The 576,716-nt window shown below is 40.2% G+C and overlaps 2 protein-coding genes and 1 long non-coding RNA gene across 7 annotated transcripts; 1 reads left to right on the top strand and 2 right to left on the bottom strand.

The window, feature by feature from the left end:
- Positions 1-102,713: 102,713 nt before the first annotated feature.
- LOC147917066 (uncharacterized) lies at positions 102,714-108,961 on the bottom strand. Its single transcript, XR_015552363.1, has 3 exons — positions 108,537-108,961; positions 106,332-106,380; positions 102,714-103,084 (listed from the first exon to the last, which is right to left on the bottom strand). It is a non-coding gene; the product is annotated as an uncharacterized LOC147917066 (long non-coding RNA).
- Positions 108,962-113,572: 4,611 nt separating this feature from the next.
- On the bottom strand, positions 113,573-413,578 carry LOC106803103 (uncharacterized). Of its 4 annotated transcripts, XM_087431287.1 has the most exons (5): positions 413,375-413,578; positions 259,177-259,306; positions 174,436-174,544; positions 164,740-164,802; positions 160,319-163,548 (listed from the first exon to the last, which is right to left on the bottom strand). In XM_087431287.1, the coding sequence occupies exons 1-4, from the start codon at positions 413,447-413,449 to the stop codon at positions 164,745-164,747; spliced, it is 372 nt and encodes a 123-aa protein (XP_087287413.1). In that variant the 5' UTR covers positions 413,450-413,578; the 3' UTR covers positions 160,319-163,548; positions 164,740-164,744. The 4 variants fall into 4 exon arrangements, 3 of the variants coding, with proteins under 3 accessions (XP_087287413.1, XP_087287411.1, XP_087287412.1); XR_015552240.1 differs by lacking the exons at positions 160,319-163,548; positions 164,740-164,802; positions 174,436-174,544 and adding exons at positions 113,573-114,054; positions 126,267-126,430; XM_087431285.1 differs by lacking the exon at positions 164,740-164,802.
- ADAMTS9 (ADAM metallopeptidase with thrombospondin type 1 motif 9) lies at positions 411,037-575,375 on the top strand. Of its 2 annotated transcripts, XM_004419896.3 has the most exons (40): positions 411,037-411,151; positions 411,749-412,149; positions 417,144-417,306; positions 439,341-439,630; positions 442,107-442,190; positions 442,290-442,405; positions 443,363-443,403; positions 443,526-443,631; positions 448,054-448,200; positions 449,407-449,548; positions 450,844-450,948; positions 456,862-457,007; positions 464,727-464,908; positions 464,999-465,135; positions 466,662-466,779; positions 467,026-467,121; positions 474,744-474,910; positions 475,003-475,132; positions 476,473-476,599; positions 482,710-482,920; positions 483,446-483,610; positions 485,617-485,781; positions 491,773-491,892; positions 494,528-494,632; positions 494,769-494,936; positions 496,831-497,100; positions 502,118-502,279; positions 504,703-504,879; positions 530,008-530,175; positions 537,057-537,230; positions 548,996-549,169; positions 553,307-553,501; positions 554,703-554,835; positions 555,368-555,462; positions 555,578-555,672; positions 555,765-555,898; positions 557,632-557,723; positions 562,858-562,962; positions 571,825-571,919; positions 573,846-575,375. In XM_004419896.3, exons 1-39 carry the CDS (start codon positions 411,037-411,039, stop codon positions 571,912-571,914), a joined length of 5,811 nt encoding a protein of 1,936 aa, XP_004419953.2. In that variant the 3' UTR covers positions 571,915-571,919; positions 573,846-575,375. The 2 variants fall into 2 exon arrangements, with proteins under 2 accessions (XP_004419953.2, XP_014649024.2); XM_014793538.2 differs by lacking the exon at positions 530,008-530,175.
- Positions 575,376-576,716: the final 1,341 nt, after the last annotated feature.

Raw genomic sequence — 576,716 nt, 5'->3', positions numbered from 1 at the left:
GCTGCCCTTTGCATAGCAAAAAAACACTTGTTCTTTTATTGAAAGAAGGATAGAAAGGATTTTAAGAGAACAGTTAGTAGCCTCTCCTCAAGCACTGTGCCCCAAGCCAAGTGGGGTGCTGAATAAGTAGAGAGCTACCCCAGCCTGGCCTAAAATTCCCTCCATTATCCGATCCCTGCTTATCTTTTGAGTCTCATCTTTCAATAGTCTCTTCATAAATATTCTAATCTTTGATTCGTTAACATTCTCTCAGTTCCTCAAATCTCTTTTTCCTGGCGTTGAGCTTTCATCCTTTGCTGCTGCTTCTGTCTACAATGCTCTTTCCTTTTCCTACCCTGACTCCATATTAAATTCTGACTTGTCTTCTAGATTTTTGCTCAGATTCTATACCCTCAAGGAACACTTCCCTGGTCTCAGTGAGTATAAGGTTCGGTAGTCACATATTCTTGTGGAACCACGTCCCCTTTCTTCAGAGCGTTGATCGCTGTCTTCAATCACACACTCATGCTTGTGTTTATCTGATGGCCTCTTTCCTCTGCTAAACTATGAGCTCCATGAGAGTAGAGATCATGGCTGTGTTTTTTCATTGCCAAACCCACTGTGACTATCAGAGTGCTCAGCATATCATGGATACTTAATAAATGTACGTTGAGTAAATGAATGTATCAATCAATAAATGTTCTGATATAAAATCTAATAGTTTTACTAGCGTGACACAATATACATGGAATACACGCAAAAGGCCTAATGATTAAAGAAAAAAATTGAGAGACAAGCAACCTAGTGAATCAATGTGTCTCTATGAAAGCTTTCATTTTCCCTTCTACTATGATTTTTTGGAGTGTCATTTAGGCTTAGCTTAACAGTAAATTCAGTCTCCATATTAATGAGAATGTGGTTTTCTCTCGGTAATCAATTAGTTTATTGGCAAGCTTTACGTTTTTCCAATTGGCTATTTTGGTCTCATTTTGATCTGATCATGTGAATGAGGAACATGGTTCTGTTCCCACCTCGTGCAAATGGCTTCACCCTCTCCGTGAAGCGTTGTTTTTCTCATTTAGAAGCGCGGATGATAAGAGCACCTATTTCTCAGGTACGCATTGGTTTGGATAGGCCATGCTGCACTGACAAATGCCCCCAACACTCAAGTACTCATCTGAACAAAGTTTTAGTTCTCATTTACACAAAATCTACTGTGAGTCAGGTGGCTCCCAAGGGCAACTGCTGTCCACCTGCTGGCTCAGCAGTGAGCTAGGTCACCTCAATCTTGCGACATCACTACTTCAATGTACGGCTTTCGGGAAGAGAAGAGAGAGCTGGGGGAATGGGGATCATTGTTCCTCAGCTCTTAAATGCTTCAGGTTGGAATAAATACATGTCACATCTGGTCACAGCCTATTTGTCAGAACTAGTCATATAGCTCCCTCTGAAACAAGAGAACAGGGAAATGCGGGAGAGCATGTAGATTTCAGTGGACAGTCAATGTATCAGCCATGGGATAACTGCAATGATTAAATTAATTATCTATTATGATTATGACATCCTGATAGATATTTCCTTGAGAGCACAAGGTTCATTTCTCTTTATCCCTCACACCCACCACACAAACAAACAAGTAGTAATTAGCATATGATAAATATCTGGAATAACTTGTTTGCTGAATAACAGAACACAAAGAAAAAAGCAAAAGCCAGCATTCAATGAGTGACAGCTGTACTGATGATGATGGGATTCCAATGAAGGGGCAAGAAACTGCAGCTAGATGCACCGGAGAAGTCTTCACGGAGATACTGAATGCATTTGAATAACCACATAGGACAAATAGGATTCTGAAGGGTAGAAAAAGTAATCAGAAGAGAGGGGAATTCACAAAAAGGGACTAATATGAACAATCAAAGCATCAAAATGTCACCCGTGCAGGAGGGGAATTGCATGTGGCCAGGGCAGTAGAAAGGGAGTGAGGGGGACATCCGCGTCCCCGTGAGGGGAGTGTCTCCAGTGTTAAATTGCTGCTAACAAAGTCATCTTCAACTAGACAGATGCTTCCTGGTCTCTGCCCGGCTCTCCCTCTCTGCTCCTCCCACTTTCAATGCACCAGATTCCAAAGAAAGGAAGACGCTCACTTTTTTATACTCTTTTGGTCTGATATTCTGTGAACAAAGAAAGCCTTTTCCTCCACAAACCCAGAGCTACTTTATGATTTTTGTATGCATTGTAATGAAAATATGGAAAAATGGCTTTGAAACAAAAATATCCTCATTTTATTTTTCTGACACGTTCATCGAATCTCCATGCTTTTCTCTAATAGCTGGCAGGGTTGGGTTAGCTCTATCTGGGCCTCTGTCTCTCTCATTTATTTAAGGAAAATAGGTTTGCAAGAAGACTTTTGGTTTGTCTTTTCATCTGTTGTTTTTCAAGTTTTCAGAGAGCACATAAATGTCATTGGACTTCACTCCCCTTTCCTTTCCTGAGTAAAATCTCCTTTCTATCTCTATGGAAACCCTCTGGAAGTGCTACCAGCATTTTTGGTAGAAGCCACTGATGCTTTATGATGTAGGAATTGTTTCTTCCTGCTGGAAATGTAAGGCATTATTATTTGATTGCACCAGCTTCTCTTAGAGTGTATTCCATGTTTCTTTTAAAAATCAAGCTTCTCAGGATATTCCAAAAAGAAGGTGAAGATGCAAAAGTCATGGTGGAACTAAGGTGAGGGATGGTTTTCAAGACACCCCAGCTCAGAGGGTGAAGCACTCCACTGAGTCTGAGGAAACTCAGGGAAAGAATACCACCCCAAGTGAAATGTGGTGAACAACAATATTTCATGTCATGCGAATCTTTCTAAACATGATTAGAAGCAAAAATGAAGGCTCTCGGGGTGGATTGGTACATTAATCAAGGGAATTGGGATCCTCGAGCTTTCTTTATGCACGCAAGAATAAATTAAAGTAAAAACCAATCCATCACCACCACTCCAAGGTGCAGGCACCTTGCCTGGAAAATGAAAAGTGAGGGAAAGGAATTGCATCTGGTGCTAAGGCATGTTGCTCTCGAACCAGCCGAATTAATGAGTACTTGGAAGAGGCCTGGCAGCCAAGTGAGTTGTTGGCTTGTTGGTATCACTCTAGTGGTTGGGGAATTTGAGATAATGGGAAAAGAGAGCGAGGACTGGTACATTACAGACTAAGAGAGAGCGGACTGTATCAGAAGCCCATGGGAGCAGAGAGCTTAGAAGTCATTATAAAAAAAATGACCTGACTAGCAGCAAAGATTGATGATAAGAGAAGAAAGAAAAGGGAAGGATGTTTGGAGAGAACTTTTGCCTTGATCAGGGGATAATTTATTTACTGTTTAACATGGCAAGAGATACAAAATGAGATTCCTGGGTTGGAAAGGGGGATTTCAGATTTAGCAATCAATTGGGGGCTTAAAATAGTGTTTTCTGAACCTGTAGGCCCAACAGGTACGGCAGTTTAGCAATGTGTGTACAAGGAGGGATTAGCCTACAGCAGTGTGGGAGGACAGACATCTGGTGGCTGGCACTGCACTTGGATCTGGAGATAGAATATGGAAGATTTGAAACCAAACCAAACAAAGTACAATGCCAAAAATGTAAGGAGGAAGGTCTCTGGCCCACAGTATGGGGTAGGTTTCCATCAAAACTATAATTCTCAATTATTGAGATTTAACCAAGAGTATATTGTTTGAATTAATCCTTATAGCAAATTATAAGTTAGGCTAAATTATTGTGTCTATTTTTTACAGATGGATAATCTAAGGTTCAGAGGTGTTAAGTGACATGACAAGAACACAGAGCTAAGATAAACGGGGTTGAGATTGGTGATACCTAATGCAGACTTCCAGCTCTTAACTGCTGTCTTTCCTATGGGACTCATAAGGGATAGCATAAGTGCATGAAGATCAAGGTAAACATGTCCTGCTTCAGACAGGGGTTAAAGGGCAAAAACACATGTTGAAAACCATGCTGTTTCCCATATACTTTTCTTGACTCCGTTACCTCAGATCCCTGGCCTGATCTTTTTTTGTTTTGTTTATTGCCTTCCCTTCCTTTTTCCCTTCCCTTATTGGTACCCACCTCTTAGACTGTGGTTTTGATCTACCTTCTCATTCTGCTTTGCTCTTTGTTTACATCCAAGCAGTCAACATAGAATAGTGGTTAAAGGTGTGGCTTCTGATGCTGGGTTACCTAGGTTCAAGTCCTAGTTTTGCTACTTGACTAGCTGTGGCGGCCTTTTGTGCTTCAGGTTCTTTGTCTGTTTTAGTTATCTACGGCTATAAAATAAACCACCCCACAACTTAGTGGCTTAAAATAACCACAACCACTTAGTTGCTCACAATTCTGCAAGTTAGCCAGGGCTTGGCATGGTTGGCTCATCTCTGTTCCATGTGGTACTGCTAGGGGGTGGGAAAGGGGCTTGACTAGAGCTGGAGGAGCCAAGATGGCCTTATTCACATGTCTGGGGCCTCAGCTAGGGTGGATGGAACAACAGGGGACTGACTGACCCTCTTGTTCTATCTCTCCATGGTCTCTCATTATTCAACACTCTAGCCCAAGCTTTTTTACATGGTGGCCAGATCCCAACAGGGCAAAAGCAGAACTTGCCAAATCTCTTAAGGTATAGGCCCAGAAGTCACATAGCATCACTTTGGCTGCATTTTATTGGTCAAAGAGAGTCATGAGGCCAGCTCAGTTCCAAGAAAAGGGGAAATAGGTTCCACCTCTTGGTGGGAGGCATGGCATATGTTTCAGGGATAGGTGGAATTGCTGGAGGCCATTTTTGCAGATAATCTACCACAGGGAGGTAATTGGGTTGTTGATGTAGGTAGTTCACATAATCCTGACCACAACTTCATGAGTTATCAGGAGAAAAGTGTAAAGCGGTATAGACTCTGGGATTCTGTTTTGAGATGAAAAGCACACACAAATGCAGATTTGGAGCAGGGCATGAATTCGCTGGCAGTAAGCCCTTATTATAAGCCAACTGGATGTGCTAAAGTAAAAAATTAAAATATCTACCTTTTAGGTGACATTTTGTTTCCTTCAAAGGCAAGGGCATGCTAAGCTTTTCCACATAGCTCATTCCCCCATAGTCATCTAAATTATGATTTGATTTCCATGAGGGTTTTAAAAAATTATTATTATAAGAATGAGTTTGAAATAAAGTCAACTTGCTTAATAAATTAGGAGTTTACAGGTTCTTCTTGTAAATAGCTTATTGTAGACAATGTGGAATATTTTCTGTCTACTGCTTTTGACTAAGCCTGTGTCACAGCATGTTACCTATGTCATAAATACACGGACACGGTCAGTGCAGGTGCTCTCATGACCATGGTTGCTGAGATGTATCACAACTTCTGCAGGGGCCCATGAGTGATGGGATATACAAAGTCACCCAAAGCAGGATCAAACAGGATCCTTAGCAAATCCAGTAAGCTAAACTTCTTGAATCTCATGTCTTATTAGAGATATGAACAGATTTATTTTTTCCTTTCATGTGGCATCCTGCAAAGCTCTTCTCATGAAACATTCCATGTCCCACTTCATAGACATAGAGTTAAGCGCTAAGTTTTCTAGGCCACCTCTGTGGAGGACCATCATATGCCCACTTGACTTACATGAGTTCAAGTGCATACAACAGGTGAGGCCCCTGTTGCTTCTCTCATAAACAGACAGTGAGTGAAATTAGTCTGGGTATGAAGGCAAAACACAGAGGGAAAATGGGTGAATCATTTCATGGATTTCGCCAACATGGACAGTGATGTCTGACACCTTGTTCAGGAGGTAGTTGACTTCCTCAGCACTCTGGAGGAATTAAACTTAAGAATCATTTAAAAGCCATGAGAAATATTGACTATTACTGTGCTTGCTTGGTGATTTAGAGGTAATTTAGATGATGCAGAAATGTCATCTTTAGACGCTAATATCTTGGTAAATTAGGCTCTATCTAGATGCTTTTGTTGTTGTTGCACTTAACATACTGTACTGTATTTGTTTGCCCCCTCTATTTGGATATGTTAAGTTGCAGTAACAGAGAGAGACCCTAAAATATAGTGGCTGAAGTAAGGTGGAAGTTTTTATTTCTCTCCCACAGAACAGTCAAACAACGAACAGTTAAGAAAAGCCGTACCTTCCTTGATGTAGAGCTTCTATCTCCGGGTCCAAGGAAATGGCTTTAGTTGTTGTTATCTCCCAGCCACCTGAAAGGGGGAAAAGGGAGGCTGGGGGGCAAACATCTTCCTCTAGAAGATCATAATCTAGAAGTTGCCTACCTCACTGCTGCTCACATCCCATCGGCCAGATTTGGTCACATGTTCATACCCGATTATAGGGAGGCTGGAAAAAGTAGTCTCTAGCCAGGCAACCATGTGCCCTGCTGACACTTGGGTGGATGGGTCGAGATTATATTATTAAATGGAAAAAGTGGAAAATAGATACTGTGAGATGATTAGCAATTCATACTCCTCATTATAGTGTGAGCTCCTTAAGGGGCAATACTTTTATTCATTTGTGCAAAACAGGTGCTTATTAAATGTCTGATTAATTCAATCAAATATTGTTGCATAATATTTTCCTGAATGTACATTTATGCTCATGTGTCTTTCTTAGAACATTAGCCCCATGAGAACAAGGAGTAGTTGTTTTAATTGATTCACCAGAAGCTTCATGTAGTTGTTTACACAAATTAGGCATTCATTCATAGTCAACAGGTATTTATGAAGCACCCACTATGTGCTATACATTTTTCTAGGCTCCAGGGATATAGCAGAGAATGAGATTGACATAATTCTTGACCTCCAGGACCTTTATCCAGGGAGAATGGCAGATATTTAATAAATACTTCTAAATAATTAAGTAAATAATTTTAAGAGTACATAGTATCACAAAGGAAAAGTTCAGGATGCTATGGAATATGAAATTAGGGACCCCAACTTAGTCTGGAGAGTAAGAGAGCCCTCCCTGAGGAAGAACACGTTTAAGTTCAGTCTATCAAGAAATAGTTATTGAGCATCTCCTCTTTTCTGGGTACTCTTTTAGGAATTGGGGATAGAAAAGAAACAAGATAAGAGGAGGAAATACCTAGATGACTATAACGGGCAAGAACATCTCAGGCAAAGGAAATGGCATGTATAGTGACCTGGAGAGACCCTGGAATGTTCCAGGAACTGAGGAAAGGCAACATAGGTGGAGCCAAAAGAGGAAGAGAACAGTGGAAGAATGGAAGGCTTGGAGAGGTGTATAGGATTCAGATCATACAAGTCTTTGTAGGCTATGTTAAGGTTTTGGGTCTTTACCCTATAAGCAATGGAAAGTCTTTGAGTGTATAAGCCAAAGAATGCCATCCATTTGCTCATTTTCATTCAACAGATGCCTTTTGAGCCTTTTTAATAGGCAAGCATTGGCCAGGTCCTTGGTATAGAGCAGCAAATAAGACAGAAGTGAATGATACTGCTAATTGCACTTTGGTATTAGTTTTCCCTTTCTTTTTTAATAATAAAACCCCTGGTTTTTGACTGGGCCTCTTCAGAAATAAAGACTACATTTCCAAGCCTCCCTTGCAGAAGATATAACCATGTGACTTGGTTTAGGCTAATGACACGTAAGAAGTATACGTAGAAGAAAGAAGATCTTGGCCTTTTCACCTCGTTTTCCTTCCTGCTGGTTGGAAAACAGAAGCCATGACTGAACCTTGAGGGGAAAGACTTTTGAAGGCAGCAGATTTAAAAGATTGAAAGAGCCTGAGCCCCTTGAAGATCTTGGAGCCACCTTACTAGCCCTGGACTAGCTTACTTCTGGATTCTTCTATGTGAGAGAGAAACAAGTTTTAATCTTATTTAAGCCTCTGTTAACTTGGATCTTCTATGACCAGCAGAGGAAGCTCATCTTAACTGGTACAATAGATAAGGTTCCAGTTCTCTTGGAGTTTACACTCTCTTGTGGGGAAACAGGTAGTAAACATATGGAAGGGAAAGTCATTTGGAGATAAGCACTGTGAAAAAAATAATATTGAATGGCTACTTCAGATTAATGTTCAAGAAGATCTCTTTGAAGAAGTGATAGTTAAACTGCAGCATGACAGATTTTGCGAAAGGTTGCTCACAGAGGTGTTGCAAATGGGTTATAAGAGGAGGCATTCTTTTCTATTTGGAGAGGTCAAAAGGATAGAAGGTAAAGGTCTGATTTATGGTGGTTTTCTAAGACTAATCCCTACATACTCTGATTTAACTGCATAAAACATCCTCTAATATACCAATTTCATCCACTAACAATGCAAATACTCTAACACACAAATACCTCAAGTAGAAGTCCAAAGGAACACCAGCTCATTAAGCCTGTACCCCAACACTCATAACAATTACCAAGGTGTTCATCTAACCTCCCAGCCACAGGGGCGCTGAATCTCAACTGGTGACCAGGGGTGAGTGCGGATGGCAGACCTTGTGGTTCACCCTGCCAATATCCATTTGCAAATCATGGATTTTAGACTCGCACAGTGGCATTCCCCCATGTTCAAGCTGATTAACCTTTTGGAAAGGGTCTAAAACATACTTAGGACGAGAAAGCAATGATTTGTGGGGGCCCCTTTCCCACAGAGAAGTTGTGCTTCACCTACTAGCAAGGAGGCTCTTTCCTCAGCACACTGAAATTAGGACTTTTGTTATTGGACTAGAGGCCACGTGTAGAGTAGTTAGCGTGTATGGTTTGCTCTCCTGATTTGGTTTTCTCCTTTCCCCCGCATCATAGCCTCACTTTGTCTCATTCACTGGGACTGACAGATGCTCTTTTGATTGACTGGGGAATAGATGTGGTATAAGCAATCTGGTCCTGTGGACAAAGTGAAACCAGCTACTTTACTCCTCTCTTCTTTGAGACAGTAGGAATTATAAGAAGGACTTCTGTAACCAGGGCTTGGAAGGTGCATTTGGATACCTGTTATGACTGTGGTTCCTATTCAAAATCTCTGAATTATCTCAGGGTCATGGAAACAGTGCCATACCTTTCCTTTATCAAGTTTGCTTCTTTCTATCAAGGTTAACATCAATACCTGATATTTATTAGGGAACCATGAGGAGGTTACTTGGACGATGAGGCTAAGAACTCCTGTACTTCACGGGAAAAAGGTTTGTGTCCTGGATAAGGAATTTGATGATCTTTGGGGAGAGCACTGGCCTTGAGCCAATCAGAAGACTGATTGTTGTTTTAGTTCTAAGCTCTCTTTCTGATTCACTCACATAGTGACCTTTAGCCATGCTGGTAATGACTCCAGACCACTCCCAGTTCTCAGGAACTCTGAGGCTAGGATATCATAACCTTTATACTCACTGAGCTATTGGAAGGCCAGAGCGATGAGTAATTATGGACATGAAAGTTGGTCAATGATTATATCAATTCATTCACTATAGATTCTAATCTGAAAGAAGATATCAAACAATCGTTAAGCGTGGACTGTGGAGTCAGAAAAGCACAGGTTCAAGGATCCACTCTGCCACTTATAACTGTGTGAACTTGAGCAAGTTCTTTAACCATTCTGAGGCTCAGTTTCTTCATCTATCAAAGAAGAATATCAGAAATAGCACCTTCCTCTGAGGGAAAATGACAGTTAAATTAAGTCCACACATGGGGAGCAGTTAGCACAATGCCTGGCACCTAGTAAATACTCAGTAATAAGCAGCTTTTAAATTTATTTGAATTACTAATAGATAATAATAATTAGCAACTGAATGAGCACTTTTAAAAACCCTGAATGACTTGGCTTGGAAGTCCCAGTGAAGAGGAAATTAAAGGGAAAATTCTGTACGAGCAACAAATCTATGATGAAGGCATTGTAGGCAAGAAGCAAAGCTGGCACTATTTGGAAGTTGTGTGGAATGGGGAACTGCTTGAGGAATCCTCAAAACAACAAAACTTAGAAAATGGAAATTTCTTGATAGCTTCTGGGAGCCTTATGTAACAGACTATTGTTTGCCTTCTTTCCCGCCCCCTCACAAAAAGTTCAATTCCTTTTCAACAGAACTTCCCCCCCCCCCCAAATATTCCTTTAGCAAAGAGATTGTTCTTTCCAGTTGAAGGGTGGATCCTCATTAGTCTGAACCAATCAAGAATTCCCCTTGCCAATAAATTATTTTAAGAGAGGGCATGAAACCCAGTTCTGGCCAATAAAAAAGGAGGAGAGGTTGGCTAGGGGATTTCTCAGAAAGAACTCTTCCAGAAGCAGGTTCTTTTTCACTCTTAAGTTTAGGAAGAAGCAGTCTCTTTTCTGCTAGATTTTGTTTCATCCACTTATGAAGCATGGAACCATGCAGCAGCCATTTTGTGACCATGAGGAAAGCTAACCTGAAGTAAGGCTCCTGTGTTGAGGATAGTGGAGTGTAAAAACCAGAGAAAAGAGTTACTAATGCACATGCTGAGTGATTCTCCTGAAATCTTCTTCATATGAATCTTGGGTCCCCTGATATCACACACGTGTGTTCCTGTTCTGTTCTTCTGACCTTGAAAGTATAGGACTTGGGTTATGCTATTATTTTTAGCTATTGCCTGCTTGAGGGCCAATCATGGAAATTATCTGTTCTCTTAAGGAGGCAAATTATCCAAGAGACAGCAGGGTATTTTCTTGTAAATCAGTGGTGGGATAGAAAGAATCAAGTATTCATAGCCCGAATACCTGGATCATGCATATAAAATAGTGTGATATAGAATATCTATCTATCGATCAATCGATCGATCGATCTATCGATGTTATCATAGAGATATTATATACAGATAACATGTATAGAATTACAAGACACTTCTAAAGTGCTATAGAAATGCAAAACATCATTGATACCTTTAGCAAGTATGAGATCTCTTCACATATCTACAGCTAAGAGGGAAACATATTGTTCACATATTAGAGTGCTTTGACTTTTTTTGTTTTATTCCCGTGACTCATGCAGAAGAGAAAGCCAAACTGATTTTTAATCCGGGGTAACTTAAGAAGAGCTAACCAGATGGAATAATTTATCCCTCTCTCTCTTGGTAGTATTAAGCCTAGTAAAACCTATTAGAGAGAATTTACTCCTCCCATTTCAGAATAGGGAGAGCATTTCTACCACCTCCAGCCCCCACTTCACAGGTGAGATACAGAGAAGTTCTAATACTTTACTCCCTACTGAGAAATAGAATCCAGTGTGGAATCCCAAGAAGAATACTGTCCATTTTTGGACACTAGCAAGCTGCTTTCCAGACTCAGATATCATCGGCAAGATGTCTTTTGGAATTTCAGAGATCCAGCTCAAGAGGAATAGAGAAAACCTGATAACTCTGCCTAAAAAACAAACCTCAGAATGTCTGCGGAGTAGAATGTTTTTCTCTTTTCTTTAGGTTTTTGCTATTTTCCTCTACAGATACAGTCATGTGGCAGGCCATGGAATCGGGCAAGTTTCTAAGCTCTGTTGATTAGGTTGTACTTTTAGAGAATCGTACTTTAGAAACAAAGTTGAGAAAACTTAAGATTTGTGATCCCAAAGTCTCATCAATGGCTGTGACACTGCTAGCCCGTCCAATAATAAATCAAATCAGAAGCCAATAATATCAACAGAAGGCTATCAAACCAACTATTTAGTGTTGGAGAAACAGTGGGTCTCAATATAAGCAGCCCCTTCTAGGGGCTATGCGGAAAATACGCTGGTGCAATTTTGGTTGCTCCAAGGGTTGGGAGTATCTGTAGCTTTTGTGTTCCTAAGCACAAGTGAAATCATCCGACTCTTTCATTATGAATTTTAGTTTAGTGCTCAATCGTGCAAATACTGAAATGCATAATATATTATGATAAATGACTTTTTTTCCCTTTGTATTATAGTCAGGGCATATTTATATATTTATTTAAATGATATGTCAGTGTGTTATACTATCTGTGAATTTTATTTCAGAGTAGTAAAGAGGGTGATGCAATACAAATGGCCAATAACCACTGGTTTACACAAAGAGAAAACTTCCTTGTGGTTCAACAGAATTTTCAACTTGATAACCAGTTGATTCAGGGTTGTGTGGATATAACCTTTCTCCTTTCATAAAGCCTTTCATCAATGCCAACTCCTTCCAGCTTAAAAAGCATTTGAAGGAAAGAAAATTCATTGACTGGCAAATAATTTAATAATGAGTCAACGGACAGCTGGTGCACTAGAAGAACAATTTAGAGGACAAGTTTCTGTGTTTCTGGATAATTAATCTGTTTCATGATCTACAGTACGGACTAAAATGTGTATTTACAACATGTGACTCTTTCCCCTTCCTCCCAGGTTATTTTTGTGTAGGAGGTTTGTTTCTTAAGCCGTGTTTCTTGGTTACCAATTTTTAAAAGAGCTGAAATCTGCATGAGTATCTAATGTGGAATGCTGAGCTTCTTTTAATCAGCAAAGTGCACGGTAGTAAAAATTGCAACCAAAATCTTTTCTGTATATTTGCAAGACCCTGGCCCGTTTTGTGTACAGGACACTTATAGGACCTTAATACTGAGGTTATAAGACTTTCTTGACCACTGGTTTCATGAGCAAAGAAAAAGTCAGAATGCATTTCCAGGGCATTTATTTAAATGATATATCATATCATTTAAATGATGTCATATCATTATGTCATGTCATATCATTAAATGACATAATAAGGTGGAACTGACCATTCTGGTATGATGCAATGAGCCACAAAACTCTGGGTCCACATGGGTGGGGAAAAGTCTATTCCTCATGCTTTGTAAAGCCCCAGTTGAGGGAAAATGTAAATATATTATCTGGGAAGCATAATTCACTATGAAATTCTCATTTAGACTTACTCTAATACAAATTACTTACAAAATTTAGCCTGGAAGCTGAAGCACAAAGAATGAGCCGCATTGCAGGTAAGTTTAGGCTGAAGTGTCCAGGATCTATTCCCTGATGTGGAGGTAAACTGGAAAAAAATGGGACCATAATCTTTGGTTAAGAAACTTTGGCAAGTAATGAGGAAAAGTGGGCAGTTGAAGATGAAGTCTGTCAATACAAAACACACATTAGGGAAGAGATTGTGAAAAGGCAACTTGTGCCCCATGAAACTTCCCATTCCTATAGAAGTCAGCCCTGATGATCTTGGCACTCTCTCCTATTAAAGAAGGATGTAACCTCAGAATCCCTCTAAATATAGAGCTCTAAGAAGCCACTAGCAACTCATTCTTGGCACATGTAGTGAAACATTTCTTTCTGTACACATTAGGGTGTTCCTTTTAAGTGATGTCAACATGTAGATGATCCCAAGAGTATAAAGGAGTTCAAACTTTATCTGGAGAGGTGCAAGAAAGAATTCCTTTAATTGACACAGAAGATTGCCTACTAATTGCGGAGATCTAGCACTGGAAGTTATCTCAAATTGTCAACTGGTCCATAGGACGAGCATCCTAAGATAGAGATTTTCTTAAGCCAGAACAAGTAGAAAGGGTTAAAAGATGTGACTTATTTAGTATGTCCACAATTTCTTTGACTTAAAAAAAAGAGAGAGAAGAAGAAAAATGATCTTAAAGTCTATAGCCACACATGTTGACAATCCAGTTAATCTCAGGGAAACAAAAGTCAAAACAAAAATATGAAATCACTTTGCAAGGGAAATCATTTATCAGTTGTGCTTGAAGACAAGATATAATAATGCCTTTGATTTCGCAGGCACAATTGCCTAATCAATCATTTTGTATAAAGGAAACTTTTCAGGTTTACTATTTAACAATTGAATTTTGTGAAAATGTACTGCAGATATGCAACTTATCGGTAGTATTCTCTTGTAAACACCTTATAATGTGGATTCTAATTGAGAACTTTTACCCTAACATAGATTTAAGAAAAAAAAAAAGCACTCTTGGATACTGCAATTAGATAAATTTCAGCCTTGCTCATTAGGAACATGAGTATAAAATGAGAAACATCTCCCTTGTTTTACTCGTTGGAAAACAAAACAACCAAATATTGTACCTCTACAATGTCTCCCCTTGGGTTTTCTGACTCAATTTCTGAAGTGAATGGATGGTGCTTTTGTTCTCCTTCTCAGCCTTGCTGGATGTGAGATGCTCTAAAGAAACTGAATTTCGATGTTGTAAGTAATTCAATCTTTCAGGGCAAAGGCAATGGAGGATCAAACAGAGCCTAGAGTCTTCTTAGAGGAGCAAATAGAAAATGCCACAAGTCTACCTACCCTCGGGCAGATTTATGGCTTTGTGTCTGGTGAATCTTTAGATTAACGCTCTCCAACCCCTATTGTCTAGACCTGGCAAAGGCAGAAGATTAATGTCAACAGGGAGGCAGCCTGTGCTGGATGTTGGAAATACAGATCCTACCTTTGACTGGGCTATAGATCAAAGAAGCTTGCCATTTAGACAGACCATTGAAGGAGATTTGCAAATCAGGAAGAGGCATCAATGTCAAGAGTGAAAAAGCAAGGCTCAGAAAAGAAAAAGAAGCTGTGTGAGGACTCAGGTGGAAGGGACCAGAGCAATCTCATATTTTAACCTGGACAACTTCTGGCTTCTGGATGATAGTTAGCTGGAAGTGGAGGCAAGAATGAGGGTAGAGCTCTTGTCTGTGTTACAACCTTTGTTCAGTGATGACAGACATGGGGGTCACCTCCAAGATCTCACAGGCGGAAGTAGGGTGTTTGTTTATCACCTTTTAGTTTCCACTTGAATGTGTGGCTTTGGAAATTTGCTTTCATCAAAAGAAGTTTAAAGGGGATGTTTGGAGAGATCATTTACCATCTGTCCTCCCCCAAGTAAAATGTTTAGATGATTTACTTCTGTGGAAGGTAGGAGGATTAAGATTAATCATAAAATGCACTCTGTCTGAAATGTGAGCACAGGGCTGGCTGACATCCAGGACAGGAGTGGTCAGTGGTCCTGATTTCTGACTGGAAGGGTCACAAATGGATATGGGGTGAGAGCCTATGGGCTATAAGTCACCCCTAGTTTGACTCATTCTTTCATTCTACTGTTTATTAATTCTTCATTGTTAATTTGTTCAACAACCAAGTATTCCTCTCCCTGAGCTTGGCTTTGGTTCTTACCTGCTGCCATTTTGGTCCCCTTACATTTCATTCTCCACACAGAACCAGAGTGAACTGTTTAAAAATGTAAATCAAATCAGATCATACCTTAACCAAGACCCTCTAATGGCTCTTCCTCTCATTTAAAATAACATTCAGGGGGCCGGCCCGATGGCACAGCGGTTAAGTGCCTGTGCTCCGCTTCGGCGGCCCAGGGTTCGCAGGTTCGGATCCCGGGCGCGCACTGACGCACCACTTATCAAGCCTTGCTGTGGTGGTGTCCCACATAAAGCAGAGGAAGATGGGCACGGATGTTAGCTCAGGGCCAATCTTCCTCAGTAAAAAAAAAAAAAAAGAGGAGGATTGGCATCGGATGTTAGCTCAGGGCTGAGCTTCCTCACAAAAAAATAAATAAATAAAATAAAATAACATTCAAACTCCTTCGCTGACCTCTGAAGCCAACAAAATTGAGTCTCACCCAGATAAGTGCCACTTGCTGCAGGTGAGTGACCCAGGATGAGTGAGGACATCAGGATAAACATGTGCATGGTCTAACAAACCTTAACTTTTAAGATGAAAATAAATATAAAGAAGATTGATAGAGAGTAATACAAGATGAGCTTGGAGAGGATGGCAAGACATTTTAGGTAAAAGTAAAGAGTTTTGCTTTATCTTAAGTGCAAGGAAAATCATTGAAGGGGTGAAATGATCGGATTCGTGTTTTTGAAAGATCCCCTGGGCTGCCACGTGGAGGATGGATTGAAGAGACCAAGGATACAAGCTGGAAGCCCAGGTAGGAGACCGTTGTAGTACCTCAGGTAGTGGGAAACGGGTGCGTGCAAAATGTTTTTTGGAAGTAAAATTAATGAGATTGGAGTTGGATAGACATAGGATGGGGTGAGGGAAAGGGAGGAACCTTGCTTGATTTATGGTTAACAGCTTCTGTGTGAGATATCATTTCTATGACCCAGAATTCAAATGCGGCCACTTTCAGGGTTGTTCCAAATCCAGCTCATTGGTATCACCTGCTGCTACATGCAGAGTTCAGCTAGCTTTTCCTGTTTTTGGCAAAATCTGACTAATTATGTCAGAAACTCATTGGGGTTGACTTGAGAGACTGTCCAACCAAGATAGTCCAAGATTTTTTCTTGAATATGAATGAAGCACTTACTAAGGGATTTCATCAAGTTGCCTTTTTTCCTCCAAAAAGCATAAGATTGTCAACAAAAGTATATGACTAGGGAATAAAAATAAACCAAAGAAGTAAGACATATTAGTAATACTCATCTCCTCTGAGAGGTGGACAGTGAATAAATATATTGTCTTGGATAAGTAACTAAAAATAAAAAGTGTAAAATATGAGATGATTGAAGACTTTCTGATGAGGACCATCTATTGAATATAGCCAAGTACACTTTGAACACATCTTTTAAAAACAAAGAATCAACAGTAAGATATCTACAAGATATATTTGAAAGCTCTGGCACCATAACAACTCTGGGTGAGTTTCTTTCAGCTAAGAATCAGACGGCTGGCTGAGTATCATCTTATCATCTTGCAAAGTGCAATGTCTTTTCACACTTTCAATTAAAACGAGCTAATAATTTAGCCTAACAATCTGGTACTGCCTAAGAAGTCCTCTTCAGCAAGTCTGAGTTTTGCATGTGAACAATTAGTCATTAGTCTTCATTCTGTACCACATACAGCTGGTCCTCATATTGATCAAAGCAAGTGACATCACACATTTTCCCAAGAATCATTAACACCAGTGGTAATACATTGGTTTCTAACTATTTAAAATGCCCTCTGAACTCCTCTTTTCTTCCCCCAAGGAAGTATTAACTTGAAATCAAAATTGTTATTAGTTTGAGTATTACCAGCAGGAATTTTAGCCTTCTGTTTATCTTTATAACAAACAATTTTTTAATCAGTCTTATTTATCATATGCTGTCAGCATGCCACATTTGTTTGGCGTGCACTCCAAAAGGGTTGCATAAGCCTCTTCTTCTTCCAAAGGAAGGTTTTAATCATTAATTTTCTCTTGTACTTGTATTTCATTGAACTTGTTTTAAGGACTTAAGTAAAAATTATCTAGATTATGACCGTCTTTTGAGAACTTAAAAACTCTACCCTTTATTATTATTTTTTTCTCTTTCTATCACATCTTTTCCTTTTTTCCTTCCTTCTTGTCATCCATCTTCTGTGTCCATGTCTTCCTCCCATTCTTTTCCAAGCACTTTATCTTTGAGATACTTCACATCTGCCAGGTACTCGGTATGCATGAAGGCAGACAAAGACCCTTGCCTAAAGGTCATACAATTAAATGGAGGAGACAGATTCAGAAAGAAGAAATTACAATATTGGTAAAATTGGCTCTTAGAGATGTACAGATAAAGTATTAAGGTAGCTTATGAGACTAACTCATATCTCTTCTTCATTTTATTCCTTTATTCAGTTAACAAATATTCATTGAGTATGAGTGTGATAGCACTGGGAAATATGGCGTTTAAAGCCCAGGAGAGGAGGCAGTTAAAAAGAATAACTGCATACAAAGCAGTATAACTGCAGCTGTGGTGTATGTTATCACGGAAAATTAGGGTCCTATGGGGTTACATAACAGAGCCAACAAACTAGTTGCCTAGTTTGAATGTTGAAAGTAGACTTCTCCTGAGGTCTTGACATTTACGCTATCACTTGAAGGAAGGAAAGAGAGTTAAAAAGACAGTGGGCAAGGGGCAGTGATGTGGGCAAAGACCCTATGGTGGGAGAAAGCCAGTACGGCTGAAGAATGGTGAGCTAAGGGAAGAGTGGGTACAGCATGAGGTAGGGAGCTGCCAGGTTGTACGGGACCGTGTAATTCATTCTAAATATTTTGACCTTAATCCCAAGAGACGTGAGAAACCACTTAAGCAGAAGACGAACAGGATCTTGTATCCTTAGCATTTTATTTCACCTTAAAACTCCCTGGCCTTGACTTTTGGCCAATTTCTGCAATGGGTTTTGTGGCTGAAGGATTGGAGATCAGCACCTGGAATTAGTGTATTAACTTTAATTAGAGTTCATATGCTGACACCCCAAGTCAGAAAACCCACTGACAGTGGAGCATGGTCTGAGGATTTACAAGTCTACTAAAAGAAGCCGTGCCCATGACTTGGAGGTTTACACAGTGAGCTTTGAGAGCAGCAATCAACCCAAAACAATTTCTTGCCTTCACTGTGTTTGAATTATAGCCTGTGAAACACTTGAAATATTATAGCCTTGATAAGGTCTTTGGAACGCACGTTCAGATCAGCAACCTCCCTTTCTCTTTCTCTCTTTTTTATCTAGAAGACTTCAGTGATATCCACCCCAGCCATTAGTGATAATAACTCTTATAAAAATTGAGTACATGTACCATATTTTGATGAAGTTCAGCACTTTTCTCACCATCTGGTATTTGTATGTATGTGTGTGTTTTAAAGGCCTTTTTCCATGGGCTAATTAAATACCATCTTGGAGAGAAAGAGTACCTAGTTCTGTGAATGTCTCTGAAATTATTCTGAGGTTAAATACATGGTAATATACCTAAGTCAAGCAGGATTGTGTGTTACCACATGTAGGTAATGCAGCATCAAAAGCTATGCTTAAATTAAAACAAAATCCTTTATTTTTGTTGTCGTAAGAATCCCCAACCTTGAGTTCAAATCAGACAAGCACCAAAAAAGGCAAAAGAACCAGGCAGAGTTTCTGATCTTTTTTTTGCTGATCTGAAAAAAATGTTATGAGAGTTATTTTCTGAGGAAAACCATCACTTCATCTCCAATCTCCTTTAAAGATTTTTCATGACAAATTTCTTTGACTGTATAATTTTTTTGAAGTGCGCAGATTATACACAGCAGTCACAAATGCCTGGGTTATTATAGTCTACCAAGTGGTTTATAAATTCCCCTGTCCACTATCACCTTTCACTCATTTAGGCTCCAAAATCAATACTCTATGTACATAGAAAGAATAATGGCTGTTGATGCTGAAACGATTCACTTAGCTAAAAACCAAGGCTGAAATATTCTTGCTGATATTTTAGTTCCATAAGTTGGAGATTATTTTCATTCACACTAACCTTATAAATAGAGCTAAAACCAGCTTTAAGAATCTATATTGTCTCTCTCTCTCTGTTGTAACTGCTAAATTACAGCTACTTGGGGATCTAGCTCTAATTTTGCAGTATTAATTAATTCAGTGTAAAGACGACGAAAGTCAACAAAACATTGTAAAATAATGGAAAAAAATCCTTTTGGAAATGGTATAGAATATTTCTAGATTATAGGAGTTGTCTTGAGCTTTTATTGCCCTCTCTACCTTTCTGCCTAAAAAAGGACAAGGAAAGCCTACAAATACGTAACTCATCTAAAGCCGGGGGCCATAGTGGCCCCCTCTCATCTGGTTTCACATAGAAGAATCACCAGTGATGACATCTAAAGATAGTGAAGAAGAAATTTAAATCTTTTATGAAGTCTCTCAAAGAATGGCTGATGGAGACCCATTTAACACTGCACAGCAATACTTTTTCAAACGTGCTCTCTATTTATTTACGACGGTCTTCCATCCATCTCCCTCCTTCGTGTCTCAACATTTCCCTTAGCTTCTCCCACAGACTCATCCTGCCTGAAACTTTCTCTTTGCATTTCCCCGCTCTGCTCATCTCTTTATTATGTATGTCTGCTTAGCCTCTCATATCTCTTTCAATTCCCTTGTCTATCTGTCTTGGACAAAATCAAAGGCGAGGAGACTGCAAAGTATTTAAGGAGCCTTTCTCCTTAATAGGGTGGGTGAGGGAGGCAGATAGAACCTAGACCTGTGCTTCGCATATTTGAGTGTTCACATGAACCACCTGGGGAGCCTTGTTAAAAAAGCAGATTCTGATTCAGTGGGTCTGGGCTTGGGCCTCAGATTCAGTATTTCTAATAAGCTCCCGGGAGAGTCTGTTGCTGCTGGTTCCTGGACCACACTTTGAATAGCAAGGCCTTAAAGGAACAGTCAAGCTAGGTACCCAGAGAGAGAGAAGGTCTGGATGTCAAGAAAGCAGCTAGACCATGAACTCTATGAAGATAGCGATGATGCCTGCTTGGACACAGACCACCATATTCAGGAATCTATTTTTCCTGATGATCTTGAATACAGCAAGCCCTGAACGTCCCTGTCTTTCTGCTCCTGTCTCCTCTTAACACTTGGAATGCCCGAGCAGTGCCACGTTTCTTGGAGCCACTCCATTTATTCCAGACATTCATCTGGCATGTGATTTACACTGAATCCAGAAACACCTAAGCACTTTTGTCTGACCCTTGCGATCTTCAGAGATTCATTCTTCAATCCCAAGTACACTCACATCACACACTTGGCCATAGCTCACTTCTGACAGGCGGGTTTGGATCTTAATCACGGCTCCCCAAGTTTTAGTTAACATAGCTTTATCCGAGAACTTAATCAGCGAGCTCTCCACTCTATCACTTCAGCCATTGATCAAACAGCAGTCACTAAATCATAGAGCGCCCTGGCTGATCCCTGCAAACTATGCCCACTCTTGACACTGAGCCATTGATGGAAGCTATTGGTGTGTTGCTTTTTAACTGCTTATTTACCAGTTTCATTTTAACTGGATTATCTCAAAATAACTCATAATTAACAATTTTTAAAATATTTTTATTTAATAGTAAATATAGAACTTGCTTTGTATTTAAAAAATTTTAAACATTAGGAAGCATATAATACAAAATGCGGCCTTTTTCTTCATTCTTTCCCTAATCTGACTCCCCTTCCCAGAGGCACCAATTAAATATTGTTTTTCCTCCTGGAGCTTTTTATATCCATGTCTAGTGTGTCAGAAACATTTACTGCTTACTGGAGACCCATGTGCTCTTCCCATTCCCAGTTTCCTTGTAGCGTAGATGAGCCATGAGAGTAGCTTAGGCTCCTGTGCTGTAAACAGAAGTGACACGTGTCATTGCTGGGCTCATGCATATAACAGTAGAATGAGTTCTCCACGAGCTTTCTTCCTTCAGTGCAAAGACTGAGGAGGCCCCATGTTCCAAATAGTGCAGATGCAATATGGTGGCACCTCTGTCAGCCTGAGTCCCTGTGTGACTGTATGGATTGGAGCTCTGTCCTCATCCTGCACATCTGTGTTATATATATACCCTGAGCTAAAGATACCTTCATTGTGTTTAATTACTAAGATTTCAGGGTTAATTGGTTACCATAGAAAAACCAATCATAACCTAATACATTCATCTACAACTATAGGTTTTTTAATTCAATAATATCAAACTGTATATATTGATCTACAGCTTATTTTTTTTCACTTACCATTTCTAGATATCAATCTTTGTCAGTACATAATTATCCTAAAGTTATAAAACCATAGTCTTAGAACCAGATTTTGACATTTTAATAACCATCCACTTAATATAGAGTTTGACGATTTATGTATAAGATAAATATTGAATATATACCTGTCTGCAATGTAAATATTTGCCATTTAGTCACTTGTAAATGCATTTCAATAAATGTGTATAATCTTAGATGTAAAACAGTAAAACATGTCTCTCCTTCATTAAGTTGTGAGTGGTTAGAGCTCAGTGCAAGATAGGACTAACTTAGAGAATCATTTCTGTTGTGGACATCGATTGTATTTTGGTTGCCCAACACCATTTGTCTTTCCTAAGAGCACCCTGATTTCTTTTTGGAGGACCCCTTTGTATGCTGTCTTAACAGTCTCTTTTGTGGAGACCCCATTTTTTTTGCTGTCTTGGTGGGACAGAATATCAAGTCGTGAATTCCTCTCATCATGGAAGTGAAGGGGAGCCTGGAAGCATCTCTCTCAGCTCCTTTCTTTCCCCACTCTGGTGTGGGAAAAAGTGAGAAAGAAAAAGTGGAGGCAGTGATGAATCAGACATGTAAAGACAGGTCTTAACGCGCTAATGTGCACCACTGGAAGGTTGGAGAGCAGGCCTCCACTTTCTCTTCCTTTTCTACTTCCTTTCCTCTCTTTTCACTTTCTTTTTTCTATTTTCCATTCTTCTCTTTCTCCACAAGCTTCTTTCTCACTTTTTATTTTCTCCCACTTCCTAATCTTATTGGTTTTCCTTTCCTTTTTCTTCCCAGCCTATACTTTTGCTTCCTTTTGGTACCTAAGGCATCCATCTCCAGAAATCCCTGTTATTCTGTGTTTCTTTTCTGCCTAGTCATCCAACAATGTTGTGTCTCCAATAAAGTTTTCTCCTCCTCTTTGTCCCTTCCCATATCCTTATCCTGTCATTATGTTAAGACACTCAAAGAAAGAAGAATGTCTGGGCTGTGTTTTCCACAACTCAGACTGGATGTAATCCCCATGGTTTGCTGAAAAAGAATTTCACATGACTCGCAGGGGTTCCCTTTGTCTGGATGTTCTGCCCATCATTGGCTACTCTGCTTGGCTGTGAGGGATGTATCCTGCGCCCAAACTATGTTGTCTGCCCAAACACTTGCAGCAGAGGGTGCTCCTGAGGCCTCCCATCTTCTGCACATAATGATTGTTTTGCTCAGTTTTCTGCATCTAATTTTCGTTATCTCAACTGAATTCTAGCTAGAGCTGTACAACACCCCCAAATTTAAATGGTTTTGTCAATTTTGGACACCGTGCCAGATAGCTTCAAGCAACTTCCAGCCCCCTCAACTGTAGCCTCCACTTCCTCTCTCTCATCCCTTTTCTATCCCCTCCCTTCTCCCTAGCACACTCTCCCATTATATTTTATAGTAACAGTACTGTTAGAAAAACAATACATAAAAGCATATTCTATTGGAAACTGTAACCACTGAGCTGGCCATCAGAAGACCGGTATCACTGGTATTATATAAACGTTTATTATTTTTCAGCAGAGAAAAAGGGATGTTAGAAATTCTGTACACTCTATAGAGACAATGAGGTTATACAAAGGCATAGACTCAAGAAATATGATCAACGTCCTTGTGGTTTGTGTGATCAGTTTCTGTGATGAATGGCAAGCCACTAGGCAGGATCGGTTAAAGTAGAAGCAGTAAACCTCAGGTTTATATTAGATAGTGGTCCTTAAGTTCAGCTTTGAGTATTTCCTTGTGCATTTCATCATGAATTTGATTATTATCCCTGTTCGTGATGATATATTTTGGCTGTCTCAGAGGAAATATTGGGGCACATTATTATTTGATCCAAATAAATGGAAAGAAAGAAAATATATTTAGAAAGACATTCTAATACCAGAAAGAAGTATAAGATGACCTGGTCCAACTCCCTTAGTCTTCAACATAGAAGCTGAGGTCTAGAGAGATTAGAAACTTGCTCAAGTCATGCAGGCATTTCTAGACAAAAGGAGGTCCAGAATCAAGATCTCTGGTTTCTGATTGGTGCCCTTGTCACTAATTTGAAGTTCACCTTCATGTAATTTTTCCTTATGATAACTATATTTTTGTGTTTTCTGTACTCAAGTCCTTTTTGGTGATTGTAATAAATTCAACAAATACACGTTCATTCACTTTTTTAAGTTTATTATATTCAAAGAATTGTGCCTGTGGTTTGAATGGGTGTGGAGGTAGTATAGTTGTATTAGTTTTCTACTGCTGATGTAACAATGACAAACTTAAAGCCTTTAAAACAGCACAAATTTATTATCTTACAGTTGAACAGGTTAGAAATCTCACAACAGTGGTTAAGAGTTTGGGTTCTAGATCCCAACTGCCTTGGTTTGAATCACAGCTGTGTCACTTTGGACAACATACTAACTATTCTTTGACTCAGTTTCCCCTTCTGTAAAATGTGAATATTGATGGTACCTGCCACTTAGGGCGACCATGAAGATTATAGGAGTTAATTTGTATTAAACACATAAAGCAGTGCCTGACACTGTACGCACAAGAGAGAGAAGGAGAGAGAGATTGATTCTTATTATTATAATTGTTATTATTATTTAAAAAATTAAGCAACAGCATTCCTGCTATTTCGGAGCTTACAGATGAGTTGTCAAGAGGTGTTATAATATGAATTATCTAATTATTTGTATGGTTCCAGTAATGTAATAAGATGAGTGGGCTTGGTGTACAAGAGAAGACAGGACACTTTGAGCAGGGAGGTAGTAAAAGAAAGGCTTGAATCCAAAAATAAAGCTGAATTTGAGTATTGTTTATCCAGTGACTAAGCTGGTCAATTGTTGCAAATAGACCTAGTTTGTTCATTCATATCTGTCAAGATCATTCAGTAAGTACTGGTAATCTCTGACAATGAGAGCTGGGTGTGAAGTGGATGTCTTTTCCCCTGCATACAAAATTTTTTCACAGGGTATGTCATTAATGAGGGCAAGGCTCAAACTAATTTCTGTCCCATGTACAAACATTTACTACCAAGCCTCTTCTGTAATCCTGTGGCTAACTCTGCTCTCTGCTGTTTTAAGTTCTCTAAACAGCACCCTGAGTGAGAGGGTCATTAAAAGACAAATGTGGCCATGCTCTGATGGTAGGATTAACTAACCTAGTTGTATCAGGCAGCAGAAACAGCCATGATGTGGGCCTATATACTAATGATGGCACCCCTGTAGGAGCATTGTTAAGCTATTGGGCTCACCAGATTCTTACGCCCCATCTTTATAAGGGTGAAAGTCCTGTTTAGCACTTTAAATTTACTACATATCTTGACTACCACTCACTTCACCAATGAAAAAATTACTTCCAACATCTGTTATGCTGATTCCTGAATCCTCTGTTGCAACTAGATAGAGACATTTGAAATGCTTGCTGTAGAACTGCTTGATTATGGACTCCTGATTAGAGTGTTTCAAATGCTAACTAACCTGATTAGGATCCTTCAGGTTTAATCACCTGATCCTAGATTCTAGATTAGCTCTAATTTATACACATACACCTATATATTACATGACCTATTAAAAATATTTTCAAGTACATTACACACAATGGAACAAATGGCTATAGCTGAGGATTTATGTTACAAAGCAATAGGCAATAACATTCAAATCGGCTTTGGCTCTTTGGTGCGCCTATGCTTCCTGACGTCTCCAAATTCTCTGTTGGATAAGACCCTTCAGCATCAAAACATACTCTCAAATCTCCCACCATAATAAAATCTTCCCCTGACTCTACCCTCCCCTCTGGCAACTACCTCATTTCTTTGCTTCCCTTCATAAGCAAACTATGTTAACTCCAGTTCTCAATTTCCCTTTCATTTTTTATGATAAAAAATAGTTTTGAAACTCTCAAATGTATCTTGCATATTTAGAAGAGTGTATAAGATGTATGTATATGGTTTAAAGAATAAAAATAACATGAATACCCATAAACCCACTTTCCAACTTAAGAAATAGAATACTATCCATATCTTAGGATCCTCTTTTGTGTCCTTCCTCAATCAAGCCCCCCCTCCCTCTTCCTGACTCCCAAAGTAAGCACATTATGACTTTTGCATTAATTATCCCCTTACCCATCTTTATATGTATTAACCTGTTGTTTGGTTTTAAAAAACTAGGAAGCAAACACAAGCTTGGCTATGCAAGAAGAGAATAATATTTTCATTATTAGAGGAAGGACTCAGGAGAAGAGGAGCTCAACAGCATTTCTGGATCATAGTCTGGCTTCAACTTTCCTGAAAATTTATAAGAATCTCTTCTAGAGAAGTAAGTGAGCAAGGGCAGGAGAAGACCAGAAAAACATAGGGCTCCCCACAGGTGGGGAACTTGGAATGGGTTCTGACATCAGTAGAAATATGGTCAAAAGATTTGGGCTGAGGCCGGCCCGGTGACATAGTGGTTAAGTTCGTGAGCTCCGCTTCGGTGGCCCAGGGTTTGCCGGTTCGGACGGATCCTGGGCGCGGACATAGGCAATGCTCATCAAGCCATGCTAAGGTGGCGTCCCACATAGAGCAACTAGAAGGATGTACAACCACGACATACAATTATCTACTGCAGCTTTGGGGAGGGAAAAAAAAGGAAAAAAGGAGGAAGATTGGTAACAGATGTTAGCTCAGGGCCAATCTTCCTCAAAAAAAAAAAAAGTTCTCATTACAAGAAAAAAATTAAAAAAAAATAGTGCTGTCTACTTAAAAAAAAAAGATTTGGACTACTCTGTGTATTCTGCTTTTAAGTGAACCATGACCTCCCTTTGAAGAGTATGTCGAAGCAGAATTGTTCTGGATGGTGAAATGTCCTTGGCTGATCCAGGCAGACAGGACAAAGGGGAGAGCAGGAACTCATCAGCATGTTTCTTACTCTGGCCAAGTACAGTTAAGAATCTGGGGCATTCTACCCTTCGGTCAGGATACACTGGCAGCGGGTATCATGGAGATGGCAGCCTCAGAATTTCTGTTTCCACAGTCACACTGATCCCATCTGGACTCAGAGCCTTCTGTGTCTGGCGCATGGCTGTCACTCTGGGATCTCACATCACTGCCAACCCAGGATTAGTCCCTTCATCTCTCTCCTGTGATTTAGTCTCCTGTACCCATTTCTTCTTCTTTCTTAGTTTATTTTCTCATTTTTCATGGAACTCATCCTTTGGCAGCTTTTGAGGAAAGGTTACATAGGAGGCACTTTTTTCAGGAGGATATGCATATTTAAACCGTAATCCTCCTATCCTCATACTTGACTGGTAGCTTAGCTGAGTATGGAATTGTAGGTTGAAAATCATTTTCCTCGCTTCCAGCACTGCATTGAGAAGTCCAAAGCCATTCTGATTTCTGATCCTTTGTTTCTGACATGTTATTTTTTTCTTTTCTATCTTAAAATTTGTAGCATCTTATCTTTATCCCCGGTGATATGTTTACTTCCATCTTTTATTTTGGGTACTTAGTGGGCCCTTTCAATCTAGTTACTAATGTCCTTCAGGAAATCTTGAGCTATTTTGTTGACGATTTCTACTCCTTTATTTTCTTTGTTTATGGCACTCCTATCTCTTGGAAGTTGGACTTTCTGGTCATTTCTCTAATTTTGTTATTTTTTCCTCTGTTTATTCTTTTGCTTTCCTTCCTGAGCGATTTTCTTAATTTTATCTTCTAATTCTTCTACATAATTTTTCATTTTTGTTTCCACGTATTTAATTTTCAAGAGCATCTTGTTTTGCTTATGGGAGCAATATCCTTCTTTTACCATTTGGAAGATATTAAAAATGGTAATTTTTTGAAATTTACTTCTTTGTATTGTCTGTTTCTTCCAAGTTGCTTTCTATCTATCTATATACATATATATATATATATATATATATATTTTTTTTTTAATGGTCTCTTGTCTTCCACATTAGAGATGTTCTTCCATATGTCTGGTGATTCTTGACCATATGCTCATGATTAAGAGTGGGGGGACTGAGCTGATGAGATGACCTATGTTTATGTGGGGGGCTTGTTAACTTTGAGCTCTACGTCAGGGCATCTGGATGGGTCATTTTGGGATGAACCCTCAATTTAAATACCTTTAGATCGCTTTCCCTTGATTTGATCAAGTTCCCCAGGGAAGTACATTCCCATCTCCTGCCTCAAGGAATATGTTCCGAATCCCTGTGATCTTGGAGCCAAGCAGGAAAAGACAGATAGGGGAACTCTGCAATCAGCATTCAATATGCATATAGTATTTAATCTGCCTTGTTTTCAGTACAACATTCACTTTCTCAACTACTCCAGAGAATTTCTGTTTTATTTTCTATAGAGAAAAAAACTCTAGACTTCTGTGGGGTAGAGGAGGGACAATTATCCAACAAAGTGAAGTGGGGGAGGGAATCTAGGAATCTGTTTTTCAAACAACTTTCACCCAGTCCTTTTCATTTTAGTCAACTCCCCCAACCCCTCAGTTCTGAACTTACCCACTGCTTAATTCCCATGTCTGTGGAGGACTCTGTGGTATAAACTGGTTTGTGCTCAGATTTCCTCATGACTAACTTGGAATTCAGCTGTCCTGAGTCTGCTAAGCCATTTACCACTCATCCAACTGCTTTCAAGCTTCCAAAATTTTGTTGCTTTTGTCTTTTCTCCTGTTCTCTCCATCCTTTTCAGCTCATGTCTTTTTTTAAAAAAATCCCCTTATTGTAGTCTTACTGAAGTTTTGAGAGAAAGTGAATTACGTCTGTGTTCATTCCATCAACTTGGCCCAGACAATCCTCATTATTCTTCAACTTGCTTTCATCTGGTTTCTGCTTTTTTGCACCAATAAAAGTGATCTTCTTTAGGTCACTAGTGACTACCATGTTGTGAAATTCAATATCCTTTTTAAGTACTAATTTCATTGGACCTCTCCACACCATTTGACACGAATATCCACTTCTTGAAACCACTGACTTGCCTTCTGTGGTATGGCTTTTTCCTGATTTTTCTCCTACATCTTTCAATCAGCCTTGTTTGATAGCTTCTCCACCTCTGAGCCATACTCTAAATCACAGTGTTGTTTGGTTCCTTGTGTCTTGTATTTATTCCCTTACTCTAGGTCAGAAGTCTGACCTCATAGCCTTAAGAAAACACCGGTATGTTGATTTCCCCCAACTTTTCATCTCCATTATTTATCTCTTCTCTGAGTTTCAGTCTTATATATCCAACTATTCATTTTCCTCATAGCACATTCCATTTTACATTATATAGTAATTTGCATAGCTAATTATATTCTCATTTTCTTCCTAGACTCAGAAGCCTATTAAGGAAGAAGCTTCATCTGTCTTGCTCACCATTGTTCACCTAGCATAGCACTTGTCACATGGTAAGGACTCAGTAATGTATATTGAATTACTTAATACACATGCATAAATATATACATATATATGAATATGACTTAGATTTTGGCCCCTTATTCCCCATTCTCTATCATATTATCTTTTTTCTCTAGGACTGAGTTAGGAACTTTTCAGACCATTGGAGACTGGCATGGATCACTGCCCTTATTTTTTTTTCAGTATGTGCCCTTATCAAAGACTTAGAGAAAAGATTTAACCACTTGGTAACATACATTTAAAATCAGACGGCTGAGGAAAAAGTGTTCAATTATATTAGAAGAGTTGAGTAAGTGTTTATTTCTAAAGCATCATTCAATTTGTGAAAAACAAACCCAAAATTATCAGCATTTAATTTCTTGCCCCAAATCTCAAATTAAAAAAGAACACTGGTTCCTTTTATTCTCTTTTTTCATTTTCCATAGTCTTCCATAAGGGGAAAAAGTACCATGAGATTAATCAGACTTCTAATCATGGGTTTTTTCCTAGTTCTGAAGTCTACATTAATTCTGACATCTTTATTTGTTGAAATATCATTTTGGGGATCCAAGTAGAGCAGAATTGAAAACCAGGGGATTTCCACCAGCCTTCTGGCTTGAAGTTTCCCTTTTAGTTTTTCACATTGCCTAAGGATGGTAAGCCAAAGATTATTGAAAAGAAAACAATGATTTGCCAGGTAGTGAAATGGAAAGCCAGGTTTGGCTGTTTAGGGAATTGCACCTCCCACGCTGTTGAAACGGCCTTGCTTTATCATGTGTTGAAATCGAATTTTAGATTCTCAGCCATGCTTCCATGTCTCTGGTGGGTAAGCCTGTCTCTGAAATGAGTTCAACTGAGCCTGGATTAAAAACCAATTCAGTTCAAGGAGGATTTGCACCTATATACTAACTATACCTGGCTAGTGAAACAACCCCATAGGAGTCTTTTTTTTAATAATGATTTTAAATGGCACAATTAGCTTGATAATGATTGATATAATTCAGTCAATAAACTAGTCTAAGACTTATTCATATACATGTTGAAGAGTTACTACACAACAGATGCTGCTCTAGGTACTCTAGACATCGTAGCAAACACACCAAAAACTTGGAAGAAGATAGAAAATAAGCAAATATACAATATATTGAAAATCCAAATAGTTTTTGGTAGAAGAAAATAGTGTGATGTGATAGAAAATGTCTTAGAGTGGGTCTATGAATATAGGTTCTTTAGACCAAGGTGATCATGGAAGACTTTTTTAAGAAGGTACTTTCAAGCTGCAATTTGGAGAATAACAAGCAGTCAGTTATTCAAAAACCCAGAGAACAGCATTCTATGTGGGGGAAATAGTGAGGGCCAAAAATCCAGGTCACTGGAGATCTTGGCGTGCAGGCAGAATTAAAAGACTAGCATGGCTGAGTGTGGTGAGAAAAGCGGGATGGTGTTTGGTGAGAAAGAAATGTGAGAAAGGTAAGCAGAGGCCCTGGTGGTGTAGGCCTGGAGGAGAGGAACAACAACCTCTGTGGGGAAGGCATGAAGCCCCAACCAAGTCCTTCAGTTGGAACTATCAAAGGATTTAAAATAAATGTGATTAATATGTTAAAAGTTTTAGTAGAAAAAATGGACAACACACAACATCAGATGATGAACTTCAGTAGAGAGATGGAAATTATAGGAAACAATCAAGTGGAAATGCTAGAAACGAAAAACAGAGATAAAGAATGCTGTTGACAAACTTATCAGTGGACTCAATACAGCTGAGGAAAGAATCAGTGAAGTTGAAGATAGACCAGTAGAAATTACACAATCTGAAACACAAATGGAAAAAAGAAAAACAAAAACAAAACAACTGAGCAGCCAAGAGTTGTGGAACAATATAAAATGATCTGACATATATATGCTTGGAATCCTACACAGAGAAGAGATAAAGAACAGCACAGAAGCAATATTTGAAATATATGGCTGAGAATTTTCTAAAATTAATGAAGGATGCCAAACTACAGATCTAAGAAGCTTAGAGAACACCAAGATTCAAAAACAAAAATAAAAACAAAAAACAAACAAAACAAAAAACAGAAACCTAAACACATCATATTCAAACTTCTGAAAACCAAAGATAAAGAGAAAATCTTGAAGGCAGTACAAGAAAAAAGACACATTACATAGGAGGACAAAGATAAAAATTACAAGAGATTCCTCATCAGAACTCTGCAAGCCATAAGACAATGGAGTGACACCTTTAAAGCACTGGAAAAAAAAGTCAATCCAGAATTCTATACCCAGTAAAATATTTTTTAAACATGAAAGAGAAATAGAGATTTCTTCAGACAAATAAAAACTGAGAGATTCATTACCAGCAGATCTCTCCTACTAAAGATATGAAAGGAAGTTCTTTGAACAGAAGAATACAGTACAAGAGAAACTTAGATCTGTATGAAGAAATGAAGAGCACTAGAAATGGCATTAATGAAGGTAAATATAAAATTCATTTTTTTCACTTTAAATTACCCTAAAAGATAACTTACTGTCTGAAGCAAGTAGTAATATATTGTGTATTTATAGCATATATATGAATAAAATATATAAAACAATAGCAAAAGGAAGGGAGAGAAGAACTAGAAGACTACTGTTTTAAGTTCCTTCCATGCCCTGTGAAGCAGTGTAGTATTATTTGAAGGTAGACTAATGAAAGATCCATATTGTAAACTCTAGAGCAATCACTAAAAATTATATTAAAAGAGGCATAAAAATACCTCAGCTTTTATTTCTAACACAGTTAAGTACCACTAGCTATCACCCAGCTCTGTGTTTCTCATTAATTTTTCAGCGGGTAAAGAGGTCCTGAGACTAGAATGTTTTAGAATTGCTGATGTAGCATCTTAAAAGGACCTAGTAAGGAATTTGGGTTTTATTCTAAATGTGATTGAAAGCCCTTTGAGAGTTTTAAGCAAAGGCATAAAATGACCAGATTTATATTATAAACAAATGTGGAGAATGGATTACAGGCAGCAAGATTAGAGGCAGAAGACCAGTCAGGAGGCTACCACAGTCATCCAGGCCACATCCACCACATAGTCATCCACCACACGGTAGCGGTGGCTTGGACAAAAGTGCTGGCCATGGAGATGGAGAGGCGTAGATGGATTGGGATGATTTTTAGATGTGGAATGGATGGCACATATGGATGAGTTTGGGATGAGAGAGAAGGATTAATTAAGGATTACTCCTAGATTTTTAATCAACTTTATTGACTAAACTTCATCCTTTTAAACTGTTCAACTAGATGAGTGCAGAAAGGTGTATACCCCTGTGAAACCACCACCATAATATGGAAATATAGGATATTTCTACCAATCCTAAACAATTCTTTATGCTCCTTCTCAGGGCTCCTAGATTTTTTCCTTTAGCAACTGAAAGAATAATGGTGTAAGTAAGGTAAATCTAATAGAAGAGAAATATGTTTAGAAGAGGGAGAGTAAGAGAAGGAAGAATTCTGGCACTAGATTGGTAAACTATTTCCCACGATCATGTTTCATATCCTCCAAGCACACTTCCATATCCATTGCCCTATGCTCTTCTCCAGCTGGCGGAGAGCCCAAACTCCGCCCTGTGATGGCACTCTGCAATTCCCTCTATCACACATTTACCATGTTGCTGCCTTGGAATTGTTTGTATATCCCTAAATACTGTGAGCTCCCAGGAATAGTGACTGTGCATTCCTGCACAGAGTCTGGCCCATAATAAGCATGCAGTAAATGCCTGATGAATAAGTGAATGGGAATGATTCTCATTTGCTGGGATTTCCCATCATTAATAAAATGGCATACTTCATACCTGACCGGAATACAGAATATCTGCCACCATCCCCCAGCTGCAATGTGGGCTGTAAGTTATTGCTTCAGTGATTAAGACACCTTTTCCTTCATGTGACTCTGGCTTTTTTGAGCAATAGACGGCATCTGTAAACTGGCTGGCTGGGATGAAAAGGCATCCTAGGACTAGAGTGATGATAACTGATCAACAGAGACTCAAGCCTCTTGAGCTCTGAGTGTTGACACAAGGATCCCAGACAGCCTTCAAAATATGCTCCATCCATATTTTCCTCAATGTGGTACTGCCTCCTGGGAGAACAATGATGAAGACTTAGACTGTGCATCATATTTTTTAATAATTTTATTTATTTTTTTCCCCCAAAGCCCCAGTAGATAGTTGTAGATGTCATAGCAGCACATCCTTCTAGTTGCTGTATGTGGGACGCGGCCTCAGCATGGCCGGAGAAGCGGTGTCTCGGTGTGCGCCCGGGATCCGAACCCAGGCCGCCAGCAGCGGAGCACGTGCACTTAACCGCTAAGCCACGGGGCCAGCCCTGCATCATATTTTTTAAAATGAGGTATAACATGCATACAATAAAGTATGCAATGAATTTGTTACATATGTATACACCCATGTAACCATCAACCAAATCAAGATACAGAACATTTCCAGTACCCCAAAATGTAAGAGTAAACTAAGAGTAAAGAGAGGGAAAGTGAATAGTCTGAATTAATGCAAATAGACTGAAATGTCGAGCATTATAGCTCAAGCCGTATTTTCATTTCCATCTATTATATAAGGACAGCAATTTAAATGCCATAAGGCATGCCATGTGATGCAGTATAATATTATTTGAAAGCAGATGGATTAATTAAGTATGTATATTATAAACCTGAGGGCAACCACTAAAAATTCTCTTCAAGAAGCGTGAAAGTTTAGGTAATATGTGATTACCTATATTTAATCATTACAGTTCTTGTTCTTTTGCGTGGGGGTGTATTCAAAACTTACAAAAATATTTTTAACTTTTTCTTCTGAACTCTTATTTTATTTATACTTTCATTTCCTTAACAACTAATTTCACCAGAGAGAGCAGAAAGAAAAACTTCAGCATAGACCCGGTTGAATAACTGAAATGTTCAAATTAGCAGAGCCTGAGCTGAAAAGGTTGTGCAAGCGATAATAAAGAGTTATTTTCTGCATTTCTTGTCCTAGTCAGCCGCATTACAGATACCTGGTGACAGTATTCTGGAGGGAGAAGACCACACTGCTTCATTTGAGTACCTCATGGATTCGCTCACTGGTTTGAAATATGTCAACACTTTGAGAATGAAAGCAAGAGACAGGAAAATAAGGTCTGTCTGTGTTTTGCTTAAAGTCAGATTTACTGGAATAGTTTTAAAGACGTAACTCATTTCTCCAGGAGAATACTGTATAGGAGATTGACATGCCTTACATAACTTGTTCTTTCGATAAAAACACTTGCATTTATAAGCAGCTTTTAACTGTTCACTGGCTTTTACACATATTATCTCACTTAAGATCATTTATATGCCTCCTGAAACACAGATAAATTCTGACTTTCAAACATAGATGGAATTTGCAACTGATTTTCAAGGAGTCGTCATTGCTGCGGATGTACCCCCAAGAACACGCCTTCGGTAACAAGAACAGTGTGTATCTTTAAACTCCAGTGTGAAGAGGCTGACAGTTGATATATTACTGAAAGAGGGAAGCTCTTTTCCAAGTTCCTCCCAGGAATCATTCGCACGTTTTTCAGATATGGAATGTTCAGATTTGTTTTTAATTTGGAGCCAAGAACTTTGTCTTTTCAGCTGACTCGTTTTCTTGTTTTTACCTGTATCCCCTTAAGCTGGGATTGTAAGGAGAGTGATTAAAATCAAACAGATACCTTCTTTCTGTGGCCAGGGAGAGAACATTCTGTAAGGCAGGGGAATTACTGGTAGAGGGAACAGCAGATTTTAAGTAAAACCTTCCATAGTGAGATTTGGTGGGGGAGGAGTAAGGCTTGAGGGCATTACAAAGTTGGGGAGTGATATATGTTTGTGATTCCAAAAATATTGGCCAAGGAGAAAAATAGTTAAAACTTGCGTAAGTCTATCTAGTGTTGCTCATGGTGAATACGCTGAGATACAGAGACTGCAGCTAATTGTATAGTTCAGTTACTATGGTAGGGCTTAGGAGCCCGAATTTGGTTTAAGATTGAATTATGTTCGATTCCTACTCAGTGACATAGGGTGACTTGGAAAACCTTTCTTGTGTCTCAGTGCTCTCCCTGTAAAATGGGGATAATATAGTCCCAACATCATAGATTCATTCAAAGATTAATCGAAATAATTTACATAAAGCATTTAGGATTCCATTTGGCATACAATAATTGCTTCATAAATGCTATCCATTGTCAGGGTTGAATTTTAACTAGTGTGATCACAGCGAATGCTCATAAATTGAAGAGGCTAAAGAATAAAAATGGTGTGAGATCAGACTGAGTTTCTGAAATGCTAAAATGAAGGAGGGAAATTTCATTTATTTCATAGGTAGTCAGTACTCTGAAACCAGCAAAAGGACTGCCTAATCATTGAGGATTTCCTGCTTTAATAAAATGGTAGAACACTTAAGTATGAATGTTGAAAGGCTTATTCTACTAGGCATAGAAGGTTCTTCCTCCTAGAGTTTAATTTTTCCCATGGTGATCTGGATTACTGGACATTTTTACTTACAAACATGATAATCATACATTTTACATCCATAACTTTACTTCACACTAGTCCAAATAACCACACAATTTTTTTTTTAATTAGTGACATTGGAATTAATGAGATTTTTGTTTATCATACTCCATGAAGTATTTCACTTTTTTCAAGAAAAATTTTTGATACCTTTCCTTTCCCCTGTCTCCTCTCACTGTCGCTTTCCCTCCCCCAAACCATTTGAATTAAATGCTTCTCAGCTGGGATTCCAGGTGCTATATGTATACCTGCATGAAAGCACCTACTAAACTCATGATGATAATAGTAATAATGTTGTTGTTATTATTGAGTGACTTCTATGTGCCAGGCACCGTGCTCAGCCTTTTAAAACTAACTCCTTTAATCCCTACAGCAACTCTATGAGGCACGTACTGCTATTACAAGTGGGAAAACTCAGCACAGAGAGGTTAAACAACCTGCCCAAGATCACACAGTCAGTAAGCAGCAGTGTTTGTGTTTGAACCAAGGCAGTTGACTCCAAGGCCCTTACTCTTAGCCTCAATGGCTTGATCAGGGCCAATGTCCAGCTAAGGCGTTGTTTGCTTTTGGTGGAGAGCCCATATGTCCTAAGTTGCCTGAGACAGTCCAATTTACTCCAGGTGTAATAATTAATAGTGCCCACTTTCACTCCCAAAATTGTCCTGGCCTTGTTTGGATAATCAATTCTATGGTCTTGCTAGTCTTTGGTTAATCTTTATCCCCACCTCTCATTAACTCCATTACCACTTCCCCAGGCACTGAGTGCCATATGGTGCCCTGAGCTCTCTCCACCCTCCCTATTGGCACCTTCTAATGCCAAATTGCTACGAGTGCCTGCAGAACTGCATGGGCTCTTGCAGATGCTGTTGATGCCCCTCTGCTCACCATGATACCCTTCGTTCATCGTTGGATTTCTCTGCCCACTCTGTCACTATGCCTTGATGCCCTCTGCTCTTAGTTTGGGAATGATCTCAGTTACTCCTTTGAATACCACTTCTGGCATTTGCTCCTCAGCTCCATGCACCTATACCCCCGATTCCAGAAAATTCTCTACTTTATTCTGAGATACCCTGGCTTGGCTTTGTGACTTTGTTTCCTTTCATGAGAAGCTGATGATCACAAATGACAATAAATGTTCTCAAGCTAGGCATCCCTCTTAGAAACAGGCTGTTCACTTGCTAGGAGGGAGAACATTGAATACTTAACGTATTCTCTGTTGAAAGCCTCATTTGTTTAAAAGTTATTGTTTTACAAAATTTTTATTTCATATAAATGTATATACGTCTCTAAATAGGTTAGGAAAAACTTGCCTCTGATGTTACAAACAAAATAAAAGAATGTAAGATTGAGACAAGGAACCTATAATTTTTACTCAGTTAAAGGGGAAAAGCACCTCTTTGCTCCCAGTCAGCACCCTCTTGTGTGGCGGGGACCCAGCTGCAATGCAACACGCCCTCTCCATCGTCCTCTCCTTTGCTGAGTGAACTTGTTCCAGATCTGCCTAGGGGCCTGAGGCAGGCAGAGAGTGGTAACACCTTTCTCTGCAGTCACCTTCAGATCTTGATATCTTGTACCTTCTGTTATCTCGTGAATCAAAAGACCCAAAGTGCAATTGTAAGACTGCGGAGATCATTAAATGAGAAAGCAAGTGCTGTGTACATAGTAAATAACTTCATCTGTTCCTTCAACTGAGGCAAAGTTTAAAGTGGCTCTTCCTTGAAACAATTCTGTTATCATCCAATGAATTCCACAAACATTTAAAGACTCTAATGATAACCCACTCTATCTCGATCTCGGTTACAGTCTTATTATTACCTTAACCTGTGATATAAATAATATAGTTTTCAAATTCATCAGGCAGGGGCCTGGCCCAAGGTCACATAGCCAGCCAATGGCCAATCCAGGCCCAAATCAGAAATTCTTTCCCCTCTACCGAGCTTCCTTCAAATTTCTCTTTACTTCTTTATAACAGAAATCCTACATATCCAAAGAAAAGAGGTAGAAAATCCAGTGTGTAGAAAGGAACATTCTTTAGACAGCTTGTTCAAAAGCACACCCAGTACTGCATTTAAATGAACGTTCTGGCCTTCATTTATATTCAGGCGATCTAATGTGCAGAAGTGAAATATGGAGCAGAGAGTATGACCATCGTCCTGCTGTGTTCATCTAATGCATCTGGACAGCTTTAAAGATACACACGCAAAGGATTTGGCAAATGTAAATGTCCTCTGACATTTACTTGGTAGTAAACATAAGCATCCACCTTCCTTAGCTTCATTTGCTTTATTACTGAAAGCATACTCTCTCCCTGTCTTTCTCCTACCCCGTTTAAAAAATTACATGTTATTACTTCCTATTTTTTAAAAGTGTCAGAACATTGTTTGGAGAGCAACAGAACACTACGTGTAACAAGAAGTGTGTTTTATACCAATCAACTTACTGAATGTAAAAATTTAGAAAGGAGGAAAGTGAAGTAGAAAAAACATATTAAAAGCTGAACCCTGTACCCCAAAGTAATTTTTTTTAATTAGTGAATTTTATTTTTTAGAGCAGTTTTAGGTTCACAGCAAAATTGAGTGGGAAATATAGAGACTTCTCATCTATCCCGTCTCCACACATGCACAACCTCTTCCATTATCAACACTATCATCCCCCTACTAGAATGGTACATTTGTTATAGTCAATGAACCAACACTGACATATCGTTATCACCCCAAGTCCCTAGTTTACGGTAGGGTTCACCCTTGGTGTTGTACATTCTATGGGTTTAGACAAATGTATAATGACATGTATCCACCATTGTAGTATCATACAGAGTAGTTTCACTGCCCTAAAAATCCTCTGTGCTCCACCTATTCATCCCTCCCACCCACTACCCCTGGCAACCGCTGATCTTTTTACTGTCTCCATAGTTGGTAATGGGGTTTTAAGCCACAGAATTGCCTCCATGTCACAACCTCAGTATCTAGTGAGGTCTCTCTCCTTGCCCAACATCTTGAATTCTTCATTTCTGTCTTAATCGGGGATGGCTGATTTCTATTAAAGAAACTCTCAAGCTTGTTCAAGTAAAGAGGGAGGTAATTTAAGGATACAACAAGCAGTGTATAGTTGAGTTTAAGAGTGTGGGGGCCGGCCCCGTGGCTTGGCAGTTGAGTGTGCGTGCTCCACTGCTGGCGGTCCGGGTTCGGATCCCGGACGCGCACCGACGCACTGCTTCTCCGGCCATGCTGAGGCCGCGTCCCACATACAGCAACTAGAAGCATGTGCAGCTATGACCTACAACTATCTACTGGGGCTTTGGGGGAAAAATAAATAAATAAATAAAGTTATTAAAAAAAAAAAAAAGAGTGTGAGCTTTGGGGGGCTGGCCCGGCAGAGCAAGTGGTTAAGTTCATGTGCTCTGCTGTGGCGGCCCAGGGTTCACCAGTTCTGATCCCGGGCGTGCACCAACGCACCGCTTGGCAAGCCATGCTGTGGCGGCATCCCATATAAAGTGGAGGAGGATGGGCACTGATGTTAGCCCAGGGCCAGTCTTCCTCAGCAAAAAAAAAAAAAAAAAAAAGAGGAGCATTGGCAGATGTTAGCACAGGGCTGATCTAAAAAAGATCAGCTCAAAGAGTGTGAGCTTTGGAATCAAATAGGACTGGGTTTTAATCATATGACTACCACTCACTAATTGTGAAACTTGTGTGAGCAATTACTTAATCTCTCTAAGCCTCAATTTTGTCACCTGTAATATGGGAATAATAAATAATAATAGTTCTTACTTCATAGGATTGTTTGAAGATGAAATGAAACAATGTATGTACGACGCCTTGGATCTGTGCTCAGTAATATTGGCCATTACTTATTTGTCACAAATTTGGATCCTGAGTGTCCATGAGACAGGAGGTGGCAAGTTGAAAGGAGTGGAAGATACTTCTATCTCTCTGGGGCGACACATTCAGTCTTTTTGTCTCCTTCATGGTCTTTTCCCCTTTTGTGTATTTTGGGCTTTTCTCTCACTTGACTGACTTCCTTGATTTTCTCTTTCTATCTGTTGATTGGCATGGCCAACATGACTGCTAGTCCTAATTCTACTTGACTTTATGTTCCAGTCCCCATCAATAATTGGCTATAGATTCTGAATATCTTAATTAAAACTCTCAATAATGAACAATCTGATAGGTTGCTGGTCACCCAATAGGTTGACACCTTGGGTCAATTTTTCATTAATAGTATAATTAAGCTAATGATCTAGTTGTTGACTTCCAACATCAAATAAGCGCTGCTCTTCATTCCGCTTTGAATATCAAAGTGTTTTATTCCATCAACCCTGATTCTCTGGCTTTTAGATTCCAGGCTTTTAGATTCAAACATTGAGTGAAATGATTTCCTTGTCTAAAATTCAAAAGATCTGTCACTTAATATGTTCAGGCTTCTTGTAAGTTCTGCAAACCTTTCAAAGGGACATTTCGAAAGCTTCTAGACAAAGATAATTGTGTCAAAAGGGAAACAGCTGTCTCTGTATTTGCAGAGGAGAATAAAACTAAACAAATAGCAGAGATGAGACTCACATGTAATTAAAATTGGATTATTGCAGCATTTGACTCACCCGCCGGGAGTTTGATTCCTGGGCTTCTATATCCAGTCTCTTACATTCCTTGATTCTCACACCGTATTCCCATCTTTTATTCAGCATTTTACTGGAATGCTTTTCTTCCTGCTTCATAGCACGTTTCTCCATCTTTACACTTCATCACTACTCCTTTCCTTCCAGATTCTTTTGTTCTTTTTGCTTTTTGTTTTGTCTGTTTTTTTTTTTTTCCTGAAAGAAGGATAAATGAAAGATATGACAAATTTTTACATTACTTTTTTTTATTTCTGGGAACAATCATTTTAGCTTTTTGTGTGGTGAAACCTCACAGAACTCATGAAAGTCAGTTTCAAAAGCACAGTATTAATCTCTTGCTGTGTACATGTAAGAGATTTTCAGCCAGTTTTCCAAATGCATAAATACGTGGTCAGAAGCTGTGGTTTACCTCCCGACTTTGTTTGGGAAAATCAAACTAAAACAGCCAGGCTTTCTCTCTTTAGCCTGGGTTCATAACCACGGAGTTTCTTCCTTGGATCGGGTTGACCTGGTTCTGTTGTGTCTTGAATGGCCACAAAGTAACTCACTCTGAAAATCTCTAAATTTACATCAATCAGAAAATAATTTACATATGGTTGTAAAGGTGCCAGCATTTTTACTTTTGTTAAAATATCAGCAATGGCTGATCGGCAGTACTTCTGATTATCTTGAGAGCTGTGAGAGTATCACAGGGCCCTCATTTCGTTTGTGGTGTTATGATAAAGAGCAGAGTGTTTAATGGTGCAGGAGATGGAATCAGGCAGACCGAGGTGCCAATTCTGACTGTGCAACTAGCTTTATGACCACAGAAAAGTGACTTAACCTCTTCAAGCCCCCATCCGTGAAATGGGCACATGATCAAATACTTCTGTTTCAACAGCTTGTTGCAAGGACCAAACAAGCACTTAGATGTAGAATAAGTGCTTTTAAAAAGTAGCCTTTACTGTTAATTCTAATCAAGCAATTAAATACAGAGACCAAGAGGTAAGAAAATAGGCATTATTTGGACACATCTCTGCTCACAAAACCCCAGTGCAGCACAATGCCAAGACATTACCATTATTTCCAGGAGCCCTGAAGATCGGGTGTTATTGAGCCTTCCTTCACTCTGAAACTCTGTGTCCCTGTTTTTGAATGCTGTGGCTCCATTTCTTCTTGATTCTGAAGCAGGAGGAGAGCTCTGTGTGGGCCTGCACATGAGTCTACCTGAGGTTATGTTTTACATCCATTTCCACTGTTATCTGCGAGTCATCGATCTCGGTCCCTGACATGTCTTGAAATATGAGATTTGCCTCAGCCAGGCCTCTCTTTGCATCCTCCTTCCCAAAGCTAGAAGCAAAATAATTGCTTTTAAAGTGTATTTAAGACTTCAGGAAGGTAACAGAGTGGACAGTCTGAGACCCAAACGCCCTATTGATTTACAAAGCACACAACTCAGCGGCAGCCAGGCCAGCTGCTGCACACTGCCCTACGTGGGGTCGCGTCTAGGAGGCCCTCCCTCCTCCCCAGCCCCAAGAAAGGGTTTTGCAAAACATGAACAAGAGTAAGGCAGCTTCCTCACCAATCAATTTCTTCCTAGCCCTAGGTCAGAGCTCTTAGAAAAGATGGGGGAGAAAATAGGTAAGTGTGGAATTCTGTCTGTTCACTGGATTATTATTCTGCATTAGTTTATGGTGTAGGAAGAAAGACAATAGCAATAATAACAGTCAATACTTTTAGAGCATCTACAGTGTGCCAAAGGGTGTCCTGGCATGTTCTTATTTTGTTATTACTACAACCTTATGGGGAAGAAACTATCATTATCCGCCTTTCAGGGATGAAGAAGCTGAGACTCAGAGAGATTGCCCCTTGTCTAAGGGTACTTAGCTTATTAATGGCAGAGCTAGGCTTCCAGCCCAGGGCTTTCTGATGCAGAGTCCATTGGCACACAAGATAACAAGATTATATCCATGGATATTTATATTCGATCATTCACTCACTCATTCAACAGTGATTTATTGTGTATCTACTACCTGCCACACAGAGTTCTAGGCAAGCAGATAGAACAGTGAGGAGCAGGCAAAATTCCTACTCTCATGAAGCATATATTCTGGAGGAATAAGGCAGAAAATTAACAAAATATGTAAGTTTTATGGTACAAAGTGGTAAATGCTAAGGAGAGAAATTAAGTAGGAGGCAGTGTAATTTTAAATAGAGGTGTCAGCAAAGGCTCAGTGAAATGGTGACATTTCACATATTACAAACATAAAGCTTATCATTCAAGGCCTGGTCCTGGGAATGTACTTGAGGTAAGTGCTTTTCTCTCCTCCTTAGAGAGTCCTGGGCAGGCTTCTTCTCCCAGATGTCTGAGCAAGAGCCGTTTGTACATTGACTCCAACCAAATACACAAAGACTTTTGTAAACATCATGAATTAGTGTGTTCCTTCATAGGCACTTCAAGCTTGAAAGTCACTGAGTGTAGAATTAAACAAGCGGTTTGGACTTGGAAATTCTATTAAGACCCCTTTTTGGTTAAGAGTTGATGTTGAAATAGGTTTGGCCATGAATACAGTTCTCCCATCCTAAATAGGTATAGGGATACATATGACGTAAAACAGAGCTGTCAGATGAATTTCCAATTAGCTCAAAAGTCACCAGCAAATTCATTAGTGAGGATAGGCCCTAGTCACGATGCCCATAGCTTCCTAAAACACCCAAGGAGGAAAACCACAAACGATCAGATGGAGGCCGGGCTTGCCTCCTAGAATTCAGTCTATTCAATCAAAAAATTACAGCCATATAGAAGATGGCAAGAATACATTTTACACACACACACATACACATATACACATAAACATACACATATACATGTTTCAGTTTTCGGCCTTTCCCCTATTGTGACAGAAGAACTTTGAAGATCATTGGGCAACTTCAATACATTGGACTCTAATATTCTGAAATTTGTCACTGAAGAAAGAGTTTGGGCTAAAATAAACTTTTCTAACATTTTGGAAGAAAATGGTCACATAAACACCATAGATAAGATAGCAGGGGATATGTTTAGCTTTTAAAAATCAACCTGTTTCACAGTGATTGATGCAAGCTGAGTGGTAGTCCCTAACCTATAATGATCTTACCCCTTAGCAGGTCCAGTGGGGACTTTCTGTCCTTGGAGAATAGTTTGCTGTTAGTCTTCGCCCTTGAAAGCAATACTGCTGCATCTGCTTAAAAAGTGTCCACATTTCAGAGTTTACAGTGATTCCACGCGGCTATCACCCTAGAGTCATTCCTAATGAGTGAGATTTGTCACTCACTCACTTTGCCATAGTTGCGTGTGAATGACCTACAATTGACTGGTCACAGATTCTTTTTTTTTTTTTTTAATTTTTTGTTTATTGCAGTAACATTGGTTTATAACATTGTAAAAATTTCAGGTGTACATCATTATACTTCTATTTCTGCATAGATTACATCATGTTCACCACCAAAATACTAATTACAACCCATCACCACACACATGTACCGAATTATCCCTTTCACCCTCCTCCCTCCCCCTTCCCCTCTGGTAACCACCAATCCAATCTCTGTCCCTATGTCTTTGTTTATTGTTGTTATTATCTACTACTTAATGAAGGAAATCATACGGTATTTGACCTTCTCCCTCTGACTTATTTCACTTTGCATTATACCCTCAATGTCCATCCATGTTGTCACAAATGGCTGGATTTCATCATTTCTTATGGCTGAGTAGTATTCCATTGTGTATATATACCACATCTTCTTTATCCATTCGTCCCTTGATGGGCACTTAGGTTGCTTCCAAGTCTTGGCTATTGTGAATATCGCTTCAATGAACACAGGGGTGCATGTACCTTTACAAATTGGTGTTTTCAAGTTCTTTGGATAAATACCCAACAGTGGAATAGCTGGATCATATGGTAGTTCTATCCTTGATTTTTTGAGGAATCTCCATACTGTTTTCCATAGTGGCTGCACCAGTTTGCACTCCCACCAGCAGTGTATGAGAGTTCCCTTCTCTCCACATCCTCTCCAACACATGTTGTTTCCTGTCTTGTTAATTATAGCCATTCTGACGGGCGTGAGGTGATATCTCGTTGTAGTTTTGATTTGCATTTCCCTGATAGTTAGTGATTTTGAACATCTTTTCATGTGTCTGTTGGCCATCTGTATATCTTCTTTGGAGAAATGTCTGTTGAGGTCTTTTGCCCATTTTTTAATTGGGTTGGTATTTTTTTTGTTGGTGAGATGCATGTCACAGATTCTTAATGTCAACATTTTGTTTCCCTTTAGGTGCTGGCTTTCAACCCCACCTTGCCCTTTTGCCAGTTTTAAGAGTTAGGTAAATAGGATTAATTTGTTTCAATATCTCCAGCTGTTTTTGAATCATTAATTCTGCTTTTACTGCAGTATATTTCCTATTCCTTACGAAATAAAAATGAACATGCCTTGGGGCATTTCACATTCTCTCAATCTTCTCAGTGTTTTTTTTTTCTTTTCTTTAAAAAAAAAGCCCACTCTGCCAGCCCGGTGGCGCAAACGGTTAAGTGCGCACGTTCTGCTGCGGCGGCCCGGGGTTCGCCGGTTCGGATCCCGGGTGCGCACCGATGCACCGCTTGTTAAGCCATGCTGTGGCGGCGTCCCATATAAAGTAGAGGAAGATGGGCATGGATGTTAGCCCAGGGCCAGTCATCCTCAGCAAAAAAGAGGAGGATTGGCATTGGATGTTAGCTCAGGGCTGGTCCTCCTCACAAAAAAAAAAAAAAAAAAAAAAAAACCCACTCTGAATCTCCTAAAACTTAATATATTCTCTGGCTAACTCATGTCTGGTGATGAGAAGCCCATTTTGCTAAAATCAAGATATTTCCCAGTTTTGATATTTCATTTAATCAGCTTAAAATTTCCAAGCCTATCCAAAACAGGTCAACAATCTGGACCATACCATGAATACATACAAGAAGGTAATTCTGCACTTTTACTGAGTAACTTATTTCCTCCCAAAGTTTCATATAGTATTATATCACTCACCCAGGGACAATTAAAATTCTTATGGAAAAACCTGTCCTTTCACTAGTGAAATAAAGAAAATATATGAGTTAGTTAAAAGTAATAGGAAAGTAATGCTGAAGTTGAAGGGTGATTTTGTAAATTATATAGCAGAGCTCAGAGCCTCAAGTCTCTCCAGGGGGTTGGCCAGTAACTTAAAGGTGTCACCCAATTTAGGCAAAAGATATTGGAAAGCAGAGGGCACGGTTGTGCACAGGAGAGCAAGTGCTCCGTTTCAGTCGTTCAAGTTTGACATTTAAAGGCACAGCAACAAGGAGCAAAATGGGCAAGTCAAACAAATTGCATCTATGTATAGGTCAGATTTGGTTACTGACAAAACTAGCTAGCTGTTAATTATCTGGGTAATCAGATAGCTGATATTACAGATAACCAACTCCTAATGACTTTCCAAATCACTTGCATATGTCTTTAAGGTTGGATGTTTATTTACCTAACTAGTTACGCTCCTTCGTGGCTTTAGCATAAGGCTGTTTGAAGAGCACAACAAAATAGCATCCCCAACGTTAGAACTTCATTCTACATGATCTGGAAGGGAGGTCAGCCAGACGCCAACACTGTGTTGCTCCTTTCTGTATTGGAAGTCCTCCTGTCCTGTAGCATTAACCCATCAACTCTTGAAAAAAAATTATATACATATATATATCAATCATTGTTCTGCTCACAGATAATGCTGCTCTTTATATCTACACACGGTTTTCAAAGAAATTGGCCCTTTCTTAATACTTCCTTTCACTCTTGCCGTGGATCTTTCCAATAGACAAGAAGGCCATGAATCTGGAAAATCCCCCTTTTATAGAGAAGGAATACTCAGGGTTTTTTGTTTTTTTTTTACAGATGTTGGAACTAGACTCAGGAAATTGGAGGCAATTTTAATCATGTCAATTAAATGATAGTATATCATTATCTGTAAGGATGAAATGCATTTCTCGGATTGATGGGTGAAAAATTCCCCGGCAGTGGTTCTCCCCCTTAGCATCCCCATCCCTTTAGAGTGTCAGTGTCTTAAATGTTGCCTTCCAATTGCTCAATAACATACTCAAGACATCACACTCTGGCCTCATAATTTACTTTCCTTCAACTCTGTGGTAGCAAAAGTTACCTAATCTATGTCTCCTTCTATCAGATCCCATGTGTAAATGGCTTTCTGTGGCTGGATATGTTACCCATCCCAGGGAGCATGTTGACATTTTAAGGCAGGAGGAGAGAGACTTCCTGGCAAGCCTCAAATTATATTTATATAGGTCAGTGACTATTCTTCCTAAGCACAAGATTACCCCCAACAGATGCACAATACAACAGAGAGAAATATTTCTCCTTCAACCAAACAACCCTTAGACAGTGGTCTCAAAGTATAGCCCCTAGCCCAGTAGTTATCAGCTTCATCTGGGAACATGTTAGAAATGCAAATTCTTGGGCCTAAACACAGCCCTACTGAATCAGAGACTGTGGGAATGAGGTCCAGCAATCTGTGTTTTTAATAAGCATTTTTGGCAATTCTGAGGCATGTTAAACTTCCAGACCCACTTCAGTGTGTTTCCCTCCAAGCTCTGTAGGCAGCCTGGATTTTTCCACCAACCTCCCCAACCAGACTAAATTCCAAAAGAGCAGGGAGCTCATCTGATTATTTGTCATTAAACCCACAGTCGCTAGCATTAATGCGAGGCACACAGTAGGTGTTCAGTATGTATCTGTTGAACACATGTGGGAATGCATGAGTGACTAGTTAAACGCCTGCTCCTGTCATAGGAAATGGTATAAAGGCCACAGCTTTCCCAGCCTGTTCATACAGGCAGGAGAGTGTGGGCTTGAGCAGGGGTTCTTGTGAGCTACACTGCTTTGCTTGAAGTCTTTGCTCCACCATCTACCAGCCGTGCAACCTTTGGCAAATTGCTTAACCTCTCTCATTGTGTCTTGATTTTCTCATCGGTAACATGTGGATGAAAACAGCATATCAACTTCATAGGGTTGGTTTGGTTTTTCTTAAGATCTAATAAGTTGTGGGGGTATTTGTTATTATTTCACCACTATGGTTCTCCCTTCTCAAGTGGTAGCCAGGTTACTCTCCACTCCAACCCGCAGAGACTCTGACCAAGGTCCAGATAGAGTTTGTCCTGCCCTTTTATTAGCATAATATTAAGAGAAATAGATCCTCCAGACCTCATTCCAACTCCATGCTTTGTTATCCTCCTCCTAATTTATTATATCACTTATTATTCGATTAATATTTGCATTGCAAATAATGTATTGTGGGGTTACTTAAAGGGACTTTCAATCTGGTTGCATAAACAGTATCAATGATCTGATATGATTTCCGTGGTAAAGCTTCTTTCCAATCTTTTCTTACTTCTTGACACACGCCTATATTTCTGTTACCTTTACTAAGACCTCAAATGGTTGTCATGGTTAAACCATTAAAATACAAACAAGTTGTTGTTTTTTTCTTTTTTTTTTTGGTTTTGCCACATGCAGGAATGTGCTATTTATTATCTCTTTCTGACTAATCCTCATTTTGTTTTTAACGCTCAGCATTTTCCTTTCTGTGCAGAGCCATACATTGGCAGGAGTTCAAGGAAAGGCTGAAAATGCTTCTCAGAAACTATTTTAATCCCAAACAGTTAACGTTTGGAGAACAGGTTGAAACATATGTAACAGAGGCACCAAAATGTAGGCAATTATCTCCAAAGGGCAAGAGGGGACAGAGAATAAAGGCCATGCTGCCCTGAGGTCGAGGGTAAAGAACTGAAGAAATGCTTTCTTTGGTTTTCCAAGGGTCACAATGTCAACTGAAGAATGAAATGATAAGACAAATGGAACAGCTTGATAACACCCAAATTGGTGTATTTATTCACACAGGTCAAGCCTGACTATTGGAGCTCTTTTCCTGTCCACTGACAGCCATTCTGAGCATTATAACAAGATCCAGAACATGATGTCTAGAAACCCTTAATGATACTCTGTACAAAGAGGATGAAAGGTGACAAGGCAGAGGGGAACATGTGCAGAAATTTTGGCTCAAAAATCCTATGACTTTCAGGGGTTCTTTGTGTTGGCTTCAACCTTTGAATGACACAAAGACAATAGCTCCCACCTAATGTTTCTGAAGATAGAAATGGATGTCCCAGCGTTAGGATTGCTTTCTTTTTAAACAATGCCATTTGTGCTGTCCTTGCAACATTGTGTGGGACGTGACGAGGTGCCTCTGATCTTCCCTTCCATAGTTTCATCCTGCCATTTAACCACGTGTATTCACACTCACATACACACACACTCACTCCTTGGTAAATCACTGTACATTATGGTATGGCTGTAAGGCAGTATTAATTATTATTCAATATCTACCATGCAGCTATTCTACAATATTATTTTCAGAAAGGAAATACACTGTCAAAAGCATAACATCACCTTGTGGGATCAGTTAGAGGAAAAATATGAGCTAAGGAGGCGGAAATCCTTGTTTAGAATTACTGAAAAATTATGACAAGACTTGAAAAGTTCCATAGGCTTTTGTAGCACTCAAATCTTTCCTTTAGGACCAACGTCTATGAAAATACACTACGCCTGGAATTTGCCCTGTCAAAGCCAGACATATTTTTTTAATTGAATCTTGCTCTAAGAGTAGTGAATTTTTTTTTCATCTGTAATTTGCTTTTTTATGTGAAGGGAGAGATGTTCTGTTTCTCTTCTTTGGGGGGGTTGTCATATTCCTGTAAAAACAATCAATGTTGGGCCATTTATCTCTTGCTTCATCAAACTGTGATGTGGGATATAAGTATGTGTATGTTCGCAATATAGATTTTTCATTTCTGTGTTTTACAGTCATATTATTGGCGAGTGGCTCTCATTTATTTTCCAGAACATTTCTAAGCTGATGACAACTCTTTAGTCTTTGTTTGTTAACTGTGTCCTGCCTGTCTACCTTTTCATGTAATAATTGCTTTCAGGGAATAAAACAGAAATGGGGTATTGCTTTGTTTAATATTTTTCAAATCAAGTACACCATAGCACAACCATCTGTGAAAATACATTTCAGCTTTCATCAACTCCTGCCATGGCTTTTTTGAGGATTAATAATCCTTCATGTGGGTGTGCTTCTATGGCTGATGCAATATTGTTGGGCAAGGACTAGGTTATATTTATGTTCTAACTCAGGTAAAAAACAAAAAGGCTTGTTGAAGTGAGAAAAAATGGAATATTTTCACTCCTAGATTTTTGTTACTTGCAGAACAAGTGCCTTTGAAATGGGAAATATTGTTGAGAAGCTTTCCTTGGTGGAAAATGTGGAAGTGAAAGCCATATTCACTTTTTCCGTATGTGGAGTCCAATTCTCTATCAATGGAGTAGCGCTAGCAGAACTACGTGCATACTAGCAGAACGTGGACTGCCTGGTGCCTTTGAAAGATTATCTTTCTTTGGTTAATTCTGGGGAAAGGGGTTTGTGTCTCAATTGTTTTTTCTCAGCAATTGTGACCCCTGTCCTTTCTGCCCATCTTCATATCCCACACACTGAAACCGGCAAACAGCCATTGATGGTTAAGCAGCTTGTAACTATGGGGGACTGGAATTTGCCATCTCAGAATATGTCTCTGCCTGAATGACATTTTGGTCCCCACTTCCACTAACTAACCAAAAGAGTTTGGGATGGGAGGCCTGCCCCAGAATAGGCCATCACCATAGACATCTCTAGAGTCTGAGTGGGTCCGTGCTAAGCCCCTTCTTAGTTCCGGTTACGCTTTATGAGAGACATTTACATTTGTAAAGAAAATCTCCATCTGTAAAGGTATCTTCTTCCCTGTACCAGGAAGAAGGGGGGGATGGCCTTACCTAGAAGCTTATCAGAACGGAAGAAGAGGACTTAAATCAGCACAATAAACTTACCCATTGTTAACTGTGCTGTTTAGGTAATATGCTATCTGACTCCCAATAGGTTCCTATAGATAACATCCCCCTGGAGTCGGGGTCACCATGGTAATGGATGTTTGAGCTATTTTTTTCAGGAACTGAACCGCTTGTCCACTTTGGGCCAGATTGAGACCACCAACCCGTCAACTGGGCCCTTTTGACAGCAAGAGGTTGGAACTCCACCCGCATGGCATGCTAATGCTGTCGTTCTGTGAACGTGTCCTACGAAAAGGCATGAAGGCTGACGCTTACGCAGATCATCAATTACCTCATCTCTCCTCACCTCCAATCCTTTCAGACCACCTGGCCCCCTTCCCCATAAATACCCATGAGTCCCTATTTTCGGGGAGGTGGATTTGAGACTTGTTCTCCCGTTTTCCTCACTTGGCTGCCTTGTGATGAAAACCTCTCTCTGCAATCTCGTCGTCTCCGTGATTGGCTTTCTGGGCGGCAGGCAAAAACGGACCTGGTGCGGTAACAACACCACTCTTCTCCCCTCTCATTCCCCAAAACCCCACTAACACAGAGCTGTTGCATGTAACAGGGGCTGGGAGGTGGGGCAGGCTGTGGCAGAGACTGCAAGGTAGTATACAACATGAAGCAACTAGAATTTTATTAAGATACATCACTATCTTTCAAATCTCTTTGGCAAGTGCTTCCAATAGGAACGTCTTAGGCTGTTTGGAGCATCAGGTTCTGAACTGCCACCATATTGCCAGAACTCTTGTCCCCAGACTGCCCTAATTCTTTCTCTAGGCGTTTTGACACGAAACAGAGGACATATTCAAATGTGGTCATTGAGAGGAATGTAGTGAAGGGACTTTTACTTATAAGGTCATAGGCCAGGTGTAGGGAAATGAACTATGTACAGTCAGTTCTGTTATAACGTTTGTTTTGAAAACACATTTGTTCCAATGCCGTTGATGTATTCGTGAACAATTTGAGCATAGTTTTGCATTTGCTTATGTGTGATTTCATCCATGAGAAACATTAGGTGAGCACAGAATCTGCACCCAGTTTACCCAAGCAGTGAAGGAATACACAAAATGCACACTCCCCTCCCCCAAACAGCCACCACCCACCTCAGTTCACCAGGTCATCATATGCCACACTGTCCCTGTCTGGTGCGACAGCTTTCCCTTCTCATTTGAGAGAAGCCTCCTGCTGCCACTTCACAATAGCTCACAAGCTGCAGCCCTTCTGAAGCTTACTTCTACAAGCAAACCCCAAGGTCTTTTTCAGGGTAAAATGCAATATTTATTGTATTTACATATTTCTTAATCATGTAACAAGTGTAACACTATCAACCATTTGTATTAGGTTCCTATCTTTTTTCAGTCTCATAGATGACAGTTTTTGTATGTGCATCTCTAAGCCCATTTTCCCATAAGCCTCACGGTTCTTATTGTACAATTTTGCATAGCATGATGATTTTTAAGAACACGTATGTTGCTTACAGGCAGAACTGAACGTATGTTTTGAGGCATTCTGTGGCTGGCAACAGCAGGGAGCTGTTACTACTCTTAGGCCTGAAGGATGAGGATAGAGAAGCAGTCTCTGGAACCCTGAAGGAGAGAGGCCCTGTAGGAGAGGGTTACCTAGCTTCTGCTAGCCAGAGGCCCAGCATGAAGAGAGCTGGGGAATAAACACCCTCACCTTGCCCTCCTCCCACTCTCCAATCTTCGGCAGTTACCTCCTCCTGGCAGAACCCTGAGGGCTAGGGAGTCTGTTTAACGCCAGTCCACAGAGCACAGGTAAACACAGAGCAGAGTAGAGCAGGGCGGAGGGATGGATCTGAAGGGGTCCTCTTGCCCAACGCCCTTGGGGAAATTACTATTCACGGAATTGTTTTTATTATGTAAATCAACCTTATTCTTCTTTTTCTGGATTGCTCTTATCTAGGCTGGGGGGTTGAGGAGACTCATAAAGATGTTTCTCTAAACAAAGGAAAACTTTGTGCCAAATGACAGAACCTGCATTCCTTCTAGTCCAAACAGTTCAAACAGTAGCTGACCTAGAAAATAACATTTTTTCCCACTTATTATATATGCACGCATATCTGTATTCACAGTCACTTCCATACGAACCCCTTTCTAAGGGCAAACATGTTTTCACCTTTAATGCTTGAATTTTGCCCAAATTGGTTGGATATTGTTAAATAATTCACTACCATTTGTGCTTAGTCAAGAAGAGAAATACTGATGAGATGGTATAATTCACTTGTCTACACACCTCCCCTTCCATTAGGAGATTAATTTTTTTTATAGTCCCATTACAAGACAATTGGTCATTTTCCTCTAATGTTTAAGTACTGGGGGAGGCGCGGCGGGTGGGGGGTGGCTTGAAATGAGCCTCTGCAGGTACTGCGATCTTGCAGATGCACCAGCTTGATCTGAAATTCAGAAGAGACTATGAGCTTGTAGTCTTAAGGGTAATTATACAAAAGGATGTTAAAACTGAAATGAATCAATTTATCATTGATTAGAATTTGTCTTCCCTGCCCATAAACAGTCTGCAAACAAGAGGACAGATATTTCCTGTGGTCCTATAGAGCTAAGATATTTATTTGAGGGGGCCAGCCCAGTGGCGTGGTGGTTGAGTTTGGCACAGTCCACTTTGGTGGCCCAGGTTCATGGGTTCGGATCCCAGGCAATGAGTGGACATACACCACTCATTAAGCCATGCTATGGCGGCAACCCATATACAAAATAGAGGAGGACTGGCACAGATGTTATCTTAGGGCTGGCCTTCCTCATGCAAAAAGAGGAAGATTGGCAACAGATGTTAGCTCAGGGAGAATCTTCTTCAGCAAAAAATAAAAAAAGATATTTATTTGAGAAAAAAATAGAAAAAATTTAAACTTCAAAAGAGGAGTAAAATATGGGGCTGGCCCAGTGGCGTAGTGGTTAAGTTCATGTGCTTCACTTCGGCGGCCCGGGGTTCGCGGGTTCGGATCCTGGGCATGGACCTACACACCACTCATCAAGCCATGCTGTGGTGTCTCACAGACAAACTAGAGGAAGATGGGCACAGATGTTAGAGCTAATCTTCCTCAGCAAAAAGAGGAAGATTGGCAATGGATGTTAGCTCAGGGCCAATCTTCCTCACCAAAAAAAGAAAAAAAAGAGTAGCAAAATATATATCTTTTTAAAAAAATTTCCTCAAAGTTTCCTTTTTTTGAAAGGAGAAGCTCAAGTCTTGTTCTTTCATAAGTAAAATTTATTCCAATATTAGTCATAATTCACTGTGTTTCATGCTAAAGAGAAGTGGATAGCTCATACTGGTTAACCTATGATGGGGAAAGTAATTTGATGATATTGATAACGTTAACAGGGATAATGGAGATGAAGATTTAGATCTTACCGGAGGCTCATGTACTTTTAAAATTGGGATATAATTCACATACCATAAAATCCACCCCCTTTTTTTTTTTTTTTGTGAGGAAGATCAGCCCCTGAGCTAACATCCATGCCAATCGTCCTCTTTTTGCTGAGGAAGACCGGCCCTGAGCTAGCATCTATTGCCAATCTTCCTCCTTTTTTTTCCCTTTTTCTCCCCAAAGCCCAAGTAGATAGTTGTATGTCATAGTTGCACATCCTGTTAGTTGCTGTATGTGGGACACCGCATCAGCATGGCCGGACAAGCGGTGCGTCGGTGCATGCCTGGGATCCAAACCTGGGCCGCCAGCAGCGGAGCGTGCGCGCTTAACCGCTAAGCCACGGGGCCGGCCCCAAATCCACCCTTTTAAAGTATACAATTTAGTGTTTTTTAGCATATTCACAAAGTTATACAACCATTACCACTATCTAATTTCACAACATTTTCATCACCCCTAAAAGAAACCCCATGTCCGTTAGTAGTCACTCTCTATTCCTCCTACCCCCAACCCCTGGCAGTTACCAATCTACTTTCTGTTCTATGTGTTTACCTATTCTTGACATTTACTATAAATGGAATCATATCATATATGGCCTTTTGTGTCTGGCTTCTTTTACTTAGCATACTATTCAAAAGGTTCATCCATATTATATCATGTTTCAGTACTTCATTCCTTTTTATTGCCAAATAATATTCCATCACATACCACATTTTGTTTATCCATTAATCAATTGATGAACATTTGGTTGTTTCTACTTTCTGACTATGGTGAATAATGCCGCTATAAACATTCATGTACAAGTTTTCATGTTGACATATATTTTTTATTTCTCTTGAGTATGTATCTAGTAGTGAAATTGCTAGGTCATATGGTAACTCTAAGTTGAATCTTTTGATGAACTGCCAGACTGTCTTCCAAAGTGGGTGCAAAATTTTACATTCCTACTAACAGCATATGAGGGTTCTAATTTCTCCATATCTTTGTCAACACTTGTTAGTATCTGTCTTTTTGATTATAGCCATTTTAGTGGATGTGAAGTTATATTTCATTGTAATTTTCATTTGTATTTCCCTGATGGCTAATAATGTTGAGCATCTTTTCGTGTGCTTGTTGGCCATTTGTATATCTTCTTTGTTCAGATACCTTACTCATTTTCTGATTGAGTTGTCATTTTATTGTTGCATTGTAATAGTTCTTTATCTACTCCATATATAAGTCCATTATCAGATATATGATTTGCAAATATTGTCTATCATTCTATGGATTATCTTTTTCACTTTCTTAACGGTATCCTTTGAAGCACAAAAGTTTTTTTAATTTTGATGAAGTCCAATTTATCTGTTTTTATTTTGTCACTTGGGCTTTTGGTGTCATATCTAAGACAACTTTGCGTAATCTAAGATCATGAAGATTTTCTTATATTTTCTTCTAATAGTTTTATAGTTTCATCTCATATCTAGGTCTGTGATCCATTTTGAGTTAATTTTTATGTGTGATATGAGGAAGGGATCCAACTTCATTCTGTTGCGTGTGGATATCAAGTTGTCCCAGCACCATTTGTTGAAAAGACTATCATTTTCCCATTGAATTGTCTTGACACACTTATTGTAAATCAATTAACTATAAATATATGAGTTTGTTTTTAGACTTTCAATTATATTCCAGGTTCACAAACTTTTAGAACTAGTAAGGGCCTTTCAGGTCATGGAGGAGCCACACACTCAAATGGCTGTCCAGTGTAGTCAGGCATAAACGAATGAAGTGGGCCAGGTATACTTGGGGAACATTGACTTTGCCCAGTGGTTGCCATATGGGAATATAGGATGAGGTTGGTCATCACCCTTCTTTTCAAAAGAAGCCAGAAATTTATTTTTTTCCTGGCAATATGTCTTGACTTATATTTAAGCAACTGATTCAGTTAGAAAAATGCTGACCAGCCAAAGATAAAACATCTTGAGGCTACACTTGGCCCATAAATCATCAGTTTTCAACCTCTGAAACACTTCAACTCTTTCATTTGTATAGATAAGGTTGCCAGGTCTCAGAGAGTTTCAGTGACTAATCCCAGCTTGCTTTGTTAGTTTGTGGCAGACTCAGATCTAGAAATTGAAATGTATGCTTTCTACCTCCCAGTATAATATGACTAATATACCAATATTCTAAGAATTACTGTTTTTCTAATAATTTCTTATTCCCATGACCAGATATTGTATTTTCCTTTAATATTAAAAGAAAACCTTTGAGACCTAAACAAATGTTTAGTTGGGAGCTATGTCAGTAACATTTCTCCACTGTAATCATTTAAAAGGAGATATCTAACTTGTTTCCAGAAGTGTAGTAGAAAAGCTTTGGGTTTTGTCTGACAATAGACAAAGCAGTGCACAACTCTGTTCCCCACCGCCCCCAGAATACACACACACACACACACACCTCCACCCAACAATGAACAAGGCATGCTTCTGAGAGTCTTCCCTCAGTTGGCACACTTGTAAATATACCACATGTGAAAGGATTAGAACTCTGGGTTCTCAATTTTCTCTGTTCTGTTTTGTGTTCAAAGCCTTTGTCAAGAGCAGATATTTCCTTCCCTGAGATCCTCTCAATGGCATATTTTCTCATTCTAGTAACTTCTCCTGGAGGGACGTTCCCAACCCCTGTGCCAGAATCCATTGAAGAAACGTTTGTCTCCAGCAATATTAATGCACCCCATTTCCCAGTTCTCTCACACTTGATTCAATTCAGCAAATGTGTGATGAAGACAGACGTGTGAGGAATAGCTATGGGACTGCTAAAATGAACAAAAAGTATGACAATCCAAGAGACAAGCGCAAGCGGAAAGAAATAAGTTACAACTAAAGGTGTAAACAACAGACTGAAGTAGAACAGAACAATGACTCCTGATTGGGGGAGTTAAGACTTCACGTGGTATGGACATTAGTACATCCAGGCTGAGCAATTAGCACGCACCTGGACAAAAACATGCAAACATGCCGAAATCCAGAGCTAATGGACTGCATCCACATGAGGTTCAATCAGACTAAAGACGAATGAAAAATTCAGTCATCCTGAATCCTTTACCTGCTTACCATCGGCCACCCAGATGTTTGATATTTAAACAAAGCAATTGGATCATTGATGGAATTTTACTTTTCATTCAGTTATTTGGAATGGTCAATAGTACGCAGTTTGCCAAATCTTGAGAGAAAGCTCTATTGCCCACCTAATTTATTTCCAAGTGGCAGGAGAGAATTTGGAAGTAATCAAGAGGTTGTTTGGGGAAAGTAAAGTATAAGATGGCCAAGTCTTCCTTGTTTCACAGAGAGTTACCTTGGGTAAATATGTTTATGACAAGATACTTTTACTGCTTGATAAGATTCTTATTTTTTCTTACTTTGCCAGAGGACCTCACTGCTCTTGAACTGTTGAGAAAAGATAGTGTGTTAGTCTGAGAAGCAGATGCCAAGATGGGATTAAATGAACAAGAATTTAATTAGGGGAAACACCTGTGAGAGAAAATGGGAAAGGAACCGGTACAGTTGGGAGCGCCATCAGACGGCAAAACCATCTGCCCCAAGTGAAAGGAGGGGGAAGGAAGGTTGGGTGACAGCATGTTAGACTGCTATGCTGTCTCAGGAGGCTTGGCAAAGCCACTGAGGAGCCCTTGAGCCAAATTGGCTGTTAGAGGGGTCCCATGTCTCCCAGGAATGAGACTGCTTTAGTATCCCCATCACACCCAGATTGTGGTAGCAGCTTGTGGGAACTGAGGGCTGGGTGCAAACGTGATGGTGGATTTCAGATTGCAGCCTCTAGGTCCTGGTTAATTACACTCCCTGGAGGTGGAAGTCTTTGAAGTGCAGTCTCATGGCAGGCAGAAATGGTAATTTCGTTAGGATATAGACTAGCTGTAATAAGAGACCCCAGAATACAGTGGCTTAAACAAGATAGACTTTTATTTATTTCTCAAATTGGGATTTCAGGCTGGATATTGGGGACCCAGGCTCCTTCTATCTTGTTGCTCTATCATCCTAGCTCATTACCATTATTCACATAATGGGTGGTAGCAGAAGATGGCTCACCACGTCTGCGTTGCAGCCAACTGGATACAGGAGAGAGAGGAAGGGAGGGAAGCACCTCTCCCTTGAAGGGCATGAGCTGGGAGCTGGACACCTCCCTTTCTGCTCATATTTTATTTGTCAGAACTCACTTATATTAGTTACCTATGGCTGCTGTGACAAATTACCACTAATTGAGTGAGTTAGAACAACAGAAATTTATACTCTCACAGTTCTCAGTTTCACTGAGCTGAAATCAGATGTCCGCATGGCTGCACTCCTTCTGGAGGCTCCAGGGGAGAGTCTCCTTGCATCTTTCAGCTTCTGGTGACTGGTGGCATTCCTTGGCTGTGACTGTGTCACTCCAGTCTCTGCTTGTGTGGGCACATTGCCTTCTCCTCTTCTGTATGTAATCGCCCTCTGCCTCTATTTTATAAGGAAACTTGTGATTGGCTTTAGAAACTACCTGGATAATCCAGGATAATCTTCCCATTTTAAGATTCTTAACTCTATCACATTCGCAAAGAGTCTGTTACCATATAAGGGAACATTGACAGGTTCCAGGGATTAGGACCTGGATATGTTAGGAGGCTGTAATGCAGACTACCACATCAGTCATATGGTCATATGGCCACACTTAGCTCCAGGGGAGCATGGGAAGTAATAGTCCTTTGCTGACTGCTATCAAAATTAGGGGGTTCTATTACTAAAGGTGGAGGAAGAGAATGAATACTGGGTTTCAATCAGCCATCTCTTCCTCAGAAGAGTCTTAAAAATATTGTAGTTTGAATCTTAGGGTAAAAAGCTTTACATCATCAACTCTAAATTCTGTATTTTATTGAGAACTTTGAAATCCAAGAGAGATTGGAGAGGAAGTGTACTGTTTTTGCCCGCCCACCATTAATCATGCATTCCCCACTTTTTCTGGTAAGAGTGCCCTAATTTTCCCTTAAGCAAATACCCTCTCCCAAATTTTAGTCCATGTGGTGTGTGGTGCATGTAGCCTAAACCTGGCCAATTTGTGTTTTTCATTGGTTCAAGGTTGGGCCTAGGATCCAAAGGGGTTCTCCAAAGACCATGGGATGTTAATGGAAACAATGAGGAAAGTGATGTTTTCTTTCCACTCGGATTGCTGAACTGATAGACACAAGCCAGAGTTGCTGATAACCATCTTTCCCCAGGATATGAAAAGCCTGCCCAAGAGTGGAGCCAACCCACAGGAAAAGGGAGCGGAGGGATAGAGAGAAACATGTTCTTGATGACATCATTTAAGCACCTGGATCCAGCCACACCTGAACCAAATATACCCCTGGATTTTTTTATGTAAGCCAGTTAAGTGGCTCTGCTCTACCTCTGCTTTTATCTGTTCTTTTACCAATTGGGTTGAATTCTGTCACTTGAAAACAAGAGGCCTGACTAATGCAAAGTTGAGTGATATGCTGAACGAAATGCATCAAGTTATAGGCAAAATCAAGGCTAAAATTCAGATGTCCTTCCTTTTAAGCTATTGTATTATGCTGCCTTTCCTTCATTTCACATAATGGCTGTTGAACAATTTCTTTTGATTCTCCTATAAAGTGAAAGTCATTTAGTCCCTTTAGTCTATCTTAATTTTTAAAAATGGCTTGAGTTTTTGTGTGATTTCTTCTCACCTGGCCTACAAGTTTCAACAGCTTATCAAAGGAACATCATTGACAAATAGAATTTGTGACAATGTTGAACACCCTGGTTCTGTTTGGGAAATAAGGAAGGAAAAGAGGGTAATTTCAAAATGCCAACAAGTAAGGAAGAGATTGACAACCTTTTTTGTTATTGTTTCCGGCAGATTTATAATACAATAAAAAATTTGTTCTGCAATCATTTAGCCCATGTGGTTGATATTAGACTTTTCAGTCAAAACTGTTCATGTCCTCAAGAGGCTCTGAAGCTTTTTATTGAAGTAAAGGATGCTGCTAAAATGTTGAACTCAACATTCCCCCTGAAGTTCTTTCAAGACTGTTATTTTGAATAGTCTAATTTTAAGAAATTCCAGATGAATTGAGCAAACCAAGACGAAAGCACGCAAGCAGCTGTGCACAAGAATTATGCAGAAGTATGCAAATTTTAACCCCAATGATGATGGAAACGTTAACCTTATGTTTCAGTAATAATAATAACTACTCTGATCCAATGGTGAGCCAAGAGGTGCAAAGGGCACGTGGGGTCAAGAATTAATAAGTAAAGAAGGCTTTCTTTTTCTTTTTCCATGACATCAGGTTATTTGTCTGAATACCTTATTGTTCAGTGTAGTTCACCATAGAAATGAGTATTAACAGTGACATGTTCATGACACAGGTACTTGTCATTAAATGTAGACCTGTTTTATAGAAACTTGATCTTTAAGCTTCCATAAAACAGGATACTGATTTATTTTTGTAGAAGCTGAATCCTTCAACTTAAGAAATCTTATGACAGTGTTAGAATTTGGTGGCAAGAATGGGTCAAGTCTTTCTATGTCGGGAGGGGAAAAAACAGAAAGAAAGCTAATGGTCTTGAGACAATGGTAAGGAGAGGACCCCAGAGCTGGGCAAGTGCTACAAAGTTCTGGAAATAAGAATAGCTGTCACTAATTGAGTACTCACTACGTGCAGGCACAATAAAGCAATTTATAGTTACAATATCATTACAACATCAGAATAGTCCTATGGGTTAGGGGAAACAGAGGCTTCCCTAAGGTTTCAAACCTGGAAGGATGGGAGGCAGAGTGTGTTCAAGTGTATCAGAGCTCACAAACGCTCTGCTACCTCGTGGGCGCCCTCAAACCTCATCCTGGAACACTCACCACGCCACAATCTAGGATGCCACATTGATCTCTCAGGTAATCAAAGACTTCTTCTTTTCAAATCTTTCTTTCTTTTTTGACTGCTTTTAGGTTTTTAAAATCAATGTTTATTTTTCAAGCAATATATAAATAACTCATGTAAAAAATACAACAAATTACACATTGCAGATAAGGGTAGAGTTTGCCGCCTACCACCACTAGCAATATTCCTTCCCTGCCTTTCGCTGGGACACCATGATGACCAGCTCCTGAGGCTCACCTTGGCCATGTTTGACACCCATTTCTCAGGCTGGAAGACTCTAGGGAAGCTCTTCAAGAGGACCCTAACTAGGGCCTGTCTTTCTCAGAGCCTTTTAGTTTCCTCTTCTACGACCCTCAACATGCTCTTTTCATCTCATGGTTCAACATAAATTCCAGCTCCAGCCATCATGCTAACTTCCAGCCAGTAGGGAAGGAGAAAAAGGGAAGGAGAGGGCATGCTCATTCTCTTTAAAAACGTGAATTATTTACGTATCACTTCTGCTCACATCTCCACTGTCCAAAGCAAAATCACGTGGCTGCGTCCTCTCTGTGTGTCGATATGTAGTTATGGCAGATAGTGCCAATAGTTTCCAGTATCCATTCTTCCCTTCACTTTTCAGTGATGGACTCCCCAAATTTTAGCTGGACAAATGGTTTCCAGGCAAAAATCTACAGTTTGCAACCTCTCTTGCAGCAGTCCTGGAGTCTAGCCAGTACCCTTTCCTGCACTCTTCTAGCCTGACAAATAGGTCTCAAAGCTGACTAGGCAGTCTGTATGGCTGACCACCCTGGAGTTTCTGTAAGTCATATTGCTCACTAATTGGACCCAGGCTTCAGAAAGTCCTGGAACAAATGCCTTGGGAGCCCTGCTCTCTACCTGTTCCCAGCATATGGCCACCCCAGCTGCAAGAGAGGCTGAGAAATATTATCCTTAGTTGGGAAGTCATATGCTCATCTAAAAATTGAGTGTTTTTCATGAAAGGAAGAAGGGCAGGATAGAAATTGTAGAACAACTGAAAATCTCTATTACATTTAGTCAAAACATATACAATGCAGGTAAATCAATGCTCAGAAGGGAAGTTTGTAACATTAAACGTATATATTAAAAAAGAAAAACAATGGAAAAGTAATGAGCCCAGAACTCAAGAGTCAGAAAAAGAACAGAGTAAACCCAAAGAAAGTAGAAAGAAGAGGGGCCGGCCCGGTGGCGCAAGTAGTTAAGTGCGCGAGCTCCTCTGTGGAGGCCTGGGGTTCGCCGGTTCGGATCCCGGGCGCACACTGACGCACTGCTTGTCAAGCCATGCTGTGGCGGCGTCCCACATAAAGTAAAGGAAGATGGGCATGGATGTTAGCCCAGGGCCAGTCTTCCTCAGCAAAAAGAGGAGGATTGGCAGATGTTAGCTCAGGGCCGATCTTCCTCACAGAAAAAAAAAAAAAAAGAAAGTAGAGGGGGCTGGCCTCGTGGCTTAGCGGTTAAGTGCACGCACTCCACTACTGGCGGCCCGGGTTCAGATCCCGGGCACACACCGAGGCACTGCTTATCCAGCCACACTGAGGCCACGTCCCGCATATAGCAACTAGAAGGATGTGCAACTATGACATACAACTATCTACTGGGGCTTTGGGGAAAAAAAAAAAGGAGGAGGATTGGCAATAGATGTTAGCTCAGAGCCTGTCTTCCTCAGCAACAAGAGGAGGATTAGCATGGATGTTAGCTCAGGGCTGATCTTCCTCACACAAAAAAAATAAATAAATAAAAAATAAAAGAAAGTAGAAAGAAGAAACTAGTAAAGATAAGAGTAAACATTAATGAAACAGAAAACAAACAATTGCGATGTGCTGCAGAAAAAAAGAATGGTTCTTTGAAAAGATTAATAAAGTGGATAAGCATCTGGCAAGACTGAGAAACAAAGAAGGAAGGCACACAAAAACAAAACTGAGAAAAAAAGGGACAGATTCAAGACAGAATAGTGACTTAAAGTATTGTGAGGGTGATTGTGCATAATTGTGTGCTAATAAATCTGAAATCTTTTATACAATTGATATTTTTCTAGAAAAAATATAAATTATCAACATTGATTTGAGCAGAGAAAAAGGACTTATAAAGCTGTTAAGCCTTGATTTAGGAGTCAAATGTCTAGCCACTCTCACCTCTCCCTCCAGCCTCCACTCACTTCCCAGATGGTTTTTAAGTCCAGTTTTACCATACCCTCAGCAGAATGGATAACTTCTAGCTCCCACGGATTGTTGAACACTCTACAGAAGGAAAACCTCCTCAAATCCTGTTTAGAGGAAAGCATATTCTTGATTACTGGAGTGGACGCTATGGTAAACTTCCCAGGTCCCCCTTTGAGGACCAAGGCATGCATTCCCCAGCCGCTGGGAGTGGTGGCTCCTGGCTTCTCACAGCTAAGTCCCCTTCCTGGAATTGCAATTGGAGCCCACATCCCAGACTCGTAGATGCAATCATATGAACCTGGCCTTACTGAATTAATTTGGGACAACATTGAAGGACCCTCCTAGTTCTACTGCTGAGGCCTCCACTGCAGCTGCATTCTGTTTCACTCTCCCCCTGTCCTCACCTCAATAGGAATCGATCCTGAGAGCCTCCTCAATAAACTTCCTGCACGTAAATCTCTGTCCCAGGGTTTGCTTCCCAGGGAACATGACCGAAGACAATAATAAAACCAGATGAGGATGGTATGGGAGAGGAAAATTACAGGCCCAGTTTAAAAAATGCATTATGATGAAGTAGGTTTATCTCAGGATTCTAGATGGTACCGCATTTGGAATCTGATCATGTACTTCACTGCAAAAGCAAATTAAGGAGAAAGACTATCTGATTGTCTTACTAGCAGAGAAAGAATTCATACAATTCAATTCCAATTAATAACAATTTAAAAAAAATTCTTACATCTGTCTTATCAAGAGGAAAACCTCAGAAAATTCCAGTCAAGGGGTATCTTATAATAGACCTGACCAATAGTCCTCAAAACCGTCAAGGTTATTAAAAACCGAGAAAATCTGAGAAACTGTTGTAGACAAGGGGAGCCTAAGAGACACTATGACTATTTAGTATGTGGTAACATAGATGAAACAGAGAAAGGACATTAGGTAAAAACTAAGGAAATCTAAATAAACTGTGGGTATTAGTTAATAATAAAGCATCAATAGCTTCATTAATTGTAACAAATGTATCATACTAGTATAAGATGTTAATAATAGGGGAAGCTGGCTCCAAGTTATATGGGAACTTTCTGTACTATCTTCTTAATTTTTCTGTAAATCTAAAACTGTTCTAACACGGTCTGTTTTTCAAAAAAAAGCATGGAGGAAAGTATACCAATATTAATGGCTGTTATCTCTGACTTGTAAGTATAGAATAAGAAAATGCTTATAAAGTTCTTAGCACAGAAGCTGGCATATGGTTAAGTGTTCAATAAATATTACCTACTATTATTATTATTATTAATGATTTTAATATCTTCTTTATACTTTTCTATATGAAAAATTCTATCATAAGCACATATTACTTATATCATCAGAAGTTTCTTTTTCAAAGAAAGAACAACCTTCTAGGACATTACCTGATACGCTATAAACTGAGAGTGAGGCAACTCGATGGCATGTGGAACAGCTCATCAAAATCTCACTTTGCTCCTCAATCCTAGAAACACATGTCTTGGCAAGTGACAATGAAGAGATTTGCTTCTGTACTGAGTGGTCCCAGAAGGTCCAGCCCTTCTTGAACTGATTCTCTGAAGGAATTCTGAGGAATACATTCTCTCCAGGGGCCATGGAGGTTCATTTTACCCCTAAGGTTGACACCAAGAAGAAGAGAAGACAATGTTGACCTGTAGACAAGGCTACTGGCTACCATCTTCGTGAAATCAGACACTGAGTCCTCTGAGCCTTCAGGATGAAGGGTTGGTCTGGTGGCTCTAGAAGAGAGAAGAATGCCTAGAACGGCAACTATGAATATTTGTTTGAAAATTATAAAGTGATAAAGGAACACCCAGTTGCTCTAAGGATCCATTTGAGGCTAAAAGAGGGAACAGATCTAAAGTTACAACAGGTAGGTCAGGCTGCAGCACTCTGGGGCATGGTAGATGAGGGTGGTGAATGGGCAGATGTGGGCATGACCCACACTTAGGAAACAACATGGCAGTTATGGCTAAATGTGAAGGGAAGAAGTCACAGGGAATCGCTTATTAAATATCATACATTTTTTGGCAATTTTTGGTACACAGAATTATTTGCTGATCTCAAGTGGATAAGGCCGTGTTTCTTAGCAGATACGGAAAGCAAGCAAAGAAGCCAATGCAAGCCAGAAATCTCTTGTGTGCTGCTACATTTTGGACACACTGTGGTCTCACAATACTGAAAGTGGCAAAACAGTGCAATGCAGGCCTGTCACCCAATACCTGGTACCCTACCAACCTCTGCTCATTACCCTGGAATGGCTCAGTGAGAAGGAATTAGTCCAGACTGAACTTTTAGGAAAGCAACAGAAAGTAAATTTTTTTTGTCCATTAAAGTAGCCATTTCTATTTCTTTTACTTTCTCTTACCTTTTAGCTGTCATTTTCTCCTTTTTTCTACTATTAAACTAAAAGTCTGTTCATTGGTTGAAAGTTCTTTGTCTAAGTCTTCAGAAATCTACATATCTATTTATTTATCTATTTATTAAAGGAAGCATCCAATGATGCAATGGAGCCCAGTTGTACTAGAAAAAGGAATTCCTCACAAATGAAAAAAATCTATAGCAAGCATTATAGTTAACAGTTAAACGTTAGAAGTACTTTTTTTTTTTTTTGCGAGGAACATCAGCCCTGAGCTAACATCCATGCCAATCCTCCTCCTTTTTTTTTTTTTTTCCTCCAAAGCCCCAGTATATAGTTGTATGTCATAGTTGCACCTCCTCCTAGTTGCTGTATGTGGGACGCGGCCTCAGCATGGCTGGAGAAGCGGTGCGTCGGTGCGCGCCCAGGATCCGAACCCGGGCCACCAGAAGCGGAACACGTGCACTTAACCGCTAAGCCACGGGGCCAGCCCAGAGAAGCACTTTTTTTAAATCAAGGAAAAATATAAATAAATATTTCCTTTGGATGTTATTTACATTTAACATTAAGTAGACATTATTGCCAAATAAATAAAACAAGAAAAAGAAAATATATAAAAATTGAAATGGAAGACACAAAATTTTTATTTATTTGTATATGATTGTCAACATTGCAAATACAAGAGAATCTGCAAACTAATTAGTTTATTAACTAATTAAACTAATTAACCTAATTAATCGGCAATAATTAATTCAGCAAGTTTGCAGGCTACAAGACCAATATCCAAAAGCATACATATTCTTCCTGCTTAAATCAATTAGAAAATGTAATAACAAAAATAATAATAATAATATTCCACTCACAAATCCATAACAACTAATTTTGAAAAATAATTCAAAAATTTTGACTAATAATTGAAAATAATTGAAAACTAATTTCAAAAAATAATTCTAAAATCATTGAAAGATATAAGAAAATCCTACGTAAATAAGAAATCATGTTCTTAGATGGCAAGACTCAGTATCATCCCTATATCAAGCCTCCTCAATTGATCTATAAATTCAGTGCAATATAAATTCAAGACCTAAAAGAGATTATTAAATTCCTGTACTTAAAAAGGCTGTACCACTTATATCCCATTTCTTCTTAACATTAAGCATACGCTTGTTATGGGTTGCTTTTTTGTTTGTTTTTTTAAAGGGTATAAATAGATTGTTACTAAATAGTGGCCTCTCATTGCCACTGGAATTCTTCCTAAATAATATGTAAATATTTAGAAAACACTGTTTCTCAGATCCCCAAATTTATTGTAATTCTCAAGCTAAGTGTTGAGAAGTTTGACTTTCAAAAGATAAAAACTAATAATTTTTAAAAATGCGACCATCATTTTTTAGAAAGTATGAAAAATCTTGTATCTACGGGAGAAATAAGTTATAAAAATAATAGTGAGCATTTAGAAAGCACTTTTTATGTGCCAGGCAGTATACTAAAAGCCTTGCATAGATTTTCTCATTTAGACCTCAAAATAATATGGAATTATTATTACTCTCAATTTATGGGTAAGGAAATTGAAACTCAGAAAAATTAGGGAACTAGCCAGGTCACCTAACACATAACCAGTGAGTGGAGCGGGCAGACTAAAAATAGACTTAGGCACTTAGATATAGGGCCTCTTATATTGCTTGCATTAGAAAACAAAATCGGTTGGGAATCAAGAGACATATCTTGGTCCAAATTTTATAGCAATATATTCAGAGCGTTAGTTCTGAGCTAGTTTATTCATGAACAAATAATTTATTGAGTGCCTAATACGTGCAGCACACGACTAGAGGTACTAGGAGGACATGCAGTCCCCATCCTCAAGGAGTCTACCGTCTTTGAATAGTAGTGACTATTGTAGGCTCTGGAGAAAAATTTATTTAAATCTTAAAGTCTTAGTTGTGATTTTCTTTATGCACAAAATCTAATGTGAGTGTCTCATTCTGAATGGTTAATACCTCTTTCTCTTGGCAGCGACAGAACTGAAAATTCTCAAGGCACTTCCCATAGAATATATTAAGCGTTCAAGACAAATGCATTGGTAATTCTGCTCAAGGTACATAATTATCACACAGGAATTATTTCATAAAGCACAGATGTCAGCAAATATATTTTTGACTTAGAATTGGTATGAAAATCTTCAGGTTAAAAGATAGTGTTGTATTACTTAGTGCCTTCCATTTTTAGAAGAGAGTGAAAACTGTAGTTATTTAGACTTTTGACAGTGTGGATGTACTTTAAAATGACTGTGACAATGAATTTTATTCTAGAATTATCTTTTGATACCAAAAAAAGAAACACACATTTGGGTTACTTACATATTTGTAGACACAGAAAATTATAGGATTTCTTCACCCTAGTTAAGTCAATCCCAGTCATAGTATACATCATGCATTTGGGGGGCAGTTACTCTCTTCAAGCACTTATTTTGAGGTTAGCTTATCCTCCTGGCCAAAATTATCTTATGAGCTTCCTCTAAACAAAGTGTTATTTTGCCAGGTCAGACATAGGCCACTGCTTGATTATGGTTCAGGGTAGGAGGCAGCACTTACTTTCGACCAGGCCCAAGACCATATCAGTATATAACAGACACCAGATGATACAGATATCGTATGCTAGATCAATAGTTCTCAACAGGGGGGTGCTTCTTCCCTCCAGCGGACACTGGGTAATGTCTGGAGACATTTATGTTTGTCACAATGGGGAGGTGGGAATGCTGCTGGCATCTAGTGGGTAGAGGCCAGGGATGCTGCTAAACAACTGAAAACACGTAGAATAGTTCCCCACAGCAACGAATTAATCCACAGCAAAGAGTTATCCATCCCAAAATGTCAATAGTGCCAAGGTCAAGAAACTCTGTTCTAGAAGGAAAGCATGGCACAATCAGTTAAAAATTTTTTTTCTGTTAGCATATACATGGAATACCTGAGAATATTTAATACATTTGAATTCAAGGTTCAGGTTCTATAATCCAATTCACAGAGAACCCATGACAGGTTGAATATGTGGGAGGAGCTCTCCTAATCTATTTAAACTGTTCATGCTCTCTGGTCATGGCATGGGGCCAACCCTAGAACCAGTTGTCAGAGAGCAAGATTCCCTTGGACCCTCACTTTTCCATCCCCTGCCTTCTTTACTTACTCTACCTTTGTCTATTTAATACAGCTTTGTCCAATAGAACTTCCTGTGATGATGAAAATATTCTCTAGGTGTGCTTTCCAACATGGCAGCTACTAGCTACACGTAGCTGTTACGTACTAAAAATGTCACTAGTGTGCCTGTGGAACTGATTTTTAAATTTTATTTGATTTTAATTAATTTAGGTTTAAATGCAGATAGCCACACGTGGGTAGTGGCTACCATAATGGACGGTGCAGGTTTCACATCCTCAACACCTGCTTCTCTAGGTCTAACCTCTTCTTGGGTCTGATGTCAGGCATAGATTGTCATTGCTTTCAACTCCCTCACATTTTCCTTCTCAATCTTTAGAGAGGGATATTTAGACCCTGAAAGGGAAGGGGGGGGGGGAGTTCCCATGTGACCTGGCCTCCCAATAAATAAAAGCAAAAAAAAAGAAATCAGATATTTTAAGCTCCAAAAGTTAGACTCTTTAGATTTATAAATCTATATGATATATAGGCTTTTCTCCTATATTTTCCTATAGGAGTGCCTCTCTGTCCTAGACTGAAGTGATCACACAAGTTCCCTTCTATTATAGCAATGAAACCTTCTTAAAGAGAAGACTAGGCCTTCGAAGAGCAAGAGATTGTTTATTCCAACAGAATTAGTAACAGGCATTATATTTTTCATTCACCCTCCTCCACCAAACCCCTTTTGTTTTTAAGTCTTCCTCCTCTCTCCCCTCCTCCACTCCTCCCTTTTTGCCTCTCCATCCCTCCCTCCCTTTCCCCTCTCCTGCTTTCCTCTCATTTCCTCCCTCCCCCTTTCACTGGTCTCTCCCTCTTGCTCCCTTTTTCTCTCTCTCTCTCAAGTCACAAACTGTCTACAACCTGGCCCATGATTATTTCTTCTGCCTTAAGAAAAGAACTCATTAAATAGTCTTTGGGATTCCGTGTCTATGCCTAACGGGCTAACAGTAAAAGTATTTATAACTGATTGTGCCATCTCCCTTTACATGATAAGATACATAGATTGTTGTCTAGAGTGTTAGTTTGGGTCACCAAGACAGGATTAGATGTGCAAGTACTTCACTGGGGGAAATGCTTGTGAAGGAAAATGGAGAGGGACCTGGTGGACGTAGGGAAAGCCATCAGACTGCATGCAAGTTTGACCCTGTGAGAAAAGAGAGAAGGAAAGAAGCCCAGGTAGGAAGACTCTAGACTGCAGCCTGAAGGGGAATCCTCGAGTCACAGTTGCCCATCAGAAGAGCTCCCGTCTCCCAGGAACAGGTCTGCCTCAGTAGCCCTACTGTGCTCAGTCATTGACTGGGAGCCAATGGGAAGAATGGCCTCAATGTAATGAGCTGGTAGGTCAAAGCTCAAATGCTACAACCCATGACCAACTGCACTTCCTGCAGGAGGAGATCTGAGAGACGCATTCTCATGGCCAGCACATCTAGATTATATCTAAATTGTTCCAGGCTTGGTGAGAAAGAAACCTTACATCATGAGCTGTATTAAAGTAGTGCCACACGACTGACCTGGTGAAATACTAGTTTGTTCATAGGAAGCTTGCAGAATATCTTGGCCAGTCTCCTTTCCACAGTGTACGCTACTACTGCAGTGAGGCACTTTCAGGTCTTCTCAGTCCTCAAGTCCTTCTCACACATGTATTTCTTCCGCCTGGAGTGAGTCTTCTCCAACCATTTCCCCAGATCAACTCCTTCGAATATCCACTTAACTCTCTCTCCACAGGAGAGCAGTCCTGACTCCTGGAGTGAAAGACATCCTCACATCTCTCTGGAATTCTTCCAGCCTAATAGTCATCCTACTGGATTCTTTGTACTTTTTAGTAGTGTCCTTTTTGTCTACTAAACATATGATCCATGAATGCATAAGCTGTATCTCTCTCATTTACCATTGCATCCCCAGAGCCAGGTATAGAGCCAATTAATATTTCTTGATTAAATGGATACTTTGTGTGAGATATGCTAAAATAAAGAAGATGAATAATGCAGTCTTCACCTTCAATATGCTTAAAACCTAGGACGGGGTTCTCAGCAGAAGATGGTGTGAAACTATTGGAATTAATAAATGTCTGAATTAAAGGGCTTTTTAGAAGACTTGAAGTTTTAATTTCCTAAGTCAAGGATCAATAGCCAGTAGAATGTTAAATTAAAGCCCACTTTAATAATAGATAAGATTAACGTTAATGAATTTTCTGTCTGAATGTAAATGCATACTTCTCGGAGGGGTTTTAAGCAACACCTAGGAAAGTGACCTTAGTTTACAACCTTCTAATTTGGAATTTGAGGGCATTTCATCAGATTTAGAATAAAGTTTATCTTTGAATTCTCTACGAAGAAAAGATTTGCTACACCAATGAAGCATGTGCATACAATGGTGGGATTTGTAGAGTTTCTATCTGACCAGCATGCTTTCTCAGTTCACCATCTCCTGGAAACTTTCCTTTTGCTCATGGTAATCCATCCCCCATGGTTCTCATAGGAATAACTTTACCTTTACCACGACAGGGATTGGCAGATAATGATATATTTTTATTTATTTAATATTGTAAATGCAAATAAGCCATAACCATTCTATAGATAAGAGAGATAAGGTGAGATTTACTCGAGCCAAGCTGAGGACTAGCCCGGGAAGGCAGTCTCCACAAAGGAAGAAAGTGTTCCAGAGAAGCATGCTTTTCAGTACAGTTTTATATTTTTTTAGAACAAAGAGCATACATCAAACACACCCAGGATGCATATTCATCAAAGTTTCAAAGAGATATTTAGTTACAGATTAGCAGGTCAACATGACCCTAAAGTCTGGGAAAGGAAACTTATCTTCAGGAGTACTGATATTGACATTGCTAATACTGGCTTCATAGAGTCTTATCTTCAAAGAATGCATTCTTTTTCTTTGAGATAATGTTTAATGCATCCTTATCTTAATGGTTAAAGCAGATGTACAATGTATATTTGACAGGCCATAAGTCAGCCTTCTTTAGTTCAGGCCGAATCAGGCTTAAACCAGAATAGCTACCCCATATACCTCAATATATGAAAATTTCTTATCAATATTAATGGACTCCCTATATTCCAGGCACCGTTCTAAACACTTAACATGTACTAACTTATTTAATCCTTATTTAAAAGTACCTAAGTACTTATTTAAAAGTTTAGGTACTTATTTAAAAGTACCTACATGAGGTAGGTACTTTTATTATTATTCTCATTTTATAGATGAAAAAACTGAGATATAGAGAAGTTAAATAACTCGTCCAGCCATGGTGAGTGACAGGAGCAGGATTTGAACTCAGGTTACCTAGCCTGATGTAACCACAGCACTATCCTGCCTTACATTCTCTAGGCTACCACATCAGAACACTTCTATCCCTGGGCCACCATGATTAGTTCAGAGATGGAGGTGTGGCCCAAGTCAGCCCAATTAGACTCTTCTGGGAGTTTTGCTGAAGCCAAAGAGAAAAAAATGGCACCATCTTTTCTTGAGGATCAGATATACAGATGGCCAACAGGCACATGAAAAGATGTTCAATATCATTAATTATTAGAGAAATGCAAATCTAAACCACAGTGAGATATCACCTCACACCCATCAGAAAGGCTACTATTAAAAAGACAAGAAATAAGTGTTGGAGAGGATATGGAGAAAAGGGAACTCTCATACACTGCTGGTGGGAATATGAATTGGTGTAGCCACTATGGAAAACAGTATGGAGATTCCTCAGAAAATTAAAAATAGAGCTACCATATGATCCAGCTATTCCACTTCTGGGTATTTATCCAAAGAATATGAAAACACTAATTAGAAAAGATGTATGTACCCCTATGTCCATCACAGCATTATTCACAATAGCCAGGACTTGGAAACAACCTAATTGCCCATCACACATGAATGGATAAAGAAAATGTGGTGTATGTATACAGTGGAATACTACTCACCCACAAAAAAGATGAAATCTTGCCATTTGCGACAACACAGATGGACTTGGGAGTATTATGCTAAGCGAAATAAGTCAGATGGAGAAAGCCAAACACCATATGACTTCACTCATATGTGGAAGATAAACAACAATAACAAACAAAGATACACACAGAGAATAGATTGGTAGTTACCAGCGGGGAAAGGAGGTGGGGGGAGGACGAAAGGGGTAATAGGGCACATGTATACAGTGATGGATGATAATTAATCTTTGGGTGGTGAACCTGATGCAGTCTACACAGAAACTGAAATATAATAATGCATACCTGAAATTTATATAATGTTATAAACCAATGGGACCTCAATAAAAAAAAACAAAACAAAAACGAAGGACAATGTCAGCCTTGAGCATCCCGTGTTTATCACTAAAGGAAAGAGAGCACCTCAGAGAGGATGGAGCCGAGTCAGGAAGACAGAGCTGAAGATGGAGAAGTGGTGACTGATGCCTGGTGGGGGCATTTAAAATATTATATTATATTTTAACTTACTATTATGAATATTTTCAAATATACATAAAAATAGAGAGATAAGTATAATGAACTTCCCACACTGACTTATGTCCATCACGCAGATTTACCAATTATCAACACTTTACCAATATGTCCCTCTTTGTCCCCAACATTTCTTTCCTCTTTTTTTCTTGCTAGAGTATTTTAAAGCAAATCTTAGACATCATTTCGTTTCTCCATAGGTACTGCAGGTTGTATCTCCAATGGATAAGGAGTTTTCAAAAACATAACTACAATGCTATTAACACACATGGCAAAATTCATAAAAATTCCATTATTTCAATTATATCTTGTTGACCGCTGAATTTGGCTCTGCCACAAGCCAATCAATTCTTTTTTCAGTTTAAGACAGTTTAAGATGAAGATGCTCACAATCAAAGTGGTATGCTGAATAAAACACTAGAGGAAGACTTTGGATTATTTAGGAGTAACATATTTTCTTCAGACAGACTTTGACAGCATACGTTAACATATAAGTAATGAATGAACTAAGAATTATTACATAAATAACTAACCTTTTATACTTCCATAATTCTCCATAGTTCACAAAATGCTTTCACATACATTCTGTTCATAGCAGCTGTACGAGATGGCCAGTGATTATCACCCTCATTTTCTATGAGGAAATTAAGATATAGATTAGTTGAGAGACTTCTCCAAAGTCAATGAAAGTGACATGAAGTGTCATAATCAGAACTATCTTTTTCCTAACACTCCCATTGGCTCCAAGTGACTGTTTCCTATGAGCTTCCATGAGGCACTGCTTCCAGGTCAGCATGAACATTTAACAAAAGATATAAATCAGTAAATAATACGTATTAAGAATTCACAATTCAAGTGTGTGTGTGTGTGTGTTTAAATGCAAGGTAAACAACACAAGAAGAATTATCTGCTACCCTAGACAACATTCATGCATAGCCTCTATTTAAAAGAATCTGGCAAAAATTTCCAAAAGAAAATATTTTTAGTCCTTTTAGAGAGGTGCTTACCTAGCAGCCTTTAGCTTTGATCTACTGATCCAAGGTAAAGCTAAGAACTTCTTTTAGAGAACTAACATCCCCAAACCTTTAAATTAGACCCTTGGTTTCCAAAGTCTTAAGCCAACCAAGAAATCCAGTGTGGTAAATTGTCTTCTGATGTATTTATCTAATTTGGAAGGATGAAGGCCCAAGCTGACCTGGCAGGATTTGAACTCATGGTTCCAGGAAGTCTAAATGAACCAAAAATAATGCTTGGCCATGGATCATTAACTCATTAACGTTGGCAGGGAACACGCATAGCTTCAAGCTTGTTTATACTGACAAAGCTTTTTAAGATAAGGGGTTAATTAAAATGCTCCCTAAAAGCAGAGTCTTGGTGTTCACCTTAATGCAACAGGTAGATCATTCCAGAACACTTCTGAAAAAGGCCTTTGTTTGGGATACTCTCCAGGGGAAGGAATAAGGAACTTATTTATCTGCGACTAAAAAACAACAACAAAAAAAGACAAGCAAGCTGTTCTTTCTTACTTTAATATTAGTAAGGCCCAGGGAGAGAGACAATCTCACATTACTCAAAGAAACGGTTAAAAAGAGGTAATTTCTCTTCCCCTAGGCTCTGCGGTAAAGTGGTTAAAGTCAGAACCTAAGAGAAAAATTGGCAGGTTTGTTCACAGTTTAGATAATCATTTCCTGCGTGTCCTTAGGCAGATTGCCTCATCATTTTGAGGAGCCTTGATTAAGTGTCTCAATTTACCCATCCAGAATAATAGCTATTTTATCAGGGGTATTGTGGGGTTTAATTAAAGCCTGTGATGGGTAATGAGATCCTCAGATAAGACCCTGTGTAAACAATAAGTAATGTATGTCTGTATACATACTCGCCACATACAGATATAGGCCTAGGTCTACAAAACTGAATTATCTGACAAAGTTGTTTTCTTCATCACATTAACACGCCTTATGCTAGTTTTGTAGTCCCACACCTAGAACATAAATTCCTTCAGGCCAGTGTTCTCCAAGGACTGCCAAATGCTTAGGTAAGAACTTTGGTTAAGCATTAAAGCCACAGCCAACGTCAGGCCACCTGCCTTCCTACAATGTTTCCCAAGCCCCGGTATTTATCTTCCAACTTCACAGATTTTACTATTTCTGCTTACCATTTGTACCACTGTTTACTTAATATCTTTAAGTTGGGATACATTTTTCCTTTAAAAAGTTTATTTAAGGCAAAAGCTTTATATGACTATTGTTCATAGAAAACCAGTGTTTTCTAATATACATTGTTCTAAATATATATCTATTAAAATTTTAAAAGTTTATCCATATTATTTTTATTTTTTTTTATTTTTATTTTTTTTTTTTTTAAGATTTTATTTATTTTATTTTTCCCCCCCAAAGCCCCAGTAGATAGTTGTATGTCATAGCTGGACATCCTTCTAGTTGCTGTATGTGGGACTTGGCCTCAGGATGGACGGAGAAGTGGTACCTCGACGCGCACCCGGGATCCGAACCCAGGCCACCAGCATTGCAGCGCGCGCACTTAACCACCAAGCCACAGGGCCGGCCCGATATTATTTTTAAATTATCTTACATACCACTGCTTTATGCATATCACATTTAGATGAGATCAAAAGTAAAGATAATTCATAACTGCATATAATCCATAGACTGTTTACATTTTATATTTATAACAGATTTTGGTGCTATTCTTTTTGGCAGCTTTATCAATGAGCTATTGCAGTGTAACAAACTCCTCCAAACTCAGAGGCTTAGAACAATAACCATTTATTATTGCTGCAGAGTCTATGGGTCAGCTGGGTGGTTCTGCTGATCTGGGCCAGGTTTGGCTGATCTTGGCTGGCTTGCTCATATGTTCATGGACAGCTGGCAGGTTGGCTGGGGCTGGCTGGTCTAGGGTGGCTTTACTCACATCCATGGTGGCTGTCTGGCTTTTGTGTTGAAGTATTGCATTGACTGGACCTTGCATCTTTTATCTTCCAACAGCCTATACTAAACTTGTTCCCAAGTTTCAAGGTTCCAAGAGAAAGAGGAAGCCATAAGGCCTATTGAGCCTAGGCTGAGATCTGGAACTCCCTCACTTCCACCACATTTTATTGGCCAAAGAAAATTGCAGTGCTAGCCCACATTCAAGCAATAAGGAAATGGACTCTACCTCTTCATAGGAGGGGCTGTAGAGTGAAATTACAGAGAGCATTGAGTCAGGGAGAAGTGAAGACTTCCAGCCATTTTTGTAGTCAAGCTGCCATGGTAGCTTTAAGTTTTGTTCAGGTTTGGCTCAGGAAAATATTAAAATGAATGTGCCTTTCTTGAATTCACATGAAGTGATAGAGGAAAGATGACACGGAGTTAGGAAACCTGGTTGCTGGATTCCACTCTTTGTAGTAGAAGTGATCTTGGACAAATTATTTCCATTCTCCCGGTCTCAATTTCCTCATGTACAAAGGGAGGAGTTGGGTGACCATGAGTTACTAAATCAAGGGACTAGTATGGTATACTAGTTAGGATTAGGTTTTGCTACAGTCCAAAGCTGCTGTGGTGTCAAAAACTCATTAGGGACCCATATTCCCCCAAAGGAATATGCAAAGGCACCTGAATTTATTTGTATCAGACTGTGGAGCAATTTATGCTCCTGGACATTGCCAAAAACAATAGAGCAATAAGTCAGCAATTAGTGGGGCCAAACAGCTGGGTGTGATACCAATGGAGGCAGATAATTTAACAGAAAGATTAGGGAAAGAGACAAAGAGATCCCTGCTAAAAACACTATCATCCCAAGGTGACCATGCACACGCTCAAGCTTCTTAGAAAAAAACAACAAAATTGATAAGTCTTTAGCAAGTCTGACCAAGAAAAAAGAGAGAGACAGAGAAGACAAACTACTAGATAAAGAATGAAAGAGGGGATATGACTAATAACTTTATAGAAATAAAAATAACTACAAAAGAATATTATGAACAACTGTATGCCAACGAATTAGATAACCCAGATGAAATGGACAAATTCCTAGAAAGATACAAACTACCAACACTGACTCAAGAAGAAATAGAAAATCTGATTAGACCTGTAACAAGAAATTAAATTCGTAAGTAAAACAATTTCCACAAAGAAAAGCTCAGAACTCTGAAGAATTCTAGCAAAAATTTAAAGAATTAACACCAATTCTTCACAAACTGTCCCAAAAAATAGATTAGAAGGGAACATTCCCCAAATCAATCTATGAGGCTAGTATTACTCTGACACCAAAACCATCACATCACAAGAAAAGAAAACTACAGCCAATCTTACTTATGAATAGAGACTCAAAATCCTCAACAAAGTACTGGCAAATTGAATCCAGCAATATGAAAAAAGGAGTTTACATTGTAAAGTGGAATTTATCCCAGGAATGCAAGTTTGGTTTAAATGCCAAAATCAATTAATGCAATATACTGTATCAATAGAATCAAGGACAAAAAACATGTAATCATCTCAATAGATGCAGAAAAGCATTTGACAAAATCCAAAACCCCTTCCTGACAAAAACACTCAATAACCTAGGAATAGAAGGGAATTTCCTCAACTTGATTAAAAGCATCTACAAAAAACCCATGGCTAACATTATACCTAAAGGCAAAAGACTGAAATCTTTCCCACTATGATAAGGAACAAGACAAGAATGTCTATTTATGACACTTTAATTCAACATTATGCTTGAGGTTTTAGTTAGGGAAATTCGGCAAGAAAAAAAAATAAAAGTTATCCAAATTTAAAAGGAAGAAGTAAAATTATCTCTATTTGCAGATGACATGATCTTGTTTAGAGAAAACTCTAAAGAATAAAAAAAATTAAAACTAATAAATGAGTTCAGCAATTTTGCAAGACACAGATCAATAGACAAAAATCAATTGTATTTCTACACAGTAGCAACGGACAAAGTGAAAATGACATTAAGAGATGAATTCCATTTACATTAGCATCAAAAAGAATGAAATACTTAGGAATAAATTTGTCAAAGAAGTACAAACTTATACTCTGAAAACTACAAAATATTGCGGAAAGAAATTAAAGACATAAGTAAATGGAATGTCATTCCATGTTCATGAGTTGGAAGACTTAATATCGTTAAAATGGAAATATTCCCCAAATTGATCCACAGACTCAATACAGTCCTTTTCAAAATCCAAGCTGGATTTTTGCAGAAACTGACAAAATGAACCTAATATTTACGTGGAAATTCAAGGGCTCTAGAATAGGCAAAACAACCTTGAAAAGGAAGAATAAAGTTGGAAACTCACACCAATTTAAAAACCTGCTACAAAGCTAGTAATCAAGACTGTGGTAATGGCATAAGGACATATATATAGAACAATGGAATTAAATTGATAATCCAGAAATAGACCCTCGTATTTACAGTAAATTGATTTTCTACAATGGGACAAGGAGAATTCAAGGAGGTAAAAATAGTCTTTTTAACAAATGGTGCTGGGACAACTTGGTATCCACATTCAAAAGAGGGAAGTTGGACCTCTTCCTCACATGATATACAAAAATTAACTCAAAATGGATCACAGACCTAAATGCAAGAGCTAAAACTATAAAACTCTTAGAAGAAAATATAGGAGTAAATCTTTGCGACTTTGTTAGGCAATGGATTCTTAGATGTGACACCAAAAATATAAGCAACAACAATAACAACAAAATAGATAACTAGACTTTATCATAATTAAAAACTTTTGCACTCAAAGGATACCATCAAGAAAGAGAAAAGTTAATAACTCACTAAATGGGAGAAAATATTTGCAATCATATATCTGATAAGGGACTTGCATCTAAATTATATAAAGAACTCTTACAACTCAACAATAAAATGACAGCCCAATTAAGCAATGGGTACAGGATCTGAATAGACATTTCTCCAAAGGAGGTATACAAATGGCCAATAAGCACATGCAAAGATCTTTAGCCATCAGGGAAATGCAAATGAAAACCATAATGAGATATCATTTAACACTCATTAGGATGGCTATAATAAAAAGGCTAGATAATAACAAGTGTTTGCGAGGATATGGAGAAATGAGAATTCTCATTCACTACTGGTGGGAAATTAAAATTTTGAAGACATTTTGAAAAATAGTCTGGCAGTTCCTACAAAGATTAAACTTAGAGTTACTATACTATATGATCTAGCAATTCCACTCTTAGATACGTACCCAAGAGAAATGAAAACATATGTCCACACAAAAACTTGTACACCAATGTTCCTAGTAGCCTTGTTTATAAGGGGCAAAAAGTAGAAACAATCCACATGTCCATCAACCAATGAATGGATAAATAAAATGAGGTATATCCATACTATGGAATATTATTGAATCATAAAAAGAAATAATAACATGCTACAGCATGCATAAACCTTGAAAACACTGTACTCAGTGAAAGAAGCCAGTCACAAATGGACCATGCATTGTATGATTCCATTGATATGAAATGTCCAGAATAGGCAAATATATAGAGACAGAAATGAGATTAGTCATTGCCAAGGGCTGGGGGATTTGGTTGTAGAGGATGGAGAGTGACTATTCATATATACAGATTTCTTTTGGGAGTGATTAAAATGTTCTAAAATTAACTCTGGTGAGGGTTACACAACTTTAAACCATTGAATTGTACATTTTAAATGGGAGAATTGTATCAGATGTGCATTATATCTCATAAGTGTATATATATAAGAGAATATGCTAGCTAAAAGAAAACGATCAATGAACTACAACAACAAAAAACATGCCTTGGGTTATATTCAGCCCATACATCACCAATTTGTGTTGCCTAATATAGCTTCTCTCTAAGATTCTCCTCAGCTACAGGATTTTCATTTTATGGCAGAGAAGTCTGACCTAGAAAAAAAGGAATTAATGTTCAGTATACAGGATCAACAGTGACTTGAGTTGGTGATATCTATCTACCTATGGAGTCTATTTGTCTCAATAATTATGGGGAAATGAGGAATAAAAGTTATGCCTAACAGTCCTGGTAGACAAAAAGAAAGAGTTGGTTGCTAACTCCAAACTTAAAACAACACAGTCTGAAGACTAAAATTTCCTCCTTGGTGGGGACAGATCTTATAAACTGATATGCAAAGAAGGTTCTGGAAAGAGCAAGAGATTTAGGAACCCAATAGTACTGGGTACAAATTCAGGCTCTGTCAACTGTTACTGTAACCTTAGACTTACCATTTCCAAGCCTCCGTTGCCTTATCGATACAAGAGGACGACAGTAGGTATCCTGAAAATTTGTTGAGAGGATTAAATAAAATATGGTTATAAAGTGCCTGGCATATTGAAGGTACTCAACAAATATTAATATTCTTCCTTCCTTTTGTTTGACAGAAAACCCAGCCATAGAATAGCCGATGATATAGAGTACAAGAAAATATTTCTTCAAATTCACTAGCATAGACCCAAATCTATCATCCTGTTCCATATTGTCATTTCCTCCTTTTTAAAAATTCACCATGTATGCTCTCCCTATATTCTGAGGGAAGCACAATTTACTATCAGCACGATAGCATGTGATTTAGAAAATTGTGTTGTTTCGTTTACAGGAGAAAGGAAAACTCCCTCCCGCCACCACCACTGCTGCCAAATAGCATCAACCTGCTGCTTCTGGATTTCAAAATAAATGGAGCGAAAAGGATGAAGAAAATTATTTGCCCAGAAAAACATAAAATTCAGCTGTGAACCTAGAAGTTGTTCTCAAGCAGAATTTGGTATAAAATCCTGTGAGTGCAGCCAAGTGCTGCAAAGGAGAAGTACAAGGTGTTCCGGGAGAAGGTAGAACGAGAGGACTTCACTTTGTCCAGCTGCCCTTAAAGCATCACTGCTTCTGCTCCCTCCCCACCCTCCCCACCAAATGGTTTGCAACTGGCCTTTCTGAAGCAGGTCTTCTAAACAATCATTCGCTCTCTTTAAAAAGTTTTAAATAGTTGTCTCGGTAAAAGTGAAATCAATATTCTTTCAGCCCTGGCTTTTAGCAGATAACGTCTCCCCATAAATCATGGGCATCATGACACCGGAATAATTCATCATCTCATTACATTTACATATGATGCGCCACATTGTTCTGAGTTGAAGGTTATCTTCCCTGCCTGGGATTCCATCCAGAAACAAATGAAAGACCAAGGAACCTGATGATTTCGTGTCGGTTTGTAGAAGATGTTGTGGATCAGTTTTCTGTCCATCAGCTGCTTTTTCTTTACAGGTCTTCTGTGCACACACTGCAGGGATATATCCTTCCGGCACAAGAATTTCAATAACCTTCAAAACTTTCATTATTAAAGAGGCACCGCTCTAGGTTGACGATGTTCTCTGTATTCTGGGCTTCTTTTTACATCAGTGCCAGGTCCAAGGTTATCTGTAAACCAGTCAAGTATTTATTGAGCACCTACCATGTTCCTAGTCTGTTCCTAGTCATGTTCTGTGGTCTGTTCTTATTGAGCTTACCATCACATAGGGGAACACGATCAAAGAATTCTTCACAAATAATCCTGCTATCTTTGCTAGTCATAAGGATTGGGGAGGACCCACAAAGGATGCTGTTAATAAGGGAACCTCCTACCCAGCCTGATGGGGCATAGATTATGGAAGGCAGCCCTGGGAGTGATGTCTGAGGTAAGACATAAAGGTTAGGTTGGAATTAAAGCATTCCAGACAGAGGGAACATTATATCGCTCAATAAATACTTGATGAAGGAATGAATGAACCAAAGAATAAAACAAAAAAGCGCATAAATAAATAGTTCAGACAATGGCTCCAAATTTTGAGGACCTATTCCTCGCCTAGTCAAGGAGAGTTGAATAAGTGAACTGTCAGTGAAGACCTGTTTAGGTCCTTGGCATTACCTCTTCACCACAAACTCTTACCGTTTGTACAGACTGCTGGAATCCTGACCTGGGTAAGCACCTAGAGCAAAACAGACCTGAGTGTGAATTTCAGAGTAACCCCTGTGGCTAACCTGGTCCAAGGTTTCCTTGGGTGAGTCACTTTCTGAATCTCAATTTCTTCAATTGTAAAATGGGAATTATAAGATCCTCTTAAGGCTGCCATGAAGATTAGAAGAGATCATGTATGTCAAAGCAGAAAAATCCAACGGTGAAGAAGCTAGGCTGGGTCCTCTGGCAGATTGTGTTTGAATCTCTGCTGGGCCACTGGTTAGCTGCGTGACCTTGGGAAAGTTACAAATAGTTATGCTATAGCACAACATATGTGTTCCTAAAAATCACTGTGCTTTGCAAAATTGGGCAATAAAAACCACAAAGCTTATGAGGAAATGAGGCTAGGGACTACAGCTACTGACCACAAAAACTTGTCAGTAAAACATAAAAAAAAGATAGGAATCTAATAAACAGTAGACAGTTTACATTGTTAAATAGCTGGGAAATACATAAATACAACAATAAATACTGCACTTTGCCTTGAAAAAGACCTGGCGTTGCTTGTGGAAATGGGCGTTGGAAGAGCTGCCGCTTGTGAGTTATTGTGACGTGGTGGGAGCAGGGTCATCTGAAATGAGAAGACATGTCGTAGCACCAGATGTGGATGGTGTGGCTCCTCACACTGGTGGTGAACTGCAGTGGATGGTGGATGTTTGAGGTGTGCGCAGGTGTGCGTTTTGTGTATTTCCATGCAGCCCATTCAGCCGAGCATAGTTTCTGCATTCACCCACTGTTTCTTGCAGTGAGAATTGAGCATAAGCAAACATGAAAATCATAAATTCACATTAGGCTCAAGCTGTTCCCTAACATATCAATTTTGTTGGACCAAACCAGCATTAGAGCAGAACTGACTGTATTTATCCTTGCTCTGCCTCAGTTTTCTCATCTGTAAACAGGGATGATCACAGTGCCAGCCTCAAAATGTTGTTATGATCATAATTACATAAGACGGTTCTGTATAAAATGTCTAGTACTGGGCCTGACATTTAGGTTTGGCACCTTTTCCCTAAGCATTTAACATTTCATGGTGTGTTAAATTTGATTTGGAGATTTTTCCTAGAGGACAAGTGTCACTTCTTGGTGAGTGAGGGATTCACCTTGTTGCACAGAGCTTAACAGAGGTGCACACTCCTCCACACTCCTAAAACATGCGCTGAGCCTCCTACTCTTGTTTCTCAAATAGGCTTGAGGAGGGAGGCTGGAGGCCATGTCTTCACGGGGAGCAGGCAGGGAGAAGAGATGGCCTCAATGGCTCTCTAGACTCAGGGAAGGGACAAGGAGCACAAAATGAATGTTCCACAGCCCACCTACAGGGTGGTTCTCTCTTAGCCATGGCCTCAGATCCAGCTGTTCTTGCTCATGGTGCTGGGGTGGGCTCTGTAGCTGTAATCTACATCTCTGCGGCTGTAATCCACTTCTCTGTGGCTGTAAACTCTCCGTAGCCGTAATCCACTTCTTGGTGACTCTCCAAACTGGGCCTGAATTCCAGAGGTTTCCCAGCCAATGACTGCAGTTGGCCCAGCCTGCAGTGAAACCCAGATAGGTAATTTCATCTTTCATCCACCCTCCTTTCGGGTAGCTGCAGACAACTGGCCAAGAACAGATGTGAGGGGCCAGGGCCTGACTCACAGGGTTTGCTAGGCTAAGCTAGAAAACAAAGGAGACGGGCTTGCTTGAGATGCATGTGAGCTGTTTGCAGGAAACTCATGAGGCATCATGCAGGACGCTGTGTGGGCTCCCCGGGTGTTTGCTTCCAGCTGAATCTCCTACAAGCTCCTGAATCACATACTCTGTTTCCTCCCTAGGGGTTTCTACCCCCACCCACGTGTTTAGGGGGCACAGTGCTGCCTCCTCCTTGGCCTCCATCCCCAGAATGCCTTCTTATTTGCTATATCCCACTCTCCTTCCAAGAGTGACCTGAACCCCCACTCCTCCATTGCCACCTTCTAGCATGAACTCGTCCCTTACACAATTATTATTAGCTCCCTGATGCTTCATCCTGTTCATCCCTGTGACCTCCAGCTCTCCGATCATTGTCTTTGATTGTACCCGTATCTTCTATCACCCCAACTTGGAACAGAAGGGTGGCGTGATTAACAGTATAGACTTTGGAGGCAGACAGATCTGGGTTGGAATTCTGCTTCTTCTGCTTATGAGCGTAAAGATACTTTGCTTCTCTAAACTTTAGTTTTCTTATTGGCAAAAGAGGAAGAGTAGCACCTGCCGCCTTGGGGTTGATAAGGATTAAATGAGATAATATCTGTGAAACACTCAGCACAGCACCTGACACAGATGAAATACTCCATAAATGTAGCTGTTGTGATTATAGGAAGTTTAACGTCTTGTGAACAGCAGCAGTCGCCTCGCAGAACTAAATCCACACAGTAGGAAATGTACAAATATTTATCAAATGAAGGAATGATCACTTGTCCTTAATGTTGAGTAGTATTTCAGTCCATATATTTTTATATGACTGTTTCCTTCATTCATTCTTATAAATTATAAATTGTCCAATAAGTGCCAGGCCCAAGGAAGGAAAGACAGAACAGGAGCAAACAGGATAGACCCTCATTGCCCTCCTGGAGTCTCAAACCCAGCAGAAGAAATGCATTGCAGGGAATTACCCATTCTTTATTCTTCCTCCTAGGAAATTATCTCCTCAAGCACTTTTGGTATGAATTTATTTTTTTCAAATGTATATATATGAGTATATCATTGAATGAAATATAGATTTTGACTAGCAAAATAATGCATCACATTGGCAAAATACTGATAGAATAATGAGAAAATGCCAAATTCTGAAACCCTGAAATAAATTAGACAGTATCACTAAAAGTCAACTGACAAAATGGTTCCACTCTTTGACCTTGGTTTTCGTGAGATTTGCCTATAGAGTTTTAAGGTTGGACTTAGAGGCTGCCTTACCATTTTGACTGGATTCCCTATTTAATGTAAAAGACTTATTCACATTCAAGAAACATGGATGGTTTTATGATGAAGGAATTAGTTTAAGTGAATGGAAGTATACTATACAGAGCAGTGTTTCTCAAAGTGTAGATTCCAGGGGACAACACCCAATATTGTTTTATCGTTTTGTTTGTTTTATTTTGTTTTAACAAGTATCTCAACTTGATTCTGACACAGGTAGTGGACGCAGACGACAGTTTGAGATACACTGGTTTAGAGAAGGTAGTTGGATTAGTTTCTGAGAGTCATAGAAATAAGTTCAAAATGGGTATGAGCCAGAGTGTCAGGCACTGTGAATTGGGATCACAGCGAATTTGTACTATGGAATAACATGTAGGGGGAAGTATAACTTGGAAGTTTGAGTTATAGTCTGGATTGCTCCAAATTTGCATTTTCACAAATCCAAAAATTATAAAATCCACTTGCTCAGACTTTTAGCTTATTAACTCAACCTCATTCCACAAGTACCTCTACAGAATGGTGTTAATCGAAATACTGAAAAGACTGCTTTTAAGGAATTTACAGTTACTATGGAGGGATAAGACATGTTCATCTGAAACTTTGCATGGGCTAACCAATAATACTTGTTGATGTGAACATGAGAAATACTCAGTGTAATGGGAATTCAGAGGTTGGACAGATCTAGTCCAGCTAGAAGGTTAGTGGCAGGCCAGGTCAAAGGTGAGGGAATGAATTTATTGAGCTCTAAAACGGATGAAGGACGTATCTAGGAAGAAGGTGAGGGTAGGGCATCCCTTGTGGGAACCACAGTACAAATTGCTCAGGAAAGCATTGGTGTTTCCATTAGACATTGGTTCTCAAAGGGAGAACAACCACCAGGAGGCTTTTTGGAAAATTTGTGGGGATGATTTAGGTTGTCATAATTGGGGGGATGCTACTGGCAATTAGTAGGTGGAGTCTAGGAGTGTTAGGCATCCTGAATGCATGAGAAATTTTCCTGAGTCCTGTATGACTTTCAGATATCTTGCTGGATATTCATTTGGTTGAAAAACCTGCATATGATTATCTCATGTAGAACCTAGACTAGATATTTGATGATAGATGGATAGATAGATAGATAGATAGATAGATAGATAGATAATGGTTTAATATCATTATATTTTCCAGGAATGCAACTACAGAGGGTAGGCTATAATTGATTACCCTCAGTGTTTTACCAAGCATTATTCACCATTTCAGAAAATCTTATCACCGATGACAATACCACTTGTGAAAATTTGAGATTGAGTATCAATTTGAGTTTATAGCTGTCACACTCATGGTAATTCTATGTCTGCGTATATGAATGTACTTATTTAGTTCTCATTTCAAAATGTCAATGGAAAGGGAAAGAATGGACACATTCTATGACTACTCTAACTTTTCCTAAATCCAAAGTGATTTGTTATAAGTGGGTGAAGCATCAGTATATCTTTTAGTATAATCACGCCTGACACATATTTTAAAATGTGTTATTTTATTATAAATTAATTTTCTTTATTTTTCCTCTATATTATAGTGAGGTCATCATGTTAATATTTTTTCAAATTGTGCATGTAAGTTGGTTATGTTATCAAATATTTGTAATAGAAAGGGGATGTAGGGTTTGATAAGCATAAAAACTCCTGTATTCAAGACATCAAGCCTGAGAATTCCAAGGACATGGTTGCTTAAATTCCCTGGTAGTGGGGGCAGGGGCTGGGATGGGTATGGAGTGGAGGGAACCTTTGTTCAACTTTTGGTCTTACCTCCCTATTGCCAAGAGAATGTTTGCTCAAATATATCTATTTTAACAAGAGGTAGATAGGCCTTTTAACATATTTTACAATATTTAAATAACTTATATCTGATATAGATGTTTATGAAACAACAGATTTGGCCAAGAAAATGGCTGTTGTGTGACTGCTTTATCAGCATTGTCAGTGGCTCAAAATGTTTTCCTCGTGTTCAGAAACCACAGCATCAGAAGGGTCTCCACTGAGAAGATTTGTCTGAATAAGTCATTTTAGTGATAAGTAAAGAACGCAACCCAAGTCTTTTTTATTTTTTTAAGTTTATGTTCTTAAGCTCTACAGGGTTTCTTTTTACAAACTAAGTAATGCTTCCCCCACCCCCTGACACATGGCTGATGCTTCCCAGAACGCCACGTTTCTCCAGAAACCATCCCTCAGGCAAGTCTGAGGTCCACTTAAACCAAACTTTGGCAAGAGGGAAAAATCGCATGTTTCCTCAAGGATGCAATGAAATGGTGAGGCCTGAGGATAAGGTTTCTCACAGTTGGAGCTAGAAGTTGTTCATGAAGGTTGTTAGAGAACTGGTGCCAGGGTGAATCCTGGGCCTGGTTTCCCAATATCTGAGGATGGCAGCATGGATTGCAGGAGCTTATAAGACTGTACCAGGAGAAAATAAACTTATTGCTTTCACCAAGAAAACAAATACATTTTTATATGTCACTTTAAGAAACAGAAGAAGGAAGCCATAAAATCAATAGAGATTGGTTATGGAAACTGTATTGCTCTTAGGTGTTTAATAAAAGGATCGTCTAGACCCAACCTCAAAGATCCCCTGGTCGTTATTTGAGATGAATTTCTATCTTGAGGGATAAATAACCAGGAAACAGCAAATGGGGTGCTCATTTTATGCTAGGATTGCAGCCAGATGCCATGTTTGCTGTTCGTGGGTCTGAGATACCTGTTAAGAGGGGGCTGTTTATACCACAAATGGTATGCTAAATAAATAATTAATAAAGCTTATTCATGGTGAGCATGAGGCTTCTTTTTCTTTCTTTCTTTTATTGCAGTCACATTGATTTAGAACATTGTATAAATTTCAGGTGTACATCATTATACTTCTATTTCTGCATAGATTACATCATGTTCACCACCCAAATACTAATTACAACCCACCACCACACACATGTGCCTAATCATCCCTTTCGCCCTCCTCCCTTCTCCCTCCCCTCTGGTAACCACCAATCCAATCTCTGTCTCTACGTGTTTGTTTGTTGTTGTTTTTATCTTCTACTTATGATTGAGATCATACGGTATTTGGTCTTCTCCCTCTGACTTATTTCACTTTGCATAATACCCTCAATGTCCATCCATGTTGTCACAAATGGCTGGATTTCATCGTTTCTTATGGCTGAGTAGTATTCCATTGTGTATATATACCACATCTCCTTTATCCATTCATCCCTTAATGGGCACTTATGTTGCTTCCAAGTCTTGGCTATTGTGAGTAATGCTGTGGTGAACACAGGGGTGCATGTATCTTTACAAATTCGTGTTTTCATGTTCTTTGGCTAGATACCCAGCAGTGGAATAGCTGGATCATATGGTAGTTCTATCCTTGATTTTTAATTTTTTTTAATTTTTTTTCCCCCCAAAGCCCCAGTAGATAGTTGTATGTCATAGTTGCACATCCTTCTAGTTGCTGTATGTGGGACGCGGCCTCAGCATGGCCAGAGAAGCAGTGCGTCGGTGCATGCCCGGGATCCGAACGCGGGCCGCCAGCAGTGAAGCGCGTGCACTTAACCACTAAGCCACGGGGCCAGCCCTATCCTTGATTTTTTGAGGAGTCTCCATACTGTTTTCCATAGTGGCTGCACCAGTTTGCACTCCCACCACCAGTGTATGAGAGTTCCCTTCTCTCCACATCCTCTCCAACCTGAAACCATGAAACTTCTAGAAGAAAACATAGGAAGTACACTCTTCAACATCGGTCTTAGCAACATATTCTCAAGTACCGTGTCTGACGGGGCAAGAGAAACAATAGAAAAAGTAAACAAATGGGACTACATCAAACTAAAAAGCCTCTTCAGAGTATGCGGCTTTGATCAGTCTGAAAAAACACTCAATCATTTTCACCTAGGAAATGCTTTTTGTAATGTGACACACTCAGGAATTTCAATCCAAGAATCATTTTAGGATGGCTGCCTGCTGCTGAGTACATCAAATGGACTGACTCGTTTTGGTTTGGGGTTTGGTTTTCTAGGAAGTTGTGCTGGCATTAGCTAGACATTGGCTAACATTGTCAAGTGGCCAATAGTCAACAATATGATCAGTTTAAGAGATTGGGCTTCGCAGGCTAACAGACTTGGGTTTGAAACCACAGGCTCTACTCATGAGCTAGGAGCCTTTGGGGAAGTTAATATAAAAACAACAGCAATGACATTGTGTTATAAATAATTTTAAACTTATATAAAATTAGAGAAAATAGTACAATAAACTCTCATGTACCCATCACCTAGCTTCAAAAATTGTCCACATTTTGAGCAAGTTATTTAACCATGTTTTCAGCAATGAAATGAGAATAATAATAATATTCACATTCAAGAGTTCTTATAAGGATTGTAAAAGCAATAGTATATACGACCTTTCAGCACAGAGGCTAGCATATAATAAGTGGTCCAAAAAGTTTATTCAAATGGAAACCAAGAATGTCCTTGGTTTAAAGACACAGCAACTTACGCTGAATGGAAAGTAGGATCTTTGTGCTTTTACTGGCCTTCAGAACTTCACAAAGTGTATAGGCCCTTAGCATGACATGATTAGATCTTATATATGAGTAGATTGGTGGTTACGAGAAGGGAAGGGGGGAGGGGGAGGGCAAAGGGGTAAAAGGGCATATATGTATGGTGACAGCTGGAAACTAGGCTTTTGGTGGTGAACACAATGTAGTCTATACAGGAGCCGAAATATAATGATGTACACCTGAAATTCACACAATATTATAAACCAATGTGAGCTCAATAAAAAAAATTTTAATTTTAATATACATGATAAGAAAGTAAACCCCCAAATAGTACAGGACTCTGAAGCTTAGCTCACCAGGGTTGTTGAGTCTCAGTGAAAATTCCAAATGACCCGTGAAAGGCAAAAAAAGTTCCTTAGGGAGATGACGCCGTCCTTGAAAAAACAATAGATACAATAAAACAACAAGTTTATGGCTAGAAAAATCTTACCCCAAGGAAAGAATATCCTTTTTCTTTAGGTCCCCGGGCCACCAGCACTGATGACCTTACAGTTAAGAACAGTCTTGCCATTTCCTTTTGGTTATTCTCAAGGGTCTTCATGGTAGTAAGTGAAAGCATTCCTTTGGTGCCAGAAATAGTTGTTGCACTCGGGTTAGAATGAGAAACTTTTTGCTGAGCTTCAGGATTCAGAGTGATTAATTTGCAGAAAGCTCTCAAGGGCCAATTAGATGGGGCTCCCCTGCTTGTAGAGGTGGTGGGAAGTCTAGTTTTGGAAGATGAAAAATGAGCTGAGTACCCATGCTGCTTTACAGAGCAGCTCAAAATAACAAAAAAAGTGCGGGGGAGAAACAGTAGTTTCACACTTGATTTGTGGGGACCATTATGAGCTTTAGAGTCAATGGACAGGGTAAACAAGGATGTAGAGTTTTTAAAATCAGAAATAGAGTTTTCTAAAATTTTAGACCCAAGAGCAAGTTAATTTTAAAGGAGGAGTTACACCATAGAGCACATGCTCTTAGGTCTCAGTTCTGCCACTTAAACTTTGTGACCTTGGACAATTTCTTAACCCATCCTGGCTTCAGTTTTCTTATCTATAAAGTAGGGATAATAATAGTGTCTCTTCCACAAGGTTTTTACCAGGGTAAGATAACACAGGTAAATGCATGTACACTGCTTTTAAATACTAGAGGTAAAAGTTTACGTCATTATCGTCACCATCATCATCACCACCATTACTATTACTATCATTGACATGAGTTGATTAGTGATGCTACTGAATAGAGAAATTTTTCTGAATGATGTTTCTTTTGCTGTTAACTTGGCAATAGGTGGATAGTGACCTTGAGGTGGAAAGCTAAATGCAGTAATTTAATGGTTTCCTTGTACCAGATTGCAGAAAATCCACACATAAATCATACCTCTTCTCTTCTCTTTGGCATCCGATGTGTTGACTTTCCTTCTACTTTAAACAATGAGTCAAGGCTGTATCTGGCAGGATGGGAGTTTAAAAACAACAACAAAATCTGGTTCTTTGGGTCTTGATCTTCGCCTAGGGCCTTTTACTAAGTAAATGTTCAGAACTGATTTGTTGAATGAATGATATACATTTCATTGTCTATTCTGGTTCTCTTCCCTACGGAAATGTATTAGGCCATGCTTTTTCTTTTTTTTTTTTTATGTTTGTTTTATCTGCATAACCCTAAACAAAACCATTCAGTTCAATTCATGTATTTTCCCCTTGTTTTATAACCCACCTGGTTACTTGTTTTTTTTTTAAATAGAAGCTAAACAGTAAAAACTTGGGAGTATTTAATTTTAAAAAGCAACTTCAATGAGCTCTTTTTTGGAAGAGCACAAAACTGAAGAAGGCACAATCCATAGTGACTGAATTTAAAAGTGTAATGTATTTTAAAATTCTTTAAAGGGGCTAGTCTAGAAAAGCCCAAATAAATACTCGAGATTTAAGGATAACTTTTATAAAATAACACCATCTTGCAGGGTTGCTTCTCATCTTTCTTTCTGTTTGCTTAGCCTGCTACTGTCACCATTATAATGCGTTAATTGTTTAACAAGAGTTAGGCACTGTGCCAAGCAGTTAATCCTTTACAACCATATTTTAAGATATATATCCTTACACTTATTTTATCCATGATTAATAAATGAGTCTCAGAGAGGCTGAGCATCTTGTGAGAGGTTGCACAATTGGTAAGTTGCAGAGCCAAGGTTTGTGTCCTAACCTAAGTGGCTCTGAATTCCAAGCTCTAAGTTTGCTGTTGAACTGGGAGTGATTTGGGCCAGAAAAAAAATTTTTTTTTCCCCACAGACATTCAGATAGACTCCTCACAAAAGTAAAGGACTTCTGTGATCTTTAACTTTACATTGCCTTTACCTTCCACTGGCCTACTCAGCAAATCTTCCTATGCATGTCCATTTTCCGAAGGTAATTGGCCAACGAGAGAAATAAGAACAGGACCTAGGGCCTTGCATTCTTGAGATAGCCTTTTAACCAAAAACAGGAGATGGGATCTTTCTTGTTAAGAGTAGGTAAATTTTTGCAACTATTCTATAGTTGCAAAACAAATTGCAACTGAGTTGGTACAACAAATAAAAAATGGATATAATATTTACCAAAAATGTAATGGGACTAGAAGTCAAATCAAAGTGGTAGGAAGAGCCAATGAGAGGTAAAAAAGGAAAGAGTGAACTCTTGATTCGTTTGGCAGGAATGAGGAGGGGAAGTAATGGGTTTGGGCTATAACTGGAGAGGGACGAGATTGAAAATATTACCAATGAAGGTTGGGGATGAAACACTCTCTCCCCACAACTTCAGCTATAGCCTACTCCCCATCTCTCCTCTCTCCCTTTGCCAGAATAGTTCTCATCGTGGTCAGCTCCGCCTTCCTAAATTCAATAGACATTCTTCAGTCCTCATGGTAGCGGACTTCTGAGCAGCACTTGCATTATTACCTGCTGCTGCTCCCCTCCCTTGGCTGCAGAGCACAATTCTCTCTGATTTTTGTCCTATTACTCCTCGTCTCTCTCCTTTGCCGACTCATCTTCTTCTTCCCAGCCATTAAATGTTGGAGGTCCTAGGCCCTCTGCTCTTCTTATTCTAATTTCTCCCCCTGGTGATCTCATCCACCTCCCGTGGTTTCATATCACATACATACTCAGATGACTCACAATTTTTACCTCTAGTCTTGATCTCACCACTTAACTCCAGACCCATATATCAACTGTCTACTTGCCATCTTTTGAATGCCTCAAAGGGATCTCACACTGAGCAAGGCCAAGACTGAGCTCATGGTCTTCTCCTCCAGGCCTGGTCCTCTTCCAGGGTCTCTCTCAGTGAACAGCACCACTGTCTGTCCAGCTGCTCAAGCAGAAGCCAAGCAACTGTTCACTCTCATAACCCTTGTGTTCGTCACCCTCCTAAATCTCTCTCAAACCCACCCACTTCTCTCTATCTCCAGTGCCATCAATTATCTCTCTTCTGAATGACTGCAACTTACCTTCTGACTGGTCTACCTGTATCCACAGTGGCCTTCCTGCATACACAGTCTTTTCTCTACTCTGCACCTAGAGTGACTTTATTTTTCTCAAAATATAAATTGGGTCATGTCACCCCCATGCTTAGAATCCTGCAATAATTTTTCATTCTCCTTAGGACACAATCAGAAATCCTGAAACTCTGGTCCACCAAGTGCTATATAGTCTAGGGTGGTGGTTCTCAAAGTGTAGTCTCAGAATGCATCAGTACCACCCGGGTGTGTGTTTTGAAATGCAATGTCTTGGGCTCCACCCCAAATCTAATAAATTGGAAACTTTGGGGATGGAGTCCAGAAGATTGTGTTTTAGCAAGTCTTCCAGATGATTCTGATGTGTCTACTCACATTTGAAAACCACTGCTCTAGCCTGCCTTTCTGACTATATCTGGCCTCTTGATCTCACCATTCTAACCTCTTATAGCTTTCTTTCATTCCCTTATATAACACCAGGTTTCTTTCTACCACAGGGCCTTTGCACAGCTCTTCCCCCTTTCTTGAAAGCTTTTCCCTCTCCTCCTTCCTTGGTTAATGTCTACTTTTCCTTCAGGTCTTAGCTCAAGAAAGCTGACTACAACTAATTCCTCCTAATACCATATACTGCTTCGTGGTAGCACTTAAAACAGTTATATTTTTTTTCTTATTCGTATGGTTATTTATTAACATCTGTCTCCCCCACTACACTACAAATTCTGAAAGAATTGAGACAGTTTCTGTTTTTGCTTGTTACTGTCTGCAGTGTCTAGTACTAGAATAGAGCCCATGCTCAGGTATTTGTTGAATGAATGAATGCACAAATGAATGAACTTTTCCATACAGTATCTGCGTACTGTTTGAGAGCACAGATTGACTGGAATTCTCATGGTCATCTCCAAGTCCCCTCATTTTATAAAATGGAATAACTAGCTCATGGGCTTGTTGAGACCACTAAACGAGGTAACACGTGGACACAACATAGCCCAGAGCCAGGCACAAATGTCTTTGATAAATGTTAGGTCTGACCATCATTATTATTATGACTCCACTGCTATTTCATTATTCCAGTTTCCAAAATCTCCTTCGATCATGATTGAGTGTGGCTAAAACCAAACAGTGTAATTTTTGACAAGAATGTACATTTTTAAATTATGAGATGAAAATCAACGCCTGTGCAACGTCTCAATTTTTTTTCAAAAATTATTCATCTCCCAATATATTTGCTCCAGGAAATCCTTATTAGCCTTGTCATTGGTTTTTAATGTCATTCATTTATTAACTCAGCAAATAATTAGGGAGGACCTGAATGTACCATGCTAGGTTCGAGGGATGTGGTGGTGATGGGCATGGCGCTCATGGAATTGACAGTCTAGTGGGGAAAAAGATATTAACAGTCCAGTGGGGATATATTTCACCACAGTGCTAATAAATGCTACCGAGAAGTACAAGGTCCCACGTGTCTGTGAACCTGGGAGGCCAAGCCTAAGCAGGCAGGGGGTTTTCCATCCCTAAGCCCACCTTTGGCTCTCGGGTAGAAGCTGCCTGTCCACAAACCAAGCCAACCAATTGGTGTACATGGTGGCATGGGATGCAAACCAAATAGGTGAAGTCCATGTTTTTCTCCCATTCTGAATCAAACTGGTTTCTGTATGTGTTAATTCTGTGTTGTTCTTATAAACAGAGTTTCCATGAAAACCAGCTAAAAAGGAAACAAAGGGGAAAAGCCAGCTGGGAAGGCTGCATTGTTAACGTGTTTCCCAGGCGCTTTATATGCACACACAGTGGCTGAGAACCATTCCTTTTTAGGCCCTCTGCCTGATTTTCCTTTGGCTGGCTCTGATTTCTTTACCACCCTGAACACCTGGGGCCAAGGCTGCTTTTCATAGCAGTTTGAAAGCAATCCTTTATTTTTTTCTTTACTCAGTTTGGTCCAGGTCTTAATCTTTGAACAGCATCAAATATTCATTGCCATTTGACAAAGCTGGGGTTGGGGGATCCAGCGTTTTCAAAAGCAGGTCTTGCTGTACCATTGGTGATCCAGTGAGCTTTCAGCAAGACTGACTCTAAATCATCTAGGCTCAATTAGTTTATTTCAAAGAAATACCCAGGTGTTGTTTGACCTTCAAACACATGGACTGCTGGAGTCAATGAAAGTCTCGCCTGTTCCCATAATGCCGAGGGAACTGGATGGGGTAATTCTTTTTCATATTCTCTGAGTTTTGTGGAGGGATTATTAGGTTTGGGCTAAGTGGGTTATTTACTTGAGCAATACGCTCAGTGGTGGGCTGCAGTTGCCTTTGCTGAGGGAACAGCCAGGTGTGAGCGATCACTAAGCACCACGAAAATAGGGAGAGGTGTGGGGAAGAATTGGGCCATGTAGGTGGGGCATGTGCCCTGAGACTTGGGGGAAACAGCCCAGGGTACTACTGGAAGCAAAAAGGGAGATGTCCAGTTGAGCTCTGTGTCCAGGGCTTAGCGACTCTCCGCAGCAGGAGAGAATTGGTCCTGGGGTCCTTTTTCCTTTTCCCAGCACAGAGGATGACTGCCCTCCTCTCAGACTCCTGACTTGATACCCTAGGGTTTTCTGCGGTTTTGTTCAGGAGGCCATTCTACCCAGACCTGTCAAAGCTTAGCACAGTAGCCTATGTTTTTGCAGCAGAAACAGTTTCTAAGAATTGGGGCAACGTTAAAAATAATTGTCCTGCGGCCAGGAATGTGGTTTTTAGAGTTAGAAAGAGCTGGGTTCAAATTATAGTCTACTCTGCTTGCTGATGGTGTGACATCAGGCAAGTTACTTAACTTCTCTGAGCCCCAGTTTTCTCAGGTATAAAATGGAGCAGATAATTCTTATTTTAGCCTTTCACAGAATATGTTTAAAAGCTATATTAATATGCATCCAACCAAAAAGGGATTCAGTGGTCAAATACATTTGGAAAACCCTTTAGACCCTTTTCCTCTATCTTGGATTTGATAATGCATATTGTCAGATTAAAATCCCTGAGAAGTTCTGAAGGAAATAAACCTGTTTAACTTTCTTTAATCCAAAATGTCAAAATACATTTGAGTTCATGAACTTTTTGTCTTTTGTAGAAAATGGGAGCAGTGTTTAATGAAATTCAAATGACCTCATAGGATGGTTGTAAGAGTCCATTAGGAATTTAAGATAAATACTTCCCACAGTGTCTGGCCCAGAGTAAGTACTCAATAGTAGCAAGTATTATCATTGTATGATTGTTATTACTGAGAGGTTTTGGTCTCCAAAACATAAAACTCTACGTTTCATATACCTGGTTTTTGATCACAGACTTTATCAGTGTTTGCCAGTTGGAAATTTACAGATTTCAGCTGTCAGTGAATGGTTGTGATTTATTGAGTGCCTACCATGTGTCAGGGCATACATCAGGTACTTTAACCGAATCATCACTATATTTAATGGTCACAACTACTCAACAAGGTTGGTATTATTTTCCCACTCATAGACGTCAAAATTGAGGCTCAAAGATGATATGTGATCTGCTCAAGGTTGTGTAGACACTCAACTGTGGAATTGGGAATTTAGCTTAGATTCGTTTGGCCCAAAGCCTTTTATTATTCTCATTTGTGATTCTACAAATCCTTAGGGAGTCTGTGAAAGCACCAGTGATCTAGGGGAAATTTGCAGTAAGTCTAACTGAAATCAAACACTTGACCAACATGAGGCATTGTAGGACTAAATACATTGGGAAGGTCACGTTCAGCCATACCCAAAATCTTTCCTTCAAGGAATTCACTTTGTTTTCTCACCTCGAAGCCTTGCACGTATTGTTCCCTTTGCCTAAAGCATTCTTCCTGTGTCTTCCTCCTTGATTACCTCTCATCATTCTTCAGCCCTTTTACTTGTCTGTCTCCTTATCAAATTGTAAGCAAGGACCAAGTCCTGGCCAGCATTTTATCCCCAGCCTGTAACACATTGTAGTCCATAGATATTCACTGATGAATGAATGATGTCAATTCAAAATCTATGTGAGAAAATTATTTACTCCTTAAGGCAATAAAGAGTGGGAAAATAAGTTTATTGTTTAATAAGCATCATCTGTTTGATATACAAGAGTCTCAAAACACACTTTTATGGAGTTTTTGGCAATAAGAATGTTGAAGATTCTTGTGTGGGACAATGCCTGCTACTAAACGGTAAGGAAGGCTTTGTACTACAGTGGAGATTGTTGAAAGCAGCAGCCTATTTTGGCTGAGTCTCAAGGGTGTGTATAGAACAATGAACAGCTTTGCAGGTTCATAAACTCACTTTGTAACAGACCCCTGTGTTGAGGGAAGGGTGGTGATTGTGATTCAGCTTAAGGAAACCAATTCACTCAAATGCTACTCAGTTATCATGGCTACTATCTGTGGAATGCCTTCTTTTACCAAGCTGTGTCCTAAGCATACTACACTTGTAAACTCTCATTTTTATGCTACATTTTCAAAGCACTGGTTATTATTCTCATTACAAATGAGGAGGCACAGGCTCCAAGAAGTTTTGCAACTTGCCAAAGACACACAGCTACAAAGTGGTGGAGCAAGGATTTCAACACGGATCTGTCTGTCTCTGAGTCTATTTTGCCCCACTAGGCCACCTTGTCATCTAAGATGGGAGCTTTCTTCTTCTCCATGGGAGTTACACTGGCAACATAATTGGTAATGGACATTGATGAGTAAGTTCCCTCTGGAAACTAACCTTTGCAGCGAAGGAGGCATAGTGATCTTAAACTAAAAATCAAGGCAAATGTTGCTTTAAAGCTTTGTACACTCATCCTATTCAGGCTACTGTGTCATCTCCCTCAATGCCATGGACATTTGGATGGTGATAACAAGGAACAATTCTTCATATCAGAACACCTATTTCCTTGGTTAATCCTGAATCCACGCTTAGCCTTTGAAATCAAATTCTCCTTAGGTTCCATTTCTTTCACCGTTTGGGATTACCTGATGTTAGGCTCATTCTAATTCAACATTAGTTATGGTTTTGTATGCAAGGAGTCACCCTGGTTTTAAGAGCCTGACTGACTATCTCAAAGGTTGATGCATTATTTCTTGCAAAGATTTCCACAGACGAATTCTTTGATGCATTTGATTTTGATCTTACCTACTTCATGGCATATCTGGAAGGCAAAGAGGAGATGGAAAATTGATTCCCTTGAGCCCATTCTCAAAGAGTGGCATATTTTCAATCATGTATTATGGTAATATATGAATGAGATGATTGTTTGGTTAAAATGAAAAGATGTTGAGGAAGCAACACTAAAGCAAAGGGCAAATCTGTCCAATACGTGGTTGAAACATCAATGACCAGACGATGGGAAACTAGAAAAGATAACCAAAGTCCGTCACCATCTGTGATGCTTATTCTTCACTCACAAATGCCACTGGCCTCCTTCTCCATATTTAAGTCCCTTAATGTTGGATCCTGGCGATGCTGCCCATCTGGTTGTGACAATTGGAGGAGCCTATGGGTGTCAAGTACCTGGCACAGGGCAGGGCACACAGCAGGAAATCCATAAGGGGTGATATTTACTCTGTCCATTTCATTTCCACAAGATGATCTATTCTAATTTGGCTTCTAGATTCTGAAGGTATAATTGGATACTGGGGGCTCCTTTTGATTAACTCTACAGGGGCCAATTCCTGAGACAGTGGGCCTCCCCAGGCCTCTTTTCTATTTAAATGAAGTCATCCTTCTATCACAGTATTTCTCAAAAGTTTGGTCTAAGGATCAGCATATGTAACTCATTTGGGGCACTTTTTAACCCCCCCCCCCACCTCACATCTATAATATCTACATTTCAGAGGATGAGGTGTGGGCTTCTGTGATTTTAACAAGCTCCTCAGAAGATTCTTCTCAGCAAATTTTTAGCTTTAAAATGGCCGTCTGCAAGAGGACAGGATTCAGAGGAGGAAGGAGCTAGGAGAGGCCTAGGAGATCATATAGTCAGTTAATTCCCATCACTTGACAGATGAGGAAACTGAGGCACAGAGAAGCACCAAAGTTGTTGACAGAGCTCAGAGAAGACCAGAATGTGGGTTTTTCAGATCTCTTCCAGAGTCCTGGGACAAAAATCATTTTGCTACACTGTAGTTACATTCCCTTTTCCTGCCAGGAAATGGATTCGCTTTATAAGGCTACATTTTATAATGAAGAAATAACTCATTCAATTTAAGTGCCCCTGGCAGTGCCATCCCCTTCTAGAGTCTCAAATAGATCATTTCAATTAATCTACTTAACATTCCTTTGTGATTCCCCATTGTCTTGAGAGTGGGGTTCAAATGGCTTATAAGCCCATGACTGTGATTGCCACTCACCTCTCCAAACCATCTCTCATTCCTCCCCTCTCCTTCACCTCCTTTGTACTCTGCTCTCCAGATAGTCTCAACTATTTTCAGTTCATCAAATGAGCCATATTGCTCCTTCTGAAGGGTTAGCACTTGCTATTCTCTCTACACTATTTTTCCTACAAAGCTCTCTTCATCTTTCAGGTGTCAGGTGTCAGGTTATATCCTCCCTCCCCTGGGAAGCTTTCTCTGACCTCCCAAGTGAGGATAACAGACACATCCAGGTGCCTACCTGGCACCCTGTACAACCCTTTTCAAATCGATTGATATTGTATTGCGATTGTTTTGGTGGTTTTCTCCTTAATTATATTTTAAGCCCTAAAGGACAGGAATCACGTTTTGTGTTGCAGCACACATAGTACCTAGTGCCTGATACAAAGGAGGCGCTCAACAAACTATATACAAAATGCACAGCAGGATGATCTTCAAATGGTCTGCCTGGAATAGATGATAACACTGGTAAATGGTAGAAGGTAAGATGGGTTAGGGCAAGCTGGAATCAATCACAAAAGGCATTGATTTTGAGTTGAAGATGCTAGCCTGGACCTGGTCAATGATAATAATTCATTGATGGGGATGTATGAGGAAGATTCCTGTGGCAGGAGCAAGGAGCATGGGTGGGAGTGAGAAGGGGCTAGAAACCACGTGAAAATTATCATGTGGCTACGATAGTTCAGACTCAAGGCAATGAGGATCAGGAGCAGGCTAGTGGCTGCAGGAATGATGAGAAATGAATGAATCCCAGAAATGCTGCCATGAAAGAATCAAGAGTGCGTGGTAGAAGAAGAGAGTCAAGGATCCTTCCTAGGGGGAATCTTACTTCTTTCACTGGTTCGTTAATTTATCAATTCAACAAACACTGAATGAGGTATGAGGTACTGGAACTTAACAGTGAATAACATAGACGTGCTCCTTGCTCTCTTGTAAGTGAAGGAGACAAATAACAGATAAGTAAACAAACCAAAAAAAGGGTGCCTAATACAACCAGCAGGCAATGAACTTCATGAATGAAGTCAAATAATTCATGTAAAGCACTTGGCACAGTGCTTGGTATATAGTAAAAGCTCAATAAATATTATCAAGGCCCTTTCCCCTACTAACTCCCTAATGAAAATAAAAAATTTCCATTTATGTCTCACAACCATGAAATGAATCATGATAATGGTTTCCATCTATCAAGTGCCTATTACATACAAAGTTCTATGTCCTGGGCTTTGCATGTGTTAACTTCTTACAACCAGCTTGCAAGATAGTTATGATTGTCCTTCTTTTTCAGATAAGGAATCGTAGCTAAAGGAAGTTAATCAATTTCCCCAAATTCCCAGAGCTAATGAGCAAAAATCCCTAGGTGTGCCCAACTCCCAAATTCCATTCTCTTTCTATTGTCACAATGTAGTGTTGCCAATCAGTGTTGTGGCAGTCTGCTTTGTGGTGAATCTGGCAGGCTCTTTAAACTTATCCATTTATGTCTCTGAATAACTAGCAAGTGTTAACAAGCCAATGGAAGCAATTACATACGGCTCAGTTACCGACATCCAGGTATGGCCAACGCTATGGTCCTTCCCTGCCTTCCAATGAACATCTTTGAATTGGGAGAAAATTTGAACATAGTCATTTTGTAACTCTTTCAAGAAAGTGCTCATTTATTTATTTCTGGATTTTTAGAAATCTTAGGTATAGAAAAACACCTAGAGTATTGTTCAACTCAAATTCTGGGTGTTCACGTGTTGGGATAAAGAGTATCAGCTTTGCAGATCTAGTTGAAGTCTTTCCTTTGCCACATACTAGACTATGAAATTGAACAGATCACTTAATGCACTCTAAGCCGCATTCTCATTATTTATAAACATGAAGAAATAGGAAGATAATAATAGCACCTACCTCATAGGGTATATTTGGGATTGAATTAGTAAAAGTAAGTAAAGTGTGTTCTTAATTGGTGGCAATTTTGGTGGAGATATTTAGCAACGTCTGGAGACATTTTTGGTTGTCACAAATGGAGGAGTGCTACTGGCATTTAGTGAGTAATGACTAAAGATGGAATTATCTAGTCCAAAATATTAATACTGCCGAGGTTAAGAAACCTTGATGTATATCCTAGTGTCTGCGGTGTAGCAATACAAAAATTTTAAAAAATCCTAAAATCATCCAGGAATATGGAACACTTGGAAAATCCCTTTGGAAGCACTGAGATGTATGACACTCAGATGAAAATACACCTGGGATGTTGACTAAATATTTTACTTTCATCTAAATATTTTGCAGTCACAAAATAGATATTTCCATTCGTGCATCTGGGGTGTGGGGTGGTGAGGTTCTTTATGAACTGTGTAGGAGTTTCACAAGGCTGAATTTGCATTTGATTGCAAGCTCTGTTTTTTCATTTCAGGAGTAGTTTACCCTACAACATTACTTTAGAAAAGGGAGGTTTATTTGTTTTTATGTATTTTTTTTTTCAGAACTTAAAAGCATCTTGAATTATTAAACCAGTTATTTTCCAGGCCTGCAAATGTTTTCAGCATGTTGCCCTAACTTTCCTCGAGTCAGCACATAGGATTGCATCTCAGAAGACCTCAGTCAGTCAGAACCATTTCCTGATGATGTTGGTATTTTTCTTTGGGGTTGTGAGATTTGGGGTGCTCATTTTGACAAAAGAGAGCACATGTTTCTCCCACATCCCCACATTCAAGGCCTTGGTGTGAATTCTGCTCAGGGCAAAGGGGTAGGCATCACAGTTTCAGACTAAAGAAGAGAATAAAGAAGAGGAACTCAAGTGCTCATTTGATATTTTCCCCTGCTGTTGGACTCGTGCTTACTTCTAGCCAGGAGCCAAACCATAAGGTAAATCCTCCAACCCACATTTTGTGAGAGACAATAAGAGAGTACTTTGAGTCACAACTAAAAAATCCTTTTGCTGCTTCGAAGCCAAATGCTTTTAAAAGAAAAAAGGGGGCGGGGAACCCCACCTGAGTCAAATTGATGAAAGCCAGTCAAAATATGGCCTTGTTGGGGCTGATACAGCTCTCCTGGCTGGTCCCAAAACACAGAAGGCGCCTGCTTCAGGCATGGCTCTCAACACTGATTAAACTAGATTTCTGTGTCAACTGCTTGAAAGCTGCAGTCTTGCACCACACATTTCCTGAGTATATTATTGAAAATTATCAGACCTGTTTTGTTCATTACCAGGAAGCTGAAAAATGACCTGCAAAAAAGGCTGAAAGGCTTTCTACAGCCCTACAGGCTGCCTTTTAAACAAATGTCCTCAAAGCTCGTGAATACATCATGAAGGGCGCAGGCCTTGGGGAAGGTATCCTTCCTAATAACCGTGGAAATCTCTACTAAAATCCACTGGCCCCTAGATGATGGACAGCCTCCTACCTAAATCTGTTCACTTAATAAGCACTCAGAGCATATGGTTTGCTCTGAAGGAGCAAATGTGTTCATTCCTGATTTTTATTGTAAGCAATATTTACTGATACAGAGACCAGAGAAAGAAATTTTTTTCCTCTTCACGTCAAGAAATCTGAATTTCCCATAATGAAATCATGAGATTATAGCTTGCGAGGAAGGAAAAGGACCTGGTTCATCACTGGGCTCAGCTTTCTGGAGAGGCTGGTAAGATAACCGAGCTAATGATGCCTGAGTGGGGAGTAACAGAGCCCCAGCTAGAGGTCTTTGCACCACAACACAGACGTCAGCCGAGCCTTACTGTTGTTAAGTCTTCTCTTTGTTGTTTTCCTCTAATGCTAGACTGCCCAGCTGTTATTTCTCCTGATATTCCTAACAGTTCATTTATAACCTCTACCCTCTTTTCCCCCCTGCATCTGACTTTGAAGAACCTGAATTCATTTAGGCTTTGATTGGTGGTAATTATTTACCTGTCAGACCCCAGCTGGACTGCATCACCAAAGCTGAGTCACAGTGCTTTGCTTCCAAACAATTAAGTCAGAGAAGCACCTGTGTAAATATGCAATATTTGGCGATAAGAAAATGATTAGGCAACAGAAACTGAGCGGAACTGGCGAAAAATAGTGAATATTTTCCATTGGGGGGATTTTCACATATGTGTTTAAGCATCTCCGACCTCAAGAACAAGGTCGGGTTATTTTCCTACCCCTCCTACACCTTATTCAGAAAATACTATAGCTAATCTGATATCACCAGACGTGAGTTGTTTGCAAACATTAAAATTTTAAGGTCATCACCTCATGTGTACGCTGAAAGAGAAGAAATTGAAATAAAGATGAAAGACTAACCAGTCATTTTCTTTTCCAAAGCCAAAATGTCCATCTCAACAGATAAGCTGGCAACTGAAACTCATCTTCGACAAATGATATCTGTTCTTATTTGTGCTTAGGGCTTCTGTGATGGGATTCAAAGCGTAGGCTAGTGGAAAAATTGAGAGCTTTTGTCATTAGATCGACCAGGAGGTGAATCCCAACATCACCACTTCGTAGCTGCATGACATTTAACACATTTTGAGCCTCAGGCTACAACTTTGTCAAAAGGACACAATTCCTAACCTTACATGCCACATGTGAATGTCCAATCTCAGTGCCTCCTGGCAAACATTCTCTATGCCCCACTCCATAATAATAGACCCGAACATCCATCATCTTTGACCAGCTCACCTTTCAATGAGCCCCAGTTAAACTGTTGGTGATTTTTTAAAAGTCGCTCTCTGATGGAGATTACTTTTCAGCAATAAGAGGTACCACCAGAAAGTGATTCTAAAATTTCCTTCTTATATTTCACAATGTACCCCGCCCTGCTTTTGGAATTTGGTCTTTCTTTAATACAAATTCAGGTACACTAAATATAAGGGAGATCTTTTCAGTTCTACAATTGGCATAGAAAGGTATTGACTCTACCTGACCATCAGTTGATTAGGTTTTTGCTGTTTCAACCGGGCTGGTATTTTCAGCTGAAGGACATCCACAGGTGGTGGCTCAGGGACCCACTCCTTTTGTGTTCCTTGTGCAGTTAAGCACATTATTTTGTGCAAAGCTCAAACCCCCGTTTCATCTCTTCCTAAGCCCTGTGATCTCGGGCAGGTTAATTATTCTTTGTGCTTCAGTTTCTTCAATTGCAAAATGGAGACAATGATAACTAATGCATAAGATTATTCAGAGAATTCAGTGAGTAACATGTGAAGGACTTAGAACAGTGACTTGAATAGAGAAAAAAGTTGTAGTTGTAGTTGCTATTGTTACGGGGACAAATGTAGGCAGCTAACAATAGAGTTGGTCCCACAGAAAGAGCTAGTGTGCTTAACTAAGCATTCAAACGCTCAATCAAAGCTTCCCAAGTCAAAAAGGTCACTGTTAAACATTTTATCTTCTTTCATAAAAATCATTCTTAATTTCATTTAGTTTGAATGCAGTGCTTTATTTGTGGTTTCTAAATAAGACAATGAAAAGTGAGAAAGTGTTCTAAATAAGACAATGAAAAGCGAGAAAGTGTTCTATGGAATGTTACTTTGTTATTCAGAGGCAGATCCAACTGTCTTTGGACCTTGAGTCTAAAATGAAATAGTCACTGGTTTTGAAAATGCACAGGATACTATTCACTCTCTGACACTATTTACTCTCTGACATGAAGTTGACATACTTTTAAGGGTAAGTAAGGGATAAATGCCAAAAGTTGTAAGAAGTCAAGGTTTATTTACTAATCACTTTTTAAATAAACATTTTGAAACAGGAATATGCAATGTTTGAGGATATAAACACATCTCATTCTGCTCATTGAAGTTACTCAAAATAACCCGATCATTTTGTCAGTTTGATGGCATCTTCTATTTTTGGTGAACCTTTTGCTTGTTTGTAGAGATGTTTTACTACCATAAAAAGTGAGCATCCTAAACACCTCCAAATTTCCTGAAGCCAAAAGATGCAGTTAAGTTGTGACAGCAGAGATAATATAGATTTGTAGGAGGCTGTGAAAGCAGTTTTAAGTGCAAAATTTAAAGATAAGAAGGACCATTTTACTTGGAGTGTATCCTTTCCCTTCGTAATCTGTTAGGCAAACTGATCAGTGTTAATGAAAAGATGTGGAGGGATGATTTGCTTTGGAATAGAAAAAGCACTCTGAATTATTAAGCTTCCCACACATCTTAAAAATAAATTTCCTCTGAAATTCCCATTAGATCCCATAGAATTCACTGAGCAATCTAGCCTTCTTGTTTTGTTTAATGGCTATACGTTCCCAAGGGTCTTAACAACTCATTGTGTTGGAATTGGGCACCAATGTGCTTCTTCTCTGAGGCCTTATCACCTATCTAGTCTATCGATTAACTCTGTACATGGATTGACCATGGTCCAATTGAGTAGCTGTATGATAAGCATCTCAACAATAACACCAGAAAATCTAAGCAGAGAAATAGATGGTGTACTGATAAATAGAAGTGCATGCATTGAATTTTAAAAATATATTTTCCCATTCTGCACTTTCAAAGCCACAATTTAAATACCCAAAAGTCCTTCCCATGAATCCATCAATGTACAATTCTCTAAATTTGCTATATTTTTAATAAACATTGGTCTACTTTTTCTACAAAATTGAAAGAATTATTATTCTAATGCCACATTTTTGGTCACTTATTTATAATTAACCTTAAAATTTTTTTTTTTTTTTTTTTTGGTGACAGAGTTTGGCCATGAGCTAACATCTGTTGCCAATCTTCCTCTTTTTGCTGAGGAAGACTGGCCCTTGGCTAACATCTGTGCCCATCTTCTTCTATTTCGTATACGGGACGCCGCCACAGCGTGGCCTGATGAGTAGTGCGTAGGTCTACGCCCAGGATCTGAACCTGCGAACCCCGGGCCGCCCGCCCAAGTGGAGAGTGTGAACTTGACAACTACGCCACCGGGCCGGCCCCTAATTAATCTTAAATTTTTTCATCTGATTTAAATATTCTGCTAGCACTTCTTACACCTGACTTCCTGGTCAATTCCCACTTAAATTTCTGCAGCTGCAAACTCTCAGGCAGCTATTGATTCTATGTCTCCTTGCTAAAGGTTACTAACTTCATCAACAGTAATGGTATAAATTACATCTGTTAAGAGTCTCTTATTGTTGCTAGCTGACAATGTACTTTTGTTTTCTGGCTGTTTAATGTTATTGACAATCATTTTATCTATCAGTCTGCAAAGACTATTGGACTGAATTATTCCTGGACACTATTACCCAGTTGACACACTTTCAGCTTCTGGATCATGAGCTAAAACCAAAAGTCTGATGTTTTTGGCAACAAAATTCACAAATTATCACCAAATTATCTTTGGTCCAAAGAGGCTTAGAGATCATGAAAAGCATGTTGCATCTTACTCCAAGCTTCTTCCTGCCTCCCTTAACCAATGCATGGCATTCAGGACCATAGACTTGGGATAACATCCTTAGTTTGTTGTGTTTAGAAGAAGGAAAAATAAAAGCAGGGTCGTTAAAGATTTGCATAAGGAAGAATTAGCTTAAGCATTATGGCATTAATATAAGCTAGAAGATTGTAGATCTGTGGGTCTCAATTGGTATACCATAAACCTTTCATGGGTATGCCACCTAATTGGGAACAGTCTATGAAGTTTTCTTTTTGTTATAACTGAAGGTATTTGTAGACATGACAACAGCTATCACTTACAGTGTTGGTCTATGTTGGTCACGCACCGTCATGGGGGCAGGAGCTGAAACTAACAAGGAGTAAGAAAGAAGAGAAATAGAATAGCATAAATCTGATAAAAAAGAAACATCAAAAACATATGATACAAAAGATGTATAAGCAGAAATCTACAATAACTTTGCTCTATAAGTGTATAAATATACATATGTTATCAAATTTATTGAAGTATAATTTACATACAACAAAATGAAGGTACCCATTTTAAATGTACTGTTCAATGAATTTTGATATATGCATAAACACATGTAACCATCACCCAAGTGAAGAAAGAAAATTTCCAACACGCTAAAATACTCTCTTCTGCCCCTGCCCAATCTCCCAAACCAACCCCAGCTGTCATTACACTGCTATCAATATAGACTGGATTTACCTGTTTTAGATATTCATACAAATGGAGTCATGTGGTATGTATTCTTTTGTGTTTGGCTGCTTTTGCTCAGCAAAATGTTTTTGAGATTCATTCATATTGTATGTATCAACAAACATTTATATACAAATATACAAGCAGTCTGTATAGACATTTGTTTTTATTTTTTTTAGGTTCATACCTAGGACATGAAGTGATGAGTTATATGGTAAGTTTAACTTTACAACAAAGTACCACACTATGTTCTAGGATATTTATGCCGTTTTACCCTCCCACCACCAATGGGTAACATTTCCAGATCTACATCCTTGCCAACCTTGGTAATGTCAGGTTTTTTTCATTTTAACCATTTAATTGGGTAAAGAGTGGTATCTTATTGTGGCTTAAAATTTCATTTCTTTGGTGACTGCAATGTGAAATATCTTTTAGTCTTTATTGGCCAATCATATTTTTTCTTTTGTTAGGTATATGTTAAAATATTTTGCTCATTTTAAAAATTAGGTCATCTTTTTATTACTGAGTTATGAGTTCTTTTTTATTCTGGGTACAATTTTATGTTAAAGATATGTATTGTGAATATTTTCTTTCAATCTTTGAGTTGACATCTTTTTTTTTTAATGGTGATTTTTCAGTAGCAAAAGTTTTTACTTTTGCTGGTGCTCAATTTATCAATTCTTTTTTTAATGGTTAGTACTTTTTGTGTCCTAAGAAATCTTTGCTTATGCAAGGTCATAAAGTTTTAGATTTTACATTCAGTTCTATGATCTGTTTTCAGTTTATTTTTGTATGTGGTAAGAAGTAGGGTTTAAAGTTGATATTTTTGAGTACAGACATTTGATTGTTACAGCATTAATTTTTTAAGGACTATCCTTTCCCCAATCTGTTCTGTTCAAGTTCACTGACTTTTTCTTCTGCAGCGTCAAACTACTATTACAACCATTTAGTAAATTTTTCCCTTCAGATATTATATTTTCCAGTTTTAAAAGTTTCATTGGTTCTCTGTTTTTTCAAGTTTTCATTTCTCTTATTGCATTCACGTTTTTAAATAAATACTTAAACTATTTACAATAGCTATTTTAAAGTCCTTATCTGCTAATTCCATCATCTCTGTCACTTTTGGGTCTATTTCTGTTGATTAATTTTTCTCCAGGTTATGGAGAAAATGTTTTTCCTAGCCCTTTGCATGTCTAGTAATTGTTGATGTTACATTGTTGAATGTCTGGATTTTATTATGTTCCTTTAAAGAGTGTTGCTTTTTGATCTGCCAAGCATTTAAATTTTGTGTGGATTAGTTTAATCTTTTTGAGGCTTGTTTTTAAGATTTGTTAGGAAAGGTACAGAGTAGTCACCAGGGATAATTTTGCATGACTACTGAGGCATGGACATTCTAGTGTCTCTACTGAATGCTGCATGGGCTCAATAATGTTCCTCCACTCTGGCTGGCTGGAACTTGAATCCATCTCAGCCCAATGGGAGATATCATTCAGTTTACAGTTCTTCAGTTATTGTTCCTTCCCTAGTAGTTGTTCTTTGCCTTGTGGATTCTTGCCTTATACGGCTTAATAATCAGCCCAAAACTCAAAGGCACCCTTATGCATATTTTTTTTTACTTTTTTTCTATATATCTCCTTCCTGTCTATTACTCTGCCCTGCAAATTCCAGTCACTTCAGCTTCCTCAATCTTTGATCTTTGTCTCCTCATTTCAGCAAAGTCCCATGTTCTACCTGGGTTTTCCTTCCCTGAGTGGCAATGTGGAAAGTGTCGCTAGGCAAAAAAGTCTGGGCTATCATGTCCTCACCTTATTTGTTTCCTTTCTTTCGGGGATCATAATCTTGCACTGCCTGTTGTCCATTGTCTGAAAACCATGCTTTCGTGTATTTTTTCCAGTTTTCTAATTGTTTATGGTGGATGGTCTCTTCAATAGCAGTTAGTCCATCGTGGCCAGAAGGAGAACAAGCATATTTTTTAAAAGTACAATTAAAGCAGTTATTTTACCACAAACAGGGATAAAGTGCTAAAGGGCTCCCAGCTAAATGTTATGGTTACTTTAGATGTGATTTATTCCCTTTGAGAGCACTAGTCAAATTTAGGTTTTAAGATTTATGCCATAAGTACTGATGGAGATGACTATTTCCCAAACAGCAGTTGCTCAAGTCCCACTTTTGTGATTTTTACTCAAGACCACTTGCATTATAATTTACTTAAAATATTTTCTGTAAGTTGACTTGCTTCTAACTTAAATTTATTTGAAAAGTAAACTCTACAACATTATCATAAATGGAGTTGAGAAACTAATTATATTTTTCTAATTCATATTAAAATAAGCAAATAGCTCTTTAAAAATAAACAAAAAGTATCTGTGGACTAAAGCCATCTTATATCCCACCAGGGGTATTTTCTACACCTAGCCATACTGGAATAGATCATACAGACATCGAATGAAGAAGTGACACAGGAGGTGGAGATGAAAAATGTAATGACCATTTTTCATTTATAGTTTCTGATAGAGCCATAAAATTTTAAAACTAGAATGATGTTAGAGAATGTCTAATCCAACCTCCTCATTTAAAAGATGGACTGGTTCCTTCTGAAGGCCTCACAGCTGGTTAATTAATTCAACAGACACTTTTCAAGGGCCAGGCATGTTCTAGGAGCTGGGAATATACAATAGTGAACAAAACAGACAAGCCCTCTTGGAGCTTACATTCTAGCGAGGAATAGAATCCTTTTCTTTGGCTCTGTGCTCAACTGTATATTATTTAATGATCTATATTCACAACAAAAGATAGCACCTGAACATTTTAATACCTGTCTGCAACTTGTCTCTCAACACCTTTAGAAATAAGGCTTTGCTCTATGTAAAATCAATCCAGTTTTATATTAATCTGTCTAACACATCTGAAATATACCAGCTCACACGATGATACTTTGTACTTTCTAGTGGGGCTACTTCTCATACTTTTCCCTTTAGCCATAAAAGGGAAAACAAATCTCTCCTTTTTACGAGAAAGTGCCCATTACCCATTACAATTACGTAATTGGGAACTTTGTAGGAGGTAGTCAGCCTCTAGTTGCAACACATGTTAGAGCTTATAGACCTGGTCTTTTGGTTTCTTATCTCATCTTGCTTCATGATCTCGTTCCTGCCCTATTTTAGCCTCTCTTGATGTATCACTCTTCCAAAGGGTTTGTGCTGTTTGTATCAGTTCCTATATCCCAGCTCTGTCTCCTTTCAGACCTAGAAACTCTTACCAAACCAAGCCTCTTCTGGTCTGAGGAAAAGAAGACTCTACTCTGACATTCCAATCTTGAAAGCTGCCTCTGTTCCTGACAACTTCGATGTTTTTCACAGGCACAACCATCCCCAGAGAGGCAGAAAGGGTAGGATGGAAGAAATCATCAGAAATGAGTTTGGGCACACAGGTGACTCTCTCCTTTTTGTCTTTAGATCACTGGAATTAGTGAAAGCTTCTATGAACTCATGGAATTTTCAGCCTTTGAAATTCCCAGACGAAGACAAGTTGTCTTTGAAGAATGCTTATTTTACAATGTGTGTTTTTCCTTAGGAAAGGAGAAAAACAGAGTGGGTCTCATTAGAGGGATAGATGAGGCTTGAGGATAACTCCCTTTTATTATGGACTTGCTGTGTCCTAGGCATTGTGCTATACACTTTACATGCTTTTTCACTTTTGACCTTCACAGCAATATAGCGGTAAATGAACTATATGTAATCTCGTTTTACAAATGAAGACCCAGACATAGAATCTTGGAGAGGCCACTTAACTTCCCTAACATCAAACCACCAATACGTGGTTAAGTCAAGAGTCAGTTCCATTTGATACCAATGAAACTCTTCTATAGCTCATTAATACCAGGGTCAGGGTAAAAATCATAAATCAAACATATGTATAAAATATTAAACATAGGATTTATCCTTGTACATTCATTTTATAGCTGAACAAACTGAGGCAGAATCTGTGGGATTTGCCTCAAAATCACTAAGTGAAATAAGTGGTGATGTGAATTGGAACTCTAGTCTTTTGAATTTTATTCCAACCTTTTTTCCAACACAGCATGGTAATTCCAAGAGAAAATTGTTCATCTTTGCATTGGCTTGAGTTGTTTGGTTAAAACCCAGTGTATGAAGAGTCATAACATAGAGATTTTAAAGACAGAGTTATAACACTGGCATTATAAAAATATTTAATTCCATTAAATTAAAAAAATATTTATTAAAATATCTATTTGTGTCCTGTTATTGATTACATTATGCCTTTTTTGCTACCTGGATCCCAAATAAACTATTCTATTGCCAGACCAAAACAAAAGATAAAGTGCCCTTTCAATTTCAAGGAAATTGTCTTGGGCTGTCTAGATTAACTATCTCATCCTGAAAGATGTGTAGATGTGTAACTGGTGACAATACAATAGGAAATGTCTCTTTCCTCAAAATGCCCTGTTAGGATATGCCTTTTGAAAGAGAAAAAAAAATTAGTTTAATTGTAACCATGTAATCATTGAAAACAATCTTGTTTCAGTTGCCATCACTGCAAATGCAATTATGGCTGATTCTCATGAGTCTGTACTAATGGGAAGAGGGTGTAACATGGATGGTTGACAGGCTCAGATAATCCAAATAACTGACTTTCAGCATTTCCCCCACTAAACCTATTTAGCAGAGTTGCTAGCAAGTAATGGAAACTGCTGATTCTAGTTTCCTTCCTCTCCTCCCCACACCCAGCGCCCCCAACCCCAGTCACCCTTTGACGGAGATGTTAGTGAGCAATAAAATGGCCAAAAAGCTGTGGGAGGAAGAAGAGAGAAGGAAAAGTCGATCAATCCTTGAATAAATAAGAGCTATTTCAATATGATGCTTTTGAAATGGAAGATCTTGCTCCTTGTAGAATATTGTTTTGATTGATATCCTTATCACATATACTTGTATAATAAGCATATCTCAAATGCAATTTTATTAAATTCCTATTACATAGGTGAAATGTGAATTCACTTTCTTTATTTAAAAAGATTAAACATTACAGATATAGTTGAGGTTTTATTTGACCTCTTCCCTCAGTTTTAGACCTTCCTCCTTTTCTCAAAAGGAACACAACAATCCTGACACCTGTTTACAATGATATGAAATGTGGAGTTTTTAATCTATCCAGGTTTTTTCTATATATTTACGTAGAAATTTAGTCAGAGAAAATAAGCATGTCCTTTTGTTTTGTTTTACAGTAATAATAGACTATCTCTATTGTTTAGCTTTGGGGTAGACACTGTGATGCATTGCCCATATCCCTCTTCAGTGAAGGACTCATTGCCTCGGCTGGGAATGCTATTAGCAGACAGTCTTCACCTTCAGCCCCCTCAGAGACTGCCTCGGCCTTGCCCCTTTTAGAGGCAGCCAATATCCAATAACTGACCCAGTTCCATTTGATACTAATGTGTAAGTTCTTATGCAAGTTCAATGCAAGACTATAAATGTCTTGCCACATTGGCCCAGCTTGAGACAACTCAGAATAAACTTTCCAGATTCAGAGATCTCCGTGGAGTGACTAAGGCTGCTATTGGGGCTGCATCTCAGCTCAACTTTTTCCTCTGCCCAATCCTGCTTCCTCAGATGTCGACAGCAAGAATATTTCTTAATAAATATCCTGAACAGTAAATTGCATCTCACAGTCTACTTCCCAGGGAACCCATCCAGTGACATGCCACTTGCTTCTTTTTTCACTCAAGGCTGGGCCACTGATCATCACGTAGGCTGCCCGTGAACCTCACATCAAGTTGTTAATCTGTCGAAATATTTATTTAGGGTTATTTCTTATGGGAATTAGCCTCTCTTATTTATATATGAAAGAACTCTTTGGTTGTTCCCAGTTTCTCACTATTGCAAACCACATTATTCTGAATATTTTGTACATATCTTCTTGAGTGCAAGCATTTCTCTAGTGTTAAATACAGAGAAGTGGAATTGCTAGGTCTTGGGATGATGCACAAACTAAAATTCAATAAATATTGTTGCACCATTTTCCAAAATGGTTATACCAATTTCTATTCCCACTAGTAGTATATGGGAATACCTCTTTCTCATATCTTTCAAACACGGGATTTTAAGGGAAACTCTTCATTTTTGGATGAAAAATGTTTTCATATGTAGTTGAATTTTTTTTTTTTTTTTTTTTTTTGGTGAGGAATATTGCCCCTGAGCTAACATCTGTTGCCAATCTTCCTCTTTTGCTTTGAGGAGGATTGTCCCTGAGCTAACATCTGTGCCCATCTTCCTCTCTTTTGTATGTGGGATGTCACCACAGCATAGCTTGATGAGCAATGTATAGGGCCATGCCCGGGATCTGAACCCGTGGACCCTGGGCCGCTGAAGCAGAGCGCATGAACTTAACCACTACGCCACCAGGCCGGCCCCTGTAGTTGAATTTTAATTAGTTTCATATATCAAATTCCAGGACATAAAATTTAAAAAATAGTAGACACTTGACACTTTCAGTTTAGTCTCTTTGAATGTAGTCCTTGATGGTGCGTGATTCATGCCACGAAGTCACTCACTCTCTTTTCTCCTAAACTATACTGCCTACATACAACTCTCCTCCAAAGTCGGAAGGTATCACATATGCCATCTAATTAAATTTTACTGTATCTCACTGAGGGAAATGAATGGCTGCCGTAGTCTTCATGTATCTGAGATTAAACAGGTCATGAGGAGGTATCCTCGGTGAATGTCAAAGGTCTATTTTATGGGTAGAAAAACATGCAGGAGGGTTAAGCTTCTATTTCAGCTTTAAAAAAAATTTTAAAAAGCATATAGAGCCATAGGTCGTTTAAAGGTTTTAAAAAAACAAAACAACAACAAAATCTGCATTCTGGGTGGCTGCTTGCAAGGCAGCTGTAATCACTTGGCCGAATCACATCTTGCTCACTGCTCCTCCCTGAACTTCCTTTGTCCTCAAGCTGAGCATAATGCAGAGGAGGTCTGTGTGGGTCTGGGACAAGATGGAATTTAGACCAGCTGTTTTCAAAGGTTACATTAGAAACTCTAAAGGCTAAGAGGTTGCTGTGAAAACTGCCTTCTAAAGTCAGAGTCCCCACATAATATCACATGTCTGTACCAAGAAACTATGGTAGGGGTGAAACTGGTAACACACAAATCTTCCCAAGATGAACAAAATGTTAGGCCCTATCGATGAGGCACAAGGACATATTTGACTTACCAAATATCTTCCATTTTTGTGGTTTTTGAGGTTGCAGTAGAATTCAAACCTCTCCGGGTTCAAGTTCATCTAGTCTTGACAAAATATGACTTCCTGTGTCAGCGAAAGAAGGTTTTGATTTAAAAAAAAATTGAGGGCAATTAGACGAAATAGTTCACCAACTATAAATGAATCAAGGTTATACCGGAATATACCGGGGTCAAAAATCTGGGAACGAAACACAAGTGATGGACTGATTGGGGGTTTCCTCGGGCCTTACCACACTGGAAAACCCTGAGTTCCTGTACGTCTCAGACTTCGTAAAAGGGCAAGATGACAGAGCAGAAAAGACAAAGAGGGCTAAATGGGTATACATAAACATTGGGAAGAACGCTTAAATTTGGTCTCTTCTCGTGCAAATGTGTCCCTTCAAAGTGCCATCCTTTCTATGATGATATATATCGTTTGTTCATTTAGGCAACAATACTGTGCTCACTCCATGTCAGGCACAGTTAGAAACTTGCTCTACAGCAGAGAGTAAAATAGATACAATCTCTTACAATCTTTGAGTGAAGAGATAAGAAAATAAGTAAACACAACTATTCATAAACAAATACTTGCAAACTGAGATAGTTGCTATGAGGAAAGTAATTGGGGTGCTCTGATGAAGAATGGAGGAGGAGACCTATGTAGATTCAAGTCGTCAGGGGAGAAGTGTCTGAAGAAGCACCATCTGAATGGAGACCTGCAGAAGGAGCCAGGGGCCAAGTTTCCCAGGCTGGGGGCTGCTCATGTGAAGGCTCTGAGACAGAGAAGAGCTTGGGCTGACTGGAGGCTATGGGGAGACTGTACTGGGGCAGTGGGAGAGTGGTTAAAGCAGGGGCCAGATGGTCCCAGAGAATGAAATGGCACTGGAGAGTTTTAAACAGGGAGGTGACATTGTCTGGATTTACATTACAGAACTATCACTCCAGCTGCAATGTTCACACTTTATTTGGAGGAGGACCTGGGCTGGGAAAGGAGTACAGACAGTGGAAGCAGGGAATTGAGATAGTGGACAATTGCAGTAGTTCAAGTGCAGCAGGGCAGAGGAACAAAAGTGAGATGTGTTTATTTATCTGTTCCCTTGTCATTGGCTGTACTCATCCAGACCTCTGTCAAAGCTGACATGAATGTGAAATGTTTGTATAAGTCTGATTGTATTGCGTGAATTCCATTAAGCATTCTCAGGGGAAATTACAATTAGTGAAGCCAGAAGGCCATTACTATGGCTTTAAGCTTTGTCAATTGCTAGAGACTGCAAGCATCCAAAGCACCACATCTGTGAGTATAGTAACGTGCAAAATACTTGAGCTTCTGGGGTTTTGCAAGTGTTTGCGTGTGATGTGTGGTGCACGTGGTTGCCATGGTAGTGAGCTCTTCGGGCAAGAATATTAGGAGGTAAACTTGCCCTTGGTCTCTTTTCCATTTCCTTGACAAGAGGTTGCATGGAGGAGGCAGAAAATAACCAATGTAATGAGTTTCTGATTTTTCTGTGTGTATGTTCATGGAATATCTGAAAAGCAAGGAAGGCATGACATCTATTTCAAATGGCAGCATGTGAAGGCTCAAGAGCTGTTAATTTTAAAGCTCCAGTGGAGACTTTTGATTGACCTTACATGTTCCACTGCTTGTAGATAGGCTCCATCAAAGCAGACATGTTTTGAAATGTGCTGGTCCAAACTCTACGTGTAAATTTGTTTTTATTTCAGTATTTATTTGTCCATCAAAGATGTCTGTGGAGTTTCTAAGGGTATTCATTTATTGTTTTGGAGAAAGTAAGGAATTGGATGTCTTGTACAGTATGATTGCCAGGCACTATTGAACAGCCATTTGAGATCTGTGGTCATGAATTTAAAGTGATGTCAATCAGCACTTTTAAACAGTCACAATGCCATATTCTTCTGAGGCCAATAATATCTTCAGTGGGAGTTGCTTTAATTTATTTTCCTTGGTATCTGTGGTTTGAGTCATTCTTTCATTGAGTGATAGATATTTCTTGAGCATCTATCATGAGCCAGGCACTGTGTTGACAGAATCCTCAGTAATAAGCTAACAGAAGCAGAAGTAAACAAAAGAGAAGATAAAAGTTAGGAGAGAGGGATGGAAAATAACAGGAAAAGAGACTTTTAAATCCCTCTGGTGTTCACTTCCTAGTCTGCCATTTTCCATCTATATGACCTTGGGTGAATTACTTAATCTATGTCATTGTTGCCTTCTCTAAATTTGAAGGCTTAATTAAACTATAGAGTCCTTGGTGGCCTTTCAGAGAAAGGGGTAACCAAAGGGCTGAGTATGAGACGTATTTTATATTTCAGATATCTCCAAAACTGATAAGCTCCAAGGATTCTGGTATCTTATTTAATAGGTTGCAACATCAAGAAACTTCGATAAAGTTCTTCGAGGTTGAGAACTTGGTGAAGCTTTCTGTTCACAAAAGGAAAATGAAATGACTGTTAGCAGGCTGATGGGCTCTGAAATTTTCAGTTTCACCTAGAAAACAAGAGCTCAGGATCTTGGGGGCTTTAGAAATTGCGTGTGTGTGTGTGTGTGTGTGTGTGTTTTATGTTGAGTTGTGTGTGGGCAATGTTGGCCATTTGTCTTTTTTTACACCAAAAATATAAAATATTTGGACCAGAGGAAATAAAGCCCCACCTCATTTGATTTTACTTTTGCTCATTTCTGGGTCCCCATGCTGACATAATCCCAAAGGCTAATTTAGCCAAGCATCGCTAATCCCCTGGAAGCCTCAACAGTCAGCCATATAATTCAGTGCCACTCTACTAGAATCTTCAATTCAATTTCTCAAGTTTGTCAAGGAGAAGGATTAAAATGAGTTTGTCCCATTAAGTAGAAACAACACTGAAAGATCTAAAATAATATAGAACTTATCACCCATGCTGATACACCAGCCTTTCCAACTCCATTGTCTAGAGCAATGTTTCTCAATCTGGGGCAATTTTGCCTCCCAAGGGATATTTGCAATGTCTAGACACTTTTTGATTGTCATGACTCATGCGTGAGGCAGGCAGAGGCCAGGGATGTTTCTAGACATCCAACAATGCACAGGACAGCCCTCACAACAAAGAACTTTCTGGACCAAAATGTCAGTAGTGATAGTTGTAAAGTTGAGAAACCCGGGTCTACATCACTCCTTCAACCCCATAATCACATGTGCCAATTTCCAGGGTTTGTAAGCATGCTAAAATAAAAAGTTAAATATTTAATCTAATTTAGATTTTGACATGGTACATCAATAGGTTTCTGATGCAAAGTGCTTTCAAGTTTGTAACATCAAATGTAAAACAAGTTCATTTTTAATAAAAATAATAATAATCTCTTACATATATAAGGTACTTTATAGTGTGCAAAACAGATTTACATATATTGCCATGTTTGATTGTCACTTCAATCCTATTAGAATTATAGCTGGCATCTAACCATTTTATAGAGAGGGAAGTATTTTTGCCTATTGAATCTCTTGAAATGGCTTTTCAACTTGTTATAACATCTTAATTATTGAGGAGTCACCAATAAATCTGTCACATGTCAAGTATTTCTAGAAGGAAATATTCAGGGTGTGGGCTGCTTATGTCTCTCCCACTGGGAATGAGTGAACTCACCCAGGAGCAAAATGGAACTTTAGGGACTGCCTTGGAAGTGGTAAATTGTGTGGTATGCCACAATTGTGCCACACATCTGATTTATAAAAATTCATATTTTTGGAAAGCAGCAAATGATATTAGAAGCGATTTTCTTACTTGAATTGCCTATTTTATAGAACCTGAAACAGAAGAGGGTTATGGTCAGGGAAAATTCCCGGCTTCTGAGTTACCCTTTGTATGGCTTTTCCATGCTGTGATCCCTAGAGCACAACTTGAACATTTAGTGAAGAAAAGATCAGGGAAATCAGATGCTGAGCTGTTGTTTGGGTCTCCTTGGCAAGCTAAAAATTTATAAACATAAGTGTGTCAAGTCCATTAGACACTCAAAGGACCATGTTTGATTCTGGAAAAGTCTTGAAGACAGTGCCAAGAGATTATCAGGCCAGAGACAAGGATTCAGAAGAGTATGCCGAATGTGAAATGAATTCTTCCCTTGTTTAGGACTGGCACAGAGTACATTGCTTTTGAACCCACGTTTTAGCAGGAGGCAGACCCCAGGGTGAAATGCTGGTTGGACTACTTGCTAGCTATGTGAAATTACAGCAGGTATAAGATGATGTTCCATTTCCTCATCTGCTAGATGGGGATGGTACTCTCTGGAGCAGCAGAGAAGTCTAAAGGTGTAACGTAATGGACTTAGCACAGTGCCAGGCTCATTGGAAGCACCCGACGACCTCAAATCCTTCTAGAAGGTGCTGTAAAGTTCTGATTATGGCCATTCTTGCTGGTGTAATCTCTTTTTGTGATATTTCCTTGGTATAAATGTATGTTCACTCTTTCCTGTGTACAATGCCACTGTCCTAAATCAGACTCTTGACATGTTTTGCGAACAGCCCATGAATGAGACCAAACCTGCCCTCTACTTAAAAACCCTTCAAGGAGTCTAACTTTCCTAAAGGGCAAGTCTTCCTTTGCTTGCCCTTCAAAAGTTGGGGCTCCCTAGGGTTTTCTCTATATCCCACTGTTTCTCTTTCATGTTCCCTGATGCTGTATTTTAATAAGTTTTGTATACACCAGTGTTGATAGCAGCATTATTCACAATAGCCAAAGGGTGGAAGCGACCCACATATCCATCAGTGGAGGAAAGGATAAACAAATGTCGTAAATACATTCAATGGAATGTTATTGAGCCTTAAAAAGAAAGGAAATCCAGATACATGCTACAATATGGGTGAATCTTGAAAACATTATGCTTAGTAAAATAAGCCAGATGCAAAAGGACAGATATTGTATGATTCCACTTATATGAGGCACCTAGAATAGTCAAATTCACAGAGACAGAAAGTAGAACAGTGGTTACCAGGGGCTTGGAGAAGGGGGAATGGAGAGTGATTTCTTAATGAGTACCGAGTTTCAGTTTGGGATAAATGAAAAAGTTCTGGAGATGGTGATGATTACACAGCAATGTGAATGTACTTAATGCACTGAATCGTACACTTAAAAATGGTTAACATGGTAAAATTTTATGTTATGTATATTTTACGACAATAAAAAATTTTTAAATAAGCATAGTAAAATAATAACAAGGAAATTGCTACTATTTATTGAATATTTACCACATACCAAGCATTAGGGTAATCATTTTATGTTTAATCATTAATTTAACCCTTATATTAACTATTGGAGATGAGTGCTATTGTTTTTTCCATTTACCAAGAAGAAAATTGAGGCCTTGAGAGGTTAAGTAAGCCCAAGGTCACATAGCTAGGAAGCAGCAGAGCTGAGATTGAAACCCAGGTATCAAGTTCCAAATTCTTAATCACTATTTTTACTCCTTCACCTAGTCCCTGTATGTTGACAACTGTGACATTTTGAATCTTTAGCCCAGACCTTAGAAGAACAATGATCAAGATGATAATAGTGATGCTTTACTAACATTATTTTCAGTCTCTCAAAAATTATGAAATAGTTCCCATCATCCCAATTTAAAGATGAGAAATATGAAGCATGGGGAAGTCAAATAACTTGTTTAAGTTCACCTATCCATGGTAGAGCCAGGATTTAAACCTAAGTCAGTCTGATTTAAAGCCATATTCTTAATATGACTGCCTTCTTGAATATCTCACAAGCACTCTATTCTAAGATAAATTCTCTTTTTGTCATACTTTAAAGTTTCTGAACTGGGGATATACCTTACAATATCAATACAGTGTTCTCCCTACACCCCAATATTAACTTGATGGATGGCATTTGTAGAACTCAGGACATATGGTATTTATCACTCTAACCCCAGGGCCTAGAACATTGTAGGTGCTCAGCTTAAGTTTATTAAAACATGATCAGCCCCGAGATTACCAAAAACTGGCCAGTAGGTAAAGGCCTAAATGACAGAATCAGGAACTTGGGTAAGAAGATCAAGAGTGAATAGGAGAAATCCTCTAACAGCCAGCCCTCAATGAGTCAATGAGATGTTTCTGAGGCCAGGAAACCTTGGCTATCCCAAGGCTGACTTAGAGAACATAACCATGTAATTGTGAACAGTTAAAACCATTCTATGTGCCTTTTGGTCACCCCTTTTATGGCCACCTTTCTCTATGCCTGTGCTTCTTTCCCTTCTCAGGGGGCATCTCTGCCTCATGACTAAGAACTGAGACCCTCAGTGGCCCCTAGTCTTGTCGTGGGCAGTGGTGTCTTGCCTCCACTGACATTGCTGCCTCTTTACCAGTTTTACAATTGCCCTCAGAGACTGCAGAAAATGGGACTGGACAACCTGGAGCCCAAACACAATTTCCAAGACCTAAATCCCTGACCCCCGTGGAGATCCTAAGAGATGCGGTGGAATGCAAACTCCACCAACTAAGCCAGTCTGCTTTGTTCTGTGAAAGAGTTCTCTAACAACCATGAATCATTAGGCATCATAACGAAAGGGCCAATTTTCCTGCTGTAAAACCAGCTTTTCATAAAAATAGGCATCCTTGATGTCATGGGTAGAATTAAATGACCTGAATGCAACTTTTTAACAAAGGAAATAGTGGCAAAAAGTTTTTGCCTTTTTTATTTCCTGGAGTATATCTTGCCTGTACTCAGATCTAGATCTGGAACAATTTACTAATTGCCTAATAATAATTAGACATTACCATGACAACCACAATGTTCAAAAATTGCTGGTAGCAAAAGAAATCACTTCCCAAGGAAAAATTTTTGTTGAGAAAATACATGTCATTTTTCAAGGCGTAACAAAAATAACGGTTATCTTAAAATATACTATAATTTTCCCAATTAGTACTGATAATGTCAATCCAAACTGCAGTTGAAATTTCAATGTGATGGAGTCATAATGAATGTAAAGGTTGACCTGACTGGTATTATCTTATAGAAGAAGAGGAATGAACCTGTGCTTGGAGAGTTCCTTGAATTACTCTAGTCATCAAATATTCATGCTATAAAAACTCTGCAAAATGATATTTCCTAAATAAATGTCAAGAATCAGATGGCATTCAGTGAATGATTCCAGGATGAGTGCAAACGGTGTTTCTTTAATTAAAAGCAAGCAAAAAATGATAGCTAATGAAATGTCTTGATGGGACAGGGAAAGCATAGGAAAGAAAGAGTTCTAGGAAACCTGTCAGAGAATTGGAGTCTGATTCTGAGGAGAGGGGGACTAGGGGCAACTTCCTCATTTCTGCAGAGCCAGTTCAAAAAATGCCAAATAGTAAAATACTAGCAAAAGTATTAGCAAAAAATACTAGCAAAAATGCATCCACAGAAGGGAGAGCCTTAGCATTCCTCTAAGGGGAAGGAAGCTGTAGTAAATGTAATTGGGAACATATGTTGCTATTATTAAAAGTAATAATAACTAGCACTGAGAGAGTGCCTCCTCCATGCCAGGGAGTTTAATAAGCACTTTGTGAACAGTATATCACCAAATTAAGCTTGTGTAAAGGGCACCAGCAAAGCACAAAAACCTTTTTTTGCCAGAAATTGCTATTTTGCATTTCCAAAAAAGCACTGAATTAGTCTCAGAGGAAAACACGGAATGTTGCTGTGAACTACCTTTGTTCATATTTTGAATTGCTATTGTTTTTATTTTAAATTACATAATGGGAGGGGGGAGGCAGCACCAGATTCTCTTCAATATTCAAAAGCTCTAAAGTTTTGGCCCTGGTCACTGGGTCTCCCTTGCCACTCCCTAGTTAACTAGTTAACTAGACATCAGGTAATCCCACGAGGAGGAGGAAACCGGGGCAAACAACTTTAAATGAGATTGGAGCACCTGTCTCCCTCCTACCCTGAACTTGCTCTGAACCACTTGACTGGAGAACCTCCTGTCCATCCTGGATACACTGCCTGTTGCAAATCCCCCTTGTTGTTTTTATCTGAACTTTGTGTCTGATTCCATATCATCACTCCCCAGGATATTTCTACCCAGGTTGAAAACACACACCCCGCTTCCAGGCATCTGCTTCACGTTTCCTGGATGGCCCAGTAATGTGTTTGTTTAGCTCACTTCGCATTAGACTATAGATTTTGCCAGTGGCCTTTTGAACACCGGCCTCAGGATGTTTGTTTTTGTAAGTTTTTGTCTTATCTCACTTCCTCTGAAAAAGCCTCACTTTTCACAGCTTGGCTGAAGCCTGAATAAGCAGCTCTCGGAGCCCTGCCTAGACATCTTGCCAGTGTGTGAGGCTAAATTCTTTGCAGTTTGAAAATTATAACCATTTTGCTTTGTTGCATTTCATCAAATGGTCAGAAGAGCATTCCAAGGACATGGATAAGCATATAGTAAACTGCATTCTCTCCCCATCTTTCCATCCTTCCCCCGACTCCTCCTCTCTCACAAGCGCATGGAACCGGGATGAAGTTCAGTGATTCTCAGATGCAAGGGAAGCACCTGGAAAACGTCTTAAAATGCAAATTCCCAGACCACGTCCTCAGAGACTCATACTCAACAGCTGGGTGAGCCCTGGGAATTGGTCTTTTTAAAAAATGTCACCCTCCTCCACTGCCCCCATCATTTTGATGACAGTTTGTAGATCTGAACATGAAGAACCTCAGTAAGAGTGGTTAAAATCTTGCACTCGAATGTCTCAGATCTGGCTTTGGATCCTAGGTCAGCCATAACCTGGCTGGGTAAGCTTCTGAACTCCAGTTTCCCTCAAATGTGGATAAAAGAAAAAGTTTTGTGAGAATTCAATGGGCTTGGCACAAAGTGAATGCTCAACAAATACTAGCTCTTATTTTTAAGTCATTACATTCTAAAGAAAACAGTAGAAAACAGAATCTTATTAATAGTCTTCTATGTGGAGAAAGTGGTCTGAGTCTATGTAAAAACTGAAGGCGAAACGTGGACCAAAATATGAAAGATAGAAAGTGAGTGCCTCGCCATTTTATTTCCCATAATCTACAGCTCATGCCTCTCCCTTCACTTGGTACCCTCTTCAGTCCCATCTTCACTCAGCATCCTTCAGGAAGTTTCTTGCATTTGTTTCAAGGTGGCCTTCCTGACCCCTAGGTTAAATCCACAGCCCCGGTTACTTCCTCTTGATGTGCTCATCAAGTGTTATTATTAATTACTAGTTTGGCATCTGCCTTTCTGCTAAACTGTGAGCTCCACTAAGAGATGGGATCTTGTTGCTACGAGCCTTCTTGTCAATGGGAGGTTCATAGCATGAGCCTGATACAGATCTTTTGAGGAATAAATAAATATAAGGAAGATTTTTAAAAAATTCTTTAGTGCTGTTCAACTATGACATAGAGTCTTGGGGGTACTGACTTGCCTGTCACAGCAGGGCCATTCAAATGGACCACTTGGATATATTGCTAAGGAAATCCCTGCAGGGAACTTGGTGACCAGTTGGCCAAACAGTTTTCCAGAGGACTTCCAGGAAATCTGGGGCAGTTTCTTGAAAAAAGTCATAATGAAGAGCTCTGTTTTGCCATTGGCAAGGAGTTGGACAAATTGCACAAGGAAACGCCAGATGACAGCATCAATTTTAATTATGTCTCAGTGAAACACCTAAGGTACCATTTAAATGATGCACAGCCCACAGGACCTCCAAACGATGAAGGCAGAATTAATGAAGTAGAGACAGAATGATTCCATTTACCAATATACCCCCAGCCTGGCTGCATTTAAATTTTTTTCCTTCCTCATATGGAGAAATTTTAGCTTGGCATTAATATTCCCACAAAGGAAAGGTGATTCACCAGCTGAATGAATTAAGCATTCTACCAGACTTGGTCTCAAAAGTTGGAAAAACAGCAAAAATCACACATTATTTCAAGTCTGGAAAAGCTGAGCTAATATTTTTTCTCCATTGTCTTTTATTTTCTGCTTCTGGCCAAAAATAGAAAGCCACTTTTATATCCTTTTAAACGTGTTTCTTAGGGAAAAGGCACCTTCCAAGTGGAAGCAGGAGCAGAGAATAAGCGCTAAGTTCTATTTCTTTTGGCATGTCGACTTCATTTGAATTTTGCTAATATGGCTGGAATTTCCATTAATGCAAAATAATAGGCTACCTGGAAGCTTAGAAAAAGTGAAGGAAGAAGGCTACATAATTCTTAGCCATGCTCTTACTCAATTTAGTCCTTATTACAACGTAACTAAACTCCATCTATAGGACAATCCCTCTGACTGAATGTTTATATTCCATTATTTTCAAAGAAAATCAAGAGTGACAGTTATGTGTGACAAGCATGTGAGAGTACATAGATAAATTATGACTTTATTCTTCATTTTTTTGGCAAAGTCATGGAGATGGCATTTTTAAGGCATTTCTACACATTCCTTTAATCATTTCTTTGAGCCCATTTGTTTTCTTTGTTCTGGGAAAGAAAATACATTGAAAACAAAGACAAAGTGTACTCTCTGGCCAAGTATTAACATTTCCAGCAATAGACTACCTCTGAGTTCTGGAGGGTCATTTTGCAAAGGCCCTGAACTTAGTCTGGTTGATGAAAACCCCTGATACTTGTTAGTAGTTTGGGCTTCATCAGGTTTATCACTTGCTGTAAACACAAGGAAAAACCAGTGTGGGAACAACCATATCATCAGATGGGAAAGTATGGAAACATTGTGTGGAGATAAAAAATTCTACATCACACTTTCGATGAAGCCCGTGCAAAAGAAGAGCACACTGTCTTTCCTGCGTGGATAAAACAGCAAGAGAAGGATTACTTTACTGAAGCAATTTCCAAAGTGTATTTTGATGATATCTATGGTCAAAAAGATTTTGCACAATAACTCCATACTCCTTCTACTTTTGAAGAGTCATAAGGCATTTTAGTCAATTAATGACCCTAGGAATTCCTGAAACCATGTATACTCTTATTTAGCTTTTCCCAAATTCACTTTACACCTATTTTACAGCACACCTATTAGCAAGAACTAGACTTCCATTGAAAAGTAGTACCTCAACCCACAAGCTCCTCTCCCACTCCCCAGCCCTTCTTTTCTTCAGACTTTATTTAATGTGAGAATGACCTATAGTAGTTCCAATACTTTCCAATCCTTTGTATGTCATGATACCTATAGACAAGTAAAATAAAAATTACAGCAGTTGCACGCCACACATATACATATAAAGGATCAGTAACGTCTTTTTTCCACTTAATGTTTTTTGACTATCTTTGCCTGCCATAAAATATTCTGTGAATTCTTCTATTCTATAAATTTATGAAGTGCTGGGCCAGACAGGAGGCCACAGCCCCAAGGGCTGAGGGGACCAATAGCATGGGGAAACCCACTGTACCACAGTGTACCAGTTGGGAATTCCATTCTGATGAGCTAACAAGTATGTACAGGGTGAACTCACCCTGGTTATTGGGAATATTTGTGCACTGACTGTGGAGACCTCTGTACTCACCCATCATTTGGTGTCTTCAGGTACCTACCCAGTGTGAAGTCAGTCATGAGCACTATGACTAGTGCCCTTTGTTTCACTGCCCACCCCCCCCCCCCAAACATTTTACAGGGAGCTGGTGCTATGTCATCCCAATGACTACCCTCATTTCCTATGTTAGGTTCACTTCATTCTTCCTGTCTTGGTTTCCAAAAGAGGCAGCGGACCAGATGGAAGAGAACTGAAGGATGATCTATCAACTCTCCCTGCAACATTTGGAAGATTTTCACTCCCTTTTAATTAGGAGCAGGCTGTTCTCAGAGGATCGCCTTTGCCTCCCACTGCCCTACTTGCTTCCAAAGCAGACAGCCAGAATTTGATTTTACTATCAGAGCTAGGACTCTGGGAAAAAGGTAACCAGGTATGAAAAAAGTAACTGGCAGGGAAAAGCTATATTCAAATAGACTGATGGGAGCTGATAGGAGTTGAGGTGTTTTCTAAATATAACTATTCACTAATACCAGGTTTCTTATTCCCATTTCAAGATCTCCAGGCTTTTTTCATTGTTGTTATATTTTCCCCAATAGAATTTACTATCTCCATTTTATTTCCTTTAAAAGTAATCCATATTCATTGCTCAGAATTGAAATTATACAAATGAGCAAAACAAAGAAAACAAAAATCACTCCTAAAACCACACCCAAATAGAATCATAGTTAACATTATAATGTATTTCTCCATATGTATAATGTATTTCTCTTTTTCCTTGCGTAAATATTTGCCATTTATTTTAAAACATTGGAATAGTTGTGTATAATGTATTACAAATATCTTTTCCCACCTTGCTATACACCTCACTTGTCTTTAGGTGCCATGAAGTATTCTTCCATGATATCATTGCTGCAGGCTGCATGAACTCCCTTCTGTGGCTCTGTGTGTGGTGATGTATTTGATCCATTTCTTCATGTAATCCAAAGTAGTGGTTCAGTGTTTCAGACTTTTTTCCTATTATAAACAGTGTTATGGTTAATACCCCTGTAACTAAATCTTTAACACACACCTTTGACTTTGTAATATTTTTGCTTAATTTCTTCTGAGATATAACAAACACAGAAAAGTGCATAAAACATTTTTACAGTTAGTTGAATAATTCTAAAAACGAACAGCGACAGTTGCATAACAATGTACTTAATGCCACAGAACTGTACACTTAAAATGGTAAATTTTATGTTATGTATATTTTACGACAATAAAAAAAAACGAACACTGATACAATTACTACCCTGGGCCAGGAAAAGGTCATTGCCAGTAGCCCATGAGCCTCTCCCCATCACAACTCCTCAGGCTTACTCGGAGGTAACCACCATTGTGATTTCCTTCTTTTCTTCTTAGTTTTACCGAATATGAATGAATATCCCAAAATAATCTGTTTTTAGACTTTTATAGAAATGGAATCATATTTTTGTGTCTGACTGTTTGGCTCAATGTACATTAGTAAGATTTATCCATGTAGTTTGTTCATGTACATGGCTGCATGGCATGCCACTGTATGAATATGCCATAATTTATCCCTTCTACTCAGAATAGACATCCCAGATTTGTACCACTACTAACAGTCTGCAATAATCCTAGGGCACATGTGCACCCATTTCTCTAAGGTGTACCCCCAAGACTGAAATCCTTGAGTCATGGGATAAATATATCTTTAACTTGAGTAGATAATGCCAAAATAAGTGATTATATTATTTACATCATCTGTGTATGAGGATTTCAAGTATTCTACACTCTCCCAACATTTGATATTTTCAGAGTATAAATTTTTTGTCAATCTATTGTACAATCTATTGTACGTAGATGTACAATAGTATTTCATTTTGGTTTTTATTGGATATGCCAGATTATTTATTTATTCTTTTTTTGTGAGGAAGATCAGCCCTGAGCTAACATCTGATGCCAATTCTCTACTTTTTGCTGAGGAAGATTGGCCTTGAGCTAACATCTGTGCCCATCTTCCTCTACTTTATATGGGACACCACCACAGCATGGCTTGACAAGCAGTGTGTCAGTGCACACTCGGGATCCAAACTGGTGAACCCCGGGCCGCCGCAGCGGAGCGCGCGCACTTAACCGCTTGCGCCACCCGGCGGGCCCCAGCATATGTGAGATTAATGAGGTTGAATACCTTTCATATATTTATTGGTGATTTGGATTTTCTCTTTTATAAAGCAAAAGACTTGACTCTTTTGCAGACATTTTTCTATTGTCTATTTTTTTCTTCTTGTTTTGGGAGAGATTTTTTACATCTGAAAAACAAGCCCTTTGTTGGTTATATGCGTTTCCCCAATTTATAGCTTTTCTTTTCACTCTCTTAATGGTGTCTTTTGATAAACAGTTTTTTTTTAATGCAGAGAAATATACAACCTTTTCCTTATAGTTCTTTGTATTTTGTTTAAGACATTCTTATCTACCCTGCACTCATGAAAATATTGTTCTATATTATTTTCTAAGTTTTATAATTTATCACCTCCTATTTGGATTATAAATTAATTGGGATTTTGTATATGATGTAAGGTAGAGGTATAATTTCTTCTTCTTCTTCTTCTTTTTAAATATATGGATACCCAATTGTCCTAGCAACGTTTATTAAAATCTGTCCTTACCCTACCAAACTGCCATGCTACCTCTGTCATACAGCAAGTGCCAAATGCCCATGTTACATGCATGGGTCTGTTTCTGGGCTCGCTGTTCTGTTCCACTGGTCTGTTTGCCCAACCCTGATCCACAGTTAATTCTAGTATACAGTAATTATTGATCCCTGGTGGAGCACACCACTCATATTGTTTTTGTTGTTCTTGGCTCTTATTCATCTTATTCATCCTTTGCAATTCCATATACATTTTATATTTAGCTTATCATATTGTTGAAAATTTTGAAAATTTGATCGGGATATATTATATTGGAGGAGAATTTCTATCTTTACAATATTAAGGCTCTCAATCTATGATCATTTATTTAGGTCTTCTTTACTGTCCATTAATAATACTTTATAATTTAATCAGTAGAAGTCTTAACTCTTTTGTTAGATTTATTTTTACATATTTTGATGCTATTATGAATGCTATCTCTTTAAAACTTTTATTTTTTGTTTGCTGGTATACAGTAGTACAATTAATTTTTTATATTAATATTATATCTAGAAAACATATTTAATTCTCTCATTAAGCCACATAATATATCTGTAGTTTCTTTTGGGTTTCATACATATAAAATCATATCATTTTTAAGTGACAAATTTGTTTCTTCCTTTCTAATCCTTATGCCTTTATTTCTTTTTCTTGCCTTACTGCACTGACTAGAACCTTCAGTATAATTCTGATTAGAAGTGGCAATAATGGGCAACTTTGTCTTTTTCTTGATCTCAAAGTGGGAATACACCTTAAAGTATGATAACTGCTGGCGTTTATTTTGTAGATCTCCCGTATTAGATTAATGGAGTTAGGCCCCTCCTATTCCTAGATTGCTACAAGGTTTTCTATTTTATGGTGAATGAATATAGAATTTTTTTCAAATGCTTTTTCTGCATTTCTACATCCTTTGAGATAATCTTATGAATTTTCTCTTTTAATGTTTCATTTACCCATCATTTTGTAGCAAACCAGGCCAGTATTTAGTGGATTAAAAGAACTTCCATTTTATTACCCCTTACACATCTGTGGTTGGGAGGGCTCAGCAAGGTGGTTCTTCTGCTCCTCTTATGTAGGTGTCCCCATGCAGTTGCAGTGAGGTGGTATCTGGGGCTGGAGTCATCTGGAAGCTCATCTTGGATGTTGGAATGTCCCAGATGGCTCATTACCTATCTGGCACCTTGGTGGGGATGGCTGGAAGTCATTGCAGCTGGGATGCTGGGATGGCTGGACCTCTCTTTCTCCATGTAGTCTCAGGGCCTCTCTCTCTCTCTGTGGCCTCTACACGTGGTCTCTCCAGCTGGGTAGCTGATTTCTTACACGGTGGCCCAAACCACAAAGCAGAAGCTACCAGGCCTTCTTAAGGAATATTACTGGAACTGGCACAGCATCACTTCTGCCATGTTCAGTTGGTTAAAGTAAGTCACAGACCAGCCCAGATTCAGAACCAGAGGGACTACACAACGATATGATGCCAAGAGGCCATCTTTAGAGACAACCACAATATATTAATGTGGTGAATTATGTCAATTAGATTTTCTAATGTCTACTAGCCTTACATACGTGGGAAAAACCCAACTTGGTCATAATGAATTATCTTCCAATATAACGTACTATTTGCTTAGGTTGGCTTATTTCACTTTTTCATTATAATATATTTTAAAAAAAATTGTGGATCGCTCTTGCCCTTAAAAACAATCCAGTATTACTCTTATATGAAAATAGCTGAGGCACCAAGTTCTTTCCTCTCCTAATATATGTCCCAAGATGAAACTCCTTTGATCTTTCCATGGAGGGGATGAGACACTGAGACAATTTTATTGCTCCCAGCATGGCAGGCATCAGAACTTGAGAAGCCATGATTTCACTCGATGACTCACTGTCACACTAGCGTATCCTGTTCCCTGCTGATGGTGCCACCTTTTAACACAACAGCACTCAGAACACCCTATATCGGTAATGAGATGAGTCTCCCTGGCTGCCCCCTATTCTGTGCAACCTCACAATGGTTGCATTGGAAGAATTATGATAGTAACTTCCTGCAGTCCTACAGTGCCCAACAAATGGAGGGTGACTCATGCCTCTGACAGGGAAGTGAATGTTTCTTTTCAATGCTTATATTGGTCACTCTTTCCCTGTTTCCCCCCCACATTTGCTGATTCCATCTTCCACTAAGTTTATGAAAAGATTGGAGGACATCACTATAAGGTAATTAGGATAGCATTTAGATACTATTATAGTAGATTCTATTTGAAAGATTATAATTTAGTATGTACCAGACAATATAGATATATATATATATATTTTATATTGTGAACAAAACATGGCCACAAACTTATCAACATCCCTCCCGTGGAGAGGTGAGTCTACGACTCCTCTCCTTGAATCTGGGTGAGCTCAGAAACTGCTTTGAGCAGGAGGATACGGAGGAAGTGATGCTGTGACTATTTGCAGGTCCAGGCCTTAATAGAGTGGCAGCTTCCACTTCCTGTCTCTTGGAACACTCATTCAGGGAGAACCAGCTACCATATAAGAAGTCCAACAACCCTGACATCACCATGCTATGAGGAAGCCCAAGTTAGCCACAAGGGAATAGAGAGACCTGACTAGCTCCCACCCAGCTATTCTGGCCATCCCAGCCTGGGCAGCAGACATGTGAGTGAAGAAACCATCAGATGATCCAGACTCAACCACTATTTGTTGATACCAACTGACATTGAGATTATAGGAGGAGATATCAGTCTGTTTATGAATAAAGATGAGTCAGTTTTGATCATGTTGTGTTTGAGGTGCTGTGGGACATCCTGCTAGACATATTTAGAGGGTACAGATCTTGAAATTTAGGGTGAATAAACTGGACTGAAGATATAGACCTGAAAGTCCTGAGTGTGCTATTGTTGGTTTGCAATACCACTGGGTGTGGCCCCCCCCTGTAGTAGTAGTCGCTCACTATGGGTAGGGGTCACATCCCTAGGGGAGTGAAAGAGAATTGCACCTATGGGGAAGAGGGACAATGTGTGCCATACAGCTCAAATGAACCCCTCTCTCAGGCAATTCTAATATGTGTTCACAAGGAACAGTACCAACTCTGCCCCCACCTTACCAAAAACTAAAGTAAAATAAAAAATTCAAAAGCACTATTATCTTAGAATATAGGCCATTGTTCACGTGATTGGTATAGTCTTTTGTGTAGATATTTTCCCACTGTTACAGTTATTTATCAAACAATCTCTTCCACTCTCTTTTTTTATGGCCAATGAGGACCTACACCATCTGGTTCTTGGTTGCCACTATGATCTCCTTTCCTTTAACTTTATGCCTCATTCACTTTTCTCCAGCCACCTTGACTTTTTTATCTGTCCTTTCAATTTACCCAGCTCATTGCCATTACCTGCACTTATTATTCTTTCTGCTAAAGAACTTCTTCCCCAGATATTCCTATGGCTCTGTCCTTCCCAAAATTCAGGTGTCAATCCAGAACCCAGATGTCACTTTCTCGGGGAGGCTACGTCTGCATACTACACTAACACCCTATTTTATCTTCTTTATAGCACCTATTCATATCTAAAATTAAAAAAAAACAACAAATTTGTTTGTGGTACTATTAGCTCCACAAGGGCAGGATTTTTGAATTTCTGATTCCCAGCTTCAAATGAGAACATAGCAGATTTCCAATAAATAACTGCTGAATGAATGAATGAACGACTGATCATCTGGACACAGGAGAGGGGGAACCAAGAGAGGGAGGAGGAGGATCAGTGAGCAGTCTTACAGGACTACATCTCCAGTGACCCCATATCTAGTGCACTGGTCTGTGGTTGTCAACCTCAACTGCACATTGGAATCATGTAGTTCATCTACTGAAGCCTGAGTCCCACTCGAAGAATTTTGATGTAATTTGGTTGGGGTGTGGCCTAGGCGTCAAGATTTTTCAAAGCTCCCCAGGTGATTGTTATGTGCATCCCAATTGAGAACCACTCATTAGGTGTTAATAAAACTGAAGTTATCCTTTCCTGGACCTCTTGTGACTTCTTTATTAAGTAAATTCTGAGACTCTCTAACTCTAGGGCCACCAATCATTAAAGTCCCCAAAATACTTGGTCTAAAGAAAGATCTGAATTACTAATGTTTACCTTAGGATCGAATTCCCATTGACTGGTGGGAACATTGTGGTTTATAAGAAAAGATACACAGAGCTTTTGTTGGAAGACAAACTGGGGATGGCATGTAGCTGAATTCAGAATTTTCCACATTAGTGTCTTTCTTGGTCAGTGCATATTGAAGTAGGATAGGAAAGTAACTTAACAGTCCTCCTGGGAACAGGAGTGGGTTTTGACATTTTGAAGGTCACGTCTCTGCCCTCAAGGGAAGCATATAGGAAAACAGAGCCAGGCTCATTCCCTAATCCCATCTCTTGGGTAACATGGGGAATGTACCAATGGCATTGATGGGCACTGTGAAGCACGATGTTGGTTAAGAAAAGACTTACAGCAGCAAAACCCTCTTTTCAAAGGAAATCAAACTGTAACCCCAATTTCTAAAACTGATCAAAGTGGAGTAGTTCTGTTTGAAGTAGAATTTGTAGCCTGGAGGCCAGATCAGTCTAGGCTGCCTGACACAATCCACCTGGGGGTGGCCCTGGAGGACTGAAGCCTAGGGCTCCACCAAACTTCACTTGAAAAACACTCTTCCAGATGATGCTTTTAGGAGTAGCACTTATAGATCTCTCCTGGCTAAGAAAACTGACCATGAGAGAAATTAAACTAATAACAAATAGGTAAGGGGGTGCTGTGGGTTCTTTGGTATCAAGATTGAGCATGGTATTAAAACGAACCAGGTTGGCCCCTTTCTAGGAACACTTCAATACGTGTATACAAGCATGACCTGAGGACCTTGGTAAAATGCAGATTCTGATTCGCTGGCCTTGGGTTCCACCCAAGCTCCATTTCTGATAAGCATTTCTGATAAGCTCCAAGGTGCTGCCAATGCTTCGAATACCAGGGTTCCAAATCACAATTCATACATCAGAATTCCCTGTGAGACTTATTAAAAATGCAGACTTTGGGGCCCCATCTGGGAGCTTCTGGATGCAACCATCTGGTTGTGGGTCTGAAAGTCTTTGTTTTTCACAAGTTCCCTAGGTTTCTCTGATGTTCACTAAATTTGAGAACTACACTCTAGCATGTGTCTGCTTACATAGCTTACCCTTTAGACATCGAGGAAGAGAGCCCAAGACTCAGCAAATGCCAGGGCTGGAGGAGGGTTTGGAGATCATCTAGTCCAATCTAACTCTTTTATTGATTGGAAAACTGAGGTCCCAAAGGGCAAACAGTTCTGCCAAGTTCTCATCGCCAGCTGGCAGCAAAGCAGAGCAGATACCAGAATGGAAGTATCTGACTTCCCAACCCTCAGCTTCCTCCAGAACACCATGGGCCTTCCTTTGTCATTGCTTCTCTGTCTGTGCTTCATGAGACCAGAGACCTTGTTTCTCTTGTCTTCTGCTGTATTCCCAAAGCCTAGCACAGTGCCTGGCACAGGGAAGGTGCTAAGTAACTATTAATGTGCAATCCTGCTACAACTGTGCCTAATCAACTATCTTCAAATTCTCTTATTAAATATTTTTGAGTCATAAAAATGAAAACAGATGTTCCCAGATGAAATAACAAAGTTCTCATAAGAGTTTGGATACAGTAGGCATTCAGAACACGGACTGTGGGGAGTAGAGAGGATGGCCCTAGAATTTAGACCCAGCTCCAACGCTTACTAAATGTGTAATCTTGGGAATTTTGCTCAACTACTCTGAGCCTCAGTTTCCTCATCTGTAAACTGGAAACATCAGTAGATCCTATGTCACAGGGTTTTGTGAATATTTAATTGGTCAATGCATGTAACACATTTAACATGGTACCTGGTACACCGTTAAGTGCTAAATCCAGTGACAGCCCTCTGGATTACAAAAGCAAGCTAATGATTCCATCAGTCACACCAGAAGGCCCAGCGGTAGGAGTCCATTGCCAACTTCCAATCCATAAGAACTGGAAACAGATCATCTCTGAAATGATCATGTGCAATGCACAGACCATAGCACTGCAGTGAACAAACTTGGGTTTGCACAGCCTCTCAGGAGAACCTTTTTATGGCATAAGGTGTGTCACCCTTGTGTAATAAAGTGCTTACTGAAGAACAAATTACTGAGATGGGTCACTCCCAACAGACATGATGGCAGGAGGGGTGTGGGGCTGAATTCTTCCTCAGGATTCTCTCCACAGGGTCCAAATATTGACTAACCAACTTAGAGCTTGCTGCAGATATGTGGTGCAACAGCTTTGAGCAATGTGTTTCAATCTTTACCCAAAGAGTGTAGGAAAGATATTTTTAGCCTGATTACTAAACGGAGGAATGTGAGTTTGCAATGCATGCCTCAGGAGGTCACTAGGGGAACGAGACTGTGTGATTATTACGATCAGGAAGTGTGTTTCTTCACATGTCCCAGGTTTTCAGAAAAGTTCTGATCTTCCAACATTCTGCTCCATTGTTCTACGAGTAAAATTCTACTTGTCTGAGCAGTTATCATTATTTTGGTCGGGAGCAGGGATGGCTGGGAAATACGGCCACCATAGACCAATATAGAGATCACTTTAAAGCTACTTGGTGGTTGAGGAAAAAGTACTCCACATTGTAAGTAGGTGTGACTTTCCCTTTACCTCAGTAATGAGTCAGACTTTTTTCAGTTGCAAGTGACAGAAACCAACTCAAACTGGCTTAGGCAGAAAGGGAATTTCCTGGCTCTTATAATTGCAAATTGCAGAGGATTCACGGCTGGATGGATGCAGATTCTCAACCAACGACCCAGCAAAGCCACTTCTCTTCACCTCCTTGTTCTCATGCTTCTGTGTTGGTTTTATTTTCAACCAAGCTCCCCGTTTGGGTGACCCCAGCTGTCCTGGGCTCATATCCTGCCAGCTTGGCATCCATATGGAAAGAAAGTGATTTTCTAAAGTGTTTCAGCAAACGCTCTGAAAATTCCCTCTGGCTGGACCCGGGTCATTTATCCCTCCCACGTCCCCACCAGGGACAAGTGTCAGCAGCGCCTGAATCGCATGGACTAGAAGACCCCCTCAAAGGAAACTGAGGCATTGATAGCAAAAGAGGCATTGATATCAAAAGCTGATGGATGCTGGACAGGGAAATGCAATCAATGTCTTTACGTCTTTTTCCTCTGAGTCAGGATTCTGTTTCCTATCTCTTCTTTATGCCCAGTTTTCCTAGAATCAAACTCTTCCACACATCATTGTCACCTACCCACAAAAGATCTGCCTCTTGCCAACAAATGAAGTTCATTTGGCCACCCTTTACTTTTTTCTGCATATACTACACGAACTTCGGTGAGGTCTCAGTTCTAGCGGTTGAATTTTTGAATGTCACTTGGAGATTTTTTTTCAGTTCTCCCTCCTCAATCTCCCTAAGTTTGTCACCACACTCTTGCAATCCTCATAACTGTGGAAGGAGGACAATGCCTACAGCTGCAGGCAGCCAGGAAGAGCTTCTGCTAGGATTTCCTGAAAAACACGTGGACACAATTTTGCCATCATATGCAGCATCTCTAGCAAACTGCAGAATGGGCTCACAGTTCATCTCATCACTAGAGCAAGTACTCCAAGAATGATTTACTTGGATCCAATTTGCAAATTGCATTTAGAGAGCTAATTAGATATGAATTTGCAAATGAGAGTCGCTACTCTTGTGTGGAGAAATTTGCTTTATTTAATAAGAAGTGACATGGTATGTGTTATGCACTTAGCACGGTAAGGTTTGCAGTTACACAGACAGTGGAAAAGCTCCAAAACTGACCAGTGCTCAATGTACAGCTGAATGTCAAAAGGCTGAGAAAGAGCCTCAAACAGCAAAAAACAGACATTTCAACAAAATTTAAAGTTTCATTCGGTACAGTGCATCAGAGCCTCCTACAGGGTTTATTAAAAAGAATTAACATTTATTGACTGCTTACTAACTGTCAGACACTGGGCAGAACCATGCACTCCTCCAAATACCCTGCAGGGAAGGTGCTGTTATTATTCCCATTTTACAGTTAAGGAAACTGAGGAACTGTGGGGTTAACTAACTTGTTCTTGGTGACATAGCTGGACTGTGAGGGATCTTCAGGCCATTGGGCCCTAGGCCCCAAGCTCTGACATACTATGTAGGTCTGATATGATGATCAGTTTTGCTATTCAGATATTATCCATGGCTACCTGTTGTTTTGGGTTTTTTTTTTAAACTTTATTTTCTAGAACATTTTTAGGTTTACAGAAAAATTGAGAGGAAGGGATAGAGATTTCCCATATACCCGCTGCCCCTACACATGCATAGCCTTCCCCATTATCAACATCCCCCACAGAGTGGTACAATTGTTACAATTGATGAACCTACAATGACACATTGTTATCACCCAGAGTCCATAGTTTACATTATGGTTCACTTCTGGTGTTGTACATTCCATGGTTTCGGAGAAATATCCACCATTATGGTATCACACAGCATATTTTCACTAAAAACCCTCTGTGCTGCACCTATTTATCCCTCCCCAATACCCTCCCCCAAACCCCCGCAACCACTAAAATTTTTGTCTCCTTTGCCTTTTCCAGAATGTCATAGAGTTGGGACCATAAACTATGTAGCTTTTCAGATTGGCTTCTTTCACTTAATATGCATTTAATGTTCCTCCATGTCTTTTCATGGCTTGATAGCTCATTTATTTTTAGTGCTGAATAATATTCCATTGTCTGGCTGTAGCACAGTTTATTTATCCATTCATCTACTAAAGGACATCTTGGTTGCTTCCAAGTTTTGGCCATTATGAATAATGCTGCTATAAACATCTATGTGCAAGTTTTTGTGTGGACATGAGTTTTCAACTCATTTGGGTAAATACCAAGGAGCATGATTGCTAGATCCTATGGTAAGAGTATGCTTAGTTTTGTAAGAAACCACCAAACTGCCTTACAAAGTGACTGTACCATTTTTCATTCCCACCAGCAGTGAATGAGAGTTCCTGTTGTTCTACATCCTCGCCAGCATTTGATGTTGTCAGTATCCAGATTTTGGCCATTCTAATAGATGTGCTACCTGCTGTTTTTTAATTTAATTGTTCATTAATACGTATTGTATGCCTTCTAATTGCTAGATACTAGATGTGTGCAGTGCTTTGAGAATTTTTGAGAAATGACTCCCGGATAGCATCTGAGATGAAAAGCAATAATAATTAAAACCTATTGAGTACTTACTAAGTGCCATGCTTTGTGCTAAGCACTTTACATGTTTTCATTCTCTTGTTTATTTAATCCTCATACAACCTTCCTGAGTTAAATGCCATCCCCATTTTAGAATAACAAAGCCGAGGCTCAGAGAGGAGAAGACACTTGCTTGTGGGCATCTAGTCAGTAAGCAACAGAGTTGAGAGTTGAGTCCAGGTAGTTTGGCTCCATAGCCTTGCTTTTGACCTCTATGTCACACCACGTCCTATCAGTCATTGGCCAGGACCAATGATGCCCCATTCGAACCCAATCCATTTTATATTTAGTGTTCCTCAATTATCATGCAGTAGTATTTTCCCTTCTGTTTTTTAAGGCCATCACCTAACAAAACTTTAAACGATAGATATTTCATTTTGAAATTCAGTTGCAAAGGGACAAAATTTTTGAAGAGTAAGATTTTGTCACAGAGGAAAATGACAGAATGCTACATTATCAGTTCATTCAACAAATTTCCTGAGAGGCTGCTGGTGCTAGGCTTTGGGATGCATGCTAAGACACAGGCAGTGCCACAAGAATGCACACAGTTTGGTGACAGGTGTACGTATAAGTGCAGGGCAATGTTTTGGGTTTTGAAGTAGAGGGAAGGTCAAGGTGTTTTGGGGCTTTGTCTGAGCTACCCAAGACAGCTGGGGAACTAGGTCTTCCTCAGCAGGGAATGGAAGACTTGCTCTCTAATCAAAGAAATCAGATTTTGCCGAATTGTGTGCTTAGTTAAGCATACCTTTGGTTGCAAATCAAAAAAGAAAAAACTGTTAACAGAGGTTTAAATAAATAGTAGATTAACCAGGAGGTCAACAGCATTGGTTCAGTTGCTTCACAGTGTCACCCGTCTCCTTCTATCTGTCTACTCTACAATCTTGTTGGCATTTCATATTCATGCATTTTACTTCATTGTCACAAGATGGCTGCTGTAGCTCCAAACAACACTAAGGTAGGAAATGGACAAGGAAGTGGTAAAGAAAAAGATCTTTTCCTGTAGTGGCACTCTCCTTTCATTAAAAAAGGGAAAAGCTTTTTCCTTTAGTCTCCCAGAAGACTTCCCTTTCCATCTCATTGGCCAGAATTGAATCACATGATGGCACTTACCTACACAGGAGGATGGGAAAGAAGCAAGCATCTAGCTTTTTTCCAGCCTCTTTAGGACAAGGTGGACAAAGGAGATAGAAATGGCTCTGCATTATCTAACCAATAGTCTCCATCAGAACGTGAAAGAGTGTGACGTATTTGGAGCATCCTTAACCATATAAGTACAGTGACCAACCATTTGTGACCACACAATTATTTAATTGGTTAGTTTGTTGGAGTTAATCATATAGAACTGGGTCACATGTTGGAGGATGGGTCTGTTGCTCATGAGTTTTAAAAACTCTTCCCAGCGAAATTAATAGACTAAAAATTGGCTTACCTGTTTCCACTAGAATTGTAATAAGACAAAATCTTTTTTCATAACCTTGGACTGGACAGTATATTCCAAAGTTAGTTTCCGGGACTTTCTTTCAGACTAGGTAGCAGTTGAACTCTCTGCAGCTTTTAAAGCTTGGGTCAATTAGAGCTTCTGTGCTATGGACATCACTGGCTATGTAATTTGTGATGCTCAGTGCAAAATAAAAACGTAGGGCTCCTTGTTCAAAAATTATTATGAATTTCAAGACAGCAAGAGCAAAGCACTAAACCAGGCATGGGGCCCTGTGCAACTGCACAGATTGCACATCCACAAAGCTGACCCTGGCTGAGGGCAACTGGTTTGCTGCTGAAACCTAGGCTCAGAGGAGGTCAAACTCAAGTGCCTGGCTACAGGTGTGGGGTCAGGTCCTCAAAGGCGCAGCATGATGGCCTGCTCTGTATTTCAGTCCTAATGCTGCTATTTAATTGCTCAATGATTTTAGAATCTTCTTTAGCTTTCAAGGATTGTTTCCTCTTCTATAAAAGGATGGTGGTAATATCGCTTTTGTATATTGTTAAAAGGAGTAAATTAAATGATAGCTGTAATGTTCTTATAGCACATTCCTGATATATATTCTATACTATGACCTCAATGAAGGGTTGCTATGACCTGTGGATTTTGCTGATCCCAAAACTCAGCCTGTTAGACAAAGGATATTAGACTCTAAGGGGCAGATCCTTGCACATTAGACTCGCAGGAGAATGATTTATGAATCAGAATGTCCATTTCTTCACACATAAAGAATTGGCTGGACTTGGAATGACATCTAACAGCAGTTCTTATTCAGAATCCACTTTGGAAACAATGTTTAGATACATAGGTCGCTTTTGAACACAGAATCAGTATTTTTCTCAGATGCATGTGTCCTGACATTTCCAAGGCCAAATAGGTTGAAATCTTTTGAATTTAGCCAAAGTTCTCTTTGTGCAGGACTTGTCAGAACCTTTAGCATGTTTATGACTCTGTGACTTCTCAAGAGGATTTTCAAACTTACCCGAGCTTGCATTATTGGATCAATGTGGTGATCCATTTTAGTAAGCATTTAACATTAACAGGCGAATGTTTTGTATGTGGGCACATGCATGTGTAAACTATTGTTAGCCTTCCCAGGAAGAAAAATGAGCATTTGAAGCACCCTTAGCAAGAATCCAACCTCAGAGGCAGTTACTCAGACATTCTGAATGTCACTATTGTAATCTACACCATGAGTTTTGTTAATCTGCAAAAGGGAAATAGAAATGCTTTTTCATTGTTAAAATTAGTGGTGTTCAGATACGTTATGGGCCAGAATGATTGCGTGGATCTACCACTCTTCCACAAATAACGTTTGTGAACCGGGGGAGCCAGTCACCTCATCTCTTTATTCCTGAAGATCCTACACCCCACTTCATGGAGGGCTCTGTCACTTGACACAGTCCTACACTCAGTTGGTCCAGCCACCAGAGGATCATGGTCTTACCCTGTTTTAGGCAGAGTGAATATTTTATCCAAGAGGCTTATGCAAGACCCTAAAGGCAGACTGGGACGTCCCAGAGCTTAGAAGAACAATATGTATTTCTACTTTTTGTGCTTATTTGCTATTACATATATGTGTGTTTGGCAGAATTTGGTCTAAGGCTTGCTTGCATTAGGACTTCTCTGGCAGCGGGGATGTGAGGTGGAGGGTACACCTGAAGGCTGAAAATATTTATGAAAAAAATCCAACCACTTTGCATGGACAAATGCACTTGGGGCATTCACCATGGAATGCTTTTTTTCGTGATACAATTCCTGGAACTGGTGCTCAGGAACACACTTTGGGAAAGTATGGTGTTAACTCACAAGTAGGGAGTTAATTTCTTAGGCGACATTTCCATCAGTCTAGGGTAGACGGGGATGGTTGATCTAGTTCTTTTCTGTTTGTTTGTATTTTGATTTTCTGACCTACGATATAATTTATAAGAAAAGTGTTGGAGAGGCATCACAATGAAATCTCATTTGATTTTGCATTTAATGAGGTACTTGTATTGAAAAGAGTAAAATTGAGGAAGTTTGGGAAAAATGAAAGACACGGTCACTCCACCTGTGCAGTGATAATGGATATATGGGTGAAAAACGAAGCACTGAGGCATCATCTGGGTGTTTCTATGTGTTTAAATGCTTCCTATTTATAGAGTGACATTTAGGCGACTGACTAAAAATTTCATTTTCAGAATCATGATGCTGTAAGACACATCCTAAGATAGAACGTTCTTTGTGGTGAGAAAATTCACTGCCTTTCTGTGGCATCTGCAACTAGCACACAGCTAGTAATCAAGAAGAGTGCTGCATGAAATAAATACAGTAGCTGACTTCTGCCCAAATCCTTTTGAAAAAAGGAAGTGGAGCCTTTCTGCTCTTTGACACACGAAAGCACATTGCTTTGTAATGGATTTCACAGAAGAAGCAAAATCCAAACAAAGCAACATCTTTTTGCTCTAACCTACATACAGTGTGAGTGAGATTCCAAGTAAGCAAATGGTGGGAGGAAAGAAATGCATTTTCACTACCCCAGTTATTGGATATTGTTTAGAATATGAGTAGTAATTGCCCATGAGTTCGGTGATTAATGTGCACCACTTTTTTTCTTCTTCCTCTTTTTCTTTAATATTTGGTTCTCAGTCTGATTTTTATCTATTATTTCTTTGATTATTTCTCTTTCTGTAAAAGTTGTGGTGATGTTCTGGGAACTGGATCAACCTCCCATAAGCACTAAGCCATCGGGGTGAAATGTAACAGCAGTTCTCTCCATCGGGGCCAGTGGTCTCTTTCTAGACATCAGTAAGACTTTGTCATGTCCATCATGAGCTTGATTTTGAAAGCAAACCTGGCTCCATCCATTTATTCTAGTGGTCCAGGTGTGAGTGAAATCAGTGCCATTTTACAGCAATTTCTGCAAAGTGGACACTCCAGAGGCTCAATCTGGAGCCCTGAGGCTGCAAACCTAGATAGATACTCAGCCTTTCCCCCAATCCTCTCCCTTGATCGATGCCTTACTATGTGTGAGTTTATCAGTCTAAGCCCCTCTTCACTATTAGACAGGGACCTTGTTTAACTGTCTTTGTGTCTCTGTCTTCCTCTGTCCCTCCCCAGGACCTGGGCCAGGGCTCCATCCAGTAGGGTCTAAATGTTTGTTGACTAGTTAAATACTTTTGGAGGACTGTTTAGGGCACTATTGAGGGAGTGGGATAACGGCTTTGCTGGAGCTGCACATGAGGGAGGAGGCTTGGTTCTACAGGCTGGAATGAAGTACAGTGGGAGGATGAAGGATGTTTGAAAAACTGGGGGCAGAAGGCACTAGGGAAAAGAGAAATGCAGAAGGGAATTTTGTGTTCTGTCTTTGGAGTTAAATTCATCAAGACTGCATAAACCTGAAGGCATCAAAAGCTATACCACCTCATAAAAGTCTTGGACTGCACCATCCAATGTGGTAGTCAGTAGCCGCATGTGGCTATTTAAATTTAAATTAACTAAAACTAAATAAAATTTAAAATTCAGTTCCTGAGTCACACTAGCCACATTTCAAGTGCTCAATAGCCTCACAGACTAGCGACTGCTGTATAGAACAGCGCAGATGTAGAACCTTTCCATCATCTCAAAAACCTCTGTTTGACAGCACTGCTTTAGGGGATGATAACATCGTTTTGTTTCACTCCTTTTTCATTCATTGTACAATACTAACTTAGCACCTACTTTGTTCCTGGCACTGCAGTGAGAAGGGGCTGAAATGTCTAAGAGCACAGACTCTGGAACAGCAGGTGCAGCTGCTCACTCACTGTGTGACTTTGGGCAAGTCACTTAACCTCCCTGTGCTTTAGTTTGATCAGCTATAAAATGAACATAATAAAATTACCTCATAGGGTTATTGTGAGGATGAAATGAGTGTGTTTGTGTATGTGTGTGCAGGTGTGTATATGTATATAAATGTATGTACATGTCTGTATGTATATATAGGAGTGTATATGTGTGTTTGCACATATTTGTATGTGTGTATATATACATATACATTTATATTCAAATGTATCTTAAAACAGTTCCTGGCACATTTTCAGTGCTTGGTAAGAGAAAGTTATTAGTAGTAGTAGTAGGTATTTATTACAGAGCGATGAACAAAACAACTATGGTTCCTGCTGTCCTGGAATTTACCATCTAGTGGGGGCAGCAGACAATAAATCATCACACAAATTAATAATTACAAACTATGTCAAGAACTGCAAAGGAAATGAATGGGATGAAGCAACAGAGAATAACAGAGGAAAAGCTACCTAGAAAGCTTCTCAGAGGAGATGACATTTAAGCTAGAAAAAAGAAGAGAAATGGCAGCCATGCAAAGGGAGAAAGAGGAGAGAGAGCCCCAGGCAGAGGAAAGTACACTATGGAAGAGGACAGTGTGACTGTAAGGGAGCAGGCAAGGGAGGGGCTGCAGATAAGGGTGGAAGGAGAGGTAGAGAGCAGCCAGTTCATACAGCCTGAAGCCAGTGGTAAAGAGTATGCACCAGGGGAAATATATTAATATTATATATAAGATGATCACTCTGGGAGCTCTGTGAGGCACAAATTGGAGGGGGAGCAAGAAAGTGGAGACCATTAGAAGGCTATCTTAATAGACCAGGACGGGGGAATAATTTAGATTCAGGCAGTAGGCATGGAAGTGAAGAGAAATGAGCAGTTTCTAGATATATTTGACAGATAGAACCAGTGAGACTTGCTGATGGATGACATGTGGTTGATAAGAGGGAGGCATCCAGGCTGATGCTCAGATTTTTGACTTGATTAACTGGGTCAATGGTAGTTTCATTTACTGAAATAAAGAAGACCTGTAGAGAACCTTTTTGAGGAAGAGAAACTAAAACTACTTGATGACAAGTAGTCTGCCAGATATAGAAGTCTGGTATCCAGATGAAAGGCTGGGCTAGAGATAAGCATATGGGCATTATTAGCTCAGAGTTGATATTTAAGAGATAGATAGGAGACTAACATCTGGAATGATGGAGTGAGGAATACAGCAGACTTTCTCCCCGATAAAACAACCATTTAACAGAAGAAAATTATATATATTCTCTTGAAATTGTCCTAAGGGCATACAGCAAATGGAGCAATGTTCATTCAAGTAAATTTACAAAATCTCAGCAACAACAGTGAGAGTCTGTGACATTTGAGCCATGACACTACACCTCCCAGCTACATCTTATGGAATCACCATGGAAAGGGCAGACTACCAGCATTTTTCATCCTCCCACAAAGGCCCATGTTGCAGAAGCTCTATTCAGAGAGGACTGGGGTTCCATTCCTCCACCTAGCCTCCACTTGTGGGACAGAAGCTATGCCAGATATGACAGACCAACAATGTTGAACTCCAATTATCCTTGAGCAGCTTCCTGGTAGAGCAGGAATCCCATGCCAGGAGGGGCAAGCCTAGAAGAACAGGGGCCACCATCCCTCCCTCTCCAGTGCCTGCTCATAGAGTAGGGGTGTCACTCCAGGAGAATTGGGCCTCTATTCCCATCTTGAGCTCTTGTTCAGTGGCACAGAGCTTCAGCCCAGGGGGAAAGGCAGACCACTACAGCTCTGCCTGAGGAGAGGGACCTTATTGGGAACAAAGCATGGTGAATTCCACGTCTAGGGTGTTGTCAAAAACAATGGAGATCTTGGTGGAGAGCAATTAAGAGGATGCTCATAGCTCCACTTTACAATAAGTAAAACAGCAGAGCAATCAAAAGTTTAACAGGGAGAACCATGGGAAGAGACAACCAAAAACAGCCCTTCTGGGTTCGCAGTCAATCTTGGGGGTTGGAAAGCCTGTACACAAGTAATAGGCTGCACCCATTCAAGAGCAATATGAACAGGACATGGGGCAGACTTGAAAACATTTCCCAAGCTGCACTCAGATCCCTCACAAAGGGTACAAGCTGAAACTGGCACTAGGGCTTAAAGACAAAACTCTAACTGAACACTAGCTGGACAATAAGCTACTCTTACCCAGGAGCAACTCCTAAGAAGCTAGGTTTAAAAATAAAATCACATATATCCCTAGCAGTCTGGAAGACTGTGTGTATGCCCAAGGCTGCACTCTTGTAGGAGTGAGAGGAGAGTGAATATCAAAGCTGCTAGTCCCTGGATGAACAGGGGGCAAAAATGTAAACTCCTCCACCTGTGAAAGTAGACTTCATGCTCCTCACACATCCAGTGGAGAAGGCAAAAATCTAATTGCCAAAAGGGCTTAAGCATAACCTTTGACCAATAAGTGGCTTATGCTAATCCATGACTGACCCTTAAATAGCCAGGCTAAAAGGCAAAATCAGGAAAAAATAAGAGGAAGGACACCAGAGATTGCACACTGGAGGGAAGCAGACTTCACAGAGTTAGTTCAGCCAAGTAACTAACCAAATAAATCAATGATATGAAAAACAACAGCAACAATATCAACCTCTGGGGGCAGGGGCAGGAGCAGACCTGGAATCAATACCCAGACTTGCTACAATATATTATCTAAAAAGTCCAGTTTTCAACAAAAAATTTACAAGACATTCAAAGAAGCAGAAAAACGTGACCTATACAACAGAAAAAAAGCAGGTAATAGCAACTATTTTGAAGGAACTCACATGTTGGACTCAGCAGACAAAGACTTTAAAGCAGCCATTATAAATACAAAGAACTAAAGGACAGCAGGTCTAAAGAACTGAAGGGAGATATGAAGACAATGTCTCTCCCAATAAAGAATATCAACAAAGAGAAAGGAATTATAAAAACAAGCCAAATAGAAATTCTGGAGTTGAAAAGTTTAATAACAGAAATGAAAAATTCACTAGAGGAGTTCAAAAGTAGATTTTATCTGGCAGAAAAAAGGATCAGCAAATATGATGATAGATCAATAGAGATTATGCAATCTGAAAACAGAGAAAGAAAAAAGAAAAATGAACACAGCATCAGAGAAATGTAGGTCATCATTAAACAAATCAACATATGTGTAATGGAAGTTCTAGAAGGAAAGGAAAAAGAGAAGAGGCAGAAAAAATATTCAAAGAAATAATAGTTTAAAAATTCCCAAATTTAGTGAAAAAAGTTAATCTACACATCCAAGAAGCTCAATAAGTAGGATAAATGCAAAAAGACACATTCAGACACATAATAGTAAACTATTTGAAAGTCAAATATAAAGAGAACATCTTGAAAGCAGTAAGGGACAAATGACTCATCACATAAAAGGAAACTCCAACAAGATAGACAGACAACTTTTGATCGCCAACAATGGAGGCCAGGAGGCAATGGGATGGCATACTTAAAGCATAAAAGAAAAAAATGTCAACCAAGAATCAGCAAAACTCTTTTGAAGATGAAACCAAAATAAATACATTCCTAGATTAACAAAAGCTGAGAGAATCTGTTGATAGCAGACCTGCCTTACAAGAAATGCTAAGGCAATTTTTTTTTAGGCTGAAAAGAAGTGACATCAGACAGTAATTTGAATCCACACACAAAAAACAAGTGTCAGTAAAGGTAATAATAAAAGACAATGTAGAGAGGTGTCATGAAAGATTATGGAATAGGAAACTCCAGGAATCAGCCCTGCCAATGAAAGAAAAAAAAGCTATTGAAAAAGCATTAATAGAATCAACTATTTTGGAAATCTGGAGTCTAGTCAAACTCTGGAAGTGTCTAGAAGGTGCTTAATGAAGTAAGAGGCTGGTGAATTTTGGTGAATTTCACATTTCCCAGAGAAACTACCATTCTTCATTCCCTAGCCCTGCAACAAGTGGCAGATTACTGCGGGACCAATGCAGGAGTTGGCCATTCTTTCAGCCCTCTCAGACTAAAGCAGCTTCCTGGGCAGCATCTGTCAGGGGGAATTAAAAGAACAGAATACCTGTTGTTTTTTTTCTTTCTTTATTGGATACATGCATTCAAGGAATTCTCTGTCAGGCCACTAGCTGACTACTGAGATAACAGAACAGAGACCAGTGAGTGACCATATATGACAAGGAAGACAGTCCTTGCAAAAATTGTTTAGAGAAGTCTCTAAACAAACAGATGGCTACACCCCTCTATAAGCAACATCAGCAATCCCTAGCAAAGGAGGAGACTCTGATTCCCAGAGTTACTACTTTATGATATTGAAAATATCAAGTTCTAAACAAAAAAATTACAAAGCATACAAAAAATCAGAAATGTGTGGCCCATTCACAGGGAAAAAAATTGATAGAAAATATCTCTGAGGAAGCCCAGACATTGGACATACTAGACAAGACTTTAAACTAGCTATATTAACGTATGTAAAGAGCTGAAAGAATCCATGGACAAACACCTAAAAGAAATCAGGAGAACAATATATGAACAAGTAAGGAACATCAATGAAGAGACCGAAATTTTTAAAAGGAACTGAATAGAAATGCCAAAATGAAAAATTGTTGAAATGAAAAATTAACTAAAGGGGTTCAATGGCAGATTTAAGCAGGCAGAAGAAAGAATCTGCAAACTTGAAGATAAGGCAATTGAAATTATGCAGTCTGAGGAGCAGAAAGAAAAAATAATGAAGAAAAATGAACAAAGCCTAAGGGACATTTAGAACATCATCAAGAATACCCAGATATGCCTTATAAAAGCCCTAGAAGGAGGAGACAGAAAGGGGAATAAAAAGTATCTGAAGAAATAACAATGGAAAACTTCCTAAATTTGATGAAACACATAAATATACACATCTAAGAAATTCAAAAAACTCCAAGGAGAATAAACTCAAAGAGATACACACCAAGAAACATTCTAAACAAACTATCAAAAGCCAAGACAAAGAATCTTGAAAGCAGCAAGAGGGAAGTGACTCATCACATGCAAGGGATCCCCAATAATATTAACAGCCAATTTCTCCTCTGAAACCATGGAGGCCAGAAGGCTGTGAGAGGATATAATTATAATGCTGAGAGAAAAAACCATCAACCAAGAGTGCTAAATCTGACAAAACTATCCTTTAAAAACAAAGGAGAAATTAAGACATTCCAAGATAAATTAAAGCTAAGGAAGTTCATCACTATTAGACCTATCCTACAAGAAATGTTAAAGGGAGTCCTATAGGTACAATCCTATCACTGTAAAGGTAACTACATAAAAGCTAGTATTATTGCTTTTTTGGTTTGTTACTCCACTTTTTATTTCAAATATGAGTTAAAAGACAAATGCATAAGATAATAATATAAATCTGTGTTAATGGGCACACGATATACAAAGATGTAATTTGTGACAATAATAATATAAAGGTGAGGTGGAGGACTGGATAGGACCAGAGTTAAGGTATGCTATTGAAGCTAATCTGGTGTCAGTTCAAGCTAGACTGATATAAATTTAGGGTGTTAACTGTAATCCCTGTGGTAACTGCTAAGAAAAATAACTAAAAATTATACAGGAAAGGAAATGAAGAAGAAATCAAAATGGTGCACTAGAAAAAAATCATTCAGACACAAATGAAGGCAGTATTGGAGGAACTGAGGAACAAAAATGATATAAGACATATGGAAAATAAACAGAAAAATGGTAGAACTAAGTCCTTCATTATCAGTAATAATTTTAACCGTAAATGGATTAAACTCACCAATTAAAAGACAGAAATTGACAGATTGGACTTTAAAAAATGTTCCAACTATATGCTATTTACAAGAGACTCACTTTAGACCTAAAGACACAAATAGGTTGAAAGTAAAAAAAAATATTCCATGCAAATAGTAACCAAAAGAGAGCTGGGGTTGTTATACTAATACCAGACAAAATAGATATTAATTCAAAATTATTACAATAGATAAAGAAGGAGGTTATGTAGTCACAAAAGGGTAAACTCATCAAGAGGATATAACAATTACAAATATACACACCAAACAACAGAGTTCCAAAATATATGAAGCAAATATTGACAGAATTGAAGGAAGAAGCAGACAATTCTACAATAATAGTTGAAGACTTTAATACTCCACTTTCTGTAAGGGAAAGAACTTAATGGTCTTCCATATAGAAGACCAATAAGGAAATAGAGGACTAGAACAACACTATAAACTAATTAGAACTAACAGACATATAAAGAACACTCCACTCAACAGCAGCAGGATACACATTCTTCTCAAGTACACATGGAACATTCTTCAGAATAGACCATATTTTGGACCATAAAACAATTCTCAATAAATTCAAAAAGTTTGACATAATACAAAATATCTTCTCTAACCACAATGAGATGAGGCTAGAATCAATAACAGAAAGAAAACTGGAAAATTCACAAATATGTGGAAATTAAACAACATACTCTTAAATAATCATTGAGTCAAACATTAAATCACTAGAAAAATTAGAAAATATTTTGAGATAAATGAAAATGAAAACATAACATACCAAAACTTATAGGATGCGGTGAGAGCAGTGCTCAGAGGCAAATTTAGAGCTCTACATGCCTACATTAAAAACAAAGAAAGATCTCAAATCAACAACCTAACTTAACATCTTAAGGAACTACAAAAATGAAGAGCAAACTAAGCCCAAAAGGGCAGCAGAAGGAAGGAAATAATAAAGATTAGAGAAGAGATAAATGAAATAGAAAATAGAGAGAATCAGTGAAACCAATAGTTAGTTCTTTGAACAAATCAACAAAATTGACAACCTTTAGCTATACTAAGAAAAAAGAGAAGACACAAATAACTAAAATAAGAGATAAAAGTGGAAATATTTCTACTGACCTTACAGAAATAAAAAGATTATAAGAGAATACTATGAGCAATTGTAAGCCAACACATTAGATAACCTAGATGAAATGGAAAAATTCCTAAAATCACACAAATTACCAAAACTGACTCCAGAAGAAATAGCAAATCTCAACAGGCCTAGAATAAGTAAAGAGTTTGAATCAGTAATCAAAAACCTCCCAACAAAGAAAAGTCCAGGACCAGATGGCTCCACTGGTGAATTCCATCAAGCATTAAAGAAGAATTAACACGAGTCCTTCTCTTACTCTTCCAAAAATTAGAAGAGGAAAGAATACTTTCTAACACTTTCTATGAGTGACAAAGATACCACAAAGACAAAGCCAGACAAAGATACCACAAGAGAAGAAAACTACAGGCTAATATATCTTGTAAATATAGATGCAAACAACCTCAACAAAATACTAGCAGGCCAAAGGCAACAGCACACTAAAAAGCATTATGTATGATGACCAAGTGGGATTTATCCCAGGAATGCAAGGGTGGTTTAACATAAGAAAATTAATCAGTGTGATACACCATATTGATAGAATTAAGGAATAAAATCACATTATCATCTCAATAGATGCATAAAAAGCATTTGACAAACTTCAACATCCTTTCATGACAAAAATATTCATAAACTTGGAATTGAATGAAACTTCCTTAACATGATAAAGGGCATGTACTGAAAATCCATAGCTAACATCGGACTCAATGGTAAAAGACTGAAATCTTTCCTCCTAAGATCAGGAATAAGACAAGGATGCAGGCTTTCAACACTGCTGTTCCACATTGTACTGGAAGTCATAGCCAGAGCAATTAGGCAAGAAAAAAAAAAAACAACAGGCATCTAAATTGGAAAGGAAGTAGTAAAACTATCATTATTTGCACATGACATGATTTTATATATAGAAAAATCTCAAAGAATACACACATACAAAAAAATACTAGAGCTAATAAAGAAATTCAGCAAAGTTGCTGAGTATACAATCAACAGAGAAATATCAGTTATGCTTCTACACACCAGCAATGAACAATCTGAAAAGGAAATTAATAAAATAATTCCATTTATAATAGCATCCAACAGAATAAAATACCTAGGAATAAATTTATCCAGGGAGGTGAAAGACTTATACATTGAAAATTATAAAACATTGCTGAAAGAAATTAAATAATATCTGATTAAATGGGGAGAAATTCTGCGTTCATGGGTTGGAAGACTTAATGTTGTTAAGATGCCAATATTCCCCAAAACAACCTACAAATTCAATGCATTCCTATCAGAATTCCAAAGACCTTTTTGCAGAAATGGAAAAGCCAATCCTCAAACTCAGACAGAATTGCAAGAGACCCCAAATAGACAAAACAAATGGAAAAGTAAAACAAAGTTGGAGGACACGTTTTCTGATTTCAAAAAATTTATTACAAAGCTACAGAAATCAAAACAGCATGGTACTGGCATAAGGATAGACATATAGACCAATGGGAAAGAATCAAGGGTTCAGAAATAAACTCAAACATCTATGGCCAATTGATTTTCAACAAGGGTACCAAGACCATTTAATGAGATAAGAACACTCTCTTCAACAAACGGTGCTGAGACAGCTAAATAAGCATATGCAAAAGAATGAAGTTGGACCCCTGTCTCACTCCATATATAAAAATTAACTAAAAATTATCAACAACCTAAATATAAGAGCTAAAACTATATAGCTGTTAGAATAAAGTATAGAGGTAAATCTTCATGACCTCATTTTGGCAGTGGAATCTTAGATTTGACATAAAAAGCATGAGCAACAAAAGAAAAAATAGATAAATTTGACTTAATAAAGATTAACAACTTTTGTACATTGAAGGCCATTTTCAAGAAAGTAAAAAGACAATCTACAGAAAGGAAGAAAATATTTGCAAATCATATTATCTGATAAGAGACTTTTTAGTATTCAGAATACATAAAGTGCTCTTACAACTCAAAACAGAAAGACAACCCAATTAAAAAAATAGGCAAAGGACTTGAATAGTTATTTATCTAGAGAAGATATTCCAATGACCAAAAGCACACGAAAAGATCTTTAACATTATTGATCCTTAAAGAAATGCAAATAAAAACCACAATGGGATATCACTTTATATCTGCTAGGATGGCTATAAAAACAAAAAAGAACAGAAAATAATCAGTGTTGATTAGGTTGTGGAGAAACAGGGGCCCTTGCATATTGCTGTGAGAGTGTAAAATGGTGTAGCCACGCTGGAAAGAGTTTGGTGCTTCCTCAAAAATTGAAACATAGAATTACTATATACCCAGCAATTCTACTCCTAGGTATATATCTAAGAGAAATGAAAAACATGTCCACACAGAAACTTGTACATGAATGTTTATAGCAGCATTATTCTTATAGCCAAAAGGTGGAAATGGAAACAACACAGTATCTATCAATGGATGAGTGGATAAACAAATTGTGGTATATAAATACAATGAAATATTATTCGGCCATAAAAAATGAAATATTGATATACGCTACAACATGATGAACTTCAAAAACATGCTGAGTGAAAGAAGCTAGACACAAAAGGTTACATTTTATATAATTCCTTTATATGAAATGTCTAGAATAGACACATCCATAGAGACACAAAGCAGATTAGTGTTTGCCAGGAGATGGGGGAGGGGAGAATGGATGCAGAATGTTCTTCTGTGGTGATAAAAAGTTTTGAAACTAGAGAAGGTGGTGGTTGTACAACATTGTGAATGTGCTAAATGCTACTGAATTCTATGCTTTAGTATGGTTAATTATATGTTACATGAATTTCACCTCAATAAAAAAATGACAAAAAAGACAATGTAATTGCATTACTTCTTCCCATTTCTTCTCTGAGCTGATTCCAAACGTAAATGTGTATACATAAAACAATGTATATATAATTGTATTGTTGGGCTTAGAGTGTATAGAAATGTAAAATATTTGAAGGCAATGGCGCAAAGGAGGTGGGTAAGAGCAAAGCTGTTTTAGAGTAAGGAAGTGATACCAGATGATAACTCGAATCCACAGGAAGAAATGAGGTGACTCAGAAGTGCTAAATAAGATCAATATAATACATTCTGGAAATACCTCCTTGCTCTGCTTCTCCCAAGGTCTGTAAAATACGTAAGATTACATAAAGGAATAATTATTACAATGTATTTTTGGGTTTGTAACATACTTAGATCAAATGTGTAGAAAAACAATATTACAAAAGGGGGAGAGAATAGAGTTATATAGGAATAAAGTTTCTGTGTTTCACTGGAATTACACTAGTAGAAATATGAAGTAGATTTTGATAAGATGTATATTGTAAGCCCTAGAGTAACCACTAAGGAAATATTCTTTATAAATGTAATGAAAACTTTTTAATGAAGTTTAGGAAATATCCATTAAATACAAAAGAAAGCAGTAGAGAATGAACAGAGGAACAAAAAAGATTTAAGATGTAGAAAACCAAAAGCAAGGTGGCAGATGAAAATCCAACCGTATCAATACTACCATTAAATATGGATGATCACACAATCCAATCGAAAGGCAGAGATTATCAGATTGGATTTTTAAAAAAAACAATATCTAACTATGTGCTTTCTACAGGAAACACACTTTAGATTCAAAGATGAAAGTTAAAGGATGGAAAAAGACATACGAGGCAAATAGCAACCATAGCAACATACAGTAGCTATACTAATGTCAGACAAAATAGACTTTAAAACAACAGCTAGAAAAGGGTCAGACCACCCAAGGAAGGCAGTGCAAAGAGAAGAAAAGAGAGTATTGCCTGGAACTTTGGGAATTCTCAAATTTAGAGGAAGGAGAGAGGGGCAGGATCTTGAAAAGGAGACCCCCAAGCTACAACACTTTTCCAGGCTTTTCCAGATCATACTATGGTGTAAACATGCACATTAGAATCCTTCAGCATCAGGCCTAAGAATGCATGTGGTTGAACTGATTCACTCACTCTTTTACCTACCCCAGTTTGACAAACAAGGACGTGAAAGACATGAACAGTGACTTCCTCAAAGTCAGAGAAACATAGTAACAGAGCTGAAACTAAAAACCGCACACACACACACCAATACCAACACCATACATGCATTGTCTTACTTTTCCTTTTTCTCCCATGCTCATTAAGTCTTTATCTAGTTTTGAGAGGCTCCAAGGTAGACTGGTAGGGGTACAGCCTGCTTGAGACCCTGGGAGAATGTTCTCAAGACTTTAAATCAATGAAATGAATTTGGGTTGACCATGTATTCACTATGTCATTGTGGATGACTGATTAACTTCACTGAATCTTAGTTTCCTCATCTGTGAAATGAAGAGAACCATACTCTGAGGGAGGTATAATTGTGAGGAAAGAATGAAGAGCACAGAATCCCTTATAGCTTAGCCTGCATTTCCGGAGTCCATCAGATTGGTTTGAAAACCAGTCACTCTCTCCAGCCTCTTGATGGCACCATGAAACATTCAAGATGTCATGTCTCTGCAGTGAAAACTTACTTCCACAGGTAGAAAGAAGCAATTTTGGAGGGTCCAGTGAAAACACCATGCTGTGTTTCAAATGCCAAAGAAGAGGCACCACAAAATTCCCAAAGTTTCCAGCAGCGATTCTAACCATAATATAGGATTTATTAACATCTACCATGGAACTAATGTATAATCACAGTCTTGACATGAAAATGCTAGTGATTCCATACTACCCAGAAAACTAAAGTGCTTGTTGGCATTTAGGCATGCCATAACCTAAATGGCTAAGGGCATTTAATAAATGCCTAAAGAGCACTATTCCAAGAGAAAATAAATTTACTGACATTTATAGGAAAAATTTTCTCTCACCAAGAATATGTTCTTGCCTGTATATGATTTCTTCCCATAAGTTGGCATTTGCAGTTTATTATTCTATTAAAATATAATATCCATTCTTTTTTTCCAATGATACGAATCAGCTTACCAAAATCCATTTCTTTTTGGTATAAACAAAGGGAAACAGAATTGAATTCATTAAAATCAATCTAAAAACATAATTTATTTTGATTAGAGCCTAATCTTTTCTTGAGTTTTCCTTATTACATTGTAAGTCCATTATCCCTCAGATCTCTATTCATTAATACATTAAGCCAAAAATCACAGAAGTTCTGCCTCATTATAAATTGCCAGAACTAGCTTTCGAGCCTGGAGTTTTACACTGACAATAGCTTCTGGGGAATGATAACACTTTCTTTGACTGCTCATGTTTTATCTGGTCAGCAGCATGTCATTATTGACAAGTCCCCAAATCAGAGCCACTACTGAGTGTGTCCATTCAACAAAAATTTTATTGCATATTGTTCTGAACAATAGCCTTAACAGCTAAAGTATATCATCTTCCAAAGTGCTTTTTCCCCATCATTAACTAGTTATTCTTTTCAATAACCTTATGATTGAGGCCACTGTAAAGAAAGAAAATAGAAAAAAGTAATTCTTCAAAAAAAGAGCTGTGTCAGAGGTTACACTTTGCCAATGCCATGTTCTGATGGGAACAAGTGCCTTTCAATGATTCATCTCTTTCGATGGTCAATTACGCCCCAGCATGGCTGATCAGATCAATAATGCTCCTTAAATTGCTGGGGAATCTGAGGCTGGGTTGACAGTTAGGAACAAACTCTTTTCCTCCTCATTTCAGTCAAATCAATCAGCCATGGGCCTCCTGCAAAGTGCCAAAATTGGCAGAGCTGTGGCGTCAGATGTTCCAATTGTCCTTACAAGAAGGAAAATCATCCCGGGACTCGCAGAATCACAGCCTCTTATAGTTTAAAAGGAATATAATCCACAGGTTCTTAGCCTTGTCTTGGATCATGGCCTCCTCTGAGCATCCAACACAAGCTATGTATGGCTTCTCTCTCCCAAAAAACACACACAAAAAAACTTCCTGCAATTAGAGCCCATTCATGAAACTTACCTTTGCCTTTTCAGGTGAGGAAATACAGATCCAAGAAGTTGAAGTTAAATGCCCAGGTTCACATAACTCCTAACATGGTCCTCTTCAAATTATTCATTGCTGCCTCTTGAGAGAGCTGAGGTAACCTCAGGTCTTCCTCAGCTGTTCTAGGAAATAACAGTACTCTGGTTCTAAATAACTCCAGTTTCACTCATCCATTTAGCAATATTTGTTGAGTCCTTCCATGTGCCAGGCACTGTGCTAGTTCATTCTTCTTTCTATAGCACAGGTGTCAACACCGAAGAAGAATCAAAATGGTGACCTTACCTATTGATCTGACCTGTTGGTGAAGTTCCAGAGAATATTGTTTTGCCTTTTCTTTTCATTAGATGAAGATAACAGACCTCTAAAACAGTTCTAACTCTACACAGAACACTTAATGTTCCTCCAGTGCTCTTAAGACCAAACCCAAGTCCCTGCCTCGTGTTGAAAACCTATGCATACATGGGAAACTTATGTCCAGACTCATCTTTTCAGACCCCTTTTCTCACAACAAATCATTCTATTCACTCTGCACCAAATCATTAAAAAAAAAAAAATAAGTATCATTGTTCATTCAAGCAATTCTCACACAGAAATTTACCATAGTGCTATTCATCTTTCAAATTCTTCGTCCTGTCACCCTTCTTCCTTCAATTCTATTCTGGTTATCTAATTTAAAATCTCTCTCTTTCTCCTCTAAATTCCTATAGCTCTATGGCTATGCCCAACTTGGGTCCTGTTTTATCTCTTCATGCATATATGACTTAGATTGCTGATATATTTAGGCTTTTATGAGGACAGCTATCATGTCTCTGGTTCATTATATACCCTCCCTCACTTGATGGATTCATTCAAATGAGGGCTAGTAAAAATGGCCTCCCTTCAAAGGATTCCCAAATTACTTCTATTTTTAGTAGTTGACTATTAACAGAAAGCCCGGTCTATCCACATATTGAAATCCTTGAATCTGCCTTAAATGTGGATCCCTTGGCCAAGAACATTCTCATTTTTATTTTCTTTCAGAGTCCAGAAAACCTTGGAAGGCTGCCTTATGGGGTGATGGAATGAAAAACCAGACCAAACCAACCAGACATGGGCTCCTTCTATAAATGAACATTCCATAGCCCAAGACAGAGCATCTTCCATTTCACTGCTCAGTCTCCAAATGCCTCCTGGTTATAATTAAGTACTTCAAAGTCTTCCAAACACCCTTTTAGAAATGACTGCCCCCAATACAAAATGATGTCCAATCAGATGTAAATCATCACACAGCAGGGAGGGAGAGGAACGGAAAGCCATCATCAGCACTTGGACTAATCAGAAAGTTTAGTCTCTTGACGAGGATTTTCATTTTTTCATTTGTCATTCTAGCCACTGAATTCTCAAGTGACCAATTTGCTCCTTATTGGTAATCGGCTAGTTATTTTTACTCTCATTCCTCTCTTGGGGACTGTCAGACTCTTTGGAGCAATTCATCACCCACATGGGCCTAACTCTTCTGTGGTGGGAAGTCGGGGAGGGAAGCCATTATCTTGGAAAAGATAAGTAGAAAACTATTTCACCGTTTATATTCGGTTTTTAAACAATGATTTCCCTGATGAGGTAAGTAAAATAATGACCCAACGGGGTAAGAGTGAAATGATGTAAATTTCAAGGGTAAGTGTATTATGCAATGGAAATGCTCTCCGGCTGTGAAGTTTGTTACTCAAATGACTTGTTCTTAGACTGTCTTTACAACCCCCCAAAGGAGCATCATCTTACATTCATTACTTAAGTTTGTAGGAATCTGCCTCTTTGAAAATTATAAACCCAGAAAGGAGAGTTTTAAAGATGTATAATGCATTGGTGGTTATTCTAAGCAACTTACTCCAACCACTAGGAGGAAGGTAGCCTTTGAATGTTGTTTGGTCTGAGGCAGGAAAGTTAGACCGTTCTTTTTCCATTTGTTCCCACAGGTCTTCTCTATTACAGATTCTCACTTTTGTTTGCCTGTTGTCTTCTCTTCCTCCCTCCAGCTGTTGCTGTCTCTGTCTGTCTCCAGTGAAATCATTCCCAAAAGCGTTTTTAGGGATTTCATTTTTCTCAGTTCACATCAGGTGCCAGGGAAAAGGTGGCCCCGCCACTTTTGTTGCAAATCAAACCCTGGTGTCGCTACATTTTCTAATCAGTGAGTGTCTAATTTGATCTCCTCTCAGATTTCCTTCAGTCCTTCTGAAAAACCTAATATCAAACCCTCAAGGCTGTCTGCGCTCACTGTAGTCAAAAGTTTACATTTCCGAAGTCCACGTTCAGCCTTAAGAAAGATGTTAGTGTGACACAAGTTGGCATTTTTTTGGCACTTCCTTTGCTCTTAGCAAACTCTTTATTCCTTGGAAGGAAGCTGCGAATTGAACAGCCCTTCTAGCTATTTCCTTAGAGACTCTCCACGTTGCGGCAGCAATATGATCTGAATCTTGAAATGTTTATCTTCCCCCACCTTTTTCATGTCTCAGACCCTTTCTTGTGCCCTTCATGCTTCATATAAACATCCACATATGTAACTTCACTTTTAGGTGTGTCTGTCTATCAGGAGAATCAAAAGAGACTGAGAAAGCACGTTTACATACCCCATATCGGGTTTGCTTGCTTCTCATCTGCTAATTCCCTCCACGCATGGCTGTTCTCACACTGGGTGATATCACCCAACAGCTGTCTTGGACTGGAAACTAAAATGCTTGTAGAATTTCAGTCTTTTGTCTTACCTACTTAAATCTGTCTCTTTTCCAAAATACCAGAACAATACAAGAATGGTTGGCTTGCTCCGGTGAGAAATTATTCCTGTGACTTTAAATAGTTTTATAACTTATTCTCCTAATGTTTTGCTGTAATTGCCCCTAATTCCAAATTTGCTTTCAAGAATCATTAACTGTGATTATATCGACATGAATGCTTATATTTGGTATTGGATGAAACAGGAAAATTGATTTTGTAAAAATCGGTTTTCCATCTGCAACTTTTGCATAGGAAATGAGTGGAAAGAAGTGACGCTTTACCTGCCCTGTGTCCCCAGGCTGACCTGAACGAGAACTTTAATATCTCATGTGGTCCATATTTGTTGATTAGCATCTGGACTGGCTGAACACAATGAGCAGAGATCTCCTGCCTCCTTCTATATAACTAATCTGGTTATTTACTGATATCCCTCGATTTTACCTCTATGAAAACAGCAGGTTCCTCCCACCATCACCAAAAATTGCTTCATCATTAAAATCTTGATTTCTGAGAGAAATCTACATTTTAGCTGTTCTTCCATCCTCTTATCTTGAGTCTCCATCTTTATCACAATATCCTGTTCCCCGGTCCTTTCCTCTATTTTGGACATTGTGTTAACTCGATTTATTCCCAAAGAAGTGTGCTCTTGGGAGAGTGAGAGAGCCTCCAGCAAGCAGCGCTCCTAAAATCCACAGACTGCCACCGGTTCACAATGAATATATGTGCCCACACTGCATGCAGCGCAACAAATGTTCGTAAACTAAACACACCTATTTGACCAGCACCCAGATCAAGAAGAAGCATTTATGAACTTTTATAGGCACTTGACAGAATAATGTCTGTTGAAACTAATAATCAAAAATTGGGGCTTGTATTTTGCCTCTTTATTCCATTTTTAGTCATTCGTTTTTATTATATTTTTAAAAATATATTGACTGGTGTATGATTAGAAATAACCAAATAAAATGAAATAAAGCAACAAAACTGGTCATTCACGTCCAATCATTTGAGAAGAAGCAATCGAGACGACTTAAGACTCCTACCAGATTTTGTCACTGTCTATTTTCAGCTGCTCACTTCAGCATTCCTGTGAGAACCAACCCTTCACATGAGGCCGAGCTCTCCTAAACAGTCAGGATAACACCCCTACAACGAGCTTACTCACTAGAGGTTGTCTCCACCTCCCAAAGCACCTTTCCTTGGGGTTAAATAGAGTTAACACAACGTGTCTGTTCATTGCCTTAAAGTGTTGCCTTCCTTGGGGGTCGCTGCCTTGCAAATGTCAGTGAGGCTTGGATATATAGGAAAAGGTTCCCTGCCTGGAGCCCAACACCTTGCGTGAAGATTACAGCATGGTCTACACTATAGAAATTATTTTCCTGGTTCTAATATAGAAGCTGACACACAGGACTGGATTCTCGTGCCAAGATTGTCTGCGGATGTCCAACTTTCCTGTTGTGAATGGGTACAAGCTGTGATGTTGCCATTCAAGGACTTCCAGTAGCGGTAGAGGAAAATTATGAACCAACTCCCCTCGGGGAGGAAGTGCCTATTCAAACAGTGCTCAGTAGTGAGCACAGTAGCTGCCTCCTTCCTACCAGGAACAGCCCCACCTCTGCAATTGCTGACTCTCCCACGGCAGGTATATGAACTGGCATGACAGGAAGAAGCTTGGCAGAAGCAGCATTTGGCGTATTCACACGTCCTGTGAGCACTTTGGGAAAGAATTAACTACGTGCATTTTTCTGGAAGACAGAATTTCCCTTGTTCATTGATTGTGTCTTTAATTTACAACAAATGCTCAAAAATGAGACACATGTGACATTGTAAGCCTTCTACACATTCTAACAGCAAACTCAATGACCTAAGGCTCATTCTCTATTTTTTTTCATAGCTTTAGAAATGGTTTGTTGGAAGGAAGACATTATACACAGAACCATGAAGCTGGAAGGGCCCTTACAGATCAGCTGGCAAATCCATCTCCCATTTTACAGATGCTAAAACTGAAGCCCGGAGAAGGCATGTGACTTGCCGAGATGAGATTCAAACAACACGGACTAGATTTCAGGGTTTTATGTTTTAATTTTGTTTTTTGTAAACTTTTGATGGAAGTAGAATATATCTACAAAAATGTCACAAATCATCACTGTAAAACTCAACAAATTTACATAAGCTAAGCGCATCCATATAACCAGCACCTAGAGCAAAAAGCTGAACATCTGTGGCATGCCCCAAAGCCTCCATAATGTACCCTAGCTACTGCTCCCTCCCAAGGGTAACCACCGTCCCATCTTCTAGCATCATGTGTTATCTCTGCTGTTATTGATGTCATAAAAATGGAATTATATAATGTGTTACTCTTGTGCCAGGCATCCTTCATTCAACACTACGTTGGTGAGATTCATCCACGTTGTTGCATATAGTTTTAATACATTGATTTTCATTGCTGTATTGTACTCTTTTGTGTGAATATAATACATTATTTGTCTTTTCAACTGCTGATAGACATTTAGGTAGTTTCCAGGTTTTGGTTATTATGAATAGTGCTGTGAAGACCATTCATATACGTGTCTTTTGGTGAATATATGAATAATCAAATTGGGGTTTACTCACACTTTTTGCCTAATGATGCTCCAAAAAATGTTAATAGAATGAATGAACCAACTGTGCACAAGTCTTTGTGCTATGAGAGATTGTCACTGCACCCGTCTGTGCCAACCATCCAAAGGGGACTGATTATCTGAGGAATTATAGTAGCCACGTGGCAGTCATCAATACAACATTTATGGTTTGGGACTATCTGCAAGCACTCTCAAAAGCCAAAATAAACAGTCACTTGATATTTTGTTAATATAAAAATGTGATTTTTTAAAAATTTCCTTTTAGTTTTACTTCTTTTTAATTACAAAAGTAATATATAAATATATCCTTGTTCTATAAACACACCTAACAAAACAATAATGCTGGATGTTGGTGTCATGGTCACAAGGATTTTGTCTGTTTTGTTGGTCATAAAACAGCATCAGTGTCTGGCCTGGAAGGTGCTAAACAATATTTGTTGAATGAATGAATGATGGATGGTCCCTGTGGCTGTTGCTCCCCATCTCTGGAGCTTCCCCAGAGGTAATCTCATCTCTGAGTTTGATGTATATTTTTCCATTCCTTTTTTCTATACTTTGGTTTTGTGTGTGTATGTTTATATAATTGGATGATATCATGCTGTGTGGATTTTTTAAATTAACAATATGTCTCAAGGATTTTTTATTGTCAGTACATAGAGATCTACCTTTTTATAAGCTGTTTAACATTCCATAGTATGAATGTATTATATTTTAGTTACCTCTAACTTTTTGATACCACAAATGATGCTGCGATGAATATTCTCATGAATGTGTATAAGTGTTTCCTGGTGGTAGGTACCAAGAAAGAGACTTGCTGGCTCACAGGTGATATATGTTTTTAATATTTCCAAAATGCCTTCCAAAATGGTCATTCCAATTCACACTTTCATCAGCAGAAAGTACCTGCTTCCCTCACCTTCCCTATGATTGATATTATCAAACTTAGAATTTTTTGCTGAAATGATATGTGAAAAATATCATTTAGTTTTCATTCCCATCCATATTGCTGGAGTTGGGCATCTTTTTACATATTTGTTGATTAGGTTCAGATTTGATTCAAGCCTGCTGCAAAGAGCAAGTATGTAGGAGTGAATCATGTAGTGGGTGGGTGAAGCCTGCCAAACCCCCATCAGGGCATCTTCTACAGCCATGTTGTTCTTTATTCTAATCTTCACAGCTGTAGGAATCCTAGACAATCGCTGGTTGTATCCCCACTCAAATGCTAAGAGTACAAAGAATTGATTTAGAAATTTCTTCAGCATCCCAGGGGATGGGGGGAATCTTGACCTGTCCAGTGTATTGGTACAAAGCAAAAGCATTTGGAGACTGCATTTTCCAGTTAATTATCCTAGTGCTCTCTCTTTATACCAGTAACGTGAAGGAAAAAACCAAGTTGTACTATGCAGCTTACCTATCTTTGCCATAGAATAGAGTCTGAGTTCTGAGAAATGCTGTATGGAGTATGAAATTCCAACTAAACTGCAAAGAGCATCTTGTTTATATTCCTGCATATTGGATTCATTATCAGTCCTTGACCAACATCAGGGCAGAGGTTTTGAAGGTGAATTGTCCTGCTTTCAATCCTAGTCTTTGCTGGCTTGCAAGCTGGGGCACATTCCCGAACCTCTGTTCCTCTGTTTCATTTTCTATCAAATAATAAAACCTACCTCATGCAATCATCAAGAGGATTAAGTGATCAATAAATCTAAGGGGCATAGCACAGAGCTTGGCATATTCAATATTTCAATTAAATATTCAATAAAGGTTATTATCATTATTATCAATAGTTTTGATTGGGTCATAAATCGAGGTTTGAATTCGATCTTACAACATGTTCAAGTTCTTTTCTGCTCTTATGTTGGGGAAGAAAATCACTACAGTATGCTTCACGGCTCATCTCCAGATGTACACTCACTTTGGAGTGAAGAAGTCACATTGGCCTCTGATGCTGATTTTATACACAGCTCCTTGCAGGTTTTTAGTTCAGGATATGCAAATGAGGATCATTTAACAAATGGACCGACCAGACCACTCGATTCCATATGAATTTTTACCCAAAGCATAAATTGGTTCAAATTTGCTCAGACCCCGGACTTGTGCACCCTTGGCTGACATTTCTGTTTGAAACCTGACACCCTGCCAGAAAATTTCTTCAGTTTGAATAAAATGAAAAGGGGGACTTAATTCCAATAACAGACAGACCCAGCAAGGCCAGCAGTTGGTGGAGATTTTATTGTGCCACGAGAACCTGGCCTTCTAGGCTGTGATTTGGGACCTCTACACGTTTGCCTCGTGTTCAGGACAGAATAAGCAGAGGCTCACGGAGAGGACGTTTGGGTGGAAGGAAGCCAAACCCCAGCTGCCTTTTTTTTTCAGCTTCCCCAAAGTTCCTGTTCTTTGAGGTCCCACCACTCTTGGTTTGGGGAATGAGACTGATTTAGTGCCAAAGCATCTGCTGGATACTCTTTGAGAAAGATGCACTTATCATCACACTCACTCCAGTGTGGGCCTTCCATGTGAAATTCCTTCCACGTGAAAAATCTAATGAGGTCAAGACGCATCCTTGATTGGAATCTTCTTTCAAAATGCAAGCGTTCCTGAGGAGAAGGACATATTAAACTATTGTTATTCTATCAACCCTTCATTTATCCATTCATTTATTTATTCCCCACATATTTGTGAGGGCTTACCCACTGCCTGACAGTGTGCTATGGACCAAGGAGACAGCGGTTAACAAGGCAGACACAGTCCCTGCCCTATATAGCTCAGTCAAGAGGGGACACAGACATTGGGCAGGCAAATGCATCAAAGTGTGATGAATGTAAAGGAGTCACCAGGAAGGGTCCTGAGGGACTAGGGGTTTGGCCTTGACTCTGCGTGACCTGGATCATCTCTCCCTCTGTGTGAGCCTACTCTGTCATGGGATGTCATCCTAGATGCTGCTCCTAATGAGAATTTACCTGCTGTGAGGCACCAGGGCATGCAGCCAGCTCAGGGCTCCAGAGTAATTTACTAAGGTCTCATTACATTGCCCCTCTTGGGGTCTCTGCCACAGGATCACGTTGTAGGTGACATCACCTTATAATGAAGCTTTTCTGCACACCCTGAGTAAACTTAAATCCAAGTTGAGAGAGAGAGAGAGAAGAGAGAACAATGGCGACCCTGAGTAAGAAGAGAGAGACAGGTAGAGTGTGAATATGCTGTTCTTGTTCTGAATGAATCCAGTACCAAACATCATTTCCTTGCTGGGGAGAAACCATGAGAGTTTGACTCAGGACACCTGGGCTTGAGTTACACTCGCATCACTCATCGGCTCTGACCTTGGAAAGTCACTGAAAGTCTGTTCCCTCAGTTTCCTCATTTGCAAAAAGAGATTTATATCACCACATCCCATTAAATGGGTTGTTTTGCCACTTGAATGAGATTAAACAAGTCAATGCCCACGAGCAGCGCTTTCAAAACATAAAAATGCACTAACAAATATTAACGGTCATTGTTATATATAAATATTCAATATCTGTGTGTACAGTGGGTGCAAAGGACAGAATCTATGTTTTGGGGGTTGGCTTGGGGCCAAAGCATGGACCAAGGCTGTGAAACTCTGGGTTGCCGAGAAAGAGAGGATTCTAGCATCCTTCTCTTCTTCTTCTCTTCCTCATTATCTCCAAAGTGTACTTCTATGGTGCTCCTAACTTTTCAAAGCACTCACACATCGGTCAGTTCACATTCAGGCCTCGCTGTTTCGGAAGGTTTGTTATCGAGTGACCAAAGGCACTCAAGGGACCCACCTCTTTCACTCACAGACTTGCAAGTGGATGTCATTTGACGACTGCACTGCTATCCTCATGAGGCTGGAGGGAGACAGAATACAGACAGTCCCCAACTTATGATGGTTCGACTTACGATTTTTCAGCTTTACAATGGTGCAAAAGCAATACGCATTCGGTAGAAACCGTAATTCAAATTTTGAATTTTGATCTTTCCCTGGGCTAGCGATATGCGGTACGACACTCTCTCCTTAAGCTGGGCAGCGGCAGCAGCCGCAGCTCCCAGTCAGCCAGGCGATCACGAAGGCAAACAACCGATCCACTCACAACCATTCTGTACCCACACAGCCATTCTGTTTTTCACTTCCATTCCAGTATTCAACAAATTACATGATATTCAACACTTTATTATAAAATAGGCTTTGTGCTAGATGATTTTGCCCAACTATAGGCTAATGTAAGTGTTCTGAGCACATTTCAGGTAGGCTAGGTGAAGCCATGATGTTCAGTATGTTAGGTGTATTAAATGCATTTTCGACTTAGGATATTTTGAACTTTTTGAATTTATGATGGGTTTCTCCAGACATAACCCCATCCTAAGTTGAGAAAGATCTGTACATCCTACGATGTACAGATCTGCATTCCACAAGTAAAGTCCTCTTAGACCGCTGGGCTCCTAATCTGCATGGGAAGGAGAAATTGCATGGTGAGCAAATAAGATCAGACACGAAGGAGGTCATTCATGAGAGCCACACTTGCCAAGTCAAGAACAAGACTCCATCAAGTTTATGAACAGTTCCTTCAAAGGCACCCTAGAAAGACGTTTAGCCTCTGTCCCCTCGTGCCTGGGGTGCCACTGTTCCTCGGTGAAAGGGCAGCCCTCCTGGTGAGCTTTCAGAAACCATGCATTTTCTGACATTTGCAAATGCTATAGCTCTTCAGGAACGGCTTCTCCACATCTGTCTGCTCTAATTACTAGAGAAATAGATTTCAAAACCATGTGGAAAAAACATGAGGACATACGAGGGAGATGCCACATGGAGAGAGCTCTGCAGGTCAACCATGCCACCTACAGCTGTGAACACCTAGCACCACCAAGAGAGCACTCAGCCTCAGAACAGCCTTGCCCCTAAGGGGACGGAGGCAGGGTGACTTTCTCAAGTCAGATGGGCTCAATGCTGCGCCTCCCTGCTCACAGCCCCCTGCCGCCCACACTCTTCCTCAGCATCATGGTGGTCAAAAGAACAGGGCCTTTGGAGTTGGGGGAGCTGAGTTGAAATCCCAGCCCCATCACTTACTAACTGAATAGCTTGGGGACAATATGTTTTATCCTTTTTGAGTTTCAATTTCCCCATCTGAAAAATGGAGATGATATTATTCTTTAGGGTCATTGAGAGGATTCAACGAGAAATGTGGATAAAGTGCTTAGCATAGCACCTGAGACATAGCAGGTGCTTAATCTGTAATAGTTGTATGTTAGTGGCAGAATGAACACAGCATCATTTGGACCTTTTTAAAGTCTTTCCATGTCTCAAATGTGACTTTATCACTGAGGCCTGTCCTGCTCACCCTATGTAAAATTGCAAACCTGTATCATAGCTCTCCATCCCCGACACACACACCTCTCCAACCCACTCCCCATCGTTTCTGCACTGCCCTACTTTTTCCCATAGCACATCACTTTCTAACAGACTACATAATTTATGTAGTGTTTAGATTTATTATTTATGGTGTGTCTCCTCCTGACAGAACCTAAGTCCCACAAGGACATGGACCTTTGTCTGGAATATATTCTTTGCAATGAGAAAACAACATGGCATAGAGTTGTGCTCAATAAATATTTGTTAAATGAATTGATTCCAGGAGGCCCTGGAATCATCAGTTAGGCCTGCTTCCAGTGCTGGTCTTGGCTCGTACTGGTGTTTGTGATCTTTAGCACATTACTCTCAGCCTCAGTTTTCTCCTCTGTAAGATACTGACACTGATGATTTCAACCCCTCCGAGTTAAGAGAATTATGTGGGATTATGTCTACAAAGCACTTGGCATAGCATCTGGAGCGCAGTAACTTCTCACTAAATGAAAGCTATTAAAATGAAAATCTGGAAAGCTCTTGATTTCCATGCTAGTGTAGACAGAGACAAGGGATCATCCAGAGTCATTCCCAGAAACACCTACCCCTAGTCTTATTTGGAACTCCCTTCCCAGTGTGTGCTTAAGTAGTCAATAATGTGAATTCCACCTCCTCTCTGTGCTCATCCAGTCACCAACTCCCCCTGAATCACAGACAGCATGATAGCCAATGGGGAAATCAGGAAATCATTACAAGTATTTGGCCCCATAGTGTGTATGGTTTGACTGGTGCTGGGATCAAGACAGTGTGGCTGCCACAAAGCTGTCATTAGCAAATGGTAGAGTTCCTATGGGTCTATCTTGTGGTGGGAGCCAAAACCACAGTTACTGCCCTCAAGGAGTTTAAGATCCAAAGCTTTTTCAAGAGAAGACCAAGGATCGCCACACCAACAGTCATTATTGTCTGCAAATGTGTGTGTATACACATGGGTTGCACCAGTGGAGGCTGGGAGTGTGCAAGAACCAGATGGGTTTCCAGCTCATTCTAGTGGGCAAAGACAGCCTGCCACTTTTTCCTAGATTCCTTCCCCCCATATGAAAACCTTAAGGCAGATGGATGTGATGGATTAAAAACAAGGCTGGCAGTCCAGAGGACTGAGTTCAAGTCTCAGCTCTGCTGTGTGTCTTTGGGCAAGACACTGGGCCTATCTGAAGATAATTATTATAACAGCTAACATTTGTTGCATGTTTACTATGCGCCAGGTGCCTCAGATATATTAGTTATTTGTTCAGCCATTTATTCAGCCATTGGTTTGTTCAACTACAGTTTATTGAGTGCTAGCCTCACACAGGCACTCTGGATGCAACAGTGAACAAGACAGCTCAACTTCTTATCTCATTGAACTTAAATACTGGTGGTGGAGACAGAGAGTGAATAATCCATTACACATATATTTAATCATTATTAATTATTTATTCATTCATTCAAAAACCATGTGTTAAGCCTCCTACTACTCCATCAATGAATTGCGATCAGTGTTACAAAGGAGAAGTTTAGGGTGTTCTCTGTGAGAGTATATCCTGGGAGGGTGGCTGACTGGCCTCATCTAAAAGCTCAGCCATGACTTCCAAAGAGAAATGACTTTTGTACTGCAAAATTGAAGAATGAGTGAGTTAGCTGTGTAGTCCCATTTGCAGATGAAGAAACTGAGGCTCAGAGAGGTCACATAACTTATCCAAGGAAACACAGTTAATATTTGATGGACTCCAGATTCGAACCCCAGTCTTTCTAACTTTAAAAACATTAGAAAATGATGGTGGTCTTTCCATCGGGCTAGTGTTTTTAGACTGAGATACATGTCAAAATTGCCACCAAGGGCTTTTTCAAAATCTATGTTCTGGGGTTCCACCAAGAGATTCTGATTCAATTGGTCTAGGTGGAGCAAGGGGGGTGAAAGTGAGTTTAAAAGAGCTCCCCAAGTGATCCGGATGCACAACTCTAATAACACCAGTGTCTAGTATTTCTGCTGCTCTACCCTAGAACCTAGTGACAGCGTGACATCACGGAAGAAAATGCAACCTGGTGTGAGGGCTCTGCCATATCACTAACTCCCTGCGTGATCTAAGGGAAGTCTCATATTCCCTGGTCCTGTCTCTTCATGGGGCTATGACTACATCAGTACTTCCAGCCCTCATTGCTCATTTGAGTCACTGGGAAAGCTTTAAAAATCCTTCGTGTGCTCAGCCCCCCCTCCAAACAACAGCACCAGAATCTCTGGGGAAAGAACCCAGGCTTAGGCATTTACTAGAAATTTCCACGTGATTTAGCACTAGATGATCTCAAAGGTCCCTTCTGACTTGGAAATCCTCTGCGCCTATGAAATCCTTTATCCCCTCCTTCCTGACGACCGAGGGAGACGCACTTAAGGGGGCGGGGGTGGGGGATGATGCATTGCCAAGACCTGCTGCTTCACTCTGGCAGTGTCTTTGTGAAAATAGTAACTTTTTTTTTTCTGACTGATTTATGTGACAGTTGGAAAGCAGCCCCCAGAACAGGCTGTTCCTCCCCTTAGTACTATTAACATAAATATGCGCACGGGGCCTTCAGCTCCTGCTTGTCTCTGTGTAAACGAGGCTTAAGGGGCCGTGAAAGCCGGAGGCTGAAGAGAAACCAGAGGAGAGGAAGTGTCGTTAGAGGCACAAGAATGAAAAGGGGAAAAGGACAGGACGTTGCTAAGAGACAATGTCAAGCTGGGCCATGGGATTAGCAGCCAGTATCAAAGCAAGTACTTAATGGTATGTTCTTCCAGTAGGGCCTTTTCCACGCGCTAGCGGAGGGTGAGATTATCAAAGCAATTCCATTCCAAATCAGGCATAAAAGGCCCCTTTCCTTCTTGGTAGGACCAAAATATTAGGTGAAAATTAAGTGATTTAAATATATATATATATATGTATATATCTTCTATCTTGGGGTAGAGTGAAACTGGATTCTTTTTTTTTTTTTGTGAGGAAGATCAGCCCTGTGCTAACATCTGCCAATCCTCCTCTTTTTTTTTTTTTTTTTTTTGCTGAGGAAGACTGGCCCTGGGCTAACATCCGTGCCCATCTTCCCCCACTTTATATGGGACGCTGCCACAGCATGGCTTGCCAAGCGGTGCGTCAGTGCGCGCCCAGGATCCGAACCGGCGAACCCCAGGCTGCCGCAGTGGAGCGCGCGCACTTAACCACTTGCGCCACAGGGCCGGCCCCTGAAACTGGATTCTTTACTGTGGAACTTCTCAGAGTCTTTAACATGCTAATAAGCACTGAAAATTACTGAGAGGTAGACATAGTTTTCAGCACAGGCTGAAATTATTTGCAACTTTTTATTTAGAGAGGACAAATGCTTTCCAAGACATGTTTGAGAAACTCTGGTATAAAAAACAACTATTGTAATATCTAATGTTACTGTGCTGAGAGTTTTACATAAATTATTTCTTTTAATCTAAGCAACACTATGAGTTACCTACTTTAGTTTCCTTCTTTGCACAGCTGGAGAAATTAACACACTGAGGTTAAGCACCTGCCCACGATGACACAGCTGCTGGGGAGACGAAGGACCTTGGGCTCTGGAGTTAAAATGATCTGGACTCAAATCCCGGTTCTGCCGTTTGCTAGATGGACAGGTTTAGATAAGTTAATTAACCTCTCTGAGCGTTGGTTTCTTTACGTGCAAACTGGGGAGAATAAAATGTACCTTGCAGAATTGCTGAGATTAGAGATAACATATATAAAGCGCACAGTAGGTGCCCCATAAATGGCTACAGATATCATCACTATCATCTTATATTTAATATTTGGAAAGGGAGTTTATAAGTGGTGTCTAGAAAAGAATACGTTTTGATTAAATCAAACGAAGTAGGCTGTAGAACCTGACACGTGACAGAGTAGGTAAACGATAAACATCTCCAAAAAAATGGAAAATCCTGCTGTTCTTCAGCCTGAACTTGCTTATTCTTAATCAGCAGCTGGCAATGGAGTAGCTTCCTTCAGAGTTTATAAAGGGGGAATCGGCAAACTTGGGGGCCTGGTGGAGTCGGGGAAACTGGCGGCTCCCATCTGGCTGGCCATCACAATCCTTGGGGGACTTCTTGAATCAGATCTAAAGCTCTGGGCCGGGACATTCTGCGTTTACGGGTCTGTGATGGCCCCCGGGAATATGTATTTTATGGACCTTCCAGGTGACTCTGATTATCAGTCTGCTTTTAAAAGCGCTGGACTCCGTGAAAGCTTGGGAAACCTTCCCAATGAGTTACCCAGCAAGGACTCAGAGGAGCCTAGGATAATTATTTTGGAATCCAGAGAGTTTGTGGCCTTCCCTTGTGCAAGCACCCAACAGCGTTCAAATATCCTAGCAGTTGAGGAACAAATTTTTCCCATGCTTTGTGGTCGGTACAGTGCCCTGGGTAGGTGCTTTGTATGGTGGTAACAGCATAAGTTTGGGCACCAGGTGGGCCTGGGTTCAAATCCCAGTGCTGGGGAGGGGCGAGACGTGACACTAGAAAGCCACAAAAATAGGTCATGACATTCTGAATAGTGAATGTGTGTGCCATCACCCACAGGACACAGTGAGAAGCCAGGCTGGAGAAATAAAATCCTGAATTACATTTTAGCAGTTGTTTTCAAGACAATAGGAAATAAAAACATTTCAATTTCTTGTGTAGTGACATATTTTTCTTTCCTTGAATAACGTGCAGTTGAGTAGCATATTAATGTTTGGCTTTAAATTAATCTTGATTTCTCTACCAAGTAGACCTAAGACTCACTGTAAGACGTTTCATGTTTTTCTTAAAGTGATGATTTTGAGCCTCTTAACTATTTACAGCAGCTTTTTTTCTTAGGGGAAAAAAAAAAGGCTAACCTTAGCAACTGTTATCAGCTTATACTCTTAACATACTCACTGATATATTTCATATTTGGAAATGACATTCTCTACTAAAAAAGCACTGTAATAAAGTACATACTGACAAAAGTAAATCCCAGTGCTGCCTCTTTCTAGCTGTGTAATCAGAGGCAGTATTTGTAAACTTCCTGAATCTCAGTTTCTTCACCTCTAATTTAGGGAAAATGATAGTATGCATTATATTGGGTTGCTAGGAGCATTAAGTGGGAGAACTCATATCAAGTACTGGTAAAGGTTGGCTTAGAGTAAAGGCCTAGTTAGCAGTAGCTGTCATTATCATTATTTTGTCCCAATTCAGCTTACTTATTATCTATATGACCATGGACAAGTACCTGTGCTTCCGTGAGCCTCATTTTCCTCATCCATGAAACAAGAATAATTACATCTACTCACAGTGTTGTTGTAAGCATTAAATGAGGGACTACTACATGGGAAATGCCTAGCACTGCTTGACATATCATAATTATTTAATGAATGTTGGCTAATGTCATTTGCAAGATTTAATGGGTGTTCTTTGTATTTGGATCTCTTAAGTCATTCATTCATTTACAAACACTTGTCATAAACACTTTGTCCAGTGCAAAAGCACTTGATATATATGCTTCTTCATGCATTTTGCTGCCCTGAAAATGCAGTGCCCTGAAGGTATGATGTCACCCCTTTCTATTCTGAAGGAGGGCATTCCAGGATGAGGTAGAGTTCAGGAAGCAGTGTTGGGAAGCATATCCTGTACCAGCAACTCCCATAGCCCCTCTGCCTATGGGGTGATGTAAGGGTGAACTAAATCTCTGCCACCATCTTCCACAGGGTACAGTCTTTGCCTCATGGCTGTTGTCTGCCACCATGCATTGTGCTGGTACTGAGGATGAGGTGATAAACTAATCGGCATGATCTCTGCCCTCATGGAGGTTCTAGATAAGAGAGGGACTCCCCCTTTTCTTGGGGTACGAAGGCTTGAAGTGAGGGAGTATTTTCGGCAAAGGCCTGGAGAGGGGAGAGGGAGAATGGCATATGTTTAAAGAACTAAAAGAAAGTAAGCATGGCTGAAACATAAAAGGAGAGAGGGGATGTGGAGAGAAATGAGAATAGAGGAGTAAGTTTGGGTCCGACATGCAGGGCCTCTAGAGCCATGATAAGGACATGTTAAGGAAGTTGGGGACCCACTGAAAGGTTTTGAGCAGGAGGTGACATGATCAAATCTGGGTTTAGAAATATTACTCTGGCTATCCAGTGGGGGGAAAAAGTGTGTGCATGGAGTGGGGTGGAGGAGGAATAGTTAAGTTTCTTGTGTCTAATGCCATAATAATTGCTCCAGCCTCTTGGGGATGTGGAAGAGGCAGGAGAGCAAGAGAACGTAATGTCAAACATGGCCATGATTTACTGGGCCTTTAGATGTATCAGGTGTAGTACTAAACAGAGAGGTTGTATGTGATCTTTGTGGTAGGCAGGTTTCTAAAATGGCTGCCAACGGCCCCCACCTCCTGGTATTCACACCCCAGTGCAATCCCCACCCCTTGCATGTGGGCTGGATCTGGTGACTTCCTTCTAACAAATAGAATACAGCAAAAATAATGAGATGTCACTTCCACGATTGGGTTACAAAAGACTGTGACTTCTGTCTTGCTGTTGCTCTCTCACTTGCTTGCTCTGATGAAGTACCCTATGGAGAGGGCTGCCTTCAGTGATCAGCCCTAAAGGCCTCCATCCAACCACCCACAGAACTGCAGCCTGCCAAGAACCCAGGAGTGAGCTTGGAAGCAGATCCAGCCCCAGGTAGGAGGACCATGGCTCCGACCGGCACCTGAAATGCAGCCAGTGAGAGACCCGGAAACAGAGGACCCCATTAAGCTGTGCCTGGCTTCCTGACCCTCAGAAACCGTGAGATAAGAAATGTGTGTTGTTTTAAGCCAATCAGTTTTGTGCTAATTTGTTACACAGGAACAACGAACTGAGACACTGTTATATGATGTCACAGAAGGCTAGAGAGGACACAGTATTGAGATGGGGGAGTGACAGGCATTGTCAACTGTGGCAGGGAGATCAAAGATAACCAAGGACGATAAGGAAAAAGAAAGCATTGAATTTGACAGGGAAGCAGTGTGAGTGAGCTGGGGTAGAAATGGTGGGTATCAAGGCTTCCATGGGTGTGTGTATAGACCCTACAGGACGTGACCAAGTTTAAACTCCATTACTGCTGCAGGTGGGAAGTATGACCTTTTGAGGATGAATAATGCAATCTGTTTTTGCTTTCTATTTCTCATTCGAATTTTGGTCCCAATCTTATGATCTTGTGCTTCTAAAAACTCTCCTAAAGGCATCTATTAATGAATTCAGCATCTGGCTATGCAGTGCCGATCCAGATTCTTCCTTTCCTTTCTCTGGATTCTGTTCCCGGTGATGCACTCCCTATGCCCTTGAAGTGTGTCTTTTCTTCACATTATCTGTAGTCTTTGGAGCAGGCTTGGAAACAAAATGAAAAATCTACACGTGGTGACCTGGGTGTGTGAAGTCAGAGTCTGAGTAGAAGCAGGGTAGTTCTTCCCTTGTTTGAGCTTCTTACCTAAGAAATACTCTTAGTACACTCTGTGCACTCCCCTCTCTCCAGCTTCAACTGTTCTCATTCAGCACAGAGCAGGAGAAATATCAAAGAGTTTGGAGTCACCACTTAATTGTTATGTAGCTTTGAAGAAATGATTTAAACTTTCTCAGCCTCAGTTTCCTCTACTGCAAAATGTGGGTGGTAATACCTCTCTCGGGGTTGTTTGGAGGAGGATGAAAGGAGCTGATGTATACAAGGCGCTGAGCAACGGCTTGGCACAAACCTTTTTCTGAACCCCTCATTGATGTGAGAAGCAGCTAACGTCGAGCTTTCTTACCTGCATGGCAAACCCAAAACCACTCTAGAGGCTGCCAAGCCAGCTGCCTGAGACATGTCATAAACAGCCTGGGGAGGCAATTTGCTTTCAAAGAGAAACAGGCAGAGGGAATAAAAATAAGACAGCAAGCTGTGGGCCCAGCCCTGAGCAGGACAATTTGGCACTTGGTAGCAGCAACAGCAAGAGTGCACCGCCCAGAGAGTGTGTCTCTGCAGGACCTCACAAGCTCAGGACCGTCCCGAAACCCCACACTCGTGGGGAAACTCTGTAGGGGTTGCCCCATGGCACCTGTACCAGCCTATTCTAAACCCAGAGTTGCCTGAAATTACCTTGCTCTGATTGTTTTCACGCCACCAAGACCCGCACCTCCTTCTGTCAGTAGAATTTGTTTTCTCTTGAATTCTATCTTGAGCGGGGTGGAACAGATGCAGGGGCTGCCTGAGAAAAGCAAGCAGGACACTAATCAGCTGTTGCCCGCATTTCATTGCACTGAAACTTAGAAAATGACTTGGTGCTGGCTGTTGGCATATGGGTTATAGTAAAGGAGTCTTTGCCATGATATTTTATTTCTGTCTGGAAGACAATTTTTGGGTTCCTAGAACATAGACCCTGGCCCCCTGCCTTGGATGGTGATGTGGCTGGCTCTGTTTCACTGTTGAGCTTGCAGGTAACTCATCACCTTCTTAAAGAGGCTCACTCTGAAAACCTTCTCTAAGCAGCCCCTTTCTCTCCATCCCCTGTGTAGTTACTTGCTATCTCAATAACCTGTCAAATTGTCTTCTAGCACTATCTGACGTTATTCTGTTTACCTATATTTATACCAGTAAGTTGTCCATGCTCCCCACCAGAATACAGCTCAGTGTGAGCAGGAACTTCATCCAACGCACTTGTCTCTATGTCTTTATCCACCCTATGAGGAAGGGATGATTATCATCCCCATCCTACAGAAGAGGAAACTGAGGCTCAAATAAATCAGATAGGTTTCCCAAAGTCTCAAAACTAGTTAGTGACGGAAGGAGAATTAAAATCAGAGAATAGGACTGTGCTGTCCAATATAGTAGCCACAAGCCACATATGGCTATCGAGCACTTGAATTGTGGCTAGGCCAAACTGAAATGTACGGTGAATGCAAACACATACTATATTTTGAAGACTTAGTACAAAAAAAAAAAGAATGTTAAAATGTCCCATTAATAATTTTTACATTGATTATATGATAAAATTATAAGTTTTTGATATGTTGGGCTAAATAAAATAGAATATTAAGATTAATTTTACCTGTTTCTTTCTACTCTTTAAAATGTGGCAACTAGAAGATTTAAAGTTGTATATGTGGCTCAAGTGTATTTCCTTTGGACTGCACTAGTCTATACTTTTAATCACTTCACAAAGTAAGACCTGAAATATTAGTAGACCTGACATAGTATCACTATTAGTGCTAATGATAATAATAGAATTCAGATAGTCATCCAATTTAGAATTCTCTCTTCTACTTTCTAAAGTTCATTTGTTTAAAAAAAAGAAAAACAGTTGCCCTTTAATTTACCCACATACATTAGGGGCCTACTCTCTGCAGACCACTGCGTAAAGTGCTTCTTGATGCAGTTAGAATCGGCATTAATCAGGAGGGGATAGAAACCCAACCTGAACCACCAAAGGAGTAAAAGAGGGTGGTTAGTTGGAAGAATCTTGGGTAGCTCACATATGTGAATGAAGAACTGAACGAACAATGCCAGACATGGGTCTCACAGTCTACTGTCTCCCTCTCTGGGCTCTCCCTCTTTCTGAGTATTGGCTCCATTTCCTCAATCAGCTTCCTCTCACGGCCAGAGGCAGGCTAGATGGCAGCTTCTGGGCTCACTTCTCCCCAGTTTCATCACTTCTTCCCAGTTTCATCACCAGAGTCAAAGGGGTGCCTCTGCATCAACTCTAAACAGGACTCTCATTGGCTCAAGTTGATCACGTGTGGATCTCTCAGGCCAATCACAGGTGGGGCATGATGATTGGCCCAGCTGGGTCACATGCTCATCTTGCAAACAGGTAGGTGGGTTAAACTGATAGGCAACCCTGGTTAGAACCAAAAGCTGGGGAAGGAATATTTCCCAAATTAAAGCGGATTCTTTTTTGATGAAGGAAGGTGTGCTGAGCAGACAGAATGACAAGTTCATAGTGTCTTTCCAGATGTCATTGTCTTCTCTATGGGAACGAATTTGAGAAATTATAAAAATCTTTGTAAAAGTAAAGATTAAGAAGCTGATACCAAAGCTCCAAGATATTAGAAAAATTTAACAGAAAAGTAAAAAGAGGATAGAAGTCTTTTTGTGGGTGGTATAAAGGAAATATATAAGCAGGCTCACATATGAACGTCCCTTTAAAAGCACCTGCCTTTTGCCCATTATGACTATCCGTGTTCAAGACAGCAACCCTGACTGCAGAGATACTGGAACAATGAAGCTACTGGACTTCTTATCACTGTTGGAATATTGCTGCTCATTTGTTGAGTACTAACAGTGCAGAACACAGAATTAAAAACATTTCTGGTCTTGTAGACAAACAGTCTTATTTAGGTAATATTTTCTGCTGAACAACACGCCCCTGAAAAATTCCTTTAGAGAAACTGAAAACTCTCCCACTTACAGTTAAAATGTCTCCCCTATTCTTAGAAAAGAAACTCGTTGGTTCCTATACAAAAAAAAAAACACGTGCTTCCTCTTTATTTGGAGTTCAACCCTCCCCCGCCTTTTACAGCATAAAGCTGTTGGCTTATTGTCATCTTACCACCACCTCCAATATCCAAGAGCACATCCTTCCTTTGTCACTGAGTTATGGGAGTCACATTTAGATACATTTCATTAAAATTGAGAAAACGGGCTTCAGGACTTGAAACATAATAGAGTTGAACACAAAGCCACTAAAGAGATCTTGGAGTAAGTTATAAGGCGATCCATCCATGCCCAGAGAACCCAATGGATATCTTGAAATACATACATATTTCTATCTATATTAGCTTCATAGGGAGAGACTTTCTATCTATATTAGCTTAATAGAGAGAGAGATCACATTCATTACTCATTCTTTCCTTTACTTTTGGAAAGATGTAGTATGAGTTTACCCTCTTATTTTCTTTCTGACTACTCAGTTTCACAAAGACAAAGAGGTGAAATTCTAACTTTTCAGCTCAGATGGAGGGTTCTTATCTAAACCATAGGGGCAGAAAGAGCTGCTCTTTGCTATGCATGCCTGAAGCACGAAAATAAGAGTCAGGTTTCTTGGCTGGGAAGACCTCATTTGGGGGAAAAGGGCTGGGGAGAGGGGTTGTCTTAAAAGGCAACTTAGGCCTGGTGTACATTGTACATAAGTATCATATTCTTAGGAAACCTCTGAGCTTATGTTTCCACTGCCTCACCTTCCCTATGCCTCATGGAGGCCAAAGATAGATGGGCACGAGAGACAGCCTTTATATAAAGAGGTTTACATAAGTTTCCTTTAGAGGTGTGGTCTGGTCACACAAAACTTGGGAGTTGTGTCTGTACCAGTCCTCATTACACAATCTTTCTGATTTGGGACAAATTGATGCTTTATACAAATCATTAAAAATTAGTTCTGTAATGTATGTAGCCTCTTTAGAATGAAGATCAGTAGAGACATTTTAAAAAGTGGGGAATAGGGGTTGGGGAACACGTTTTCCTCCCTGGAAGCTTTCATGTTTAATTAAATCTGTAAATTAAACATTTTTACCCTTCTCATTTTAAATCCCAGCTAACTAGCGTCTTGCCTTTCTGGCACAGGAGGTAAATCTACATGTCTAGCTTTGCAGGTAACGGTGACTCATTGTTGTAATCCAATGGGAGGGAAGAACACACGCACAAAAGCGCTCTGCTTACTGCAGAACACAGAGTGTAATTTCTGGAACAGTCAAGAATTTCTAGCTAAATCTGCCAGTTTTATCTTAAAGGGAGCATTACATGGTTTTGCTTTTGTTCATTTACGATTTTTATATCGAGGTTATTTCAGAGCACAGAAAAGGAATGAAGTTGATCATTGAAGTTGATCATTCATACAGATAGCTGTATGAATGTATGTATCCCCTTGTAATGATTTGCCTGTGTTTACGGCTATGATGCCAATGGTCATGAGATTTAAATACCCACTTCACAATATTTCTTGAACTGCTCAGTTTAATTTCAGGCATTGAAAGGAACGATAGCTTTTAGCAATAAAATTCTCAGTTATATTTTCTGTTCTAATTCAGACATTTATCCTATTCTATGAGACGTAAGAGAAGTTTTCTTCTCCTAAGATGTGCCCCACAACTTTGCCTTGAGGCATTGGGTATCTGGAAAACAACTTGCATGTCTTTACCCAGAAGTGAAAGAAGAAATACTTTGGTATTAAATGATGAAGGCTTTTCTCCCACTAATCAAGCACTGAGTCAAGTGAATCACAGGTATCAGTAATTTCCTAAGTGCAGGTGAGGCAGTTCAGGATTCAGAGTACCCTATCGTGTTCCTACCTCATGGCCTTTGTACATGCTGTCCCCTCTACCTACAACTCCCTCCTCACTCCCATCTCTCTGGACATCTCCTACTCATCGTTTCTCAGTTTAATATCACTTCCCTGACACTGCCTAGCTAATTTCAGTCCTCATGGCATCCTATGATTTTTCATGTGAAAAATTATAATTCATTAATCAGGCAAGAATTTATAGTCTTCACTGGGACAGGCACTACTAGGTAGGGGTAGCAATAGGGCCTAGCACTGTGTCTAACACATAGCAGGTACTCTATAAATATTTTGTTGAAGGAATCAATCATTTACTGATGTTCCATTTAATCCTGCTGCAGAGGGTCTCATGCTTAGAAATAACTAGGAAATGGGTCCAAACTAGAGCCCAAATATACTTTAGAGGTCAAACTGTCCATCCCCTGCCTCACAATCTGGTCTTGTGATTATTCAGTACTTCCAACCCTTAACCCAGGCTTTGATAACCTCTATCTAGAGTATCATCTCTGTCCAACGTTGCTTCCAATGGGCTCTAAAAACCGTCAGTATGTATTGGTGCCTATGACAGCCAGCCTTCAAGATGGCCCCCAATAATCCTCACCTCCTCTTATTCACTCCTTTGTATATTTGCCTCCCACATTGAATCAGGGCTGGCCTATGCTGACTTCCAACACTAGTGTGTGACTTTGAGGCTAGGTCATACAAGGCACTGTAGCTCCTGCTTTAGTCTCTTAGATAACTTGCTTTAACCAAATCCAGCCGCCATACTGGAGGACGCACAAGCAACCCTGTGGAAAGGCACATGTGGAAAGGAGCTGAGGCCTCTGACCGCACTATCTTGTATCCATGTGGACGAGCCACCTGGCAAGTGGATCTTCCAACCCCAGGGTTACTTATGAACACTAAACTCATGGTTTCATTGACCCCGGCAGAAGCTGAAATACAGTGGAGGTGCTTTCAAATGCTTCATACCTCGTCAACATGCTCTCCAAAACATAGAAAGGCAAGAAAGTTATTTTCGCTTATCAAATATTAGCTGAAAAATCTTACTTTGAATACTCATTGCAACAAGAGTAATGCAATAAATTCTTTATTCCCTCTATGTCAATTAAAATCAGCTTCTTGGATCAATTGCCAGTTTCAAAAGCCTAATCCAATCAGCAGGCCCATCTTTATATTTTTCACAATTATTTTCTAATGCTTAGAATACTTCAATCAAAGGTGGCCATATAAATCCTTCTTAACCTGGCAAATAAACTCTAAAATGTCCCCTCCAGATACATTTCTACTTTTCCAAACTCCAACCACCTGATGTGTAGTCCAGACACAGCCATGGACAGAAGAATAAACTGTACCTTCATGGAAGACAACACAAAGCACCTTATTCCATTAGATATGGTGGAAGGTGGGTGACATCTACCCTTGGCGTGAAAAATACTGGGTGTCATGTTGCTACCTCACACCCTGCACATTTTGTCCATTTTGTATCACTGAGCATTTCCATGCTCCTTCTCATTTTCATTCTTTTTACCACGCAGTAGTGCTTTCTTGACATTAAGGCTTGCCTTGCCAGAGAACATGGGCTTCTTTGTCAAGTATGTCGTGGCCACCCTGATCTCTTTTAGAGCCCACATTATATCCCAAGTTTCAAGATCAGAAGTCATTTGATTTTTTTATGGGCTTATCTTTATTTTCTTATCAAAATAACACACACTCATCGTAAAGATAAATACCAAATGATATAGAAATATATAAAGCAGAAAAAATCATTCTGTCCTTATGGTTAGCAGTTTTTCATCTATATCTTTCAAAGCTTTTATGTTTTTTTTTTCCTTTGGTGAGTAGGTATATTTGTATAAAGAAAATGTGTTATATAAATGGGATCATTTAAGAAACAGTATTATGTAACTTTAAAAAAAAATCTCAGAAATGTATTGTGGACATCTTTAGATAATAGCAATAACTTACACGTGTTGAGTTGTTTAGGTGCCAGACTCCGTGCTAAGCACTTTACACGAATTAGCTCGCAGAATTCTTGAAACAGCACTGAGACAAATGCTATTCAAGTCTCCATTTTATAGATGGGGAAATTGAGACTTAGAGAACATAAGTGACTTGCCTGAGACCTCAGAGCAGGCAGGATGTGGGCTGGGATTCAATCTTCAGAGATGGTCTTTAGAGTCTAAACTCTTAGCTACTACCCATGTCAGTGTTCTCAAATCCTCTCACTCTTCGTCATGGTGCATGGTACTAATTCCCTTCAAACTTGCCACCTTCCTACACTGGCTGCCTGCTCTAGACCGTGACCTGTTTCCCTTTCCTCTCGTGTTTACCCCCTCCAATTACCATATCCTTTGACCACCTCCCCAAGCTTGCTACATCCCTGGTTTATTTGTGCACTCTGAATAGCACTTCCCTTCTCTCAAGGTGTATTTTGACCCTGATAAACTGGTTCTGTACTGGTTTCAACAATGAGGGCGGGAGGATGGGGCTTAATACAATCTGGAGGTCCTATTTGTGAGGTCTACCAGTTCTATTATCTTAGAAATAGGCATATTTAAAGAATAATGTTCCCTTTTTTTCCTCCCTCCTCTTCTAGTTTGGATTCTGCTCATTTCTAACTGGGTTCATGGTCTCATCCTGAACTTTCACCAACAATGCCTTGGGTGTGTCCATGCAGCTCTTAAATCCTTCTCCCAAGAAAGAGAAAGAAGAAAAGCATCATTATATGTGGGCTAGAGGGAGGATGGTGGGAGAACTGGGAGCACAAAGAGGTGAACTAATTGGGCTTGGTTTGCCGACTGGGAAGCCAGGGTAATGACCTGTTGCTCTCCTAAATCTGTACCGTGTCATGATCCGAGGGCACTCCCAGCCTCAAACCAGTCATTACGCCTGTGAGAGCATGCTATCTGGGAATGAAACCTAACCCTTCAGAGAGGAGGCGGGGTTCTAGACCTCACTGTTGGCAAGAGTAGAGTGCAGCTTTGCTCCTGTGGGAAGCAACAGACCATCACAGCAGCATCAAGACTTTGGAAATGGTGGCTTCGCGATTGGCTTGGTGGCAGAGAGCCCCGGGCTCTTCCCATGGCATCCTCTCACTCTCTTTATAAGTGGCAGTTGGGCTGCAGTCTCTGAACCATCACATCTCAGATGAATTCCAGTTCTGGGAGTTACCAAATAGTCTTTGTAAAGTAGCATTCATCACATAGCAGGCAGAGTTGACTCTTTTTTCACTAAACCATTAAGATAAAGGTATTCAGCAGGAAGAAGTGATGCAGGGGTAGCTAACAGGTAAGACATTGAATGTCAGTGGTTGACAAGTAGTGGCTGCCCAGAGTAACGTGTGCATAGAAGGATTCTGTGGTCGTTTCCAAGCTTGAAGGGAAAGCGCTCCATGATCAATTAGTAATGTCTGCCTTGGGCGTGGAAAAGAGCAGGGTAACATGTGTATCATGTATTTGTCGTAAGAATAGGTTGTGGAGAAATATGAGACTGGGGTGCAGGCTCAGCTTTGTCACTTTTTGGCTTGAAGTTAAACCTTGTGCAACTGACTTAATTTTCAGAGCCTCAGTTTTCCCATATATACAAGGGAATTTTACCTCTTGGTTATTTTTTGGAATGGTAAAGTTCTTATCAAGGTATCTCATATGTTAAAACTTTTCAATAAAGGAAACTATCCAGACATATTACTGAGGGTTGTGGCACCACAAACATCACTAGGGCCAAGGAAAACAGCAAGTACGTGTGATGATCCAACTGTGAAGTTTAATAGTGGTTTTGAAGATGCTTTCTCAACTTCTGCCTTTTCTTTTGCTGCTGACTGGTTTTACTGCTCTAGGTGACTGTGACTTGAGTTTCAGATGTGCCCTGCCATTAATAGAAATTGGGGCTAGACTCCAAACTCCCATCTATTTTCTTCATTATAAAACCTGATATACGATAACATGACTCTCATACCCTAGGGACCAGAATGGGATGTTCCACTTAATGTTTTTGTTTGTGTGCCCTTGGGCAAATTACTTAATGGCTCTGAGGCTCAGTTTTCTCATTATCAAATGGGCATAATATTTACTTTACAGGATTGTCCTGAGGTTCCATTTAGATAATTTTCATAAAAGAGTTACAGAGCACTATGATTTTAAGGTTTTATTAATATATCATAATTATTTTTCTTTTCATGCATATAGCTTCTGATTTTAGTTGGGCTAGAGCAAGAATTGAACACAAATGTCAAAATGACCTGAAAATAACAATACTGGTAGGAGTTACTATTTTCTGAGGTCCACTCGGTACCAGGAACTAGATTAGTTCCCACCTCATCTAAGGGTAGGGTTACCAGATAAAATATAGGATGCTCAGTTAAGTTTTAATTTTAATTTCAGGAAAGCAATAGTTTCTAGTATAACTATATCCCAATTAATGTATGGGACATACTTACAATAAAAACTTGTCATTTATCTGCAAGTCAAACTTACCTGGGCATCATTTGTTTTTAACTAAACAATAACTCTCACTGAGGTTTGCTGAGAGTATTAAGAGTTAATAAATGTAAGCCACTGAGAAGAGCCATAGAGCAATGCTCACATAGTAAGCGCTCACTAAATGTGACCAATTAGAGAGACCATGCAGCATAAAGGTTACAGGCCAGGCTCTGGAGCCAGACTTTCTGCTCCAAATCCCAGCTGGGCCACTTATTAGCTGTGTGGCCTTGGGCAGGATACTTCACCCCTGCTTGGTTCAGTCTCCTCACCCATAAAGTGAGAATGACAGCCTTTTCCTCTTAGACCTGTTGTGAGTGTCTCTGGATTAATACATGTGAAGGTTTCGGAATGGCACTCAAGGCAGAGAAAGTGGTCAAAAAATGAGAGCTATGATGATGTTATTATCATTGCTGCACTCATCTCTTAGTCTATTGGACCCTAATATTTGAGTGTTATTGCAATAAAGGTGTGCATATCTGCTATCTACCAGAAAGGTTTCAGGCAGCTAGGTAGGTGTTGCCTCATCCCCATCGTGCAGAGGATGTATCCAAGACCAGAAAGGTCGCTAACTTGCTTGAGGTCCCACAGCCAGAGCTGAGATTCAAATCCCTAATTGTCTGACTCGAAAACTGAATCTCTTTCCACTCCTCAAGCAGCTGAGATCAGTGATCTATAGAGTGGGGAATATGGCTACGAATCATAACAATAACACCCTCTGTTAGTGTATGAACATTCTGTAAATTCTAGAGAACATTATCTGACTATTACAATAATGTTATAATTTTTTATATTTATGAAAAACTTTAAACAGGCTAAAGCATACTATCTCTTTTGTTCTTCTTCACCGCCTCTGAGGCGGGCAGAGCAGGTATGATGGCCACCACTAGGCAGAGGAGGGAAGTCAGGACCCAGGAAGGGGATGTGACTAGCTCAGAATCACTGTGCAGAAGAAGAAAGAGCAGATAGGACCATCAACCTTGGTTTCAAAGCCCATGTTTGTGTTCTGACCTGCGGCACTTCTCTCATTATAAACACATTCCTCCATTAGAGCTTCCAACATGGTCTGCTTGGTTTTTATTAAATTAAGTGTGGTATCCACATCCAAAGACAACTTGAGTGTTCTGTCTTATAACAATTCCGCCTGCATTGGATTTTTCTTTCCAGTTTATCTTTAAGATAATAAAAACAAATAATTCACAAATCCAGGGGCGAGATTAGCAAAACAAACTTTGCTGTTATTCTGAGCTATAAGCAGGGCAAGCAAGCGCCATAATTGCTAGCAAATGTTCCAGAACCTATATTATCTCATCATGCTAATTATAAAGCAAAGGCCACTCACCTCAGATTTTCTTAGGAATCACAGGTATAATTCCTACCATGTTATTACAGCATTTTCAATTTTCAGTTATACTCCAAATGGTTATTTGGCAGTTGAACGTATTCTGTGCATCTCTTTTTGGCTTCCTGAAACTGTTGCCCATGCTGCATGTCTCTAGACCACCATTAATACACAATATGCTTATTCTTGAATTTCTTTCCACTTAAAAAAAAAAGGCGGTAAGATATTCATGGAAAATGCTGGGTTTGGAGACTTTAAAAGGAAAGTGCTTTGAAAGACCAGGCATGAGTCCAAGCTGACCTAAGGCCAAAGTCTCTATCAGAACTGATGGTCTCCAGCCCAGCGGTATAGAACTGAGCGTGGGAAGGAACTGCCAATTTGTGGATGTCATGGGATAGCCCCTTGCCCTCTGAAATACCTTCCTGGGGGCAGAAGGGCGACATGGGAGGGGGATGCAGAAGTTCCTCTATCCTCTCTCAAAAAGGATTAGATGCTAATCACAGGCGGTAAGTTTTATAACAGGATCAGGAAGGAAAAAAGCATTAAAATTTGTAGATTAAGACCCATTTTCACTTTTCAATAACTATGCAGAGAGAATGAGGAGGAGGAGAAGACTGGAAGGATATATACACAAATAGAAATAGGGTTAGTTCTGGATGATTGGCCAAAATTATTTAATTTACAAGTAACAGAATCTCAGCTGAAACTAGTTTAAGTGAAAAAAATATAAAAAGAAGCATATTGGCTCATATAACATTTTGGCCCATATATAGAGGTTATATAGTTTCAGGCACCACTGGATCCAGGTCCTCAAACTGTCATTGGGGATCTTTCATTTCCCACCCTTCTTCCTCTCCATCCAGAAAGCTAGAATCTGCTTTCTTCTCTATTTTTCACCATGAGAAGCTTCAAACATATTAATCATATGTCTCCCGGGTCCCAGAAGAAAAGAGCATCTTTCAGTAGCTCCAGCAGGACTCTCAGAGGAAAGTCAGCCTGGTCCACTGAACCACGCCTGCGGCAGGGTCAGCTCCATGCAAACCACATGGATTGAGCAGGATTACTGTGCAGTTGGGAGAGTTGGTTCCCCCGAGGGAGGGATGAAGGCAGATAAAAATTGTATGTCCTCTGCTCTCTGATTTTCATTTGTTTTTTGTTAGACTACTTCTTTTTTAAATAATTTTAATGAACCTATATTACTTTATGATAAGATTTAAAAGTTTTAAAATTTATTTTGAAACATCCTGCAATGTAGAGGAAAGGAATCGAAGAGATTCTTAGCACCCAGGAGATCTTACACTTCTAATATCCCTAGCTGCCTTCCAAATAAATGGACGCTGGCAAGTAGCCAGTTTGTCCATGAAAGCCTGCTACCCTGGCCACGGTTAGTGGGACCAGAGGTCATCACCCTAGCCTAACAACAGAAATAGCACCATTCTGTCTGTGTGTGTTAACTCATTTAATCCTCACAAAATCCACGTAAGGTAGGTATTATTAATATCCATCTGCTACAGATGAGGAAACTGAGGCATACAGAGAAGAAGCCACGTGCCCAAGGTAAGTGTAAGTGTAAGAGTTGGTCTTCACACCAAACAGGGCATCTGTCTAGGGGCATGTTAAAAACAAGATTCTGAGAGAAAGACCCAGATGTAGGGGGAACAGAGAAGCACAAGGCAAAGGTAGTGAGGATGAGGGAAACCTCTCAGAGAGGACGTCCAAATACCAGCCCTCAGAGCTGCTACTGTCCTGAGGAACAAGAGGCTATTGTTCTAGTTCTTCATGAGCTGTTTTCCTGTCCTGCTCACTTCCCACGTCTCTTGACAATAATGCTCCTTCACCTGACATAGTGTCACCTCTTCCTCAGCCTAAAAAAGACCAACTCATGAGTGTGACAAAGGAGATGTATAGTCCTACATGCATCTGGTCAGCACAATTAAGTACCATCAAGCCAGACAGAGCCAGTGAGCTCATTAATTTCTCTTCCCTTCGCTCTCCTCAAGTCCTGTTTGAATGTCCCTTTTGACACTGATTTTATTCTTCCTGGCATGACCAGGAGTGGTCAGTGTTTCTTTCCACTGCAAGACAGCACCTTGAGGGCAGGGCTCGTGCTTTACTCATTCCGTCGGAACACACTTCTCAGTGTACGTCTGCTGTCCAATAACTGCCCATGAAATAGAATTGAGATTTGTCCAGGCTCCTGGATGATGCTCTGCTGGATGAAAGAGCCCTCTGCTGGGATGTCCCTTCCCCCAAAGGCCAAGAGCTGACCTCTTCCTCCCTCTCTTTGCCTGACCCTGACCTGCCAGAGAGTGAAGAATCAGCCTTCTGCTACCATATAAGGCTAAGTGCAGTCCTGAGACAGACCGTCCAATGTCATCCTCAGTGGCCAGGCCTGGGAAAACCTTGTGGCTGCACCACTGGGGATCCTTCCTCTAGAGTCACTGAATGGCATCCAGAAGGGGGCCACCCTGGAGGATGCCTGGAGGGGTGGGTTGAGGCCCCCAGTGAGATCAGATGGTGTAGACTCAGCAGACGTCCTTCCAACAAGAAGTGGGTCTTACAACACTGTGCCCTGTTTGTTTACCTTATTGTTTTTTGGGACTGGGACACAAGGCCTTTTAGGGACTGGTTTTAATTTGTGAGGCCACTTGAAATCTTGGTGGGAGATGCTGAAGAATGGGATGAGACCATTAGGATGGCTGCCTGGAAATAGAACTCGATGAATTTCCTTAGGTTTCTCAGAAATCTAGGAACATGAGAGCATCATTTGGTGCTCAGCAAATGTTCTCTGATGCTTTTTGAGGCTATTTCCTCAAGAACCAAGAAATGGACAGGAAAATACACCAAATCTCCACCCAACAAGTTCCAGCTGCAGCCTTCCTTGTCAACATTTTCTAGTCGCACTCCACCCCTCATTCATGATACTCTAAGCCACTCTTTCGAGTCCTCAAATACTCCCATCCCAGGGTCTTTGCACTTGCTGTTTCCTCCTCCTCAAACGCTCTTGTTTCTGTTCCATTGAATCAAGCAGGTGTCAGCTCATATTTCACCTCCTCAAAGACGACATTCTGGATCACTCAACCTAAAGTAACTCTCCCCCAGCTGCTCTTTCTCTCATTGTCCTGTTTAATGTCTTCATAACCCTTACCACCATCTACCATTATTTTCTCTGTTGGCTTGTTGCTATTGTATTGTCTGACTTTGCTAGAATGTAAGACATTCCATAAGAGTGGGGTCCTCGGATCTCTGTGTCTTTGTTTATGTCTATATCTCTATATGATAACCTCTAGACTATTGTGGGTGCAGCCTGTCATCACCATCCATAGGACACACTGTGCCATCCCCTGTGCCCTTGGCTGTGGGAAAGATGACTTTTCTCTTTCAGAAAAGAGACCAAGTTAGAACCTGATTCTAAGTTTGGATCCTTAGAAGGCTCTTTGATGTAGCATCTCATAAGTTATGATTTTCCAAGGCTATTTCTGCTGAACTTTGAGATTTATATGTTTGATATTTGGTGGCATTTACAGGAATTCCCTGTGGAGTTTTACCAGCTATAGCACAGCACTGGCTTTGTGTGTTCAGCTAAACAATAGCTTCTTGGAATTCACTGAACTGCTTGAATGTCTCAGGTGTTCTGTCTTCCAAATTTTGTTCCTCAAGTACTACTTCTACCAGGTATTAATGAGCGTCCTGCATGAAAAATAAAAAGGTAGAGGGAGACACCTGTGAAGCACATATTGGAATGTCCCATCCATCTCCCCTCAGCACTCACAGTTCCTGTGCACGACAACGTTGCTCTATTGCAAGCATCTGCTATTCCTTGCCTAAGGTCATTATCTGGATGCCATGCAGGGCAGGCTGGAAGTGCTAGGGAGTTAGTGACCCCAGAATCAGTCCTCAATTTATGACTGATGCGAGTTGGTGGATAAATACCCAGCTTCCTCATTCCTGAGATGGGTCATCTGTGAGGTGTGTTCTTCCCATCGGTCCTCAACAAGCTTGAGTCCCAGTTGCCTACAGAGGTAAATCTGCTCATTAATGCATCCTGGATTGGCCTCCTTCCCTTTCTAATCTCACTTCCCGTCTCCCCTCCTGGTGCTTACTATAAATTCACCTCCCAAATAAAACTGCTTGTACTTAAATCCTTATCTCAAGACCTGCTTTTGACACAATCTAATCGACACAATCTAATCCAAGACAGCCTTCTATGGCTCAACACGGCCAAATAAACTTAGGAACTGAACACAGTTAAATAGATTTTCTTTCTCTGCAGAACCTCTCACTTCTCTAATGTGCTAATGTGTATTGTGAATTTCAAGACAAAGTTTGCTGCAGTTTTTCCTTTATTTATTTGGCCATAGAGACTGAGGCAATGGTGCCCCTTTACATCAGGAAGTGTGTGGAATCAGCGAGCCTGAAAACAACACACTCTGGGATCACTTATCCCACTCCTCCACCCTGACTCCCATGGTAGGAGAAGCTCTGTGGCTGAGACCTGGCATGTTTAAATTTTTATTTGGTGACAATTGTGTAGGCTTAAAGCTTCACGTTGCTGAAAAAGTGGTGTGAATGCAATAGTACCCCCTCCACAGCCATCCACATACTCTCTTGGCAAAAATGGTGTGTACAGATTCAAGCTTCTATTCTAAAAGGAACGTGGAATGGCAAAGGCTTTCAAAACCCCTTCCTTCTCAAGGTTACTCACCCAAAGTCCTACAATGTAACTTAGCAGTTTCATTATCTCTTGTCCTTCCTCTTTGTCACGCTGAAAGCCACAGGATGAGAAATGAGCTGATGGGAACTGACTATACTGATGGTTAAAGAATTGAGAGTGATGGGTCACTAATGAGTCAATTAGTCACACTGTGGAGTGGGATACAGATGTGAAAGCATCTTGGAGCCCCAATCCAGCAGGGGAGATGGATATGTATTGAACTCAGTTACAAAAAGAATTAATCCCCATAAGAGCTCTAAATGAAAATGTAGGCTGCCAAGAGGGTGTGTAATGGGGTATCAGGAAGGTGCCCGGAGTAAGTGGCATTCAAGGGGAGACATGCAGGATGAAGAGGAGGGATGAGTGATGGAGGTGGTGCTAAGGCTGGGAGTGAGAAGTAGCCAGGCATTAGGGGAAATGCCCAGATGGACCAGATCCAGATCTCCGACAGCTAGAGGGGAAGGGTAGGAACTCAGTCTGGTGAAGAGGATATAGGCCAGATCAAGTTCATGTATTCACTTTGTGAGCTTAAGTAGTAAACATTCCTTAACCTCTATATCCCCCTCTGCAAAGTAGGGATAATAACAGTACCAACCGTATAGGGTTCTAGGATTAAGTGAAGTTAATACATCTAAGCTCCTTAACAAAGTGCCTCCTACATAGCAGATGCTCAATAAATGTTATGACACTAATTATTTATGTATCATTCATGCTAATTCAGTTGGTTAGTGGGAGAACGAGGATTCAAACTCAGGTCTTTCTTGCTGAAGCCTTCCCTATTAACTGGCATGATATATTTCCTGGTTTGATTTTATACAGTGTTTTTCAAAGAGAATTCTGTGGATTATTAGGTGACATTTGAATATCGAGTTTTTGAAAATATTTAGAAATTGAGTATATAGGAAAATGATCATAAGACTTTTAATAAGAAAATGCATTCTGCAAAATTTTATACATCATTATCCCACTTTTATTTTTAAAACTTTTATTTAGAAGATTAGATTTTTAAAAATAAAAATGGTAAAAACATTGTTAGAGAATGGAATTATCAGTGATTTTCTAAATAAATTTATAAAAAAGCTTTTAGAATTGTTCCCCCAAAAGATCAAGGAAAAAAAAAAACTGGTAAAGTTCCAGATTTTCTTCCTGCCTCAAAACTTAAGAATTATTCATTTTCCTATTTCAAAAAAAAAAAAAATACTGTACATGGTAGGACCCACCTCCTACCAGGAAATGACTTAAAAGACTGTTAATCAAGCTTGAAAAAGAGTTAAAACTAGTTGACTCTGCATCCGGGTCCACTTTCAAGAGGAAAGGGATGCTTTCCTGCTCTCAGGGGGAAGTCAATGCAAAAGTACAGGAGTGGTCCATTTCCAGTCCTGGCAAGCGAATCAGTGCTCAAAGCACGTGTGGATCAAACGGCTGGCACAAAAAAGAGTGGCTGGATTCGATTCCTTGCTTTTCTCTGTGGCTTGGCTCAAATAGTGAAGGCATTTTCCAGAGTACATTGGACCCAGAGCCGGGCTTGGATAACACCTTGGAATTATTAACGAAATCGTATATGTACCTTGGTTTTTGTGCCAGAGAGAAAGCATGAGCACCAAGGCCTTGTTTCTCATTTGTAAGATGTTAGCCACCAACACGCCACCAGCATGCTGTGGGGTAGACCCAACAAAAGCATTCCTTAGGCTTTCCAAGGAATGTGATATCACATGATCACTTCAGGATTTGAAGTTCATCTTTAAGCATCCATCCATTCTTCTTCTACATACATACATCATCAGATCAAAATGTGCCCCAGACTTATAAAATCTGAAGGCTGAAAAGATGTTTGGCAAAGAAACTTCAGCGGTATTGAGTCAGAATGTTAATGTAGCACATGCAACTTTAATTGGGATTAGGATGCTTCAGCTAAAAGAAAATTGTGTAATCTTGCCAGATCTGCACTTTCCTACACCAAAAAAAAAAAAAAAAAGATTTAGCTGAAGTTCCCTGATCTTTGTTCCCAAAAGGTATCTTCTGTAGCATCCTAAAGAGTATCCCAATGGATAGTCATTAATTAGGTGTCTACTAGGTGTCATCTATTGCAAAAGCGTGCCTCAGAGAGGAGAAACTGGTAATTTTTCTAGCAAGCAGACTCTTGGCAAACATTTCTGAGGTAAATTAGGATTTATTTGAAGCTTAAGATAGAAGATGTGGGCTCCAGATGGTACTTGTGTGAGTGAAAACTCTTAAGTAAAACAGAGCTGACCTCAGAGTGTAAGGAGCACGTTTTTGCAGATTATTAGACCATCTGTCACTTGAGGACACTTGAATAATATCTTTCATAGGGAACCGGGGAAGTTATGTGCCTCTTTTTGAAGGTCTGGGTTCTGAAAGAATATGCTCGTGAGGCATTCATTGATTTCAGAAGGTGGGCCCTCAGGGTACATAAAAGGTGCGCTAAACTCCTCAAAAGCTCATGATCTTCTTCAACACCATGATCAATCACTGCATTAAAATAATAAATAAATAGAAGAATATTTCCATGTGTTGGTGTAGGAAGCATATGTCCAATGGTAGGGTCAATACCTAGAACTCTGCAGTTCCAGGACAAACCCAATGGAGTTCGATCTGGAAGGTCCCAGATCATTTTGAGAAGGATAAAAGGGACACTCAGAGGATTTTAAAATCAACAGTCACGTCCCTGGAATGCCCAGATTTAGACTCTACAGCACAATGTTGCATATATTCTTTCTGTGGTGTGCCCTTCCTTCCCTTCCCTTCTGGATTCTGGATGATTCCTTTTTTTCACTGTTCAAGACTCTCTTCGGCAAAACTGAGTGTCTCTTCCTCATTCATCCACGGCATCACCTGCTTCTCTCAATGACAGCCCCACTGTCATTATGTGGCTGCCTTTCCTCTAGACTGTGAGTACTCTGATGTTGGGGAACAAGACTTATTCATCTTTACCTCCCATAGCACCTGTCACAGTGGCCAGCACAGAGTAGACTCTGAAATGGTTTTGGTGGTAAGGAATTAGAAAAGAAGAGACAGAATTCTCCAGGACCTTAATCTATTTCTCATCCATTAATTCACAAGTCTTTTTTGGGGAGGAAGTGGGGCACCCGAAAAGGAGCAATGAGAGATACTTGATTATCTGGGAAAGTTTTGAAATACAGCTCAGGGATCATCTGGCAAAGTTCTTGAAAGCTAGTATGGACAGTAGTACAGTAATATGAATGTTCTGTGAGGTGAAATGTACGTTTTACATAGACTTTCTGCTATAACCAGGGTAGAGGTTAAGAGCGTGGGTCTGGGAGTCAGAATACCTGCGTTGAGTCCTGTCACCTTATACAAATCAGTTAAGCTCTCGGTATTTCAGTATCATTATTTATAAAATGGGGATAATATCTTTATCTTATGGGATCATTGTTTTAGTTAAATTAAAATATGTGACTAGCTTACCTCAGTGTGTGGCAAATAGTAAATGCTCAATAAATGTTAGCCATTGTAATTATTAACCAATAACATATGTTTAGCATGTGGTAGTCAAATAGGTTTAAACTGAAAGTATTTATTTACATTCCATCCAACAAAACTTTTACTGAGTGCCCATTGTATTGCTGTGTAAAGGATACTGGATTTAGGAAGATGAATGGTCCTGTCATTGAAGTCTCACAACTAAACCTAAAAGATAAGATTAAAAGGGAAGCAAATATTTGAAATATAGTGTAATATGCACTATTAATATAGTCATTAACAAGGAGCAGTGGGAGAGAGATCAAATAGATTTTAAGTGTTAATTATGGTCAGTTGGTTGAGAATGTTTTAGAATGCTATGTTGAGAAGGATTCTGAGGCTAAGTCCAGTTTCATTAGCAATGTCTGCCAGAGATGGAAGTGAGGGTATTGTGGTTCAAGGGCCACACATTAGTCATCAGAACTCTACCCATTGAAGAAAGGATAACAGGGAAGATGTTCAAAAAGAGTAGACATTTGCATTCAACAGCATTACATATTCTTGAGTTGAGCTAAGGAGTAATAGCAAAAAAACAGACACACCTGGGTTTAAATCTAGGCTTTGCTCCCTTTGCTTTGTGCAAGTTACTAAGCATTTCTAAGCTTTATTGGCCACAGAGGTGAAATGGAGGTAATAATACATCCTTATTATCTGGATTAAATGTGAAAACACCTACCAAGAGCCCAGCCCTCGCCAGGTACCTAATAAATAACATTACTATTATAATGATTATGGACTTCCTAAACTACCTCAGTAAGATGACATCTCAGCTTTTCTTTCTGTTTAAAAATGAAAGACTCAACCCCATTTGAAAGTACAAGAAAATGGTTACATATTTTTATCTCATTTAAAACCACTGCCCAATGGGTAAAAGAGAAATAAAGGCAGAAAAAAATTCCTCCACAAAGAAAGGAATAAATGAACTCGCCTTCTTTCTGGAAAGTTTAGCAACACAAGTAATCCTCATTCCAAAAGATCCCCTTTCCAACTACATCTTGTCTTTTTAGCAGGTAAACACGGTGAGAGCAGGGATTATGTCTCACATCGGTTCTGTAGATCCTCAAACACACATTGTGGGTGCTTAGTAAGTGATAAAGATAAAAATGGCCCAAGAAAATAAGGTGAGTATTAAAATGATTTCATTGAGGGGATAGGAGTTGTGAAAACACAAAAATTCAAATATTTGAAGCTGGCATATTCCCTATCAATCTTATTCCTAGATGTAACCATTCTTCTTAAACATCATAGGTAATAGAACAAACTCATATATTTGAAATATATATTTATTTCAACTATTGAGAAATAATTCATTTTATATGCCATGCAAATAAAAACCTTATATTACACAGAAGTTATAATATAGAGATATTGGGAGCTTATCATGTGTTTGTGCTACGAACTTGAGCTGCATTATATCATGTGTACTTGACCACATCCTTTGAATAGGTACTGATATCTTCCAAAAGCTACAGATGACAAAGCTGAGGTATCAATTAATTTCAAGGATTTGAAACTAGGTGTTTCTGATTCCAAAGCCCATGCCCTTTGTCCCTTATACTTAAGAGTCTACAGTCCCCCAAAATGAGTGTAGTTCTAATGTTTGTAAAAGGAAATATTTTTAAGTTTCCATTGTTGTTTTAAGAATGCAGTAATTTATCTTTGTTTAGATCTCACTATATCTGTTCTATCACTTCAGACTTTTATGTATAAGGTTTGGTTAAAGCAGAGCACACCTGGGATTACTCACAAATTATGAATATGACAGTGTCTAGCAAATTGATGACACATCACAGACAATTAATAAATGATGACTATAAGAATGAATAATCAATTGAATAAAAACATTTTGTGCAGTACATATTACTGTGCAAATATTCACATTATCACTTCCAATAACTCTACTGTTTTCATATGTTGTTAACCATCAAATTATTTCATAACGTTTTCTGGAATTTAGTTCATCTTTATCAGTGTATTATCAGCTTGTGTATTTGAACACATAATGTGTCCAAAGTAATGTCTGGTCCTCTAACGATTTTTAGAGGTGTGGATCACTTCCTTTTTGGTTAAGTGGACAATACTTTTGGAAATTAGTTGACCCGTATAAATGGATGTACTTCTCGGCAATACAGCCTTAATTACTTAATTTCAAAATCTATTGTCTACCATAAAAGGAAACTTAAGGCTACTATGAGTGAAGATCAAAGATTCCAAATAAATAACACCCACAGCTGCCTTATCAAGTCAGATGTATACAAAAATGCAGTGTGAAAACATGGAGGCAATATACATTTACCTAATTAAACACATATGTGATAGAGTCAATAGTGTAGGGTAATAGATGTTAAAACTTTTCACAAAGAAAAAAGTCAACCATTATGCTTAGTTCATTCCTGACTCAAGGACAAGCGTTGAAATTCCTTTGTGTCTGTTTTCCATGTAAAAAGCACTACTGTTCCAGTCTAAGTATGTGAATATAATGAATACTTGGCATGGTCTGGGAATATGGTATTCTAATTAATCCAATCTAAAGTTTCTATAGATACCATTTGCAGATGATCAAGTGTCATAGAGGTTGAATGCAATATAACACACTGAGGATTCTGGTTCTGGTTAAGATGGAGAGAGCACATTCCACCTCGTTTCTCCCATGAATGCAACCAAACACTCTGGACAAAATGCATAGAACTTCTATCTGAGGACTCTGAAAAGTAAGCGGTAGCAGGTGGATTGGGAAAGGAAACCAGGACTCTAAGTAGAATTGAGGCCATGAGTTTCCTGGCGTTTTTACTCCCAGGACCCCCAGCCTGGGCTCAAAGGCAACAGGAATCCTGAAACAGCACATGGGCACAGAGAGAAAGAAACCAAGTGATGCCCCCGCTTCTGGTCTTTGGAGTGGGAAGGGGGGCCACTAAGGGACAGAGAGAATCACGGCAACCCCCTGTATTGTTTCTTCTGTTGTTTTCTTCCTGTCCTACTCCAGCCCACAGGCAAGCCCCAGTCTGAAGCTGCATTGCAGTCCTGCTCAGTGGCAACAGCAGCAGAGTTTGGGTAGGTAACTAAAACCCTGAGAGAGGGGAAACCTTCTCTCTGACCAGAGGAACTGTGGTTTGAAGAGCTGGGGGGAATAACTGTGGATTTCTTTTTTTCTCTCTACCCACTTGTCTGTTGGCCCTGGAGGCAGACCTAGTAGCAGGAAGCACATGGCTGGGAGGGGGCTAAATAAAGCCTTTGTTTTCTAGTAAAAGGACCAGGACGGCCTCCTCTAAGAGCTAGAGAATGTCCAATAGGAACAATATATTTTATCTAGCCCAATATATCCAAAATATTATCATTTCAACATGTAATCAATATGAAAAAATATTAATAAAATATTTTACTTTTTTTGGTAGTAAGACTTCAAAATCCCCTAGCCATATGTGGCTACTGATCACAGGAAATGTGGCTAGTCCAAACTGAAATGTGCTGCAAGTATAAAAGACATGCCAGACTTCAAAATACATTCTTCAAATCAATTTCACTTATTTCTTTTACTTTCTTTAATGTGACTACGAGAAAATATAAAATTAGGTATCTGACTCGTATTTTTGTTGGACAGCGCTGCCCTAGAGGCGAAGTTTTCATTGTAAGACTTCAGAGAAAGGGAAGACTGACACACGCTGGAGTCCTTGGGGACAGTTTCATGGAGGATGAAGGCCTTGGGAGCTGGTTAGAATTGGAACAGGTAGTGGCCCAGAGGTGTGCTTTCCCAGTGGAGCAGGCAGGGCTTGTGGCTGGAGTGGGAAAGTCAGGGTGGGAGAGGAGAGGGCAGACACCTAAGACCTCCAGAGAGGACCTACCAAAACTTGCTTCCTAAAAAGCTTCTGAGGCTGGCTGAAGTCTTCTAAGCCTGGGGGGGTGGCCCCCCAGGGGTAGGTGGCTGACGTCAGAGGCACCCTTCTAGAAAGCTGCAGTCCCAGGAGCCAAATGACAGTATCTGTAGTGTTAATAGGTGATCCTCAGCTAAGCAGTGTTAGCATACTAGTGTAACACAGAGGCTCCAGATATAAAATCTCTTGCTATTCCAGGAATAATCAAGGCATAACTTACCCACCTTTTCTCACTAGGAAACTATGTCCTTTTGGCTTGATGGAGGAAAAGCTGTTTTAAGTGACTACCTTTTTTCCCTCAATTATGCTGTATGGAGTGTTGAAAAATAATAACTCTGGTTCACATTTATTAAAGGCTTATGATATGCCTGGGACTGTCCTGGGGGCTTTATGTGCGTTATCTCACTTAATGTTCCTGACAACTCTATTCTATAGGTATTATTATTATTAGTCCATTTCACAGCGAGGAAAGAGAAGCTCAGAGAAGTAAAGAAACGTATTCATAGTCAAACAGCTTGTCAGCTGGTAGAGGCAAAATGGGAATCCAATTCCGTCTGCCTCCTAGCAAGCCCACTGTTCTCCACATTAGCAGGGCTGCTATGAACCCACCAGCGGGTTGGTGTCTCAGCTGCTTCAGTCTTGAATGTCCATTCTAGGCTTAAATGGCCAAGCAGAAACAACATCAGTTCCTTTTCCAGCCTGCTGGAATTAAGTGCCTGCATCGAGTTGCCACCTAATTCTCGGGATACTTCACACGTGAGGGTAAACTTTCAGCGCAAATGGCTATTTCAGGGGCCAGCCCAGTGGCGCAAGCGGCTAAGTGCGCGCGCTCTGCTGCGGCGGCCTGGGGTTGGCTGGTTCGGATCCCGGGTGCACACCGACACACCGCTTGTCAGGCCATGCTGTCGTGGTGTCCCATATAAAATAGAGGAAGATGGGCATGCATGTTAGCCCAGGGCCAGTCTTCCTCAGCAAAAAAAGAGGAGGATTAGCAGATGTTAGCTCAGGGCCGATCTTCCTCACAAGAAAAAAAAAAAGGCTACTTCACACAGCCGAGCCTGGCAAGGACATCTGTGCCATTTCTCTGTCTTTAAGCAATAGGATCTTGTTCTACTGCTAAGGAAGCTTCTTCCGCCCAGGACAAAGGTCTAATCATGCCATGTATCTGTTTAGGAGCCCTCAAAGTCTTCACATTATAAGATTGTATGCTCTGCTCCCACGCTCTGAGCTCATGCCCAGCCTCAAGGGCTTTGGGAATCTGGAAGAGCCCCATCCTCTTCTTAAGCTTTGCTCAGTGTAAAGCACAGAGCCGGTGTTTGGCCACTGCCAGTTAATTTGAATAGATGCTAGTTTCCCCAGCCACCTGCCCCTTACCTCCACCACCATAAATATATATTAAACTGTCCCAGCTTCTGAATCAGGTTTCCTGGATATAAAGTAATGAAGGGAGGCTAGGAGCATAGAGTAGGAAGGATACAGCAACAGCGAATGTATCTAGGGAGGCAAGAGAAGAATTATGAATATTTGGTGAGGCATAGCCTGGTACCTTATAAGCCAAAGAAATTCAAGTGTGGGAACAACTACCATTGGGCAAGGGTGTTCCAGGAAGGCTTCTTGGAAGGACTTGCATATGAATTTCCTAACCCAGTGTTTTTCAAACTGTGGATCGTGACCCAAGGGTCAGGAAATTGCTTTGGTGAGTCATGACCAGAATTTTTTTCTAAAAGTGAGATAGAATCAAATTAAATGGAAAGTAGCAAAGGGTATTACTGGCTCACAGAATATAATGTATTTCTTTCTGAGGGTCGTGATCGAAAAAAGTTTGAAACGCCTTGCCCCATCCCTTGGCTTCTAAGAGGTTGCTCTACTATGATTCTAAATCCACCAACCCCGGTTGAAGATGATCTTCTATTGTGCTAGGGATGGAGACATGGTACAACTTTCCCATCTTCAAAGAAATCACCTTCATCTTTCAGTGTGTCTGTTCCTACTGGGCAGTGTTTCATTGATGAAGATAAGAGCTAAAACGTATGTAGACCAGGCTCAGTACTAGGCAACTTATACACATGATCAACATTTAATTCTTACCACATGATAACCCTACAAGGCCGGATTCATCATTCTCATTGTACTGATGAGAAAACCGAGGGTCAGGATGAAGGTATTATTAGTCACTTGCTAGGAAGTGACTGAGCTGGGATTTGAACCCACTTTCTTCTGATTCTCATGCTAGTGTAAAACCTTCCATGCTACTGCAAATAGTTTTTTTTTTTTAACTTGGAATTTTTATTATGGAATTATATGTTCCAATTAACCACAGCATAGACAGTAAAGCTCCATTTTGTGCCCTTCACAGTGAATCTTTGAGTTTGTGCCAGATTTTATTCCTCAATGTTTTTTTATTGTGGTAAAATACAAATAACATAAAATTTATCATTTTAACCATTTTTAAGTGTATTTTCCGTGGTATTAAATACATTCATAATGTTGTGCTACCATCACCACCATCCATCTCCAGGACTCTTTTCATCTTATAAAACTGAAACTCTATGCCTACCGAACAGTAACACTCCATTTCCCCTTCCCCCCAGCCTGTGCAACCACCATTCTACTTTCTTGTTTCTATGATTTTGACTAAGCACCTCATATAAGTAGAATTATACAATATTTGTCTTTTTGTGACTAGCTTATTTCACTTAGAATAAGGTCCTCAAGTTTCATCCATGTTGTAGTATGTGTCAGAATTTCCTTCCTTCTTAAGGCTGAATAATATTCAATTGTAGGGATATACCACATTTTGTTTATCCATTCATCTGTCAATGGCCATCTGGGTTGCTTCTATGTTTTAGCTATTGTGAATAATGCTGCTATGAACAGGGGTGTACAAATATGTCTTCGAGACTCTGCTTTCAATTCTTTTGGGTATATAACCAAAAGTGGAATTACTGGGTCATATGGTAATTCTATTTTTAATTTTTTGAGGAACCGCCATATTGTTTTCCACAGCGGCTATACCATTTTACATTCCCACCAACAGTGCACTAGCATTCCAATTTCTCCACATCCTCACCAACACGTTATTTTCTGATTATTTGATAATAGCCATCCTAATGGTTGTGAGATGGTCTCACTGTAGTTTTGATTTGCATTTTCCTAATGGTTAGTGATATTGAGTCTCTTTTCATGTGCTTATTTGTTATTTGCATATCTTCTTTGGAGAAGTGTCTATTTGAGTCCATTGCCCAATTTTGAATCAGGCTTTTTTGTTGTTGAGTTTCAGTGCTTCTTTATATATTCTGCATATTAATCCTTTATTAAATATATGATTTGCTAGTATTTTCTCCCATTCTGTGAGTTGCCGTCTTATTCTGTTGATAGTGTCTTTTGATGCACAAAATTTTCTAAGTTTCATGAAGTCCAATTTGTCTATTTTTTTGGTTGTTACCCGTGCCTTTGGTGTCATATCCAAGAAATCATTGCTAAATCAATGTTGTAAAGCTTTTGCCCTCTGTTTTCTTCTAAGAGTTTTATAGTTTGAGGTTTTACATTTAGGTCTTTGATCCATTCTGAGTTAATTTTTGTATATAGTGTTAAGTAAAGGTCCAACTTCATTTTCTTGCCTGTGGATATCCAGTTTTCTTAGCACCATTTGTTGAAAAGACTGTCTTTACCCCATTGAATGGTCTTGGCACCCTTATCAAAAATTATGCAAATAGTTTTTAAGTTTGTAATGTAGTAGTTTGGATTTGTAAATGTCATTAGTGTTGCCCAATGAGACTGAGTAACCTTCTGTTTTCTATCTTTGGAGGCTTATAAATTCCCATGTTATTTTTTCAGAAGAATGGAGCTATGCATTTCCTAGTTTCAATGTAAAGTGGTGTTTTCTTATCTCAGTTTTGTCTCTTGGGTCCGTCGTCCACCTCTCTTCACCTTCACTGCCTGTCACACTGGTCCATGCCACCACCATCTCTTGCCAACTGGTCTCTTCAATCTAGTCTCTTCTGATCTTTTTGAAGTGCAAATTTCATCAATCCACTGCTTATAATATTTCAATGGCTTCTCTTTGCTCTTACAATAAAGACCGTATTTGTTTAGGGTGGCTACGTGTCACCACAGTCTGAACTCTCCTCTCCAGCTTCATTTTGTACCATGCTCTTTGCTCTTATAATCAAGCAGGCCTCCTTTTAGTTCCTCTGAGATGCTTTCTTCCCTCCTGCCACAGGGCCTTCGTACATGCTTCGTACATCCTTCTGTCCACATCACTCTCCAAACCAATTCCTTTTTCCCTTTATCAAAACTCCTGCCAATTCATCAGATCTCCATTGATTTTATTAACTTCCAGTGGAAGACTTCCTTGTCCTCCTTGTAGACAAATAACCACTATATGATCTCAAAGAACCCTGAATCTTTACTTCATAACAGTATTCATTATAATTTTACAGTTATCAGTGTGATTCTTTGGTTGATGTGTATCTTCCCCACTGGACTATGAGCCCCATAAGGGCAAGAATTGCATGTCTATCTTTTGCCCCCAGGGCCTACTCCAGCTCATAGAGTAAAGAGCAGGACATTCAACATTCAGCTTATGTGATCTCTTTACAAGCAGTTGTGATAAAAGTTCCAGGTGCTCATGTTTGTCCATTAGCCTCAACTCAGAGGGAGATAATCAAGGGCAAATCTCTGAGGGATTAAAGAGTCAGGTTTAGCAGTAAGAAGAGCCTTCTGAGTATAAATGTTGATGTCTCAGAGCCCTGGTATTTATGGTTTCTCCTTTATTTGGTTTGGACACAAGACATTCCTCCATCTCCTTTGGGTACTGTTGTTTCCTTGTTTAGGAGTTTAATTAAATCTGCACCTACCATGCTACAAACAGTTGGTGGGGAGAGGGGTGTCTGGTTTATGGCACTGAGGGAAATGTTAACCCTGCACAGCCTCGTGTAGCCACAGGATTTACTATATGTATAATTCTAGGATAGATTTGCATGGGCCGGGTCCCAAATTTCAAGCTATCTCCCTGGCTATGTATTTCCCAAGGGATCTAAGGATAGGAAGAAAAAAAAACAACAGAGATAAGACTTCTCCACAAACAAAGACATCTTTTCCAGGCAAGCTTCTTATCCCAGCAACCAGTGGGGCATGCCGAGGGGATACTATTAGTAGAAATGATACTAGTAATAATAACTATAATTACAGCCCTCACTGAGCTTTTGTTATATGCTATGTGCTTCACCTGCATTATTTTATCTAATATTCACAACCACCCTAGGAGGGACTCCATTTGACCCAGGAGTAAACTAGAACTTAGAGAAATCAAGCTCTTTCCTTAAGACCACACAGGAAGCAACAGGTGGTACAGGGATTTGAAATCAGACAGATGATCCTCCAGCCCATTGCTCTTGACCACTGTTTTATCTTCCCCCTTTCAGTATTTAGTCATTCCTCCAGTAAATCTTTTCTAAGGCGTTTATCGTGTGATGGGCACGAGGGATTCAAAGGAAGATAAGTTGTAGTTGGTCCCTTCCCTGGCGAAGTTCACCACCCAGTGGGGGACTTTTCAACTCACCCCCTTCTTGAGCACTGAACTGTGAACCAGCTCTGAGCTAAGCCCTGTACTCGTGATATTTAAACTTTCGAACTATCCCCAGGTAGGCACTATTATCATACCCTTTTTACAGATAAGAAAATGGAGGCTTAAAGTAAAGTAACTTGCCCAAGGACCCACTACCAGGGAGTGACTAGCTGGGATAGGGCCTCAGGTTTATTTGACTTTGTCAAATGTCTGTGCTTTTTACCACGACATTAAATTGCAGAAATGTGGAGAATGTACAAACAGAGGAACTTGCAATGCACTTTGAAAGTATAGAGCAGGATGTGTTTAATTCTGCCTGCAGAGGCCAGAAAAGGCTTTCTGAGGAATACTAGATCTAGGGAAGAAAAAATGTAGATTTTTGTGGGTATCTTTGCCCTCTCCCTTTCTGCTTAAATACACTCCACAGCTGGCAATAGGTGGGAGTGGAGGGAAATGAAAGCCAATTGGTAGATATTCCTACTGGACATATTTGTGTTCAATACAGAGAACTTTCTGATAATTATTACAGGCTAAGAATAGAATGGACTGTTTGGGAAGGAGTGAGTTCCCCACCGTTGGAGATATGAAGGAGGCTAAGGATACTTGAGAGACTCCGGTACTAGATTGGCAGTCAGATTAGATCAGGGGCACTCAGTTTAGCTGTGCATAAGACTTGGTGGGTGATTTGGTTAAACATCAGTTCTTGGGCCTTCCCCCTAAACATTCTGGTTCTTTGGTCTGGACAGGATCCCAGGAATCTGCATTTTTAACAAGCTCCCCAGGTGACTCTGAAGGATCTGTCATTGTGAAGTCACACTGCCACAAGTGAGCTAGGTGACCTTTAAACTCCTTTCCAACACTGAGGTTCTCTAAACCACTGTTTTCCAGCATGTATTCCACAGACCATTCAGCCTGCATTAGGGGCTGACAAACTTTTTCTTTAAAAAGCCAGATAGAGAAGAATTTAGCCTTTGTAGGCTATAGGGTCTCTGTCACAACTACTCAAATTACCAGTGAGTATGAAAGCAGTCATAGACAAAAATGCAAATAAATGGGCGTGGCCATGTTCCAATGAAATTTTATTTATAAAAATAGGCGGTAGACCAGACTTGGCCTAAGGCTATATTTTGCTGAACCCTGGCCTAAAAAATTGGCGCCGTGTAAAACTAAGTTTGTGAAAAGCTGCAGAGCATATCTCTTCATGAACAATCATGATGCACAGTAGCACGTTAAAGACTCTGAGAAGGCCTGAGAAGTAACGAGATCAGTTTGATTTTGTTCTACCCAGAATTTCTCAAATTCCTTTAACCACTGAAACCTCTCACTATGTAACACTTATTCCCAACCACTTAGAACTAGTGTTCCAGAGAACAGACTTTGGGAACCATTAATTCACATCTTACAAGTGGGTAGCATATATAATAATTTGCATGGACTGTCTTCTGAGAGGTTAGGAAGGAAACTTCCTTAAAATACTTGGCTTACTCAGGTCGCTGGTACCTAAACTTAACCCATTCAAGATGGTGTCCTTGGCTGAGGGTGCTGTACCCAGATTAAAATGAAAACACTCTCAATGGAAATGCTTTTGTCAGGTTCCTTCCTCAAAGATGGTTTTAAATGCAAGTGATGGGGTAGAAGACATGAGGATTTTTGGAAGAGGTCAAAGCAAAGACATCTTGGAACAGAAGAAAGAGCAGATAGGGGACTGAACAATCATAAGATTTGTTAAGTGCTTGCTGTATGCCTGCCACTGTACTAAAGTCTTTGTCTAGATCTATGGTTCTTAACTGGGGGCCACTTTGCCTCTCAAGGGACATTTGGCAATGTCGAGACATTTCTGATTGTCACGACTGGGAGTAGGGGATATAGTACTGGCATCTAGTGGGAGGCCAAGGATGCTGCTGAACATCCTACACTGCACAAGACAGCCTCATTCCCATGTCCAATAAAGAATTATCCAGTGCAAAATGACACTAATGCCACTGTTGAGAAACCTTGATCTCGATTATCTAATTTCTTCCATATAATAACCTTGTGAGGTAGGTGGTGTTAGTTGTACTTTTAAGAAATGAGAAAACTTTGAGCAAAGAGAAATTTAAGTATCTTCCTCTAGGCTCCCCATAATAAGTGATGATGTGAGCCCTCACTCTTAAGAGTTCATCTTCAACTACCAACGGCAAAAACAACTTTCGCTTCCTTGGCTATTAATAGCCCATGACTCCAAGAGGTCCTCCCAGCTTCCTTCATGTCTCCATCCCCTTTTGCTACGCCCATCCCCTTTCATTTGCTGCTCCTGATACATTAGGTATGTAGCATCCAACTTTATCTATCTTCCCAAAATGTATCTCTGATGACCACTAAAACATTCTTTCTTTAAGCCTTGAATTTCATCTGGTGCCAGCCTGACCATTTATGTTCAGTTAGGTTTGTAACACCAGGCAAATGATTTTAACCTATTGGTCTTAGTTTCACCAACTATAAACGGGAATGATAACAAGATGTGCCCTTCCTATCTTGATTCATTCCAACTCAGACATAAGCTATAGGCTCAGGATTATGTCTGGAGAGTTGGGGATCCAAAGAATGCAAAACCCCCTAGGGAGAGTGTGCTGAAGTGATGGGATCTTTAAGGAGGGAGCAAATTCCTCATTTTTTATAAGCCTGCCCAGCTCCAGTTTTTTTCCAGCAGCCTACAAGAATGCTGCAGAGTGTGAGAGTGGGCTTAAGAGGGTCTGGACAACATCACCAAAGGGCAGTCGTTACCCCAATATTTAGCCTGGGGATAATTGGGGCTAGAAGTGCATGCGTGGCAGCACATTGCAAAGTTAAAAGTTAAAAATTCCTAGTCGGAACTCTCTCCAGGAGGACAATCAGGACGAACGTGATTGGGACTTGTGAGGAGACGTTGTTAGGGCCTGATTCAGCTCCTGGAACTCGGAGTTACTCTCCTCTCTGGTAATTAAGAAACGTGAAACCCTTGTATTTTATTTTTATCACTGCTAAATTGAGCAATCAATTTCAGACAGTCCATGAATAAGGAGATTGTTTCTGGGAAAATGATACCCCATGGATTATCATTAAGCATTGAAACTAATACTCAGAAAATAAAATCCACATGATGGCATGAATATTTAAGATGGTGCATCATGGCGACCAGGTCTGGGTATGGCCGAGTCATGAACTTTGGCCATGAAAAGTGGCCTTCCCTTATTCTCTCTAATCTTCTGCTGTCTTTAGAGATGTCAGCTCTTTTGCTCTCTCTACATATCCACTGACTCCGGTTGTTCAATTATTTCATAGTGAGAGAAGATACTCCTAGAATTGGAAATGACAAAAGACAATCCACAATCATGATGAAACTTTCTTTTCAGAACCTCAGATCCTCATGGAAATGAGTGACTGCTGAGCACTGTGTTCTTGGTGCTCACAAATACCAGGAATTCAATAGTTTTTTAAAAAATGCATGTCCTATAAATGGCCACTCCCCATCTTCCCAACCATGAATAAAATAAATATTGTGATGTTGGTGTGGCTTGAGGGTATCTGACTGGGGGCTGAATAGGGGACATTAGGGCACATGCCCAAGGGGACTCGTGGCGGCTGACTGGCACGTATGAATGAAGAAGTGAGGTTGTTCAATTAATTCAGAATAAGAGATATGGCCTATGTTATGGATATTTGTGATAAATCATGTTTTACTTGACTGTTGTACTAAATCCCATTCCTTTTTGCTTTTCTTAAGTCCTTTCTCTGTAGAGTTTCTAGAAAGGCAATAAAGGAAGTGGAAAGACATATCATTTGGAACAGTTAAAACCTGAGGTTCACATCTTGACTGTGCCACTTCTTAGCTGGGTGGTTGTGGACCAATCATTTAGCTTTTCTAGGTTTTAGTTTTCTTAACAGGTCGATAAGGAAATATTACCTATCTCACTGTGTTCTTGTGAGACATAAAGGAAATAATGCATATTAAGTGCCTAGAATTCACTAGGCATTCAAAAATGGTTATTTTCAGTCAAATAAAAGTGAACTTATTGCTCCAGTGAAATCTCTCTATTAAAGATACGTAACCACTCCCCATAAAGGAGAGATGCTCTTTATTATACCTGGTAACAAATAGCAAACATAATTGATTGTAATTTCAACTTGTCATTTTTTAGTAGATGAACCTCTGACCATTCAAACAAAGTGGGAAGATATAGTGCAAAAAAATAAAGCACGAGTCTTATAGTAAATGGACTCACCAGAACCCAGATTTGATTATAGATAAATTATTGTTAAAGGAATTCTTGTAAACACAGGGTTAACAGTCCTTAGGAGTGTAGTTGATCTGTTTCATGTTATCATTTCTTGGTTTCTTAAACCCAGTGACTCAAACTGGGCTGCCCTCTTAGCCTGGGAAATCCCTAAAGCGGAAACTGGGGAGAAAGAGGCCCTTTGTGATTTTCTCAAAATGAATCACCAGTGATTAGAGCCAATTCAATCTTGGATTCACTCAACTATGTTACCTTGAAAAGTGGAAGCACAGCCTTTCCCTTTTCCTTTCTTTGTTCACCAGCCACAACTCACGCGGTCCACCACACCCGCTCACCTCTTACACAAAGACCTTCAGAATTTGGAAGTTTCGGCAGCCTCCCTGGGGAAGAGCCCTGTGGAACCTCCTCCTCCATTCCCACTCTCCAGTCTTTTCTGGCAGGTGCTGCTTGACTAAGTTTTTCCTCTGTGTAATTTTCGTGTTTTGCTTTTCCTCTCTTTCAGTAACCCAGGTGATAATCATTGTTCCTGGGTGGGTGAAACTAGTCCTTATCGTGAAGAAACTCTGAGAGTCCTTGGTTAATTGTGTTAAAGGCAAAGAAAGCTCTTTGCATACGCCTAAGTAGGCTTTCATGGGCAGAAGACAAAAGCAAAGGAAGGCATCTGCTGGGATTAGATTAGGATAGGCTCCTGAAATGGTCTATGTGGACCGCTTGGAGATGTGTTGGAGGAAAGAGGAGATCTTCCTTCCCATCTTCCTGCTTTCCCTCTGTTCCAGGGAGCAGACGAAATAGTGCTTTGAGGAGAGCAAAGCTGATGCCGGTATAGAATTTTTAAATTCAGTCATATACGATTCAGTTCAGCCAATCATCCCTGAGACCCAGCTACAGGAGGTGCAGAACTGGGTTGGGCCCCATCCCAGCCCTCTTGGAGCTGCCTCCTAGGAAGGGAGATGGACGTGAAGACACCTCTGTTACAGCACACCTGCCTTTTCCAAATGCCAGCTTGGTGCACAGAAAACACTGACTGAATGAACATACCCCACCTTCACAAATTTTGCCATAAAACCAAAGCAAGAGGACTATCACTTACTTGCTACCTTTCTTTAAACCTACTTTCTGTCTTTCTTTTTTACTTAGCCTCATCCTAATCAACACACTCTGTGAAGTGATGGATCTGATATATTACACTGTTACAAATGCACATTGAAAACAAGGCATAAGCAAATAAACCTGTTCCTCCCAGTACCACATATCCAGTGTGCCTCACGTATCCCCAGCAGTGCATAAGTGCATAGACCACCCATGGGGAATCACTGCCATATGGTGCACTGCATGTGGGTACATGGCAGAGGTGTTCCAGAGGCCATGCCATGGAGTCAGGGAGGAAGAGGAAGGCAAGAGAGGTAGAAAGTGGAGGGCAGAGGACTTCGTGGAAGATTCAGAGCTGAGATTGAAAACATAAATGGGAGTTTGCTAGGGAGTCTTAGGGAAAAGGTGCTCCAGACAAAAGAAGCAGAGAGTGCTAAGTTTAAAGTATTAGGGAAAGGAGTAAAAGATTCATTCATTCATTCAATAAGTAGTTCATGAGTGCCTACTTTCAAACCACATAGCTCTTTGTTAGTTTTCTACATGGTTGGTTCTGGGAAAATATATCAGAAAGGTGATAAATGGTGGTGTTCTCAAGTTGCTTGCAATCTAATTAGACAACACACACACACACACACACGCATACACTCACACATATATGCACATGCATGTGCAGATACAGGTAACTGGAGACAAGTATCCAAAGAGAGCGTATGGTTAAGAACCAAAATAGCAGCACTGATAAGTTGCTGTGGGTTCGGAGGAGAAATTTCTATAGATAGCACTGGCTAAGAAAGGCTCGCTGAGAGTGAAGGACTTTGAAGAATGGGCTAGAACTTGGAGAGTGGAGGAAAAATTCAGGTAGGAGAAATAGGTCAGGAGGGGCAGCTGCAGACACAGGAACGTATTTAAACCACCCCTTGGCTTCTAGACTGAAGGTCGGCACAGCCTCTAATCCAGGTTCTTAACCTCGTGCCCTGGATGGATGTTAAGGGCTCTGTGACCCTCCAGACACTGCATGCAAACGTTTTTGTGAATTCATATGTGCATTCTTCAGGGCAGAATACTTCCAGTTTTCATCAGATCCTCCAAAGAGTGACTCCAAATTGCTCAGGAGCTGCTTCTGCAAGTCTCTTCTGATGTGCCTTTATTGTCACAGGCATCCACCTCGTTGTTTCTTTACATTTTGCTCTTTTTTTTATTTTTCATTACAAAGAGAATCCAGTTTTCACAAACTTGAAGGGAAACAAAATTTCTCAGAGTGATTAACTTGCCCAAGGTCACTTGGTAGAGGCAGGCCTCCCTGTGAGGTTAGACTCAAAGGCCCACCCATGGTCTTAACTGCCAGGATACCCTGCTCAGTCAACTCTCACATGGGGTGAATCCATACATGGCCCTGGCTCGCAGTCTCACCTCCCCCGTTAGCACCTCTTATAGTCTCAGCTTGTGAAACACCACTCCAAGTAGGTGGCCCCGGTCACTGACCTTGACTTGAGTGTTAATTTTCTCCTTTTGACACCTGATTTTACTAGTCATCATACTTTACTTATAAGAGCCAGTCCTTTGGAAACTGTGGAAAGTAAGCATGCTTTAAATACCGTCGGGACATCCCATCTTTTCAACGTGATATTTCATTACAACAGCTACTCATGAGCCCCATGTTGTAAACCAGCAGTATTTCCATTTAAAAATCAATATTTACATGAAGCTGATTGCAAATGCACTGCTTAGGCATCATTTGTTTAAATTAACTATTCCTTTTCTTTTTATTATACAAAATTAGGGAGAAGATTATAACCACGCCCCATGTTGCCATCTCCTGATTTCATTTATGAAATCATGGCCAATCCTGTTTCCTCTCAGTACCCCCGCTCACTGTCCCCATCTGGATTATTTTGAAGCAAATCCCACATATCATATAATTTCACTCAAATATGTCAGCATTATACAAGATTTTAAATAGACCTTGTTATAAATAGTATGGGCCATTTGCCAGGTCATGGAAAAGTCTTGTGCTATACAACAGCGTGTGAATGAGTTTCATTTAAACAGGAGTCTAGTTGTTTCTCTGGAACATTTCTGTTTGGTAATGTCTATAAATTAAAAGTCTCTTTGATAATGAAGCCTGTCACACTTTTGAGAATCATTGTTGCTGGGAATTATAGTTTTAGTCAAGTCAATTCAGTGCAATTGAATATGTACAGTCAGTTCTGCTACATGGCATGTTTTGAACACATGAATTTGTTCTGATGCCGTTGATATATTAGGGAACAATGTGGGCATAACCGAATTTCACGTTTGCTTGTGTGCGATTTCATCCCCGAGAAACATTCAATGAGCCAAAAACTGCACCCAGCTGAACTGGGCTGCGTGGGAATAAGCAAAACGCACACACACACCCCTCTCAAACATTCGACTACCTCAGTTCGCCACTGGTGTTATGAGCCACACCATCCACATCTGTTGCTAGAACTTTCTGTCCAATTTCAGATAACCCTGCTTCCACCACTTCACAATTGCTCACAAGCTAAAACCCTTCCAACACCTATTTCTATAAGCAACGCCAGGTCTTTTTCAATGTAAAGTGCAATATTTATTGCAGTATTTATGCATTTCTTAACCATTTAACATAGGTAAAGCTACGTTACTGTTTTTATCAGATTCCTATCCTTTTTTTTTAATGCATCACTGACAAGTGTTTTAGTGTTGTGCCCCTAACCCCGGATTTCTCAATCTTGGCACTATTGGCATTTGGAGCTGGATAATTCTGTCCTGTGGCGTCTGTCTTATGTATCATGGAATGTTTAGTAACAACTGTGGCCTCATCCACTAGATGCCTGTAGCATCTCCTCCTCTCTGTCCCCAAAAATGTTTGTAGACATTGCCAAGTGTCCCCTGGGAATCGAAGCAAAATTACATCAGATTTTGTGAGTGGTTGAGAACCACTGCCATAACCCCATTTCGCAAGAGCCCCGTGGTATTTATTGCACCACTCTGCATAGCATAATTTTTAGGAACGTATATGTCCCATCACAGCAGAATTGACTGTTACATGTAAAATGGATGCCTCCACATGAGGCCTCATGCTGATATTATTTACATGGCACTATTGGATTCCATTCACTTTGCCTTGAGCTCAAAATGTAAAACCCTGAATTAAAGGACTCATTGACATCTAACAACATCCTCACTTTCAAAGTACGTAGACCTTGACCATACAGGATCTTAAAAATAACACTGACAAGAATAGTTACCATTTTTTGGATACTCCTTAAGAGCCAAGCAAGTGCTACAAGCATTATATTCAGTCACATTGAACCTTCACAAGAGCCCATTCTGGGAGCCACTGTCTGTAAACCCCCCTTTAACGGGAGAGAATTCTCAGAAGGAAAACTGAGTCCCTCAAGAATGGGGTGATTTGCCTGAGGTCAGCCATCTAGCATGGAGATGAGAAGCCTCAGGATGCAGTACCTCTAACTCCGAAGTCTACATTCTCATGCCTCTGGAGCCTCTTACTTAAGGATATCAGCAAGTATTTACTGGACACCTACTCTTTTACTAAAGTAGTGACTGTAACATTGATAACACAGCAAATAGCTGAAAAGCCAAAATGCTCAAAGGGGCTGAGCTCAGTAAAAATTATCTCACATTACTGCACTGAAGCCCTATGCTAGCGTTAAAAATAAGGTTGTGGAAAAAGAATTATATGGAGAAATCTTCATGCTTTATTTATCCAACAGCACGTATATCGATTTCTACACTGAAAAATTCCAAAAGGTGTTATCTCAAATCAGGAAGCACATTATTATCTCTGCATGCTAGGATTACTGAAGTTTTCTGGACTTTTCATTTTGCCTAACCATATTTTTGAAATTTTCAGCCATGAACATGTATTACTTTTATATATATATATTTAAAGAAACATGTTTTTACAGAGAACATTGAAGCCCAAGATAGCACAAGAGATGATAAAAGGGAAACTAGACACTTAATGAGTTCAAGTTGGATTAAATTCTTGAATATAGAAAGGACTTGCAGATGTGGTTACAAAACCACTGTCAGCAATCTTAGAGAAATCAGAGGCTGGGAGCAAGGCCAGGGAACTGGAGACAGGAATATGTTATTCTAGTTTTCAAAAATGAGAAAAACGTGGATTCTAAAAACTAGAAGGCAATGGATCTACCGTTTGGAACCCAATTATTAAACACACCCTTTATGAACATTTAGGAAAGAGAGCCCAGCCGGAGATGGCTGAGAGCTTGCATAAGGCAAGTCATGCTGGCCTAACTTTATTTCCTCTTTCAATACTTTACTTTTGATAGATCAATAAATATTCCAGACATTATGCACTTCAATTCCAGCAAGAGCATTTGATAAACAGATGTGTGCTTTTCCTCATGGAAAGCATGGGCTGGATGATAATTTGATGAGTTGGATTTACAGCTAACTGAATTATTCATAATGACTACCAGTGGCTGCAAACCACCTAAGCAGGTACTCCGCTAAGCCTTTGCAAATACAGCCTTGTCAGATGGGTGCCGTTGTTATTCTCATTTTTAGAGATGGAGAAACGGAGGTTTGGAGAGGCTGTCATATTCTTGAAGACACCCAGTATGTTAATAGCAGAGTTGGGATTTGTGCTTTTAACTACAGCTCTATATTGCCTTCCTAATTAATAGGGATTGAAAGGAAGGCTTTAATTGCAGACTGTGAGTCACTACCTCATGCAATATATTGATCAATGGCTGGGAAGAGAACGTAGAACCGATAGTTAGATTGGCAGATAACAAACAGCTGGGGGTTTAGCCACCCCTGTCTTTGGTTCTATTTCCTTTCCTTTGATGGCAGGAGTGGACTCTCCAGCTGGTGGGGCTGGGACAGAGTACCAGAGAGGCATGGGCCTGGGTAGAAACCAAATTCCAATCCTCTTTTTCCAAAAATATATTTGCTAAGGTCACCATGAAGTTCAACCCTGTCAGTACTTTCCATGGACATTTTGCCTGAATAAGAAAGAGGCCTTTAGCCCATTTATTTCACCAGTTCTTTCAGTTGCAAATAAATCTTTGGCCAAAAAAAAAAAAAAGAAAAATCATTCTGGCTCCGAAAATAAAGGATTTATCTCTTTTTAAACTTTCCCCCAAATGTACTTTGTTATGGAAGTGGGAAGGAAGAAAAAGAAGGAAAGAGAGAGAAAAAGAGGGAAGGAAGGAGCAGAGAATTAAAAAAGGGAGGGAAGGACAAAAAAGGAAAAAATAGAAGGAAAGAAAGACAGGATGGAAAGAAAAAAGAATGAGAAAAAGAAACTTCTTCCTTGTGTTATACAGTCAAATTTCTTTTCAAGGCAGCAGGGAAAATGAAAGGAGTTACAATTTCCCCAGCTGTTTGGTCTGGGATGCAGTGTAAACACGCCCGCCCCCCATCTGGTCCCTAAGAGGCTGTGAATCTCAGCGGAGCCTGAACTCCTGCATGGCCAGACCGCCATGAACTCTCCCGGAGTCCCCTGCTTGCTGAGTCAGCAGGAGCCACTGGAGAATTTGGCTGTTTCCCATTTTCACTCTTCTGAGCTCCAATAGCAGAGTATGCAGGTGAAGGGTGACGTCCTGGAACAATCAAGGTCAGCTCCGATTAGGAAACTGGGACACATGTGTGTTCTCAGAGCCTTCCTGCCTCTGGGAGTTGGGTTTGTGGTGAGATTATTCTTAGCTGGTGGTGTGAAATGTGCACAGCGAGGATCTGGCCAGGCCTATAACCCAGGGCTTGTGTTCTGCTGGGCTTAACTTTATTTTCTTCTCCATCAAGAGTATGTCCGGGCATATTTGCATCAACAGAATGCTCTGCAGTCATTAAAAAAGATGGTATAGACTACAGAACAATACTACTTGGTAGGAAAAGATGCCTGTGTATATTGGTTATAGGAGCACAAGTGTTTAATATGACACAATTGCCATTGGTTATCTCTGGGTGGTAGGATTGTAGGTGATTTCTAAATTTTATGTTTTTCTCTATTGTTTGCATTTTTTTATACCAATAATTATAGCTAATATGTATGGAGAGTTTCCTGTGTGGTGGGTGCCATGCCAGTATCTCACATGAATCATCTCATTGCCTCCTTGCAAGAGACCTATAAAGTAGGTACTATTCTCATCCTCGTTTTACTGATGAGGCAACAGAAGTAAGACGCTGGCCCAAAGTTATGCAGCCAGAAAGTGCCAGAAGACGGCACTCGAGCCCACACCAAAGCCCATTCTCTTAAGCACCACGTAACAATATTTTTTTCTGAAAACAATAAAATCATTTAAACAAAAATTATCCTGACAATTGGTTCAATCAAATTTTGAACAAAATGCAGCTATTTAAAATGAATTGGCAGACGATTAATGATGATGCAAAACGTTCCTGATATTGCATTATGTGGGGGCACAGGCTGCAGTATCATTCTGTTGTGTCTGCCTGTGTACGACCCTAGAAAACATGAAAGTATCTATTTTGATATGTTAACTGCTACTCTTTCATTATTGGGATGGGGATAATTTCAGACTCTTCTTTTGATTTATAGTGTTTTCAAAATATCTGTAACAGCAAGTAATACCTTTGTAATAAGGAAAGAAAAGGACAGCAGCCTCTCCCCCTGCCTTCCTGACACCCAGTGTAGCTGCCTGAACCCCGCTTTTGTGAGCTTCTTGAACAACAGCTTGTCTTTCCCTTTTCTCTCCCCTTGGACCTGCCACTTCATGGGCTTTAGCCAGAACCTGAGCTTGTGCCTTAGAGACAAGGAGCAGAATCCGTGGCATCCAAGGATTTGGCAGAACACAGGAAGAGAAGCCTGGCTCCAAAGTTTCCCATCTCTGTTTTGTTTGCACACTGGGGCAGCTCACAGAGGTCAAAGCCTGGCTTGTCAAAAGGGGCTTGTTAGAGATAAAGACTCTTGACTCCCAGGGCTCAGAGCACAGGGTGTGGCCACTGGACAGCTGGAAATGTAAAAATCATGTCAAGATTTCTGCCAAGGCCTCCATGAGAAGCAGCTGGAAAAGATCTCCCACACCTGCAGGAGAGGCCAAGTACAAGGCAAGGGGACTCAATGCAAACCAGGCATCCTGCTCTCACATATGCTATGCCCTCTGCCTGAAATTCATTCATTCATTCAAGAAATATTTATTGAGTGCCTACTATATGCAAGATACTGTTCCAGGTGCTTGGGAGGCAGCAGACAACAAAACTGACCAAGTCCCTGTCCCTGTGACATTCTAGCCCTTCAACTGTCTTGCCTGCTTAGAGAACACCTGCTCATGCTTTAAGACACAGAATTTTAGGCCCACTCTGGAGACTTCCATGATCATCTAGGGGAAAAAGGGGAAGGCACACTTTTCTCAGATTCCATTGTATTTTCTTGGCACTTTTTAAAATTATTATATAACTTATTATACATTTGTTTATGTGTCTTTTTCTCAAATACCATGAGCTCGAGACACTTGGATTCAAATCCAGTTTCCACCACTCAACCTAGCTATGTGACACTGGGTCAGGTACTTAACTTTCCTGAGACCCTGTTCTTTCATCTGTATTACTCAAAAGACTGTTGTGGGGTTTACAAGAGAAATGAAAACCTGTTTATACAAAAACATGTATATGAATATTTATAGCATCTTTATTTATAAGGATCCAAAACTGGATCCTTTCTGGATGTCTTCCTACTGATGAATGGATCATCAAACTGTGCTACATCCATACTATGGAATCCTACTCTCAATAAAAACGAATAAGTTGATACATGCAACAACATGGATGAGTATCAAATACATTATGATAAATGAAAGGAACTAGAATCAAAAGACTATATACAGTGTAATTCCACTTATGTGACATTCTAAAGAAAGCCAAACACAGGGACAAAATTGAGACCACTGGTTGCCAGTGAGGTGAGAAGTGGGGTAGACTACAAATGAGTAAAAAGGAATTTTTATCTTATCATAAAGATCTTATCATCTTATTTATCTCATCATAAAGAACTGTTTCTTATCTTTTTGGTGGTGGTTACTCAACTGTATGCATTGATCCAAACTCATAGAACTGTTACACTACACAATTGTGATGGATGGATGGAAGGATGGAAGGAAAGAAGGAAGGAAGGAAGGAAGGAAGGAAGGAAGGAAGGAAGGAAGGAAGGAAGGAAGACAAATTAAAACTTCAGGGGATTTAATGCCTCTGAAACTTTCACCAATAGGAAATGGAAACCAGTGAATAAATTCTTCTCCAATGGTTCTTATGACATCCCAAAAGATGGTCTCATGAGAACAACTGGTCACAGTTGTTCTTGATCAACAACTCTTGATACCAAGAGTTGGCCAGCTCAGTAATGCACCCTCATATTTTCTTTCACTGCTTTGTCGCTGCATTCTATTTTTTCCTCACTTCTGCTTCTTGGCACTGCACTCCCTAATAAAATAGTGCAAAAGGATTTGCTGCAGGCTTTGCTTTCAAGGAAACTTAGGCTAAGACACTCAGCATGGCCATGTCACTAGGTTCTTGCCAGCAGAGATGGGAGCAGAAATGATGTCTGCTGCTTTTGGTTGTGGGCCTTCAACCTTTCGGCATGCTCTCCTTCATACTCTTTTCCCCTTTCCTTTGAGCTGGCACCCAAACTACAACCCAGATTCAAGCACGTAGACAAATTCAACGCCCTAAGAGATGGTGGAACAACAATCTGGACAGTTAGTCTTAGGACTGTTAGATGAGAACAAAAGAAATCTCTGTATTCTTTAAACCACTGTTTTTGGGGGTTTCTTTGTTATAGCAACATAACCTTTGCCTAAACTAATATGGGGGGATAATATGGTTTCTGAAGTAATCTCCATGATGGTGACTCTCTAAAAACATGGGGATCACATATTTTATCCCTGAAACTGTGACACTTTTAAGGGTAAAAGATGTGCTATTAATAATTATTTGAGGACAACAGGAGTAAAATAGTCTCCCTATTTGTAAGCAACTTCAAACCTCTTCTAAGAAGATACTTGACATTTACTTGGTTTTGTACCTTCATTAATGGGATTGGGAGGAAAGATGGAGAGTGGCATTAACATTAATAGCATTTGACCAAGTGGGGGCTGTTGGCTGGAAAGTTGCTGGCCTTTATACAGAGTATATATGTAATTTCCATTCCCAGGGGACATGGATGTGGCCATTGGCAGCCCTGGAGATCCATATACACTGGAATCTTAGGTGAGCCTGAAGGAATTTCTAACATGTCTGGAAATATTTAATTAATAGGAGGAGCCAAGAGTATCTTCACTTGGATTCGAATGGAGAGGAGCTTATAAAGTGGATCTTGAAATTTACAGGTGGATGGATATGAGGAAATGGATACGCAGCTGCCCATGGTCCAGTCTCACATTCTGGATCTGAAGCCTCTAGAGCTCTTTTCAGACCATCTTTGAGACACAGTGGCCCCAGAGTGTTGCATTAGGGCCTAGTTGACAATGTGCTGCATTGAGCTTGAAAGAAAGGCATTGTCCCTACAGGTGGAACTTGACTAAATGAAAACGGCAGGAAACCCAGGAAGCCCCAGTGACCCACTGGTAACGGCAGAGTTGGCTATTTGGTGAACATCAGAGCTCAGTTGTATACCTGTTCTCCCTCCCTCCTTGCTTTCTCGCTAGATGATTTCATACATGCCCATGGTGAACAGGCATTACTTGTTTAATGAAATGGATTTTCTTTTCAAGATGCTCAACAGACCACCAGAAAATCAAGCCATCAAGTCAATACACAAAGAAAATGTGCCCTTGAAATGACTTTCATCCCTTAAAAATAGTGGAATGGCTTCCAAGCCCTCTTCCTGAGGACTAAACCTTTATTCACACCATTTTCCTTCCATTGTAAAACTCTGTTGGTGAGTAAATTAGGATTATCGTCAAACTAAAATCTACACACCTCAATTTGACCCCAAATTCCCTACTTTGTGTTTTGTTTTGTTTTCCAGTATCTGACTACCGTCCTTTCATTACATGAGGCAATGTAGTGTGAGCTAGCCTTACATCAGGCTAGGTAAATTTCAGGCAAGCTAGTAGCCACAGAAAATGCTATCTAAAGGCCACAATATTAAAGTTACAAAGCAGTTAGGGAGAGGAAATGTTAGCGTTCAGATGCAAGAAATTTTAAAACCATAATCTGCCAAATAAAATTGTTTCCTCGGAGCTAAGTAAATATTCTCCCAGGGATGGACCTGAGGAATCAGACAGCTGCATCTATTTATGGGTTCCCCTGTGTCTCTCTTTCTCTCTCTTATGAGTTGAGTCAGCTCTACAGAAAGCAACTTCGGTTCCTCTATAAAGCCTCCCTATTCCCAGCAAGGGACAGAGGCGTGCAAGAGTGAAACACAGAGCCAGCTGCCATTGAAATGTTCTGAACATCTGTCTCTTCCTTGTTTTTCCCTACTCTGTACACGTTTAAATGGTCTTCCTTATTTATCTGTTTGTAGGGAGCAGATGGGACTGTCATCATAATCCTTGTCATCATCATACTCCACTAACTGAACACCTACTACGTCCTAAGCACCATGTTAGTAACTTTGTATAAATTATCTCATGAAATCCTCACAAAACTTTAACAAAGTAAGTGTTGTTGCCCCATTTTACTGATGGTGAAACTGAGGCTTAGAAAGTTTAAGAGACTTGCCAAAACCCACACAGCTAATAAGTGGTATCTTCTAAACCTCAAGCCTCTCTTTTTTCAAAGAAATTTGTGATGTGGTGATAAACATTCAGAAAAGTAATGAAGTAGGTGCAAGTATTCTTACCACCTTTCAACCCCCTCTTTTCAAGCCATTGGAACACCCTATTGCCCTGTACCCCAAAACTGTCAAGGATTCCAATAGTTCCAAGAGTGTCTTTTCTTAGTGGTATCTGCACGTGAATATGGGCCTCTTAGAAAGCAATAAAGTTGAAAAATTCAAAGAAATAAACCTCTAAAGGCTAAATTTCAGACCATGCAAGCAAGTAACAGAAGAGCTTTGTAGGAGGGTGGGCCTCCCCAAGGGTCCTTTGATGACTTCAGGTAGGTATTTACTACTCTCAAAATTTTAATAACCCTGTGCCCTCAGCAAAGTCAAGTTTTTACACAAGACTTCTCAAAATAGGCTACATATCAAACTTTTCAATTCATTGAAACCAGAACAAGAAAAATTCTTGAAAGCCATTGCTATGATTTCCTAGTATTTTGAGGGGGGTGGCAAGTCCAAATTTATTCAGACCAATCAAGTGGAAAGATTAAGATCCCTGACTTTGTTACGATTAAATGAACAAGGCGCTGGTATTCCAGCAAATAAAAATGTATTCTTTGAATACTCTCCTTCCTCAATTTTGAAGGACACGCCTTCAGTCTGCTGTTGAAAATCTAAAGCATTGTGGTTGGAAGAACAGTCGACTTTTCTCTTGGTGGACAACCATGAGTTCAGTTTGGACAACGATCATTCTGCTTCCAGAAAGTCCCTGGGGGGCAGAGAGAGGAAGGGAAATTGGAAACTCAGCCAGGTGTCAGACACCTCCTCCTCTGCCAGGCCCTGAAATCCTAGGCCTGAAGCAGACCCTGATGACTTTTTCCAAAGTTTGACCTTTATTAGAGAGGCAGAGGCAAGAGATTTTTCCACACACCATTCTTCAGCTCTGGAATTCTGGATCTGACCTCATGGTCCAAGAGAACTCGCATATACCAACCTCTGAGACACAGTGTGACTATAAAGCCTTCAGTTGTCTTTCTTTCCATAGCCTCCTCTCATTTCCAGGAAGAGGGATTTAACAAGAGGAGTATTTTGGATATTATTTGGCTTAGAAGCAGGTTTGCAGAAAAAATGTCACCCTAGGGGTTTTCTGTGATAGGCAAATTTTTCTTCTTTGCTAAATGAATAATTAATGTTGTTTTAATATGGAACTGGCCCTTGATTTAGACAATTTATATGCATGGATGCCCACCCTTTCTTTCTCTCAAAGTAAATGGCTTCTTTTAACCTACTAGGAGGAAGGCCTAAAATAAGTAAACATTTGGGTGGTCTGTTGATATTCACAGAGCACATTTGAAATTAGCTTATTTGCCTTCTATGAGAAACAGACTTTAATGCTGTCCAAAGAGCTGGAGCTTTGAAATTAAGTAGCACAAGTTGTCTTTGCATATCCTCTGACTTGCTTAGGTTGTTTTAATGGCAGCATTTACTAATGAAGGAAGGGAGGTTGCAAGAACTAGGAACAGAGGGCCAGGATCCACCTCCTTTAGAGAGTGAATTTCAACCATCAGGAATGAATAGGCAAATTAACCACATATTTGACTCCAGGTTCTTAAAATGTGGTTATATTCTGTCTCTCTTCCCCCAGAGATACTGTTTAACCATCTCTGTACCTCAGGAGGCTGACTCTGTAGTCTGTGTCTTGGGCTCCTTGGCCTGCTAGCTTCAAGTTGGGTTCAGCTAGAGAATGATACTGACAAGAAATTCAGCGGGCAGGAGAGAGAAAAGTCAGGGCATTTCTGCCCTCCTCCCTTACTGTTTTGTCATCTGGCAGTGACTAAGGCTACAACTTTTCTCTTCAGCCCCAGGAATGGTTGTCTTAGTCAGCTTGGGCTGCTATAATTACCACAGACTGGGTGGCTTAAACAACAGAAATTTATTCTCTCATGGTTCTGGAGGCTGGGAAGTCCAAGATTAAGGTGCTGGCAGATCTAGTGTCTGGTGAGGGAACATTTCCTGGTTTGCAGATGGATGTCATCTCCTTGTATCCTCACATGGCAGAGAGCAGAAAGAGGAAGCGAGCTCTCCTGTCTCCTCTTAGAAAGGCACCAATCCCATTCCTGAGGGCTCCACCCTTATGACCTGATTACCTCCCAAAGGCCCCACCTCCCTACCAGCACATCAGGGGTTAGGATTTCAACATATACATTTGGGGGGGACACAACATTTAGTCCATAACAGTGGTCATGACTACTTGGGTTTGCTAGTCTCTGGGTGCCTTGTCACCTCGTCTCACGGCATCCACACCTCCCTTCATTAACAACCTAGCATTTCAACCAACTTCAGGTGTGGTGGTATATCCTGTTTACTGCCAGGATCCTGATAAATCACACAACTGACTTTTCCTCAATCAGACTAAAGAATACTAGGAATTGGTTTCCTTATGATGACCCCAGAACTGGATCAGTAATTAATAGTAATGGGAGTTAACACTTACTGAGTGCTTTCCATTTTCCCATGTACTAAGCACTGTACATGAATAATCCCAATAAGTGGAGACTGAAGAGGTTTCTCAAAATAATAGCCTCCAGGGGACAGAAACCATTTATAGGGCATTTATAGCCAAAGCTGGTTTAAGTCCAAAGGAAGTGGCCCTTTAACTAATAATATTAAATGTTACTTTTATTAATACTGAATATTAAAATAATATTGAATGATCCTTTAAGGGCACTGGATATATGTGGACAAGGGAACTATTTTAACAAAAACTCTTCTTCGCTTAACACTTGTAAATATCTTTGCCATTAATTGGCATAGGGTCAAAAGACAATACCTGTCTGTCTATCCTCCTCTCCTAACTTCTTGAGTAATCCACAGGCACACGTAACAATATCCCCACACTACCATCTGCCATGGGCAAGGCAGCAGAGCCTTAGTTATGTGCCCCCTGGGGACAGTGGATGGGGGGAGGGGTTTCCATGCTCTCAGGGAGACTCGCTGAGCTACTCTGGGTTTTGATCCCCCAGGACTGGTTCTTTGTTGCTGATGTGTTTGTTTATGAGCCTCCCTCTCTGGGGTTCTCTCTATTCTAACAGGTAAATTGCTTCAAATGTATGCATTCTGCTAGAAGGAAGAGAAAACGAAAGCAGTTAGGATGGGACTGGGGCAGGGGTCAGGGGGGTTGGGGTGGGAGGCGTGGGGGGCCTAGGGTAGGTTTTTGCGTAGTTTGGGCATTGTTTATGTGTATTGGTGTTGTTAATGGTGTGTGTATGTCTGTGTGAGTGTGTAGATATGTTGTCTGACACTCTTGATTCCTCAAAGTCAACTAAAATTAGGTTTAAAGGCTTTTCCTACCAGTCTTCAGGAAAATTGCACTCAGTCTATCATCTATCACAGATGCCATGCTTTCCCATCTAGGGTGTGTGTACTCCTGATGATACATTGAGCTTACAAGAACAGGCAAAGTCAAGATAAATGTGACACATCTTTACTGGAAGAATGTGAGAGGAAATTATGTTCAAATAAAAATGGAATAAATCATGGATAAGAATGCAGAACTCACATCAACTTTCCAGGTCAGATGGGAGGCATTGCTTTTTTAATGAGTAACTGTATGGAATGCTCCTAGGGTCCCTGGAGTGATAATAATAACAGCTAACGTTTATTAACGTTTATTATTCCTATGTGCCAGAGGTTATCTATTTTTATCATCACAACAGCCTTATGATCTATTTGTTATGATTTCCATTGTACAGATGAGGAAACTGAGGCTCAGAGAAGTTGGATAACTTGCCCATGGTCACACAGCTAGTAATGGGTAGAGTGCTGACAATACTAAATACTAAATTGCCTCCCTGTATTTGCAACTTTTGTTTTAGTTTTATTTTTAATTGGGTAACTCTATGTGCTCATTAATTTAAAAAAATCAAACCACACAGTATTATACAAGGTAAAAACGGAAAAGCTTCCATCTTCCCCAACCTTTCTTCTTCTATTTTGTTTCTACTTTCTTCTTGTGTATTATCCTGGTAGTTTCTACGGACCTTGACCAAGATCTTCAAAGCCTGAACTCTTAATCTCCATGCCATACTTCTGCATTGTTGGAAAAGCGGAAAAGCACTTATATAAATTTTGCCAAGAGAACAATCTGCCCAATATTTAATTTAGACCATATTTAAATCAAATTCCTATGTGGTGCATCTGTTCAATCCCTTGTCAGAGTATAATTCTTTAAAAGTTAGAAATATAATACTCTCAAATATATAGTGGGTACATGTCAAGGATTTCTCTAACTCAGTAACAAGGGACACAGCAGGATGACAAAGCTGATTCAAAGGACGACGTAAGAAATTGATATATATTTAGTCAGTTAAACATGCTGGAACAAGATTGCAAATGTAGATACAAAACTGATTAATTTCCTTCAGAGCAATAAAACCATAAGCTGTGGAATTATCTTTTGTGCTGGACAAAAATTATTTGCACCTCTAGGGAACAAAAATAATTTGCAATTTATCAGTCTTCCACCAGTTCACATGTAACTTTACAAAATCTCAGCTCTAATTAATAGTAAATTTTAAGGCAAAGTTACCTTCCCTCAGAGCAGTGTTCAACAGAACTTTCTGCAGTGATGGAAATGTTCTATATCTGTGCTAATATGGCACCCACTTGCCCCATGTAGACAATGAACACTTGAAATGTGGTTAGAGTGAAGAACTGACTTTTAAATTTAATTTTAATTCAGATTTAATTGTAAAGAGCCTTATGTGGCTACTGGGTCCTATATTGGACTGTGCAGCCCTAGAGCATCAAATGACCCTTAGGTGGGCTAATTAGAACAGTTAGTGTGACTTTGAAAGGGCTCACAGTAATCTTTTTGCCTTATTTCCAAGTTTGGGGGCATTTTTCTTAACACCTTTGTCTCTCCTACATTTCCCTCTATCAACTTCTATTTTTCTTTCTTTGCTGTGAGGAGCAGGAAGGGACCAATCTGTTTACAGACTGCTGCCCACTGCTGGCTCCCATCCAGCTCTCAGATCAGCCTGATGGCTCCTTTGAGGACTGAGGACGCAGTCCCCAGGCACTGCAGTCAGATGGACGTACACGCAGCTATGGACTGAGGGAGCTGACGTGTTCTTCCCCGGAGCTGAGGAGTAAATGTCACGAGAAAAGCCCTTGAAAATGGTTCTCATCCTCTTTCTCCATCACAGACAACCCAGAATGTACTGTTCTTAAATGTTGAACTTTGATATTCTTAATGGTTGGGAAAGGCTTCTGGTAAGGAGATTCCGGGGTAAATAGGTCACCAGGTTTTAAGTGGTTATCAAGAAGTTCTCAAAGATCTCTCATAAGGGAAGCAGGCTCATGTAACTTCTATAAAAATATATATTGTCTTTATGATAAGGTAATGCAAGAGGAATTCTTGTTGATTTATTTTGGAAGAGCTATTTATGAAATGATTGAGATTTTTTTAAAAAATGAGAAGCCTTTACTGGTCCCTGGTATACCTTATACCTTACTCAGAAGGGGAAAGATAAGTTGATTTTATCTTAGAAAAATTTACTCCTTATGTGTTTCCAGCTGTATCAGCCCATTTTTACCTCTCTTAAATTAAAAGCCTCTCACTGCTAACCCCTAAGGACTTTAACCATCCATAGATGGAGTTAATGCCTCCTTCACGCCTCCCTTTCAATGCCTTCTCAGCATCAGGATCTAAGCAGTTACGTTTCACTTGCTTTGTACTGAAATTTGCCTGCCAATAGCTTAGTATTCTGCCCTGGATTCGCCAGTAGCCTGTCCCTGAAGGGGGCTCAACAAGGAACAAGGATTCTGAGTTTGGAACCACTTTGCCAGCCCTAGCAACTTCTGTGACTCTATGATTTCTTTCATCTTCCCATCTTTCTTGTTCTATATAAGTAACTAACTTAAATAACTAAAGGCTTTACTGGAAGGTCAAGTAAACCTTGCTGTAAATCACTAGAGGATCCAGAAAAGGAAAGTTAAAAAGGGAATGCCAATTGCTCTCAAACAGTCCTGAAATTTCACTCTTTTAATTATTTTTAAGCCCCTTGTATTTAAAAAAGGCTTATAGAAACAATATAACTTATATAAACCAGAATGTCCATTGATTTTTTTTAAGCTAACTGAAGGCTAACTAGAAATGGGTTTATGGTCTCACTGCTGTTGTTCAAAAGCCTTCTTAAGTGTATGTTCATCTTCCTGCCTTATTAATCACAGTAAACATGTTGAATCATATATTTCTTTTCATATCATATGCCACAGTATGCCTGTAACTCATCATTTTCCACTTGAGTTCTCATTAGAATTTACCTTTTTGGAAAATGGAGATTGAATTGAACATTCAGTAGTTTGAGTATCTCCCCTTGAACACATTGAGGGGGTCTTTTGAAATCAACTTTGTGTTATCATCTCATTTTCTTTTTCTGTACAGCTAAGGTTTATTGAGTGCTTACTATGAGCCAGTCATTGTGCTCAGTGCTTTAAGTGAATGATCTCTTTCAATGCTCACAACATTGAGTTAGTAGTGGTTTTCTCCTTAGTGGACCAAGAAACAGGCTCAGAAAAGTTAAGTGACTTACTTGAGGTTACTCAACTAGTAAGTATTGACACCATGACTAAAATCTAGGTGTGTTTCACTGCACAGACTTGCTCACAACTCACAGAAGTCTTGACTTTCATTCTCAGCTCTGAATGTTACAGACTAAATATTTGTTTGAACCTCTCCAAGCATCTATATTTTTATTTGCAAAACAAGAGTAATAATATCTCCCTTCCAAGTTTGCAGTACTGAGACTTGTAGGAAATGCTAAGTACATGTAAGATGTTATTTGTGTATGTTCATTAGTTAGTGACTTCTCCAGTGAATTGGATTCTAATTAATTGATATGTTATGCTTAGATTACCAGTGGGAAATCTCACTATCTACCATAGGGAAGAAACTGGTATAACATCTCCTGGCTTGGTACTTGATCCAGTGTCACCTGGTTCTGAAATTCCCACAGGGAGTTCAATTAAAGGTTGTATGGCCAACTCACAGCCCCTAGTACTGGCCCCCGTTTCGACTTTCTTACTTGTTTTGCAAAGTGTGCAAACATTCAGTAATCTAAATAATTTTCTCATTAGTCTTTAAGATTGTCTATTATATTGTTTGTTTTTTATCTGTTTAGATGGGCTAGGTAGAACAATTAGTATGACTTGGAAGGGGCTCACAGTAACCTTTTTGCCTTATATCAAGCTTTGGGTAATTTTTCTAAACACCTTTGCCTCTCCTGCATTATTGTTTCTATCCCAACTATTGGGATGATCTTGCTAATTTTGAATGGGAGTTTTTATGATTTGGGATTCTCTTTTCTGACACAGAGCAAAAAAGAACAAAATGGACTTAATGCAGATCAGTTCTGTATTGGCCTGTGTTCTTTGGGAACTCTAATACAATGTGCTACAAGCAGAGAGATGCCATTAAGAAATAACCTTGTCCTCTAAAAGTGGCCTTGCTAGGGTCACATGTTTTTTGAGGGGCATTAAAATTCAACATTTCAAGGAATTGTTCCACACAGTATTGCTTTTTAACTTTATTATTTTTTTCTATTAAAAAAAATCCTTTCCTATTTCAAACAATGACTTCTTCAAGGAAAAATGCAGAGCAAGTGATTAAGTCACTTGGACCTGAACTTCCAGGCAGGTTTGCTGAATATTCATGATGTTTAATTTTTAAATCTCTCTCAAATGGAACTCCATGGAGACATCAGACTTCATCATCTAAGAGGCAAATCAGTCAAACATATCCACAGACATTATCAGAGAATCGGATCCTTACCGCATGCATTCCCCTGTGAGCCACGTTTGAAGATATGGTGATCAAGTCTGCGCTATCAAATAACTTACAATTGGCTAGAAGATACTGAAAGCTGCTACCTATATAAACGTTTGTAAAAACGAAAAAAAGAAGATGCTCGGGACTGCTTGGGTTGAGGGGAACCATTGCAAGCTAAGTCATATTCTTTACTCTCTCAATGTACTTGGCTCTTTTTCCTGCTTTTTTTTAAAGTACTTTTCAGCAAGTGAAACAAGAAGCTTAACAAAGTCACCACACTAGCTGCACTCTGAAGGCAAGAGTAAAAACTCTATTTGGTTCTCATGTTCAAACACCTGACCCCAATGTCTGAGACATGCTGGCAATAAACGAAAGGAATAATGATTAAACAAAAAACAGAAAAACAAAACCCAGAAACATTTAGTTTCCACATCAGGGGGAGGTTAAATAAAATATATGGTCAAAGAAGTATTTATCTAGTAAATCCTACTTGTCACTATTATAAACTTGGTATTAAAAATCCCACAGTCGTGTTTAGGACACAATGATAGAGCCAAGTGAGGATAAACAAGACTGCCCATCTGTTTTCATTTAAAAAGATATTCAACTTTCTATATTAAATACTGTAGGTCTGTTTAGAATGTAACTAACACATACCTCTTCGGGAAAAGAAATCCAGAAGAGAAAATTTAAGCCCTTTAAAATGACAACATAATGTGTCAAGAAGATAACCCATTAGAAATTTGATTAGCTTTTTTTTTTTTTTTCCTTCCTGAAAGGGGAAGAAGATCTTGATTGTTCTTGGTGACTATAAAAGCAAGATCTACTTCTAATCATGTTTCTTACTGATGATGCCTCAGAGGATAGGGGAGAAGATCGATCTTATCATAATAGAACTTTCTTTTTCATTTGATTGATGCAGAAAAGCTGCATTGAATTGAAGGCTGTTTTAGCTAAAGAATTCACACCAAACATCTCCTTGGCCCATATGATGCCTGTGACTGGTGGGCCTTCAGGATTCCTTTCAATATTTCTCCTCCTTTCAGCTCTGCGTACACATCAGAACGCTTTGTACCATGGAGAAACAACATAAATAAATCATGTAATAAAATGACCTTTCCCAAATCACGTTTTGGCGAGATGTTTTTTACAGCTGTCTCTCTGCTCTGACTGCAGATGCCAACAACAGTGGAACTTGTACAAGCCCTACTAGAAGTCTGACATCCAGTTGAATTCAGTTCTGGGGAAGCTAAATTCAGCATGCTTCCTTTTCACATTTTTGGCAGACTGAAAATATATACTGCCAATGAACCAGGGTGTGTACAAATAACATCCTTATCTTTGGCCTTAGAGTTTGCTTCTGGGGAGAAGAAAGTTGTTCTGGGAGAAAGACCTTCAGGAGGGATACCGAGAGGGATTATTTCTTTTCTTTCTTTTATTTGTTTATTTGCTTGGTCAAGATAGTTGATTGTGTTTTCCTGGGAATTGTTGACCACAGTGACATGTAAACAAGGAAATGGCCTAAGAAGTGGCATGCAAGTCCTCTTTTTCTGCTGTGCTTTTGCTCAGAAATGACACAGTTCTGCGTACACCAAGAGACAAGATATAGCAACTCGGGGGTTCATTTTTTACAAATGGCAATGTTTTGTGGTATATCTGACAGACCACACTATTTCTCAACACAGCCTAATCCACACGTCAAACAGTCTGTTTCCAGAATATGGCATATCCATGTTGATTACCAGAAAGGTCAGAATTCACAGAAACACATAAATACCAAAAGGGATTGGTTAGCTTGTAAAGGATGAGGGGGGAATCCAGAGAACGCTTGCCCCTTTTTTTTTTAACTATTAATTTTCTAATTCAGTTTTACCGAGCCATTGTACGACATTGGGAGCAGAACAAGAAGTTTCTTTGAAAGCTATACATTCCCCTTCTCAAAGCAGTGCTAGAATGTTCCTGCTCCTTTGCTCCCCTAGTCACGTTGTGTTCTTTTGGAAGGAGGTGGAGAATAAAGTCATGATTAAAAAAGTAACATTCACTTCCTTCTCTTTTCTGAAATTAACTAATCTGGGGATCATGGACTGGAAACCAGGAGTATCCATCTCCAATTCTCTTCAATCCTCCTCCTCTACTTCCTCCTCAATTCCTCTTCTTCTAACTCCTCTTCTCCTCCAAATTCTTCTAATGTTCCTAATTCTTCTGCATCTCCTTCTAATTCTCCTAGTACTTCTTCTCTCATCTCTCTCTCCCCTCAACCTACATATCTAGTTTACACATTTTCTAGTTTAGAAATTGGATCTAGATTTTTTTCTCAGAATTCCTGAGTAGACCTAGCCAAACCAGGCTACAATGGAATGAGCCCATGCAACATCAATCTTTCTACTACTGCCTCCGTGCCTTTTCTTTTATGATCACTAAGCTAGAGTTCTTATTTTCTTGGGCCAGTTCCACTAGGAGTTGTTGCAAACTCTACAGGAAAAAAAATGGCACAGATGGAGCCTAGTCTTATAAAACTGCAAGCAGGTTGACCACATCTATTAGCAAATAACCTCTCCTTAGAACTAGAAAAATAACTTTGTTTTTTTTTCAAGCCAACTCATTATAAATAACCTATCCTTTTGTTTTCACTTTCAAATTTATTACACCTTGGGTTTAACTGATGGGAAAAAATTGGGGGAAAAAAGATGGTAAAAAAAATCAGTGACAACTATTTAACGTGTCATAAAATAGATAAAAATTTTATTTTATAGAAATGCTTGCTGCTCATTAAAGGAGACTGATCTGCTGGTTAAACTCTAGGTTGAACTATATAAATTTGCCAATATTCAACCCTTTTTGACCTACAAAAATGGGAATTTCATGTGGTTCAATGTAATAGGTAAGATTGTGATTTTCGCTAAATATGTTTTCAGAATCTTCCAAGCCCTGGAGGGCCCACAAGGCTTGAACTCTGGCTCCTACATTGAATCCATTAAGACTCCTCAGAGTGGGAGTCTTTTTTCCTTATATTATGGTGATGCGCAGTTCACATGAAGGTGCCAATTACAGGTTAACAGCTTAACTTTGATTGGTCTACTGGGTATTTGAATTGCCACAAGAGAATCAAAACCTTAACTCAAAGATATACAACTCTAACAGCTATACTTTAAAGACATTATTGTGAAAATGGACATGGTATTGCACAGGATTGTATATTGTTGAAGCTGGAGTCAACCTTAAACATCATTTTATACAAACACTTCATTTTAAAAATGAGAAAACTGAAGTCTAGATATACCAGGAGCATCAGGACCAAATCCTCCTTTGGTGGCTGAAAGTGCAAGGTTTCCTGCTGCTGTGTTCTCCTTTCCTCTTTCACACCACCCTGCCTGTCTTCTAGTCCTTCCCTACTCCTCACTTCAGCTCACAGATCTTACCTCTACCCAACACAGGGAGTAGGAGGAAGGAGAGGGGAAAATAGAGCCAGTTTTTTATCACTCTATAATTAACACTTTTCATTTCTAAAAGTCAACTAAACATTTGCTACAACCTTCCCAATCAATGCCAAATCTCCCAGAAACATTAGAAAACCTGTTTAAAATGAATTTGTACATAGCTGTGCTCCAAAACCAGAAAGGAACTCGCAGTGGGTCATAAACTGAGAGGACCCTCTGGCAGGTAGAAATTAGGTAAAATCAGATCGAGGAGTAAAATCAAAGCCCAATATGTGCCTGGGAAAGTCCATTTACACTCTGCCAAGTTCCAAATTTCATCTCCTCTCCACCTCGAGCTGAATCCGCATCCCAGTCCCTCCCTCCCTGAAGCCTGCCTTGCCTTAGAACTCTCTTTACTGGCTTTGTCTTATATAAAGTGTTTCTCAACCTTTTCCTCATTATGACCATCCTGAAGGAGCTTGTGAAGGCATTTTTTTTTCCTAATCATTCCCCCCATAAAATTTAATACCACAAATATATCATATATCTGTTTATGTACTGTATGTTCATCTGTGCTTTATACACAAAAAGAGTAAGAACTTTTTGCCCCTCAAGAACCAACCATTTTTGCCCCCTTGGGATGATACTGCCCCCCTTGAGAATGTATGTCTTACACCCCAAGGATCATACAGCTTCTTTTAAGATGCTATGAGGGGGGCTCTCTGACTCCTCTGAAATCATACAATGGAAATGACCAATACTTGTGTGTCTCTGTGATGTCAACTCTGGGTGAATAGTTATAATGTCTGTGAACAGAATCTTCTTCTTTAAGTGGGTTAGGGGAAAGATTCACAGGGGAAAAAAAACAAGCATCAAAACATGGTTTAGATACTTTCACTCCTTGTTTTATTTCTCCTTTCAGTGTCCCCAGGACACGCTTTGCAGAGATGACAACCTCTAGATAGTCCACAGAATGTACATATCGGCACAGAAAAAACTCATGTTTGGGGGCAGCCTCTACGATGGCCCTTTTGGTACTCATACCTTTGTGTAATCCCTTCTCCTTGAGTGTGGACCAGACTTACTGACTCGCTTCTAAAACACAGAATCTGGCAGAAGAGATGGGATTACTTCCTAATTACTTCCCAAATTAGGCTATGAAAAGATTGACTTCCATCTTGGATTCATTTTCAGTCCTCCCCTTCTGTCCTTCTACCTCAGTCATACCTTAGATTAATTGTCCCCTGGCTGATGCCTTGATCACAGCCTTATGAGAGACCCTGAGCCAGAACTACCCAGCTAAATTGCTTCCAGATTCCTGACCCACAGAAAATGTGAGATAATTCATTTTTTTTTGTTTTAAACCCCTAGGATTTGGGATAATTTGTTATGAGCAATAGATATCTAAATACATTCATATTTATTTCTGTTTTTTTCTTCCTCCAAGATTATTCATTCTCATTTGTTGGCTAGTCCACCTGTTATGTATCAGTTAGATGGCTATTTCTTCTAGACAGACATTGGAGGTGGGACTAAATGCTTTGCCAAACCAAAAATGAATACCAACGCATCAAATTAGAATTTAGTTTCCCGTGTTATTGGTGCAAGAAGTGTGATAAATCTGATGGAACAAATGTAACTGGTTCAAATAGAGAGAAGTAACCATACTCAGTTGTCCTCTTTTAGTTATTTTTTTAAGTTTGATTATATAAAAAGACTTCATGAATTCCATTCCCAACAATTCAAAATTTGTAATTATTTAGATAAAATCTGAGGAGTTCATTATCTTTATGAAATTATGTATATATATAAAGAGAGAGTACAGTATAAAAAGATTGCAAGGGGAAGGTTTACCAGCTTACAAGAACTATTTTTTTCCAAAACTGTATTGGCACCTTGAATTGTAAGTAAATGGAAAACTATATTCAAATATCCCTGGTCTGTTGAGATAGACCCTATTCATCAAAATAGACACAATGAAACCTCCACATGGTTCTATTTTTGCTCAGTTCATATCATTTTGTATGTTCCATACTCCAGTTTGATTGATTCATTCATCCATCAGATATCAAACAGATAATAAGACTTTCTTTTAACTCATACTTTAATTAAGACATTTTATTAATCCAGAATTGTCTCTTCCTTCAATAACTCTAAATTGGTGAGTTCTTTGAGATATTTTTAATATCTTTCTTATCTTGGTCCTAGTGGTGTTGGACTGATTTGATTATTTGTTAAGAACTTACAGCTTTTTATAAATGGGAGTCAGAATGTTTCTCTGATGAACAAGAAACCAGAAAAATAATTTTTTTGCAGAGATTTGGGCAGATTGGCTCATTTTAAATGGAAAATATTTTGTGTAGCAAAAGTGTGAAAGATGTCTCATGATTTAATGAATTAATATGACAAATGGACTCAGACCATAAAAGCTGACACTGCCACGTGCCATGTGGCCCAGAGGCAGGGAGCGGATCTAATGTTGTGTGAGAGTGCTAGTTATGGATGAGAGTCATGACATGAAAGAATGAGCGCCTTCTTCACCACTGGCCTGAAGCTATATGACGGCAGGTGAACAAAAGCTTTGGAATTTTGTAGACCTGATTTGAAACTTGGCTGTACCTCTTACTAGCAAGTTATCCAAACCCTCTCAGCCTCAGTATTCTCATCTTCAAAATGGAAAGAAACAATTCTGTCTTCATACTGTCATTGTGAGTTTAAATGAGGTTAATGAGGTAAAGCTTAATTTTTAACCTGGGGCCTGATACATTGTACAGTTATGTGCTGCGTGATGACATTTCGGTCAACAATGGACTACATATACAACAGTGGTCCCATAAGGTTAGTACCATATAGCTTAGGTGTGTGGTAGGCTGCACCATCTATGTTTGTGTAAGTACACTGGATGATGTTCGCACAATAATGAAGTTGTCTAACAATACATTTCTCAGAAGGTATCCCCATTGTTAAGCAACACATGACTGTAAATGCATGACAAATGGCTAGGTTATTATGTGAATGGTGAACCTGAGTTCTGTTTCTAATTGAGAGATGACCTATCAGGCATCAATTATTGAAACATAAATTAAAGAAATGAACTATTCTACCTCTGCTCCCCTCTTCAATGCATTAGTCTTAAATCTTAGGGAATTTCTCTTCTTTTGGGTCAAAAATAGTCAAATATTGGTTCATATTGTCCAATCTAATGACAATTTTATATTCAGAAAGTTATATTCAGCTTAATCCTACAAACCATGGAAAATCTCACGGATGAAAATAAGTTGATGATAGTCTCCCCTGTAAGCCCATTAAAGTACCTATATTTGGTTTTTTCAAGGCAAGGATAGGCATAAACGTCCAAAATATTCATTTAATTATTTTTCTGTCCTACTAACATGGTAGTCTCAACCTGATACATTGATAGGGCCAATTGTCTAAATGTGCCTATTTAGACATTTGAGGTTGAAATTTCAGTTAATTTACTGACGGTTGTCCATTAACGTGTTTTAATCATTTTCACTATAATTGATCTAAATGTTTGATTCAATTTTTATAGAGAAATTTAAAAACCTTCCTCATTAACTGATTACCTCATGGTTCCACACACTCCCAAGGCCGTCCTGACAAAATTCAGGCAATGAGGCCAAAAGATGGTTTTCTGTGTTTAATTAGAGTTTTGTTTCTTTGTTTTTTAAGAGTTTTCAAGTCCTCAGGCTTTGTTGTCTAAACAAATCAATCACCTCTGTCATTGTCTCTAGCCCTCCAGTTATCTAAACATGGAAGCCCAAGTTTATGGATAGAGCATTGCAACAGTAAGCAGAAATCTTGGTTTCCAGGCTTCCAGATGCCACATCACTGAATCTAGCTATTCCTCAAGGGGGGAGTCAGAGCATTATAGTCCTAAAAACCATTTAATGTGCTTTTATTATCTACTAAATGCTTTACGTACAGTATTTAACCCTCACAAAACCCTATAAAAATGTGTTCTATTTTTTTAATCTTTTACCAATGAGGAAAATTAAGCTCAAAGAATTGAAAGCAACTTACCCAAGTTCCCACCCGACCTATAAACTCTAGGCTGAGCCTAGAGCAATGGTTCCCAACCAGAGATGATCTTAATCTCCCTTCCCAGGGGAGAGTTGACACTAGCTGGAGACATTTTTGGTTGCTACAGCTGCAGGAGGGTGCTACTGGTGACTAGTGGGTAGTGGCTGCTGAACATCCTACGATGTACCGGACAGCCCCCCACAGCCAACAATTATTCGGCCCAAAATGTCAATATTGCCAAAGTTAAGAAACTCTGGCCTACAGTCTCCAGAGCTATCCATCAGAAATTTCTGCAATGATGGAAATGTTCTACTAAACGCTTGAAATGTGGCTAATGTGACTGAGGGACCGAGTGTTTATTTAATTTTAAATAATTTAAATTTAAATAGCCACATACATCTAGTGACTATTCTATTGGACAAGTAGGTCTTTCTTGCTGTACTATTGCTTCTTCTCCTGTAGAATGTCATGTAATAACAATTTTATAGGGTTGTTGTAAGAATTAAGTGAGATAAGTAAGTGTTCAATAACATAACTGCTATTTTAGGAATTAAATAATAAACCAATACACACATGGTACTTATACTGCTAAATATTTGCATATATATTATAGGTATACACACACACATATGAATGAAGCAATTTCCAAAGAATGGTCTCAAATAATAACCACATGTTTAGATAGTCCACAAACTATTAAAATGCACCAACATGAAGTCTCCAATCCTGCTGAATCCCCCTGTGTCACTTCTTGCAACTGCCGCAGATGCTGGGAGCTCAAATACAGTCATGTGCCGCACAATGACGTTTTGGTCAATGGCAGACTGCACATATGATGGTGGTCCCATAAGATTAGTACCATATAGCCTAGGTATGTAGTAGGCTATACTATCTAGGTTTGAATAAGTACACTCTGTGATGTTTGTACAATGACGAAATCGCTTAATGATGCATTTCTCAGAATGTATCCCTGTTGTTAAGTGACGCATGACTGTATCAGAGACTCCAGATCAATGAATATCAAAACTTTAACTAAATTAAGGGGTAATTATTGGCAAGAATCCCCCCTCCACCACCACCACCAAGGCAGATTTCCTTAAATATCAATAACCCAGTGTTGATAAATATGGTTTGATCTTGAAGAGTAAAATTTATGTGAGCTTTTTGGAAGCACATCTTTCAATAGCTTCTAGCCTGAAAGCCTAGCCCACTTCTGCTGTTTGAAGGTGACTCTGGAAGACAGACAGAATGGCCTACCAAGATTTCGTTTCCGTGAGGACCCAAGAAGGTTGGCGGGAACACTAATGACTAGGCACTTTGAGGCTGACAGCTGGGGCTGGGTTCAGATTTCTTTGCTTCTGGAGAATAAGGTCATTCCTTAAATCTCAGGGTTTACACTTGTCTGTAAAGAATCTGCATGCACAAACTTGATATTGGAGTAAGGACCAGTTAGATTCTTCTTCCGTCAACGTTCTAAGTCTTTTAGCTTAATTCCCTTTGGAACAGGGTCTGAATTCAAAGGAAAGGAGGTTGGGACCAAAGAATAACCAGAATAAAAATAAACAGGATCATAGCCTTTCTTTTCCTTTCTTTCTTTGGGTTTCAACTTCAATATCACTTTTCTAGAGAGGCCTAACCCAACCAGCATACATATAAACTATATTTCCCACCTTACTCTTATGTCTAATTGTTATTTTATCACCTTATTCATTTCCTTCAAGAACTTTTGAGAATTAGCAATTATATATTTGTAGAGTTACCTCTTAGTTTCACTGTATCTCCCTCACTAGACCACAAGCTCTGTGAGGGAAGAGATCACCTCTGTCCTGTTCTCTATCACGTGTTCATAATTCAGCATCGTGTCTGGCACACAGTAGGTATTCAGTATATATATGTTGGATGAGTGGGTGCATGAAAATAAAATTGAGTTTAAATACCATTGGTTACTCTTCTGATTGGCATAAGTTGTAAAAAGCAGTCAAAAGACATTTGTCCATATTCCTGATAATGAGTGCTTCCAATTTGTGATGTTCTTCCCGCATCTGAGAGAACTTTGATTCATAAGCATTTTCCAAAGATTATTTGTCCCATTTCTTTGATTTCAGGATCCAGGCATGAGGCCTCTGGATATGAGGCCCCTAGAGATAGAATTATGCAAGCAATTACGCGAGAAATGTAAATGCCAGGCCCGAGGTCCATGCAGCCATTGGTTTCTGAGATTCCACTTCTGACAAGGTCGAAAGAGAGTGCAGGAGTTGCAGACCGTAATATTGCCTCCAAAAGTCCCTATTTGAGTCCTCTTAGATATATAGTTGCTGAGATTTTCTTCCTTTCCACACTTAGAATGAGCCTACTATGCACATTGGGTCAGGATTCGGGGCCAAGTTACAAACAAGAATATCAAGGTCATACAGCCTAGGTGTCAGCTTTTAAATTCTACAAATTTGAGTTCAGTTCCCAGTGTGGCCACTTACTGGTGACCTTGGACAAGTTACACATCCTTCCTAAGCCTTTGATCCCTCATCTGTAAACTGGGGTAATAATATTTCTTACTGTTGTGATGAACTTTAAATGAGATACCCCCAGTACAGCATTTAGCACGGTGCCTGGCACATAGAAAGCACCCAATAAACATTAATCACATGTGGTGATTTTAAAACTTGGCTCCAAATGCTTTGACACTCCTCAAAGGTGGAGTTAGGTCCCCTCCTCTTGAATTGGGATGTGCTTGTGACTGCTTTAACTGATAGAGTGCGGAAGAGGCGACACTTCCAAAGCTAGTTCAATCGGCCTCCACCTGTTCACTGGAACCCTGAGCCACCTTGGAACAAGTCCCACTTCCCTGAGGCCACCATGCTGAGGAGGGCACATGGAGGTGCTCTGGCCAACAGTCCCATCTAAATCCAGCCTTTCAGTCATCCCCACTAAGCTGGCAGACCATCCCTCTTAGAAGCAGACCTTCCAGTCACAGTTGTTCATTGCCCCAGATGTTCAGGTCACCTCCAGCTGAGGCCCTAGACATCAGGAAGCAGACTCAAGCCATCCCACCTGTGCCCTGACAGAATTCCTGACTCACAGACTCCAAAAGCACAGTGGAGGAGTTGTTGTTTCAAGCCACTAAGTTTTGGGATAATTTATTACCCAGCAATAGGTTACAGAACACCACAAATACCATTCATGTCAGTTATTAAAAACTATTGTGACGGGCCGGCCCCGTGGCTTGGCGGTTAAGTGCGTGCGCTCCGCTGCCGGCGGCCCGGGTTCGGATCCCGGGTGCGCACCGAGGCACCACTCCTCCAGCCATGCTGAGGCCGCGTCCCACATACAGCAACTAGAAGGATGTGCAGCTATGACAGACAACTATGTACTGGGGCTTTGGGGGAAAAATAAATAAATAAAATCTTTAAAAAAAAAAAAAACTATTGTGACAATTATTAACATTAGTCCCAAATAAATAATAACCATTCAAAAATTGAGTAGATAGTTATCACTCTTGCCACCTTGTATCCATTCACTCTTCCCCTGGTTAATGGCACCCTGAGAGAAGACTGGAACTACTCTATCTTTTCTCTAAGGCTTTGCTCATGTTGTCTCCCACTCCTGGAACACCCTTCCCGCCCTCCAGTCTTTTGGTGGCCCACTCTTACCCATCCTTTAAGATTTCAGCTCAGGTGTCACCACCTCCAGAGAGCTCCTTCCCCATCCTTAGTCAGGCCTCCTCTGGGATCCTGTAATGACCTGTGAGTTTCTCTTTGCACTTTACACTGCACTTGCTACATTACATTATAAATTTCTGTGAGCTCCTCGAGGGAAGGCACTACCTTATTAAACATCGCTTCCCTGGGGCCTGCATTTGCACAGCAAAGATAGTATCTGGTCAAAATTTAGCACACAGATTCTGGAACCAGACTGCCTGAGTTTGAAGCCTAGCTCGGCCACCAACCAGCTGTGTGATCTTCTCCGAGTGCCTTAAAATGTCTGTATCTCACGTGTGCAGGGGCCTTCATGGATCCTACCTCACTCATAAAGTTTCTTACAATTTAAAGATGAAAAAATTTAAGGAATAGAAAGCATTTGGATTAGCACTGGATACACAGTCAGTCTTCAATTAATTACTATTTATTCGTTATAAATTATTACTTATTGGTTCGGCTCCATACAGAGGGTTAGCCTTGCTGTCTCATTTTTCTGGTTCTGTTTCCAGTTTTCCCCTCCTAAATATTTCATCTGCTTTATTTTTGTTTGTTTGTTTGTTTAGCCTGGGATCTTCCCAAATCTAGCTGTGTAGTCTAGACTCATCTAGAGGTATCAGAAAAACCCAGGCGCCCCCCTCCCCCCGCCCCAGTGATTCTGCAGCCAGCTGAAACCAGGGAAACTGCAGCTTTAATAAGTTCACTAGGCAATTGATTCCAAGGAGGTGGCCCGTGTACTAGACGAGCTCTTGGGAACACGGATTTCTATCCAATTTTAATTTTACTGCTCTATCTTCTAATTCCATTTCTCAAGAGGGCATTTCATATACACAATTTTTCCTTCAAGCAGCAAATTGAAGTCTGTTTAAAACAAACATCCAAATGCCATTTCAGTCTCTTTTTACAAGATGGCCTTTTCTCACCTCCTTTTGTCCCTTCACTGGCAGTTAGCATCTGACCCCTGCCTTGTGCACCAAAGGAGCTGCCCATTCGTAGTCAATGGATGAACAGCTGATGGCTTCTTTTAGGGGAGTAAAATTGCAAATAAGGGTGATAAATAAAGCTGTTCTCTGAAAGAGCCACTCTCTTTGGCCCATTTTGTGCTTTCTTCTACCAGAGGGGGAAAAACCGAGGCTTATTCATAAGGGAATGAAAACACGGTCAGAGAATCACTCCAGCGAGTCAGAAGCTAATCCTCTTTGTGAAGTGGCAAATGCTTTTCCCTATTTCATATTTGTTTATGAATGCCACAGCAAGTATTCCTAAAACACCATTCCTGGGGAGAAGACCTGTAATTCTGGAAGAATTATATTACCCAATCACCTTAATTCGGTATAAATTTTAGATGGAAAGGAGATAGCAGAAAACCAATCCTTAGAACACACCTGTGAGACCCCTTGAATAGCACTTTGTGAATGAATTGCCCTTTATCTGTCTCCCCAGTGATGCTATCACAGGTTAACTGGCACTCACACAGCTGTTCGCAGCTGCACACAAGATGCTAGCAAGAGCACAACGTTAACCATTTGTCCTCGTGTGGTGCAACTTAATTTATTTTCTTTGAGGATGGAGTCTGATATTGTGTTCTAGCAAGAATCCAATCAACAGATCTAAAAGACATTCAGAGGTCAGATTTAAGGGATGAGATGAGTTTCCGTGTATGATTCTTCTCTCGGCTATCCACCCCTGCCCTTCGAAACAGATCCAGCTGAGAACTAATCTTGATGGTGAGTTTGTTTTTAACAGAACTCGAGCAGGAAGTGAACTGAGGTGGAACAAATGTTCTCATTATTTGAGGAAGAACTGTAGCCCCACTCCACTTCTCAGCTGGGTCAGCTGATGTTCTTCACAAGCCAGTTCAATGCAGTGTGACAAAAGAAATTTATTGAGCACCTACTGCATGCCAAGCAAATGTGCTGGGCCAAAAAAGGCAATAGAAAGGTTTCATTTCATTAGAATGTAAGTTTCATGTCTTGCTCCTGAATGCCTTTAACATGCCTGGCACAGTTTAGATGTTCAATAAATTTTGAATAAATGAATAAATAATGCACTCACTAAATCAATGTCATAAGCCACCCAGATAGATTGGTCACAGCTGCCCAGAGGGCTACACCAGGAAAGATTCTGATGCTATTGCCAAGCTCAGAGGGAAATGTGACCTGATTGATTAGCAGCAGGGCAGGAGAGGGGTGAAATCAAGTGTGCCATATAGTCATCCTTCTGGGGCTAAACATAAGTGATATAGCTACTCATACCCTCCCTCTCATCCCCACCCCCTTTATTTCCATAAACCTTCTTTTTCTCTCAATTTCTGAGATGAGCTGAGTGGCTGTAAGGGTCTTATCAGAAATACGAATTTTCTGCACTCGTGATCCTCATCTCTGCTGAATCCATCTTCTTCTTCCACTCAAGAGAGAAGAGCTAATGAATTCTGGTTTGACTGAATCAGAGATCACTGAAGGAAATTCCATCTTGCTACCACTGTGGCTCTGCCCGGTTGGTACAAAATGAAAGACCAGGCAAACTGCAAAGTTAAAAAAACAGAGAGGTACAGGGTTTATATTTTCTTGACTTAATTTGCATATGTAAGGTTCACCTAATCCTTAGCGTGTGGGAATACAGTGATTTGTGTGCTCGATTCATATGGTTTTTCTGCTCCGCATGTGAAAAACCTCACGTGCCTTTTCTCTTCTTGACTTCACACTTCAAGTGTTTAAAAAAATTGTCCGTGGGGCAGGCCCGGTGGCGTAGCAGTTCAGTTCGTGCCCTCTGATTCGCCGGCCCAGGGTTCACGGGTTCGGATCCCAGGCGTGTATCCATGCACCACTTGTCAAGCCATGCTGTGGTGGTGTCCCATATAAAGTAGAGGAAGATGGGCACAGATGTTAGCCCAGGGCCAATCTTCCTCAGCAAAAAGAGGAGGACTGGCAACAGATGTTAGCTCAGGGCTAAGCTTCCTCACACACACACACACACACACACACACACACAAATTGTCCAGTGCATCTTGTTAGAAAAACATCAAAACATAAAAATTTAAATCTCATACTCCATTAACTAGGCTGTCCTGTTGCAATTCACTCTGTCAAAGACAGAGGAGTACGTTTTGACACTGCCTACTGGGAGGAGATGTTGCAAAACAACATATATTTTAAAGGTTTCTTTGAAATTCATAAAGGGTCCATCCAAACTGAACTGGAAACCCTAGAGGATTGCCTGCCTTGTCAGTACTGTGGCAGAAAAGTTTCACTAACAGCCAACTAATAGTTACTGAAGCCACACAAATGTGCCTGGTTTGGGGGCAAAAAGGTCCAAAGATTTGGCAACAAAACCCAACCAACTTTTTTCTTTATACACTTTATTTGGTTTGAATTTGTGATAACAAGTATGTGTTGCTTTATGAATGGGAAAAAGAATCATATGGATACAAGCAAAATGCATGTAGATATTAAAAAATAAATGCGGTGTTTCTAAAATGATATTTTTCTTTGAGATTAGAAGGAAATGAGCCAAAATATTCAAAAGTGGATGTCTTTGAGTGGAATTGCAAGTAATTTTATTCTTCTTTAAAGCTAAGCAAGAAAAATGAAGGGAAAGTATATTAGAGCATGAATGTAAGAGGAAGTAAAGAATGAGGTTAAAATTCAAATTGCACAACAAGTTACTCCTACAAAATTAATGTAAGTGATGTAATATTTGATTTGATAAGAGTCCCATTTTTTTCTATTTTTTCTGGAAATCTTTGTTAGAGAAGTAAACAGGGATAGGTGGAAAATCAGCTTCAAATATATCTAAATTCAGAAGCTTATGTTTTCTGGGGATTTTTGACTCCGAAACAAAAGGTGGAGATTCATATAATGGAACAGAGATGACACTGGGACACATAAGCAGAAGTAAATCAAATTTGGTCTTCTGAATATATCTTTTTAGAAACTAAAACTAAATGAATAAATAACAAAGATATAATTGATTCTCTAATACATTTTTAAAAATGTTACATAATTCATTAGACACAGTAGAAGACATTGGAAAATGTATGACAATTCATTCTAAAGTTGCCAACGTTTTCACTTACATTTAGTAAAATGTCACTATAAATTAACTCAAATTGGATCAAAGACTTGAAGGTAAGACCTGAAACCATAAAACTCGTAGAAGAAAATATAGGTAGTACACTCTCTGACATCAGTCTTAGAAGGATCTTTTCGAATACCATGTGTACCTGGGTAAGGGAAACAAAAGAAAAAATAAACAAGTGGGACTTCATCAGACTAAAGATCTTCTCTAAGGCAAAGGAAACTAGGAACAAAATGAAAAGACAACCCACCAACTGGGAGAAAATGATTTGCAAATCATATATCCAACAAGGGGTTAATCTCCAAAATATATAAAGAACTCACACAACTGAACAACAAAAAAACAAACAACCAGATAAAAAAATGGGCAGAGGACATGAACAGACATTTTTCCAAAGAAAATCTACAGATGGCCAATAGGCACACGAAAAGATGTTCAACATCACTAATCATCAGGCAAATGCAAATCAAAACTACATTGAGATATCACCTTACACCTGTTAGAATGGCTATAATCACAAGACAAAAATTAGCAAATATTGGAGAAGGTGTGGAGAAACGGGAACCCTCATACACTGCTGGTGGGAATGCAAACTGGTGCAGCCACTGTGGAAAACAGTATGGAGACTTCTCAAAAAATTAAAAATAGAAATACCATATGACCCAGCTATCCCACTACTGGGTATTTATCCAAAGAACTCCAAATCAACAATTCAAAGAGACTTAGGCACCCCTATGTTCATTGCAGCATTATTCACAATAGCCAAGAAGTGGAAGCAACCCAAGTGCCCATCAACTGATGACTGGATAAAGAAGACGTGGTATATATATACAATGGAATACTATTCAGCCATAAAATAGACAAAATCAACCCATTTGCAACAACGTGGATGAACCTTGAGGGTATTATGTTCAGCAAAATAAGCCAGACAGAGAAAGACAAACACCACATGATTTCACTCATATGTGGAAGATAAACTAACACGTGGGCAAAGAGATCAGATTAGTAGTGACCAGAGGGGAAAGGGGTTGGGGGTGGGCATAAGGGGTAAAGGGTCACATTTATATGGTGAATGACAAATGATAATGTACAACCGAAATTTCACAATGTTATAAACTATTATGACCACAATAAAAGAAAATTTTAAAAAGATGTCACTCTTTAAGCATTGTTTCTAGTAGTCCAGACCAATGGAAATATGGAGTCTCTTCACTACAAACTGGAAACAATGAAAAAAGGAACCTATAGAAATATAGAAGACTGGAAAGAAACTAAATTTTGCACAAAGCATCAATCTCAAGTTCTAATTAGTGCCCCCTGGAGACTAATTTTTCAATTAGAGATTGACTTCAATGCCAAAGGCATGATAATGAATTTTTAAAATATGCTTCCAGCCACCTTTTTTGCTGGAGGGTTCCAGTTACAAAGAAATGCACCAAGAAGATAAAAATCTACAACAAGTGATAGAATCCTAGACACACCAATGAGGATGAGAAGAAAATAATTTGGGTTCCAAAACCTGTGAAGGGAGTTTTAAAGACCTGAGCAGACAATGGTTAAAGGGAGAAAAGAAACTACCTGACCCATAAACAGCTCCAAGATATTCAGAGTGGGCCCCAAACCTTCTAAATATTGGTGTGGCTCCAGGTTTATCACAGAGGATGACTAAACAGCATTGTTGATACAGCAGGATAGTATTTCAGAGTCTTGTTTTGGGTCCTTCCTGAGTTTTTCCTACTCTATTAAAAAAGGTAGGCAGGCCTCTGTTTCAGAAGATTTGCACTGTAGAGCAGAAAGCAGAATTCACCTCAAGAGAACCATTGCTGTTTGGCTTTTGTTTTCAAAGTCTGCTTATTGATTAGGCCACTGTTATTTTGGGTCTTCATTACCCACAACTGAACCTAATCTCAACTGACATTGAAATACTTTCAACCTGAATGAACGATAGTTCAGAGTAAAATTTAAGTTGATCCTAGAGAAATAGTGTCATATTATTTTTGTACACCGCAGTTTGCAATAATACTATTCCTGCTCTACTAAATTTGGAAGAAGGTACAATTATCCTAGAGAGGTTCTCAATGCTTCTAACATTTTGTTGTGCAGACAAATCACCTGAAGGGCTTGTTAAAGTAAAGGTTGCTGGGCTCGACCCCAGAATTTCTAATGCAGCAGGTCTGGGGTGGGACCAAGAATTGCATTTCTAACAAGTTCCCAAGTGATGCTGATACTGCTGGTCCAGAACCACACTTCTGAGAATGACTGTTCTAGACTAATCCTCAAACTACCTAGGGTAAAGGACAAGTTTTATTTTATTTTGTTTTGTTTTAATATTCAATCTATCCTGGAGTGAAGCTTTTGTAAAATACAATACAAATAAATTGCTAGAAAAATGAAATGAAAAAGTATACAAATACAAGCCTTATTTTTAAAATTATTATTTGGATTCAACATGTGCAGAGACATAAAATTACTCTGCGGATTGCCATAAAAGTTTCCAAATACTGACTCCCAGTGTATATACTTACTTCATTGTGGCCTGGTTACAGTTCACAGAAAGTTAAAGTTCACAGAAAGCCTGATCGATGGCCCACTATAGCACTCCCAGCCTCACTGAATAGCATTGGTCTAGAGGCCCTTTCAATCCTTCCCATCTGAGAAATTCCTGCAATAGAAGTCAAGGACTCCAAGCTTAGGCCAGTATTTCCTACCCTGCCAGTAACAGTTAACAGTCCTTTTTTCTCGGCCACACGATATAAAGGGGGAGATGGTGATTTGTTTCAGAGTTGGTTCAATGGTATAAAGAGCTCCCTAGCATTGCTCACAGTAGAGCATTATAGAGGAAGTTCCACTGACAAACTCTTATAAAGAAGCTGACAGCAAAGAAGCAATTGTCATCAGAGTTCCCTTCCCTACTATGGGGTCTGCCCCCCTTTTAACACACTATTTATCAATAACTGATAACTGGCAACATATTTTGAGCACTCACTATATGCCAGGGACAATGACAAACTCTTTATAATTAATGTATGTGCTTTACATGCATTATGTCATTTAAATTCCCAAGGCAGGTGCAATCATTATCCCCATTTTCAGAGGAGAAAAACAGGCACGGAAAAGTGAAATAACTTGCATGAGATCATACAGTGGGAAGCGGGCACTTAAACCAAGTCCATGTTTTTAACCAGCAGGCTTTCCTCCTCATTTCACAGAGATCCTTCCCTGCAGAAATGCAGGAAAGAGCAAGCTGCAAGCTTTATGCAAGGCCTCCTAGAGAAGCCACCAGGAGACCCTGGCTTAAGTCCAGACTCTTCCCCTAACCATGGCTCTAACAACTGGCCCTAACTAACTAGGGCCTAGGATAAGTCATTTTCCTCTTTGGGCATCATTGAGTGGTCATTCATAATTTTCTTCAAGCACAAATGTTCCTCAAGGCATTATGAGACATTCTATAAAAATGGGTTTGGGGGTCAAATAAATTTAGGAAAGACTGAATAGAATATCACCCTCTTTGGATTCACATTTTTGGCATATTAAAGGCTCTGGAAGGCCCTCTTGTGAAATGGTTTTGATTATATTTAACCTAGCATTTCCCAAAAGTCATTGAACAGAGAAACCCGTTTTTCATACTACTAATATATCTTAAATAACAGTGGATATTCATGGAACACAGTTCTGAAAACAATATCCTAAAGTTTTTCAAATTCCAAAATTCTGTGAGTCTATGACTGGTATTCTTGTTCACGTAGAATAGAAAAAAATGCCAATAATAGTAACAAAACTAATAATAATAGCTAAACCTTACAGTAAGTGCTATCATTAACCATGTGCTGGATGGATTAGAAACCCAGACACTTTGCTAAATGCTTCACATATATTAATTAATTTAATCCTTATAACCACCCCATTATAATAATTGTAGACATCATATCCCCATTTTACAACTGAGGAGACTAAGACCTTGAAAAGAGCAATTACGTCTCTCGAACTGAATCATGTCTTAGAGATTTAGGTTTCCCTGCATGCCCTAAGGAGAGCCTCAAGAAATGAAATAGAAGCAAGCCATTTATATTTTTATTTTTTGCCTTGTGTGCTTCATTTGCATATCAAAAGCACTCTAATGTGGCTGTAATCAGCTCTGTTTAATGTTTCTGACTTTCTTTGCTCTCCCTCTGTTTAGCATGGCTCACAGTCATTACCCTCTTGATCAAGTTACAGACAAAAGCAGCCTTCAAATTAGGCCTATTAAGATTTGTTTTTAATGAGGAGATAATTCCTCTAACAACACAAGCCAGATTCGGCTGGCTTGTATGATTACACAATCAGGCCAGCTTGCAGAAAGGAAAAGAAGCAGCTTTTTGCCTCGTCTTCGAATGATTTCAGCCGGCCTTGATTAACCTGATACCACTTAAAAGCACATAGCAAATATAATATTTGGGACTTCTGAGTAATGAAGCAATCACACGGCCTGTGCTCTGCTATGACAGTGAGAGAGTTTCTATTTCAAGCATTTGAACTTCTTAGAAGGCAAATGCTCAGATTCATAATATTGGAAATCATAGGATGGAAGATGAATGCGTTCTTTCTACACGTCTGAGCTGTCTTGTTTATGTTGAATTCACTTGCCAGCCCTCTTTGTCTTTCAGGAATGAATACCCTGTGAGACTTGAGTAAAACGATTTGATAATTAACCTCAACCTTTTTGGATCCTTCTGCATGCTTTTTATTTTCATTTTAGTTACACTAAATGATACAAAAATAATCTTCCACACATTCACTTTCTAAAATGTTCTTCCAACAAAATCTTTTCTAGATGTATTTGTATCCTTTGCAGGTTCCTTTTTGTAAGTCTTGGGTTAAGAAATCTTTATCTATACCTTATTAAATACATCAACGAATCATTTCTTTATATTGAAAATCTACCTAAAACACCTATTCATTTGAAACTCTTTTACAATAATATGTAAGAAGGAGAATACATCTGGGCCATCATAGACTCAGTATTCCCCAATATTGGTCCACAGCCTCTCTCATCTCTCATTGTAGCGCTACTATGAAGAGATGTGATAAGCCTCCTTAAGGACTTAAAGTCGTTGAGCAACTTTAAGTTGTTAAAGTTGTTTGCCCAAAATTGGACTTAGCATGAATGTCAAGGCATAGCTCTTAACCACAGACAGGGGATATAAAAGAATCCTTTAGCAAGAACAACAGTTACTAACACTACACATGAGTCTACATGTAGAACCGAACCCAGTCAAATGATTTATTTGTCCTGCATTCACATGGCAGAAACAAGCTTGCAGCATCTGGGGGCCCCATTCCAACGTGACAGGTGCACAGGCACACACTCTCGCATGCATACATCACTTGTACAAAGCAAGTACTCAATTAATGTGGTTTCCTTTCTGTTCTGTTGCTACCTTGATTTCTTTCCCAACTACGGTCCTTTTCATACACTGTTCTGGATTTCTAGAATTCTCTTTACCTAAATACTTACGTGGGTCATTTCTTCTATTCTCTTCTTTCTTAGCTCAAATAGATCACCAGGGAAGCTTTTCCTGAGCACACTCTCTAAAGCAAATCTACCCAAACCCTGTTATTCTCCATTTCCTCTCGTTGTTTATCTTCAAACATAATGCTTATTTGATTTATTGTTTTATTATATTTAAACCTGTACTCCTTATTACAGTGTATGATCTTTGAGAATAGAGAAAATGTCCATTTTGTCCACTCTCTATCTCCTACCCATAGCGAATACGATAAAATTGACATTTTATGTGTTGTTTGCTCAGAAGAATGTATCTTCTTGCTCATATCTCATTGTTCATTTTTATTCTCATTTCCTAATATAAGTTTTCCTCACTGGAGGCAAAAGTTGAGTTTTATGTGTATCCCACTTCCATCCTTTAATAAATTCCTTCATCCTCCTTCCCCGATATACTTTGAATATGATTTTACCTATTGCTGCTCAATGAGTGTTGTAGGTAAAGACCTTGGAGAACTCTCTCCTTCGAGATTTCACTTAATATTTCTCCCAGATGAACTTACTGCCTCACAAAAGGACTCTTTGTCTTTCGAATTTAACTGGCTCTTTGTCTAGGCTGGTATCCAGCACCACAGGAGTAAAATGTCAATGCTCTCTATTTAATCAATGTTTTATTCTTGGCTTCTATTTCAATAGGGGGGATGAAACAGCAATTCAAATGTCATTGCAGACATATCTTTTGACCCTTTTAAATTCCTAGTCTATGTTATGTGAATCTCAATAATTTATAATTTATTTTCAATCTGTACAAATCCCTTGGAGAAATGTGCTATTCTTTTGCTAAAAGACACAACAGCTGTGCTGACACTACACCAGAACCAAGGCTACCCCTCACCCAACCGAAGAGGTTATTTTACTACATTCAGCTTTCCTTTTTTTTTAAGTCAAATTGCCAGATTTTGTTGTTTGTAGAGCAGTGGTTCTCAAAGTTCATTTTGTGGAACACTAGTCTATAGTAATATTTTGCCTCCCCACTCCCGGTCAGAAAAAAATGGTTTCAGTGGGTCAAGAGTTGGAGAAACAAAGTAAAACAGCTCTGAGACCTGTTAGGAAATCAACTGTTTAATTTCGTTTAACTTTTAGCAGCTTCTCAATTTATTTGCCTGTAGCAATGGTTCACAAACTGTGGTCCCCAGCCGACCTGGGAACTTGTCAGAAATGCAAATTCTTGGGCCTCACCCCAGATCTATGGATCCCAAAACTCTAGAGCGAAAGGGAGGCTCAGCAATCTGTTTTCTCAAGCCCTCCATGTGAACTTGACATTTGCTCAAGTTTGAGAACCAGTGGACCATGGAAGCCTTGTATTGGGACCACCTTCTAACATCCTGAGGGCACTATATTCAAATCACCTGGGCGACGTTGATGCTGCAGGTCTGTGGAGTATACTTTGAGTAACAAGACCATAAGACACTTCCAAAGCTAGAGGAGGCATGGCTGACATGCCTGGGGAAGCATGTTAGGATAGGTTCTTACAATAGAAGTCATGGGCAAAGTGTCTCCTATTGCATACCTGACAGACCCTCCTCCAGCAATCTATGGACTTTTGTTGGAATATGGGTGGAAATGGCAGCACGATGCTCTTCACCTGGCCACCTACCACACCAGGTGTTCAAAGACAGACACATGGCGAAGGAAGAGGTGAAGCCAGAGATTCTCGAGCATGGGAATTTTTCTTGCACTTACAAGTAAAAAATTAGTAGCTATGTTGTCCTAGATAGCTTATATAACCATGGTAAGACTGACTTTCCTCACCTGTCAATTGGAAATATTAATAGCACCTGGGCTACTAGTTGTAATTAGAGTTAAGTATGACACTCTTGTAAAATGCTTACACTATGGTACATAGTACACACTTAAATGGTGATGATAATAATAAGAATATGATGATGATGATGATCTCATCATCTGAAACATCCTGAAGTTAGCCTCATAATTCAACGAAAAAAACGATGTGGAAGCAAAGTCAAGTCATCTTATTTTCCCTCCGTGACTGGGGAATCAGCTATATATTTTGAACTTGATCTTCTTCTTACAGCAACATGGGTCCAAACCACCTACCTGAATATCCACCAGATTATTAACTGTGGGATTTGTGAGTGGTGCAATTGCTGCTGACCTTTATTTTCTTCTTTCTAGTATGACTGGGATAAAACTAATCTTGTAAAAGGGTTTAAAACCTTTCCTCATCTTAGAACATTCCAAGGAAGATTTAAATTTGCCTGGGCCCCAGGCCTTTTGTGGTGTGGATCTAGGCAATGGGTAAAGCAGCCACAGGGTAAGAGGTTCTGTGGATCTTGACCAGAAAGGCCAGAGAACCACTGGAAGAACTGGGTTGGTGGATTTAAAGCATGGGCAGGGAGAGGAGTCAGCAAAGCCATCAAGGGCTAGTTTGGGGTCAAGTTTGAGAGAGAAGAAGAGAGATTGTGAAAGAGTTACTGCTGTGATGAGAGAAACCAGTAGATGGTTGAAGAGGGACTTAAGGGCATTTCAGAGGTCATGAACTACATTTCTTGTCCCTACATCTCTTAGGGAGATTTTGGTAGAGAACTAAATTTATTTTCATTGATTTTTGGATGTCAGACTTTGTTGATTGTGACAACATGCGGAGACCGACCTTGAGGTAATTTGGTATTATTAAGTAACGTTTCCATATAAATATAAGTATTTATTACATTTGTAATCAGAAGGAATAATCCCCCTCTATCCCTCTCTCTCTTAATAAAGGAAATATCCTCTTAAATTTTAAACATGCAGACTTGTCTAAATTAGTGATTCTCAAGTGGGGGCAATTTCACCCCCTAGGGGACATTTGACAAGGTCTGGAGACAATTTTGGTTATCACAACTTGGGGTGTGTTACTGGCATCTACTGGGTAGAGCCCAGGAATGCTGCTAAACATCCTAAAATCACAGAATAACCCCCATAACAAAGAATTGTCTGGCACAAAACATTAATAGTGCTGAGGCTGGGAAACTCGGGTATAAATTATTAGAAATTTTTCTTCCTCAATTCCAACCTCCAGTGTGTGATTTGGATAATTCCTCTAATTATAATTTATGCACTTCCAATAATTATAATTCTAGGGGAAAAACATTCTACATATCAGATATGAAATATTAACTATTCTTTGGAAACTTCCTTCCATCTTAATATCTGTCACAGTAAATACCCTTAATAAACTGCCAATTTTCTCTGGAAACTCCTACTATGATAAACTCAATTATCAATAACTAAAATGTCCAATTATACAACATCAATTACTTTTGGAATTTTCCTGCCAGTAACAAAATGTACAGTGACTTTTATCTGATTTGCATGGCCAGTGGTTTCCATGAAACCACCATCTTGAAGGAGCTATTGCCAAGCATTTGAAGAGGCAGTGAGGCCAAATGAAAAGAACCTCGTCTAGTTCTCCTGAGCTCAATTCTAGGTCCAGGTCTGCCACCAGTGAGCTCATGTCCTTCGGCAATTCAAGTCACTTCTCTGAAGCTTGACTGCCTCATCTGCACAATTAGTAGGAATTAGATTCAGTTCACTCTAAGGTCCCTTTTGTTCACTCTAAACTCTGATTGAGAGCCTTCTCCTCCATGAGAAATAGTGTCTTTCAGTTGACCCTTGAAGGAATATTCAATAAAGTTCAGGTCAGCCTCAAGCTCATGGAAGTGTTTGTGCTATTTCTAAAAAAATAAGGAAAAAAAAAAGAGAGTATGGCAAGTTGCCACTGTTAAAGTGAATATATCTAAATGGAAATTTAGCATTTTCCCCTACTAAGACAAATCTGGATCCAAATAGAATTCGAAAAAGGGTAAAAAGTAGATTCCCACAGAAAACAATGAATCAAGACTAACATCTGTTGGACTTTTTTTTTTTTTTTTTTTAAGTCAGGCCAACACCATATTAAACCACGGCCTGTGTTTGTTCACTCCCCTGATTCTCCCCCTTCCAAACACAAGTAAAATAAAAATTTTTTAAAAACAATTTTCATTGACTTCATTGTAACAGAATGTAAACCAAAACACATCTTTGAAGTTTCCAGCACAGATGGCAGGTCCCAGCTCTCCCATGGTAGACGCTAAGCAAAAAAGTGACTGAACCACAGGAAGTTGAGGTGACCACAAAGATCTAACACCACAGAAATGGCCCAGAACTGCCACTGACAAACATGAAATACATTAAACTGATGCCTCTTTCTGAAGCAGTCCACTTCTGGGTCTTCTGAGGGAAGTCTTTCTTTGAATTTGAACTTGTCAGCAGATTCTTACATATCAGCAATAGGACATGCTCTCTTGAACCCCATGTTTTAGAGGGAGAGATGGATTGTGCTGCTTTGTTGATGTCTAACACCTGGTTCCCATGGTGACTTGTAGCAGGCCTTTGTGAGAAAGCTTCCTGAAGCCTTGAGTCATGTTGAGCAAAATTTTGACCTCAACACATAGTTAGAAATGCATTTTACATTGTTACCCAGTATAATTGTGCACTGTATGCATGCATACACACATGCAGAGTTCCCCAAAGTACCAAACTGTCTCTGATCTCTCTTGTGTTGGGGCCCAAACACCAGTTCCTTCTGCCCAGATCACTGTTCCTACCCAGCTCTCTCATTTTTGTCCAGATGATGCCTACCCATCACTAAGGCTGAGAAGCCTGCCCCTCTGCTCTGGGTCCCATGTCTTTGGTTCCTTTACAACAATAATACAAGCTACATAAACACATACAGAAAAAGTGAGTAAACCATTTAATAACTTAATCTTGAATGGCCTGGTTTATCTCAGAGCATCACAGAATTTTTAAGCAAAAAGACACCATAAAAACTAAGAGCAGTGGTTGCCAACTTATGTTCCTTATATATTAGAGATCAATGATGGCCACACGAGTGTCTAAGTTCTATAGATTATTATTGTAGAAAGCTCAGGGAAAATTGTCCACTTATTTGTGACAAGACTGAACAAGCAAATAAAATCTTCAAGTTATTTATATGACTCTGATTAGAAAAGATAGGAAGATCATTGATGATTAAATTAGTGCTATTTGCTTTAAAAAGAATCTCTCAAATCATGGAGGAACTAATTTTTAAAGGTTCTTGTGTAGTTTAAAAAAAATTTTGAGAGCCATTGATTTAGCCCAACCCCTTAAATTTTACAAATTTGGAAACTGAGCTCCAGAGAGGGGAAGTGACCTTCTAAGCCGATCCAGTACATAAGGGCACAACTAGGATGAACGATCATAGCCTAAAAGACAGAACTCACCTCAAAAGGCACAGATAATTTATCTCATCAATATGTTATGAAGGCAATGTGTGATCCAGAATCTTTGTCAACAGTCAAGCATGACAATCCAACAAACATAAATCAAAATCTATTGTATTCAAAACTGTACAAGATTCATCAGAAACTACAAAGATGAATTCTAAACAATCCTTGACTTCAAGACCTTAGATTTAATAGCACTGGCATTTATTCTCTTATTTAACTCACAGAACAATTCTATGGGGGTAAATGCCACATTATTCCCATTTTGTAGCTGAGAATGTCCTGTTGCTGGTAACCTGAAAAACAATGATTCAGAGCCTGATGTCCTCGTCGCTGCCATATATTGCACAGGTACTTTGAGAATTCAGAGAAAGAAAAGATTAATTTTGGCTGGGAGATTTACGTAAGACTTCTCGGAGAATCTGAGATTTGAAGCATGTGATGGATTTCAACAAAAAGACTGTCTAAGGCAGAGGGAACCAAAAGGCAAAAGAAGAAAAGTGAAAAGAAAATTCTAGACCAAGTACTTAGAGGATGTAGCTGGGGTCAGGCTACAGAGGACCTTGATTGAATGCCATTCCATGAAGCCAGTGATTCCCAAGAGGTGTTCCACAGAGCACAGTTTCTGCCGGATTTTACAGGGGTTAAACACAGTGTTGTATGACCAAACGAGTTTGAAAAATACTGGATTAAAAAGATTCAACAGGTTCTTTACTCCAGGACTGTTCAGAGCCTTGAACAGACTTATGTGCATTATGAACATCCCAGAAAGGGATAAAATTCACAGCATTTCCCAGATTTCTGTGATCACAGAATAGCCATTTAATTATTTTGTCTTTCTTAAAAACCAGCTGGCAGACTAGTGTTCCAAAGACCACACTTTGAGAAACAGTGCTATTTATGGTGGGAAATGTTAACAACAGAGCTGAACCTTAGGAAAATTGACTTGACAACATAGAAAAGGCTTCCTAAGAGGGAGATGAGATGCAGACAAGAAGACCAGATGGAAAGCCATAGCAAAGGTCTTGGCGAGGGGTCATGATTACCTGAAGGTGAGTCCTGGAAGTGGGAATAAAAATTCACAAATCAATATATACTGTAAAAAAATACATTTTGGGAACAACTGAGGAATATTGGACACAGATCGGGTTTTAGATGACTTTAAGAAATTATGGTTAATTTGGGCCGGCCCCGTGGCTTAGCGGTTAAGTGCTCGCACTCTGCTGCTGGCGGCCCGGGTTCGGATCCCGGGCGCGCACCGACACGCCACTTCTCTGGCTATGCTTAGGCCGCGTCCCACATACAGCAACTAGAAGGATGTGCAGCTGTGACATACAACTATCTACTGGGGCTTTGGGGGGAAAAAATAAATAAATAAAATCTTTAAAAAAAAAAAGAAATTATGGTTAATTTGATATGTTATAATAGCATTGTGGTTATTGCCTTTTTTAAAAAAAAAATCTTTATATGTTAGATACCTACTAAAGTATTTATGGGTGAAGTGATTTACTTTAAAAGAATGCAATTTTTAAAAAGGATTAGATGAAACAAGAATAGCAAGATGTTAACAAAGTTGATGAGATATTATTTTCTTGGCTTTTGTATATGTTTTCACATTTCCAACAATAAAAAGTGAAAAATAAAGTCCATGTGAGAGAATTTGGGAAGGAATATTCTTCATCATCTTAGGTTGGGTTCCCTGAGGTGGAAATTTGCATGCAGTATTACAGAAAGTGGAACTGGGCCTGAGGAGATGCTGAGCTGTGACGTAGTCACAACGAAGGCCTTAGTTGCTTCCAGCTGGGATGGCCCCTCAGGTCACCTGATGTCAGAGGACCAGGCCTTGTCCACCTCTCGCTGCCCTCCCATCTACATACACATATTGACCAGTCATTGGATTGTGAGCTGTCCCTATAGAACGAGCAGGACCTAGGACAAGACACGACTTGGCTGATAATTCCCAGAGATGGACTCCAGTAGTCAAGACTCTGAGGTTTCAGCAGTTGAGATAACAAGAACCTCAGTTCTGCAGGGTGAGCCTGGGCAGAATCCTATGGCACCCAGCATACTCTCATATCTTCGTCCTTAAACATTTACAACAGTGACGTTTTTCTCCTATTTGTATGCAGTTGATGGTTGTGTTTGTGTGTGTTTTGTTGGCTAGTATAAAAACGTGGCGTATTTACATAAAAAGGGCATGTGTTGACAAGAAATAGATCTATTGCTTTAAATTCATCTTGCAAGTGGTTTTCATTGAAATAGCAGGAAACTAATGTCCTTTTAAAACTTTATTAAAATCATCTGGATATACTCAACCTAATAAAAGCTGAGTACACGGCTGCTGGACTTCCTGTAGCTTTAGATATGGAGCAAAAAGAGGCTTAAGTGATACCCTACATCTGAAATTGTGGAGAAAGGTATGTTACTGCACTAAGAAAATATGTCCTTTACGAAGCAGATTCACAAATCCCATCTCTGCTCCATTTGTGTTGGCGTGACTTTTTGAATGTCTTTGGCATTCTGTCCCACGTGGTCTCTTCATTTCTCTGTGTGTTTACATACATTAGTGCTATTTTACTGGGGCTGCTGCCTTGTCTAGTTCAGTCTAAGATATTTCACCTCTCCACCCAAGAAAGGTCAATTCTGAAGCGAACCTTTACAAAGAGCTGTATCACCTTGAGCTTAAGAATCATTTCGATTTTCTCTTCCAAAGAGGCAAGTTGAGCCTTCGTCATAAATGAATCCTATTTAATCTAGCCGTTTTCATGATTAGTTGCAAACGGGAGCTCTGGGAGGGATGGGGCAGCCATATTTAATGAGGTCACTCAGGTGGCCAGGCCCCTTTCTGGGGCACTGTGACCCTTTCCTAACTTTTGGCAAAAGAATGGTCAAATAATTTGCACCCTGTTTTTGAGTTACTTTAGAAAAACACCACTGTTGTTCATTAAGGATGTAAACGCATGTAAATTCACACAAACACATGCCCCACCCCCAAATCCAACATGTAAACTCGGTTACATTTGATTCCAGGGCTCGAAATGCAAAGGAAAACGCTGAACACAGTGGGGTAAAACTCCTCTGTAACAGGGCACTAGGAGGATGTCTTGAATAGCATTACTCTGGCCAACATACACAAGCTTAACATTACTTTTTGAACCTATGGCCGTGTGCTTTGAAGATGAATATTTTGCCTGTGAAAAATTAATGTTCCAGAGCGCTTACAACCATTGTTTCTTTGTGAAATGGAGTATGCAAAATGTCTTTTAAAAATGCAACCTTTTGGTGAATAGATTGCTTCTCCCCTTTTGGCTTTTACTACTAGTTGGAAAGGCCCCTAAAGAAGCGTTAAGCAGATGAGCAAATAGTTATAAAAGAGCCAACCAGGTTCACAGGAGCATGGGGATGGATGGAGCCAGTGAGCGAGACCAATTTTCATCTTTGTGTGAAACAAATAAAATGTCTTGTCTCCTATTTTCTTTTCTTGATCTTTTAAAAATGTAAAGGCTCATTGCTCTTTTCTTTGTTAGTTTTAAACAAAGAAGTCTCCTTTTGAAGGCCAAAGTAAGAAGAGTCGAGCTAAGAAGAGAGCTGGCCTGAGAGCTCTGCAAGTTATCAGGCAAATGTTATGTCTGGAGTGGAGACTAAGATAACCAAGCCTCATGGGGCCTTGGATCAATTTAATTTTGATGAATGACCAGTTTGGTAAACATTATTTACATTACTACACAAGTCAGGTCTGTTCCATTCATGTTTGAACAACCCACATAGTCTGCTCTGGAATAGCTTCTCGAGTAATCCCCACGGGCTGGCTTTCCCCACTGTTAACTCACAATTAGAAGGATAATTAGTAAAGAGGGCGCTTTGCCTTTGAACTAAAAATGAAAACATGAGCGAACAGCTCAATAATCTAGAATTGCAGCAATTCTTCAACCACAAGATCTCAAAACTATATTCTCAATGATATACAAAGGTGGTAGTATTACTTTTTAAATTTTGCTTCTGCTTTTTTCAAAAAATGACATTCTTAAAAAATATTGCAGAATTTAAAAAGAAAAAATTTTCAAGCATAGTCCTATCCCTTTAAAACAGTTTTTATCTATCTGCATTTTCTTCCACTCTTTATCCACATGTATTCGTTTATTCATTCACTCACTCATTCCCTCTTCAAGTGTTTATTAAGCACTTAATATATGTCAGTCAGTGCTTCAGGCCAGGGATCAGCAAACACTTTCTGTAATGGGCCACAGAGTAAAAGATTTAGGCTTTGAGGGCCACACGGTCTCTGTCACAACTACTCAGGTCTGCCATTGTAAGACAAAAGCAGCCACAGGCCATATGTAAACAAATAGGTCTGGTGGTGTTCCAATAAAACTTTACTGACAAAATCAAGCAATGAGTTGGATTTAGCCAACTGGCCACAGGTTGCCATACCCTGCCACAAGGCCGTGGGGCTATAGACACAAACAGAACACACAAAGTCCCATTGGACATACAATTGAGGGAGGCAGATCATAAACAGCAAACAAATGATTTCAGAGAGCAACTAGTACAATGAAGGAAAAATGTATTTCTCATGTTAGAATCATAATATACCTTTAGTTTGGTGTTCTGCTCTACTCAGTATTATTTTGTGAATGTTTTCTAAGTACCTGCACAATCTTCATTTTTACTGATGTTCCTGGCCTCAAGATCGTGCCTAGTTGGTACCCCATATTTTACTTAATCCTTCCTCTGTGCTGTATACATTTAGCTAAACCTAACTGATGAGTGTACATATGAAGGGAGAAAATAAATCAAAGTGTTCATCGTATAATAAACTTTTTCTAAATTCTTTGTTCCTGCTTTGGACAGGGAAGCCCAGAAATTCTAGCTCAGGACAAAGGCACAGGGAGGGAGTGAATGTAAAAGTGTTTGCCCTGTGCTAAGAACAGTTTTGTTAGTTTCAAGTATCCTACAGTTTCAGGGTGGTCCGGAAAATCAGGATCCAGAAGGCTAGACTATTCGGAAGAAAGGGAGCAGACAAATGGGAACCTCTTGCTTCCTGTTCAGGGCTTATGTTTTGCCACCAGGCAATAGCCCCTCACAATTTAGTCCATTGAGAACAAAATTGCTCAGAGAAAGATGCTCATCTCCAAATCCATTAAGCACTGATGGAGTGCTTAGATGCAAAACATAGTGCATGGCCCTATGTTATGGGAAGGATATACTGATGAATGTGACAAAGCCCCTTCTTTCCTGGTGGAGCCAGGGACCTGCAGGCATAGGACAGATTCTAGGCCAACTGTGTCAAGTGATAGAATATATGAGAGGTAAACTCTTGCTCCCTCTGTTCAATGTTCAGCACAGAGGAAGGGCTTTACACCCCAAGCCCCGGGAAGGGAATGCTTAGGAGCAATACTTCTCTTTCAGAAGTATTTGCTCCTCCTTTGCTCTTCCTCTTGGGTAGGTGGGATTGGAGAAGCCGGGGGATGCAGTGTTTTCTGTATTCTTTTTTCAGATACTGATAATCACAAACACATATTGGAGTTTCTCTGTGTCAGACACCAACACTTTCATTTATTCAATCCTCACCACAGTTCTATGGTAGTTCTATTATCATCCCCATCTTAAAGATGAGAAGAGTGAGTCACAGAAACACTGAGAGACTTGTATTGCTGCTTGGCTAATGAATGGTACAGCCGGGTTTTCTCATACAGTCTGACTCCATGATCCACGCTCTCAACTTCTCTGCTCTACGATTCACCTGAGGGGTGAGAGTGTTCTGCTCAGATCTTCCATGATGTAAGCACACCTGGGACAGGAACAGGGTCCCGGCCTTGCTCATAACCCCTCTGCCCCTGATGGAGGCAAAAAAGCAAGACTGATGTGCACATAGATGGATTTCCTCAGGTTATGTGTCCCAATTGCTAGATTTGGCAGAGGTGGGCAGAAAAGCGAATCCACATTCTTGAAATCGGCAATATCGGTTCTAAAACTAATATTTTCATCTCTCTTGGTTTGACTCCTGTATTATTTTCTCAAATTCTTGTTACCAACTTAGAGGAAAAAAGATGTGATTAGTTCCCATCTTAAACCTCTAACATAATATAGGTATGAATAATAGTGGTAAAAAGTGGCTAACAATAATTATGATCTAGCAGGCATTGTACTAAGGGCTTTGCGATGTGTTATCTCTTCACATCTTCACCACAATCCCAAACAAGTAGGTATTACATGTTACAGAAGAGAAAAGAGGGTTTAAATTTTAGGTTGTCAAATAGGCTTCTGATAAATAAAAGGGTAATGACTATTTAATTGGCTACATGACGTATTAATAGGCAAACCCAACACTTGATTGCAATGGTCTTTGATGTTGACATCAAATAATTCTGCTTTTCACAGAGTCACTCACAACAGTTGATATTTAATATTGTCTGGGAGCACTCAAAGGTCAAAATAACTCAGTGGTACTGGCCAGCAAACAGCAGAATGAGATTAGGTTAAGACATTTCATTTGAAAACTTCTTTGTTCTGTCCACTTCTTCTCATCTTCTTTGGCATTGCCCTAGTCAAGCCACCGTCATCTCTCACTTGTGCTATGGAAACAGCCCCCATATTGTCAACCATATATATTCTTGTCCATGCCAAATGTCTTCTCCATAATGCAGAAGCATGACCTTGCTAAAGGTCACTCTCCTTGCTAAAGGTCATCCAATTTTTCTGAGGATGAAGACCAAAATTCTCAACACACCCTTCAAAGCTCTGTAAGGTCTGGCCCGAGCGCCTCTCCAGCCCCATCTCCTCCCTCTTCCATTTCTGCACCCCATCTACACCAGTTTGCTTCAATTCCTTGGCTATCCCATACTCCTTCCTGACCTACTTATTGTTCCCTCTGGCTGAAACATCCTTCGCTATCCCAGTTTTCACATCCACAAAAACGCTTGTCTTTCAGGCTTCAGATTAAGTGTTGCTTCCTCAGAATTTCTTCCCTGCCAGCCTAGAGTAGTAGGTCTCCCTGTTAGGGGTCCTTATACCATCCCATTCCTATACTTCGTAGGACTTATCTCAATTTGTATTTAGTTGGTTTTTGCAGTTACTTGCTTTTGTCTGACTTCATCTAAAATAAAGCTTCATGAGGGCAAGATCCAAATCTGCCTTGCTCACTTCTCTATTCTCAGTGCCTAGCACAGCGTCTGGCACATACTCACCCAGTAGATACTGTTGAATCAGGGTCATCAAATGTGGTTGTGCAGGCTGTGTACTGCCTAGTTCCAGGGGCAATATCCACATAGACAATGATATCAATGGTTCTGCCTGGAGATGTGCACCACAGCAGCCCTGTATTGAATGAAAGAATGAATAAATAAATGGATTAGTAAATGAAACCATTGGTACAGAATTGTCTTATTGTCAGAAAACTATATTTTACGTCCAGTATTTCCTAAAAACTACAAAATCCCACATGGTTATATATGCCTTGCGTATATGTCACACGGAAGCAGTTATTTTGGCATTTATGTGTTCCCAATGAGATTTCTTTTGCCCTTATTTGAATTCCACATGTACTTTTTCATAATCTTGAACTTGGTCCACAACCCTCCAGGTGCCAGTATAAAGTCCCACTTTGGTTTTTAATTGTACAGGGACCTCATTTTTGACTTGCAGGTGAAAAAGAGCTGAAGCTGCATTCCATTTGTGAGTCGAAGTACGTTTTTAATATAGTATTTTTATTCAATGGGGCCCCTGAGTAATATCTGCAGTGTATTATAATATGCTGGTAAAATATATCCAATCGTCAGGAGAGGAAAAAAGTGACACCCAAAAGAAGGTTATAGGTCATGGTGCTGAGAGCTGGATTAGCTGGCACAGGAGACTTTCAGTAACTAAGTGTCTACTGGCAATAATAAAGCTCAGCTATGATGCCAATCTTCAAGTCTTGCCACACATCTACATTCTGTTTTTGATCCAGGGCTTCCCCGCAGCAGAAATTGAGCCACGATTATTACTAATACCATTTATTCATAAACTTATAAAGGGCAGTGGCTTAAAAAGTAAAATAGGGATTCTTTTGCATGCATTTGGGTTGGGTCAACTGTGGTTTCTTAGCACCAAAAATTGCTATACCATCCCCAGTACTGTCACCATTTCACTTTGTAACTCATATTCCTGCCTTCCCCAAAGAGGCTATAAGCTTCCCAAGGACAAGACCCACGCCTTGAATTTGCTTTTGTATCTGACTTACACGTCCTTGACAGTGCCTTGCACATATAGGGTTTGCAGGTCTTGATATTCATAGGATAACTGAACGAAATTACTAAACCAAATGGCTTATTTAAACCAGACTTAAAATTCCACACTGTCTCCCAAACGTCACTACATTGATTTTTCAAAGTAAGAACAGAACACAGACTTGAGCAAGTTTCTCATCTGGACTTAACATATGAGACGGTCGATGCCCTGATGTGCCACTTATAAACCCCTTCCAGAATGAAGGACTCACTCTCCCAGCTGCTGGGAGTGCTGCCAGAAGGCAACCCTTGGTTGTCAGCCCCCTTTGGGAGAAGACTGTCGACGAGAGCTGTCTTGCCCTTTCAGGGGCCGCCTCAGCCAACCAGCCAACACTGGTGTATAAAGGCCAGGCCCTCTCTCTCCAGCCCAGGACAAGGCTGTAGGGCCACTCCAGCTCCAGAGCTTCCCATGGGGTCAGCAGAGGCCTTGGTGAGAATGCAAGACAGCCCAAGTTCTCCCTCTGCCCCGTCCTGCTTCCGTCCTACTCCCATCCACAGGTGTTGATCCCAACAGCACTTCCTAATAAATCTCCTAAATGCTAATATTTGTCCCAGAGTCAGCTTCCCATGGAGCACAGCCTATAACCCATGCCTCTATGTTTCAACAGAGTTCAACACAAAGGAATCAATTCACGGACTTTTTCTCCCCATTAGAACAATCTAGTAACAAATGACATTATTATTTGAGAAAGTGAGTGGATCGTGGTAGCAGCTGCAGCAGAGGGTTGGAGTCACACTCTTGATGTAAAATACAACAGAAAGACTCTCTCATAGCCAGGAGGAGAGGCAGTGTTTTCCTACATTGCAGGGGAATGCTGCTCCCCAAACAACATTAGGAATTTAGGACATTACGGTGTGGAAACAAGCACACACTTAATTATGAGCAGTGTCATGAGTTTTTGCATTGTTTAGTTGACCTCCAGAACACTTTTTTTCTTTAATGCAGGGTTGTTTTTTGTTTTTATCTAATTCCCCAGAACATGCACTTGTAACAAGACAACTCTTTAAGAAATCTCCAAGACCTAGAGGATTAAAAAGTCATACATTTCCCCTTACAGCTATTATAACAAAATGTAACTATTGATGACACTCTAGTATAATTATATTTAATAATCTATTATAACTATTGATGAGGCTTTTGTATAGGAGTCAGCAAACTGCAGGCTGGGGGAGAAATCCAGGCCACTGCTGGCAGAATCTGGCCACATCCATTCATTTACAGATTGTCTATGGCTGCTGTCATGCTACAAGGGCAGACTTGAACAATTGTGACAGAGACCACATGGCCCACACAGTCTAACTCTTACAATTTGGCCCTTCACAGAAAGAGTTTGTTGACCTCTGTTTTAGTATATTAATATTTAGTGATTCCAATACAGTATTAAATAAGAAAATTTTGTTTTCTTATTTAGGAAAGTGACATATACAAAGAAAAGTTATCTCTGGTGACTGAGATTAGAGGTGAATTTTTGTATTTTCTGCTTTTTGCTTTTTTGTATTTTCCACAAGAAACATGCATTGTTTTTTTAATAAGAATAATAAATGCAATTTATTGTGTATTTTGTGTTTTTTCTTCAAAACCGTTTAGAATTTTGTATTAGCTGTCTATGAAAAAACGTATTAATGTATTTCTCTAACATCCAGTTAGAAAGCAGCTCTGAATGTGTGCATATTGAAGGGCTTGTTTCACAGTACTGCCCATGTCTAAGGGAACTATGTAAACAATGCAATGTAGAGGAGTTCGTCCAGCTACTGGATCAAGCATCCCGTCGGCCGTGAGAAGTTGGAAAAAAAAGCAACAACAACAATCCTGGGTTGTTTTTGTGACAGCTGGCTCCACTGGGTAAGCTTATCCATATTATGCTAAGAAATATGGTTTATTCAGCCTCTGGTTTTTAATGCTATTTACATTTTCCCATTGATGTAGAAAAATAGCCCCCATTTTCCAAAATGAGGACATTTCTGGACTATAAAAATAACACAGTGGTCATTATAATAGGATTTGTTGTTAGTGCCTTCAATTGCGACTCCTAGCAACGCTGTGTACAGCAGAGTGGAACCCTGCCTGGTCTTTTTGCACCATCCTCTCACCTTCCGGCGCTACATCAGACAACGATGCTATTCAAAGGATTTTCATGGCCAATTTTTTCAGAAGTAGGTGGCAGGATCTTTTTTCCTAGTCTGCCTTAGTTTGGAAGCTCCGCTGAAACCTGTCCACCATGGGTGACCCTGCTGGTATTTGAAATCCCGGTGGCATAGCTTCCAGTATCACAGCAACACGCAGCTGCCACTGTATGACAACCGACAGACGGGTGGTTTGCTTCACTGACTGGGAAACAAACCCGGGCCTCGGCGGCGCAATTGCCAAATCTTAACCACTAGACCACCAGGGCTGGCTCTATAATAATATAACTAACCATTTTTGACCAATTTTCTTAACAAATAGCGAGCCTCACGCTCAGTGCTTTTTACGAGCATCCTCTCAACAAACAGGTGAGAAATACTCTCTCAGCCTATTTTTCAGATGAGGAAACGGAACCTCAGGCAAGTTGAATAGGTGGCCAAAGAGTCACCAGCTAACACGTGGCTTAGCCAGAAGTCCAGCTGCCTCTGACTCCAGAATTCTGAGTCCTTGCTCACCAAGCTGTGCTGTCTCCTGACCATTTGCATGTTCCAAAACATGATACATCCCCACCCCCATCTCGGCAGAATAAATATCTGCAGAATGACCAAAAGACTGTGCTCTTTAGTCCATTAAACAAGCACTAGCTGGCGGAAGGGGCAATGGTGGCATTAGGAAGTATTGGGAGATCATGATTTCATACATCAAATTATTTGGGGACAGTATTTTTAGAGTTGATATAAAGCAGTAGCAGACGATTTCTATATAATACCAAAACACTTCCTATTTTAAACAGCAATTTTAGGAAGCTTTTTTTGTATAAATATATTGTAAGTCCAAATTGATTTCTTCATTCAAATAAATATTAAATTTTGTATAGAAGTCATATTTGCTTAACCTGATAGTACATATTAATGTCATATAGAAAAATATCAGAATATGATTTATATTTCCATTTTCTTCCACTCTCTTAGGCATTTTTAGAGTGCTATGCCTTTGCCCACTGGAAACCTGGGGCTTTTTTCACTTTTTGGATTAAAGTGAGTAGTGACCATAGACCTGTGTAGACGCTGGAAAACGTATCTATTCGTAATTGTTCCTCTCCTATTACTGAATCAAAACAGAATGAGTCTTTGACATTTTGAAATTAATACTACTTAGCCACACCAAATGAAAAGTCAATTATTGCCAAGTCCTTCCATTATGCAGTAATATAAAGAGAAAATAAAATTTGGGTTTGGAACTGAAATTTAAAAGTTGACTGTTTCCCCTCAAATGTGGCAATTTGTGTTTCCATTTAAAAACACTAACAGATAAATAAAAACAGAATATATGTTTAAACCCTTTCAAGTGCCAGGCTTGACAAAACGCCGGAAAAGTATGTATTCTATCATTATTTCCATTTGACAGAAGAAAGCCTGAGGTTCAGAGAGGTCAGCAAACTTGCCCAAGGTCACACAGCCATAAATGAGCAAAGCTGGAATGCCAATTCAAGTATATTCTAGGGCAGAATTTCTCAACTTCAGCACTATTGACATTTTGGACTGCATAATCCTCTGTTGTGGGGGCTGTCTTGGGCATTGTAGGATGGTTAGCAGCATCCTTGGCCTCTACTTATTAGTTGCCAGTAGCACCTCCCTACCGACAAGTTATAACCATCAAAAACATCTCCAGACATTGCCACATTTCCCCGGAGAGGGCAAAATCACCCCTGATTTAGAACCACTGCCCTAAGCTCCTGTCTTAACCACTATGCTTTTCTGCCTGCCTTTCAATTTAGGGCAAGGTCACCCTTGCAGAATGGGCCCCCAGCAAGCCTGTCACAGTCTATGCACATCTGGGCCTCAGCCAATTTAGTCTCTCCTTCATTTTACTTGGGAAGGAAATGCCGGGCGCCCACAATCTGGGGTGGTTTGGGATATGTACCCAAAGCTAAAATTAATAAAAAATAATGAATTGCCCTGCTCTCATTACCAGAAGTCTGGGCCAGAACTGGATCCATGTGCTCGGGGATGAGATTGCTAAAAAGGGAGGGTAGTGAGAAGACCTAGTCAAACTCAGAGCACTCACTATTTCACTTGGAACTAATTTGATGAAGAAATAGAATAAGAATTGCAAAGTCATCAAAGATGATGGCTTTTCCTTTATGACCCTTGGCACCAGAACAAAGAGCCTATTTTTGTGGTTTTTTGGATTTCCAGAATAAAGGGAATAAAAATGTTTAGGTAATGTTTGGATGGTTGAGAGACCGTACGTACATTAGTGATAGGTCAATTAATATCTGAACAGTTCAAAGAGGCAATTATTTTAATTTATAAATCACTTCAGAGGTAGGGAGCTGCCATCCATTAATGTGGTTTTTACAAATAAGAGCGCTCATTGTTATGTGTGTTTGTGTGTGTGCGTTTCTACCCGTGTCATTCTATCTGGCCTGAATTTTCCGACCAGATCGCATACCTCTGTGATTATGTATTTGTCTCTAGAGCACTGCCAAATACATAAAGCACTGTATCTGCAATTTGACCCTTGGCTGAGACCACCCTATTTTTCGAGTTTTCACTACGTTGAAAGGTACCACCATGCACAATGTTGCTTCCAGAAACGAACTTCTTACATTTCACTCTAAATGGCAGAGTCTGGGAGCTAAGACTCCCCAGGAGGTTACAAAGCCTCCTGGTAATGATTCAAAAAGGGGAGAGAGCCCGGTGGGCTTATCAGACAATTTGACAGTTGGTAAAAAGTCTCCAAGTGATAACTTAGAGCTTTCCTTTAAAACCATGTAATAAGCATCCCTTTATTTTACTACTGTTTTTTTAAATTACTGAGTGACAGCAAAGTACCAAGCATAGTACTCAACGCTATGGGTATAAAAGTATGCAAGACAAAAACAATCTGATGGGGAAGGCAAACTAGGAAGGTGGAAATTACAGTATAGTTTGATGAGTGCTATAATGGGTAAAGTATAACTGGAGAAGCCCAGACTGGAGAAACTGTGGTGACTGAGGAAGCTTCCAGAAGGAAGTGGTCTCTTCTTCAAAGCTGAAAGATGAATACGTGTTAGTTTGGTGAATTGGAGGGGAGGGGTATTCCAGGCAGAGGGACTAGAAGTGGGAAAAGGCCCAGAGGCAAGAGAGAACATGGTGATTTCAGGAAACTGAAGGAAACATGCCTGGAGTCTAGAGAGGAAGGGAGGTGAGGGAGAGGCAATGAAGCCAGGGATAGGAGCTCAGGCAGGATTGTAAAATATTTTCCAAGTCATGTTAAAGAGTTTGACTTTGGGCTAAGGGCACTGGCATGTGATGGAAATGCTTTAAGCTAGAGAATGATAGGGTCAGATTGGCAAAAACCAATAGGAGGAGAGAGAAACAGCTGCGGAAGAGATGAGGGGTTGGGGCAGGGACAGCAGCGCATGGCTCACATCAGTGGGCTCAAGAACTAGAAAGAAGGAGCTTACAGATGTTGTTTAACAGAAATAAGAGAATTTAATTAACACTAAAAACGATCTAGCTAATAATAAATTCACTGATATCCCTTCCCATTTCACTTTTAACTTCCCCTTCCTTTTTAACTTAGGGTACTTCTATTACAAAAAATAAAAAGACAATTATATAGTCTATATTTATGTCCTTGGTTTCATTAATTTAAAATTACAAGTATTTATTGAGCGTCTACTATATGCCTGGTGCTGTTCTAGCTGCTGAGGAAACTACTGCAGACCAGAGACCATTCCTACTTTCGGGGAGCTTTCATTTTAGTGATGAAGACAGACGGTAACAGGAAATCAAAGCACAGATATTCAGACAGCAATCAATGCCGTAAAGGTGAGACCTTATAAGGTCATGTAAAAGGTCATGCTGGGCAGAGAGGAAGGACTCTCTGAGAAGGCGAATTTTCAGCTGAGACTGGAACAAAGAGGAGCCAACCCTGAGAAGATCAGTGAAGTAGGCATTCCAGCCAAGGGAACAGCAAAGGCGTTGAGGTAGGAATGATCACGACCTTCTAGGGAAGTAAAGAGCCTGGGAAGGCACATCATAGAAGGCCTTGTGGGCCATGGTATGGCATTTGGGTACCGTGCTGAGGGCAGTTTAGATCTTGGAGTTAATCCCTTTTATGATGAGACATTATTAAACCCATTCCAATGGTTAGAATAAATAAAGTCCTTCTTTGAGCTGTGGCACATCCCCATATTCAATGTTGAAAATGTTTTATTATGAGATTTCTACTTTCTACCTTGAGATGATATACCTTTAGGTGCAATGTACTTTGTGGGGAGAACAGACCAGAAGGCCTGAGTTAACAGCCCTTAATTAGGGCAATGATTATTTATGCCCAAAGACTAGGCTGCTGGGCACTGACCAATTGTCCAAGCCTTTTCTCGAAGGAAGAGCAAAACAATACTCTACCATATTCCCAACTCTCCACTTAGAAGGAACATATCCTATCTGAATGGAATTTTTGCAATGTGCTGGCCTGCTGCCTCATCGATAATTAATTCAGTTCCTTAATCACAGGAAAAATGTTTAGGAACCCGAAGTGATGAGGAGAGGATCATTGTCAGGAATGTGTGTGTTCCAAGGACTCCCTTGTGCATTGCCAACTTTCCTCCTGCCCCAGCACGGAATGACGGCAAGAGTATGCGTTCACAAGCAGCAGGATGTGGGTGCTCACCTGGGTTCTACTCTCTATTGGTTGTACGGCCTCAGTTTCCCCAGTCTGTAAAATGGAGCTAACACTTGGCTTATATAACTGTGATGAGAGAAAACTCAGGAAGCCCTTATACTCTCCATAAATTATCTCACTTAACGTTTACATGGCAGCTCTACTTCATTGGGTTCCACTTTTTTAGCAGAATATCAGGCTTCATAGCCTCCAAAGAAAGCATTGATATTTCTTCTGCAGTCACCGTCTTCGACTGGAAATGAGAGCAGAAAGTTATTAACTTGGCTTCATTTTATCATCACCAAAGGGTGGCAGTTAACCAAAGTACTGTGTATAAAGAAAACCCTGAGATTCTCTTTCTGATGAAAGACTTACCTAAAGGCTATTGTTTGTTATTGAAGTAATATCAGTGCCTAGCAAAATTAAAAAATACAAAACAGGATGAGGGTTGGAGCAGGAGGAGGTTGAGAGGGAGAATTCTTAAAGAAATTATATTTGGCTCATCTCTAAAAAGTTACATCATATTGTTATGAAAACATTATCATGGTATTACAAAATATTTGTGAATGTACCATTAAAATTATTTTTTTGTATTCTAATGGCTTTATTTCATCACATTAAAATGAGTGTTTGCTGCTATGGCAGATATGTCAATAGCTTTCTGCTTTGAATTGGATTTATTTTGAAACTTTTCAAATAGTTATTTTAGGGGGAGGGTACACTTCAGTATAATACTTTCCACCTTTTCCTTCTAAAGTTATATTTCACTGCAGCTGATCTCAGCAAACAGAGGGAGTGGGAGACCATGTGACATCGAAAGAAATATAGATAGGGACTTGCTCTATAATTAACTGCTAATGCTTCACATGAATGGAAATATAGTTGCATAGATGACATCTTGGGCTTTGGAATTAGAAAAATTAGGTTCAAGTCCCAACTCCACGCCTTATAGCTATGTGACCTCAAGGCAAGTTACACATTATCTCTAAGCTTCAGTTTCCTTATCTGTAAAATGGAGATAATAATGATAGTATTTACCTTATAAGTTGTAATTAGATTAAATGTTATAAGCCTCCTAACAGTACTTAAAATGGTACCTGGTACATAGTTAGAGTTCAAAAAAACATTAACCATTGTTCACATTAATTAACTTAGGTTTACTTTTAGCAGGTTGCTTTACCAACCCAGACTTTCCTCACTTGTGAAATAGAAGACTTGCACTAGAATCAGTGTTTCTGCAATTTAATCATTCTTACACAGCTTTCAAAATCTTTGCCATTTTGGAGGAAAAATTTCCCTACAACATAGCACGAAAAGAATAAAGCCGTACACACAGATATTCAGTATATCTGTGTAAATCTGTAAATTTAAAATTAATCTGTAATTTGATATAGCTGCTTTGGCATTAATTTAATAGAATAAAATATCATAATACCCAACCTTCCAATGTGTTAGTGTAAAAGATCTCATCACTGGAGGTTTGACCCTTTCCTGGGCACATCTGGGCATCATTCCTGTACCAAATGGAGTACCAATACCTTGCATACCTTAGGCTTATCCAGAGCAATACTAGCTAGTTATCTTTTTGTTTCAAATATACATTAATATAGACACATGCAAAGCCAGTAGGTACAGTGTAGTAGCTAAGAACACAGACTATGGAGCCAGACAGCCTGGGTTCAAATCCCAGCTCTGCCACTTGTGAGCTTTGTGATGATGGGCAAGCCATTTAACATTTAAACATTTAACTCTGTGTCTCAATTTCCTCATGTGTAAAATCAAGACAATAAGAGTGTCTACTTCAAAGTGTTATTGTGAGATTTTAGATAAGTTAATATATGTAAAGTGCTTAGAACCGTGCCTGGTACCAGCATCTAGTTAGCAAGCTATGCCTACCAACATAGGCAAATATATCACACTTCAACAAACACTGTCTTGGATCATCTCTGTTTTCCATTTTGGTTCTGAAGTCTTTAAGGTGTTCAGAATGAGATCTGGGTCCTAATTCTCTACACTTGGAGTAGACACTTAATGTCTCTGGCTCAGATTTTTCCTCCTATAAAATTGTTACAGTACTCTCTCCCTCTAGGTATTTTCTAAGTATGGTAAGGTCTGGAATGGGTAAGGGGTCTGTATTTGATTAGCTTTAACTCCCTCAACAGTTGACAGTAGAAGATCCGATTGTTAACTGGCAGCTTGTGACTCTTTAGTCTGAGCAGAACATCAATGTGAGAACCAAATGTTGGTTGGTGACTCTCCGCTGCTTAAACAAAAGCACCAGGGAAAAGAAAGCCGTTTCTCTTGCTATGGATATCCTGCCAACAACACTGAAGAAAATTAGACATAACGTGAATTCCATATGTCCAAATATATTACTATTCCATTTGGTCATAAAAAAATAAGTCTCTCTGGCCTACCACATCTGAAACCCAAATCATTTATATCTCAGACTCAAATCCTTCCTCTAAATCTTCACACACCTGCATCATGTTGACATCCAAAATAAGCATGATTCATTGAAAAACGTGAGATTTCTGTCCAAAAAGAATCTTCACGAGGATAATGGAACCTGTGTGCCCAGAGGTTGGAAGTAAAATACGCAGGTGGAGGTAGTGAGGCAAACAGATTCCAGCCTGCACAGGGAGAAATGCAAGGGGACAAATCAAGTGTTTAAATTACTCAAGTAGAATTCTTATGTGTTTAGTTATTATGTCTCAGATGAGAAAGTTTTTGTAAATCACAGTGAACTGGTAATTATACTCTCAGACACACTACAGCACGTTTTAATAGACCACAGAGCCCCGATACCATTCAGCTTGAACGTGGTCAGGTTTCGCTCTGAGTAATAGACAAGTTCTTGTGTCAGAGCTGTAAGCAGGTGGACGAATCTAAACTAAGGCAGCAAAAGGCGGTGATAGGGAGTGAAGCCAAGCGCAGGACAAACTGTCTTATCCAACACTGGTTTTGTTTGGTTTGAAAAGAGATGATCCAAAGTTAAGAGAACATGTATGGTTTGGTTTCACTTCATCTATTATCCAGATGACTACCTTTGGGACAATAATTCCCTCATCAGAGATTACCTAATTCTCTAGAATCTATTTATGGATTTCTAAGAGTGAATTTATCATGGTTGTGATTATAGTCTGTCCATTCCTAAAAAAATTTGGTAATTTTTTAGATAGGAAAATCATAGTATACATTTATGCTACTAAATTAAAACCTATTCAATAAATTGGACACCATATTGGGTTGTGGCTAGGATTGGGGGTGTGTAATACCCTCCTCCAGTACCTTTTTTTGTAAACCGAATCTATCTTACAGACCTAGGTCAAAGTATTAATTAGGATGAGGTTATCTTTCAGTCTTACTGCATCGTCTTTTCACCAGTTTCCTTTCTGAGATGAACTTCTCCTTGGCTCTTCCCACCCTGCCTAGGCCTGGGCTGGTGAGACTGTGAAGGGTTCTCTGCAAATATCAGGTTCTGGACTGATTCTGGTTCTTCAGAGCCACCCACACCAACCTTCTAATTAAATTCCTGTTTTGCTTAAATTAGGCCAAGTCTCTTTCTGTCTCCTGAACACAAACAAGCCCATCTAATACAAGATACTAACTAAAAGGTCATACATATACACATATATGTAATGCATGTTACTAAACATATTATATAATATATATGTTATTTATTGGGCATTTACATGCTAGGCACTCTTCTAAGAAGATACCCGTCTCTGCCCACACTCCAGCACTTCCGTTTCTATTCCCTGCTCTCCTTTTTTTTTCTGTTTTTCAATGCACTCATCTCTTTCCAACATACTTTATTATTTTCTTATTAGGTTTACTGTTTATCTGTCTTCCCCCGCTGGATTGTAACCTCACTGATGTATCTCAAGTGCCCAGAACAGTCTCTGACACATGGCAGGGGCTCAATACATATCTGTTTAATTAATTAATTAATTAATGAGCTACAAGCTATTATTTGGTTTATTACGCATATTTCTTTAAATCCATAACCTCCTCCCACCTACCTTGCAGGACCCGTTTAGGTAAAATGTTTGTTCTCCTTTCCAAAGCTTTCTAAGTACGGGCTGGATTTCCACATCTGTGCTCTTGCCCAGCAACGGGGGACTGGATCAAATGACCTCCTGAGAGCTGCCTGGCCCTTGACATTCTAATTCAATCCCACTTAAATGTCCTAAAAGTAATTTGTGGAGAAATTCTTTTCCTCCTCCTCTCCCCGATTGGAGTGCACATTTATCTAATTATTTCCTTGGTAGACTGACCCAGCTTTGAAGGAGCACTATGTCAGCTCTCATGCATTTTCTCTAAGCACTCACTTTATAAAACTAAGAGACTAAAGACTCAGCTCTCTAGGGAATTAAATTGCATTCAAATAAGATTAAGGATTTTTGACTCACAAAAGCAAGGACAATCAGAGGCTAACTAAGACGAGGCAATTGTTCAGCAAACTAATCCAGACATGTTATTCACAAAGGGACTCTCACAATTGGTCAGGGAAGAAAAACGCCTGTGAAGGCCTGGGGGAGCTGTTTTGAGTTAGGGGAGCCTTCTTCCTTCTTTAAAGCCTTGTCCCTCACTTCCTAGATAGTGCAAATGTTGACTTTCTGAATTTAGTCAATTGTGGCCCAACACCCTTCCACTGAACTGGACTAAATTAGAACCTTAGAAAGAGCTTTAGATTAGATCTTGAAAACCAGGCACAGGGTTAGTTCCTCTCAAGAAGCAAGAGATTGGTGAAGTGGTGTCAAGGGTGGAGAAACAGTGTCGATTCGATCTAAGGAAGTTCGTCTGTCATCCCTCAGTTTGGAGCTGAGATTTTTAACCTCTCGTAGGCTGTGGACTCCTTCTCAGAACAATGTTTTAAAATGTAAAATAAAGACCATTAAGATTGCAAAGCAAACTAATTATATTGAAATCCATTTGTCAAAATATTCTTTTCAAAAACAGATCAGTAATACATGTATTTATTAACACATTAAATATCAAGGGCTAGCAGTAGTTCTGATAATTACTGTAATTTTAAAGCGGCGATGAGTTTAAATGATAGTTTGAAGTGTCGCAACAACTGTCACGTAATGTGAAAATATCTACAATTTAGATAAGTGATAGTCACAGGTACAGCTAATAGTACTGTGGTTTGTTGCCTACCTTCATAATGGAAGGAAATGCTAAATTTCAGTTAGGTGTTAATAAAAACGATGTAATTTCATGGATGCCCCCCAACATCTACCGCAGGTTAAGAACTCCTGACATAGAGACTGAAGTGACAGCCCACGAAACCTCCCCACTGAACACCATCCCCATCCTCACTCTGAGATGCCTGTGCTTCCTGACATTTGTTCAGACTATTACCCAGCCCACTAAGAAAAGGTTCTTGTTGGCTCAGGTCAACATTGAGAAAGCTTGAAAAACTGGGAAAATATCAGTACCTGCCATGTATGTATTATGCTTACTGAAATGGCCTCTTTAGACTCGGGGGCAAAGAGCCCAAGTTGCCATAACAGAGTAGTAAGAGCTCTGGCATTAAGGCGACCAACTTGTCCTGGTTTGGCCAGGACTCTGCCTGTTTTAAAATGAAACGCCTCACACCCTAGGAATCCCTCCGTCCCCAGCAAACCTGGATGGTGGGTGGGTGCTTTGGAGTCAGAAATCAGCGAGTGATCTTGGTCAATTTACTTACCTCTCTGAGCCTCAGCATCTTAGTCTCCAAATGGGAATAAGACTACCTTTCCCACAAGGTTGTAATAAGGGTTAAATGAAGTTATGAATATAAAATGTGTAGCATAGTGTCTGTCACATTATAAGCACTCAAGAAACAGTGGCTAATATTATCATTGTTGCTGTTGTTATTATAACATTAACTTCCGTCCCCCTACCTGACTCCATCCCCTAGAAAGAGCCTCACCATCCTCTCTGCCTGCATAAATGGTATACAGTCTTCAAGGCCCCTCCTGAAGTCCACTTTTTCATGAACAATTTGCTAACATCACATGCACAGACGAAATAATGTATTAGGTTGAACCATATGAAATTGACAGTTTTGTAGGTCAAAAACAGTTGAATACTGATCATGTCATACAGTTCAACGTAATGTGTGCACGTACAGAGCACAAGGCATGGCATACAGGAGGCTGCCATTTTATAAATATCTATCATTTGAGTATAGAAATATTTTTTTAAAGAGTTTAAATTTATTTATAGAAAGACTCTAAATCAAGGCTTGCAAACTCCTGTGGATTGGCCAAATGTGGCCCGCAGATGGGTTTTTTTGAATGGTCAGGAGTGTGTAAAAACATTGAATTCAAAGATTAAGCCAAAAAAACAAGGTTCATAACAACTTTCCCCCACCCCTTTATCTTGTCCTACTGCTCAATTGCACATTTGAAATCCTAGCCTGTTCCCTGAAGGCATTCAAATTTGAAACACTTGTTCTAAATACATCTAACACCATCTCAGTTCTATTAGTATTTACTCATCAGCATAGGCCAACACCCATCACACAGTCTAGGATTTTAGCTATGATGTTTCTATTTTGTTTGAGAAATAGATGCAAAGCTACATTCAGAGGTAGTTAATTAAGATTAATTAAATATGTCACCAGACTTAACAGGTTTAATTAGATTTGATTCATCTTTAATTTTATTACAAATGAGCATATTTCGATGATTATTTTATATCTTCTTAACTTCACAGGAGACAAATGCTCATCTCTTCCCTTTGGGCTTTTTCTCCCCCATAAGGGATGCAATGGTGAGTCATCATCCACCTCTCCCTGACTCTTGATGCCATTAAGTAAAGCCCATCTGAGCGCTGAGGATGGAATCTGGGGCACTGGGGCCGCTTCTGGCTTTGGGCCACCTCCCTGCATTATTTATGTGGAGCCAGGGTGTGTAAGTGTCCTTGGTCCAGAACCAAGGCCAAGGGGGAGACGCTGGTCTGAAATAATTAAAGAAACCACCACTGGCGCCACTGACTTGGAAGCTCCAAGTAGAACCACATGACTTCAGCTCAGGTCCAGGTGCCCCCTGACCCACTACCCAGCACTCTTGTGTTAACTATGAAAGGAGCTCCAAGGAGCCAAGATGTCTCTCTGACCTAGTGTAAACCTGGTCTTTTGAGTCATTCTTCTTAGCAACCCTGCAAGAGGTTTTAGAGAGCCTTGGGATTTTCAGAATAAACGACAATCCCCAACCTCTAATTTTCTCCTTGCTGTACCCTTGTAATTACCTTATTGGTGTTAAGTTGATTGTATGTCTTTAGCCTATTTACTGACTACCTATTATGCACAAAGCACTATGAAAGTCCTGGTGGAGGGTACAGAGATGAACAGGATGAAGATTCTCATCTTCAAGCATAATAAGTTAGTTTCATCTGGAGTCAATTTGATAGTGGTTGTTGGAAGTGATGTCTTTAGAAGAATTCTCAGGCTCCAACGAGAATCAGTGGAAAAGAATGCCGTGATCAAGTCATGATGTCTACTCTGGCACAGGACACATGGGTGGCAGAGTTTCATTCCTGACCAGCAGCCCAATAAGGGAGATAACACTCTTGTCTATCACCCATTCATCTATAACGACATACAGAACAGAGAAAAATAATCACCACGATTTACTCTGTATCAAATATACACAAGAGTATTCTCTTCAGTGCTTAATAGGCGTTTACTCTCATCTTTTAAGAATACATGGCATTGTTTCCTCTTGACCGCTAATGACTACTTTTAGACCTGGGATTTGACCCATGTGGTCTGCATGGTTATCCCAGCTCTAGATGCAAAGATACAAACTCCTACATTTCTATAGAGTGGAATAGGAAGAATGCACAGCAGTTAGAAGACTCAGACGCTAGTAAGCCATTTCACATTTACAGCCTCCAGTTTCCAAAATGTGAAATGCTGGGGACAACTTGACGATTTCTCAAGTCCCTTCCAACTCCACAAGTCCTGTGAGGAAACCCAGCTCACTTCACGAATGTGTGGGTGGACTTAACAAAAGTAATTGACAGACAATGACCAAAACCATATGCATTTCCCTCCTCCATAAACATCCAACAGGCTTAATTATTTGCTGTCATCCCGAGAAAAGAAAGGGATGCTGCCGGAATGACCCCACACAATCCATCCGGGTAGGTTTTTGAGTCTCCTGGGTTTGGAGATGATACAGTCAAGGAAGTTGCCTAGGGTACAGTGACCTTAGTACACAAAGTAAAACAAGAGAGTTATTTGTCTCTAGCAGTTGTGACCAGGTCACTGAAGCTATGTGGGGAGAATATGTTCTGATAAAGGCTACAAAATTGTTAACACTTTTAATTATGTTTGGGGCACACAGCATTATAGAACCAGCTGAGTTGGCATTATTGAAAACCTTGTCAGCTGCCACTCAGTGACTCAGCCAGCAGAGGAAGCTCTTGGGAATGTTTGCTCGTTTCTTTACTCAGGTTGTTTGTGCATCCACGTAATTTTAGGAGTGTTCTTTCGAAGAATCCGACAGCCGTTAATCCTAACCAATAATAGTTTTTTAATTCCAGACTCTCCTTCATCACATAATAGTTAAGATAGAGGATAGTGGGGACTCTGATAGCTATATTTTTCCATCCTTTCCAGAATATAGCTTTGAGGAAACACAGGGGCATTTGACACATGGAAGAAGGAAGAGATATTCATTTTTCAGATGAATATTCTAGATATTATTCATTAGTTAAACTGTGTTGGGAAACACATTAAAACTTATAGACCTAGAAGATATTATTTATTGTATTTTGCTGCATATTTATATTTGAGCTTAAACAGCAATTCCTTATGCTAAATTTAAAAAAAAAGGTTTTTAAAAGCTATAGCATTCTAAGCTTAATATTAAATTTTGTAGATAGGGAAAGGAATTTGCCTCAGTTAGTGGGCAACTACTTATATTCTAGCTGAAGTGGGAGAGAAAAACCCCAAAACTTGCTTTGGTAAAGCCACACATTGGTATCTGTGCCAGGGATAGCTGTTCATGTTTCAGAACATCAAGTCTAAGTAGAAGCTGGCCTATGATGAAACATTTAATTTCATACCACAGAGCCCATTGGCCTTTTATTAAAAGACAATCCCTTGGTGTTCAAATGTGTGAACATAAAGTTTGGCTCCCCCAAGAAACCTTCTGAAGAAATAGTGCCTGAGGCAGGGAAGCAAGTTTTGTTGACCTACTATTAACATTCTGCTCAGCCCCCCAGCCAAGGAGAACCCAGCATAACCATCCAAAGAAGAGCTAAATGGGGAACAGAAAGACCTCAGAAAGGAAAATCCATCTCTTTCTTTCATACTATCCTATCTCTTTCTGCCTTCATCCATTTGGCCCATATTCTCATCGCTCAGCTTCTCCTGAACTATAGAGGGAAGTTAACTGCATGCATATTAAGTAAATAGCCAGCAGTCACTGGATTTGTCAATCTCTACCCCGTCAAAGTAGGTGTCTTGATTATCTATAGCTGCATCCAAAGCTTGGTAGCTTAAAACAACTATTTGATTTGCTCATGATTTTGGGTCAGCACTTTGGGCTGGGGACAGTTGGACAGTTCTGTAGGTCTCGTCTGGCATCACGCATAAAACCGCCGTCATCTAGTGGCTCACCTGGGCTGGAGGTTCTGAGACGGCCTCACTCACATTCGCGGCATTTAGTGCTGGCTCTAGCTCATAGTTCATATGTCTCCAGAAAGATAGCCTGAGCTTCTTGGTATGGTTGTAGCTTTCTGAGAGACAAGCCCCAGTACACAAGGGCTCTACAAGCCTCTGCTTACATTATATTTGCTGATGTCCCATTGGCCAAAGCTAGTCAAATGGCCAAGCCCAGTCAATGTGGGAGGGGACTGCACTAGGGCACTGATGCAGGAAGGCATGATTCACTGAGGGCCATACTGTAATAACCTACCACAGTAGGCAAGGGAAAATGGCAGGAAAAAGGGTTGTTCTAACTGACCTAGCTAGCATGGGTAAAGGAACAAAAGAAACAGGCTCCAAGACTTGAGATACTGTCTCTGGTTTGGCTTCTGAAAATCCCAGGGAGAATGATGCAGACAATTTTCCCACACACAGTGAGGTCCTCAGCCCTGCTGCTGAAAACTGGCTTGCTCAAAACAAATTGGGTCTTTCCAAAACATTCACTTCCCTAAGCCAGTCTAAGGTCAAAGTGAGGCCAGGCTGTATTTTCCTTGATTACTTGTTTCTGATGATCTGAATTAGTTTCCAGATATTTCCAAATGTACCTATTATACATAAACGTGAAAGAAAACAAAAAAAACTCTTCGTTTTTATTTCTTGAGCGAGGTCATGGAGGGTTCCTGCTGTGAGCAGAAGGACATAAGTCAAAAAATTTCAAAAGCATACAGGGGCACCAGTGACCTACTCCTGGAACTTCAAAATGGAGAAATTGCCTTGGTATACCCACTAGCCCAAGCAGCCCAGCTAAGTAATGGACATTCTAAAACATACTTTCTTTTGAGAAATCTATCAAATGGACCATCTGTAAGATCAGAGAATCACAAAGTTGGAAAGAATCTCAACAGTTTCCCCTTTGCTAGTCAACTTGTGGTCTAAATTATTTAAGACAGATGGACCATCATCCTATTTTAACGTCTTATGCTGATGTTTGCCTCTTGCCAAATTCCTCTCTCTCACACACATCCTTTCTTTATGATATAAAAGAAATTGTAATCTCTGGCTCGTTTGATCCATTTATAAACCTACATAAGATAGATGGAACCTAAAAGTGTTCCAGGATTTGGCTAAATCCACACAGATCTCAGTCTTGGGAGAGAGAAATAGAGAAAAAGTGAGAGCAAAAGAGCATTAGCCATTCATATGCTCCTTACTTTCCATGATGAAGCTAGTCACTTAAGATGCATGTACCTCTTCTAAAAATTTCATCTATATAACAACATCAGCAACAACTAACATTGATTGAGTGCTTATTGTGTGCCAGGCAACGGACTGAGTACCTTGGGATGTCAGCACAGAGACTGTGTGTCAGGCTGGGTTCGTGTTGAACAGTTAGCTCACCCACAGATGAGGGAGACATCAAAAGAGAAATCAGAGCCAATAAGGCAGCCTTCCAGAATCAGGCAAATGCCAGTCCTATCATTTTATAGAAAAAGGAAAAGTCACAGGCAGGAAGAAGATTTGCAATGCTTCTATTCTTGTGGAGATTTTTCCCCGAAAAATATCTGAACGTAAAAAATTTTGCACACAATTGCAGGGGTTCTCACAGAAACCCTGAAACCTAATCGTGAGCACCTTGAATTCCTGGATAAAGAAAAAGAGCCTGATTCTTCCTAGGAGCCTTCTGTGTGGCAGACACTTGACATACATAACAACACACCTTCACAATGGCCATAGAAGACAGGGCTTTTGGTTCCCATTTGGCAGATCTGGAAACTGAGAACCCCAAGAAGTTAAACATCTCCAGACATCATACAGCTAGCAAGTACTAGGCAGGGATTCAAAACTGCTTCTTCCTGTCTTCCCAGGCTTAGCATTTGAGTCAACCACAAAGGATAAAATAGAATGTGAGAGACTAAAACACAACAGACATAGGCATTTTTAAATTTTTTTTCATTGAAGTAATATTTGTTTATAATATTACATAAATTTCAGGTGTACATCATTATATTTTGACTTCTGTATAGACTACATCGTGTTCACCACCAAAAGTCTAGTTGCCCGTCTGTCACTATACACATGTGACCTTTTACCCCTTTCACTGTCCCCCCACCCCCTTCCCCTCTGGTAACCACCAATCTGTTCTCCGTATCTATGTGTTTGTTTGTTTATCTTCCATATATCGAGTGAAATAATATGGTAATTGTCATTCACCATCTGACTTATTTTGCTTAGCATAATACCCTCAAGGTCGATCCATTTTGTCACAGACGGCAAGATTTTGTCTCTTTTATGGCTGAGTAGTATTCCATTGTATATATATACACCACATCTTCTTTATCCATTCATCCATTGATGGGCACTTAGGTTGCTTCCAAGTTTGGCTATTGTGAATAATGCTGCAGTGAACATATGGGTGCATATATTTTTCTGAGTTGGTGTTTTCATGTTCTTTGGATAAATACCCAGAAGTAGAATAGCTGGATCATATGGTAGTTCAATTTTTAATTTTTTGAGGAACCTCCATATTGTTATCCATAGTGACTGCGTCAATTTACATTTCCACCAGCAGTGTATGAGGGCTCCCTTTTCTCCACATCCTCACCAACACTTGTTTTTTCTGGTCTTTTTAATAATAGCCATTCTGACAGGTGTGAGATGATATCTCACTGTAGTTTTGATTTGAAAAATTTGTGATGTTGAACATCTTTTCATGTGAGGGATAGGCATTTTTATAATAGATTGTTTATATTAGAGACTACCTAAATATCTCACAATAGTTACTGTTAAATATATCATGATTCATCCATACAATGGAATATTGTGCTACACTAAAAGTCATATTTTCACAAAATATTTAATGACGTGAGGAAATGTTCACAATAGCAAGGTCACAAAAGCAGGATTCAAAGATGTGTATTCAGCATAGTCTCTATATATGTATATGTATACATGTGTATATACACATATATAGAGAAAACTTTGATGATAGAAAAAGAAGCGATTTTTGTCTTTTTATTCCTTTATCTTTGTATTATAATGAACATTTATTACTTTTATAATCAGAAAAATAGTCGATCTTTTTTAAAGTAGAAGTATAGTACTTGGATGTCCAAACTGTCTTCCAAAGCACAGAATAAAGGAGCTGTGAGGGACAATCCCTTTTTAATGATGGGAAAATGAAGGCTCAGACGAGTGTGGCCTAAACTTAAACAAAGGCTTGCATAAAATTGGTGGCAATGTTGCATAGTATAGTCTTTTATTTTTCCTTTTTATGTACTTTATGAAGAAGTACAACCTTATGTGAAAAAGATGTTCTCACATTGAAGCAACGTTCTGAATCTCTGTGGCTACCACGTATATGGGAAAACTAAAGTGGGGCTCTCATTAGAAAGACAGACTGTCCAGGCCCCTGCAAACTCTGTCTTCTGTCCCTCAGCACATCTCACCAAGGGGACATCCAATCCCACGCCACCCAGGATTTGAAACCAAGAGAACGGGGGATTCAGCTTCTATTCTGGAAGACAATTTATTGAAAGTGGCTCCTTACCTCAAAACTTCCCTCTTGTGCACATCTTCTAGATCCTGAGCCAAATTAAAAGCAGAACACCCATGTGGCCCCACTTCCTCAGCAGAACCCACTAGAGACTTTTTCTGGCAAAGGTTTACAATGGATGGATTTCAGCCCCTGGGGAATATTCAAATATGTGTACATTTGTTTCCCTAATCGCCACAAATATTTACATTGTCCTTATCAGTGATTACATTACATATTTATTTAGAACTATCATTTACAGGGCTCTCCCCTAATTGGGAAATGAAACAGCTGTTTGGCACTTAAAAGGACAAGTCGTCCCCATTGACTGATCACTTAAAGAGGACAGGGATTCTAAGTATTTACTTTAGGATTTCTAAAATAGGGCTGGCCACTTCTAGGCAGAATGAAAATGATTTCTCAGGAATCTTCTGCTCTAACAGATCATGGGGATACATGAGGAGGAACGATGGATGGAAAAGCAGTTCCTTGAGATTAAATGGCATTTGTCACCAATTTAAATGGGCTGGGCAACTGCCCCGTTGGTCTTTCAATCTGAATTGTGCCATTTACTCAATCACAATCCTTGCTGTTGAGTGGGTAATGGTATGCAGGCTTGCTGGGTCACTCCTTCATTTGCTGACCAGTTTGCCAATGAGCAGCTCAGAAGAAAACTCTTCAAAACTGACTGTTTATTCCAAAGGGGAAAAAAAACACCTCTTTTAAGTTATTTTTGTCATTAATTCAAATTATAAAAACATAAAAAATAAAATGTCAATTTCTTTTTATGTGTGTGTGTGAGAGGAAGATCAGCCCTGAGCTAACATCCATGCTAATCCTCCTCTTTTTGCTGAGGAAGACCGGTTCTCAGCTAACATCTATTGCCAATCCTCCTCCTTTTTTTTTCCCCAAAGCCCCAGTAGATAGTTGTATGTCATAGTCGCACATCCTTCTAGTTGCTGTATGTGGGACGCCGCCTCAGCATGGCCGGAGAAGCGGTGTGTCAGTGCGCGCCCCGGATCCGAACCAGGGCCGCCAGTAGCAGAGCGCACGCACTTAACCGCTAAGCCATGGGGCCGGCCCCAATGTCAATTTCTTTAAATGACTAATTTATTATATTTAAATGACTAATATATTATAATAATTTATTATTATATTATGATCTTGCATACAATGGAAAAGAAAGACTTAAAACCAAGTTTGTTTCCTTTTTAATTAAACCGGATGTAAAGCCAACATTTCTACTTTTATTTACCTACAGGAAATATAAAGTACACGGTGAATATTGGCTTTTTCTGGCTTTGCCCACATAAAAATGTACTGCTTATATATGAAAAAGTGACTATACTTTGGGGAAAAAAATAAACTTAAGGTGAGTTCACCCTTAGTGTAGTTATGTTAATATAAGAGGAAATGGCTGTGTTTACTAACGTCATATCTAGTTAACAGTGTGTGAAGTTTAATTTAAAAATCCTATACGAATAGTTTATTGCATACAAACGTGGTCAGTTAAAACAAATTTCTTAAAGCATAGCATATTTAAATAGATTTGTATCAACATAGCTTTCCAATCCACTCTCATTATCAAATTATTTCACATTACCTTCAAGGGAAAATGGTTTTGTACCCAGTGGTAAACATAGTTTTAGTACTCTACTTTAAAGGGGGGGGCCGGGTGTGTGTGGAGTGCGGAAATAACGCACCACTTTAGTTCATGGTATTAGACATTTTTGAATAATAGCCAAAGGGTTCTTGTCAGTTTCAGGAATTTACTGAGTACACACTTTCACTTTTCAGAAGTGGGCCTGGAATCAAGCTCTTAATAGAATGAGAGAGTAAGTCTGTGTCATAGATTCCAGAAATGGCTTAAGGGCTCTTTAGAATTTCCACATAATAGGAATGTTCAAACAAGTCAATAAAACTAAACTTTGGAGTCAAGCAGTCACGGTGGGAAAATGACCACTTAAAGACTGCCAACAGAAAAGACAAGCATGTTGAACTTCAAATAGTGATCGAGAAACCAGGCATGGGGCAAGGCATAGCAGGGTGGTTACCAATGGGGTTTTCAAGTTAACAGTCCTGGATCAAAAGCCAGGACTTTTTCTTACTTAGGTTGTGACCTGGGACAAATCATGCAATATCTCTCAAAGGATTTATCTCATCTCTGCAACGAGCATAATAGTACCATGTACCTCCACTGGTAACATTTAATGCAGCTGCAAATGTTACATTTATTTCTGTGATTCTTTAATATTTGTCTCCTCTGTTAGACATTAAGTTCCTTTAAATCAAGGCCCTGCTCATCTTTATATCTCCAGCATCAATCACATGCCTGGCACACAGCAGGCATTCGATGATGATTTATTGCATAAGACCTTGTTATACTGGAAAATTATGGAGAGCAAATGACACAATTCATGCAGAGCGTTTAGTCCAGTGCCTTCACAAAGTGAGTCTTCAATGCATGTGAGATACCATTATTATTGTTGTTGTTGTTATTATTATTTGCATTAGATCAATGTCTGTTAAATAAATAAATTCCAGGCTTTTTCAGGATAAAGTTCACCAAGTAACTCAAATTGCAGGGCACTAATGAACTATATATATATTTTATTAGTTCAGTTTGTAGTGGTCAGGCCTAAGGAAATCACTGAAGTTTGGCTTCTTAGCCAAAATGGCAATTCATCAGTTTACAATAGAAGATATATATGTTTTTAGGAGCTAGGACTTTCTGAAATCAGTGTAGTTGGAACACAGAATTGATAGTCAGAAAGTTGCTTGAGAGCTCTGAATCAGAACAGAGGGCATTGTCTCCATGGCCTTGGGGGATGTATGAGACAGGCCGGAGACTTACCCAGATTCCACAGTTCTGGTACCTTTCTGGTGGTTGACAAGTTTGTATCCACCAAATACCCCAAATACAAGGCCTCTCTCTCTCTCTCTTTACCTCCACCCTTAGAGATGAAAGATAAATGCTGCCAGATCTGTCCTATCTATGCCTAATAAATTTTGAAGCTGAAAGAAACCTTAGGGAACATCTGTTTCCCTAAACCTGATACCTCTATTGACAAAAGTGAGTCTCAAAGAAGTGCCTTCCCAAGGAAACATAGATGGATGGTAAGAAAGCAAGGGCCTCACCCTAGTTTCCTAACTTCTAGTCCTTCCAGGTCACTATTCAGCTTTATCTGATATTCCCTATTGCTATTGCGGGAGTCTGAAAAATGTTCTCCCAAACATTATTCATGTCCTAATCTCTGGTATCTGTACATCTTGCCTCATAAGGAAAAGTGTCTTTGCATGTGTGATTAAGTTAAAGATCTTGAGATGGGAAGATTATCCTGGATTATCAGGGCGGACTCTAAATGCAATCACATGTATCCTTATAAGAACTAAGCAAAGGGGGATCAGAACCACACAGAGAAAAGATGATGTGAAGCAGCAGCAGAGAGAGATTTGAAGATGCTGGCCTTGAAGACTGGAGTGATGCAGCCACAAATCAAAGAATGCTGGCGCCACTAGGAGCTGGAAGAGGCAAGGAAAGGATTCTCCCCCAGAGCCTCTGGAGGCAGCAAGTCCCTGCCAACACCTTGATTTAGGCCCAGAGATACTGATTTCAGACTTTGGCCTCCAGAACTAGGAGAGAATAAATTTCTGCTGTTTCAAGTTACCAAGTTTATAGTAATTTGTTACAGCAGCCACAGGAAACTCCTACACCTATGAAAACAGTAGTCATATTTTCCTATTTAAAAAATTGTAGGTACATGATATGACCACAGGGCAAAATATTTCATACACAGACTGTTCTGGAAATTACACACAACTCTTGGTCCAAAATCTCCTTTTATAACATAACGTCTCAGAGTTAACCGGACTGTAGTTGTATTTTACATATATTTAGAAGAGATTTTTGTTGATTAGATGTTTTAGATGCCTTTAGGAGACACCCTTGTCTTATAAACAATACACACATTGATTATCATTTGGTATGTTACTTTTTCAAAGAAGCAATTTCATCATATTAAGTTGATTTTGTTAGCTTTAGCTTCAGAGGATGATTTAAACTTTCTCCAAAAGCTAGACATACTCCATTTGGGAAAATGCAACCCTCAGACACTCCCCACAGCAATAATGCTTCATCACTCTCTCCATGAGTGGATTTACCCATTGCATAAATTGGCTTGTATGTAATTGGCTGGTATTTTTTGATCTTAAAGAAAACACCTCTTTTTAAGCTTAAATCTTAAAAGTATGCAAGCCAGCACTGGAAAGGATGCCTTAGTACTGGGTGAAGATTAGTAGGCTGTCCCTTAGTTTTATGAGGAAGTACAATTATTTAAAGCAGATGGCAGAATAAAAGGGTATTTATTGCTAAGACTAAATGTTTTTCTAAACAAATTTTAACTGAGAGTAGAATTTTGAACAGCCAACAGGGTATTGGTCCAAAGTCTTTTGTGATCATTTGTAGGTTACATACTTCTAGGCTGTGTCCAGTGACAACTGGGTTTTTACCTTCTGGAATTGTATTGATTTGTGTGAGTGTGCTTATCAGAAGTCTCCATATAGTAGATATAGGAAACAAAGTCACTGTGCCTTATATAATTAATTCACTAATAAAAAATTAGATATTGTGACTAAGTTTATACGCTCATCTATCGGATATTTTATCAAAGGAACCCATAGAGAAAAATCTAACATTCACCACTAAATTAAGGAGGAAATACTCCCAAGAAACAAGGAATTAAATGAAGGTCAAGTTCTCTCAAAGAACAGCAAGAGTCATCTGTTAGTTGAGCCATGGGAAATTGCCATTTTGTAGGTCAGAAAATGGTAGAATGATAGCAACTCCCTAAGATTCAACTTAGTAGTTTGCTTGCAATTAATTGGTTTTGTATGGTATAAAAGTGAAGGATTCAAACGTATGCCATGGACACTTGACTCCTTATGATCTATTTATCCACTTTGTCCCTTTGAACCAATTTACCTTTCAGAGGCCTAAAAGTATTGTTCTTTTAGGATTTGGTATTAATATTTAAAGAGAAGAGTGGAATTTTTCAGCTTTCAAATGGCTGGCATTCTACATGGAACAATTCGATACCCAAAATGATCAAAAACCCATTAGAACAGGAAATGAATGGGACTTAGGTATTACCCCTTTTCCCACCTCTCCACCCAAACCAGAGGAAAAAGAATCTTCTGCTGTTTCTTACATCAAGCTCATTACCAGACCTTTTATAATCTGTGGAATCCAAATGAAAGAAGCACCACCATGCCTCAGAAGGGAGTGCAGGTCTTCCTAAGAAGGTAATTATTTTAAACATTAGCTACATTTAAACAAAATGCTTCCATTCAGGTTGGGGACTTTTGTCCCCTACCTATGAGGTAAGAATTTATCTCAGTTGGTTTTTAGAGGGGCCCTCATCAAATTAGAGTCTTGATGGCATCAAGTTTATCCTTGATGTCAGGGCTACTCAGGACCCCAATAGGAAAACAATAGTGTAGTCAAATTGGGTAATTTGAGAAGAGATTAATAAAGGAGTAATTAACAAAGATGTGGGCAGAGTATAGAGATACCACAAGGGATTGTGCCATACCATAGTGCTAGTGCTATAGACTGAATATCTGTGTCCCCCCAAAATTCACATGTTGAAAACCTAATGCCCAATGTGATGATACTTTGAGGTGGGCCTTTGGGAAGTGACTAGGTCATGGGAGCAGAGCCCTCACGAATGGGATTAGTGCCCTTATAAAAGAGGCTTGAGAGAGATCCCTGGCCCTTCCACCACGTGAGGACACAGCGAAAAGATCTACCAGGAAGCCCTCAACAAACACCAAATCTGCCAGCACCTTAATTTTGGACTTCCCAGCCTGAAGAACCATGAGAAATAAATTTCTGTTCTTTAGAAGCCACCCAGTCGATGATATTTAGTTATAGCAGCCCTGGTGGACAAAGACAGCTAGTAAAGGTCATGGCACTGTGTACACTTCTAGACCTTAAGTGTGTGTGTGTGTGTGGGAGAGAGAGACAGAGAGAGAGAGAGAATGGGAGGTGGGTGGAGAAGCCTGTCTGACAAGAACCATGACAACTCTACAGGAAGGGAATCTGGGGAATAAAAGCTCCACTTTACTCTTTCCTCCTTCCATCTCCTGTTGGTCTATTTCACCGAGCCCACCATTAGCCAGAGGGCATGAGAATCTGTTACTGCAATCCCTAAAGACCAGCCTCCTGGGACACTGGGCAGAGTGGAGAAGGCTGGAGAGTGGATCTGGGGAGGCAAAAGGCATTATCCAGCACAGTTCCCAATATTTACACACAGCCCACTCACAGCACAGCTTTGAATGCTGTGAGTAACAAGTAAGGGGTTGCTATGTGTGCATTAAAGCAAATCAAATTCATGTTCTTATTAGATATAGTGTGAGTGTGTACATGAAGAATGGGAAGAGAGAGCAACTAATACTTACTGGGTATCTATTATATCCAGACACCATTTTGGGTGATTTGCATATGTCATCTCAGTTAATTCTCAGAAGGACAATATGCCGTATATATATCACCTCCTGTAGATAATAACATTAACACTAAACAACTTCAACTACTTCTCCAAGATCATATAGCTAGTAGGTGGCTGAGATAGGATTCATACCAGGTCTGACTAAATTCAAAGTCCCTTCTAATTTCACCATTGCATGTAATGTGTCCATGCTTGTCCATGATTTGAGAGCTGAAGGCTTATATACGTGAATCTTCAGTAAATACACATATACATCAACGCCAGGCCACAAGAGTGAGAAATGTCATATTTGTATCAACCTACATGCCCTCAATACACACTGGTCTAATATCTTCCAAAATGTACCACCCCCTTAGACATCTCACAGTGTATTTGAATATTGCTCTCTCTGTCGAGAATGTCTTCTCCCAACCTCCCTGCCTCACCCACCATTTTCACCAATCAAAATCTTCACACCCTTCAAGGCCCAACACAAATGTTATAATTTCTGAAAAACCTGATTCCTAGATTTCTCAGAATTAATGGTTTCTCTCCTTTGTTCTCCAAATATCTCATTTACAACACCTATTACCATTAAGTTTTTATGATAGTAAATTGTGTGTGTTTTGTCTTGTTCCTTAGCCAAGATAGTGGACATTTGTGGCGTTTGCCTTCATAGCACCTATTCCCCCTTCTTTGAGTGTCAGCGTCCTGAGTTTCCTTTGGAGAACGACTCCTCCCCCACTCTCCTTCTCTGGGTTACTTTGGAGCCATCTCTATTGCAACTCCAGGAGTGCCCATGTGACTCAGCTTAGCCAATCAGAGTACCCCCTCCTCTCGGACTCAGTGATTGGCTTGGGAATGGGCCCATGACCAATCATAGTCCATCAAGGCTCATCCTTGGACTTTTGCTGAAATGAGCAAGAGAAATAAGTTGGTGGGGAAGAGGAGGAGAGTCTTTCTTTTCCTTTTATTTTTTAGATTTGAATCAGATAATATAAAATCTGAAGCCACCATGTAGAGAAAGCCTGTAGTAGTGAAGTAGCCACAGACGAAATTGGAGGAAAAAGATGCAGAGAGGCCAAATCCTGATGACATTTGCTTGAACTGCTTGGTGTAGCCAGCTCTGCTCCAGGTTTTCCAAGTATACCAGCTGATACATTTAAGTTTTCAGATACTTGCAACCAAAAAATCCTAACTATAACTACCTAACAGAGCATCTGATATACTGGAAATGCTTAGAAAACATTCATTGAACTATTTAAATAGAATCTTTGCAAACTGATATTTGTCCATGTGTCAAAGTGCTAAAACTCAAATCAAGAAGATGATCAGGGGGCCGGCCCCGTGGCTTAGCGGTTAAGTGCGTGTGCTCCACTACTGGCGGCCCGGGTTCGGATCCCGGGCGCGCACCGACGCACCGCTTCTCCGGCCATGCTGAGGCTGCGTCCCACATACAGCAACTAGAAGGATGTGCAACTATGACATACAACTATCTACTGGGGCTTTGGGGGGAAAAAAAAAGGAGGAGGATTGGCGATAGATGTTAGCTCAGAGCCGGTCTTCCTCTGCAAAAAGAGGAGGATTGGCACAGATGTTAGCTCAGGGCTGATCTTCCTCACAAAAAAAAAAAAAAAAAAAAAAGATGATCAGGTTTCACTCTCTTCCCTTCAGTTTTAAGACAGTATTTGGCATGTGTTTGCTAAAGACAGACAGAACTTGATGTTCTTTTCTAGCACATAACACAATCAGGGGAAGATGCATTGTGGCTGAATAATGCATGAGGTAGCCAGGGCCAAGCCTGATCTTTTCAAGGTGTTGAAAACTTATGATGAGCCTGCTGTTTTTTTCAACCCATCTGCTAAGCTGCTCCTGAGGATCATTTGACAGTTTCTGTGAAGAGGAAATGTCTGGAATACTGTTTCCTACTCTGTAGGAAAATGAGAGTCCTTTCTAGTATCCTGTTATTTTCCCTTATCCATACCCATCTGTCCCCAGGCATTCTAGTAGACACTTTTTGGCGTTTCTGAACTGCTCACCATCATTCCCTTAGGTTTCACTTAATCCAAAGCAATGGGCTGACAAAAGCCATGGTTGGGAATTTCACAGCCAACTGGACCAGGGGTGGGGAGCCTGAAGTGAGCTACGTCAGTTTTTCCCGGGAATCTGGAATTAGAGCAGAGAGATAGAGAATGGAATTGATTCATCATTCCATGTGCCTGGGATACAACATGTGGCCTTAGGAGCTGTGCATGGGCATCTTTCTCCAACCATGTGGAATGAGGAGCAGAGATGAGTCTGCTGAGACAAAAAAATGAAGCAGATGTGCAGATATAAGCAGAGATGGAGAGTGTGTACTTCCTGGTTCCTGCCATCTCTCTAGCTCACTATTCTAGTCTTTTCTGAGCCTTCACTGCATTCCTGATCATAATTCCATTGCAATACCTCTGCATCTTTATACTAAACACTCATTTTTTGATTAAGCTAACCCAAGTTTATGTCTGTTCCAAGCAAAAAAAAAAAAAAACACCTCATACATTAGCCAAAATGTTCTTAAGACGAAGAATTACCTAGGCAAGAAGAAATATCCCAGTTGAGAGAAACAAAACAAAAATCATCAAGCAGAGTTGGCAATAGTTATTCCAAAATCATTTAAGAGACGTCTTTCAGCTCAGCTTCAGAAGAGAAAAAGAAAGATTCTCAGTCGGCCAGCTGTGCAGAACTGAAATAGAACGGGCCTACTGCATGGATTCAGATAGTTGCTGAAAGTGAATTCCTTTCTGCAGTCTTTAGCCTGCAGCTGAGCCATGAAATGTATTCCCAGTTAAAAATCCCTTCCCAAGTCCTATCCCATGACTTCACAAACTTGTCTGCACACAAGAGCAACTCTCAAGCTAAGAGATGTCATGTTTGCATCATCGCTGACATGTAGGCAAGTGTTTAGATAGTCCATTAAGTAAATGCCCCTTACAAGTATGGGGCACATCTGGTGGTTTGACAGCCCTACCCTGCCTCTATATGGCTGGAAATCCCCAGCTTGACTCATTAAGGAGAAACAGGCATGATTATTGTGTTGAAACACATTAGTGTATTTTATTACGCCATTGCAGTTGCCTATTGGCATTTGATGAAGCTAAAGAGATTTTAGGTTATGAAATCTGCGTTTCCTCCTTGTCTTTGTTTTGAAAATATGTGTGGCATAATGTGAATGACGACTATCACCTAAGCTTTGGGCCAATTCTCCCCAACCAACAAATGGATTGGCAACCTCATCAAAAAATCTATCCGTGTTCCCTTTTTCTTGTCTGTTTTCTGAGCAAACGAGCTATTGAAAACAACAGAAAGCATGTTCCTTTTCATCCTCAAAAAAAAAAAAAAAAAAAAGAAATTACCTTTCCCTTACTTTAATTGTAAGGTGATTATCCATATTATTGGATATCCTTTGGAAATATCTGGACAAAAATACAAACAGTATGTTAATGAAATCTGCAGATGATACTAAACTGGGAAATGCTGTTTTCATTATTAATGACAATGGATCAGGCAGCCAGACTCAACAACAGCATCAGCGAGAGGGGAAGGGTGCAGTAGAGAAAGTTACATTTGTGAAAAAGGCAAAAGGAGCTATGAAAAATTAAAATGAATCTGAAACCCAGATGCAGTATGAGTGGTGGGCGAGTGAGCCTTGAAAATTCACTTGTCAAGCCAACGGGGACATGAGTGGACAGTCAATTAGAGATCCCTGGATTCTGGAGAGTGAGAGCTGAGCTATTTTTAGTTCCACAAATAGAGGCATTGTGTCTCAAAACAGATAGCCTTTTCTTCCAAAACTTTAATAAGACCGCACCTGGCATAGGGTGTTCACTTCTGGAACTGCACCAGAATGATGTTAAAAAAAAAAATCTCTTATATGTAAAATTTCAGACTTTTTTTTTTTTCAAGAAAGAAATGCAGCCACCTTTGTTTTTTAGCAATTCCTAACAATACATCAACTGCTTTTATTGATTGGGATCATCCTTGAGTGTATCTGTAAGAAATGTGGATGCCTAGGAGGCATCCCAAAATTAACATATTCAAACCTGAGCACTGGTCTCCTCCCACCACTCCCACCACACCTGCCCTTTCCGCAGTCTTCTTTGTCTCAGTTATTGGAATTCCATCCCTCCAGTTATTCAGGGTTTAGAGCAATCCTGGACTCTATTCTTTCTCTCAAACTACATTCTGTACATCACCAAATCCTGTTGGCTCCAGCTTCAAAATAGATGCGGAATCTGACCACATGTTACCACCTCCATTGCTACCAACCTGACCCAAGCCACCAGGATCTCTCACCATGTTTACTGCAATAATATCCTAGCTGGTTTCTCTGATTCCATTAAAATGAAGGTCAGATGATGTCATTTCCCTTCTCAGAAGTCTCCAGTGGCTTCCTAAATCAGTGTGTAAAGGCCAACAAGACCCTTTGTGGTTTGGCATCTCTTCTCTTTCTGATCACATCTTCTTCTACTCTTGCCTTGCCCACTCAACTCCGGCCACATTGGCCTCCTTGCTGTTCCTGTAACACATCAGGAAGATTCCTGTTATGTCTTTGCACCTGCAATTCCCTGTGTCTGGAATTTTCCTGCCCAGATATCTACATGGTTCACTCCTTCAGGTCTTTATTCCAAAATCACCTCTGCAGTGAGGCCTTTCCTGACCACCCTAATGAAAACTGCAACCCACATTCCCATCACATGCCTTCTCCTCTCTCCCTGCTTTACCTTTCTTCATTGTACCTATTATCGACCAACATGCTATATATTTTTATTTATTGTTTGTTTGTTTTTCCCCTGATAGACACATCCAAAACATACATTCCTTCTATAGTTTTCTTTTGTCTGTTTTATTTCCACACCTAGAAGAGAGCTGATCACACAGAAGGGGCTCCATAAACATTTACTGGAAAACGGAATGCAACTTGATACCTGTTGGCATGTTGGCAATGCTAACTTTCATAATCAAAATAGTTGATCAGAGTCAGTCAATTCTAAAAATTATCTAAGTTCAAATCCAAAGAGCACCTCTAAATCTAGAGCAGAGCTAGGTATGCTTTTAAAATAACTTCCTTTGTCTACACAGTGCATGAAACCTCCACTCAGAGGCTAAATAGCATTGTTTTCTAAACTGGCACCTTTTCTAGCTACAAAGCTGCGGTATTTTACTTTTAATCAGTAGGGAATATATTTGTAAAAGCATGCAATGGCTAAGCTAAGGGACTTTAAAAATAAATCTCAGAAATAAGGGAAGTGATGCTCAGAAAAGTGAATCAGGTAGAAAGAACACTGACTCTGCAATCAGACAAGAGCCAGCACTGTCAGGCAGTTTTCTCAGAACTTATCTGTATTAACTTGCTTAGCATTCACAACAACCCTAGGAGATAGGAACTATTGTTTTTATTCCCATTATAGAGATGGGAAAACTGAGGCAGAGAAAGTGGGAATAATTTTCCCAAGGCCCTTCATCTCTTAGGAGATGGAGGTTAGGATTTAAATTCAGGTAGTTCTGGCCCCAGAGTCCATGTTCTTATACACTGTGCCAGTGTTACGCAAACTTTTTGGTCTCAGGACCCCCTGACACTACTAAAATATATTGAGGACCCCAAAAACCCTTGTTTATGTATGTTATATCTATCAATATTTATTGTGTTCAAAATCAAAACTGACAATTTACAAATATTTATTTCTTTAACTCATTTAAAAATAACAATAACATTCATTATATATTAACATAAATAACATATCTTCAGAGAAATAATTATATTTTCTAAAACATCTGTCAAAAAGAGTAGCATTGTTTTACATTTAATGTCTGACTTAATAGAAGACAGTTTGATGATCATATCTGTTTCTGCCTTCAATCTGTTATATGTTGTTTTGATTGAGGTATACAAAGAAAATCCAGCTTCACACAGATACGTAACTAGAAATACTTTAATAGCTTTTTCGGATAATTGTAGCTGTTCTTTGATAGTACACAAAACTCAACACATGTTATTTTTGTAAAGGTTAGTTGTGATGTGGAATCTGAAACCCTATCCATGAACTTTTCATCCTCTGTTATAATCAAATCCATGGGTCCACTTTGTATTTTCATTGGTTCTTTTACCCACGTGTGATTTTTTTTTTTTTTTTTTTTTGTGAGGAGATCAGCCCTGAGCTAACATCTGCCAATCCTCTTCTTTTTGCTGAGGAAGACTGGCCCTGGGCTAACATCCGTGCCCATCTTCCTCCACTTTATATGGGACGCCACCACAGCATGGCTTGCCAAGTGGTGCGTCGGTGCGCGCCTGGGATCCGAACCGGCGAAGGCCGGGCCGCTGCAGTGGAGTGTGCACACTTAACTGCTTGCGCCATCGGGCCGGCCCCCATGTGTGACTTTTTAATAGTATGCATTGGACATTTGGAAGATACTAGTTCAGTGAGTTTTACAGATCTTCCAAAAAAATTTTTTTAAAAACAGGTTCATTAATGTCACCACTCTCCTTTCAAAAAGGCTTTAACCTGACAAGCTCATGGTGACAGACACAAGTTTTCCAAAATTCTAATTTTTGCTTGAAATTATTGGCAACAAATTATCAGCAACAAATACGTTCAGGTTATTGTCCCAGAGGCCTTTATGATCATTGATATAGCATATATTTCTAGGGATTAGCTTCCAGTTACGTTTTTATCTTCTGAAAATTTATTGATTTATGTGAGTGTGTTTATCAGAAGTCCTCATATAATATCTCTAGGGAAACAGTTACGTTAACTTATACAATTAACATCACTAATAAAAATTGAATATTTTGCTAAGACACCAACAGCTTTCCTCACCATTGCTTTTGAGCTATCTGTGCAAATGTCAACACAATAAAAAAGGTAAATAATGTGTTGGTGTAATTATGCAAATAGTTTTGACCACACAGCCCCCTGAAGAGGCCTTAGACACGATGAGCAGTCCAGAGACCACACTTTGAGAACTGTTGCACTAGGCTGACCAGTCTTTCGTATCCAAGCCCTACCTCTTACAAATTGTGCCACTTTAGCTTCTCCAGCTTCCATTTCCTCACCTGTAAAATGCATATATTAATACACAACTCTGATCTTACAAAATTATCTTGACAATGTGAGATAAGCATATGGCAAAATATCTGGCATACAGTAGGTGCTTGAAAAGTGGTAGCTGCCATGACCATCGTCCAAGCCCACAGCAAGTTATTGACAAAGCTAAAACCCAAACATATTTTCTGATTCCTGCCCAGAGCTTTCCCTGCTACATCACATCAACAGGAGCAGAACACATCCCTCTGTGGTGGTTACAAGAAGCAAAGTAGTCGATTCGTTGATGCAATTGATTCAGTGGTCTCCCTGGTTAATGTCCTTGATGATAAACGGAAGCAGTTAAGTGGAGTCATTAAAAATATGCATGACCTGCGATTGGGTCACGAATTAGCTGTACTAGCTGAGTGTCCTTGTGCAAGTTCTCCAAGCCTCAGGTTTCTCTTCCCTATTATTGGATAATAATAGCACCTAGCTTATGAGCCTGCTATGAGAATTAAATGAGATAATGCACAGAAATAGTAAAGTACCAGCCCAATGTAAATGCTCAATAATGGTTAGCTGCTTGGTACCATAATACTAATGACTATTGCTATTATCTTCCTCAGCTCAGATATTGACTTCCTCAGGGAAGCCTCTACAGACCCTCTAAGGAAGACACCCCATTTTCAGATCCCATCACTCCTGCACCTCTCCTTCATTGACTTAATATCATTGCAAAATTATATTTTAATATGTGATTATTTGATTAATGTTTATCATACACACTAGGCTCTAAGCTCAGTAAGACAGGGATGGAGGTCTGTTATGCTCATTTTATCCCCAGCACCTGGCTCAGTGCCCAGCACAAAGCAGGTTTCTATAATTACTTATTGAAGAAATGAATGAAATAATTAATTTACCAGCTTGGAAAAACATAGTTTTACTCCATTATATAATTTATCTGACTTTCCTCTAGCACTTGTTACTCAAAGTATGATCTGTGGACCAGGAAAGCAGCCTAACCCGGAAGCCTGTCGGAAATGCAGAATCTCAGGCCTCACTCTAGACCTACAGAATCTAAATGTGCACTTTAACAAAATCCCCAGGTAATTCACATGCTCATCAAATTTTTAGAAGTACCGCCCTCTGCCTACTCTTCCCCAATCCCTATGAGAGCAAGCGAGAGAGAAGGGAAGAGGAGGGGAGGGTTGGGAGAAGAGACAGGGAGAGGGAAGGAGGGGGAGGGGAGGGAGAGGGGACAGGGAAGGGAGGAGAGGGAGGGAATGAAAAAAAACCACAATCACTAAATTTCCTGGATAAAGCAGTGTTCCCTTCCACAATTCCAGATCTCATTACATTCCCAATACAAACATTATTACAAATATTACCATTTCTAAAATCAGCTGCATTCTTATTTTTTTCAGCCCCAGCCTGGCTGCTCTTATTTCCTGTTCACATATGATTTTTTCCAGAAGACTATTTTGGCCTCAGTTGAATAATTTGTTTCAGAAACTTTACATCCTAAAATATTCTCTGGTGGAGACAGAAACACCATCTGTGCCCACTCCTGGAAAAACAGCCCCAAACCATGAAGTAGGAGCATCACTTTAGCGACAGAGTTGCAAAATTTGAGTGGCTGCTTATCCACCACAGCTTCAGAAAGAGGAGAGAAAAACACACATCAAAATCCCTCATCAAAATCCTATAATAGCACCAAACCAGTCCCACTCCAGCAGTCCAGAGAGATTATAAAAATATGCCTGGTACCCAGCTGACCCCTGGAAAAATTACAGTCTAGCTTTTTAATAAAAAGGTTATTAGTTTTTGAATTGATTTCCCCCTTCGAATGGTAAAGCACATTCATCATTGGAAAATGATACAAGAACTCAGAGATTCAACGAATGGTTCATTTGCCTGTGTTTAATCTTACACATTTTGTGGGACCCGACTTCAAAATTCTCTTTGCTGCAGTGTCCTCTGCTCCCAAGGGAGGAAATGGGCCTGGCCGGAAGCAACACACATTTTGCTCAGTTGGGTCCTCCCTCCCATCAGTGCATGAACCTGGCAAGACCTGAACCTGAGAGCTGATGATTATCAAATGGCATTTGAATTTGCTGCTGCATGTTCTCCCATAGCTTCTTGCTTGCCTGGGACTCCCCTCTCTCTGACTCTCTCCCTTCTGTCTCCTACAGATGTAAGAAATGCCTGCCCTTTAATAAACAGGCTGCAGAATCTAGAGCATTAACCCCTAGAGTAAGTCTGCCCCTGTGGTCATGGGTCCCCTCCCCTAATTCTTCATTTGGTTTCCTCCAGGGTCACAGGCACGGACACATGTTGAGAAGAGGATGACAGGAGTTAGGGTACAAGACAGAGATCTAAGCTGAAATGATAATTGTCCCGTGGGTCTAGTCTAACGTGAGCCAAGGGGCCCAAATAGGGACTTTTTCCCCATCCGTAGACACACCAAACATAAGTACCATTGATTACTTGGAAAGGGGCAGTTACCAACCCACCCCAGCCCAGCCCAGCCCAGTGTAATGTAAAGAAATTGGGCTTTGGAATCATAAAGCTTAGAGTTTGAATCCTGGCTCTCACATTTGCTAGCTATGTGTCCTTGGGAAAATTGTATTTTATTATTTGACCCTCATTTTCTTCATCTTTAAAACTAAATAGGTACGTAATATCCCTTTATGGGGTTTTGTTGGGATCAAAGGAGAATTTGTTACATAATGTTCCTGGCATGTTGGCAACTCTCAAGAAGTGTTAGCTGCCCTCTCTCTCTTTTACATTCTCTGCAGAATGTACCATGAGATATGTCCTTGACCCTGAAAACGCTCATGGGAGAAGAGCAAGGGAAAAGGAGAAAAGGAAGAGAAGAGTGAGTGAGCTAGTACTCATCTACAAGCGTGACTTAAAGAAAACTTGGTTGTCAAATAACCGTAGTTCTTGAGGTCATGGTTAAGAGGAAATCTCTTTTCAACATAAAGTCTACCATAAGCTTGTTTATTGTTTATTTTTTCCCATTAGCTATTCCCATTAGCATTATTCACATTTTAAAAGCTATTGGTGCCTCTTGTTATTGAAATAAACTCTTTATGCCACCCAGACACTTCATTATTGGGCTTAACCAGAGTTTAGGAAGAGGATTAACGTGGATCTCAGTCAAAGCTTTGAGCCTTGCCCTGGTGGCACTGGGACCTGATCCCCTTCTTGCCATCGTACTTGGGCTTCTTTATGAAAGGAGAAATGTGGAGGAAAGGGAAACACTTGGAGACTGATGGGGAGTAAGGAGAAGGAGTCTTAATCCATGGAGCTCTTGGTGCCAGGCATAAGACAATCTCTGAATCGTAGCAGAGAGAATAGCAGCTGCATGTCTGTTGGATGTTTCTGCAGCTCAGTCTAGGCTGACATGAAGGGAATCCTACAGTCCTTTTCCGGGTTGTTGATGGATGAAGTTGGTTTGTCTAGAGTGAGGGCATAAGGGGTGAGACTAAATTGAAAGTTAAGGGCAGTTCAGCAACTACGAGCACCATCGATGTGCTATTCCTGATGCCTGCTGATTTAGGCATCACTCTACTCCAGAAGTTTCTACCCACCTTGAATGTTATGTTACTTAAAACATTTCTGTAGATCCTTCACTTGTTTTACTACCCTCACACCACCAGCGGCAGTCTCATCATACTTTAAGTTTATGAAAAATGGCCAAACCTTTAGAGTTACTTAACTATTATTCATTATGAACCACAGTTGACTTTCTCTGTAAGATTTCTGACAGATGGTTAGAAACTATGGCGGCACGTTGGAATCCACCTGGGAGTCCCGATGCCCAGGCCATACCTCATATCAGTTAAATGTGAGTCTTTGGGAGCTAGACATAGGCATCAGGATTGTTTTTTAAAAGCTCCCCAGGTGATTCTAATGTGAAATCAAGTCTGAGAACCAGTTCATAGTTTAAAGGTGCTGTGAGTGGAGAGAGGGGGCAGTTGAACAGATCTAACTTGACCTTGAAATAACTCAAGCAAGACACTCGGTATTGTGATCTATCCTTACACTGGTCAACTTAGGAAGGCAGTGCAAAAGTTCTCTGCACCTTTTTGCATACCTTGTGAAACATTTTATGTAAAGTCAGATTTGCTGATGGTGAGTGTCAAGTTCCCCAGGAAGTAGAGTAGATAAGCCTAGAACCCTGATCTTTTAAAAATCTTCATAAACATTTACCCCCACATTCTCTGTATCAGGCACAATGCAAGTTGCTAGGGATGTGATGATGACAATGATGATGATATTAATATTACTATAACTAGCAATAACAACTAACATTCACTGAGTGCCTACTCTGGCCAGGTACCATGCTAAGTGCTGTACACGTATTGCTAAGTTAATCATCCCATAGACACTGAGGTACATACTATTCCCATTTCCTTACTCCGGATGGGATTCATAGAGGTTAAATAATTTTCCCAAGATTACACAGCTAGCACGTGTCAGGGTGAGACTTGAAGCCAGGGATTTAAACCTCATTTGGCATGCAACGATGAATTAGGTAAATGCGGCAGCATCCCACTTTTTAATTAAGATTTTCATTATTTTATTTTGGCATCACCAAAGCAAACACAATGGTAGGCCCATGATATTTTGCATGAAATATTTGCTGAATTAGACATTTTTCTGCCCTCTCGGCCTGGTATGGAAAACGAGTATATGATGATTGTAATATAATGCATTAGTGGATGCCTGAAGTTTTGTCGGAACACAAATAAGGGGCAATTAATTCTGCTTAGGTTGAGAGGATGGTGTCAGGGGAGGCTTACAAATAGGACAGAGTATTTATTGGAGGGCTTTAAAGACTGAATAGGAGGCCGGCTAGGGCAGAAAAGAAAGAAGCATGCCAAATGGAGGGAACAGAGGACCAAAAAGGCATAAAAATGTGAGGAATTCTGGAGAAATGATCAGCCTATACCTGTGGTTCTCAAAATTAAGTGCGCATTGGAATTACCCAGAGGCTTGTTAAAACGCAGATTGCTGGGCCCAATCCCAGGAGCTTCTGATTCAGCAGGACCGTGTGCAACCAAGAATTTGCATTTCTAATGAGCTCTCAGGGGATGCTGATCCTTCTAGTCCAGGGACCACACTTGGTTGGGAGCCCTGGTCTACAGGGAAGGATCATCTGGAAACCCCTACAGCTTGTGCATGTATGAGAGGCATGCCAAAGTCAGCAAGACTTGCACCAGAAGAAAATTCCCTGAAGAGATGAGGATTTCTTCTTCTCCTGCATGGAGTGGTGGTTAAATGTTACTGTTGGTTTTGGGAGCAATTCATACTGAAGCAGTCCAGTGGGAGGAAGCAAAGAAACCACAACTTGGGACTGAAACGGGGAAACCTGGGATTTTATTGCATTTCTGCCCCATTGGTGCCCCTATTCACGTGTTAGTGAGGGCCTGCAGCTAGAGGAGTGAAGCACACTAGCTCTTTTGTTGGCGAGCAAGTGTTAGTGTCCAATTCACAGGGAAGATGGCATTTTTCTCAGCTCTTCCTCCAGTTTTGGCCATGTCTGCTGACCACAGATGAGTTCCTGTGTTTATCACCAAGATGATCTGTTGACCGCCAGCGGCCACAAGGGGAGAGGGGACGCACACGTGCTCTCACACGCAGAGGATGAACAGGGTGCTGGAATGCCAGGCTCAGTTGAATGGGGCTGGGACAGATGATATTCTTGTGAAATTCTTCCTTTCCCTCCACTTCTAATTCAATTATCAGCTTTGCTTCTCTCATTTTCCAGGACGGAAAAACCTAGGTTGCATCTGCCATTGCTCTCCAACCCCTTCAAATGGGGTGAGCAACTCTGAAAGGCCGGCCTCCCATACTACTAGGCTCTCTCTCTCAACTCCTGACCTACTTAGGGCAGATACCAGCTAGATGTGGAGGTCATATTTGTCCAATAATTGGGGAACATGAGGCATCTAGCTCCAATCCCTGCTTTTTTCACTAGGCTGCTTTGCCAGCTGACGGCCAACAGCTGTGTGTGTTACATTCCTGGCAGGGGCCTTTCTAAACCTCACCATTACTGTCAGGATTGACAGAGAGGAGTGGGAATCGCCTGCCAGAGAAAGAGAAAAGAAACAAAATCGTGTTGTTTGGATTCTGTGTTCCATGTTTGTTTTCATTTCTAACACAATTACCCATTACTCTATTGCAATCTTCTGGAAACTTCTAGAAGCCTACTTAGTAGTCTACTTAGTTACTGGCCAATATGGTGCTAGAGACACTCAGTTTTCATTTCAGGATTTTATTTTCTTGCTGTTGACCAGGAAGGAGGAGAAAGAGAATGATGGTCTAAAAGACAAATATTACCTGAGCCAGGGTGAGCCTGGTGTCAGGGGTCACACCGGAGGCCCATGCTCCATTTCTTTGGGGGACAGGAGCTTTATTATCAGAATTATTGATGAGACTCTGGCTTCTTTTCTAGAAATGAAGTATTTTTGTCGTCATGTCTATTATTCTTCACAGGAACCCAATTAGGGGAGATTGCCTCAACAGAGGAGGCTGATTAAATTCACAGATTTATTGCAAAACCACTTTGGGAGTTGTGCAAAATGAGTTTCACTGCTGAGTTTCCTTGGGTTAAAAAAAATAATAATAATCAAGCTGCAAGCCTGTACCTTGGATTATCCATCTATAACAGATCATAAAACACCATAACCTTGCATGCAGTTTATTCTCCTCCAGAGAAGCTCAAGATGCTTCTTCCAGGCTCACAGTACCTCCCCAAGGGGTAGGTGATGACTTCTGTGTTCATGGGACACCAGGGGAAATTCGGACCCGGAGCAGGAAGCGGAGACAAAGGCCTGCTGCCAGGATATAGGTCAAAAGAGAAGACTTTCCTTTGCAAAGCTTGCTACCAATTTGGGCAGGCAGTCCTTGTTCCTATCTGGGTCCCAGAAAAGCTGCTGGCAGTAGAAATGATGTAAATGAAATCTGACTTTCCATAGAAATGAAGATAGCATTGAGGATGCATTCCTGACCCCAAACCTGATGCCCCAAATGTTACAGAAATAACCACAAGAACCACTTTAAAACTTTTAACTTTCTAATGAGGATATTCAAGACAAACATTGCCCAATCCACCCCCAAAGTCTTACTTTTTTTATTAAGTCAGTATTTTCCAAATTGTTTTCTGCAGAACATTAACCTCACAAGACGCCCTGGAATAAAAGGTTTTATGGTGGTAAAACTGGGCAATACTGCCTGCATCGTGTCCCTTTATTCACAATCCTTATTAACATATTTAAAATAATAGCTAACTCTGATTGAAAGTCTACCCAAGCAAAGCAGATCGAGCACTTTTATATATTTTATTTCATCAAGTCTTCAAAAAATAATCCTCTGAGGTAGACACTAGTTTATCCCATTTTGCACACGAGGAAAGTGAAGTTTGAGGTAGTTAAATGGGTTGCCCAGTTATAGGTAAAAAGGTAAAAGGTGGGGCCAGGATTCAAATCCAGTCTCACTCCTAAGTTAAGGCTCTTAACCACTAACCTTCATCACTTTTCCATTAACTATATAGACACTTTCTCACATTGCCATTACTGTATTTTTTTCATTATTGCTTTTTTACACAATTGAGTCTATTCCTAACTGTAACAGTTGGTCATCTTTTGTTGGTTTCTTTAATTCTTATTCATGTCATCACATAGAGCCAGCTTGGTATCATTTTAGGTAACATCTTCCCCTAACATCACGCTTTTATGCTGTGATCTCATTTGGCCTTCATGTAACTGCTTCAAGCACGCTTTAGTGGATTTTCATCTGCATCTTTGACAGTTTATGGATAAACAAAGATGTAAGAGAGACAGGATGTGTCTGAGTTTATTTACCCTGCCTTTGGCAAGGGAGTCTTTGTCCACACAATGAAAATGAGTAAAAAGTAAAAGCAGGATAAAAAATGATGCCCACGGTGTATAATTAGCTCTCTTGTTGTGTGAGATTGAGATTTCTTGCACCATATTGGCATCTTAATAACTATTAGAAGATCATTTATTTTATCGGAGAGGTGTAGCGGGGTGAGGAGAGGGAGAGACAGAGAATGATTCTGTACCATGCAGTTTCACCTAAAGAAATTGTTCATTAAACTTGGGAACCAGATTGTCTGCTAATCACCCTACCAAAGCATGCACTTGCTCAGGAAATGGGTTTTCTGAGGGTGGAGAAGAGAAGAATGTGTGTTATTAGCAGTGGCCCTATCTCAGCAGAGGCAGAGCCAAAAGGTACTAGAAGTGATGTCCTTGGTTCCATAAGATTGCACAGGGTACCTAATCTCCTCCATCACGCTTGACCCCAATTAAGCATCCTTCTATGTGTTTGTGTTCTCTGAGAGCCCACATGTAATAGGATTTACCCTCCCTTTGCCCCCTTGATCAGTCAGGAATAATTTAATGAGCACCTACACTGTACTCTGCATTTCCTTTATACACAGGCCAGTTGCCTGGTGTGGCCAGGATGATGTCTGAGGAAGTTTTTTGTTGAAACTGTGCTTAATGGACTATCTCCATGGATAATCTCCTTCCATATTCATAACAGTCTTATAAGGGAGAGCCTATTATTGGTTGTGGTTTACAAAGTAGAAAACTGAGGCCAGAAGAGGAGAAACGACTTGTTAACAGACACACATCTAGTGAGGGACAGAGCCAGGACACTAACCTGGAATTCTAAAGCCTGTACCTTTTACAACCATCAAATGCCAGATATATGAATGGAAACTCCTCCGCTACCATTCTTCACGTGGTGGGTTCTGTTTAGGAAATGTAAATAAAGAAAAAAATGCTTGATTCATGTATTAAAAATAAATTATTACTAATCAGGTAAGTGGGACCTCTGATGGTGATAGGAGAAAAAAAAATCAGGAGATCATTTATTTTAGGGAAAACACTAATTATATGGATATAAATTCTTCTGGGTAAAAATGCCAAGAACACCAATGTTGCCTGCAGCCTAAACAGACCACCTCTAGTTTGGCTGTGATTGATATATTAGAATTTGCTCTTTGTTTCTCCAGCCTTACAAAAGGTACTTGAAATTGTTCTGAAATGTTATTTAGTTCTTCCAAATAACACATATAGTAAGCTCACTTTTTAAAACTTTAGGTGATGACTACTAATAGCTCATGATTGTGAAAATGCCAGTGAAGGGGGAAGTGAGAGATGGGGACAATTATACCACTCTTGTATATGGAAAGCTTAAATATTAAATAGAAGCTATTCAGCAATAAAAAGAAATGAATGAGCTATCAAGCCACGAAAAGACACGGAGGAAACTTAAATGCATATTGCTAAGAGAAAGACAATATGCAAGTGAAAAGGCTACATACTGTACAATTCCTGGTATATGACATTCTGGAAAAGGCAAAACTATGGAGACAGTAAGCAGATGGGCGGTTGCCAGGGATTGTAGGGGAGGGAGGGATGCACAGGAGGAGCGTGGAGAATTTTTAGGGCAGTGAAACTATCGTGTGTGATACGACAATGGTGAATATGGGTTATTATACTTTTGTCAAAACCCATAGAATGTATAACGCAAGGAGTAAATCCTAATGATGATGGATTTTAGTTAATAATAATGTATCAATATTGGCTCATCAGTTATAACAAATGTATCACACTAATGCAAGATGCTAATAATAGGAGAATCTGGGAGAGGGCAGGGGGAGAAAGTAGATGGGAACTCGGTACTTTCTGCTCAATTTTTCTATAAACTTAAAACCGCTCAAAAAAAGTTTTAATTTTTTATAAGCAGAAGAGAATCATGCTGTTTTTCATCATCATAGCATCTCTGTAGATGATAGTGCCCTTGTGGAAAAAAAAATGATAATCTTCTCAATGTTTAATACTAACTCAGTACTCAGGTTGTGACAACAGAGGACTATATATGAAAGGTCAATTTAAACGTCTCAGTGGGTTGGAAAGACAAAGCGGACTTTGTGTCACAATAGAACTCGTCCCATGGAACCGTGGAGACGGCAGGAGATAAAACAATACTCTTTATCACCAGCAGATTAACCAGCAAGGACGTGTTTTTTCTATTTATCCTATAGGCTCCTAAGGACAATGGGTCTTTTGTCCTTACACCTGTTGAAGGGGAAGGAGCGCTTGACAGAGACCTGGTGAGGTTTATGTGAGGCCATGCAGTTCAGATTTCTTACCTGCGTCTCTGATGATACATCCCATTTCATAATATGCCTTCTAGCAAAGGAACTTGGAGACCGAGCCCTCAGTGTTCAAAGGGAAAGAAGCAGGTCCAAGCTTTACTTGAGAAGAATGACAGAATACAGAAATCCCATGCTTTTTGTTGTTAGTACCCATCGAGTTGATTCCGACTCCAGAGACCCTGTGTACAGAAATCCGTGTGGGAGAGCAACATAACAAAGTTGTGGCATTTTTCAGCTCTCAACTACACACCAGCCACAAGTTCCATGAGGGTCCTGCTCTTCTTTTGTCTTCAGCTTCTAGCTCAGCATGAGGCACAGAGTCAAGGCTCAACAGAGGCAAGGCTCACTGGAAGAATGAACCTCCAGGACTTTGCTAAAGACAAGAGAACAGCAAAATGATTCATTAAGATAGACAGCTGATTTTTCCAGCTACTTCACTAAAGTTTCCAGATAAACATTTGTCTGTGGGCACGTGTGTGTTGATGGCTTTTTTCCATTCTAAATCCTTGCTTATAATGGGATCTGTTGGTTTTGACTGCCTTCTTTTGGGAACAACACTCAAATTTTCTTTGGGGTAACCAATCTTCCCCTAATTCTTAGTATGAAAAGTTTGAATTTAATACTTCCTTTTGCATTGAGAGAATTGTGTGTGGCCTGAGTCTAGCCAGTCAGAGCACTGTTTCTCCTTGGTCTCATTGGAATTCAGAGAAGGATGCATAACTCAAGCTGGACCCATGAGAATCCCACCTTGGTTTTTGCTGGCATGATTTGAAAAGAAGTGCTCTTTATCTGCTGCGGTTGAGAAACAGGTAAAATGCAAGCCTGGAGTTACTAGTGGACTTCTTAGCCTCCACTTGGGAAAAATCTCCTTGAAAATAAAGCCTAAATAGAGGAAAAGTGAGCTGAAAGATGGAGAGAGAACAAGTCCTGGTGAAAATATATGAGCAACTTGAACCAGCCAAGTCTGGAATCAATATATTTCCCAGACCCTTCAGTGAAATGGGCCACTAAATTCCCAGGATTTCAACCACCTTATAACCTATTACAGTTCACCAATGTATCCATTTTCCCCCTTATATTGAAATTTCTGAGTCACTGCTGTTCTTTTATATGTCCATGTCCTTCAGATTAGAATTTAATAGGAAAACTGACTGGGAGATGTTCTACCCAGAGCCTCTACCACTTCTCTCAACCTAATCATACCTCCAGATGGAAAAAGATGATGTTGGAAATGAAGAGTCCTTGAAATAGCACTTCCAAATTCCAACAAAAGGTAGAATTCTCCTTTGTTGAACATATCACTTCACCATAAACTCTAAATCTTTTGGCAGCTTAGCAAAAGTTGGCATGTGGCAGAGTCCTGCTAAACAGATTGAGACATCAGAGAATCAGCCCTTGGCCATGCCTGGCACAAGTTCTGAAGACATGGCCCCATGCCACCACTCCCCCTCACACTCAATGTGCCATTAACTCGGGGAGGGGGGGGCCTCCAAGAGCTAGGACAGCTCGGACTTGAAAAATAACCTGAACTTCATGGATGGGTTTGAAGGATGAAGACAAATGCTCTACAGCTCTTCACCCTAATCCAGCCATTAAATATAATAAGAGCTAACATCTATTGAGTACTGCTGTACCAAGCATGGCACTAAATACCCTGCTTGCATAGTCCCTTTTAACCCTCATCTACTACAATCCTATGTGGTAGACCCTATTATAATCTCCACTTTCCAGTTGAAGAAATGGGACCTAGAAAACTTACCAAACCTGCTCTGGATCACTGAGCAGGATTCAGACCCAAGTAGCAGGACCCAGGCTCTGCATCACAACATGATGTTGTGTGTTCAGAATAAAGCCTGAATCATGGCTTTAAAATTGTGAAAATGAATGTTATGACTGGAAGGAAGCTTAGACATCATTTAGCCTGATAGAAAAACTGAGGGTGAGGGAGAGAAGTGACTTTCCCAAAGTCACATAGTAAGTTAAAGAACCAGGCACTGAAATCTAGCCCTGATGCACCAGTTCTTTTGCAGTGTCACTTCAGGATGATACACACCACCACACAGAGCAAGTAAGTCAACAGGCACCACCATTACAGATGCATCAGTTACTTAACATTCTAACATACGTACAGACCAGTTAGCAAATTGCACCATTCTAAGACTATTTCCCTCTCCCCTTAGGACTCCTGAACCTCTCCATAATTTAGAAATTAAAGGGCAAATGTCCGTCCCTATGGCCAGCTTCCATTCTGATTAGTCAATCCCCTCCCCCGCAGTGAAGTATTTTTAATATGAGCCCTTCAATAACACAAAAGCCAGCACACAGACTGTTCTCCCTCCAGACAATGTGAACTTCATGGGTGAATTGCAGGCCGCATCTCAGTCATTTGGGAGAACAGTGTTATCTCAAATATAAGAGGTAGCCAAAAGCTAATCATGCCAACTGGGCCCCCATGCCAACATGGAGGGGCCAGAGAGGAGAGAGTTCAGCCCCAGCATTTGGGGACTCTAAAGAGGCCATCTCATCCCCTTCCAGTTGTGGGTTAAGACATACTCCAGCCCCCCACCTTGAAAGGAAGAGTTCAAGTCAGCTGAATTGTCTCTAGGAGGCAGGAAGGGTCATGTCCCTGTCTCTCACCTTACTTGTTTCTTTTTGGAATGGCACAGCCATCCCTCAAATCATGGAAGCCCTACTGACAACTAGTGGGAAATACAAGGAAAGCAAACCTTGCCAGCTGCAGAGACCCCAGGCTCAGGCTCCTTTTGAAGTCAATGGGAGGTAAGCTGTTCTTTTTGACTCTTCTCAGCTGCAGAGATGGAGAAACGAATTGCTCATGGAAGGGAGGCCCTGATGCATAGACTGCCCAGCAGGAGTCAACCTCTTGCACTGCTAGCCAGTCTGAAAACCATCTAGATCCCAATGGCCTGCCTTCACGAGATGACAGTTTGCAGAGGACTGCCTCAGGCCATTTAAATATCTGTTCTCTGGTTATGCCTTACTAGGATTTGCAGGTCACCAAATAATTCTTAAATATGAATCGACAGGCATATTCATATTGCATGTATCCCTTAACAACATTGTTTTATGGACCAGAAATCTATTTCAGTGGTAGCCACAACTTTCTCGTGTAATGTTTGAAGCATGAGATATTATACAGTGTTTGAAAGTCAATATACAAAAAGCTAAACAACTCCTCACCCATCTCCCCTTCATCTGGTGATCTCCTTCTCATTCTCTGGATGTTAGCTTCCATGTCATTCCCTGTTCCAGCCTCCGCCCCACACTAAGTTAGCATTCCATAGCACTTTATGATTTCCTTTTTGCAGCATTTATTACATTTATAATTATTTGCTCGATGCTTGTCTTCCCTACTAGACCCATAATACCCCAGAGAATTGAGACAGCATTCCTCTTACTCACATATCCCCAGTACCTAGAAGAGTGTTTTGCTTAATAGTGAATATTTACTGAGTAATGAATGAATACTGCAAGATCGCGGCATCAAGTCCTTGCTATTTACGGAGTGGGCCTCTTAAGCATCATTAGAACGTGTGGGAAAGGCATTTAAAAGGACATAAAGTCAGGGCAGAGTCAAGATGGCGGCGTAAGCAGACTCTGAACTCACCTCCTCCCGTGGACACAGCCAGTTTACAACTACTCGTGGAAAAATTACCCCTGAGACAGAACTGAAAACTGGATAAGAGGAACTCCTGCAACAACGGACAATCCTAACTGAGGTGGAAGAGGCAGAGACTCCCTTCTGGAGAGGAAAAACGCCGCCTTCACAAGCCTCCAGCTTCACGGCCGCCGGGAGCAGCTCACAGGTACGCACCCTCCCTGGAGGCGCGGGGCCCTGAGCCGGGGAGCGCCCCCACTGGGGGCATTTTGTGGACCCAGCACAATCGAGACCAGCGGCATAATATCTGACTGTGCCTGCTACTAAAGCATTGGGGAGCACCCCCAGAAAACCCGGTTCACAAAGAAACTAAAACTGGCTCTTAAAAGGCCCGCGTGCAAACTCACCCGTTTCAGAAAGCATCCTAAAAATCACCAGAAAGAAAGGTGCACAGTGCTTTGGTGACAAGAAACTCACCTAATAGGCCCTGAGTGCATCTCGGTGAAGGGTGAGACCTCTCCAGGGACTGGGACATTGGCAGCGGCCATTGTTGTGGCCTGGTGTGAGTGTGCTGACACAGACGCCATTGGAGTTCTCCCTGAGGCCTGCTAGAGCAGGGTCTGCCCCACCCGCTAGAGCACCAATTTAATCCAGCTCAGCCAGGGCAGGCAGCCCACCCTAGAGACTGGCCCCACCCAACAACAAGCCCTCAGGCAACTTGTGGGCCTGCATAGATTGGTGACTGGATTCTCTGCAGCCTGGCAACTGAGCCGACTTGAGCAGGGCAGGGTGTGCACAAGGAGCGGGTGGAGAGTGTGGGGCGGTGGTGGAGTGTGTGGGGCTCCCGCCGTGGAGAGACTGGGTCCGCTTGGGGAGGTCTGGGCGCTCACACGGGGCAGGACTGTGTTGACTGTGTGTGTGGACCTGTGGGCAACAGGGCTTGTCAGCTGCAGAAGACTTGTGCTTCTCAAAGACCCACATAGGAGGTTTGCCCCACCTTCCAAAGCCTGAAACAATTGGGTGCTCCTGTGCCTGAGGCCAGCCCCACCCAGCTGCAATCCTCAGAGAGCTGACAAGAGACCTAATAGGCTAGAGGCTTACAGCAATTCTAAGGCCCTGAGCCTAACAACCTGCCATGCTGGGGGCCTACTCACTTAAAAGAAATACTGCAACACAAATGTGGTACTAGAACTTGCAGCCAACTGTGCTGGGGCTCCCCACACCTGATAAAGAGACTGAAGGGCCCACAACAACTACAAGCAGCTGAGCATTACAACAGCTGACCAGGCGCATAACTCAGCCTCCCTGGGTGCCTACAGGGAGAGCAAACAGGCCACAACAGAAGGACACAGGTAGCCCACATAGGGGTCACCCCTGGAACATTGAGAACTGAGGAAAGCACACTGGAAGCCTCCTAAGACATCACTTACATAAGGTCACCTATCCAAGAGCAGGAGACGTAGCTGACCTACCTAATACGTAGACACAAGCACAGGGAAAGAGGCAAAATGAGGAGGCAAAAGAATACATTCCAAGTAAGGGAACAGGACAAAACCCCAGAAAAGGAACTAAGTGAAACAGAAATGAGCAACCTACCTGACAGAGAGTTCAAACTAAGAGTGTTAAGGATGCTCACTGATCTGGGGAGAAGAATAGATGAACTCAGTGAGAATGTCAACAAAGAAATGGAAGATATAAAAAAGAACCAATCAGAAATGAAGAATATAATACTGGAAATGAAAAATTCATTAGAGGGACTCAAAAGCAGAGTAGAGGATACAGAAGAACGGATCTATGAGCTGGACGAAAGACTAGAAGAAATTACCCAAGGTGAACAGGTAAAAGAGAAAAGAATTAAAAAGAGTGAGGACAGTCTAAGGGACCTCTGGGACAACATCAAGCGCACTAACATCCATGTTATAGGTGTCCCGGAAGGAGAAGAGCGAGACAAGGGGGCAGAGAATCTATTTCAAGAAATAATAGATGAAAACTTCCCTAACCTAAGGAAGGAAACAGACATCCAGGTACAGGCGGCACAGAGAGCCCCAAACAAGATAAACCCAAAGAGGCCCACACCAAGACACATCATAATCAAAATGTCCAGAATTAAAGATAAAGAGAGAATCCTAAAAGCCGCAAGAGAATGTCAAGTTACATACAAAGGAAACCCCATAAGGCTATCAGCTGACTTCTCAGCAGAAACCTTACAGGCTAGAAGAGAATGGCACGATATATTTAAAGTGCTAAAAGGAAAAAACTTACAGCCAAGAATACTCTACCCAGCAAGGTTATCATTCAAAATGGAAGGAGAGATCAAAATTTTCCCAGATAAGCAAAAATTAAAGGAGTTTGTCACCAAGAAACCAGTGCTACAAGAAATGTTAAAGGGACTGATTTAAGGGGAAAAGAGAAGACCACAAATAGGAAAAATTATCTATTTCCATGATTAGAACGTAATGGATACAAATGCACAAAAAAGAGGTTAGATATGATATCAAAAACATAAAAGGAGGGAGGAGGGGAGTTAAAGAGTACAGCTTTCAGACACAGGTCAAACTAAAGTGACCATCAATTCTGTATAGAAGAAGAAAGGAACAGAGAAGGACTACTAAAACACTAAGAAAAAAAAAAAAGTTAAAAAATGGCAGTAAGTACATACTTATCAATAGCTACTTTAAACATCAATGGACTAAATGCTCCAATTAAAAGGCATAGGGTGGCTGATTGGATAAAAAAACAAGACCCATATATATGCTGCATACAAGAGACACACTTCAGACCTAAAGACACTCACAAACTAAAAGTGAAGGGATGGAAAAAGATACTCCATGCAAATGGCAATGAAAAGAAAGCTGGGGTAGCAGTACTCATATCAGACAAAATAGACTTTAAAACAAAAACTGTAAAAAGAGAAAAGGGCATTACATAATGATCAAGGGAACAATCCAACAAGAGGATATAACACTTGTAAATATCTACGCACCCAATGTAGGTGCACCTAAATATATAAAGCAATTATTAACAGACATAAAAACAGAAATAGACAGTAACACAATAATAGTAGGGGACTTTAACACTCCACTTACACCAACGGATAGATCATCCAAACAGAAGATCAATAAGGAAACAGTGGCCTTAAATGACACACTAGAACAGATGGACCTAGTAGATATATACAGAGCATTCCATCCAAAAACCAAAGAATACATGTTCTTTTCAAATGCACATGGAACATTCTCCAGGATTGATCACATATTAGGCCACAAAACAAGCCTCCATAAATTTAAGAAGATTGAAATAATACCAAGCATCTTTTCTGACCACAACAGTATGAAACTAGAAATCAACTATAGGAAGAAAATCAGAAAAGCCACAAATACGTGGAGATTAAACAAAATGGTACTGAACAATGACTGGGTCGACGAAGAAATCAAAGAAGAAATCAAAAAATACCTGCAGACAAATGAAAATGAAAATACTACATGCCAGAATTTATGGGATACAGCAAAAGCGGTTCTAAGAGGGAAGTTTATAGCAATACAGGCCTATCTCAACAAACAAGAAAAATCTCTAATAAACAATCTAACAATGCACCTAAAGGAATTGGAAAAAGAAGAACAAACAAAGCCCAAAATCCACAGAAGAAGGGAAATAATAAAAATCAGAGCAGAAATAAATGAAATAGAGACCAAAAAAAAAATAGAAAAAATTAATAAAACCACGAGCTGGTTCTTTGAAAAGATCAACAAAATTGACAAATCTTTAGCTAGACTCACCAAGAAAAAAAGAGAGAAGGCACAAATAAGTAAAATCAGAAATGAAAGAGGAGAAATTACAACAGACACCTCAGAAATACAAAAGATTATAAGAGAATACTATGAAAAGCTATATGCCAACCAATTTGACAATCTGGAAGAAATGGATAAATTCTTAGAATCATACAACCTTCCAAAACTGGATCAAGAAGAAGTAGAGAAGTTGAATAGACCAATCACCAGTAAGGAGATCGAAACAGTAATCACAAACCTCCCCAAAAATAAAAGTCCAGGACCAGACAGCTTCCCTGGTGAATTCTACCAAACATTCAAAGAAGACTTAATACCTATCCTTCTCAAACTCTTCCAAAAAATTGAGGAGGGGGGGAAGCTCCCTAACTCATTCTACGAAGCTGACATTACCCTGATACCAAAACCAGACAAGGACAACACAAAAAAAGAAAATTACAGGCCAATATCACTGATGAACATTGATGCAAAAATCCTCAACAAAATACTAGCAAATCGCATACAAGAATACGTTAAAAAGATTATACACCATGATCAAGTGGGATTTATTCCAGGTATGCAGGGATGGTTTAACATTTGCAAATTAATCAACGTAATACACCACATTAATAAAATGAAGAATAAAAATCGCATGATCATCTCAATAGATGCAGAGAAAGCATTTGACAAGATACAGCATCCATTTATGATAAAAACTCTGAATAAAATGGGTATAGAAGGAAAGTATCTCAACATAATAAAGACCATATATGAGAAACCCACAGCTAATATCATCCTCAATGGTGAAAAACTGAAAGCATCCCTCTAAGAACAGGAACCAGACAAGGATGCCCACTGTCACCACTCCTATTTAACATAGTACTGGAAGTCCTAGCCAGAGCAATCAGGCAAGAGAAAGAAATAAAAGGGATCCAAATTGGAAAGGAAGAAGTGAAACTGTCACTATTTGCAGATGACATGATTTTATATTAAAAAACCCTAAAGAATCCACCAGAAAACTTTTAGAAGTAATAAACGAATATGGTAAAGTTGCAGGATACAAAATCAACATACAAAAATCAGTTGCATTTCTGTACACTAACAACGAAGTAGCAGAAAGAGAAATTAAGAATACCATCCCATTTACAATTCAACAAAAAGAATAAAATACCTAGGAATAAACTTAACCAAAGAGGTGAAAGATCTGTACACCAAAAACTATAAAACATTTCTGAAAGAAATTAAAGACGACACAAAGAAATGGAAAGATATTCCGTGCTCTTGGATTGGAAGAATTAACATAGTTAAGATGTCCATACTTCCTAAAGCCATCTGTAGATTCAATGCAATCCCTATCAAAGTTCCAACAACATTTTTCACAGAAATAGAACAAAGAATCCTAAAATTTATATGGAACAACAAAAGACCCCAAATAGCTAAAGGAATCCTGAGAAAAAAGAACAAAGCTGGAGGTAGCACACTCCCTGATTTCAAAATATACTACAAAGCTATAGTAACCAAAACAGCATGGTACTGGCACAAAAACAGACACACAGATCAATGGAATAGAATCGAAAGCCCAAAAATAAACCCACGCATCTATGGACAGCTAATCTTTGACAAAGGAGCCAAGAACATACAATGGGGAAAAGAAAGTCTCTTCAACAAATGGTGTTGGGAAAACTGGATAGCCACATGCAAAAAAATGAAAGTAGACCCTTACCTTACACCATACACAAAAATTAACTCCAAATGGATTAAAGACTTGAATGTAAGACCTGAAACTGTGAAACTTCTAGAAGAAAGCGTAGGCAGTATGCTCTTCGACATCGGTCTTAGCAACATCTTTTCAAACACCACGTCTGACCGGGCAAGAGAAACAATAGAAAAAATAAACAAATGGGACTACATCAAACTAAAAAGCTTCTGCACAGCAAAGGAAACCATCAACAAAATGAAAAGACAACCTAACAATTGGGAGAAGATATTTGCAAATCATACTTCTGATAAGGGCTTAATCTCCAAAATATATAAAGAACTGATGCATCTCAACAACAAAAAAACTACCAACCCAATTAAAAAATGGGCAAAAGACCTGAACAGACATTTCTCCAAAGAAGATATACAGATGGCCAACAGACACATGAAAAGATGTTCAAAATCACTATCAGGGAAATGCAAATCAAAACTATAATGAGATATCACCTCATGCCTGTCAGAATGGCTATAATTAACAAGACAGGAAACAACATGTGTTGGAGAGGATGTGGAGAGAAGGGAACTCTCATACACTGCTGGTGGGAGTGCAAACTGGTGCAACCACTATGGAAAACAGTATGGAGATTCCTCAAAAAATCAAGGATAGAACCACCATATGATCCAGCTATTCCACTGTTGGGTATTTATCCAAAGAACTTGAAAACACCAATTTGTAAAGGTACATGCACCCCTGTGTTCATTGCAGCGTTATTCACAATAGCCAAGACATGGAAGCAACCTAAGTGCCCATCAAGGGACGAATGGATAAAGAAGATGTGGTATATATACACAATGGAATACTACTCAGCCATAAGAAACGATGAAATCCAGCCATTTGTGACAACATGGATGGACATTGAGGGTATAATGCAAAGTGAAATAAGTCAGAGGGAGAAGGTCAAATACCGTATGATTTCCTTCATTAAGTAGTAGATAATAACAACAATAAACAAACACATAGGGACAGAGATTGGATTGGTGGTTACCAGAGGGGAAGGGGGGAGGGAGGAGGGTGAAAGGGATAATTGGGTACATGTGTGTGGTGATGGGTTGTAATTAGTATTTGGGTGGTGAACATGATGTAATCTATGCAGAAATAGAAGTACAATGATGTACACCTGAAATTTTTACAATGTTATAAACCAGTGTTACTGCAATAAACAAAAAATTAGGAAAAAAAAAAAAGACATAAAGTCATCCATGCATATAATCAAGCTCTTTAGCTTCACCAATTCACAAAATACTTTCTAGTTTGTCTTATCTTCTCTTCCTATTTCTTTAAGTCCATTCTCTCCTACACTATGATTTCAGAAAACCTCCATTCCATGTTATCATAATTGGTGCATAACTGAATTTTCTCAAACCAGGGGCCACAGACCCGTGGGTATTGGCTTACCTTATCTTAGGGATCTGTGAATTCCCTATGAGATCTATAACGAGATGAAAGCATATACTGAATCATGCAGATGAACATTTTAAAATTGAATATGGCCACAATTTCAATATCATTTTTTTTTTTAAAGATTTTATTTATTTTATTTTTTGCCCCCAAAGCCCCAGTAGATAGTTGTATGTCATAGCTGCACACCCTTCCAGTTGCTGTATGTGGGACTCGGCCTCAGGATGGACAGAGAAGTGGTGCCTCGATGCGCACCCGGGATCCGAACCCGGGCCGCCAGCATCGCAGCGCGCGCACTTAACCACCAAGCCACAGGGCCGGCCTCAATATCATTTTTAAACATATTGGAGGTTTTTAAATATATTGCAAAATCTCTCACACTCCTCCCTTCAAAAAGTGGAGTCTAATTTCCCTTCCCTTGAATGCAGGACTTAGTCAATTGTCTAATGAACAGAGTGAGGTAATGTGACCTTTCATGACTTCCTAAGCTAGGTTAGAAAAGGAGATATGGCTTCCACCTGGCCTTCTCTCTTGGAGCATGCACCTGGGAAGCCCTGAGCCACCATATGAGAAATCGGGCTCTCCTGAAACTGTGAGGCTGCAGAGACCAAATGGAGAGATTGAACACAGATTGCTAGAGGAGCCCCAGCTGTTCAAGTCTTCCTAGCCCAGCTACCAGGCATGTGAGGGATGAAGGCTTCCAGCCTCAGCCACCATCTGACTTCAACCTCATGAAAGACCCCAAGCCAGAACTACCAAGCTGAGCCACTCGTGGATTCCTGACCCAAAGAAACCATGAAAGATAAATGATTATGGGTGTTTTAAGTCACTGAGTTTTTGGTATTTGTTACAAAGCAAAAGATAATTACTATGGTGTCCTTATTTTCAGTTGGGTTTATGATTGCATTGGAACCACATATTTATCAGAGGCGAATGAGAGGAGAAGGCAGAAAGACTTAATAAATGCATGTCACGCAAGGGATAAGGTTCTGCAGTAGTTTAAACAGAGAAAAGTGACAGGAAAATGGCTCATCACACCCAACTTGGTGTTTCCGGCGGGCTGAACTCAAAGGAATCCTTGTTCAGTCAATACCATACTCATGTTGCAAGCAGTTACCGGGTTGCAAAACAACTTCAGCAATTACATTTAACAAATGTGATCAATTTTAATTGTATTGGCTCTATTTTGCTTTTATTTTTTCTATGATTCTATTTAACTTTATAATTGCTTATACCTAGTTTTATATGTATACATTTGAGTAACATTATAATAAAGTAATTTAAGTCAACACCAGAGAATCACGATTATTTTCTTTAAAAAATTTTTTTATTTTAAATTTGAAAATCAGTGAAGGAGGATCTTCAGAAAGGCATATATATCTATAACACACTATCATCTCATTAACTGTTGTCAAATGAAGTAATAGCTACTACTATTTACCCTAGAGCATTCCTCATACTTGTCTATACATCTAACAGTTTAATTGTAAGGTTAGTGTATCTGCCTTTAAGTCTTCCAGTTTAAGCCTTGTGTTTGAAACCCCTGTTGATGATAATGATGTTTTCAGTCCATGTATTCTTAGCACACATGGCCTGACTTTTTTGATCAGCAATCGCTTAGTCCTCCTGCTGATCAGTTTCAGCTGGAAGATGGCCACCTGCCTTTGTGGTGCCCTCAACCTCCCCAACATAAATTTTTGAATAGGCACTTAAATTATATTTTAAATCAAACCATTATAAAAGTACCTTTCAAATCTGGTGAATAGTCATTCATTCATTCATTTTTATATTATGCTTAAACAAAAATACAGAAGCTTAATTTATAACTTACGTTAATATATTTAAATGTATATTTTTATGTGGGTGACAGATATAACACATAGCTTTCCATTATATGCTGTGACATTATATGCTGGAAGTAGTTTGATTTTTTAAAATAAAACAATAGGTTACTAATTATCATAATAACAATAATAATCATCTATTGCAGTCTTGAAGTACTTGCACAGTATGGTGTTAATCATTTCGTCTACATTATTTCCTTTAATCCACACAATTTACCTAATGATTTAGGTAATACTGTCATTCTGCAGAGGCTCAGAGGGATGGTCATTTGTTCAAAGATAACATACCTGGAAATGGAGGAGCTAAGATGTGAACCCACATAGGTCTGCCTTTATCAACCTTTCTAAATTCTCTTGACTGTTCGTACTTTCTTCTTTACCATATTCCTGTAAAGCTAAGTTGTCTTGTCATCAGTTGTAAGATGTTCCATTATTTATGTGCCAATATGACAAAGACTGACAAACTAAAACACAATGCTTTATCACTAGAATTTTTATTTTATATTGATTTGAAAGGGCTCTATTTAAGAAGTAGACCTAGTTAGACATATATTTTTATCTAACATTACTGTTGTATAGATATAAAACAGAAAGCATAATCAAAATAAATGGAAGTAGGTATGTTCTAGAATTTCCCAGAGTCTGGCTCTTCTGAATCGTTTTGCAGATGAGGGTCATCAGTGTCTGTGTTTTTCCACCATGTGATCCACCATCAACGAGAGCATTGATGATGTAGCATTTCTTAAAAGAATGCTCTATTATTGGGTCTGGATTTTTCTTCCAAGCTGCTGTCATCCTTTCCACAACTTTTGATATGTATGTAGAGGCAGAGCCAATGCCTCTAATTTAAATATTTTGAAAAGCACATCTTAAGAGTCAATGGATATGATATTATGTTTCCTGTAGAGTAGGTTAAAAAATCAACCATCCAGAAATTTAAGTATTTTACAATGTTTTAGTTACACTAGGCATAAAGGTCTAATATCAAACTTCAGTCTGCTATGGATCATTAGTATACATTTATGTTGCTTTACTTACATTATCTCCATTTGTTGAATGCTTATGATGATCAGGTACTGGTGTAGATGCTTTGCATGTGTTAACTTATTAAACCCAAGGAAGCAGCATATTGTCCCATTATATCAATGAAGAAACTAAGATTTTGAGAGTTTAAATAATTTGTTCAAAGTCACATTGCTTCTTAATGTGGCAATTCAATGGCAAAGCCACGATCTGACTTCAATCTGACACCAAATTTCATTCTGCTAACTACTTTGCCATATTACCATCCACAGAAATACACGCACTGGCAATGTGAGAACTGGTAACTAACATTAATGATCCTTGTTAGGTGCTATGTAAACTATTTCTACTTCCCTTAGCCTTTTCTCTGCCTGCACATGAGTACCACAAACATAGATCTTTATTCACTCCTCTCCCCAAGGCCAGATATTAACAGAAACCCTCCAGAGACTGATTTGGAGGTAATGGGACAATATTTCTTAAAGCGGGGCAATGCATCACTCCCATGGCTGTCTTGCTTTAGAGGTTTCTGGGAGAATTATCTATAAAATTGACCACAGTACTGGCTGTTTCACAGGACTCTTACACAATGCAAGTCCATGCATTCCTATTTTACCACTGATCAGAAAATTTCATCTTGGCAATCACTCTATAGGAAATTAATGTTGCTTCCTTTCATTGTTTATAGCCTACTGTATGAAACGAAAGAATATGTGCAATTGTTTTATGTTGTATTTGAAGCAAAATATTTTATTATTTAGCTGCTTCCCAGTATAGCCATGGTAATTATGTTGCTTTCAAAAAGAAGGAAAATAATCTCAGAGAAACTCTCATTTTATAATCTGGAGGTGAGTGGCACAAATAGTTAGCAATACTCTTAAACTTCATGCCGTGCAAGTAACTAATCCAGGAATTACAAAATAAAATGAAGCAGCTTTTATAATGTGAGGCCATGGATTTTGGAAACCTTCATTTAAAGATTCCTCCCATGATACCTTGAGACAGTGTCTTTACCAACTCAATCCAGGTGTTTGGAAACAAGAAGATCTCTGTCGTTTCTAGAGCTTATGAGCCATCCTTTGTTAGAGAAATCTCAGCTTCATTTGAAAAGGCTTGTGCAACACTGAACCAGTGCCAAACCAAGTGGGATGAATTGTACAAGATATCCATGTTCTTTCTCCCATTTTCTCAAGTCGCAGCATCCGGCTCCACCATCTTCCCAGCTATCCAAAGTCAGAATGATTCCTGACTCGCCCCTCTTATTTGGTCCCTATATCTAAGAAGTCTTTTGAGTCCTACTTATTCCACCTCCTCAATAACTCCCTAATCTGCCTGCTTCTCTCTATCCTAACTGCCATTACTTCCATTCAGCACCATGGCCCACATGGACACCTGCCTCAGCCTCTCCCTAATCTAACTGATTCTTTCTGCCTCCGGTTCTGCTGTTTAGAAAATGAAAAGTCTACACATATCACTCCCTGGCTTAAACTTTTGATGGCTCCCCGTGGCTCCTGAGATAAGACCCCAAGCTTGTTGTCTAGCTTACAAGGCCCCTCATGATGAGGCCTCTGTTGATTTCCCAAGGCCCATCTCTCTCCCTCTCTCCAGCCCTCCCCCATTTCTCTGCTTCAGTCAAATAGAACAACTTTCAGCAACTCAATTGTCCCACCTTCAGGGACACATGGGATTTCTCTGCCTAAAATATCCTGCCCTTTCAAGTACAAAGTTAGATTTTACATCCTCTTAGGATGACTTCCACCATGCCCATGCTGGCTTCATGCCCCCCGCCCTGTGCTCTCTTACTTCTTTATGATTATCTTATCACTTACTTATCTCTGTTTTAATTATCCATTTGTTTACTTTCTCTACCAACCATGAATTCCTTGAGAACAGAAACTGTCTCTTGTTCACTGGTATATGTCAGGGCAGTGGTTTCCATACTGTGTATAGCACTGGTGGTACCAAGAATGATTTGAAGTGGTACACTGATGTTCTCTTTTAAAGTTTTAAAAATTGTTCTACATTTTTTATGTTTATCTTCTCTTTACAGCAAGCAGTTTGTTTTCTTTGTTACAAGCCTCAGATGCACAGAACTGGATTAATTATAATCCTTGATTCATGACACAGTCATCATTGATCCTTGCACGATGCACTTATATTTATTTGGCTAGTTATTTTATACCATAATAAGCCCCAAATTCACCGTGCAAAATAAAAGCTAAGATCTTCACAGTAGCCAACATCTGTGTATGGTACACTGATGCTACACCAGTTCTGTTCTTCTGCAACCTTCCACCCTGCATACCATGATCACTATTCTCTTGCTTTCTATTTAAATAGTTTAATTGCCTATTTCTAAATTTTATTTTTAATATTTTAATATTGTGGGAGATATTTAATAATTCAATTGTTTTGTAAGTTGTACTTTCCTTTTTAATAAGTATATACAATCATATATCAAAACAGAGTAAAAGACCATATTTCCTTTTTTTATTGAAATATAATTGACATATAAGATTATATTAGTTGCAGGTATACAACATAATAATTCAATATTTGTATATATTGTGAAATGATCACCATAAGTCTAGTTAACATCTGTCACCATACAGAGTTACTATTTTTTTCTTGTGACAATAACTTTTAAGATCTACTCTCTTAGCAGTTTTCAAATATGTAATACAGTATTGTTAACTATAGTCATCATGCTGTACACTCTAAACTTTATTTTCTTATGTTGATTGTTTTTAACCTTATAAAAAGGATATCACGCTTACACAATATTTGGGGACTTTTTTCACTTAATATCATGCTGCTGAGAGTCATCCATATTGTTGTAGGCTGTTGTAGTTCATTTGGTTTGACTGCTATATTATAGTCCATTGATGAATATAACACAGTTTAACCATCCACTCACCCATTGATGGGCACTTGGGTTGTCTCCAGGTTTTTGTTATTGTGCACAGTGGTGCTCTGAACATTCGCGTACATGTCTGCTGTTGGACATGTGCAAGCATTTCACTGGAGTAGAACTGCTGGGTCATAGAATATGTGAATCTTCAACTCTCGGAGATAATGCCAAGCTAGGAGTCAATGAGATGGCACCAATTTACACTCCTACCAAAAATGTATATGAAACCCTATGGATCTACATCCTCTGTAATACTTGGTATTGTCAGCCTTCTTCATTTTGGCCACTCAACTATCAGTAAAATGGTATCTCATTGTGATCTTGATTTGTATTTCCCTGATCACTAATAATACTGAACATTTCTTCATGCATCTCTTGTGCACATGTGTTTTCTCTTCTGAAATGTTTATTCCTGTTTTCTATCCGTTTTTCTCTTGGATTGTTTGTGTTGTTCTGATTGATCTGTAGGCATTTTAACATATTTTGATATCAATTCTTTGTTAATCATGTGTACTTATTGCAGAATATCTTATTGAAGTTGGTAATTTTTCTTTGTAATATCTTTAAGGTATCCTAATGAATAAAAGTTTTTAAGATAATATGCACATAACATTCAACAAAACCAAAGTAGACTTCTGGATAACACAGCAGGGAATGAAATTACCCAGTTTCTTAAGTCATGAAGTGGGTTGGGGTAGAGGTTTTGTTCTGGATTTGAGTTGTTTTTGAACTAGAACCTACTGATGTCCACACTTCCATTAGGTGCTAGGCATATCATAGGCTCTCAGTCAGAACTTGCTGGAATGAACTAAAATACTCTGTGGAAACTGACACACTGAGAAGAACATTCACCCTCCAAATTGTTTAAACAGATGGCTTGTTTTTAAAAGACAAAAAAAATTGGTAAAAGAAACTGAAGAATAGGATTTATCTTCATTTGATCCTCGTGGTGTTAGGGAAATGGTATTTTTGGCAGACTACGTACGTCATGTGGTTAGATTGGGCAATTTTCCCCTTTTCTAAGACTGTATTTTGGAGATGCCTTGGTATAGATATTTTTTACTGACTCATCTAAAAGAGACTTTTGCATATATTGTGAAAATTCTCTTTGGAGCTAAAGAAAGGAAAGAAATAAGAATTAAATACTACTCATTGTTAAAAGCCATCCATGACCTCAAATCCCTCCCACTCAAATGGACCTACCTCTCTCTTTTTCTTCTCCACTCCTTAGCTTTCACATGGGCACAAAGCAGGACATACCAACATGGCCATTTTGATGTGAAATCATAACGTAAAAATGCTGATTTGTAATCTGCTTCTTTTTACCTGAAATAGGGGGACAACCAACCTGAGACTCTTCCTGTGACTACCACTCACCCTATACCCAGCACTCCCACCCACCTCCCATGAGGCCCAAGGTAGAGGCAGCAATAAGTTAGGTCTGAGGGATGGGATGAGGATGTCTGTTTTATACCTCACCTGTAGTGTTTCTCAGTACGAAAATTCAGTAGGGTATTTTTTAACTTTAAACTATATTATGTTATATTTCATAATACAGAAGACTGCATATTCATATATACATATATAGTATAAGGAATATTGTTACACACACCCTGTGTACCCATCGTCCAGCTTAAGTAACATAACTTTACCAGTCCTACAGCAACTCCCATAGCAATCCCTCTCTCTCCATTTATTGTTTATTCAAAAATATTTATTTTGAGGCCAGCCTGGTGGCCGAGTGGTTGAAGTTCCATGCGCTCTGCTGCGGCGGCCCAGGGTCACGGGTTTGGATCCCAGCTATAGACCTACACCACTCATCAGCCATGCTGTGGAGGCATCCCACATACAAAAAATAGAGGAAGACTGGCACAGATGTTAGCTCAGGGCTAATCTTCCTCAAGCAAAAAAAAAAAAAAGAGGAAGATTAGCAATGGATATGATGTTAGCTCGGGGCAAATCTTCCTCACCAAAAAAAAAAAATTTATTTGAGTGATTATTATGTGTCAAGCACTGTTCTAGGTACTGCAAAACAGTAAAATGAAAATACAGACAAAAAGCCCTGACTCATGAAGCTTACATTTTATAAAAGGAAACTACTATTTTGAATTTGGGGTTCATCATTCCCTTGTTCCCTCCTCATAGTTGTACTATATATATATATATATATATATATATATATATATATGAATCTCCAAACAATATATTAGTTTACTATCTTCTAAGCCTTGCTTTTTTCACTTAATATTTTTGTGCATGAAATGCTAGTTCATTCATTTTCACTATTTGTGGGCTTCTATTACATGAATACTTCACAGTGTATCCATTTTCCTGTTTATGGATATTCGGATTGTCTTTAGATTTTTGCTATTACAAACAAAGCTACTTGAAATAGCATCATACGGCACATAATTTTGTATCTGGATTCTTTTGCTTAACATTATGTTTGTGAGATTAATTTCTATTGTGTGTAGCAATAATTCATTACTGTTCATTGGTGTATAGTTTTCCACTGTATGTATATACCCAATTTATTTATAATTCTGTATTTCAACATTTCAGTTATTTCTGGTATTTGTTTAATGTCATGTTTACATACATGCCTTTGAAGCACGTATTTGTGTTGGGCATTGCCAGGTCTTAAGATACACGTATGCCCAATCTTAGTAGATCCTGCCAAACGATTATGGGAAGTAGTTACACGATTTGCACTCCTACAGCAATGTATGAGAGGAACCATTCTGTTGGCTGTGTATCACATTGTGATTTAAATTTCCATTTTCCTGATAATTAATGAAGATGAGCATTTCTACAAAAGTTTGTTGTTTGCTTAATATCATATTTTATGAAATACCAGTTTAACACTTTTGCCCTTTTTTTCCTGTGTATTTCTTATTGATTTGAAGAAAATATATACATAAATACTCCCAAACATATACAGGATAGGACCACTGGTACATCATGAAATAGAAGTGATAATAATAGGCAAATTTGTCTCATTCCCAATCTCAGAGGTAAAAATTCAACATTTCACTTAAATATGACATTACTGTAGGTTTTAAAAAAATGGTTTATCAGATTAAGGAAGTTCCTTTCCATTCCCAGCTTGCAAAGTTTTATCATGAAAGCATGTTGAATTTATCAAATGCTTTTTCTGTAACTACTGAGATAATCACATGAATTTTCTCCTTTATTCTATTAATATGATGAGTTGCATTGATTAATTTTTGAATGTTAACCCAATCATGTATTCATTCCTAGAATAAATTCAGCTGTGTTGTAGTGTAGTACCCTTTTTAAATATTGCTGGATTCAGTATGCTAATATTTTGCTTAGAATTTTTTTGTCTATTTTCATGGGAAATGTTGGCGTATATGTTTACTTTCTCATAATATCCTTGTCAGTTTTTGGTACTAAGGTTACGCTGCCCTCAAAAACACACTGGAAAATGATACCTTTTCATTCTAGATATTTTCTTCAGATCCATCTCCCCCTTCACTAATTCTTTCTTCATCTGTATCTAATCAATCAAGCCCATCGATTGAGTTCTTCAATTCAGTTATTATATTTTTAAATTCTCAAGTTGCCAGTTGATCCCATTATATAATATTCAGTTTTCCACCAAAATTCTCCATCTATTTAATATTTTCACATGTTAATCTTGATTATTTTAATATCCATGTGTATTAACAAAAATATCTGGATATCTTATGGGTCTGTTTCTACTATTTATTATTTTCTATTAGATATTAGTCAATTCTTATCTTTTTGTGTGTCTCATTTTTTTTGTTTGAATGCTAAACATTGACTTTGAAAAACTGTAGAAATAGAGGTTCTCAACTGTTCCTTTAATATTATCAAATTCTCTAAGGAAAAAAGCAGGTCAGGTTTTGGGCCCACCTCTTTGGGATTCCGCCATCCCCCCAATCCTAGAATTGCAAGTTCTCACTGTAGTAGTATTATCATGTCAATGCTTTCAAAGAGATTTTTAAAAAATATTTTGTCAAGCTTGTCTAGTTATTCTTAGAGGAAGAGTTTGTCTAAAATAAGCTAGTGTGCTATTGCCAGAAGTAGCACTGTCTATCTTATTGGATTTTAATTTGAATTTTCCATATTTCAAATGAGCTGACCATTTTTCAGAAGCTTATCAGCCACTAGTGTTTTCACTTATGTGAAGTTTTCTATTTAATTATTAATTTTGGCTTATTGATCTGTAGAAATTCTTTATATCATTTAGATTTTTATTCACGTTATTATATATATTTAAATTATTCTTTATTTATTTTGATGAGCTCATATATTAATTTTTTTTTAATTTAATTTTTTTTTTTCCCCAAAGCCGCCCGTAGATAGTTCTATGTCATAGCTGCACATCCTTCTAGTTGCTGTATGTGGGACGCTGCCTCAGCATGGCCGGAGAAGCGGTGCGTTGGTGCACACGCAGGATCCGAACCCGGGCCGCCAGCAGCGGAGCGTGCACACTTAACCGCTAAGCCACGGGGCCGGCCCTCATATGTTATTTTTAATGTGGTCATATTCATCAATCTTTTTTGGTCTGTGCCTTTTTTCTTATTTAGGAACTCGTTCTCTATCTCTGTGTCAAAGATAATCTCCTATATTTTTCCCTAATCATTTTAAAGTTTTTCTTTTAACTTTTGTCTTTAACCCATCTGAAATTTGTGTTTGTGTGTGGAGTGAAGTAGGGATTCAATTTCATTTTTTTCCACATGGATAAGAAGTTCTCCCACAACCATTTATTGAAATGAGGACCTGACTCCATATAAAAAGCACTTTAATTTCAGAACAACATTGTTTCAAGAAACTATGCTCCAAATATGGGCGGTCCTTATTATCTTAGTATTCATTATCTGTGTCCCCCAAAGAAACAACCTCTTTAAAAGCTAGTCTTCCCTCAAACAACCCTTTGACTAATTTTAGCTTCTCTACCCTCATTGTGTCAACAGTATTTGCTAGTCACTGTCTCAGGTTGTTAGCTGTTTTAAAATCCCCCAAATACAGTGCAAAAACAATGCAAATAGATGGCAAAGTAAAATTACAAATCTTGCAAAAGATGTGGGATTTTACCAACTGAGCGTAATTGCTCTAATCATCCCCAAAGGCAATGACAGATGGGGATGTGGCAGAATTAGACAAGTTAGTAACAAAAGAACAGAATATAAGCAAGTGAGATGACACTACAGATGCCTCAAAAGAAAATGACTTCAATATCAAAACTTAGGAGCCATCCTGGAGAAAAATGTATAAAGACTTTGTGTATTTTTGCAAATTGATCTTTATGATCATGATGCAAAGGTAAAATTAACAATGTCTTATAGCTCAATTTTTAAAAGTAGAATTATACACACACACCCATACAAGTAACAACGCTTGATTCTTGCTTTGATTGTTCTAAGACTATCTCACGGTTGGAATTATGACCTAAATTCTCTTAAACATAAAATAAGATTGTCTTCATAAGTTATATTTTTCAAGATAAATTCCCAATCAAACGTTTTTCACTGCTATTTATTATAAAACTTTGATGACAAGATTATGAACAATAAACAGGATGGGAAGAGTAGGGAGGCTTCAAACCTAATTTTTGACAAGAACCTACTTCTCCCTGGACTTATTTCAGAGGACAAATTTAAATGATTATCAGGGCCAGTAGTAGGGTAAGGTGACTGAGGTGCCTAAGGCAAAAGATTTTAAAAAGCATTAACTCTCAGGATCATACAAGTGCAAACACTGATCTTGATTTCTATCACTATGCATTAGTTTGCCTACTCTAGGACTTGGAAAGAAATCACATAGTATGTTCTCTTTTGTGTCTGGTTTCTTTCACTCAGCATGCTTTTGAGATTAATCCATATTGTTGTTGCATCAGTAGTTCATTCCCCCTTATTGCTCAGTATTCTGTTTTATAAATTTTCATTTTATAATATACTGCATTTTATAAACATAGTATTTTATATTTTATAATAAACCTCTTTATATAACATTTCATAAATATACCATAGTGTGTTTATCTATTCATCTATTGATGGGCATTTGAGCTGTTTCTAGTTGTTGCCTATTATGAATGAAGCCATTGTGACACTAGCGTCCAATTCTTTTTGTGGGCATATGTTTTCGTTTCTTTTGGGTAAATGCCTAAGAGTGAAATTACTGGGTAAAACGGTAGGTGTTTCTTTAACTTCATAAAAAAACTGCCAAAACGTTTTCCCAAAAAATTGTACCATTTTACACAACTGTCTGCAATGTATGAGAGTTCCAGTTGTTCCACATCCTTGCCAATACTTGCTATTGTTAGTCATTTTAATTTTAGCCATTCTATTGCTGTGAAGTGGTATCTCATTGTGTTTTAATGTGCATTCTCCTGCAGACTAATATGAGGTTGAGTATCTTTTCATGTGTTTATTAGCTATATATCTTCTTTTATAAAATGCTTTTTCAAGTCTTTAGCCTGTTTTTTAATTGAATTGTTTTTTATCTTATTATTGAGTTTAAGAGCTCTTTATATATTCTGGATTATATATTCTAGACTCAAGAGCTCTGTCAGAGTCATGTATGGATAATATTTTCTCCCAATCTATGGCTTGCCTTTTGGTTTTCCTGTTGGTGTCCTTTGAATAGCAAAAGGTTTTAATTTTGATAAAGTCCAATTTATCATTTTTTTCTTTTATATTTAGTCTAAGAAATCTTTGCCTACCCCAAAGTCACAAAAATTTTCTCCCATGTTTTATTCTAAAAATATTGTAGTTTTGGCTTTTACATTTAGACCTAGGATTTATTTTGTTTTTTTGTTTTTTTGTTTTTTTTAATTTTATTTTATTTTTTATTGGTTTATAACATTGTAAAAATTTCTGGTGTACATCATTGTACTTCTATTTCTGCATAGATTACATCATGTTCACCACCAAAATACTAATTACAACCCATCACCATACACATGTACCGAATTATCCCTTTCACCCTCCTCCCTCCCCCCTTCCCCTCTGGTAACCACCAATCCAATCTCTGTCCCTATGTGTTTGTTTATTGTTGTTATTATCTACTACTTAATGAAGGAAATCATACGGTATTTGACCTTCTCCCTCTGACTTATTTCACTTTGCATTATACCCTCAATGTCCATCCATGTTGTCACAAATGGCTGGATTTCATTGTTTCTTATGACTGAGTAGTATTCCATTGTGTATATATACCACAGCTTCTTTATCCATTCGTCCCTTGATGGGCACTTAGGTTGCTTCCAAGTCTTGGCTATTGTGAATAACGCTGCAATGAACACAGGGGTGCATGTACCTTTGCAAATTGGTGTTTTCAAGTTCTTTGGATAAATACCCAACAGTGGAATAGCTGGATCATATGGTAGTTCTATCCTTGCTTTTTTGAGGAATCTCCATACTGTTTTCCATAGTGGCTGCACCAGTTTGCACTCCCACCAGCAGTGTATGAGAGTTCCCTTCTCTCCACATCCTCTCCAACACATGTTGTTTCCTGTCTTGTTAATTATAGCCATTCTGACGGGAGTGAGGTGATATCTCATTGTAGTTTTGATTTGCATTTCCCTGATAGTTAGTGATTTTGAACATCTTTTCATGTGTCTGTTGGCCATCTGTATATCTTCTTTGGAGAAATGTCTGTTCAGGTCTTTTGCCCATTTTTTAATTGGGTTGGTAGTTTTTTTGTTGTTGAGATACATGAGTTCTTTATATATTTTTGAGATTAAGCCCTTATCAGAAGTATGGTTTGCAAATATCTTCTCCCAATTGTTAGGTTGTCTTTTCGTTTTGTTGATGGTTTCCTTTGCTGTGCAGAAGCTTTTTAGTTTGATGTAGTCCCATTTGTTTATTTTTTCTATTGTTTCTCTTGCCCGTAGACCTAGGATTTATTTTGAATTTAATTTTGGTTTATGGCATGAGATAGACATCAAAATTCATTTTTTAATGTGAATGTCCAGTTGTTCCCACATCACTTATCAAAAACAACTTTACTTTCCCATTTAATTACTTTAGAACATTTCCAAAATTCAATTGACCATAGGTGTGTGGGTCTATTTCTAGACAGTCTTCTAGTCCATTGTTCTATATGTCAATACTTTTGTCAATACTACCTTGTCATGATTACTGGAGCTTTATAATAAGCCTTGAAATCGGGTAATGTAACTCTCCCAACTCTGTTCCTTTTCAAAATTGTTTTGGCTATTCTTGGTCATCTGTATTTCCATATAAATTCTAAAATTAATTTGTCAATTTCTTCAAAAACATTTGCTGGGATTTTGACTAGGATGCCATTAAATCTATAAACAAATTTGATAGAACTGAAATCTTAACAATACTGAGTCTGCCAATCCATGAACATGATATATCTCACTAAGTCTTTTTAAATTTCTCTCAGCAGTGTTCAGTAGTTTTCAGTGTAGAGATCTTGCACATCTTTCATTAGGCTTGTACCTAGATAATGCAATTGTTTTTGATGCTATCAATTTACCTTTTTTTAATAACTTTTTTATTTTAAAAGAGTTTTAGATTTACAGAAAAATTGTGAAGCTAGGACAAAGAGTTTCCATAAACCCCATACCCAGTTTCTCCTATAGTTAGTATCTTATTTTAGTATGGTACATTTTGTCACAATTAGTGAACCAAGATTGATCCACTATTATTTACTAACATTCATACTTTATTCAGATATCCTTAGTTTTTACCTAGTGTCTTTTTTTTGTCCCAGGATCTCACCCAGGATAACATAGTACATTTAGTTGACATGTTTCCTTAGGCTCCTCTTGGCTCTGATAGTGTCAATTTACTTTTTACTATGTTCATGATATTATGTGGGTTTTTTCTCCAAAATGGTAGATACCTTGGATATTCATATGCAAAAGAGTGAGGTTGTACCCCTACCTCATATCATGTACAAAAAATAACTCAAAATGAATCAATTACCTAAATATAAGAGCTAAAACCATAAAATTCTTAGAAGAAAACATAAAGATCAATCTTCGTGACCTCAGATTTGGGTATGGATTCTTAGATATGACATAGCAACAAAAAAACCGTAGATAAACTGGACTTCCTTAAAATTAGAAACTTTTGTGCATCAAAGGACATTACCAAGAAAGAGAAAAGATAACGTACAGAATGGGATAAAATGCTTGCAAACAAAATATTATATCTCATAAGGGTCTACTATCCAGAATATATAAGGAGCTCTTACAACTCAACAACAAAAAGGCAAACAAACCAATTTAAAAATGGGCAAAGGATTTAAACAGACATTTCTCCAAAGAAGATACAACCAAAGAAGAAGAAACGGCCAACAAGCACATAAAAAGATGCTCCACATCATTAGTCACGAGAGAAATGCAAACCAAATCCACAATGAGGCACCACCTCGTACCCACTGTGATGGCTGTAATGGAAAATAACAAGTGTTGACAAGGATGTGGAGAAATTGAAACCTTCATACATTGTTGGTGGGAACGTAAAGTGGTTCAGCCAGTTTGGAAAACAGTTTGACGGTTCCTCAAAAAGTTAAACATAGAATTATCATATGATCCAGCAATTCCATTCCTAGGTATATACCCAAAAGAATCAAAAACAAGTACATGTACACGCATGTCCATAGCAGTACTATTCACAAGAGCCCAAAGGTGGAAACAGCCCAAATGTCCATTAACGGATGAATGGATAAACAAAATGTGGTATATACATACAATGGAATGTTATTCAGCCTTTAAAAAGAAGGAAGTGCTCACACATGCTACAACAGAGGTGAACCTTGAAAACACTATGCTAAGTGAAAAAGGCCAGACACAAAAGGTCACATATTGTATGATTCCCTTTATATGAAAAATCCATAGAGAAAAAACACAGATTAGTGGTTATCAGAGGCAGGGTTCGGGAAGGTGGGGAGCAATTGCTTAACAGGTATAATTTTCCTTTCAGGTGATGAAAACGTTTTGGAACTAGACAGAGGTGGTGGTTGCACAACGTTGTGAATGTGCCAAATGCCTCTGAATTTTTCACTTTTAAATGATTGATTTTATGTTACAAGAATTTCACCGCAATTTTAAAAAGAGAGACTTAAAAAACAGTAGGGGTATTTGTTTTGTCACTGCTGTATCTCTGGCTACTTTAGGAGTATGTGGCATGCAGTAGGTGCTCAATAAAAAAAAAATTTCATTGAATACGTGAAAAACAGCACCTCTCTCAAGCCCAGGAATTGTCTTTCTTACCTGTAGCTGGAAAAATATGTCTAAATTTGCCTCCAAAAAATAATTTCTGAACCCAGCCACGGCATTAGTAGAAATTTACCAGCCACAATTTCCCCAAAAGATAGAAGATAGGCCCAGGTCCCAGAAAACAACATTCTCCATTCTCTGTTATCCTTACTTTTTCTATAAAGCTGAAATTGCTGACTGTGGCTAACCAAGACCCCTGACATCCCCTGCCTCCCTACCCAGTACACCCCAGCAAGAGTAAACTTTATTCACTGTGTTTACCTGACTATTTACTATAAAAAACACAACGTGCAGCAAAGCTGAGCTGTTATGTAAGCCACAATGAGTGCTGTAGGTTAACTTGGCCAAGAACTTCATGATTAAAATAAGGCAGAGCACAGCAAGATGGTTATTCAAATATGTAGAGATAAATACAACAGGAGTCTTAATTAGCCTCCATTCTTTTTTGGTTTTTCAGTATTTACGATGTATCAGGGACTCCAAATGGTACTTTTAATGCATTATGTAACTGAATTCTTATCCTGGTATTCCTATTTTCAGATGAGGAAACTAAGGCCCATAGAAGTGCTGTAAGTACCCCAGAGTCACACAAGAAGAGGCAGAGCAAGCATCTGAACTTGCTCTGTGACAAGGTCACATGACACTCAGTGACACTCGAACACTGATGTTGGCTTCATTCAGTTTTTTGCCAGTGCGCTTCTTCACAAAGAGGAGCTCCTGGTAACTAGCAGCCCCCCTGCTCTTATACTATTGGTTCCTTAATCAGAGCGAAAAAGACTTCCAGTTTAAACAAATCTCAGCGAAGGTCTATGATTACATTAGCACGGGTCACATGTCAACCTCCAGGCCAGGAGTCAGAGTACCGAGATTGTAAACTCTCATTTCCCAAAAGAAAGGGGGGACATTTCCCAAAAAACAAAAACATTCTACTATCTACACGAGTTTCAGGCCAAGGTTTAAAAGACATCTGCGAAATAAGGTCATCCATTAAAAACACAATACAATAAGCATAAGAGAGAGGTAGTCAGCCTGTTGGTCAATACTTGTGTAATGAGGGGGGCACCATTCTGCTTACAGGCAACATGTTGGAATGGGCTGAAAGTCAGGATGTCTTGGTTCTAAGTCCCAGCTCAGCACACCTCTCTCTTTCTGCCTCTGCATTCTCAGGTAAAGCCTCCTTGAGTCTTGATTTTCTACCTATAAATGCAGCAATTGTCATAAATAGTTCCCAAAGGCCTTTCCAATTTTAGGTAGCTATGATTTTCTCAGTCTAATCTCAAATTTTGGAGAAAAATTCCTAGATAGCCATGTATGGTCAAAGAGAAGCATTTTATTGCTGTTTTCAATCCAAATATCTCTTTTCTAATCTTTGTTTGGCCTTGCAGTGCTGGTTTTACTTCTAGGACCATAAATCCTCTAGTTTTAAGGTCTGATTTTCACAGTGATTGCAGGGAATGTGTATATTCCGTGCAATGCCCAGCTTAACCCAGCCAGAACTTAACAGAAGGAAAATGAAAGACCTAGTCATTGCTCAGTGAGTTGAACCTATACAATGGAAACCAGAATAAAAATACAACTTTTAGCTTTTTCTGGGTCAACATAACTTTAAAGTAGTAGAAATTTGATAATTTTCTGTTTCGTTTGATTGGTGTAGACGGAAGTTTCTTAATCTTTACAACTCATGACCCCTCTTTCAATGAACCTAAATATGCCACACCAACCCCCAGCGTTTCTGAAATACACCCTTGGTTGGGGGGCAGGACCCACCACTTCCTCCCTCTCACCATTAAGAGTCACTGAAACTCAAAATATAGACTCTGTCTTCTGTATATGACCACATGGCAACATTTGTCAAACTTGACTTTCCTTCAACTATATTCTAAAAATTGTAAGTTGTTTTTAAATTTCCAACTATTAAATTACAATATTGACTATGCTTTTTTTTTAATTGATTATGCTTTTATAACCTCCCCATCCACTCTATCATCCCCCCCTGGAGGAGAGGTTCTGATATGCTGCCCTAGGAAGAAATGTCGTCTAGTTGAGGACCACAGGTAGAGCACACTTACTGATAATCCTCACTTATTGCAAACTCTACTTTTTTTGTGATATGTTATCTTGGTCTAACTTCCTCAAGGTTGTTTCTGAACCTCAGTTCCCTCATGTGTAAAAGACACACAGTGAAACTTCAAAAGGTTGTTATGAAAATTCCTGAGATCATTTATGGAAAGTGCTTGGCACAGTGCCTAGAATATACTAAGTGCTAATGAATGTTAGACAATGGCAATCAGGGCTGCTGTGTACAGTCGTATAGGATGTGCACTACATAACTCCATAATTTACAAATCAAACTATGATGTGAAAGATGGCCCCTGGAATTATGATATGTAGGAAAAATAGATAAATAGACACAAATATATATGTATATAGATTATATAATATATATAAAATATTATGTATCTATAGCTATCTATCTATTCCCAAGGAAGCCCATAAATTGCCCAAGCACGGAGTGTCTGATTTACCATGACTCCTTTTCTGCTCCTGCTGTGTAGTATCACCAGCAGAACCAGGAAGTCCCGGCCAGCCAAGTATGCAGTATCAGTCCAGCAGGATCAAATCCAACTGATCTCCCAAGCCAGCTCTTGAAAAGGAACAGCATTTGTGACCCAAAATGAAGGGGGGTATAGAACTGAAGCATTCAAGAAGGGCCATGTGAGGTCTTCTGCAAACTTTCCAGGCTCCCCAAGAAAAGGTTTATGTCATTTTAAATATTGGTTGTTTAGATTGGGATTACCCTGAGAGCAACATGCTGCTATTATTGTAAAGACCAATGCCCAGAGAGGAGAAGCTCTATCTCTGTTTGTTTGGACTTGAAGCAAATGCCTGCCCTGCAGCCTGTGGGCTGTAAGTGTTTCGTAACTGGGAGATGCTTCAGTTTGTGCCAGAGATGTGTGACCACGAAAACAATTTGAAAAGATGAAACGAATTGAGGAAGTAGAGTCTGGAGAACTTTCAATTTGTCACAGGCTCCCTAACCATGTGTTTTATGGCATGAAACACTCAAGGCAGAATGTGACACTAAAGAAAATAAAGGGAATCTGTGACAAAATAATATTAGTGTGGACGATTCTAATTGGGCTACCTAAAGAAGATCAAATATCTCCAACTAGCAGGAAGAGTATTTCCCAGATGCATCACTCTATCCCCAAACTGACCTCAGGTAAAATGATACTGTTCATTTCTCTTTCCTACTCATCTAATTTGTTGCTACCCAAGGATCGGCAAGGTTGGCCTTTCTCACCAGGGAATTCCTAAACCATTCAATTGCATTTCAAAGGACGTTTATTGCTTACCTACTATGTGCTAGGTAAAGGGACAGGAAGAGGACAAAAGTAAAAAGAAGTCGATCCTCCCTCAAAGAGCACACTGTCCAGTCAGAAAACGACCAGAAAAGGGAATGATTGCAAAACGGGAACTATGTACCCTAATAGTGATGCTAATGTAGTCCTGCCAGAGTGATGGGCGATAACAGAGAGAAAATAAAACACAAATGACCACTTTATAGTTCTATTAAATTTAGACTGAAGAACCTGATAATACCAAGAAATTTTAGATTAAAGCAGAATCCTATTTGTTCAGAGAAAAGATATTCAAGGCATTTCCAAGGGAGATGATCATCAGTTGTTTTAAAATAGTGTTTTTCACTTGCAAAAAAGCAATTTGCATCTTGTAGTAAAATCACTTTGCCTCAGTCATTGCATCCCTGATTAATTAATTGATGAATTAGAAAATCACACTTTAGTGAGATCTAATTTATTTAGTAAGATCAACTTATTTGGGAGGAAATGTGTCCAAATGGAACCATTTTAAAAATCTTTCCCCAAATCTTATTCTCTAGCCACTCAATTGTTTCGTCCTTAAAAAATAATCACCAGTTTCAAATGAGAATAGCAAAAATGGCTGAATTCGGACCTGAGTAAATGAAAGGTTATCCTCTTACTTTAATATGCCTGCCATATTTTAAATGATCTAGTTGGAAAGACAAGGTTGGAAACTTAAAAATAAATCTACCAATTCCAGGTTTGGATAAGGAACTGAAAGCATAGCTCCTTTGTGCCTCCAGGACATTCACTGATTTGGCGTGTTTTGTAGACGATCCCTTGGTTCTCAACTATGGCCCCCAAATGGTCCTGAGAAGTCTGGGTACAGTTTATCCACATACTCTCAGAGCTTGCTTCCTTTTACCTGGACAGAATAGCAGAACCTAGCTCCTTCTCTGTGAACTCAATTTTGTACTTTGTGATCTGAAGAGATCAGAGTGAACAGCTGGCCACTTTAAATAAAAATGATTACAGTAGGTATTTATCAAGTACCTACTGTAGGCCAAGAAGTTTTACTCATTTAGTCCTCAGACAAAGCTGTGGAGTATGACTAAGTCCGTTTTACAGATAAAGACACTAACTTGCACAAAGTCAGATGGTCAATAAATGGCAGAGCAGGATTGAAAACCATGTCTGCTAACTTCATGAAAACATAATTAAATAGGTGAAAGCAACAGGATTTAGATCTAGGTCTTTTTCACCCAAAAGCCTGGCACCTGGAGGAAATAAACACTTCAACTGCATTGAGTCCCTTCAAGATGCTACTTAATAGAAAATATTTGCTTAGAACAAGACTTTTCTGTTATATGATAGTGAAGACTCTCCACTAACATCTACAGGGTATCTATTAAGTACAAGGTCTCATGCCGGGAAATATGGGATACAGAGATGAGGGCTCCATGGCTCATAATCTAGTCAAAAAATGAAATAATCACAGACCAATGACTGGGTATCCACATACACATACATCAGAGATGGGTATATTCATTTATTCATTCAACAAATATTCATTGAGGGCTACTTTTTGAGCATCTAAGCCTGTGTTCACTCATCTGAAAAATAAGGACAATAATTTCCTTGCCTGCTTCCCCAGGCTGTTGCAAGAATTCAGTTAAGGAATGTGTGAAATCATCTGGATAGCTGTAAACTGCCCCACTGCCACACACTTATTATTCCTGTGAGGCAATACCACACAAGGGTTCAGAACTTCCAGAGTTTGAATTCCACTGCTGGGTGATTTAGGGCAATGTGTGCCCTTGCTGTAAACCCCCATCTCTTAAGCTAACCTGAGTGAATGCTTGTTCCTTAACAACAAAAGTGCCTTATCAACACTATCATCATGGGGTGTATGGGCTCTGGACCCAAATACAGCACCAAAAGTGTCATTCTTAAGATGAAAGTCCCCCGGGGTACAATGAAAAGAGCATGCACTTGGACATCCAGTAGACTAAATCCTGGCTCTGCCACTCACTGGCGTGAGACTATGGGTATATCATTTAAACTCTCTGAACATTGTTTTTTTCACCTGCAAAATGGGTGTATTAATATCAATCTCATAAAGTTGTCATAATAATCAAATGAGAACATGGATATCGTGCTCTGGTCTATTGGAACTGCTCAATAAGTAATGTTAGTGGTAAGTTAGAAAAGCATAGCTCCTGACATTAATAAAACACAATTCTATTTCAGTTTTTCACTGTCTCTTTAAACTTGAATCAGTAATGGTAATCTTGGGAAAGCTGGAGAAAATGGACAAGGCATGGCTAGCTTTCATCGCCTCTCACCTTCCCTGTCACCCTCTCTTCGTTAAGTGCTGTCTCATAGCAGGAAAGAAAGGCTTGTACTTGGCTGGGCAACTCCTGGGCTGGCAGAAAAGCAAAGTGTTGGTGATTCCAGATGGTCTCTTGTGACCCCTTCCTCACACCCTAAGCCTCCAGCTGAGCACATCCAACCACTTCCTACTGAGGTCCCCTCCAGGCAGCCAAGAAGAGTCCATACCAGCCCTCTCTCAATATGTCTCATGTGTGATGCTTGGGAAATGCACATACATCCATTCCCCAACATATTCTGGAAACACAGGCCCGAGCCAGCACAGCAGCACTCTCCCAGAGCTAGCACCAGAGCAGCTGGTTGACCCTTCTCTGGCATTCAGTTTCCCTGGAAAGAGGAGGTCCCTGGGCCACAGTCCCCTTAGTCAGGATTTTTCAGGCCTGAATCACACACTGGTCATCTAAGTTTCCCAAGCACAGGAGACACATTTCAAAGTTCTCCAAGTGCCTCTCGAAACTTCTTTTCACCAGGCTTGTGGTTAGACTAGGGGTCAGCAAACTTCTTCTGTAAAGACCAAGATGATAAATATTTCAGGCTTTGCAAGCCAGTCTCTGTCGCAACTGGCAACTCTCCTTTGTAGCGCCAAAGCAGCCACAGATGATATGTGAATAAAGGGGCATGGCTATATTCAATAGTATTTTATCTATGGACACTGAAATTTGAATTACAGTTAATTTTCATATGTCACAAGATATTTTTTTATTTCTCCCCAGATTTTTACATTTTACAAACGTAAAAACCATTCTGAGCTCACAGCTGTATAAAAACAGCCAGCTGGCCGGATCTGACCTACAGGCTGTAGTTTCCTGACCCCTGGGTAGTATCCCCCAACCCCAGCAAAAAAAAAAAGCAAAATAAGGAATCACACAGGACGCTTCAACTCTCACCCAAAAAACCTCTTCACCAACCTGTTCACACAATCCCACACTCCACACTCTGGCCTCTTTTGATGTCCTCAAAGGCGGGGCTTGAGGTGGGGGTGGAGAGCAGTCTGTCAAGAGTACTAGATCAGTTTATTGGACATTCTCTTTAAAAATCTGTGTATGTGCATTCTCTTTAAAAATCTGTGTATGTGCATTTGTCTTACTTGCCTTATTATTTTGAATCTGTCATATTGACACCTCAATTGAAACTGAGACAGAAAGAGTTCTGTTCTAAAATCTCATTGTAATAGCCATTACCATTATTCTCATCATTACTGCCTAGAATCTACGGTTAAGAGGCAAAGAAAGAAATATAGCCAAATGGAGTAAGTGGTGGCAAATTCTTTTTTCTTCCATTTCTATGCTAAAGTGCTTGACCCAAGCGATCAGGAAGAAGCAAATTTATTCTATTTACCTATCTTGGCTTATCTTCTCTGTCCTAGAAGTATGTCCAAAGTGAGAGCTGGGCCACTTTTCCCATTGTCGATTCAGTCATTCTTTGGAATGCTGGCTTTGGGGAAGGACATGACATCTTTCAAGTTCTGACTTTGTCCACAGGAATAGAATCTGGCACTAGGATCAATTGTCATAACGATTTATGGGGCCAAGATATTTCAACTTCATGTGGACTCATTTTTGCATATTTCCAACAGCAAGTTGGTTTTAAGTATACTTAAGTAGTTTACGTATATATACTCCTGTAGATCTATATTCCTGGGGAGGCCATTTTTGCCAAGTGGACTATGTCTACCTCAACACCAAGCTTCTTTCAGCTTTGATCATGTTTTAACCCTGGAGACTATAGGATTTACACTAAGGAAAAGGAAAGCTCAACTTGAAAATGATAAAGTCTAGGGACTTTTAACCAATCTTTTTCCTTCTGGCAGCGTTACTCTGTTGCAATAAAGCTGAGGTACATCAAATGGATATTAACTTGCATCACATCAGGGGTGCAATTTCTGGGCCACATTTTTTTCTTTTTGGTGAGGAAGATTGGCCCTGAGCTAACATCTGTTGTCCATCTTCCTCTACTTCATCTGTAGGACGCCGCCACAGCATGGCTTGATGAGCAGTGTGTAGGTCTGCGCCTGGGATCTGAACCTGCGAACCCCGGGCCACTGAAGCAGAGTGCGTGAACCTAACCCCTACACCATCAGGCCATGGGCCACATTTTTATACGAATACTCATACTTTAGAGTCACATAAGATCTGCCTTCTGACAGGTTCAGAGCCCTGAGGAAGTATGACCTCATTAATGTGCTCCACATCTCAGAGAATCAGGAGGGGACAGAAATAATTTTACTTCCATTTTTCAGGTGATGAAACTGAGGCCCAGAGAGGTTTTGACTGAAATAGGAGCACATAGCAGGTAAGAGAAGGCCTCAAACAATGCTTCATTTACTGACCTACGTACCCTTTCACTTAGGTGATGGTGGGTGTTCTTCAAAACAGGGCCATAGGACAAGTTCTCATATGTCAATGTACTTAATGCAAAATGTTTTTTAAAAATTTATTAACATTCCAAACCTGTGAAGCAGTGAATGTTTTCCAGATTAGCATCAGAATTTTAAGACTCAAAGAGATCTTAGAAATCATAAAATTCTGCTCATTCATTCTACATTGGGGAAAATGAGGCTCAGAGGGAATAAAAGATGTTCCCAAGTTATCCAGCTAATTGGAGGCAGCAAGACCAGGTCTCCTGACATTTTGTGACCTTTTCACTAGACTCAGGATGGTAAATGCACTCCCTAATTTGGTGCCAGTAGTAGACATCAATAATCGATCTCACTCTTTCCTGTCAATCGCAGTCACCGTCTCACAGTCATTCTAAAAATAGCACTCCAGGCAGTCATAACTAATTACTTAAAGCTGACACTGGAAATAAAACCTATTTGCCATCCATGATATTAAAATGCTGAATATACTTTTTAAAGCTACAGATTATTGATATGCTTATAGTATATACCAGGCACAGTACACACAGTATTTAATTGCAACTTCACAACAACTCCATGAAGTTGGCACTATTGGAGATACGGAAACTGATGTTCAGAGAGATTATATAACTTACTCAAGGTCATACAGCTAGCAGGTAGCAGATTGAAGATTTGAATCTAGGTCTTTAAAAAATTCATATGTATATGTAGATAGATAGATAGATACACATACATATACGAATTTCACTTAAAGGTTCTCTATATCCCATATCACTCACTCCCTTTTTAATTATTTTTTAATAAAAATTGTATATATTCAAGGTGTACAACATGATGATCTGATATACATATACATGGGGAAATGATTGCTAGAGTCAAGCTAATTAACATATCTCCTCACATAGCTAACATTTTTTGTGTGTGATGAGTGCCCCTGAGTCTATCCTCTTAGCATATTTCCATTGTTCAATACAGTATTAAGTATAGTCACGACTCTACATTAGACCTCTGGATTTATTCATCCTACATAGCTACAAATTTATACCCTTTGACCAACATTTCCCCCGCCCTTCCCAGCCCCTAGTAAACACTGTTCTACTCTCCGCTTCTATGAGTTCGATCTTTTTTTTTTAGATTCCACATATAAGTGAGATCATACAGTATTTGTCTTTCTCTCTCTGGCTTATTTCACTTAGTGTAATGTCTTCCCAGTTCATCCATGTTGTTGCAAATGGCAGGATTTCCTTCCTTCTCATGGCTGAATAATATTCTGTTATATATATGCCAAATTTTCTCTATCCATTCATTCATCAACAGATAGTTAGTTGGATTGTTGCCATGTCTTGGCTATTGTGAATAATGCCACAATGAACGTGGGAGTGCAGATATATCTTTGAGACACTGATTTCATTTCCTTCCTATATATACCCACACGAGGGATTGCTGGATCATTTGGTAGTTCTATTTTTAATTTTTTGAGGTATCTCCATACTGTTTTCCATAGTGGCTGCACTAATTTATACTCCCCCCAACAGTGCACAAGGGTTCCTTTTTCTCCACATCCTGACCAACACTGGTTATCTTTTGTTTTTTTGATAATAGCCATTCTAACAGGTGTGAGGTGATATCTCCTTGTAGTTTTCATTTGCATTTCCCTGATGATTAGTGATGTTGAGCACCTTTTCATATAACTGTAGGCCATTTGTATGTCTTTTCAGAAATGTTTATTTAGGTCCTTGGCCCATTTTTTAATTGGGTTATTTTCTTGTTGAGTTGTTTGGGTTCCTTACATATTTTGGATGTATCATATGTATGGATTGCAAATACGTTTTTATCATACGTATGGTTTGCAAATAGGTTCTTCCATTCCACAGGTCGTCTTTTCACTCTGTTGTTTCCTTTACTGTCAGAAGCTTTTTGGTTCAAGGTAATCCATTTGTCTATTATTTCTTTTGTGGCTTGTGCTTCTGGGGTCATATCCAAAAAATTACTGCCCAGACCAATGTCAAGGCTATTTTTCCTTGTGTTTTCTTTTAATAGTTTTATGGTTTTAGGTCTTAACATGTAAGTTTTTATTTCATTTTGAGTTGATTTTTGTAAGGGTCCAATTTCATTCTTCTGCATCATATCACTTCCCTTTGAATACAATTTTCATATCATCTTCATCCTATTTTTTTCTCCTTCAATTATCTTAATTTTGGATAGGTGGATTTCTTTTTCCTTGCTGAATTTAACAGTAAGATCAGATGCTCCAAGTTCACTGAATTAGAAATGCAAAGCAATTCCCTATCTTTGCAATCTCCCCTCAGTTATAACTTGCTGCAGGTTAGAAATGGCCTTTTCCTAAAAGGCATACTTGGTAGAACAAATAAACCCCCTTTTGTTAGGGATCTGTTGTGGCCCTCTGCCGCGCCACACTCATCACCGCATCCATTTCCAAACCCCTTACACAACTTCCTCTGCCTCCCTGTCCTCAAATGAACATGAACAAATTCAGCTCTGCTGTGTCTGGCATTTTAAATGGAGCTGGGCCAGGCCAAAATAAAGTATTCTAGTATTTTCTAACAATTCACCAGCAAAAAGATTAAGAAGGATTTATAGCAATTTTCAGTTATATGTAAATACCACCAGGGTAGCTTAAGAAACTATGCATAAATTCTAGAAACTTTTGCCTTTATCTTGCTAAATCAAAAAACAAAACCAAGAAAAAAAACAAAGACCCAGGAGAAGTGAAGGCTATACTGCCTATATGGTTTTTTAGCTGTCTCTAAATTAGTTAATGGTCCACTCAAGTTTACAAGGGTAAAGTTCAAGGAAAATCACAACAAAATGTCCTTTTCTGGACACAGAAATAAATCCACTAAGATGATCTTTCCTCATCAAACATGGCCAGCCTCTGGTGACCCAGCCTGGCTCCTAGATTAGAACCTGGGAATTCCCATTAATGCCTCACAACATCAGCACACAGCCTTAAGCCTGCTTACTAACAAATTGGAGCCAGTTTTTAAACACCGTTGGTCTCTCTCTGTAGCTTCTATTTGAAGTCAAGGGAAATAAATGGCCTCAAATGATCCTCTTGAAAGAATAAATTACATTTATCTTCCTGGTAAAGAGGATGAAAACAAACATCCTTAGTGTTTGCAATATTGAGAGCTGAGATTCTAGTCCTGCTGGCAGAGGCCAAACACTTGGCCTGTTTCTGGACTGTATTTGAACAGTTTCAGATGCCTGGTTGTACCTGGTTTCTTAGAAAGATAAACGGACTCCAGGCCCCCAAGGGTGTTGGCTGTGACTGCTTGCTTTGCCAATGTAAGCTACTGAGAAGAGTTCATCCCAGCCGAAGGCGTAGGCTTCCTCAGTAAACAGTTTATTCTGCACCTTGTTAATACTGAGAGGTATTTAATGTAAACTCTGAATTATTCAAACCCTGTGAGGCATTTAGAAACACAGCTGCACCTCCTGGTGTCATGTTCAAGTTCCCTTTTTGGTCTCCATCAAAATCATGTAGCAGCAATGTGTTGGGAAGAAAAGGTAAATAGTTTTTCATTTCATAATTTATATACAGCTGTGTTTGTAAGCACATGGTTGTTGGAGTAGGCGAATGCCATTTGAGATTCTTCGGTTCCACTGCACGGCTGCCATCACTCAAGAAGCGCTGAGTCCACACAGACAAACTGCAAGTGACATCTGATCGACATAGACAGCCCATCTAAATAATCAAAGTAGTTTATAATAACTGCCATAGGAATCCTATACAGACAATGTATTAACACTTACGAGAGAGAGCGATCCCTTCTGTCTGCCTTCGACGATGCTGAAAGACTTCTCAGAGGATGCGGCATTGGACGTGGTTATTGGATAGTATTTCACCAGGCAAAAATGACATAGAGAACATTCCAGGCAGGATATTTTATAAGCAAGGCCTGACGTCTAACTGTACGTAATTTATATGCCTGCATCTCTATCTGCTCCATCCTAGTTTTTTTCTGGCTTTTCTTTCTATATCTGAGTATCTTTCCTACACTCTCATATCTTTCCTAAATCCTAATTATAAGAGTTCTGTCTTTGTGGGCAGGGATCATATGTGTGTCCTCCATGACTTTTTACACACTATCATTGTGTCTGGAGGATGGTATGAGTTTAGTAAATATTTATTGAATTAAAATTCAGTCCACAGTCTACTTCTCTTCCCTTCGTTTCCCTTCCATTCCCACACTGTGAACTATTCACGTCTGCCTCCTCTCTGCTGTCATTCACCACAGCTTATATGTGAGAGGTGGTCCACCAACACTTGGTGGAGGGATGGATGGAGCCACTTGATGACACTGGTGGCAGGAACAGTGCCCATAGCTCTGTAAACATGCTCACCTTGTTATATCAAGAATTGTTGTATGCAAGGTATTTGATTTTTGGCATAGAATTACATACAATACCTAGGCACCTGGCTGAACCCTTCCTGAGTTTTATCTGATTGGATCATCTCAACAACACTATGAAGTCAGGACCATCACCTCATCATGCTCTCCGTGAGAAAAGTCAGGCTCAGAGAGGGGATATCACTTGCCCAAGGTCCACTGAGATCATACGCAAGGGACTCGGGAGTTGCCCCTCTTCACGTCTCCCTTCAGATCCTGAGTTCTTAAGTCTGTTCAACAATGAAGCCATTATTTCATTCCATGGCAAACAACAAAGTACTGACTAGACCTCTCCTTAGAGATACCCCCAACCCCCACATAATATAGAGGAGGAGGAGCAGAAGAAAGAAGGTAGAGGCAAGGGGAACAGAAAACAACCCTCAGTCAAGGGCTGAAATGGGCCCACATATGCATTAATTTTCTCTGGGCCATGCTGTTCCTACTTGGATTGCTTCCTTACACTTCCAGCTGCTTAGTGAATAAATAGTGCAGGAAATGTAAGTTTATTAAGTGAAATCTAAAAGGGAAGGCAAAAGCTGCTGGGAATGTATTATAGAGTCATCTCTGAAGGACTATTGCTGATTTGCTGTGTGTGGTTATTCCCGCCACTGCCTGCCAACCTCTGAGCATATAATTGAGAACTGACTATAAAATACCTTCCCTCTCTCAGTTTCTAATAGGGCAGTGGTACCACCAACAGTGCTGTGAAAATAGGCTTAGTGAATAACAAGTTTTGGCCTCAAGCGTCAGCCAGGTATGCAGCCAACTATGATTTAATCCCCTCTGAATGCCCATTTCTTGGAAACTGGACCATCTTCTATCTTCAGGAGAGGGTTCAACTCCATATTTGCTAATACCTTGGTTATCACGGAACACTGTCAGGGGTTATTATCAGAACCAGATAGCTGGGTGGAAGGCCTGGCTTGTAACAAAGAGGGAGGGAAGGAGAGACGGAAAGGTGCCACACACCTGTCTGGACCAGGCTTTGCTGCAAAGGCCTGCCTGCGATTAGAAACTCAGGTTTTTGAGGTCTCTGTCTGGGGAGACGAGGATTTTAAAAGTCTCAAAGAAGTAATTTTCATGAATTTAAGTTTGGAAATTTTTTAGTAAATTTTCAATTTAGTAACTTCATAAATGAAGGGACCAAAAATATGCCTCTAGCAAGAATGTTTTGTTATTTTAAATAAGGAAGAGGAAATAAAGCCCAAAATACATTAAGGAATGATCTAATTCCAACTTGGAAATAGGAGATAACTATTAATTATTTTGAAAAGATACATCTCACTTTCAGAAAGAGAGAATGCATCTTTTTCCCCTTCTGCTTCCCTTTGACTTCCCCCACCCCAGGCCTCATCTATCTCTACCATTTCCGTGTTCCTTTCATAGCACGACTATTAGAATTGCTGCTTATAGTCTGACCTTCTTGCCAAGCAAAATCAATCCCTTGTATTTCTCTGCATCCCCAATGGCCTTGCTACATCATAATGCAGAGAAAGGAAAGTCGCTTTGAGAAAAGGGGAATGAGATTCCTTGCACTGGGCCCAGTCCTTCTGTTACTATTAGATTAAACCATTTATCCAATTACTGCCACTCAAATTTCTGTCTGGAGGCTGAGGGGGCTGCAAGCACCATGTGGAGAAATGGCCTCCTAAGTCTCCCACTTCCCCTACTCCTTCTACATTATACTGCAGGAGAAGGCAGCCTGGAGAGGAAAAGGACCAGGTCGTCACAGAATGGAGGGACCATGAGGTCATGTGGGCATCTCAAGGTCACCAGGGCAAAGACTAGGTGGTTTTGGACATTTATGCTGGCCTGCTTTCAAGAGGCTACATATTTGGAGAGGTAGAGGAGGGGAGGAAAGGAAGCAGTTCTAGTTCAACCCATCTGCTACGCTACTGCAGAGCGAACTTCCAAAAAAGCAAACCTGATCAGCTCCTCCCCTGCTTAAAACTTTCAAGGCTCCTCTTGACTTCTGAATAATCATAATGTGGCCACAGCCTACATCTCTAGTCTGGCCATTCTTGCAGTTCTGCACACCCGTAGTTTACCAGGACTCACTGCGCTCTCTCTTATCTCCCTGTCTTGACATAAAGAGTCCTTCTGCCTTGGCTTCCCCAGACTTCTCAGCCTTGTTTGGTTAACTCCTAGGCACCACTCATGTCTCAGCTCTGAGACTGTCTTCCCCAGGTTACCTCCCCAGATCCAACACCCTCGTATCTGGGATAGGTACTACGGTCTATGTCAGAGATTGGAAAACATTCTATAAAGATCCAGATAGCAAATATTTTAGGCTCCTCAATTCTGCCATTGGAGCAAGAAAGCCTACACAAATGAGCAAGTCTATGTTCCAGTAAATCTTTAGTGACCAAACAGATGGTGGGTAGATTTGGCCCATGGGCTGTAGTTTGCCAACCCCAAATCTATATTCCCATAGTTTCTTAAGCTTTAGTCTATCAAGACCCTAATCAGAGACCATGAGCACCTTGGCGATAAGGAGTAGATCTTTCATATCTGCAATGCCAGTGCCTGACACAGGGCCTAAGCCGTGGATGATATACAATGACAGCTGAGAAGATCCATGTGTGGATAAAGGAATGGGGAAGGTCCAATCAATCAATCTTCTGTGACTACTTCACTCTTCCACAATCAGACTTTTCTCTGTAACACATGATATAAGATGTTTTCTAAAACATTAAGTTGTCTTTCGATTATGAGGGGAATTATGAAGGGGGGAATAGATTAGTTAGTACGAAGCTTGTGTTTTAGTGTCTTCTGAGGGGGAAACAAGGATACAGGAAATTTCTTCCTTTCAAATCTTTGGCCCTGAATAACTGGCTCTTCCAAAGATTCCAGATTATAACTGGTAAGCCTTCCAGCTCCCAGAATGCTGGCAGGATCTGTTGAGCATCATCCCCTGGGCCTGCACACTAGGGCCGTCAGCATCTGACCCCTTGAATATCTTGCTGAGACACATTTCTGTCCATCGCATCCTGCTACATTTCCAGCAAGCCTGGGCAGCAACTAGGCAAGCATTGCTGGCTGTTTCTCTAAAGCAGTGACAACTAGCTGTGGTGTTTGGACCGCTCTGGGTATCTCAAGGGACCTGACGGGGAGTGAGGGAATTCCCTCCCCCTCCCAGTAGTTCGCAACCAAATGAATTTTTAAATGCTCTAATTCTTCAACCACCACCACAAGAACAAAATCCATATCCTGCAGCTGTTTGGAGAGGTAGAGGGAAGAAGGGGGATTGGCAAAAAGACAGTGAACTTTTGTTCTTTTGTCCTGCCCAGTCCACACCCCCTTTCTTCTAGTTTAAGCATCTTTGTTTTCATGTCTAGAATCTCCCCTTTCTCTCTCTCAGTTCATATCGTCTGGATGAGATAAGACCAAGCACTGTGATGCAGGCCCTGGCAGTCTGTGTTCTCTGTCTCCCTGGCTGTAGAGACTACCTCAGAGGGATGCACCTCGGACTCAGGTCAGGCCAATCAGAACCACTGCTGGTACTTCTGATGGAAATCCTGGGAGACTTGGGTGAGCTGAGTGGATAATATAAAAGTCAGGAGCAACTGGCATCCACTTTGTCAACAGAGAGATGCAGAGCTGAGAGACAGAGTTCTAATGACTTTGCTTGAGCCTCTGATCCAGCCTTAACTGGTGCTCAGCATCCCCCCAAAATTTTCAGGATTGTGAGCCAATAAACTCCCATTTTTGCATAAGTCAGTTAAAGTCTAGTTTCCAGCTCCTGTGACTAAAAGAATCCTGACTAACAGAAGGAGTGTTTACACACTCAGACAAAATACCTAGGACAGAATGTTACAATTTACAAAAGCTTGGGATTCCCCACTCCAAGAATGGGATTTTCTGCCACCAGTTTAGCTAGCACTTCATCCTGACACCTTCTCTTGTGATAAGCAGACATGTAGGTAATGACCCACTTCCTTGCATTGGGGGCTCTTTAGAGCCAAAGACAGACTGGAGACAATTTGGGTTCACGAATTTAAATGTGATAGATTTGGCCTCCACCGATGGAGAGCATCTGTTATCAATGGTGAATACTTCCCTTTAAGATCATCGAATAGCAAAGCTGGAAGAGACCTCAGACCATCGGGTCTGGCCTCCTCATTTGATAAAGGGGGAAACTTAGGCCCACAGAGAGAACATTTACTGAAGCTGCATATGCGAGTTAGTGGTCAAGCCAGCATTAGAATTCAGTCTTCTGACTCCTATCTTTTTACGCCACTGAGTCCCTGGCCCAAATGTTGCAACCTGTCTTATTTCTCCACTGATGAGGGAATATGACAATTTCCTTGAAGAAAGGTGGAGCCTGTAACTGTGTCCTTAGAGAGGTGCCAAGTGAGGTGGAAAGAAAGCTGGACTTGGAGTCAGAACAGGTACGCATGACCTTGGGCAAGTCACTGATCCTTTGAAGACTCAGTTTCCTTATTTGGATGATGAGGGACAGAACCAGCCCTTGTCACCTCACAGGGATGTTGTGATGACCAAATGATAAGATGCATGTAGATGCTTTATATACCGGAAATATGAGTCATTCATGTGACAAATTATTGGAGGCCTACTCTGCACTCGGTACACATATAACAGTTAACAAAACATTAATCCATGCTCATATGAAGCTTATGTTTTAGCATGCGGAGACAGAATAAGGAAAACAGAAAAATATTTAGTAAGTCAGAGGGGATAAGTGTTATGGAGAAAAACAAAGCAAGGAAGAAGTGCAAAGGATACAGTCGTAACCTGGCTGAGCAGGGAAGCCTCAGTGAGGAGGCGACAGCTGAGCAACAACCAACTAAGGGAGAAGAAAGGACCGATCCCACAAAGGGGAGAAGTGAACTCCAACAGAGCAAACAACAATTGTTTGAGCCCAGAGGTGGAAGCCATCCAACACTGCTTTGTAAAACAAATCTTCCTTCTGTGAAACTATAGTTTCTTCAAATACATTCCAACCTCCAATCTACTTGGTCAACTAGTAAGCTGTGCTCAAATATCTATCTGGTTGCACTTACCAAGGTGGCAAAAAATAACAGGTAGAGGTGAACCAAAAGAGAGACTTGAAGAGTGGGGGAGCATAAATTGGCATACTCTCTCTTGAGGGAAGTTTAGCAACATATCATTTATATCCTTCCACCCAGAATTTCTACTTCTAGGTACTTATACTAAGAAAATACTGTAATTAAGGATGTGTGCAATGACTTGGCTACAAACATGTTAATTTATCGCAACATTATTTATAACAGTTCAAAATCTGAAACATTCTAAACATCCATCTGTGTGGAATTGGCAATAAAGTGTGGTATTTCCACCAGAAATTCCAGGAATGGCTCAGTTTGGGCTGACTTGGTTCATGGACCTATCCCTGAACTAGTCTCTATGACCAGGAAGACAGAAATCATTGTTTAAATAAGGAGTAGTTCTATGCAGCTGTTAAAAATAATATTGTAGGGCTGGCCCAGTGGCGTAGCAGTTAAGTTCACGCACTCTGCTTCGGTAGCCCGGGGTTCACAGGTTCGGATCCCAGGCCCAGACCTATGCACCACTTATCAAGCCATGCTGTGGTGGCATCCCATAATCAAGTAGAGAAAGATGGGCACGGATGTTAGCCCAGGGCCAATCTTCCTCAGCAAAAAAGAGGAGGATTGGCAACAGATGTTACCTCTGGGCTAATCTTCCTCAAAAAAAAGAAAAACCAGATATTGTACACATTTGTCCATATTTGTCAAAACACTATGCACTTAAAGTGGGTGCATTTTATTGTCTTTGTATTTTATTGTCAATAAAGTTTATTAAAGCAAAACAAAAAAGAAGTATATTTATTAACATGAGAGATTTTTATTGGGGAAAAAAATGAATCACAAAATGGCTGTACTACATTATCTAATATATGACATATAGGAGCAAAAGTAAAGTCTAAAAGAATATACTCCAAAATATTAAATCATTTTTTGAGTAGTGGGCTTACAGATGATTCTTACTGTCTTTTTATTAAGTAACTTTTTACTGGAAAAATTAAAACATGCTCCTAGTTTCAAAAAATCACAGTACAATGGAATACAAAATAAAACAAGTTTATCTCCTTCAAATAACCAGTTTTTTTTTTTTACAGTTTCTTGGGTATTCTTCCAAAAATGTTTTTGCATACACAAGCACATTTGTGGGTATCTGGGTTTTTCTTGGTATAAGTAAGCCTTTTTTTTTTTTGCTGAGGAAGATTAGCCGTGAGCTAACATCTGTGGCCAATCTTCCTCTATTTCATATGTGAGCCGCCATCACAGCATGGCCACTAACAAGTGGTGTAGGTCTGCACCCAAGAACCAAACCTGGGTAGCCGAAGCAGAACATGCTGAACTTAACCACTAGGACACCAGGACTGGCCCAAGTAAGCCTTCTGAGAACACAAATAGAAGCAAAATAAATACACTGTTCTGCACCTTGCTTTTTTTTCCCCTTAATTCATCTAAATATCATTCAGTATCAGCACTTATAAATCTGTGCCATCTTTTTAAATGACTGCAAATCATTCTAATATAAGGATGTCCTATAATTAATTTAAGCAGTCCCCCTACAAATGAACATTTAGATGGCCTTAACTCTTTTGCAAATCTCAAATGCTGGCATTGTCTTTCTTTAATGTGCCTCTTTGGGCACATATGTAAATATTTTTTCATGATCGACGCCTGAAAATGGAATTGCTAGGTCATAGGATAAATACATTATCTTCATTGCACATTCCTATATTTAATATTTTCTAAAATTACATGTTACATGAGTATCTTTTAAAAATAAGTTACTTTAAAATGGCATTGGCGAGCCCACAGTTCTTTCAAAAATCTTCATTAGGCTCAACTATTGTTCATTCAACTCTGAGGGAGAAGGGGCCACATGCTGGACTTACTGTGGTGCCGTGCCCAAAGGACACATTCTTATTAGGTTGCCAGAGTTGAGAAGATGATGGCTAGGATCTGAAACAACAGCCTCCATATATAGCCCATCTTATCGTGCCAGAAAATCTTAGGGCTCCTTCCCAACGGTGTACATCCATTTAACAAAGCGGCTGGCAAAGACAAGCCATTGGCTGAAGGAAATGGTATCTCTGATATCTTTGGCATCAAAATGCCCTGAGAGAGGCAAAACGGTCAAAAACCCATAAAACTTTCATAGCCTATTAAGAGTGGCGTGGCAGGCTTGGCGGAGGCTAAGAACAGAAGAGGTAAACTTACCCGAAAAAGAAAAAAATGGTTAGACTGACATTCCATAGAGTTCATTGTTCAGATAGAACAGCTTAAAGTTATTATAGAATCTGATTGCCAAGCAATGTAAGTGAGGCAGGGTTGAAGTAACATACAAGCGACAGAGACAATTCTCATTGCAGGCAGCATCTTAGTTGAGATCTGTTAATTGTGTGTTCAGGGATAACATCAGAAAAGGTTATTAAAACAACTGTCTAAACAGAATGAAACGAAAGCATATTTGGCATGTTTCCTCAAAGGACAGGAGGGCAAATGTTGGCAACTTTCTCCAAATGGCAGGAGATGAGTTTGCTTAGAACACCCAGACATGGGATTAAAATAATGTGATCCAACTAATTATTTTCCACTCTCTGGTCTGCTTCTTAGGCTGATAACCATTTTCAGCTTGTTTAAAAAATATATTGTTTTGCTCTGTGATTCCACCTCTAAAAATTGTTTGGTTTGTAGTATGTTTACATTGAGACCAGACACTAATCTCAGAAGATTAATTTACATGAGGAAATAACCCAGATATTGGATAAAATACACTTAGAAGTCAAGGAGTAGGACAGAAGTAAAGTTTTCAAAACAACTGACAGAATGAAAAACTTCAGATATGTCTACATTTTCTGTGCTGTCCAATACAAGAGCCACTGGCTACATGTAGCTATCAATACTCAAAGTAATTAAAATTAAATTTAAAATTCAGTTCCTCAATCACACTAATCACATTGCAAGTGTTCAGTAGTCATATTGATGGTTACTGGCTATCATATTGGACAGTGCAGATGTAAAACATTTGTTTGATCATAGAAAGTTCTACTGGACAGCACTGGATTAGACCTTGGAAATAATTCTCAAAGATGACTCTTTGGCCTGCCCAATTTCCACTGGTTCCACCCATATTTTTGAATGCTACCACTAGTCAACTCTATCTTATTTTCTTGCTTTGCATGTCACCTGGTGAAACAATAGGAACAGCAATCATTTGACTAGCTGGAAGTTCTTGGAGCACAGAGATGATGTCTTATCTTCCATGCCTGACAAATGCCTGGAACATAGTTGGTGCTCACTAAATGTTTTTGACTGACTGACTAAGTTAATAAAGAATGGAGAAAGCATCTTATACTGGAACTAAGTTTAAATTTCTAGATAAAACATCTTGTTGAAGGACACCCAATGATAAATCAGAGTTCAAGCAAGGGAATTGGACATTAAAGACAGTGTTGCTGTTAAGCCTTGGCATAGCCTGTTTAATTACACTCCTGTTTTCCAAAGGCTTTTCTATCTAAAAACTGGATAATTCTTCCCCCAGGGAAAGGAAGAAATATCAGCCCAGGAGGCTGCTCTGAATCTCCTTTTTTACCATCATCCTATTTTATTTTGTCCTTGCTATCAGCCTTCTTCACTTCAGCATACTTTCATAAGACAATATAATCTCCCCAAATTCCAGATTCTAGGTGGCATCTATGGAATCACCTTAATTTTATCAGAAAATACTCTCCAAATCACCTAATTAGGCAGGTTGCATTTACAATGCTGTCCTATACATAGATAATCCCATGCATGCTCTGTGGGTTTTCCCAGCAAGGAGGAAGCATGTGGTTCTGGAAATAACACAGGCCTTGCACTGTCCAGACATGGGTTTGAATTTTGGCTCTGTCACTAGCACCTGTGCAAGTTATTAAACTTAATCAGTGTTTCAGTTTCCTCTTTGGTGAAACTCATTTTGGAGAACTGTTAAAACTCAAAATAATGCCAGCAATGCACTGCCACATTTAAAACTGGCTAACCCAGAGTAGGCCCTTAATAATTGATAGCTACTCTTATGATTGTGATTGATACATAACTTGGCTCAAAGAACATGGCCTTCCTCACATGAACATCTTTTTTCTAACCTTGTACTTAATTTTTAATTTTTTAATTCCCCCCCCCCCCAAAGCCCCAGTAGATAGTTGTATGTCATAGTTGCACATCCTTCTAGTTGCTGTATGTGGGATGCGGCCTCAGCATGGCCGGAGAAGCAGTGCGTCGGTGCACGCCAGGGATCCGAACCCGGGCTGCCAGCAGCAGAGCGCAGGCACTTAACCGCCAAGCCACGGGGCCGGCCCTAACCTTGTACTTAGATTTCAAGTGTCAACTTACTTTTAAACAATCCCATTGCCTACAAATGTATGAAATTACTAACTTTCATTTGTCTCTTATCCACTGTTTCTCATTAGATTTAGTAGCAGGGTGTGGTAGGAAAATTCTAAGGTGGCCCCAATGATTATAGATAAAGAGATAGGTCTTCAACCCCTAGTGTTACTCCCATGATTACATGGTAAAAGAGATTTTGTAGATTTGATTAAGGTTACTAATCAGTTGACCTTGAAATAGGGAAATTATCTGCAAGGTTCTAACCCAATTACCTGAATTCTTTAAAAGCAGGGACTTTTTTTCCAGCTGGTGGCAGAAGGGGAAATCAGAGAGATTCAAAGTGTGAGAAGGATTCAATGCAAGGAAGATATTCTGTTGCTGGCTTTGAAGTTTGTCGGGGACCATGTGGAAGGGACCTGGGAGCAGCCTCCAGGAGCTGAGAGCAAATCCTGAGATGACAACCAGCAAGAAAAATGTGACCTTGGTGCCACAGCTGCAAGGAACTGGATTCTGCCAACAACTGGAATGACCTTAGAAGTAGATTCTTCCCAGAGTCTCCAGATAGAACCCCAGTCTGGCTGACACCTTGATTTTATCCTTGTGAACCCCTAAGGAGAGGACCTATCCGAAACTTCTGAACTATAGAACTGTGAGCTAACAAATTGAGTGTTAAGACGCTAAGTTTGTGGTATTTTGTTATACAGCAGTAGAAAAGCAATACACATGAGGTGGAGGTGGGACTTGGGAAGAAGGAATAGAAAGAAAGAAGCCTGGGGCCAGCTCAGAAATGAGTAAGGAGAGAAGAGAAGAGACTGAGACAGGGCAAGAGGGAATAACAATGATGCTGTAAAGTCTACATAGTAAATGAAAAAGTGTGCAAGTGCAGAGAAGCAGACCTGAGGAGGCCTCATATTGCCTTAGATTTGCCTAAGGAAAGAAAGAAAGTTAAGAAGTTTTCTTTATTTCCTAACATACAAAGGGAAAAGAGGTGAAGACATGAGGAGAACACCATGTGAACACGAAGACAACCATCTACATGCCAAGGAGAGACGCCTGGAACAGATCCTTCCTTGACAGCCCTCAGAGGGAACCAATTTCCCCAACATCTTGATTTTGTACTTCTGGAGACAAGATTCTAGACTGAGAGACAATAAATTTCTGTGAAGCCACCCCGTCTGTGATATTTTTTACGTCAGTCCTAAGAAACTAATACCAAAGTTCTGTTTTAGTTTTCTAGGGCTGCTGTAACAAAGGACCACAGACTGGGTGGCTTAAACAACAGAAATTTCCTGTCTCACAGTTCCGGAGACTAGAAGTCCAAAATCAAGGTGCTGGCAGGGTTGGTTCCTTCTGAGGGCTGTGAGGGAAGGATCTGTTCCTGGCCTCTGTTCTTGGCTTGTAGATGGCTGTCTTCTCCCTACAATTGTTCACATCACCTTCCCTCTATGCATGTCTCTGTGTCCAAATTTCCCCTTTATACAAGGACACTAGTCATAATGGATTAGGGTCCACTCTAATGACCTCATTTTAACTTGATTACCTCTGTAAGGACCCTATCTCCAAATAAGATCACAGTCTAAGGTACTGAAGATTAGAATTTCAACATATGAATTTTGGGTAACATATGAATTTTAAGAGTAATATGTCACCCTTAAAAATATTTGGGGCTATAAATGAAGGTTGTGCTGGGAAGAGCCTCATATTGGTATGGCATGACCTGAAGGCAGTCCCCAGAGTTCTGACTCTGTGACCTTGGACCAAGCTACATCTCCTCTCCATACCTGTCTCCTCATCTTTAAAATGATATCCTTTCTAACACCCAATTATTTTATGATATTTTATCTTATTCTATTCCTGCATTTACTCAGGTACCTACAGCTATACAGAAATAAGACAACTTAATTCAACAATCACTTAATGCACACCTTCTATGAGCCAAGCACTGTGCAAAGTGACGAGGACACAGAAATGAGCCTGAAACAGCATCTGACTTCAAGAAGCTCCCTGTCTGGCAGAGGCTAGGTGTCAGATTTTTAAATTGACAAATAAGAGAAAGTCACCCAATTAATCGTGGGAACTGGGTATATATTAGCTCTCTTTCTCACTCTAAACTCAAATCATGAGTTTGGAAGGATTCTAAACCTTCTAAAATCAAAAAAATAAAAACATAGCTGAACTGTAAAAGTGGGAAGGGAACTGAAATGTATCAATGACTGACTATACATCAGGTGCTTTACTTCCATCCTCTTCTAAATCTCAAAATTATTCCAGGCAGAATTTGTCTAAGAAAAACCAAGTCCAAGAGCAAAACGCAAGGGGGAAAATCCAACTCCCTCAGCAGTAGTATTATGAGGAATTCCTGTAGAGCATTTTTACCTTATATCTCAGCATACTGGACCACCTATACCAAAATGACAGTGAAAAAAATACTTTTAAAACCTCCATCTGTGAACATAAAAGCTATGAGAAACTTGAATACATAATAACACCAATTGTGGCTTTACGCTCTGTGAGTCAAAGTTTAAAGGCAAATCCTAAGCAGACACATAAATAAGAGCAGAACAACCACTGGAGAAGATCAAGATTAGATTTAGAACTGGAAGGGTTGAAATCTGCCTTGGACATTGCTAATAACTGCTGAACAGAAGATAAGTGATCTGTGTCTTAGTTACAGACTTGAAGGTACATTGGACCCATTAAAGGATAATTTGGGAAATAATAGTGATGATGATAATGTTAATGCAATAATTACAGCACTCCACTCTGACGTTGGGCTAGGTTGTGGTTCCAGCCAGCTTCTTCCAAGCCCAGCCATTTAGCTTGCACTAGCTTTCAACTGCTGATCATCATAGCATCTGTACTCATTCCTGGGGCTGACAGGCAACCTCCTACCTTTGAACTGAGTAAATAAACATGACAGGGAGCCCTTCAACAAATGCCCACCCATGGGTATTAGGAAGGCTTTGGGCCAGTCTGTTTTAAAACTGCAGACAGATTTAAGGGGCCTTTGCCATTTACTGGAAATCCATGTTGAACGGGAAGACTTATTGGGGCCAGTGATTCTAAAACAATAAATACAAAAGACATGGGAGTCAAGTCCAAACCCACACAAAACCGCCTGGCAGGTTGTAGAGCAAATCTAAACACACAACCTTCTACAGGAGCAAACGTAGAGAAAAACCACCAAGCTCTTGTCATCCAAGCCCAACTATTTATAAACACTCTTTTAGCCAAGGTTTGGTTTTAGCCCAGTCTCATGCCGATGTCTACAGTTACCTAGAAGTAAAAACAAAAAATGACCTATCAATGCATACAGACAAAACTTAGGGTCATTTTTTCACTGCCTAGGAACAAACCTGGGGTCAGAAGTTTAGAAATAATTTGAGTGGCAGTCATTTCATGGATGAGAAATATGACATAATAATGGCTATTTCTGAGTAGGAGAGAAATACAGCACTCACCCTTTCTTATCTTCTTTCTCTATTCCTGATTGTCTTCATTTTTCCCTTTATAAGACTTATTATTTGGGGTTGCATTCAAACAGATAACTGCTTACTGTTATATGCTATTTATCTTTGGTGAGAGGTTGAAAAAAGTAGAAAACACACCCTCCACAGCTGTATTTGCCAATAATTTCTGGATCTGTTTGGGGCTGATCTCATCCTTGTCCTCCCTCCAGCACCCATCAAAATAATGGATGGTGTAATGTCTCTCTAGCCATGCCGGTATGAACAGTAACGTGCTGTGGCAGGGATTTTTTGCTTCTCTCTGATTAATAGGTATTCAGGGATCACAACCCTTTCACTGTTTTCTTTAGATTAGGGGGGAAACTTGGTGCATAGGGTTGAGTCTGAGAAGGAAGAAGAGGGCTTTTCAGATCATTGTGGAAAGAGTTGCCATAGTTTACTTTTCTCTTGCAATTTCACCTAATAGACAGTATGACGGAGCTGTTGAGAGCTTGGGCTTCAAGTCAGACTGGTCTGGACTGAATTTTTGCTTGGCAAAGAGGGAAAGCCACTTAACCTCTTCTCAGGCTCTATTCCCTCACCAGAGAATAGGAGTAATAGTAATCCCTATCCACAGGGGCAATAAATGCCATAATGCTGGAAGAGCCATTAGCAAAGTGCCAGCCACCTGTAGACCAGTCCGCTCATCAGATATTGCCAGGATGATTCTTACAATCCCCGGGGAGCTTGGTCAGTTCCCAAAGTGAGCTCTTCAATCCAGCTGTGGTTAACTGGACACTAAGAGAAGGGCAAAGAAGAGTTTCCAATTGCTTAAGGAAGGAGGTGGCATATATAGGTTTTAATACAGGCACAATTAAGAAAACACTTGGGTACATAGACATAAAAATGATCACGGAATTGCTGTCCTGGATTGAAATGATAACAGTGTTTTCAAATTTAGGGTCAGATTTTCAAAAGGGAACAAGATAAGCTTTGGATGAATCCTATTCCCCACCCCCAAATTGTCAAACGAGATCATTATGGTTCAGCGGTTCTCTGGTCTCTGCAGCAGCGGCAGTACCTAGGAACTGGTCAGAAATGCATATTCCTAGGCCCTGTCCCTGACCTAATAAATCAAAAATTATGGGAACGGAGGCCAAGAATCTGTTTAACGAGTCGAGGTGAATGTGCTGCATGTAAGAGAACACTTACCTTTTCCTCTCCAAATGTGGTCCCTTCTCACTGATATTCTTAACTTAAAAAAAAAACTAAAAACCTCACTTTTCTAATTCTGTAGTTGGTGGGATTGAGCCATTCTTGGAAAGAAGTTTTTAAAGTAAGTGTAAGTAAGCAGAGTTTCATATGTCTGCATGCTGGAAGTGATCAGTTCTCAAAAGGAGCTAATAAACCTAATCATTCGTCTTATTGTGATGGGCCTTCTAGATACAGGTGCTAAATGCAGTTCAACAAACTTAACAGCATGTTTATTCACCCTATGGTAGCCTTACTTTATTAGAGATTAGCTCTAGGAATTACTAGAGTATAGAGTCCCAGCAAACACTATAGCCAAAAATCAAAGATCCTGAAGTGAAGGGTGTTATTCTGCTTACTCTCAAAATCTGAGATAAGCACCGATGTTCAAGCCACGCACTGTCATGAGCAAACCTTCCCACTAGATTTGATTAAAGGGATACCTGAGCAAAGCATGGCTGCAAGAGACAAGGTTTTGATGTCCTTACCAGCGATCCCATCCATCTCCCATTGGGTAGTAGCCACAGAGTCAGATGTGGTCCACACCTAGCTCCAGGGATGGGCCCCAAGAAATGAAACGCAGGGTAATGCTCTCCCCCTTACCATAGCAATTGGCTTGGAAACCTAGCCTGGCCAATTAGAACAGGCATTCCCCTGGCCACGAGGATCAGGGTAGTCCAGGCAGGGGTTTTCACTAGTACAGAAGCTCCTTGTTAACAGCGGGGGGAGCCCTTTGCCCCAGTGCAGGACCAGCACCTACAGACAAGGCTGATCCATAGGACCATAAATGTCAGTTGCTATTAATATCAATATTATCCTTCCTCTCCTCACCTCCCCAATTCTTGAAGACAATAAGATGTCTACAAGAGCTTCTGAACAGAGTGACCTAGAAGGAAGAAATAACTTGCAGCAGAGACCAAAGATAGAGAAATACTCAAGAATTGCCAAGAAAAAACATCAAGAAGAAAAATGGGTGGGAAATGACTATCAATATGCCTCGTAGTGAAAAACATAAAAATAAAAAACCTTGAGATGTTAACTCCCAAGTAAACACCCCCATTCCTCCGAGAGGGAAGGATTAGGAAAGGCTTTAGGAGGATATGAGGCTCTTGAGGTGAGATCCAAATAATCTAGACAAAGGTGGAAGAAAAAAATCTTCTAGACATGTGCAGAGATACTGTAATAAGCAGAAACACGTTGAGTATAAGGACCTGAAAAAAAAGAATTCCAGACTGACTGGAATAGAGAGATCAAGGAGAAACATACAAGACACTTGGGCACAAAGACACTAAAAATGATCCTGCAATTGCCCTCCTGGATTGAAATGATAATGGCTCAAGAGGTAGCTGAGGACTAGATCACACAGGTCTTTTAGGCCACATTAAAAGTTTTGGTCTTTATCCTAAGAGTAATAGGAAGCTACAGTTGAAGGGTACATATGGTATCATGATGAGTTTTGCAGGGAGACGAGTCATATACCTAGTTCTCATATACCTAGTTCTCAATCACAGCCTATTAGAAAAGGGATGAAGACTTTACAATATTCCATCCTCTTAGCAGAGTTCAAGGGTGCTTGCCATGGCTATGATGATTCTTTAGGCTAACCGAGGAAGATAAGAGACAAGTTAGCCTATCTTGGTTGGCATGGAAAGCCCAAAACAAAGCCCCACACCCCAAAATTTGATACTGGTCTTCCTTGACACCCAGACACTGCCTTGGGCATAAGATGCTCCCCATCTAAGGGCAAAACTTTCCCAACTGAAATTTCCTCTCTGGGGCTCTAGTCCACATGCATGCAGCTAGCTCACCAACCCTATGTTATGTCATCTAACAATACCCAAGTAATTCACTTCCGTTACGGCAAAAAAATTGAGGTTCTCTTGCCCAATGGGCATAAACAAGCCAATTAATTACAGCATCAGCCTTTGAGAAAAGAGATCAGCTTTATTCTGTGAGATCAATCTGCAGGGAGACAGGGGGCATGTGGCCTGAGATCTGTCTTCTTGATTCAGGATTTGGGGCAACATTTAAGAGGTTAGGGAGAACAGGCTGGCATGCAGAAATGCTGGCAGGACAGGTTTTGATTGGTGGGCTTCTAAACACTTACGATGAGGTTCTAAACATTTATGATGAGGTTCTAAACATTTATGATAGGGTCTAAACATTTATGATGAGGTGGGGAAGGAATTTTAACATCAGATCTTCCTGAATGAGGGACCCCTCACTTCTGATAAGAGTCCAACTTTTAAGTTCTGGTCGTGTCCCAGTCCTAGGGTTCCGTGGGGAGGAGAATCTTTGGTTCCGCAGTCATTTCAGGTCAAGATTTCTCAAGCTGCACATGCTCTGGCTACATGACTTTGCAAATTTTCTGAAAAGGAATTCTTAATGACTCTGTTGATAAGAGATAGGGTCAGTTGAACAGGTCCTGGAGGGCCCGGGGTTACACTACCTCCGATGACTATTTTCCTCAATTGTTAGACAAGCCTCCATTTTTCTTGACATTGTCATGTTTCTGAGACTAAAATAGGTCTTAGAATTATTACATACATTTAATGTATTATTTCTTTTTACTTTGCCCCAGTAAAAAAGCTGACGTTAAAGGATGCATTGTGATGTCTTAATCAAGGAAATGCCACAGACTTGATGTCCTTATTGTAACTCTCTTCATTTTAATAACACTCTATACTTTTCATTTTTCTCACTGGAACATAATTATGTATTTAGTTCTTTTCTCTTCCACTAAGCAATGAGTTCCTTTAGACATAGGACCCGTTTTATTCATCTTGGTATATTTCCTGCACCCTCCAGCAAATAGTACCTACTAAGGCCTGGCACATAGTAGGAGCCAAATAATTGTTGAATTTATGGATGAACCAAGAACCGAATAAATAAATATCATCAATATGATTCAAGGATATCCCTAAAAAGTTCCTTTGAAAGAAGTAAAGTTGTTTTTTTTAACCTGTAGTATGGGCTGAATTGGTAACATCCAGCATTTTTTGAGTACTTACAATGGACCAGGCTCTGTGCTAAGAGCTTTACATGCAATGTCTCATTTAATTTTCAAATGAACCCTCAATTGATGGTATGTTCTCTCCACATAACTGGTATATATATTGAAATTAGTGATTATCTGTCCAAAAGTACCAAGTTTGTAAGTAGAAACGTCATTTCTCAGCTCTGGCCTAGAAAGCCTATCCTCCTAGCCAGCATATTGAAACATGTTAACCCTACGCATTTCAGACCTAAATTTTGAAAGTAAGGAATAGAGTCCTCTGAAAGTCCGGTGTTTGCACCCTTTCCCGTTCCTTCAGCAGTAATGACGGCATCAGGAGTTGCTGAGCCAGGAACACTCAAGGGTGAGGGGTGGGTTACTTCCAATTCGTTTGTTGCCTCAAGATTCAGCAGAGGAAAAGGTCCATATGTTAATAGAACTGTTTGCATATTTCCCTCTATTCAGAGGATTTTCTTTTATCCTATTTCAAGTGTGTGAGATTTATCTTCACATTTCAACTTTGAATGCAGAAATGCATTCTTGCTAAATCAGACACCTCTCTTTTTTTGGAAAGAAAAGTGGAAAGAATTACAAGACACCATAATGAGATGTTGGTGCAAAATATTCAGCCTAGATTAAATTTAGTGGGGAGGTACCATTACATATTTAGATACATCAAGTCACAGTCCCTGTAACATGCTGTGTTAGGAACTGCTAGTTGTTCCCTAATACTCTCCCCTTACTCTGTAGAAAGAGACCTCTGATTTTTAGCTAGGTATCTGGCCACCTAAAACAAAGACTAAATTTGTCAGTGTTGGGGCCATATGTCTAAATTCCGGCCAATACTCTGTCAGTAGAAGTATCATGTGGCAGCTCTGGAATCTTCTGGAAAAGTGTGCTTCTGTGCTTCCTTTGCTCCATCATCTTCATTCCTTCTTTCCTGATGGCTGGAATTTAATGTGTTGGCTGGAGGTAAAGTAACCATCTTGGACCATGAGGTAACCTTCAGAATAGAGGCCATACACAGTGGAACAATAAGATAGAACAAGTCTGGGTCCCTGAGGTCTTCATGGAATAGAACCTTCATAATAACCCCACCCTGTCTACCTCCAGATTTTGACACGAGAGAAAATAAACTTCTATCTATAAGCCATTGTTATAAGTTTATTCATTTAAAGCAAACCTAATCCTAACCGACATGCCAACAGCATTCAGTTAAACCCCGACAGTAATATGATAGTAATAATAGCTAGCCTACAAATATGAATGTCAACCTTACACCAACCTTGAAACAATATCCAGTAATCTTTCTATTAAGATACGGGTATTTTATACAACTGCCACTCGGAATTATGATGGAAACGGTGGTCAATTTCTTGGGGCTGGGGAGTTACAGCATCAATAGAAATTAAGGGAAACACACACACACACACACACACACAAATCAATAGACAGTTCAACTGCTGATTAAAAGACAAGAAGGAGAGTCACCTAAGAACTAGAGAAATAAGTGAACAGATAAAAATTTATATTGAACAGTTCCATTAGAAGTAGAATTTGTAAGCAAGCTTGGGTTGGCCCTTTGAGATCTGTCTAGAACAACTCACTCCTATACCTGAGAAGAGAGCAAGGTTGGAGCTTGTGAAATGATTCTTTCTTGCCCTACTCCATCCATTCTCTACAAGAGCACTTCTCAAACAGATGCTGCTTCAAGAGACCTGGGTGGTGCCCAAGACTCTGCATTTCTGACAAGCTCCCAAATGATGCTGATGCTGCTGGTCCATGGACCAGCTTTGAGTAGAAAGGCTCTACACAACTGCCAAAGAGATCTTTTTAAAACCTAAATCTGATTGTGTCAATCCCAAGCTTAAAACCCTCCAATGGCTTCCCACTACGATTAGAGTAAAATCCAAACTCCTTTTTGCATCCCTTGATACCCACCATAATCTAGCCCCTGCCCACATTGCTGGTCACATTCCAACCCACTCCCTGCCTTGTTCACTCTCCTTCAGTCACACTGGATGTATTTCTGCCTCTCAAATATGCCATCCTTATCTCAAGACCTTGTTTCATTTTTTTAATGGCACTTATCAATATCCAGAATTCTGATTTACCCTAAGCCTGTAGAATATGAGCTCCTGGAACTTAGTTTATAGTATGTACCACTGTATAGTCATGTGTCACATAACAACATTTGGGCCAACGACGGACCGCAAATATGACAGTGGTCCCATAAGATTAGTACCATATAGCCTAGGGTGTAGTAAGCTGTACCATCTAGGTTTGTGCAAATACACCCTATGATGTTCGCACAAGGACAAAATCGCCTAATGATACATTTCTTAGAATGTATCCCCACTGTATTCTCAGCACCTAGCAGAATGCCTGCTACAACTTAGGTGCTCAATGCAAACAACTGATAAAAACTAAAGGTTGGACCGCAAAAATAATTGATTATGGGGCACAAAAATCTTGTGGATGAGAGGAGCTGGAGGACTGAATGATAATGCCATTCTCTGCAATACACACACACATAGCCTAGTGTCCTAGAGGAACTGATTCCAATTTAAGTCAAATCCCTACAGCAAATAGCACCAGAACCAAAATCCCAGAGCCCCAGCAGATAGTTCATCCCCAGCAATGTCTGACACAACAACAGCCCATGACAACAAGAGCAGTTGGGCACTGCCTTGGTGTTTGTTGCAAGCGCCGGCCTTTAGGCTCCAGAGAAATGTTTTTCTGACATGGATAATTCCTGTGGCAAAGGAGATTGAGCCCAGGGTCACCCCAACTGAGACAAATCTCTGAATGTGACACCATTTCACAGCAAAGGCCTCCAGAAGAATGAGTACACCCATCTCTTTCTCCCAGTCTCTGCTTGCCACGCTATAAAATCTGAACAACATGTACACTCCAGAAAGGTTAGCCATCTCGTGCCATGGAAAACAACCATCTTGTGTTTCCTTTCAACTCACCCCGATTCCCTCCCCAAGGGTGGAAATAAAACTCTGAAGGTCTGAGAACATTCTAAATAAGCCATCACTTAGAAGTAACGGCCGCTCGTGCTATGCACATAAATAAAAATCCACACTAAACTTAAACACATTTATAAGGTCTTTGTAAAGACTTTGCTTTTTCTCTATAAATGTCCAAAAAGATTAATTAAGAGCAGGATGACTCATCCATCTGGATTGATTAAACGTATATTTAAGGGTCAGACTGGAAACAATGCCTAGATACATTAACATGCAATCTGCCCACAGTGATTAGTCTATTTATTTTATTTGCTGACAATATTTCTGGAATTAAGTCATTGTTAATCTGCGTCCGGAAGGAGAGACAGGACCACCCTACTCCCTATCCAAGAAGCCATCTTCTCTCACCTCCCAATATTAGCATCCTGCCCCCCAAATTCAAGACTCCTTTAAAGCTTGAGAAGGCGCCAAGACACCGCAGTATACAAGGAGTGCTGCTAAAAGCTTTACCCAAACTCAGCCCACTGCTTCCCCCATTAGCCCTCTGAACAATGTCTCTGCCCTCTCAGAATTTCTTTCTCCTTTTTTACACCTTCTTTTTGCATCTGGGGACATTCTCCAAAAACCTTTTGGTAAGTGATGTACTCTTTCCACAAACAAAGCATCAAAATTATATGCTGATGTCCAGGCCTAAAGAGTTATAGCTAACGGGTGCTAACCATGAGCAGTACACTGTCTTACTTGTGTTGTGCTTTTTATTTCAATTAATATTCACAAAAAGTCTGCTAGACGTTTGGGATGTAAGTATTCATATCCCCATCTCACAGGTAAGTGAAACTGGGATTCAGAGACACGGAAAATGTTGGCTAGGTTCACTGAGTTAGAAACGATGACAGCAGGCTTCATAGCCTGGTAAGTTGGAGCATCAAGCCTGTGCGCCTAGCTCTTGGGCCATGTAATCTCACAAACGTCATGTTGAATCTGTCAGTTCTGCTGCTCTGAAGTAGGACTCCTGGGCCCCAGTGTGAGCAGTGGAAGACTGAGACTAAATTTTGTTCCTGAGTCCCATCACCATCCATGTCCCTGGTAGAAGTCACACTCATCGTGTGCCCCAGACACAACTGTTGATAAAATGCAAATTATGTTGGTAATTTTCCTTTGGCTGTTCTTTGGTTATGGTGGCCAATTCTCTGGCACTCATCTAAGCCATGTTTATTAACATAACTGCTAGGAAGTTTTCAAAGAGCTGATCATACTTCCAAACTGACTACATAGTTCTAAAAAGAGTCTACCAACACAGCTGTAAAGAAAACAAGGCACTTTGAGTGGAAAGTAAAAGGAAGCAGGATCCAATCTTCCGCAGAAAGTGGTGCAAGATTTGGTTTGGTGGAATTGCCACACCACCACTGTTCTTGGGGAGGGTAGTTACCCTCTCTGAGCCTCCTTCATCTGCAAAAGAGAGTGATTAACCTATAAGGTCATTGATAATATTAAATGAGATAATAAAAGCAAAGCAAGAAGTATGATGACTGTCACATAATACACGCTTAATCATTGAGAACTATTATTAAGCCCTGCCTTAGGTTCCATATAACATAAATAATAATGATAATTATTGTTAGCCATCTATGGAAGATTATGTGCCAGGCACTGTTCGAAGCATCTTCTATACCTTAACTCCTTTAAGGCTCACAACAGCTCTACGAGGAAGTGCTGTGTTATTCCCCTTTTATAGATGGGTATACTGAGGTCCAGAGAGGTTAACTTATTTGCCCATGGTCACACTACCGGTCATTCTCCTTTGGACGTAGGCACTTTGGCTCCAGAGAATACTCTCTTAACCATAACGCTACATGGGCAGTAGTTACACATCCACAAATCCAGGGCAAGTCCTACATGAACTACTAAAACAGAAGAGGCGGGTTGCCTTAAGATAGTTTCCACGGCCCTGCTTGTCTCTTCTTCCCCACTCTTCCCCCGCTCCCCTACCCCACTGTTTGATTTTTTCAGCCAATGTGTAGCTAAGGAGAAAACAGAGGAGAGGTTTGTTCCACCAGAGTTCATCCTACAAAGTGGAGCCTCTCCACAATTTTTAAGATAATATGATGATGTCATAGTTGTTAAGACAACCAGGAAAAATAACAGAGAAGCACTATGAAAGTAAAAGTGTTACACACAACGAACAGTGGCTCAGGCCCTGCATTTCTCCTAGGCTCCGGTAGCATCCCTCATAGTTTTGTGTGCTTAGTGCCTTTTCTGTGTCTCTCAATGGTCTGGAAACTCCCAGGGGGCCGGATCCAGATCCAGCAGGTATTCCTCTACATCCCCAGAGTCCAGCACTGTGCCTGATATATACAGTAGTCCCCCCCTTACTTGTGGTTTTGTTTTCGGTGGTTTCAGTTATCCCCAGCCAATCCTGGTCTGAAAATAACACTACATCACAAGGCCTACATCATTCACCTCACTTCATCTCATCATGTAGGCAATGTATCATCTCACATCACCACAAGAAGGGTGAGTACAGCACAATAAGATATTTTGAGAGAGAGAGAGAGACCACATTCACATAACTTTTATTACAGTTTATTTTATAACTGATCTATTTTATTATTAGTTATTCTTGTTAATATCTTACTGTACCTAATTTGTAAATTAAACTTTATCATAGGTGTGTATATATAGGTAAAAACACAGTATATATAGGGTTCGGTACTATCTGCAGTTTCAGGCAACCACTGGGAGTCTTAGAACATATCCCCCATGGATAAGGGGTAACTACAGTCATTAGACACCTCGGCACATGTATGTCGAACGGGACCTTTGAGAACTACAAAGCATGCCACTTCTTTCAAGGTTCAGAATCATGTAATAAAATTCTTAAAGATCAAGTCTTTCATGACTTGAAGGGGATATAAACAATTTCAGAAAAGCAATAGGCAGTCTATTTTCTTAGGTCACTCAACAATCTGGAAACGTGCAGAAAGTTTAACAGTACTTATACAGGAATATTCTTTCCTAAAGGGACCCCAAATCCCTCCTTCTTTCTTTTAAGCTCATTCTACTTCATTTGGTCCCCTGTGAAGTCAACGCTCAGAAGCTTCATGATAATTATGATATTTCTCTTTAGCTTTCTCTTTTCTGAATTTAATAAGTCAGCTCCTTAAATTTTTCCCTATAAAAATCTATTAATAATTTTCATTGCTTTCCCACTTTCCCATATTACTCATATCTTAACTCTTATTGTTAAATCTCATAAAGAAAGAAAATAAGTTTCAGGTTCATTTTCTTACCTTTGTTCTCTGAGGCTTAAAGACAAAAAGTAAACACTCATTGATTATATCTACAAAGTGAGGAGTAAGATATGGGTTTAGTTAATGGTCATTTGGTCTCAGTCTACCTGATTTTTTTTTTCTATTTGAGGCTCATATTTTGAAACATGTTCTACTTCTACAAAGTTCTACAAGATGGAGATGATGTGAAGTCCATGGTTTACTAAAAGTATATACATTAAGACATTAGAAATCATTCCACAGTTTTCAGAATAGTCCCATTTCAAATATTCAGACCTGCTTTTCCATGAGTAGAACTCATAAGTGTTCTATTTCCTAACGTGGGGCTCAAAAACCATGGTCAACCTATATACGGCATATAATCTCTAGGTAACAATGCTAATATCAGCAGGAACATTGACTGCAGCCTCCCTCTGCAGCTTGTGCTATGCTAGTCATTCATAGGCATTTTCTCTTTTAATCATTAAAACATCTTTATGAAATTGCTGTTTTTATCCCCATTTTACAGATGAGGAAACCGAGGGTCGGAAAGACTTACACAGAATCACCTCCCAGTAAGTGGCAGGGCAGGAACGCAACAAGCCTGTCTGACAGTGTACTCTAAGCTCTAGACACACTGCTTAAAGCTCTGGAAGTATTGATCTTTGGTTTTTGTTTGTCTATTTGTTTTTTCGTAAATTAGCTGATCCAGCATAATGCACACGGTAGCTTCATAGTAATCCTTTGATTTTTGACATGCGGAAACAGGAACTTTCGTACTCTGTTGGCAAGAGGGTAAACTGGTTCAACCACTTTGGAGATCACTTTGGCAATACCTAGGAGTGTTGAAGATGTAGATATCCTAAGGCCCAGTCATGATTCCCTGAGCAATATGGCAGATACAAATGGTCAACCGACCCAACCGCCTTCAACAGCCCCATGCCATCCAGAAATGTTCCTGTAATTGGCTGCGGGGTAAACCATCTGATCCTGTTGTAGCCAATGAGGTATAAGTAAAAATCTCTGAGTGGGGTTTCTAGGAAAATTTGTTTACAAGGACAGTGTGACTAGACTACTTTATCAGACTTTTGCTCCTTTCCCTTCTTCCTGACTTGGAAGATGACATGATGCCTGGAGTTGCTATAACTATTTTGTGACCATGAAACAACAAACCTGAGGATAAAAGTGCATCCTCAAAGGATGGAAGAGCAGAGAGATGGAACAAACCTGGATCCCCCTGGCATCACTTAACTGCCCTGGCAGTCCTGGAATGCTTGCTGGCAGGCTTATTGTTACATTAGGAAGAATAACCTCCCATGCCATTAATTCACTGCTAGTTGGATTTCCTTTCATAGTTCTCTAGAGAAACTCTCACATATATGCACAAGATAATACACAAAAGTTTCTAATGTGAAAAATTACAAACAAAGCTTAATGCCCATCAAAAGGGAAATGGATAAATTTTAGCATATTCATGCAAGGAAACACCATATAGAAATTAAAAAGAAGTGAACTAGATTGACACATATCAACATAGATAATTCTTGAAACCAAAATGTAAATTGAAAAAGAAAACTTGCTGAGTGACGTGTTCAGTACAATACCACTTAAATATATTTTTTTAAAACACATGGAATAATTCTATATATTTTATGGATATATGCATGTATACTGAACATGTTACAACATGGAAATGAAGGAAACACATGAACTTCAGGGAGGGAGGAAGGGATGACACCGGGAAGTGGTGTAGAAGGCACTTCAACTAAACCTGTAGTGTTTTATTTCATAAAAGTAATCTGAATCAAATATGGCAGAAATCTTAACATTAGTTACATCTGAATGGTGGATTCATGGGTATTTGCCAAATAGTTCTCCGTATTTTTCTATAAATTTAAAATGCTTTACACATTTTTAAAAATTGGATAAAGAAAGGAAAGAGACAGTTTCAAAAAACAGTTGGATATTTACATAAAAAGTACTCTGCCAAATGTGAAATGACGTGTGAAGCAGTGTGCTTCATTATTATCATTACCATTGACCAGGAAGGCTGTGCAGAGGAGTGAACTTCCCATGAGCCATGAAGAAAGGGTAGGATGAGAAGATTAGTTAGCCAGTGGGCGTGAAGGGGTGCTATGGACTGAATTGTGTGTCCCCAAAATTCATATGTTGAAACCCTAACCCTCAATGTGACTGTATTTGGAGATGGGGCCTTTAAGGAAGTAATTAAGGTTAAATGAGGTCATAAGAGTGGGGCACTAATCTAATAGGATTGATGTCCTTATAAGAAAAGAAAGAGACACCAGGAGCACACAGAGAGAAAAAGCCATGCGAAGACAGTGTGAGAAGGCGGCTATCTGCAAGGCAAGGAGGGAGGCCCCAGGAGAAACCAGGCCTGTTGATGCCTATATCTTGGACCTCTAGCTTCCAAAACTGTGAGAAAACAAATTTCTGTTGTTTAAGTAGCCCAGTCTGTAGCATCCTGTTAAGGCAGCCCGAGCAGACTAAGACAGGCAGTATCTCTAGAACTATGGTTCTCAGTAGTGAGTGGTACTATGGGGAGCATTTAAGAAATTGAGGGGAGGGGCTCATTTTTGGTGGTCACAAAGCCTGGGGAGCACAAGAGCCATTTAACGGGCAGCAGCCAGGGAGGCAAAACCTTTCCCAGTGCCCAGGTCAATCCTCACAACAAAAAATAGTTCTGCATCCCAAATGCCTTTAAAATACCCCACAGGATGCATATAGAGGAGAAACCTGTTTATAATTATCTAAAGCTACATAAAAACTAAAAAAAAAATTTTTTTGGCCAGATAATATGTTACACTGAATTTTCCAAGAAAGTAACTACTGTGTAGATTAAGGGAGGATTATACTTTGTTTTCATCAGAACTTTGCCAAAAGGTACTCAACAGCATTTTGGAAAATCATATCACTGACAGTAACGCCCCTAATGATGTTTGAATTGTCCACACAACATATCCTTATCAGTCTTCGTTCACAGCTGTTGTGTATGCCAAGGGTCAACAAACTACAGTGAGCTGGCCAAATCCAGCTTGCCACCTGTTTTTTGTTTTGTTTTGTTTTGTTTTTTGTAGTGGGCAGGATGTTTATTAAGGAGTGTCCTTGCCACCTGTTTTTGTAAATAAAGTTTCATTGGAATACAACAACGCTCATTAATTTACATATTGTCTATGGCTGCTTTCACAGTACAATAGCAGAGTTGAGAATGGCCTGCAAAACCTAAAATATTTACTATCTTAACCCTTACAGAAATGTTTGACAACGACTGGTATAAACGTGATTCTGTGTCTAGTATTACCATTCAATTACTTCAGTACCTAACCTAGTTTAACCCTAGAATATTTACCTATTGAAATATGCATTATTTTATTATGTTACCTCCCCTTTAATTTCTATTAATTATAGTTAATGCATTATGTAGATTCTTTTGAAATCTATGTATCTGTGAAATTCATTTCATGAAAGAAATGGAATTAATTTCAATAAACATGGGAGAGTATTTCTAAATATTCTCAAAGAGTTAAGAACAACTATTCTAGACCTAACAGAATAAAGACCATAAAGAACAAGAATTATGTGACCAAGAAGAAAATTAAAAACAGGTACCATGCTGAAGATGAACTGACCATAAGATCCATGAGAGAAGCTCCTGGGTTTATTTGTACATCACTTAACTCAGGCACCGATACACCAGAGGAGCTCAGTAAACACTTGGCTGAATGATTTGATGAATAGAGGTATGGATGAGACATACAAGTGACTGGAGAAAAAAGGACTGGAGCAGTGAGCTTCCTCTGTCCAGGGGTCATTGAGCAGAAGTTCAATGGTCATTTGCTGGGCAATTTGCAGAAGGGATTCTTTCATACAAGGGGTAAGTGAGTGGACTAGAGAACTCTCTGGGTCCCTAAAACTCAATTTCTAATGTTGAGATCTAACACATCAAAGATGCAAAGCTCATAACCTGGAACAGCAAAGACCTTGTTAAAATTTTGGACTGAATATGATCTAAAGCTGTCAAGCTCTGCCTAGTCTCCTGATGTCATCCCTCAACCAGTTCCATAAGGCAATATAGAGAGTGAGTAGAGGGTGGTAGTTAAGTCTAGAGGACTCTGGAATCAAACAGACCTGGGTTGGAGGGTAGACTCTTGGAAAAGCTGGACATAAAAAATCTTCCCATCCTTGAAGGCACTTCCCTTCGCAAAATGATGTTGCAGAGCCTTCCATCAAAAGGTGAAGTCTATTGCCCTACCCTTGGATGTGAGCTGGCCTGGTGACTTGCTTGGGTCAACAGAATGCAACAAAAGGGATGCTGTGTGACTTTTGAGCCTAGGTCACAAGAGGCCTTGTAGCTTCTGCCTTAATTCTCTCAAATCGTGCAGCCCCATGTGGAAGTTTGGCCTAGTTCAGGGACAGGCAGAGTATGGTCCATGTGCCAAATCCACCCCACCACCTGTTTTGGTAAATAAAGTTTTACTGGAACACAGCACATCTATTTGTTTATGTATTGTCTATGACTGCCTTCACATTATAATAGCAGAGTTGAATAGTTGCATCAGAGATTGAATGCCCCACAAAGCCAAAAATACTTACTATCCGGCCCTTTACGGAAAAAGTTTGCTCACCCTCGGTCTAGCTGCTGGAGGATGAGACTGCATAGAACACAGAGGCGCTGTCCCAGCTGAGGTCTCTCTAGAACAAGCATCCCCCAGTTAAGCCACCAGATGAGTACAACCATATGAGTGACCCTAGGTGAAACTAGCAGAAGAACAGCCCAGCTGAACTCAGCCCAGATTGCAGACCCATAGACTTATGAACAAATATAATAGTTGTTGTTTTAAGCCACTAAGTTTTGTGGTGGTTTGTTCTGTGGCAAGAAATAGCTGAAAATGGCAGCCCTGGCTCTGCCACTTAATGTATGTAGAAGACAGTGTTTGTTCCTGGCTCATATTCTTTGGGGCTCACTTCAATGCAGGCTGGCTGGCTTCTAACTACCAGTATCTGGATCTCTCTGCCTGGAGGCTTTCTCCAAAGCCCTGGCAGGGGCTCTGTCCAAGCTGGGAACTTAACACCCCACTTGCACCCCACCCGCCCTTAATCAATGACCAACAGCAGTTGGTGCAAAAATACACTCTAGTTTCCTCACCCTCTGGAAGGGATAACTTTGAGGCAAATCTTCTACACTGTTGTCCAGAGTTTCCCTTCAGGGTAACACTGTGATCTCCCACTAGCTTGATGTCACATTCTTAATTAGCAGCCATCCCATCCGTGTCTATCTTTCCCATGATCCTACTGGTATTTCTGAACATTTCAAGTAAGCTTTCACTCAAATCCTTGTCACAGGTTCTCCTTCAAGCCAGAAACCTTAGATTCCTTGTCTGTAAAATGGGAATAATAGGAGCACTTATATCATGGGGAGGGGGGTGTTGTGAGGACTTGAGATAATGTCCATAAAGCACTCAGCACTGCTCTTAGTGCTGATGAAGGATCTTAGCCAGCCCCAACTCCTCTTTGAATGTGCTCTGGTGATCATGCACAGAGCTCTGATGATTGGCCAAGGCCCCTTTAATGAGTCAGGCTACTACTGAAGGACTGTCAAATATGCTTGTAGAGAGGCAGAGGATGCCTGACTTCAGGCACAGTGTGCAGGGGCTTATTCTGGCTTCCCAGTTCAGAAGTCTGAGCATCACGCCACAGATCCACGTCTGGAGGACACTGTGGCTCCTGACTTCTCAGTTGGCATGCTGGGCTGGAGCCTCCTGTGTGCCTGACCCCAGGAACCTGTCCCCGACAGGAAGGAGGGATGTAGTCAAGGAAGTGTGGCAGACCTGACTCCAGACAATTAGAAAAACATCACCTTGCCTCATGGTGGAGGTGAGCATGACTTCAACTGTGGCCTTAAAAAGAAATGGGGTGGGGGAGGATGTTTTCTTTTTTTCTTTAAGAGAGAAGTCTGTCTACCCAAAACCCTCCACTCCTTCTAACAGCCGATAAATAAACACCCAAACCTGGAAAAAAAATTAAGAGTACCCTTCCACCTCACGGACTACAAAACATGTTCCATTTGCTCTAGTACCTTCTGTTCTCTTTTGAAGGTTGACTCAACTCTCTTCCCTCATGACCCACGCTAAGATATTCAGGGATGTTTAGGGGAGAACTGGACTGCAAACCATGCTCAGAATGCTCAGCTGGTCCCCACATCCATACGAGAGGTTTCCATCAGACCCGAGGTGACTGTGTGAGATAATGAGAGCAGAGTTCTGGATCATGGCCAGGCCAGGAATAATGGCAAAGCCATAATTACACTGTAGGACATTGGATGGAAGTGACTATTTTAGAACCTGAAAAGATCTCAACAGCATCTTAGAGTCACAATTGGGAAAGTCCCTTTTTATCACTGTTGTCTTCTTGTCATGCAATAGGATGTCAGTGTTGGGGACATTTCCTACCAGAAAACCATCAAGGACTCGTGTAGCACTTGGAGGAGCTTAAAAGGGTGCTACAGTTTACAAGCCTTGACTCTGGTTGAAAACGCTATCATTTCTTTTTCTTTCAGATGAAAATATTTTCATTCTAGTGTTTGTTGGGTCAGCACAATTAGGATAGTTTGTAGCCACGTGCTCTCCATTCACAGAGCATAAAGTCTCTGCAATATATCTTTGCACAGTCCACACATGTAATTCAAGGCCTTGTAATTATTAGATGTTGGGGATATCTGTGGTGGAAAATAGAATGTGCTTGGGTATGGAGCCAGAGACCTCCTCGTAGCTATCTGACTTTAGGTTACCCAGACTCTCAGAGCCTCTCAGAGCCTCTGTTTCCTTATCTCTTACTTCCACTGTGGGCTTCCTTCCTCCTCTCCTAGGACTTTTAGAAATGTAAAAGGAGAAAAAAGTGCAACAACAACAACAAAAATACCAGCATATAGTACGTTCTCAGGGAATGTGAATTCCTACCATTAGAATATCTACTGAGGTTCTTCAACTTGTATGAAAAAGAAAATACAATAAAAAAAAAAAGATGGGAAGTCAAACATAGGCTATTAGTTGAGTATAGACTCTGGAATTAGACTACCTGGGTTCAAATGCTAGCTTTGCGACATCCTAGGAGTATGACTGTGGGCAGTTTACTTCATCAATTTACCTGCCTCAGTTTCTCCAACTGTAAAACAGTACAAGGACCCACCTCAGTAGACTTCTATAGAATTAAATGAGAAAATTCACACAAATGCAGCAAAGTCTGTTATGCAGTAGCCACCAGCAGAAGGTAGTTGCTCCCACTAGTTTAAAATCATAATTAAATATTATTAAATATTAAATTAAATTAAATATTAAAAATAATAATTATTTTTAAATCATCATTATTATTAGAGGCCATTGTTTTTTCACGCCTAGGAGTGTGGGCTGTCAATCATGAAGCAGGTACTTGGCAGCCATTCAGAAGGACACAAGGCATGTGGTAGCAATTAGGGTGATGGCAGGAAGGCATAATGTACCAGGCCAGTACACCTGTATGAACTTGGTGTCATAAGACCCTGATGGGTCCCAATCAGCTGAGTGAAGCTTGACAAGAGAAATTTGCTAAAAATTTTAGTTAAGGTATCAATGTATACGAAGGTTTCTATTAAAAATAATAAATTGGCCTGAAAGTTATCCAGACCAACCACACTTTCATTTACTTGCATCTTAAATCATTTTTTTGAGCAGGAGACAAAGGGATGGATTTACAGCTAGCCACACCTGAAATTGGCCAAAACCTTGTGTTAATGATAGTGATAGATAATGATAATATGATAGCAGATAACATTCACTGCTGACTCATGCCATGTACATTACCTGCATTTAAGTATCTGCTTTTATTTGATACTCATCAGCTTTCCCTGTGTTAGCTCATTTGATACAAGAAGGGCGGGTACTCTTATTGTCCCCATTTTACAGATGAGAGGATCAAAGCTCAATGGTCACCCAGTGGTATGTGACATCTGGGGATTTGAACCCAACCCTGTGAGAAACAGGAGTCTCAAGTTTTATCTATGCTGATGCCCACACTTATGGTGTGCCCTGACTGGCAGGGCATGGAGTGAGGAGACAGGATTTGTGGAGAGCAGACTTCATTCACGGTTTCCTTCCTGTCCCAGGAAAACTGTAAAGAAGCTGGGAAAAGCCAAGAAGTCAGTAGATCAATAATAAGCCAATTCCTTGGTCCATCACAATGAGGAAGCAGTTTAACAGGCAGAAGGGTAAAGCACACCCAGTGATGACATAGCAATTAGAAGCCCTCCATGTATATGGGGATTTTCACTTTGCAAAGGGTTTTCCCCATGTCCTGTCATTGGTCCCTTTAACTATCCTGTAGAGGCAGAATGAACATAAACACTACTGGAGACATAAGCTATAGAAAGATCAGCTGGAAAAAAAAGGATTTGGAAACCCTAATACGCAGAAGTTAAATACGAATGATTATCCAACCCGGGGCTTTATATGTATGATAAGTACACATTGGTTCATTGAATAGTACAGTTACATCTACCAAATTCTACTTTATTTAAAGATCTCTCTTTTTTTTTTTTCCTCCTCCCCAAAGCCCCAGTACATAGTTGTATATCCTAGCTGCAAATGGGTCTAGTTCTTCTTTGTGAGACACCGCCACAGCATGGCTACCGACAGGTAGTGTGGTTCCACGACTGGGAAGTGAACCTGGGCCACCAAGGCAGCGAGTGCCGAACTTTAACCACTAGCCATCAGGGCTGGTTCACTAAATTCTATTTTTTAAGCAAAAATAATTTTAAGGGACTCCAATCATCCATGAATTGTATGCCTGTAACACACTTTACAAAGTTACCCAGAGGAAACACTCCATCTCAAAGATGTTGCTGGGTTGCTCACACACTGGTAAGCAATTCTTGGTGTGTGTTAAGGACATCCAAATGGGTATGAGCAATAATCTAAGAAAATTCAAGCTGAGAAATCTGCTAGACCTGAGGAATTACAATGTATAATGCATTTCAAACTCATATAGCAGTAATGTTTTTAAAATATCCACTTTAAAAAAATAACATTGCTACCAAAACAGACATTTGTTCACCACCAATTACTCTGTCCACTAGCATAGGTAGTTTGGGGTAGGCAGGATGATGTAAATTGGAGGCAGAAGCATGGAGTGAGGAACGAGATCTTATGTGTTGGTCCAGTCCTTTTCAGAGTACTGACCAAGGGGGAAGAGCTGCCCCAGCAAAGGAACTGAGCTATGCAAGGCCTGCTGCATTCATTCATTAGACACGAGTGGAGTGTGCATGGTACGGAGAGGCAAGAGATAGCAAAGAGCCGTTTCGGTCATGCTAAGCAGAGCTTGGGTTTTGTCCTCTAGGTGCTGGAGAGTCAAGGAAGAGATTCCAGAACAGAAGTGGCAAAATCAAGATTTGTTTTCAAAAGATTGTTCTGGTAGCAGTGTGGCAGTCAAGGAAAGAGAAGGCTGTCTTATTGCCATGTTTGAAGACCATGGTCCCAGCACTTCTGGCAGCCACAAAGAGCTGTTTAAAACTGGGGACTTCTTCCACCGAAGGCAGATCAGGAATAACTACGCCCGGTATTTTTATAGGCCCTTTTACTTCTAAAAACCTCTCTTTCAGTTCATCAAACAACAATCTGGGGAGGTGGACCAAGTGGAATTATCCCCATTCACACATGGAGAAGCATGTCTAAGTAACTACAGAACCGCAGAACAATTTCCAGTTAGAGTAATTGCATTCTAGCTCTGCCCCATTTAAGATTGGAATTTGATTTGTGTGGCTAGAAAATGAAGCATGTTTAAATCTCTGAAAAAAAAAAAAAACAAGAAACAACTCATTGCCCATAAGTAGAGATCAATGCTAGATAATAATCTAAAAAATATTGGTTTCAAAAACAAAAGAACAAGTAACTAGCACAAAGACACACACTGCATACCAGAAAACCAGAAGCCTGCTAGCTAAGGATCTGCTTTGCAAAATTAAAAAGCATTTGATGGAAAGTATTATAATTTCATGCATCTAATATGCATAACTTTTAAATATGTTCGGATGTAGAATTTAAGCTTGCCTAATTGTGCACATTACAACCCTTATCAAACTGCACTTGGTTTTAGCTTAGAAACAATTCCAAAATGACTACATAACGCACGTTCCCCAAATTACAAGAGAACGTCCGTCATTCTCAACGCACCACCTCTTTTTGCATTTCCTTCAAAGTATACATATATAGTCATGAATTTAGGGACAGAGATAATCAAATATCATTAACATACAGTATAATGAACATCTTGAACTTCAGGTTTCAGCAGGAGGAGCCAAGAAAGGATTGGGTTAGGTTCGTAGCATGGCTCTGCACAGTCAAGAGAAATTCCTGGCAGAAAACACCAGAAAGTCTCTTAACCATCTTAAGCAGCTTCCAGAGCGGAAAAGCAGGCTCTTTAGATTGAGTCAGTCATCTAGTTTCCCTAAGTCTCTGTTACTTCATGGTAAAATGGCCCACAAGGCCGTTAACTCATTCTGGCCCCCGGCTGTATCTCCAACCATCTCTCTCACCTTTCTTTCCCTCACTCATTCATCCTCTAGCACAAGGGCAGCCTACATGTCTCCTGGACATGCCAAGCACATTCCTGCCTCAGGGCCTTTGCACTCACTATCTTCTCTGCCTAGAAACAGCTCTTCCTTCAGGTATTTGCAGGCTCACTCTCTCACTTCTTTCAAGTCTCTCCTCAAACGGCCCCTCTGCAGGAAGGCTTCCTTTGGTCCCTAAGCAGCACCCGCCCACCCCTTTACTCTCTCTGTGATCTTTCCTCTTTTCTTCATAGCGTTTATCTCTACCTGACATTATTTGTTTTCCTATTTATTGTCCCCATGCCTCACTAGAATGTAAAGTCCACGAGTGCCGAAACTTTGTTCTTTTCCTATTTCCCAACTCTTCAAAGAGTGTCTGCAAATAAATAGAAGCTCAATAAATATTTGTAGACGGGAAGGAGAGAGAGAGGAAGGGAAGGAAATCTTAATGCTCCATTTTTTTTTTTTATCTAAAATTCCAAATTGGCACCATGGTTTTAAGTTATTTCTATTAACTGGTTTTACACTGGGCCATTTGATTAAAATGCAAAATAATAATTATCTCCTTTTTAAAATTTTTAATTGTGGTGAAATACACATAACATAAAACTTACCATCTTAACCATTTTTAAATGGAGAGTTCAGCACAATGTTTTGGATTGGGTCAGCTTCAAAGGGGGTACCCCAGCCCCAGCCTTCCTATTTTACTGCTTCTAAATCAGTGAAAGACTGCCTCACTATAAAAAATTGTGCTACATTCTCACATATTTACATTAACCAGCTTAATGCTTTTAAAGTAGAAGGAAAATGCAATGCAATATACATGTGCTAAAGCAAGATAATTACGGAGTTTACAAACAACATATATTAATTTATAATGCACCATAAGCAGTGTGGTCTAATAATGGAACATATGTTTAAAGCAATAGCATTAGCTTTTTTCCATCTTGTCAGTGTATCTAAGGAACGTTAAATGAAACCTCGTTTGGTGATTATGTCAAATATCTACATTTGAAACTCCTCATGGACATGAGACTTGGTCAAATGGCCCTTGTGACCCCACTGTGCTAGGCCAGGAGAGATATCTCTAATTTACAGATGGGGAAACTAAGCCCCAGAAATGTTATCAGTTGCTCAAGAGCAACACAGGGAATAGCAAAACTGGTACTCAGGTCCAGGTCTTCTAACGCAAGTTCTGAGTCTTTCCTCTATACCAGGCTGCGAAATGACAGTCTAAATGCAACAGGCTCATTTCTCCATCTCCTTTTATTATCTACTTTGCTATTCCAAGTCATTCGATACTGAAATTTCTTCCTTCAGGACTCATATAAAAGGGTGGGGTTTTTTTTTTGAGCTCAGCCTATGAATTTTCTAGGTTAGCTTCTTAGCAATAAAAAACACCTTTCCTCACAAAGTGGCCCTACATTCCACCTGGCAGCTCAGACCTCACTTTAGGAAACACAACTTAATTTAATGGGGTGCTGGGAAGCAAGCTTGGGATGCATCCAGCGTTTTCACACAGAGTTTCTGACCAGAGGGTATTCGCTTGTTCCTAAGCTTATCCTTCTGTTATTGAGACTGCGTGTTTCGATTACTATAGCAATAACCAAAGAGGCAAAGGGCATGGTTTGATCCGTGTAGGGGTTAGTTCCCTTTATTCAAACTCGAAGACGTTATTGCTATGATTGGCCCCATTCCATGGGCAGCCCCATTTCAAGTTACAGAGTGGAACTGGGTGGATGGGTCAGCGCAAATCCATCACCAGGGAGCCAAGCAGTAAGCAGTCAAATCTTCACTCTTTCAGCCAAAGGTCATTGGGAAATTTCTAGAATATATTTAAGTACATACTAGGTGTCCAACACAGGGCGGGACACAGTGAATGGTTACAAAGTAAGCTTTAGTCCTTATTCAGTGTTAATCAACTGTTAATAATGAGTCCTTAACTATATTCCTGTCACTGTGCTGGGTGCTATGGATACAGCAATAATCGAGGCAGGCATTATCTGTGGAGCTCCTAAACTAGAAACTACAAGAAGTCTATTGCTATAGTAATAAGTTAATATCATCTGGTAAATAGTTATTATGTACAAACGACTGTAGCGGCTACAAGGATAAAATGCCATTCCTACCCTTAGGATCTCATGTCTGAAATAAAAAACAATAGGTAAACTCTTAAAAATTATATTATATGTGTATGCATATAAAATATTTAAATAATTGATTGACATGCTCTTAAGAGAATGGAGAAATGTTCAATAATGTTAGCTACTGTTATACTAAGAGCATCTCTTCACAATGCCTTTTTGGTGTTTGCTGTAGAAAGGCAGGATTTATCTCCCCAGCGTTGTTGAGTGTCAGATGTCTGAAGGCAGCTTTCATTTTATTTGCACATGGGCATAGACTGAGTCTGGTATCTTCTTTAGGGGAGTTAAACAGAACTATGTTTCATAATTTTACTTTTCTTAAAGGGTAAGTATCAGTTGTAAGCTCACTGGGAGAATCTAGGTCATAAGAAATTGGGTCACTGTAAGGTTTTCCCTCAAAAGACTTTATACTTTCCCACAATAAAGTTTTTGTTAGAAAAAGATAACCCAACTTTTGGACATAAGGTTAGCATAGAACAGAACCTGGCAGCCTCATTGCTCTGAGGTTAGCATACGCATGTAAATGCTGAGATCATGCACTTGGGGATCAGAGAGATTTGGATTTGAATCTGGGCTCCGAGACTTACTAACTGGGTATTCTTGCTTTTGCTACTACCTGGGTAGTCTCTAAGATCCATGGTTTTGTTAACTCTAAGATGAGGATACCCAAGACTACCTCAAGAGATGGCTGGGAAGATTAACTAGTGTAGATAAAGCATAGCCCCATGCCTGGCTCATAATAAGAACATGAGAGCAGTAATGATGTTGATGATGATATTGATAATGATGATGATGCTGATGATGACCATGAAGCAGAAGACAGCTAAGATGAAAATGATGATAAGCATGATATTGATGAACTCAGTGATTCTCTTTCTCTCTCACCCAACCCCTACTTTCACCTGTGATGCTATTCTAAAGGCCAAGTTTACATATATATACGAGCTTGAAAAATAACAGAACTCCATCATTACAGGACAAAACTCTTTGAATTGTGTTTGTACTTCTACAGACCAAATTGAAATTATTCTTCCAGAGTCCTTAGGCCAAGCCACCCTGTGAATAAGAGCTTATGCTTGTAAGATGGTTGTTTGCTTTCACAAGGCTAACAGGCCCAGATGGGGATCCAACTTGGATAATATCTTAGCCTTCCTAGCACCACACTCATAACCAATTGAGCTAACTAGTCTGACATGAAGTAAGAATGAAATCCCAAACTAGTCCCTGAGTTATTTTCTTTGGCTCCACAAAAGAACTGTCTGCAAGAAATATTTTTATCATTTGGGTCCCCTTTTATCCTAAGAGAATTTTCCTTTGGAATATTTTTCTTCTGATTACAATGGCTCCTTGGGCAAAGGCTTGGAATGGAGGTAACATGCCTTCCTGGGACTTAAGAATAACCACTCCATTTCATTGTGATGATCCAATATGCACAAAATTCCAAATGTCATAGAAAAATGAAGAAATCAGGGCAGTTTGAAAATCTAAAGGGAGAGCAGAAAACAGTGAAATTACAACTTCACTTTGTAACTACCTCTTCTTTGCAGTGTGAAAAATATCCATCATACTATATATGACAGATATCTGCAAAACACTTTATTTTTTCACATACTCTCTCTGCCTAAGAGGTTTTTTTTTTTTTTTTTTATAATTTTTATTTATTTATTTTTTCCCCAAAGCCCCAGTAGATAGTTGTATGTCATAGCTGCACATCCTTCTAGTTGCTGTATGTGGGACGCGGTCTCAGCATGGCCGGAGAAGCGGTGTGTCGGTGCGCACCTGGGATCCGAACCCGGGTCGCCAGCAGCGGAGCACGCGCACTTAACCGCTAAGCCACGGGGCCGGCCCTGCCTAAGAGGTTTTAATGCCCTTGGATGGTAGAACTTCAGCGTACTGGATGAAAAGAAGGCAGTGTATAGCATGCAACTCAAAATATGCTGAGAAGAATCAGAGCAACACATGAGCGCTTGACGCTACTAACACTTGGCTTCTGTCTTGGCAAAGAGAGACACTTAACCTGTAGCTATTTTAATTTAGCGAAATGTGTCATAAAATCCTCACTCAGCAATAGGACTTTCAAAAACCCTAATAAATTGTAAATGGAGTCAAGACTGAATTTTCAGATAAGTATCTCATTATACGACATTTTTATTTAGGAATTAGAACACCAAAGATTGACTTAAAAGGAAGTCAATCTAATATTTTTATTGAACACTTTATTCTTCACATTTTAGCCATTCTGTATTTTAAATGTGATCATATTTTGTGAAGGGTTGAAAGTTACATGTTTCAATGCAAATAATGAAAACCCTGGGACTTGAAAATGGAGTTGTTTACAGGAAATACAAGTTAATAATGGTTCTCTGCTTTAAACTACTTCCCTAACCATTTTGCTGGGAAAGCCGATAAAAATTGAATTTTAAATAATTTAGTAGGTTAAAATATAGCACTTACTGAGTACTTGTAATTACCTGGCGCTATTATGCTAAGCACTTTGCAGGCATATCTCATTTAATTAGCACAACTCTTTGAAAGTAACAACTATTACGAAGTGAGAAGAACAATTTGTTGAGCTACTAAGATTAAATGGCATCATTGCAAAGGAATACCCAAACCTCCCAAATACTGTAAAAACATGTTATTTATTTTATTTGGCACCCCCTAGTGTGAAGAATGGGGAAAGCAATTCCCAACCAAATTTGCTTTTATATTTCATTCATTCATCATTCATTCATTCCACAAATATGCACGGATTCCCTATCATGTGCAAGACACTGTGACGGGTGCTGGTATTCAGTAAGCAGTAAAATAGACCTGCTTCTGCCTTCAAGAAACTTATAGTATGAAATAAACAACAAAAATAAGATAAAAAATGCACAATTGCAAATTGTGATGAAGGCGCTGATGGAAACAACTAGGGTCCTAGGTGATAGAAAGTCATAAGGGGTCCTACATAGATGAGTATTAACTCGGGCTGCAGAGCTCTCCAGGCAGAGAATAGCACGTGTAAAGGTGTTGAGGTCCACAGATGTTTGGTATATTTGGGAAGAATTCTACTGTGTCTGGAGCATAGTGAGGGAGATGCACAAGATTAGGTTGGAGAGAGGACCAGGACTCAAGAAAGATGGACATGGTTGGGAGTATTTGTTCCAAGTGTGAAGGAAAGCAGGTAAAGAGTTGAGGCTGGGAAGGGAACTAATGAGATTTATATGTTGTAAAGACCTCTCTGACTGCTCTGTGGAGAAAGGCTTTGATGGGAATGAGGGAGGGTCTAATCCTTACTGGCGAGAGACCAGTAAGGAGACTTTGTAGGAGTTGAGGTAGGAGATGATAGTAATTTGGGCTGATTAGTGGTTCTCAACTGGGGGAGATTTTGCCCCCAGGGGATATTTGGCAATGTCTGGAGACATTTTTGGTTGTCTCGAAGGGGACATCCATATTTGGATGCTAATGAGAAGAGAACAGAGGTACTGCTAACAATCCTACAATGCACAGGACAGCCCCCAAACAAAGAATTTTCTGGCCCAAATATCAATTGCAGAGGGTGAAAACCCTGGGCTAGAGGTTTAGCAAAAGTGATAGAGGTAAGTAAATAAATTAAAAAAATTTTAAATTATGGAATGAATGGGACTTAGTGATGGAAGAATATAGAGTGGAGGGAGAGGGAGGTATCAGGTGTGACTCTCCAGATTTCTGGCTTAAACAAATGTGGGGTATCATTTACTAAAATGGGAAGGACTGTGGGAGGAGCCAAATGACAATAGGGAAGAAATAAATAACTCTTCTTTGAATATGTCAAGTTTGAGGTGCCTGGGAGATAGCCAAGAGGAGATGTGAAATCAGAGTCTACAGCTTAATCATAATCATATAGCAATTAAACTACTGAGCAGTTACAATGTGCCAGGCATCATTCTAAGAATATTTTGTACATTGTTTTATTAATCCTACTGACAGTAAAAATCAACATTCATTCTTTGAATCCTCCTGATGTATACTTAAGTTTCCAAATTATGAGCAAAGGATGTCATTCTAGACTTCAAAAATTTTCCTTCAACATAGGAAACACATTGCTGAAAGCTAACAGTAAATATTATGCCTTCTCTAATAAAATAGAATGTGTCAGTAAGATAAAACATCCTAACCACCATGCCATCAAAGATATTCAAAATTATATTTATCATTTTTCAAAAAGCTTTCATCATCTTTATTTAAGAAAATATCCTGAAAGTATTTATCTTCTTTATTATCTCTGGTTTGGATAAAATAGCAAAATTTTACCCCAAAGAGGACACTATTTAGGAAAAATATAGGCATGAATTCTAGAAACAGTTAAGCATTCCAAAGAGCCTTCTGCCATTTAATATTCTTTCAAAGCCATCTGGCCCTCCATTTTCCTGGCCAAATGATACAATGTCTTCAAAACACATTTTCAACATTAGCAGAGGCAGCTAACTCAAGTCAGGAAGCCTGAAGGAAACGAACCACCCTGTTCTAAGTTACATGATACGTTAAGTCACTCTGTGATGCTCATGATGGATGTCTGGGAGCAGTTTTGCTTATTTAGTCTGAGAGAAAGAATCTTAAATAGCAAGGCTATGAAAGCTCATATTGTTACAGTGAGCCCTACTGCGGTTGTAAGGTTCAGCTAGACCTCAGTAAAAATGGGACTCTAGTTAGGAATTTGTTAACAAGGCCAACTCCTGGTAGGGTATATTTGTAACTCGGCCCAGGGCTAAAGTTTCAGGTCAACTCACACTAAAGCAGAAAATAAAGTACTTTGTTCAGTTGAGAAGGAATCACTCAGCTCAGAATCTCGGAATGCAAAGGATTCATGATCCTCATATGTCTTGGGGCAGTCTTCAAGAGATTTTTCTCCAGTTTCTCATATATCTCCATCGAGAATATACTGGAATTATATCAGGTAAGAAACAGTGTCGATAAGGCTGGATCCTTCCTGTCATATGACTGAAGGTACTCATCCATCTGCAGAGTTGACACATAAGGTTTCAAACTGCACACTGCAATCTATGTTCTGTTTTGTTGGGTTTTAGGTCTCTAGGTACCTTCGGAATTAATCTAGACTTTCTAAATGGTGTAGTTGGCTAGACCATATTGAAAATCCCTCTCTTAGAGTCCACAGCATTTCCTGTGCCTCATTACACAACTTCCTTAACTGTTCTAAAAGTGGCTTAGGGATTTTCTTTCTCCCCAGGGAAGCAGGAGGGTGAGGAAGTTGAGTAGCAAGATAACAAAGCACAGTTTGGGAGTGCTGGTCCCAGTTTCAGTGGCTCCACCGCAATTTGCCACATGTGCTGAACAACGTTATAGCACCTACAGATTCTCCCTCAATGTCTGTGTCAACGTGCAAGGGGCAGCCTGATGAGAGCAACGACTCACTTATCTCAAATGTTCCCCAAAGAGTATTTTACATACAGACTATACAATGCCCATAGAATGTTTTCTAATCAAAACTTCAAGGTAATGTGCTTTTCTAACTTGCAACGTGTTCTTTACTTTTCCACCCATCTTTCTGAATGAGAATATCCTTTTTTGGGGGGAGAGCCATCCATGATATTTGCAATTCCACAAAAATATTTAATTGATAAGTTCTTAATAAACAATATGCAAGTCTATCATTGAGGACTATAAAATACTAATTCACTAAAAAGATTAAATTCTGCTTATTTTAAGACCTACATTCCCTCTCCTTCGACCTGCTACCCAAATTTTTAAATTGTGTCGACTCTTGGTTTGCATCTCTGGTAGTTACAATATATCATTAGCTACCTCTGGGACACTTGTATCCTGTTGTATGGTTGGAAACTTGTCTGAGCCATGTGTAGAGAAAGAAAACTAACCTTGACTGAGCTGATAATCTGGACCAGGCACCATGCCAGGTGTTTACACCTGGGGGTTAGCTCATCCAATTACTAATGTATAATGAACTCATATACATTCCCAAACTGGTGGTGGATAATTTTCTCTAATCATAAAAGTGATACATGCTTATTAAAGAATTGTAGGCAAAAATGAAAATAAGCTGAGGGGAGGAGAGCAGTCATAATCCCATTCCCCAAAAGTAATCACTGTTTGGTATATTTCCTCACAGTAATTTTTCTATGGTTAGGCTTTGAAAAAAAACCTAGGTGTAATGATACTATATGTATAATTATAATACACATACTTTACATATAATTATGCCTGATTGCAGTAATAATATACATAACAATGATTTCAAATTATTTTTTCAGTTAACACTAAAAATGCTTTTTGATATAGTGCTGTTACATTCTTTTTAAATAGCTGCAATTTATTCCATCTACGGCTCTATCATATTTGTCTTAATTACTCTGAGGTTGAGCATCAACATTTCAAGCAACTTAAAAAGGTCAGAAAAAAACTTACAGTGTCATTTTAAGTTAAAAAAAAAAAGAAATACAAGTTAAGTTATGCAAAGAAATCAAAAACCTTTTAAAAATACATTAATATTCTTTCATTTTAAAATTATCCCATAGGCCACACATGATTCAGAATTTTATGAAGCATATTAAATGCATTCAAATTAATAAATGTGACTGAAATACATTCTTACATCCCTCTCACTAAAAAATAACATTACTGAAACCTGAATTCCCTGAGTTTTGTATGCACTTTTAAAAGATGGCTAAAAACATATAGCAAAGAAATAAGGAAAGCAAGCCGCTGTTTCTCTCCTCAAAAAAGGCCTTCTTGGTGGCTTAGTGGTGAAGTGCATGTGCTCCGCTACTGGCGGCCCGGGTCCAGATGCCAGGCATGCACCAACGCACCGCTTGTCCGGCCATGCTAAGGCGGCGTCCCACATACAGCAACTAGAAGGATGTGCAACTATAACATACAACTATCTACTGGGGCTTTGGGGAAAAAAAGGAGGAGGATTGGCAATAGACGTTAGCTCAGAGACGGTCTTCCTCAGCAAAAAGAGGAGGATTGGCATGGATGTTAGCTCAGGGCTGATCTTCCTCACACACACACACACACACACACACACAAAAAAGGCCTTCTCATGCCCCACTGGCAACATCCTTTGGCAGAAATAGTCATCTAACTTCCTTTGGCAGAAATAGTCATCTAACTTCGTGTACTAGTTTCCTAGGGTTGCTGTAACAAAATACCACAGACTGGGTGGCTTAATCAACAGAAATGTATTGTCTTACAGTTCTGGAGGCTAGAAGTCCAAGATCAAGGTGTTGGCAGGGTGCATTTCTTCTAAGGCCTCTCTCCTTGGTTTGCTGATGGCTGCCTTCTTGGTGTATCCTCACATGGTCTTTCCTCTGTGTACATGTCTGAGTCCAAATTTCCTTTTCTTGTAAGGACACCAGTCATACTGGATTAAGGCCTACCCATATGACCTCATTTTACGTTAATTACCTTTTTAAAGATATTATCTCCAAATACAGCCACATTCTGAGTTACTAGAGGTTAGGACTTCAACATGTGAATTTTGGGGGTGACACGACTCAGCCCATAACACTTAGCAAGATTAGCAGTGACAAGATCTTTCCTTTTTTTCTTTCTTGCTAGGATGTCTGATTAACAAAGAAACTTCCTTTAAAAAAAGAAAGAAGAGAAAAAGGGAAAGAAAGAAAAACAGATGCAGCTCTTCTCTAACACTCCTTCACCCTACACCACCACCAAGAAAAAAACTTTTTTTTTTTTTGAACTTATTTTCTTCATTTGAAGTCTCAGATCACAACTGCACTGGGCATGTTTTCAAATCTTGGGCAAGATCTCAGAGTAGCAAGGGGCACAACTTTTGCACTAAATTCCTTTAAGAAACAGCCACAGACTTGCTGCAATTTCAAAAAGAAAGAAACAAAGAAACAAACAAAAAGAAAAGAAAACGCTAATAAAAATGCTGCTGGTGACATACCCTAGAGGCCATACTTTCAAAGCAGCCTCGTGCTACTTGATGCCACAGAACCATTGTCCCTTGACAATCTCCCAACTGCCTGTCCCACCTGAGTCCCAAACCAAAAAGAAACCCTATTTTCTTCTCGGGACCTGTTCATAGGATTTCCTGCTAAATCCAAACACCTAAAAATCCTCCCTGAAATGTATCCTAAAATATAAAAATAAATGTATCCTAAAAAATAAAATAAAACACCAAACTTTGTAAAGATTTTGTTAAACACCAGCTACCTAAGCTTAAATGTAAGAAAGAAGCAGATTTTAAGTGGAAACAGCCCAGGGAAGGCTCTTCTTTGAAGAATGGCCGCTGGCTCTTTTGTTCTCTTATTTTTGCAGGAGACACGGTGAGGGATTTTGTATCCCCTTCCATATCTTTTTGTGAAATCTAATCCTGTTTTGCTAGAGGTTGCCTTCCCTCTTCAGTTTGCTATGCCGGTGAGGGCAAGAAGTTGCATTTTAACCCAGCATAGGGCTTTCTCGAGTTTATTAACACGGTACTGCTGAGCAAAGTCAGTCCCCCAGTGACTGCCCTGGCTCCCAGATGAAATATCCATTTTCCCTACAAAATGTTATCGTAAATATAATACCAAGAGATTATTATATTTTGAACTAGGTGACTGATTCTGAATTTCCTGGCTCTAGTGAAATGAAAATAAAAGACCTCTCAATACTGTAATGGGAACACATTTGGAAAGCCCATTTTTCCTTTCTTGTGGATGATCAGAGTATGGGTTGAAATGTAAGACTCTCAGGTCTTTTCGTGTTTCGTGACCTTGGGCAGGTAAGTGCAGACCCTGTTCACCTGTGTGGATCAGGGAGGGCCTCCCCTTTGGTTAGGAGCCTACTGACTATGGATTAGTCCATGTGACAGAGAAGAGGATACTGTACTCCTTCAGTCTGCTGTTCCATGAAAATGTAAAAAGAGGAACCCTACCAACCAAACCAAATGTGGTCATTTCAGGATAATTAACTTCCTCCTCCTCCATGGCCAAAGATTGTCCTGCAACCCCAATGTGTCCACTTTGCAAGAAAACACTCTCACAAGTGGAAACTCACAAGTAGAGTAGATGGATTCAGGAAAATCCCTAGAAAAAGAAATCATGAGCAATTGCCTGCCAAGACACTTAGCACAATGCAAGTTGAATCATTTGTAAGGTAACCATTTATTAAATGCCGTGTCCTCTTCTACTCTGCAAGTTCTATGAGGGCAGGCATTGATTGAATGAATGAAGAATTGAATGAAAGAATGAATAAAAGCACCACAGTAAAAGTACAGAATTTGGATTTAGAAGCCTTACATATGAAGCCTTAGGTTTCATTCTGTAATCATAATGGATGATTTTTTTAGCAAAATTCCTGTGTTCTGTATATCATGCTAAGTATTCTAATCTTCACTTTTCTCCCCTGAAATAAAAATAGCTAATATTTTCTAAAAGTTGTCTGGGTTCCTGACTTTTGGGTGACCAACTGTCCCAGTTTGCCTGGGACTGACCAGGTTCCCAGGATATGGGACTTAACAGTGCTAAAACCAAGAAAGATCTGGGAAAAATGGGATGGGTTGGCCAAGCTGCAACACTGCACTAGTGGCTTTTTATTCATTTTTATCACATCTAATCTTCACCAAAGCACTTTTAGATAAGTAGATACTTTAATTATCCCATTTAACAGATGAGGCTATGGAGGCTTAGGCATGTTAAGCAACAAAAACCCAGGACTGTCTTATTCGAGAGGCCAAGGCCTAGCTATCATGAAGCTACACTGCCTCACATCAGAAAAATGGGAACTATAGTGACCCCACTTCATGGATCTCCCCTGGTTATTGAGATGACAATAATAAATTCATGTGTGTGTTGGGGCCGGCCCGGTGGCGCAAGTGGTTAAGTGCGCGCGCTCCGCTGCGGCGGCCCGGGGTTCGCTGGTTCGGATCCCGGGCGCGCACCGACGCACTGCTTGGCAAGCCATGCTGTGGTGGCGTCCCATATAAAGTGGAGGAAGATGGGCACAGATGTTAGCCCAGGGCCGTCTTCCTCAGCAAAAAAAGAGGAGGATTGGCGGATGTTAGCACAGGGCTGATCTCCTCACAAAAAAAAAATAAATAAAAAATAAATAAATAAATAAATTCATGTGTAGCACTTTACTGTCGGCAAGGCCCTTTCTCATTTAACCCTACAGTGAAAGGCCATTAAAACTAAGTGATGGTCAACCCAGGTTGACCACTGGGAACTTTTGTGACCCATTACTCTGGGCTCCAGTCAACCATTTTCTCACTTCTATCTTTAGAGAAGACACACAGAAAATAGGAAAGGAAGGGAGAGAGAAATTAATCTTCATTAGCAAGTTATTTCCTCCAAAGGGACTTTTTCATCATTATTGTAATGAAACATTTCTTTTTCCAAAGCTTGTGCTAAGGGTGATAGAAGAATTTAGTTTTAACTGAAGAATAAATGAGTGCCTTGAAGTGGTAAGGTTGTAAATTGCCCATTAGGTCTAAGGATTCATGGTTGGTTGCATTCTTTTTATTTATCTCCAAGAGTTCTCAGGTCCTTCACCTGGGATTGTCCATGCTAATATGTATTCTTCAGTTTAGCCAAATCCCAAAGTTATAGGCAAGAGGAAATTTAATAAGCTGTGAGAGACAGATGCATTCAACAAACATAATGAACACTTTTCCAATAGTAGGTCAAGCAAGCTCATATAGTTTAATTGAAAATAAGTGCCTTATAAATGATGCATACAACTACATACCAGACTCTTGCAGAAAACTGATTTTCAATTACACTTGATGATGTATTATATTTGTGATGATATTTTGGGTACCTCTTTGGCTCCCCACTGCCTTTAAAACTGGGCATAAATATCTTATCTTGATAGTCAAGGCTTGCTACAACACATTTCCAACTTAATTTTTCTCTCTTCCTTGATCTTCTTGTCACACTGGACCTTCCTATACTATCTTGCTTCCATGTTTATATTAAGGCTGTTGCTTCTACCTGGAACTCCCTCCCGATTCTCATCTCCACCTGTGAAACTTGTAATGGACATCTGCTCTTCTTGACGACCTAGCATCCACTTCTCCTCTTTTTCATTTTAAAGCAAACTTTTCAATTTGGGGAACCACTCCTGCCCAGGCTCAGTCCATGGGTACAGTTGGCTGAGCCCATCTTTGACTCTAGAAGTGGGCATATGATCCAGACCTGGCCAAACAGAACCCTGTTTGTATATTTTGCTGGATTTATCAGGAGAGACACACTCTCTTTTTGCTGGAATGATGGAGCTTGTAACAAGGACAGCCTGGGAGAGATGCTGTCCATCCTTACCTCCACAAGGAATAAGCCTGTCTGAAAACAAAGCCAGGACAAGGTAAAACAGCCAAGAGATGGAGAGACAGCTCTCTAATGGCATCATTTAGATATCCTGGATCCAACTGTGCCTGAAGTAGGATACCTCTGGATTTTTCAGTTAGCTAAGCCAACACATTTTTCTATTTTTGCTTACATTAGTTTAAGTTGGGCTTCTATCACTAAAAACTAAAAAAAAAAAAAATTTTTTGATTATACAAAACCTTACCCATAATTATGGGTTCATTTCAAAAGTCATCTTCAAATTCCTAAAGCTTTCCTGACCTCAAAAGAGGGATGGCCCTTTTTACTTCAAAATCTCCTAGTACTCTATACTTCTCATGATATTTCTTATCATCTACCTTCAGTTAAAATTATTTATCAATCCCACAGGACTGTGAGCCCCTTGAAGACAGAGGCTGGGATGTACTTGTTTTTGCTCTCCTCATGGTCTTGCATATAATGAATATTACTACCCATTTGTGAATTTCATTAAATCAAATTTACTTAGCATTAAAACAATAAAAAAACTTAAGATCACCCAGAAATAGCTTTCACACCTATTTTGTTCAGAGGTCAGAAAAAACTGAATCGGGAAAGGTAGAAAAGACAAAATCAGAGAGAAAAGGCATAAATATGTTTATTTCTACATCATTAGCAATGTGATTACTATGATTTATAATGTGTATAAAAATCTTATCATATAGTCAGCAAGGTAGAGATTTGAAAATTAGGTACCTATAAAGGACTATAAATTCTTCAGGGAAAAAACAGTGAGAAAACATGGGCTTTTTCAAATCAGATACCTGGATTTGATCTGGACTTCCCTGTTATGTGTGATTCAGGGGTGAATTCCTTAATATTTGTGATCCCCCATTTCTTACTGTCTAAAATGACACAAATAACTATCACCAAAGGATTGTTGTGAGGATGGAGAGAGAAGAAAGATATTGTGTATTAGTTAGTGTACAGGTTCAGCTGCTGACACAGAGATGAATAATATCAATGATTTAAACAAGAAAGATTTTTATTTCTCTCCCATATAACAAACAAAGGTCAAGTAGTCTGGGGCTGGTATGGTGGATCCACAGTGCTATGGACCCAGGCTCCTTCTATCTTGTGGGGCACTGTGTTGTTCTCATCTTTAATTGCCCAAGATGGCTTACCACCATGATCTCATTCCAGCCAAGAGAAAGGGGAAAGGCAAAGTGGAGGGCATGCCCCTTTCTTTTAAAGGCACAATGCAAGTTTTCCAACTGATTGCTCACATCCCAGTGGACAGAACTTAGTCACATACCTAATATGGAACAAGTTAGGAAATGCAGTGTTCATTCTCAGCAGCAATCGCTCAAAAAATGTTAAGGTTTTTTAAAAAATTATTATCATTATTAGAGATGAAGGATAAAACCAGTATTAGGGGATAATACTGGGTTTATTTAAACCAGCTGGCAGATTTTCTGGCACACCTGATATTACCTTTTTCCATTCCATTTCTAGTTGCAGATGTATTAAAAATTCTGAGTAGTATTTGCTCATTGTTGGTGGCTTTGTTAACTGGCAAAACCTTTCTGGAAAGTAGCATAGAAATGCATAGGAGTCATGATAATCCAACTCTTAGGGATTTATTCAAATACAATAATATAAAAGTAGAAGCTGTTCATTCCAGTGTTACCGGAAGAGCACAACTGTAAATTTTTTTGATATTCCACAGCAGTAGACGATAAGCCATCTTCCATTTCTGAGACCAGCTTTGAAACCCTCAGGTGCTGGTCCTAGACACCATGATGTTACCCCAATGCCTGAAACTGTAAAATTTTGGTTTTATACACACGTGTACATACCCACACGTATATACAGTTATATAGGTGCATTTTTGGCAACAAATAGTATTATACTGTACATGCTGTATATTTTCACTTATTAACGTTATGAATTTTTTGTCATTATTCTTCTAAAATAGCATTTTTAATGTATAGCTGTACCATAATTTATGAAACTGATCATCTATTTCATATATCTGGTTTTTTCCCAATATTTCTATAACCTAGTCTTCATTGTGTTCCATTATAACCATTCCTTCATTCATACTTACATCCTTTTTTTGGGGGGTAGCTTCCAATTTTCACTAAAATATTTCCGATTTCACTATAAAGAACAATGAGATGGAATTCCTTGTATTTAAGGCTTTTTGTGTATCATTGAATATTTTCAGATAGCTTTTTTTATTGAGATATAATTGACATATAACATTATATTAATTTCAAGTGCATGACATAATGATTCAATATTTGTATATATTGCAAAATGACCACCACAATAAGTTAACATCCATCACCATACATAGTTACAATTTTTGTGCGGGTGATAAGAACTTTTAAGATGTACTCTCTTAGCAACTTTCAAATATACAGTATTATTAATTATAGTCACCATGCTGTATATTACATCCTCTGGACTTATTTATTTTACAAGTGGAAGTTTGTACCTTTTGACTACCTTTACCCATTTCGATTAACTGTCACCCAGCTCCTCTGGCAACCACCAATCTGTTCTCTGTATCTATGAGTTCATTTTCTTTTGTTCGTTTGTTGTTGTTTTTAGATTCTACATATAAGTGAGATCAGACAGTAATTGTCTTTCTCTGTCTCACTTATTTCACTTAGCCGAATGTCCTCAAGGTCCATTAATGTTGTCCCAAATGGCAAGATTTCCCTTTTTTTATGGCTGAATAATATTCCATTGTGTGTGTATAGATATAGATGATTGACAGATAGATAGATAGATTAGATAGATAGATAGATAGACAGATAGATAGATAGATAGATAGCACAACTTCTTCATCCATTCATCCATCAATGTACACTTAGGTTGCTTCCATATCTTGGCTATTATAAATAATGCTGCAATGAACATGAGGGTACAGATAACTCTTTGAGTTAGTGTTTTCATTTCCTTGATAAATACCCAGAGGTGGAATTGCTGGATCATATGGTAATTCTATTTTTAAATTTTTGAGGAACCTCCATACTGTTTTCCATAGTGGCTGCATCAATTTACATTCCCACCAACAGTGCACAAGGGTGCTCTTTTCTCTACAGCCTTGCCAACACTTATTTCTTGTCTTTTTGATAATAGCCATTCTAGCAGGTGTGAGGTGATATCCCATTGTAGTTGTGATTTGCATTTCCTTAATGATTAGTAATGTTGAGCACCTTTTCATATATCTGTTGGCTATCTATATGTCTTATTTGGAAAAATATCTATTCAGATCCTCTGCCCATTTTTTAATTTGATTTTTTGGGTTTTTCGCTATTGAGTTGTATGAGTTCTTTATACATTTTAGATATTAACCCCTTATCAGATATATGATTTGCAAATATTTTCTTCCATGCCATAGATTGCCTTTTCATTTTATTGATGGTTTTCTTTGCTGTGTAGAAGCTTTTTAGTTTGATGTAGTCCCACTTGTTTATTTTTGCTTTTGTTGCTTTTGCTTTTTGTGTCAAATCCAAAAAATCATTGCTAAGACCAATGTCAAGGAGCTTACTGCCTGTTTTCTTCTAGATGTTTGCTGGTTTCAGGTCTTATGTTCAAGTCTTTAATCCATCTTGAGTTAGTGTAAAATAGGGGTCCACTTTCACTCTTCTGCATGTAGCTGTCCAGTTTTCCCAGCACCATTTATTTATTTATTTTTAAGATTTTTATTTATTTATTTATTTTCCCCTCAAACCCCCAGTAGATAGTTGTATGTCATAGCTGCACATCCTTCTAGTTGCTGTATGTGGGACGTGGCCTCAGCATGGCCGGAGAAGCGGTGCGTCGGTGCGTGCCGGGATCCGAACCCGGGCCGCCAGCAGCAGAGCGTGCGCACTTAACCACTAACCCACGGGGCCGGCCCCCAGCACCATTTATTGAAGAGACTATCCTTTCCCCATTGTATATTCCTGGATCCTTTGTTGTAAATTAATTGACCATATATGTGTGGGTTTATTTCTGGACTCTCTATTCTAATTGATCTATGTGTCTGTTTTTTCGCTAACCCCCACTGTTTTGACTACTATAGCCTTGTGATGGAGTGTGAAATCCAGAAGCATGATGCCTCCAGGTTTCCTCTTGTTTCACGTCTTTCACCCTGACCACTTTAGCTATTCGGGGTCTTTTGTGGTTCTATACAAATTTTAGGATTGTTTGTTCCATTTCTGTGAAAAATGCCATTGGAATTTTGATAGGGATTGCCTTGAATCTGTAGATGGCTTTGGGTAGTATGGACATTTTAACAATATTAATTCTTCCAATCCATGAGCATGGAATATCTTTCCATTTATTTGTGTCTCCTTTGATTTCTTTCATCAATGTCTTATAGTTATAGTTATATCCTTAAAAGTAAATTCCTAGGACTGGAAATATCTAGTCAAAAGGAAAATTTGGAAGTTTCCGATATATTTTGACAAATTACTTCCTTGTTAGGTTATCCCAGTTTCCCCTTCCAACGAGTGTATAAGATTGTGCCACTGTTCCACATCCTCGGCAAAATCAGAGCTCTCTCTAATAACTGTTGCCAAAAGTATTATTTTATATGTTTTTAAAATTTTATTTTTGATTAGACAATACACAATGTGGTTTAAATATCAAAGGAACCAAAGGGTGTACAGGGCAAAGTCTCTCTCCTGCCCATGTACACCATCCCCCTCTGGGGGCAACCAATATTGACAGTTTCTTGTGTATCCTTCCAGAAATAATTTACATATTCATAAATGGTAGCCGTCTAAACACACTGTCTGTACCTTGCACTTATCTATATATCCTGAACATAGACAGTCTCTTCATTCTTTTTTACAGTTGCATACTTTTCTATTATCGAATGTTATATACTTAGCAAGTCCTCTTTTGATGGGTATTTAGGTCGCCTTTAACCTTTTGCTGTTACAGACAACGTATCTGTGAATCACCTTGTAAATCTATCACTTTGCACATGCACAAGTATGGTTTTTAAGGTAAATTTCTGGGTTACTAGGTTCAAGGATTTTTAAAATTTTTTGTTATCTGATCAAAAAGAAAAAAGGAATGAGGGAGAGAAAGAAAAGAAAAAAACTTAGATAATTTAGTGAGTCTGGTGGTTATTAAATGGTGGGAAATGCCACATATTTTTCCCAGATTGCACATCTCTGAGGTTTCTGGTTTTCTTTCAACAGTCTCCCTTGTCTAAGAGGTTAGAAATTTCAAAAGAGTAGGGGCAGGAAAAAGAATGGGTGCTAAAAACCCAATAGCTGCTTCCAATCCTACAACAGCTGTTTTACCCTCAGCTGAATTCCTATGAGGAAGAACAAACGCCCTAGAACAGGGAGAGCTAAGCTTTAAGCCCTGGAGGTGATATTACACATTTTCTCTTCAGGAATAGAAAATGAAAATACGCTTTGGGTTGGAAAATAATTTTCCAGAGATGAGATCATCTACAATATAAAGGATTAAAACTTCAAAACCTCAGGTAATGTGCCTTTTTTTTTTTTTATGGAAGAAGTTGCTTTTATTTATTTTAAGTAAACTTAAAAAAAAAGGTATGTGAATAGCAAAGTGCACAAATCATAATTGTTATAGCTTAACGAATTTTCACAAAGTGAGCACATCCCTGTAACCACCACCAAGATCAAGCAGTTAGAACATGACAAGCATCCCAGAAGCCCCATTGTGCCCTTCCATATTACTACCCCCAAAAAGTAACCATTTTCTATCACTAATAATTAATTTTGTCTGTTTTTTAACACTATATAAATGGAAAATGTAGGATGCACTTTTCCATGTCTGGTTTCTTTTGCTCAACATTATATAAAATTCATCCATGATTTTATTTTTATCTTTCTTTTGTGCAGCTTCATTCATTCCACAGATGTTTACTGAGCATCTACTATATGCCAGGCATTATGCCAGGCGCTGGGGACACAATGGGAACAATACAAACAAGGTCCCTGCTCTCCTAGAATTTGCATAAGGAGATTGTCTTCCGACTCTGAAAATGAATATCCGAGGATTTAAAAGTCATTGCTTTCCAGGGAGATAATGAGGTTTGTCAACACAGGCAGCTCCAAGGTATCCATTTGTCTAGAAGGTCGTAGGTATGGTCAGGCTGAAGTGTGCTTCAGTGGATTTCTATGCTGTTATCTACAGAATGTCCCATCATCAATTACCTGCTACGTAAGAGACAGATGCCTACAAAATAAAAATCTTGGTTGCCTTTCCAGAGTTGCATTCTAGAACAGCTCCTTGACTGAATAACTGTAACACGTCTTCCAGGCAAGACTCTGGGGAAGGAAGTTGTCTGTATCTTTGAAATGCTATTTCAAACATGCTTGTTTTGTGGAAAAATTCATAGAAGAGTAACAGCCAAGCAACGTGTTTTTTCCTTTGAGGTTATAGTTGCAGCCCTTTTCTCAGTTTAGGAAATAGGTTGGGAGATATTCTTCATACGGTCAGTGAAGATTTTCAATTAACCCTCAAATCAGGAGGACATAACAGAAAGTGTTATTTCAAGACCCCATACAAAGTCAAAAATTCTAAGGCATGCACATATTAACTTTAGATTTGATAGTAATTATTGACATTTGTAAATGACCTTCAAAATTTTAAATTAGTACAACATTGGGGTAATTAAATATGTGCATTCATCAAAAGCCTTAAAAATGTTAAGAGCATTACAAATAAATCTAAGGTCCCTTTACCCATCAGCCTCAAACTTGTCCCCTCTCCCTTTCTCCAGGTATGAATTTAGAGTGCATCCTTCTAGACCTCTTTTTATATCTTTATGCACAAACACATGTTATGTATGAGTTGTTTTTCACATAAATGGTATACACATCATGCTGCAACTTGCTTTTTGTCCTTCAACAATGTTTTTTGAGATCTCACCAATTGATGTCTACCTGGTTCACACCTTTGCACTGCTGTACAGCAGTCCACCATATAAATGTACCATTTTCTATAACACAGCCATTCTTCTGCTGGGGACATGTAGTCTCCAGTTTTTCACTATTACAAGCAATGCTGCCATGAACAGCGTTGACGTACGTTCTTGTGCATGTGAGCAAGTATTTCTCCAGGCACACATCAAGGAGTGGACAGATTATATGCCACTGCTTCTTTAAAAGAGCATCTTGGTCCTTAACACCAAGTAAACTCCTTGAAGGCCATGTAGGTCTTGTTTGTATCTGCGTGGCCAGAACCCAGCACAGAGCCTGACAGCTAATAACTGCCCTCCATGACACAAGTGGAGGTCCTGGTTTTCCTTTTATCTCTTCACTTCTCAATCTCTTAGCTGGTTCCTCCTTGCCTACTGATCATTTAAAAGGTAGCTGTCCTAAGGTCTTTGTTCTTGGCCTTCTCTTGTTTCTCCAGAGACTCTTTTCCTTGATCAGAAGCTCTTAGCCCTAGCTGCACATTGGAAACAACTGGGGAGTTTTGAAAATGTACCAGTGCCCAGGCCCACTTCCCAGAGGTTCTGACTTAATTGCTCTGCCGTGGGATGGGTCGCAGGTATTTTTTTCTCATGGCTTTCCATGTGATACTAATGTAAGGCTAGAATGGAGAATAATTATGCTAGGCTAGCGGTTCCTCAAGTGGGGTCCCCAACCAGCAATATCAGTGTCCTCTGGGATTGTTAGATGTGCAAATTCTTGGGCCTGACCTCAGAGCTACCGAATTAGAACCTGGAGGGTGGGGCCCTGCAATATATGTTTTAGCAAGCCCTCCAAATGATTCCGAAGCATACTAAATAAAATTTGAGAACAACTGCGCTGAGTGATCTCATGCATTTCCCTGACTGCAAACATGCAGAAGACTTGCTTTTTCTCATCTCCAACCTAGACTTCTCCTGAACACCAACTGCCTCATTGACATTCCACTAGGGTGCCTCTCTAGCATCTCCAATGCTCCCCACCCCACTCCCACCTTGCCAACCTTTCTTTTTCCCTCAGCCTTCTCCATCCCAGTGAATGGCACCAATATCCTCCAAGTTGCTGGAGGCAGAAATGTGGAATTCATTTTTTAAATCTTTTAAAATAGGTAATACAGTCAAGTAGCTTACAACCCAGAAGGTATAAAAGGGTGAACAATCAAAGTCTCTCTCCCACTCTTATCCCTGTTATGGACTGAACTCGGTCCCTCTCCCATCCTGAGATTCATATGTTGAAGCCCTAACTCCCAATGTGACTATGTTTGGAGACCAGGCCTTTAGGGAGGTAACTAAGATTAAATGAGATAAGTGTGGGGCCCTAATGTCATAGGACTGGTGCCCTTACGAGAAGAGGAAGAGACTAGTAGTGTGTGAGCACAGAGGAAAGGCCAGGTGAGAACACAGCAAGAAGGTGGCCATTTGCAAGCCAAGGAGAGAGGCCTCCCCAGACAATAACCCCGCCAGCACCTTGACCCTGGACTTCCAGCCTCCACAATCAAAAGAAAATAAATTTCTGTTGTTTAAGCCACGCAGTCTGTAGTATTTTGTGGTGGCAGCCTGTGATAGTTAATTTTACGTGTCAACTTGACTAGACCAAACGGCGCCCAGATATTTGATCAAACACTGTTCTGGGTGTTTCTGTGAGGGTGTTTTCAGATGAGATTAACATTTAAATTAGTAGACTGAGTAAGTAGACTGCCCTCCTTAATGTGAGTGGGCCTCAATCAGTTGAAGGCCTGAAGAGAATGAAAAGGCTGACCCTCCCCCAAGTAAGAGAAATTCTTCCTGCCTGACTGCCTTCACACTGGGACATCGGCTTCTTCCCGCCTTCAGACTCAAACTGAAAAATAGGCTCTTCCTAGGTCTTGAGGCTGCTGGCCTTCAGATGAGCTAACCCATCGGCTCTCCCACTTCTCAGGCCTTCAGACTTGGACTGGAGCTAAACCATCAGCTCTCCTGGGTCCTCAGCTTGCTGACTTCTCCCGCAGATCTTGAGACTTGGCAACTTCTATAATCACACGAGCCAATTCCTCATAATAAATCTCTTTACATATAGCATATATATACATACACATACACACACATCCTCTTGGATCTGTTTCTCTGGAGAACCTTGACTAATACACAGCCTTAGCAGACTAATACATCCCCCATCTGTCCAGTTCCCAATCTTCCTCCCAGGGTAACCATGTGCTTAGCTTCTTATGTATCTTTTCAGAGATTCTTTAGAATATATAAGCAAATAAAAATATGTAATACTATTTTTCTCCATTTTTTACTCCCACACACAGACACAGGCACAAAAGTATCATTCCTTTTACAGATGCATGGTGTCTCATTGTATGCATGTACCTTAATTTATTCAATCAGTCCCCTATAGTTATATTTTCATTGCTTGTGATTTTGTGCCATTAGAAATGATACTGAAATCAATGAAGAATCTTGTGCATGTCATTTTCCATATATGCAAAAATATCTGATGTATAGAATGTAGAATGCTAGGTCAAAGGGTATATGATTTTGCAGTTTTGATAGATGTCAAATTGCCTGCTTAGGGGTTGTATCAATTTACACACTCAACAATGTATTACAGTTCCCCAAAGCCTTAGTAATTAACTGTATTTATCAGGATTTTGCCTGATAGCTGAAAAACTGGTCTTGGTATAGTTTTAATTTGAAATTTTTTTGTTATGAGTAAGGCTGAGTATCTTTTCACAAGTCTGCACCATTTTGTATTTCCTTTCTTGTGATCTGTCAGCTGATACCTTTTGCAGATTTTTCTTTTGAAGGAAAGATCTCTCTTTGTGTTATGAGCTGATAATATTTTTCCTCAGTTTGTCATTTGACATTTGATTTTGATTATGATGTTTCTCGTCAAGCAGAATGTGTTTTTGTTTGTTTTGTAATGAAGTTAGACATTTCAACTTTTTTCTTGTATGTGTTGTGGATTTTGAGTCATAATTAGGAGGCCTTCCTTATGCCACAGATATAAAGTAGTTATTCCCTCCTGTTTCTTCCTAAACCAGTTTTGGTTTAGTTTTTACATTCAATTCTTGATCTATTTGATACGGATCAAGTGTGTATTTAAAGTAAAGTATATATTTAAAGTATGCGGTATAGATTCAACTTTATTATTACTATTATTATTATTTTTAAACCACGTGGCTACCAAGTCATCCTAGCACCATATGAGTGGTCCATGTTTTCCCAATCAGTTTCAGAAGCCACCTCTATCAGAAAGTAAATTCTCACAGCTTGATCTGTTTCTGAATTTTCTAGTCTCTTGTATTGGGTTTTCTGTTCATTTACAATCCAGTTATCACCCTATTTATTTATTGAGGCTTTATGTTATATTTTAATATCTGGCATTAATACTAGATTCTCCACATTGCTCTTCATTTTCAAAGTCTTCCGACCTGTTCTTTTTTGATTATCTTCCCAAATAAATTTTGACTCAATTTGTCTCTTTCACATAAAACAAAAATAAGAGAAATAAGTTGTTGGTATTTGTATTGGGATTCCAATCATTTTATAAACTATCTTAGGGAGAAGGGGCACTATGCGATATTCAGTCATCCTAAGATATGATATCTTTCCATTTATTCATATCTCTTCTGACGTCTTCATTTGTATTTTAAAATATCACTCATATAGGCAGTGCACCTTTCTTGTTATTTCTACTCCCAGTGATTTTGTTACTATCGTATGTTGGGTTTTTATTCTTTTATATTCTCTATCTGGTTGTTATTTGTACATATAAAAGGCAGCAGTTTCTGCATAATAATTTTGGGACTCCTTCTTGACACTCTTCTCTCTCATCCCTACTAGAACATCCTTCACCATGTCCTGTTGATTCTTCCTTTAAAATATACTTTGCATATTTCCAAATCCTGCCACCTCTGCTAACACCACCCTAGATCAAGCCACTGTGATCCTCATTTGAACAACACAATAGCTCCCTTGACTCCATCCTCCACACATATTTCTGTGGCTTCCTTTTATGCTTAGAATAAAATGAAATCCTCACCTGAGAGGCCCTATATCACCTGGCGCGCTCCCAGCCCCACTCTAACTCACCAGCTCCTCATTCACAGAACTCCAGCCACAGGGCTTCTGAACACTCCCACTTCTTTCCTATCTCAGACCTTGCCCTGCAGTTCTCAGGAATATTTTTTCTTCCCCTTCTTTAAGGGGCCTGCTCCTTCCTATTCTCTAGGTTGCAATTTCCATATCACTCCTCAAAGAGGCCTTCTCTGTTCACCTAATCTAAACTATCTCCCGTTTAATCTCCTCTACAATACTTAGAACAATGTTTTATTATATACTTGTTCACGCATTTACTTATTTTGTGTTTCTCTTCCCCACTAGTCTGAGATGGTCAATAAATATCTATTGAATGAGTGAACTAATGTCTTCCCTGTTTATATAGTCAGGGGTTGGGAAAGCTTATATTTTTTTCCTGCTACTCGGCTATTATTCTCCATTCACGTTTTAAATCCACAGTTACTGTGTATCAAATGCTTATGTATCTATCCAAGTCACCATCTCTCCTCAAAAGCCTAACTTAGCCATCATAAATCTTCCTAGTACTTGTTCACATACACACAATATATATAAGGTTATTTCCAAATAATGAAACACATATTGAATGTTACGGAAGCAGCTCAAGTTATGTATAATTTATGAGAAAAAACTTCCCTAAGATTGGTGATACCATCATATTTTCTTTATATATTGTCTCTTTACTAAAAAAAAAAAAACCAAAAAAAAACTATTTTTCTCATTAAGAAGGTTATATATATTCTTATAAAAATAATCAACCAATATGGAAACGGGTATCATAGGAATGCAGAAAACGTAAAAGATCTCCATAATTCCCAGTCCCAGAGATCACAGTCATATGGTCATAGTTTGATGTAATCCATCTTTCTAGACTTTTTTTCTATGTGTATCCTAATCTAGCACAGGCCGAGATTTTGTTGTTTGTTTTATTTTGTTTTTACCACTATGGGACCCAATTAGACAAACACTGTGACTTGCTTGCTTAATGATACATCTTGAACGGGTTTATGTGCTAAAACACACAGCTCTTCCTTACTCTTTGGTAATTGCCTAACATTTCATAGCATTTACTGTCTCTTGAGGGTTCCCTTCCCTTTTCACCTGATCAGTGAAATGGGGAGGAGAGGGTCTTGAGTTGTGTCAGTCTTCTATTTTTAGGACCTCTGCCACTCCTGGACACAAGGACCAAAGTCACTGCTCAAGGAGTCATTTCTCTACTGTCACCTCTGTTTTGCTGGAAAAGGTACCTTAGAGCAAATATACGTTCCCTGAGGTCCAGATTTGTGTTCAGAATTAATGAACTGAATAATCAACTATAAGAAGCGTTGATTAAAAATATTTACATGGGTGAATTTGTGATGCCTATTGTAACCAGAATTCAGGCACCACCACCACTATGGTGAGAATGCCTGAAAGAAAATCATAGCTCCAAATTCCTGCTTTGTGTAACTGCACCTCTTGCACAGAGCCGAACAGTAGCTGAAGTTTATTCCAGTTATGCTTGCCATGAATGCCACTGATGTGTACTGTTGGACCTGTTTTTGAGTGGGGGGAAAAAACTGCAAAACCAATTATTTTGCCAACATCTGATAGGGACCTGACAAGGGACTAATTGCTAGGCTTACATTTCAGGAAGCAACTTATTTTGTATTATTGGTGCCAATTAATACAAAGGCGGTGCGTGGTAAATATACCATTTACAACTGGCATTCATTGGTTTGATGTCACATAATCTCATTACCAGGTCAAGCTAGTACATGCAATGCACCCATGGTTTTGCACCTTAATTTGGAAAATGAAGGTATTCCTCCTGCCCCTACCCCCTCTCCATTGTGCTTGGTAGTCATAGTAGCTGAGATATTTTGAAAAGTTCCTTGAAAACCTTCTTTGTAGTGGGCCCCCACATAAGTTTATCATGGGGAATTCAAATCCTACACCACTTTTACAACTCCAAGGCAGGCATCTTGGCCATACGCTGTTTTTATAGCAAGGACCACAGCACAGCCTGAACGACACAAACACGTTGGGCTGAACTGAGGGCCACGGGAGTTTATAAGAATGGTTGTGGCACTGAGATCACGGAAGAAGAACAGTGTCCCCAAGATCCAGTCTTATTAGTTAAGTGAATAAGTGGTTTAGGGTGCTAGACATTCTCCTCCTCAATCCCCCTTAGTCTGATGTCCAGAATCTCACCATTTGTGATTGACTCCCTAAACCCGACCTCCTATTGGACTTCTCCCACAGTTGGCCTGATATCTAAATGGCTGCTAACGTCTGGATTTCCACTCTTTGCGATTGCATCCCTAAGCATCACAATTTATCCTGTATTAAGCTTAATAAGGCATAAATACATATGACAGTCAGTATAATGTCATGGTTTTAAGAGTACAGGTCTTGAAATCAGAAACCCTGGCTTTGAATCCCCACTCAGCTACTTACTAGCTGTGCAACTTTGGGCAAGTTACTTATCCTCTCTGTGCCTTCATTTCTCCCTCTCAAAAGTGGGGCTAATGGCATTCTATTTCATTGAGTTGTCGGGAGGATTGAATATGGTATTATCCATTGTACCTAGAAGCAGTAACCAGTCACTAAGGTTTACCATTATTATAATAAGTACCATTAGGACAGACAACCAATTAAGCATCATCTGGCAGAGGAAGTTACTTTTTTGCATGTGTCAAAATTGTTTAACATATAAAAACAGTTGGGTTTTTTTAATGCTCTGAGGGAAAACTATGTTTTGGCTATTTAAAAAAATCTGCCAGAAAAAAGCCCAATCCTTGAAAAAGTGCTACATTGGACTTATATGAACTGCTAATTTAAGCAGTATAAGAAAGAGGGAGTAAAGGTGTTTAAAAAAATTAAAAATTTTTTGAGGCCAGCCCTGGGGCCCAGTGGTTAAGTTTGACATGCTCTGCTTCAGTGGCCCAGGTTCGGTTCCTGGGCGCGGACCTACACCACTCGGCGGCTGCCATGCTGTGGCAGTGACCCACATACAAAATAGAGGAAAGATTAGCACAGACGTTAGCCCAGGATGAATCCTCCTCAAGCAAAAAGAGAAAGATTGGAAACAGATGTTCGCTCAGGGCAAATCTTCCTCAGCCAAAAAAAAAAATTTTTTTAATTTTTTAAAGGATGAGAGGGCAAACAGCAAGAATGAGTATGAAAAAATACATAGTCAAAGAAATATAAGCACACACATGGCTCATCTTTTCCAAGAGGAGAAAGGCTCATAAATCGGTGGTGGGGTTGGACGGAAGTTAACTGGGAAAGGAGTGGCCAGGCTGCCAGCGCCCTGCTCTATCAAACAGAATCAGGAACTGCTTTCCTAACTAGCAGGTGCATTAAAGTGAGACCACTGATTTGAACACGTAGAGATGACTTACTCTGTGCCAGCCACTAAGCCAACACTTTCATTGGTCAATTCATTTTCTCAGCATCTCTATGAAGCAGGTACTAGATTACCCCATTTTCAGGATACAGAAAGGATATGGAAACTGCCCATAGTCTTGGTCTCTTACGTGCCATGCTCACGATCCTGAAGTGGCCAGTGCCGAAAGCCTAGCTCTGGAAATTTCTACTCCAAGAAAAGAGGAATCATGATGAGATTCTAATTAAAGCAAGAATTGCCTTCCATGATACCATGAGAAACAGATATTACCTCAATCATTCCTGGGGTTTTGTGGGGGGGGGGGTGCACGTGCGTGTGTGTGTGTGCGCGTGCACTTGCGCGCGCAAAAGACCTTTATAAATTAAAAGAAACACTGACTCTTAAAACTAGAAACAATTTTGTGGCAATAGTTAACTCATTCATTTAAGAAATACTTTTTAAGTGCTTGTTATGTACCACCAGGGGACTACAGTGTTAAGGGAGATAGATTTGCTCTTTGCCCTCATGTAGTTTAAAGTCTAACAAACGACACCAAGCAACAACAATAACAAAAAGTGTGAAACAAACTAGGACAGGAGAAGTTGAAGGTTCAGGGGGCATATAGCATCCTGGCGCATCTCAAAATACCCTCAAAGTTATCAGATTCCAGGCTAGCATATCTATAACAACTGTCTATGTTGAATGTGCACTTTTAGACAATGGTGAAATTGTATTTGCACACATGGTATTGCTTTCTAATTTGGCTTCAGTTTAAGCGTGGTTTGGATCTGAGCTAGAAGATCAGCACTTCTGAATCGTTTGTGGTTATGATGTAGAACCCCAGGTCTCAAGGTCTCATTCCACAGGATACTAGAGGGGGCGGAATAAGGATTTGAGGCCCAAAGAGTCTCAAGTGAATATTAGTGGGCTAATGTGGGGCTCCAAATCCTGGGCAATAGTGAAAGTATGGTCTTCTGGAATGACAAGTAAGCAAGGAACACCTCATGAGTGAACAACTTTGTAGAACTGCCATAAGCTCTTCATGAGCTATCTAGAGCCACCTTAAAAACTGGAGCGATGACTTTCCAAGCAGGCTCAAAAGAAGTTGTTTAGAACTTTAGATTTAGCATTAAAAGAAAAAATAATAATAATGTTCTTATAGATCATATTCTTTATGCCAAGTATGAAAGCTGAATGATCAAGAAAAATTAGGTGTACATCTTTATGTTACTAGGCTGCTCTGATGGACAGAGGTGACCAGCTTTGGAGGTCAACTGTTGTTACAAGCCATCAGGTCAGCTCCGACTCCTGGCGACCCTATGAATGAGTGATGTCCACAACGTCCTGTCCTCAACAGCCCTACTCAGCTCCTGTAGACTCACGCCTATGGCTTCCTGTATGGAGTCAATCCATCTTATATCTGGTCTTCCTCTTTTCCTGCTACTGTCTACTTTTCCCAGCATTATTGTTTTTTCCAAAGAATCCTTCCTTCTCATGATGTGCCCAAAGTAGGACAGCCTCATTTTGGTCTTTTTTGCCTCCAGTGATAGTTCAGGCTTTATTTGCTCCAAGACCCACCTGTCCATCTTTCTGGAAGTCCAGGGTGTCGGTAGAGCTCTCTTCTAACACCATACTACAAATGTATCAACTTTTTTCCTGTCAGCAGTCTTAACTGTTCAGCTTTTGCACGGGTACATAGTAACTGGGAATACGAGGGTGTGGATAATCTTGGCTTTAGTCTCCAACGACACTTTCTTACACGTGATGATCTTTCCTAATTGTTTCACTGCTGCCCTTCCAAGTCTCAGTCTTCTCTTGATTTTTTTGGCTGCAATCCCCAGCCCTATTCAAATCCCAACTCAGTACATTCTAGCTCTTTAAGCTGGGCAAATCACTTAACTCTGCCGAGTCTTATTTTCATCATATGTAAAATGGGGAGAGTAAAACCCAGATGGCAGGACTGCTACGAGAATTAAATAATTAGCACCAAGTAGGAACTCACTGAAGAGAATCTCCTGTCATTATCACTAACAGTATAAACTACTTCCTCTACATTACTCTTTGTTTGAAGTCAGTATTTGGAAGACTTTAAAAAATACACTAAGGTCATTAACCCATTTGGAAAGAAAAGATGACATACTTTCTCCCCATCTCCACTAAGCAAACATGAAACTGGATCAGAAAGGGCTCTGCCCAAGGTCACAGAGTTGGGCCACCACCAATTCCTGGCTTGGCACCTCATTCACCAGAATCCTGTGCTACCAGCATCATGGACTTATCTATTCCAGAACCCATCCACTGCTGACCAATCAGGAAACTATTCACTTTGATTCTGGCTCCTGGTCTCTCCCTATCATTTGGGTGTGGGTTTTCCTTCTCTGTGGAAATAGATGGCTTTGCCTCAAACCTCCTTCCTGCTGTTTTCAGTGGCGTTCTGTAAACAGAGTCATTCGTGATGTCATCTCTCAAATTTCCCTTGACAAGATTATCTCTCCCTAGTGACTAATGTCAATCATCACTCCTCTGGAATTCAGTGTTCATGAAGAATCAAAGACGTCTTTCAGTCAACCTATAATAACATTCAATTCCAGTAAAGCCTGGGAGAAGAAAATGGACTAAAAACTGTTACTTTGTTAACTCTACGTGACCTCAAAAAGCTCTCTTTCGTTCAGAGCACACTTTTGTGATGGGCCAATTTACCACAGAATCCACTTTTCCCCCTGAACTCGGGTAATTCTATATTCCTATTTATAGAACCAACCTCCAAACTGCACGTGTGTGTGTGTGTATATACGTATATGTGTACATATATATGTATATATATGTACACACATACCACAATTTCTTTATCCATTCATCCACTGATGGACATTTAGGTTGCTTCCTTATCTTGGCTATCGTAAATAATGCTGCAATGAACATGGGGGTGCAGACAACTTTTCGAGTTACTGTTTACATTTCCTTTGAATAAATACCCAGAAGTGGAATTGCTGGATCAGATGGTAATTCTGTTTTTAATTTTTTGAGGAACCTCCACACTGTTTTCCATACTGGCTGTACCAACCTACATTCCCCCCAATGATACACAAGAGTTCCCTTTCCTCCACATCTTCGCCAACATTTGTTATTTCTTGTCTTTTTGATAATAGCCATTCTAATGGGTGTGAGGTGATATCTCATGGTGGTTTTTATTTGCATTTCTCTGATGACTAGTGATAATGAGCACCCTTTCATGTACCTGTAGGCCATGTGTATGTCTTCTTTTATCTATTCAGATCCTCTGCCCATTTTTTTTTTTTTCTGGTGAGGAAGATTAGCCCTAAGCTAACAATTGTTGCCAATCCTCCTCTTTTTGCTGAGGAAGACTGGCTCTGGGCTAACATCATGCCCATCTTCCTCCACTTTATATGTGGGATGCCTGCCACAGCTGGCTTGATAAGTGGTGCGTAGGTTCGTGCCCAGGATCTGAACCTGCAAACTCCAGGCTCCAAAGCAGAGCACACAAACTTAACCACTACACCACCTGGCTGGCCCCCCTGCCCATTTTTTAATAGGATTGTTTGGTTTTTTGGCTATTGGGTCATATGAGTTCTTGATACATTTTGGATATTAACCCTTTATCAGATATATATGATTTGCAAATATTTCTTCCATTTGGTAAGTTCCCTTTTCATTTTGTTGATGGTTTCCTCTGCTGTGCAGAAGCGTTTTAGTTTGATGTAGTCCCACTTGTTTATTTTTGCTTTTGTTGCCTTTGCTTTTGGTGTCAAATCCAAAAAATCCTTGCCAAGACCAATGTCAAGGAGCTTACCCCCTACATTTCTTCTAGGAGTTTTATGGTTTCAGGTCTTACATTCAAGTCTTTAATCCATTTTCAGTTGATTTTTGTGTATGGTGTAAGATAGGGGTCCAGCTCCATTCTTTTGTATGTCACAATCCAGTATTCCCAACACCATTTACTGAAGAGACTGTCCTTTCCTCATTGTATATTCCTGGCTCTTTGTCCTAAATTAATTGATCATATATGCATAGGTTTATTTCTGGGTTCTCTATTCTGTTCCTTTCATCTGTGTGTCTGTAAAAGTGCTATATTTTGGGGTAGTTTTACAATGTAAATTCTAGAATATTTTCCACATGAATCACCTAATATTTTAATTTCTTGATATTTTTCCATTCCTTGCTAAACTCTCAGCAACTCCCAGACACTGTGATTGTGAGGAATTTTATTACATAATGAAAAGAAAAATTGTGTATTAGAAGAAACGTATTTTAGTGAATTATTTTGAAGGTTTAAGAAAAAGATTTAAATGTCATCCTTTAAAAATCTCTGTGCTCTTTATAGGTATTTCTATTTTCTCATCCTTACATTGCATATAAGCATTATAAATTCCAGTAATACAGTTAGACAATGGCAACACTGGTCCATTTGGGTTAACTTCTTCAGTAAATTCCAATCTTGCCAGGTCATTTTTCCCTCTACCAGGAGAAATATATGCATTAATATTTCCAGAATAGTGGACATTTGTAACATATTGCTATTTGGTCCCTAGTGTTGGCAGTCTTTGGTATTTTTAACCCTGAGTGCTGGTCTATCAAGCAACAGAAAACTCCAGCTCTGGGACACTTGGACAAATATACATTTGTCATATCTTTTACCGAAATTGCCATTTCCTTTCTCTTGAAATTAACACATCTTATCTTCCTGAGGGCTGGTAACGGAAAAAGTGTTTTTGAACCAGCCAAGATTAAACAATTCACACACACGCATGCGCACGCACACAGCCACACTCACATACTCATATCCTCCCTCTCTGGCATAATTTCTGACTTCCAAATTTGCATCCCAAGGCGGAAATAGGTGTAACTTGAAGCGTCAGCTTTGAGCCGCTCCTAGCATCTGTCCCGCAAAAAGCAAGTGTCTGAGAAATCCCTCCTGGGACTGGGGCTTCCCCTCGGGGGGTCCACGACTCTCCCTTCGCACTCCGCTCCACCCCCCGCCCCTTATCTCTAAACCCCGCCGTCGGGAGTGCCGACGTCCCCGCCCCCTCTCGCTGCCAAGAGCAGTTCTTAACCTTTTTTGGACCGGGCACCTACAGAAAGCTATGGACCCTCTCGGGATGGGGGCAGTGGTTGGGGAAAGCAAAGCTTAAAAGCTTTTCTAAATTTTCAGGAGACCATGGATTTGAAACACACCCCAAACAAGATTAAGAACCCCATCTCTAAAACTCTTGACTTGGGATGCTTAAATAGATAGGGGAGCTCAGATGCCAAATCTTGTCCCCAGTGAGAAACTGTAGAAAGGGAAGGCGTTCCTGCACTGGGACACTTTCACTTGTAAGAAACCAAAAGAAAGAGACAGTCAGGGACAGAAATCCATGGGGGGGGGGGGAAGAGCAGAGGGAGAGGACTGTTGCAAAGAGATGGGGACAGAAGAGAGAGAAAGAGACAGGGAAACAGAAACAAGGGAAATACAGAGGGGCACAGTGGGAAGGGGAGAAGAGACCACAGGGAGGGAAAGAGTGGCAGAGACAGAGCAGCATAGAGAGACAAGGCGAGGAAGAGAAATGAGAAATTCGGAAGGGAAAAAGCAGAAAAAAGAGAGGAGGCGAGAGAGGCAGACTGACTGCGAGCGCCAGGAAAGGCAGAGAACTTTCTCTGCTCTCTCTCCGGGGCAGGGATTATCAGAGAAGCCTATCTCCACGAGGTGGCGGGGACTGTGATCCGCTGCCCTGGCGCTCCCAACGCCTCCGGCCTCCGCCTCTTGCAGCCGGAGGCCGGCTGGGAGTCCCGCACCGGCTGCCCGAGGAGGGGACACGGTCTGGAAGGAGGCGGTCCCGCTTGCTTCGCTTTCTCCTCCCCTCTCCTCCTAGAGGCGGGCACCGGGGGTATTTGAGCGGCGGAGGACCCGCGGCCCCCCCGCCTCCGCCCCCCCAGCCCCCCATTCAAGAAGCTGCTCCGCTATCCCCGCCAGCACAGGGCGCCCGGCGCGCCTCAGAGCGCACGTTCTGCGCTTTCTCCTGCCCGCTCCCTGGACATTATGCGGCCGAGCAGCCGAGCCCCAGTCCTCCTCCTGCTCCTCCTGCGGCCCGAGCGGCTCAGCTCTCGGCAGGCGGCGGCGTTGCTCAGCCGAGCGCAGACGGGACCCTCGCGGCGAGATCTCAGCGACTCCTAAAGTCAAAAGTTGGCGGCGGGCGCCGGGCTCCGCGCGCTCTCCGCGGCCGCTGCCTCGCGTCGCCGCCGCAGCCAAGGAGGGCAGGAGGGAGGGGGGTGGGGGCAGCGGGGGAGGGGTGGGAAGCACCATGCAGTTTGTATCCTGGGCCACACTGCTAACCCTCCTGGTGCGGGACCTGGCCGAGATGGGGAGCCCAGACGCCGCGGCGACCGTGCGCAAGGACAGGCTACACCCGAGGCAAGGTAACGAGGCTTCGGCCCCCGGGACCCCTCTGCCCCTGTCACCACCTCCACAGCCGCCGCGCCCGGGAGCGGGCATCCCGCAGCGGAGGCCTCTTTTCCTTTTCCTAGAAAGAATTATCTCCCGCTTTGCAGCCTCTCCCTTCTTTAGGTCATTCCCAGCCAATTTCTAGAGAGAGACACTGTGGAACGAGCTTAGTCCCCTCCACACACACACTTTGGTTTTAGCCTGATCTTTCCACTTCCCCACCCCCATGCTCCAAACTATAGTTACTTAGTAACTGGGGGCACCAGATAGCGGCATGCTTTATTTTATTCAGGGTATTTGTCAGGATCTGAATTTATCTTATGTATTTTGACTTGTTCATTGTCTGGCTCGGAATGGTGTATCCTCAGCGCGTAGCCCAGTTCCTGGCTGTTCCTGGCACATAGTAGGTGTTCAACAAATATTTGTCCAATGATTGAGGGTGAACAGATTGACTCGAGTTGGCAAAAAAAAAAACCTGGAAAATAACTCAGGACAAAGCCCCACCTACATTTTAAATTAAAACCTGCGGAAAATTGAATTATTGGTTCATGTGCCTCTGCTTCTCTCTGCAGTGAAATTATTAGAGACCCTGAGCGAATACGAAATCGCGTCTCCCATGCGAGTGAACGCTCTCGGAGAACCCTTTCCCACGAACGTGCACTTCAAAAGAAGGCGACGGAGCATTAACTCTGCCTCTGACCCCTGGCCTGCCTTCGCCTCCTCCTCTTCCTCCTCTACCTCCTCCCAGGCGCATTACCGCCTCTCCGCCTTCGGCCAGCAGTTTCTATTTAATCTCACCGCCCATGCCGGATTTATCGCTCCACTGTTCACTGTCACCCTCCTTGGGGCGCCCGGGGTGAACCAGACAAAGTTTTATTCCGAGGAGGAAGCGGAACTCAAGCACTGTTTCTACAAAGGCCATGTCAATACCAAGTCCGAGCACACGGCAGTCATCAGCCTCTGCTCAGGAATGGTAAGTGGGCGCGCGCCCCCTCCCCGCACATCCCCTCCCGCCTCCTCACTCGCTTCTAGAAGATTTAATTGCTCTCTAGCCTAAGACCCTTGCTGCGCCGAATCTCCGCTCTGGCGTTAAATGTCTTCTAGAAACTTGTTTGCGTCCTGCGGTTTGGGTGGCTAGCCTAGTGCGTGCGCTTACACTCCAGAGGAGCGCACGCAACCGCCCCCAGGGGATTCTGGATGTTTCAGAGCTTTCTAGGGCCAGAACTCGGCTCAGCTGCGCGTTGCCCAATGCCGGCAGGCGGCTTGGAAATCGGTTTCCAAACTCAGAGGGAGTTGCCCTTGCTTGCAGCAAACTCGGCCGCCCAGGAGCGGAGCAGCTGAGCGCAGGGAGGACCCGACTCCTTATTGGCGCGTCTTGAGTCGGGGGTGTGCGCTGAGAATCCCCAGCCTCATACAGGGAGTTCCTTCTGTGTGTCGTGGAGGGCAGCGCGTAATCTAGAGTCCCCATATTCTCTCAGGGCCTTTTTTCACGCGCCAGGAACCCTGAGGCTGAGTAGGATTGACAGGGAACAGGTCCCGTCCCGGGAACGGAAGGGTGGGCCAAGGGCTCCGGGGGCGGGAAAGAGGGCGGAGCCTGACCGGGACGCATTGAATTAGGGTGGAAACTGGGAGCGGGGGGGTGCGGCGCAGTCCGACTCTGCACCCTGCTGGCGGGGTGGCCCCGAGAAGCAGAAATAATGAGAGAAAGCGTGGGGAGGCTGCCCAGACGAGATTTCGGTTCTTCTGGGGTTTCTACCACCCATGGCGGTTCCAGAGAATCGGAAGAGGGAGCCTGAGGCGCACGTTTCCCTAGAGAGGGAGGCGAGAGGGCGGGGCGGCCACCTCCCTGAGCTGCAAAATACGCACTTAGCAGGGGATCCAAGCTGGTACCCCGGCCCCCTGCTTACCTTCCCCCCTCCCCCCCACTTGCCCTCTAGTAGGTCCTACACGACATCCGCCCTCTTCCCCTATGACATTTGAGGACCCACTATAAAGTTCTGGCCCAAGCAAGAGTGGTCCTTGACTTTCCCAAGCGACGTGCGTTTCTGCCACGCGCGTATGACGCAGAAACTTTCCCGGGTCAGACTCTCACAGCCCACGGCGCTGTGCGCACTGCGCCCCCATGATGCGTTTACTCTGCCCCTGGGCACCCACACTCCCCGCTGCCACCTTTTCTAAGTGGGAGCAGGGATACTTACCTGGGGCGCTCGGCTGCCCCCTCCGCGCGCTGCTGTTTGTGGGTCCAGAGTTCCCCATCTAGATGTCGCGTCCATCGCCTCACAATGGAGGGGTCGGGTGGGGAGCGAGGCAAACCTGAAGACTGGGCGGCGAGAGGGAGGGTTTAGCCTGCTGGGTTACGGGGATGGGGATGAGCCCCTTTAGCCCCCAGCAAAGCTCCCGGAGCCGCGGCGCGCCGTTGAGATTGTTTGGGGGTGGGCGGAGACGGCAGTTTGGCGAAGGGGGAGGGGGTGTTGCAGTGAGTCATCGCTGCCCCAAGATCTAGCGCCAGAGCGCAGGAATCCTTCTGTTCTTCGAAAGGTTATGGCCCGGGTAGCATAAGTCAGGCGTCAGAACCCAGAGCATCAGACCGTCCCCAGATCCGGAGATTGTAACCCCCAATTCCAGAACCTTAGGATAGGGCTGCGTGTGTACGTCAAGTTTGTAAACAGTCTTTACTCCTCCTCCATCTCCGCCTCCACACCCCGCTGAGTGGCCCCAGCACTTGTATAAATACTTTGCTGCGCAGGACCTTAATTTCTATTGGCAGTTTCAGGTGGTAACTCACACGTGGAACTGCGAGTGGTAACTCTCTTTGGGAACTGAGGGCCAGGACTTCAGAAACCACTGCCTACACCATGATAATACCATTTATATTGCGTATAATTTGCTGTCTGCCTGTTTTGAGGGGAAAAGGTTTGGCATATATCTTAAAGATAGGCGCGCTGGCTGTTTCTATCTTCAGCGATTAATCTAGCTCCCCCTTTGTTTTCCTTCTGGAATTTATCTTTCCCCCCAAGACTTGCCTTTACCCACCGAGGAAATCTTTCACTCTTTCGAGATGACCATGCCAAACTTCCCTTACCCGCTGCCCCAGCAGTCAGTTATCAGTTTCCCTTAATTCCATCTCAGATGTGTCTCTCACCTCTTCTGTACATCCCTACCTTAATTCTAGCCTTTTGTACTTCTCTCCCCCTCATTAGGACTGATGTCTAAGAAATATTTCCATCTAGCTTCTTCTTCAGCCTTTTCTCTCTAATCCCTGCCACACACCACTAACAGATTAATGATGAGTAGGTGCAAGATCAGGTCAGTACCCTACTCACTCACTTTACAGAGCTCTCCATTGCCTAGTGGAGAGCTATAAACTCCTATAAACGATCAACTCCTTCATCTGACACTTCAGATCATTTACCATATACCTTCTCACCTCTCTCACATGCACACATCCAGTCTCATCTCTCAAGATTTTCTCTACAAACCGTGTATTTCCAGCAATCTGCTTTTGCTCCTTTCTCTGAATTTCTCTCCCGTCCCAGTCCTACCTCTTTGCCTTTGGGCCTTTGTATTTACTTGGTCATCTCCCTCAGCTTAAATCATACCCTTCTTTTAAAGTGTAACTTACTTACCTTCTTCCCCAGGAAACCATTTCCTAGTCCTTCAGACTGCTGTCATCTCTCTCCACCTTCATAGACACTTATCTGTTATCTCTTACCATGCTTAGTATGCTCTGCCTTGTATTATAGTTCTTGGTACCCGTATTCTATCCATTTCTCCTTGCCAGCAGGGTCAGCATTAATTCATTTCTCTTCCATACTGGAGCCTTGGATATTCTAGATACTTAGTACATATGTTTGAAAAAATGGTCACCTTAACCAAGAAAGGATTACTTTTCAATCAAGCAACTGTTTTGTGAATTGAAAACAAAATTGAAACAAAATCCTGAATCTGGTAGATACCATTTATTGAGCTCTTATTATTTGCCTGTCACTATAATAAGTGCTTTATATGTGCACTGTCTCATCCAAATCCTCACAACAATCCGTTTTACAGATGAGAGCACGGAGGCTTTGAGAGTTGCACACTTGTTCAAGGTCTCACAGCTAGTAAGTGACAGAGTTGGGCTTCCCACCCATTCTCTCTGATCCATACTCTTAACCATGGGCCAGAGACTGAGTCTGTGTTCCTAAAGAGAAATTTAGAGTTCTTTTTTAAAAAGGCACTGGACTGAAGTCAGGATACCTGAGTTCTAGACTCAGCACTGCCATGATTCTGCTGCTTCTGTATCGCTGAAGGGGAACTTTGGACAAGTCACTTCCTCCATCTGGGCCTTGGTTTCCCCTTTACCAATCCAAGGTGGCAGATCTTCACCAGATGAGCTCCCAGGTTCTTTCCCAGTATCTATGGCCCATCTCCAGTAAGTTTCACACGTTGTAGTCAGCTTCCTGCTGTGATTAGAGAACACCCAAGTTGTGTATTGAAAACGAGGAGAAATGCCTGGGTGAGAATAAATTTGTTAAGTCACTTTTTCTCTGGAAAACAACTACTCTGTCTCTTAGTCTGACCACACCAGAGCTGTCCTGTCTTTAAGTCAGTGGCTCATGAATCACATGGAGAGCTTTTTAAAAATAGCTTCTAGATTTTATCCCTGGAAATTCTGAATCTGCAGAGATAGGGTAATGCCACAAATCTAAAATTGTAAACAAACTTCCCAGGCAATTTTGATGCTTATCTGGGTTTGGGAACCTCAGTGTCTTAGCCTAATGCTTCGCAAACTTTATCATACATAAGAATACCCTGGAGTACTAATTAAAATTGCAGTTCCTGGGCCCTACCCCCAAAGATTTTGATTCAGTAGATCTGATTTGGAGTGGAGCACAGTTATTTGAATTTCTAACAAACTCCTGGATGATGCTGATGCTGATGCTGACTTTCAAGGACGGTCATTTCCCGTGTGTCCAGGGGAAGGTAAAAGGCCTGTGCTTTTTCTTTTCCAGTGTGGGGAAAAGGAACAATGGAGGATAAACTCAGTTTCTTCCTTTAAACACTGCCCACCGGCATGGCATAGAGAACTTTACACTGTTCTTGTAATGTTTGGTTTGAGTGGCTCAACCTTGAGGCATCATTTATCCTTTGCAAAATTTGTGGGTATGTGGGAAGGGGAAGAGAGAGATGTACATCTTTCAAGGTGCTTTGAATGAATGGCAAAAGCAAATTGTATCCTGGTGGTTACAGGCTAACAGCAGCAACACCAAAGCCACTAATGTGTTCTGAGCCCTTACAAGGTGTCACTTTGCTAAGTGCTTTACATGCATTATCTCGATCTTTACAAAATCCTTTTACAGTGGGTACTTTTATCCCCAATTGACAAACAAGGAGGCTGAAGCTCAGAGCAGTTAAGGATCTTACCCAAGGGGGGTGGGTGAGTGATAGTGCTGGAACTGGAACCTAGGGCAGCCTGACTCCAAAGTCTTGTGCCATGTCGCTCCCTGTTGCAAAAGGAAGGGATGTTGAGAGACTCATGTGACGGTGTCACAGGTGGCACCACCTTGAGTGTCTGTGGTCAATACACGCTTCCTGAATTAGAGTCGATGACAAGGCTTCCATGGGCTGGCTTTTCCCTGTAGAGCTCCAACTTGTCCCTAAGTTTCCAGGCTGTCTTAACACACAGAAACACCTCTTCCAACAGCGGAATGAATATGATTAGAACTTGAGCACCGCGGAAGTATTTCTTAGAGACAGATTTGGGTAGCAGGTGCAATAAACTAGAGTCAAATCAAGGGTATGGCAGAGAGTGAAAATCAACCGCTTCTCCAAATACGTCAGCAGCATTTTCACTTTGAGCAGCCCTCGTGGGAAAGGGATTGGGTGAAATGGTATCATCTCTACTTGGCAATGTTTCGTTGTTTTTTTTCCTCCCAATGACTGGGTCATATTAAATCAACCTCTCTCATCTTTCTTCATTTGCAGCTGGGCACATTCCGGTCCCATGACGGGGATTATTTTATTGAACCACTACTGCCCATTGATGAACAAGAAGATGAAGAAGAACTAAACAAACCCCACATAATCTATAGGCGCAGCACCCCCCACAGAGAGCCCTCAACAGGAAGGCATACCTGTGACACCTCAGGTATTTGCTTCTTGCTTACGCAGAGATCCCAGCTCTGTGAGATGGGTTAATTGCCGTGTTACAGAGATGTAGTTCTTTCACAGTCTACAAAATGCTTACCGTATACGTTATCTTTTATTCAGTATTCGAGTGAGGTAGGTATATCTCCATTGTACAGATGTGGGAGCTAAAGAGAGGTTTAGTAACTTGTCTAGGGTTGCACAGCTAACATGAGAAAGCCGTTGTTGAAGTTGCTAATTTTTAGGCTTAAGCTTTAGTAATGTCTTTAGGCTATTACACCCATCTCTTCAATCAGCAGTTGCTTGTGTTCTCTTGGTGTCTTGGTGTTTTCTATTCATTTGTTTTTTTTTGTTGTTTTTTTCTTACCATGCAGGGTTATGAAACAGTCTTACAAATGAAATTCACAAAAGCTTGTGTGTGTTTATTGGAATTTTCTCATCAGGTTCGGTTTAGCTAATGTTCTGTGGCTTCAGGAAATATAGGAATGGAACTATAGGTTGCACTGTCAGGTTTCAATCAAATCCATATATGTCCACCACTAGATTTCCTTCCATCCTGGCCAGATTCTTTGAGGCTTTATCCTGACATGTTTGGCCATTGACAGGGATATGTCATTCTGGGCATCTTGGAAAGTTTATGCTTGTCTTTGTTTCTCAGTCTGCAGTCTTGAAGCAACCGTTCACTGTCTTTAAAGCCTGGTTACTTTCTCCCTGATATAACTTATAATTATAAATCATCCCTCCATTTGGTCCTCTGTTTAGGTTTGTTAAAATACATTTTTTTATTCTGGGACTTCCTGTTTCTAAAACTTTATCCTTCTCCCTGTTCTTTGTTTTTAAAAGTTGCTTCTCCAAATTAAATAACTTCTCAGTCTTTCTGGCATCTCCAAATAAGACTAAAATTCAAGACCAACAGAGGATTTCCTACAATGCCTCCCAAATGATCATTTGTTTCATCTTGTGTCTGTATCAGTTCTTCCACTGTGATGGTGGTGTCCTATTCCCTCCTGGAATTATTATTTCTACAGTGAATCCTTTAATAAAAGATAACATCGGCTGCTTATAACCTGAGAGTAACCAAGTCTAAGGGAGTAGCATCATAGATTTTTTGGCTTTATCCCATCCAGTGCTGTGTTCTTACCACCAGGGCTGGATGGAATATAAATGAAATATTCTGCTGGTTAGACTCTCTGTGAGCCAAGGGGTGGGGGTGGGAAGCTGAGGGAGGAGTGTACGCAGAAATAATAGTCCCAGCAGCTTTCATGGTGCCAAAACTGCCAGCCGCCAGCAAGTTTAATGGCAAGATGTTTATCACATTTTTTTGACTGTGATAGTAAGAATGTTGACCTTTACTTCTTGACTTCTCAAATCTGAATTAGCAAATGCATATTTTGTACATCTGTATAAACATTATATATAGCATGTAATAGAAAGGAAATATGTGATTTTCCCCTTCCATCTTAGTAATATATGTTCAAAGCATACTCAAATAATATATTCGTTGATTAATTTATTGAACTGTGGCACTTTTTGACATTCTTCTGCCCTAAAGTGGTTGCAAACCAACATTTTAAAAAAACCTACCAGTTATTATGCTCTTATTCTCTACTGGCATTATGCAAGGTACTTTACTTATACTACTTCATGTAATCCTTACCACAACCCTGTGAAGTGAGTACCATTCTTCCTTCCACTGTAACCGGTAAAAGAGCTGAGGCTTTCAAAGATGAAGCAACTTGCCCAGGATTTCACAGCTAGTCCGTAATGACAACCCACGTCGGCCTGTCTTATTCCATGACCCATCTTCTTTGTGCAGGTGTGATATGTATACGTGTGTGCATTCGGGGGTGAGAGAGAGAGAGAGAAGTGTTACTTAATACTGTCATTTAAAAATCCTTGGTGTTCATTTTTTTAAATTAATTACCCAAGTCAGTGGACATTTGATTTTCTGGGCTAAAGGACAAGTCGTTGTCAAGTCCTGTTAAAAACACAAAGAAAAGAGAATCGGAAAAGGTGAAAATTGAGGACAATGGAAGAAGCCTTAATTTTTCAAAAAAACTTAGTTGGGTTTTAGTCATTATTGGTATTGGGGGCTTTAAGTACCACCTTCCAAATCACCAATACCAACTTTTAGTTTTCCTTCTAGTTTTTGTTTGCCAGTGACCAATATGGCAGGCCCTTCCTTCACCCTATGTGATGAATTAGGAGCCCAGCAGTTTTGATTAGCTCTTCCAAATGTTGCTGCTGGACTGTGCCACTCTGGTTTCTCTCTTCCAGCTGCTTCTGCACCCCTTCTTTGAATTCAGATGCAGGAGGCTCAGAACAGTTGGAAAGAACTTTGGATTATGGCACAATTCACCAGCAGCCATTAGAGGGACGAACCAGCAGGTCACGGAAACCTCCAAGACCAGGTAGCCTTTGCACAGGGAGTAAAAGTAGGTTGGGGGTGGGAGAAGTCCCTCTGGCCAGGGAGGAAAATATTCTCTCTGCAGAATATCAATCCCATTCAGCTTCAGGGATTTCCACCCCCCAGAGCAGTGGTGGGTAACCAAGAATAAACTTTAGAAGTACCTTGGGAGCCTCATACAAAGGCAGATTCTTTACAAAAAACAAACAAACCCCTCTGCCAGGCAAGTGAGATGGAGCAACAATCAGTGGGTTTAAGTACTCCAGGTGATTCAGAAGTTCAGCTAAATGTGCGAGTCCCTGCTAACGTCCGATTTAAGGCAATAACCACTGTTCGTCGCTTGCTGCTTGCATTGCCCTGGACCTGGCTTTCTCCATCAATGCTTTCTATGTCTTCTCACGGGATGACAGAATATTTGAGCTGGAGGAAACCTTAGTGGTCAGCTCTAGGCCAACACGCTAATTCTGTACGGAGGAGCAAACTGAAGTATGGGATGTTAAGTTATTTATTTCCAGGAGTGATACCCTATAGATTCAACACCAACCCGTCAGAATTTAAGATAGCCTAAGCTTTGGAGCAGGCCCCTGGAAGCCCCCTGCTGAGCTGAGTGTAACCCTTTAGCTGCCGGGTGATGGGAGTCTGCCCAGGGCAGGGCACTGCTGCTGTTAGACTGCTGGATACAGATGGAGTCTAAGTCTTGGTCATTTCTACATCTTGGTGTATGTCTAATTTTCAAACAAGATTCTGAGATAACTCATATTAAAAAGACGTGTAGAAGGCATCTGCTAGAAGGATTCTGATGTAGTGAAAACTACATGAGTTTAGAAGGAAGTCTACAACTTCATTCATTCATGTGTGTATTTATTCATTCAGCCATAAAGTATTTATTGAGTAACTTCTCTGTGCCATGAGGATAAAACCGGGAACCGTCCTTATTCCAGTTAGTTGTGTGACCTCAAGCACATTTGAGAGCATAAAGTAAGAATAACACGTCCCTTCCAAGCGTGTCGTCAGGAGTATGAAATAACGAAAGCTCCTAGGACAGTGTTTAGCAGATGGTAAACAATCTCTGAATGGTAGATTAAAAAAAAATCATGAAAAGAGAAATGAAAACACCATTGCAAGGGAAGGAAAACTCAAAACCCAAAGCTAAGTAGAACTTCTTGGGAACCTGATCTTAAAGGGCTTGTGGGACTTGCCCAAGGTCACCCTGCCAGCAAGGGGCAGGGCTGGGAGCTCTTTCTGTCTGCTTGTTTCCTCTGCGCCCAGTGCAGCATTTAAAAATTTTATTTCTCGAAAGTTTCCCTTGGCCCAGAGGCAGCCCTTCCGGGAATGTCTCTGTTTCGCCATCATTGGTTACACCTCTGTATACATTTGGGCCACTTGAGTGTATCTGCCTTTATTTGTGGTTTTCATCCTGTTTTTAAGTTCCTCAGGATGGGGTGTGGGGCGTCTTCTCTTTCCTATGGTAGGCCCTTGTGACTACAGCGTCCCCTACACAGTGGGTCAGTAGTAAAGTTAGTCAAGCTGCCTGCCTGGCACACGCTAGGGGGGCCAAGTGGCAGGCTCATGGGAGCCATTCGGGAGAGTTTGTTGCTTATAAGACACTTCCTGCTGATCCTTCCCATTGCATTTCCAGATGAAACCCCAAGTTCTATCTCGCAGACACTCTCTGTTTGACCCTGCATTTTGCGCAAGAGAATTTAGTTGTTCTTATCAGTGAGATAGACGTGCTTCCTGGTAGGTGAGTGAGAGAGAGGCAGGGAAGAAGGCCAACAGAAGGCTGTTTTGTTCTCCTGTTACCAAAATGCTTTTCTCACCCTCCCATCTTAGCAAGGCCTGCTGTTTTTTGTTTCTTAAGTCATTTAAGAATTGTACACTCATTGATCCGTCAGTGCCACTTATAAGGAAATAATTCAACAGTTGTGTAAAGGTGTTTATGCAAGAATACTGTTTGTTTATTGTTATTAATAAACTCAGTATTACTAATAATATTATAGTAATATTTATATTAGTATATTATAAATTAGTATACTATTAGTATATTAATAATTATATTAGTATGTTACTAATATACTCAGTTTGTTTATTATTATTAATACTCAGTGTTGTTTATTGTAGCAAAAGGCTAGAAACAACCTAAGAGCCCATCAGTAGGAGGATAGATCAATAGTTTATGGCGTATGCATTTGGTGAAGTCTTATGTAGCCATTAAAAATGGTGGCATAGGGGCTGGCCCAGTGGCATAGTGGTTAAGTTCACACACTCTGCTTCAGCAACCCAAGGTTTGCAGGTACACAGGTTCAGATCCCGGGCTTGAGCCTCTGCACCACTCTTTAAGCCATGCTGTGGCGGCATCCCATATACAAAATAGAGGAAGATGGGCACAGATGTTAGCTCAGGGCCAATCTTCCTCAGCAAAAAGAGGAAGATTGGCAGCAGATGTTAGCTCATGGCCAATCTTCCTCACCAAAAAAAATGATGGCATAAATTTATGTTAACAAACATGGAAATATGTATATTAAGTAAACAAGCAGGTGATGAACTGGTATGTATGATATGATCTCATTTTTAAAAAATGGTAAAGTGTGTGGGGGTGCATATGTGTATGTAAAGAAAAAATCTAAAGCAATATGCACGAAAACGTGAACAGGGATTATTTCTGGTTGGCAAGAATATAGGCAATCTTTACCTTTTTATTTTATATTCTTATATTTTTTGCCATTATTCTATAATAGTCAGAAAATACAATTTAGAAAGGAAGTGGCATGTGGTTATTTTGTAGCCCCATGGCGCTTGTCACCAGGGACCAACAGCCAAGCCAAGATCCCATGCTTTTTTTTTTTTGGAATGAGACAGTCTCAATAACCAGACAGATAAAAATCCTGCTGTGTGGCTACTTCTTTGGGACACTGGGGCTGGTCAAAGCTGAGGCTCCATCTCAACCCAGCTAAGTTGTCTTGTGCCTGTTGGACTGACTGTGGAATTACTGTGGCTTATTCTCTGTTAAGCACTGGGGACTCTATCCATTACCCTTATTAGAATGTACTGTCACTTCTTGGTTGGGGTCCCAAGGGTGCGATCATAAAAGCTGGCACATACAAGATGATAATTGAAGCGATCATTTGTTGGCCTCTTATTATGTGCATATGGGAACACTGTGCCACCAACTTTCCATACATTATCATATATAATCCATTCATCAACACTATAGGATAAGTATCGTTATCCTTATTTTACAGTTGAGAGAACTACAGCACAGAGAGGCTGAGCAACTTGTCGAAAGCCACATGGCTAGTAGGAAGTGGGCTTGACTCTTGAACCTAGATCTCATTCCAATGTGTTACACTGTGGGCCAAACTACATTGAAAAAAATAAATGGAAGCTGGCAGCTGGAAAATCCTTTTTACTTAAGTTTTCAGAGCATCTTTTTTGACCTCAGTCTAATCCAATCCCTAAATGACACTAACAATGGCTAATGTTTGTTGAGTGAGTATTGTGTGGCAGGTACTGTTCCAAGTGCTTTACATGGATTATATATTTTAATCCTTATCTCGACCTCCGTTTTGCAGATGGGAAAACAGACACAGAGAAGTCCATAAAGTTGACTTTCCCAAGGTCACAAAGTTCATAAACATACTATTTTCCACAACCTTTTTGTCCTGGTCTAGTCAGAGGATTTTTCAGCCTGTCCCCTTATTTATTTGATTTCATTTGTATATGAATTACTTTTGCCGGCAGGACTTTTTAAATGCCTTCCTAGAATTTGATTTAATTTGAGGAGGGCTGCCTGGTGCCCGGAATTCCCACCAAGACTCTAATGACTCACTGAGGCCTCCTCGTCTGCAGCGTGCCTCTGTTGGAGTGTATACTTGTTACACATTAACCTCTGGGATCCCATTAATAATTTAGCATAGATTAGCTGATTAGATTAGCTGTTCTGAGAGTTGCGCCCAAATGGAGTGAGAGACAGAGTTTAGGAGCAGACTTCTGAGGGGTGCTTTGAGTAAACAGTTCTGGGACAGCTCGAGGGTTCCAGGCAGTGACAGAGGCTGTGGCTGACCTCACCGTCCTGCCTGGGCCCAAGCAGATCAGCGATTGTTGGCTGATTAGTGATTTCTGCGAGAAGCCAGCCTGCCTCCAAGAAGCCAGCCTGCCTCCGTTTTCCCACACACTTTCTGTCTCCTCAGATCCTTTCCCCTCAGGCTTTCAGCCTGTGGACGTAAGAATAGGCAATAATGTGAAAGCACATTTTGGGTTATTGCATTTACTCCTGGAACAGCCCCTGGGAGGAAGATGCCCCAGTTGTCCCCATTCTACATATGAGAAAACTATACATATGAGAAAACTGAACTCAAGGACGTGAATGCTCGTGTCCACAGTGTGTAAGGGAAACAGCCGGCCCTCCCACCCAGGACTGATCTGGATCTTTAAAGACAGTTTCTGCCACTTGAGGTTTCTTGTTTTGGTTTAATTTCTTTTCACTTACCTTTTTTTGTTCCTCATCAGTCTTTATACCTTTTTTCTCTTTTTTATATCCTTCAATGACTTTATGGCTAATAAACAGTTCAATATAACCAGTGACCTCTACAGTCCTTTGTAAATTATTAGAAAAGTACCATTTTAAATAACTGAATTCTTGAGCTTATTTCCTCAGCTTTATCTTCTTTGTGGCATTTATATAAAAATATTGCTTTTCTTTCTTTTAGCATTGGTATTAATAGTGCAATACTCCAATTAAATCATTAAAGGATAGTAAAAAAGACACTTCTAACACAGGAACTGTTTCTTCTTTCCTTTGTTCTCATTTATTCATTTAATTTTTTTGGTCATGTTTTTAAAAAAGCATTTTACTATAAACATCTTCAAGCCCACATAAAAGTATAGGCAAGGGTGGGGCAAGCCCAGTGGCGCAAGCGGTTAAGTGCGCACGGTCCGCTGCAGCGGCCCAGGGTTCGCCGGTTCGGATCCCGGGCACGCACGGACGCACTGCTTGTAGAGCCATGCTGTGGTGGTGTCCCCTATAAAGTGGAGGAAGATAGGCATGGATGTTAGCCCAGGGCCAGTCTTCCTCAGCAAAAGAAGAGGAGGATTAACAGATGTTAGCACAGGGCTGATCTCCTCACACACACACACAAAAAAGTATAGGCAATGGTAAAAAGGACCACCATATACATACCATCTATATGAACCACCATTTCACAATAACGAAGAATTTTTCCACATTTGCTTCTTATTTTTCATTTTGCTGGAGTATTTTAAAGTAAACCCAGGTATCATGACATTTCCTCTCTAAATAGTCCAATATACATCTCTGGAAAATGAGGATATTTTCTTACATAATTGTAACATTATTTATCATGGTGAGCAAAATCAACAGTTTTTCCATATCACCTAAATAGTCCTTATACTAGTATTTCCCTAATTGTCCCCAAAATGCCTTTTTTATAGTCTATTTGTTTAGATTGTGTTCGAAACAAGGTCCATACATTGCAATTGGTTGTGATGAAAGTTAAGTAAATTTCTACTTTGTTGTCGTCGTCACTCTTGTTAAAATTGCTGTTTTCTTTCTAGTTTTAGTTTTCTCTCTGTTTAGTTTTTTCCTTTCCACTTCTTCTATTCTTCAATTCATCTTTATTATCATAAGGTCGGGCTGCATTTGCAGTAATTTGAAAGAGCAGGGCCAGCCCCCAAACCCAGAGCAGGTACCAAGAACAAAGCCACCGGGAATGGCGCCGCTTGGAGTAATTTCCTTGAGCACAATGGGCAGTGTGGATAGGTTGTTTTTTGACCCTTTGTCAGGAGTACCTTGATAGCCCTCTTTTTTGTTAACCTCCCAATAGAAAGATCCTCAGTTTACAGTATTTGCTGAGATTACTTTCTCTACCACCGTTCATGGATTTTACTCACCTGTGTTTTGAAGCCCGGAGGAGCCAGTTTGCAATTGGGAATGTAAAGTGGCAAGTTAGTTTTGGACCTGAAATTAGGGCTCGTTGATGTCTGACATGCTTTCCCGCCCCCTCTCACGAGCCCTTTTGGGAAGCTTCTGGATCCAGAGACAGCCTGAGGGCTGCCTCCTTCACCTTCAGCCTCAAATCAGGGCCTTTCCCTGTCGCCTTTCATCAAATCTTGGTTGTTCAAGTCACTTTGCTTCTGAAACCCATTCTCTGCGGAGGCAAAAGGTCACACAGATACTTGCTAATTTGTTCATCTTCCCAGTAATCTCCTGGCACAGGTTAAGATACACATCCCCCCTGAAGAAGGGACTGCGGTCAGGCATGTGGGCTGACAGAGGCAGGAGGTGTTTGCCGTTAATCTAAGGGCCCTTGGCCCCTTCGCCTGAGTGTGCTGACTTTTTGAAGTAAGACACTGTAGAATTTCTCCATTCTCTGCATATGAAGGAATAAACCCACTCATTTAATAAAGCGCTATTTTATCATACAACTGAGGTTTAAATTTTTTAACTTTGTATTTGCCAAAGTTACGTTTCTTTATGATAATCAGATCGTTACAGAATCATTAGTGTAGCCATTTCAGGTGACCAAAGTCGGCTTATGTCTGAACCAGACTTCTGCATGGTTATTCTGTAAGAGTGAAAATCATTAATAAATAGGAAGCATTCTGAACATCACAAAAAGAAGTGTGAGGAAGTACAAGATGTGACGGTTTGTGTTCGTGGGGGCAGTGGGCTTTGAGAAGGAGCAAAATCAAATGAGGGGCAAATGTTGGCAAAATGCTTCCTTTTTTCTTGATCCCGTCTCTCATGTGACATTAGAATTAGAGTGGAGTGTTAGCCTGTGGTGTGTGTAAACAGTTCAAGTTGATGTGATTGGCCTTAGAATTTTTCTGCTAAGATTTTATTTTTTTTGTTTACAAGTCTTTTTATTTTCCACTAATATTTTCTAGCGTTTTCTTCCTATATCCTATTAAGCTATATAATTTACATGCAGTAACAGTCATCCTTTCTCGTGTACAGTTCTGCAAGTTTTAGCAAATATGTACAGTCATGTAAACATCATCACAATCAAGGTATAGAATAATTCCTGGTGTCAACCCCCTCTTTTCTGTCTTTATTGTTTGGCCTTTTCTAGAATGTCGTATAAATAGAATCATTAAGCAGAGTGCATTTGAGGTTCATCCACGTTGTTGTGTGTATCAGTGATTCATCCTTTTTAATTGCTTAGTAGTATTCCATTGTATGGGTATACCACAGTTTGTTTATCCATTACCCAGTTAGGAACAAAGTTTTTTCAGTTATAAATAAAACCACTATAAACATTTGTATACAGGTTTTGGGATGAATATAAGTTGTCATTTCAGTTGGGTAAATACCTAAGAGTGAAATCTCTGGGTTATATGGTGAGTATATGTTTAACTTGATAAGAAACTGCCCATCTATTTTTCAAAGTGGCTGTACCATTTTGCAGTCCCACCAGCAGGGTATAAGAGTTCCATTTCCACTGTCTCTTCACCATCACTTGATATTGCCAATATTTTGTTTGTTTTGTTTTTTAATTTTAGCCATTCTAATAGGTGTGTAGTGGTATCTCATCATAGTTTTAATTTGCATTTCCCTAATGACTAATGATGGTGAGTATCTCTTCATTTGCTTATTAGCCATTCATGTATCTTCTTTGGTGAAGTATCTGTTCAAATCTTTGCCCATTTTTTTAAAAAACTGAAATGTTTGTTTTCTTATTGTTGAAGTTTGAGAGTTCTTTGTATGTTCTGGATGTAAACCTTTTATCAGATATGTAGTTTGCAAATATTTTCTCTGAGACTGTGTATTGTCTTTTTCATTGTCTTCATTTACAGACACTTATTCCATACATGGCTTCCTTATTTTGTTGCAAACATTTCGTGCACCATAGATTCATGCTGTCACAGGACTACACTGTGGCAAAGCATAGTGGAGATGCAGTATAGTCTTTGTCCGAGACACAGGTGCAGAGAGATGGACTAGGAAAGGCTTATTTAGGAGTTGTTATTCAAAGTCATTGTCTATGCCAACAGAAAAGGCATCCTGTTGTTTTTATTTCTAATTGGTATGTAGAAACACAACTTTCAATTTCAAGCCAGTCTACTTCATGATGGTTCTCTTGGCTCATGGGTGAAAACAGTTACAAAGGAAGCCCTGGATACCTCAGAATGCAACTATTTTGTTTTGCACATGTGTGCACACAGGAGAGAAAGACAGAGAAAACCATAAGGCAGTGAGACAGAGACAGACACAGAAGAAGCTAGTAGTATGAGATTCAGCCCTGTATGACCACGTGCTCCTGGGGGAAGAGAATGGGAGACATGACTCCATTATTCCCCAAAGTTCCTATTCTGTGCTTTGTGGGCAACTTAAGGGTTTTCCAAAGGTAAATTTGATTATGTGCTATTTTTTTTTCTTTTAGGCCAATTTCCTAATCCTCACATTTGATGCTATTCCGTTGTAGCAAGTCAGATTAGAGCGAATAGAAGTAGTTTTCAGAAACTATTATCTCTTTTAGCAGGTCCAAAATAAAAACTTCTTAATAAGTAGTAGAGATGCATACACTGTACCTCCCTCAATATTATTTCACATCAGCTACAGCCCACTTCTTTTCTGTCCGTCTCTCTCTGTTGGAGTTATTCTGTCTCCTTCTACCCACCCACCCTGCCTACTGTTTGGTTATTTCTTCGATACCTTACAGTGGCCCAGAGGAGACTCTGTTGGGTGTTGCCCCTTTAGAATCTTAGGACTTCATTTTTCAGCATTGTTCACTTTTATCTTATAAGATATAAGAACTCATACATTTTTAATACTGGAAGAAACTTTAGAGAGAACTTTTACTCCAGTCCCTCTCTTTATGGATAAGAGGATCAAGGCTCAGAATTCCGAAGGGATTTATAATCTTGGTGCTGGGACAAATGGAAAAGTGGGCCCTGCGTATAGGCCTCTTACTTCCCAGTCCTGTGTTCTTTGTAGGCTGCAAATCAAGGAAAAGCTGTCTGTAGGTGGTCCCTGGAAAGAGGATGTTCAAAAGTGCAACTCAAATGAGGTTTGGGGCAGGCCACTGGATTTATTTCAAGTGTAAGGATAATTAAGAATAAACTATTGAGGGCCGGCCCCGTGGCTAGCGGTTAAGTGCGCATGCTCTGCTGCTGGCGGCCCGGGTTCGGATCCCGGGCACGCACCGATGCACCGCTTCTCTGGCCACGCATGAGGCCGCGTCCCACATACAGCAACTAGAAGGATGTGCAACCACGACATACAACTATCTACTGGGGCTTTGGGGGACAAAAAGGAGGAGGATTGGCAATAGATGTTAGCTCAGAGCCGGTCTTCCTCAGCAAAAAGAGGAGGATTAGCACGGATATTAGCTCAGGGCTGATCTTCCTCACAAAAAAAAAAAAAAAAGAATAAACTATTGGGATCATCTAAGTTTTATCAAGGCTATAGAGAAAGATACTAGGCTTTAATTCATTTAAGGGATTAAGTTGTCACAGCAAGAGCTGAATATACAGCAACTAAGTATCTGAGCTGGGCCAGGGTGCTGGGGAAGGTGGCCTGTGGTTGGGAGGGTTCCTGCTGAGTTCCACCTGCAATCAGAGTACAGCATGCCGCTGCGGCCACTCATTTCCATGGTCACTGAAACATGGGTATCAGGACGAGAAAGGGTTTGTACTGCAGGCTGTGGTATATAAACTAGTCCTGGGTCGTGTGTCAACTGGGAGACTTGTGTATCAAAGGAATGTGGGAGATATGCTCCCTAGGGGTTGCTTAGAAGCCTTTTTAAAGAGCTCCAGCCCAACTGCTCTTTAATCTCTGATATGGGGATGATACCTAGACCCACCACAGGCACCACGTGCAGCCTCAGGCCACCCACTAGCAGCAGTGAAATGTCAGATAGCAGCAAGCCCTGGAGTGGCTTCCTTCCAGCAGCCTTAAAAGGGTGCTCATCCTCAGTGATGGGTGCCCACAGCCCATATCCCTAGAGCACTCACTATGCCCCAGGCCTTGTTCAGCACTTTATGTATATTAAGTCATTTGACCCTCCCCACCCTATTAGGGAGGAACTGTTATTCTCCCCACTTCACAGATGAGAAAACTGAGGCCCAGAAGGCTTCATTGACTTGCTCAAGGTCACACAGATTGAATTCGGAGAAGCTGAGATTTGAACTCAGATCTCTCTGACTCCCAAACCCAAACTCTTATCGACCGCATCACGCTGCCTCCTGTATTCACTCTGCAAACACTTACTGCCTAAATGTACCATCCTCTACAGAAGCCAGTAGCCCCATGTGGCTCCTGAGCCCTTGAAATGTGACTAGTGCCACCTGTTGAAATGATAATATTTTGGATATATTGGATTAAATAGAATATATTATTAAAACTAATTTCAGTGTTTCTTTTGACTTTTTTTTAATGTAGCTACTGGAAATTCTAACCTTCCATTTTATTTCTACTGGAGAGTGCTGGTCTGAAAGATCCCAAGCCATGTCGCAGAGGGGCCTGAGAGGCGGCCATTAAAAGCAGACCGCAGATAGTGCTGGACGGCTGTGGGCAGCTAGCACCCTGCCACCAGGAAGACGAGTCTCCTCTTACTGCGAAGAGATGGCATGAGTCAAAACCAGCATTTCCCGAAGAGTATTTTTTAGGAGATTAATAGCAAAACGGAACAGTCTCTTAGTAAAATACAGGCCTGGGTTTATCAGCAGTTTGTACCACTTCAAATAGATATTCTTTAAATATTTTCTCAAGTTATTTCCAGTGTGCCTCAGTTTCCTCATTTATGAAATGGAGATAATAGTCCTTACCCTGTCTGGTTGCTGTGGGTAATAATCAGGTTAATCCATTTAAAGTGCTTAGGAGAGTGCCTGATACAGAGGAAAGCACTCAACAAACGTCAGCCAATATTATTATAGTGGTAGTCGTCGTTTTTGTTACTGCGTTTAGGTGAGGAAACTGCAGGATGGTGAATGAGGAAGGGTGCAGCAGGGCCTTTGGGGGTGGTGCCCAAGCTTGCGTACCTGAGTCAGCAAATTTAACTCCCTAGTTGGCTGGAAGCACCCACTCCTTAGAAGACAGTGTGATGACCCTCAGACGTGCCTCCTGCAGCCCACCAACCACCACAGCCACTTGAACTGCAAGAAGCTTCTCACTTGTTTTCTTCCAGTGACATCTTCTCTCCCTGAGAGGAAGGCCCGTCAGTACCCTCCTCTGCGTCTTGTTCTATCTCCAGGGTTGTTCAGTCCCCATCACCTGCCCCATAAACTAGCCAAGATCCCGTAAGTTTCCCAATTACATGGTTAAACAAATGTAGGCTGGTTTCTTTCCTGCAAGACTTCTCAGAGCTCATAAAATGCTAATGTGCATGGAGAAAGTCCCAGATGTGGATGCGGCGTTAAGTGTTTTGCAAACCTACTTGATTTGTTTTTGGAAATACCTTCTGGGACTAATGTTACGTAAACCACTCTTGGGGAAATGTTGTTCATAAGGGTCCTGGCCAGCCAAAAAGACTCTTAGCAAAGCCTCTTCTACCACTGCCTTTTGCCCCCATTTCCCGTCAGTGCTGTGGATGGAGCACTGCTAGCCATGGGCATGCCACTTTTCCCCCCAAAGCTCACAGATAAAGGTGGGCTTGGGGACATGATCCTAGTGAGTATCTAGGGATTAACGGTTGTTTTTAAAGCTAGCAAATTGAGGCCCCTTTAAAATAAAATGAAACCTTGGTGAATTTTCATTCATACACTTTAGAGCTTTATATATACAGAACAATTCCCCCCTCTTAGCTCCTTCCCCACCGGGGTTCTGGAAACACATCGTTCTTTATTATTAGAACATTCATTGGTTTTATGGCTGTTTTTGTTTTTATGTTTTCTCTTTTTTTCCCCTACATTATGCTTGTTTATTCATCTTCGTCTGATCTCAATAGACTGTTTCTCTTGTCCTACTGAGTCCCTGTCTGAGGCTTCATTAAGTGACTCTCTGAACATCCCGATTAGTGCAGACCTTACATCTGACTAGAACAAAGACGGCCTGGCAACTGCCATGGGCTTCCACTCTCTGCTCCCTGTTTGTTATCAGCTGCTGGAGCCAGTTGAGAGGTGGAAGTGTTTGTGGCATTTGTTTACATCTAATTACATCTCAGACTATGTCTTCTCGCTATCAATCTGCATGTGCTTGTTACCTAGATTGGAAGTTCCATGGGAGCAGGGACTGGTCTTTCATGTCTTTACTTTGTTCCCTCCCTCTCTCCCTCCCTCTCTTCCTTCCTTCTCTCCCTCCTTTCCTTTAGGAGATTCTCTCTAAAATAAAATTGTTGTGCTTGAGAAACCCTATTGTCAACATGCTAATTCATAAAGAGGGGATTTTGCATACTACTAGTAAAACAATAACTAATCATTGTTATCGTGTTAAATATTTAATGGATGCTTCCTATGGGCCAAGCACTGCTCTAAGGGCGTTTTATGTATTATCTCTTTTAATCCTCACAGTTACCCTTTGACGTGTGTGCTGTTATTATCCTCACTTTACAGATGAGAAAACTGAGGCTTAGAGGCAGAAAGGGCAGCTAGAGTAGCACTAAGTCAGGCACGTGAACCAGGGCTGGTCTGGCTCCAGAATCCAAGTGATTCCCATCCAGCTTCCTTCTGGCTGTCAGGCCCGTGTGGAGCAGGAAGGGGACTTGCTAAAAGGCTCGCTCTCCAGTCCTCCCTTTGGTCCTGTGCTGTGTGCGATTCCTCTGCCCAGTTAGACCATGAGGTCATAAGGTGGCTCAGTGCCTTAAGGAAATCCAGTTAAATTTTGATAAACCTTATGAAAATAGAGAGCAATAATTAACTTCCCAGCTGTTAAAGTTAACTTTCACATCTCCTTAACCCACCCCAGTGGGTGGGAAACACTCAATGAGTAACTGCTGAATAACAAGGCCTGGATGTTATTTTCTAAAATAATTCCACTTATTTAGTAATGTAATATGCATTTTATTGCATGGCAATGTGAAATGAAGCTCATTTAAAACATTTTTACCAATAAATAGGCAAATGTTCAAGTTTCTGTGAGGCTTTTTAATAATCATACCATCTTTAATTTTTATGATGCTTTCATTTTAAGGATTGGCCCCAAGTTTTATTTTTGTTTCATTGTTGCTGTTGTTTATTTCAACTTACCTAGCCCAGTGCCTTGCACAAAGTAGGTGCTTAAAAAATAATATTTTTAAAGTCAATTTATAATTTACAAAGAATTTTCTATATACTTTCTCATTTAATTCTCAAAATAGCTTATGTCTTTGAAATTATTATTGTAAGCCAGAAAATAGTTTTTAAGCGCAGTCTCTCTCCCTTAAATGGTTCCTTTTGGATCTAACTCACTGTGTGACTTTATAACTGATAAAAATAGAAAAAAACCACAATATTTATTGGTTTCTTCCTGTGTGCTAGGCACTTTACATGCATGATCTCCAATTATTCCTCGAACGAACTCTATAAACTAGATACTGTTCTTATTCAGCTTTATCAGTGGGAGAACTGAGGGTGAGCAAAAGTCAGTTATTTGCCCCAGGTCAAAGAGGACTTGAAGCTTGCTCCCTTCAGATTATGAGCTCCTAGAAAGCTGGCTGTTTGTTATGGTGTAAGCATCACTGCTTCCCCTTCCCCTTCGTAGTCATCAAGGCCGAGACAGTTGTAACAGCCAACATTAACTCACATTCTTGGAATAAAATGTTAACAACTGTAGTGCCTGTGACTTGGCATTGGGAAGTACACAACCGCCAGTTAGAGCTTCTTAACGTGCCTAACTTTGTTTCCATGTACATGTGAGGGTTCAGGTGCAAAATATCACACTTTTCTCTGAATACAAATGTGCGTTTGATTCCTGGAGGTATCCCATGCTGTTTTTTTCTAATTAAGTCTGGTTTCTTAGAGCAGTTTTAGGTTCACAAAAAAATTGAGAGGAAGGTACAGAGATTTCCCATATATCCCCTGTCCCTGCGCAAGCATAGCCTCCTCCGCTATCGACATCTCCCACCAGAGGGTACATTTGTTACAATTGATGAACCTATGTTGATGCATCGTGATCACCCAAAGTCCATAGTTTACATTACGATTCCCTCTTAGGGTTGTACATTCTGTGAGTTTGGACAAATTTATAATAACATGTATCCATCATTATGGTATCATAGAATATTTTCATTGCCCTAAAAATCTGAATGCTCTGCCTATACATCCCTCCCTCGCCTCAACCCGTAGCAACCACTGATCTTTTACTATCCCCATAGTTCTGCCTTTTCCAGAATGTAAAATAGTTGGAATCATACAGTATGGAGCCTTTTCAGATTGGTTTCTTTCACTTAGTAATCTACATTTAAGTTTCCTCCAAGTCTTTTCATGGCTTGACAGCTCATTTCTTTTTAGCACTGAATGATATTCCATTGGTTGGATGTACGACAGTTTATTTATCCATTCACCTACTGAAGGACATCTTAGTTGCTTCCAAGTTTTAGCAATTATGAATAATGCTACCCATAAATATCTCTGTGCAGGTTTTTGAGTGGGCATAAATTTTCAGCTCCTTTGGGTAAATACCAAGGAGCACAATTGCTGGCTCATATGGTAAGGGTATGTTTAGTTTTGTAAGATACACCCAAACTGTCTTCCGAAGTGACTCTACCATTTTGCATTCCCACCAGCAGTGAATGAGAGTTCCTGCTGCTCCACATCCTCATCAGCATCTGTTGTTAGTGTTCTGGATTTTGGCCATTGTAACCAGTATGTAGTGGTATATCATTATTGTTTTACTTTGTATTTCCTTAATGATATATGACGTAGAGCATATTTTCATACACTTATTTGCCATGTATGTATCTTCTTTGGTTCAGCATGCTATTTTAAGATTTGAACTAGGTCGGGTTGCTCATAAGCTATTTAGTTAAGTAAAGATGATTAATTTTTGAGGAACCCTTAAAGAAGAAGAACCATGGAAAAATGATTTCTTATTTCTGAGTGTCATATTTGAACTTCAGGAAGAGGCGTGAAAATGGTGCAGTCACTTTGGAAGACAGTTTGGCAGTTCCTCAAAATGTTGAACGTAAAGTTACCATTAAGACTCAGCAATTCTACTGCTAGGTATATACTCAAGAGAAATGTAAACATGGCCACACAAAAACTTGTACATGTCTGTTCATAGCAACATTATTCGATTGAGTTTTTGGACCCAAATATCCACCAGTTGATGAATGGATAAACAAAATGTGGTATATCTATACAGTGGAATATTATTTGACAATAAAAAGTAATGGAGGACTAATACATGCTACACCATGGATGAACCTTGAAAACATTGTGCTAAGTGAAAGGAGCCAGACACAAAAGGTCACATATTTTATGACTCCATTTGTATGAAATACAAGAATAGGCAAATCCATAGATAAAAAACGTAAGTTAGTGATTGCCGGAGGCTGGGGGGAGAGGGGAGATGGGGGTGACCACTAATGGGTATAGAGTTTCTTTTTGGGGCAATGAAAATATTCTAAAATTAGGTAATGGTGATGATTGCACAACTCTATGAATATACTAAAAACCACTGAATTGTGCACTTTGAAAGTATTAATTTTATGGTATGTAAGTTATATCTCAATAGAAGCAATAATAAATGTAAAGCTATGTGTGAGAAAAAGAAAAGCAAAAATACAGAGACCATTTGTACTGTGCTTTCCACAGGGGATCATTATATAGCCCATTCTGATAAAACGATTAGCAAAATGGCATTGCAAATTTGAAACACTAGCCTCAGTTCCGTTATGCTAAAAGGTTACTAAAGAGGAATGTGGATGACTTTCTTTTTATCCTAACAGTGTGTGTCCCTTGATGGAAATCCTTCTCTGTTATTAAAAATTTCTATTCAGAGGCAAGAGAGTTGAGTAGGTATACAACTTATAACGTCCATTTTTTCAATTCTCAGTAAAAATATTCATGCATTTGTAGTCAGAGTGACTATTTGAATCTTTAAAGCTCATACAAGTTTTAATGCTAAATTCAATATTGCTTGCTAAAATGGTTAAGGTGGTGGAAATTAGCTGGGCTAATTAGGTCAATAAGTATGATTCTCACCCATTAGGATAAAAGATCAGATGGATAAAAGACCAGGAAATATTATATATTAGAAAATGTTACTTTCACTTCTGAAGGAGTAATTTTATTCCTGCATTTTCAGGCCACATCAAGTGTAATGAATTATTTCTTTGATACACATTACTTGTGAATGAAATGTCTTCCAGGCATATTAGAATTTACGTGGGTTGTTCTCTGTTAGAAATTGTAGCGTTTTAGTGGTTAATGCCTTAATTTCTTCAACTTTGTTATTTAAATAAGTGTACCTTGTTTCCAGTTAGTGCATTGATTCTCCTTCAGGTTTTTCCATGCCCAAGTTCCCTCTGATGATTTTCTGAGAGCACATTTTTTTCCCTTAGTGGTCAAAGAGTGACTTATACACAGCATTTCCTGAGTGTTTTTCTCACTGCGGGTATACTTTCCTCTAAATAAACTCGATAAATCAAAATATTTACAGAAGACGTTAAGTAAAGATTATTTACTTTTCACAAACTGACATATTTCTTTTTTTATCAACTTTATTGAGATGTGATTCACATGCCACACTATGCATCCATTTAAAGTGTCCAATTCAGTGGTTTTTGGTGTGTTCACAGATGTGCAACCAGCATCACAGTCAGTTTTAGAATATTTTTATCACTTGAGAAAGAGACCTTGTACTCTTTAGCTATCAGCCCTTCATATGTCCCCACCCCACCTCCAGCCCTAAGCAGCCAATCTACTTTTAGTCTGTATAGATTTGCCTAGTCTGGACATTTCCAATGACTGGAATCATATAATATGTGGTCTTTTGTAACTGGCTTCTTTCACTTTACTGATGCAATAAAGTTTATCAAAGTATTTTATAATTATAAAAGGGTCAATTCATCAGGAATATTTAGTAATTATAAACATATATGCACTGCATAACAGAGCACCAAAATACATGAAGCGAAAACTGACAGAAATGAAGGGAGAAATAGACAAGTCAACAATAATACTTGGAAACTTCAATACTCCACTTTCAATAATGGATAGAACAGCTAAGCAGAAGATCAATAAGAAAATAGAAAATTTGAGCAACACTATTAACCAACTATACTTAACAGATCTCTATAGAAAACTCTACCCTACAACAGCAGAATACATATTCTTCTGAAGTGCACATATAACATTTCTCCAGACTAGACCATATTCTAGGCCATGAAACAAATCTCAATAAGTTTAAAAGGATAGATGTAATGCAGAGTATCTTCTCGGCCACAGTAGAATGAAATTAGAAATCAATAACAGAACAAAAATGAGGAACTCAAAAATATGTGGAAAGTAAACAGCACACTCCTAAATAACCAATAGGTCAAAGGAAGAGTTGGAAAGTACTTTGAGATGAATGAAAATGAAAACACAACATACCAAAATTTATGGGATGCAGCTAAAGCTGGACTTAGAGGGAAATTTATAGCTATGTTTTAAATGCTTCTATTAAGAAAGAAGAAAGATCTCAAATCACTCATCTAACCCCCCACTTTAAGACACTAGAAAAAGAAGAGAAAACAAAACCTAAAGCAAGCAGAAGGAAATAATAAAGATTACAGCAGAAATTAATGAAATAGAGAATACAAAAATGAGAGAGACTTTAAGACCTTTGAAATTTTACTGATTATAATAAATTAATGTCTTCTGTAAATATTTTAATATAAACAAGGATTATTTGTTTTTCACAAAATAAGTGACTTATTTTCTTAATATATTAAAAAATATTTAATTTTCAATATGGTTTTCATACACCTGTTGTAAAAAGCTAATCTTTGTGAAAATATCCACCAGACACTGTCCTTTTTTCTAATTCAGATTCAATTTAGAAACTGTCAACCAAACCACGAGTCCATTTCAATCACCAGCTCCTGAGAAATCATGCCTGATAGAAAGAGCACAGTTTAGGGTGTTGACCAAATTCATACCTGATTCCTTGTACCACCACTTCCTATATATGACATTGGACAAGATGCTCAATCTCTTTGAGACTTACTTTCCTCCTCTGTAAAATAGAGGCAATTTTCTCATCATATGTAGAAGAGCCTAGCTCAATATCTGGCACATAGTAAATGCTTGATTAATATCTATTCTGTAATCATTTGATGATTTAAAAATGGAATGATAGCCTATTTACCCATATGGCATGGGTATACAAACATGAATACACTCGAAAGAGAGACTGGAAGAAAAAGAACCTACAGTTGAATCCTACTCTGTACCAGACTTTGGGCTAGTCATGTTATCTATGGCTGGAGCATATATAACTTGTTTGACATTTTGGACTGATTTCACTATTTTAATAACTGCTGAAACACTCAACTTTAGAAAAATGCACATCCTGGCCTAAATTGATTGTTTCAGCAATAGTTATAAAGTTTAAATTTTTGAGCCCTTCAAATGTGAAACCATTTATAGTTTAACTTTTTTGTTGTTGTTGTTACTTGTGTAATAAATTCTACTCCTTGTGTCTTAGGTAAGCATGCTTCTGGGCTGTACAATTCTGTTGCCTGTTTTAGACTACAAGCTAGTGGCATTAAAGCTTTAAAGCACGTTTATGAGCTGATAGGCACGATAACTGATTAAATGCTGTTTTTACTCAAAGCGTGATTGGGCAGGCACTTTTATGCTTATTCTGTTTATCATGTGGTTGATGATTTTGAGATTGAATATTTTCACCAGCAATACAAGCTTCAAGCCAAGTTGGAGACTAGTGCTTCTCAAGACTTTAACATAAATATGAATCACCTGGAGATCTTGTTAAACTGTGGATTCTGATTCATCAGGTCTGGAGTGGGGCAGGAGGGTCTGCATTTCTAACAAGCTTCCAGAGGTTGCCAGTGCTGCTGGTCCCTGGACCACACTTTGAGCGGCAAGATTGTGTAGAATCCAAGAAGTACCTGGGCAATGAGTAGAAATGAGTAGAGCTAATCTGGCATTATATATCATGGTCCCAATTGCTTGTTCATACTCTCTGAGTTTAATCTACTCCCTTAGCTAAACCCTGAAATAAATTAATTAAAAATTCAGAGGCATTGAATAGCCGTGATTCTATTCTTACATTTCATGTATTACAATGATTGAATACAGTAATAGAAAAATACCTTGTTGTGCATTTTCTATAGTTCCTTTGTATTGTCTGTTAGCTTGCCTACCTCTCAGACCTCTAGAGCTGCATTATTGGCCCTCGCTATTTCTATGGCAAAGAACAGTGAATGGCAACCACTTAAATCCCAGCAAGACTTTGGTTACCAACTGAAAAGAATCATATGCAATTGTTTCCCTTAAATTCAGGTCTGATTTTCTAATATCTTAAGTGCACATTTATGAAAGCTCCCAGGGAAGATAATTTCAAGTCCTTAATCATTTAGGTGAGAGTGTAGATGGAGTTTCACCTGTAGAGTCCATAGTGTATAGAACTTGGTTTTGTATGTAATTTGACTACAGAGGTATCATTTTAAGATGTGTCAACTTAAATTCTTAATATGAAATAGATGTGGCTTGAAATGTAACGCATGCCATCTGATTTGTTACAGAGCACAGACACAGTCACCGTAAAGACAAGAGGAAAACAAGAACAAGAAAACGGGGAGAAAGGAGTAGCTTGGCTGAGGATGTGGCAGTATTAAAAAGCCGCTTAGCAACGGAGGCGTTTTCTGCCTATGATAACAAGACGGACAGCACAAGGGAAAAGAGGACCCACAGAAGAAGAAAACGTTTTTTATCCTATCCACGGTTTGTAGAAGTGATGGTGGTGGCAGACCACAGAATGGTTTTATACCACGGAGCAAACCTTCAACACTATATTTTAACTTTAATGTCAATTGTAAGTACATTCAAAAGAAGGTGATTTATGAGGTCCCTAAATGTGCCATTGGGGAATGGGTTTCCACCCAGTGCTTTGGAGGATCATTCAGGGCTGGCATTTCAACGATTCAGGCAAGTGACTCAAGAGAACATAAGATTATTCATTGGTGGCCTTTTTATAATGACGATAATGGTTATCAATATTGAGTGTTAATTCTGTATTAGAGAATATGCTTCTTACTTAAAAGGCATCACTTCTAATCCTCCTGGCAACTCTTCTAGGCAGGATTATCATCCCCATTTGATAGATAAGAAGACTGAGCCTCAGAGGAGTTAGGTCACTTGCCCATAGTCAGGTAAAGCTAGTAAATGGCTTTGAGACTGCACATAACCTTTAGCTTGTCCATTTCCCAAAACCATTGCTCTTTGTCTGACATATGAACTTGCACAGTCAAGTGTGGGTCTCCAGTAAGACTTTTTGGATGCTGGTTGTGAATTAGTCCCCCATGGAGCTTTCTAAAATGCAGCTGCCTGCCTCTATCTCCTTCCCCACGATTTTAATTAAGTGAGGCAGAGGAATCTCTCACTCTATTTTTCTACTCCCATTTTGAATCGAAAAAGCAATACATTTGTGTGATTTAAAAAAATCAAATAGAACCAAAGACTATTGATGAAAAATAAGTGTTCTTCCCTACCCAGGCTCCCAGGCCCCTTCCCAGAGACAAACACTGTTACAAGTTTTTTGCACATATTTCTAACCAGCGCTGCCCAAGAGAAATATAACACAAGCCACATATGTAATTTTAAATTTTCCAGTAGCCACAGGAAAAAGTAGGAAACAGGTGAAATTAATTTTAATAACATATTTTATTTATTTATTTTTTTAATATTTATTTATTCCCCCCCCCAAAGCCCCAGTAGATAGTTGTATGTCATTGCTGCATATCCTTCTAGTTGCTGTATATGGGACATGGCCTCAGCGTGGCCGGAGAAGCGGTGTGTCGGTGCGCGCCTGGGATCCGAACCCCGGGCTGCCAGTAGCAGAGCGCGCGCACTTAACCACTAAGCCACGGGGCCGGCCCTAATAACATATTTTATTTTATATTCCAAATATAAAGGAAAACAATCATTTCAGAAATTGTTAATGAGATATTTTCCTTTTTTTTATACCAAGTCTTCAAAATTTAGTGTGTGTTGTACACTCACAGCACATCTCAGTTCTGACTAGCCACATTTCATGTGCTCAGTAGCCACATGTGGCAAGTGGCTACCATATTGGGCAGCATAACTCTAGACCTTTCTGAAGCAAATATGTATGCATATACAACTTTTTTCCAAACAGAAATGGAGCATTCTCATATACTGTTTTACATATTGCTATTTTCTTGAAATATTGGAGATTGTTCCATTGCAGCCCATGTCATTTGCCCTCATTCATTTTAAGCCTCAGCATAGCATTCCTTTTATTGGATTGACTGTAATTTGTTTGAATGGGAATCTACTTTTAATAAGTTCCACAAACGTGGAAAGCAGCCATGTTTGGGAATCTTGCTGTAGAGTTTCTTCTTCCCTCTCACTGGCCTGTGTTCTGCCTTGTCTTTTCCCTCACTGCTGTGAACCATTCCTCTGTGCTCCCCACTCCCACACCCTAAGCTGTCTCCCCTCCACCCTCCCCTCACCCCTTTCCCCCTGCTCAGTCCCATATGCCCCAGCCCTCTCCTGTCCTGGAGGAGGGAAAGGAAAACTTAATCAGGCCTTATACAGACTCAACTCCCTTTCCACCCCATAAATTCAGACTTGTCATAAGAATTTCGATTACGAGCATGGACTTTGGGTCAAATTGACCTAGGTTGAGAGTTCTGGCTCTGCTACACACTGCTGTATAGTTTTAGACAAGTTACTTAATTTCTCTGAGACTTGGTTTCTTCATTTGTTGAGCAGAGATTGTAGTAATACCTAGCCCAGAGTTTTGCTGTGAGGACTAAATGCAAATATGTGTGCAGTTTTCAGCAGGGATCTAGTCCACAATAAGCATTCAGTGAATGCTAGCTCAATAGTAATGAAGAAAAAAATCCAAGTTGTCAAGGACAAACATGGGTGGTAAACACGAGGAACAGCAGTATCAGCAAAGATAGGGTCAATGTGAGATTCCGTAAATTGGCAACATAGGACTTCAGCTGGAATGAAAGTGCTTGATCAAAAATTAATATCCAGTGTTTTGGCACAGAGAACTGTTAAATTGCAGGGCAATGTAATTCGGAGAAAAACACCTTGAAATTTAAACTTATTACAAGTCATCATTATCTAAAACTGCCATCTGTGAGTTTTACAAAGAGACTTTTAATAAATGTTTGTTGAGTGAATGAAAATTCAAAACTACAAAATGCATATGTTGCATGAAATGTAAAAAGAGGAGGAGCCCAACGTATGAAGTAAATTGCTTATTGATTACACAGAGTTCACAATTAACTTTGAAAAATTTATCTCGGTTGCAGGTAGCCTCTATCTATAAAGACCCAAGTATTGGAAATTTAATTAATATTGTTATTGTGAACTTAGTTGTGATTCATAATGAACAGGTAATAAAGTTTTTTCTTCTTTCTTCTATCTGTATCCGAAATGGCATATCTAATTGGTGTTGGTACAATGGACCAACCATAATTCTTTTCTGTATTTAGGAAGGACCTTCCATATCTTTTAATGCCCAGACAACATTAAAAAACTTCTGCCAGTGGCAGCATTCGAAGAACTATCCGGGTGGAATCCAGCATGATACTGCTGTTCTTGTAACAAGGTATATGGGTTTCTGATTCCTCAAATCTCTCAGTTACTGGTCAAGTTGGTGGGATGAAGTTATATATTCCTGGTAGCCAGGCCCTAGTCCAGGGTTTTTCCGTCTCGGCACTAATGACATTTTGCATAGTTCTCTATTGTGAGGGCTGCCCTGTGCATTGCAGGGTGTTTAGCGGCATCCTTCGTCTCTACCTACTACAGACCAGTAGCACTCCCTCCTCTCAGTCGTGACAACCAACAGTGTCTCCAGATCTTGTCAAATGTCCTCTGGGGGTTGGGGGACAGGGACAGAATCACTAACCAATAGGTGCCAAGTCGGTGACAAATGTGTTACACAAGCCTGAAAGTGAATGCCCTTTTAGAGGGGCAACTGCTATTCAGATTGAGCTGGTTATTACCATGCAGGATATGAGTTCAGTGTTGCCAGCTTCTGTGATTTTGTAAGAACTCAGAAGTATGGATTTTTCTTTTAAGTGAAATCTCCCAATTTTTAAATGGTAGCTACGAGCTCGAAAATATTTAAAATGCCGTGCAGGGTAACAGAGGTATGCTGGCTGGCCTAGCTGTGCCTCCTGTCGGCCACCTCTGATATGGTCATGAATGCTTACTCTTAAATGAACTTAAAAGAAAGCCATTTAGAGCCTTCTCAGGAATGTTCATTAAGAAACTAGAAGCACTTCCTCCAGAGTATGAGGAAAAGTCCTGGTGGAGACATTTCCACTTGCTCTGTGGCTACCCCTGGAGCAGAAGAAGACCTCTCTATGTAGCTTTTAATCTTTAAATCAGCGATTCCCAAACTTTTTTGAGTTGCAAACCCCTGGCCTTAATAGTTTGCTTTTTATAACCCCCCTCCATAAAGTGGGTGCTGTTGTGAACGCCTAGAAGACTCTAAAGTGTTTACTTGTATTGACATTGACTCTTTGGTGTCGCCAAGGCCCTAAGTCTGCTTTACTTTCAGACAGGATATCTGCAGAGCTCACGACAAATGTGACACCTTAGGTGAGTCTGCTGTGCGTATCCTCTGTGGCTACAACAGTTTACTACATGATTTTATTCCAAGCCACAATTGCTTTTTAAAGTAAATCCTTGTATGTGTGGGTTTTTTTTTCTTTTTCTAATAGGTCTTGCTGAACTGGGAACCATCTGTGATCCCTACAGAAGCTGTTCTATTAGTGAAGACAGTGGATTGAGTACGGCTTTTACAATAGCCCATGAACTGGGCCATGTGTACGTTTGTTTCCTTTCTATGTTGTCATCTAATCCAGAGTGACTTAAAACTTTTGTTCCTTCGCATCAGTGAGCATTCACTTGACTTTAGAGAGTGTGAGATGCTTCTCAAGTCATAGTAGAGTTTGTAGGGTTGAAGAGCTTTGAACCTAATTGGGACAAAGGACTTAGATTTCAGAAAGATGAGTACATGCAGTGTACCCTCTTCAGCTGTAGCTCGTGTGTATCTTTGGTTTCACTGCACAAGTTTTCTATGCAAGGTCTAATATTCCCCTTTGCTACTGGGAATTAGGGGAATGGGGCCTTTCCAACCCATCCACTGAAGCAGAGGGTATATTAGCTTGGAGAACTTTCCTAACTTAACATCTTTGTCTAGGAGAGTCCCCCAACATTGCCCTGGCCCATAAGATTTTCAAAATCTAGATCCTTCCTGATTCTAGTTATATAAGGCTAGAATTCAGACATTTAGCCCCTGGGAACAGTGAGATCCCTCTTTTAGGGAAGAGAATGAACAAAGATACAGAGAATAAATCGTTTCCTAATTATGGTCACTAATGTCTGGGCGTTATGAAATTAACTTTTCCCTTTTGTTCTTTGGAAACAGAGCATGGTTAGAACATGCAACCAAATAGTGTACATTTACTAGAAAGTATTCTGATTTTTTGATCTTCATTATTTTCTTTCTAGAATGATTAAACTACTTATACTATATCTTTTTGAAATAATTTTCACAAAAGATGTCATTAATATCATATAGTTTGCATGTCAGATGTTAACTTTATTTAGAGATAAGATCATCTATTAAGCAAACTTTTTCATTTAGCAAATATTTTTTGAAGGCACCTATGTGCAGTGTAGTGTGCTAGGCATAAAGCAAGATGCGTATATAGAGGTATCTCCAATTCACTTCAACATTTAAGGGGAATATTTAAAACTAAGTGCCTTTCAAACATTTTAAAAGCACACCCCTTTTCTTTTTTCCAAAGATAAAATATTGTCAGGTGCCCAATATTTGGAGAATAAAAGAGGCATGGCTTTCAATTAAGCGGTTGTGGTGGGCCAGAGTCCTGCTTTGTCAGCTGCCGCTCTTCCCTTTGTTTCTGAAACACCTTTGTGAAACTCAAGGATTTCTTGGAACTCAGTTTGAAAACTGCTGGTCCCACCAGCATTTCTCAAGGCACAAAGTCTCTGACAGTAATGGCAAGAGAATGATCTGCGAAAAGAAAAGAGTTTTGTAGTCCAGTGATCTAAAAAAATTACTTTCTAGTCTAGCGCTGCTTGGAGTCACAAGGCTAAATGGTATAAAATAAAGGCTCTGAGAAGTCCTGTATTAAAGCAAAGTGTTGGTTTTGTTTCACTTAGTTTTCCCAAACTTATTTTAACAGAACTTTTGGGGGATTTTTTGTTTGTTGTGCATAAAATCTAGTAAATTTTTTTAGAATTTTAAATAGGAGATGTTGATTTGATCATGAAGAATAGGGTGGTAGTTCAACAGGTAGCTCTTCCTATCCCAGGGAAAGAATGGGGAAAGTTACAGAGACAGGAATGTATTCAAAGGGCAAGAGTTTGAGTGATTAGCAGATTAACATTTCCCCCCAATATATGTCTGAGAAAAGTACACTATTTAAAGAAATGTAATTAATTTCCTGTTAATTCTTTTCCCATAAGAGCTTCTAAACTCCTTTTAGCCAGCCAGTTTATAAGGTTGACATTTTAAGGAAAATGAGAATTTTGAGTAGCAAAAACTAAATATTTTCAGCTATAGAGAAACTTCAATGCACAGTTAACAAACATCTCCCAGCAGCAAAAACCATGTTATGCACATTGTTCTAGGAGCTTTCATTTATATTATCTCCTTTAATCTTCATAATCTCCCCAAGGCAGATATAATTGTTTCCCTCTGTCTGACTTAGTGATATTAAATAATTTGCCCAAAGTCTATAGCTGATGCTGGGGTACCAGCATACAATGTTGGGTTACCAGCTTTAAGATGGAAATTGGCTGGGAGCCAGATACCTATGTCCAGGACTGAATTGCTCTATATTTTCCTTGACTTGAGGAAAACATAGGCTGTTTCCCTACCTGTAAGGTGGAGATAATACATATACACCCTGTGACTCTATTATTAATACATATAAGACATATACATCTCATGTCAAAAGTGTCAGGAAGTAAAAAATGAAATAATTGGTAAATTATTTTTGTTTTGGTTCTCTGTCTCATATAGTTAGCTTTGCTCCTATTTTAAGGAAGGTGAAAATCCTTTTATAAAAAAATTTGCTATGGTACTTTGTAGCAGATTTTCTAATGAACTTTTTATAAATTAAATGTTAAGTTGTTACAACCATGACTTTATGATAATATAACACCCAAGAGCTTTGAGGGGACAAAAGCAATTGATCTTGTATTTGTTGAGAATCATTGGATGCTTCGAAAACAGCTCCTACCTTTTTGTACCAGCTTCATAGACACACAGAATCTAAGAGTTAGGAAGAATTTGGGAAGTAATTGAGTCTCTACTGGAGACAGAAATCCTTACAGAGTATTCCTGAAAGATCTTCCACACCTTGTCCAACAGGAAGGAATATAGTTTATATATATATGTATATATATAAACTATATATACATACATATATGTATATATATATATACTCCAAAACACAGAGGTTTTGCAATCAGACTGAAGTGGATTCTAATTCCAGCTTCCCTGATTTAGTAGCTACGTGACCTTAATCAAGTAATTAAAACTCTCTACAACTCAGTTTCCTCATCTGTAAAATGTGTAATAATAGTACTATTCATTGGTTCAAAGGTAGTAAATGAAATAAAACATCGAACACATTTAATACACTGCCCCGTGCATTGGGAATGCTAAAAATTGGTTATTATTTTTAGTAAGTGCTCAATGAATATTTATTATTATCTAGCCCCTGCTATGAGCAAATGTGCCTGGCATTTGCATGAAAAGAAGTTTTCTGTTTATGTGATGAAATAAACTGGATTTTATCAAGTCATGGTGGAGGTGGGGAATAAACAACTCCTTTGCACCAGAAGAAACTAACAGCTAAGATTTGAATGCTTTGCTTGTCTATTAGGTTTGTTGATTTGTGTATTACACTGACTATGTAGCTGGGAAATGGAAACCTGAGCAGTTTTCTTTTAAGAAAATGGCGTTAAGAACTAGCATTAAGAACTACTATTAAGTTCAACCAAGACAGTTTGAGTCTTTCCATCTTATGGTTTCCATCTGGTAATTATTCCATCTGGCAGTGATTGAGGGGACTGAATTTTTAAAAAGAAAACGGAGCACAGAGAAAATTAATGGAGTGGACTTCACAGACTTTTATCCCAGCTTTTGCTTTTATATGAAGTAAGTCTACGTACTTCTGTCTGACTCATTTATTTCCACATTGCAAGATGAACTAGTGAAGAGAATGCCTCCCTAAATGCTAAATTAATGATATGCATCAATTTTGTGATTAGGAACAGTCATCCAGCAAGGACAACCCCTCTGAGCTTGTCATCCAATGGATAATTACCATGTGGGTCATAGAATTAATGTTTCTGGATTAAGAAATACTTCCTATCATTTTTTTCCCCACTTCCTCTGGCTAAGCCAAGAATGGCAAATATGTGTTAAACCTGCTGCTGAGTTACCTCCCAGGCCCAAGAGGACGTTGGCACTCCATCACAGACTTCTCTCGGGAGGAACCTGGATTAGTTTAAGAATCCTTTTGTGCCCAACTTTTCAGGAAGCCAGTACCAATCAACTGGTGTTGGCATGAAGCATGAAACTATTTGCCATCTCTGAGTTAAGCCAATTGAATTGGTATGCCTCTGGTTTCCACGCTCGTAGCTTTCCTTAATGAGTCTTATTGCGCACGAACTTTGCATACCTTTATAATGATATACCTACCTGGTTGTATCATTTGTCAACCTGACCCAAAAAGGAGGAGATGCCAAGACCCATAGTGAGCCTTTTATTAGAAAGCTTTTGGCTTCAAGTTTTGACACTTGACTGACTCTTTATATTCACAACATTATCATAACCTGCCAAATTCTTGACTCTATAAATTGGCCTTTAACAGCTTATTAGGAATTCCAACTACTGTATTCTAGCACCAACTACAGCATATTCAGAGCCTCTGCACTTCCAAAAAGTGCACTTAAACCAAATAATGGACCAATCCACCACATCTTTTTTATATATATTAATGACACTTTGTATTAAATTGAGTGAGAATTATGTTTTATTCTCCATTACATTTTGAATCATCCAGTAATTGTTCTGCTTACCAGGATTCAGGTCCTTATCCGCAATGTAGTCAGTTCATTTTTTTCTCTTAGATGCATTCTTGAAGCAATTATAACAGCTCTGTCCCTTGGTGTTTATTGACATTCTCATTGTCTCATTGGCCTTAGGTTTAACATGCCCCATGATGACAACAACAAGTGCAAAGAAGAAGGAGTCAAGAGCCCCCAGCATGTCATGGCTCCAACACTGAACTTTTACACCAACCCTTGGATGTGGTCCAAGTGTAGTCGAAAATATATCACTGAATTTTTAGAGTAAGATTTGAACTTTCTTTTAGCATGGGCTTCTAGTGTCTGGCCTCCGTGTAGTGAACTAATTGTGGGAAAGAAAATGTAGAGTCAAGCATTCCTTTGAGTTGTTATTTTTATTGACATTCCTTGGAGGAGCAAAAAAAATACTCTCTGACATCTGTGCAGTTCATAGCCTCGCCCGAGTTTAGAAGATTACAGACTGAGCTAAAGAAAAGGTTGGGATCTTAAAGAGAGTATGTAAAGGCTGCTTCATTCTTGGGAAAGCTATGGAATCTGTTCAGGTCTTGGGGGAGGGACCATGAATGTAATTACATGATGAAGGAAGGCCACAAATATCTATAGGCTTCAAACTTAGTAATTTTGGCTTGGAAAGGGGTCGGGTAGTGAGATGAGCCCAAAGAAGGTGATGTGGGTGGATGAAAATTGCAGCAGACCTCTGTGTTGTTGAGCTGAGAACATTCTCTCTGTCTCTCCCTCTCTCTCCCTCTCTCTCTTCTTTTCTTGTTTTGTTTTTTAAGCTTCCTGCCAGGCCGCTCACAGATTCAATTACATTGTACAATATCCCTGTGTCACAGATTTATTGCTCCTCCCTCCCAGATGTACAAAAGGTTAAGTGATTGTCCCAAGGTCACTGGGTGTATATTTCTCCAGCCACAGGGAAGAGGGGGCTTTATTAATCAGAACTCACCGGGTGTGAATTTTCCAGAAGAGGTGTTTGCAGAAAAGTCAAAGAACTGGAGGGTTGCTGTTTTTCTTTTTAACCAGATGATCTAAAGTGTTTCTTGCTGTAGTTGTTGATTCACCCACTCATCCCTTCAGCAAGCATTTACTGAACAACCTTTGCTGTGGACAGGGCCCCATGCTTGGATGAAAAAGACACCATCTTTGCCCCTAAGACCTGAGTCTGTTGGAGAAGATGGGAAAAAATAAACAGATAATTGCCCGAAAATGTGATAAATGCTGTAAGAGATACATATTTCCTGCTGGCTATGTGGTTTGCGTTGCCAGTGTTTCCATGAACAAGTATACACCAACAATATAACGTCAGCTTCTGGACTTAACCTCTTATGAAAAGAATAAAACAAATATAAAAAAGGAACTCTCCTCTCTACCATTAAAATGATGGGATGCCCTTCCCTTTCATCTGGAGCCTCGGACGGTCAGTCTCATGCACTGCTCTCACCATCTATATCTTTCTGCTTCCCGTAGCACTGGTTACGGCGAGTGTTTGCTTAACGAACCTGAATCCAGACCCTACCCTCTGCCTCCCCAACTGCCAGGCCTCCTTTACAACGTGAATAAACAATGTGAATTGATTTTTGGACCAGGTTCTCAGGTGTGCCCGTATATGGTAAGTGTTTGGGGGCCGTTTCTGCCCTCATGAATTGATTCTGGACTTCTTTATGGTCATAGTTTTCTATTGGATTCTCGCTCTAACATAAACCACTCATGGAAACGTTGAGAATGGTCCATTGACTATTCATGATAATAGTAATGATGATGATGGTGATAAACAGTAATGGTGCCCAGTGTCAGATGGTGCTTCCCCTACACTTCTCATTTCCCTCTCACGACAGCCCGGAAGGGACACGCCCTTATCATTTTCATTTTACAAGTGGGGAAGTGAGGCCCATAGAGGACACCGTTACAGAGCTGGTAATGGCAGAGCTCAGCCCTTTTCTCTCCCTGTCTCCTTTCATGCCCATTGACCTGTGCAGGTGACCTTTATTATCGGGACTCTTCTAGATTCATGAAAGGTCATTCATGAGACAAAGCTGACTCCCTGTGTTAGCTTGTCAGGGCTGTGTCCTGTGACCACCTGGGGCTTGAAATCATTTCTGGTGGTAGCTCAGCTGGTGGGTGTGTGATCTTTTGATGTATGTGTTGTGGACATTTGGACCAGTGGATATGATAGTGGTTATTGGGATGCAGAGGAGCGGAATTGTGCTTCTCTAGGGTACGCCATTCTGTTCCTTGGGGTGTTTGTTTATTTTGCTGGGAGAGTCTTCAGAGATAGCATGGTGAATTGGAAGTACAGTGTTTCTCTGGAAATAATTAAAAATTTTGAGTAAAATATATCTACGATTATATCCATTTCTGGGTGACTTGAGATAGCAAACATTAGGAGTAATCAAATGCCCAACAATAGAAAAGTTAAATAGTGTCTCCCTTTAGTGGAATATTATACAACAATTGAAAATTAACTACACATGGAAACATGCTCCTGCTATAGTTTTAAGTTAAACTAACAGGATAAACAATTATTTTATAGAATAATTGTTTCTCTAATACAGTTCTCAACTGTAAAAGGGGGGACAGCTGCAGGAAAGACTGGATCACTTGAGGCTCTTTTCCTATGTTTTAAAAATAAATTGTTAGTACCTTTTGAATTTTGCTACTATGAGCGTGCTTTGTTTTAATAATCAGGGGGAAAAAAATCTTTAAAAAGTATTTTCATAGACATGTGTCTCTTGGGCTGCTCTCTCTATCCCTTGGAATATTTTATCGTACTCATACCAAGAAAAAAAGATCCCTTTCCAACCTACACTATATCATTGTCAAAACAACAGTTGAAAGCAATCCGTGCCTTGTTTTATACTGTCTAATCACATTGTCGCTGAATTGTCATTCAACTGAATTGAGCAGATGCAGTGTCGCCGGCTCTGGTGCAATAACGTGGATGGAGCGCACAAAGGCTGCCGGACCCAGCACACGCCCTGGGCCGACGGGACGGAGTGTGAGCCCGGAAAGGCAAGTAACGCCCCGACCCGTCCTTCTGTCTTGGGGAAATGGGCACGATTTTGCCTGAAGGCTCAGTCACCACTGTTTAGAATATAAGTTAATGCAGTGTGTTTTAGCATGCATAATACTTTTTTGAGACAGGAGGTTTAGCTTTACTATTGAAAATTGTGAAAACTTACGTTATAGCCTAACACTGATACAAAAGATATAGCTGTCACTATTGCCTTCATTGTAAGACAGACTTTTTCTCATTTTAACTTTTCTGAAATCCCAGTGTGCTTTTCAATTTATGAGTACATTTAATGTGAGGTAGCGTTTCTTTATCTTCTCTCTCTCTTTTGGCGGTGGCAATGGAAGACTATTATTTTGCTGGAACATCTTAAAATCAAGGAAATACAGAAATACAGTAAACTTATTGTGTTCTCTACTGGGATGCCAGGGTTTTACCAACCTGTGTTGGTCCCTTTAAGCAGTTGTGACATCACCTGGGATATATCCAAGTCCAAATTTTGAGTTGGTTATAATGGTTCCCACTTATTTGTTAATAACCAAACAAAATCTGCTCCTTGTATGGCCCATTGATCACAATGTCGCACACACCCAGGAGTATAATTAATGCAACCTTCTGCACCTGGTGTCCTTCTGAAAAAAAGATATTAGTGATATCATCATCATCACCCAAAAACTTTGGTTACAGAAATTTTTAGGTATAAACTCTGATTTTTTTTTTTCCGTATGAAAAACGGCATTCTGTGCCTTACCAATAATGTAATCCCTGGACTGTATTCTGAGTCTCCTGTCGTCCTCGCTTATATTTTTCCTGTCTTCTCTCTTCTTCACATTGTCCACTTTACTCACTTTTAATATTTTATTCTCGTCTCGCTTCCTTTCCCTCCACTTTACCTTGTAGAATCCATGGCACCCAGAGTGTTTCCGTGGAAGCCGTCCTAAGAGATGACGGAGCTTAACTCTCCCCCAATTTTATAGAAAGAGAACAGAAAGAAGCAGCGGCTTGCCCAAGGTCGCTCAGCCCATTTGGGGCAGGGTCCCCCCAACACCCCAGCCCCTCCCCACCCCAGTTCCCTCCCTCGCTTTGTCTGAAGGGGCCACCCGGTCTACTGGAGGGGCTGTAACTGGAGCTCACTGAGCTCCTTTGCTTTCCCAGGGTCAAACGGGGGGACTAGTGATTTCCTCACTCGTCTCTCAGGGTGGTTATAAAGTTACATGAGCTGGAGGGCATTAAAGTTGTTTGCAAAAGAGACAATTCAATACAAAAATAAAACATTACAATGAAGACGGTTTTATGCTTGACTTCACTTGGTGACTAAGTCAGCTCGTGATCTCGCTCCTTGATGGCGAGGACCTCGGCAATTGAGAATACAGCTTTCTCCAGTAAGAGCCTAACCAAAACTGTACACAGACATAGACTTAACAGCTTCTGTACCTTTCATTAGCTTGAAAAGAAATATATCTCCTTGGCCAGAGTGAATCTTTCACTTTTTAACGGAACATTTAACTCAATATGTTGATGGTCAGAGGACCATAGGTTTGAGTGGGAATATGGTTCTCAGGTTTCCATGGAAACCAAAAAGAATTCACTCATTCTTGCAAAATGAAGATGTGGCCTCAGAGTCCTTCTAAACACAGTGACTGACCCAGACAGCTGCTACCAGGTGATGGGAGATGACAACAGACATGATACTAAGTTGACGACTTGGTTAGTTGGCTTGAGGTAGAGCCAGCCAACGATATTACTTAAATTGAATCTGTTTGATCTCAGAAAAATCACTGGTATTGTATCATGGTTCTTGGTCAATCTGATGCATCCACCTACTGTGTCTGTTTCTGAGACATGTTACTGCTGGAAAAACCGTAACGAAGAAGAATTCTCAATAATATGCTGAACTGAATTATGTTTGGTAAAACTGTCATGAACGGGCCACCAAGCTCCGTGTCCTGGTGTGGTATCCCAATCAATCCTGGAACATTTGGGAGGATGTCTGTTGTGTCTTTTTCTAATCTTCTGTTTTTGTAACAGAAGTAGAAGATAAGGGATTGCGGGGTAATCTTATACCTGAGGGATGGAAAAATTTAGGAGATCTTTCAGAAAATTTTTTCCATGCATGCTCGTGTTCAGCAAGAGCAGGAGACTTCAAGGCATTCCAAGGGCAGGCTCCGAACACTTTCAGAGAAGCAACTATGCCGAGAAACTGATAGGTACATTTTTAGTTTGTTTTAGAAAAGTGGCCGAGTCTAGCAGCTTTTATTAAAGATGTGGGTATATGTGTGTTTATTCCCCTGAAGAGTATTTATGCATTTTACAAATGCCAAAGGTGGTGGATATGTTGGCATAGAAATTCTTTGTGTTTTTTTCATTTTGTTTTGTTTTCATAGAATTGGCAGTAAAACCATATGCCTTTTCTCTAGCAAATTCTGACTCCCTTTGCTGCTGGGTTAATTTTTTTTCTTTCTCTTCTTTCTGCCCTGCTCCCTCAGCAGTAATCTGTCTTGGGCTGCTGACACAATGTTATTTTGATGAATGACTCTCTGATGCCCTTTATTTTCTCCATTCTCTTGTTAAGTCCATTAACATTTTCATTTTAACCCTGTATGTGAGTCTGAGGTTTGAAACTCTTTTGTTTTAAGCCTCCTTGGGACAAAATTTGACCTCTAAGTCCCTCTTCCAACCTCTTAAAAAAGATGCATTTATGTAACATATCATTTAAATGGTTCTGGACACTTTTAGGAAAGACTGACTATATTTTGGCACAGGCTGCACCAGCCACTTACTGCTTTGTTATGTTGTAATGGCTATTCCAGTATGAAGCTGGTGCTTGTCGAATTTACCTGGTAAAATAGATGATCTTGGTACATATGTGCCATACAGTCCCCATGTCCAGCCTCTGTCATCTCAGGGACTTCCCCTGTTCCTCCAAGGTTCTTCCTCCCCTTTGAACACCCATCAATGGCCATATCGGTAAGAAATGTTTAATTTGCAGACCAGTTTTGAAGTAGAAGTTTTTTTTAAAAGGGGACCGTATGAGGACATCTGAATGCAGTGCTGAATGGCAGCACTCTGATAAACCTGTGTCCTTATTTTGCTCTGAAGTTTATGGAAATGCTTACTGAGAATTATGGTCACTTTAGAGTTTGTTCTTGTGTGGAGGTGGAGTCTATAGAATAGAGAGATCAACAGGCTGAAGACTAAAGTGTCAAGCGGAAAAAAATGTATTTCCAGGCAACTTCTCATTATTAAAATCCATGAATAGTCATAGGAATTTTCTCCTGACTTTGTAGAATTTATAAAATGTGGATCTGGCATCAAGATTTGAGGGCCGAATTTGGGCATCAGCTATGACCTCAATTATATATTAGTTAGGAATTTTGTTCAGGTGAGACTCAATTACATCAGTGTAAGCAAATTGGCTCTCTTTCTGACACACAAAAAAAACCTAGTCTAGAGCTAGGCAGGTTATGGAGCTGTTATGGCAGCTCCACAAAATCATCAGAGACCCAGGACCTAATTTCTTTCTGCTCTGCTATTGTATGTCAGTAGCCTCCATCCTCAAGGTCACAAATTAGCTGCTGCAGCTCCAACCATCAACTCTGAGTTCCAGAGAGAATGAAGCCAAAGGGCAAGGAACAAAGGGGCAAAAGGACCTTCCGAGGAATCTCACCTAATGAATTCTGCTGACATCTCTTTGACCACTCCTGTCTGTACAGGAATCCAGGAATATATGGATTCTGTTACCAAGGATGAAGGAGAGAATGGATATTGGGTGGACAACTTGGGAGTCTTAGTCTCACCTAACCATTCTCATTAATCTTGCTTTTGTTTTAGATTTCAGTCTTTAGATGTCAAAAATTGATCCCATTTGCTTACAGTTGAGAGGCAGCCTGTGTCACACTTAAAAGTATATACTCTGTTAAGTCGGATTGTCTGTGTTTCAGCATCAGCTTGGCCCTGTACCAGATGTTTAGCATCAACCCCTCTGCGCCTCCGTTTTCTTTTCTGTAGGAGTGGGGGTAATAATAGTGCATACTTCATAGTGTGCTGTGAGGATTAAGTTAATGTATATACATAATGCTTAGAACAGTGCCTGACAGATATGAAGTGCTGTGTAAATATTTGCCATTGTCATCACAAACCTTCTTGAAGTTGGGTCCCCTTTGTGCTCAGCTGGGTCCTAGGTGCTTTAGGTACATTGTCTCACGTTATACTCAAGACAGCTTTGGCCGTAGGTTCCCATTTCTCAGCTGTGGAAGCAGAGTTCAGTGACTCGCCCAAGGTCACAGAGCCACCACTTGCCACCAGACCATTTCCCTGCTAAGCTTTGTCCCTCAGTGACCTGCACTGTCCAGTATGGCAGCCACTAGCCACCCGTGGCTAGTGAGCACTGGAAATGTCGGTCTGAACTGAGATGTGCTTAAGTGAAAATACATACCCGGTGTCGAAGACCTAGTATGAAAAAAAGCATGTAAAAAATACTCATTTGTAATTTTAAGTTGATTACATATAGAAATAATAATCTCTTAGATCTTTTGAGCTAAAGAAAAGATATTAAAATTAATTTCAATTTTATTTTTCTTTTAATGTGGCTTCTAGAAATGTTTAAATTGTGTATTTGGTTCATGTTACACTCTTATTGGATAGCGGTGCGCTGGACCCAGCTGCCTCTCTCATTTATTTTTATGTGTATATGTTCCCAGAAACGTTGGAGACCGCTGTAAAGGCACATATGAAATGATCTCAGGGAGTGATGTGGTCACCTCTGCCTCTGCCCACATTTTTTGGGTACAGGGTTACGCAGGGTTCTTTGAATGCAGAATCTTTTAAGCCTCAGCCAAACAGCCCAGGGAAAGGGATGTGTCCTCAGATACTCCAAGAAGATAATTACAAGGGAGAATACGCGGCAGGATAGAGAAAGTTTACTTGAGCTTTTTAAATAGTTGTTCATCAAGCCTTTCCTGGGGCCGGCCATTCCGACTGAGACGTTCACCTGCCTCTTATTTGTCCATCTTCCCCCACACGCCCCACCGCCTGGTCTCCGTGGCCCTCTGCCTCTTCCCTCCGCGCCTGTGTCCTCCCCGCGGATAAATCACGGCAGCAACCACCAGCTCCGCTCCAGAGATCTGAGCAAGCCGCGGGGCGTCACCCTCCTGCCGCCTCTGCTGCCACTCTTCCTTTGTCCACTGCTCAGTGACCTCGGCTTTGTGTCAGGGCCTCACACCCCAACAATGGCAGAGGGTCGAAATGGGCTTCTCGACTCCCTTGTCCTGCTGAGGAGTTTTATTTTGTTTAGTTTTGTTTTAAACATCATGGCCTTCTTCCTGCTCCAGGCTGGAGAATCTGAAACCATTAGTAACAAAAAAGCAATAAAGTTTAGGGCTCGCTGTAATGTGTCCATTTTGCTTTAGTCTCATCTTGTGGGCTTTGGTGGAGTGAGTTCATAGGAATCATGTAACTAGCTTTTTTTCCTCTCCCATTTAATTAAAATTGGGTTTTCAAATCCATGGGGAGTAGTAAAGCCTTATATTTTACCAGGCTTGCAGCATCTCTGGGGCTTGTTAATGGAGATTCGCTATGCAAATTCAGTAACTCATTTTGGCCCTGTCTACAACCATTCTGCCCATTTCCACTGCTCATTTTTCCAAGTAGACTAATTGAGCACTTCAACGCTGGCCATCTGGACAGCTTGGAGCCACCACTCATGGGCCAGTTTTATTCAAGCAAGTTGTAAATAAAGATACAGACCAGAATCAATAAGTACGAGGTTAAAATCCCTACACTTTCCGTTATTCACATAGATCATGGACTGCAGCATTTCAAACCAGTAAAGAATGGTGTATTTAAAAGGACGGTGGGTCCTACAATGTCTCAAGCTCCGAGCTCTCCCTCACTGTTCCCCTTATTAAATACAGCACTGCAAGTTTGGATTTTGTGTTCCCAAAGAAATGGAGGTCCCCGTGACTGATGGATCCTGGGGAAGTTGGAGTCACTTTGGAACCTGCTCGAGAACATGCGGAGGGGGCATCAAAACAGCTGTTCGAGAGTGCAACAGACCAGAGTAAGTCCTAGGACCTATCACTGTTGTTCCTGGGATGGGAGGAATGAGAACTTCCTAGGGGGAGTAATTTAGCTGGAGGCAGGCAAAGAGCTCTTTCTGCGTTAGAGAGCGAGTGGACTTCTAGGGTTGCCTAGATGGATGGTGTCCGAGATCTTTATCCCCACGTGCCTTTCCTCTTTGTGATGATTTTTCTCCCATGATCCTTTATTATTAAAGTTTTGTCTACCAAACAGTAGATACTTCTGTGTTGGTTGGCCTGTTGAACAATTTTGATCATTAGGCATATCTCACCGCCCCCCGAGCTTGAGATAGCACGCCAATAAAATGAACAGATAGATTTTTCACGAGGAAACAAAGAAATTGGACATTTCCATCCAGATGGTCGTTAAATGTACCCTTTCCCGTTAGCTACTGAATTGCTACAAAGGGCACACAGATCCCCCAGGCTGCGTGAACAGATGCCGAAGGACCTGGAAGCCCGTCAGGAATTACCTTTTGATTCAGTCTAGCTGTTTTACAGGAGATACCTGAAGTCTCCATCCTGACAGTTTGTAGACTGGGAGTGTCCTGCTCTTCGGGATAATTCTCATTAGGTGACCGTGGCTGTTTCTACCAGCCTGACCTTGTTGGGACTTAAACGTTCAAATAATGTTGATGGGTTTTTTCCCCAGCATCTGTCATGGTAGACATGTGTTTTGGGGGGAGGTTGTTGATGTAAGTAGATTAAAAAATCGCTATCTTTAGGAATAGATCCAATTTTGTGTGGACCTAAGATGTATAAAGCTTAAAGGAATAGAAAAATAATACATGATATTACTGCCATTGAACCTGTCAAGGCTGGGGAGCCCAAGAAATCATCAAAGAACAGGGATAGTTTTTAGATGAATAAACCAACAACCATTTTTAAAAACCAGCTGCTTTGGGATTATGTACAATAATTTCATCCGGAAGTGCTCATTTATTTTTAACAGCCTACGTCAGGGATAGCAGACTGAATTGTATTGAGAAGCAAGCAGGTAAAGTGACGAAGTACGATCGAGTTTTATTGCAGCGCAGTGGAGACAAGTGCAGAGCGCTGCTCAGATCTAGCTGATTGTTCGCAAGTAGGAGAAGGGCCTAGTGTTGACAAAGCTTCCAAATTTTTTATAAGAAAAATCTGAATTGTGTGAACCAAAAAGAACATAGCTAAACATGGCAAAACCTACTGGGTTGCAAGCCTTGATCTAAATAAATACTCTGTAATATGAATCACAGATGATGATCCATTTATTTTCATTTATTCTTGTTCACAGTCCAACGTTTATTTCATGTCCATATAATGTTAGTCTCTATAGAAGACACTAAAGAGCTATAAGGTGTAGACTCTGGTCCGTAAAACTAACACTGTAGCTATCAGTGTAAACTAATAAACATTAGATATTCCATAGAATCTACATTTTGTATTCTTTTTTTCTATAATAGTATAAGTATAGTATATGCTTTCAAAAAATTCTGACACAAAGCTATATGATACAAAAAATTTCTCTCATCATTATTCTTACCCCCCACCTACTCCACACAAGAAGCAACCAGTGAAAAGCAATTTGATTTGTATCATTTTGGACTTTTAAAAAAGATTGTAGATGTTATATGTATTATATGAAATAAGTATCATATAATATGAAGGTAATACTATATAGTGTTCCACAAGTTTCTAAAATCAATTATATGTCCTAGCTTCTTGTATTGCTGACATTTTAAAATAAAACATTTTAAGCTAATAGCAAATATGATGAATTTTTTGAAAATTAAAAACGACATGGTAGCTACGTTGAGCCAAATTATTACTCTTATAATAAGAAGCAGTTGTTATCATGAGGGTATGGGTATTGCAAACAATGGGCACTTTTGAAATTTTGACTCAAGGATAGTCCATTCAAAAGAAGTGTTTGGTCTTTTTTTTTTTTTTTAAGTCTTAGAGCAATTCTAGAAGTAATATGTAAAGTGGAGAGAGAGAAATCACTCCATAATGGGAATGGGCCAGACAAAGGAGATTACCCTGCGTAAAGATCTCAGCGGGAGAAGATCTTGAGCTTCAAAGTGCAGCAGAGGCCCTCTCATTTAGAAGTTGGGAACCTATCATTAAAGACTTGGAGCAGAGGTCCTCGTCCTTGCTGTTTGCTGTGGGAGGTTTTAGAATAATACAGTCCACCCAGCTGAGTGTCCGCACTGACAGCATTGCACTAAGACTCCCCCAGGTTATTTGCACTTTGGGATGTCCCTGTGAATTGAGGAAGGAGTCTGCCTCTGAAAACTGAGGTTACAGTGGCACTGGGGAAGTCAACTGGACGAGAGGAAGGGACACAGAAAAGGGAAAATCAGATCCACAGCTCAGTGTAAAAGCTTGTTCAGAGAAATGCACAGACAGATGGTTCATCATGTACAGTGTGGAAGTGGTTGCTGTCCTGATCCTCAAGAAGTTTGAGGGGAACGGTCCTCCCCTTTGCTGACAACATGCCTTTGCTCAGTTTGAGGAGCCCTTTGAATATAATGCAGAGCTCAGTTTGTAGAATCCCAGGTATGTCTCTATTAAGAAACTGGATTGTTTTCAGTTTTTCATTGTATTCATGTGATTCAAGGTTGTATTTATTTAGCATCGAAACACTTTATGCTATATTTTTAGGTTTTTTTCCTTGAAAGCATAAAAGCTGAAAAAGAGAAGTAGCCTTGCCATACACCTGGGATTCCGCTATACTCGATGAGCAAGCTGTAGAAACCACATGCTTTCTAAATCTGGTCAAAAAAATTTTTGGTTTCAGCTGGTGTATAGTGCTACAAGTTTGCCATCATGAGAATGGGGCCCTCATATTTTGTCTTTAAATGCTTTGTGTATTTTTTTAATCCCATTTTTGACCCATGCGTTGCAGGTAAGATGGGCATACATTCTGGATCGCAAGGAAAGTCCCAGTTCGCATCTTTTGTCCTGGAGAAGTTATTAATAGTTCCCCTTCTTACTCACAAAGTGTCTTGGATTGGAAAATTAATTATATGATCACTTGATCAATAAAAAACATGTACTAGAGTAAAATTTAAAATCGGAACCACCAAAAACGTAACTTAGAATACCTAAATAAGACCAAGCATTGGCACTAGAAGTTGCATCATCAGGCCACTGGGCCCTGCACTTGCTATTTTGTGTTCTAAATGTGGCCCTGAGCTTCCTGGTGACTGGAACAACATGGTTTATAGAATTGTTACAATCCATCAAAGTAAAAGTCACGCCAGTTCTTTAGGAAGGACAAAGCATTTCCCTCTTCTAGTGCTTCTATTTTGCTTTTAAATTAGGAGATAGGTTAAATTAAAAAATAATAAACTCATAGATATGAGAAAAAGACAAGATTGTGAACTGGATATTTCCCGCTTAGACTTTCCTATAGCAACTGGTTATGAAATTTTACATAAAAGAGACTAGAAATATGCCTATTTCATCTAAGAAAACTAATCTCTCATTTGACTGTCAAGAATTGCAGCAGAGTTTTTTTGAGGCACTGAGTTGGATGAACTTATTTCAAAATGTCAAGAATTGATTAGTGTGGGACAGCCATGAACTAATGAATGAATAAAGATATCCAGTCCCATAGCCCACCCCATTTGGAAGGATCATTGATCATTGCTAATAAGCTCCCTGGCCCATCCCATCTAATCCTTGAATAGCCTTTCAGCATCCTCTGCAATTGGTCATTAGACTTCTTCTTAATACCCCCTAAGCATAGGAAACACACTACCTTCTGGGGCTGCCTGTTGTGTCATTATAAATTTCTTCTTTGAGCTAACCCTGAACTGCCGGCCCTAATTCATTGTAAGTAAACATGGAAGTTGAGATTTCTGTTCAAACCCATTTGCAGACCAAAGTTTAACTTTCCTTGAGGGTTAATGCACCTGTAATGATCTTTGCAAAAATTCCCTCATAGCTTTGGCCATGCAGCATCATGAATTTTCTTTGTAGGTATTAATAGGAATGGTTGTGTGATATGTGCTTGAAAGATAGAGTCAACTTGGCTGTGCTGAATATAGTTACTTTCATAGTAATTAATCTAGCAATTTCCATAAGTCCTTTCCATCCCTTTGACATGCAATGTGTTAAAAGGATCTTAATAGTTGGAAAATGTGGTTAATATTGTTTTTTAAAGCCACATTTCCCATAATTTTCAGTATTTGCCTACATGGAAAAAATACTCCTATCCAGCTAAATTATTAAATTACAACATGAATTTTTTCCATGCTGAAAGGTAAGTTAGTTAGCTAAAGCCTCCCCCATTACACAGTACCTGCAAATCAGGCAGAGATTGCATTGTCTAGGATATAAGAAAAGCCACATATTTCAAAAGGGCAAATTTATATTTATGAATAAAATATAATCTACCTTTACATAAAAAGTAAACTAAGTCACAGAAGAAGTTTTGATATGGAAAGAGTCCTGACTCCAGAGAGGCAGCATGAGAGAGAGGCCAGATCGTGAGCTTTGGGACAGGGACCTGGTTGGTGTCTCAGCCAGCTCTTCTCACGTAGTGGGCATGTGACCTTGCCAGGTTACTTAACATTTCTGAACCCAGCTCAAACAAGGCTTCAGAAACAAGGAGGCCACTACCTACCCCACAGCATGGCCGTGCACAGTCACAGAAAGTGGCATGGTGCCTTGTGCACAAGAATAGCTCAGGGGTCAGCAAACTTTTACTATGAAGGAATATTTTTCTGTAAAGGAATATTTTTCCATAAAAGGTTCTGTAAATATTTTAGATTTTGCGTATCATGGGATCTCTGTCTTAACTATTCAAACTTGCTGGTATAGCGAGAAACATACATAGAGGATATGTAAAGAATGAGTGTGGCTATGTGCCACTAAAACTTTCTTTAACGACACTGAAATTTGAATTTCATATACTTGTTATGTGTCTTGAAATATTCTTTTTATTTTTTTCTTAATTATTTTAAAATGCATAAACTCTTCTTATCCCACTGGCCATGTAAAAACAGGAAGTAGGTAGGATTTGGCCCTCGAGCTGTAGTTTGAGGACCCTTGTGATAGCTAAACATTTGCTGAGTGGCAGGCCTTGTTCACTGGGTGTATTAACCCAGTTAACCCTCACTCAGCCCTGTGAGGTAGATATTAGCATCGTCTCCCTTTTACAGATAGGGACCCTTAGGTTTAGAGAGATTAAGCAACTTGCCTAAGATTGCACCATTATTAAGAGGCAAGGTTGCACCATTATTAAGAGGCAAGGCTGGGATTCAAACCCTCTATTTCCTCCATATCTAAAACCTTCAGCAATATTGCCTCTCATATAGAGTGTTTTCTTTGTGTTGTTAATAAAAATATTATTTATAAAAATAAATCACTAAATGCGATTTGCCATTTGATAGTGGTCAAAGGAAGCAAAGGTGGGAACTTTTGCCATCCTAAGGGGAGCCACCTACAAGGATTAACTCTCTGCAGCCCAAAGAGCTGCTGCATTTGATCCATTTCAAGAGTCAGTTAAGACTCGTTGTATAAGAGGACTGAAAGAAAAACAATCAACTTTTAAAAGATTTTATTTTCAAAGGAAAAGAAATATGATTTAGGCAATAAATAAATGATCGATCCACCATAATTAGGACATTTAAAAAGATTCCATAAAGATCAATTTGAGGAAGAATTGAAAGGGTCTTCCTTGTAGCACCTTTAAAATAGATTTTACCTGAACAGCCCCATGGGCCTGATCTATTATTCATGTGTAATCTGTGATATTTTATGCATGAGACTAGGGTGCCTTGGTACTGAGAGAAGAACTTGGTGTCTGGGAAACCAAGACTGTATCTCTAAATGGCACCGAAAAAGAAAAGATTCTGGACCGTTGCTCCTGGATAATGTAGCAGAAAGAGCATGGAGAAAGAACCTGGGAAGCTTGAATTTCAGTCTTGTCTCTACTCTTTTATTAGCTCTGTGACCTTGGGCAAAGTACTTAACTTCTCTGAACCTTCTGTTCTTTGGTACCTCATCTGCCCTACCTTTGGGCAAGATATGAGTGAGTTTTGGCGAGTCAAGTGCACAGTGCAGATATAAAGCATATGAGTTTACTTGTGTTTAATGGGGAAACAGTCAGACGTGGATACTGCTGTGTTATGTGCCATTTTGCATCCCTAGATGCAGTCTTCTTCAAAATAAATAACAATAAATATTTATTAGTCTCCTTGCTGAGCTCCTCGTTTATAACAAGCCTTTCCGGTGCACAGTTTCATCTCTGTTTTACATGTGCAGGACAGAGCTCAGAGAGGCCAGATAGCTCACACAAAGCTGCCCAGCTTGTAACTGCAAAGCCCATGCTCTTACCTTACTCTACAAATCTTTGATCGAGGGAGCGTGTTTGTACCAGTATCACCACCAGAGAGCCGTTTCTGAGACTTGGGCACTCTGCGGGAGCGATGAGTCTTGCCTCAAAATGCAGACCACATCGTAGCTCGGGTTTGGTACTCAGAACAAACTGCTGAATCAGTAGTGCTGACATGTAATATTGGTAGTGCTGACGTATAATATTATAGTAGCTAACGTTCTTGGGCATCTACTGTGCGCGCTCACTTTAGAGAAGGGGAGAATTGAAGCTCTGGGAGGCTAAGAACTTTGACTAAGGTCACACAGTGAGGATAAGGCCAAGACTGGCACCCACATCCAACTCCAATGCCTTTCCTGCTCTGCTAGACTGCCTCTCATTCTGTATCTTAAGAGGACAGATATATTTCCCATTCCCCCTGGCCCTGGTTTTAACAAAACAAAACAAAAAACACTTCTTATGGAGATTCATTCTAAAGAAGAAAGATGGAAACCTTTCTTGAATTTTCAGAGGTGTCCTGGGTAGTTGTGAAATCGGAGCTGCCCTAGCCCTGGGTGGGTGAGCCCAGCTTCCTATGACTCTGTGATCTTCCCGTTTCCATGATGAATTTGGCGAGCTGTTGACTGCCGGGAGATGTGATGTATAATTTACTCTCTGGGCCACATCTGGAAAATACATGTACAGGGTTGCATGCTGAGATTAAATTTGCACTGTGATGCTTTGCAAGGCATACTCCATACTCTTGTCACACAAAAGTTAATGAAACCAGTATGCTCTCTGCTGCTTCTGCTATTAAGTTAGTCAAAATATGGGTGTATTCCCTTTATTCCATCTTATTTGTAAAACAAAAACAAAAACACTGGTTGGGGTGGGCGAGGAGGAATAGAGTGAATGGAAGTGGAAAGGCACAAGTTTTAGCATGGTCTTCCATGAGAATATGTGGTACAGAAGGAAAACAGGGAGCATTACAACTATCATCTGAACCTTTCACCTTCTACATTTTTAAAATTAAAGGACTATGAATGTTCAGAAGAAAGAGGACAGAAAATGGCCTAATAGATCCCAGGCTTTGTGTTTCAAACTTTAAGTTAACATGCTCTAACATTTTATCCTCAGAACAGCCTTACCTATCTAGCGCTTTCCCATTTTACAGAGGGAGGGACTGAGGCTTGCAGAGGTTAAATGACTTGCCCAAGGTTATATACTTAATAACGTTGAAGGCAGAATGCAAACCCAGATTTCAGAGCCCTTGCCCAGTCTACTGTCATTGGCAACTTCAGATTTGCTTCCCCAGAAGACAGGAAGCCACCGATGAGAGAGTGATGGGGGAGAAATACATTATAATACAGTGCATGTCTTCTTTACCTTTTCTCAGGCCAAAAAACGGTGGGAAGTACTGTGTAGGGCGGAGAATGAAATTTAAATCCTGCAACACAGAGCCATGTCTCAAGCAGAAGCGAGACTTCCGAGACGAACAGTGTGCTCACTTTGACGGGAAGCATTTTAACATCAACGGTCTGCTTCCAAATGTGCGCTGGGTTCCCAAGTACAGTGGAAGTAAGTGCATCTGGGGAAGGTGCCACGGTTGGCAGGCTGGCACGGGGTCCAGGCACGAAGGTCACCTTGCATTGTGTTTCTCCTCTCTAGTTTTGATGAAGGACCGGTGCAAGTTGTTCTGCAGGGTGGCAGGGAACACAGCCTACTATCAGCTCCGAGACAGGGTGGTAGACGGAACTCCGTGTGGCCAGGACACCAACGATATCTGTGTCCAAGGCCTTTGCCGGGTAAGTCCCAGGTGGCATTCTCATCATTGCGTTGTCTTGCTGCCGAGCTGCGGTTTGTGGCTTCCTTGATAAAAAACCAGCTGCTAATATCTGTGCACTATTTCCAGGGCAGTGATTCTCAAAGTGTGGTCCGCAGACCAGCATCAGCATCACCTGATTCTGATGCATGCAGAGTTGGAGAACTACTGCCCTAGATTTTTCTTGACATTCTCAGCATCTGTGAGGATCTGCACAAAACCTCCCCATAAAGATTTATTACAATAATTTACACACACACACACACACACACACACTACTTTACTGTAACCTCGGTGCTTAAGGTTAAACCCAGATACTTCCTTACAACAAGTTTTCTACATTGAATAGCTCTGCTCCAGAAAGATGTCATAAGGAAGAGCTGGCCTCACTCACATTTCTCTTTCTGATTTTAAGCACGATAGCTTCTACCTGAGCCATACCTGTTAGTTATTCTTGGAAGGGAATCAAGAAACTTCTGGCAGATGGTAAAGCATCAGAGCAATGATTTCTCCAGGGCTTGATACCATTTCACTGTTGTCACCAGTCAGAAATCATTCCTAACACAGCCAGGCTGTGAGATGATACATGTGTTCCTTGCACGTGGTCTGAGGCAAATTGGAGTTCCTAGTTGGTAGGATTTGATTGAAAGAGCCCCTGAGAGCTTCGCCCACTTCCTGACTTGCAGCTACAGAGCAGATTTCCTTGTCAGTCCGTTCTGGAGCAACACATTGACTTTTCTCCTCAAAGACTAGTTCATACAAAGGAACAGAATGGATGAGAATGGAATGTGAACTCTGTGCTCCTGGTCTTCTGGTCATTGCTGGTGTCCTTCTCAGACCTCAGTCTGCACTGCTGTACTGGATTAACGTGAGGAAATTCAATGGGTCACTTGGAGCCTAAGGCCTCCAATTGGCGGCCTGCAGTCATGCTTTGTCCTCTTTTTGTAGCCAATATTTAAACATAGTGGATTTCATGTAAAATCAAGTTTTCCAGCTTCTCTTGAAAAATTGGGAAATGTCAACACTGGGCTCCTGTTTCTGCATGACAGCAGTAGCCTGGAGTGGACAGCAGCTGCTCCCTGAAGATAGAGCATGAGCTCTTTAATTGGATACAGTCCTCACCATTCCTTTTTTTTTTTTTTTATTCCTGAGTGATTTTTTTTCGTTTACTCCACTTATCATAGACTAGTGCTTCTCAAACTTTAATCTGTAGATGAAGCACCTAAAGATCTTGTTAACATGCCAGAAAATCTACTCTGAGTCAGTAGATGTGGGTGGGGCCTGAGATTCTGCATCCTAATCGCATCAGGGATACCCAGGGATGCTGATTCAAGGACCACATTTTCCATAGCAAAGTTATAGACAATTTGAGTTCTTAACTCTTGCAAGTTTAAAGAGACTTAACTTTCTTATCATTTTGAATGCACATCATTCCAAGAAATACATTACTTGCCGTTTTATAATCTCCATAATGCTTACCATTTATTTCAAATGTTTTCTTTTTTAAAGCAAGCTGGATGCGATCATGTTTTGAACTCAAAAGCCAGGAGAGATAAATGTGGGGTTTGCGGTGGTGATAATTCTTCGTGCAAGACAGTGGCTGGAACATTTAATACAGTCCATTATGGTAAGAATTTGTTCCTAAGAACCATGAGAAGGAACATGGTCAAAGTGTAAAAATTGTTAGCCACATGTAATACGTAAAAGTATTGATGTAGAGTGTAAAATCAGTCTTGTACATTACCCATCTGGCTATAAGGCCCCTAATAGTGAGAATTATATTATATTCCTTTGTTGCCGCCTTTTTATTCCATGCTTAGAGAAAGTGAAAACCATGCTGTGGAATACTGAATTTCTGCTAAATTCTTTTCAGGTTACAATACTGTGGTCCGAATTCCAGCTGGTGCTACCAATATTGATGTGCGGCAGCACAGTTTCTCAGGGAAATCAGAGGATGATAACTACTTAGGTGAGATGGGGTGTCCCCTGCCATTTGCAGGAACTGTGCTTCTCTGGAGCAGTTGGCAGATGCTACTTTCTTGCCCCTATCACATGTGGAGAGCTTTGAGATGTCATGTATTTTCATTGAAGAAGTTGATCTTGAAATTCATTATTTTATTTCTCCCTCATTCATATGCCCTCAGAGTATTGATTTAAGAATCATGTAGTTATACTAGTCAATATCAGGGGATTTACTCCAGATCATAGGAAATAAAAAGGCCCTAAATCAAATTTTGAAGGTATTTACCTTTAAGTGGAGCATAAAATCACTGCTTTCTTTTAAAAAAAAAAATCTGTCCTGTGGGTACCTGACTTGCAAATGCTTTATTAGAGATATATTTGATTTAATTTTTATGTTATCAACTCTAACCAATAGCAGACCACTGGTGGACTTATTCAGTATTTCATTATGCCTGGTCATTCCACAAGGGTCTATAGTGGCAATATTTTTCTCATATCATTACTACAGTGGCCCAGACATTACTAGAATGTTAGTAGACATTTGAATTAGAATGTTTATAGACCCTGCCAACATTAGTAGAATGATGCCTCATGGATTCTTCATCCTTCTCTCACCATGTCCAGGCACACGATTAATTCAGATCTATTCCTTGTATTTAAACTACAACACAGCAGCAACCTTGTGTTCATTTTCAACAGTTTACTCAGCTCAGTCCTACTTCAATTTATCATTCTGTAGACTGCCATAAGTGATTATGAAATTTGCCCAACCGTTTTTAATTAGAAGGACATAGGGAGTGGGGTCATGACTGAAAGGGGCTCAGCTGGTCGCCTTGCACAACCAGACTTCTCTCAGCAGTGAAAAGCGCATGGCTTGCACTCAGATCTAGAAGAAATCAGGACAGTCTTGCTGGGCAGTCAATTATTAAAAGAAATGAATCTACTTTGTCTCTTAGAATGTCCAGACAGGAACTCTATTGATCCATCTGAATACAGCCTCTAAGGAGGCTTACTCCAAACTTGGACGTATTGAGCTAGTAAATAAGTATTTATTGAATCAAATTAGAACCTGTATCTATATTTTGGGATGTCTATGTGAAATCCTTTCTAGGTAGATGATGATCCTTTAGCCAAGCATGCTAATCAAGTATAATATTTACTCATGACTCCATTATAGCATTTTCTGCAGTATATCATCATTCATTCATTCACTTATTTAATATGTGCCAGGCACTGTTCTGGGCACAATAAGCAAAACATAACAAAAAAATAAAAATAAACAAAAAATCGCTATCTTCTTGGAACTTACTTTTTAGTGGGAGTAGATAGATAATAACTTAATCGATAAGCAAACTACACACCATTAGAAGGTGATAAGTGCTGTTACAAAATAGAGCAACATAAGGGAAATTGGGACCCCCAGGGGTGGGCTGGGAACAGTGGAGCTAAGTGTTTGAAGTGAAGCAAGTGATAACAGATACCCGGGAGAAGAGCATTCCACGTAGAGGGAGCAGCCAGTGCAAAATGCTTGAAGAAGGAGCATGTCTGGATTGTTCCAAGAATAGAGGGAGGCCAGTGTGGCTGGAGCTGCCTAAGCACAGAGGAGAGTCCTGTGAGGTTAAATAGGTGTCAGGACTAGATTGCAGGGGGTCATCTAACCAGTGAAAGGACTTGTACTCTGAGAGACACGGGGAGCTACTGAAGTGTTGAGCCAATCTAATCTAATCATGTTTATATTTTCAAAGGACCACTGTGGCTGTTATGTTGAGAATAGATGGTGGGTTAAGGGTACAGGGTAGAAGCAGGAAGACTGGTTAGGAAGTTATTGCAATAATCCAAGAGAGAGATGCTGGTGGCTTGGCCTCAAGTGAGAGCAGTGGATGTGGTGGTATGTGGTCAAATTCTGGATTTCTTTGAAGGTGGAGGCATCATGATTTGTTGATGGATTGCATATGGTGTGTGAGAGAAAGAAAGGAGTCAGGGGTGACTCCAAGGTTTTGACCTGAGCAACTGAAAGGATGAAGTTTCCATCAACTGAGATGAGATGACTCTTTTCTTATTTATCCAAATGACCACTAGTTCAGAGGCTGTCTTCTTATCTTTAGCTCCTGACATAAAGCCTATACACATATGGGCTAAGTAAATGAAAGCTGAATTGTTGAACAACCATCGCTCATGCTGTCTTTACTGAGGACCTACTGTGTGCATAATGGGGGATGGGATTACCATGGAAATATACAGAATCATCCCTTCTTTTAAAGACCATAAAGTCTTACTTGGAATCAGTTACTCAGTGGGTGCATCAGCCTTTTCCTACTCTAAATATCCAAGTAAGTGGTGACTTTGTAGTATAATTAACAAAGTTGAAAAGAGGGGACTCTTTTCAAATTATTTTTTGGGAATCCCACATTTCTCGTTCCACCACTGTGCAAAATGAGTCAAGCCTTTTCCTTCATGTGCTGGGTTATAAATTTGAGCCTGTGACTGCTGTGGCCTTACTACTTCCTAAGTAAATCCAGCGGCATTGCACACAACCTGCTTGATTAATGAATTTCCTGAGAGCCGAAAGCCATGTTGAGCCATTCTTCTCCTTGAAAAGGAGAAGGATTCTCCACTAATTTTCTCCTTCTTGGAAAAATAATCTTCCAAGTAGTGGCTTCAGTTCAATTCAACATCATCAGCCAAGATCAGGTGCCTGAACTGGGGAGGGCCTCCTGATAACCTTTTAGTCCTCACTGGAGGTTTCTTAATCTCCTTGTAAAGAATGAAAGCAAAATTAAAGAAGATTTGTCATCTGGGACAGGCAGTCTGAGGCAGTCATGGCTTCTCAATGGAATCTTATGGTACAAGTCACCTGTTGGCAAAAGAACATCTCTCTGGAAGCACATGAAAAGTGTGCAAGCATAGATGGCAAGTCACAGTTCACTGAGTGAACGTCGAGACCTCAGAGCCTTTGGACCTTACAGTGGTTTCTTAACAAGTTGGGAAGAATATGATGTTGTCATCAAATCTGGCATGTGTAAATGTTTACTCTTGGCTTGAAGGAACGTGCAGCAAATGCTCTAAGAAGGTTTTAAAACCCACAGTTGAGTCTTGCTTGAGCCCAATCACAGCTGTTCCGTTGCTAAGCAATCTTCATCCTTATCCCTCATGTTTTTTTTAAAGGTCAGTGAAGCCATACTCTTTCCGCATGTCTTGGTGAGGGAGCAATTTCCAGGAGAGAGGGTCTTTGTAGCAACCCCACTCTGATGGGTGAAATGGGAGAGAAACCAACCCAGGAAATTAGCTCCCTAATCGCATTAGTGGGAGGTTGGGCAGTAGACTGTTGTTTTCAGGAAACTATTTGTTTCACAAAGTACCGAAGCAGAAAGTCTTCCTGTCAAACGTCGTCCTTTCACACAGACCCCTCCCTCCTGTTGGGTTAAAGCCAAGATGTACCCAGTGCCATCATGTTCATGTTTCTTTAGGAGAAAAGTGAGCCATTTCTGTGATACTTATTTGTCTCCAGTACACTTAGCCCTTGATTAATTGTGGCAATGGGAGGACAGGAATCAATTCAGTTCAAGATAAAGCAGGAACTTCATTTCACCTGATGACTCCTATCTCATTCCCTGCTCACCATCTACCGGGATAGGGAGCATGCAGTGAGGGGTGAAATGGCTGAGTCAGCATAAGCATGAGAGGAAGCCTGGAGACATTAGAAGGAGCCCCAGAATTAACCTAGAATAGATGATTGCTCTTTGAATACGAATAAAACTGGATCGGCGTTTAATTTACAGAGATGGCCTTGTGACATCTCATTTCCCCTCGTTACGTGAAACATCAGCTGGGTAGCTAGCATGCGACTTCACTTGAAAGAACTGGGTGATTTTGTTGGCGGCACATCCTGCCATCACCATGTAAGTGACCCACATCAGGAGGCAGCCTCAGGAGGCCTGAGGTGCCACGGAAACAATCTCGTCTCCAGTCAGTGACCCATTGAAACTCCTGCACCTTGCATGGCTGGTGGCTCTCCCACTGCAGGAGCTGCAGGGGAGACGAGGTTGTCAGAGGCTGACACTGGCAGGGAAACAGTTATTTGGCTGGAGGCACTCTGTTCTCCTTGTCATGAATGTCAGGGTCAGTCAGTCACTCATTCTTTCAACATCATTTGATTGAGCACCTACTATGGGCTGGGATCTTTCTAGGGCTTATGAAAGTGCATTTTTAAACGGTCACTTTACTACAGGGGCTCATGCTGTCTAGCAAAACAAACAACTTCAGTTTTTAAAAATCTGTAGCTAAACATATTTGGTTTCTATTTGAACATACGAGAAAGATTGCATGAATTCATTCACTCATTTTACAGACGTTTGTTGACTGCCTTCTTGGAAAACTTTAGTGTTTAACAGGCTTTGGAGACAGACTTCTGTGATTAGAAGTTACCTGGCCAAGTTACTTGGGAAAGTATTTTAATAATATTTAAGTCTTGCTTTTCTCATCCGTACATTAGGCATCTATAAAGGAGACAATGTGTATGAAGGCATTATGATCTGCCAGGAATGAAAGCCTGTATGTACTGTCGTGTTTAGTGTTCATAACAATCCTGTGAAAAACCCATTATACAGAGGAAGAAACTGAGGCTTAGAGAGGTTAAGTAACTTACCCAAGCTCACACAAACAGAAAGGGGAAAGAATTGAAATCCTTATTGGTCTGACTTCAGACCCTATACCCTTAACCACTTCCCTTTACTGCCTCTATGTAGAAAAATGTGTGGCTGACCTAGGGATATATATGACTAGAAATTGAGGTTTATTGGTGGGACTGAATGGTGAGGCTGGAAAGACAGGGTCAGGATAAGATTTGTAAAGATACAGGAAGGTTATGCTAAGGAGTTTGAACTACGCCATGGGGCCGGCCCCAGAACTAAATTCTGTAACATTGGAGGGTTTGTTACCTTTTTAAAAGCGTTTTCCCTGTGTCACCATATTCTTGCCCACCATTTCAAATGAAGGCATCTTATTTTTCCCTCAGGGCCAAATGGGACTTACTTGGGTGGGAATTCTGGTGAGTGAAGCAGTGGATTAGGGACAGAATTCAATGCAGGTAATTCTTGATCCTGCAAAGAGTAGTCCTTCCATCAGGACAGTGTCCAACTGAATGAACTCTGTAAGGTCCCCATATCCAAGAAAACAAGGACCCTACTGAGCCACAAAGAACTTTCAGAGCTTCATCTCGGCCCTCCTTAATCTCCGCATAAGGGTATGATGCTTGCTTTCCCTAAGTCCTCTAGACCTCTTCTACATACACATCGCTTCTGGCCTGCATGGTGGAAGACAGTGCATCACCTCCATCGGTGAAAGACAGCTTAGGATCTGGCAAATACCTAAGACCTCTTGGCCGCTCCCCATCCCACAACCAAGACGGATATCGTTAAAATGATGCTGAGACATGATGCTGCCGGTGAATCCTGCTCTGCACTTTCTTAGGCAGCTACTACCAATTGATTGATATTGGCGCCTGGCGTGAAAACTATTTACTACCCATGGGTTAAATTTCCATCTTCCTTTGTTCACCTAAATACATGGCCCATGCATTTCAATGGTTCCCTTCCTGCTGAGATTTGCTAATAATGCTCAACTTGCAAAAGTTAAGGAGCCCTTTTTCTAGTATTTTGTTCAGGGCCCAAATGTTTAATAGCTCTGATTTATTGAGTGCCAGTTTCATGTCAAACCCAATATTCAGAAGGATTCATTATTCGAGGAGCAGTAGTACTGGAAAAAAAAGTGGTACTTTTATAATAAATAAAATAAATAAAACCAAAATTTCATACTAAATACTAGGGGGAAAAGAAACGATTGGGATTTTAGCTTGAGAAATTAATCAAAAAGTACGAAAATAAATTTATTTTTTATTATATTCAACAAAATTATGTTTTAATTTCAATCATGCCCTGGTTTTTAGAATGGAGAATAAAGCAATTGATAAATATTTTTGCCAACTTTTCCAGTCAAGTCGTCTGATAGCAGAGTAGTACATTATTCACTTAAAGTGTGAATTTGACAGTCAACTCTGAAAGGAAGTCATTTTTATAAAAGCTTCCTGGAGCTTTATTCACTTTCTCAATAGTCTCTCTTGATACTTTGATAAATAAATTATTCTTTCTGAAAGCAACTGTCATCTCATCTTCCTTGTCAATTTTCTTGAGTCTCTTAACTGGTCTAACTCTGTCAGGTTCTCAGTTGGCCAATATTTTGGTGCTTGACTCAAGCAGTTCTTCAACATTATGTACCTTTTCAGCTTCGCTGATTGTTTCATCTTTTGCAAGATTTACAGTAGATTCGTTCACTCTTCCAAAAAAAGTATTTATTGAGCACCTACCAATGTGCCCTTTTAGAACCGGGGATATAGCAGTGGATAAAGCAGCCCAAAAATCCTCGCTCTCGTGGGGCTTACATTCTTGTTTGGGGAGAGAGAGCCTAAACCAAGTGCTATGGAGAAACATTAAGGTGGGAAATGGGACAGGAAGGAGGAGATCTGTGCTGGCAGTGGGAGGGGGTTGCAGTTTTAAAAAGAATGGTCTGGGTAGGGGTATTAATCATCTTTTACTGTTTAACCAATTATCTCAAGACATACTGGCTTAGAACAACAAATATGTACTGTCTCCCAGTTTTTGTGTGTCAGGAATTTGGGAGCAGCATAGCTGGGTGTTTCTGGCTTGAGGTCTCTCATGAGATGGCAGTCAGGACTTCAGTTAGGGCTGTGATTGTGCCTGAAAGCTTGACTGGGGCAGGTGGATCTACTTCCCAGCTGCCTCACACAGACGCTGCTGGCAGAAGACTTCAGTTCTTCGCTGCTATTTGCAGGAGGCTCCTCGATGGGGCTGCTTAGGTATCCTTGCAACGTGGCAGTTGACCTCTCCCAAAACCAGCGATTCAACGAAGAGCAAGATGGAGCCACAATGCCTTTGACCTGGCCTTGGAAGTCACACTCTGTCATTTCCGCAATATGCTAGTGATTACAGTCACTGCTATGCAACATGGGAGGGGGTGACACAGATCGCGAATACCATGAAGCAAGGATCATTGGCGCCACGCTGGCTACCACAGCGGGCCTCACTGGAAGAGAAACCTTTGAGCATCATATTGGCCATGGGTTTTCAGATTTCAACATCTGTCAAATAAAGAAGACTAACAAAGATTTAATAGGCTCAACTAAATCTAGTATAAAGTAGAGAGGGATATTTGTGTGGGAACCAATTTTGTAAGGGTTCAGTTCATTAGTATATATTTTCAAATCATAACGCTTTAGCTTCTATCTGTAATCCTGTAGCTGTGGGGCCTGTATAACAAACCCCAGGCTAATTAGGCCCCTTATGTTATATTTCACTTAATTTCCACAGGCACCATTAGGGGTAGGTGTTCTTATCTCCATTTTAGAGATAAAGAAATGGAGACTGAGAGAGGGAAAGTGACTTTTCAAGGCCACATAGCTGGCAAGTGGCAAAACTAGGATTTGAGTCCATGCCTGTCTGGCTGAAAAGTCCACATTCTTTGCACTCTGACTCTCTGCCTATCAAAGTGTTATTTCACATTTCAAATAGCGAGCCATTGGCAGCAAATCAGTGAATTCTCTTCTCTCATCTACAGCTTTATCAAGCAGTAAAGGCGAATTCTTGCTAAATGGAGACTTCGTTGTCACAATGTCCAAAAGGGAAATCCGTGTTGGGAATGCTGTGATAGAGTACAGCGGCTCCGACAATGTGGTGGAAAGAATTAACTCCACAGACCGCATTGAACAAGAACTTTTGCTTCAGGTAAAAACTTGGCCATGAGCCCACGACCCTTTTCTTCCACTTGGAATCTCCAGACCTGCAAACGTCCTCTCCATTTTGTCTGCACATCCCAGGTCCTGTCGGTGGGAAAGTTATACAACCCCGACGTGCGCTATTCTTTCAATATTCCAATTGAAGACAAACCCCAGCAGTTTTACTGGAACAGTCATGGGCCCTGGCAAGCATGCAGCAAACCCTGCCAAGGTATCTGCTTTTAGGTTGAGTTTGGGGGACTTGAGGTGTTCTTTTTATGTTTTTGTTCGTTTTTCCAGTTTTGAGATATAATTGACATGTAACATTGTATAAGTTTAAGGTATGCGACATAATGATTTGATATATTACAAAATGATTACCACCATAAGTTTAGTTATTCATCACCACACATAGTTACAAATTATTTTTTTCTTGTGCTGAGAACTTAAGATTTACTCTCTTAGCAACTTTCAAATATACAATACAGTGTTGTTAACTGTAATCACCAGGCTGTACATTACATCCCCAGGACTCATTCATCTTATAACTGAAAGTTCATACCTTCGACCACTTGCACCCATTTTGCCCACCTCCCCACCCCCTGCCTCTGGCAACCACCAGTCTGTTCTCTGTTTCTATGAGTTTGGTTTTCTTTTTAGATTCCACATATAAGTGAGATCATATAGTAGTTGTCTTTCTCTGTCTGACTCATTTCACTTTGAGGTGTTTAAAAAAAAAAAAAAGAATTGAGGTGTTTTTTAGTTTTGTGTGTGTGTGTGTTGTTTTTTTTTTTTTTTTTTGGTAAATAAGATTGGCCCTGAGCTAACATCTGTGCCAATCTTCCTCTATTTTGTCTGTGGGACGCCACCACAGCTTGGCTTGGATGAGCAGTGTGTAGGTCCGCGCCTGGGATCTGAACCTGCATACTCTAGGCCACCGAAGCAGAGCACGCCTAACTTAACCACTACACCACGGGGCCAGCCCCATTAATTTTTTTTTTTTTCAAAGAAACAGCCAAATACAGGCAACTGGTAAACCTTTCTATCTGCATGCATTCTCTAATCTCCTTTATCTGAGTCTGTCTGTCACTTTTGGCTGGCAAGTTGAGCTTTTTAAGAGATTCAGGATATGTTAAATTTCCTCATCTAAGGAAACCTTCCTTCCTAAGAAATTCACACACATGTGTAAAGCCAAGCAAAATCAGCTCTGCCATTTTGATTTTGCAGAGACATAGATTTAGTAGTCGTATTATATGTTATTTATTTTGTTTCCTTTTGCCTAAATTAGGAGGTTGGCAAACTATAGCCAGTGGGTCAAATATAGCCTGCTGCCTGGTTTTATAAGTAAAGTTTTATTGGAACACAGCCACACCAATTTTTTATGTATTGTCTCTGAGCTGCTACTTGTGCCCTGTAATGGCGGAGTTGAGTAGTTGTGACAGAGATTGTATAGCCCACAAAACTGAAAATATTTACTATCTAACCCTTTGCAGAAAATGTTTTCCAATCCCTGGTCTATATATTTATGGAATAGGTTACTTTCTCTGAATAATTTTTTTCCTCCCTGCGTAGGGGAGCGGAAACGAAAACTTGTTTGCACCAGGGAATCTGATCAGCTTACAGTTTCTGATCAAAGATGCGATCGGCTGCCCCAGCCAGGACCCATTACTGAACCCTGTGGCACAGATTGTGACCTGAGGTGAGGCCAGTGTTTCTTCATGGTCTTTACTACTGAGTTGTGAAGGTCTTGTAGGAGGTCTCTGCATGTGAGGAGCAGAAGGAGGGGATATTGGTCTTTAGTCCCCCTTCCTTGCGTTTCCGTGAAATAAGTTTTAGCCACTTTCCCATCCCTCTGAAACCAATTATCCAAGACATATGCCTGCAGTTGCTTGTTCTTTTCCTAAGAATTAAAAATAGCTAACAGAGTATGGCTCTTGCCAAAAAAATTTCTCATTTGACCCTCACGACTCACTGCGTAGGTGTTATTATGATTGAATCCCATATTATGTAAAATTTGGTTTGAAAGGCAACAGAAAAGGGTGAAACTTCATCCCTCAAAGTACCTGTAATGTTCTATATCCACCAAGAGTGTATATCACCTGGGAGAAGAACTCTTATGTACATGCAAGTTGCAATGTACTAAGGTAGGGTCATAGAAGGAACTGGAAGAAAATCTATATACAGATGTCTAGCTATGCAAACAATTGTGTATTTAAGAAAAGTATGAAATCCGAGGCAAGAAATGGTGGATGGGTGGAGAATTCTAGAGCTTTCCCATTTGCCTGCAAGGTTGACAGTGTCGTGTTTGAATATTAAGTAGCCTAGGGGTTGTACTGTGTAGTCTGCATGTCAGTTAAATGCAGGTAAGATTAGTTGGTGCCTTATCCTCCTTTTACGGAAGAGAAATGATCAGTAGAGAGTGGTATGGGAACTTGTTAAGGTCTCACCATTCATAAATAGCAAAGTGAATACTTAAGCATTTTACAGCTTCCATATCACCTTGCCAAATCCTATCACGTGGTATTGGCAGTCTGTGGTGCTGGGGTGAAAACTGTAAGGCACTCTCAAGGTTCTGAGAAGAGAGGAGTGCTGTGATCAATTAGTAATGTCTGTCAGGGGAATAGGAGGGGGAGACATGGCATGAGTGACACATCTTTGCTAGTCCTGACCCACAGGCTCTGACTTCAAAGCCCTGGCTCTTTTCACCCCGCTACACTTCTTTCTACCCAGTGTCACTGAGCTGCTTGCTCCTTGGCTTGTTGAAAAGCATTGACAGAAGTCATTGTAGAAAGAAAAAACCCAAGACATTAAAAGGCAGACATTTTTACTAGGCAGTGTTAATTCCTGTTGTAGGTAATGTCCGTATAAACCCATTGCTTCAGCCAATTGAGTTAAATTAAAGTTAAAGGTCTTTTCAGGAAAATTATTAGTTAGTTAATTGCTGAACTGAACTAATCACTAAAGTTTAGAAGAAGAACATTGAGTTGGTGGGTGGGTTCCTTGAGGTACAACCTCAATAAACTGGGAAAGGTGACATTTTCAGATTAGCTTTATATGAAATTATCATTGATACTACTAATGTTATTATATTACTAATAGTAATTAATAGTAATTACTATTAGTAATATTAATATCATGTAGAGTGGTAACCACTCTAAAAGTAATAATAAACTCAAGCATTTACTAAGAAGTATTTTAACAGTTATTTATTATCCTATTAATACTTTTATATTAATAGGATAGTTCTTATATTAGCTTATTACCTTATATCTATATACAATCTTACCCTATTAATATAATTAATGTCCTATTATTATATTTGTTCTCAGTGCCATTGAGTTCATTCCAACTCCTAGTGACTCTGTGGACAGCAGAGCAGAACCCTGCCCGATCTTTTTGTGCCATCCTCTCACCTTCCGGCGCTGTATCAGACAATGCGCCGCTGCTATTCATAGGGTTTTCATGGCCAATTTTTCCAGAAGTGGGTGGCCAGGTCCTTCTTCCTAGTCTGTCTTAGTCTGGAAGCTCCACTGAAAACTGTCCACCAAGGGTGACCCTGCTGGTATTTGAAATACAGGTGGCATAGCTTTCAGCATCACAGCAACACGCAGCTGCCACAGTATGACAACCAACAGATGGGTGGTGTGGTTCCCTGACCAGGAAACAAACTCGGGCCATGGTGGTGAGAGCACCGAATCTTAACCACTAAACCAATTAATTATATAGGATATATTATATATAATTATATAAAATTATATAAAATGTATATAATTATATAAAATGTAATAATCATATCCTATATAATTAATATCCTATTAACTCCTCAAACAATACAGTGACATAAGAATTATTATTAGCCCCACTTTACAAATAAGGAAAACAGAGGTCGACTCATCAGTGAAGGATTCAAGTGTGGTCTGTCTGACCCTGGAGCCTGCACTATTAAACCCTGGGAGAAAGCTATTTTCATTTTTAATTCAGTCATAATGATGAGTGATGCTCATTGATCCCATTTTATGTAGCTTTTCTTGCTTTGTGAAAAGAAATAACTCCCAGGAGTTTTCTGCCCATCTCTGTTCCCTACCTTACTTGGACCCTTTAGCTGGCATTTTTCCACTGGCTGAATCAAAGTGGGCTGGTAGAGACTCAGATGATGAATGCAGATATTGTGCAACTCCTGCCTATAGTGCTAGGCTTGCTCTTCTAATCACAAGGAAGACAAGTTTGTACAAAGCATTTCTAGTAATAGAACATGACCATAAAAAAATAAGTGGTCCTTTAAGAACGCTGTTTAAAGTTTACCCAGGGAGCACCAATTTGAGGGTGGAGATAATATCTGCACTGTTACTTTGAGAAACTAATATTTTTCACTTCAAACAGAATTCCAAAATAAGCCACAATTTAGTTTGTGAGGATGCTGGCTGATCTGATGTTCTCCAAAGTTTCTCCTGCATTGGAAGCTTTCAGATGTAAAACAAAAATTGAAGCAAATTTTACAAAGTGAATGCATTGAATGGTAGCTTCAAATCCATGAGACTTTTATGTAGAATTATACAGAAGATCTCAACTGGATTTCTCCTCAAACTTTGTATTATTGGCTTATGTGGAGTTACATGATACTTAGAACTTGGTTGGAGAATAAAACACCAAGAATAATAATAATTATGGTAATAGCTCCTTTCCTTGAGTGCCTGCCATGTGTGTTAAATGCTACACATACCTTGCCTCATTTCATCTTCTGAATAGCCCTGTGAAATGGATCCTGTTTTCCCCCATTTCACAGATGAGGAGGCTGAGGCTTGGTGAGGGTAAGTGACCTGCCTAGGGTCACTTAGCTAATAAGTGTTAGAGCTTGTGTTCATGCCCAGATCTTTCTGATTCTATAACTCATCCTCTGATTTTTATTAAAAATTATTTCAGATTCTTTGAAAAAAAAAAACCATTTCACAATATCTAGGGAAAGCCAGGGCTTAAAGTTTTTTCATTTCATATAGGAGGTATGTCAAAGGTGCTATTCTAAATTCCCCATTCAGAGAAAGTCACCTTTTTTTAATACTTAATTAAAAAAAAAAAAACTTAAACTCTACTGAGACCAAAAGACAGCAGCTCAGGGAACAGGCTTGGATGATAACAGCACCTCTGGCTGATTAAAGAAAAGAAGGTGAAGGAATTGTAGCCATGTCTTTGGTAGAAATGTCTATGGTAGAAGTGACAGAACTTAGGGGTAAGAATTAAAAAAGGAAAAGAAAACAAAGGGAGTTTAGGATTAGCTTATAAAGCATCGGAACTAGACAGCTGCATGCTCACATCTGAACTTAAACAGAAGATCGTGTTTATTTGTCATTATTCAAACTCACATTTTCATGGCTTTTATGCATTGTTGGAAAAATAAAGTTGTTTGTTGAAAAACAGAGAGAGACACAAACCTAGCCCAAAGAAGATGTTCTGTCTTTCTTCCATCAACCTGACGGTCACTATATTGTGATTTATATTGATTATTGCCGAGAGGCTGTTGCAAAACTGAAAGACTGGAGATAATATTGTAACTGTCATTGGTCAAACTCTAAATGGTTTTTCCCAAAGTATATTTGTGGAACACTAGTTCCATGAGATGATCCATGGCAGACCGGTATATTTGAGAAGCCTTATTATCTCCTCCCCTATGTGGAGATTCATAATGCTGATTAAGATTTTGAAGGCCCTGAGAAGTTCTGAAAAATAGAAACCTGCTTAAGTCAGGAGTTCCTGAAATTATTCAATGCCGCAATGTCCCTCACACGCACAGAAACATACACATTTTTTCTGTTTTCACTTATTAACAAACACTTTGCTTTTCTGAAATATAGTAATAAAATACAATTGTCACATGAAATGAACTGAATAAATTCAGAACACTGAAGTTGAAACGACCTTTCAGGGAGAGAATATGAAGCAGATGACAGCATTTTGAGATGAACTGTTCTAAGGCAGTGCTGTGACCTTTCCACAGACTCTTCCGGGTTCTTTGCTCAGATTCCGGGGATTGTGTGAATGTCAGAGAGAATCCACTATACTTTTCCAGGATGAGCTGCTAGTGTGTTTTCTTGTGGGGACAGGATTCCTGCCTCCCTCATTCAGGATAGAAAATAACCTTTCCACAAGGAAGTGGTAATGAAGGCAAAGAGCAGGTAGCCAAGAATCAAAGGACAGATGAAAGTTCCAGATGCCTGTGTTGAATTGGTCCACGTTTTTGCCTCACTTCCTTAGGGAAGTGAGAGTTTGCCCAGATTAAACTTTGACAGGATGAGATAAAGCATTGTTTTACAATCCCTCATTTAGCATGTTCCGGTTAGAACAAAATCCCCAACAGACTATGTCACTCTGACGGAAAATCTCGGTAGCCCACTTGACATGCCAAATGTGAAAGGAGGTCAACTCTGACCTACTTTCGAGCATTTGTGAGAAATTCCAAGATAAGCATGTGTCGAGTGCTCCTCTTTTTCCTGAGTCCTCTCCTGGACAGGTGTGGATGGAAGAATGCTTAGGGCACTGGTATTTGGCAAACCCCCAAATTTCTGAGCAGTGGAGAATTAACAATCAAGAGCGAATTCAAATGAAGTTTATAAAGAAATTATCCTTTTTGGATTGCTCGATTTAATGCACAAAATACATTTCAAGCTCATTTATTTAGACTATTGTACGGAGTTTAAGTATTTTTTTTTCTTTTTTAATTTAAGCACTGACCATGTTCCTGGGGCATTAAAAGAACCAGTCTGTCAGCACATACTGAGCACCTACTGTGTGCCAAGAAAGGCTTATTATATGTACCAAGGATACAAAGCTGCCAAAGATTTGTAGATTCAAATCTGATTTTCAACGTGTATAATTGTGGGGCAGGGAGGGATGAACAGGTGGAGCCCAGAGGATTTTTAGGGCTGTGAAAATACTCCATATGATACTATCATGATGGGTACATGTCATTATACATATGTCTAAACTGATAAGATATGTCACACCAAGTGTGAACCCTAATATAAACTATGGACTTCGGGTGATAATTGATGTGTCAATGTAGGTTCATCGATTGTAACAAATGTACCACTCTGGTAGGAGATGCTGATAATGGGAGGCGATGCATGTCGGGGGGCAGGAGTATATGGGAAATCTCTGTACCTTCCTCTCCATTTTGCCATGGACCTAAAACTGCTCTTAAAAAAATAAATTCTTTTTAAAAAATTGTATAGTTGAGTTGTATAGACTATGGTCCATGTTTTCAAGGAATTTACAGTCTTTATTCGCAGATAATAATGTACAGTTTAGCACACTTGAAATTCACAATTACAGTCCAAATTATCTATTCGTTTATTAATTCACAGAATGTTCATTGAGCACTTTCTAGCACAGACCCACATAAAGGAGGTTTCCAGGGAGTTTCCAACAGTGGTTCTCTGTTAGAAGCAGCCGACTTGATAAATGAAATGCTGGGTTGCATGAACCTTTTAAATATAAAAATTGCTTCTTTTGCTCTGTTGAATTCCAATATTTTTTTCTTTTTGGTTGCTTGAATTTCAGATTGACTGTATCAGGGGAGAATCTTCACAAAGACAGAACCTCTGGCTATTACTCTATAACTTCCATGTACATTGGCAGCCATGAAAAATACATGGATATGTTGGTTTAAATTTGGATTTCAGTAACTGACTGTGGCTTTGGGTTTCCTGGTATTTTAGTTAAGGAAGAAAAAAGAACTCAATTCCTCCACCAGTTGAATGTAGATGAGACATATATATTTAACAGAAATGTTGGTTTCTCTCCATTGTTTATGCATAGGTGGCATGTTGCCAGCAGGAGTGAATGTAGTGCCCAGTGTGGCTTGGGTTACCGCACATTAGACATCTACTGTGCCAAATATAGCAGGCTAGATGGGAAGACCGAGAAGGTTGATGACAGCTTTTGCAGCAGTCACCCCAAACCCAGCAACCGGGAAAAATGCTCAGGAGAATGTAACACGGGTGGCTGGCGCTATTCTGCTTGGACTGAAGTAAGTTGGTTCTCACTCAAAGAGAATCTTCTTCTTGAACATTAAGTCTGTTTAGTTGATGGTGGCTAATCAACTAATTTGTTAGTTAGGGCTGCATTGAGAAGCCCCATTTAGACTGCATGAAAAAAAAAAGAGTACCATGATTGATTTATAATGCCTGACCCCATTCAAACTCTGTGGAAAAGAGTACCATGATTAATTTGTAATGTCTGACATGGGCATGGCATGTGGAGAATTGGGAGAGGTGGAATAACCCAACCAATCACTTTTTCAACACCCCACAGGCCATTTCCAATTTTATTTTCCTATGCCAATTTGCTAATATTGACTTCTATATAAACATGAGAAATAAATTGATAACATGAACAGATACCCCAAAAATAACAACTAGAATTGTCCAGAGTGGGTTGGTTGGTTGGTTGGTTGGTTCTTAAGGGCTGGAAGAGACAAGCTAGCATAGCCAGAATCTTGAGCATGCTTGAGAAGAAACTTAGCAACAGTTGTATTTAGTATTTGTCCTTTCAGTGTTCTAAAAGCTGTGATGGTGGAACACAGAGGAGAAGAGCTATCTGTGTCAACACACGAAATGATGTACTAGATGACAGCAAATGCACACATCAAGAGAAAGTCACCATTCAGAGGTGCAATGAGTTCTCTTGTCCACAGTGGAAGTCAGGAGACTGGTCAGAGGTGAGATGGGAGGGCTGTCCCCTAGGTTATGTCTGATCCTCTAATTCTCAGTCTTCCTTGGTCTGTTCAAGGCTAAACCTGCTGCACCTTTCTCCCACCTCCCCTTGAAGAAACAACACTCTAGTCCTCCACCTGTTCCGTGACTGTGGTACAGGATGTGATTGGTCCGCTGGCAACAGTGGCACAGTGGGTTTGGCTAGATCACCCACCATAGTAGCTTCTTTGGATGATTTTGAAGTTCTAGTCCCTCACCTTCCCTCCTCTTTGAGCCTTAGCTAAGTAGATAGGAAAAGGAGATCAGGGCTTTATTAAGTGTAAAGCTGCATTGGCTTAGATCTGAAGTAAAAAATGCAGTTTCCTACTTCCTCATCTTTAACATAAGAGAATTAGACCACAGTGAGAGAGCTATGTGACTTACCCATCTAGTTGCTAGTGAAAAGCTTGGAAAAAAGAGAAAGGCCCAGGCTGAGTATTCCAGATTTATGCCTTTCTCATCCCTTAGGTGATGAAGCATAAGGCAAACCCTCCGTTGCTTAGCACAGGTGGCCCCAGGACAGCAAGAGAAAGAAGGTGCAGCTTCTTTCTTGCTTTTATGGCACAGTGTTAGTACTCACTCTTAACGTAGCCCACTGAGATTCTCACTGAGACGGTGACTCCCTCCACCTTCCTTCCAGGAGAGCAGTTGGAAGGGAAACAGAAGTGCCCTTATTTAGGGGCCAAGTCAGGAATGTGGGGAAAGGGGTGTTTCCCTGCTACAGCTTCTACGTGCATTCCCTTATCTCATCCATGTAAGGGAAATATTAACTGTTTACTTTCAACATCAAATAAAATCCTTTAAAGGATGCTATTGATGCCCCTGAAATGGCAGACAAGTAACAGTGCAAGTAATTAACGATGTCTGATTCCTGGACAAATTAACAACAAACCTAGTACTTTTGTTTCCTGTTAACAGGCTGCTTTACTTTAGATTTTTTTTTTTTTTTTTTTTTTTTCCCCCCAAAGCCCCAGTGGATAGTTGTGTGTCGTAGCTGCACATCCTTCTAGTTGCTGCATGTGGGACTCGGCCTCAGGATGAACGGAGAAGTGGTGCCTCGATGCGCACCCGGGATCCGAACCCGGGCCGCCAGCATCGCAGCGCGCACACTTAACCACCAAGCCACAGGGCCGGCCAGGCTGCTTTACTTTAAACTCTAGTATTTGGTTAAAAAAAGATGAAAGAAGTTATTGAGTTTAGGTTTTACTTAGACAGCTAATACTAGCTAAAATGTCATTTCAAGTTAAGTAACAAACCTTTGCAAGAATACTTGATAAAATGGAGGGAGGGAACATCAAACTGTGTAATCAGTATGATCCCTCCTTCCTTAGATAAAAAGACTGGGAAGAAAACAGCAAAATGTTAATAATGATTATCCCTGAGTAGTGAGATTTTTGGATCATTATAGTTTTTCTCTTTTCTGTTATTCTGTATTTTTTAAATTTTCTACAATGAGCATGGATAATAATGATGGGTATATTTAACATTTATTAAATACACATGTGCTAAGCACTTTACTTGGATTTTTCTCATTTAGTTTTCACAGTTCTTTGCAGTAGGCACTATTGTTATCCCCATTGCACAGATGAGAAAATTGAGGTACAGAGAGATCACTTGACTTATTATAGCTGGTTGTATTGGGATTAAAACCCAGGTTGGTATGACTCACAAATTCCCCACACTGAACTCCTCTGCTAGTAAACCGTGAATGCTGTTTTTCAATATTTCAGAGCATGGTGGTGTGTTGAGTTTATTCTATACTTGAAACTGCCCCAGAGCCTATATAAATACAGAATGAATGAGTGAATGAATAAAGGCATGAAAAGAATGAACCTTGATGTATTTACAAATTGCTATGAGAAAGAGGAATTGCTGTGGGAAAAATCACACCTGTTCCTGCTAATCAATGAATAACCCCGAGGACCCACAACACATTGTTCAGAAATGACTCTGACTGTTCTTTTTATTACAGTGCTTGGTCACCTGCGGAAAAGGGCATAAGCACCGCCAGGTCTGGTGTCAGTTTGGCGAAGATCGATTAAATGATAGAATCTGTGACCCTGAGACCAAGCCAGCCTCCATGCAGACCTGTCAGCAGCCAGAATGTGCGTCCTGGCAGGCAGGTCCCTGGGGACAGGTATTTTGAATGATAAAGTTCTTGACTACATTCTTTCCTTCTTATCTGGAGAGGGCTTGCAGAGGAGCATTCCAGCAGCCTGGATTTAACTGCTGTGTCGTGTGGCTTGCGCTATACCTCCATGGCACTGGGTCAAGCACGAGAAACTGTAGCCGTTTTGCCCCACTTCCGAGGGTTGGAGTTTGCCCCCCTGGAACTGATTATTCCCTTTACAGACCCACGTGCATGTCTTTGCCCTTGGGTTAGAACTGTAGCTTGAGCACATGAGCATTTGAGCAAATTTACAACAGATCTCATTGTGATATCTCCTAGTGTGCCACTGTGGGTCTGTTACAGATTGTGATCCAGCGCCAGCATCTTTGGCAGGAGGGTCTGGACTGGGATTTGGAAGGGATGTTTTGGCTCCTAACATCACAATTCCAAAGCTTACCTCTCATAAATAAGTCAAACTGTTCAAATAGAATTAATTAGATCAAAAGTTGCAGAAACATCTTGCTTTGAAAGAATCTTTTCCAAGTCCCTTAGTCTGCAGGTTCCACAGTCTTAACTTGAACCATTCTTATTTTTTTGCTAAGGAAGACCGGCTCTGAGCTAACATCTATTGCCTCTCTCCTTTTTTTTTCCCCCAAAGCCCCAGTAGATAGTTGTATGTCATAGTTGCACATCCTTCCAGCTGCTATATGTGGGACGCGGCCTCAGCATGGCTGGAGAAGTGGTGCGTCGGTGCGCACCCGGGATCCGAACCCGGGCCGTCAGCAGCGGAGCACATGCACTCAACCGCCAAGCCACGGGGCTGGCCCATCTTGAACCATTCTTAAAGGAGAGAGTGAAAATCTCCCTTGGGCTTGCATTTGAGAAGCCACTACTCTTGGAATTAAGTCCTTCCTAATATAGAAGCAAAAGCGTTCTGGGTACTATTTAAAAAGTACTTGGAATTCCCAAGAGAAGCAAAGCAGCTGTCTGCTGTCACTTATGTAATCTCATGAAGAATGACCCTCCCTTCACCCTGTCCAGCCACAGGCACAGCCACTTCAGTCCTCTAGCTTGTCTTCATTTCCAATATACATGAGATAATTGGCAGCAGCTTTATTACTACACACTTACAATTTCTGTCGTTAACGTTGACACATCTGAATCCTTCCCATTACACAGCATCCCTGGTCAGAATGGCTGATCACGTCTGATCATGCTGAATAAACAGGGAGAGTGCATAGGCACTTCTAAATCTTGCCTCTGTCCGCATCTGCATGACTCTTAGAGAATAGTAAGAGGAAGAGAGCACAGCTCAGGGTGACTGTTAAGATTTGAATATAGCATCTTTTAGAACTGACGGACCTGTTTTTTATCCATGTCTATACCAGTAGCCAATCCTAGCCAGAGATTTGTTCTTCCTTTGACTGAACATGCAATTCAGGGCAACAAACACTTTTTAAAAATATTATTTGGGAGTAATACATGTTCATAAGAGAAATTTTGCAAAATATAATTTAGCAAAAAGAAGAAAACTAAACACACTCCTAACTCTACAATGTAGCAATTACTAGTGTTAATCTGTTTATGATTTTCTTCTGATATTTTTAGAACTAATATTAGGATTGTACTTTGTCTATTGTTTTTTAATTGAAGTAAAACTCATATATCAAAATTAACCATTTTAAAATGAGCAAATCACTAGCATTCAGTATATTCATAATGTTGTGCACCTCTATCTAGTTCCAAGGCATTTTCATCACCACAAGACAGCCATTAAGCAGTGACTCCCCATTTCCCCTTCCCCTTAGCCCCTGCGGCCAACGATCTGCTTTCTACCTCCATGGATTTACTTACTCTAAGTATTTTGTATAAATGGAATCATCAATATGTGACCTTTTGTGTCTGCATTCTTTCATGTAGCATAATGTTTTAAGCATCGTAGCACACATCTTTACTTCATTCCTTTTTTTTTTTTTTTTTTTAAAGATTTTATTTATTTATTTTTCCCCCAAAGCCCCAGTACGTAGTTGTCTGTCATAGCTGCACATCCTTCTAGTTGCTGTATGTGGGATGCGGCCTCAGCATGGCTGGAGGAGCGGTGCCTCGGTGCGCACCCGGGATCCGAACCCGGGCCGCCGGCAGCGGAGCGCACGCACCCAACCGCTAAGCCACGGGGCCGGCCCCTTTACTTCATTCCTTTTTATGGCTGCATAATATTTCATTGTGTGGATATACCACAATTTCTTTATACATTCATCCCTCAATGGACCTTTGGGTTGTTTGACCTCTTGGCTATTGTGAATAGTGCTGCTGTGAATATTCATGTGTGAGTGTTTGTTTTAGTACCTGATTTCAATTCTTCTGGGTGTATACCTAGGAGTGGTGTTGCTGGATCATGTGGTAATTCTACAGTTAACTTTTTAACTGCCAAACAGTTTTCCACAGAACCTGTACCATTTTACATTCCTACCAGCAATATACAGGGTTCCAATTTCTCTACATCCTTGCCAACACTTATTATTTTCCCAGTTTTTAAGTATGACTCTCCTAGTGGGTGTAAACTGGTATCTCATTATGGTTTTGATTTGTATTTCCCTAATGACTAACGTTGTTGAGCATCTTTTCGTGTCCTTGTTGGCCATTTGTGTTTCTGTCTTGGAGAAATGTCTATTCAAGTCCTTTGCCTATTTTTTAAAAATTTGTAATTGTGGTAAAATACACATAACATAAAATTTACCATCTTAACCATTTTAAGTATATAGTTCAATAGTATTAAGATATAGGCATACCTTGTTTTATTGTGCTTTGCAGATATTGCATTCTTTACAAGACCCTCCACCAGCAAAAAGATTACAACTTGCTGAAGGCTCAGATAATAGTTAGCAATTTTTAGCAGTAATGTATTTTGTGCGTGTGTATGAGGAAGATCAGCCCTGAGCTAACATCCAATACCAATCCCCCTCTTTTTGCTGAGGAAGACTGGCCCTGGGCTAACATCCATGCCCATCTTCCTCTACTTTATATGGGATGCCTCCACAGCATGGCTTGACAAGCAGTTTGTTGGTGCATGCCCAGGATCTGAACCAGTGAACCCCAGGCCGCCGAAGCGGAGCGATGCACTTAACCACTGCGCTACTGGGCCAGCCCCAGCAGTAATATATTTTTAAATTAAGTATGTATGTTGTTTTTTTAGGCATACTGCTATTGCACACTTAGTAGACTACAGTATAGTGTAAACCTGACTTTTATATGCATTAGGAAACCAAAAACTTTATGTGACTCCCATTATTGCAATATTACTTTGTTGCAGTGGTCTGGAACTGAACCTGCAATATCTCCGAGATGTGCCTGTATTTACATTGTTGTACAACCAATATCTAGAATTTCATCTTGCAAAATGAAAACTCTACCCATTAAACAACTCCCTATCCCTCTTCTCCCAGATCCTAGCAACCGCCATTCTACTTTCTGCCTCTATAAATTTAACTACTCTGGATAGCCCATAGATGTTGAATAGGCAATGGTGAAAGCAGGCATCCTTGACATGTTCCTGAACTTAGGGGGAAAGCGTTCCATCTTTCATCATTGAGTATGATGTTAACTGTGGGTTTTTTATAAGTGCCCTTTGTCATGTTAAGGAAGTTCCGTTCTATTCCTCATTTGCTGAACGTTTTTATCATGAAAGAATGTTGCATTTTGTCAAATGCTTTTTCTGTGTTAATTGAGATAATCAAGTGGTTTTTTTTTTTTCTATTCATATGGTGTATTGCATTGACTGATTTTCTTATGTTGAACCATATTTCAACCATATTTCAACCATATTTGCATTCCTGGGATAAATCCGACTTGCTGATGATATATAATCTTTTTAATATGCTGTTGGATTCAGTTTACTGGTATTTTTTGAGGATTTTTTGCATCTATATTTGTAAGATGGTGGTCTGTAGTTTTCTTTTTTTCTTTTTGTGCTGTCTTTGGCTTTGGTATCAGAGTAATGCTCATCTCATAGAATCAATTAGGAAATGTTCCTTCTTCTTCAATTTTTTAGGAAGAATTTGAGAAGGATTGGTGTTAATTCTTCTATAAATACTTGGTAATTTTGAGAATTTTAAGAATTCACCAGTAAAGCCATCTGATCCTGGACTTTTCTTTATTGGGAGATCTTTGATTACTGATTCAATCTCTTTACTTCTCATAGGTCTGTTGAAATTTTCTATTTCTTCTTGAATCAGATTTGGTGATTTGTGTGTTTCTGGTAATTTGTGTGAAAATCCAGATTGTCTAATATGTTGGTATATAATTGTTCACAGTCCTCTCATAATCCTTTTTTATTGCTGTAGATTCAGTATCAATGTCCCCACTTTCGTTTCTGATTTTAGTTATTTGCCCATCTTCTCTTTTTTTTTTTTTTAGTCAGTCTGGGTAAAGGTTTGTCCGTTCTGTTGATCTTCTTAAAGAACCAACTTCTAATTTTGTTGATTCTGTTGTTTTTCTATTCTCTATTTCATTTATCTCTATTCTAATCTTTATTATTTCCTTCCTTCTGCTGCCTTTGTGTTTAGTTTGCTCTTTGTTTTCCAGTTTCTTAAGATATAAAGTTAGGTTATTGATTTGAGATTTCTCCTTTATCAATGTAGGTGTTTACAGATATAACTTTCACTCTGACCACTGCTTTTGCTGCATCTTTATATTTATTAATACATAAATTTTAGGTTTTATGTTTGTTTTTATTCAACTCAAAGTATTTTCTAATTTCCTTTATGATTTCTTCTTTGACCTATTGATTAAGACTTTGTTTAATTTCCACATATTTGTAAATTTACCAGTTTTCCTTCTGTTATTGCTTTCTAGCTTCATTCCATTGTGGTCAGAGAATATACTTTGTGGGATTGCAATCTTTTAAAATTTATTGAGATTTGTTTTGTGGCCTAATATATGGTCTATACTGGAGAACGTTACTTGTGCATTTGAGAGTATGTATAATATGTTAGAGGGTAAGCAAAAATGCCACAACACTTTCTTACTGAAATTTTGCAGCTTCTTTCTTCATTAAGCACTCACCTAGTTGCTATAAGTTTTTTATTTGATTCCAGAGTTCCAAAAAAGTTGATTCTGCCACTTTTGCTAGGTTAATGGTTGCTTCAGTGGAGGGATCGATTCTTGGAGCTCCCTCATCTGCCATTTCCATGACATCACTACCTCTACTTATTGTTTTTTAGACTTCTTCTTCTTCTTTTTTTTTTTTTTTTTGGTGAGGAAGATTGGCCATGAGCTAACATCTGTGCCAATCTTCCTCTATTTTGTATATGGGATGCCGCCACAGCATGGCTTGATGAGCGGTATGTAGGTCTGCACCTGGGATCCAAACCTGCGAACCCCATGCCACCGAAGCAGAGCATGCAAACTTAACCAGTATGCCACCAGGCCAGCCCCTAGACTGCTTTTTAAATCTAACAATTAGTCTTTTAGTGGCTACATTGTATGCCACTTTATGACCTGTATGCCATGGTGCATTTAACTAACTTTTGATTATTGCATACTTAGCTGGTTTCTAATATTTTGCCTTTTATAAATAATATTGCAAAGACTATTCTTGTGCAAAAATATTGACGCAAATTCTGATTACTTCTTTAGGAAACTTTGCCAGAAATCAAATAAGGTCACAGAACTCTGTTAAGTACCTATTTTAGCCACAGCACTCTGCTAGGTATAGTGTGAAAGATGTAAAAATGATTGAAATGCACGCCCCTCCTTCCAGGATTTCACAGCCAAGGAGTTGAACTCCTACAAGTATAATTCCAATGGGAGGTAGAAATATAATTGCAGGCGTCATCATGATAACTGATCAATATAATTTGTCCAGAATAGGATTGCCCACTTTTATCTAATTTCTTTGGGTGCTAGCCCTTTAGCCCACTATTATGGAAATATTTTTTTCTCTTGTAGAATGTTATGGAGAAAGTAAAGGAAAGAGAAAATTTTCTGAATTGTACTTTTTGTTTTCTTTCTTTCCCCCAGTGCAGTGTCACTTGTGGACAGGGATACCAGCTAAGAGCAGTGAAATGCATCATTGGGACTTATATGTCAGTGGTGGATGACAATGACTGTAATGCAGCCACTAAACCAACTGATACCCAGGTAAGTCTTCTTCCTCCAACTCAGTTATTGGCTTCAGGCAATAAGATGCCAAAATTTCCCAGTAGTTCAGTCAAAATTGAAGTCCTTTCATAGGTAAGTATGTAGGTAGAGAAAACAGTTGATTAACTAAATTGTTTCGGATTTACTTATTTATTACATTTGGAGTTGAATATTTTGATGTACTGGTTTTGTTTTTCTCTAGTTATTTGGAATGTATGTAGGTTTGAATTTGATTCTTATTGGATGGCAAATGTTGATTGTTTCATCTTGTTTTCTTAAACTCGGATTTTTTAAAATTATTTCAATGTAGGGTTCAGCAAATAATGTCATATGTTCAGGCAGCAGTGTGCTGAAGCTGGCTTGTTCTAGCTCATAAGAGATGATTGGTAAATTTTCAGGAATTTTGCAAGCTAGTTGTTAAAAATAGCCATTATTAAAAATTGAGAATATAAGCCTATCATTAAATAGATGATATTAAAAACTAAGTTGATAAATACTCAAAACTTATCACTTTCTAATTATTTTGCGATTATCTATGCTCTTGTGGTTATTTACATTTGTATGTGTCTGTATGGTGGAAATACTATCTAATGTGAGCTACTGCACATCTCTTCCCAACTCTGTGTTCATTGACATCAGGTTGGCCATGGTGAGAGTAGTTACACCACAGAAATCAGCAAATGCTATAATTCAGGGTTTAATTTATTGTTTTATTGATTGTTTTGACTTAAGAAAGTGATGGAGAAAACGTTAAGTGTTAATAATGCAGATTAAATTTAAAAGAGTGTAGCTGTTACATTGTGAATAACACAAAAATTAAGGAAATATTTTTCCGGTATTTAAAAGTTATTATCTGGTTCAGCAAAGAAATCCTTCACGTCATTGGTGAATGAGTCAAGTTCTGACACATGTCTTCATTGTTTTACTTTTAAATGTAAACAAAGTATCAACTAACATTCATGTCAGAACTACACTTGTCCAGCAATTACAACCATAGTTGGCAACAGATTCACGAGTTCAGCAAAAAATCAACAAAAGTATTCTGTGAGAATCAATTGGCTAGATGGAATTTAAAATAAAGAATTGTGTATTTTATTATTTGTGAATTCTGTGCTACATATCATTTATATCAGTAAAATTTATAATAAACAAACACACATATATAGGTATGTATGTGCATGTAATATATGCGTGTATGTGTATACATACATATCTACACACACATGCACACTTTTTTTCTCAAGAAAGCTAGTTGATAACCATTGACCAGCACACTACTCTACATGGGCCTTGATTTTGGCATCATTTATGTAAAGGGCATATGTAAAGAGAAGACTTGGGTTTGCATACCAGCTTTGCTAATTGCTGAGGACAGGATTTGAACTCAGACTCTGCCTAGCATTCACGCTCTAAGGCCCCATCTGGCCATTGTCGTGCCTTGTTCTGTGTGCCCTCAGTCTGCTGCATTTCAACGTGTCCTGTTGATGGATGAAGAGTGTCAAAAAAGTAAATGAATATGGCAGCATTGTTCATGTTGTTGTCACTGATCAATTAAGCAAACACCGGTTGTGACTCGTGTCATCTTTATTACTTTATTGAAATGTTCCAAAGCCCCACATGATAAATGCCTGGGAAGTGTTAGCTGTTACATCTAAGCAATCATGCAGTGAGGACGTAGCAACTCCCTTACAGATTCCAAACATATATTTCTCTCTAAGTTATTCTATAATATCCATTGGACTATAAGACTGCTACCATAGTTGCAACTTATGAATGATTTCTTCACTGTCTGAAAAGTTCCCTGTGGCTCTTTGGACCATGGGCAGAGGAATAGGCAAGGTCTGGAGGAAAGTAACAGAATTTCCCATTCAGTGTGTAAGCTCCCTAAAGTCCAGGCTGCATCAGTCAGTGAATCAGCACCGAGCCCCCAGCACTTTGCACCATGCCCGGCACATCTTAGGCATTTAATGGGTATGTATTTAATCAAAGAACATTTGCTAACCACTGAGGCTGAGAATGATTGTAAGCAGGTGTGTACTTCTGATTTCCCATTTGTAAATCTGAGAATATTATCTACACACGGATGGCCTCAATTCGTTATAGGGATTTCCTCTGAGTGACTGAGGGGTGTTATATAAATTTAGGCATTGGGATATTGAATATACTTCTTATATCTAGATTTGACCTTCAGGGACTTAGGAGTTATCTTTTGGTAAACTCGAAAAGCAAGTTCATGATTAGGAAACTAATTGAAACGTGAGAACAGAATTTTGGCCTTCACAATTTTAAAAAATTTACAGTTGATCATTTTTAAATGATACCCTGCTCTTTCCCAATTTATCTGCCATTTTACAATATTTTTCTTTTTACGCATGAACAGGTAAATAAATATGGTATTAAAAATCATTAAGTAGACCCCTGCCCTGTATCAAGGCACCCACAAAGTGACTCAGATTATATCCCATTTTACAGCTGAAAAAATTGAGGCTGAGCGATGTCATGTGATTTGCCCAGAATCACAGAGCAATCTGAGGCCTTGGAATTCTTAGCCCTTATATTTTTTTATGCCATGACCGTTAAAGTGTGCATTGACTTAAAGGTAACTTTTGCTTCCTTCCCCCTCTCTCACATCCAGGACTGTGAATTACCGTCTTGTCACCCTCCCCCAGTTGCCCCAGGGGCAAGGAGAAGCATACACGGTACACCGAGAACCCAGTGGCGATTTGGGTCTTGGACTCCAGTAAGAAATAGAATGGAAGAAGTAGAGAGGGCGGAAGGGAGGCAGATGTTCTCAACGTGACTATAGAAAGTGGGTTACTGACCAGTGAGCGATCGTTTCAGATAACATTTCTGCATTATTTTACTCCAACACCCAGTGCTCAGCCACTTGTGGAAAAGGTACCCGGATGAGATATGTCAGCTGCCGGGACGAGGATGGCTCTGTGGCTGACGAGAGCGCCTGTGCGACCCTGCCTCGACCAGTGGCAAAGGAGGAATGTTCTGTGACCCCCTGTGGGCAGTGGAAGGCTTTGGACTGGAGCTCTGTAAGCAAGTGAATTCTTTGGAATTGGGAGAAGATTGAGGGAAGTCTAAGAGGGATGACTGGTGGCAGGTCCCTGAGCTCAATGGGTACTATTTTAGAATTGGACTGAGTTTGTGATTTAAATTCTTCTGCTCCACACATGTGCAGCTGGTATGAATCTTAGCCAGATGTGCAAGAAGTGGACAATTTTGAAGATGTGTAAATCAACTTACAAACTACTTATGCCCCTATCCTGTTGGGTTGATTGGAAAACTCAGTTTTAATTGAGTCAGACCAGAATGTGGTAGGCTTGTAGAGTACCAAACATGGCAGGGAGAAGGGGGTGAGTAAGGAGAGGGCCTCTTAGTTTGAATCTGGGTGCCTCCAGCATCCTGTGGTCCCCTTGAAGCCCAGTGGCTCTTGGCTTCCCTGCCAAGGGAAATACTCATCTAGTGCTGTGGACTCAGCCTAGCATACCAAGCACCATCTGTGGGCTTTTATAAAAGTAGAAAAACCTTTATCTTCAGGCAGCTCCTGCTTTCCATCTTGCAAAAACCCCAGAGTCCAGGAAATATAAAGCTTTGGATAGCTGAGGAGATGTCATAAGGAAAATGGAGATTAATATCTCAATAAATATCATAACACAGAAATGAAATTTGAGAAGTGGATTCAAAGAGAGTCGTGTAAATATCCAGACCTTGACTTAGTTACTGGCTGTATGACCTTGAACTGTCTGGTTAAAGTCCTTAAGCCTTCATTTCTTCTGCTCTTAAAAGAAGACCAAGAAGAATACCTACTTTATAAGGTTATCGTGAGGATTATTTGACGTTATATATGTTAAGTGCTTAGCACAAAATAAGTGCTCAGTAAATAGTAGATAATCTTACTCTCATGCCTTGAGTCTCCAAACATCCATCCATCCAACTATCTATCCATCATCCACCCATTCATCTATCTGATACATATCTATTCACCAGCTGTTTGTGAAAGCTTACTGTAGAAAGATCAGTGAACAACAAATAATAATGTCCTTGCCTTCATGGAGATTATTCCAATGGAGATTCCAGTCAGTGAACAAATAAAGAAATAGACATACAGCAACAGATACTGATAAGTAATAGAAAAAAGTCAAGCAGAGTAATGGCGTAGAGAAAGATGGGATGTGCTTTTGGACAAGGTGGTCAGAAAAGGCCCGACATTGCACTGAGCAGAACTTGAATGAAGTGAGGGAGTGAGCCACGTGGATACCCATGTGGTTCAGCAAAAGGTCCAGCAGGTGCAAAGACTCTGAGATAGGAGTATTCTTGGCGTGCTAAAGAAACATCCATAAGGCCACTGTGACTGGAGCGCAGTGAGTGGAGAGTGATAGGGGATGAGTCAAAGAGGTAGCCAGTGGCCACATCATAAAGGGTCAGAGTAAGGACCTTTGGCGTTATTCAGAGTGAATTGGGAAGTCGCTGGAGGGAATGACATGATTGGACTTTTTTTTGCAAGGGTCGTGGTTTGTGATATGTGGATAATGGACTTGGATGGGGGACATTAAGATTGTAATCAGGAGCCCATCTGAAAAGCCATTGCAATAGTCCTGGCAAGGGAAGGTGATGGCTTAGACTGGGGAGGTGATGGCTTAGACTGGTGAGGTGTTGGCTTAGACTGGGGAGGTGATGGCTTGGACTAGGGAGGTGATGTTGGAGATGGTGAGAAGCAGCTGGATTAGGGGTATATTTTGAATAGTTAGCTGACAGAATTTCTTGATGAAATTGCTGTGGGGTGGGAAGAAAAGGGAGGCAAGGATGACGCCAAGGGTTTTGGCCTGAGCATGTGGGTGAGTGGCGGGCCATTTACAGAAAATGCACATACATGAATTTATGACTGCCAAATTACTGACCCTTTCTCTTTCTGAACGTTCAACATAGTGCTCCGTGACGTGTGGGCAAGGTAGGGCAACTCGGCAAGTGGTGTGTGTTAACTACAGTGACCATGTGATCGATCAGAGTGAGTGCGACCCAGATTATATCCCAGAAACCGACCAGGACTGTTCCATGTCACCATGCCCTCAGCGGACCCCAGACAGTGGGCTGGCTCAGCACCCTTTCCAAAACGAGGATTATCGTCCCAGGAGCGCTAGCCCTGGCCGCACCCACGTGCTTGGTGGAAACCAGTGGAGGACTGGCCCCTGGGGAGCAGTGAGTATTCACTGAGGTCTTTCCCTAATTTGTTTTCTTCTCTTTCACTTGAGGCAGCATTTGTAGGGAGACAGACTAGAAATACCTTTGGAGCGTTTTTTCTCACAAGGGATTGACATTGTGCATTTTTATTTGTTTGGGGTCAACCATAATGGGGTAATTGCAGTCCCTGAAAAGGTGTCACACGATGCTGTCTGCACACACCTATAAGCTACCTTAACTTCCCTGCTGGGTGGAGGAGGAGGTGTCACTTTGGGTGCCATGATCAGGTGGCCTACTGGAAGGTATTGTGAAGGCCATGATGATTGATCCTGGAGCCGCAGAGCAGTTCTTACCTGGAGGGAAATTAAAAGGGCAAAGGAACTTTTCTGAAAGGGAGCTCTTAATGAAAGTCATTTTCCGTCTTGCTATTTTCCAGATGAGTGCAGGGTCAAAGTGGCACTGTTGCTGTGTCATTTGTAGTAGTAGATAATTGTCCTGGATTGAGGAGGGGAACACTAGTCTAGGTAGTCTGTGCTTGAGGGAGAAGTACCATAACCTAACGGTTATCAGCACAGGCTCTGTGGGAAGACGCCTCTGTTTGATCCAGGGACCGGCACTTCCAAATCTGGGGGTCTTTGGCAGGTCCCCTCTCCTCTTTGAGCCTCAGTTTCCTCATCTGTAAAACAAAGTTAACAATAATTCTGGCTTTCCTGGGTTGTTGTAAGAATTAAATGCAATGATGCAAATAAAGTGCTTTGCACTCGGCCTGCCACAGAGTGAGAACTTATTAAATGTCAACAATTATCCTTATTATCATTATCATTGTCCTTCAAATTAGGAAGACTTTGAAAAGATATTTAATATGGAAAGGAAAAATATGCTTTTGAATGTTTTCAATGTTTTACTAAATAATTTTCCAAAACTTAATTATGTTGTGGAATTCTGGACACGTCTAATGGAACTGCAGGGAGGGGTAAGGCAGCACCCAGGGGACCCAGGGCAGGTGTGGGGAGTTAGGTGTTTACCAGTCACTCTGGGGTCTTCTTTTTAATTGTTTACTATTAGTTTCCTTCTAGTGCTGCTGATTGTGTTTAGTGATTTCTGAACTAAAAAGCATTAGAAAGAAGCTGTTTCCCACCGTGGTTAAGTTTCAGTCAGTTCGATTTACTTTCCTGTGAATACTGATTAGCTGCTAAGCATTTTCACCCACTGCAAGTGTTGGTTGTATGCAGAACAGCTGCCAAGCTGCCCGGGACCTTCCGCATCTTGTTCTCCTCGCTTGCTTCCCACTTGGAGGCTTCCTTCCCCTGGGTTAGAAGAGTTTTTGGTTCTGAGAAATTAAAGGGGATCAAGAGATGTCAACTCTTGATTCATTAAAGAGTGATCAACTGAGTGTGCCACGATTTTTCTGGTTGGAAAAATTCAAAACTCACATGTGTATTCTAATGATAGCACTAGAACTTTTTTTAAAAAAAACATTTTAAAGCTATTCTAATTTAGGACTACCTTTGGTGATGATGCATTCTTTTAGGATTGAATGATTCTGCCCTTGGGCAGAGTTCCCAATTAGGGAGGATTAGGTAACCTTTTTGCAGCAATGGGCAACACCATTCTTTTCCCCATTGTGCCTGTTTTTTGTTTGGAGATTTTTTTTCTAAGTTAAGTGAGGCTGGAGCTGGACAATGTGATTTTTCAGTCCTGGCTGGACGTGCCTGACCTACTCCCAGGAGTGTGCGGGATGTACGTGCATCGTTGCATGGTGTGGTACACCAACTGTACGTGGTCTTCCTGCCTCCCATGGCAGGAAAGGCAGCAAAGACTCATAAACACTAGAGAATGGGAATCTAAAGTTCGCAGAGGAACCTGGAGTAATAACGTCATTTTATAGTAGAACTCTGCGTAAAATTGAACCCTGCGTGAGGTTTTCTGTGTGTTAGCAATTAGAGGTCTCTGGTTGCAAGCAAAAGAAAGGAAACTGACTCTTTCAAGTGCAAGCAAAACAAACCAACAAAACTGTTCCTTTAGCCCCAGTAGAGACGGAGACCAGAGCATCTTCAGGGATCTAGCTCAGGAGTTGACAAGTCTTTTCTGCAAAGGGCCAGATAATAAATATTTTCAGCTTTGTGGACCATACGGTCTCTGTCACAACTAACCAGCTTTGCCGTTGTAGCACAAAAGTAGGCATAGACAATACATAAATGAGTGGATATGGCTGTGTTCTAATAAAACTTTGCTTATAAAAACAGGTGGCAGGCCAGATTCAGTCCCCTGGCTGTGGTTTGACAACCCTTGATCTAGATGGAGCAGTAACTAAAGGATAATTTCTTTAAGGAGTTTCTATCTTAATGAATCCTTTTCAGCTTTCAACCACCCTTGAATTACTCCATTCAGGATTCAAATTCCCAGGAAAGTCTGATTGGCCCAGTTTGTTCCTCATGTCCGCTCCTTAACTGGGGACGGCAGAGTATCTTAATAGACAGTCCCACCAAGGTGGCATCCACTGGGGGAGGAATGGTTCCTTAAAGGAGAACTGGACTGCCAGACGTAAGGGGAAGTATGCTAGGCAGGTAAGAAAAACAGACGTCCATCACCTCTTGCTTCTCTAAAGGCCATCCTCTCTTGTTTTGTCCACTGTGGATGATAAGTGCAGGGTTTGTTCAAAGAAATGTTTACCTAGGAAAATATGTCATCTAAAGAGGACAGGAAAATTGTTAACAAAAGAAGTTCAGAGTGAACTTCTGCAACATAGGAATTGTACTAAGAATCCCTGTTAATCAAAAAATGGCAAAATTGGACCTGGAGAAAGATTACATACAACACTTCACCTGTCTATGGAAATATAAAGACCCAAGACAACCATGGGTTCAGAACTGTGCAGGGCAAGTTCAAGACCATGCAGTTCAATTGCTTGGCCCCAGCTAACGCTATCTCCATCTCTTTGGTCAGATTCTTAGTAGGAAGCATCTGATTGGTCACTGGGCAGCCAATGGATTAGTTGGCCTTGGATCAGGTGTCCATCCTTGCTCCAGTCAGCCGTATTGAAGGGAGGGTAGCATGTGGTTTATAAAGCTGTTGCTTCCAGAAATTTGAATTGGGCCGGGCAATAAGTCCTGTGACCAGTGGTAAGGGAGCTAATAGAAACACAAGTTATGACACTGAGCCCTCCCTCAAGGAGCTTATCATTTTATTGGGGCAATAATGCTCACAGATGACATAATAAAGAAATAATACAAGATTGTATTATCAAGGGAAAAGCTCAAGAGGGAAATTATATATTCCAAATCTATTTACAATATGGAAGGTCCTTCTCAACATTTTAAATTCTGGTCTCCAAACAAAGCCAATTAAAATAACAGTTCTCAGGGCCAGCCCCGTGGCTTAGCGGTTAAGTGCACGCGCTCCGCTACTGGCAGCCCGGGTTCAGATCCCGGGCGCGCACTGACGCACTGCTTCTCCGGCCATGCTGAGGCCGCGTCCCACATACAGCAACTAGAAGGATGTGCAGCTATGACATACAACTATCTACTGAGGCTTTGGGGAGAAAAAGGAGGAGGATTGGCAATAGATGTTAGCTCAGAGCCGGTCTTCCTCAGCAAAAAGAGGAGGATTGGCATGGATGTTAGCTCAGGGCTGATCTTCCTCAGAAAAAAAAAAAAATAGTTCTCCGTGTTTTTTTATTATGTACTAAGCTGTTTAAAAGTAGAAAACAAATATTTTCAAGTTTTGAGTAAGTATACCAGAACCCTCAGAGAATAGAGGTAGAATTTTTGTAAATCAAAAATTACCTAAATATTTTCTCAGACAGAATTCATAAATCTATTTTTCTGCTCTACATTTTAAAATTAAACCCAATATATTTTAAAATCACTCATAATTTGACCAGCATAGGCAGGGAAATTGAACTGGGGTCCAATGCAATAAGGAAAAAAATATATTCACCTCTTTGTATGGAAGAAGCTGAGCAGCAAGAAGCAGGATTTGCAAGTATTTTGGAAGAACATTGGTTTGAGCTGGGGTTTGATAGAAAGCACCAATCAGCCATCAGAACCCGGAACTCAAAACATTGTTGCAAATGCAGTTTGAGACTTGATAATTCGTGGGAATTGCATTGCTCTGAGGACTGGATGGGTATTTTACAGGCAAACTGATTTTACAAGTTAAGGGTCAGAGTGAAGGATACTAGCAAACACATTGGGTTTCAAAAGATAAGGAATTTATGGAAAGAAGAAAACACTCAAGATGTAGATAAATAAGAGAGCTATGAGAAGCTTATGTGGGAAATCAGCTGAAATGCAAATATAAATCTATGGCAGCCATGAGAGGGATCGCTTGACTGAAAGAGCATCTGAGGAGAGGTTTCTCCTCAGATGGAGGAGAATTATGGAATTCAGTTACATTCACTGGGGAATAAAAATAAAGAAAGAAAACAAATCTTGTTGCCATTAGCCACTGAAGTAGAAGCTATTGTGAAGGGAGAGAAGGGAACATTCCCTGCGAGGAAATAATGTCTAAGTGACATTCCATGATGGTTTTCCTCGGGTAATTGAGTGAGTTAATATGGAAGCTTAATTTCAACAACTGGCAATTCATTAAGCATGTAATTTGACCTCTGTGTTGAAAGGGAAGTCAAATAAACACTTGGAGTTTTGAAAAGAAAAGAATTTCTCAATAGACTGGGGTGTCAGTCAGCACCTGGGGACCTCTCAGAGATGCAGGGGCTAAAGGAGGACAGTAAATAGGACCACTTTGGAAATCACAAGCCATTTTCACTCATTAGGCATTTATTGAACACCTACTGAGGACCTAAAGCATAGAAAGGAGAAGCCGTGTTTCTGCCTTCCAGCTATGTCCAGACGTGTACATTCAACAACCCCACGGAAGGGAAGTTCTCTCAATTGCTTTCTGTCTATTGTGGAAGACTTGAGAATGGTTTCTGTCACGTTTGTCTCTGACCGTTCAACCAGCTGGTTTGTGTGTCCCTAATATGGAGATGGAGGTGGGGATTAACCTGTTGACTGATACCTGGTGTGTTCAGTGTTCCAGTACCTGTGCCGGTGGGTCCCAGCGGCGTGTGGTTGTGTGTCAGGATGAGAACGGATACACTGCAAACGACTGTGTGGAGAGAATAAAACCCGATGAGCAAAGAGCCTGCGAATCTGGCCCTTGTCCTCAGTGGGCTTATGGCAACTGGGGAGAGGTGAGAGTGAACTGTCCATTTATACGTCCTCTGGAAAAAAACACAGAGTAATTTTGCCAACCAAACTGTGCATTGTTTGTAGTTTTTTTTTAAGGAAGAAGAACTAGCTCTAGTTAAAGCTTCTTGATTTGAGATTAAGTAGGAGACCTGACTTAATTCTGGACTATATTAAAAGTACATTTATTAGCATTTAGAGACAGCTTAAGTACATGGGAGAGGAAAATTAGGAAAGAATGCGGATAAATGCTCATTTAAGTTGTCTGTTAACCTCTCCTGATTGACAAACGGACACTTAAAAAACAATGGACACTTTTCAAGTGATTTAGAATACGTGTTAAGTTAGTCAATGGAAATTTTGCGATCTTCTTCATAGTTTTGGGGTGTTTGTAATGCACTCTTGTTCATGGCATAATGTCTCCCAATATTTCAAGTCCCTGATGAAACCATAATGAATAGGTGCTATTAGTCCTATCAAAGGTGATGCATTTTAAACATGGAAGTGAATAATTAGCTGTATATTCTCAAATAATGAAATTCTCCAGCTGTTACCTTATTTAAGAGTTGCCTGCTATGACTAATGAAGGGCAATAGAGTATTTGGACTAGAAAAAATTGAGTACCATTCCCAGCCCTGACTCTTATAAGCTTTGTGGCCTTGGCATATAATGTAACTTTGCCAAACATCTGTATATCCTCTTCTATAAATGGGGATTGTAATGGCACCAACTTCATAGTATTCATGACTATTATATGAGATAGTGCATGTCAAATGCCTAGCACATAGCCTTCAATCAAAGTTAACTGCTATTATAAAAAAAAACTATATTGGGAACTGGCTAGGTAGCGTAGTCATTAAGTTCGCACACTCCACTTCGGCGGCCCAGCGTTCTCGGGTTCGGATCCTGGGCATGGATCTGCACACTGCTCGTCAAGCCATGCTGTGGCAGCGTCCCACATACAAAATGGAGGAAGATTGGCACAGATGTTAGCTCAGTGACAATCTTCCTCAAGCAAAAAGAGGAAGATTGGCAATGTATGTTAGCTCAGGGCCAATATTCCTCACCAAAAAATAAATAAATATTATTATCATTAGTATTAATAACATTATTAAGTGGAGTTTTGAGCCACAATTATGTATAGGGCTTAGATGTTTATTGTTTTGTGTTTAATTAACCAGGATTATATCTCTCTACTCTTGAATCTACAGGGAGAGCACATATTTAAAGCTTGTTGAGTTGTTCTGTTTTGACTGTAAAATTTATAAAATAAAACATGAGGATTAACATCTTGGAGATCCCAGTGCCAAGAGGGGGAAAAAGACAAATGAGATGGATGGGCACGTTAGCCCACACTCCTGGCTAACAGAAATCATGTGTCCACATTTCACAGTTTCATACACGTAACCTAGTAGTCATAGGCAGTCATAATGGAGATTTTTTGTTGATTTTCGTTGATAGTACATCATTCTGGCGGGCTTTGCTGAAAGGCAGGAAGAGGGATTCAGGCTTTGAGGCTCGTGTATTGTGGGTTTCCCAAAACTGCTCTCAAAGTTCTGTCCTGTGGGGCTTGTGATTAAGCTTCTGTAATTGAATTGAAGCCAAGAGAGTACACGCATTCACTGGGATGCTTGCTGTCAGCACGGACCAGACCATTCCAAATTCTGTGGGAGATCTGGCCTTGACGCAGCAGGGAGACCGAATGTCAGTGTTCCTGGATGTGAGCACGGCAGTTCTGTCCAAGAAATACAACTTGTTCCTGCCTCAGAAGTTTGGGTCTAGCCAGGAGTCAGAACTTTATCCAACATTCCCACCACACTGTTTATTCATCCTAGGGGAAGGTCATAGTTATCCTAAGATTCGGAGATAGCATAAAATATTTTAACGTCCTAAAGGTCTATGGAGATTGTAGTCACAGAATAACCAAAGATTGGTGACAACTTCTGAGAAGTTGCCAGAAAAAAAACAGCGAAGTCATTATTTCCTTTATGTGGTACTGGGTGTTTTTTGGATTTTTGGTTTTTTGTTTGATTTTTAGTTTTGTATCTCTCAAAGAAATGGCTGTAATCTTATCCTGGACACTTGCTGTTGAATTGACCTTGATCAAGTTAATTAATCTCTTTTAAGCTCAATTGCCCCATGTAAAATTGGGCAAATAATTGTACTCTCCTCTTGCTGAGCTAATGTATAGTAGAGCACTTAGTACGGATGAAGAGGAAGCACTCAATAAATGCTACCTAGCATTAAGGTAGAGCCTCCAGTCTGTTGTATAGATGCCTTTGGCTAATTCAGCTTCGTTCCTTCTGGAGACTTACCTTGCCCAGTGCCATAATAGAGTTTTTGGCTAAGAAATTTTTCTTATGGGAAAAGACAATTTGCCACTGGCTGTTCAGCTAAAGTAACTACAGCCTTTCTTTCCCTTTTCCAGTGTACTAAGCTGTGTGGTGGAGGCTTGCGAACGAGGCTGGTGGTCTGTCAGCGGTCCAACGGTGAACGGTTTCCAGATTTGAGCTGTGAAATTCTTGATAAGCCTCCAGATCGTGAGCAGTGTAACACACATGCTTGTCCTCAAGACGCTGCATGGAGTACTGGCCCTTGGAGTTCGGTACGGCCCTAACTATTCATATTTGTTAACCAAACTATCTAACTAACATACCCAATTCCAAGGTATTCTGGGGTACTCCTCTGCAACAGATAATTGTCGTGCTCACAACGGCATCCCTGAAACTGTGCTATATACAGTCAGTTATTTTCTTCATATTGACATACAACAGAATTAATTTTTTATGATGTTACCAGGGTGACTTTACAGAATACGTGTACCTCATACTGGCCTGGTGCCAATGCCAAGCAGTAGCTTCCTTTCCTAGAAGAATCAGACTATATGTATTGGTGTTTTTTTTAGGCTAAATAACTTCATGTAGTTATTAAGCTCAAAAGTGATTTAAGCAGACAACTCAATAGCAGACATTCTTTCCTTTTCCAAGCTATGGTAGTTTTGACTTTTTTGGGATGATACCTGCTTATTGAGGCCAAAGCAGTTTTTTCTTCAGTGACTACAATTTGCCTCTGTGTGACTCGGGTACAGCTCTCAACACAATCACCACAAAGGCTATGCCCACAAAATTGGCTGAAATCATTTGGAAAATGCAAAAGACCAACAGTGGACTCACTGATCTGGTGCCTTTCGAGGTGTCTGAAATGTTCTCTGTGTTCCATCAAGACACGGAGCCCATTTGAGACGATTTTTTGCTTTGGTCCTGGGCTTCTTTTGCTGTCTGCTTAGCTGACATCGTGAGACAGGTTTGCTACTGTAAATACTATGCAAACTTCTGGGGCAGCTGTTGGCAAACAGACGGAGTGGCTATGTCAAAACAGTACTTTGGCTAAGTTGTGCCATAAGCTGTGGAACCATTAGGGCTGTTTCATGTAAATAGAGTAAACGTTCCTGTAAATACATTAATTGCACTGAAGCTGAATTTAATAGTATGTTAAGTCATATCGAGAAGACTTTTTTATTCCATACGGTTCTGAGGAAAAGTCTTAACCATTCCTGAAACCAGCTAAAGAGCAGATTAACTGAAGTGACATGGCTAATACCTGTTGACGCTTCTAAGAGTCAAGGGTTTCAGTGTCTAAGATTGTGTCCGCAGGTAGAACACTAGCTATATAATCACTGTACTTTGTATTAAGTAGAAATCTAGAAGAATTTAGAGTATTATCTCAACTGGTACTATTTAGCTGGGCTGTAAGGATTTTCTGCAAGAACTTAAGAAATGTCAGTCTGAGTCAGATGTTTAGTTCACCCAGAGCATTTTGTCTGCAATACTGGCACCCTCCCAAATGAACATTTTGAGAAAGATCAGAAATAAACTTAGAATATCAGGAACATCCTCTGACATCCCCAACGTCCATAAGTCACCTATTAACATATTATTTTTCATGAAATTTTCCCTCTTGAGCCCATGATGCTTTCACCCTGTTCACTCAGCCAACAGCAACACCACACCAGAGTTATGTTTTAGAAAGTCTACTAGCTCTCTAAGAAGTTGTGTTTCTTTAATTTTGACCAAAACCTCAGAAGGGGTGTGTGTGTGTATATATATAATATAATAATATAACTTATATTGTATATAGTATTATATACTATATATATAATATTATACTACTATACTATAATAGTATACTATAGTAGTATACTATACTATACTACTATATATACTGTATATACAATACTATATGCAATACCTATATTACTTTCCACAGCATTCCCTCGCTTGAACACTTTCTATATACAATTCAGATTTTTTTACACAGGATCACCACCTTCCCCCACAGATATTTTAAGAGCTTAAATGCTTAAAATTTAAAATATGATCTGCTAATTAATTTAATTGAAGACTAAGTTTTTTTCATTGTAGTTGTTCTTTTTAGGCCTGCACACAGTTTTCTGAAACACGCATGGAGAAAAAGAGAAAGAAAGATTCTAATGCTCTGTTATGCACAGAAGCAAATGCATGGATTTAAAAAATATTTTTGCTGCCTATATGATTTTAATGCTGCCTTTATAAAGTGACCATTATTCTAATATATATTTAAATGCCTCTGCAGTCTAGGAGCACGGTCACTTCTGCAAGGCTTTTAATTGTGATTTTAAAAAAATTAAAAGCATTTTATTTAAATAGATACGTTTGTAATATATTACTTAAATATACGTGTGCAAGGGCAGTCTTTCAGATTCTTACTGTGGGGATTTTGGTTTTACTTTTAGGTTGATTTTTGTGGATGCTTTGGTACAATTTCTTAGTAATTCTAAATTTAAGCATACCTCAATGAATTGTGTTAATAGCCATAAAGCCACTTCTATGGTGCTTCATCATTGTATCTGACAGTGAAATTAACAACAAAAGGTATATTTGAGGTGCTAACACGTTGCTTTCGACAGAAAGCAAACCAGATTTATTAGAGACCAAGGCTAGCAATTAGTCTTTGAGCTGCTTGCTTTCTCTCCCCAGTACTCCCTCGCTGGAGATCTTGGGGGGAAGCATCTGCTGCTGTGTGAGTAGGCTTTTTCCAAGGTCAAAATGGAGATAGCCTAAGTTCAACAATTGTTGCCAAGTAGCAATACTTAGGAGAGAAACTCCAAATCGCTGTTAGCGTGGCTTCCAGAGTCTCTACAATGAAGCTTCTGTGAACATAGGGTTCAAGTACCCATTTTAGACCCTTAGTTCTGGCTCAAGTCATCGCAGATTTAGAATTATGATTGCGAAAAACGTCCTCCAAAAAGTCAGCCTTTTCTGTCCTCTTTTTAATGTGTCCTTGCGCTCTTACTTGGCAATGTTTTGTTTTTGAAATAAGGTTCTTATGCTGATATGCCTTTCAGTCGGCTCCTGCAGCCAGTCCCAGGAGCAGACTGAGTAGTGAATGCGTGCATCCCGTGGCTCAAGGGATAAATTTGAAGGAGAGCTCTATACTGTCAAACGACAGCAGAAAGTAGGTTAAAAATCCACAGCGTTCCAGAGTAAGCTGATTCATCGAGATAGTTAAAGTAAAGAAGGTTTCTAGGTGATGTCATCTACCCAAGATGATCCTATAGCCTTCCTTTTTGCATTGCCCTGTGTCTCTGCTTGTTGATCCTCTTGGGAGCCTGTAGTTCTCCTTAGGAGAAATTGCTTGTTTGGGTTTTTCATGACAAAGCTAAAAGTGTTCTCTGAGCCTTGCTTTGAAATAATGCTTGTCGACCTGAATAATGAGAATTTATGAGCTCACGAAGGAAATGTGCTTTTGTTTTTGCCTGGCCAACTTATGAATTTGTGTCTACCTCATTTTCATATTAAAGTTTGCAGCTTCTCTAGGTAGGAAGAGAAAATGTCTGACATCAGTATTTTATCACCTCACTGCATCTATCTCTAGCAAAAATGAAGATTGTAAATATTATTACCATATTTTCTGAATACAATTTTAAGCAGCCAAGCCTAGTATTATCTGAATATTTTGAGCAGTACAGATTTCTATGTGTTTATATAATAAAGCATATTTATTTTTTTCCATGTTATTTAATTTTATATACAATGTTTAAAATTAGTGTTTATCAGCAGACTGTAAAGGCAAATAGGTGATGTGAATTAGAAATGGCATGTATATGTTTCTTTTGGTTCTAAAAAGATATTTTAATTTTGTAAATCCCCTCCAACCTGTACCATCCCTCTCCCAAATATGAGTAGCCAGTGGCAAGCTTTGTGTAATTAGATAGTTTAAAATGTGTATTTTAAAGGGATACTTTTAAAAATATTTCTGAATTGGAAATGATGCTTAGTGATATAAACAAAAATATGAGGCTTAACATTTTGTTGTTTTTTTCTTCTTTTCTAATCCTGTTGTCCTGATTGATTGAGTCTCAACTATGAAATATGAATGCTCCATTTATTGAATTTGTAGTCATGATAAAACATAGCCAGAAGACAAAACAAGTGATTAGAAGAAATGGTTCTGAACATAGGAGCTAGGTACAGGAGAAAGCTAACCTAATGTGCATAAATTGGATCACACCTCATTCTTTCTGTTCAGATAACTGTAAAAGACTTACAATATTGGTCAATTTTGTTATTTGTTCACCTGCAATACATTTCAGAAAGCATTTCTTATTAGAGAAAACACTGTCACAATAAACTTGGAAGTTTTAAGAGAGCCGGCACTTTTCAAAAAGTTATTAATCATAAAGATGACCCCAGGTACCTATTGGTTCCACATTCCCTACTGAGCCTCCATTTTGCACTGTAGTTTATTATGGTAATTGAGGATGAAAGGACCAAAATAAGGGAGACAATATATGAGTTTGAGATTTTTTTACAAGGGGCTGCATAAGATAACGTCTCCAAAGCAGATGATGGTTGCTAACTCTTACTGAGTGTTTACTGTGTACCAAGCCACACTAAGCAAATACACATCACATTTAGTCCCCATGTTACCCCATGAAGGAGGTTTTTTTATGAATTCATCTGACTATGTGATAATCTAGTGATAAGACTTCAATGTCGGTATACTGACTATATTAATCCTGCTTATTTTGGTAGAAAGAAGCAGCCCATGATCAGAATGAATTTTTTAAATTCGTGTTTATATTCAATAAAGGACATGCCTAAAACTCAAATTCCATCTAACCTCAACCTTATTTAGCTAATATTGACATTGTCCATTTGTCTCCAACAACAGAAAATCCAAATTTATTACTGTTATTGGTAAATTCCCATAGCCAGCAATTATGAACACTTCAAACAGCTAGTTATATTTAGGGAATGGCAAAACATCTTTCTCTTTCATTTTATAGATATCATGTTAGCCAGATTAGGAGGATAATATAAAGATTTGACAATACGGAATATCCCATTAAATCCCTATGCATTTTTTTATAAATATAAGATTTTTTTACTAATGAAGACAAATCTTAAACATTCTGCAAGTGCCTTTTTAAAAATAAATAAGAAACACATTATTTGGCTTTTGTCAATATGGAGTATAAAAAATCAGATAGCTTTTTGAATCAAAACATTATGACATACGGAATGACAAAGTTTACCTGAATTCAGTGTAGATTAAGACTGTATAAATCACTCATCTCAAATGTGTTCAAAACAAGCAAAACACTGGCCTGCATCTATTTCATTAGAGAGAAAACATAGCTGGGTTTTGGGTTTTTTTTTCTGTATTTACTATGTTTGTAGGCCTATCAGAGACTCTGTTCCTGCCTTCTAACAGCTGATATTTTGTGATAGCTTGATGGATTTCTATTTTTACAATTTAAAAAACTCCTGGCCGGCCCCGTGGCTTGGTGGTTAAGTGCGCGCGCTCCACTACTGGCGACCCGGGTTCGGATCCCTGGTGCGCACGGACGCACCGCTTCTCTGGCCATGCTGAGGCCACGTCCCACATACAGCAGGTAGAAGGATGTGCAACTATGACATGTAATTATCTACTGGGGCTTTGGGGGGGAAAAAAAAAACTCCAGAGGTGGTGGGAGCAGGGGTGGGAGGGTCATTAGACCCTGAGGAGGAGTGTAGGTCCTCTGGCTGGCTCACGTCAGCCAGTTGCCCTTCTGGAATGGAAAGGAACGGAAACTTTGGAATGTGGAGTGGGAGGCAGAGGTTGAGTCCAGGTCTAATTGGCTGAGAGCGAATCCTGATTAGTGAAGGCAGTTGAGGAAGATTTATTTTATGGGGAGGAAGTAAAAAACTTTGGGTCATTTCTTTAAAAAAAAAAAAGTCATTAATTTTTCAGCAAATACTTTTTATGTGCCTACTGTGGACCAGGCACTATTCTAGGTGCTAAGGATACAGCAATGAACAAGTCAAAGCTATTCACTCTAGTGGAGAAAGAGAAAATTTGGTATTAAACGAATAAAACAAACTATGCACATAATTAAAGAACTGACACTTTTTTTCCTCTAGAAGCCTCACTACAACCACAAAAACAAAAATACAAATTGCTATTAGGTATATATATATATATGTATATCTTCATGGTTGCTAATTGTCTTTGTTCAATAAATATAAGTTATCGATCCTATCTTTCCTTTTAAATGTGCAATTGCCCAATCATTTTTCAGTGATAAATTCTCCCTGGCTGATGCCATGGAACCTTTAAAAACCTCCTATCAGAGACTATGCTTCTCTTCACCTTTACATTAGACCCCGGCCTGAGTTCAGTGGTCTGGGAGAGCCAGAATATGTGGAGGGCCCGGCTTTCTGCCTCTCCCTCTCGGGTCCTCAGCCTCCGCACAAGTGTGGGAAGTTGTGGCCAAGGTACATTTTCCCCTTTGTTATTTAATGGGTATCAATAAAAAGATCTGGAATGTGTGGATTGCCACACCACCACCTTTGCTTCGTGTTGTTGTTTCCTCTAAAGTGGGATCATTTTCAGGGATGGTTTTAATGACCACAACTTACCTTTCCAGAAATCTGTAAAATAGAACATTGGCAGCCAGGAAAAGAGTGTGCGGGAAGTAGTATGGAAGATAATATAGGCTGAACCTACAAAGCTGTTGTTCTTAGCCAGAGCTGCATACTCTAGCAATTAATACTCAACTAGCCAAGAAATCAATAAACTTAAAAAATTAAACTGGGGAGAAAAGTCATATGTTAGCATGTAAGAGTTCCCTATGTATGTTGCCCTTGTATCAAAGTACCATTCTCTTGTCTTTCTTCTGTTTTGTGCCTTTGTTTTGGAACACTTCAGTGGGTGTTCCCTGACAGCTGGGCATTAGAAAAAACGGGACAGTGAAAAGAGAGGCTATCAGAACCAGCTGTCTTGAGAGCAGTAACTCCAGGGCCTCAGTGCAAAAGCAGCTGTTAAAACAAACTCTCCTCCTGTGCATCTCAGAGTTCAAGTTCATCGTGGCAGTAAGTTCAGTTAAGGAGAAAGAATGTTTATGTGTGCAGTGGGCTGAAAGGGCAAGGCTTGATTGATGCTTTTTAGGAGAAGGCAAAAATGGAAAACACCAGGTAGCCACCTTGTAGAAGCTTGAGTTCCAAGAGATCATTCCCTCTTTGAAGGAAAAGTGTCAGGAAGGCAGCTTTTCGCGTTCACTGAGCCCTGTAGGTGAAGGTTGAAAAGATTAGCTTTGTGGGGCTCTGTTCCAAAGACACATCAGAAGAATCAGAGTTGAGGCAATATCTCCTCCATCACTGTAACTTTCATCATTTAACTTCCCCAAACTTAGCCTCCGCAGTGTTAAGAAAGTGCTTATGGGTTCATTCACATTGATACCCTATACTGACACCCCCCAGAAATTAAAATTTATGCAACAACATTGCCTGCAAATTGACTGATGATGTCATCAATTCTCTTTTCCAGTGGCCAAATAAAAATTTTCTTTTTTTCCTTTAGGGCGACATCCTGAATTAAACTATAAACCATTTAGGTTGTCTGTCTTTTAGAAGCTCCTATTTATTTATTATGCTTACTCTCAGGTTGTCGTGCACTAAAATGGAAAATAATTCAAATAATTCTCCCTAAGCCACTTTCCTCTGAAATGTCTCAGAAAGTGGATGAATTGATAGCTTCAGTTATCCACAAAAGAGCTGTATTCCCCTTATTGAATTTTACACAATGTACTTCGCTCCATACTTATAGGGAGGATTTTGATTTTTTATTATAACAATCACATTTTGGAGCATTTACTTTTTGCTAGGAGTTATGCAAGGAAATTCATCCACATTATCTAATGTAATGCCTTCTACTTGATGAAGTTAGCACCATCAGAGAAGTTAACCAGTTGCTTCTAGGTCACACTGCTCAGAAGTGGCTGAATCAGGATTTGAACCCAGGGCTTTCTGACATTCAAGCCCCTGATTTTAACCAAGATATAATCCCCTCTTTTTACTGTTTAGTTGGTAAAGTGGTGAAATGCAACCTCTGCACAAAGAGGATGTCTACAATTTAAGATTTTTCTGTTCTCCCAGATTGTAACTACTTGAAACATTCTGGAATTATTGAGCCATTTACAAATTTTGCTCAGAGCTCTAAAGAGATGAATATGAGAAAATTGTTTCTCTTAAAATTAAACCACGTAAAGAGAAGATTTGAGCCTTTTAGAAGATTTTGAGAAAAAAGCATCCAGTATTTATTAAGCACACATTGGGTGATATTTCTGACATTGTAATATACAAAGAGAAATGGGATAATGAGGTAATAAATCAAAGTGTTTTCTTTGTTCAGTAGATATGTAGATAATCAGGACAATAGATAAGATTTTGTTAAAGCCAGTTAGAGGATTTGCAGATGGTAGTAGTGATAAGGTTTGTTGTAGGATGTAATATACTGTTGCACTACAAGTGAATGAGGAAATTAAAATTTATTAAAAAGTGATCTCACACAGATAACTCTCTGGTTGAAATAAAACACATTAAATGCTTTGAGATACCTTCCAAACTATTTCTTGAGCTAAAACTCAGCTACAAGAGTTGAACTCTTCTTTTGGCAATACTAGGTCTTATTCACTCCTATTGGTAGGACAGTCCACCACCTTGAGTTCTGTTCTTGCATTCTCTTCCTTTCTATACCACTCATTCTCCCAACTACTGGTGTATTCCTCTGTCCACGTGGCAAGCGAATGATAAGACATGGTTATGGTTCGGGAGCTGTGTAAGATGAAGAGGGAAAATATAATAGAAAGGGTTTGCTTCTTTTTTCTTAGCTAGGACAAAGGAAGAAATGTAGGTGTAGAGGCCATGTTTCAAGTGAAACATCTGTTAACCGAATCATCTATTTAACCCGCCCACTGTTCAAGCTTCGTGCTCATGCCTTACTCAAAGTAGGCATATCATAAACAGTATTGAAATGCATAAATGAATGAGCAAGCCCAGCAACTCAGGAGCTGAACTCCTTATCCCATTGGCCTAGAAATATGGAAATAAAGAGCTAGCTTGTAGGAGAGAATCATTAAAAAGAAACACATAGGATTGGATGGCAGTGGTGTATCAAGAGTGGTTTCCTGACCTTGGAGAGTTGTATGGTATTTACATAGGAGAGCATCCTTGACTTGGGAAAACTAGAGTTTGGAGATGATGGGATAATATGTCTCAAATTGTTCTGGAAAAGATAAAATAATAATAGCATATGTGTGTGTGTATATATATATATATATATATGGAGGGAGAGAAGAAGGAGCAGATGTGGTGAAATGTTGGCACTTGGGGAATCTGGATAAGGGGGATGAGGGGGTTCTTTGTTATGTTCTTGCAATTTTTCCTTAAGTATGAAATTTTTCAAAATAAGTTATTTTTTAAAATTTATTAAAGAAACATAAATACGTTCAGAGTGTGTATTTTATTTCACAAAGAAGCAAAGAGTAGGTCTGGATTTATTTCAGGACTTTAAAAATTCTGACACATTTTAAGAAGCTGTTTTTAATCTCAGATTAACACTATAACATCATAATACAATTGGGTGCTCTAGCCAGAGCTCAGCATAAACAGAATCTTTCCTAATTTTTCCTTGGCTTTTTTCCCCTGATTTTTTCTTCTCCTCATCTGCTTCTGCCTTCCTCCCTCTCCCCCCTCCCACCCATGCAGCTAAAATGAAAGGCCTGTGGGAATACTGGGTTTTTTTGCTCCCCTTTTCCCAGGGAAATCCAGGCTTTCATTGAGAGTCTTGCCAGTAAATACTTGGCCGTATGCAGACTCCCCTTTTTATCCACTGCTCTCCAGTCAAAGCCTAGATTCCTTTGAAAACTAAAGAGTTTTTTCAAAAATAGGTGCTATTTGTTTCCCTTGTGCTTAATAAAAAGCCCTCGCCCAACCAACTCACCTATTCCTGTATTGCAATTTGCCCATTCTTAGTGAAATCATTATTTCCTCGTCATTGCTTGGCTCTTAATCAAATGTGAAATATCCGAGAACCCCTTAGCCGTGGTGGGTCATGGACACGGTGTCAGAGAGGAAGGGCTGTCAACAAGAGCATGTTTGTTCATTGTAATTGGGATCTTCATTGCTGTGCCTGAGAACTGATTCCATGTTGCACATGTCGTGTTCTCTATAGACCAGGACTTCCTGACCATTTCAGCCTAGGTTCTTGACCTTGTTGGACTGACGTTCAGCAGGCCCTTGACCACTCCCATCCACAAAGAAGCTCCGAGTGCCCGGCCCCCATCAAGTCAATTAAAATCAATTCAGTTCTGAGAGCTTGTTAAAAGCCTTTCTAAAAACCTTGGGATAATTCAGTGGTTCTTGATTGGGGGTTATTTTTAGCTCCCTAGTGGACTTTGGGCAATGTCTAGAGACATTGTTGGTTGTCACAAATGGGTTGGGGGTGCTACTGGCATCTAGTGAGTAGAAACCAGGGATGTTGCTAAGCATCCTACAATCACAGCATAGCCCCCAACAAGAGAGAATTATCTCACCCAAAATGTTGAAATAGTGCCAAGGTTGAGAAACTTTGAGGAGACATCTGGTGAGGAGAGGGAGGACTCGTACTCAAAAGTCAAAGTTGAAGTCACAGTTGCAAGCCCCATGGAATGACACTGGTTAGCTATCCAAAAGCACTTCTCTCTGGAGGGTTGAATTTTCCATAAAGTGTTATGTGAGATTCCAGGAAGCCATCAAGGTCAGTCAAAAATGTGAGGTCTCAAAGTTGTCTCACTAGACTGTGAATTTGCAAACCAACAAGCAGTGTCACACATTCCTTTTTTTTTTTTTTTTTGGAGGGGGGTGTTGTAAATGTGTAGAGGTGTATACAAATGTGCCCCACGTGATCAATAGACATTCTGTATGGCAACTTTGGCAGGAGTGATCAGCTTTGGAAAGAAAGGCATAAATGAGGATGGGCATTTCTAAGAAAACAAGGGTTACTCCAACATGTTCATACATCTGGATTTTTCTGATAGCACTGATACTTCATATGTATATGTTCCTTTTAATTTTATGTTTCAAACAGCACTTCCCTCATCCATGATATCATTTGCACATATGTAATGGTCCAGCTATATCTAGGAATTAGTTCCAGAGTAGAATATTTAGGTTTTTCTTTTGAGTACTTTTTAAGAAGTAGGATTAATTCTAGTGAGTGTTTTATCTAGGAAGTGGGAGACCATGTTTCTGATTAGAGACCATGACAGCAATACAGAAAATATTCCATGGGTTGTAAATAGGTATGAAGCAGGGTTTCCCAAACTCAGCACTATTGACATTTGGGACAAGACAATTCTTTGTTGTGGGGACTGTCCTATGCATTGTAGGATGTTTAGCAGCAACCTTAGCCTCTACCCACTAGATGCTAGTAGCATATCCTCTTGGTTGTGATAACCAAAAATGTCTTCAGACATTGGCAAATGGCCCCTAGGAGCAATATCATCTCTCCCCCGTAGTTCAATGAATTTATTCCAGCAGAACTTTCCTTTCCATATTCTCATGGGCATTAGGTGGGTATAGTCTGCAGCATTTCCCAAATCTGTTTGATACCAAATTCTTATCTTTTTTAAGTCAGAGAAGTCTTTGAGGTTATAAAATTGTTCCCTTCCTCCTCTCAGAGAATATAAATCATCATGTTGTAGAAATCAGGTTTTCACAGTCAGTTATTTCCCCACAAGTTTTGTTTTTTTAAGCTCATCAGAGAAAGCCATACGTAGGTGATCAACTTTTTTAGATGTGTGGCATTAACTTGGCTTTGCAGTACATGAACTTCTGCAGAAGAAAGTTTCTGAAGTTCTACCTCCCTATACCTCCCTTTTTCTACTTTGCAGATCTTTCCTGCTTTAGCAGATGGCGAATACTATATATTTACCAACCCCAACCCCCACACCACACAAACACACATATGTACTCTCAGAATGGCAGACGCAGCTCTGAGATCAGTGGCACAGAGAACATTTTAGATGATGAATCTCCTGGTCCTAGAAGGAAAATCGGTCTCAATTCTTCTCCTTCAAAAAAGTCACTAATGATGTCCATAAACACTCGTAGTGACTCCAAGGCTTTGAGATTGGAGAAGAAATCTATCGATAGAGGAAAGGCAAGCAAAATGAACCCAAGACCCTGTCATCAACTTCAGAAGTTTTATGGTAGGACCTAAGCTCTAATGAAATATTGGATTTTTCCCACAATGTTTAAACTTTATTTGATGGAAGGCCACAGAAATTTTTATAAAAAGAAGACATACACACTGGTGCCCAGGGTAGAAGAGATCTTGGTTCTCCATAAGGCAAGTGGGTACCACCTTCCAGAATTATTTGGAACCTTAAATTACCAAAGGACTAACTATGTAAAAAGCCCTTTCAAATTAGAAATTGAGTTTTGCCTTTTACCTAATTATAATCTCACCAGTGATTCTAGGCTATAAATTGAGTGCATGCAAATCTCCCCTAAACAAATAAGAAGACACAGGCACCACTGAAACACTCGCTTCTCTGAATGAATGAGTTTCTCCACATCGCAGTCACCAATTGGTGGCCAATTGTCTTGCTTGTCTTGATGTGGCACATAAAAGTGCCCATCTGCAGCTGGCCAGATGGATTTGACTGGAGTGGAAAAATAATAACAAAGGCGCCCATTTACTGAGAATCTGCTATGAGCCAAGATGTGGGCCTGGTGCTTTGTGTGCATTATTGCTAATCCTCATATAATCCTTGCAAAACTGACCCTGTTATGTCCATTATGCAGGTAGGAAAACTGAGCTCCAGGGAGACTAAGCAAGTTTCCCAACATGATACAATCAGTAATTGTTGGATCCAGGCCCGACTCATTCCCAAACTCCATGCCTTCCCACTTGCTCTCTGGTAGAGCTTTCAGAACTTCTAGAAATACTGATTTTGACTTGTGACACAAGAGAAACAAGTTCTTGTCCTAGTGGAAAGCAGTTTAGCTCTCTTCTGCTTTTTAAAAGCCATCAAAGCTGAGTCCTTAGGATCTGAATTTTTGAATAGACACTTCACTTGGTTAACACTTCACTTGGTTTTGAATGATTTTCAAAGGAACTCAGAAATTGACCTTGGTCACCCAGCATTCTCAGACCGGAGCTCTGAAAAGGGCTGGCTTCCCCCTGGACACTTACGGCACACTAGAACGAGGTGAACTAGTACATCTGTAAGGAAAGGTCTGCTGAACTAAAAAAATTCTTTGTGGACATGGCCTGATCCTAATATGTGGATACTAACTACCTCATTTAATCAAGAGGCTTGTGGTGGCTAGCTTGTAGAGAGTGTACAGGAGGGTGGCAATGATTTAATTCTATCAAATTCGCTCTCCAGTTACAAAATCTCAGACTTGATGTTGGTTTTGTAGTCCTGGATATCCTATAGTTTGAGAGCCTTTTTCTAAAGGAAAGGGAACTTAAAGAAAATCAGGATCAAACTTAGACACATTATTTTGGAACAGAAGTGTGAGTCTTCAATTTTTTGCTTTTGATGTTTCCAGCCAGAATGCAGATAGAGCCTAGATAGAGCCCATTCTTGTCCATTACATCTCTTTATACTCTATTTTCAGTCTCTGTATCTATATTTTTCCATCTGGCAAAGTGTCATTCTAAGGTGATGTCTTTGGGGTAGAGAAATAATGTTGTGTGACACCAGGGTATATGATGGTCTCAACGGCCTTGAGCCAAACTTTCAATGTTGGCCTTGCCTTTGCAGGACGGTGTAATAGTCTTAGTTCTTAGCTTCTGCCACTTGCTGTCTATTATCTTATATTACATTCTCAGGTAATCTTCCTGTTAGATGACCCCTGTGCAGTATTTAATTCTGTAACTATGATTAAATATTAAACCACAAGAGTACTTAGCCAGTTTTGGATTGAATAGACACAGGAGATAGGAGAGAGCAGTCGTTATTTATTTGGTCCTTAGAATGAACTGAGCATTGTGCAGAATGTTTGCTTAATCCTTAAAAATTCTTGTGAGATAAGTGGCTCTAGGTTCTATTACATACTATTCATTCACTCATTCCTGCATTCGTGTATTCCATAAGTATTCGAGTATTTTCTATAAACCAGGCACTGCTCTGGCCACTGAGGCTATAGCAGTAAACAAAACAGACAGTCTTTGAACTCATCAAGATTTCATTCTAGTAGAGAGAGGAGATAACCTATAATTAACAAACAAAACAAAAAGGGTAAAATATATATCGTGAAAGAAAGTGATCAATGCCATAGATAAAAATAAATTAGAAAAGTGGCATAGAACATATCATGGAAGAGGAGGTGGGAACTGTAAATTTAAGGAGGTGAGGCAAGTCTCTATTAAGAAGGTGACATTTGAACAGAGATATGGGATCTCATATAGCCATATGGATATCCAGGAGAAGAGTATTTCAGGTTAAGACCTGGAGACAGGAGCATGCCAGGCACATCTTGGCAATAGCAAGGAGGCTAGTGTGGCTGGAGTAGAAGGGGGGTGGGTGGTAGGACATGAAATTAGAGATGAAATTAATAGACCGGAATGTGGAGGTTGATCATGGGATGGGGAGAGAAAAGGAAGGTTAGACTACTAGAGGGATTTTTGCTTCCATTAAGTGAGGTAGGAAGCCATTGGGGGCGAGGGAGTTGAGTAGGAACATAAATTTGTTTTAAAAGAATGACTCTGGCTTCTGAATTTAGGGAGGCTCAGGAGGAACAAAGATGGAAGCAGGGAGACCATTAGGAAGCCATTGCAGTAACTCAGATGAGACAAGACAGTGGCTCAGATGAGAGTGTTCACAGTGGAACTAGTGAGAAGTAGTGAGATTCTGATGTATTTTTAAGGTAGTGCCAAAGGATTAACTGAGAGTTTGGATATGGGATACGATAGAAAGAAAGGAGTTGGAATGACTCCAAATTTTGTGCATTGGATAAGCAGAAGGATGGAGTTTCCATTGATTGAAATGAGGCAAACAATAGGAAGAAGAGATTTGTGAAGGAAAATCAGAACTTCCCTTTTGGATATGTTAAGTTTGAGATGCTTCTTCACCCTCGTTTCATACCTCTGTTGAAGAGAATTGGAAAGAGATGCTGACTGTGGTTAAGCATCTTGCATAAGATCACAAAGAAAGAGGATAGTACTAGTCAAACCAGGTCTGATAGATTCCAAAACTGAGCTCATAACTACCACGCTCTTCTTCCTCAACCCTTGAATTTCCATTTGAATAAATCTCAGAGTAGTGTGGGAATAATTTAAATTCACAGCAAACTTTAAAACATAATTTTAGCCATTTTTAATGCCAGGTCTTCCATGTTGGGAGCCTTTTACATTTTAGCTGGGTTTCTTCTCATCTCTTCCTCTCATAGTAGTACTTTTGAGCCACTTCTTTACTAAAAGGTGAGCAGGAGGAGGAGACAAGGAAAGCCCAAAAGACATGAATGGTGCATACTGACAGTGATTTGGTCCTGTCTGAACTCCCAATAGAGCCATGCAAAGTTGGAGGATGAGCATCTAATTCAATAATGGTTAAGATGACCTTTTTCCCTCCTGCTGAGCTATATTTCTCTGGATGTAGGCTCAGATAGATATGCAGATCTCAATTCTGGGGTGGTATTAATATGTACCCTAAAACAAATTAATTACATGAACTACTTCCCCCAAAAAAGTTGTAAATTTTTCAGTGTAAGATATTTGACATGCTGGCATGGAAAGATGTTCCTTCCACACCAAGCTGATGGAGGGAGGGCCAGATAGGCAGAGAAAGCAAAACTGGAAGAGGCAATTAAATGAACTCTGTCTTGGTGTCTTTTAAATGAATGATACATAGAGTAGCTTTTTGGGAGGAGGAAGAGGCTCAAGGGCTGGACGTTGGTTAGGTGTATAAAAGTCCAGAGACAACCTGCATGGATTGCTTTTCTACAGAAGCATCCACAAAGGTAACTTAAGCTCCCCAGGTCTGTTCCTGACGGCTTATGGTAGAAGCGTAAGTCGTGAGTGGGTCTTCCCAAGCACTGTCGTCTTCTAGCAGAATGACATCTCTAGGTAGCCTTGAACCCTCCAGCCTGGGCCTCAGTCACAGTCCACCTTCAGAGTGCCAAGAAACTTTGGTCACTGTTCCCACCAGCCATAACTTTTCCATCAATTATTTACTCAGACACTTCTTCACTCACTTTTGGAATAGCTGAGAATAAGGATCCTGGAACAAATATCTCACCCACTACCCTCTGTCTTCCAGACTGCCTCCATAAATAATGCTATGACAAGCACAGAGTGTGGGTCCTTGTACCTTCTTCACCTCTTCCCTGAAAAATGCCAACATCATTATTCTGCCGAAGTCAGGGTACAAATAATCATCACATATAACCTTGAAAGGGAAAAGAAGTCCTTTAAAAATAGGCAGTGTGGGGCCGGCCCAATGGCACAAGCAGTTAAGTGCGTGTGCTCCGCTGCGGTGGCCCGGGGTTCGCAGGTTTGGATCCTGGGCACGCACCAACGCACCAGTTGTCAAGCCGTGCTGTGGCGGCGTCCCATATAAAGTGGAGGAAGATGGGCATGGATGTTAGCCCAGGGCCAGTCTTCCTCGGCAAAAAGAGGAGGATTGGCAGATGTTAGCTCCGGGCCAATCTTCCTCACAAAAAAAAAAAAAAAAAGGCAGTGTGCTTGGGAATGGGGACTCAGAGGGCATGTTGTGGGTAACAGGACTGATGACGTAATAACGCCTCACATTCCTGGGGGCACCACTAGATGTGGCCACCATAGAATTCACCAGATGCTGCTTTTGCAAATTTTCTTGGTTCTTGTTTTCTGTCCTGATAGGCAGAAAAACTGTAATATTGCCACTCTTGCTGAACAAAAAGAACTGCAATTTGGGTCTCACAACTTGCATAGCTGATTTCATATGCTGCTATATTTAATGTTAAAATTTATTTCCCTCCTCTAATATGAAGTGCTTACATTATGAGGTTGGAGGGGGGCAGCTGGCAAGCCCTGTACTTCATAATTCTTGAGGGTAAAGGGAGGTGGAGGGCACCTCTCACTGTCTCCCCTTATTTGCCTGGCCCTGCCCTCTCCCTTGTGAGGCATATGCAGGGCCACCTACTTGGATATAGTATTGACAGCAGCCTTCGAGTGTGCTCCAAGAGTTGACGTGTGAATCTTCGTTCCTTTTCTCCCACAGTCTTAGACCTTTGTAGCATTGCAAAGGCTGGGGTGTTGGGGGCAATGGGGATGGAAGGATGGCCTAATGCCCCATCCGGCTGCGATGACCGTGACTCCGGCATCCGCTTTCTTCCATGGTGTTCCCTGCCAATCTCATGCTTTCTCAGCTCCTTTTCATGGTAATAAGTGCCATGGTGGTCCTGGACATAAACAGCCATCAGGCAGGCCTGTCAACACTGGCTTTACACCCTGAAGTCACAGCCCTTGTTTCCTGGCAAAGCTTTCTCTCCTTCTCCTCTGTCATTTTGGTTCCCTTATGCCCCTGTTGAGAGCCATTCTTGTGTTGTGAGAAGCCCTATAAAAACTCTCCTAAACGTGTTCACATCGCCAATAAGGAGATATGCTTTCTGACAAAGGACTATTACCACTCCCACAGCTGAGCTGAGCCAAGCAGGGAAGTGAGTGAATATGTATTTGGTAATGGTTATCACCGATGTTGTTTCTGTGTTTCAGGGCATTTAAAGAAATAACATAACAAAAAACAAATGAGAAACATAAGTAGTTCTTGAGATCATAAATGTGAGCAGGAAATTATGGAGCAGAAAAGAGATGTGGCATTCAGATGTGCTGTCTGTTTTTCTTACTTGCCTTTCTGTCTCCTGTAGTTAGAAGAGACGATATTAATAAGTATTAGTCTATAAGAATGAAAAGGGCACTTTTCATTCTTATTGAGAAGAGAAGGAATCTTCAGCATTTATGTCTGCTCTGTGGATTTCTCTGTGACCTTTGGAGGGGAAAGCTCTTCACCCATTCACACGGGTGAGATTTTGCCAGATTAAGTCCCTCCTTCATCCAGAAATGCCTGTATTAGAATGTTAATCTTACACTCCATTAATTAACATATATTAAAAAAAAATACTCACCTTTTTAACTGCATGTTAGGAGATATTCTAAAAGACTCCTCTGAATAGAGGTAGTAGCAGTGATAGTAAACGTGTATTGATTTTTGCACTGTCTAGTTGAAACACCAAGAACTCTGTATGCATTGTCTCATCTAATCATAACACAACCCTGTTGAGTATAGATAGTGCTGTTGTCCTCATTTTACAGAGAACAAATCCGAGCTGAGATAGTTTAAGTAACTTGCCCCAAACGGCACTATGGTAAAATGGCAGATGGCATTCCCGCCTAGGTCTGTCTGACTCCAAGACCTCTGCCTTGAAGTGCTGAATTTAGAGCAAGGTAAAGACAGCACCCTGTGCTGTGAGCTGTGGCAGCCTGTGCTGGCACCCATGCACAGCCACCCCTTGGAATTTGTTCTTAACTAGTACTTTGTAACAAGAGGTCATTGAACTCACTCTTGTTCGTATTGTGTTGACAGTCCCTCAAAGCCAGAGGTGTAGAATCTATGCCTGCCTTGGCTAGGCCCTGTCCATCATCCTAGCTCTATGTAAGCATGACTGACTTGGAATGGAAAGAATCAGGATGTCTGGTTAGCTGTGGTTCCTGAGCAACATGCGGAACACCAGAATCTGGCTACAAATCCCCAATGCGATTGGCACCAGATAGTGTTCTGTGCTAGGAAGAGGAACTCACAGTCGTAAGTCTGAGTCTGCCCCTTCTGTGCTGTGTGACTAAGAGCATGCCATGTCTCCTTTTCTCTAGTGTTGAATTTGTAAAATAAATAGATGGACTGAATAATCTCTGAGATGACCTGTACCTCCGATATTTGAGAGCTTAATCTTTGGTGAATTAGCAAGCCAAAATTTACAACCTGTAACCTCCCATTCATGACCATGCGAAGAGCCAGTCACCAGTGAATGAAACCCATCATTCACTGTGTGGCATCAGGGCAGCCCCTAAGGGTGAATAAACCCTGAAAAACGGCCAAGAGAAAACCAGGGTGTGGCTTTGGCCAAAGAGAAATGTGGCCCTTTATTTATGTGGTTATTGATTTGCTTTTTACAGTGTCTTTCTTCCCAGGGTACTAAAGATGTTACGAAGAATGTATTAAAGTCAGAAATACTCACATTGCATAGCCACTCTCTTCCTGGGAGACTAAAGAATCAGAGGTCTCTAAAATAGTCTTGAGACATTTCTTTGAGGTCCTTGCTGTCTGTTGTTGCCATAAGCAGAGGTGAGCAGCCTGGTTTCTTAACCCAGGCCCTTGCTTCGGTATAGGGTAAGGAAGAAAATGGTGCTCTGGAGACAGACGTGCTATATTTGAAGCCTAACTGCTGCTTCCTGGCTCTGTGGCCCTGGGCAAGTGATGTCACCTCTTTAATCCTTAGTCTCCTTATCTGTAAAAAGGATCCTGAGCCACAAGGTTGCTGTTGGGATTAAATGAGAGAAGCCAGTGTCCTTCAGCCCACTGTCCCACTCACAGTAACAGCTCAATAAACCGTAGCTAGTATGATTTCTCACAGTTCTGCTCCAACTGAAAGAGTGCTCTGGGGGTGCTCTTTGAATCTAAATAACTAGTGCCAAATCAATTCAGCCTTAGCGCTAGGGGTCAGATTCCAGGCGGTTCTTTCTTGCACCCGTTAGGAAAACATGACATTTAGTATATAGTACATTTCTGTGATGGCTGCAACTTTCATGTGTTTGTTCATTCCCATAAATATTTGCTGACTGCCTGCGGTGTGGAAGGCAGTAAATAAACACGTGTTAGTTGCAACTACTATCTTTTTTCCATGTGACAAGCGCACATCGTTTTCCAAGTCGTGCACCAAGCAGTGTTTGAAACTTTGATCCCTAAATCTACATCCTTGTGCTCACGTTCTTGTTTCTGTAGAACAGTAGGTTCAGTCTGGTGTCCCTCTGCCTTTCCCAAGGGTGTGACACTCAAACAGTCCTCACTCCATTTGTCACTGTAAGTGGCAAAGGCAGTCCTAAACCTTGGGCACAAGCATGGCGTCCTTTCTGATAGCACACTTTCCAGATGAACTTTGACTTTATGTTTCGTTAAACAAAGTCAAAATGAGAGTAGAATTGAGAAGAGCTTGTCGTTGTGAAAAGATACAACTGAACATTTTTAAATGAAGTGATTTAGATGTTATTTTCATATTTTTTAGAATCACAAGGGAAAGGCCTTGAATAATAATTAGTACAGTCTCTTATCTCAAAACTGAACTCTGCCCACCAGTCTCAGAGTTATGGTTAGCTACCTGATTGTCAAAAATCCTTAGATCAGGGGAGTCTTGACTTAACTTGGTAATAGCTTCCAGTATATGACATTTCTCTTGGCCTTTCGGTTCTTCCTTATTTCTAACCTGCTGTCAGCCAATCCTGTGGTTGTAAATCTGGACTAGTTGATCAGCATCCTCCATGAAACGTTTCATATAGACAGAATCTCATGTATCTAGATCACATGGAGATGGGAGTCACCTGGCTATACAGAACCGTTCCCAGACACTCTGCTAGGGCTGTCCTGACCCAACCATTAACCCTTATGTGTCAATCAACTGCTATAACTCAGGCAGTCCTGGTCCACACCCCACCTCCGCCAGTGCTTCCTCTAAGCCCCAGCATCTTCCAACCCCATCAAGAGGCTTCCTTCTGGCCAGATTCTGTGTGTATCCCTGACCTCCACCCTCCCCTTCTTATTCCTTCCTGGTTCCTTATGGTGTCCTTACCACTTGATGTAGTCCTCCATCTTCATTTGGATGTCCAGGTTCTCAGCAGCATTGGCAATCCCAGGGATGCCATTCTCTCTAGGTCTTCAGCCCTTCTCATCCAAGCAGACGCACTGGGGTTGTTTGCTGGTTTCTCAATGACTGAGAGAACATGCCCCTCAATATAAGTGAAAGGACCGACGCAGGGCATCCCTAAAGCAAGGGACAGCACAGCAGACCCAAATCTGCACCGTATCCAGCACTGCCACTCGAGAGAGAGCAAGCCCTCACTAGAGGTTATGAGCAGACTGCCCATGCCTTGAGTTTCGTTTCCACCAGACGAGTTTCAAACTCTTAGACATTAGTTAATGGAAAATGTCAAAGCAATACCTGAACAAAGCTCCACATTAAACATCCCCTTTGAACGGCCTCACAGAAACAAAAGCCTGAAAGCCCAGTCATTTGGGATACTGACCTTCATGTTTCTTTTTTTTTTTTTTTTTTTTGTGAGGAAGATCAGCCCTGAGCTAACATCCATGCCAGTCCTCCTCTTTTTTGTGCTGAGGAAGACCGGCCCTGAGCTAACATCTATTGCCAATCCTCCTCCTTTTTTTCTCCCCAAAGCCCTAGTAGATAGTTGTATGTCGTAGTTGCACATCCTGCTAGTTGCTGTATGTGGGCCACGGCCTCAGCGTGGCCGGACAAGCACTGCGTCGGTGCGCGCCCAGGATCTGAACCCGGGCCTCCGCCGGGCCGCCGGTGGCGGAGCGCGTGCACTTAACCCATAAGCCATGGGGCCGGCCCCATCACCTTGATGTTTCTAAGTAACAAGCAGAGATTACATTGTTTGGGAGTATTGCTCAAAGTTGGGGGGAAATCTATTCTCTTAAACAAATTGGGTTGTTTCCCTAGAGAAAAAATATCAGAGTCCTGTTGACAAACTAGGAGGCTATTTCAGCTGCAAATTTAAGAAATTAAATTCTCCCCAGAACAAGAACTCTCAGATATGTAGCCAATAAATAACATGTACTAGGTGACGCCCTAAATTTAACTACCATATCTCAGTGACACGTGTCGACGCAGAAGTCAGTGCCTGGGAAAGGACTGGAAATTTCCCTCAGAATATAAAAGCTGAAACCTGTCTTTATTTGATTATAAAAATGAAAATTTCTTTATGAAATCATAATAGACCCCTTAATAAACCTGTTAGGTATGAAAATTTCCCCTAGCAGCTGCTTTTCTTCATTGGTAAGTTAGAAAGCATGAAACAGAAGTGTTTGCTATCAGATTAGATACCTTGAAAATTTCCTTATCACTTTTAGATAGATCTTAATTGTAGGCAAATAATATGTGTAGTGAGTCATGCTGAAGTATTGAATTCTTTCTTCCAAGTCAGTTCCATTCAAGTCCCCAAATAAGAAAAATGCACCTAGGAATGGATGGGATGCAGCTAATCCAGACATTAAAAAAAATTTTAAGGCATCAGATTTAGAAACTACTTCATCCATCTTCATTTCATGGGCAAGAGATGTTGGTTGCCCCAGTGGTGCCCTCAGATGAATTATTAGCAATGACGTTGTTGATAATGGAACTGTTTCCATTGTGCTCTTATTGTTGCCGACAGTCCCCTGTCTACTTCTGTTGGAGTCACGTGGGAAGAGGTAGGTATAAGGATATGTGGTTATGCCGTTTTGAAAACACCAGTTGTCTCCAATAATAGTACCTATCTCTACGGTTATTGGAATGATTAAATGAGATAATGCATATAAAGTCTTAGAGCAGTGCCTGGCACACAATGAATGTGCAAAAGCTATGCCTTTTCTAATTCTGCCTCTGCCAATTGCTGCCTACTTTTAGGCTATCTCTTCTGATGACCGTGGCGGATTACTAAATCAGTATTTCCATCAACTCTCTTTTTCCCCTCCATATTAAGGGACAGCTTGTTTGGACTGTTTGTAGATTGAAATGACTCTCCCTAAGGGTAGACTTGCTTTAAGTTCACCCATGTTCCTCTGATTCCTCTAAGACAACTATATCTGTTTCTTTACCCTAATTAAGCACATGTCACCACCTATGAATCAGTATCCTTTAAGTTCAGCCTATTGCCTACAAATAAATATATCCTTGATTCCCAATGCTGTTTTTCCCCATCTCCATAAATGTCATCATTTTCTATTCAGTTGCCCATTCCATAAACCTGAGTCCTCCCTGACTCTGCCCTCTCCTCTCCACCCCACAGCTGATCCATCGGGAACTATCATTCCTACCCCCCAAAAATATGTCTGAAATCCACCAATTTCCCCCACAACACTCTGCACCCAATCTAAGTCACCATCACCTCTTGCCTGGACGAATGCAGTCGCTTTCTGAGCAGTTCTCTTGTGGCTACTCAGGCTGTATTCCCACCTATTGTCCACTCAGTAATCAAAGTAGACTTTTTGAGACAAAAATCAAACCGTGTCTTACCCCGACTTAAAACTCTTCAGCGATTTTCCATCTTACGGAAAACAAAATCCAAATACACTGTTATGACCTATGAGCTCTGCATGGTCTGTCCGGGGAATGCCTTGGGGAGCCTACTTGCAACCACTCCATCCTCTTTCCTTCATAGCATTCATCTCGATAAGCATATATTTATTTTTGTCATCACTTGATTGATGCTAGTCTCTCTCCCTGGTCTGTAAGCTCCATGAGGGCAGGGATGTCGATTATGTTCATCACTCTCTTCCCAGCATTTTGCATAATCCTTGGAACTTAGTAGGTGCTCAGTAAATGTTTGTTGAATAAACAAATGAACTCATCCCAGATACTAATTGTGCTCTTATATTATTTTTTTGTTGAAGTAACATTTTTAAATACTAAAATTAGTCACTAATAATAGGGATTATCTGTGTGAAAGTCATTAGACCACTGGTTTGTAGGGATATTTCTAGGAGCTTCATTCTAAAAGCCTTCTAAAATTATATCCCAAAATCTTAATATACATTAAAACACTGTAGGTTGAAGATGGATATTTTTGTTTTGGTATAGATATTCAAATTGGGGTCCTTCCTTCCACACTGTATACTCTATTAAGATTTCTAGAATGACTATTCCAAATCATAACACTCATAAGATGAGAGCTCAAATGAAAGCAGCAACGTTTCCATATCCTAAAGTAAAAAGTTATAGCAAAACCTATTATGTACATATTTTAAATTTCTCCATCAGCTACTGTTGAAATTTTTATAATGGTTTGTGTTTACTAGAAAAACATGTCTGGCACGTTTATGAATGGTATCACTTTGAGCATGCTTGTTAATGGTGGTTGAATTAATATTATGCTACATGTTTTACATGGTGCTTTTTATCTATTAGGCATAAAAGGGCACTTAGCTAATTTAAGTTAACAAAATCACAAGTTAGTGGAGGAAATAAGAAATATTGAATAGAAGGAAATGACACTTGAAATCTATTTTCATTGCGTTTTCACATTTTGTTCTTCATTCTGAAACTCATTTCCCTCTGAAAAGCAAGAATGTTTTATTGGGAAATAATATGTCTTGAAAACCTGAGCCAGCAAGCTTGTGGTCCAAGTGGTAATGACTTCTGTAATTGCTAATGAGGCAATGGACGTTGAATATCTCAGTGCACTCATTGGGGCCAGCCTCTTGCCTGTTCTACAAGAAGCTGTCATATCAAATTTTTGTCCTGACTCCATGGTCCTTTGATTCCTAAACCTTTCTGAGAAACCTAATCTGAAATCAAAGTCAAGTTTCTTAGATGTGGTCAGACAAGGTCACATTTAAAACAGTTCAGTGAATCTGCAGATCAAAGTTGAAAGGTAATGCCTCCCTCCCAGAATTGGCACAGACTTACCTGCTAGCTTACCTTTCAATTTCTAATGTGCCTTTTCCACTTCCTTCCCGATGGACTGGGAAAATGAGAGCTTATCCTCTGAAAAATGGTAGAAGAGTTGCCTTAAATCATTTAATTAGGAAATTGGACACAGTTGTATTTTGGAAATACACGTTTATCCTAATTAATGAATCATGAGGCATGTTGTTGAAGAAATATCTTGATCAGAGATTGCATGAAGTGAGATTTGCAAAAGGGATCCTTACTAATTCATAGTAGGACTTCTTTAAATCGGAATTTCATGGTAATTTCAGTTTCATGGGCTTTATTTTTGGCCTAAATTATCAGGATTTACCCACACTCTTGAGTGACCCAAAATACCAATCAGGATTTCTGCTGTAATACTATGGGCACTTTTTTTTTTTTTTTGGTGAGGAAGATCAGCCCTGAGCTAACATCCACGCCAATCCTCCTCTTTTTTGCTGAGGAAGACTGGCCCTGGGCCATCTTCCTCCACTTGATGTGGGACGCTGCCACAGCATGGCCTGACAAGACTATGGGCATTATTTTCCCCAATGCTACCTTCCTTCTGTATTGAGCCTTGAGATACTATTCAAAATGGCGCTGGAAAAGGAGAGAATGTTGACTCTTGTTAGGCATGATCTTAACATCTCACGACGCAGGTTTTTATCAAACTCTATGTGATTAAAAAAAAACAACAACCTTGCCATTGCTTTATATTTCAGTGTTCTGTCTCTTGTGGTCGAGGGCATAAGCAACGAAATGTTTACTGCATGGCAAAAGATGGAAGCCATTTAGAAAGTGATTACTGTAAACACCTTGCTAAGCCAAATGGGCACAGAAAGTGCCGAGGAGGAAGATGCCCCAAATGGAAGGCTGGCGCCTGGAGTCAGGTGAGCGATGCTTCTCCTCTACGACTGATTCATTGCCTTCGGCCACATGGCTGAGGCCAGCGTGTGGGCTTGTGTTTGCACAGTTTTTCAAAGGGGAGCTTGGGGGCAGGGAGGGAAGACTCTTTATGTCAGGATACCTACTAGCTGTGGGACCTTGGGCAAGTGGCTTCAGCCCTTGGCACTTTGGATAATACCTACAATAGGATTGTTGTGAGGATTAATTCTAAGTGGTAGCAGATGTAGATGTCAGACGTCTGGCACAGGGTAGCCCCTCAATACTTCGCTGATGGCATTTTTATTATCATTCACCACTAAGAAAACCACTAAACTATGGTCAACTGGCAGGAACTGAGTCTGAATTTACCTTTGAGGTTCTTAAAGGGCTGTCAATATAAAGTATTAAGAATATTTCTCTGCCCGTTTGCTAGTATACAACAGATGAGGGACAGAAGGGGAAGTTTTCTGTCATTATCTAGCTATGTGACCTTGGGTGATTTGTTTAACCTTCCTGAGCCTACTTCACATGGCTCTTATGAGGCTTTAATGCAGTAATGAATGCCAAGTACTTAGCTCAGAAGTCTTAAATCTAATAGGCTCTCAAGACTAATATTTTGTTTGGATGAGTGTGATGTGTATATTGTATCAGATGGGGAAGGGGGGTAAGTACCCAAGAAACTAATTACAGGGAGACTCCACTAATTCTAAACATTTGGTAATCTAGTCAGGAACTGGGTGTGAGAGTTTTCCTCTTGAATTCAAGACAGAACTTTAGAAGCTTCTATTTACCTATAAACAATTGATGTGTGAATTAAAGTTACTCGCATCTAGTCCTTAAAGTAGATCTCCTTACTCCACACTCGTGCATTTTCTCAGCTTGGTTGAAGATGCTTACTTAAAAGTAATAAGGCTCAATTTCTTTTCACATATTCTGTATTTAATGCTGCTCCTTCTCTCCAATGATTTGATTCAACGAGGTTTTACCGAATTTATGGTTCTCCTAAGCAGTGGAGAATCATGGAGATACTACCAAGAATCAATAGAAACCTAGATTCAAGGTTGGCAGCCTCTAGAATTGATTCTTCCAGAGCCTGGATCTTAATTCCTAAGGCCTCAAAGAAGTTTTGGACAGCTGTGTTAACATGGGGAGGATTCGAGGATCCTCCATTTTAACATAACTAATGGAAAATTCCTCTAGAAATGTGAATCTTTCTTAAATGCCCTGAGCTGGCGTCATTGTCCCCCATACCTTCCTGCCACATTCCACTTCACAGAAATGTAAAACATGGCCACATCATTCCCTGGCAGAGTAGCCTCATCCTTCTCAAGGCCTTTATTATAATGATCATGTTTTATTTTTGTTTTAATTTAACAATCAAAGGATCTGTGCCCAGCCAGAGCTGGTTCCTCCCCAGGCTCTTTTAAGGGATCAGATTTCAAGGCAGTGTTTCATACTGGTCATCCTTAATGGTTTGTCTAAGCAACTACTTTATTTTTGGAGCTATTCAATTCATGTAAAAGCCTGCAGCTAACATTATTTAAGATACCACACTAATTAACTTGTCCTCTTGTAGACTTTCATGCTCTGTTACTTTTCTTTATGTTCCGTGGCCTCTACTTTTCTATTTGCATCTTGCCCTGAATATTAAGTTTAGAGCATGGAAATGATGTTCATTTTAAAGGCCAATTCATTCAATAAAAAGACGATTAAGAGAATCTTTCACTTTTTATTGGTAAACACAGAGTGAGTGTTTTACTTCAGTATCTTGTAATCTTGATGGGAAGTCTCAAAATTGCTCACAAAGCTGGGGTGATTAAGTTTGAACCCTAGGGGTTTTTTCGAACATAAGGTAATAGGATTATCAGAATGCCTCCCCAGAAAAGACTGCACCTGTTCAAAATGATTGCTTAGAAAAGTCTAGTCACCTCTGTAGAAAATGCAAGTAAACACAGTTATGTAATGGTCTGCAGCCAGCTTTATAATGCCTTAATTTGATTTGTAGAAATAAATTATAAAAGCAGGCAAGACTAGGTACTACATGGGTAAAATCCAATTTGTGCAATTTAGAATGTGTGCCTGAAAATGATCAGACCCAGCAGTTGATGGAGAAAGACGGTCTGCATGATTAAGGATTATTGGCCTTCTAATGATTCCGTGGTAAATAGGAGTATTCCTAAGGCAGCGATGTTAAAGAGTGATGATTATCCATTTGCAACAATATTTAGAAGATTTTGTATCTGGTCCTTCTGTTTTCTGCTGGTAGTTATATTCTAGTCATCTCATCTTCAAGGTAGGAAGAATAATTAGTGCAATTTCTCATCGTATCAAAATGTCTGATGATAAGACATATAGAATATTGACATGGGAGACTCAGGTTTCCAGGCTAATCTTCATAGTCTTTCCTCAAAATTGGTGTTTTGAGGTTTAAAGTGGAATGTTTTATTTCTATATCTTTTGAAAATCTTGAATTTGTAAAGGAAATTTTTCCAATGAAAGAAAAACTATTATTGGAAAACATCGTCACTGAAGTTTTAAAGCATTTTTTTTCAAAAGTTCATGTTCAGTTTGTTCAGATGATTTTGATCAACAGTTAAGGGATGCCTATGAAATTTTAAGACAAAAATCAGCATCAAATTCTTGATTCAGCTTGATAAACGGGAAAGCTCTGTATTCCCATGATACAAGAGCATTCCAGGGTAAAATTTTTTTTAACTTACCCTATTCCTATAAAAAGGCTTTTTAAAAAAAATGAAGATCAGAAATAAAAAGAATAAGTGATCAGATTAGAATGAAAGTAACATTTCATCATCATTCATGAATCATGAATTCATTCAATCGATTCATTCATCAATCCTGAGATGCATGTCTTTTTCACACTTGAGTGTCTCTGTGGCCAGGATGGGCTGAATAACCAATGGAATGCCACAATTTAATTAATAGCCCTTGTTTTCTTTCTCAGTGATACAAAATATAATGCTGTGTCTTGTGATCAGTGGTGTCTTCGAGTCAGGGAAATAATTAATTTTTAAAAGCTCTTCAGTGCTGATCCTGAAATCGAAACTGGCAAATTACCTGATGAACCTACCAGCCATTTTTGGTTAGGACTTTTTCTATAATTACAATGGGAGCAGCTTGGTTATGGTGTCTGATTCTGAAGCATTCTGCAAGTGTTTAACAGAGAAACATGGCAAATGCGTAGCTTGTGTCCTTTGAGAAATCAGGGGAACCATATGCACATGGTAGTGATGAGAACTAGAGTTGCTGTAGAGATTTGTGTTCTCTGTGATTTTGTTTGTATTTGAACCACAAACATTGCTGTTGAATTGTTTGAATACAGGCTTCTCACCCACACTCTCACTGACGTAGTACAAGAGACTGCATCATATTAGCACCATATTTTAAAACTGGAAGCCACATTCTAACCCACAGTTGCTATGGTGTATTGCCCGGGACAGAATTTACTTGGAGTGTTTTTTTGCTTGGGTTAGGATGATTATTTCTGTTCTTTGCTTCATTTGTGGAGTATCTACCCAAAAGGTTTATTAGAAAGTATAAAAGATATTTTATGTAAAAAGCTTAGCACAGAGCCAAGCTCTCAACTACGGGTGATTCTGTACCTCTCGGGACATTTGTCAATGTCTGGAGACAGTTTTGGTTGTCACAACTTGGCGGAGGAGGGAAAATGTGACTGACATCTAGTGGGGTAGAGGCAAGAGATGCTGCTAAACTTCCTACATTGCACAGGACAGCCCTCACCAAAAAAGAATTATTTAGGTTGAGAAATGCTAATATAGAGCCTGGCAGATAGTAAGTGCTTGGTAAAAGTCTGCTATGATTATTGTTACTGTTATTATTTATTAAAGTTGGTTCATATAGTTATTTTTCAAGCTAGTCCCTCCTTTAAATAATATCACCACCATAATTTCAGCAGTAATTCTGGAAGAAAGTGTGTAAAATTCTTTCCAGGTTTTCAAGTGTGTATTATGATTCCCCAAACATCAGAAGTTCCATAGAGATTGTTTTTATCTAAGGAAATAAGCATCAAGTTCCCCCTTTAAGTTGATGAGTTCTGCATACTAGCATTGCCCAGTACGGACTGCAGAGAGATGATACATAGCTCCCAGCTCAGTAGTTGCGAACTAAAAACATCTACTTTCAGACCTGCACAAATAGACTGCCATGGTGGAATGATGGCTGTCCGGAGAACACATCAATAGGGACTGCTCAACCTTTTTCTTTGCAAACTAACTAAAAGATGTACTAAATAGAACAAGAAGAATTAAGCACGCACACGTGCACACACCACCACCGTCACCACCTCCAGGGTCATGCAGAGGTCTTTCTGATGCTGTTTTATTCATGGAGCTTCTGCACAAATCTCTCAGAATTCACTGAGCAAACCTGACTGGCTCTGTACGCAAACTGTTGTCTCCCCCGAGACAGCCCAGGAAGAAAAGTTGAACACAGAGAACTAACTCGGATGAAGCATGCTTCATTTTGAACAAAGATTACTGTGGAAGTGGTGTTCAGAAAGGCAGAGTTTGTACCTTGCTGTGCGTTTAAGTCACGTTGAAACTTTTGAATGTGTTAATTCAAAACTGGCTTTGGCATTATGAAAATCAGAAGCCATAACGACATATTATGTAATTGAATTTTCCTGTGTCTTTATTTGCCTTTTGAAAAATTATCGAACATTGTAGGAAGTGATTTTTTAAATATTGGATACTATGGCTCTTAATACCTTGCCTTCGCTGAACCTTGAGTAATTTGCTCAGTAACAGCAGCTTCAAAAAGAGGTTTCATTTACTTAGAGCCTGAATAGTATACACTCTAAAAGTCTTTAAAATATTTTCCTTTTTTTTTAGGTTATTAAAGCGTTATGAGACTTTGAATATATATCAGCCCTATGCCGAACTCAAATTTGTTTACTTAATCGTTCTTATTCTTTCTTTGTATTTCCACTTGGATACGTTGTTCCGGAAATGTACTTTTTTTTTATTTTTATTTTTTATTGTTTTTTTTTTGCGAGGAAGATCAGCCCCGAGCTAACATCCGATGCCGATCCTCCTCCCTTTTGCCGAGGAAGATTGGCCCTGGGCTAACATCCATGCCCATCTTCCTCTACTTTGTATGGGACACCGCCACAGCATGGAGTGAGAAGCAGTGCATTGGTGTGCACCCGGGATCTGAACCTGGGAAACCCAGGCCGCCGAAGCGGAGCGCACGCACTTAACCACTGCGCTACGGGGCCAGCCCCCAGAAATGTACTTTTTATGTTTAACACCCCAAATTCAAATAGCCAGATGGTTTTTTGGTTGTTCTTTGTTGTTGATGATGATGATGTTTGAACATTTCTGTCCTTCATCTGCTAACTCTCCCATGTTACGGTTCATTCATTTCCAGTGTAATCAATGGGAAATATCATACATGTCACTCCCATAAGTATTAAATGTCCATCCTCTGTAGACGGGGCAAACACTTGTGTTCAGGGACCCTCCCATTCCACCCAGGACATAATGACTTTAAAAGTCTGGTTTCTTGTGGGTCACAGACTCATTCAATCCAATTAATACAATTAAACCCAGACAATAGTAGCTATGTTGCTCCAAAATATTTCCTTCTCTTTGGCTAGCTTTGATGTGAACATCTGAGCTCCTGCCTGGCATAGACTCATCTGAAATGATATGATTTCCCAGGCTGTCTTCTAAATAATATCATCTATTTTCTTAAAATCTGAAATAGAAATAAAATTAATATTCAGACAAATCTGTTAGGTGTGCTTCTTGATAGTAAATTCCCATCTGCCTCAGAGTGAGCTGAATCCTGCAGCAGGTTAATTAGACAAGAATTCTCCTCTAATTTAAAAAAAATGTGACTCTGTTCTTTAAGAAGACTTCCTCTTAGGAATATGGCTTTAATGGATGTTAAACTTATTTTCTCAATGCCTGACAAATTAATGGAGTCTGAGCTATCACAAATACTTGGTAATAATTTTAAATAGCTAAGTATAATAATATGCTGTTCTTTCCAAGCAGATGTTGCCTTTCATTTCTGACTGTCAAAACCCTAATAAAGACAATAATTCTTGGCCTGCTCATAAGTGAGATTATGAAACCCAGCAATGAGGAAACCATTAAAAAATTAATTTAGAGGAAAGTTAATTGCAGATTTAAAATGGTGTTTTGCAACTTGGTCAAGAAAATGTTTCAGCCTGATTAACAGTATTTTTCAAGGGCTGAAAACATTACATCCGAAGAAATGGTTTTTCCTTATCAGCTTTTATTCTTCATATATTTATCTCAGGTTGTAAATAGACACAAATACTTTAGTGAATTCCATAGTTTAAAAAAAAATTCCTCTCTCTCCAGGAACAGGAGCAAGAAAGGGAAGAGACTGGAGAAAATAATTCTGCTTATAAGGGCCTAAAAGCTTCAATGATTTATTCTCCTTAGTTTATGCTTCTAATCTGCCAAGAAATTCTTCTTGGACAGTACTGTATCTCCAGTTTTCAAAAACTTCAAATCCTCCAGGATAGAAATCATTTGGGATTTTCGTTTCACATGGCTGCGCTATTTCTAGGTTGTACTAAATGTTTCATGATGATCTCTCCCAGCCTCGTCAGTCGTCCAAGAGTTTTGTTAACTTTAGAGATTTCCCAAAATTTGAGTCCCTTCATCCCTCACCAGCATTGATAGGCAGTGAGTCTGTAGATTTAAGACATTACCTTGGGTCCCTTTCATTGGAAATTAGAAGGCTTTGTGATAGCTGTGAAAGTCATTGGATTAGGAGCGCATTCCCCATGTCTGTGACCCTCCCCACCCCTGTCACCACCCTCCCACCTCCAATGACCCAAAGCTCCCACTTACACACTCTGTCTTCTTAGTGCTCTGTGTCCTGTGGCCAAGGCGTGCGGCGGAGAAATGTGGGCTGTCAGATGGGAACACACAAAATAGCCAGAGAGACCGAGTGCAACCGGTACGCCAGACCAGAGTCGGAGCGCGTCTGCCAAGCCCCGCCGTGTCCTCTCTACGCTTGGAAGGCAGAGGAATGGCAAGAAGTAAGTAGAGCCAGGAAGTGGGCACCTGCCAGGCATTTTGCTCAACCCCCTTGCTATCATCACATCCGTTCCCCTGTGAAGCCTTCAAGCACGGTGACTAGGCTGACTCCTTCCCAAAAGGTTCGCTATCAGACGGCGAGCAGTTTCCTCTGACCAGGGTGGGAGAGCCCCTCCTTTTTATGCAGTTCCTGTGTCTGTGTTCTTGAATGTTCCAAGTCTGGCTGCCTCCAGAAAAACTTTAGCAGGCCTTGGGCCAAAGGCATAAAGATAACTTTCACAGAAGGAGGGGGAGATGGAAGAAATATTTTAGATATGTGTATCCAGACTTGGTCTTTCTGTATTAGTTCAAACAGCTACAAGACAGACTCTAGGTGGGACCTACTCCGTACTTTTCCTCCTTCCATGACTTCAACTGTCAGGCAGAAGACAGCACTCATTTGAAACCCTGATTAATTAGTGAAGGATTTCCAACATTTAAAAAAGTGATGGAATCTGAAGAATTGCTCAGTTGACACAGAAATAGACAGACTTGTTTCTCTCTCACTCCAAGTTAATGTTTAGTTAAAGAAAACAGTAAGTGTCCCTGGGAAAAGTCTGGCTAGAAAGGTAAGGCATTAGTGGGACCTAACTTCTGTTTCCAGAAGAGAAGAGTAGATTGTAGAAAAGGGGGAAAGAGAATTGGAAAACAAAACCATGTCCACTGACTTTGGAATAAAATAGAAAGTGCGTACTGTAAAGGGTTCAGCGATATGAGTAAGACAGGAATTTCCCACCAGGAATGGCTCTCAGAAGAGGGAGAACAGTGCCTGGCGCTGGGCTAAGTGCTTTATGGTCATCACCTCACTTAATCTTTTTAACCACTAGGCAAAGTGGGTCTTATTATTATCACCCCATTTTGCAGTCAAGGAAACTGAGGTTTGGAGAGCCAATGTCATTTGTCCAAGTGTCACATACCTAGCGAGTGGAAGAAGCAAGACTTGATCTTAAATTTATTCTCTTAAGCCCTTAGGAGATACTATAACTGTATTCTCTTTTTAAATTTTATTTTATACAAGTGCTAATGGCAATGCCACTTAATTTTTTTCCAGTTTTATTGTGATATAATTGATGTATAACGTTGTGTTAGTTTTAGGAAAACATGATGATTTAATATATGTATGTATTGCAAAATGATTACCACAATAAGTTTATTATTAATAATAATTATGTTATAGTAAACATCCATCACCTTATATAGTTACACGTTTTTTTTCTTATGATGAGAACTTCTAAGATCTACTTTCTTAGCAACTTTCAAGTATGTGATACAGTATTGTTAACTATAGTCACCATGCTGTACATTACATCCCTAGGACTTATTTATCTTATAACTGGAAGTTTATCCCTTTTGACCCCCTTCACCCATTCACCCACCTCCCATCCCCTGCCTCTGGCAACCACCAATCTGTTCTCTATGTCTATAACTTCTGTTTTTTAATATATTCTACATATAAGTGAGATCATGCAGTATTTGTCATTCTCTTCCTGACTTACGTCACTTAGCATAATGCTCTCAAGGTCCATCCATGTTTGCAAATGGCAGGATTTCCTTCTTTCTTATAGTTGAATAATATTCCACTGTGTATATAGACCACATCTTCTTTAGCCATTCATTCGTCGATCTTAGGTTGTTTCCATGTCTTGGCTATTGTAAATAATGCTGCAATGAACATGGGGGTGCAGATAACTTTGCAATCTAGTTTTTTGTTTCCTTTGGATAAATACCCAGAAGTGGAATTGCTGGGTCATATGGTAGTTCTATTTTTAATTTTTTGAGGTGCCTCCACACTGTTTTCTATAGTGGCTGCAACAATTTACATTCCCACTAATAGTGCACAAGGGTTTCCTTTTCTCCGATACTTCTTATTTTTTGTCTTTTTGGTAATTGCCATTCTCACAGGTGTGAGGTAACATCTCATTGTGGGTTTTATTTGTATTTCCCTGATGATTAGTGATGTTGAGCACCTTTTCATGTACCTTTTAGCCATCTGTCTTCTTTGGAAAAATGTCTATTCAGATCCCCTGCCCATTTTTTAGTTAGATTGCTTGGTTTTTTTCTATCAAGTTGTATGAGTTCTTTATATATTTTAGATATTAACACCTTGTCAGATGTGTGATTTGCAAATATGTTCTCCCATTCCGTAGGTTGCCTTTTCATTTTTTTCAATGGTTTCCTTTGCTGTACAGAAGCTTTTTAGTTTGATGTAATCCCACTTGTTTATTTTTGCTTTTGGTGTCAAATCCAAAAAATCATTGCTAAGACCAGTGTCAAGGAACTTAACCCCAATGTTTTCTTCTAGGAGTTTTATGGTTTCAGGGCTTATATTCAAGTCTTTAATCCATTTTGAGTTGATTTTTGTATATAGTGTAAGATAGGGATCCAGTTTCATTCTCTTGCATGTGGGTATCCAGTTTTCCCAGCACCGTTTGTTGAAGAGACTATCCTTTCCCCATTGTGTATTCTTGGCTCTTTTGTCGTATTAATTGACCATATATGTGTGAGTTTATTTCTGGGCTCTCTATTCTGTTCTGTTTATCTATGTGTTTGTTTTTATTCCAATACCATACTGTTTTGATTACAATAGCTTTGTAATATAGTTTGAAATCAGGGAGTGTGATGCCTCCAGCTTTGTTCTTCTTTCTCAAGATTGCTTTGGCTATTTGGGGTCCTTTGTGGTTCCACACAGATTTTGGGTTTGTTTTTTCTATTGTTCTGAAAAACACCATTGGAATTTTGATAGGGATTGTACTGAATCTGTAGATCACTTTGGGTACTATGGACATTTTAACAATATTCATTCTTCCAATCCATGAGCATGGAATATCTTTCCATTTTTTGGTGTCTTCTTCAATTCCTTTTATCAATGTCTGAAAGTTTTCAGTGTATAGATTTTTCACTTCCTTAGTTAAATTTATTCTTAGGTATTTTAGTCTTTTGGATACAATTGTAAATGGGATTGTTTTCTTATAACTGCATTCTTAACCCCTGTGAGGCTTCAGCCTTCCAGCCTTGTCCTTCCCTCTCCCACACCCTCCTGATGGATCGGTTCCATTGTTTGCAGTCATCTCTTTTCTTTAGGGCTCTCAAGTTTTTTACTTGTTTTCCCTCCAGCTTTTTCTTTAGTTCCACCAGATGGTGGCAGGGAGGGATGGCTAAAGAGTTAAATTTTAAATTAATTGCACTTGAGCCATACAAATTGTTGGGAATTTAGAGAGTCTATAGAATTCTACAGGCCTGGTTCATATCCCAGCACTAGCCGTGTGACTTAGAACAAGGCTTCTTGATTGCTCTGAGCCTTGGGTTTGCCATCTGTAGAATGGGGGTAATAATGACTATGAAGAGTTGTTCTGAGGGAATTAGAGACAATAGAGCAGTTTGGGGATTGACAGTGTCAGATCTAGAAGGAACACAAGGCTCCCTCATCTCTCTCCCTCAGTTACCTCTTGATTCTCTCTGTGATTCTTCCTTCAGACCTTCCACTGCCCGTTTTCTCCCTCTTCCTCTTCATCTGCTGCCAAACTCAACCCTGTGTAACTGCTCCAAGGAGCAGAAAATAAGAGAGTGTTCAGAAATGAATCTAAGCTGACTGCTCGCGCTTTAGCCAGCTTTTGAAAATGCTAGAGCCAATCCGGAAAATGCAAACTCCGTTTATAGTTCCTTCTGAATCCCCCAAAATAGAGAAACCTTGCCAAATATGCACTGAGGAAATCCTCCTCTCTGATCATACAACACATGCCTAGAAGTTTATGTCTTTGCGTGTGTATGCAGATGGATCTTTTTAAATCCTCCCTCAAATATTGCTATCAAGCTCCATGTAAGAACAGAAGACCTAAGGAGATAGCCTGACCTGTGCCTGTCTTTAGAAGTTTACCAAAGGTTACCATTCTCCCAAAGAGAAAAGACTCTGTAAGCAATGAGAAAAGCAGATTCTGATAGTTACCCCCTGCAGACGTGCTCTCTCTTCTGCCTGGACCCGGAGCAGAGAATTTGCAGAAGGTGGACCTGGGAGGTGAGGGAGAGTAGAGCACTGTGGGAGGCCGCCACGTGACGCTGAATTGGCAAAGTGATGCTCAAGGCAGCTGGAGGAGGGAGAAGCCCCATCAAAAGCCTTGGTTGCCCATATGCAAAGCATGCTGGTGGCCCTCTCAGAATGTCCCCACCCCAACAAGGCTTAGAGTGAATGTTGATAGCAGTTGGGCAACAACCTCAATAGACCAAGTCAGGAAGAGGGTGGCCACTCACCCTGTTGGCCTGGGGCAGTCCTGGTCTGTGCCTGGGGCAGTCCTGGTCTCTGCCTGGGGCAGTCTTGGTGTAATTACTAATTGCTCCCACTTTCATGATCACAAGTGTCCTTGTTAAAGAGAAAATTGGGTGGTCTCTAGAGAGTACAGCCCTTCAGGCTCCCCTCAGTCACAGCCCTCACTTCCTTTCTTGTTCCTACCTCCCCTTGCACCCACTCACTCTCCTACCGTTTTACCTCATATCTGCGTGGCACAGGTGCGTGTCTTGACTTTCCTGCCTTCATCTTGTGACACCTTGACCTGATGTCAGTGAGCATGCCACAGCACGGCCTCAGACCCCACTCAGTGGGATGTGCTGGAGGCCACCCACCCGGTTACAGGAAGTTCTCTTCTTAGCAGTCCTTGGCAACCACCTCAGAGCTCTTGTTTGCTGTTTAAGTGTGCATTTTTCCCTTTTGCTTCCCCCTTGGGGACTATTAAAACCCATCTGTTTGTTGGCAAGATGTATTTCATGCTAGGCACATAGCAAATTGCACCCTCCTCCTTTTGAGAAATAATCCAGGTATCCGCCTTGAGAAACACAAGTTCTGCATACTTACAATAGCATGATCATCAGGGACGTTTTATACAGTCACACAGGTTGTGCACTGCACACCTCTAGGGGTACCATTCCCATAGGCTACAATGTGAGGGGCACTCCCTAGATTCATATAGTGCAGTGGCCCTAATACTGATGATAATAAAAATAGTACAGCTTATTGTTCATTAAGCTACAGACCAAGCACTGTGTTGAGTACTTTTATATGGAGGACTGCATTTAACCTTTTCCATAATTCTCTGATGTGGTAATTAAATTTTTATCCTCACTTAAATATGAGGTAACTTGAGGCTTAGATAAGTTAATTCATCTAAGTTCATGCATTTACTAAGTATTAAGGCTGGAATTTGAAGCCCAGCAGCCTGACTTCTAGAACACATGCTCTGAATCTTGACATTCTACTGCCTCCCATGTCGACGTGCATCTAAGTTGAATTATTTTATTTCCTTCTTAATGGCTTGTCCAGCCTCTTACTGCAGAGTTGGCATCAAAGTAGAATTCCCTTTTCTGAGATACCATCCCCACCCGCTTCTAAAAATGAAATTCTTGGTCCAGTTGGTTGACAGTCAGACCTTAAACCATGTCACTGGGGGAGTCTGATGATGTTGGAGCCCCTCAGTGGACCTCCTCTGTTTGTTGTGAGGCCTGGTGCCTGTGCACAGGAAAGGGGCATCAGTGTGCCTTCATGATACTGTAAGGGCTGAGCCTGGACTCTTAGGTGTCGGGCAAAATAATTGGAGAAGAGAAAAATGCTCCATCCAGACATTCATGTCTCCTTTTATTTATGCCCTAAAAGCACCATGTTGTAAACAAAAGACCATTCAATGTGTGGATCTGGGAAATTGACTTCCATCTCTGGGGTCCAATTAGCTCATCTGCAAAATGGGAATTGTACGGCAGACTTGGCTGAAGCGTCATGGTGAAGATTAAGGGAGATTTAGTGAGGGGTTCAGTGCAGTGCCCAGCACGTTTTAGGCCTTCCAAAAAGGCTACTTCGCTTTAGCACAGTGACCTCCTGATGGAGAGTTCAGATGACAACCAGCATGCCACCTTTGCCTGCATATCACAATGTTGGTGTTTTAATATCACCTGCCAACTATGGGCCAGTTATTTGACCTCTTAGTGCTGAGTTTTACTTACTTTGGAATTATAATGCTCATGAGGCTCTTTCAGGAAAAACAAACAAACAAAGCATGACTTTTTAATCCTTTTGAAAATTACTATCATAAAAGATTTACTTATTAATAGTATTATAATCTGATATATGAATTTACTTACAGCTGCAGAGATCTTTTGATCAAATTTGGATTGTGAGTTTCTGGGTTATGCATCTCTTAGCATTAAGAAATAAAGCTCTCAGATTTCGCAGTGTTCTTTTTTCACCTTTCCCTGGGGTACTCTCATTCCTCCCTAGTACCTACGTATCACAACAAGGCTGCCCTGCTCCTTCCCTCACTTCAGTCACCCTTGCTCACCCTTCAGGCCTCAACTAAGATGTTACTTCTTCTCAGAAGCCCTTGCTGTTCACACCTCCCCACTAGTAACTGAGTCAGATGGCCCTCCTCTCAGCTCTCATAGCACCCTGAAAATATTCTGCTTTAGCAGTTAGCCCTCTGAATTGTTGTTGCTTATTTTCCTTGTCTATGTTATCAGCTGTTTGCAATCAAAGAGCTTGTTCACCGGAGTTTTCCCCAGCACCTTAGCACAGTACCTAGAGCATTGATTGAAGACACTTGTTGAATGAATGAATCTATGAATGAATGGAGGAACAAAAAGATAGTTGGATGGAAGGAGAGACGGAAGGAACAAAAGACATTATAGAAGAATGCCTGCTAATTGATGGCCTTTTTTCTTTAACTCTTGAGAATCACGACATTGTAAAATGTCTTTTAGAACAGTCAAGCAAACTGTTTTTCATGTTAAGAACAGCTGTTTTGTTTTCTTGTCACATTGCCACGAAAAAGCTGTGCTCAGATATGTCTGGCCTCTGCAGAACTGCCCCCATGGCTGTTCGGCTCAGTGCAGGGACTCGGGTCACTGTAACACATATTTGGATTCTAAGGACTTTTATTGAGATCAGCTGTAGAATGATTCCCAAGTTCTCCTTAGGACAGAAAAGTTAGAAATGAGCAGCAGGTCCCTGGTCAGTTGGTGACAAAGATTTTATGAAATTCACCATAGGGAGTGATCAGGTTTTGATGTATGTATGAGGGCCGGATATTAACTCTTTATTACTCATTCCCTCATTAATTTATTCAACAAGTCTTTATCAAGCCCCTGCAAAGTGCCAGGCACCCAGCATCGGGGATTCAGTAGAGAGCATGAAATGACTGTGGTGGGATTCGTTGTCTAGTGGGACAGGAAGACAGAAAACAAGCAAACAAACGTGTTCTATGAAATTGGCAATTGTGAAAAGTGCTGTGACAGAAAAAAACAGGGTGCCGAGGTAGAGACAGAGAGTGACAGGCCAGTCCTGCCTTCTCCAGGTCGGGGGGGTGAAGGGCAAGAGGAGGCGATTCCCGGGAGAAGGAGGAGGGAGGAGAGAGCCCAGCGTGTTTGCGGACAAAGCACAGCATGGCAGGAGCAGAGTGCGTGAGGGGACCAGGAGGCTGAAATGAGGCTGGGCCTGGAGGAGCGGCCGGGTTTGGCTTTTCTCCTAAGCAGTTTAGGAGGTTCACGTGCCCCTTCATGACCTGGCCTCTGTCCACCTTCTAGAATCCCCGTCTCACATCGAAGGTTCTAACAACCCCAAACAGCTGTAGTCATTCCCCTGCAACCTCCATGCATGCTACCCCCCCGAGAGTGCCCCTTCTCCTCCTTGCTTAGTTCACTCATCTTCTCCTTCACTCCTCCTCCGCTGCCGCCACTGCTTGGCACCCCTTTCAGCGTTGTGAGCATTCCCGCCCCTTGTCTTGCCTCTTCTCGCGCTGTCACAGTTGCAGAAGACCCTGATGGCTTCTTACTCCATCACACTCTGTTATGAAACCCACATCTGCTCACACAGCCGCACAGGCGGCCCTAAGCATAGACCACAGTGGTCGCCAGTTAGCCAGCTGTCCTGGCACGTGCACCCCAGGGTGGGAGAAGCAGCCGCCCTGGGTGTCATCACAGAGAGAGAAGGTGAGTAGGAGGCCAGTGCTGCATCCCAGCGCCCAGCACAGAACTTGACCCGTCGTAAATACTGGTTGAAAAAAAGTGAATGGCGTTAAAGTTGTGAAATGTCTCTATAGTATTGTGTCTGCCTTTTTCCCTTGCAAATATACTACTTTGGGGCAAAAATGTCCGTATTCCCCATACCTGACTTTAAAATAAGCTTTGCGAATAGAACCCAGTGGTAATTTAAAGACTGCTTTTTCTTTTCTTAATTTAAAGCAATGTTAGATAAATTGATGTGTAATTACTGTTCCTTATCACAAAAAACTCTGCCTAGCACACACACAACATGGTGCTGTCAAGTTCCCCATTTGTTCTGGCTCGTCTGTCCACGCACACCGACAATGGTAGCCTGGCACTAGAAACAACACGACAAATTCTGTCATCTGTGAAGAAAATCAATGACCTGAGAAAAGTAGAACACGTGGATACGAAGTGATTTTCTTCCCCCCATGGTTAGGGCATCACACCAAAAAGGTGTAAAGCAACTTGATTACAATCTTTAAGGAAAGACAATCTCTACCCATTGCATTACATGAGCCTTTTTAGGTCACCACCCTGTGGCCAACCTACCTAGCTAACTAAAATAGAATCTTAAAAGTTTATTTTAGGTCTTCTTCACCCTCCAATTTGGAAAGTTATTTTCCCCCTGTTAATTTCAGCACATTTAAAGGCACGTGTAGCCTGCGGGACAGTGGGCATACTACCCAATTTAGCCCAACGCTGTGATTATTTGCTTTCTGAATTACAGTGTGCGCTGATATTCAGGGAGCCTGGTGGTATGACTTACACACTAGATATAATTTTTTCTAAAAGCTGTAATGAATTTTGAGAAAACCTTTTGGAAATTAAAATGAGGTTTGTTGAGCTTTCCAGCTGTTTTTCAGAACATTCTAGATCATATTCCAGGACAGAGGAAAGAGTCATAAATTCTAGGAGTTAGGGAAAGTGATATTACCAAAAGCTGACAAAATCCTATAGCTGGGTTTGATTTCTGATTACCCCGCCGCCAGGCTCTGGTTAGGGCTCCAGGAGAAAAGCCTGATCAGGCAATTTTCAGAGCTGCTGTTAACTAATTCCAAAGCACTGGGCGTGTCACTTATTTACTTAGTTTAATTTTTCTAAAAGTTATATTCAAGGTAAGGTTGCCCAATTCCCTTGTCTACCATTGGCAAAATAGTCTTTATGGTAGTTAACCATTCTTCAAGACCGAGGGAGAAACACTTAACAAGCAGAAAGTATTGAGTAATCCTTGTGTTTTTGCTCTAAACTGTTACTTATTGACACAGATTAAAGCCCCATGGATTAGCGAAAATGAGAGAGGACACTGGAAGGTTTAGTCCGGGTTGGCTGCTCAATAATGATAATCTTCTCTGAGTCATTAAGACCTGATTTTCTAAGGAATTACTTTTTCTATGGGGAGTTAAGTATTTCTTCTGCATAAATCTACACATCACTGTTTAACCATTGTTTTGTTTTGTAACATTCAGTGGCTCTCTAACTCATTTGGCTTTTTTTTTTTCTTATGAAGAAACAAAAATGTTATTACTTCACAATAGTTCCCAGCCTCCTCCAGGGAAACAGAAAACCCCAAAACCGCTGAGCCAGAGTTGAGCTAGGAGCTGGGCTCAGCCAGCCTCCTGCGTTGGTTGGAAGGGATTTGCTCCTGCATGCTCACCTCATAGTGCTTTTGGTTCATATTTGTGCCCCAGAAAAACTATGAATGACTCCACATTCTAGATATTGAGATTTGCTTCCGAGCAGCGGAAATTTTGAGTTGTTTGCAAATGACAAGGGGCCACCAGGACATACCACATATCTCTTCCACTTCTTAAAAGAAATAAGCGGCTAACAAAAGACACAGGGTATATACCATATGACCCAGCATTTCTATCCCTAAGGATATACTCAAAAGAATTGAAATCAAGTGTTCAAACTTGTATATGAATGTTCATAGCAGCACTATTCACAATAGCCAAAAGATGGAAACATCCCAAATGTCCATCGACATTTGAATAAACAAAATGTGGTATAGCCATACAGTGGACTATTATTCAACCATAGAAAGGAATGAAGTACTGATACATGCTACAACATGGATGAACCTTGAAAACATCAGGCTAAATGAAAGAAGCCAGACACAAAAGGCCACATATTGGATGATTCCATCTATATGAAATACCCAGAATCAGCATATCCACAGAGACAGAAAGCAGATTGGTAGTTGCCTGCAGGCTTGGGAAAGGGGGAATGGAGAGTGACAGCTTAATGGGTACCAGGTTTCTTTTTGGGATGATGAAAATGTTCTGGAACTAGATAGTGGTAATGATAACACAATATTGCGAATGACTAAATGCCACTGAATTTTACACTTTAAAATGGTGAATTTTATGTTATGTGCATTTTACTACCAAAAACAAAACCAAAAAAAAGAAGAAAGAAAGTTACGGGGTTTGTCAGGAAAGACATTTCTGAGTCAAGCTGGATCCCAAATTCAAATGCCTTTGGGACGAGGCAGGTAATAATAGGGAGGGAGGCCTGTGAGAAGGGAAAGAGAGGTGGGGACTCTGGGAAAGTTTAAACGTCATTATGCTAACGACAAAACCGCATGGCAGTGAGATAGGGCCTAAGGTGTGTAATCGCTGGTGTAAAGGAAAAAGCCGTCCTTGGCACAGGTCTTGGTTAGCTGAGGGTGGCTCTCCAATGTAGTCTAGAGTCTTGAAATGTTGGGTGACACGATGCTTTAGGTAGAACAGGCTTTGGCAGACCTTCAGCAGGGCAGATAATGAAGGTAAAACTTTTAAGGTGGGGTTTGCTGTTGGTTAAAGCAAAAAAGATAAGGAATAGATAGCCTAGAAATCGTCCTAGACTGAAACATACCACTTGTTCTATTTTCCTCCCGTGGTTTATGGGAATAAAAATATCTGTCCCGTCTACCTCACAAAGAGACGTATGACCTAGAACAAGTCACTTCAGCTAAGTCCCAGGTTCTTCATCTGAAAAGTGGAGATTATAGTCATTGCTGACTCTCACTACTGTCTCCATCTTTGCTACTAAAATATCAGCTCCTCTCTGAGAGCAGGGGCTGTGCTTCGTGTCCACTCCTGTTCACCCAGGACCCATCACGGGGCCTGACACTTCTTAGGAACTGGGTGACTGTTTGCCGCATGATCAAGGGGTGAGAGCAGTTCACCCTGGAGAAGGGAAGGCTGTGGAGGCCACAGGAAGGCTCTCCACAAGTCCCTGAAGGGGGATCATTTGTGAGAAATGAAGCTTGTCCTTGACGCTCCCCTGGAATCGACAAGTAGGACAAGAGGCTGGAATCTGCAGAGAGATGTTTAGTTCCGTGTTAAATGAGATGAAATGGGCCATCTGGACCGGGAATGACTTCCCTGACGCTCGAGGTATTTAGACATCAGTTTGATAATCATTTGGCCGTGAGTTTTAAAGAGAGTCAGTGTTTGAATGGGTGAAGTAATCAGGTCTTCCCTGAAATTCGTTCCTTCACGCTTTCATTCATTCAGACAGCCACATGTTAAATGCTTATCGCTATTCCAGGAACGGTGCTGTTAGGTAATTGGGTAAAATAATGAGTTCTCCGATAATCCCTGCTATCAGAGATCTCACAGTCTTCAAGGGTATATAGACAGGAAAACAAGTCATTACAGTAACAGGATATAATAAGTCATCTATTATTCTGCATATCAACACCCGTTCTTTCTGTCTATAACAGTGCACCAAGACTTGTGGCGAAGGCTCCAGGTACCGCAAAGTGGTGTGTGTGGATGAGGACAAAGGCAGCGAGGTTCATGGTGTGCACTGTGACGTGAGCAAGAGGCCCACGGACCGCGAGAGCTGTAGTTTGCAACCCTGCGAGTATGTCTGGATCACAGGAGAATGGTCGGAGGTACCGTACCGGGGATTCTGTAACCACCTTCAGGTCAGCGATGGCCTGAGGGCAACAGAGGGAAGAGGGCAGAAATGTGGGAGACTCAGACCACCTTCTACTTTTGCCACTGAGAACTGGGAGTTCTCAGACAAGTCCCTTAGCCTCCCAGGGCCAGAGTCCCACATGTGCTAATTGAGGAAGGTACGTGAAATGGTCTCTAAGCTCCCCTCAACACTACATTCTGTGATTCACCTTGATGTCCTCTTGGTATGATAAGGAAGAAATTATTACAGGGACTGCAAATTCATATAATGCCTGTAGGTGCCTGAAGAAAGTTAAGTATAAGAAAATGTCTTAGTGTCAGGGAGACAATAGGGAAAGGCGGGGACTATGACAAACTAGCACATACTACATAAAGGGAACAGGCTCTCTTCCACTTTACTTAAAGCCATGCAGAAATGGGCGTCCAATGTTACCAAACCTGACTTTTCAAGAGAGGACAAAAATCTGAACTTTTATGTGAGATCTCCTAATTTTAAAATGTGGACTCAAATTATTTGTTTAAAACATTGTGTGGAGCAAACCAAATACTTTTGTGGGCTGCCTGTTTAACAACCTCTGATCCAGAGGAACAAAATAGTTTTCCATAATATTCAAGGAATCTCAAGTGTCTATTTTTTCTTATCTCCTCCTCCTATAAACACTTTTTATTATTAATAAGCCAATAGTAATAATCCCATGATTATATTATTTTCAAACCTCATGATATCTTCAAATACTGAAAGATCTATAAAACATCAAAACCAGTTGTCATTTGCCCAGAAGAATTTAGACATGTGAAAGGGAAGTATCTGGGCTCTTAGCAAAGGTGCCAACGATTTTCAGATAACGTCCTTGCTGTCACGGGGTCTCTTCAAAGTTTGATGGGACAGCAATTTCATGTTTTAATGGGATGAATATTTGCATTTAGATGACATGTGTGTTGGGTGTTCAATTGTTGCTGCACTAAGGCTGGTCCTAAAGTCTTTTCTATGTCTCCCCATCCATCACTCCACTCCAGTGAATCTGCCTCCCCCACCCTCCGGGACATATGGCAACGTCTGGAGACATTTTTGGTTGTCACAACTAGGAGAAGTGGGATGCTGCTGGCATCTAGTGGGTAGAGGCAAGGGATGCTGCTACACCTCCTACAATGCACAGGAAAGTCCCCACAACAGAGAGCTATCCAGCCCAAATGTCAATGGTGCTGAGGTTGAGAAACCCTGCTCTACCCCAACCCGTGTTCTCAGTGTGCCCTTAAAGAGTGGAAGGGAGATGTGGTCCAAATCATTAGGAAATATATTTACTATTGGCATGAAGAGTCCAGATGAGTGTTCAAAATAGTCCTTGACTTTGGGTTTGAGGCATAGGTTCCAACCCATTCAGATCCCAAGTAAGGTGTGGGGAGAGGATGTTTGGGGAGGGCTCCTTCTTCTCTTCAGTTCAACCCTCCTGGTTCCTCAGAAGGCATAATCCCCAACTTCTGGTTCTCAGGGCTACTGCATGAGGCCACATCCTGGCTCTCAGTAGGGGAAAGCCTTCCTTTCTACCCTTTCTCCCTCCTCAGGCCTCTGTCCCTTGGACCATCCACCTCTCTGCCTCCTGAGGGCCACCTCATCTTGGTTTCTGGCTTGGTTCTTGGTCATTTATCTGGCTAGAGTGTCTACACCTTTCATACTGCCAAGATTGACATCTTCATCTTAGCCAGTCTTTGGTGTGTTGTTGTTATTATGCTAAAAGAGTTTTAGTCTTTCTCTAAGACTTGGGTCATGTTGTTCCTATAGCTTTAATATAACCTTAATCTTAACCCCCAACAGATGAGATACGGAGAAGATTAAAAAAAAAAAAAAAAAAAGACTCCACACTTCTGCAAATTCTCAGGTTTATCATGGATTGAAAATCTGCAAATTTACAAGCTAAGATTAGAGGGTTGGAGACAGGAATTTGCACAGATACAAGGACCATGGGGAAGGGAGCCTGCAAGGGAAGTGATGCTAAGGGGACTGGACCAGAATTCCCTCTAGAAAAGCTTCGTAAAATGCAAGAGCCACAGCAAGACATGGCTTCTCTCTGAGACCCCTCTTCCCTGGAGAGTTCTGTGTGCTCTCCTCTGGGCTCCACCCCACCTGAATTTGAGGAGGCCTGGGCCAGATGGGAAAAGAGGACTCCATCACCCCTGGCTGGCGCACGCATTCCCCTGGTGGGGCCTGAAGTGTATCGCTAATGCAAGGAGCCCACATTCTTATTATTTCATTTTGCTTTACTGTAATTTTCAAATTAGAAAAGTAATCCACACTCACGATGAACCAAGCACACAACCTCAAGGCACGGAGAGTCAGGCATAGGAGCCTCCCCACCTCGCTCTTCTCTCCTCTCCCCAGAGACGAGCCTCCTGTACTTCAGAACTCTGGTCTGAAATGGATTAAGGAAGCCAGAGGCGGTCAACGTGTGCGTGACGCTCTTAACAGCTAGTTAAGAGCGCGTGTTCTTTACAGCTTCTTTACAGCTTCATTCAGAGACGTGGAGGTCTCTGAATGAAACCTGACCATATTTGGGCTCAGTTCCATCAGCAAACGCCCATCTCCCACTGCCTCCCCCACATAAATGGCCACTGGGCTGCTTTTGCCCCTGGTATGTGGGGTAAAGTGTCGCAGCACTTGCTTCTCAGACACACGGCTGTGTTTACATTAGTACCGACTGAGGTCGGCGCATGTAAGCGCTAGGTTAGACACTCTCAAATAGCCACAGGTCGGACAGACAGAGCGCTCGGTAGCCATCTGTTCACGCATGAGACGCCCTGGACTAGCCTCCCACTCCTCTGGCCTGGCGTCAATCGAGTCTTCCAGCAACTGAACAGCAACAGCCAAAGAAGGAAGAAACGTGCACAGAGCATTTCCACATCTCGAGCCAGCTGGAAGGGAAGGCCCAGGGATGCTCTGCGTGCCTCTGGCTGGGCCTGTTCCGTCCTGCCTCCAGGACCTCTTCAAGGGGAGCCTCCTTCCTGGAAAAGTTACAGGAGAAGAACACATGTGGCTTAAAGCCACAGCTCAGGAGACACTAGGAAAGAGCCACACTGTGGCTTTTAACAGCGAGTGAGAACTGATGGAAGCTGTGGTCCCTCAGCCCAGAAAAAGCATACCACGCCACATGCTGCACACTGTTTCCAGGGGTTCAGCTAACCCTTCTCAAAAAACCTTTGGTCTCGAAAATCCTTACCCTCTACGCTGATGTTATGTAGCGCTTTCACGGGGGATGGCCAGTTACTTGATGATGTTGCCTAAAAATAACTAAAATTCATTATAATTCAGCTTGATGTTTTAAATAATATATTATGTAAAATAGTTAGGGAGGTTGAATATATTATAAAATCTTATGAATAATCAATTAGGTGTCCCATCACAGAAGGGAGCTGGGACAGCAGTAAGGTAATTGTTCTTTCTCCTTTTCTGTATCGTCTGGGTATTTTTAAATGCTGTTTAACTTTGGTAAAAGGGTTAAATGACAGCATGATTTAGGGAGGGAGACAGAGAGAGTAAAGCAGAAAGGCAACGTTTCAGTCAAGACATAGAGGCAGGAGAGAGAAGAGAGACGGAAATTGAGTGGAGGGCAGAGGGGAAAGCAAACCACATCGAGTGGGCAAGGAAAACTGTCCCCAGGTGCCCTTTGGGCTACGTGTTGGGATTTCACCCTCAACTCAGGCGGGCTCAACTGAACCTGTCTCACTTGGTCGCTTCTCTGATGTGGTCGTTGTAGGTTTGGAAAAGCATGAGTTGTCAGCCAGTGTGGTCGGGCTGTGGATGCTGTAGATGGAACCAGTGACAGCTAGGCACCTCACACTCCTTCTCCCCTTGAAATCCAGAGAAGAGGTTTGAGGCGCCCCCTCCCGCAGTGGGCCGAGGGATGGCGTGGATGCACTAGAGCCCGGAAGGCGTCGTGTTGGGCTGCATGTCTCCCGTGTGCTCTGGGTCTGCCGCTTGAAATGCATAAATGAGCTAATCCAGTGAGACTTTCCGCAGCGTTGTCACGGGGTCAGCATTCGAAGGGGAGGTCAGGGGCCTGTTGTGGGCTGCCCCCAGGCACTGCTGCAGCCTCTCCCCTCAACCCCTCTCTTGTCAGTGCTCAGTGACCTGTGGAAAGGGCTACAAACAGAGGCTCGTCTCCTGCAGCGAGATTTACACCGGGAAGGAGAATTACGAGTACAGCTACCAAACCACGGTTAACTGCCCCGGCACGCAGCCCCCCAGCGTCCACCCCTGCTACCTGAGCGAGTGCCCTGTCTCGGCCACCTGGAGAGTGGGCAACTGGGGGAGTGTGAGTAGACCAGCGAGTTATCAAACGCGAAAGCTTTTGGATCTCACACCCCATCTTAAACACGTCCTGCCTGACCTGCCCTAAGTCATTCTCCTTCCAGGGAGACCCTGGTGAGAAACAGGAGATAGCATCTTGAAAAGGGCTGCTGGGAAAAGAAGGTTCTCTTTTTTTCAAAAAGAGGGTTCTCTTCTTGTTTGGCGGTATCGCCTGGTGGTTAGAGCGTGGGCTCTGAAGCCAGACAGCCTCCATCTAAATCCTGGTTCTGCTACTTCCTGGTTGAACGACCTGGGGCAAGGTGCAAAACTTCTATGTCTCCATTTCCTCATCTGCAAAATGGATGATTGTGAAGATGAAGTGAGTTACTATATAAAAAAGCACTTAGATTATAATTGGAAATTTTAAGTTACATATATTTTACCAAAATTGTTTTTAAAAAGCACCTAGAACTCTGTCTGTCACTTAATAAGACAGAAGAGTTCGCTGTTGCTTCTGTTGTTAAGAAGTCTATCCATTCTAGTCTTTCTGTATTGGGAATACTTCATTGCATTAGGGGTATAATAAGTGAGAATATTTTAAACTAAGACCTTTCTGGAAAATTGCCACAACCCCCTGGCTCCTCATCGCTAGGCTGTCAGTGTTGCAAAGGGATCAGGTGAAGGTAGGAGACCAGTTGAACGTGATTGGGGTTGAATCCTGGCCCCACCATGACCTTGAACAAATTTGTTAACATTTGAGCCCCAATCTCCCCTCTGTAAAAATAGAATAATGGTAGTACCATCTCATAGGGTTATTGTGAAACTTAAATGAGAAAATTGTGTATATATACATATATCTTATGTATATATAAGTATATATACATATATCTTATGTATATATAAGTATATATACATATATCTTATGTATATATAAGTATATATACATATATCTTATGTATATATAAGTATATATACATATATCTTATGTATATATAAGTATATATGTAAGATGGGTGGATGGACAGATGGATAAATGTGTATATATAAAGCTTAGCACAGAGACTGGTCCATAGTAAGTGCTCAGTATATGTCAGCTGTTTGCTTTTAGCAACAGAGGGTCTGAAATGACACCCTGTCCCTGCCATCAGGCTCTGAGGTCCACACCACTAGAAGCCCATGCCTCCCGGGTTCCATAGCTGCATCACCGACTCTGGTCTGCCTTACAGTGCTCAGTGTCTTGTGGCGTTGGAGTGATGCACAGATCTGTGCAATGTTTAACCAACGAGGACCAGCCCAGCCACTTATGCCCCGCTGATCTGAAGCCGGAAGAAAGAAAAACCTGCCACAATATCTATAACTGTAAGTTGGCCAACTGAAACCATCTTTCTGGAGCATGAAGAATAGGGTTTCTTTGTTCGTTTGTTTGCCTGCCCCTTTTAGAAATAGAGAATTTATAAGATAAGTTCTGGGAATGTAATGTACAACATGATGACTATAGTTAACACTGCTGTACTGTATGGTATATTTGAAAGTTGCTAAGAGAATAGATCCTAAAAGTTCTCATCACAAGGAAAATAACGTTTTTTTGTATCTATACAAGGTGATGGATGTTAACCAAACTTATTGTGGTAATCATTTCACAACATATGTAAGTCAAGTCATTATGCTGCACACCTTAAACTTTTACAGTGCTGTATCTCACTTACTTCTCAATAAAACTGAAAGAAAAATAAATAAAGCAAACATTTACCAACCAAAAAAAAGAAAGAATTTATTTAAGAAATTGTCCCCTTCACTAAAATGTTTTAGCATGAACAGTATAATTCATTTCATAGGCAGGCAATGCACATCTTGGAGCATCCTCTCCACTTCTGCACTTCATGTTTTCTAGGTGAGTTACCCCAGAACTGCAAGGAGGTAAAAAGACTGAAAGGTGTCAGTGAAGATGGTGAATATTTCCTGATCATCAAAGGAAAGCTCCTGAAGGTGAACGTCGGATATCAGTCATTATTTCTAGAATGTTTTTAGAGTGAATGGCCCTGGCTCTCATCATCATTTCTCTGAGCTGCTCTCCATAGGTTATTTCTGGTCTGTCTTTCAGGTATTCTGTGCAGGGATGCACTCTGACCACCCCAAAGAGTACGTGACACTGGTCCATGGTGACTCTGAGAATTTCTCTGAGGTTTACGGGCACAGGTAGGAGAGCCCAGGCTCAGAAGAGCCCAGACCCTTGGCGATCCCTGGAAATACCTTCCCATCCTTACCAGAACATTCTCTCTGTAACGCAGGCTGCACAACCCAACCGAATGTCCCTACAACGGGAGCCGACGCGATGACTGCCAATGTCGGAAGGACTACACAGCAGCTGGGTTTTCCAGCTTCCAGAAGATCAGAATAGACCTGACCACCATGCAGATCATAAGTAAGTTCAGTGGGATGTCATGTGGGCCCGTGTTCATTCATCTCCCCATTCAGTCAGCAGACACTGGCCAGGGGCGAAGCACTGAGAATGCAAGGAGGAACAAGACACAGCTTTTGTCCAGTGATGACCATCCTGGTCTGTGCTGCCGAGGGCGAGGTTTGCTCCTTTTTGTTCCCTGCTTTACCCTCAGTGCCTGGAAAGTGCCTAGCACAGGGCGGGGCTCCATCAGATTTGTGAGAATGAATGAATGGGGTAGATGGAGGCCACTTAAGGGGCACACTGCAGTGTGGGGAGTCAGGGCAGCATCCCCAAAAATATGACATCGAAACTGAGACATTAAGGGTTAAGTAGGAGTTAGCCAGGCCCGGGGTATCAGTGTCAGGGCAGCAGGGGTGTTTGCAAAAGTTTTTAAAGGAGAAGAAAGAACAGACACAAACCCCAAAGCTAAGAGATTCATGTGGGAGCCTTTGCCCGCACCCGCCTCCCATGTGCACAGTGTACACACAGACACGGGCATAAAACTGTTTTATCTGATTGCCAATGTACAGAAGAAAAATGGAGCACAGAATTACCTTTTCTTAAACCAGCCTGCGCGTGGGCTGATTTCATAGTCTGGCCAACGCTGCATTTTTGTTAGGGACATTAATCATGGGAGTGGTTAAAGACAGCTCAAATATCCAAACACGTTCCCTTGAATGGAGGAAAACAGAAATAATGAATAATTAATTTTTCCTCATTAACATTGTTCCAGTAATATTGGGTCGCTTTCTTCTGGAGGTAGATTAAACTTGACTGGTACCAAGATATTTTTAATTGCCGTCAGCTAGACTGATTAGGTCTAAAGGCAGAGGGTCTGCGGTTTCTCTGCTTAGAAAACACCCCAGCTAAGACTTTGGGCTTTTCTGCATGGTGAAGCGGGCAAGGGCCCCTTTCCTTGCAGCACTGGGGACTCAGGTTTCCCTCCCACCAAACTGTGTTAAGTGCGGAAGGATTAAGGCCTTCTTCTGCTGTGCCCGAAAGACCAGGCAGAAAGGTGGAGAGATGCTCCCAGCCTCCAGGTCCCTCAGCGATGCCTTTGCGGGTTTCCCCATTCGACTCCTCCTGATCTGCCTTCCCCGTTTGCAGAGCTGGTCTCAGGAGCTACAAGAGGGTTAAAAACACAAGCATCATTTTGTTCGCTTTTTTTAAAGCTGCAAGTTAGCCCCAAACTTGAGAAACTGCCATTAATACTTTCAAGATGTGGGTTCCGCCTGCTCCACATTTTGGCAGTAATCGTGCCTGGGCCACGGGAGGACAAGGAAGCCTCGGGGAAGAGCTCCTACGTAGCAGGCAGTGCCTTTCTGGCTTATTTCCCGGTCCTGAAGCCTGGGAGGCAGGATACAAAGACTCAGAGTCATCCAATCGCACTACAGTGACGCGAGGAGATTCACATATTTACTTCTAGGGGAATCGATTCCAAAGCCCTCTTGGGCTTCGGTACTCTGAGGAGACAGTCGGTGCTGATAACCCAGGGAACGGTGCCCTCGGGACCACAAATGTAATGGGGAAAAGCAAGTGCACACCTGGATCCATTTGCTCACTAATCGTCCTTCGGGTTGGTTTTTTTCTCTCCCATTCCCTCTTACTACTTCTCTCACTCTTCTGTCTCCTTGTTACTATCCTGTCCCTTCCCTACCTCTTTTTCCTGCTCTCACCCTTCCTCTCCTTTTAACCCTTCCTCCCAAACCCCACAGCCACTGACTTACAGTTTGCGAGGACAAGCGAAGGGCATCCTGTCCCTTTTGCCACAGCTGGGGACTGCTACAGTGCCGCCAAGTGCCCGCAGGTACGTGCCTGGGGCCGTCCACCTTACAGGGATCCCCAGCCCACCCTGCCCCCCGGGGACCCTCACCGCAGCTGTTCCTGGGAACGTAGTTAGAACAGCTGCTCTGGAAGGGAGCTGGCCATCTGCATCAAGAGCCTCACAACTGCTCACAGCTTCTAATCTAGTAATTCCACTCCGAAGAGTGTGTTCTAAGGAAATGATCATAGCTACAGGCCAAACTTCTGCTCAGCCAAATGCATCTATTATAATGGAAAATGTTTAGAAACAAATTTGATGTTGGATGGCAAGGGCTGGGCTAGACAAATCACAGTGGTTAATAAAATGAACCTTATGCAGTCGGTGGAGTGCTGGTAGATGTTTAATGACTGGCTCTCCATGGGGAAAAAGAAAGCAGTGCTTTGTAGCCTTTGCCGATTTCTGTGGTGTAAATCTTCTCCCCATGACTGGTTTCAAGCTGTCAACATCATGTCACTAAAGAGATGCACACAACTGACTCAGAAATCAGTCCAAGTGGGCTCCAACATACCACTGTCAGCCATGAAAAATTCTGGATATTGCATGATATCGAAAAACTGTCACCCCTGCTTCAGATGTATAAAACGTGCAGCGTTCAGACCAAGAAGTGCAAATTTATCACTTACTGGATTCGCACTTCAGCAGAGCAGCTGAATGGCCATCCTACCGCCCATTCTGTGGTTCCACACTTTCTTGCCTCTTTAGAGGTGTGGGAAATTTTAACTTGCCTTTTGACACTTGCTGTAATAATCGGCCGGGGCAATTTTTGCAAAGCAGGCATCAGTCTTTGCAAGAAGCTTCTGCAATGAGAAGGCAAGACAAACAATGAATTAGGTGATTCTGAACAGGAGAATTTGGCGCCGGTTTTTCTCTGGTTTGCATGAGGTCTTCACAAAGCTGCTGTTAAACGCTGTGTCAGGAATTTCCCACTTTGCCTGGGCGCCTTCAAAACTCTAGGGATGGGGACTGGGTGATGCATCCAGAATCCCAGGCACTGTCTCCCCAGGATGGATTTATGCCCAACCGCAGAGACCATCCGAAGACAAACATCTGAATTTTCTTTTAACGAAGTGTTTTCTCAGCCCCAAGCTTTAGAAAGCATTGCTAAACATTGCAGAGAAGTGAAAAGGAAGCTCTCAGGGGAGAAAGAAAATAAACAAAGGATGATAAGGGTAAAAAGGGCCTTTCCTCCATTCCCCAGGAATTGAAAACTTTTGAAATCCAGTTTCTTTTAAGCAAATGATGGCCTTCAAATGCCCCATTGGCAAGCTTGGCATTTTCACAACTAATAGATTGGCCCCGTTCTGCCTTTTTCAAATGTCTCAGGATTTTCTTGTTTCTATATGTGTATCTTGGGGGAAGCTTAAGTAAGTGAAAAGTAATTTGCATTCATTTATTTTAATAATTCAGAGACAAATGAACGATTGGTTTGCTAAATCCTGACACTGAAGCAATTGGTAAATGAGAAAACCCGAAGCCAGTGAGAGGCTAATTTGTATTTTCTTTCTAGTCCATTCTTCAAACCATATTGGATACTTTTAGAATTCAGTTCGTTAGATGGTTATTGAGCACCAACTGTATTGATGAGAGACATGAGTTTTTCAGATCAGTTTCCCAGGAGAAGGTCTGTAGAAAGCATGGCTGTGCGAGCGACTTCGGAGTGGATGGCTCTTCCTTTGCCCTATGATTGCACAGAATCAAAGCAGAGGGATGCTCTGGTTGAGAATCTGTTTCTTCCTCCTCATGCATTGCTGTCGCTTTTGGGATTTATTTATCACTAACGGTGGGTTCTCCAAGAGCCCTCAACTCAAGATGTAGCCAGAGTGTATTTTTTTATCCTGGTCATAGTGGATGCCACATTATCGTTATTGACGCTGGTATGAGTAGTGTTTATTGAGTGTTTACTATGCTTTAGGCTCGGTGCTCAGCATCTCTAAGTCAGTGTAGCATTTGGTCCCCACAGCATCCTCTGAGAATGCTCCCTTTTTACAGATGAGGAGACTGGGGTGTGGAGAGGTTGAGTAACTTGCTGAAACCCACACAGCTGGTTCTCAGTAGGACCAGAATTGATCCCAAGTGTGTCTGAGTCCAAATCCATGATGGCAGACATGTCTGGCTGATCCTGGTTCCAGGCAGGATTTCTGCAGCCTTCACTCTTGTCCAGACAAAAAACAAACCTCTCTGTCTAAGGCACATCTTTCACCAACCTTTCCGGATCATCCTGTGTATGCAGGACTCTTAATTACTTTTAAGTCAGCAACAGCAGGTAGTAGCTAAAATTCTCATGCCCTTTGGACCCTGAAGATAAGACCTGTAGGGGCAGAGATGTCTCCCACTGGAGCTAGAAAGGACATGAGATCTTCACTGCTCTGGCAGCACTCAACTTCTGGAATGCTAATTATCAGCTAGGACGCTTGCTGAAAATGCTGATCCCTGGACCAGAGAAAGCAGAAAGAGAATGAGGAGGAAGACCTCCTGTTCCATTCAGGTTTATCACCCACTCTGAGAGGGCAGATCTAGCTGGATCTAAGTGTTGAGCATGCTCAGACACTGGACACCCAGATGAGCTGGGGGCATTCTCAGGCTAGAAGCCGGGTCAGCAGCCTGGACCTTCTAAGACTTGGATGTGAAGCAGGTCAAGTCTCCCTTCTCCTGCTGTGCAGGTGGGACGTGCAGTCTATGTGGGAAGCAGGATGGGAAGGGAAAAGAGAGAGGAGTCCTTGGCAAAGGTGTGGTCTGGGCATTATGAACAGTGTGGCTGCCCACCTCAGGGCAGGAATGATGGTCAGATAAGAAGATGGCCAGGTGGGATGATGCAGCACAGAAGCCAGTGTCGGAGGAGGCCAGCTAAGGAGGGCTCTGAGCCACCAGTGCAGCCACAGTCACAGGACACCTGGGTATTGAGGCCACTCAACATAAGAACCACTAACATCTCTAGAGTGCTGTCATAAAATAATTTTCAAAAATATTTTTTAAATATCAGCTAGTCTCTTACAGTTAGTGAATTAGGTGCATTATACCTTCTGTCTAATCCCCTTCTATTCACAGGTTAGGTCTTACTAACCCATTTTAGAGATGGGCTCAGGAAGGTTAAGCCACTTGCCTGAGGTCACACTAAAAGTAGAGGAGTTGGGATTCTAGGTTAAACCCATCCTCCACGCCAGGGTTTCCAAGTACAGCACTGCTGATGTTTGGGGCTGGATAATTCTCTGTTGTGGGGGACTATGCTGTGCACTGTAGGATATTTAGCAGTATCTCTGGTCTCTACCCAGCAAATGCTAATAGCACACACACACCTGCCAGCTGTGACAACCAAAAATGTCTCCAGATATTGCCAAATTGCCCCTCGGGGGAAAATCGTCCCCTGTTGACAGCCACTGACTTAGACCAGACTAAATCCTCCCATCACTTCTATAAATAGGAATCCTCTTTGTCCCCATTTTACAGATGTGGAATCTAAGGCTCCACAAGGGTTTATAAACTCTTGTTAGTAAACATTTATGGAACTGACACGGACCTGCAATTTACACCTAGTCCTGGAAGTCTTAATGGAAGAGCTAGGATAAAAATATTCCTGAAGAATCTATCAGGTGCCTAGTCATACATGACAAACCGTAATTGAAATAAAAAAAAACAAAGCAATACTAAGTCTGTCCCCTCAATAAGCTTACTGTTACATTGGAGAGATAAAAGGAACACTTACAAAACAATTAGAAAATGCAGGACTGATATCAGTATTTTTGAGTGTTTACCAGGTAACAGCCATACACTACATGGGTAATTCCATTCAGTCCTCACTACACTACTCTGAGGGAGGTACTGTTATTACTTCCCATTTTACAGATGGAGAAACTGAGGTTCTGAGAGGCTAAACAAATCTGTCCAGGGGACTGGCCCGGTGGCGTAGCAGTTAAGTTAGAGTTCTCTGCTTTAGTGGCCGAGGGTTGGCAGGTTCGGATCCTGGGTGTGGACCTTTGCACCACTTATCAAGCCATGCTGTCGCAGCATCCCATAGAAAGTAGAGGAAGATGGGCACGGATGTTAGCCCAGAGCCAATCTTTCTCAGCAAAAAGAGGAGGATTGGCAATGGATGTTAGCTCAGGGCTAATCTTCCTCACAAAAAAAAAAGAAAAGAAAGAAAGAAAAATAAGTCTGTCCAGGATCTAATCATGGTTGAAAGAGCTGAATTTACCCTAAGTCTGATTGGCTATGAGGCTCCCACCCCATCGCTCTCCAACTTGCTTTGTTAGAAACTGTTTTGACAAAGTACTGGATTGTAAGGTTCAGAGAGGAAGCATTCACCGTAAGCGTGTTCGTGCAGAACAGCTTTGATTCTGAAACTGCTCATTGTGGAGTAGGAAACCTCAAGGAACTGTTTCAGAGGCCTGTGGGGAGTCACTTTTGAGAAACAGAGAAGATGGGAAAGCAAGAGGAGCTCTGCTGCACCGCTACGTAGAAATAAATATGGAAACAGCCGAGGCCACGTTTTGAAAGGAATTCTGGAGCCAGTGGGGCGATTCAGGTCCCCTCGGCCTGGAAGAGGCGGCCCGGGTCCCCAGGCTGTCTAGAGCAGGCCACGCGCGCCCTCTGCTGGCCGAGCCGGAGAACGCGCCTCTCCTTTGAAGTTCCCGCCCCGCTGTGCTCAGTACGCGGAGTGCTCATCACCGCGGGGAGCTGAAGCCCAGGAAGCTTTGGCAGCGAGATCTTGTTAGAAAAATTACACTGTGGCATTTTGTACCTGAAGGAATCTGATAATTGTGAGCAACATCAGGATTGCTGTTTTAGGGAGGCAGAATGGCGGTGGTGGAAAGCGAGAACTTGGAAGTCAGGAAAAAGTGAGTCGGACCCTCACTGTATCTTGGAGAAGTTCATCACCTCCCCTGGGCCTCAGTTTCCCTATTTGTAAAGAAAACCCCCTTCTTGCGAGGATGAATCAGATGATGCATGTACATTGCCTGGCCCAGAACAACCCTCCCTCCTCCCCCCCCAGAAAAACCCTCGATAATTAATAGCTATTGTAATTAATTAAAATCTCTTTTCCAAGTTACCTTTTACTATGTGGCCTTTGCTTGGGACGTCACCTGAACTAAAAATATTTTTCATTGGCCGTTTATTCCAGGGTCGTTTTAGCATCAACCTTTACGGAACCGGCCTGTCTTTAACTGACGCTGCCAGATGGGTATCACAAGGGAATTACGCCGTCTCTGACATCAAGAAGTCTCTGGTAAGGTTACCGACTGTTGGGGGATGGGTTTTGTTTTCTCTTCCTCCCTCCCTCAGTGGTGGTGCTGAAGGAACGAATGTGCTTTCCCACTTCCTCAAACCATTTTGTAACGTGTCAGGAAGAAAATTTAGGAAATAAATCGAAGAGGAAGCATGTATAAGTGAGTGAAGTGGAGAGAGGCTTGCTTCCCTTCCGGTAAATTCTTCCCGGAGATGTGCACCTGTGAACCATCCAAGTAATTAGAAGGATGCCTGACCAGGAAGCTAAAAGCAGTTAAGGAGCCTCTAACCGAGTGTGTGGCTCAGACTCCTTGCAATTAGCCAACGTTTGATTCAGTTTTGTGAACTTGGGGACAAGGATGTTGGTTTATTTAAGAAAAATTGAAATACAAACAGGGCTGGAAGAAAGCAATAACTTAGGAGAGTTTCTGGAGAGTTAGAGAAACACGGGTTCTACAATAATCAGTTTTTGATGCTCCAAATTCTTGCTACTAAAGGTGGGGCTCCCATAGATCATCAGACTCCCCTGCGAGTCCCAGAGCTTCTGAGTCGGGATCTGTAGCTGAACAAGGTCCCCAGGTGGTTCAGAAGTGCAGTACAGCCTGAGAAGCACGGGCTGTGGACTGTTTCTCAGCCTGGGTGTAATTAGAATCACCTGGGAAAGTTTAAAATGCATGTGCCCAGGCCCCAGCCAGATTCACTGAATGGGAATCGCTGACGCAGGAGTAGAATTTGAAATTCCCCAGGTGATTCTAGTGCATAGCCAGGGCGGAAACCACTGCCCTTCACAGCCTTCCCTCAGAAGTTCTGAGAATGTGAGGCAGGAACCTGAGCCACAGACAAATGGGAGACTTACAGAGTATGGCCTGTGACCCCAGTCCATTTCCACCATGACTTCTGCCTCAGGGGCCCCTCAGAAACATGAGTAGGAGAGGAAAAAGAAGAGAAATGGGAAGTGTGGTATTATTCCAAAGTAGGGTTGCCAGGCAACATACAGGATGCCCAGTTAAATTTGAATTTCAAATAAACAAGGAACTTTTTTTTTTTTCCCCTATCAGCATGTCTTCAACATTGCATGGGACATACTTGTTCTAAAAAAAAATTTGTTGTTTATCTGAAATTCACATCTGGGCAATAGTTCTATATTTTTATTGGCTAAATCTGGCAACCATATCAAAATCAGACTATAAATAAGAAACTCAACCTGCTTCCCTCTGGGAAGGGAAGAAACATCCAATTGTGACTTCCCAGAAAAATCTCAGTTTCCTGATCCGTTTTTTTAGCTGCCAGGGTTAAATTTGCATCTGTGAATAAAACTATCTCACTCCCTTTTTTCTTTATCTAAGCAAATCAACTACCTCAAATCTGGTTAACTAAATGGCCATATCAATTGCTCATAAATTAACCACTAAATATTTTTCTCTGCACTGAAAGGAATAAAGATAGCTGAGAGACAGCACAATTGCTTTAGAACGTGTGCTTCAGAATGTGCCCTGAAATTATGATGTCCTTCCCTACTCCTACCCTTCAGGGTCCATATATTTTGTTTCAATGACCCAGAGGAACAAAAAAATTAACTGCCTAAATCATCGCACATGAAGCATGATTATGTAGGAAAGCATGATTATGTAGGAAACCATCTATGTAAACTGTGTAACATAAGTTTCAATTCTGTTAGCCAGTGTCAATATTGCAGTTTCATCCAGAAACTAAAAATAATTACAGCCGGGAGCGCCACCTTGTGGAGACAATGATCACTGCCCTGCCAAGACGGGCTGGCCGGCTGTTCCCCAAGCCTGTGCTGGAGGGAGTTGGTTCCACAATTGCCTGTCAGCAGTTTTTTGGTTTAACCTTAGTGTTCCATGACAGCTCAGAGAGCGTGAGCTCAAAACTAATCTCAAGGATCTGTCGAGCACCTTATGAATCCCCGGGAGCCGGGACTGAGCAATTTCTAGCTCCTGGCAGTCCCAAGAGATGCTGCTCTGTGTGCCTGACCTGCTGTGTGGTCCACAGAGCAGCATCCCCTAGGGATGCTCCATGACAATAGGCCTCCTCGGCCAAAGACACTTGGAAAAAATTGTGTATTTTATTTCCTTCTTGAAGAGACACGGTAAGCATTAGTGAATTAGAGGTTGGAATCAAGAATACAGGAAGGAAACCTGTGTGACTTTATTCAAGCCAGCGTTCCCCTCAATCAGTGGTTTCCAAACTTGAACGAGCGTCGGTGCTACCTCCAGGACTTGCTCAGACACAGCCAGCCTGGGAAGGCCCGACGCGTGCATTTCCAGCTGTTCCCAGGGGATGCTGATGCCCCTGGCCTGGGCCACATTTTGACAACCACTGACCTAAGTTAAACCAACCACAGAACCTTCTTTTCAAAGTTACACCTTTTAATTTTCCCAAATAACCAGTGTTCCGTGGAACCAACTTTGGAAATTTGTGCAGTGTCCTGCTGCCGCCATTGCTGACCACCATCTTGCCTCTGAAGAACTGAGACCTGGTCTCCTCTGTGGCCCTCAGATCCTGGCCAGTCATAATCCTCTCCTCTCCAAACAGCCCTGCTTGGATTCAGTCCTCAAATAATCATTCCTCAAATAATCATTCCTCACTTTCCTTCACTTTTCTGCTGGGAGCTACAGAGGGAAAAACAAAGAAAACCTCAATTTTCCAAACCTATTTGGCAATAAAATGTTTTCCCCAAGTGAAACTAAAGGAAAATCGAGTCCTTCAGGGTAAAACTGAATGGCCAATACCATAGAGGGTGGGGATGCTATCTCACCACCAGGAATAACACTGGTAAAAATAAAATGCAGTGTCAGGTTCACTGAAATAGCTGCTATTTATTGGGCAATGTACATGTGTTAAATCCCATTCCTCCAGCTTTCTCATCAGATTCTTGGGAGGGTAAGTTGAGGTAGGTAGAGGGTAAGTGTGTGACATGGCTTGGGTGGTGGAATCAGTCTTCCCAACCACAGCGGGCCCAGCCCTTAGTGCTGAAGACAAAGCCCACGGTGGCTGCATAGTATAGAGGATAAGCACGTGGACTCTTAAGTCGGATCGCCTGAATCTACACTTACTATCTCTGCCATCTTGGGCAAGTTATTTAACTTCTCAGGGGGCCTCGATTTCTTCATCCATGATAGGGATGGTGGCAGCCCTCATCCCATTGGGTTCCTGTGGAGCATAAATGAGACAGGGGATGAAAGCTGTTTGCATGTCACGGGGCAGACAGCAGGCACACAATAAGTATTAGCTGTTAATGTTATAAAGTTTTCATAGCCCTGAGGCTTGCCATAAGTTTCCGAAGTTGGCTGATGAAGGAAGGTGATTCTGAGGGTGATGAAGGAAGCAGGCTTCCTTGAGGTTGGTGGAAGGACCAGCGACTGCGGCCTGAGCCGAGGCTGAGCCTGGACCTGGCTGGCATCCACAGCACCGTGTGGATTTTCTCCACGTGGGCCCCCACCCCACCCAGAAGTGAGGCACGTGGACAGCTCCTTGGCCCAGCAATGGACTTCTAGGCAAATGCTTCAGTTGCACCTGCTTGGCTCAGGGCTAACGAGTTTCAACTCTGCTTGTGCGTGAGGAGCAGGCAGACGGGGACCATATATGGGATCAGAGAGAAAATGCTGAAATTCTGAGCTCCTCTGCCGGTAACATTCTGTGCACCCTCAACTCAGGAATGTGCTCCGGATATGAAAGGGCCCTCCACCCCCTCCGGAAGTCCCTACAGCTCCACACCCCTGTTCTCAGAGCTGCTATCTCGCCCTCTGTCCAGGAGGAGGTTCTGGAACGGCCTTCAGAGCCAGGCAGAGTGAAGGGAGGTCCAGTTCAGGCCAGATGGGAGAAGTCCCACAGGTCTTTTTGCTTTTTGTGTGCCTGGGGAATTTGCAGTTCAGTGGGGCGATAGGGGCTGTGTTTCTAAGGCCTGGCTACCAGGCCAGGGGGCCGACATTCCTTGTGCTGGGGGAAAAGCTGTAAATCAAAGAATTGCTTTGAAATTAAAAATTAATGAAAATTGTGTTACCATAGAGGAGATGGAGTCAGTTCTTATCTTTCAGTTCATTTACAACCAGCGGAGTTAAGGTAACAAGAAATAAATACATACGTGGGTGTGTGTGTTTATCTATGGTGGACTGCCTTCTAACCCACAGTTCACTTATGAAAATCCAAATATCCACCAAGTATAAAAATCATACTATAGACAAGTAAAGTGAAACCACGTTTTATGTGTGTATGTTTTATTCTGTACATTCTTATAGAAATTAGGCAGCATTTATACATATAATCACATATACGTAAGTGTCTCGGGCTATGTTTGGAAACAAAAACATAAATACTATATTTTATGGACAATTTCACCACCAGCACACGCCAAAGAGATGTAAATAGACACACTTCAGTCAAAGTTGTACTTTGACTGCCAATCTTTGACCAGCCAATCTCGCTGGTCATACTGTCCAAGAACGGCAAAGAAACTGGTGAAAAGTATGAGATATACACTAATCTTAATGGAACAGAGTCATTCATTGTAATTATATGTAATAGCTGAAACTGGGCTAACAAAATATTCATTGAAAAGAGATTTTTATAGGACCTACTTTAATGAAGAAATAAAAATGATTTACAATTAGTGTTTCATTATATGTGAGTGGGTGCTTCTAAGAGGCTGGAAAACGTCCCTTTTTCTCTAAAATAAGCAATGTTTCCATGGCAATAATGTTTATGCTCTTCATTTTCTCAGTATTTTTTTTATTGTATAGTAAAAATAAGTTTTAGCTCAGGCTTTATCTAAATCACATTAACAGACTGAGGAAATAACAGGAGCGTTGCAAAGCCAGTATTAGAAATTTTGTAATTACTCAGACTTTCCCTCATCTCCATGAGAACAGGCTATGATGGAGAGCCACACAAAAAAAATACCTTTATGATAATGATAACTAATATTTATTGAGCACATTCATTAGGCCAATTAGTACATTACTGCTAAGCGCTTTTCATGCGTCCTTTCATTTACAGCAAGCCTGCGAGGGGAGACTAATATTATCCCCATTTTACAGATGCACCAGGAAACTGAGGCTTAAAGAGGTTACTTACAGATGCGGTACAAGCCTGGGGCAGTGTGACTCAGATTGTCTCCACTGCTGGCTCAGGAGAGAGTTTGGGTACAGCGTGAGCTTTGGTGACACAGAAGACAGTTACGGCATGTTGGCATCCTTAAGGCTGCCTGACCAATACTTGAGCCCTGGATGAAGGTTCCTGGCTAGAAGGTTGGTCTGGCATCAAATCCAGTTGGTGGAGTCAGACTAGCTCCAGAACTAACATGGGCCCCTAAAACCAGGACCAAGTAAAGTGATAGAAATCATTCCCCCAGCTCAATCTCACTCATAATCAAGGGCATGCAAATGGAAAGAAAAAAAGAAGAAACTCTTTTGTTCTTTTTATTTGTTAAATTGGCAAAGTTTTTCTTTTTCTTTTTTTTTTAAATGAGATTATCCTTTATTTGCAAGAGACTTTCGTAGTTTAGCTATATGAACCAAATCTTCAAGCCCTTTGACCCAGTTCTGGGAATGTAGCCCAAAGATATTCCCAGTAGTGGTAAATGTGAAACATCTAAGATGCCCAACATTGTGCGGGAGCGGAGGGGTTGGGGGTGGCTAATAGGACACGATAAATTTACACAATGGGATACGATGCCACAATTAAACAAGGACTTTTTCACAGCATGGTAAAGCTTTAAGGGAACTAACTAGCAGGGCCATCTGAATTGCAGTTCAAAAAGAAGAGTGCACTTCAGCCTCATTCATTCATTCATTTAACAAGTGTGTATTCAGTACCACTATGAGACATACACTGTGCTAGATTCTGGATACTCTTAGATTTTGACAAGACATTGATCTTGCCATCGTGGGGCTTACATTCTAGCGGGAAGACAGACATTAAAGAAGAAATTACCCAATTTTACACGGTGCTATGCTGCAGGTAACTGGATCAGGAAGGTTTCTCAGAGGAAGTGTCCTCTGGGCTGGGTTCTGCAGAATTTACCAGTCAAAGGTTGGGGTGGTCTAGTGCACACAGAGAAGGAGAGGGAGAGGGAAGAGAGTTCCAGTTAGAGGGAATGGCATGTGCAAAGGCCCTGTGTCATAGGGGCATGTCAGAACAACAACCCAAAGAAATGCAGAGGGGTGGGGATAGAGGGAAAGGATGGTGCAAGATGAGTCTGTAGAGGCAGGCAGGGACAGACTGCGCAAGGCTTCGGACAAGGGGCAAGCAAACTTTTCCTGTAAAGGACCAGATAATAAATATTTTAGACTTTGCTAATCAGCAGGCGAACATCACTGGTATTATAGATGTATTTATATGACAAGAGAGAAAACAAATTTGCACAAAATTATTATTGATTAAATTCGAAATACGATAATGATAATTGAGTACAATTTTTTGTAACACAGATCTACCAGTGAGGAGAATGGAATATTGCTAGAGGATAACATTTTGCTTAATTAGTGTTCTTCTCTATTATCAAAACTGATTATAAATGTTTACCTGTTAATGCTGATCTGAAATGAGATTTTCTCTATTTCATCTCTATAAATGTCTTCTTACACGGATAGGTATTGCAAACACTAATTTCGTCTACAACCATATAATTTTCATATTCCTGCTTTGGCAAGCATTGATAGCATTCTGTTGGATTTTTCTCCTGATATTTGCCTTTTAGCATGTCATTACATCATAGATTAATCACTTGCAATTGAAGGTGATATGGAAGCTTCTCAATTGCCTCATTAAATGGATTTTGAAATATGAAAATTTCCTTTGTGTTTACAACTAAGACTAAAGAAGGCTGCCAGAACTGCAGTTCAAGCTTGGAAAATGTATCCACTATAAATTTATGTGGAATGGAGATGTAACTGCTTATTTTAATTTTTAACAGCATGGGCAGTATGTAAAGTGGCTTAGTACTTACGATTCAAACAATGTTAATTGTTATTGAAATGACTTGACTACAGTACAAGTCGTGCCTATAAGTGCAGTTTTGCCCTGTAATTTTAGGTTCAATTCATTAAGAAACATTATCAAGTCCATAGCAAAAGCTAATGTCCAGCGCCATTGAATGTTCAATTACAGGGATCGCGAGCAGTCCTTCTTGTTCAGAAAAATTTTATTCCTGGCTCTCTGCTCAAAATTCACCGTAAAACTTTGCCACTGCTAAGTCATCAAACTGCTGTGTGGTAGGATAAGTCAGGGTGTTCAGCTTCTAGTTCTGACAAGACATTTTCAAAACCGATGATGGTTAAGTTCAGGGTAGCGAAAGTGTCGTCATTGACGCTGCTGGTTCTGTAACACCTGATAGATTCGAGTATTTTCCACAAAGTACCTACTGATGAATAATACGATGCATAATCATAGGCTTTACACATCTTACATTTTCACAAGCTTGGTAAATTTGGCCAACTAAGGCTTTTTCTGCCCCACATACGTTGTTTACCGGTATCATTTGTCACCACATCTTAGCAGATTCCACGTCATTTGTCGGGCACTAGTGTTTTCTCAACCTCTTTGAAAAATTCTCACCTGTAGTTGTTCCACACAGACTATGCATAAAGGCTAATTCTTTAGTCACTTCAGACTTGGTATTATCTCCTCTAATAAGCAACTGGACACAGTATCAGTCATATTGGTCAACTCATCAAGAACCAAAGAAAACCACTCAGAATGATTTCCTTGTTTTTTAATTGATTATTGATGTTGCTCCCAGTGTCATTAATTTTTCAAACAACTGTTCTTGACAAAAAGGATAATAGTCTTAAACAAGTTTATCTTCTCTGGACACGTTTCTTCAGCTGTTACAATGAAACAGTATTTCACTAACTAACCACAGATAAACTGTCTTGCTTGCTTGGCTAACAAATGAACCACTTGGAAACTGACTTACTCATTTTCATTTTTTATTTTTGTGACAAAATCATGCTATGGTGAGATAGTCCGTTTTTAATTTTTTTAATTTCTGACCATGGCTTTCCTGTGAATTGGGAATATTGTGATGATGCTGAGTTTGGTAATGTTGGTGTGTATTGTATTCTTTCTGCACAGCTATAGTGCCATTGCATGGTAAACACAATGCTTTGCCATCTAAATTTGATAACAGAATAATGCACACGCCTCTGTGCCTAAAAAGTACAACATTCAAAGTCCACTTTTCTCTTCTTGTTTCTTTTTTTTTTTAATTTTTTGTTTATTGTAGTAACATTGGTTTATAACATTGTAAAAATTTCAGGTGTACATCATCGTACTTCTATTTCTGCATAGATTATCTCTTCTTGTTTTGCCATGATGGTATACACTGGTAATAAAAAAATAAATAAAATGTTTTGATATAGTAGTACTCAAAACACTGTCAGGTTAAAGCTGTATTGCCGTGATTTGTGGTGTGCTGAGGAGCAGTGTGAAGCAGTGAGAGTTGTCCCAACTTCCCAACCCTAACATTGCAGCATGAAAGCAGTCATAGACATCAGGTAGAAGAACGAGGCTGTGTTCCAATAAAACTTGACTGATTGATGCTGAAATTTGAATTTCACATGATTTTCACATATCAAGAAACATTATTCTTGGTTTGCTTCTTCTTAACCATTTAAAAATGTAAACACTATTCTTGACTTGGGGGTCATAAGAAAACACGGGGCAGGCCGGCTTGGGCCCACAGGCCATAGTTTGTCAACCCTTCTTTAGGTGAGGATGTGGGGCTCCGCTTCTGTTCAGAAGGCCTACCTACTGTGCATGCATGAATGATTTCCCAAAAAGCCGTGCAAGCCCTGGAAAGATTAGCCAAGCAGATAGTCTAAGATCACGCATCTCCTTACAGGATGGCACCCGAGTCATAGGGAAATGCGGTGGTTACTGTGGAAAATGTACTCCATCCTCTGGCACTGGCCTGGAGGTTCGAGTTCTATAGTTAAGGTAAGTAAATTCCGTGTTTCTTTCTCTCTCTCGCTCATTCTGTCTGTAGCCTAATGAGTAGCAAACGTGGGCAGGTCGGTTGCCCCCAGACAGGTGACTGTTCAGCATCTTGAGGCTGACTCAGTACTGCTCTACCCTTTTCTCCCCTGCTCATCTGCCCTCACGTGATTGAGGCCGTCTGTCCTCCCGCCCTGGGCGTGAGGTCCCTAGGCTTCCTGCGTCAGATTCCTCTACAGGGCTTATTAAAAATGCAGCTTACTGGTTCTCCTCTCTAGAGCTGCTGCTTCCTTGGGTCTCTTTTGGATCCGGGAATCTGTATTTTTAATACGGGGAATTCTGATGCAGGTGACTTACAGATCAACCTTTCAGAAGTACTGCCTGAGATTATTAGAATAATAATATTAATAGCATTCACTGAGCCCTGACTGTGTGTCATGCACCATGCTGAACGCTTTGCAGGCATTATTATTTCATTGAATCCTCACGACATAGCCATGAGGTAGGGCTGTTATCCTCTTTTTACAGATGGAACCTGTGGCCAAAACGATTAAGTAGCTTGCTTAAGGTCACGGTGCATTCCCTTGGCAGAACCCAGGAGTGTCCTACACCAAAGCCAGGGCTCTCAATCAATGCACCGTTCCCCACACTGGGACTCACAGTGTGCTCCGAGCACCAGCCTGATCAGCGTCACCTGGGAACTGGTTAGAAATGCAGAATCTTGGGCCTCACCCCAGACCTATGAAATCAGAATCTGCATTTTAACGAATCCATAGGAGAATCATGCATGTCAAAGTTTGACAATCCTGGTCTAACTATGTTATGCCGCCAAGTGCTCTCTCTGCTGGGCAGAGGGCTGAATCGGTCGCTCTTACTTGTCCCAGTGACTTCATCTACAAGGGATGAGCTCAGCCAACTCATGTAACCCTCTCACACTTCCCCCAAGCTTCCAGCAGCACAATACCCTGTAAGGCTCTTCAAGATCCTGACACAGGAGTACCTAGTTGACATTTACATATCAATATTTCAATGTTTAATTAAACATCCATATTCAAAATTATGATCTTAAATTGGAATTATTTTCATTGAAAGAGGCAACAGAAAAAAAAGAAACTTGTCTTAAATAACTGAGATGTCCAAGCAGTGGACGAGCTTCTGGCGTGGCTGGATCCAGAGGCTCAGAGTCATCAGGGCCTTTTCTTTCTTTATCAGTCAGCAATGCTTGCCTCTTTATTGGCTCCATTCTCAGGCAGATCATCTCCCCCACACTGTAGTCCCTGGAGGCTATAGGCTTACATCATCCTTACAGGCCATGGTCCCAAGTGAATGCTCACCTCTAGCATCCATTCTGCACAAGAACTCTGGGTCTGGTTGGGTCACGTAGCCACTTCTGATCCAGGATCACAATATCCAGGAGACAGATCACATACCCACCTAGAATCGGGTGATTGACAGCTTCATTTGGAAGAGAGACGGTTCCTAAAGGACAAGAAGGAGTTTGTTATCAGAAAGGGGGAGATGGGATAGAGGCAGGCAAAGTCAGCGGGTGCCACTGGAAATGCCCATTTTATATTGATTTTATTTATTTTATATCTAGTGAAATAAATTTTGTATTTTATATGTAGTAAAATTTGAGTGAGTACCTATATATCATTTTACATGTACGTATAGAAAAAAGACTAGAATGAAATATACCAATATTTGAAGAGCATTATCTCTGGTAGGGGATGTCAGGCTAGTGATTTGTTATTTTATTCTTTATACTCTCCTGAAATTTCCATGTTTCTTATAGCAAACATGCATTACTTTTAAAATCTAGAAAAAATAATGTGTTTTTAAATTCTGTGTATAAAAATGTATGTTTTATCTATTCTTGACTGATGAAGAGGTCCAAGATTGACATTTCCTGGTTGGTTCGTTTGTTTTCAGGTGCTCTGAAGAGGAAGCCATTATGGGATGGATGAAGGGTAGTAATGCAATACCTCCACCTTAGATTTGGGTGCATGCGTGCGTGTGTGTGGACTTGTACGCTTGTGTTTGTGTGTGTGTGTGTGTGTACATATGCATATACATATATATATGCACACGCACACATATATATATATCTGTATATATATGTGTGCGTGTGCATATATGTGGAATATCCTAATGATGTAAAGTTTAATATTTATGTTTGAAATTATTTATTGTGATGTAATATTTTTGTACGTAAAATGATTCTATTATGACTGCCTTTGCATTATTTTGTCCCTTGCAGTCAGACCACTGCATTTTACGTACTCTACATTATATGTAGTACTATGACAAAAGTGATTCTTCATTATCACGGTACACTATTGTTTACTTTCTCTCTGTAAATGTTTTATTGTTACTTTTTTAAAATCGTAATTTGTTTTTTAAAACAACCTAGCCGCCATCAAGGTGCTACAAGAGTCATATAAGGGTATTTTTGGCATTTCTAGGAAAGTATCTTTAGCCAATAAGTAATTTAGTGATGTCACAGATTGAACCAGCTGTTAATTACGTGAAGTATCTATTCAGTTTCATGTGATCTCTGGGAAAAAAATCGCTGCCTTGGTGCTAATATTGTATGTATTTAAGTGATCGTCAGACTCAGAAATGTAGACACTTTTAATAAAAGAGAGGAACAGGACAATTTCCAATGGACAGAATCACTTGGATAAAATCAAACCAGCTGTTTACCCTTATTTTTGGACATGCCTCTTTTAGAAGAGAGTTGGACTTTGTTCTTGTCATTGTTATTATTATTCATACTTTGCTTCAGTTCATGGTGCCTTGGTCTCTCTGCGGTTAAATGGAGGGACCCCCAAGCAGCTTCATTACCAAGTGACATTGAGAAAGTGAGATCCTCTCAGCATTTTGCCAGGATAGTCTAAAATGGGGTCCAACTTTACCAGTTGCAAGACAGAGGATGCACAGGATGGGAGTGGCCTTCAGCACCCCCAGCACACCTGGAGAAGTTCAGAACCAGGTTCTTAGTCATCAGGATCGACTTTTGCATGAACACATTGTTTGGTGACATGACTTCTCTTCAGGCCACGAGCCTAAGACCCTGCCAGTGTTCATGGCTGCTGCAGTAATTGGTGATTGTGAAGAGAAATGACCTGTGGAGTACAGGATGCCTGAGTCTTTCTGATCTTCCATTAATCCACTCTTTGTTACTTCTTTCCAAGATGGAAGTGCTGAAGCCATGGCATTCTGCCCTTCCAACTCCGTTGAAGGGAAGTCGTCGTCAACGGCCCATGGCAGACGCTCGGTTTGAGTAAACCCTGCCCACTTCCAAAAACCAAAGAGATTAGGAAAAACCTGGCAGTAGTCTCCACCCCCACATAAACTCCAGAGTGCTCCAGGAAAAGTTATACTCAGTGTATGAATAAGTGTTATTCTCCATTATTAATACATTGTGAAAATATACTATGAATAAATACCATGACCACATCCAAGCATCTATGTTCTGTGCGGTTTCTGGGCTCCTGATTCAAGTCGGAATGAAAATGTCTCTAGTTTTTAGGATTGCCGGATTGAAAAGAAATACAGATTTTCTTAATTCCATCCATCACAGTTGCCATTCTAAAGACAGATACAGGATGGGGGCTGTCCCCAAGGTCTGTCTTTTCACCACTCAAATCAGTTGAAGTGGTTTTTCTGAAAATCAGAGACGTAAACCTCTCATCTGCGTGATGAGGAACAAATGAGCAAACAAAGCAGGAGAATTAAGTGAGGTTTGTGGCTTAATTATTACTTTGAGGTTAACTGTGGTTTCTGCTCTATAGACTGGTGGTGTCCAGGGAAATGAGAGCTTCCCAAAGACGTCTAGTGAGCAGCTGATAGTATGTGGCCAGCACACGTGCCCAGCCCTTTACTACCTGTTTTATGTCGTCCTCACAATCACCAAGTAGAGCAGGTAATCGACTTACCGTCATTTTATGGATAAGGAGACAGAGCCTTCGAGATGCAAATAGGCCACAGTTCACAGAGAGAGACTAAGAGGCAGTCCCCAGAGAACTCTGTCTGATTGGGTTACAAGGCCACTTCTGGACCCATCAGATTGTCGAGGGGGCTGGGATCATGTGCCCGCCTAGAGTCCGGTGATTGACAGCTTCAGTTGGAAGAGGGACAGTTCCCAGAGAAGGGTTTTATTATCAGAGAAGGGTAGATGGTATGGAGACAGGCAAAAGCAGCAGGTGTCCACTCTGGAGTCCCATTGTGTGTGTGTGTGTGTGTGTGTGTGTGTGTGTGTATGAATGTGTGTGTATTTGCATGCACATGCATGCATGTGTGTGTAAAATCTCCAAATCCCACTCACTCTACAGTCCCACCCCTTGTCATCCCTCAGCATCATCTGGGAACTGGGTTCTAGTCTGTTCTCTGACATCTACTAACCGTATGATCCTGAGCCTTAGTTTCTTCATCTGTAAAATGAGCCTATTGATAGTCCTCCCATCTCCCCTGTGGAATTGTTTTCTGAAGACACTTTAAGCCCCACTCCAGTGGTGGTGAAATAGCTGCCCTCAAAATGTGCACCAGCAAGTTTAAGCTCACAGCAGTGAAGGCAAGGGTTCTGTATCAGTTAGGAATTGTATTCAGTGCTAACTACAGAGACCTGACTGCACTGGCTTACACATTTAAAAGTGTATTTCTCTATTATGGAAAAGAAGCCTGGAGACAGGCAATTCTGGGCTGGCATGGCAGCTCCACAAAATCATCAAGGACAGAGTTTCTTTCTCTCTGTCCTTCTGTCCTCAATCCTCCATATTTCAATATGGCTGCTAGAGCTCC

This window comes from Ceratotherium simum, chromosome 5 (assembly GCF_057802395.1).
Source record: "Ceratotherium simum simum isolate JZ-2026a chromosome 5, ASM5780239v1, whole genome shotgun sequence".
NCBI classification, from domain to species: Eukaryota; Metazoa; Chordata; class Mammalia; order Perissodactyla; family Rhinocerotidae; genus Ceratotherium; species Ceratotherium simum.
The sequence above is the reverse complement of the archived record's forward strand: the minus strand, read 5'-3'. Positions and strand labels throughout refer to the sequence as shown.

Excerpts from the sequence above, each read along its gene's own strand:
- ADAMTS9 (XM_004419896.3), top strand. The coding sequence starts at position 411,037 with ATGCAGTTTGTATCCTGGGCCACACTGCTAACCCTCCTGGTGCGGGAC. Across the intron at positions 412,150-417,143 it reads TCAGCCTCTGCTCAGGAATG|CTGGGCACATTCCGGTCCCA; the intron begins GTAAGTGGGCGC and ends CTTCATTTGCAG. Across the intron at positions 491,893-494,527 it reads CTAAACCAACTGATACCCAG|GACTGTGAATTACCGTCTTG; the intron begins GTAAGTCTTCTT and ends TCTCACATCCAG.
- LOC106803103 (XM_087431285.1), bottom strand. The coding sequence starts at position 413,432 with ATGGGGAACTCTGGACCCACAAACAGCAGCGCGCGGAGGGGGCAGCCG. Across the intron at positions 174,545-259,176 it reads GATTCAACAGTATCTACTGG|GCAGCCCCTGCATCTGTTCC; the intron begins GTGAGTATGTGC and ends TGCTTTTCTCAG. Across the intron at positions 163,549-174,435 it reads GTGAAAACAATCAGAGCAAG|GAACGCTTGCATTTTGAAAG; the intron begins GTAATTTCAGGC and ends CCTTCTCCTCAG.